Here is a 576,716-nt window from a genome sequence, read left to right on the forward strand (position 1 = left end):
AGGGATGACCCGCAGTTCCATTGCAAAGAGGCACCAAGAGAGAAATCTAAAAAACTACCCACCCACACCTTCCTCTAACTCCTGGGGCCTGGGAAATTTTTGACTCTGCGGCTCAAATATCCTCCCGTGGTAAAGGGGGGCAAGACACTGGGCACAGAACGCCCTTCTCGCCTACTCGGTGCCCAGCGCCTCTGGGCGCTGCCAGCCCTTGCGGGCGGACGGGAGAGTGGGAGGGGGCAGGGTGGAGCCGGGGGGCTGGCTCCCCTATTGTGACTCGTCTCCCGGCAACAGCGAAAGCGGCTGGAGCGTCCTAGCAACGCGGAGACGGTCCACCTCCAGCCCCCGTGCTCTGAGGTCCCGGAGTCTCCCCCGTCTCATCCCCGCCACGCCACCTTCTTCTCCCGCACGCACACACCCAGCCACCTCTCTTCTAGCTTGGCCAGGGCTGAGGCTGCGCTGCCACCGCGCCTTTAGGGAGCCCTCGGGCGTTTAGCTAAGGGAAACCCCAAAGGACAGGGAAAAAGAGGCAGGGTGCCGGAAGAAATATCATTTCACAAGAGAAGCAAAACCAAAATAATAGAGATAAAGAGTGAGAGAATGAGAGAGTGAGATAGTGAAAAAGAGAGTGAGCGAGCGAGCTGGTAAAAGCAACTACAGAGGGAAAAAGGGAACTCAAGGAGAAAGAAGTGGTGCCCTGGGAGTACCCAGGGGGCGTGAGAATTAATTTTAAACGCACTATCCCCCCCCCAAAAAAAACAAAGCAAAAAAAAAAGGTACAAAAAATCACAAAGAAAAAAAAATTCAAGCAGCAAAATCCAAACTCAAGAAGCCACCGCGGTGTTAAAGGAATTCGGAAACAAAGATGTTGGATACCATCCATCCAGCTCTTCTCGAAATAGGAAAACAGGTGTTCCCCACACTGCCCTCGCTGTCTCAGGATGGTAAGATGTCTGAAGCCCGGTGCTTCTAGGGATGGGCTTCTTGGCTCTCTGAACCCTGTCCCCCCCAGGCCAGCCCTACGGATCTTAGGTGGCTCTGGAAGAAGGGATGGTGGTGGTGTGGTGGAAAGGGCATTTAATGTAGAAACAAGAATTTCCCAGATTGGAAACGTGAGAGATGATGTTCCTGGGGTGGAATCTTGCTTTGGCTTGGCTGAAATCTAAATGGGGGGGAGTTGTGGCCACCCTGGATTCTGCCTCAGGTAATTCTGGAAGGATGCCACCAGCAGGACTCTGCTCTGGACAGGGGCTGTAGAAGGGGAAAGCTTTGGCATGGGAGGGCACCTCAAGGAGGATGTCCAACTCCAATATTTTATAGTTCAGAAATAAGGTCCCGGGCTACTAGTGCAAGGTCACAGATACCAAGTGGTATGGCTGGCTGTTCAGGAGGGGTCCTTCATCTTCCTTGGAACCCCCTGTGTCTGTTTTTGTTTCTATGGCCTCTGTTGTCCTCAGAGGGAGGGTAAGAGGTGGCATGTGGGTAGTGGGAAGATATTGACTCCCCCTATAATTCAATAGGAGGATTATTATTGTTGTTTGTCCTCAAAAGTATACCATGACACCAGGGAGGTGGTGCCAAGGCATGTGAGTGAATTGCATTTAAGTGAGGGAGGGCTGTTGTGCAAGGTCGCCTGCCGCCTCACTTTCTCTCTGGAGCCATGAAAGTCCAGTGGCAACCTGGAGATCAGGACCACTGGATGTGGTGGGAGCCCTCAGCCTTTAAGGTCTTTAACAGGTCTCAGTTTGATTGAGGAAATGTCCAATCAGTGATTAAGGCTAAGTAGTAAATGAAACACAGAATGGCCTCCAAAAAAAAAAAATAATCTGGAAGGGGAAGACCCTTAGGATTTCTGGCCAAAATAGAAACAGTGGCTATTTACATTCATTTTAAGTCAAAAGGGGCACCCAAACAAGGTTCAATTGGGCCTTGATCTAGGAAGCTTTTATTGACCAGTCAATGAGAAGCAAAGTAATTTGGGTGTAAGTCATGGTTCTTTAGAAAGAAAACCAATAGGAAGGCATCTAGGAGGATACCAAGGGAGGACATACTTTGACTTATTTGTGCTAGTGAAAATGGATGGCTATCAACCAAGAATCCTTCTGACTCTGAATCTCAGATCCTGTGATCCTTTTTGTCAGAGTAGCGGCTTAATGTCTTAATAAGTGCTTGTTGTGATTGGTTGGCTGATTTAACAAGTTGAGATATAATAAAAGTAATGGGTGTGTGTTTGGAAGAAGTCCCCACTTTTTAGCAATAGAAAACCATATTAAATCTATCAAAGACCTGAGTTCTGATTGTCAAATCACTTGACTTTTTCCTGCCTAATTTATGAAATGGAGACTGTATGTATTTAGATACATGCTATTTCACAGGAATGTTGATATCAGCAAGAAAATTCTTTGAACAAGTATTTACAATGTTCTTAAAAGTTTTATGTTAAAATATAGCACCAGTGTTTTACGTTTTAATTTTTTTAAAACATAAATATTAGCTGGAATTTGAAAAGATCAGGGAAGAATGATACAGCATTAAAACAAAAAAAAATTCTGAAAACCAGGAAAGAGTAATTACTGTATTCCTCTTTTCCTCCCTTTCTTTCCTAATCCGAATAAGGTGTTTGTGTGCCATAGGTATTTGGACTCTTCCTGTATGTTTGTTCAGTCACGTCTGACTTTTTGTGACTCTATTTGGAATTTTCTTGGCAAGGATACTGCAGTGGTTTGCCATTTCCTTCTTCAGCTCATTTTATAGCTGAAAAAAAAAAAAAACCCAGGCAAACATAGTTCAATGACTGTTTCTCAAGGTCACACAGTTTAATAAGTGTGTGAGGCCAGATTTGAACTCAGGAAGATGAATCTTCTAGACTTCAGACCAAAAGCTCTATAGTTGTCAAAATTTGCACTAAAAAGTATTAAAGCAGGGAATTTTTTTATTCTTGTCTTTGCATTCTAGGCACTAAATATATAATAGATACTTAATAAATGTTGTTAGAATTGAATGCTCATTAAAAGGCATACTTGGAGTGAGACCTTTCCTGTAAGGCTCCTTCCACCTAGGTGTTGCATAAATCAAACCATCTACATTATTGGGTCCTGAGACTCTTAACTCTTTACCCTATCCTTTTTTTTTTTTTTTTTTTTTAAATAATGGTCAGTGGACAATCCATTTTGAGATTGAGATATATTCAAAATGGAAGAACTGGACATAAAAGACCTAATGGAGAATTATTCTTTGGAGGGCAGTAATCCTCAGTGTTTCATAGTATTTGATTTTTGCCATAATTACTATTGCACTTTGAAAAATGTCTCAATTTTAACAACAGGGTTTTAAATCAAGGCAAGATAGCAGGGGCACTTGTCAACAAGTGGGCCTGTGACTCACCTGTATTAATAGCAAAGACTCCGAATAAAAGAGCAGTTCTCCTTACATAGGATTTTGGGCAATGCAGAAGACAGAGTAGATGACATCATGAAATTAAGGGGAACATGACTGGAGCTGTAATCACAGGCAACAGCATGATTAGTTGGAAGTTTAGTAATGGGGGATAATAATGACACCCTTCTTTTCCCCTTTCTCCCCCCCCTCCCCTTCCTCTTTTATGAGACTAGGAAGTGCTCATTCTCTGAATGTAGGTGAGATAATGTTCCAGACTTTTGGTCAAATCAAAAGGAGCCAGGTGGAATAAAGATATTATTCTCTTGCTTTTGAATTAAGAGGGTCCAACCTTAGTTTTTTCAAGGTTATCTTCCCAGTCTTATTCCCAGGGAACAGATAACCACTGACCTTAGATTTCACATCTCAGAGGCAGCTAGTTGGTCAGCAGATAGAGAGCACCAGCTCTCAAGTCAGGAGATCTGAGTCCAAATCTGGATCAGACTCTTAACTCTTCCAAGCTGTGTGATTCTGGGCAAATGCCTCAGCAGAAAAAAAAATTATTTCAGATCCCATGATCATTGGGCTGCTGGTGTTTTTTCAGTTAAGTGGTGGTGAAACATTGGCCTCAGGACAAAACATTTCTGAAAATGAAGCTCAAAGAAAAAAAAAATCAACTTCCTGAAAGTCTCATTAATCACAGTCAGGCTGGACAACAACTGTTATCAACACTTGCGTTGTTGCAATAAGTTAGTTAACAAATAAAAACTTATCAGGCCTTCTAAAAAGAATCACACAGGATTTTTTACATAAGTTATTTCTTTTAGCATTTCCCTTTCCCAAATAGCTTAAAACTCGTTCTGATATATAAAGGCAATCATTAGAATTTAATAAGGTAAAAACGTTCTCTAAGTTCACATAGGCAATGAATATATGATAGATAGCTTGTTAACCATTTTAAAACATACACATGCACACATATTTCAAAGACTGCAATCTGCTAAGACTAAATTGGTCAAAGATATAACTTCAGGATAGACTATGTTCCAAATACTAGCAGAACCACAAATCATTTCTATATCATATAGACTTTTTTAAAAATCCCCTTCATCATTATTTCAGAAGTGTTTATACTAGGGAATGGGATCCAGTTCTCTAAATAAATCAATACATAATTTTTTCACAGAGCTGACAATTCATAACCTTGCTGAAACTGGCAGGTTTAGATATGTGAAGAGGTTTTTGTTTTAGTTTTAAACAAGGTTGATCTTACCCTCCCTTTTTCTTTTCCATAATGTGAGCGATTATTATTTTCTTTTAAAATACACCTAATTAAATACTAAATAGGTTTTAAATATCATAATAGCCTTTAAAATTTATTTTTTGACATTTAAAACTATTTCAAAGCATCTTTTAAAAGTATAATTAAATTTTAATTTTTATTACATTTAAATTTTAAGTTTAATTTTAATTTTAAATTAAATATCATAATGCTCTCTAAAACCTGGGTTATTCCTAGCTTTCCAGTCTTTTTTATACCTTATTCCCATTTAGTCTTCCTACAATCCAAATATATTATACTTAATCCTTCTTTTCTAAATATGTCCACATACTAAGACAACACATATGTTTAAGTTACATAAAATAAACAGAAGGATTGGGCATTTTCTGAATTGGTAAGCGAGCCTTAAAATTTAATAATTCTCAGTATCCAAATGAAAGTAGTTAAAACTCCAGTTATATAAAATTAGCTTTCTCTTAACAGCATTTATTATAGATTGGCTTCTCAGAATTCACAATACAAGAAAATTTAAAAACATAAAAATAATAATCACATCTTTGAATTTAAAACAAAATAACACTAATCAGATAATATTAATTTAGTCAAATACATTTAAAAATTACCTTTATACAGGAAACCATTCATACTACCACAGGAGGCTTTAAAAATCACATTAGAAAGGTATTGGTACAATGCATTTCACAAAAGATACAATTAGGAAAAAAGTAACATAACAGACCAAATGCATCACAAAGCAGAAATAAGGCTTTACCGATTTAAATTCTGTTATTAGGTTAGCTCAAAATATGCTGGAACTAAATTGTTTAAGCTATTGTTGTTTAAAAAGAAACGAACTATAAAACTTTATTCATTCCATAAGATCTTGGGAGTATGCATTTCTAATCTTAGATTTCTGCCATGTCAAAATCACAGTTAAAACATCTTTATCTATTGCATTTCCAAATGACCAGTTTCAAACCATTTATATCATTTGTTTTACAATTGAATCCATAAAAATAACCCTAAAGAATTCAAATCAAAAAAGAATTTATCATTTGAACATTAGTTCTTTTTAAAATGAATTACAAATTTAAGTTAAGCATTTTCTATATTCATGTTACAGATCGATAAACTGAGATAACTTATTAATAGCATTCAATTAAAATTTTATTATGCATACACTTCCCCAAATTGTCTTAATGCCAAATAATACAATAAATTCTAACTTATCATAAGCATCTAATTAGGAGAGACAGATTTCATTTAAAATGAGTCCAGAATAAATTCAATTACCTCTGGATCTTATTTTCTAAGTGGTATAATACAAAGTCTCAGTTTTTCATTTCAGTTATTTAGCATTATATTTTACACAAGGGCTATTTGTTCCAAGCATTAAATATTATGGGGTTCATGATTTCCAGTTAATCAATGCCAAAGAATTTAAAAGTGGCAGTCTGACTTTAATTTTAATCCACTACAATCATTCCTCTTAAGAGCACATTTTAATGTAGTTCAAATGTGGAATGTAGCTACAATCTCAGAAAGAACCCATTGTTTATCAATTCACTCATAACTCTCCCTACATATTTTCAGGTAAGGCTGTACTTTTTAAAAAATTACTCTACTTCCCAATTAAAAGAAGAAAAACTGCACCCACTTAAACCCAAAACCTCAAATCTTTCTGTCAACATATTTAAATTTCTTTTTATTGCTGTAATGACATCAGTTCTCTTCAAGAACAAAGGATGGTCAATAAGAATTCATTCTCTTCAATGGTGTGAAAACTCCCACCTTCGCTATCACTTTCACATTCATCCCTTAAGATTTATTTTGTTCACTCCCTAAATTCTCCTTATTCTAATAGAATCTCACTCCATTATTCTGTAATTTTCACTTCATTGTTTCTTTTTAAAAATTTAATAAATGTTATTAAACAAAACTAAGGACATTAAAATTTTATTCTCAAGGTGCAATTTTGATTAATAAGATTGAATATTAATACTATTAATATCAATAATTATTAATATTAAGCTGTTGAATCATTGTTGATTTTCTTATTCCCTGACATGGAAGCACCAAAACTCCTTTAAAATGGTTTTTTAACAGCTTACAAAACTTGATCTACTCAAATAACAATCATTAATCAAAAAAATAACAAAAGTCATTTATCCAATAAATTTCACTTACATTTCAAGGTATTTTCTTAAATAAGCTTCTGTTTAATAATCAAAATGTGGAATGCATTTTTTTTAAACTTACAAGCTTCTCTCTAATCAGAAAAATAATTTTTCTTTCTTGTCTGTAAAACAGCAAATCTGTCATTTTGGGGGGGGGTACTTTTACTTAAGAAAAAATCTAAAGAACATTAATCTCAAAACTTTCTATCCTGTTTGTTTCAGCTTTTATAAAAACATTTAAACCAAAATCTGGACATTCATAGTAGAGAACTTACATTTCAGTCACAAATTTGGTTCCTAATTTTTGATGTCATAAATTTCTACAGCTTGAGGGGAACATATTCCTCTGTCTCTTATCTTGCTTTGCACGATAAGGCTACTGGAATGCAAAGTTAAAGACTTGTTCTTAGTCTGTCTTAACATAAAAAAAAGGAAAAAGAAAAAAGAAAATAAAAGATCATAAGACACAGTGATTTTTTTTTTCTGAAGTTCTGTTGCCCAATTTTCTAAAAGCAATCTTAATAAAATGACATAGACAAATCATATATAGTTTTAAACATTCAGACACAGGCCAACAAATGCAGGTATGATGGATCATGGCCTCAATGTTTCTTTTCCTGGGAGGCTGTAAGGACTATTTTTAAAATAGTTAGTCCAAGCAATATTTTACTGGTACAATTTGACTAAATGTCACTGTGATGGTTTATACATACTGCTTTACTTCTTTTGATCTCAAACACAGAAATTTAGAATCAATTTGGTTTGTCCCTCCATGGGACTCTGACTCAGGAATAAAGCCAACAAATCTTTCCCCCCTTTTTTTCTCACAAGATATACAGGAACAACAAAAAATTAGTTCCTGAGTAGGAATTATAATTCCTCAATTCTTAAAGAATGCCGCTGGAACTGTCTCTTTTAATGGTACAAAAACATAGGCAGTTTCTTAATATTTTAAGGTTAGAATCAATAAGAAAATAATATAGGATCAATTTTAATCTGCGTAGAGCAGAATATTATGTTTCTTCTTAAAATTAAGGACAATTAAAATTAGTTTTGTCTATCTGGTGTACACAAATATTTTCTTTCTCCTCACCTCTGTACCCTATTTCAAGAAGTCTTCTTCAATGGGAATGCATTTCCATGAAAGGGACCCCAAAGGATGGCTTGGTTTTTTATGACTTTCTCTATAGCCAATTAAGTTCAAATTCTAAAACTGTAGCCAACACAAATAGAACCATTCAGAACATACATAAATGTTTTTGCCTGGAAAAGATCTGAAACTGTTATGAATAGGGAGAGAGGCAATCTACCTCCTGAGTGTTTTAGTAAAAACTTTCCTATTGTAGAAAATTTGTTCCACTTGGATCCAGTAGAGTAGGGGAAGGTTCTGATAAGTATCTGATTGGTAAAACTCTGATCTTCCTATCCTCCTGCCACCATCATCTGCATTGAGATTTTAACAAAAGGGCAAACTGAGGCAGAGTTCCAAGCAAGATAGCATTTATTATCAGGAGCATGGTACCTGACAATAAAAATGGATCAGGGGGTTGCTGCCTCCATTAATGTCAAAGACCCTGAGCAAGAGGACAGTTCCCCTTATATAGTATTTTGGGGAATACAGAATAAAAATAGAACTGGGTAGATATTATAGAATTAAAAAAAAAAAAACCATGATTAATTAAAGGCTGAAGAGTGGAGTTTGGTAATGGGGGCTAGCCATGACTTTGTCTACTAAGAAGCGTTCATTGAGTGTAGATGAAAGTGTTCCAGATTTTTTCAAACATTCTCAGACATCCTTGAAGGGAGATGCTTCGAATAAAGATATTAGACCCAAACTTCCTTGCTTTTTTATGCATTTTCCAAGGTCAGTTAAATTCCTTGAGGCAGGAGAGTTGGATTTCTAAACTTAACCCATTACAGGCCTCACGAACTCTGAACTAAGTTCAGGAACAAAGAACTTAAGTAGTTACAGGACAAAATCAATTATTTGTAAATAGAATCAATAAGAAAATAATATAGGATCAATTTTAATTTTCTGTGTAGAGCAGAATATTATGTTTCTTCTTAAAATTAAGGACAACTAAAATTAGTTTTGTTTGGAGAATTTAGTGATATAGCAGTGAATTCTAGGGACCTTAGAACCCACTACTGCGAAACATTTCTTTATATTAGAATGTTCTTTGATTATATAGAACCATTCTCTATATAATGGCTCTGAAAAGGAATCTCCTTATAGTTGATGCATTGTTCTCCAAGGAGTACTTTCCTTTTTTAGTGAAGAAAAAAACAACAAATTGTAGTCTAGAAAAAATGTTTTATTCTTCTCTTCAAAACTTTGTTAATTAAAAGTTTCATAGAGCTTTTGGATTATTTTAATAGATTCAGTCCCATCCTGAGCAAGATCCTGCTAATTAGAGTCTGCAAGTCCTTTTTCTTTGTTTTAGATGAAAGAATGTATTATTTCTCTTGGCACTTGTTAACATCGCTTTTTCAGAAAAAGCTTTTGAGAAAATACAACAACCATTTATGTTAAGAATACTAAAAACATAGGACCTCTCCTTATATAGCAAAGAGTATCTCTCTAAAATCGAGAAGCAGCAGAATATGTAATAGAAATAAACTAAAGGTTATTATTATAAGATCAGGGAGAAAGCAAGAAGATCCATTATCATCTTTTATTATTCAACATAACACTAAAAATGGCAGTTCTAGCAATAAGACAAGAAAAAGAATTTAAGGGAATAATCATAAACAAAGAGAAAAATAAAATTATCATTTTTTTTGCCATGATATGTTTATAAAGAAAACTGGAAAGAGTTAATTAAAATATTAATTGAATTAAGTTAATGAGGAAAGCAAAATAGTAGGATATAAAATAAACCAACACAAATCAACAACCTTTATGTAAATTACCTGTAAAACTTTTAGGGGCAAGATTCTGGGAAGATGATGAAGTAGGTCAAAAAATTTCAAGCTCTCCAGATTTCCCCTACAAACAGAATAATTTGTACCTCTAGGCAAACATAGACTGGTGAAAAATCAAGACGACTTGGGGCAGAACAGGGGTTATTCAGGGACAACCCAAGAAGACCCAAAGAAGGACCCCAGGTCAGGATTAACCAGTGTGAAGTGCAAACATCTCAGGCAAAAACTCAGAGTGGGAGCTCTAGGGCTATCTGGGTTTGGCTGGAGCCTCTGCAGGAACCACAGAAACTTTAACCACTTAAACAGCATGGGGAGTTGGGGGTCTGAATCTGGGAAACTAAGGGAACTTCTGCTGATTAGAAATGCCAGGCCCAACTGTGCTGCAGAGATGGGCCCTGGGGGAGAAGGAAGCCATAGCACCTGGTGAGTGCAGATGCAGTGGGGCAGGGATGCTGCTGGCTGTGCAACAAAAGGTGGGGGAGTTCTTGATTTGGGGCTCCAGGTCAGACAGGAGAGCTGAAGTAAAAGTAGAGATACCACCATCCTAAACCCAGGATTGGTGGTACTTACACAATTGAATGGGTCAAGAACTCATCTAACTATAGAAACTTACTATGGAAATAGAAAAGAATGGTGCTCATCTTCATAGGACAGTGAAGGGGAAAAAAAAACCTCTTCTACTCCAAAGAGTAACATTAAATGGCTCACTGCCCAGAAAGAATTTATAGAACTCAAAAAAGAAACTTTAAAAATCAAGTGAAAGAGAATGAGGTACCACTAAAAAAAAATCCAAGAAAAATAAGAATTTGAAAAAAAAAAGTTAATTAGAGAAGGAGATAACAGAGTTTTAAAGAAGAAAACAATTTTTTTAAAAGTTAGAATTGGGCAAAGGAAAGCCAGTGAAGCTTTTAGAGACCAAGATATAATAAAGCGAAATACTAAGAATGAAAGCATGAAACAACCTATAAAAAAACCAACAGATCTGGACAATAAATCAAGAAGAGAAATACAAAAATAACTGTACTACCTGAAAGCTGTGACTAAATAAAAATTACCCTGACACAATAATGCAAAAAATAATCCAAGAAAATTATCCTGGAGTGATAGAACATGAGGGGAAAGTAGAAACAGAAAAAATCCACTGATCACCATTCAAAGAGATCTTTTGTGGAAAAAATAAAGGAATATTATTGTCAAATTTTGAAACCCCCCGATCAAAGAGAAAATTTTACAATTTAAAAAATCCAAATATCCTGGAGCACATTATAATTATACAGGAATTAGAATTGTACAGGATTTATCAGCAGTCATAATAAAAGACCACGGGTCTTGGAATCATAATTACAATAATTACTTATTTAGTGCGGTAACAATAAAATTATCCAAGGGAAAAATATTTTAGATCCTTCTCCTTAGAATCTCTTAAATAAAAAACAAAACTATACATCCTATAAACTATATATACTATAGATTATATGCTGTATATACTACAGACCATGCTCTTTGTCACAACCTCTGTATCACATAAATGTAAATCCAGCAAAGCAAATCCACATGTTTTCCATGTCCAAAAGTATGTGTTCACCTTGAGTCCATCCCTTCTCCATAGGAAGCAGGTAATTCTTTGGAGTCATGACTGATGCATGTATTCTGAAGTCTTTCCAAGTTGTTCTTACAATGTTGTGCTACTGTATAAATGATTCTTTTGATTTATGGGAAAGCTAAGTGGCATAGTGGATGGAGCAGTGGGCCTGCAGAAGATCTATGTTCAAATCCAGCCTCAGACACTTACTAGCCATATGACTCAAGTTAACTCCTTTCACTTCAGTTTCCTCAACAAAATGGGGATAATAATAGTACCTATCTCCCAGAGTAGTTGTGAGGATCATATGGGATAATTGTGAAGTGCATTATAAAGTTAGCTATTTAAAATTTTTTTTAGTTCTTCTTCTTCTTCTTCTTCTTCTTCTTCTTCTTCTTCTTCTTCTTCTTCTTCTTCTTCTTCTTCTTCTTCTTCTTCTTCTCCTTCTTCTTCTCCTTCTCTTTCTTCCTCCTTTTCCTCCTCCTTCTTCTCCTATAGAATTCTTGGATATCTTTCTTTGAAAATTGTTTAGGTAGATTGACCATTTATTTAGTGGGGAATGGCTATTTTTGATTTGACGAAAATATTTATTATTTGAAGATATTTGAATCATATCAAAAATATGTCTTAGATAACAGACTATTAGAGAAACTTCATGCAAAGAATTTCCTAGTTTACTGCTTCCCTTCTATTGTTTCCCAATATAGCTAACTTTTTAACTATGTTGATTTTGTTTATGCAAAATCTTTTCAATTTTTGTAGTCAGAATCATCTATTTTTATCTTTTATGGTTTTATCCCTTCTTAGGTTATGAACTCTTCCTTTAATCTACAGTTGTGAAAGGTATTTTATCTTTTACTGACCTAAATTGTTTATGATATGCATGCTTTTATGTTTAGATATTAGGTATACATTTAGAGTTCATTGTGATATATGGAATAGATTCTTGGCCTAAACTTAGTATCTGTCAGATTGCTTTCTGGTTTTTCCAACATTTGTCTTACATAATGAGTCCATTCTCAAAGCTCCAGTCTTTGAAATTATCAAACACTATACTATTACATTCACTTTTTTTCTGTATGTTGTATGTCAAACATTCCACAAAGTGACTACTCGTTATTGCTATGTAGTGTAGTCTGACATTGATATCGCTGAGTCCCCTTTCTTTCTTTTTTTTTTTCCTCTTGAGAATCTTGACCTTTTATTCCTCTAAGTGAAGTTTGTTACTATTTTTTCTAGTTTTCTAAAGTCATTCCTTTGTAGTTTGATATATGTCCTTAAATAAGTAAAAAAAAAAATAGCTACTTCTTGTTGAATTATTTCAATTGCTTTAATATAAAACCAATCTTGTATTCTTGATATATATCCTAACTGACCATAATGTATAATTTTTTAAGAGTTGCATATTTGCATGTGAGCCCCCATTTAATGTTTTCTCTGAAAAAATATTGGAATGGTTTGGCATTTCCTTTGCTAGCTTTTTTACAGATAAGGAACCTGGGGCAAACAGGGCTAAGTGACTTGTCCAGATCACACCTCTCATAAGTATCTGAGGCCATATTTAAACTCAAAGTTCTCCTGACTCCAGGGTTGGTGCTCTATCCACTGTGCTATCTGGCTTTAGGTGGTAGTGTAATTTTAAACATATTTGTATGTCCCATTCATTTGCAATTACTATCTCTCTATTTAGGCCTACCTTTATATATTTATTTGAAGATTGCTTTAAAGTTGTTTTCAAATACGGAAGGGAACATACATTTATATAGTACCTATTATGTGCCAAGCTCTGTGCAAAGAGCTCTTTACAAAAAATTATGCTATTTGATCTTTAACAATAGTCCTGGGAAATAGTTGCTGCTATTTCCCACATTTTACAGTTAAGAAAGGTGAGCCAAAATAGAGGTTAAGTGACTTGCTCAGAATCATACAGATAGTAAATGTCTGAGGCTTCATATGAACCTAGGTTGTTCTAGTCTAGCCCTGTCCCTCATCATACTCTGCAACCAACCTCTTTCCTGTGTGTGAATCTTGGTAGCTAGAATCCTAAATGTTTTATATATTCTCCATCTATTTAGCATACATTTTCTCTATTCTCTTCTTGCTGTACTTTTTTGCTTGATGAATTGTATAGTTTTATTTAATATCTCATTAGTTTGACTTTGTTTATTGTTTGTTAGTTTTTTAGCTGACATCTGTATTTTCTGTCTCTTGCAAAAAGTAATAATTTTGTTTCTTCTTTTCCTATGTGTATTCCTTTGATTTCGTTTTCTTGTCTTTTAGTTAGAGATAGCATTTCTAGTGGTATATTAAATAATGGTCTTATAATAAATAGCTTTGCCTTTCCCCTGCTCTGAACGTAAGGGTATCTAGTTTATTATATATCCTACTGATTCTTGGTTTAAGACAGATACTACTTAAAATATTAAAATTAATATTAAGGACATTTATTCCTTGTTTTTTTAGTGTCTTTAGCAGAAATGGATGTTATATCTTGTCAAAATTTTTTTCTCTATCTGTTACTGTAATCACATGACATTAATAGTTTTTTTCCTTATTAATATGGTCAATTACATATATAACTTCCTTTATAGAACCAATCTTGTAATTTTGATATATATCCTAACTTATTATAATGTATAATTTTTAAGGGTTGAAAATTTGCATGTATATTTTTAAAGGATATTTGTATACATCTTTCTTTCTAATTTGAGGTGCTTTGGTTTAACTATCAAGACAGTATATGTATCATAAAAGGCCTTTGGGAGAGATCCCTTTTCTAATTTTCACAGTTTTCATTATATTGGTATTATTTTCTGAATGTTTAATGCAATTCACTTGTAAATCAATCTGGAACTGCTGATATTTTCTTTCTTTGTATGTTTATTTAGTGCTCAATCATTCCCCTTACTCCCCATTGAATTACTTAAATATTCTTTTTTAAAAATCTGAGCATTTTATAATTTTGTAGCTATTTATCAATTTCATTTAAATTGTCAGTTTAGGGGGCATGTTACTGGGCAAAGAAGTTTCTAATAATTTTCTTCATTGCTTCATTTATTATGGTTTCTTCTCCTTCAAATCTTATATTTATGCTGATTATTCCCAGATTTATATATCCAACTTTAGTATCTCTCTTGAGCTTTAGATATGATATTACCAATTAACTTTTGGATATCTTGAATTGGATTGCCACAGGTATCTCAAATTTACCATGTTCAAAAGAGAAGTCATAATTTTTTACCCTTAAACTGTCCCTTATTTCCAATTTTTCTATTACTGTTGAGGGCACCACCACCATCATTCTAATCACCTAGACTCACAACTTCAGCACCATCTTCAATTACTCCCTCTCATATAAAAGAAGTTAAGTTTTACTGTTTCTATCTTCCCACCTGATAGGACTCTGCCTTGTTAACTCTCTCTCAACTCCAATCTATTCTTGACTTAGCTACCAAAGTAATTTTCCTAAGGTGTGGATATGATCAGATCACATTGCTACTCAATAAATTCCTATGACTCTCTATTACTTCTAGGGTCAAATATAAAACATGTTCATAGTCAGTCTCTTCCTATTGTTTTAGTCTTCCTAGTCTCACTACTCTATGAATCCCATTGTTTTGCTACTCTGATCTTCTTGCCACTTTTCACAAATTCCATCTCCAACATCTTGACTTTGTACCGGCTGTCGCCCAAGCCTGGAAGGTATTCTCTCCCTTCTCACTTTCCCGTCATCTTTAGCTTCCTTTTAATTCAGTTCAGATCTTACTTTCTGTAGGAGACCTTTCCCCTTCCATTTTGGCTAGTGCTTTCCTTCTAAACTACCTTCTATAGTTACTATATAACTCTTGTATGTATACTGTAATTTTTTCTTCCATCAGAATGTGAAATCTTTCAGTGAAGGGTCTGTTTTTGCCTTTTTAGTGCCTTTGTAGCACTTAGTGGACAGTATCTGACTTGTAGTAAGTGCATAATTAAGAGTGATTGACTTTAAAAAATTTTTTATACCAGTTTTGTTTTTCTTTCTATTTTTTAAAAATCAAACTAGCTAATTGTTTATTATGTTGATTTTAAAAACTAACTCATCATTTTATTTATCATTTCAATTTTTTAATCTCTTCTTTATTATTCATGTTTTATTTCATCACTTAGTTTGGGTTTTTCATTTGTTGACTTTCTATGTTTTTAATTCCATACTCAATTTACAGATTTTCCTGTTTATTTTTTGTTTTTGTTGAAAATATAGTTTTCTTCTCAGTATTGCTTTGGCTGTTCCCATATAGTTTGGTGTGTTGGACAATTTTATTTTGTTTAATGAAATTTTCTATTGTTTTCATGATTTATTATTTGAACCATTAATTTTTTTTCAGAATTAAGATATTCTGTATTGAATTAAGTTTTAACCATTTCTTCAGAAACTTTTTGAATATAATTTTTACTATTTTTGCTTATAGGTATTTTTATGTAGTTTTCATACTATATTTCATTACTATATTACTATATTTCATACTATATTGAGCCTATATTGATAGGCTCAATTCTTTAAAATCAAAATTCCAATACATATTTATCTCTGTGGCATATATACTCCTATTTTTCCCACTTGATATTGTTTTATTTTTTTCCAATTACATGTAAAGATAATTTTCAATATTCATTTCTGTAAGATTTTGACTACCTATGCCCAAAGGCTATCAAACTGTGCATACCTTTTGATCCACCAGTGTATCTACTGGACCTGTATCCTAAAGAGATCATAAAAAAGGGAAAAGGACCCACATATTCAAAAAAGTTTGTGGTAGCCCTTTTTGTAGTGGCTAGAAACTGGAAATTGAGTGGATGCCCATCAGCTGGGGAATGACTGAATAAGTTATGGTATATGAATGGAATGGAATATTATTCTCTAAGAAACGATCAGCAGCATGACTTCAGAGAGGCCTTATTGAGAGACTTACCTGAGCTGATGCTAAGTGAAGTGAGCAAAGCAAAGAGAACATGTACATGGCAACAAGAAGATTATGTGATGATCCATTCTGAAAGATGTGGTTCTTTTCAACATTAAGGTGATTCAGACCAATTCTAATGGATTTGTGATGGAGAGAAAGAGGACTGGATCATAATATAGTATTTTTGCCTTTTTTTTTTGTTATTGGCTTGCTTTTTGTTTATTGTTTTTCTTTTCCTTTTTTGATATGATTTTTTCTAGTACAGCATGATGATTGTGGAAATATGTATAGAAAATTGCAAGTTTTAACATATATTGGATTGCTTGCTATCTAGGGGAGGGGGTCGAAGGAAGGGAGAAAAAATTTGGAACACAAGGTTTTGCAAGGGTGAATGTTGAAAACTTTCTTTGCTTATATTTTGAAAATAAAAAGCTATTTCTTTTAAAAATTTTTAGTTTCATTTTTTCCTTCCCTCCTTTTCTTCTTCTCACCCTAAGACATCTAGCAATCTTATATGAGTTATATAAGTACAATCTTTTAAAACACATTTCCACATTAATCGTGTTGTGAAAGAAAAATCAGAACAAAAGGGGAAAATTGTGAGAAAAAATATTTTAAAAAGTGAAAATAGTATGCTGTGATCTTCATTTAATCTCTCTAGTTCTTAATCAGGATGTAGATGGCATTTTCCATTCCAAGTCTATTGCAGTTGTCTTGGATCATTGTATTATTGAGAAGAGCTAAATCTATGATAGTTGATTATCACACAATCTTGCTATTATTGTATTCAATATTCTCCTGGTTCTGCTCACATCATTCAGTATCAGTTCATATAAATCTTTCCAGGGTTTTTATGAAATACATCTGCTCATCGTTTCTTATAAAACAATAATATTCTATTACATTCATCTATCACAACTTATTCAGTCATTTCCCCAATTGATGGCCATACTCTTAATTTCTAATTCCTTGCCATATAGTGTTAATTTTTGTAAATAAGCTGTGTACAATTGCAAAAATACAGTATTTTCTGTTTCCATTGAGTAATTGTCAGCTATATCTTATCTAACTTTAAGCTTTTATTCAGATTCTTGATATATTTCTTGTATTTATATCTTATAGTTTTACTTTTTCTTGTGGTAAGTTGATTAACTTTTCCTTTAAATATTGAGATGATATTTAGCACTCATATATTAAATATTTATATTCATTGCTTATGTTGGCTTTAAGTGTAATATAGTTTCCCAGTTTATCCTTTTTTATCTTGTCTAATTTTATTGTTGCTTTGTTTGAGATTATAATTATTACTGCTGCTTCTCTGAGTTCATTTGAAACAATAAATTTTGATGCAGCCCATTATTTTAACTTTGCATCTTTCTGTTTCAAGTGTGTGTGTGCATTTTAAAAATAACATATTGTTAGATTCTGCTTTCCTCTTTAGTGGGTGGGCTCATCCTATTCACATTCAACATTATGATTAATTATATGCCTTTCTCAGGGGTATCCTTCCACTGGCTCACAAGAACCAATGGTTAAATTTTCAATGTGAGACTTTGTGCCTCAGAAATTGGCAAATGTTACAAATAAGAACTCTTTTTTATATTGCCTATACTTAAGAAAGTGGTGATAAAACATGTTGATATAATGCAGAGTAAGCTTAAAAGGTCTATCACTCATGAATTTTTTTTTGGAGGGTTGTTATTTAGCAGCATTTATCAGCTATTTATCAGTTACTTATCAACATTTATCAGCATGTCTGAGTCTTATCTTTCTCTGCTTTCCTCCTCTTTGATCCTGCCTTCTTCACAGTGAAGAAGCGGATGTTGACAGAAAAAGATTGTGCTAATCATTAGTGATATATATTTTCTGGAATTATTTTTGCATTTCATTATTCTTTTTCTCTCATCTCCCAGGTCTCTGAGCTGGGAGATGATATGATATTATCATATCATCTAATGATAATATCATATTAGATGATATGATATTAAAAATACACTTAACATCCACATAGCTGTTGCACTCTAAGGATCATGGGACTTTCCATGTCTCCTCATTGAAATGTGAGCTCCTTAAAGGCAGGAACTATCTTTTCTACTTGTGTCCCTAGTTCTTATAAAGCACAATGTTTTGCCTCTAGTGTGGGCTTAATAAATGCTTCATTTATCCATCCAATCATTAAAGATACACTTTTCCCCAAATGTAGCTTTCAATTATTAGATTTAAAGATGGCTTAAACTCAAAGTGATTCTGCTCTTTAAAGTGTAGCTATGAAAAGGCCTGCTTTGCCAAGAGTTAGAGAGCAAAACCTCTCTAATAATGGATTGAATGAGGGGCAGATGTTGAAATCCCATGCCTGAGCTAGGCCAAGTAAGTGCTTTGCACATATTAAGTGCTTAATAAATATTTTTGACTATTTGCTGACTGATTATGGGGTTTCTGGAAATGTCCCATACCCTCATGCCATGAACAACAAAATACCAGGAAATGTAAGGATCAGTCAGTAAACTACATGTGTTTATGAGAAATAAGATTCAATCTATCAAAAGCAGTTTTTAATGGAATTTTTAAAAAAGATCCAATTAGAAATGGGTGAAAGACCCATATAACCAAAGTATGGCAAGGAGCAGGCGTGATAACCATTAGTGCTTTAGTTTTTTTTTCTCTCTTAAAGAGTGCTCTAGCTACCAAACATAAAATATAATTCTATTGATCCAACTCTTCTGGAGAGCGATTTGGAACTCTGCCCAAAGGGCTATCAAAATGTGCATACCCTTTGACCCAGCAATGTTTCTATTGGGCTTATATCCCAAAGAAATCTTAAAGGAGGAAAAGGGACCCACATGTGCAGAGATGTTTGTTTGATGTTTGACTGAATAAGTTATGGTATATGATGCTATGGAATATTATTGTTCTATAAGAAACGACCAACAGGATGATTTCAGAGAGGCCTGGAGAGACTTACATGAACTGATGCTAAATAAATGAGCAAAACCAGGAGATCATTATACACAGCAACATCAGTATTATATGGTGATCAATTCTGATGGACGTAGATCTTTTCAACAATGAGATGATTCAGTCCAGTTCCAATGGTCTTGTGTTGAAGAGAGCCATCTACATCCAGAGAAAGGACTGTGAGAACTGCATGTGGATCACAACATAGCATTTTCACTCTTTTTGTTGTTTGCTTGCATTTTATTTTCTTATTTTTTCCTTTTTTATCTGATTTTCTTGTGCAACAAGATAATTATATAACTATGTATGCATATGTTAGATTTAACATATATTTTTACCATATTTAATATATATTGGATTATTTGCCATTTAGGGGAGGGAGTGGAGGAAAAGGAGGAAAATTGGAACACAAGATTTTGCAAGGGTCAATGTTGAAAAATTGTCCATGCATATGTTTTGAAGATAATAAGCTTTAATAAAACAAATAGTTCTATACCTCTTCACTTACCTGTTTGGAGGTCAATGTTCTTGATGTGTTCTGTGGACTTGGTTTTGAAGAAAGGAATTGTAAATGTTGATGGCACTGGTCACTATAGCCATAGTACTGCTTCAGGTATTTGGGGTCTTTTGTTACCTTTTTCTCTCCCTGTCCCCTGTACCCTGTCCCTTATTCCCTCTTTCTCTTGAAAGCGTTTCAGAAACTCCATTTTATTGGGATATATCTCTTCTTTCAGATTTCTGATCTCATATTAGCCTCTTTTCAAACTAGGAAGACATACAACTCCAAGAGTTCTGCAAGATCTGTTAAATTTACACTGAGCTTCAATGAGTAAGCTATTCTTGATTTGTAAACATTTAGATTATACCTTCTGGGATGATATTTCAAACTTTATGTTTCTTTACAGTTATAACTGTCAGGTCTTATGTGATCTTGACTTGGCATTTGAACTCTTTCTTTTTTGCAAGTTGTATTTTTTATTTGAGCTGAAAGTTCTGAATTTTGGCTGTCATATTCCTAGGAATTTTCATTTGAGAGTTTCTTTTAGAAAGCAACCATTGGATTATTTATTTCTATGTTATTTTGTCATCTGACTCTTAATAGGTCTGGGGAATTTTTATTCATAATTTCTTGAAATATGATAAGGCTTTTTAAATGATAGAGGTTTTCAGGTCTTCAATTTTTCTTTTCTTGACCTATTTTCTGTTGGTTATTTTCGATAGGAGATAGCTGACACTCCCAGAGTGGCTAAAGGTGGCATAATGGATATTAGGTTGGGCTAGAATCAGGAAGGCTCATTTTCCTGAATTCAAATCTGGCCTCAGACACTTAATAGCTGTGAGTAGGCAAGTCACTTAATCCTCTTTGCTTCAGTTCCTCATCTGTAAAATGAGTGGAAATGGAAATAGCAAATCCCTCTAGTATAACTGCCAAGAAAACCCCAAATGGGCTCATGAGAATCAGACATGACTGAAATGATTAAAGAATAACATTTTTTGTACTACTTATATTAAGATATCAATTCTTCCAATTCTTTCTTCTAGAGCTCTAATTTTATATATTTGTAGTTTGCAAATCTTAAAGAACTTTATAAGTGCTAGTTATTACTAGTATTATTATTATTAGGAATAATAATAATAAAGATATTATCATGTAAAACTTTTGCTTTATTTCTTCCAGGAATTCTAGTAAGATTTGTGGCAAATCTATGATTTGCTTTGAGGCTTTTCCTAGATATAATGTAGAGCTATTTTTTTTCTTCTTTGTATGTTTGAACATTCCTGGATCCATAATATTCCTTTATTGTTACTGTTTTGTTGAGTTTATTCATGTTTCTAGCCTTGTTTCCATAATTGTTATTTCGTGCCAGTCTTATGTTTTTAGACTGGGTCATTGGTTTTGACTTCACTTTCCTGGGTTTTTTCAATTAGTTTTTATATGTATATCTTCACTCAGAGCAATGACAGGTTACTGTATCCTTAATCAGAGCTTTGTTAATTGGTTGTGCTGGTCAGGGTTTTCTTTCACCATAAATCTTCCTTGATAGGTACTAAGTAGTCTTTTTTCACTCTTGTGGCTTTCTTGATCATAACAGTGGATGGTCTGCTCCCATCGGGACTTTTTTGTTCAGGGTGCTAGGTGGTCTTCTGACTTCCTTTTCTTCCTGAGATTCCTTGTTAAGAATGATGGGTGGTCTTTCCTCATTGATGTTTCCTTGTTTAGGATGCTGGGTGGGCTTCTGTCCCCACTCCATCCCATTCCTTCTTATTCAGGACGGACTTCTTTACTGAGGTTTTCTTTATCATGGTTCAAATTGGTCTTCTGTTACTCTTAGGGTTTTTGAGAGATTTTAGTCCTAGGAAGCTTAACTGGTTTCTGTATTCTTTGGAGCTCCACTGATTAGAGAGCTAGGTAATCATTGCCTGCTTTGAGATTTCCTTGATTATTTTCTCTATTACTCCTGGAATAATTCCCAAGCAGAGTTTTGGGTGGTCTGTTTTTTACTTTGCCTTGTACAAGTTTCTCTGAGAAGATTCCTTACTGAGGATCTGCATTTTCTTGCTATATTTTTGTACAATTCTGGGCTGGATGAAGGGATGTATTGAAATTTCTTTTTGGATGTTTTTTGGTCATTTAATTGAATGCTGCTCTTAGATAATTTTTGGTCAAAAAATGGGAGACCTGGGCACTTGGTTATCCACACTTGGTTATCCACCATGTTACCATGTTATCTCAGTATATCAGTTGCATCTTAACTTTTTCCCAGAGTCAGGCTCCAATATCTAGGCAAAATTTGTGAAGGGGAAGGGAGGTTGACTTAAAAGTATTGGGTGTTTCTTTTCTATTACCATTATAATGCTTGAACCCCCATAGCCTGTGTCCCTTCTATCCCCTCTTTCATTGGTAGGGATGAATTATTCAATATTAACCATTCATATCAGTTAGCTTTTACAAAATGATACTTAGTTCAAAGATATGATATTAAAAATATAAGAAGAATTTCCTATTTTCAACATCTCAGGGAAATGTTCTACCCTAAACCACATCAATTCTAGGGCAAATAGGCTTAAAACTTAGTTCAGTTCTTAGGTAACGTTGATTACACCAAGTTCATGTCCAAGATAACCGTTGTTTTAGCTATCTCTGGATTAAAGTCACAAAGGTCACTTCCCAAAATTATGGTGGCACAAAATCCATATTCTACAAAATCCACACAAATCCATTATTCACTTAATATACAGGAATTCTCCTTCAGGACCTTATTTAACAACCTATAATGTATTATTTGAGACACAATATTAACAAATTTAGCTATTTTCCTTTCCAGTCCTCAGCCCCTAATTATAAGGAATATAATTCAGAAAGATTTTAATCTAAAATGATTAAAGCAAAAAGATTTTTGACGCCTAAAGAATAATTATTTAGTATTTTAATGCTTGTAAATTATTTTCTATGAGACAGAGTAAAAATGTTATTATACTTTTTAGACAGATGAGGAAACAGAGGGTTAGAAAAGTTAAATGACTGATTGCTGATCACAGAACTAGTAAGTATCAGAGTTGAGATTTGATCTCTTTTTGATACTTCTCACATGTGGAAGTGCTCATTTCCTGAGGATGTGGCATTATGGTCCAGGATTTATTGTAATACTTTGAAGAGCCTAGATCTGAAGGGGACAGAGGCAATTATTTTATACTGAAACTCAGGGAAGATAGGTGAATTTGTCTGAGATCGCATCAGTGATAGGCATTAGAAGGGACTATTGAGTTGGGGTTCTCTGACTTCAGAAGAACCAACCACTTCTTGCTATTAAATCCCTTTGTTGCTTCCCTTAAATGGGGCATTTGTTACCTTTAATTAGATTCTGCTTTTTAGTTCTTGAAGAAATTTAATGAGTAAGGGGTACTAACATGATACTTTATATTTTCCCTCATATTTCAGAAGTCTCTAATATTTGGGCAAATGTGTCAGAATTTGTGGAACGGCAACTATCCTTACGCAAGGTAGGCTTTATCATCTTTGTTACAGATACCAACATGATATCATAAACTGTGAGTGGGCTGGGTTCATATGGGTTGTTATTGGTTGTTATTCAATTTTTGTGACTCCATTTGGAGTTTTCTTGGCAAAGGGTACTGGAGTGGTTTGTCATTTCCTTCTCTAGGTTATTTTACAGGTGAGGAAACTGAGGCAAACAGAGTTTAAGTGATTGCATAATAGGATCTCATAGCTCAAACCTGAGTATCTGAGGCCAGATTTGAACTCAGGAAGATGTCTTCTGGACCTCAGACCTTGTGTGACTGTCCATTGAGTCACTTAGCTTGCCCCAATCATATGAATAATTATACTTAATTACTTATGAATAAGATTTATGGCTTGGGCAGCTGAAAGCAGGGTAATGAACCCTAGGAACATGTAGTTTTCAGCCTTGTAAGTTTAAAATTTAAGTACTACTATTATTATTCTGGTTCTCTGTTATTATAGTATATGAGTTTAACCATTCTAGTGTTGACTTTGTGTCCATGGATTCTGTAGAGAGAGGAAAATTACTGTCCCTAGTAATGCAATATTATGAACAGCAGCTAGGTGGTTCAGTGAATATAGTGCTAGGACAAGGTGGAAATATCTGCCTTCAAATTTGATCTCAGTCACTTAATAATTGTGTGACACTGGTTAAGTCACTCGACCTATATCTGTTTCAGTTTTCCCAATTGTAAAATGGAAATAATAATAACTGCCTCCCTCCAACTCATATAGTTGTGAGGATCAAATGAGATAACACTCATAATGCACAATTTCTGTGTATAACATGATAAAAATAATAACATATTATACATAATAATATAACAACAATAACAACATAATAAATAATAATAATAATGATAATATGTGTATAAAGTCCTGTATTAGTAGCTGGGGTTATAGGGAGCACTAGATAAGGTATAATAATTTGTACTCTAGTAGTAATAATAATGACTCATTCTATAGAGCTTTATAATTTACAAAGCTCTTTTTTTTCCTCAACAAGCTGTGAAAGAAGGAAAATTGAGGTAAAATGATATGATTATAGTCACACAATTAGTAAGAAGCAGAACCAGGGCTTGAACCCTGCTCTGCTGCCCCAAGAGCCAATGTTCCTTCCATGACACTACATTGTCTCTACTAGCCAATAGTGCTCTAGGGAAGATAACAGTTCCTATTTATGGCTTAAATAAATGAATCAAATGCATTTATGGAATTAAGTGGGGAGAGAGAGAGAGAGGAGAGAGAGACTCTCAGTGACAAGATTTACTGTGTCCAGAAATATGAACATATATATGAAATATATAGGACTATATAATTTCCTCCCAAGAGGCTCAGGAAATTCTCAGAGAGGGGAGGGCAGGGTAAAGGATGGGAAGAGTAATTCACAGGGAAGCATCTTCTTGAGACTGGTCAAACTGGAAGGATGTCCTAGGGAAGAGAAAATGAAGGAAGAATTTAGCATCCTTTAGAAATAGCTATTTTCCTGGTGTCATCCCCCAAAATGTTGGCCCAATGTAGCGTAACCATTCACATTCTTTCTGTGATAATCTGCTCATTTGATTACTATTATAATACATGGTTCTTACTGTGTTGTAGAGTGTTGTGTCAGGTGCTGATCATATACAATATTTTAGTCTAATGGGGAGGAATAAGATATTAACAGCAGTAACTTTAACAGGTAACCTGTAACATAAGAAGTGCATTAAAGTGCAGGTTGAGTGCTGTATAAGATCAAGGGGAAAATCATTGCCTACCAGGGGAATCAGGTAAGGCTTCATGGAAGAGGGAAAAAAACATGGAAAAAGAAGAGATCGTTATTATGGTAACCAAGGAAGAAGAAAGTATTCAGGAGTGAATGGCTCACCTTGTCAAAAACTTGAATGGGGTCAAGAAATAAAAGAGCTGAGAAAAGGCCACTGAGCTTTGCAATCCAGAGAGTTCAAATTCAGATCCTTTGACTCTGTATTGAGTGTACTTTCCATGAAATCATTAATAAACTTCGAGGAAAAATTGTCTATAGTATTAAGACCAGAAGACAGAAGGCAAAGGGTTTTGAGGTGAAGAAGGGGAGGACCCAAAGTGTCATTCCTTTGTAAGGAGTTTGGCAGACTGCTTTCTAGGAGACTTCAAGAATATCACTAAGGATTGGACCTGTGATAAGGCTAGATGGAATAAATCTCAAAGAAGGAGAGTTGCTGAATTACAGTGCAGAGGGGAAGGGTCTGGAAGTGGTAAATGAAGATCAAGGAGTAGTCTTGCCTCCTCCTGGCCCAGAGTGGATGCAGGGAAGGTGAAAAGATGAATATAGTGCTACAGAGGGTGACTAGATGAAGAGTTCTGGGTTTCTGTGAAAGCAAGAAGATTGGAAGAATGTATGAAGAAGAGATCTAATAGGACAGCTGTTAGCACTGGCAGTTTGAGGAGGGAAATAAATAGTAGAAGGGGAACATGGAGTCTGTTGACCTTTTAGCTTCTCCTCTTCAAATTTGTGAATGATTGAAATAACAAAGAACATGCACTTCTCTAGGACTATGTCAACCCTATAGACAAATTGGAAAAAAGTGCCATACCAACATATATTCTCGATTCTTTGCACCCACTTTGTGATATCATGGCAATAACATATCTAATGATCATGAATATCAGTAGATTGAAAAATCACAGAACTGTTATATGAATTTTAAGGGATATTAAAATATTTCTTAGAATAATAGGCTATTAAAGATGGAAAGGATGTTAGAGTCTAAACTAACTTGCTAACTTCTCTACTTCTTTAGAAAATTGAAAATTTGATTAGATAATATTTGGGTTTTTTTGAGCTCTTAAATTTTCTAATTATATATAACGTATATTTTCCATAACCTGATTTCTTTATGACCCAGACTTAACTTTGTTCAGATCTATTGGTTTATTCTAATCTTGGTAACAGCACACAGTATGATTTTTTTCTTTTCAGTCCACCTCCTCAACTTCATCTCATTGCTATCTCTTATTGTTCTAGGGAGTCCAGATTCCGGGATTTGGAACGTTCACTTTCGTAAGGCAAAGACTTGATGTAGGAAACAATAAATTTATTCTACTTCAGAGGCCTGTGTTTGTGATGGCCGAGAAGTTTGCCCAAATGCATGGACTCAAACAAAACAAAATATTTACTCCTGGTAAATTTTTTAAAAGTTTAATTAAGCCAGCTTCCTTACTGAAAACAAATATAGGGAAAAACAAGAAAGGGCAAAATGTGGTCAACATTTACTTTGTCTACTCCAATTTATGGATTGTAGCATGGATTATTCATTTAATCAGCAAACACTTAATAAGCATCTACTGGGTCTCAGAGAACAATGCCTTGGGTGTCCCAGAGGAGACAACATATTTTAGGGAAAAGATGCTAGTTAATAGCTCTATCTTACAGTCTATTATGTAATAGGATAACTATGTAATAAATTATAATAATATAGTTTACAGTATAATTGCATTAGGATATTACTGTTCCAAATGCCATATAGGGTCAAAATAATTTTACTTTGCCAGGTATGCCAGGGAATGGGGCCCAATGGTAAATTAATGATATTCAAAAATCTGTCCATATATTTAAATATTAATATTGGAGATTGTTACAGAGATGGGAACTAATGAGGGTATATGGTCACCCAAAGTCATCCCCCCTCTTGTAAATGGAGCTGTAGATATTTCTTGGAGGACATTATTTCTTCTACCAGGCACCATTCCCAAAGGGTTTAGTCTTCAAGTAAATTACAACATTGACTCTTTTGGACTAAGCCCTTTGATGGTTGGAAAATGGTTGTTGGCAATTATCTCCCCAGTAAGAATTCTTTAGCAGAGTTAACACACTTGGGGGCACCATATTTTCACCTTCATTGTACATTATTCCTCTTCCTGTACTTATATTGTAGCCATCTTTTCTTTGTACTTTACACATACAAAACTACCTGCCAACTCCTTGACTTTGCAGTGGGCTGGAATATACTTTCCTCCTTCCTTTAAATAGCTATCTTTTACTTCATTAAGCCTTTATCTTTACAGTTGTTAGTACCCCCTCTCCCTAATTATTTTGTCTTGTATTTATTTTCTTTATATTTAATATGGGTAAGCTTAAATATTTGCCATTTGTTTTCCTATTAGGATATAAGTTCCTTGAAAAATAGGTATTATTGCTCCATTCTTTGCACTATTATCCCCAATAACTAGAACATAAGTAGTTAGTAAAAGCTTTACCTTATGATTAATTGATCTTTCTGGACCTCAGTTCCTCATCTGTATATAATCCCACCTTTCCAGGATATCCTCCAATTTGCACGTATAGCTGTAGAGCCACACTTTTAAAACTTTCTTTTGGGTCCCCGCCAGTTATGTTCACCTTTAACAAATAGCCAGTTGACACAGTTAGCTTAAAGTAAAGGCAAACAGCATAGCTAAAGCAATGGTAGCAAAATATACCCTCCATAAATCTCCGAGGTATGCTTTAAAAAAAATACCTAAGATATCCTTAGAAAAAGTGAGAATACATATAGAGTACAGTGATATAGAAACATGCCTATAAGTTACACATGAAATCAAAGCAACTCTCAACTCTGAAACTGCAGTTGTTCTTCTTGAATATAGCATATTTGCTAGAGGTAACTTTGGACCTCTTCTCTTTCACAGATCAATTGGATTTCACAGTTACACTTGTTAGGTCTCTTTTATGCTGAGTGCAATTTTTCCTGTTGGTTGAGTTGCACTGCTATAAGGCGCTGTTACCAATGAGGACATGTAAAAAAACCTACTTTTCTCCATTGTACTCTGTAAGACTTGCAAGGGAAAAGGCAAAAAGTAATCCCTCTTTAGAGATTAATCCTTCTTCCATAGCTTCTATTATCAGAGATGGAGCCTTCTCAATTGACAGAACTTCTACCTGAAACGGATTGCTTGATTTTATTTTAAAAGGTTTATTTTTTTTCAGTAAGCATAAACCATTTTTCTTTTCCTTCAACCTCCCCACCCCATTAAAAAAAAAGAAAAACAAAAACAAAGTCTTTGTAATAAATATGCATGGTCAAACGGGACAAATTCCTGCATTGGACATGTCTATATATCTTTCTGCATCAGTCTATCAATTCTATTGAGACTTGGGTAACATGCTTCAGTGTATTGATCCTTTGGAATTAAGGATAGTCTTTGCATTGATTTCAAACATGTTTATACTTTTGTTATTATATAAATTGTTCTAGTTTGGCTTGCTTCACACAGTATCAGTTAATACAAGGTTTTTCAAAAATCATCTCACAATTTCTTAGAGTACAATAGTATTCTACTACATTCCTTATACTATAATTTTTTCTGTATTCCCTTCTATTTAGCTTACCCCTTCCCTTTTTTGCTTTTTCCCTCCCACTTTTCAATGAGGTGGGAGAAGTTTCTCTGTAAACTGAATATGTCTAATATTTTCTCTTTGAGCCAATTCTGAGGAGAGTAAGATTCACACTATATTCATCCCCCCCTCATAATTTTTTCAATAATCTTCCAGTTGATGGATATTCCCTTAGTTCTGTTTTTTTTTGACACCACAAAAGAGCTGTTATAAATATTTTTTCCCATATGTGTCTATTTTTTCCCTCTAATCTCTTTGGGGATAAACTTAGTAGTTGTGTTATTGTGTCAGAAGGTATGCACTGTTTAATAAATATTGATTCATAATTCCAAATTGCTTTCCAGAATGGTTGTTTAGCTTATTTTCCCTAGTGTTATTCAGGATTAAGAAGTGAAAGAGGTTGTTTTGCATATTACTTAGAAAACTTGGAAGAATATATACACATATGTATAAGTATATTATATATTTATAATTATTTATACACAATATTTATTTCAAAAAGGTGCTGGTTCCTGAAATTCCACATGAGTATTTCTTAAAATAAAATACTTTTCTCTTCTTGCCTCTATTCATTATGCTAGATGCTTGGGATACAAAACCAAAATGAAATATTCTCTGCTAAGTGATAAGATATTAGGATTCTTACATTGAAAAATTTTGCATGTGTAATCCTTAGGAAGCACACTATAAACAAACTATTTGTAAAACATTTTGAATTATTAAGCACAGATGAGATAGTTGTTTATGAGTAATATATGATCCATATCCTAATTTTCTCTCCCATTTATTTTTCCCCCTACTTAGGTGATATCCCAGTCGTTCAGCTTAACTTCGTCATGATATCCCTGGAGGGTCCTTTTAACAGGGATGTGGTGGAAGGATGTGTGAAGGAAACATTACTCTTTTTATCCCGATCCATTTCTGTCAAACAAAATGTGGAATTTACATTCAAGGGAATAGGGGTCCTTATGATTAGAGACAGCAAAGTGAAGATGAGGTTTTATAAGGACTTCCTGTGTGCCATGGATGGAAGTGGGAATCTGGTTAAAGCTCTTTCAAATGTAAATTGGTTTCTTCCTTTTTCTAACTACCTCTCCCAAATGGTACCAGTGAATTAATGAATTATATAATGAATTCTCAGTTAATTTCCTTAGAGTAGGGCATACTCTTACTACTCTAGAATGAGCCCTACTCTTAAGAAAAGCTCAAGTTGAGAGGATCATAGAATTTCAAGCTGGATGGGACATTAGAGATCATCTAGTCTAATTTCCTCATTTTACAGATAATGAAACTGAGAACTTAAGTGACTTGATAAAAATTCTATGGCTGACAAATGGTAAATTTAAATTTTATTCCTAATCCATCCATCTTACCGTTGTCATAATGGGCTCCTTTAATAAGAACTTTCTTAAGATTTTCCAAGTCTTTGCTTTATTAATCACTTAGTAGAAAGGCTTATGGAGTTGGTAATTTTTGTTTAGCAACATAGGATTTGGAACTGAAAGTGACTAGTTTAGTCATCTTATTTTAATTGATGAGGAAACTGAGGTTGAGAATTTGAACATTGTTACATAAGTAATAAAAGTGGCAGGATCCAAACATAACTTCCTAAACACTCAAATGCGTTTTTCTTTCCACTATCGAAAGTCGTTTTTACTATAAATCATTGCCAATTGAAAATAAATCATAAATGCAGGAAAACCATATTTCATGGGATGATTCTAGTCAGATCATCATAGTCCAACTTCCTCATTTTATAAATGGGGAAACTGAGCTCAACCCAGAGAAGTTCATTGATCTAACCAAGGTCATGTGTGGCAAGGATGCAGATTAGGCTACCTAAGTGATAATTCTTAGTTCTCTCACTAGGTTTGATACCTTGGACAAATTATTTCTAGACTTACTAGATTTTCTCATCTGATAAATTTGAGTCTTGTATTATAAGGTCTCAGACGTCCTTTCTGACTCTGACATTTGATTATTAAGTCTAATGTAGCATTAGACTGTTTAACAGTTTTGTTGATGACAGAAAAATTCATACATGATGTGCATCATATTTAAAAAGGACACAAAACTGGAAGAAATAACGAATTCATAGGAAGACAGGATCCAAAAGGATCTTGACATGTTAGAACAGAGCTTCTAGAGCAAGTGTGTCATGGACCTGTTGAACAGTTAGTCTGGTAAGTAATGGGTACCTCAGAAGAATATTTTTAAATGCAGCAAAAAGCTAAGGAAATTTTGCACCTTGATGCTGCTTAATATAACAAGGGCTTCATCAAGAGATTCTAGGAATAGGAAGGTGATAGTCACTTTTCTTCAGAACTCATCGGGAATGCTGTGTGTATTTATGGATGCCACAGTTGAAGTATATTGGCAAACTGGAGACTATCTAGAGCAGTGCAGCCAGGATGACAAAAGGCCTTGAAAAACTGAGAATATTTCAATAAAAAAAATGACATATGGAACAATGGAATAGCTGTTTTCAAGTATTTCAAGGGAGGAGGGTGGAGGGGAGATTAAAATGTAAATTTTAAAAAAGTTGTAAAAGATGATAAAAATTAGGCAACTAGCCACGATTCAGTGGACTTTATCTTTTAGTCTACCTGCAACTCCTATTAGATTGTTTAAAAAGCCCCAATCTTTGTTTTCTGGGGCAAAAATGAGCATTTTAAAAAATCTTTCACTGTCGTTGTGGTACAGAGGCCTGGGACGTCGGACTCAGTGATGTCTATCAGAGATGGCACTGCACAGCGTCCTTACAGCGTGTGTGCTTTCCCAAGGTGAGTACAGCCCTTGAGTTCTCTCACACAGGAACATTTACTCTACCTCTTCTGATTTTGATTTCAGGGATTGCTTTGGCTGGCTGGGTCCTAACTCATCCTCACTATCCCTTCCCAGCTAAAACCAAACTCTATCCAGTCCAGCTCAAAGCTTTCCTGAGACTTGAGTCTTCAATATGGGTTGACAAAGTGGAGACTACAGCCAGTCTACAGAATTTGGAAATGAGAGAAGGGATAGTGAGTGGTTAATGAGGATCAAATGAAAAAATGTGTGGAATGCTTTGCAAATCTTCAAACACCCTATTAATATTGATGTAAAATATGAGAGATAAAATATTCAGATTATAGTCCCATTCTTCTCTGTCCTAGGACACTCCTCCTCCACATCATTTAAGGAAGGTAAGCTAGAGAATCCTCCAAAGGAGATCTGATAGCTAGAGAACTCATTGATTAGCTAAAGAACCATCCGAAGGAAAATAACTAAGATGGTGAAAGGCTTATTGATTAAAGAACCTTCCAAAGGAAAATAACCAAGATAGTGAAAGGCTTATTGATTAAAGAACTTTCCAAAGAAAAATACTGAAGATCGTCAAAGGCTTATTGATTAAAGAATTTTCCAAAGGAAAATAACCAAGATGGTCAAAGGCTTTCAAGACCATGTCATAAGAGAATAGATTGGAGAAAGTTGATATACCTAGACACTCTTCAGGAAGGTAAACAAGATGGTGAGAGCTTCAAGATCATGCCATGTGAAGACAAGTTAGAGGCCTCTATGTAGACAGATACATTTATCCCTGGGACAGGAGATATGGGGTGAGATACCTGTCTTGAAGATTTTAAAGGATGTCCTATAGAGAATATTAGATTTGTTTTCCTTGGTCCCATGGAATAGAACAAGGAATGAGTGTTGGAAGCTATAGAAAAGCAGATTTATGCTTGATTTCAATGAAATGTCCTGACACTTATAGTAGGATGAATTGCTTTTGGAGGTAGTAGATTCCCTCTTTCTTTAGCAGTCTTTTAGCAAAGATGTTTTCTATATTTATTTTCCAGTTTTCCATTGCAGAAGGGTTCTTATTCACTTATAGGATGAAAGAGAATAATCTCTGAAGTTTGGTTTTGAAACATTCTCCTTCCTAAAAGTTCTGTATGGGACAAATAGAGAATTATAGAATATTAGTGGTGATGGGAGGTATCTTAAAATTGTCTACTTCAATCTCCTCATTCACTGGAGATCAAAACTGAGGCTTAGAAAGGAGATAAGACTAGAATGTAGCTAGTTTAAAGGTAGAATTAGTGTCAGGACCTAGGTCCTCTGATTCCTGCCCAAAATTCTTTTCATTTCACTCTGTTTACTTTTTTAAATTAAAATTAAATTTAACAAAATTAAAATAAATTTTGTTTTGGAATTGTCCTTGAAAGACTTTGTGATAACCTTTGAAATACAGTTTTAGGCCATCATCATTGACCAAATACTATAGTACTGTGATTAGGGACATGAGGCCCTAAAGCCAGATATATGTAAAAGTCTGAGAGGTTAGTGGGAGACTTATCAATGGACTTATTAATCCACCAAAGAATGCCAATGTCACATGTCATTACATAGGTATTCTTTTTGAGTGACTCTAGCCCCAGAACTCTGCACACATTCCTTGTTTCAAAGGTACATCTATTATTATAGTCATTACCATTTTTCCATACACCCCTATACTAATGATTTTATGTGCATGAGTGCATATGTGTGTGTGTGTGTGTTGTGTACATTTGTATTGCAGGTATAGTATGGTGAGAAGGCATAGTTTCTAACAATGTTCTTCCAACAAGGCTATATATTTTTCCCAGATCTACTCAATAATCACTCATTTCCAAGTATTCTTATAGTTTCCAGTTATGTACCTTTATAGAAATACATAGAGTAGAGGAACAGGAAAACAGAAACTTCAAATGAAAAGCTTTTTTTTTAAAAGAAAAAATAGCTGGCTGTTTGTGTAATATGTATTTGTGACAATAGAGCCATGCCAGTCATTGGGTGTAGCACATTGTGCCAGGAGATAGAAAATAGTTTAGTCTAGTCTTAGCTCTAGTCTCTGTTTTGTTATGAATCAGATTTATTTGACCTCTTTAGGACTCAATTTCCTCATCTGTAAAAATGAGGGGATTGGACTAGAATCAGGGGTCCTCAAACTTTTTAAATAGGGGACCAGTTCACTGTCCCTCAGACTGTTGGAGGGCCGGACTATAATAGTAAAAACACTTTGTTTTGTGGGCCTTTAAATAAAGAAACTTCATAGCCCTGGATGAGGGGAATAAACATTCTTAGCTGCTGCATCTGGCCTGCTGGGCCATAGTTTGAGGACTCCTGGACTAGATGATCTCAAAGGTCCCTTCTGTGTTCTAACTGCTAATTCTGATATGTAATCCATTTTTGTATTCTGTATGCTGCTCTTGTGTTAAAAAAATCTTTTCAGTTCTATATTCTTTGTTTTGTGTTCTAATAACCTATATTCTAAGGTCCCTTTCATCCCGTCCCCAGTGTTCCAAGATTCTGGTTTCTAAGCTTACCTTCTAGCTTCTAACATTATGTTTGTGGTCTAACATTCTTTGTTTCAATGTCTCTTCTAGCTTTAACATTCTCTATTGAGTTTTAACTTTTTATATTCTAAGGCCCCTTCCAACTCTGACATTTTGTGGCTCATGGATCTGGTGGATTTTAAAAGAGCAATAGTACTCAGTCTTTCAAAGGACATTATTTTTCACTTTAAATTTCTACCTGAGAGTTTGCAAGAGGTAAAGGGGCACACAGCTCTGTGTTGTGGCTCTCCACAGTATATAAGGATATCTTGGATTTACTTCTAGGATTGAGTCCAAAGATTCAGAAACAAAACCAGCTATAGAAACCATCCAAGAAGATGAACCGACTGGCCCGCAAGAGCCTAAGAACAAAGACCAGGGAGAAAAAGAAGAAGTCAGAGGTATGTGAATGATGTCTATGTACATCCCGTTAATTTTTAAATAGTATTTTATTTTTCCAAATACATGCAAAAATACTTTTCAACATTTACCTTTGGAAAAGAAGTAGTCAGACATACGTGAATGACGTCTGTGTACATCCTGTTACTCCCTCATCACAGGATATTGAAAGATGATGTTGAGTGACTCTTGTAAGTACAGCAAATTAATTGTAACAATTTTTAAAATAGTATTTTATTTTTTCAAATACATGCAAAGATAGTTTTCAACATTTACCTTTGTAAAACCTCATGTTCCAAATTTTTCTCCCTTCCCTTTCCTCCCCTCCCCAACATAGCAAGCAATATGATAGATATAGGTTAAACATGTGCAGTTTTGCAAAATATTTCCATATGTATCAAACTCCTCAAGAAAAATCTGATCAAAAGGGAAAAAAAAAACCCGAGGGAAAAAAATGAAGCAAACAACAAAAAGGTGAAATACTATATACTTTGATCCACATTCATTCTTCATAGATCTTCAACTATTTGCAGATGACATGACATTTTCCATCCCAAGTCTGTGAATTGTTTTGAATCACCTCATTGTACATATTATAATATATAAATTGCATATTATATATATGCAATTGCATTTTATATATAATTGTATATATATATATGTATATATGTAATATTCTGGTTAGCTTTCTGGAGGTCTTGGTACCAGCCTTGTTTTCAGCAGAATAATCACCACAAGAATAGTCAAGGATAAAGTCCAAAGTCTTTATTATCTCCTTCACAGTCTGTCTCCTTTGGCTGGACCTGGCTTACTTGCTGGTGGTCTTCCAGAATGGGTCTTGGTTTCAGTGGAGGAAGGCAGGAGAGCCATCAGGAGGGTCTCTATCTTGAAGTCTGTCTGTCTGATTTTTATCCCCAATTTATATGCTCTATTACAATTACATCATTACAGTATTCTGAAAACAACCAATCATTATCACTAGGGAATCATTTTTGTTGTAAGATTAAATCAATCTGAACTAGAGAATTCACATGCTAAACTATAAACTAGATAACCATTGTCTTAACAATTCCACTGAGTTTAACACCTTGTTTAAATCAGTTATCTATCTATCTATCTATCTATATCTATCTATCTAATTCTGATAGGTCATTGTCTTCCTTCTCTTTAATAGGAAGCTTGCTCTTTCACTTTCCTCCAGAAAGTAGAATCTTCTTTTTAGCCTTAGCCCCCTTTCAAGTCAATTGATTAAGAGAGGTAGAAAGCAGTTAGAATAGACAAGAATAGACACATCTTGTCTTTCTTTAGAAATGAGATGGGGCACCTCTTTCCATGAAGAATTTCTGGTTTAGAGAGCAAGGAATGGAGTAATAGGGAAAGAAGTTGCACCCAAATTGGCAAAGGGCTAGTTAGCAAGGTGACTGGAGGAAGGATGGTTTCCAGTTTTGTTTGTTGGTTTGTTTTTCATAGTAGTACGTGAGTCAGTGTAATCTTACAGGAGAGAACTTTATGACATCAAAATCCCTCTTTCTCCCTGTACTACCACCTTAGTCTTTGGGTAACAGAAGGGAATTAGGTTCATAGTTTAGCTTAGTTCTCATAGAGCACAGTCTCAAGTTCCAAATCCCCCTCAGGTTTGAGCCTCAGGCACTCTGAATTCTCAGGATTTCCATGCCAGCCTGAGGGCCTTGCTTCCAGGGCTGCAGTCATGATTCCAACATCCCCATGGTTTGAACACCTAGTCCCACAAGGAGATCCTCTCACACCTGAAACTGAGGACAAATAGAAGCAGAAATAAACATCCTTAGCCATTTCTTGGGCAAAATAAGGAGAGCAGCAAGGGAGCATAGTGTGCCCTTGGACCACAGCAGCCAGAAGCATAGTTGAAAACATGGCAGAAAAAGTTGGTTGGTCTTTAAAGACACAGGCAGCTAATCAGAGAGGAGGGCTATTCCATCCACATAATAGAGATGCATTGTTGGCCTTCATGTTAACCAAATAAAGCATACTGAAAAACCTGGTTATAGGAGGGAGGACTTCAGGACAGTAGCTAGCTGAAAAGGACCTTAGAGTATAGAACACTAGGTCTTCAAAAGGGACATGGGAATGTTAGTGGAACTTCAGAAGAAAACATGTTAATAAACAACATGTGAGAATCTTTGGAACATAGAATGTTGGGGCTGGAAAAGATCTTTAAGATCTTTTTGTCCAGAGCTGCTTAATGTTCTTTTTTGTCATGGACTTTTTGGGCAATCTGGTGATACTTAAGGGTCCTTTTCAGAATAATCGTTTAAATGATGAAATAAAATGCATAGGATTGCAAAGGAAGCCAATTATATTGTAATAGTTATGAAAATACATTAAAAATTCACTAGACAATGGGTTAAAACTGCCTGCTTTAGTCTTTTTATAGATCTTAGACTATAGTCTATTTTACAGATCAGAGAAAGAGATCCAAAAGAGATGAATTGCTTTTTAAAGACTACATAGCTGGTTAGTGGTAGAGCTAACTCTAAAACCAAGGTCAGTTCCCTTTTGATAATGTATTTATGACTCTGGAAACCCTATGCAATTAACACATGAATACACACATAAAGCAAATATACACACGTGTGTTATATGTATGTATGTACATATGTTATATATAAAATTTTTATGTATGGGAGGCATCTTGGAACAGTGGAAAGGGTGATGAATGTATATCTAAAAAAGAAAGCATTGGACTATATAACCTCTGATATATCTTCTAGTTCTAAATCTATGTGCTTATGGTCAGACCCACATATATGTTTGAACCAGATCTGAAGTTATGTGTATTTATGTCTGTATATTTGTGCATTATGTATTTATGCATATACATGTATACATATATACATGTATAGGGACTAATATACAAGCATATTTGTGTATACACACACACACACACACACACACAGTCTCATATAAACCCAGGTGTGGGACTAGCCTTTGGAAAAATGATGAAATGGGCAGAGTAATTATCACATAGATCTAAGCTATCTTTGACTTCCTTCCCATTTGGGTTTTATCTTTTCTGTTTCCCATCCCAGCATCCAGAACCTCATAAACTGCTCCCTGCTTCCACTATCCACACAGTTATCCCACACATTATCCCACACTGAAATACCCAATTCTGTTTTCATTATACTTGAATGCTTACCCTTGCCTCTCTTACCGCCTAACTCATTATCAAAAGCAATTATCTCCTGGCTCCTTTACTAATAGACTTCCTACATGACAGGCTAAAGTAATATTGTAATATTCAGGTATACTGTGATATTAAAAGATAATAATAAATTTAGTGAATTGTCTTTAGTTAAAATATTTGCCTTTTAACCTAAATTTTCCAGAACTTTTCTAGAGCTGGGGCAGTTGGTGCAGTCACTAGAGCACGAGCCCTGGAGTCAGAAGGATCTAGTTCAAATCTGGTCTCAAACACTTAACACTTTCTAACTGTGTGACCCTGGCAAGTCACTTAACCCCAATTGCCTCAGCAAGAAAAACAAACAAACAAAAAATTTTCAGAGTACAGTGCCTCAATTCATTCAAAAAAGTATTCTTTGGATGAGTTAGATGGCCTTCAAGATCCCTTTCACCTTTTAGATTCTATGATTATACAAATGAAAATTTTAAGCAGAGTAACTGGACATACAGGGAAAATTATTTTGCGGGTATAACTTTGCCTTTCACTCCCTATCCCCACTTGCTTTGTGTTTGTCAATGTGTCTCTCATTTTTGGAACAGTAGTAAAGAAATTATCTTTAGAAGCTGTAAGAATTACAATTTTGGTTTCCAGTTTCTAATTTTTTCAGGAAGAGTATAAGAAGTATTGCAATTTTGTGATTCATTTGTCACCACTCTATTTAAAATCCTTTTAAAATTAAATTTCTTTGTTGTCAGGTCAGGTCATATTAATGTGAGGTTTAAAATTCCTTTCATCAGCTTTTCATCTTCATCTTAAAAGCACCTCTAGTTAGATGGTTGTGTAACAGCCATAATTACTGCAGAGAATCTGCCTCTGCATTGGGTGAAGAAAGGTTCTGTGACTTGCTCTATTATCATCAACTCACATCTTGGCTTAGAAATCTTCCATACATTCTTATTCAACAAAACAATAAAAATTTATAGGATAAAGTCCAAACCTCCTTGTTGTTATTGAGTTTATTTTTTAGTTGTGTCCAACTCTTTGTGATCTCATTTGGGGTTTTCTTAGCAAAGATACTGAAGTGGTTTGCCATTTCCTTCTCTAACTCATTTTATAAATGAGAAAACTGAATTAAAAAAGGTTAACTGACTTGCCCAGGGTTATACAGATAGTATGTGTCTGAGGTCATATTTCAAAATTCAGAAAAATGAGCCTTCCTGATTCTAGTTCTGGCATTCCACTTATTACACTAACTAACCACTCTAAACTTCCTTCCTTAGCCCTCCATAATATCCAACTCCTACTGCTTCCCCTATAGAAAATTTCCACGTTAGTCAAATTTATCTATTATATACCACCATAGCTTGGGCTTTTTTGGCCTCTCTGCTTGTTCTTACATTACTTTCATTAAATTAAATTTTATTTTATTTTTAGATTCATATTCTCTTCCTTTCTCCCCCTTTTATCCCTATTCCCTCCCACCTTAAAAAAAGCAAGGGGAAAAAACCTGTTATTCAGATGTATAGTCAAAAAAACCCCCTAAATTTCTATCTCCCCTTCTCCTTCCCTGCCAAACATGCCTCAATATGCACACTCTTTCTGGAGGTGAGTAGCAAGCTTCGTGAATCCTGTGGAATTGTGGCTGGTCATTGTGTCCACATTATATCTTTTCTGCCTGGGATGTATTCCCTCATTGCTATGCACTGACTCACAACCTTCTTTTCCTTCAAGGCCCAATCCTACCTTCTCCAGGAAGAAATCTTTTCTTCTTCTAAATTCATACCACTTAACACCTGTACCATTCGTTTAGTAGTGGTATCTTATTTTTGCTAAGGCAGCTCAGTGGTGATTAGATAGAACTGCAGGCCACAATTTAGGAAAAATGAAAGTGTCCAGTCTCAGACGCTTAACAATATATGACTCGGTTTCTTCATCTGTAAAATGAGCTGGAGAAAGAAATGACAAATCACTATTAGTATCTTTGCCATCAAAACTCCAAGTGGAGTCAAAAGAGTTTGATCCAACTAAACAACAAATTTAATTTTGCAGCTTTGAACCATTACTGATATTTAACAAATCATATATTTATGTCTTATATCACTAATTATAAGCTTTTTGAGGGCAGCACTCACTGTCTTGTATATCTTTGAATTTCCTCCAGTCTCTTGAGTGTAGTAGGCACCCATTAAATATTTGCTGATTGACTATGATGGAGTAAAAACCGTCAATTTAAGATGATGAGAGTGTCATCCAATCTCAGAATCTAGCATTCCACAAATAATGGAATTTATTTGACTTAATATCCATTTAATATTCAGGTGAGAATGGAAAATTCATATTTAAAATGAATTTTAAAATCTGCTTTGGAGGCTTCTATTTCTCTTTATTCTTCATTTTACAGAAAGTATTTCAGCCAAGAGGCTCCGAGCAAGGCAAGCTATCTCTCCTGTCAAAGTGACAGGAATCAACTTGATAGACCGGGTAGAGAAGAACAATAGTCTAAAGCCTTCAGCTCCTGAAAGGTGAGTCATTCCCTAAGAGTCCTAAAAATGTTTTTTTTTTTTTTTTTAAATTGGCATTTTTCTCGCATACTTAAAGAATGAGTCATTTTAAAAAATCTTAACATTTCACTCACGTGGCAGTAAGTTTAGGAATGTAATCTATTGATAGCAACTGAGGCTAAGCCTTTGTTTTGTGAACTAATTTTTGGCCATATTTTTGATGGGAACTTCACCCTTTAGTCCTCCTTCATGAGTATTTTCACTTAGAAAATATTCATAATGGTGTCGTGTCTCCTCAGTGTGATGCTAGTCAGGAGATCTCTTCCTAACTTGGTCCAGGACTTCTGGAAAGGGTGATATAAATAAAAGGGCACCATTCTATAATAGAAAGAGCACCATACTTAATGGGGAACAGAAAATCTGTATTCGAATCCTAGTTTTGCTGTCTATTGGATGTGTGACCTAACCTGGACAGTTCATTTTATTCTATAGGTTTCTGTTTTCTTTATAGTAAAATGGATATAATACTTGTTGATATAATACTACTTAATACTCTACCTACCTTAGACAATGGTTTAAAATATTATATAAAAAGTAAAATCCTGTTAAATCCTTAGGTGGACAAAGTTACACAGAAGAAATGAAAATTTCAGATCTTAACCACTGGCAAAAAAAGTACCTTGTCATGGAAGAATATTACAAAGTCTTGTTACTATTACTATGTCTTAGAATTTTATATATGTATATATATATGTATATACACACACACACATATATATATAATTCTAAGAATTTATTATAAGGATAATATAATTTTAAGAATAATATATATATTCAAAATTTGCCCTCATTCTACTTTCCAGGATAATTAAATATTAAATATATATATATAATATATGTATTCAAAATTTGTCCTCATTCTACTTTTTCAGGCTAATTAAAATATTATTTCACTCTGTGTATTCTTACCATTAAGCCAAACTGGCCTCCTTTCTTTTCCTCATCTACAATCCTCCATTTTCCATTTCAGTGCTTTTGCATTGGTTGTGCCCTATGGCTGTAGTATATTCCTTCTTTGCCTCTGTCTCTGGGAGTCTGGGGTTTCCTTCAAGACTCAAGCCTTAAACCTTCTGAATGAAGCTTTTCCTGGTTCCTCTCTTTCCCAGGTGCTACTGACTTTCCCTTACCTCCAATTTTCTTATATGTGATTTTTTGATGTTTCATGCATGCTTATTTTTGTCTATATTTTTCTCTCCCCTCCATCCCATTAGAATGTAATCTTCTTGAGATTAGTCATATATAATAGACTGCCTCAAAGTGAGAAGAAAGATCTATAGAACTACTCATTGTGGTTAACCTTAATGAATTAAATAGTCTCCAGGATTGAAAACTACATTATATCCCTTGGGAAAAATATATAAGGATTGTTTCATTTTTTGTATTTTTGTCATCAGAACCTACTACATTGCCTGCCACATAAAAAGCACTTTATAAATAAATGCTTGTTAATTGATTTATTGAGTATTATTTATATAAACCCATATATAATCTATGGAAAAATTTGTCCTTATTGCTCTATTTTTTTCTTTGTCATCAGGATCATCATCAATAAAGCAATCGCCTATATTCCTCATTTGTTTGTCCTAGTTTTTCTCTCTTTTGCTGTATTCATTTATCCTAAAGTTAACAACATTCCTTTCTGAAAAAGGGCACTGATTCTTATTCAATATGAAAACTAGTAAACTTAAAATTCCCATTCCTATGAAATGAGAAATTTCATGTTCATACAAATGTTTTTTTGAAGATATCAATGTTAAATAAAATAGTCCTTTACTGTTTAAAAATGTTTACTCCCTATCTAGAAGAACATGTTTGTGCCAAGTTTTGTTTCCCAGTAGTAGAAGATAAGGCATTAAGAACAAGGTGGTGCTGCTTGGGGAGATTATTTTAAAAGTCCAGGAAAATTTGACTCACAACTATCCAAAGGTATTTGAAGCACTGCAATTTTTGGGACAAAAAGTTATTAATCTGGAGAGAATTTTTTTCCACAGACTAATATAACCCATATTCCTCTCAAGGCAAGCAGTGATCATTGACCTCTCCTTGGGTGGAGAGGATTATCTTTGAGAGGCTGGTTAGCTTTCTAGTTGCATTTCTCTAGTTATGCTATATTAGTGCTTTCAGTGGTGGGTTTTTTTTTCCTGCAGGTGTTTATGTTGTCACAGCTGGTAAAGTAGTCAAAGTGATCTCATGGTTATTACAGGTTTTAAGTTACTACAGAGGATCCTGTCACTTTGACTATGTTGCTTTGGCTAAGATGTATTTGTATCTGTTGAGGAAAGTGGAAAAATGAGAAATAAAATAATTTTCTTGGTTTACTGAAATGTATTTCTTACCTTCTGGGGCACAATAGTAGTAGCTGACATTTGTGTAGCACTTTCAGGTTTGCAAAACACTGGCCTCTTATTTATTTATTTTCTAAGTAGTGTTTTATTTTTCTAAATACATGCAAAGATAATTTTCAACATTCATCTTTGCAAAACCTTGTGTTGCAATTTTTCTCTGTCTCCCCCTCTTCCCAAGATAGCAAGCAATCTGATATAGATTATATATATGCAATTCTTTTTAACATATTTCCATATTTGCCATGCTGTGAAAGAAAAATCAGATCAAAAAGGAAATGAGAGAAAGGGGAAAAAACAAGCAAACAACAAAAAAGTGAAAATACAATGCTTTGATCTACATTCAATCTCCATAGTTCTCTCTGTGTGCAGATGGCTCTCTCCATCACAAATCTATTGAATTTTCTTTGTATCACCTCATTGTTGAAAAGAACCAAGTCCGTCTCAGCTGATCATTACATAATCTTGTTACTGTGCACAGTGTTCTCTTGATTCTGCTCACTTAATTTAGCATCAGTTCATAGACTTACTCTATTTCACTTGACCCTCCCATTAATCATCTGAAATAAGTTAAATATTACTTCAGACAGAAGAAACTGGCTTTGTAAGAGTTTAAGTGCTTTTGGTCACCAGCTAATAAGTGTCTTATAACTCCAGATCTTTCCTTTCTCCAAGTCGTCTAGCACTATACATTTGCTGAAAATGAACTAGGGCACTCTTACTCAAGCAATTGAAGTTGGAGGAAGGAAAAAAGAATTGCTTAAAGAACACATTGAACATCAAATTCTACTCAAGCAATTGAAGTTGAAGGAAAAAGGAATTGCTTAAAGAACACACTGAACATCAAATTCATTCTCCATGAAGATACTTCTCATATTGGAAATAAGGGAGCAGACTAGATGGATTGAAGAGTCTCACAATGAGAAGATGGATTTATAGACCTGCTCATTCTTGTCCTTAATGAATTCTAGTTATCAGAGCTGAATTGTATTATATCCCTTAGTATGGGAAAAATATACAAACAGAATTGTGAAACTGGTGTTGGTAACCTTTGCAGAATGATGGAGAGATGGGAAAGGCTCTAAGACCTAGAAACCAGGAAACATTCCATATTTCAAAATATAGATGAAGGCAAAATCTGTGTGATGATCCAACAAATGGGACCCAGAAGTAGTAGTCAAGACAGATGGAAGGAGAAGCAGGAGAGCAAGTGTCATGACAGCTTGGAAGAGAATCATTGTCACAAGCTGCACATAAAGAAATATTAGTTATTATAATAAATGTTATTATAATACAATTATTATTAAATATTAGTATTGCCCTTAGATATGGGAGTTGAGATTATTGGTACTTTGAAGAGAGTAGTTTTAGTAGAATGATGGAGTCGGAATCCAGACTACCAAAAGTTAAAAAGTGAGCAAAAAAAATAGATGCATGAATTGGTAAGAGCCTTCTCTTCATGGTTAAAATCATGAAATAAATGCAAGAGAGATAGAGGATGCTAGCTAATGGGGATGGATAGATCCACTGAAGGTTTTTTGTTTTCTTTTTTTTTTTGAGGGCATGTAGAGAGGTTTGCCCTAGCAAGAGTCAACTCTTCATGGGAGACAAGAAGGAGGTGAAGGAGGAGATCATAATAGAAAACATCTGAGTGATATAAGATGGGGAAGTGGTGAGAAAAGGGAGCTCTTGATAGGTGACTCAGTTTTTTCATTGCAGTAGGAGACAGTGTTCTCAGCTGAAAAGAAGAGGAAGTTTGGAAAGATTTTTTACCAGGTTTGAAAAAATATGGTGGTGAGTGTGATAATGAATCAATTAAAGAGGTATAAAAGGATCTTGTCATACTGAGGGCCTCAGATTATATATCTCAATGTAATGGAACCCAGTCATCATGGTTTTGTGATATACTGCAACTTTAGTCCATCTTCCACTCAGCTATCAAGTTGATCTCCTTAAAACAAAGGGAGCCTGACAGTGTCACTCCTCTCCCCTATTCATTAACTTCTAATCGTTCCCTATTATGCTAAGATCAAATATACAGTCTTTGGTTTTTTAAAGTCCTTTGTCCCCTGGTCCCTTACTATCTTCCCAGATCATTCCCTCTATGTACTCTGTATTCCAGTGACACTAACCTATTGCTGTTCCTAGAAGAAGATACCCCATCTTCCAATTCTACAGTTTCATTTGGTGTCCCTTATCCCTGTTATTCTCTCTTGCTAATCATTATCTCCTGCCTTCAAGTTCCAAATAAAATCTTACCTTCTGCAAGAAACCTTTTCTGATGCTCTTTTTTCTTTTTCTAAAATTTGTCCTGTACATCCTTTTTTTTGTCCACAGGTTTCCATGTTGTCTTCCCCCTTTACTAGACTATGGGATCCTTAAGAGCAGAAACTTTTGTCCTTTCTTTGAACCCCCAGCATCTAATACAGCGCCTAGAACACAAAAAGTGCTTTGTACATAATTGTTAATTTGACTTGTATTGATGCAGCATGATATAACAATAGGAAGATAATGTGGTAGAGGGAAATAATCAAAATTCTAGTTCTGAATTTATTAATTGTAAGATGTATGAGGTTAGGTAAATTATTTTATTTATCTGACTCAGTGTTTTTGTCTTTAAAATGGTCATAATTTTCTATTGACAAGTAATCTACCTCAAAGAGCTATTGCATGTAAACCAGAAAATAATAAGGTAACATGTCTTGTTATTTTCCTCTACCTAATAGTAAGTAGTTATTAGAAAATGCTTTTTAAACTGTAAAATGCTGCAGAAATATCAATTATTTATATTTTTGTTCATTGTAAAGGAGACCATAGAGAGTCAGTTTCAAGATGACATAAAATCATTATTTTAGCAAATAAAATTGTTCAGTAATGGAAGTTAGTGACTTTTGGTGTCACTGTTGTTTGAAAAGAATTAAAGACCTCCAGTAATATTGGGTAGGTCATCTCTAAATGTAGGAAGACAAGGACCAGAATTATATTAGATAAGGGGGAAAATGGAGGACATTAATTTATTAGCTAGTTATTATATACCAGGCATATAACCAGGAGCTTTAAAAGGCATGGATGAATTTTCATCTGCACTGGTCTAAAGGTATGTCTATATTGATGCTATCACAGTCATTAAAATATCATAGTAAAGTATGTAAAATCTGTGGGCAGCATTTAAAAGAGATAAATTTATGTAAAGTTCTATCCCTGGGCTCAAAACATAAACTACACATGTCCTGGATTTGGGCAGCATGGCTAGAAAGCAATTCATATGAAAAAGTTAAATTAGTAACATTAGGTTGTAGAATTGAAAGAAGCATTTGTTGTTGCTGAGTTGTTTCAGTAGAGTTCAACTCTTTACAACCCCATTTGGGGTTTTCTTGTCAGAGAAACTGGAGTGGGTGCCATTTCCTTCTCCAGCTCATTTTATAGATGAGGAAACTGAGGCAAACAGAGGTAAGTGACTTGTCCAGAGTCACACAGCTTGTGTTTTGAGGTCACATTTATACTCAGGAAGATGAGTCTTCCTGACTTTATGCCTAGCATTCTGCCCATGGCACCACTCAGCTACACTGAAAGAAGCATAATGTTCAGAAAAAAAGATGATACACCTCTCAGATTGGCTAAGACGACAGGAAAAGATTATGGCGAATATTGGAGGGGATGTGAGAAAACAGGAACACGGTTACATTGTTGGTGGAACTGTGAATACATCCAACGATTCTGGAGAGCAATTTGGAATTATGCTCAAAAAGTTATCAAACTGTGCATACCCTTTGATCCAGCAGTGTTACTACTGGGCTTATATCCCAAAGAGATATTAAAGAAGGGAAAGGGACCTGTGTGTGCCAAAATGTTTGTGGCAGCTTTTTTTGTAGTGGCCAGAAACTGGCAAATGAATGGATGTCCATCAGTTGGAGAATGGCTGAATAAATTGTGGTATATGAATATTATGGAATATTATTGTTCTGTAAGAAATGACCAACAGGAGGATTTCAGAAAGGCCTGGAGAGACTTACGTGAACTGATGCTGAGTGAAGTGAGCAGAACCAGGAGATCATTATATACAACAACAAGACTATATGAACAACAGTTCTGATGGATGTGGCCCTCTTCAACAAAGATGATTGAGGCCAGTTCCAATGATTTTGTGATGAAGAGAGCCATCTACCCAGAGAGAGGACTGTAGGAACTGAGTGTGAATCACAACATAGTATTTCCACTTTTTTTATTGTCATTTGCTTGCATTTTGTTTTCTTTTTCGTTTTTTCCTTTTTGATCTGATTTTTCTTGTGCAGCATGATAATTGTGAAAATATGTATAGAAGAATGGCATATATTTAACATATATTGCATTACTTGCTGTCTAGGGGAGGTGGGGAGAAGGGAGGGAAATATTTGGAACACAAGGTGTTGTGCAAGGGTGAATATTGGAAATTATCTATACATATGTTTTGAAAATAAAAAGCTTTAATTGAAAAAAAAAAGAAAAAAAAAAGGAGGTGGCTCTGTCATGATCATTATACATTTGGAGGAATTGAGAGAAGAGTGACCAAGATAGTTAGTGAGTGCACTCACAATCATGTCCTATGAGGAACAGGGGAAGGAACTTGGGGTGCTTAGCTTAGAGAAGGGCTTGAGGCAGGAGAGTAGGACACAATTGTTACCTTGAGATATTTAAAAGGCTGTTATTTTGGAGAGTCATTAAATATGTTCTTTTTGGCCCTTAAGGGCAGAACTGGGAATGTTGGGTAGAAATTATTGGCAGATATATTTTGACTTAATAAAAAGTAATGTGTCCTAACAATTAGAGGTATCTATAAATGAAATGGCTTCTTTAGTAGGAAGGGAGTGGGTAGGCAGAGGGTGGGGTTTTGTTGGTGGAGTTCTTAAAGTAAAGGTGTAGGATTACTTGTTCAAAATATTTTTGAGGAGATTCCTTTTTCAGAACTGGGTTAAGACTAAATGATCTTCAAGGTCCATGGAACCATACAATTCTCTGCAAAAGTTGGATTTGAATAAGAATGCAAAAAATGAATATTTGGATGTAGAGTAGAAGTTGTATTAAAAGAAACTGATTCTCTATTTCATCTTTCTAGATTAAAATCACCGGGTTCTCTGAAACCAGATATGGAAATTAAGCCGAAAACTCCTGTTGCCCCAATTTGCCAGGGTCATGCAAAAGCAGGACAGGTATTATATTTAAAAACAAGTTCACAATACAATTTTCCTTAATCTCTCATTTCTGTTTTTTAAAAAGGATGATATGATTTTTTAAAAAAGGTATTATATATTAGTTGAGGTGTCTCAAGCAATTAGCACTGAAACTGAGCCAGTAATTTGTGTTACTAACCTACAGACTCTTATCCCTTTTCCATGTCATCACACATTAATCTCTGGATGTGTGACTCCTAAATGTTTTTTATAAATCTTGGGGACTTCATGTAAAAAAAAAAACTTTCATTACTGACAGCTGTCTTCTACAAATTTTCTTCCACAAAATGTGTTTGATGATCCCAAACCTTGTGAGAGCTTGCAAAATTACTGGCTGTTTGAAGGGGGAGAAAGAAACTAGTAAGTGACTTTAATATCTCCTTCAACTTGCTATTTTAGGAGATGTGCTATGTATGCTTACAACGAGCCCAGCGGAATGTGCCAGTGTTAAGCACCGAAGACAGGAAAAGAAAGGAAGTAGAAGATGACCGTATCATGCAACAATATCTAATGCTGAAAGACCAGGAGGCAATCCACAAACATCAGGTAGGTACCCCAGCATCAGCTAGGCAATTTGATGGTACAGACAATAGAATGGGGTTTGGAGTTAGGAAGAGTAATCTTCATGAGTTCTAAGCTGGCCTCAGACACTTAACTAACTCTGTAATCCTGAACAAATTGATTAGCCTTGTCTGCCTCAGTTTCCTCTTCTGTAAAATGAGCTGGAGGAGGAAATGGCAAACAATTCTAGGATTTTTGCCAAGAAAACTCCAAATGGATCATGGAAAGTCAGATACAATCAAAATGACTCAGCAACAACAGACCCTTCTTGCTTTAAAAGAATCCCAAAGTTCTGATTCAGAATAGGTTTAAATGTATAAGATGTCCATGCTATTCTCTGCTCTGAAAATGTATTTCTCTTATTTTTGCTTATTTAGCTACTACTCTTGTTTCTTCCATGAAGCCTCTCCCTGTTTTCCTAAAATAATTCATCTTTGTTCCATTTCTCCCGAACAGTTTCTGGCATAGTTATCATATTCTATTTTTATCCTACATATATATGTATACATATACATATATTTCTCTCTCAATATATATATGTATATGAAAAAATATACATATACACATAAATATACATATTCCATCCTTCTACACTGTAAGCTTTTTGAGGGCAGGGATTGAATTTTAATATACTGAAATCAAACTCCATATAGCTTTTTAGACTGGTTTTTTTCTCTCTTGGAAAATCAGGGTAACATTTGCCTTTCTTTTATCCTGCAATACAATGTCTCCTCATCCATGATCTTTTAAAGATCACTAACAAGATCAACAAAAGAAAAGTAATAGAGGATGGAGTTTCATGGGGGCCATATGACTTAAATTCACCAAGAGCAGCAGGTGCTCTTTAATCATATATTTTGCTTTACAGTATGGCATTGTAAATAGAGAACTGGGGATGAAACCAGAAATATCCCAGTTAAGGTTCTGTCCCCTAACACATGTTGCCTCTATAACAATAGAGGCAAGTCACTTAACCTCTCTATATTCTAGGTAACTTTCTAGGTTATAAAGAAGGTGCTGACCTGTCTTGATAGAGGGAATTTCTTTCCCCTGGTATTCCATCTATGAATGAAATTACTAGTCTAGTCCATCCACAAGCCCCTTAATTAACCTTAATTATCAACTATCTATTAGCTCTTTTCATTTTCTTCTTTTCCATTCCAAAGTCTATTCCTCATGGCAAACAAAATATGCAAAATATGAGCCAAAAGCAAAATATAAATTGAGTAGCTAGCACTCCATTCTCTTTGTCATCAACATTTGTCCCTTGGAGTAATGGTCCAACCATTGATTCTGCAGTAGTGATGTAATTAAAAGCTCATTTTTGTTATTTTTAATTTTTTTTTCATTAGCCTTAGGTCACTATTTTCTGAATCTCTCAGTTCTTTTGTTCAGTTGCTTATCCCTTTCAGTTTTATGCCATCTGAAGTTATAGATTCATTCAAGTTCCGGGCAAAAAGTAGGAACAGAACAAGTTTAAGCATAGACTTATATAGAGCACTCCATTAAGATACCTTCCAGATTTATATAATTTCATTAATTCTCTGGGCTCTGTCTTAAAATCACCTTGCTGGACAACTGTCTAGAATTTTCAAAACCTTGCTATGTCCCTGGTATTATCCTTATTTATTTCTAATAAAAGTGTCAAAAATTTCGCCATAGTTGCTCTTATTGATCTAATTAGAGCTTGTCATAATTGTGTCCTTTAAAAATTGGTCACAAAATATCTCACAAAGAAGAAGTTGTAGGGTTTTCTTCAGAATCAATATCTTCTAGATCTTTTTATCTTCCAAAAAGAGACCAACCTAAATCTTACAGGCATTTAGTGCTTACTTGCCTCAAGAAGAAAAAAAATAACACAAAACATTGCTGCTAGTCACTAGAATCTTCACTTGCTTTTAATACCTGTTGTAGAGATCATTAATTATTTAGGTTTTCCTTGAATATTGCTATTTCCACAGTAAACTGCCTGATTGGCCTGGGAGTCTATCAATGGAGAATTTCCTCATTACTTGGCTTCACTTAGCCTAAATACTAATCAATAATTAGACTGTTGTAAAGCTTCTAATGCAAACAACAGTATGCAACTATAAAAGATATTTTTTGCTGAAACAATTTTAAATACTCAATCTCTTCTTTTCTCTCCTTTTCTTTCTCTATTCCTGTTGCTCAGTACCAGTTGGATGTATATTTTCAATGCCTTATGTTATCATTCTACTTCCAGTGCTGAATATAGTAGATATTTAATAATTGCTGAATTAAATTCAGAAAAGGACATTTTAGGGCATAATCTGCTACTTATGGTGTCATTTTAATGGACTGTTGCTGTTTTTTGAAAGGCAGGCTTTTGCTGAACATTGATTGCTCAGAGAGTTGTTTTATTCAAATTCATATTTTAATATGTTTATTTCTTTTTTTAAATAGGCTAAAAGCTTGGCCATTAGAGAACAAAATCAGAAAAATGCTGCATATAATCTTGGAGTTGCTGAAGCTATCAGAAGCCACAAGATGGAGAAACCTGAATTTTATGTAAGTATTCCTTTCCCTTCCCATTTTTTCCTCTTCCTTTCTTTCCTTTCCTTTTCTTTTACTTCTCTTTCTTTTCTTCCTCCCTTTCCTTTTCCCTTCCTTTTTAATTTGTCCCTTTATTCACTTGGTTTCATTTCCTATCAATTTATTACCGAAGATCTGAGTTCAAATCACTCTTCTGATACTTCCTACTTATGTGACTGTGGACATGTCACTTAACTAAATCTTTGAGTATTAATTTCTTGATCTAAAAATGATAATTAAAAAATTCCTTTTAAGTATATATCTCCCTAGGTTGTTAGGTATATATTATAACTATCAAATGATAAAATTTTGTCCTTCTCTTCATTCTTATATTTCTTCCTTTATGTTTTGTTATGTCTGAATGCCAGAGATGCTGTGGTGTAATGTTAGTGCTTTTATTCTTTGTGAATTGGAGTGTCATCTGGTCTTATATTGCTTTTGAGTTCTTAAATTTATATACCATAAAATTTTTATGGAAAAGGTTTTGTACCAAACAATCTGCAGTAATAAATTAGATTGTTATATTAAGGCATGCTAATCTCCTTTACTATTTACTGATATATCTGATGCAGCACTTCTTTGTGATGAAGGTTGGACACTATTTAATGTGAACATTTTGGGCCAGTGTAATTTTTCTTGCAAGTGCAATCAACTAACAATTGGATATGGCTTCTACCTTGGAACTGAAATAGACATTGGACTTAAAATTGGTTGTTTTGGGCAAATTAAGAAATATTAAGTGCCAGTGTTCTGTACATACATTGTGAATAAGTACTTTAGATACAAAGACAAAAATAGTTCCTGACTTCAAGAAAATAATATTTTGTTATTGTTGTTTTTTAGTCATGTCTGACTTTTCATGACTCCCCTGGAGATTTCTTGGCAAAGATAGTGGAGTAGTAGCTGTTGCTGAGTTGTTTCAGTAGTGTTCAATTCTTTGTAATTCATTTAGGATTACTCCAGAGACATGGAGTAGTTAGGCATTTCTTTTTTCCAGCTCATTTTACAGATGAGGAAACTGAGGCAAAAAAATGACTTGTTCAGAATCACACAGCTACTAAGTATCTGAAGCTGGATTTGAACTCACAAGGATGAGTCTTCCTGATTAAAAAATAATCAAAGGAGATTGCCTTGACTACCCACACAGAAAAAAATCAGTGGGATGAAGAACAGTTTTCTTTCTAGACCAAGGCTGTACAACTGAGATATAGTATGTTATGCAGTATGTAGGGTGCATTGAGTAGAGAGCTGCCTTTGAAGTTAGGACACATATTGCCTGCGTGATCTTAGCCAAGTCACTTAATTTTTTATGCTTCAGGCAACTCTCTAAGACTATAAATTGAAGAGAAGGTGCCAATCTGCATTGGCAAAGGAGTTCCTCCCTGGTAGCTCCCCATAACAATGAGATATGTCCAGATCCTATTCTTATGATATGTAGGTAGCTGGACAAACAAATTCTAGGGTTTATCATTGAGTAAGTATATATCTTTGACAGGTAATAAAAATGGATAGTGAGTTGAGCTCAAAATTGACTAGAAAAAAGAGAGAATAGGTCAGATGAATTTGGAGAAATTAGACAGTTTTTCCTGTTTTCATACTACTTTCTTAAACAAATGCCCATACCGTTTTTCCCTTTTGCATTATATATTTTATTTTTCCCAATTACATGTAAAAACAAATTTATTTATTTAAAAAAAATTTTAGGACATATCCTGTGTCCTGCCTTTGTGACTCTGGAAAGGCTGTTCCGTATGCCTGACATGTAATTTCTCTCTACCTCCAACTGATGGAATTCCTTGAATGTTACCAGGCTCCACTCAAATATTTCTTTGTATTAAATTTGCATATATTTTATATTTTTCTATGTGCCTTTTATTTTTTTTCCTGCAAAAGAATGTAAACACCTTCAGGCCAGGATATGTTTTTGTATCTTAAAATTATTTTCCATATTTTTGTATTTATATCTCTAGTGTCATGCATATAGTAAGTAGGTCCTTAATAAATGACTAGAAGAACCCATTGCTTTAATGCAAAACATCCATTATTAACTATGTAGGATCTCAGTTTGTTCAATACATGAGTTAGATATGGAGAAAGATACCCAATAGAGAAAGATTTTTGATTTATTAAAACCATTCACAAGACATTGATATGAATTATCCATCAGTGAAGCCTGTCAATTTAAAAAAAACTTTTCAGCATATAGTATGTCCTCACTTAACCTGTTGATTTGATTTGACATTTTGATAACTGTTTATTTGAACACACTGTCTAAAAATTGTTTGGCAGAATAAAATTGATTTGGGATATTGAAAAGACTGATGAGGAGCAAAGCATATAATAAACTCCATTTATGTGGGGGGGGGGTTTGGGTTACAAAAATTTTTGTCTTATTTGATCTTTTTATATAGCCCCTCCTGGGTTAGCAACAATATCTAATTATGGGGGAAGTTGAAGGGAATAAACATTTAAATAAATGTGACAGGCACTATTCTAAACACTTTACAATTATCTTATTTGATCCTCACAATAGCTTGTGAGATTGGAGCTTTTATTAGCACCATTTTTACAGTTGAGGAAAGTGGGGCAAACAAAAATTAAGTGACTTGCCCAGGATCATGCAGCTAGTAAAGTCTGAGGTTGAATTTAAACTCATCTTCCTGACTCCAGTTCTAGTACTACATTGTCATCTGGATGCCATGGTCCCAAAGAACTTGATTAGAAGAAAGAGCCAGGAAAGGATTCCTATCTCTTGTTACTTATCATCCTATCTCTTGTTACTTATCATCCTATCTCTTGTTACTTGTTATCAGCTTCTGAACTAATCCTACTTTAGTATAGTGAGGGTTTTTTTTTTTCTTTTGGAATATTGCAGATCTGAGCAAGTTGACTGTGTGAGAAAATGGGTACACTAAAGAAGCAGGTTCTTAGTGGCTGGTGTTTTAGCAACTTGGCTTCCCAGTGTCATAGTTCCATGTATCTTATACTGATGTTGCATCTTCTGTTTGTCCTGAGAACAGGATTGCCTTGTTGGGGTTCAGCTAGTACACGGATAGGTTGTGTTAGGGGTTAGAGAAAACTCACTTGGTTGAACCATCCATAAGTTTCCTAGAATGAAAGCTGGTTTTCAAGATAGTATATTTCCTGACTCACATCTGACATATGATTTTCTTATTTATCAATAGTAAGATTAGGAGTAGAATGGAGAAGAAGGGGACAGTAGACAGCAGCTTTAATACAAGACCTCTTAATTTAACTCATCACTTCCATCGAAGATGACAAAGGAGACTTGTTTAAAAAATTATTTATTTGGAAGGACCATTTCAGAGGAAGAACTTAATTATAATAGATTCCTTTGCAAAATAACATTCTTTTAAAAAATAACAATAGCTTTTTACTTTTCAAAATACATGCAAATATAGTTTTCAACATTCATCCTTGAAAAACTTTGTATTCCAAATTTTTCTCCTTTCCTTCCCCCATGCAGCAAATAATCCCATATATGTTAAACATGTGCAATTCTTCTAAACACATTTCCACATTTATCATACTGCACAAGAAAAATAAGATTAGAAGGGAAAAATGAGAAAGAAAAAGCCAAAGGTGAAAATACTTCGTTGTGATTCATATTCAGTCCCCATATTGCTCTCTGCAGATGCAGATGGCTCTCTATTATAAATCTATTAGAATTGGCCAGAATCACCTCATTATTGAAAAGAGCTAAGTCCATCACAATTGATCACCACATAATCTTGTTTTTGTTTACCATGTTCCCTTGGTTCTACTCACTTCCCTTAATATCAGTTCTTGTAAGTCTTTCCAGGTCTTTCTGAAATCAGCTTGCTAATAGTTTCTTATAGAACAAAAATATTCCATTACATGCATATACTACAACTTAAAATAACAATTTCTATAAAGATTGCTGTTCTGTGCTAATTATTTTTACACACACGTGCCATTTCTGACAATGTATTTACCTCAGTTAAATTTAAGGAATTTGTGGATGGAGTTTTTTTTAATACAACATGTATTCACCCTCAGGAAAGAAAAGTTGAAAATGTTGTGAAGATAAAATATGTTTCTTGAAGTAGATTGTTAGAGGACATTAGGCAGCAAGTCTTGTGAAGTTTAATTGCTTACCATGTCCAACAGCAGGAGTTAGTTATACTAAATTACTGATGGAATGATTTCTCTAGCATTTAACTCAGTGTTTGGCATATTTAATCACTTACTAAATGCTTTTTCATTCATTCGTTCAAGGTGATTCAATCATCTTCACCACATATTGAGCCAAGTATGACTGTTTCCATTTTATAGGTTCACAGGATTTATAGCTAGAAGGAACCAAAGGGGGATTATAAAGTGCAACCCTTTAGTTTTACAAATAAAGGCTCAGACATTCTAGATTACTGACTTTATGGAATAATTATAAAAATGGGTAGTAAATAATAGTAAGAGCAGAGATAATATTTGAATTCAGGACCTCCAACTCCATATTTAGGAGTCTTGCCATTCCTATGTTGACTGGTTTAGCTAAAGATTCATAGGCAAAAAGAGGATATATTCTAGATATTTTCTAATTTTACCCACTCACTATTAATCTTTATCACGGTATGCCGGAATCTATGATGTTTGGTCAAGGTGCATGATTCATCATTAAATGGGATCCAAGATGCCAGATTGTTCTATATTTGCAACTGGATATGGAAAGATATACAAATGAGGTATTATAGTCATTTGCAAGCCATCAATATGAGTTATCTACCACTAAATGATGTCTTTAAAAGGGGACACCATGAGAATCACCAGAAGAATCACCAGAGTTTATTACAAATGCTTAAAGTAGAGCAGAAAATTTCCATTAGTCACATAAAGAGATATATGTCTCAGTCTGTCCTTTATCAGGAAATGAGGAGCATGGTTCACCATGAGTCCTCTGGAATTGTGCTGGGTCATTGTGTTGATTAGAGTTCCTCAGGATTTCAATGTTGTTTGTCTATGTGGTATTGTTGGTACTGTATAAATTGTTCTGGTTTGGCTCACTTTACTCTGCATATACACATCTTTCCCAAATGTCTCTCAAACCACCTCCTTCATTATTGCTTTAAAACAATAACGTTCCATCATACTCATGTGTCATATACCAAAACTTGTTCAGCCATTCTCCAATTAATGGTTTCCTATCTGACTCACACTCAGTTTCTAATTCTTTGCCACCAAAAATAGTTGCTGTGGATGTTTTTGTATGTGTGGGCCCCTTTTCTCTTTCTTTGCTCTTTTTGGGGTATAGACCTAATAGCAGTATCACTATGTTTGAGAGAAGCTTTTGTATAATAGCTTTAGGGGCATAATTCCTACTTGATTTCTGAAATGACTGGGCCACTTCTTTCAATAGTGCTTGTTGCCCATAGCCCCTCCAATATTTGGCATTTTCCTTTTTTGTTAACTTTGCCAATCCAATAGTGGTTGAGGAATCTCAGAGTTGTTTTAGTTTGCATTTCTCTAATTATTAGTGATTTAGAACATTTTTCATATGGTTATTGATAGCTTTTATTTCTTCTTATCCATTCTTATACTTTGGGAAATGGTTTGTATTTAATTTAATTAGTTAATCATAGAAATGAAACCTTTACCAAAGAAACCTGTGGCAATTTTTTTTTCTCAATTGCCCGCTGCTTCTCTAATTTTAGCTATATTGCTTTTATTTGGGCAAAAACTTATTTCATATAATCGGAATTGTCCAATATAATTTTGTGTTCCTTTTTTTCTTTGGTAAAGAATTCTTCCCCTATTCAAAGATCTACCATCTAATTTCCTTCTTGTTCCTCTAATTTGCATATGGCATCACTTCTTATGTCTAAATCATGTATCCATTAGGAACTTAGTATATAGTGTGAAATGTTCTTCTGTATCTAGTTCCTGCCAGGTTGATTTCCATTTTTCTCAATAGCTTTTGCTGAATACTGAATTCTTACCCTAATAGCTAGGATTTTTAGATCTATTAAAATTAGGCTACCATACTTGTTTGCTTCTATGTGTTGTCTAAGTAATTTGTTTCATTAATCAACCTCTCTATTTCTTATACAGTACAAAATTGTTTTTGGTAATTACTGCTGTGTAATATAATTTAAGATCTTTTTTCATTTTAAAAAAATTAATCCCCTTCTTGTTCTTGAACTTTTCTTCCTTCAGATGATTTTTTTCCTCCTAATTCTAGAAAGTACTTTTTTGGGGGGTAATCTGATAACATGGCCCTTAATAAGTAAATAATTTTTTGAGTATTATCATTTTTGTTATATTTTCTTGGCCTTACCATGCACAATTAATATTTCTCTAGTCATTTAGAAATGCCTTTATTCATACTCAAAAAGAGTTTTATAATTATGTCTGTGTCTTGACAGGTAAACTCTTAAGTGTTTTATGCTTTTTATAGTAAATGTAAATGGAATTTCTTTATTTTTTCTGTTGGATTTTATTGATAATACACAGAAATGCTAATTATGTAGGTTTATTTTCACAACTTTGTTAATTATTTATATGGATTTATTTTATATTGCAACTTTGGTATGTTAATTGTTTCAATCAAATATCTAGGGTTCCCTAAATAAACCATTACATCATTTACAAAAAAGTGAAAATTTTATTCTTTGCCTAAATTCATTTCTTCAGTTTCTTTTTCTTGTCTCATATTGCTAGGTTTTCTAGATTTCTTGACATATATTAATAATAAAACATATAACATATGATAATATAATAACAATATAATTATTATTAATAATATAATAATAATAAAATTGCTTTACTATTGATTTTGTTGGAAAGATCTCTACTTTATTCCCATTATAAATAATACTGGCTCTTGGGTTTAGATAGATAACTATTTATCATATTAAGGAAAGATTAACTTCTAAGCTTTCTAAAAATTTTAATAGGAATAGGTATTGTATCTTGTCAAAAGTTTTTTCTGTATCTATGGATACTATCATATTACTTTTGTTGTTTTTACTATTAATATGGTGTGTTGTAAACGCTTAACTCCAGGCATTCACTTCATTGGGAAAGACCCTAGTACTGCTCTGCATTTACATTGCCAGTCTCTTGCTCATTCCCAGGCCATGTGCCAGCTCAAAGTCTTTTATTCACATGTTCACATCCTGCCCCTGACCCTCTTGCTGACTCCCTTGTGAACACCAGGTTAAAGAGAGGGGCTTTCCTTCTCCTTAGAGCTTAAATAGGGTCTATGAGGTCGCACGCACAGCCAATCAGAGAAGGAGACGCATCCCGTTAGGAGGCAATCTCAATATAGCCAGAGTTCCTGCTCATGATGCAGGCCCTGTTTGCTCACAGCACATCACTTCTGGGGTCTCAAGCATTACAGTTTGTTGACTTTCTGTTTGCACTGAATGTGACCTTTCTCCTCTGACCCTTACAATATGTAATATTTATAGTTTTTCTAATACTGAATTAATCCTATATTCCTAGTATTAATCTAGCCCTGGGCATAGTATATAATATTTGATATATGTTGCTATACTAATATTTTAAAAGTTTTTTTTGCATTAATATCTATTTAGGATCTTGGTCTATAACGTTCTTTTTTCAGTTTTGAATCTTTCGGGATTAAAATGAAGACCATATTTGTATTATTGATGCAATTTTATGGGACTCCTTTTTTTACCCTTTTAAAAAGGAGCTTAAGTAGCATTGGAACTGATTATTCTCTTAATATTTGATAGAATTACCTTCATAAATCCATCTAGTCTTAGTCTCTCCCCCCTTGAAAGTTCACTTATAGCTTGTTTAATTTATTTTTCTAAAATTGGATTAGACAAGTCTTTTATTTCCTCTAAAATTAACGTGAACATTTTGCATTTTTGTAAATATTAATTTCATTCAGAGTGTCAGTTTTTTGGCATATAATTAGGTGAAATAGCTCATAATAATTTTATTTATTTACTGTAAATTCTTTTCAATTTTTATAATGATAACTTGTTTTTCTTTTTTAAATTAGCTAGTGGTTTATCTATTTTAGTTTTTATTATATGTGTTTTAAAATTTTTTCTTAAGATTATTTTCTCCTTTAATCCACTCTACTAATTCTCCCCATTTATCATTTTCCTCTTCTCTCCTTTCCCCAATTAATACCTATTTCTGCATCTAATTCTCTCTCAGTATGTATTTATTCTTTCCTTCTTTTACTAGTCCAGATGAAAGTATGGTTAAAGTATATAATCCTTGTCTTATTCAGAGACTGGGATAGTATGGTATAGAAAGGATCCTTTTTCAGGTGTGGTTTAAACCAACTTGCCACTGAAAATTCCCTCCAGTTCTGAAGTTCATTCTATTGATAATAATTTGATTCCAACATTATCTTCCTTATATCTTTTATAGCTCTCAGTCTTGGGTTCCCATGTTTCATTCCTTGTTGATATCTTTTTTTTTTTCTGAACTATTTTCTACTGGAGTTATAACTTAGTATTTAATTGTTTTCTAATTGTTATGTTTGCAAGTCTTGTTCCCCTCTTCAACAGGAACATGAGCATCTGGAGGTGGGAAACCACTTCTTTTGTCGCTCTATAACAACCAGTAATGAGCTGAACGACCAATGAGTGCTCAACTGATTGAGTGAAGGTTTTTGAATTTTCATCTTTAATGATTTATGCTCTTAGCATAAATAAACAGCTTTTCCTTCATTACAGAAATCCTATATTTTTGACAAACGACCGCTTAGTCCTGAGCTTAATTATGCTAAACAAGAGGAGTATTCCCAAGGTCTTCTGAAACAAATGGAGAGCAGACGAGAAAAGGAATTGAAGCAGAAACAGAATTCTGATTTAATGGACCGCCTAGAACAAGTGCAGCTCACAGAAGAGTAAGTCCAGTTTGCCCTTCTCTGAACATTGGAAAAGTGAGTTTCATTGTTAATGGTTTCTGGTGGGATTTTGACCCTAAACTAATGTTTTCATTACCACTCAGCTATAATAACTGGCCCCAACAGAAGCCATTTCACAAACCAAAATCTTATTTTTATTATTATTAATTGTTTTCATTAAATAATAATTAAATAATGGTCTTTCTACATCTACATCCACATTTTTAAGTGCTTCAGGATCCCTAGAGGCAGGCAAAGTCATACAAAGTCATGCAGTGAATTGACATTTTCCCTATTTAGATACGAATGGCTAGATGAGATATAAAACAGAGTAGATATTGTGCTATTCATTACTCTGTTATGTTGTCAAACTCAAATGGAAAGTCAAATAGAAATGATCCCTTCTGGTCACATACTGACTTAGAAAATCACAATTTAAACATTATCCATGTTACTTTATTTTTATCTTACTAATCACTTCCTAATTATATTTTAATCTGATTCCTATGCAGAAATTTTAGTGAGTAAATTTGACATCTCTGTTACATCATCAAAAAAGCATGTCTGTACTTTGCTTAAGAAATATCCTTCCCATAGTAGGATGCAATCAGGGTTAACTGATTATGGGGGGGGGCATCTAATGAATTACAACAAATATATTCTAGGAAAAATGTATACAAATATTCTAATGTAATGTTTTAAGTGTCTATCACTACATAAAGGCTGTATGTACATGGAATCATCTTTTATAAGTGGAATTCTCTCCTTAAAGGAATCTTGGCAATTGCTTTTGTTTACTGAATATTCCCACCTTAATTTATCTGTTTTTGAGTACAGATTTTTGTTAGTTTTATATAAAGTGGACATAATTTGACTATAAACATTCACAGTATTATAATTTTTTAGTTGTATGTTACCTTTTTGTAGCATTTTTGTTTAAAGATATTAGCTCTCAGTGGATAAAATCCAATTCTTCTTTTTTTCCCCTGTTTTTGTGCCATGCCCAGCACTGGGTCTCAATTCCCTTTTTCTTCTTTTCAATTTCTTTTAAAAAATTAATTTTTATTTTAAATTCTAATTTCTCTCACTCCTTCCCTCCCTTTTCCCAGTTATCAAAAAGACAAGAAATTACCATAACTGGGTGTCATTCCTAGAGGGGCCGAATTAATTTTCCTTTATAAAGAAATGTAATTTCTTTATATTTTCAGCACACAGCTTGCACAACCTGGGTGCTTAATAAATGCTTATGATTTGACTGATCAATGATGATGAACTAGATTTCTAGATAAACCTTCTGTTCTTTTTCTAACTCTTCTCCTTGTTCTTAGTCTTGCTGCCCAAAGATCAAAGTACTTAAAAGATAGGATGGAAGAAGCACAATATTACAAGAGGGCCTTGGATGTACAGGTAGGACAATTAGTGCATTACAAGCTTGTCTTGCCCAGTCTGAGTACTGGATTCTTGGGAACACTGTCCCTCTCTCACTATGGATTTAGATAAAGAACAGACCTCCTCCACTGCCTGTCTTTGAGCCGGATTCGTCTGAGCCCATCTTTGGGAAGATGGACATGAGTAATGAACGTCTGGCGGAAAGGAAGCAACGGGAACAAAAGTACATGAAGCACCAGCTGCAGGCAGTTGCGGACCACAAAAGGGCAGCCATACTGCGCCAGTTGGTGGATCAGAGGCGCGATATAGAAATGTTGCAGAAGACCCAGAGAGAGTAAGAAATGAGCTGAACAAATTCATTCATATGGTGCATGCACACATAATACATGTAAAAAAGGCTTGGAACACTATGGGCCCATACATACAATACACACATGTAGATTAAAGCTCCTTTTTATGCATATAATAGGGGGTATAATAAATGTATGTAATATATTATATTATATAATAAAACATATATAACAAAAATATATAAATATAAAAAAGCATAAATACAGATATGCATTTATTCATCCCTTCATACAACCCTCACATACATATGGATATGCAGACATAACTGTGTACATCCAAATACATGCACACTCAAAAAAAGCTTGCAAACTTTTTTCTTTTCTTTTCTCTCTCTCTCTCTCTCCCTCTTTCTTTTCTTTCTTTCTTTCTTTCTTTCTTTCTTTCTTTCTTTCTTTCTTTCTTTCTTTCTTTCTTTCTTTCTTTCTTTCTTTCTTTCTTTCTTTCTTTCTTTCTTTCCTGAGGCAATCGGGGCTAAGTGACTTGCCCAGGGTTACATAGCTAGGAAGTGTTAAGTGTCTGAGGCCAGATTTGAATTTAGGAAGAGGGTTTCTTCTAACTCCTAACTTCGTCTAACTTTCTTCTAACTCCAGAGCTGGTGCTCAAAACTTTAAGCAAAAATAAGTGGGTCAGGACCAATTTGGCCAGAGGGTGAGGATGTAGGGGCTCTGGACTCTGCCTCAGGGTCAGACATGGTTTTGTACTGTAGCTGTGACCATTCTGTAGCTATGATCTATTTCTACACCCTCCTTTCAGAAGTATCTGTGAATACTTGTTCTGGTGTCCATGAAACGACCCTGTGAGGATGGAAAAACATCTCTAAATCATCACCATCGAATTTCTTGTGCTCTTTGCTCCCATTGACCAAGAGCAGATATCTGTCTAAAGGCAGAGGTAGAGGTCACAGGGCTTTATTTTAACTTCAGTCTATCAAAATTGTTAAAACATTCTGTGAATCACCTATTTTGAAAGGATGTAAGAAATGTCACACTTTAATTAGAGTCAGTTATGATCCCTGCTCCTCCTGCCTTCCCTTCCCCTCATTTTTCCTCTGTTATCACTGAGGGAGAATGGATGTAACGCTTTTATGCTAGCCTCAGAAGGTTCAAGGATGTTTTTGCTTTCCCATGATGTGTCCTATCTAATATACTGCCGCAGAAAACCTCTCAGGGCCTGTAGTACTCTCAAGAGGAATGATTGTAATCTAACTGTGAATTGCTATCCAAAAGTAGAATGTGCTTTCTTGGGAAGCAGTAAACTCTCCATCATTGGAAGTTGTCAAGCAGAGACTTGGAGGCTACTTGTTGGGGATATTGTAGATGGGGGCTTTCAGTCTTCAAGTGTAAATTGCATTAGAAAATCTCTAAGCTAAAAAAGTTTTTAAAAAAAGCAAAAAAGAAAGCCTCTAAAGTCCCTTTCCACTCTTGAGATAACTGAAATTCTCTAAGCATTTAACAAACACAAAGAATGTTTACTGAGTGCTAAAGATTCTGGTTTTTTCCCCCCTCTAGAGAAAAAAAAAGAATAAAGAATAAAAAGCTTTGGGCAACCTAGCAGTAGTTCTCTGAAGTGCTGATATTTGCTTAATCCTCTTGGGGGATTTCCCTCCTGCTGTGCTGCCCCCAACAAACCAGAAGAGCCTCTTAGGGGATTATCGTATTATAATATTTTAATCCACAATCCCTCAACATTTGTCTTTCATATGGTTCTCAGATTTCAGTAGTAACTATCCTGGGTCTCTTGGCTTTTGTGCTATGGCATCAGCCCGTGACCATGGATAATAGGGACAGTTGGATTTCAGAAATTCATTGCTATATGACCTTGAAACTACCATAATGTTGGGGGAAAGAGTCTCCTGAGCTGGAAAGACAAGTTTAACTAAGGAGAATGGAGAAGTGATTTTTCATGGTAATGGGGAAGTGATTTTTTATAGATGGGGCAGAATCGGCTTGAAGGATGGTTGGGGCAAAGCAGCATGAATCTAGGATTAAGTTGCCAAAATTTAATAGAAAAGGAAATCATGACACCAGAGGACTTTTGGGAAGGGATACATTAGAACTAAATTTGTAGTCGGGAAACCTGTCCTGGTTCAAATCCAAGCTTATTGCTTGTAAACTGCATGACTCTCTTTTGAGGGGTCATTTTCCTTCTCTGAGGAAGGAGGTGGTTCTATTTCAGTTCCACTGCCAATTCTAACAGTAGGACACTGACGTTGGCAAATGGGGATATGGAAAGTTTAGGAAAGAGAGTCTCTACCTCCAAGAGGTTTACAATCTAATGAGGGGGGAGACAAAACACGAAAGGAAGCAGGAAAGTTGGAGGTATGTGTGGAGGAAAGAGGAAAACTTGAATCTGTGTTGTTAGATTTTTAAAACATAAATGAATTGCTTCTCCTGTATTCCAGAAATCCTTGACTTTTGATAAATTTAGTCCTGAGATTAATTTTGTGAAGCAAGAGGGTACCCGGGGACATCTTGTTCCATAGAGTTGAAAGCAGGCAGAGCAGTAGATGCAGAGTGGAGTGAGAGTTTTTGCCCTGTAAAAATTTTGGAAAGAATTTGGTACTTTACCCTCTAAGCCCTCCAATTTAGAAGGGAGGGAGGAGGTTGAGAGAGGTGTTGTCAATCAAAGCTTGAATTAATTTCAGGATGATGAGATTAGAAATGAGCAGAGATGGGTATTAATTTGCTTAAAGTCACATAGCTAGTAATAAGTAGAAATGATCAACTTAATAAAATTTCTTTTTGAGCAAGGATTAATTAAGAAATATTTGTTGCATTTACTGTGTATCAGTTATTATGCTAGGTGTTGGAAATAACAATGACAAAAATGAAATAGTCCCTGCTATCAAGGACTTTAAAGTCTTCTTAGGAAAGATAAAATATGCATATAGGATACACAAAATATATAAATCACATCTATTTTTCTCAGCATGGTTATGAGGCCATACTGATACCTTCCTTCTCCTCCCTTTTCAGCTCCCTATTATGTGATGTGTCTTAAAGTATAGTCACTTTGAGGTAGGAATTTTTTGGTTTTTTGCTTGCATTTGTATCTCTAGCACCTTAGCACAGTGCATGACACATGGGGGAAGTTAATAAATATTGCTTATTGCTGCAGCTGAGGAGAAGAGGAAAGATATTGAAGTTTGAGAGAAAAGGTTTGGAACAACTTCTGTGGGGAGAAAAAAGATTTATTTGATACAGTGAAAGTCTAGCAGAAATTAGATAATATAAATTTGTTAGTTGATCTTTTCAGCTCATTTTTTCCCCTTCTGTTCATGAGCACATGAGAAAGAATAAAGGAGGTGGACAATAACAGTCATCCAAGGCTGGGATTGGGAAGAGATGAATGGTGAGAAGAGGACAAGGGATAAGAGTTAGGGCACAGTATAGTACTGAATTGAACTGCTTAACTATAGGATTAAAAGATTATATAAGATTAGGAGGAGAAAAAAGGAAACAGAAGCAAGAGTAGAGTTAATGAACCTGAGAAGGATTGAGGTCACTATTAAGATGTAAAATGGACTTAAGAGGTGTGAAGACAAATGATAGGAGGCGTTGATAAAGGGATTTGGGAGTTTTTGATGGTTAAATGGAACCCCTGTGGGTGATGGAGAAATCTAGAGTGTGACTGTCTCTGTATGTGGCTAAAGTGGAGTAGAAGAAATAGGTCATGGGCTGAGAGGAGACTGAGGGACGAGGAGGTTAGGGTGTTACCAGGAACATCACACATTTTAAAGGCATTATTTTCTTATATAAATATCCCTGAGGTAATCTCTTTAAGAGATTTTCCCTTTTATTAAACTTCAATTTGCCTTTTCACCTCTCACTACTTTGCAGTTTTGCCCTCTGGGTCTCAAAAAACCCAATTTAATTCTCCTTCCATAAATCTTCCACATTGTCTTTCCTGCCCATTTCCCTCTCCACTGAGGCCATTACAGGCTTTGGTACCCCATCATAAGAGTTCACATATCACTTTTTGTACAACAGCTAGGCAGGCAGAAATATTATTTTTCACTCCTCATAGCTGAAGGAACTGAGATTCAGAGAGAAATGACCATTTCTGGTTATTATTATTTCTAATATCTTTTGACTCCAAATACAAATCATTTCCCATTTTGCCAAGCTGCCCAGTACAAAGGGGCCCATTTTGATATTACAAAATAGTCTTGGTCACAGTACTGAGAACTGGAGGTGATATGGTATATGATATACAAAAAAAGCATTGGCAGTGGAGTCTAGAGCACCTAAGAATCAAATCCTCCCTCTGACTCTTATCCATCTATCTGATTTTGAGGATGCCATTCTCCTTGTTCTCAACTGTAAAATGGGGGAAGGTGTTTAGATTAGGTGGTTTCTCAGAGGATTTTCACACTAGATCTATGATCCTCTGTGACCATGAGCCAGTGGCTCTGCCCAAGAGTTGGTAAAATAATCTAATAAAAACCTGACTGGCTCTTTCATCCTGGAGATAATCTAATAAAGAACCCCACAAACTCTTGCATCCTGGAGATAATCTATCGAATAAAGACCCCCATTAGCTTTTGCATCCTGACTCTGGAAGAGGAAGGATACTCAAAATGCAGATAATTGAAACTATTGCAAACATTTTTATTTAGAGGATACTGACCTCTAGTGGCTATTGCTAGTCTAAAGTAAGGGGAGAATAAATATCATCAGCTGTGTGTAGTTGGGAGTTCACTTTGGAACACCCAGATAAAAATAAGAACAAAAAGACATGGAAATGAAAAAAAAAACACTTGATATTTTTATGAGGACTCGGGAAAGTGAAAATGAAACAATTAAGTAGGAGATTTGGTGTATTAGAGAGAGCACTGGATGAAGAGGAGATTGGGGAGGTGGGTTTAAGCTAACCGTACTCACCTAATTTGCTATGTGATTTTGGGCAATCAGTTCACTTTACCCATCTGGAACTCAATGTATTATCTCTTAAATGAGACTAGATGGGCTATAAAAACATTCTGCATTCTATGGATTGCATGTTCGACCTGTTAAGTATCCCTGATATAGATTGCGCTCACCTAATTTTGACTTTGGGCAATCAGCTCAAGGTACCTATCTGCCCCTGTGGTGTTATCTCTTAAATGAGACTAGATGGGCTCTAAGAACATTATGCCTTCTATGGACTTCATGCCCTGTTAAGGATCCCTGATATTGATAGTATATTTGAAGACCACTGGCATAGAAATTCTATCTTTCCCCCTAACCTAAGTCACAGAATATGTGGGAGGAAACATATTAGGGAAAGAGCATTAAATATGGAGACAAAAAGTCTGCTTTCAAATTTACTCACTGAAGGTTCCTTATTTAGAAAATGGGGACCATAATCTTGCCTTCCCTGCTTCATAGGTGGTTTGAGAGTCAGCACTCTGTAAGCTAAAATGTGGCTGGATTAGATGGTCTTTGCTTGAGAAATGTGAGCTCTAATTATTAGAGACTGAGAAAACACAACATCATTGTATCTGGAGGTCAAACAAATAATACTCTATTCATTTCTGTGCCAAAATGACACCACTGCATACATTACTGGGTACATAGCCTCCCAGGCAATGGAAGGTTTGTTTTGCTTAACAAAGAAGTTGCCTGTTTCACTTGCTGATTCCTGTTTGCTTTCCATCCTCCCCCCAAGTTTATTTCAGTGCCAAATTCCGCACCCCCCCCCCCATGACTTCAACGGTGTGAGATTAAATATGGACCATTGTAATGACCATGATGACAGAGGGAAAAGCTTGTGACTACTAGTCCCTTAAGGGGTGAATTTCCATTAAATTCAGTATTTATCAGAGTCATAGGAAGCAATGGGTTTGAAAACCAAACTCTAGGAAATAGCATAAGATAATGGAAAGATTTCTAATTAGCTCGAGAGTCAGAAGGTCTGGGTGCTAGTACTGGCTCTGCAAGTTCACCTTCTGGCCATTACTCTCCTCAGTCTATCCACTGAGTAGGTTAGCTTATATACTCTTTTCCAGTTTTAACCTGTAACTCAATATGAAAGAGTAAATCTTGATGATGTGGAATGTAAAGGGGCTGAGTTGCATAATAACCTCCACTTAATAATCCTAAGTGTTACCCTTTAGCCAATGTTCATCTTTTCAGTAACAGAATTATTGCAGCACTATCTTTGACAATTTAGAATTCTATAGGAATTATATATATATATATATGTATATATATATATATATATATATATATATATATATATATATATACAAAGACTTTCAAAGTGATTTATTATTTTTTTTGGCAATTATTGACATCCTTTTACAGATGAGGAAACTAAAGGGAGAGGCAAGTTAAGTGACTTGCATAGGGTCACACAGCTAGTAAGTGTCTGAGGGTACATTTGAAGTCAAGTCTTTTTGATTCCAGGTCCAGGATTCTATCTACTGTGTGACCCAGCTGTCCCACAATGATATCTAAAAAGGAAAAAGAGTCAGTCCTGGGGAAAGAAACTGTCCCCAGAAACAAACTCTCTGGATGACCACCAGCGAGTCACTTAAAATTCAGGTCTGTAGGTAATCTAAGGCTATAAGTTGCTGAGAGGGGACAAACCTACATCAGCAGTAGAAGTTCCCCTCCAGGAGCTCTGAAGTCACAGGTCTATTCTTGGGTCCCTATTAATTATTTGTGTGTGTATGTGTGGTGTATTTGGGGTTGTTTCACAGTGAGTCAGATTGGATTTGAACTCAGATCCTCCTGACTTTACCAACAGGGCTCTATCTCGGGTGCCATCTAGCTGCTCCAGCTTCTTAGCGATTTTTATAACATTAATATTCAACATTTACATAGACCAACACATATCTCTTAGTTTCACAGCCCTGGGAAGTAGCTATATTATTGTTGCAATTTTACAGATGTGGAAACTGAGGCAGACAGAGGTTAAGTGATTTGCCAGTATGAATAGCATCCAAGAGTTACCAGTTGTATGGAAGTATTGTTCAGGATAGGACAGGAGAGATCACATGGTGGTCCTCACTCATTTGACAGGGAAGGAAAAGGAAGCTCAGAATCAGAGCCTTTTAATTTGCTTCTCAGAGATGATGGGACTCAACCAGAGCATTCCATTTGCCACATAACCTCACATTAAAGGGAAGGCAGGTCGAAGAATCTGGTCAGGTCTTTGCCTGCCGGTGTCTGTGGCCGCCTCTGTCCAAAGCTGATGGGTATCCTTCTTTTTAGGCACTTGGCGGAAAGAATGGCGGAGCTTGAGAGGACAATGAAGATAAACCAAGGTCTGCAGGAGAACTGGGAGAAGAGTGCTGAGCTGAAGAGGCACCGGGATATGGAGGAGAAGGTCTTTAAACGGTCAGACTCAGCCCAAACACCTCCTTGTCCCATTTCACTGACTTTCCCATTTCCATCTTTGCCTTATTCAGTCCTTTCGGTCTGTAAGGCAATTACAGACCGAGAATGGGGACACCTTCAGAGGCTTCTCCTCAGTGCTTACAGACAGCAGGGGAGAGAGGAGGAGAAATCTCATTTCTGGAAATGTTGTTGACTAGCAGAGAGGTAATCCAAGTGCTTGGTCAGGAGATCAAGAATAGAAAGCATAGACATGTATTCATTCATTCACTCAGCCTTGTTAGGCACACATTATTATTAGCAGAACAAGGCATTTAAGGAAAGAAAAATGGTAAATAAGATGTATTTCCCTCCTTTTGGAGAATACGTTATAACAGGGCTTATCACATTATGACAGGTCATATGTGATACTTACTGTGTGCAAATATGCCATTCCATATCACAAATACTTGTGATTAATACCTCAGTCTTATTGTCACTCTGCTCAGAAATCTCTAATAGCTCCTTGTTGCCTAAATAATGAATTACAAGTCTACATATCAGCATTCAGTGCTCTTCACAATCTAGTTTTCACCTACTTTTCCAATCGTATTCCATATTTCTTTCCTTTCTGCAATCTACATTCCAAATAGAGGGGCCATACTCTGCCTTCTCCTATGCTGTGCCTTTGTGTGAATTAGGCGCCCCCCCCAATACCTTGAATATCCCCTCTTCCTTATTCCTTATTGGAATTGGTGAAATCCTTCTCTTTCTTCAAGCACCAAACCAGATGCTACCCCCAACATGAATCCTACCTTGTTTCCCCTGGCTGAAAGTGATCTCTCCAACTTGAGATTTCCCTAGATTCTAGTCTGGATCCTTTTTGTTCCTTATCCCACACTTCTTTGTATTTTTTAATGGTTATTGATAAAGGACTGATCCAAGATAGATCCAAGCACTGAACATACTTCCATGTCTGTTATACACATTGTATACACTCCCCCACAAAAAATCATATATAGATTCTATGTAGAAATAATCTGTATAAAAACAATAACACATACACACATATATATCATATACCATATGTGTCAATAATCTCTTATGAGATTCTTAAAGTCTTATGACTTCAGTGAAATAGTCAATCTTGATGATGTGAAGTGTAGAGAGGCTGTATCATCATCATAACAGCTAATAATTACACAGTATGGAAAAACTTGCAAAGTGTTTTATAAATATCAACTCATTTTATCTGAGTACCTGAAAGGTAGGTACTATTATGGACATTCTCCTGTTTATAGATGAGGAAACTGAAGGATTTGCTTAGGGTCACATAGCTAGGAAGTAAATGATGGTGCATTTGAACTCATCTTCCTGACTCCGGGTCCAGGACTTGATCCACTGTACCCCAGCTGCCTCAGAGGGGATACAGAGTTGACCCTGGAGCCATGTGTGTGTCTATACACACACATATACACATAAACATACAAACGTATGTTTTATTTATGTACATGCAAAAATAGATAGCTGCTTAGTACTATGCTTCGCATAATAAGTGCTTAAGATGCCTGGCTGAATAAATGAAAAAATCTCTCAACCTTCCATTCTTCATCTTATCCACCATCCCTCTGACCAGGCTTTGTACGGCTCTGTTAGTCACTACAATTCCAGAAATGAAATGTCCGTGTCTATTATACCGTCCCTCCTATTTCTCTGGCAGAGGGAGCTCATGGTGAAGAAAGTCCCTTTGCCAAAGCAGACCGGCACCCCTTTGTAACGTATCATTTTAGAGAGTTGCCCAGGGTCACCTACCCATCACGGGTACGTCACATACACATGTTTGTGACATGTGTCTTACCGCCTCAGAGGCCATCTAATTACTCACTACACCATGAGGCTTCTCGGTTCTTTGTATGTAATAATAGACGCTTGCTAAACTGGATGAAAGTGATGGGTTTTTATTCTTTACATTCTTAGGGCTTCTGATAAGTTGTTCCTCCTGGATCAGTGTGAGAAGTATCGACGTTGTTGTCAGTGTAAGAGGCGTCTGAGCAACTGTGGGGAAACTAACTTGTGGCCGATGACCAGATACTTACATGGTTCCAGACTGCTGGTTTAAAAAGAACATTGGGCCTGGGTTTCCTGGGGAAAAAGTTTTACTCTTATGGATGTGGTGATGTGACTGTGGACTGCTTATCACACCTCAATGAAAACAATATTATGAGGTTATTTTGTGCCTTCAGTTTTAGAAGTCTTTTTCCTCTATGTTCTCTAGTAGAGTTCACATAAAAAAAAAATCAAACGGGAAAAGTAGGCTCCCCCCTTCCTGGTCACCCCAGATGATTTTCAATACTTCTTGGAGTTAAGGTGGGGGTATGGTGGTAAGGGCTAGACTACCACTGGCTTAGGGCCCCGGGGATGGGACCAATGATCTTCCTGTCCCTTTGTTTGGTGGGTTCTGTGAGATGTGACACTGGGCTGGGATGCTACTGTGTTATCCCTGCCCCATGTGACCTTGGGCAAGTGACTTTATTTTTTTGTGCTACAATAAGCATTATAATAAATATTTTTCAAAGTGCCTACCTGTGCGTGGCATTTGATAATGGCAACTGTCCACCCCCTTAGCTAACCCTCCCTTCTTCAGGGAACTGGAAGAGTTAGGGTTGATGTCATGACCATAGGTGGGACCCCCCCAAATTAATGGAAACTGAGTAGAAGGCTCAGGGATTAAGGCTTTGTCTAGTAAGAGCAGAAGGTAGAAGATAGCCCGAAGATGAAACAGGTTTGAATTCTGGGGGAGGTCCAGACAGTGTGGAGATCAGGGGACCAATTAATGGAATTAAAATTTAATTAGGAGGGAGAAGTGGAGACATAGAGGGGACATGAAGGTAGATTAGAGAAGGATGATCCAAAATCCTGATAGCCCCCTTCCTTCTGGTTCTTAAAGAGGGGCATTTCCCTGTCAGCCCTTGTCACTGAGCCACGAGTCAGAACATTTCAATTTTTTTTTTCATCTAGGACACTTGTCAATGCACTAGTATATTCTAAATGTCATCTTCTCTCTCCTCATGATCAACCATCCACTACAGCCAGCCACAACTCTGACATCCAACTGCACTCCAAACACCATATCCATATCTATTCTTCCTTCTCCATAAACGCTACTATCTCCTTCCCGTACTCTTTGAGACAAAGTTGGACACAGAAAGGGGGACGAGGAAACCTGAAGCAATGTGACATATTGCAATCACAACACTACAATGACAAATTACAACAACAATTTTTAGTATACATGGTTTCTTTTTTATACTTTGTCTTTGCTAATTGCATAGATTGTGCCATCAGCAAACACCCAAGGAGAACACATGGTGTCATTATTGCATAGGACCCTAGATTCCCGGAGTTGGACAGGACCTCAGTGGTCCTGGAGCATGGATCCCATCCTGGATGAATAGTCATCCAGTCTGTGCTTGAAGACTTCCCAAAACTCGCTACTTGTGGAGCAGCCGGTTGCATTCTTGAGTGTTTGGAAATTCATGTTGATCTGATATTTGCTTCCTTGTAGTTTGCAACCCAGCCAAGCTCCAAGCTGAATGAAGACCATCCTCATCTATTCTGGATAAACAGGTGGTGGTTGTTTGTTTTTAATGTTTCAGTCATATATGACGCTTCATGATCCCTTTTGGGTTTTCTTGGCAAGGATGGTGGATTGCCATTTCCTTCAGCTCATTTTCACAGATGAGGAAACTGAGGCAAACAGGTGACGCAGGTGACTCACTCCAAAAGGGGAATAACACACTGGCATCAGTTTTATTAATCAGGTGGCTGCTCTAGCTTCTTCCATAATAACTGTAGTTTTAAAGTATTTAAAGTATTTTTAAAAGTCTATTTTGTTTGTCTTTTGTCACTGATAATGCGATTTGTGTGAGATGCCTAAAGCTACTTTACAGCCCTGTGTTGGAATACATGGAAGCCACCTGACAGTGGCTGCTAGAGATCCAACCCAGAATGGATCTCCTCTTGTGAGAGGATGATACAAGGAGACTGAGAGGCAGTTGCTGTTCTCTGACCTCTCTGACTGAGAGGCCATTGCATTGTCTGACCTTCCTCCTCTTCCCTCTGCCTCCAATTTATCTTATTCCCAGTCCGCAACACCTGTGTCAGCAAAGGCTGTCTTGCAACTCCTCCAGATGCTATGATGCACAGCTGTAGAGGCTCTCGGAAAATTGACCTCTGTCCCTTAACAGCCCTGAAGTGGTACTTTTTTTGGCACTAAGAATTGGATTGTGTCCTTGTTCAAGCAAATCAGATGAGAAAAGTTGCAAACCCACAATCTCAAATATTATAGGAGTGATGCACTCACTTGGGGAGAGATGTATACATCGGCTGAGCTTGGCTTAAATACCTGTAGTATGTGGGTACTGCTACCTCCCAAGTGAGCCCATCCCATTGTGGTATAGCTCAGTTTGTATATGTGTGTATGTATATACACACACACATATATATATATATATATATATATATATATATATGTATAACTCAGAAGTTGTTCCATGTGCTGAATTATAATCTGTCTCTTGGAAGCCCCTTTGTATTAGAAGGATTTTAGGCACAACCATAATCCTTTTGAAAAAGCAAAGATTTGGGGCAGCTAGGTGGTGCAGTGGATAGAGCACCCAGTCCTGAAGTCAGGAGGATCTTAGTTCAAATTTGACCTCAGATACTTAACACTTCATAGCTATGTGACCCTGTGCAAATCACTTAACCCTAATTGCCTCGGCAAAAAAAAAAGAAGAAGACTGAAACTATAATCTAAGCAGTGTATGCAGTCTTGAAGTTACAGGGAACAAGGGAAAAGAACAAGCATTTATAAAGTGCCTACTATGTGCTGGGTTTTGTGCCAAATGCTTTACAAAAATGATCTCATTTGATCCACACAACTCTAAGTTAAGTGCTGTTATGATCCACATTTTTTACAATTGAGGAAACTGAGGTAGACATGTGGCTAAATGAGTTCCCAGTGTCACGCAGTTCCAGAAGCACATGAAGATGGACTTGAACTCGGGTCTTCCTGACTCCAGGCCTAAGGGTCTTCTCTATCATGCCATCTAGCTTGGGATTTACATGATGGAAGAATGTTGAAGAGGCACAAAATGTTATGTTGATGGAATTAATTGGACTGTAAGATTGAGCGTAGGCAAAATGATGGTGTGGTAGAAATTTGTCTTCTTTGTCTCACCTCCCATTTCTGTCATTCCTTCTTAAATCTTTATTGACTTTACCTTCTCTTTCAAAAATATTCCTCCTTCTTTCCCCATTAAGTGAGCTATCCTTTGTATCAGAAGAAGAAAAGGGAGAAGGAAGAGAAAGAGGAGAAGGAGAAGAAGAAAAGAGGAAGAAGAGGAGGAGAAAGAGGAAGAAGAGGAAGAGGAAGAAGGAGGAAGAAGGGAGAAGAAGAAGAAAGAAGTAGTAGGTAGTAGTAGTAGTAGTAGTAGTAGTAGTAGTAGTAGTAGTAGTAGTAGTAGTAGTAGTAGTAGTGATGGTGATCTTAATGCTAACCAACATCACCCAAATCTGATGGTATAGTGCCCCATTTCTGAAAATAATGGAGATAGATGAATTTTTTTCCAAATTATCTTAGGGGACAAACTTATTATACAGCATAATTATACAGCATTCAAGTTTATACTTTTTGTTCTATTTTTTAAATGTCTTTGCCGTCATTGGGTATGTCATATTCCTGGTTTTGCTTATAAGACTTTGCATCAGTGGATAGAAATCTTTCATTGCTTTTCTGCATTCTTCATAGTCATCATTTCTTACAGTAAAATAATAATTCCATAACATTAGGTGCCAAAATTTATTCATTCATTTCCTAATTAGTGAACATCTATTTTGTTTGCTAACACAAAAATGAACTTTTTGATATATAAAATTTATTCATTCATTTCCTAATTAGTGAACATCTATTTTGTTTGCTAACACAAAAATGAACTTTTTGATATATAGGGAGCTTCTGTCTCTGACCTTCTTGGTTTCTGTCCCCTTTTAGACACTTGACTACTGGGTCCATTTCCTCCTAACACTATATTCTAACAACTATTTGTAATCTTCATTTGTCTTGTTATGTAGAAAGATATTTGTTTTGAGTTAATAGTAACTTGGTGTGTTTTTGCTGAATGAATTTCCTCTTCTAAGAGTATTTTAAGGAGAAAGGAATCCCAAGGAATATAGTTCCAGTGGTGGAATTTCAAGCATTATGGCATTTGGATAGATGAGATATTTTAGGGTAGGATGTCTTTCAAGTCCCATCCACTAAATTGCAAAGGACAGTAATTTCCTGCCCAACCTTTGGGCCTCATGAATTTCTCCAACAAAGTTTAATTCAAAATCAGAATCAATGGTCATCACACTGTATCATGCCATTTCTTTGTGACCCAAAGTATTCATTATCTGATAGACACCTCTTAATAGATAATTGATCTTTTTTGTCCATTAGATAGTACTTGAAGACTATAACATTTGGAGGTTTAATAGAATTCAAGTTCTGCCCTTGAAAATCTAAGGTCATAATACTATGATAAGACATTATAGTAAGACTGTAGTGGATACTTTTAAACCTAAAGTGCTATTTAAAAGAGGTTAGCATGATTGCTAATCACAATATTTACATGCCTTCTGATTATGTATGCTCATACTTCCATGGCTCAATGGCCTCATTGAAATAGATACTCTTCCCAGTGATGATCTCCACTCATTTATGCTTTCTAATTCTATGCCATTTTGTAAATCTTAATGAAAATCCATCTAACATTCTTGAGTTTTCTTTTAGATCTCTTGACATAGTGCAGAAAATGTTGGCACTCCTTTGTTATCCCTCTTGATACATACTTAACCTCCATTTCTGGATGTACATCTCTGATGGATATTGCTTCTGGTATACTCCCTTGATTATCTCTTCATTATACTTTGAGTTCATTGAGTCCTTCATTGTTCTACAATCACAGTTCCTGGGAGACTCTGTAATTTCATGATTTCCTTCAGAATTCTGGTATTGTCAAAGATAATATTGCAATAATTCTATTACTGAAAAGATGAGCCTTGGCTAAAGGGAGACACTTAGGATTATTAAGCAGAGTGTGTGATTTCCCCGAAATATTGTAATCTGATAGATTCTTGAGAGCACTTCATTGTCAATCTGTGATGTGCATTGAAGGTATTTTATGGCTGGATTAGATAAATGAGTTATCCAATTTTATAGCACATTCTAGAAAATAGAAATTTTTTAAAAATCTATTTTTGTTTTTTTTTTCTGTGTGAAAAAGATACACACCATTTTTGGGAATGATTATGAATCCCATTTAGGTGGTTTTTGTAGTGTTCTGGCAATTGAAGAAGTTAGCAGTGTCATCTAAAACAGGAATATCCCAGAGGAACTCACCTCTCTTAGTTCTTTTGACACTAAACCTTCCATTGTGTTTTAAAAATTAAAATTAGTGTTGCAAAAGTTTCATTGTTCTGGTGGTATTAATTTCCTTTTCTGTAAGAAATCATAATTGTTGACTAGAGGGTGTCCTTAATTTTCTGGGAAGATAAAACTTCTCCAAGGATACATGTGATATCAACATTATTGTCTTTGGTAAATAATTCAAGAACCCTACTGGAAAATTTATGTACTTTTGGTTTTCATTGTTCTTCTCATGTTTTATAATTATTTCTAATTATGAATTTACTTTTGCTTGAATTAGTGTGTTCTCTATCAGGTAAATTTTGTAGGTTAGAACTTCTTTCTTTACAAAAGCTTTGTACTTTAATAATATATTTCTCTGAAGATTTTAGTTGAATACAAAGTATAAATTATTTTAAAGAATCTTCTTTCCATTTGAACTCTGCTCTTCCATGTAAGTGGCAAATATAACCATACATTTCCTTGTTCCATATCTCAGTTAATATTAATAGTCAGGAGGTCACAAAACAATTATTTCTTAATTCATCTTTTAAGGAACCTTGGGAGAGTTTTAGAAATATACTGGAAGATGGCATCTAGGGCTTCATTTTGCTGTACTGAGTCAAATACTTTTTTATATTCTATAAACTATAAGCATAGTGAGATTTTGTCTAGCCTTATTGACCTTTCAGTTAACTTGTATTTTTTATTTTATGGCTTCCATTGATAAAAAAAAAACAAAACAAAAACATCATCAGATGTCTAGGCTGCTGCTGCTGCTGAACCCCTCTCTGTTCTTAGGTTGGTTATCAGAAATCAGCCATTATTTATCATTGGATGTCAAAGACTTTCCAGCATGGTAGAATCTAGCAGAGATTGCATTGAGCCAATACAGACTTTGAAAACTCAAAGTCACTTACACATATCATGTAAGTGGGGAATGTTATAATTATGCTATTATTTTAATAGATTTAACAACTCACTATTAGGGTTAATAATCAATGTATTATAACAACATTATGGTAATTCCTTTTTTTCTTTTGATATTCTCTGGACATTCAGAACAAGCAATCTATTCGAAGCTTCTCTGTATAATATATACTCCCTATCCATTTCTTCCCTTGTAAACAGTAAAGAAGCCATCCTGTGGGAGAGAAATTTTTCAATAGGAGTAAAAAAATCAAGGTGTTAAGCAAAGTTTGTAAGTGTGAACAAACTCTGAATATAAATAACAGGCAAGAATTAAAGTCAGGAATTTTTACCAAGTCAGCTATTGGGAAGCTATTCTTTGAGCCATATAGAATCTCATGAATAATCTGAGACTAACTGTGTATTATCACCCACAAACAATTGTCTAGCTTCTACTTGAAAACCTGTAATAAAAGGGAGTTCCTTACTACCAGTTCATTCCACTACTGAACAGCTTTAATTGTTCAGAAGTTCATTATATTTAGTTGAAATCTCTTTAATTCTTATTCTAACCTTGAGGATGAAGGAAAATGAATCTGATTCATTCTTAAAGCCTTTCAATTGTTGGATGCAGTCCATTTTTAGAGACTCATAGTTTCTGATAATACATTGCTTTTAAAAGATTTATTATTGTTTTTGATGCAAATTGGGTGGATGCTGAGGCCTACTCTTTTCATTTAATACATTTGGTTTTATTTTTCTTGTGTTGAAAAAATGTATGTTGGTCTGTGGGCAAATGTGTACACAGAACTACATAAGAGTTTTGTACAATGCTAGAGCTGGAAGGAATTTAAGGGATTCCTAAGAATTGTTTCATTCAACTCCCTTCATTTTTCATTTGGGGAAACTGAGGTCCCAAGAGATTATATGACTTTTCTAAGATGATACAACAGTTGATAAAACAAAAAGTATCAGTATCTGTTTCCTTTTGAACTTTAACTTTTACTACTAAAAGACCCATAAGAATTTTAATCTAGATATTTGGAGTTTGAAGATCTAGGTAAGAAATGAAAAACTTAAGAGGAACACTTAATACTTCTAGTGGCACAGTGGATGGAAGGCAGTACCTGAAATCAGAAGAAACCTGAGTTTAAATCTGGTCTCACACATGTACTGGCTATGTGACTCTGGGCAAGTCTTATAACATGTTTGCCTCAGTTTCTTCAACTGTAAAATGGAGATAATTATATCACTTGCCTCACAAGGTTGTTGTAAGGATCAAAGGAGATGATATTTGCAAAGTGCTTAGTATAGTACTTGGAACATAACTGATACTATCTAAATGTTTGTTCCTTTACTTTCTCCCTAATTGGGCAGCAATCTAGGACAGTAGAAAGAAGGTTGGATCTGGAGTCAGAGAACTGGGTTTGAGTTCCTGGTTCAGTCACTTACTGCCTATATGGTGCTGTGCAAATCATTTATCATTTCTAGGTCTCAATTTTCTTCTCTGTAAAAACAGAGTTAAAATAGAAATGTGGTCACTTCCAAGCTCTAAATCAGTGATTAGATTTGGAAACTCAGAAGAGAAGGGAATTCATTGTTAAAATGCCATTAGAAAATGGGATTTAGATTTCTGTATCAGTCTTTCAGATATAGGGATGTACTCCCCAGAACAAAATTTAGATCATACATACCATTTTTTCCATTGAGGAAAGAAAGGCAGAATTATTTAAAATACAGTGAACCTCTCAACCACCTCAGTCTGAAAGAAGAGAAAATAACAAAATTAATACAAAAGAATAGTATAGCCCTTTATAAATTGTCTTAGGAAATTTAAAGCCCAGAGCAAGATGTTTCTTGTGATAAATTCAAAGGTCACTGTGAAGAAATTTTTTAAAAGCAGTGGTGTTTTAAGACAAGATCAAAGAAGGGAGAATAATAGTCTTTTCTCTGACTGAGACAAGTGATATTTTCATGATGGAGAAAAGGCAAAATTACTGAATTCCTTTCTTGCATTGGTTTTCTCCATTAACAAGAATTATCTAAACTTGATAGCCAGAACAAAAATTGCAAAAAAGGAAGTAAAACCCAAAACAAATGAAGGATTCTTAATGAAATCTACTTTAGAAAAACTACAGCCCTGGGCACTGAAAGAATTGTCAATGGATTATAATTCTGAAATGCTGTTGGAAAATCACAGAAAGTTATAGAGGCAGATGTTTTAATTTTTGAAGAAAAAAAGGAAGCTTGTATATTCTTCAAAATGGTTGACTATGATTTCTGTCAAAATTTTATATGAAAGTCATTGATCACTAAGAGTCAATATGGTTTCATAATGCCCCGACAAGCTGCACCTTCCCTCATAAATGACAAAGTTCATTGAACGTAACCTGGCTGAAAATCACTTCTCCATAGACATGAAGACATGAAGAATGAATTCCAAGGGTCTATACTCAGGACTGTGCTATTAGTGACCCTGAGGTTTATCCCCAGATACTCTTTCCCTACGTGCTCACTGACTTTATAGAAATGGACTCAACAACCCCGTCTTTGCTTTCTCTCCCTGTCAACTCTACTCATTCAACCTCCAAAAACACTGACTCACAGGGCCAGACAGTGAGGGGTCCACATGCAGAAGCCATCTTTCCTGCTGATCATATATGCACAATGGTGCTCCATTCTCCATAATTCCACCTTGATTATTAAGAGCCTCCTCCTTCAACCCATCTCCAATTTAAGATAACCAATGGTCCAGCTGCTACCCTTACATCCCTGGGGATTTATCATGGGTACTACAGGTATCTGTGAACTAATTTCAAGACTAGGAAAATGAACCTAATTTAATTAAATGAAGTTATGTAGTAGTAGTAGTAGCAGTAATAGCAGCAGCAGCAATAGCAATCATAATATATATGTGATATAACATGATTTTATATTATCATATATGTTATGATATACATATAATTATATCATGTAATATAATACATAAATTACAAAATAATATAATAAAATATTTATATAAAAACTGTTAGGGGATTTACATGTATCTCCTAGGATCCAAATCAATGCCCATAACTTGGTCAGTCTGCCTCCCAAATTTAACAAGACAAGTGTGCAGTCTTAAATGTGGGTTAAACAAATCAAATGGTTACATACAGGATGGAGGAACTTGGCTAGATTACAATTAAGGTAAAGATCTGGGGATTGTAAAATGCATATGAGTTAACAGTGACTTGTCATTCAAGAAAGTCAGCTGTGATAGGAATAAGGAGATAAGAGAATCAAAGTTTTGTGTTGTGGTTAAATCACAGCTGGAATGATGTATATAATTTGGGGCATGATGGACTTTGAGTTAGGATACAAGAATTGTAAAGGGCCTGGGTTTCATGTTATAGGAAGATCCACTGAAGGCACATGAAGTGTGTAACCTGGAGATGAGAAGGCTCAGTGGGGACAGCTTAGCTATGTGCAAATATTTGAAGGACTCTCAATGAAACACAGATTTTTTTCTCATTGATCCCAAAAGGCAGATGGTAGTAGTAGTAATAATATAATAATAATAAAAAAAACATTTAGATAGCTCTTTAAGGTTTCCAAAATGTTTTACATGTATTATCTTGTTTGATTTTTGCAACAATCCTATGAGGTAGGACCTAATACTAACCCCATTTTCAAGATGAGAAATCTAAAGTAGGTAGAGATTAAGTACCTTGCCCAGGGTCACAAGGCTAGTAGGTGGCTGAGGCAAGATTTAAAATCATCTAAGCATAAGACCAGCACTCCTGCCTACTACTCCCAAAAGGTCCAAAGGGTAAAAATTATAAGGAGGCTTATTTTGACTTAATATAAGGAAGACATATATTAACAATTTGAACTGACCAGCTCAAGGACTTCTTTGGGAAGTAGTAAATTTTCCATTATAGTGGATTTTCAAACAGGATCCCTTGTCAGAGATGTTGGAGAAGGAAATAACTGTTCAGAGAGAGGCTGAACTGAGATGATCTCTATGATCTAATGATTCTATCATTGTAGGAGAACACTGTTTATAAAAATCTCTTAGGGAGGAGGGGAGGGAGTTGGGTGATGGCATTTCCCCTGAGCTAATAGAAGTGGTAACCATAATGGTGGGCTGGTGGGTATGGAGGAGAAGGGGCAGTGTTAGGTGGAAGCTTTCCCTTTGGTCCTGGCAACCCAGAGGAGTGAACCTTGAGGCAAAGGCTTTCTGATGAGGCTCTCCTGTGCAGAAATTTATATTTTTTCCTTTTCGTTGTTGTCTAGGCTTGAAGAATGAGGGAGGGGGGTTAAAGGCTATAATGCCAGGAATGAGTCTCAATAGATGTTTCAACAATTCAGCCCAGTCTTGCTGTTTACTGTGTTAAACAATATATTAATTTTTTTACCATTGATTTATATCTCATTATATATAGAACAGAAATGTACCTAGCAGCTGCTTTGCAGAAGTTTACTTTCTGAATATTCAGGTTAATCAACAAATCTATCAAAACCTATCCATTCACTGTCAACTACATGAGGACACTGGGCCTCTTTCCCTTCTCTCCTATATTTCTTTCAGTTCTATATTCTGACAGATCCCTAAGCTTCTCCCCTCTCCTTCCCTCCCATCCCTGTGAGCAGTGGAATGGATCAGAGAGCAGAGGAGAAGGAAAGAGAAGACTTATTCCCTGTCACTTCCCATCAGGGATGTTGGGAAAGTTTCCCATTGGTTCTGGTACTTTGGTTTACATAAATTCTCAAGAGGAAAGAGGGATTTTAAGGAGATCCAAGGAGAGCAGGGAAATTATTATCCAGTAAAAACAAGGCAAAGTATAGAAAATCTTAAGCTGATTTGGCAAGACAAACCATTGGCTGAAATGGCTGAAAACCATTGAGGGATAAATCCAGATGCCTGTGACTCTGTGAATAAAAATGGATTCTTAAAATATAAAGGAAGAAGCTCATCTGGTTCAGCTACTCCTTGAAGCACATATCCCTGACAAGTGGTCATCTAGCTTCTACTTGAAAATTTCCAGTGACTGGGAACTCATTTCCAGTGGCAAACTCTGCCTTGTTAGAGAGCTCTAATTTTTTTTTCTTATGTTGAGCTGAAATCTACCTTCTCTTTAACTCCTACCTATTTTTCTTAATCTTGCCCTCTCAAGTCAAGGAAAACAAATGGAAATAAATGGACATAATTAAATTCAAGCATCGTTATTAAGAATCTGTTAGACAAAAGATGTTACTATTTTTTTCTTTGCCCAGACTTGTGATTTCATTGCTATAAAAACTACTAGTACAAAAATTCCCTCTGCCAATATCAGCAACTCTTTTCTAATTTGTCATTCTAAAGAACTGCCTATGAACCCTTGAGCCAAGATGGTGGAGTAAAGACAACCCAGCTAAAGTGTATCAATAATTCCCTCCAAACAACTTAAAAATAATGCCTCAAATTAAATTTTGGAGCAGCAGAGCCAACAAAACATCAGCATGAGATATTTTTCTGATCTAAGAAAACTTTAGGAAAGGAAGTTTGTGACACTGGGGTGGAAGTCACAGCCATCACAGTAGGAGCAGCTTTGGGAGATCTCAACTTGGAGACAGTTGGGGGTCAGATAGCTGGTCAGAGAGAGAGTACCTGGGACCCTTTGGTGCCACTGGGTGCACCTGGAACTGACTGGCAACTCTATTGCCCCTATACAGTTCTGGCTCCCAGTTTCAGGATGAAGAGGATATTTATACCAGCTTTTTCTATGGTGGTAAAGAAATGGAAATTGAGGGTATGTTTATCAATTGGTGAGTTGGCATATGATTGTGATAGAATATTATCGTGCTGTAAGAAATGATGAGGATGGTTTCAGAAAAACATGGCAAGGTCTAAATGAATTGATGCAAAGTAAAATCAAAGAATCAGGAGATCATTGTGCACAATAACACTACTATTGCCCTGATGATCAACTGTGGAAGGCTTGACTAATTGATCAATGCAATAATCCAAGATAATTCCAAAGGACTCATGATGAAAAAATGCTCAGTAATCCAACATAATTCCAAAGGACTCATGATAAAAAATGATTGTTACCTCCAGAGAGAAAACTGATGAATTCTGAGTGCAAATTGAAATATAATTTTCATACTTTATTTTTCTTGGGGTTTTGGAAATATGACTTAAATGAAAATATGTTTTACATTATTTTACATGTTTAATTGATATCATATTGCTTGCTTTTTCAGTGGGTGGGGGAGGAGATGGGAGAAGTAGTGGGGGGATTTGGAACTAAACATAAAAAGAAAATGTTAAAAATAATTTTAAAAAGTTTCTTGGAGTTCTAAGAGTTCAAATGACTTATACATGATACATACATACATACAACTAGTATGTATCAAAAGTGGAATTTGATTTTCCTGACTCAAAAACAGATTCTTTTAGTCATTATACTATGCTGCTCTTTACAAGAGAGAGAGAGATGAAAAGCAATATAATCCATACTCTCAAGCAGCTTAAAAAATTTAGTGAGGGTGATTTTTATATATATATGAAAAAAATACACACAAATTACATATATACATGTGCAATGCATATATACACATATATGTATGTGTACGTGTACATATATACAACATATGTACACACATATAATATATATACACATACACACAATTAGGTCTGGTACAAGATAAAATGTGAAAAGTGAAAGGTTGATATTTTGCAACATGAGGAAGGAGGAATAATTTTTAGACTGGGGAAATAGGGAGGACGAAAGATAAGATTTTGTGGAAATGGAAGCACCTGGACTAGGTTTGGACAACAGAGGAATATTTCAAGAGGTAGAGATAATTGGGCATACCAGGAAAAGGGGCCCAGAGACTGGAAAAGAATAGAATGAGAGCAGGGGAAGAAGTGCTCCAAGTCCAGTGTGGCTGAAATAATATAGTAGATGAAGAGAAGTCAGATTATAGCTCTTAAAATGGTCTCAAAGGGAAAGGTTAAGGAGTTTGTATTTTATCCAGTAGGCAATAGGGAACCACTGAAAGTTCTTAAGCAGAGGAATAACATGGTTAAGGATTTGGAAGATTATTTTAGCAGCTGTTGAAGAATGAATTTTATTAGAGACACTGGGAACAGGAAGACCAGTTAGGAGACTATTACTGTGATCCAGATATGCACTAATGAGGACCGATAGATCATGGCCACTTGAGCCAAAAGGTAGGGGGATCTGTGTAAACTATTTGGGAGGCAGAACTGGTAGGATAATTGAATGCAGGGATTGAGAGAGGGAGATGCTATCAACAGAAACAGAAAACTGGGGGCTGAGAGAAGAGAAATGATGAGTTCAAATTAGATTTAATGCTGGGGAAAGGCCAGATGAGAGAATACTTGGAATAAAGACCAAACTTAGCTACTGATAAGAGAAAGTTGGGATGAGAAATAACCACAAAGCAAATGAGATCACAAATGATCTCAGAGTTTGGGTGGGGATATGAATTAGGAGGAAGGGGATGTCTCTTGGACAGGCTTTAATATTTTTAAACCAATTCCATATATGTTTTACAATAATGAAGAAATTGTAAGTCTTTAAAAATCCAATAAAGTGGTCTTGTGATATGGAGCGAAGAGAGTGATCTTTGTGTTGTACCAGAGCAGAGGTTAATATAGGTACATCACTGTTGGTCAGCTTGTTATACAGTCACAAGGCCTCTGCTATCAGTGTCATTGTTGGCTGGGGCTTTAGGGCATTAGAGGGGGAGACCAAGGATAATCTGAGAAGCAGAGGAAGGATCATAAAGCATTACTACTTGTTTGCTGACAACTAACACTGGGAGATCCTCTGACCCTACCAGATAGCATGGCAGCTTGAGATGGAATTGCCAGGCTAGGGACAGAGTGGGCACCTTTGAAGGAAACAACAAAGAAGTTCTCCTAGGGAATTCTTCAATTATAGTCATAAAATTTAAAGTTGAAAGTGAACTGAGAGATCACCTAATTTAACCTCCCTCCATTGATAAGAAAACTTTGAAAAAATTTATGAAAAAGGAAAGGTAACTTGCTCATGGTCACAAAACTAATAAGTAAATGAGCTAGGATTCAAACTCAGGCCCTTTTACTGCAATGTCAATACCATTTCTGCTATACCACACTAATTCCATCTTAGTGCTTTATGGGAACCTACTTTGATATAACTTGTCCCAAGTCAGGGGATTGAGATAAATGGTTAACTTAAAAGTTCTCAGTTAACCTGCTTTAGCCCTGGGGGAATTGTTTGCCAAATAGCAGAAATGGGGCTTTCTAAAGAATAAAAAATACCACAATTCACTTAAAGTAATGGTTTGGGGTTTAAACTTTACCTGCTTGTTTCAGGAATAGATTCTTAGGGACTAGATTGCCTGGTTGTCGTCCTTTCCTAAGTCTAGAAATGTCTTCAGTTCAAATTCTTTCCTCTGAGAAGGGCAAAAATTTTCACTGTCATTAAGCAACATAGAATTTTTTTTAAGACACAAGTCCCTATCTTGAACAAACTGGAAATGAGTAGCAGTAGCTATTCATGGACCTAATTCCACTGCTAATTACCTGGAAGCTTGAATTTGCTTTATTTTTTTTTTAACCTGGGTTGGTTTGCCCCCTCTGCAGAAGTCTGGTGATCTTTCTTTCCCCAGAGCTCCCTGTGAGATTTTGCTGTAATTCTACTGTAATTCTATTGAGACTTTTATGAGCAAGCTGTACCAGGTCTTAATTTTGATTACAATAAGGAAGCCTAGAACTACTGAAAAGCAGTCTCCAGTAGACCAGCAGCATGAACATTTTAACCACGTACTCCTAACATACTAGTGATTCTGAAAAATGAGCAAAAGGTAGAGTGAATCTTCCACATGGAATTTCTAGGGCATGGATATAATGTCAGGAATGATTCCACAGGGTTTATTCCATGCCTTTTGATGGTTCGAGTGCAAGCCACATCTACCTTCCGATTTGTTTTTTGGTGTCAGAGAAGATGTAGAAGTTCACCTAGCTAGGAATTTAGCCCAGTGAAAAGTGAGAAAAATTCAAATGATAGAATGATGCTTATGGACAATGTCAGGAGCTATTTCTGAGGAATAAAGTCCTACAAAGAATTTTAGTATCTGGGTATTGCAAATTAGTGAGGAGATCATCCCCCGTCTTGCTCCTCACCATACCAAGCAGTTGCTCCACAATATATAACTCGAGGACAACTGGGGGTCCTGCAAGACAATGATATTACCTGCCATCCAGAGTAGCCTATAGAAGAGACAAAAAAGATGGAGAAATGGAGACAATTGAGCTCCAAGAAGGTCCTATCAACTAGCTATATGATGGCCCTTGTGGAAAGGGTTGGGGTTATGATTTGTATGAAGAGGAAGCTGCAGGTTAGTACTAGTTATGTGACTCTGGGCAGTTCACTTCATTTGGTTTGCCTTAGTTTCCTCATTTGTAAAATAAAGCCAGAGAAAGGAATGACAAACTAGTATCTTTGCCAAGAAAACTTTAAATAAGGTCATGAAGTCAAACATGAATGAAAAATGACTGAAAAACAACCACCTTTTTTAGAGTCAAGGAAGCGAGGCAAAACTGAAGACTTCTGTTGTGATGGGAGGATGGGCTGGTCTGGGCCAAATCCAAAGACTGAATCTTTGTTTAATATCCCATAACACCTAACATTTATATGGCACTTTAAGGTTTACAAAGTACTTTATACACGTTATTTCATTTGATATTTATAATCTGAGGGGGCAGGGTCTACTATCATCCTCTTTTATAGATGGGGAAAAACAAAGTTGCCCAGGATCATACGTTTAGTGTCTGAGAAACGTGGGTGTTTCTGACTTCTAACACTCTCCCCATTGTGCCATCGACCTGCCTCTAGGAAACAGAGGCCGACTATTAGCTTGGGATCAGTACTGGAGATGAATGGGTCTGGTGATACCCAGGATGTAGAACTGATATTTCTAGACATGCTAGAACTTTGCAACCAGGAACCAGCTCAACATGTCCGAAAGAAAGTTCATTATCTTTCTCCTCAAACTCCTCTCTTCTAAACCTTTTTTTTCCCAGAGGCAATTGGGCTTAAGTGACTTGCCCAGGGTCACACAGATAGGAAGGGTTAAGGTTCTGAGGCCAGATTTGAATTCAGGGCCTCCTGACTCCAGGGGTGATGCTCTATCCACTGAGCCATCAGCTGCTCTAACCAACTTTTCTATTTCATTCTTTTATTTTTTGTAAACCTTTCTATTTTTAGCAAGAGTACTGGGATCCTTCTAGTCAACCCCACTCATTATCTTGACATTATCAACTTTTTATTCCCCATCTCCATCTGTAAAATTAGCTGGAGAAGAAAATGGCAAACTACTCCAGTACAAGGGGGACCATTGCTATCTACCCTGGGCAGAATTGTTAGATTTTTATCTTCCTCCCCAGCTCTGTAGGGCCTAATGGCTACTGTGAAAGAGCAAAGGAGATTTATTAAAAAGCTGAGTGGGCCTTCCACAAAACCACATAAAATCACATGAGCTTCAGCGAAGCTTGACGGCACACTCACTGCTTGGTACTTCTGTTGCTGCTCATGGCTCTTGGTGACCCCATTTGGGGTCTTTTAGCCAAGACCCTGGACCAGTCTACCATTTCTTTGTCCAGCTGATTTTATAGAAGAGAAAACTGAGACAAACAAGCTTAAGTGGTCACATAACTAGTAAATATGTGAGGCCAGATTTGAACTCAGAAAACTGAGTCTTCCTGACTTCAGGCTTGGCACTTCACCCATTGTGCCACCTTAGCTGCCCGCTTGTTGCTCTACCCAAGAGTTTAACTTAAAAAAACAAAACCACAAGGACAAGAACCTCCATTTTGGGAATCCATTTATATTATCAGTGTTCCAAACCTGAATATAGTTTCACTCATTGAGGGATTGAGGGGACTCAAACTGCTAATGGGAGCCATTACTCAGATCTCCTGGACTTCTGCGGCTTCCTTGGGCCATGTGTAGCTGTCCAGCACGAAGGAGTCATATTCTGGAGTGTAGACCAGAGATCTCACAAAGGCCTCCTTGTCCTCAGGCTCTGGGTACCACGAGGCCAGGCTGTGTTTGTAGGCGTAGTCAAGGACCTGGGATGCAAAGAACAAGTTGGAATTGGGAAGGCAGTCATTTAAAGGCCATTTACCCTGCACTTGTTTCTGAAAGTATGAAGAAGCCTGAAGGATTGGGATCTAACAGAAAAAAACATGGCTAATTCCTTTCCAAGCTTAGCTCCAAGGCTACTTACAACAAAGCCTGCCCCGATCCTAGCAGTTCCTACCGTCCTCGCTCTAAAAATTACCTTATTTATATTTTTTATTGAATTTTCTAGGAACATGTTTTTCTTGAGTACAATGTAAGCTCCTGCAGGGTAGAAATAATTTGATTTGTGTTTGCCTAGCACAAAGCCTGACTATGTAATCCATAGGACTTCATAAATATTTGTTGCAATGAATGAAGTGATCCTCTGACACCTGGGATCTTGCAAGAGCCACCCAGACTCTTCAGAAGTTTTCATACTCCTTGTTGGGTTCTTTCATCATCCATCAATCAGCCCTTGGCTCAAGCCAGCTCTTACCTTGACTGCAATTCTCAGGGACACATCCCGAATGGTGCTGAGTGGTGGGTAGAGCCGCCCTTGGGAGAGATGCTCATCAGAGACCTCCTGGGCAATATGCTAGGAAAAGAAGAGCTGAATGAACAACCAGCCCACAGATTTCTCTTCTCCAGAACAGTCCCTGGAAAGAAGCTTTTCTGACAGGCTTTGGGGGATGGAGCAGACTCTCAGACAGTGTAGGGAGGACAAAAATGACAGGGTGACTCATCAGGGCTCAGGAAGCAACCCTCAGAATCAGCTAGCTGTCCATTTCTGGGTGCCTTGAGGCAGATGGCTTGGCCCAAGGCCCAGCCTTTGGGTTCCCTTCTCCCTGGGACCCCTACTCCAATCCTTCCTACCCCTAACCTCAACATCCAAACCTGCTAGTTATTGGGATTAGCGGTCAGTCAGTCTTTCTGCTTGATTTCATTCTCATGACTAAGGAACAAACTAATGTGTGTGTCCCTCTTCTGGTGTCAAATTTAAGTTTCAGGGGAAAATCATCAGATCCTTCCGAGAATCATTGTGTCATGAAATGGGAAAGGGGAAGGGAGGAGCAAAGACAGTTGTGGTAACAGCTGATGTGAGCTCACTGTACTTTCATTAAGTACTTTCCCAAAAATCATCTAGCTTGATTCCTGGAGCAAGGTGAGTAGTGAGGACATAATTATGTGTATTCTACAAACCAGTTAACTGAGACAAAGAAAGAGAAATAAACTATGACCTCCCTGCTGATAACTTGAACTTTCTTCTGATTCCAGGGCCAGGGGTTTTCCCATTACATAAAAGGATGTAGTAAAAAAAAAAACACACTTGCAGTTTGGGGTCCCAAGGCCTGGGTTAGAATCCCATCTCCACAGATGAATTGCCTAGTATTGCTATGAACTGTAGTCATAAAAGTGTTTTATAACAGGAAATGGGCTGGGAGGAGTTAGGTCAGTTTTCCTGGTGAAACTAAGAAACTGGACCCTGTCCCCTGTCTCATCTCCCCTTGTGCTGCCCTAGGAGCAGCCCTTCCTGGCTCTGTGATGGCTCCTTGGCTGGGCAGCATCTGGGAAGGCTCCTGGTCAAGGTGGGCTGACTTCTGAGAGTCAAAGGAAGGGCAAGGCTGTGGTTCCTGCTACAGGAAAGCAAAGAAAGAGTGAAAAGTAGGGACTCCGGAGACAGAGCAGCTGGGTTCCAGTCCTGGGTCTATGCTTACTACCAGTGTAGGTTTGGGCCAATCACCTTCCCTCAATGATACTGCGCTGTTTCCAAGGACACCCTACTTTCCTTGTGCTGAATGGGAAAGGGTGAGGGCCTGGCTGGGAAGCTCAGCATCACTAACCTGGGAGACAGGAGCTGAGGGAGGGAGGAGGAGGATTAAAAAATACTATTTCCTGGGGAGGATCCTGGTCTGAGGGGTAAAAGGTCTTTATAATCCTTGATGAGGATTATAAATTCCAGAAAAGTTACTTAAGGTCATCAGGTGACAGAGTTGGGCTCTTTGATTCTAAGGGGACAGTGTGATAAGACAGAACACTGGCTCTGAAATCTTACCTTTGAAGCCCTTTAGCTTCTCTGGGGCTCAGTTTCCTGATTTGCAAAATGATTGAATTGGCCTAGAAGAGCACTGAGGCACCTCCCAACTCTGGATTTATGATGTTTCTGAGCCTAAATCCAAACCATAATAGCTAGGATTTAAAGGATACTTTGAGATTTTCAAAGAATTATACAAAAATCTTTTTTGATCCTTATAATCCAAGATGTAGGTACTCTTATGATTCCCATTTTACAGATGAGGAAACAGGTAGGCAGAGGTGGCTCTAAGCTCATTGCTCTAGCCACTAAGTCGTACAATACTTTAAAATCGGTAAATCCCTCTCCATATGGCATTGAACCTTGAGTCAGAAACACCCGAATTCAAATCTAGCCTCAGACACTTAACTGTGTGGCTTTAGGAAAGACACTTAATCTTTGTCCACCTCAGTTTTCTCATAAAATGGAGATAATCAGATGTCATGAGGACAAAATGAAATTATTTGCACAAGCTTTGAAAACACTAAAACTATATAAATGCTAGATAATATTATTCAAAGAGAAGCAGCATTTATTATTAATTGTGCCAGATATTAAGCACTTTAGAATTATCTCATTTGTCCTTCACAATGACCTTGGGAGGTGGATATTATTGTTATCCCCATTTTATAGATGAGAATAGGATAGTGAGATGGACAGAGCTTAAGTGATTTGCCCAGTCATACAGATGGTAAGTAATTGAGGTTGGATTTCAATTCAGGTCACCCTAACTCCAGATCCAGCTGCCCTTCATCTCTCCTCTGATCATATCTTGCTGTTTTCTATACCAAGCTCCAAATACAGACCTGATCCTTATTCAAATATAAGAAATTACGTGGAATACACTTTACTTGGAAGCATTAATATTACAACTTCAGAGAGTAGCTGGCTCTTGAGTGAGGGAGCATACTGAACCTCAGCCGTGAGGAGGAAGATCTCTTCAGGGATGTGCCGGACTCCACAGGCGATGACACCCAGCGCCACTCCGGGGAACACGTAGGCGTTGTTTCCTTGCCCAGGGAAAAAGGTCCTGCCATCTTCCAGGGTTACTTTGTCAAATGGACTCCCGCTGGCAAAGATCCCTCGGCCCTGGGAGAGGAAAAGTCACATTTTTTCCTGACTGTGGTGGTAAATTGATTGCCTAAGCCACAAATTTTCTCTTCTGGTCATTTTGGTGACCAAGAACATGCATTTGGAAAAGGCTGGTAGGAAATCCATGGCCAAAGAAAAGAAGTGTGTGTGTGTGTGTGTGTGTAGCCACTGTGGCCCTGGACTCCTAACTCACCACATCCTGCTGGTAGCATTACTTAACTGTTTGCTGCACGTCTCTTTGACAAGTCTGTGGAGCTTCTACATCACCCTGGTACCCAGCACTGTGTTTCACACAGAGTCAGCGCTCAGGAAATATTAGTTAATGACTGACTGTTGGAGGAATACATGAACACACAGAAGGATATCTCATAGTTTGAGCCCTTAGGGAGCCCAGAGCAGAGTCTCATGGGAAACTCTTGATAAACCCTAATTAAATGCTTTGCCTCATCTGAACTAACCAGCAGCCAAGAGGCAACAGGGCCATTTATGCCAGGCACTGTGTTAGGTTAGAGAGAAACAATAAATATTAAGGCAAATTTCCTGAGCAGTAGAAGCTTCCATTCTCATCCTTTTCTGCCCATATCCATTGTTTTTCTAAACCTCCCTTTTTCTCTGGAAGGCCATTCCTTCCTTCCAGTCTCCCAGATTTGACAACCTGTGTCCTTGACTTCTCCTTCAAACTTACTCCTAAAGAGTCAATCATTTATTACTATTGTTTTATCATTCAGTTGTGTCTGACTCTGTGATCCCGTGGACTATATTGTCCATTGGGTTTTCTGATTTCTCTTCAGTGGATTAAGACCTACAGAGATTAAGGGTCTTGCCCAAATGTCTGAGGCCAGATTTGAAGTCAGATCTTCCTGTCTTTAGGCCCAGGGCTACCTCCAATCTCGTGCTAATTTTACCTCCACATCTCTCATGTGTAATCCCCTTCTCATCATTCATATAATCCCTGATTTAATTCCTGTTCTTTATGAATTGGGACTGTTTCTTTTGTCTTTTATCTCCAGCACATAGTAGGCACTTCATACATATTTACTGATCCTTTGGTTAATTGATTTACTCAGTTTTCAAAACAGAGGTGGATTGAATTGGGCACTTATTTAATGTCTATCCCATCTGGGAATTGGGGGAGATGCAAAAATAGACCCAGTCCCTGACTGAAACATTCTCTGGGAGAATGATATAGTCCATACATAATCATAAGACTGTGGTGGGGAGGGAGGAGAAGCTGAATGCTGGGCAGTCTGTATATGTACAGAAAGGAGGTGAAAGGGAGGGACTTTATGTTTGACTTTCAAGGATATCTGAGTCATATCTGTAAAGACTAATATTAACAAACATGAACAATATTAACCTTAAGGACAGAGCAGGGCTTGAACAAAGCACCTGCCTGCCTCTCCAGAGTGTCATGCCTTAGCAGCAGTTATTATGTATGATGGCACTTCTACCATAGTAGTTACAGATCTGGTTCCCAAGCCAAGATGACTTGTATTCTTGTCCCTTCCCCTTCTGACACATATGGGCTATAAAAGCCACTTAGCCTCTCAGGGTCTAGCCAATTCTTTAAGACTCTTAAGCTGTACAAAAGATACCAACCTCCATTGGTAGAGATACTTCTCTGTTGGAAAAAACTCCCTCTGCCAATGGAAATCCAGCTCCTCTTTCATGCTGGTCCAGTCCCCTCTCCTTAGTGCCACCATTGTTCTCTTCTGCCACAGATTGCTTCTACTAGCATTTAAATTCTCCCCGTAACCTTTAATCTGTTGGTATTTATTGATTCTCACTCTGCTGTCTAAAAACATGTTCATTTCCCTTCCATCCTTAAACCAAAACCCATTCACTCTGTCCTCCACTAACTGTCATCTAGTATTTCTCTTCCCCTTCTCAGCTAAACCCCTTAAGAAAGTTCTCTATAAGCAGTACCTCTACTTCTAAACCAATTCTGCATTCTGACTTCTGGCCACCTCATTCAATTAGAACTCTCCAAAAGGACCAATGGCCTTTTAGATTGACAAATATAATGGCCTTTTCTCAATCATCATTTTTCTGAACTGCTCTTTGGCCTTTGACACCATCTATAACCTTCTCCTGAATACTATCACCTTTTAAGTTTTTATGATGGTTCTTCTGCCTCTCAAACACACTTCCTCTCCTTAATGCTGGCTCTTCATTTAGATCACATCCACTAACCATGTATATCCCCTAAGGATCTGTTTTTGGCTCTCTCTGATCTTATTTGATCTCATTGGGTCCTTTTTTTTCCTGAGGCAATTGGGGTTAAGTGACTTGCCCAGGATCACACAGCCAGAAAGTGTTAAGTATCTGGGATCACATTTGAACCAGGTCCTCCCGACTTCAGGGCTGGTGCTCTGCACACTGTGAGAACTTCCTAGACGTTTCTCAACTTTTCCTCAAATCCTCCATTCTCAACTTTCCTATTACTGTTGAGAAGACCAACATTTTCCTGGTACCCAAGATCACGACCTTATTGTCATCCTCATCTCTTCAATTTTAGTCACCTGGCTCATATATCCAATCAATCGTCAAATCTCATAATTTTTCTTACTTTCACAATGTTATTATATATATATATATATAATTTTTTATATATATATATTTCACATATATATGTGTATATAACTCTTTTTTTCTCTGTTCTCCTTCCTCCCCTTCTTCCTCACATATCCTAACACACTGGTACAGGCTCTCAGTTACCAATTTATTATTGGAGGAGGCAGGCAACCCCGTTCTTTGGGTACTTGCCAGGAAAGATTATAGTGGCAGTGGGAAGTGAGGCTGAAATTATATTTTAATAAGGCATAGAGAGCATAAGGGTGAACAGATAAAGTACAGAGACAAGCAGCAAATACGGATACAGAAGCAGATGGGGATAGGGGATAGTGTGGTAAAAGAAGTCAGGCAGTGATGGGGAAAAGGATGGGGTGGGAGAAGGGCACAGAGAATCACATAACCAAAGACCATGGGCAGCCTAAACATGATGGAGCTGGAAGATGGAAAGGGGTTCAGAAGGCAGGAATTTGAGGTCTCATTTTTAAAGATTTTCTTTTGGGAACAGACTCACCTGCCCTACCTTGGGATACCTTTGTTATGTCCAAATAACCTCAAAGTTATTGGAAAAAAAACTTTAAAAGTTAACATATCTATAGCATACCAAAGTTATCTATACCATTTGGTGTTCTGTTTGTCTTACTGTGGATGCAACTTGTCTGAGATTAACATATCATAGAACTGATAGGCTCTGAGAACATAATCTAGGTGGCTTCCCTTGATTTAGCACCTATTACCAGGATGTGATTGTTGGTTAATATATAATACAGTCTGCAAATTATACCACTCTGATCTTGCAATTTTGCTTCCTGCTATTGCCACTTTATTCTAATTACTTTTGAACTGACTATACTATCTAAAACTGGGTTAAGTTAAGGATGGTTAGGGGGACCAGAACAAAATGCAATTTTAACACAACTTCTCATTATTTCTCACTTAGATTACTGCATTAGTTTTCTACTTAACCTCCTTAATGCAAGTTTCTCCCCATTCCAATCCATCTTCTACTCATTTGACAAAGTGATTTGTCTATATCAGTGATTCTCAAAGTGTGATCCAGAGAATCTGGAGATCTTTGAAACCCTTTTAGAGGGTCTACAAATTCAAAATTAGCTTTTATTTCTAATATGGTAAATATTTATAAATATAACTCACATAAATAAAAACTCTTTGGACAGATCTGCAATAATTTAAACAGTTTAAAGATTCTGAGAACAAAAGTTTAAGAACTACTAAAGTGCAGGCCTGACCATGTTAACTATCTTTCTTGCCTTCTCTTTCTAAACATCAGTGGCTCTCTATTATTTCCAGCATCAAATAGAAAGTCTTCTGGTCTTTAAAACCATTCTCTTCCTACTTTTCCTGTTTTCCTCTACTTTGTTTCTTTCCATGTTCTCTATAATACAGCTATACTGCTGCCTTTACTTTTCCTCTTACACATCACTCCATGATTTTTTTTGCCCTGAAAAGCAAATATAGGGCCAAGCATATAACAAGCACTTTAATAAGTTCTTATTGATAGACTGACTATCCTTGTCTTTAGATCCTGCAAGGAGAGCACCCCATGGAGGTGGGATAACTGGGGGGAGGGAGTCTTCAGGGATCCCCAAACCTGGAGTGCAGTGATTGTGATCCCCAAACCTGGAGTGCAGTGATTGTGAAACTGCACAAGATTTATCTCTGGGCTTTTCTCTAGGCTAGCAATAATGCTGTCCCTATCCCCTAAACTCCTAACCATAAATCCTCAAGAAGCATCTTCTTGCAGTGTCTGGGATTGGGTTTGTCCCAGGGAATGGATAAGTTCATGGAGGGCAGTGTCTGGGGCACAGATTTTAGCCTGGCTCTGCCCTGGGCCCATCTCCATCTCTCGAAGGATCTCTCCGTGTGCAGGGGAAGGGAGGCTGTGAGCATCCTGGGTGCTTACCTCTGTGAGACGGTAGCATTTCTCAGCGGTGCACTCAGCTTTGCTCGTGGGATTGCTTAAGGCAAAGATGATGGGTCGTTTGTTGAAAGAGGCCATATCCTTCAGAATCTGGTCGGTGAACGCTCCTGCAACAGCAGCCACCCCTGCCCAAGAGAAAGGAGTCTATTCCTTGCTGTCCGAGGAACTGTGGCTGCTGAAAGCCTCCCTGTTGTACCTCCCAGAGGGAGCATCACCTCACCCAGTGAGAACTGGACTGGCATCCTGGCTTTGCTGCTTCCTGACCGTGTGATTGTGGGCAAGGGACTCAGTCCCTCTAGTTTTAGTGTCTTCATCAACCTAATTTAATTAAGCGCCTCCAATGGGCAAGATGCTGGAAATTCAAAGACAAAAACCAAAGGATTCCCAGGATCAGAGTATCTCACAGGCCAGCCAGGTGAAGAAACTGAAGCCTAAGGTCATATAGATAATAAATAATAACAATAGCAAGGACAATAATTTAATTTACATAGTGCTTTAAGATTTGCAAAGTGCTTCACTTATATTAACTTACTTGATCCTCATAACAATTTTGGAAAATAGGTTATAATATTATCCCTATTTAAAACATTAATAATGTTATTTATATAACATTTTCCAGTTTGCAAAAGACTCTCCATAAGTTAACTCATTTGATCCTTGCAACTTTGAGAAGTAAATTCTATTATTATTCCCATTTAAAAGAATAACAATAGTAACAATATAAGCATTTTATGTATCCTAATTCATTTAATCCTCATAACTTTGGGGAGAAGTGCCATTATTATCCCCATTTAAAAGATTAATAATAATTACAACAATAATATAATTCACAAAATGCTTTAAAGTTTGCAAAGCACATTGCATAGGATAATTTTTGTTTTATCCTAACAACATTTGGAAAAAGTGGCATTATTATATACATTTTTAAAAATTAAGAACAATAGTGATAGTTAATATTAACTCATAATAATTATATAGCACTTTGCAATTTGCAAAGTGCTTTACAAATAACTGACCTGATAACTTCACAACCTTGGGAAGTAGATGTTATTATCATCCCCATTTTTAAAAAAATTATGATTGCTTGTACTCAAAGAGGCTCAAAATGAAATTACTATATCAGGGGCAAAATATAGTGTGACTATGGCTGAAAAACATGATTTTGAGAAGAACTCCATAGACTTCTAGACTGACTGCCAAAGAATTCTGAGATGATGCAGTCAGAATAATGTGATATGCAAAAGGAGCATCTAGAGTACTTTGCCCTTCCAATTTGTTCTGTGCATCATATCTGTTCATAATAATAGTGAGATTATCAGCCTTTCATGAGCATGTGCCTCCCTGCTTCATGCCTCACCTGATATTTATAATCATGTGGTCTCTGAATTAGATTATCTTTGTTGTTACAGGTTTCAAAAAACATTTTTTAAAGAAATCAGTTCTAAAGGACTCGATGAAAAATGCTATACACATCCAGAGTAAGCATAGAATTTGAATGTAGATCAAAGCATACTATTTTTCACTTTCTGTAATTTTTTTTGTTTTTTTTCTTTTGGTCATTAGCATGACTAATATTAAAATTTATTTTACATGATTACATATTTATAATCTATATCAAATTGCTTACCATCTTAGGGAAGAGAGAGGCAAGGGTGGGAAAGGAAAAATTTGAACTTAAAATAAAAAAAAAATCAGTGTTGAAAATTGTCTTTACATGTAATTGAGAAAAATAAAATAGTATTTTTAAAAAAAGAAATTGTGTCAGTATTGGACCTGGGACTTGAACTTTAGAGGACCTTTGCTCTTCAGAGGACCAGAGAATATCCTGGGCACTATGGTGCCAATGGAGACTTTTGATTAAATGCATTCAAAATACTTGATATTAGATCAAGGCCTGCATTAATTTGGCCCCATCTTACTTAGGCAAAGTTGTCTACTCCATTACTTGACACCTTCCAGACAGGATAAGCTCCTCCCTTTCCCCTCCAATTTATTCTTTTCCTTTTTTGTGTCTTAAAGTCCCTGAATAGAAGGTGCTCCCCACACACCTATGATGGCTGTGGGTTTCACTTGCCGGACCACTTCCTCCAGAGTATTCACTTCTGCATGATCCTGAGCAAACACCTCCTTCTCATGGTTCAGGTGACTCCTTCCCTGAGGAAAAGAAGGAACAAGTAACAGTTATAAACCAAGAAGATCCCCAATAGCCCCGAGCTTTGGATACAAACTGAGTGACATTTAAGTATAGAGGGCTTGGAATTGGAAAGATTTGAGTTTGAATCTTTCAGGAGTTAAATCAGTGTCTGTCCCTTCCCTTTTCATTATCTTCCCTCCCTTTTCTTTTCTCTTTTCCCTTTCCTCTCCACTTTGCTTCTGTTCTCTTCCCTTCTCTCTGAGACTACAAAGTCAAAAATGACACATATCCTTCTCTCAAGTCACATAAAATGTATTGAAAGCAAATGATTTTTAGTTTCTTTCTAGGATCTGTGATTTACCAAGATAGGCGCTTGTCTCTACTAATGCCCATTGGTACCTGCTCTGCTTAAGAATCTTAGTGAGGGTCTTGGGAGATTGAGAGGTTAATTGGTTTGCTCAGAGTCACATGAAATGTATTGTCAGGAAAGAACCTTGAATAGGTCCTGGAGATTCCAAAGCCAGCTCTCTCTTCTCTGTATCACATTGTTCCTCATAAATGTCTACAGAGGAAATGCAAAATATTATTCCTCCAGATAAAGGGGATTGCACTAATTAGCAACTAAGAAGATCAGAAAAAGCCATTATTAAATTCAATCATCAATGATTATGAGGAGGGCTGACCTCCATAGTAAAGCTCAAATTACTCTTGTATGGGCTGACAAATGTGCATACTGCTCCCTTCTTGGAGGATAGGGACTGTTTTGACTTTTTCCTTCCTCTTCTCCTTTCCTCTTTCCTTTCCTCTTCCCTCCTCCCTCTTGATTCTCAGCTTTAAGCATAATGCGTGACACATCAGTGCTTGTTTGACCCATAGATTGAGCTTGTCAAACTGTTTAATTCCATGGCTTGAGATTTTAAAATCAGCATCCAGGAAAGAGAGAGCAAATAAGAGATCTGTACTTGGCTTCCTCAGCCACTGACACGCAACATCCTCTGGAAGCATTTCTTCTGGAGTATCCATAGCTAGGGGCTTGACAGTGAAAAATGACTGCTTGGATAGTTATTTTAATGAGAGAACCAGAGGGAATGAGGTTAGTATGATGAGGGCGAGAAGAAATCTACACACTGGACTATGCAAAGTTTTGTTGTAGCTTTTTGTTTTTACCTGAGGTCTGATTATGCTTCGGAGACTTTAACAAGTGATGTTACCTTAAATGACAAAACCGAAGGTGTTACAAAGTCTTCTCATGGGCTAACTCCACAGCAGAACCTCGGCATCCCTACTGGGAAAACCTACCTCTAGTCCAACTACTTGGCCAGGTGTGGAAAGGGCACTTTGGGTTCTTTTAATTCACTGGGTATGATCATAAAACCATAGATTTAGAGCTGAAAGAGACTTCAGATGCTACTGAGTCCAACTTCCTCACTCTACAGATAAGGAAACTGAGACCTAGAGAAATTTAAGTGACTTGTTAAAGTCATATTGGTAGCCAATATTAGATAGAAAGCATCAGAGCTTGGATCTTAACTCAGAGCTTCTTTTGTCAGAGATAGTGCTCTTTTTCACAATGGCATTAAGAAGTACAAAGCAGTTTATAGATGAAGAAATGGAGGCACAGAATGACCCCTTTCTAAATATTCTTAGACTTGGGAGAACCTAGTCTTTTACACTTGAGTAGCAAAATCTCTTGCTGGGATACAGGACCTTATTAGACTAGTCTAATTTCTCAACTCTACAAACAAAGTCACCTACAATATTGCTCCAAGTGATACCCAAGTGCTGAAAACCACAAGCAATTTTGCAGGGATTTGGTAAGCATTACCTTCACAATGAGCCCCTTGGAATCTACCATCCAGATCTTCTTGGTGGCCTCTGCCTTTGGGATGCCTTCTTTCTCCAGGGCCATGACAATGAGGTGGGCAATTCCCATAGCTGCCTAAAAATCCAGAATGGGAGCATTATTTAGAAATTTGAGATGGATGGGAATCTTCATTGTGAGATTTTTGCATCTGATATTATACTGATCATCAATGTTTCTCCACTTCCACTCCAGTAGTCTCTTGGTCAATATTTTTTTTTTTTAATTTAATAGCCTTTCATCCACAGGATATATACATGGGTAACTCCACAGCACCAACAATTGCCAAACCTCTTGCTCCAACTTTTCACCTCCCACCCCCCCACCCCCTCCCCCAAATGTCAGGATGACCAGCAGATGTCAAATACATTAAAATATAACTCAGATACACAATAAGTACACATGATCTTGGTCAATATTTTCATAAAAGTAAAGCGTTCATCACATTTCTAAAGACACATTACTCTCTATACCACCTGACCTTCCAATTATTAAAAAATAAGAATGAAGATCTTAGGTTGACATGGCACCTACCTCTCCTGCTCCTTGGAAAACAAACACGTGATTGGAGAGCTTGTTTTTGGTAATCCGTAAGGCAGCAAAAATACCAGCAACAGCCACAGAAGCAGTGCCTACAACAGATCAAAGCTCAGGGTGAATCTCTTGCCACAAACTGGTCTTCTCATTCTGAATAATGCCCTGGTGGGCCCAAAACCATCTATGATTCTTTAAGGCTTACAAAGTGCATTCTCTATTACATTACTGGCAGACAGGTAGCTATGGTATGATCCTTTCCATTTGACAAAAGAGGATGCTGTCAGAAAGGTGAAATGAGTTACATGTGGTCACATAGCTAGTATGATAATGGATTTGAGCTCCTGTCTTTAGTCCACATAACCATAAGATGCTGCCTCATGAATGGCAATGTGTCATCATGACTAACATGCTGAAATTAGGAGTCAAGAATGCTTTGTTTGGACTTTGTCTCAGATATTTACCAGCTGTATGACCCTGGAAAAGTCCCTTAATTTTTAAAAGTTTCCTCTGTAAAGTAGGGATAATAATAGTACCTATTTTACAGGGTTATTGTGAAGATCAAATGAAATAATGTATGTGAAATGGTTTGAAAATTTTTATCATGTAAACTTCAGCTATTATTGTGGATATATGTTATCTACAAGTGAGGCATTTTCCTTTAGTCCTTCATTATTCCTATGACACAGAGAAAAGATCACTAGATTTGTCATTAAGAGCCCTTGGTTCAAATTCCAACTTTTCTACTTACTGTATGATCCTGGACAAATCACCTAATTTCTCAGGATCTATTTGATTTCCTCATGTAAAATGAAGAAGTTGAAAAAGAGCATCACCATCTCTCTTAGATCTAGAACTCATGATCCTATTGTGAATCCCTTATATTAGAGCTGCTGATTTCAGTGTTGGAGTTCTCCCCATCATGCTCTTGGAATTAGAAGGGGATTCTCTGCAAGCTGATTGATTCCTAATGGACTTGTGGTGATGTTACCACTAGATGGCATGGGAGACTGGTAGAAAGCTGTCTTTCTTGGCATTAATAGAGTGACCAGGAGCCCAAGTCAGCCAGGCTGACTTGAACATTTTTTTTTAATGATGTCCCATGAGTGCAGACCATTTGGGTTCAGGGAGATGAGGTGAAAGAGAAGGGAAGATAAAAAACAATTTTGGATCCTGACTTCACAAAGTTCACAATCTAGCTGGAAAGACCATCTGTATACATATGAAAATAACTTAGACAATAAATATTTGTTGAATTGAAGGAAATTGACTGAGTTTTGGAGATGGGCTATGGAATTTTCATCTTGGAGACGTTCAAGAATAAAAAAAGAGATCCTTAGTTCTTTGAGCTAATTTTGATGCCAGGTTATCAACAGGCAGAGATTTAGACTGCAGGATCTCTGTTTTGGGTGAGCAGGTCAGCTTTCCAGGTCTATTCAGAATTATTACAGGGCAACTGTCATTCAGAGCCACCACTAGATGGCATTCTATCTGTTGTAGTGTTAAGAAATGCTTTTGTAGATGTCCGAAAACAAGTTTTTTTTTTTTTTTTTTTTTTTTTTTAAATGGCCATCGAAGATGATTATCTGTCCATTATTTAATAACTTTAGTGACCTTCAGAAAGAGAGTTCACAATTTCTTTGGGGGGGATACCTATTATTTAACAATCCTTTTATCCAATTTTAATCTTTCATGGTGAAGGCTACTCCTTTTTGTCTGTCTTCTTACTTGGGCATTCGAGTCCATCCATAATTTGTAACTGAATTTATTCCTTTTATTTATTCCTTTTTGCTCACTTTAAATGCAGACTTCTTGACTACTCTTCAGGTCCATGCTTGTCTGCTCCCTTCCTTGTGCTCGCCTATCTCTAAAGATGTTCTCTGTGCTTAGAATGCTTTCTCTCTCTGACAAATTCCAACTCACACTTTCAAACTCACCTCAAATGCCACTTCCTAGAAAGAATCTTCCCCCTATTAGAAATTACCTTCTCTCTTACTACAAAGATTTTTAGATTTTTATGAATTCCAATTCCTTCAACATTCCTCATCTACTATTTTCTAAAAATGGTTAGAGATCTCTAAAATTACCATTATCATGGGTATGAAGGTCTTGTGATTTTACCAGGACAAAGATGTCCCAGTTGAACCTACCAATCCAGGTCGATATCTTTTTTTCCAATGTACATTCTTAGAGTGTGGCTTAGAAGAAAAGTCTCAAAACTTCACTAAAATATAATTTAATAAAATAAATAAAAACATGATAAAACATAGATAATTTTAAATAGTGATTTTCCAAGTCAATATGTGGCTGTAGATAGTTAGATACAGTTTAGAGGAGCCTGTTTTCATTTGAATTTGTCATCTCTAAAAAAGAAAGCAGGAAGCCTTTCTGGGCAAAGAAGACAACCATTATTAAGAGAAACAAAGGGATCTAGAGTCCTTCCAGTAGAGTCTGAGACCCTAAGATACAAAATTCATAGTTTCTCTAAAAGCTGATTTGTACAAGACTGCAGGCCTTTATGTCCTAACTTTTTGATGTCCTAACTTTGTTCTTTTCATGATGTGTCAATTAGCTCTGTGATGTCTCAATTAGCTCTTTACAGGATTTTCTTACATCATCATTTTAACATAATGATTAATATATAGGTATAATTATTATGGTCACATAGTTAAGGTGCATACTTTACAATGATTTGTTATTGTTTGTCCTTTGTTCTCAGAGGACCAATGATATGAAGAAGATAATGTCACAACTTGCAAGTGAATTTTCACTGAAAAATATTAAGGTTAACTAACACAGGAATTTCCCTGTGACTATAATATAATTTGGTTACACATAAATTTTGGTTTTCCCTGGGATTGTAAGCTAAAACATAGTTACTTTTATCCTAATGATTTTAGCTGATAAAAGATAAGCAGGGCAATACAGAGCAAAACACTCAAGGCATTGATCTTTTCCCTTTTACTGAGTTCAAATTTGTCTTCAAACACTTACTACTTGTGTAAACTCAGGCAAATCATTTTGCTTGCCTCAGTTTCCCCATCTGTAAAATAAGGTGGAGAAGGAAATGGTAAACCACTACAGTATCTTTGTCAAGAAAACCCCAAATGGTGTCACAAGGAGTCAGACATGACTGAAATGACTAAACAAGGTTGGCTTTATACTCTAACCAAATTTCTTATTGCTTCTTCCTACCAAAAAGACAATGTTTCTTGGCCCTGATCAGTGAAGGAGAGAAACTCTTAATTCAGTAAGCAACAACTTATTTCGTTTTGGGTACCATGGAGTAGCCCTAAGGCTTAAACAGAGGAAGAAGAAAAAGGAAAGGGAAAGGAAAGGATGTATTAGAAATAGAAAAGGCGACTGATAGGGAAATAATTGGAAAAGATATATAAATGAGGAGGACAACCAAATTCATGCTATGGAGAAAACACGTTATATCTTTGTTTCAAAACTTTCTCATATATTCACAGAATTGCAGTATTTTAGAATTGGAAGGGAGGGACCTCAGTGGCCATCCAGTCAACTCATACCGGAAAAATCCCAAATGTAACACACTTAACAATTGATTACTTAGTCTTTGCTTGAAGGACATGTGTGTGTGTGTGTGTGTGTGTGTGTGTGTGTGTGTGTGTGTGTGTGTATGTGTCTATAGGGTCTATTTCCTTCCCATTCTATAATCTTAGAATGTTTTTTCTTTCATTCAGCATATTTATGTCTCTACAACTTCTACCCATTGCTCCCAAATCTGTGTTCAGGGACCAAAGAGAACAAATTTAATCCCTTTCCCACAAAACATTTTTATAAGTACTTGAAAAATTTGCTATCCTATGCCAGGACAAGGTCTGTTTTCAGACTAAGAATACAAATAGTTCTGCAGTCCCAAGCATTTAACTTTGCATTAGCCAAAGGAATGGAGAAAGATGGTGGTTGGTATTGAAGGAAAAATATGCCTTAGTCTATGTTTCAAGAGCCAAATTAAGTACTGTGAATATATTTTAAATAATCGAGAAGTGGACATGGGGAAGAGGGGAAAACTTGGATTCAGTTAATTTGGTGGATAGAAAAGATCATTACTATATGAAAATAAGATAATCACAGAGATTTACACTACTATACATACTATGTTATAATCTTTCTTCTCATTTCTGCCAAGCTTCATGGATCACTGAAGGCAGTTTCTTCCTTAAAACAAGACATGGTTGAAGACATACTTTTATACTAAGAGTGCTGAATAAGCAGCTTGAATAAACAAGCTTATTGTGCCAACCCAAAGACTTTCAACAAGATGGTTAGATCTGGTTATAGGGAGACTTGAACTCCAAATAAAATAAGAGTCATGACAAGCCTGGAGGAAGGGGTAATTTAACACTGAAGTAATTATGTGGGAGGAATTTAAAATTTCTCTAAAGTTGAGAAATAAAAAGTAAAGAATTAAAATTCAGAATAGTTAAGGACTAGAGAGTAAAATGCCTAATTGCATTTAGATACTTGCATTTATTAACTTTTATTCTGCTAGGTTCTAGTACCTAGAACAGAGGTGCTAGGTTGCCAGTCTTAAATGCAAAAATGTAAAAAATATTAATATAAATATGTTAACATATTTTCCAACTTGGACAGGCCAGCCAACTTACTTCATCTCTCCTTGTTACCTTCTGGCTTCTATATTGCTATTTGTTTTTCTTTACTAATGATTCAGTAATACAAAGTAATAAAATCTATTCAAATGAGAGAGAAGAGAAGAAGAGCAAGGAGGGGCAGGCAAGTATGGACTGTGGAAATCTATCTTTCCTTGAAGTTAGCAAGGCAAGAACCACTGTAAATTTTCAGGTGGAAAGAGAGGCAAGAGAAGCTGCCATCATACCTGTTGCCTTATCTCCCTAACCAAAACACTATGTAGCCATTAACCCAATGCTACCATGATTTTCTTTCTTTTTTTTTTTTCTGTTATGTTCATTCTTTTTTTGGAGAGTGGACGAATGAAAAATAGAAATGCAACTGACCAGATTACAGCCAACTGAGCTTTGAGAAGGTATAATAACCCCTAGAAGTTCAACAACAGGAACCCTGTCAAATATTCCACAGGAGACCTGGTTGATGAGGCAGCCCTGAAGAATGATCTGCTTGACCAAATCCAGCATTAGATGAGCCATATATCTGAGATCCTGTGTCCTCCCTCATTTAAGGGACTGACTCTTCCATTGCATACCTAGAAGTGAACTTTGTAGGTGAAATATTTGGCCATCTCCTCTTTGGATCCAAACCCCCTAGGAACTGAGGTATAGAAGAGATAAGTGTGCCCTGATTTAGAGAGAAGAGTTAGGTAGTTTTGTACTTCTGTCCTTGTTATGCTTTTTAAGTAAATATTATTTTGTAAAAACTAATTGACATTAACTGATAATCAATGATTTTGAAAACAACATTGATCAAAAATAATACTGGACCAATAATCATTGGTTAGATGAAATTAAGGAGATGAACTTAAGAGATCAAATTATATTGAGAGGAAAACATAACATACGAGTTGAGGGCAATCTCTGATTTTTCAGGATTAGCCCTGGAACCTTGAGAGGAAGATGTAGCTCTGACTCCCAGTTTGTAACTAGATTGTAACCATTGTCTACATGTGCTATATAACCATAGTATTAGAGCAGGAAAAGACTTTAGAAATCATTTGGTCCAATTTCCTCCTTTTTAGATGAAGAAACAGAATTTCAAATATATAAAATGATTCTTCTAAAGTCACAGAACTAGTAAGAAGCAGGGATAAGGGCTTCTTATTTCAAGTTCTTTCTTTTTTCCCATATTCCCTTTTGGTGGACTAAAACTCTGAGTATACAGTCTGATTGATTCTGAGATTAATTTCAGAGGTGGGTGGAGGGACAGATTAAGGACCAGGAGATGCACAGGAAGGTCAATAGCATTATCTGGTTTCTACTGTATTTAAGAGGAGAGAAAAAAAATAAACTTTTTTTTTTTCAAAATGAGTTTTCAATAACTGGGTTTCCTGAAAACTGGGTACTAGAGGTTGTAAGTTCAGGAAATAGCTGAATAGGACAAACCTCAAATTTACTCAAGGGCAGTTTCCGTTTTGCTTTTAACCAGCACAGATCTCCCAACAATCACATTCAGGAAAATACAGGGAATCTCCACCCTGAACAACAGGACATCTGGGAAAGGAAAAGAATTAACCCTTTCACCCACAGAGGCCTGGAAATATACTTGATGGAGCTTGGAGGGTGGTGGTAGATTGCCTACAGGTTGTCTACAAACCCTAAAACACTTATTTGTACATAACTCCTTTTCATGAAATGAAGAGCACATAATTACTAAGAAACAGGCATGGGAGGTGAGACTCACTTAACACCTAATTCTTGTTGTCAAATAGCACCAGAAAAATGACTAGCAAAGCCATGTGTTTGCTAACTCTGCTTCAAGAGGCTGTTGTGACTTCTGGATCCCTTCATTGATGACCATGTAAAGCTTAAAGGCTCAACATTAAAGAACTTCCATACTCTGGAACCAATCTACCTTCTTAGCTTTCAGATTCCTTTCCTACTCTAAGATCCAATACTGAACCCAGTAAGCCAGATACAAGCCTGACCGAGATGGAGGATGGTAGAACTATCATTTTCCTTGTCTGAATACTATGCTTCTTTTAATGCAGCCTAGGACAACATATGCTTTTTAGGCACCCTTACCAGACTGTTACTCACAATTGAGCTCAGGATCCATGAACCATTCCCCAAATCTTTTTTTTAAAACATTTTATTTATTTATTTATTAAAATAGCTTTTTATTTATAAAACATATATGCATGGGTAATTTTTCAACATTGATATTTGCAAAACCTTCTGCTCCAACTTTTCCCCTCCTTCCCCCAAATCTTTTTTAATAGGAACTTTATCCTAGAGATTTCTCCTCTTTCCTCTACTTATAACATTGATTCCTTGAACTTTAGTATTGAAATTTATATTTATCTTTGTTAAATTTCAGATTTTTCAATTCAGCCTATCATTCTAGCCTGGGGACATTTTAACTGGCACATTTAATTTTTTAATCTAACAGATAGCTTTATAGTTCCCCAGTTGCTATTTACCTTCCATTTACTTTAGGAGGGTCTTATATCTGCTGATTTATGTTTAAGATGTCTCTTCCATTAGGATGTAAGTTTCTTGAGGGCAAGGACTGATTTTATATTTTGTTTTTGTATCCTCAGTACTCCTGGCACATAGTAAAGACTGTTGATTGATGAAGTAATTCCCAACAATTTCTCCCTTCCCATATGCAACCCCCCCAATATTCTGCAAAAATAATCAAAACTACCTAATAGAGTAATTGCTATTGGTAGCACGTGTCACAGTTAAGATATTTTTGGATTGGGTTTTTGGACCAAAGTGATAGTTATCCTTCCAAGTGTTGTATCATCTTCAAATCTCATCTACACGCCATCTATGTCTTTATTCAAGCTGTCAATAAAAATCCTGAGCATCATAAGTCAAACACAGATCCCTTGAGCACTCTAAGTGAGACCTCCTTCCAAAATGATAACAGCTCATTATTCATTACTTTTTGGTTATTTATTACAATTCAAATATATTTAACTGAATTATCTCTTAGAGCAAAATTTCTTGCAGCAAATTTCCCAGTCTTATCTACCAGAGTCACATGAGAGACTATAAATTGCTTTGCCCAAAGTTAAGTATGTTGCATCTATAGCATTTCCAAGATTTCCAAGTTTAGTTATCCCCATCAAAAAGAGAGGTTAGCTTGGCAGAATCTGCTCTTGATTGATATAACCATCTTGCTTTTGTTGCCCATTGCTGCTCTTTTGTCCAAGTCCTCTGAAACTTTTTCCTCAATAATATTTTGTAGAAGCTGCCCAAGAATGTGTTAAACTCACATGGTACGTAAACATGATCTTCTCTCTCTTTCTTTTTTTTTTGAAAATTGAAACAATAATTGCTCCTTTTAAGGCCTGTGGCACTTCTTCCATTCTCCATGATTTTTCTAAGGCTCCTAAAAGTGGCTCAAAGATAGCTCCATTAAGGGACTGAGCAAATCACCCAGGTATCTGCTCAGAGGGGTGATCAATGTTCCATTTCTCCTTCCCTGGTTGAACTTTTATGCCAACTGGGCACCATATCCCCAGGTGATCTGAGGCACAGAGCTTTGGTTATCTCTCAAGCTTACATCCAATCCCTTGTAATACATAGAAGGTTATCTTATCTCTAACCCCCATCTCTCATCCCTCATTTATGCTTATTGAAATCACATTCATTCTTTCCAGTCTAATTCAACTGTTACCTCTAGTAAGAAGCCTTCCCCAAACTGAGACACTGTTACATTGTTGGTGGAGTTGTGAACGAATCCAACCATTCTGGAGAGTAGTTTGGAACTATGCTCAAAAAGTTATCAAACTGTGCATACCCTTTGATCCAGCAGTGTTTCTACTGGGCTTATATCCCAAAGAGATCATAAAGAAGGGAAAGGGACCTGTATGTGCACGAATGTTTGTGGCAGCCCTCTGTAGTAGCTAGAAACTGGAAACTGAGTGGATGCCCATCAGTTGGAGAATGGCTGAATAAATTGTGGTATATGAATATTATGGAATATTATTGTTCTGTAAGAAATGACCAACAGGATGATTTCAGAAAGGCCTGGAGAGACTTACACGAACTGATGCTGAGTGAAATGAGCAGGACCAGGAGATCATTATATACTTCAACAACAATACTATATGATGACCAGTTCTGATGGACCTGGCCATCCTCAGCAATGAGATCAACCAAATCATTTCCAATGGAGCAGTAATGAACTGAACCAGCTACGCCCAGAGAAAGAACTCTGGGAGATGACTAAAAACCATTACATTGAATTCCCAATCCCTATATTCATGCCCACCCGCATTTTTGATTTCCTTCATGAGCTAATTGTACAATATTTCAGAGTCCAATACTTTTTGTACTTTTTTGTTCACTCCCTCGTCTCCCCAAAGTAGACAGAAATATTTTTATCTCATAGAGGAAGAAAATGAGCTTCAAAGAAAATGATTTGCTTGACATTCCATGGCAAGTAACTATGAGGGACACGATTTGAACCAAGGTCCCCTAATTTCAAATCTATCAGTTCTAGGAAAACATCATTGTGAGTTATAGTGACAGGGGAAGGCTTCATGGAAAGGGTTGAGTTTGAAAGACAAATAAAGAATGCAGATGTGGCAAGAAATAAATCCATTTTTCCAATTATATTCAACTGATCCTCATATGTGTAAAAAGGGGTCACATGAACTGAGCTAAATTAAACAAAAATGTTACAACAACAGCAACAACAATTGCAATCATAACTGGCAAGTATTTAAGAATTTTCTTTTTCTTTGGGGAATAAAAGAATTTTCATATATTATATAATAACACCTATGGCCCATACAATCTCCATCACATATATTCATTTCTTCTTCTTTCATGCATAGTAATGCTGCTTCCTCAACAAGATTTCTAGGTCCTTGAGGATGGGGATTGTACCCTATTTATCATAGTTCTATCTTACAGTGTTTCACTTATATGGTACCTGCACCCACATGACCTCATGATCTCCTTAGAGCACTTTGAGGGCATTTCAGGCAGATATTATCATTCTTATTTTATAGACGAGCCTGAGGAGCAAGGCCTAGAGCAGTGAATGAAGTAGTCTTATCTACGGTCACAGAGCTATTAAAGGGGAAATAGTAAGAGAAGAAAAAACAGTGTATTTGGAATGAAAAGACCTGGATTTGAATCAACTTTGTCATTGCCAAACCATGTGACCCCAGGCAAGTCACTTCATGTCTCCAGGCCTCAACTGCCTCATCTTATAAAATGAGGAGTTCAATTTGATGGCCACTACCAAAGTCTCTTCAGTCAGTTTCCCCATTTGTCAAATTAAACTAATAACACTTGCTTGCTTCATGGGACTGTTGGGAATGAGAAATGGGAGAAATAATCTAGAAGCATAAATGCTATGAAAATATAAGATAGTCTTAGGATTTGTGGAAGACAAAAATAATAATGGAATGGACACAGAATGTCGAGAACTTTGCTTCTTTTTCTACTTAAGGCCAACTTGAAATGATTCCACTGAAGAGAAGATGGAGTGATTAAAATCATTCTCTCTGGTTTTGGGTGTGTAGCTTTTTCTTTCTGAGAATTAAAAAAACAACAACCCCCAAACCAGAAACCCCACAAACAATAAGATGGCAGAATTCCACCCTATAATTCTTTCCCAACGCTCCCACACTGCTTGCCAGTGGGAGAGTTAGGATGGGTTGGGCTTCTTAACTTCAGTGTAGGGTCTAGTCACTCCCTACTAGGATGAGATCATGCAGACTTGCACAGAGGTTGGGAGAGGTAAGTGGTGGTGGTCCTGGAAGTATAGGGATTTGTTCATTGGCTTAAGATCCTTTTCATCACTCGTGATGAAAAATTCACTCATAAGGAACATGATAGACAAACGTATCAGAGCCCTTTGGGTCTTCCTTACTTATTTTGCAGATTTTCCCTCAAGCCCTCTTTCTGAGGGTCATTGTAGCTAGTCATCTTGGGTTCTTGAAGGCTATGCAAAGGAGGATGAGCTCCAAGAGATTCTACCAATTTGGGAAGGATTCAAGGAGGGTGTCAGTGATGGACAGTACATCCTGTTGTCTGAGGACCATCGCAGTTAAGTATGGAGAGGCTTGCCATTAGCTTGGCCTGGGAGGTTAACATTTTCACCATAATAACTCTAGAAACCACATCAAGCTGAGCATAGAAGGTTGTAACCTATGGTGGTAGGATGAAATTACAAATGCCTAAAGTATTGAAATATTTTGTAAAAATGTTGCAGCATTTTATAAAATAAGGGCATTTTGGTATTTCTCTGGTATCCATAACATATTAGAAAATGCAGAGAAAAATCTTTAACACATGGGATTGATCCTTCATGGAGGAACAACAGAAGGCTACGGACATGAATTGCATAGGATGAGATGTCATGTATTGAAGCAAAAAAAAGCTCAGTGGCAACCAAGGAAAATGTGAAAAGATTGTCAGTAGATCTCCTTCAGATTTCTTGGTCAAATAAACATTTTCTGGGAGAAAAACAATAATGAATCTTAGAATTGGAAGGAATTGTAGACGTCATCTGGCCTTCATCACATTTTGTCATTAAATCATAGAGATCATGACCTCTCTGATCCTTTGCTGTCATAGATTATAGGATCATAAGTGGGATTCAAATTTGGGTTTTCTTGACTCTAAGTTCTGTTTATTGCTTCTACTATCCTATGAATCTTTAGAAAATTGAGAGGTGGAAGGGACCTTAGAGGTTACGCAGTTCAACTTCCTCATTTTAAAGAAAAGAAAACTGAGGCTTTTTTATGTGACTTGCCCAAGTTCATACATCTAGTAATTATATGAGATGGAATTGGAATGTAGATTTTCCTGGCTTCAAGTTTTGTGTTCTATCCACTATTTCAAGTTGTCTGTGACCCTGTCATCCTTTAGGAAGCTTAGAACTGGAAGAGATAGGGGACAAGGAGAAATAAACAGTCATTTATATAGCACTCGCTCTCTTTTTTGGGTGTGTGTGTGAGACAATTAGAGTTAAATGACTGGCCCAGGGTCATGTAGCTAGTAAGTGTTAAGTATCTGAGGTCATATTTGAATTCAGGTCCTCCTGATCCTAAGACTGGAACCCCCATATTCTCTGTGCCATCTAGCTGCCCCTCACCATCTATGGTTTTTTTTTCCCCCCTGAGGCATTTGGGGTTAAGTGACTTGCCCAGGGACATACAACTAGGAAGTGTTAAGTGTCTGAGGTCGAATTTGAATTCAGGTCCTCCTAACTTCAGGGCTGGTGCTCTATCTACTGCTCTGTTATGTTTTAAGTACTACTATTTTTTTTACAATTTTTATTTTTTTACAATTATTATTTCATTTGATCTTCATAACAACCCTGGGAGGTAGGTGGTATTATTAGCCCCATTTTATAGATAAGGAAAGTGAAGCAAACAGAGGTTGAGTACCCAGGATTACACAGCTAGTGTCTAAGGCTGGATTTGAAATTTGAAATTATGTCTTCCTGACTCAAGGCCCAGCCCTATAGCTACTGTCTATAGGACAGGCATCAGATAATTAATTTAAATACCCAAGGTATTTTTTTTATTATAGTAACTTTTTATTGACAGAATCCATGCCTGGGTAATTTTTTTTTTACAACATTATCCCTTGCACTCACTTCTGTTCCGATTTTTCCCTCCCACCCTCCACCCCCTCCCCTAGATGGCAAGCAGTCCTATATATGTTGAATATGTCCTAGTATATCCTAGATACAATGTATGTGTGCAGAACCAAACAGTTTTCTTGTTGCACAGGAAGAATTGGATTCAGACCCAAGGTATTTAATTACTTATTAAGTTAAGTAGCAGAGCTAGAATTTGAACCAAACTCTTCTCAATCCAAACCCAATACTTTCAATATGATTTCTCTTTAACAACATCTCAGATAACTATATTCAGATACCTTCTGAAAGCTTCCAGTTAAGAGGAACCTCCTACTCCCCTAATTTTATAGAATAGGAAACTCAAGCCAAGACAGGTCAAATGACTTGTTCAAAGTCACAGAGCTAGTCAGTGTTCCCTTGTGGATCAAGGGACTGCAGAAGCCAAAGCATCATTTGGAATCCTGCATCTTGAATCCCCCTCTTATTTCCATAGCATCCACCTTACTCTGTTCTGCCAAAATCATCATTCCCAACACTTATCACCTCCTTGACTTTCAGCTGGGTCCCATTTCCTGCCCTGATTACAGAGATACCTCATCTGATCCCAGATGAAACAACAGAAACTGTGTGTGTTGCTATGCTATGTCTGAAATTCTTGAAGAGACTGCCAGGGGTGGGTCTGTGTGACAGCAGCTGCTGGAATTAGGCTGTCCTGGGCGATCCTGACCCTGTACTGGGTCAAAGCTTCCTTTGCGTCTGTGCTCATGAAAGGGAAGGAATGTAACCTTGTGAGTCATTTCATTCTTTCTGGATCTTTGTTTACTCATCTGACAAATGAGGGATGTGGAATAGAGAATCTCTGGGATTTCTTCTAGTTTTAACATTTTATATTATAGGGCTCCTTTTCAGCCCTAACGTTCTATGTTATAAGGTTCCATTCTAGCACTGATATTCCATATTCAAGGCTTGACCATTCCATGGTCCTTCCAGGTCTAACATTTTGTGTTCTAAGCTTTCCTTCACCATTTGAAATATTCTGTAATTCTTAAAGTACAGTGAAATATTCTTAAAACAGAAGTACAAGTTCAAGAATTTGGGCTCAACCCAGGATTGCCTTGGAGGCAATAGACATTTAATTCTTTCCAAAGTTATTGTATTTTAACAGAAGAGGAAAAGGAATACTTAAATAATCCTATCTTATATAAAGAAACTGAATGAGCTATAAATGAACTCCTTAAGAAAAAACTCCCACAGGACCAGATAAATTTTATGAACATTTTTTAAAAAATTCATTCCTATATTATATAAACTGTTTGGAAAAATAAAGAAGAAGTCTTATAAAATTTCTTCTATTACACAAATATAGTTTTGATACCTAAGCCAAGGAAAGTAAAAACAAAGAAAGAAAATGACAGACCAATTTCCCTAATGATTATTGATGCAAAAATTTCATTTTACTTTATTTAAAAAAAATTTAAATGAAGCACTATCAAGGAGACTACAGCAATATGCCACAAAGACCATATACTCTGACCGGGTTGTATTTATACCAGAAATGCAGAGTTGGTTCAATGTTATGAAAACTATAAACATAATTGACCATATCAATAACAAAAAATAAGTCATATGATGATGTCAAAAGATGTAAAAATAGTTTTTTTGAACAAATTTAAAAACATTAGAAAGCATAGGAATAAATGAAGCCTTTCTTAAAATGATGAGTAGCATCTATCTAGAATCAAGAGCAAGCATTTTCTCTAAGAGGGATAAGTTAGAAGTCTTCCCTCTGAGATCAGATATAAAGCAAGGATGTCCACTATCACTACTATAGGGCAAGAAAAAGAAATTGAAGGAATAAACACAGACCCTGAGGAAACAAAACTATCACTTTTTGTGGAGGACATGATGGTTTACTAAGAGAAGCCTAGAGATCAATTAAAAAATTAGTTGAAACAATGAATTACTTTAGCAAAGTTGCAGCGAATAAAATAAACTATTACAAATTATCAGTATTTTTATATCTTACTAATAAAACTTAGCAGGAAGAGGTAGAAAGAGAAATTTCATTAAAATAACTGCAGATGGTACAAAATACTCAGGAGTCTACTTGCCATAAGCACAAGAATCATAAAAACATAATTATAAAACACTTCATACAAATAAAGACAGATCTAAAAAACTGAAAAACATCAATTGTTTTTGAGTAGGTTGAGGAAATATAATAGAAATGACACTCCCACCTAAAATTAATTTATTTATTCAGTGGCATACCAACAAACTACCAAAAAATTATTTTTTAGATCCAGAAAAATAATTTTAAAAATTCATCTGGAAGGAGACTATCAAGAGATTCAATTATAAAGAAGTGAAGAAAGATAGCTTGGCAGTACTAGATCTCAAACTACACTACTAACTGTTATTTATGAAGACAATTTGATACTGAATAAGAGACATAGTGGTTGTTTAGTTGAGTTGATTAGGCATAATACACAGAAGTAAATGACCATACAAACATTGTTTGACAAACCCAAAGATACCAGGTTTTGGGGCAAGAACTTACTTTTTTGACAAAAACTTCTGGGAACATTGGAAGGTAGGAAGAAACTAAGCACAGACCAACAACATCTCATGCCATATAGCAAGATAATATCAAAATGGATACATGATTTAGCCTCAAAGGATAGTAACATAAACAAATTAAGGGAGCTTGGAAAAAATTACTTGTTAGATCTATGGATAAAAGAAGAGTTCATGACCAATTAAGAAAGAGAGAGGATCATGAGAGGTAAAAGGGATAATTTTGATTAAATTAAAATAAAGAATTTTGCACAAAGCCAGATGTAGCCATAATTAAAAAGAAAACAGGAAACTGGGAAAACATTTCTAATAGCAAATTTTTCTGAAAAGGTCTCATTTCTTAAATACATAGGGAACTAAGCAAAATTTATAAAAATAAATCATTCCCCAATTAATATTTAAAGACTATGAATAGGCAGTTGTCAGAAGTCAAAGCTATTAATAGTCATATAAAATATTCCAAATCATTAACAATTAAAGAAATATCAATGAAAAAATTCTGAGGTATTATCTTACATACATCAAATAGGTTAACATGAGAGAAAATGAAAATGACAAATTCTGGAAAGGATATGTAAAAATAGGGACACTAATGCACTTTGGTTGAGTTGTGAACTGGTCCAACCATTCTGGAGAACAATTTGGAACTATGCCCAAAGCACCATAAAACTACACATCTCCTTTAACCCACTACTACTACTACTAGGTATGTATCCTAAACAGATCAAAGAAAAAGGGAAAAAAGGACTTAAATGTACCAAAATATTTATAGCAGTTGTTTTGTGGTGGCAATCAATTTGAAAATAAGGAGATGCTATCCACTGAGGTATGGCTAAATAAGTTTTAGTGTATTATTTTGATAGAATACTATTGTGCTATAAGAAATGACAAAATGGATGGTTTCAGAAAAACCTAAGAAGACTTACAAGAATTGCCACAAAATGAAATAAGCAGCAGCAGCAAAACATGGGACACAGTAATGGCAACATTGTAAATAATCAACTGTGAATGATTTAGCTACTCTTATAAATAAAATCATAACAATTTCAAATGACTTATAATGAAAACATTCTATTCACTTTCATTTTCTTGCTTTTTTTCCTTTTGGAACATGTCTAATGTGGAAACATGTTTTACATGACTTGATATGTATAATGGATATTGTATTTTTTATCTTCTTAATGGATGGTGAAGGGAGAAGGGAGAGAATTCAGAACTAAAAATTAAAAATAAATTTAAAAAACCACTCCATCATTGTGTAAAGAGAAACTAAAACAAAATTTCTACAGGAATGGAACAATGATTTGCCTGCAAATGCCAAAGCGAGGAAAGAACAGTCAACCTAGATCCTCAAGGCAACAGGTTAGTGACTTGTCTTGCTATTCACATTCTGGAGTAGACAGCTGTACCTACTGAAGTTAAGCTTCTGCATCTATAAAATAGGAACTGTGATATGTTGAGATTTGTTAGATGATATTCTGAATATCTCTAATGCTCTCATTAGATAATGTTGTATATATATGTTATTTATATATATTTATATTATATATATTAGGTAATATTTTATAGTGATCTATGATTGGGAAAACCCTCTGCTGGTCTCTAAGTTTCAGGAGGGCAAAGATTGTGCTTTAATCTAAACTTTTTAACATTCCCTCATTGCCTAAGCCTCTGCTATGCTCTTCACATATAAAATAAATATTTAATGAAAGTATGAACGAAGGAAAGATTGAATGGATAAACAGTTGCTGTCTAATCAGGGAGTTTAGCTAGCTAAACTAGTTTTAGCTAGCTTAGTTAGTCTATTCCTGGAGCCTAGCAGCCATAATACTGTTTAGTTTGGACAGCAAATGTCAGGAAGAACAGATATCCCCTCAAATGTGGGGGCAGGAAATCAAACCTTACAAAGGACAAGGACATGACTTCTCTTCACTAGTACTGAGCTTGTATTGCTGAGTTACTATCTGCCAGCTATCATCAGGCAAGCAGGACTAATGGGTTTCACATTACATTCCTTCCACCTCCCTATTCTGCCTGATGACCAGTGGCAACTTTCCCGTCTGGCTTTAAAGTTCAGCTATGAGTAGAATAGTGTTTACCACCAGGGATTTGGGTGGGATAATAGCACAGACACAGCACAGTATTCTGAAAAAGGGAAAGCTATATAGTACATGTATACATACCATATGCATCAATTCACTTCTCTGAGACTCAGTTCCCTGTAAAATGACAGTGGTTAAGTATATGTACTCTAAAACTCCCTTCCAGCTCCAACTTTATTAAATAATATATAGTTATATTACAATATATAATATAATATATTATAGATAATATTATAGTTTTCATGGGAGGAAATCCAAGCTATCTATAGTTATATGAAAAATGTCCTGAATTGCTAATAATTAGAGAAAAATCTTTTTTTTTTTTGTGGTACCATCTTGAACCAATCAGATTCAGTGGAATTAACAAAAAATGAAAATAATATATGTAGGAGGGACGGTGGAGAAAGACACACATTAATGTACTCCTGGAGGAACTGTCAATTGGTATAATTATTCTGGAAAAAAAATTAGGAAATACATCCAAAAGGTTACTAGACTGTGCATATTCTTTGATCTAGCATACTACTAAGTGGTCTATATCTTAAAAAGAACAAAGAAAGAAGGAAAGGTTCCATGTGTAAAAAATATTTATAGCAGCTCTTTTTGATGGTGGCAAAAGAATTGGAAACTGAAGGGAAGTCCTCATCAATTGGGAAATAGTTGAAGAAATTATGGCACATAAATGCAATAGAATACTATTGTGCTACAAGAAATAACGAAGGGGGTAATTTCAGAGATACTTGGGAAGACTTGCATAAAATGATGTAAAATAAAGTGAGAAGAATCAGGAAAACAATTTGCATTACCATCAATAATAGGGTAAAAATGAACAATTTAGAAAGACTTAAGAATTCTGATCAGTGAAGTGACCAACCTGAATTTCAGTGGATGGATAATGAATACTAATTTGAGAGAGAGAAGGAGAGGGAAGGAGAGAGAAGGAGAGGGAAGGAGAGAAAGAGAGAGACACACACACACACACAGAGACAGAGAGAGACAGAGAGAGAGTCAGGGGAAGGGAGAGGGGGAGAGAGAGAAAAAGAGAGAGAGGGGAAAGGAGAAGGGGAGAGAGAGAAGGAGAGAGAGAGAGTCTATGAAATATGTAGTACAAAGAATATTATCTCAATATTTTACTAATAAGATAATTGACCTGGAGAACAATAAGTCCCTGGCACTGCCTCTCATGGATAAAATCATGACATACTAAAGAGTACATTGGTAAAGTTCTTTAAGGCTTAAAGATAATAGCTAACATTTACATAGTTCCTACTTTGTGTCAGGCATTGTGCTGAGTACTTTACAAATATGGTATTTTTGATCCTTACAACAATCCAGGGAGTTAGGTACTATTATTATTCTCAATTTATAGGTGAGGAAACAGAGGCAAACTATTAAATTTCTTGCTCAGACTAGTTAGTAAGTGTCTAAGGCTGGATTTGAATTTAGATTTTTCTGACTCCTGATATAATATTTTATCTACTACACCATCTCACTAGCCCCACATAGCACTCTTCTCACAGCAATCCCATGAAGCAGACAGCACAAATATTAAGATTGTCATTCCATAGATGATGAAACCAAAACTCAGAGAAATCAGAATCATGCTAAATTTACACAGCTAGTGTCTGAGCCAAGCTTTGAACCCAGGTCTCGACTCCAAATCCAGTGATATTTCCTTCTTCTCATCTTAGAACAGTCAGTCCATGCTTAGTCAGAGATAATATGGCCTTCATAGATGAAGTTTGGTTGAGGTATATTATTACTATTATTGATAATAATAAAAGCCTATTAACATCTATGTTAGAAACTCTGTTTTTCTTCAAAACATGGGAAATGTCTTCTCTATGAAATCTTCCCTTCTAGCTTTTAGTGCTCTGCTTCCAAAATTTGCATATTAACATAGATGTTGTCTCCCCCTTTCTTGAGCAGGGACTGATTCATTTTGTCCCAGGGGCCTCGTACAGTGCTTGGAATATGATTTACATTTAATAAACTGTTATTTGATCAAAAAAACTCAATGATTTACAAAATGCTTTCCATACATTATATCTTCTGAAACTCACAATAACACTAGATTGTAAGGAGGCAACTATATATTAATATTCCTATTTTACAGAGAAGGAGTTTGAAACTCCAAGAGTTGCTCCAGATCACACAATCTAGTCAGCTACAAGTTTATTTACTATAAGCTACTTACTATAATATTCTAGTAAGTAAAAAGCTGAGATGTAAACCTGGTAATTGTCTCAAAACCCAATACTCTTTCCACTATATCACATCTACCCTCTATTATAAAAAACATAGGGTCTAATGTTTTCTCACTGGAAATTTTATTACCAGAGGTAGAAATAATATGAAGACTTCTAGGAAAGGGAAACTCATTATAACCCACTCTACTTCAGAACAGGTTTAATTATTAGGGAGTTTTTTTCTTCTTTCATCAGGTCAAAATATGCCTCTCTTCAGGGCCCATCTTTGCCATTCAGTCTAAGTCTCATCATTTTTTTTTTTCTTTCTCTTCTAGGAAACTGGCTTATTTGGCTGGTGGTTCTGTCTCTCCCAGGAGGACCACTGTTCAGGATTGGTGACCTGGAGCCTGCATGCATGGGCAATCCAGCACTTAGCTAAGGCTAAACTGGACCTGGGAGGCATGGGGAGAGTTACCAAGGCTCTAGCCTATTTTCCAGAGACCTCTACATGACACAGTATTAGTATCTCCTCTTTATCTTTAGTCACCAGCCTCATACTTGATGTTAGAGACTAGCACCTCCATGACGCTTTGTAAGTCCAGACTGACTTAGTTAAAAGGTGGTTTGTCCCCAGACGGTTTGTTAAGTGAGGTGACTGCTATGACTTCAGCTTTGTTCCTGACTCGAGACCCCCACTCACCTTGGATGTCATCATTGAACATACAGTACTTGTTCCGATATTTGTGGAGTAGGCGGAAGGCATTGGCGTTGGCAAAATCTTCAAACTGGATGAGGCAATTTATTCCAAACCTATGGGCAGAGGAAGAGGTGAAAGCTTGTAGCATCATCTCTGTGACAGATTCCTCAAGTTCTCACCCGGACTTTGTCTAGTTAGAACCACCTTGGGTTGTGCAGGAAGGACAAGTCTTACTGGAGAGAGCCAATGTTATAGAGAGATCAATGGCACTGGAGAGTCCTGCAATTTTTTTTTTTTTACATGAAATACTTCGGATAAGTCATTCTCTAGGTCTTGATTTCCTCATCTGTAAAATGGAAGGGGAGGGCATTTGGACTGCATAATCCCTTGCAGCTCTAATCCTATGGTCACCTTTACCATTTGATTGGCTGGTTGTTTGATGTCTAGTTTTACTTTATCCTGAAAAAGGGAAGAAGAGATGTCTGGGATGGGAATGGAAACCTCTTTGCTCTGGATGGTTATTAGGATCTATCAACATTGTCTCAGTTCCAAGACTGGAAGAGTTCTGTTAGTAGGGGTAAGTTGGGAAATGAATATCTCCATAGGCTATGACTATCCTAGAAGGAAAAACAGTTCCCTTGAGTTGTTGTTCAATTGTTTCAGTCATGTCTGACTCTTTGTGCTCCCATCGGGGGTTTTCATGGCAAAGACACTGGAGTGATTTGCCATTTCTTTCTCCAGCCCATTTGAGGTTAAATGACTTGCTCAGTATTACACAGCTAGTAAGTGTCTAAGGCCATGTTTGAATTCAGGTCTTTCTGATTCCAGGCCTGGCTCTCTATCCACTGAATGGGCCACCTGTCCAGCTCCTCTGTAGACCAAAACAACACAGAGAAAGTTCATGGAAGCACAGAATCTCAAAATTATAAGAGATCAACAAGATTATCTATTCTTGTAGAGGAATCCCTGCTATAATATCTCTGGCAAGAGAACATCCAGTTTACACTTGAAAACTTTCAGGCAGAGGGAACTCACCAATCTCTTAGTCACACCACGCTATTTTTTGTAGATATCAAATTGTTGGGAAGTTTTACTTTATACTGAGTAAAAATTTGTGGCCCTTTGGGCTCTGCTTATAGTTTCTAGTTCTGTCCCTTCAGACCAGGCAGAAAAAGGCTAATCCCTTTCAATATGCCAGTTCCAAATACTCACAGACCAATGTCTTATCTTTACTCTAGGCTAAATGTCTCTATCTCCTTCTCACTTCCTATGGCCTAATAACTTCCTGGAGAGATTATCAGGGCCATGAAAGCAGCATCAGGGTCAGTTTTTTAAGTGGGCTGTTTCCTTTCATGTTGCCATCACCTCCAAATGTCTCACCCCTGCCCAACCCCGCCGTGAACAAGGTCTGACATACTTTTGATTCCTTTAGGTTAATTTGAAGGTGCCAGCTGACCATATACTTCTGTCATTCATTAACACCTTGGTGTGATTTGTACTTTGCTGCTGGCTATCTGATTGATATTTCTTATCACAAAACTACAAATGAGAGCTGATTTTAAAAGAAGAAAAAAGTTCAAGGCTTGGGGTATGATTATACTATACAGGCAGCATGAGGGCCCTCGCCACCTGAGAGAAGAGAATACTATTATAAAGAGAGGGTACTAAAAGGACTCGGAAAAAGGCATCCACCACTAACTTTGTTTGCAATTTAAACTAAACAAAGAACTCTCTTTTCCTAACAACAGGAACATCGTTGTATAGGCAGGTATTAGAAAATAGTTCAATTATTCTTAATTGGTCTCACCTTTTAAATAATCTCAACGAATTATAGCATATCAGAGTTACAAGGAACATTGAATCAAAATATCTAATTTCCTGACAGATAAACTGAAGGTCACAGAGAGAACTGAGTGATCCAAGGATATCCACAAAACATTACTGACAGAAGTGAGGTCATTACCCAATCTTCTCTTGGCATTTCTGCCCACCTAGTTCATAGAACTACAGAATTGTTAGATGAAGTGATGTGCTAGCAAATATTTAACAACTGGATCTTCAGGGGGGAAAAATGCAAATGACAGGCCTTTAAGTTTTATCTGCATTATTACCATTTTCTCCATCACGTTCTTAAGTCTAGACAGTAAAAAAAAAAAAAAAAAATCAAGCCCTGATTTGTAGCATTTGCTGGTTTCTGAGGCATAAATGAGTACTCTGAAAATTTAAATATCATTTATCATAAGTTGATATGAGTTGGCTCCAACATATACCCCTTACTAGAAAAGAATTTAGAGACAATTTAATTTAATTCCTTCATTTTCCAGATGGAGAGATTGAGCCTAAAGAATGCTACTGGAAAGGCTGTAGAAAAATGTTCTTAAAGGTAGCAAAGACCTGATAAACTAAGCTTAAAGGAATAGGTGGTATCTCCTTCACTGCTATCAACTGGAGGCAAGAAATTCCAAAGAGAAAAACCAGTTTGGGAGAAAAACAGCTGGTTAAGCTGACCTTGTGTATAATCTATGCCAAATTGCCTGCCTGCTCAAGGAAGGGGAAGGGGAGGAAGAGAATTTGGAACTCAATTTAAAAAAAAAAAAAAGCTTAGATTTTTTAATATGTAATTGGAAAAATAAATATAATATAAAAATAAATAAAAATTTTAAAAAGAAGATGGTATTTGAGAAAGGGATTTGGATATCTAGACCACAGTTTAAAATGCTAGAAAAATAGTAGACTAAGGTCCAATAAAAATGCATTTGCCCAGATTTGTACAAATGTGATCAAAAGCAATTTAAACTGAAAAGGAAAGGGAAAGGAGAAAATGGCTAATTTCCATCCATTAAGCTAAATACTATAAAGGAAAACTATAATATTGGAAGAAAGGTAACTACTGAGATACCCTGAAATTTATAGGAGATGAAACCCTTTATAGGAACCAGAAATGAAACCCTTTGCCTCTGAAGTTTATGCATAGATCCACTGAGTGCAACCATGGAGGTCTCCTAAAACCCTGAAAAAATGTTGTGATTCTGTGAAATAACTTTTTCAAGGTCACACTATTACACAGGGGCCCCTATAAGGTCCAGGGCTCTGCACTGAAGAGCTAAAATGATATGCCTTCCTTGAAGAGTAAAGATTTGCCAAGGCCTGCATGGGGTGTGAATTTCAAATATTTGGAAGGAAAATAAAGTGTTTTCTGGGGTTATTGACATTTCCCTCCCCCCATTCCTACAGAAGGCCTCCTGTGCACAAACCCTTGATTTTCTTCTCTTTGCTGATAGAAGGCTGAATACTGAAAAGGTCAGAGCATAGAGCAGCATGACACATACAGGCTCTCAAACACACAGAGTTAGCTGACCTTTAAACAGCTCCATTCTCCAGTGCCAGGGGGTAATTTCTCTGCCGTATTCACTCCACAGGGCACTATTTCTCTTGGTTGTACTTATAAGAACCATCGAACATACAACCAAGCTCACTGCAGCCAAAGAAATTTAATCTACTTTCTGGCTATCAGAAGGTCCAAACAACAACAGCAGTAGCAGAAATAATTAGTTAACATACAAAGGTACTTCAGGTTTGGGGACTGCTGTGTATACATTATATATTTCTATGGTGATGTGATCATGCTGCCTTTTATGCTTTCTGGAATATTAAAAAACCATCACTTAAGCAAGTCAAGACATCACTCTGTGATATCACTGGTCTTCCTTGAAAACAAAGGATGAACAACAGTATAGCAGTAATCCCATGGTCTCCACTCTTTACTAAAGCAATCTATAGATATTTATTATATCCCCGAATGGAGATAAGAAAAATAGATTTCAGAGATTAAGAGATCACAGATTTTGAGTTACTTAGCCAGCCTCCCTCCCTCCCTCCCTCCCTCCCTCTCTCTCTCTCTCTTTTTAACAAATGAGAAAACTGAGACCCAGTGGAGTTTAATGATTTGTCCAAGATCACACAATTAATAAAAGAGCCAAGATTTGAAACCTGAATGATATTGGGCAAGTCATTTAATGTCTTTGGGACTTAGCTCTCATGTCTGTAAAACAATGGGGAGGGTGTGTGTGTGTGTGTGTGTGTGTGTGTGTGAAATTTTCCCTAAAATCCCTTTGCAACTTTACCTCTATGACTGCTATGTTCTCCTTCAGCACTGAACACAATGAATGCCTTTTGTTGTTGCTTGATAACTTTTAGTCAAGTCTGACTCTTCATAGCCCCACTTGGGGTTTTCTTGGCAAAAATATTGGGGTGGTTTGGCATTTTCTTCTCCAGCTCATTTTACAGATGGGGAAACTGAGGCAAAATGAGTGGTGTAATCCAGGGCTACACAGATAGTAAATTTCTGAGGCCAGATTTGACCTCAGGAAGAGGGGTCTTTTTGATTCCAGACCTGCCATTCCAACTACTATATCATGTAGTTGCCCCTCTGGGTTCCTAGGACAGCATAACTTCTGCTACAATGGATTGGTAGTAACCCCTCTCTACATATACCCTCTCTATTTGAAATGTACTGAATAGCACTGAGCTAATAGCAGATTACCAAGATTAATAACAGTCCCTGGCTTCAAAGAGTTTATCATCTAATGAGTCTTCACTCTTCACCAAAGCAATTTATTAATATTTATTAAATCCCTATCTCTGTAATCAGTAAGACATAGGCTAAAATGTGCTGGGGAGGAAGATTTTAACAGATGAGGAAGGAACTCCCTGTAGAGTAAAAGTCACTATTAATTCACATCCATAATTTCATAATTTGCTCATTTGGATTCAGGATAGGCCAAAATGAACTGTCTGTGTGCTCTCTTTTAAAAAGGAGTTTTCTCTGCAAATTAACAGTGTTGTTATGGGAGAAATATCTTCTCTCTGAGTTCATGTGGTAGGTAGCTGCAAACAAAACAAAACAAAATAAATGTATTTACCATAATGTAGAAATTATAGAGGTAAAAATTTAGTTTTTTTTGGTTATACTCAAGTATAACCTCAGAAAACCTGGGCCCCTATTAGGAGTTTCACAAGCCTCCTTACAGGCAAAATTAAATTAGAATGACAGAGAAATGATTTATTTACATATTCCAAATTTCTACATTCTTCTTAGGCCATAAAAATTTGAGAAAAGATAAATCCATATTCCCTTACTTCCTTAAAGTTGAACAAATTTAATTAAACAAAGTCATCATTTCATATATAGGTAGTTAGATGGCATAGTGGATAGTGCTGGGCTTGGAGTCAGGAAAACTCATCTTTCTGAGTTCAAATCTAACCTCAGATCCTTACTTGTGTGACCCAGGACAAGTCATTTATATTTAAAATGAACTGGAGAAGCAAATGGCAAACGTCAAACAAGCTCTATAGACGAATTAAATCAGCTTTCAGATTGATCTACATTTAGAGGATTCACAAGTTGGCTGATTTATAAGGAAAATTTACATGTTGTCAAGAAGTCAGTGAATATTGTGATTCTTCTGGCTTCTTACCTAAGGCATGTTTAAGGCTCCAAGTAAATTTCACTATTTCATGAGACAGATTTTGGTCAGTTGATGTTAATATTAATAGAATACAGACTTTTAGTTACTGAGATTTTCAGGAGGAATTCCCAAATAATTAAAGGAAATAAAAATTTCCCCTACTGGTATAGACAATACTTCAGAGATGAATGCTAAAATTATTCAAGGGAAAAACTTTTTTTTTAACACAATACTTCAGTAGCATTTGTAGAAGCAAGTACAATTTCACTACAACTTGTCATCCATACTTATAACAACAATTTATGTAGGCAAACCACTTGAAGCATATGATCCCAAGGCATCATTACAATCGTGTGAGATAGGTGGAGAAAAGATGCTCTGGGAGTTAAGTGACTTAGGCAAGGTAACAAGGGTAATAATCAGTTAAGAACCTTGTATATAACAGGCTACTGTGCTGGGTGCAGAAAGAAGAAAGAAGGATAAAAATGAAATAATTTTTGCCTCCAATAAGCTTACTTTCTATTGGAGGAGAAAATATGTACAACACATGAATAAACATATGCTAAATATGTAAATATAAAGTACTGCCTCTTTTATATGAGAGTAGTTCAATAATTGACAGGAAGCAAAAAATGGATTTTGGGTACAGAAAATAAACTGTTGTTTAAAGAGTACAAACTTGCCAAGGATGTAAACTACAATTCCTTTTTCATATAAACAATTTTGACTGCAAAAGGGAGAAGAAAAAGAAGTTTTGTTTATGAAAAACTAATAAAATTAAACTATGAAGAAACACAGCTTTTGTATAAGTGTGATATGAGACAGACTGCCTTCGAGGACTGAATAGAGAGTTCAGAAGATTCCTTAGGGGACAGAGAAATGGCTCAGGATTCAGAACACTGTGATATTTCCATTTACATGCATGTGTCTACTTTTAGAGCTGGACAAGTTAAAACTTACAAAATGATTAATTAAGTAATTTTTTTGGGGGGAAAACTGTTGCCTTGTTCAAGAATCTACATAGCATATATATCCTGAACTTAGACAAGTTGATATTTTTTCTTGGTGGGGGTGGCAGTAAGCATTAGCAAGAAGAAGGAAGAGAGATTAAAAAAAAGATTGCTGTAAACGATAGAACCTAGACTTAAACCTAGAAATTCTTATTTCAAGTCTAGTATCTTTTCTACCATCCCCACTGACTCTCATATATGACATGCTTCTATAAAAACCTAAATGGGAATATTTTGTTAGTTCTTTTGGACTTAAAACACACATTTACAGTATTTGTAATAAAACTAAGAAATAAGGCTGTATTCCTTTTAAGTATTCTATAATTTATAAATATATATATATATGTATGTATATACACACACCCATACACACACACCCACCCACCCCCCCATATATATATATATATATATATATATATATAATTTCTATAATTTAGAATTTCTATTAGGTCAGGCTGGCCTTCCCCCAATGTATCCAATTGGTATATATAATCCTGGATTTGGGAAATCTGGCTTCAATTCAAGGCAAATCAATTCAAGTCAATGCAATATAAAATATTAAATGCGGATTATATAGACGACATGAAGACAAATATGGTACAGTTCTTTCTGTATGAATATCCAGATCCATACAAAAAGAACTGTACCATATTTATCTTCATGGCTTCTACATAGTCCACACTTAATTTTCCAATAACTTAAAAAAAATTAACATCAATTTTTGAAAATTTTGAGTTACAAATTCTCTTCTCAAACCATTGAGAAGGGAAGCAACATATCAATTATACAGGTAAAGTCACATAAAATGTAATTCCAGATTAGTCATTTTACCAAAAAACACACCCCAAAGAACAAAAGTCATAAAGAAGGTGACAAAGTACACTTCAATCTTGTCTTAGAGTTTATCTGTTATTTCTTTGAAAGGTGGATATAATTTTTCACCATTGGTCCCTTGGAATTTTCTTAGGTCATTGTCTTGATCAGAGAGGCTAAGTCTTTCACAATTGAACCTTATTACAGTATTGTTACTGTATACAAATGTTCTCCTGGTTCTGCTTACTTCACTTTGTATCAGTTCATATAAGTCTTCCCAAATTTTTCTGAAACCATCCTCCTTATCATTTCTTGTAGCACAATAGTATTACATCACAATCATATACTACAACTCATTCAGTCATTCCCTAATTGATTGGCATTCCCTTATTTTTCAATTCTTTGCCATCACAAAAAAAAGCCTCTATAAAAGTTTAGTCCATATGGATCCTTTTCTTCCTAGAAAGCCTTTCCTGACATCAAGTATAAATCTGCCTTTCTGAAGTCTCCACCCCGTTTCTAGTTTTTACCCTCTGGGGTCAAGGAGAACAAGTCCAATCCCTCTTCTGCCCTTCAAATACTTGACAGCTTTAACAATGCTTTAAGCCTTCTCTTTTCTTGGATAAACATGCCCAGGTCCTTCCACTAATCCACAAATGACAGGATCTCAAGATTTAGTTGTATCTAAATCTGGGGTGAGTCTCAATTCTGTCATTCACTTTCTAATATGACATTGGGTAGGTCTCCCTCTTTTAAAGACTCTGTTTCCTCATCTATATGGGCATTGGACCAGATTATATGGATTCTTAACTTTTTTTGTGTCATAGACTCTTTTTTGGCAGTCTGGTGAAACCTATGGATTCTTTCTCAGAATGATGTTTTTAAATGCACAAAAAAGATAAGATTTAAAAAGGAAACCAATTATATTGAAATAAGGTTATCAGAGCATTAAACATCCCAAGTTCATGAATATCTTGAAATTTATCTATAGAATCTTTGGGGGTCCATGGACATAATGTTCAGAATCCCTGGGTAGAGACCTTGATAGTTCTTCTAGTTTCAGCAGTAGACAGTTCTAGGATTCAAGTCTATTTAAATGATCCTGATTTGAAAATTCTCTTTCTTCTACCATCAGTTTGTGAGCTATACAGGATTCTACATAGTCAGTAAGTCCCCAAATGCACTTTTAAACTCTTTACACCATGGATTCTGGCAATGCTAGAGGAAATTTTTAATAGTTATGATTAAAACAAAATCCTAAAGTGGCAGATGAGAACCAACCCAATCCAAACACAAAGCTGGCCAGACTGCACTCTGGGAATCCACTGGGAAGTGGCCTTAAATGTAAAAGCATTCCAAGGGTAGGGATCTCTGGAAACATTGGGGGTTTTATGGGTAGAATTTAAGTTTTTCTTTCTTTCTTCTTTCCACTTTCTCCATTCCCTATTGCACTCCTCTGCATTCTTTCCCCAACTAAGTTCTAGCACATAAATAAGAATCAACTGATACCTCTAAAGACAAATCAACTATCAGATAAGTATGAGGATTCACAGGATGATCAGACTTAGTTGGAAGAGACCTCAGAGGTCAAGTCCAACCCTCTTAATTTTGCAGAGGGGGGAAAAATGGAGGACAAGAGGTATAAGCTGATCTGGATGGTGGAAACTTTATGTATACCTGCTCTTTTGATGCTGTACTTCAGGGAACAAGAAAGATAACAAACAGTTCTCTTTCTAGTGAGGATAGAAGAACATGGTTTAAGTGGTCTTTCTAATTGATGGCTTACTACACACATGAGGAGGACGTACCATTTCTCAAACATCTGGAAGCATATTGGACTCTTCTAGGCCTGAACAAATATTAGGGACCCATGAGTGTAGTTGAGTTTGGTCAGACAACTCAGGGACAAATAATAAAAAGTAAGCATCAACATTTTTGTATATCACAATGCTGAGTCATTGAATTTGTAGTTCATAAAAACTGCCAGATCTTTTCCTCAAAACTATTATCTTCTCCCGTTGCATCCAAGACCAACTTCAGTCATCCTGATCTTTATGTGACCACTGGATCTGGATGACTCTAAACGGGAAAGTGAGGCAGGGGACCTTGCCCAGCACTCCCTCCCTTAAATCCAATTCACTTGCATGTCAAGGCTTCATCTCCTTTCTGTCATGGTTCTCTTTAAGAATGAAAGACAAACAACAGCAATCTTTCACTGGATAGTGCCTTCCCTTTCTCCCTTTATTTATTTTTTTAAACCATTCAGTGGAAGCATCAGCTATTACCTAACAGAATGTTATTTTCTTTCTTGTCAGGAGTGTTGTCATAATTATGAATTCTCTAGATAGAGAAACTAGAGAATCTATTTTTTCTCTTCTCTTTGCTCTCCTTTTCTTTTCTTTTTTTCCTCTCCTCTCTTCTTTTTTCCTTTTCTCCTCTTCTTTTTTCTCTCTTCTCTTCTTTTCTTTCCTCTCTTTTCCTTAGTAAGAGCTTTTGAATGTACCTCCAGCCAGGTGAAAAGGTTCTTATTCAACCACATGGTGAGAATGCTTTGGCATAGTCCAAAGTCTCTTACTTTATCAAAAGACTCTTCTAAGGAGCAGGTTCCCCATCTCCTTCGTGTGAAAAATTTCATCATCAGCACTCAGTGTATGTTTATAATGGATTTAGGGATTAGTCTCTCATTGGAGCTTATATATGAGGCAACGTGAATAGTACATATTAGTTGAAACAAAGAGTATGCAGTTGAGGGATCTTCTGAGAGGAGATTATAATAGAAAAGTAAGGGCTTGCTAAGAGCTCTCTACCTGACAGAAAAATCTAAATGTTATTACTTGGTAGGCAGTCGGGAGCCAGTGAAAGTCTTTGTGCAGGTGTGTGTGTGTGTGTGTGTGTGTGTGTATAAAATATTTGAATAGCAATATGAACAAATAGAGTTGGAGATTATTTTTAAGATTTTTTAAGGAGACTATTAAAATATCCAGGCAGAAATTAATAAAAATCTATCCTAAGTTTGAAGTAGTAGTAATGGAAGAGGGGATGAATGAAAGAAATATTACTGAGATGGATTGACATAATAACTGAGTAGATATAAAGAGTAAGGGAGAGAAAAATGTTAAAGATGATTCCAAGGTTATGAACTTGGAGGAATGATCTCTGATGACACAGACAAAGGAGTGGAATCAGAAGGAACAAGGTTAGGGGAAATATATGAATCACTGGATAACAGATAAAGATGGAAGAAACCACAGGGGCTGTTTAATTCAATCTCCCTCAATTTTCTTATTACTGAACAGTTGCCAATGTTTATAACCTTGGAGACTGGACTAGAAGTCAAGGGACTTGAATCTTGATTTTAGTTTACAAATTAGCTTGGGCAAGATGGATTAGATAATTTCTAGCTTAAAACTTCCTTCCTTCTATGGTGATTCATTGGTCTCCTTATAGGGGGTTGAGCTCTGGACTCAGAGTCTGGAAAACCCAGGTTTGAATCCTGCCTTAGATACTAACTAGATGTGTGACCTTTAACAAGTCAGTTAACTTCCTTATTCCTCAGTTTCCTCAACTAAAAAATAAGATGATTGGATGTGATGATATCTAAAGTTTCTTCTAATCATTTTAAAAAATATGATTCTATGAACTTAATCTCATGTTCCCTTAAATAATGATTTAATGGTATAATGTATGAGAAAGTACTTTGGAGAGTATGAAGCACAGCATAATCATAAAGCATTATTCCCTCTTTATCTGAAAGAACACAGACCTTCTTTCATCCAAAGGTTCAGAGAAACCAGATGTAGAGAGATCTGCTTCCACTCTGAATATATGTTCTTTTCTTCTTATATTTGGTGAGTGCAGGAGTGGGGAAGGCAAAAAAGGGGGAGGAATATCTCAAGATAATACAGAGCAAAAGTTAGCTGGCTTCAAGAGGTCAGAATTGAAAAGGGACCATCTGATGCTAGAAACATAAGATGAACCTAGTTCTCTCAAGCAATGAAAAGACATGGGCATACTATCTGGCAGATCATGGACATGGTTCCTCATTTGAATTATGAAAGAATTGGATTAGATGATTTCTGAAGACCCTTCAAACTCTAATACTATAGGCTCCGTGATTCTCATCTTTGTATCTCCAAAGCCTAGTATAATGCCTTGCACACAGTTAGCATTTATTATGTGCTTGTCAATTAATGAACTGATTCCAAGTTTGACCTATGACAAAATAACCCCTGAAACAAGACATTCTTCTCAGAGTCAAAATAGGACATCATTTTAGAGTCAAATTACTATTCCAAGTAGATCTTGGTAGATCTTTCTGGGATTCAAGTTTATAGATTCAGAATTATGAGAAGGCTGACCAGGATGGCTTCATTGGGTAAAGACAGTTTCAAGGATTAGGGGTACCTGATGCTTTTAATTCTGTATTCCACCAAATCATTCTATCTTGGACCAAGGAAATGAAACTATAGCTTTTGCTTTCTGCCCATAGTGCCACAAGGCCTTTCAATCTGAAGAGTCTAGCTCCCCCACCAAATAGGAGTGGTTTTTTCCTGCTACCAGCAACAATGCAGCAGTACAGGGACAGAGCAGACGTTTTCTTGGGCCAACTATTATTCTCCCCTAGGCAGCCAGACTGGCTGACTCTTAAGACTTATGTTTCTAAAGGGGTAGACCCCTATAAGCCACCCAACTGAATGGTTAGAGGAAACTATTACTTCTAAGCAAAAGTCCTAAAATAATGCTATCTTCCCTCAGGGTATTAATCTAACAGAAAACCTAGCCCAGATCAAAAACACCTTGGAATTAGATTGGATTTCCTTGGAAATTTCCCTATTTGTCTGATTTCCTGGACAAATATGCAAATGACGTCAAAAATCCCTGCCAGTACTGGCTGAAGATAGTGCCTGACCTGCTGACTTCTTGGTCTATCATACTCAAATAGGCCTTTTCCTGGTTTATTTTCTCTGGCAAGTCCAAACATTTTCTTGTAAAATCCAAGAATCTTTTGTCAGTAACTCATGTCTATAAAATTATTTTAGATTCTTTAGTTTTTTTTTCATTTTTCCAATTGTAGATTTTAAGATAAACAGCTTTTTAGTGTTATATGGTTGTTGAATCACAGAACACCAAAGAAATGACTGTTGTCCAGAGGGCAATGGAAAGGTCCATAGTGGGTGTGCCCAACCACAAAACTTTTGTAGAATTGGAATAAAGAATGTTATCAAAGAAATTCATGAACTGAAAAAAATCAAAGAATGCTCACATAAGGTTAGTTGTATAGTTTATAGTGAATTTACAGGAGGACACAGATAAGAGCTGCATAATAGGACAGAGCTTGGAAGTGTTGTGATATCCATTTTTTGAAGGGATGAGATTACAGATGTATGAGTATTTAGTTTTGAGCTTCTTCACTATTTTTATTGATGCAGATTGCAATGCCCTCCAAACCTTACTAAATCAACTTTATTAATTGCTGTGGTCAAAAAAATTCTTTGCAATAACCTTTTTTAAAATTAGTTTCTGAAAAGATAGCTAAACTGGTTTTCAAAAAAGACAGAGACTATCACCAGTGCCATATCTAAGGCCTTTTACATGTTGAGAGGATATATCATAGCCTTTGCTTTGTGAGCAGAACCTTCAAGAATCCAGTCACTTCAGAGCATGATGAGACATCCTTGGGGGATTTAGTTAAAGTGTCCCTTCAGCATTTATAATAAATAATTTTCCTGAATAGATTTTTCACTCACCCAATGAAGTAGGCTTTGGAAGCCACCACCCAATCTTTCCCATAAAGCCACGCTTGCCTCCTCTCACATATTCTTATTTCTCTTTCTGATTCTCTAATGCACTATTGTCTATAGTAGAAATTTTGGCTGTTAATCAGAAATAATGCCTCTTCTTATAGTCCTTTGCATCTTTGCATCACATTCTACCTGTAAGACTTGGTCTTCAATAGTTGAACATCTTTTTTTCATACCCTAAATGTTATCATTCCCCAAGGCATTCCTCCTTTCTTTTCTTTCTGTAGATATTCTTTGGGAATCTCTTCTACTAATCTAGCTTTGATTATACTCACTATGTATATGAAACCCAAACCTAATAATCCAGATTCAGTCTGTCTTTCTAGGACCAGCACTATATCTCCAATTGTTTGCCAGACACCTGGATGTCCTGCTAACACTTAAAACTTAACAGATTTAAAACTGGATTCAGGAATTTGAAAGTCTGTCATGCAAAAGAGGGATTAACCCTGGTTAACTTGGCCCCTGAAGGCACAACCAGAAGCACTGGGTGGAAGTAAAAGAAAAGCATATTTAAGCTTGACAGGATAGAGACAGGGATAGAGACTAGACCTGTGATTTCTTGGGTACTGTAAAATGTGAGATGGGTGATACTTCTTCCACTGATGCAAGTTGATGCCTTCTCTTCAACTTAATAGTTTTAGAGAGCTGACTAGAGCAGATAGGTTGAATGACTTGTCTCAGTTCATGCAGCCTTTCTGTATCAGAGAGGAGGTTTGATCCCAGGTTTTTGATCTTGAAGCCAGATCTATCTCTGATGACGCTTTTTGGTTTAATACAAGAAAAAGACAAAATCTATCTAACAATAAAAGCTGTCCAAAAGTGGGTGCCCTTATTTGGAAGTGGGGTTCCCTTTCTTAGAGGCTGGATGTTTACTAACTGGGGAAATTATAAAGAAGAATTCTGTTTAGGTATTCTCTTTAGAGAATCTTTGAAATCTTTGCCAACTCTAATAGTAGGTGATCATGAATTCATCAGGCACTATCTTCTTATCACCCAGGCTCAAGATTACTGAGTGATTTTTGATTCTTTCCTCATCCCCCAAATCTACTCTGTTGCTAATTCCTATTGATTCTTCTTATCTGATCTCTTACATTGTTCATTCCCCATGGTTGGCCTCTCATTATGTATTCATCTCATATCAGTAGTTATATGAGTCAATTACTGTATGTATTAACTTAACTCTCCCTGCTAGGTTGAGAACTCGATGAGAACAAGAACCATATCTTATTTATTTTTGCATTTCCCTTTTTCCTATTGCTCGTAACATAATGGCTTGAGTAAACCAAACCCTCAGAAACATTTAAAAATACATTTTTATTAATATCTTGTGTATTCCATATAGCTACATTTACAAACACATCCTTCCTATAGAACCACTTCTTAAAATAAAATATTCAAGAAGAAAAAAAAAAGTTTAACAAAACTAACACATATATCCAAAAAAGATCTGCTATTATATGCAATGTTCCACACCTATGAACGTTCACCTTTGTAAAGAAAAATGGAGGAAGTATCAGCTGGTTTCTGAGTTGGGGTAGAATTTAGTTATTATAATTTGTAGCAATAAATTTCTATTGCTTTGTTGCCACCACTCAGTCAACTAGCAATTAGTTGATTAGTATTTTTTATTAAGCATCTATTATGTGTCAGGCACTGTGCTAAGTATCAAGGATACAAAAAAATGCAACATTGTCCCTGCTCTCAAGTTGCTCCAAGACTAATAGGGGAGACAACATGAAAACCCTTGTGAACAGATAAGATATAGACAGGATAAATTGAAGAAAACAAAAGAAGGAAGGCACTACCATTGTTGTTATTGTTGGTTTTTCTTTCTAAGAAGACTAAGGACATTAGGAGAGTGATGCTCTAGCATACCTATGAATTGGATTCAAGTGAGGAAGAGATCACAAAGTTGTGAGATTGCTCTTCTCCAAAACCATCAGAGTCAGTGGCAAGACAAAAGTCAAGACAACTGCAATGGTCCATTGCATTAAGGGGGAAGGAAAAGGCTTCTTGCAGAAGGTTGGGGAAATGAATGAATTCTTCCTTGCTATGTTTTCTAGCTTTTTGTGTGTTTGGTCATCCTAACAAAATATGAGATCCTTTGAGGCAAAGGCCAAATCTAATACCTTTATGAGATCTGTCCCCACTTCCCATAATACCCTTATGAGATCTCTTCTTCTCCAAATAGACAGTGTCACACTGGGGGTAGGGGAGACAAGCCCCATCTACTACAATGATTATTGACTAGGAGACTAGGAGAGTGAAGGGATTGTTATGTGTCCAGTGAAATGTAGAATTTCCTGTAACCCCCACTTTTTATCCACTGAAATAGCAATAACAATAATTAATGACAACAGGGGATTTAGCAAAAGAACCAAGAAAATAAAAATAATTACTACTGGGTTCCTCTTTCCCTAGATGCTAGATATAAGCTCTGGGCCACAGAAAGCATTTCTAAAGGCTGACCTAAGCATTTCTAAAGTCTTACTACTAAGTTGAAATATACAGATCTGCCAGCGGTCCAAGTCAAAGGCCATTTGCTTCTATGATGAAACTTCCCTGTTGAACTTCAGTTGCAAGTGGTTTTTACTTCTTATGTTTTAACCTAGCACTTTGTTTCCTTTTTAGATTGTTTTAATGTTCTACTCACATTGTGGTTAAATACATATGTATCCTTTTCTTTCTGACACACTGTAAACTCCATGAAGATAGGGACTATATTTTATTTATCCTTGGATTTCTCTTAGAATCTTGCACTATGCTCTATTTTTAACAGGCATTGAATTATTTATCTCTATATCTTTGAGAGGGAATTTTTGTCCAGGTATGAGTTGGACTAGATGGCTTTTGAGATTTCTTCCAAAGCTCAGATTCTATAGGTCTATGATTCTAATTCTGCATCTCTCTCCAGCACTTAGCACATAACACTGTACATAATAATATAAGTAAAAATTTATATCAAACTTTGTAAAGCCTACAAAGCATTTTCCTAATGGCATCTTTATGAAGTTATATGTCCAGGCTCAGTCCTTATTTTTCTCTTGAACTCCACTTTCAAATCACCAGGTATCAACTCTGTGCTGGATCTTTCCACTTAGATGTTCTGCGAACACCTCAAATGCAATTTGCCTCAAATACAAGTCCCTTAAATTTGATTCTCATCAACATTTCTCTTTTTCTTCTGAGGGCACCATTCTCTTTCTAGTAATTGAATTAGGTCAAAGTGGTAATTTTTAGGAGGGAATGATTTAGCCTGGATGACCTTTAGGGTCCCTTCCAGTTTGGGGGTTTCCTCTAGAATTTGTCTACTTTAGTCTCTGCCTCATCCTATGCTCCCTTATAATTAGTTGTTAGATCATATTGATTTTTACCACCACCACATCTCTCCTATTCACCTTCTTGTCTCCACTCACATAGGTACTACCACAGGTCATGTGAGAATCCCCTTTAGACTCTTAATTAATATCTCTGACAGTAGTAGCTTCTTTTTCTCTTCCATTATTTATGCAACTGCCAAAATTCCCTTCTAAAGCACAACTCTAATTATAACATTTCCCTACTTTAAAACATGTATTGATTGCCTAATATCTAGAATAGAGGTCACCAAACTTATTTGATGACAACTACTGGATAAAAAATATTTTGAGCATATATCTGATATCTATCTATACAGACAAGAAGTATATATTGCTAAATATATGTATACATATATTTATAAATTATATATGCATTCTACTATGTGATTCATTCTGTTCAATCTAAAATAAAACAGGCAGTGGATGGATCTCTTACTCACTAATCACAGTCCTAGCTGGAGAGCAAAGATTACCATCTAAGGAACACTGACCACAATCAGGAGAAGTGATATAGTTGGGAGAGGATATAGGTATAATGGGTGAGATGGGGGAATTTTCCCAGTAATACTTATGTAACTGCTGTTATGGATGCTAGAATAAGGTTATAACTCTTCTGATAGATTGCTCAGAATGAATGAGATGGTGGGTACCTGGAGAGATGGGAGATATCTGAGAATAATGGGTGAATGATCAATGTGAGTGTGTTGGAGACAAGTCCTATGATAAACTATCATGAAAAAGGTAGCACTAGATGCCATTTTTCCAACCTTTGAATGGCTGATTACAGTATTTTGGGAAAGGCCCCCTTAGTGGGTCATATTTTGGCTCCCCAGATACTCTTCTCATTCCTTTTCCTTTGGAAACTGTTGGCTTAGAAGATAAAATGCAAATTCCTTAGTGCCTTTAAGGCACTCTATAGTCAAGTGCTAATCCTCTTCTTTGGCCTTATTTTATGTTATTTCCCTTCACCTACTCTGTTTCAACTATCTTTCTAGTTATATCTGGATCTTGATATTCTATCTCCTACCTCAAAGCTTTTGCCTAAATTACTCTCCCCACCCATGCCCGGAAAAGACTCTTATTATTAATTCTGCCTTTCAGAATCCTCATCTTCCTTTAAAACTGAGCTCAGATGCCACCTTCCAGGAACTTTCCCTCATTCCATCAGCTATCAGTGCCATTTCCCTCCCTTCCACATTCCTAGGACTCTCTTTCTCTTCTTTGTCCACTTTGCTCCCTTATCACGAACTACACTTATTTGGATTCATTCCTCATTTTCCCTTCCCCTTGAAAGAGCAGGACTCTGGGTATATATGTCCCCCTCCCTCCCCCTCTTTCTCTCCCTATATATAGAAGTATATTTTGGCTTTGTCTCCACAATGCCTAGCTTAGTGCCTTGTACTTACTTGGAGCTTAATCAGTATCTACTGAATCAAATTCAATCTCTCTTTATTAAAAGGCTGAATAAATGTTTGTTGAATTGCATTGGTGGACTTTGGGATGTCAGTTACTTATGTAATAGGGCAGCCTTCAAACAGGAGGGACTCAGCAAACTAAATCTACTTTACAGGATCTGAACAATGTGATCACCCCTGATATTGTTTCTTTTAAATGTTCTTTGTGGTTTCTTTGTGGTACCCCATGTTCTCTGGGGGAGAGGGAAATGTTTGTTTAGTTTCTCAAGCCCTAGAGGCCAAGCAAGGAGTCCCAGAGGATGTGTTTTCCCTAAGTGAAGGAGGTGGGTCTGGCTGTGGATGTTGTGGCTTGGCAGAAAGACCTCTAGTTTTATGGAGAAATGATTTATGGGGGTCATCCTGATGATCTGAGGAGACCAAATAGAAACCAAAAGGCTAATAAGTCCTCAAGAGAAAAATGTTTCAGTGTTTCAGAAAGTAGAGGGACCTCACAAACCATCTAATCTTTCCTCTTTTAGTGGTCATCTAGTCTTCCCTTGTAGTTCTCTTGAATTATATTCTGTAGCAGGCTACCATAGGACTATAGATGGGAGCTGGAAAGGACCTTAAACATCACTCTCTCACTTTTTGGAAAAGGAACCTGAAACCCAGAGAGATTTTAAAAAAATTTGCCCAGTCACATAGTTAGTGGGTATCTGGATCAGAGTTATAACTCATGTCTTTCTGATTCAGAATTCTCTCAAATATACCACTATTTCCCATTAGATTTTGTAAGCTCTTTGAGGGTAGCCTTTGCCTCTTTTAAAATCCCCTGTCCATAGCACACAGTGCATGGCACATAGTAGGCATTCAATAAATGTTTACCGAGTTGAATTCTACTTTTGCAGTGTTATAACCATTTTATTGTTGGTGTTTAGTAGTGTTTGACTCTTTGTGACCCCATTTGGGATTTTAATGGCAAAGATATTGCAGCAATTTGTCATTTCCTTCTCCACCTCATTTTATAGATGAGGAAACTGAGGCAAACAGGATTAAGTGACTTGTCCAGGGTCACACATCTAATAAGTATCTGAGGCCATATTTGAACTCAGGAAGAAACTTCTTGAATGTAGGCTCAGTGTTCTATCTACTGGGCTACTTAGCTACCTATTATAACTGTTAGGAAGTTATTTATCATCTAGAGCTTAAGCTGTCACTAATCATCATGCTTATAATATCCATCCATTGCATACCTGAGATATCAAGTACTTTTTTACAATAGGATCAATCAGCAAGACCTTCTCTTTGAGGCCTGGGGCTCTGGTAATTCTTCTTATTTCTACCAGCCTCTGCCTATTTGAGAAGGAAATGATCAGAATGAATAGTCATGGAGCATGGTCCCTGAATGATAGGGATGGAATGACAGCATAAAGAAGATGAATAACTCACATTTATCTAGTGCTCTAAAGTCTGCAAAGAACATTCTTAAAAACAACTCTGGGATGTAGCTAATATGAATATTGTTACTCCAATACATGAAGCAAATCATAATTGACTCTATCTGATGTAGGAACTAGGATTCAAACTCAGGTCTTCTGGCCCCCAAATTTGTATTATTTCTACCCTGCTACACTGTATCTTATATCTTGCCCAATATCTTTCCTCTAGGATAAAGAATAAGTACATTAATTTTTTTTTGATCCTCTCCTTTTGATCTCTTGTCCTCCTATCCCAAGAAGACCTGCCAAGGGGCAGCAGATTAATTCCTCTAATAAATGTGTAAATAGAAATAATAACAACTGACAGTATTTGTAGTGTTTAGCAAAATACCTGGCATATAGTAGGCATTTGTTTGAAATATTGAGTTGTAAGGTTTACAAAGTACTATATATGTGTTATCTGATAGTTCCCTACCAGCTCCTGGGGTGGCTTTGGTTTGTAAAAGTCTATATTGGTATAGTGCCCTGCTAACAGGTGGTCCCAACTTAGACATTTCTTTAGTTGTTTAGTCTATCTGCAAAACAAATAAAATAAAAAATCAAAACATAAAAATATATACTTCTTGGCAATTATCTGGAGAAAGAGAGCATGCTAACTATGATGTGTGGTAGAATTGTTTGAAATTGCTACATTCTTTCTGGCATTATTAAGTCATTTTAGATAGGTTTAAAAATCCTTTTTTACTCTGGGACTGCTTTATTTTTTAAGCAAAGGCTCAATAAAACTTCTGTCTGATAAGTACTCTTGTACTATGATTTCTTTTTTTTCAAGCTAATCAGGGTTAGGAATGTAGAGTCTTTGGAAAGTACAATTATAGAATTAGTTGATGGCTGTTTAGGAAAATTTGGTGTTTTTAATGGTGCCCTGGATCCTTGGAGTACAAAGTGCGGTTGTTAGCTTGGGAATAGCCAGGGGTGTGTAGATGGAGAGCTCTGGGGCATGAGAGGCTGGTGGGAGTGGTATGGAGGGGAAGTATTGTCTTGTCAAGGCAAATAGGATGTTTATTTGATTTTTTTCTTTCATCATAACATAGAAAAAGAATGACCATGGGAACAAATACACACCATATAAAAAGGCCAATAAAAAGAAAAATTGCTGTGTTTGTTTACTTCAAGGAAATGAGACTTTTTTCCCCCTTATCCTTAAAGAGCTAGTCTGAAGCAGGGATCAGGGATCAGAGGATCAGGGACCCATCAAGGAGCCAGGTTGTTGTGTTCATGTTGGGTTCCCAATTGGTGCTGTCTTTCAAGACCATTGATAAGCTGAGAAGATGGCAAATGGAACAATTGAAGAAAATGATGATAGCAAGCCTGAGGAAGAGAAGCTGTCTTCCATTATCTGAAAAGTGGACACTGAGAAGAGAGGCTGGACTAATTCTTCTTGCCTCCAGAAAGAAGAATTAGAAATCTAAGTGGAAATTGTAGAAGCACATTTCAGTTTAAAGTTAAGGAAAACTTCTATCCTCTCCTCCCCCAAGCTGAGATCCTTGGCTCATATTTTATAGAAAAAAAACCGAGTCCATTTGTCATGAGCTCCCTCTTCTCTACTCATTCTCACTTTCTATTACTCAAGTGCCTTTTGCTATTATCTCCTCCTTTACTTTTGACTTAAATGATGAAGTGGGCTTACTCCTCACCCAGGTTAACCCTGGTAAAGCAATACCATTCCATCTCCTCTCCTCTAACAGATTGGTCCCTTTTGTTATCCTCATTCTTTCATTTATTTTCAATCTCTACTTGTCTACTGATTCATTTCGTACTGCCTATATTCATGCTCAAGGCTCCCCTATCCTGAAAAATGCCTCATTTGATTCTTCCAAGCTTGCTCACTATTATCCAATATCTCTTCAGCCCTATGTTGGCTAAACTCCTTGAAAAGATCACTTATAATATGATGCCTCCACTTTTTTTCCCTTCACTCTTTTCTTAATCTCTTATAATTTCTCTTCCCATCTTGCTATTCTATCAAAACTGCTCTTTCCAAAGTAGCTAACTATTTCTTAGTTGCCAAATCCAATGACCTCTTCTTGGTCTCCATTCTCCTTGTTCTCTTTTCAGTCTTTGACACTGTTGTTCATTTTTTCTTCTTTGATATTTTCTTTTCTCTAGGTTTCCAGGAACCCCCTCTCTTTTTAACCTCTTCTGGGAATCCATGTCTATTTCTTCCTAGTCCCCTTTGGGAGATTTTCATCCAAGTAATACTTGCTAACTTTAGTGTCCCCATGAGGCTCTAGATTTTCTTCTCTTCTTCCCTCTTCTCTTTTCTTCTTTTGTTTTTTTGGATATCATTCTTTCCTGATTTTCTTTATACCTCTCTGATCATTCCTTCTCTGACTCTTTTGTTGGATCTTGCTCCAGATCATACCCTCTAATCTTAGGTGTCACATAGATTTCTATCCTACGCTTTCTTCTTGTCTTATCTCTAAACCATTTCACTTGGTGTTCTCATCAGCTTCCATTGTTTTAATTACCATCTATATGATGATGACTCAAATCTACCTTTCCTGTCCCAGTTTCTGCATTGACTTCTAATTTCCCATCTACAACTGCCTCTCAAAAATCTTAAACTCAATATGTCCAAAACAGAATTCATCATCTTTCCCCCTACACTCTTCCCCCCACTACCTTCTTTATTACCATAGAAGGCAACACCATTCTCTTATTCCCTTAGGTTTACAACCTGATTCATCTTGGATTCATCACTATTTCTCTTTCCCTGTTGTCAAGGTCTGCAGATTTTACCTTTGCAACTTCTCTCAACTATACCCTTTTTCTCCTCTGACAATGTCACTGCTCTAATGTAGGCTTTCATCAACTCACGTCTGGATTATTGCAATAACTCACTGGTGGGTCTGCTTGCCTCTTTTACCACTCCATCCATCTTCCATTTTGCCACTAAAGAAATTTTCCTAAAATCAAAATCTGAACATACTTTTATCCCCACTTGATAAACTCCAGTGGCTTCCTATTGTTTTTAAGAACAAATCAAATAGTCTGCCATTCACAATCCTTTAAGACCTAGCCCCCTCCTACCCTTCCAGTCTTCTTACACCTTATTCCCTTACATTAATTCTTTGATCCAATAACATTGACCTCCTGGCTGTTCTAAAAACAAGATATTCCATCTTTCTCTATGGGGATTTTCTTTGGCTGTCTCCTGTTCATGAAACATTCTCTTCCCCATGCCATCTACTGATTTTTCTTTCTTCCTTTGATTCCAAACAAAAATCTCAGCTTCTACGGAAAGCCTTTCCCAGTCTCTTTTAATTTCAGGCTCTTCTCTCTGTTATTTCCTGCTCATCCTATTACTTCCTTTTTGTATATATTTGTTTTCATGTCTCCTCCATTAGATTGTACGCTGGTGGAGAGCAGGGACCGTATTTCATCTCTTTTTGTATTTCAAAGCATTAGCACAACTGCCTGGCGCAGAGTAGGCACTTAACAAATGTTTATTGATTGAGTTTTGTAACCATGTAAAAGGTTGCTTCAGGAAGTTAAAATCTCACCTTGACAAGAGATTTTTATTCAAAGACTGGATAATGTCTGTTGGGGAAACTAATGGTTCTTGTTCAAGGACAGTGTGGACAAAATGGTTTCTAGGGATTTTTCTAACCCTGAGAATCTGTGAATTTCCTCATCTGAGAAATAAACTGAAGTTAAAGATACTCAGATAGTATGGGACAAAAGTCAGGTTTCTAATCAAGCCAGTCAATAAATATTAATAAGTGTTTTCCATGTGCCAAGAGCTTACCTAAATGCTTGGGATAATAAAGATATAAACTGGGTCTTGTCCTTTCCGAGCCTATTTTAACAGAGAGATAACATACAAACAATGAGGTACATATAAGATAAATTTTGTTTTCATTTCTATCTCTTCATAACCCCATTTGGGGAATGAAGGAGAGGTACTACAAAGCCAGTGCTATAATATACTACTTCCCATAGGGCATTGATATAGGTGATAAATTCTGATTTTTCAGAACCCTAGTTCCACTACTGTCTCTGATGAGATGTGTGAACTTAGAAGTCAGGAATAATTAGGTTTGACTTCTGTTTCTAACATTTACCAACTGTGGGTCCTTGGTCAAGTTCCTTAAATTCTCTGACTCAGTTTCCTCATCTATAAAATGATAATACTTATGCTCCTTATCTCACAGGGCTGATATAAATTTCTAATGAAGTATTGGTACTTTGGAACTATAAGGTACTATCTAATGCAATTTCCAAAACTGTAAGTATTAGGTTCACTGGTAGTGGTTGTTATTGTTCAATCAGTCAATAAGCATTTATTAAATGCCTATTATTGTGCCAACCAGTCAGTAAACATTTATTGAACATCTGCTTTGTACAAGCACTGTGTTAAGCACTGGGAATACAAAGAAAAGCAAAAATTAGTCCCTGCCCTCAAGGACTTTATAATCTAATGTTATTATTCTAGCCATATTTCAAATAAACTAGGAATCTGGCATATTGATCCATGGCAATTTAGAATCTGTAAATCAGAAGGGGAGGTCAAGGAATGCAGCTGCTAGAGAAAGGAGAAAGAAAATAGACAAATTATGAGAACCAAACATAAGAACTAACATGCTTAGCCTGGCATCTCAAGCCTTCTCAATTATTGCCACACTTATTTTACACATGTCCTGTGCACTAGCCATACTAGGATACTTGCAGATTCCCTTTGATTTTCTTTAGTAAGGAAGAAATCATGCTTTCAAATCCTATTTACAGAGTGAGGGCCAGAGAACTTATGGCCTGGAATTTTCCTTTCATGCGAGTTTCCTTTTCTTTTCTTTAAAACTCCTTCATTTTACTGACAATAATGGATGGGATTATCTATTTTGGAACCAACAATTTATTCTCCTAAGCCTCTTTCCATCCTTTCCCTAATACTGTTCCTTCTCTATGAAGAGCTGTAGCTACCAGCCTCACATCTAAGGGTTGCATTGGGTATGGAGAGTAGCCTCCCAAATTCAGATCCTTGAAGGTAGGAGCAATTTAGTTCTTGTCTTTGAGTCCATTGCCTAGCACTTGGTAAGAGCTTAATAAGTACATGCTAATTGACTGGAGGGATAAGGACTATGGCAATGTCATGAAGACTTGATCTTTGACTTGGGCTTTAAAGGACAGCTAGGATTTCCTAAGTCATAGGACTTAGGAAAGAATAGAGAGAAACCAGAAGGCCTCCAAGTCCTATATGATTTGTCTGTATTTTGTTCTCATTTTCAAAAACTAGGTGAAAGAGAACATTGTACATAATAACAGCAAGATTATGTGATGATCAACTGTGTGGGACTTGGCTCTTCTGAACAATGTGGTGATTCAAGGAAATTCCAATAGTCTTGTGATAGAAAGTGCCATCAGCATCCAGAGGAAAAAAAACTATGGGGAGCGAATGTACATTAAAGCATGGTATTTTCACTTTTTGTCGTTATTATTATTGTTTGATTGCTTGTTTTTTCACTTGTATTTTTCCCTTTTGATCAGATATTTCTCATACAACATCACAAATACGGAAATTTGTTTGGAACAATTGCACATACTTATATTGTTTGCTATCTTGAGGAGAAGAGGGAAGAGAGGGAGAAAAATTTGTATCAAAAGATTTTGCAAAGGTGAATGCCAAAAACTATCTTTGTATGCATTCAAAAATACTATCAAATACTGGATGATAAAAATCAGGGTATTAAAAATGGGAAAAGAATAATTTATGGTCCACTGATAAACCATCTTCCTAGATAGTATACTTCCTAAGAACTGAAACTTTGTGAATGGGAAATCTTTGAAGTGGTTTGATCTCTCTGACTATTATATAAGGAGTGTAAATTACAGAAATTCCTTGCTCTAATTTCTGGATCTGACCATTGCTTCTCCTGGATGTTTATATGAAGAAAGGTGGGTAAATTTCAGGCACTGGATTTAGCAAAACCAGGACTCTCTCCATGCATCACAGAGGAAGAGCTTTGAGGTTGAGTGATTGCCATCATCAGGCAATAAAGACCATTTGTCTTTTCCTGGAGGCTAATATCCAGAAAGCCTATAGGGTCCTTGCAATGCTTCATGATCTTAATATCCTCAGACCTTGTCAGATTAGACTGTTCCTCTGGATTCCCATTGCCACCAACCTGATCTGGCCTCATCAGTTCAAAGTAGTTCAGAATTGATTATTTCTTGAGTGTCCAAAATGTCCAAAACACCACACTGACAAATTCATAAGTATATAGTATGACACAGTGTAAGATAAGAGTCCCTGCGCTCATGTAGTTTGCCATCTAGATGGAGAGCTAAGTCATGAAAAGTTAGAAAAATATGTGCAAAGCTAAATCACAATGAGGATAACCAACAAAACTTATAGAATTAAGGAATTTGTTTACAGTCCTCATTTTGGCTCTTACTGGCACATTGGCAGTTGGTTAAATTAAATAAGCCTGTTTTCTTATCTATAAAAATAGGGATCATGATACTTGTAATTTCTTTCCCTTTCAGAATTGTTATAAGGAAAATACTTTGTAAACTTAAAAAGAGTGTAAATGTGTACATGTGATTGAATAGACTTGAATTGAATAGATTGAATAGACTTGAATTGAATAGATTGAATAGCTATTGTTTGAATCAACCTACAAGTATTTATATTATAATAAGAAAGCTATTGAAGATAGTAAGCACCAAATGATAAAACTGCACATAGGAAGAAAAATAATTACAACCAGAAGGGAAGGTTTCATGGAGAAGATGGCACCTGAGCTGAACATCAAAGGACAAGAAACATTCTGAATGGTAGATGTGAGGAAGGATTTCATTGAAAGCATGGAGAATGACAAACACAAATGAAGAGAGTGGGGAACCGTACTTTAAGTTTGCAGTCAGCAGTCTAGTTTGGCTGGAATATATTAAGACTATGAAAGGGAATCAAATGAAATGTATCTGATTAAAGCAAGATTAAATGTTAAGCTGAGGAGTTTGTATTTTATCTTAGAGACAATGGTGAGTCAATGAAGATTCTTGAAGAGAATAAAGAAATAGTCAAACCTAGGAATAGGAATAGGAAGATTATTTTAATAGCTGTGTGAACAACTGACTAGGGAAGAAAGATACTTGAGAACAGGTGACCAGTTAGGAGACTATGGTCCAGGTGAAAGACTATGATCCCCTTTGAGGATAAATGCATCACCTTTAATTTTACAGCTATTTTTCTAACTCAAACCTTGATTGATATCACCTTCCTCTGTTTCTGGTTTCTTCTGATTAGAAGGCTGGAGGGCAGGGTACCAAACTCTTCCCAATGCCTTCCTTTACAGAAGGAAGAAACTGGACTTTTAACACCACTGACTTTGCATCTGATGCTCTGTCTGGTTTCCATGGAACAAGATGCCCCCATGCTAAGTACTGCGTGATATCATATCCTCTTGCCTCCACTTGGTCTTTCTGACTTTTTTTCTGTGTTCTCTCTCTCCCTCCTACCATGATTAGATTGTAAATTCCAAGAAGGCAGGGATTGCCTTTTTTATTAATTGTATTTCCAGAATTTAGGGCAGTGCCTGGCACATAGGAGGCACTTCATAAATGCTTACTGGATTGGATTAGATAGTTGAAGAGAAAGGATGGATGTAAGGGATGTTGTGAAGGTAGAATAGACAGGGCATGGCAGGTGATTGGATAGGGAAAGTGAGAGAAGAGTCAATTATGACTCTAACGTTTAAAACCTGCTTGCTCTCCTGAGGAAACATGGATATAACTATAATGTGCACTATGACTAGGTAAACATGTCAGAACATAGTAAAACAGCTCTATGTCCAATGGGAGGTTGAAGGTTATTGCCAAGTTAGAGTATCAGGAAAGGTTTCTTTCTTTATTTTATAATTCTTCCTACTTTGAAAATGAAAAAGAGCCATGATAGAAGGTTATTGCCAAGTTAGAATAGCAGGGAAGATTTCTTCCTTTATTTATTTTTAATTATAGATTTTTATTGATAAAACATATGCATGGATAATTTTTCAATATTGACTCTTGCAAAAACTTCTGTTCCAACTTTTCCCCTCCTTCCCTCCACCCTCTCTCCTAGATGGCAGGTAGTCTCATACATGTTAAATATGTTAAAGTATATGTTAAATACAATATTTGTATACATATTTATACAGTTGTCTTGCTACACAAGAAAAATTGTCTTCCTTTATTTTATAATTCTTCCTACCTTGAAAATGAAAAAGGGCTATGATAGAGGTATATTAGCTACAGACCTCTCTGGGTTTCTACTCACGACCAATATTTGCATACTTGTGAAACAAGTTAATTCTACTTCTCTGACATACAGAAAGATTCCCTTAAACCAGATGAATTGGTTTGGAGGGCAATGAGATTTTCTGTGTTCCCACAAGAGGCTTTTTTTAAGTCTCTGAATGAGCTGGTCATAATGGTCTTTTCCTCACTGACACATTTGTAATCGACTGTTTATAATTGCCTTATGCATCATGAGGTAATGGTGAGAGTTGGGGCAGAGGCAGGGAGAATTTGACCTGCAAACATGACTGCTCTCATGTAAGGCCTAATTCCGTCTTATGATGTATTTTTCCGGGCTCAGGAGCCACACTGTCCTTATTCATTATAACCCCAAAGTGTGAATGCTTTATCCACATGTGGGAATGCAATTATGTAGAGCATGAAGGAAACTCGAGTTCCTTTGTGCAGAAAGGCAATTCCAAGGGAAGTTATGGAAACAGTCCTTCCTGGGAGGTTTTGAAACCAGATGGGCCCAGGTCAGAGCAACAGAAAGTACATTGTTGGGACAAGCCCCACACCACTCAGGGAAAAGCCTAGATGACGTAAAAGGTCTTTTCCCAACTCAAAGGCCTATGACTTTAGAGTTCCATGGCCAGGACTGTACTCATGCTTGAATAAGGCTCAAAGAAAGACCCTTCATTCCTATGTTTTTTCCTCCCTAATACAGCATCACATGCCTTATAAAGACCACCGCTTTGTGTCCCGAGTTAGATGCCAGGGTGAGGAGGGTTTGGAGTTGGGAAAGACTGGTAGATGCAGCCTGGTACCATGGGGAAAGCCCACTAGAATTAGAAACTGAGGTGCTTGGTTCTAATTCTGCTCATTTCTCACATCTATGAACAAAGTCTTGAAATTGAGTCTCATAAGGATATCAGCTTCTTATTTATGAAAACGATGAGGCTGAGTGAGATTGTGTCCAACACATTTTCTAGCTACAGATTTATTCCTATTAAATCTTTTTAGATTCAATTCAATAGTGATAGTTTTAGAAGTCTATGAGATTCAAATTCAGTCCCACTCCCCTCAATCTGGCACCATCCAACCTTTCTAGTCTTATTTCACATCACTGTGCTTGAGCCAGCCTGCACTTCTCACTGTCCCAACCATGAACTGCATTTCTATGCCTCTGCTTCTGCTCACACTGTTTTACATATCCTGAAAGCCTGTCCTCCCACCCTTCTTTTTTCTTTGAATCCCTACTCATCCTTTAACAAAATCCATGTCCCTTATAATGGTTTCCCTGATTCTCCTGTCTACAATGACCTTCCTCTTTTTAGCTAGATTTTTGTTATGAATCTCATTTATCATGTTCCATTTTACTCCTTCTCTTTTGCTTCCTTCTCTTCTACTACTACTGCTAATTACTACTACTGCTACTACTTCTATTACTATTACTACTACTTTTATTCTGCTACTACTACTACTGCTGCTAATTACTACTACTACCACCACCACTACTACTATTGCTACTACTACCACTACTACTACTATTACTACTATTGCTAATACTACTGCTAATTATTACTACTACTACTGCTAATTACTACTACTACTACTACTACTACTATTACTACTATTGCTACTACTACTACTACTACCACTACCACTATTACTACCACCAGTGCTACTATTACTAATTACTACCATACCTCCACCATTACTACCGCCATCATCACTAGCACCTCTACTGCTATTAGCCAGCTTTGGGTCCAGAAGACAGTAGCAGAAGACAATTAAGGCAAAATCTGATGGCCAAGTGAAGGAAGAAGGTGATTGTTATTTGAATTGATGATAGATTTTGTAGTCCATTACAATTCATATCATTACATCTGTCTAATTTACTCTCCTTTGTCATAATGCAGATGTGGAAACTGAGGCTCAGAGAAGAAAAATAACTTGTCCAAAGCTATACAACTAGGTAGCAAAAGAATCAATTTAAATCCACATCTCCTGAATCTTAGTAAGTATTCTTTTTACTATTGCATTATGAAGTCTATAATTATGATTATAAACAAAGGTAGCTCATAAGAGCTGAATTTACAGTACAATTTAAGTTTTATAAAATGCTTTACAGTGTCCCACTTTATTCTTATATTATTATTCTTATGTTATTTTTCTTATATTATTATTATTATTTATTATAATATTATTATATACAGACATTTATTGTTTACACATGAGAAAACTAAGGATCAGGGAGATTTCAGTGACTTACTCATGGTAATGAACACAGCAGTGTCAGAGATGGGATTTGAATTCAGTTCTCCCTTGGCTTGAAGACTAGTGCTTTTTCTACCACACCTTATTGTCTTTCCTAAGTTTTAAAGCAATCCCTAAATGGCTAGTCATCTAGGAATGGGAAGCTATTTTAATGGGATATTGGAATGATACACTTATCCTGGAACCGGAACTCAAACAATTCCCAAGGTTCTCACTTAAAATGCATTCCCTCTAACCCTAGAGCTTCTGACTCACCTCCCAGGCATTTTATTTTGTGATCATTAAACTCTTGGGAGTCCGTGGTGTGACTAGTGGGTTCTCTTTCCATAGTAACAAGGATAAACATCTGTTTTATATTATTTATAAGTCAGAACAATGAATTTTCAATAAATCATCTTTCCTAAATCAGACACATTCCACTCCACTGACGTATGTTCCTCTCCAGGATTTGTTCTGTGACTGGCTGGACTTCTGTGCAACTGTGAACTGGTTTTCATGATAAATGAAAAAAAAAACTTTTCATATACAGTTTATTTAACCTTCTTACATGAAGAACAAGGACTTCTCTGTAGGGAATTATGGAATTGCTACTGATTCATTCAGTAGATAAATGGCAATCCTTCCATATTCCAAGAAAGTATTGTGGGGTATTAAGAGAGCCCCAAATATAAAAATTTACAGAAATCTAGAGTTCTACAACCAATTCATGGTCAGCAACTCCCTGTTCAACATCTCTCACATATGGGATGCTTCTATTTGAACATCTCCATTATCAAATAAAATAGAATGTGAGCTACTTGAGAGAAAAGATTATGTCTTTGCCTTTTTTTGTATCCTTGGTGCTTAACACAATTTCTGTCACATAAGTGCCCAATAAATGCTCGTTAATTTACTTGTAAAATATTTTGAAAACCTTAAAGTGCTAGATGCAGAGCCTATATTATTATGTTAATGCCTGACGAATCATCAGTCAGTCTCTTTTAGATCACTGAGATCAAACTCAAATATGACTGGTGGTCACTAAACTGTACATAAGGATCCCTTTAGACCACATGTCGACCTAGTTTTAAAATGTAATATTACCTGTTTTTTTTACTGTATTTTTAATTTGCTTTGCTAAATATTTTCCAAATACATTTTAATGTGTTTCAAGCTATGTTGTGAGCTACATGCAACCTGTGAGCCATGCTTCTCACATTTCTGTTCAAGATCACTTCCACTGTTAGGAAATTCACTACTACTTTTGTACAGCTTCAATCACTAGGTGATTTCCCCTTACGCTGAGCTGACATTTCCTTATTTATAACCCCCCCCCCAATCTATTCCTTAGTTCTGCCTTTTGTGGCTAAATGGAACAGGTCTGATATCCTTCTTTCACATGACAGCCACCAAGTCAGCCATCCATCATCCTCTCTTCTCTAAGCTAAGCAACCCTAGTTCTTTCAGGTAATCCTAGAATGACTTCCTTATCATCTTTGCTGTTCTCTGCCAATTCCCATAATAAAATGTGGTTCTCAAAATGGAATATAATACTCCATATATTGTCTAGCAAAATCTACATCAGATCAATTATGTTCCTTATTATGCACACTCCGACTTTCTTAATACAGATGCAGATTTTTACTCACAGGTTTTTACTGTTGATTCATATGATTTGTGAATAATATGTCCCAGACTTCATTAATTCTCCAAATCTTTTTCACACTGTTGTCTAGCTATATCTTCTCCATTATGTACTGATAACTGATCTCAACATAGTATAGGGCTTTATATTTATCTCATTAGATTGTATGTTCCTTAAGAGCAAGGACTGTCTTTTCTCTCTTTTTGTAACCCCAGAGTTTAGCACGTCTGGCTTGTAATTTAATAAATATTTATTGATTGATAACTGATCTCATGAATTTTGTTCATTAGATTTGACCCATTACTCTAGTTTGTTGGGACTGCTATCACTGTTAGAGTTGTGTCACTTGAAAATATCTTCATTAAGTCATTTATAAAAGTCTAAAACAGCAGAGGGACAAATTTGAGCTATTCCAGTAGAGAAATCTCCAAGTCGGTGTTAATATATTAATGGTTATTGTTTGGGTTTGGCCATTCGACTAGTTCAGAATCTATTTATAACTTTGCAGCCCACATGTCTCTGTCTTGTCATAAAGATAGACCTTGTCAAGCATTTTGCTCAAATCCAAGTAATACTCTATGTGCTAGGCAATTATAGCTATCTAAAAGGGGAATAGATTGCCTCAGCTGAGTGTATGACATAGGGCAGGCTGGGGGAGGTCCTAAAATGTGCCTGAATGATTCAGATTGAACTGCCCAGGGAGTCCAGGGGATAGAACCAGCATTCTGGCAAGTTGGAGAAATAGGCACGCTAAGGAGGTGGCAATGAAGAGTGACAGGTGGGGCTGGCGCCTGTCAGAGAAAGGGATTCAGGAAGGGGAGACTGGGGAAGAAGCTAATTCCCATCACTTATGGGGCTCTTTTCAATGCAGAGAGCCAGGCAAGAAAAAACATTTGAGGGACAACACCTCATAAATCTTGCAAATCAAGAACCCGGGTGGCTGCACATTAATATCACCTGGCCCTTGGGCAGAGGTGGAAAATGCATGCTAATGTACCAGAACTCTTTCCAAAGCCATTTAGTCGGCGGTACATTTCCTTTTTTCTCCTCTTTGGGATAGCACTATTCATCTCCTTGTATCTTAGAGGAGACTGAATAGGAGAAAATGATTTCTAAAATTTCAAAATCTGACTTATATGAAAGAGGGGCTTGACTTAGTGTTTTTGATCTCAAAGCACTGGGAAGAAGATGCAAAGAAGCAATGCTGATTTGAAGAAAATCTTAACAATGGGAATTATCTAGAAGAAGGTTGGGCCATTTTTTAAGTCCTAAAGTAAAGTTTCATTTACCTGGTATCCTATGGAAGAGAGTCTTACTTGGGAAAGAGTTAGCTACTGGAGTTCTTTCCAACTCTGAGATTCTACAATTTACACAGGAACTCCAGAGCCCTAAATGGCTGGAGGTGGGATAGTTTTCTTTTCAGAAAGCAGAGTGACTAATTCTAGACTGGAAGTTCTGAAGGTAGAGTCCATGAACTTAAAAAAGCATTGATAACTGGATTTCAATATAATTGGTTTCCTTTATATCTTATTTCACATATTTACAAACATAGGCTTCACCAATCAGGGTCCATGACATAAAAAAGATAAAGAATTCCTTCTCTAGTCACACATCCTAGAGCCATTATCTCTCCATGGTTTCCATCTCCCCCAGACTCTTGCAGTGAACAAACACATTTGGCTTAGTGCCTCCAATTGCTCAGGTTTAAGATTTAATTTCTAGATCACCCAGGGGCCAGTACTTAAGGACTCTTGCTTATGTATTGGTCCTAACCACTGTTGATTATATCTTAAAAGGAGAACACCCATTGTGTCCCATTTCAAAAATGAAGTTAAAAAAAGCAGCCTGCTTACTTGTTAGTCACTGCTTGCATGAACTCATCAATCAACTCGTCATATTCTTTCCCACGTACACGCTTGTGCTTCAGTCCAATATACAGAGGGTCTTTCAGCAGGGCCTGGAACAGACAGAATTTTGTTTTCAGTGAATATTTCCAAGCAGGGGTTTTTACAATCCTCCCAAGAGTTTCTGGCCCATCCATTCCCAGTTCCATCCAGTATGGGTCCTTCCTATCTGTGGATACTTCCTCTTCAGTTAGAGGCTGAGTAGTTGGATGGATGGTTAGTATGAAGTAGGAAAATAGTAGGAGAATAGGGTACCATCAAGCAAGAAAAGAGCTTTAAATCTAAAAGGGATTCAGGGGGACTTGATTCATTGAGTTGGCTCCAACTTTCCAAGATTTTGCCATTTCTCTAACCCAAGGTTCTAGATTTGGGGTTTAATATAGTTGTCTTTGCTGAGAACACCAACAAGAAATTTGAGCTTAGTACCACCTTGGTCAACTATTCATAGGCCATTGGGATCATGGATTTAGAACTGGAAGGAATTCCAGAGGCCATCTAGACTAATCTCTTCATTTTACAGATGAGGAAACTGAGGTCTGAGGAGTTAAAGTATCATGTAGCATCCAAGGTGGGACTAGAATCCAGAATCTCTGACTTCAGAGACAGTGCTTTTCCATAATAAAATGCTCTCATTTGGCATGAAATAAATGGAGTGTTTGGTCAGAGGACTTTGGATTTAGACTTGGAAGAGACTTAGGAGACCATATGGTCCAGTCTTTCCACTTTACAGTTGAGAAAGCCAAGGGTCAGACTAATGAAGTGACTTGATCAAGATCACACATTTAGAAAGAAATCTCCTACTTTTGATGGGAGCCACTCAGCTCAAATCACCAGGCAGGATCTGGAGCAAGATTGTGTGCGTATGAAACCTTTGTCCCATAGGCTGACATTTTATATGAAAGTCATTCAGAAATAGTTGTAAAACACACAAAAAAGGGTGGGAAGAGGAAGGCCATTATTTTTGCTTCTTCAACAAATGTTAACTTGAGCTTTCAAGTAATTCTTTGTGTGACTGTGATTGGCCATTTGCTGAACTGGCTGAAGGTCAAACCTAAGAGAACAGAGGATGTTGGATTGGAAGACTAGATGGCTATCGAGTCTATCCTGTGCTAGAAAAAGAATGTCCTTTACAACATATCCCACAAGGGATCATTCAGCCTCTATTTGAAGATCTTAGGCAAGGGGAACCTACTGAGATAGCCCATTACACTTCTAGACTAATGTTACAAGTTTGTCCTCATTTTCTGCATCTTAATTTTCTCATATGTGAAATGAGAGAGTTGGACAGAATGATAACTAAGATTCCTTTCAGTTCCAAATTCTATGGACTTATGAACCAAAACTGATATTGTAAATATGATATAGCTAGCCCAGAGTACAGTGGGATAATTGCTTCCCTTGATCAGAATATTATGTATTTATAATGACAGCCTAAGACATATTTGCTTTTTTTTGGAAGTTGTGTCATACTCTTGACTCATTTAACTTTCTGCCAATTAAATATCCTTGGCTTGCAATATCACTTTCTGGCCATTGTGGGGGCACCAAGTTCTTGGGCAAGGGGAATTATGGAGTAGGAGTGCTGAATAAGGAAGTGAAGAACTCAAAGAGAAACAGTGAGACAACCTGCTAGAGAAAAATGGATTAGAAAATGTGAGTTTTGGCTCTAGAATTCACTTTAATGGTGCCTGTAGACAAACTTTTACATTTCCTAATCTTAGTTTCTTGATCTATAAAAGGGATAGAGACAATCATATTACTTAGTATATTGGATTAGGAGTAAACCCCACCAAAATCCTTAATGTATAGAAAGAAACTGTTATTATTATTATTATTTCACAATTTTTCTCAGGGCCAACTCTGGGTCTGATTTTCATTGCAAGAGTATTATGGCTTCCTTTGGGATTTAATTTTTTGCCCTGCTCTACCTTCCTTCTTCATTAAGTTTTTAAAAGATAGAACACAAAAGAAATTCAGCTAGTTAAATGATCTCTATTACTTGACACATGGTTTGTCTCTCCTGAATTTTTATTTCACCTTCCTCTTTGATGAATTAGTCTAGAAAACCTGGGGAAAAACCTGAAATTTGCCTTTTATTTTTCTTTCCAACAGAATCCCAAGGAGCCAGATTAACTCCTCATTTCCTTTTTCTTGGTCTCCTTGCCAGTTCCTTCATCTCTTTAGAGAATGAGTTCTTAAGCTGGGGTCTGTGAACTTAAAAAATTATTTTTATAACAAAATTTTCAATACAATTAGTTACTCATGTATTTTGTTTCAAGATTTTAAAAACATTATTCTGAGAAGGGATCCATAGATTTTACCATGAACCTCATGACATAAAAAATATTAGGAATCCCTGAATCAGAATAGAAGATACCTCCCAAATTAAAAACACTACCTCTCTCCTGCAAAAATTCCAACTCTTAGTATTTATGTACAAAATTCTGGGTCTTACTAAATGTAGTGTCCTTTCTTCTTCCCATCATCTCAGCCCAATCTTATAAGTAATTTTTTAAACCTAAGAAGATATAAGAAATGGGCCTTCCCTTTTGGTGCAATTCATTATACATGTTAGTACTGCATTTGTGAGTTTGTAAAATTGGACTATGACTAGATACTTATTTACTTCTCTATGGGTCAAATGATTCTTCCAGTTTCAGAGCAGAGAAAAGAATCATCATTTGGCTGTGGCAGCTTGGAAATGATTAATTAGAATCAGCTGGTATCATCTTGCAGCTCCTGTCCACCTTGCTAGTGAGTTGAGGAGGATAGCGCCATCTCATTCCTCTCCTACTCTCCAAGGCAGAAGTCTGAGTTCCAGGTTAGCTCACTAAGAGAAGTAAGAAGAGGAACCAACATTGCATCTCAAGAGAAGATGAAAAGATTTCTCTTCTGGCAGGGAGGTTCACATGTTATTTCCTTTCTAAAGATAGCATGTTTGCCAGTCCATCCATCTATTCAACAAACATTTAACTATGTACATGGCCCATTTTGATGTGTTTAGAAAGATATCCACTTTCTGATTTATCTAGATCTTTGCCAAGATCTCTGAGCTAATCTCAGAAAGTTTGTGATTGATCTAATTCCTATTTCCATTGTATTAGCAGTATAAGATACAAAGCATCCATAACTATACTCTTAGTATTACATGATAAATGCATCAGGGAGTTGCAAAACAAAGTATTATGTGACATCTAATGAGGAATGAGAAAAATAATGAGCTTATTTGAGTTTAAGGTACTAGAAGAACATTCAGGTGAAGCAGTTTAAGAAGTGGACTTGGAACCCATATGAACTCACAGGTCAGAGTTCGAAGAAACAAAGATCCTGATTTTAATTTCAGATTTTATCTCTGATATTTCATAATTGTGGAGGACAAATCACTTAACCTATCTGGATTTTCATTTCCTCATCTATAAAATGAAGGGATTAGGGTAGATACCCTTTGAGGTTTCTTTCAGTTCTAAGATTCTAAACATAAGAAGAGAAGAAGTGATCAAAGACACATCCTTAGTGAGGCCACTTCATAAAGCTGGAATCCAATGATGGCTGGAACAGGGAGATCTCAGGATAAGATTTCCAGGCCCTATGATTTGAATTCTATAATTTTTCTAAATGATTTTATTTTATCTTCTTCTTCTTAGTGACTAGCATCTCTCTGAAAAGCAATCTTGAGTTTTGGTTTCAGGGGGAAAAAAGGGTTGATGAAGATGGAGTCCTTGGAGACTAGATCTAGAAACATTATCAACAGCAGAAAGAAGTTCTCTTATTAGCTCTGGGGTGATGATCTTCACTGGAAAATCTTAGGTAAGCTTGATTCTAAAGTTGGCCTACTGCCTTGGGTTATTTGTTTCCCAGAGGAGTGAGTAAGACATTTGTACCTGTTACTATTATTGGACCTCATTCTTTTTCTTCTGGTTCCTTACCTTTCCCCCTGACATCTTTTTTCCTAGCATGTCACATGCTTTTCAGAAGCTCTCCTTGAGATGACTGGGATAAATATGCATAGAATATGGTACCCAAACTTCAAATCACAGAATGTTAGAGCTGAGAGGAAACTCAGAGACATTTTAGTTCAGTTTGATATGAAAACTGAAGTCCAGGGGCAATGATTTGCCAAGATTTAAGTTAAATAGCCATCAGAATCAATGCTAAAATATGTCTTTTAATTCTTTAAAATTATATTTTGTAAGTCCCAATTCCTGAAATATTTATTGCAATTTTTTATGGGGACAAAAAATTTAAAATGTCATGGAATATTACTGTAAGTTACAATGTATACCAAGAATACAATGCAAAATGAATTAAACAGAAGCAAGAAAACACCATATGCCAACAATAACAAATTTCCCCTTCCCAGGACTATGTAATCATAATATTCATGCATGACCCTGAAGAAGAGATATGAGAATATATCTTCTGGGGAACTATAAATATGAACTATTTCCCATATGCTGTCAGACTTGGTTAATATGTTGGTTAGTTTTACTTAAATGTGTTTCTTTTTATTCTGTTATGGGATAGTTCTTTAGGTGGGCTAGAGACGTGTATACAGCAATGGAGACATTTTAAAAGAACCCCATCAACAAGAACAAATGATCTCTTAAAATTTCCTTTGGAAAAAAGGTTTTTGGAGAGAGTTGACAGAAATTCACTTATTCATTCAACAAATATTCACAAAGCTCTATATACATGTACTGTGTTAGGTACTAGTAGAGACACAATTTCTTTGTTCGAGTACTTTAAGGGTTGTCACTTAGAAGACAAATTAGACTTTTTCTTCTTGTCCCAAAGGCAGATCTGGAAGCTATGGATGGAAGCTGCCAGGCGATAGATTTCAGCAGAACATAAGGAAAAACTTGACAATTGGTTGGAGCTGTCCAAAATTGGAATGAACGACCTCAACAGATGGTTCTATCACACAAGTCTTCAAGGGGAAGTAGGGAAACAGTTATATAGAAGAGAAACCAGCTCAGATATGGATTAGAATAGATGGTCTCGAAAGCAATTTATAACCCTGGGATTTTATAATTTTAATATAAATTATATCACTGTTTCTATAATGAAAGAAGTTGTATTCTAGAATTCTTCAAGTTCTTGAAGATGGTCATTATGTTCTCTATTCTACATCTTCTCTTCTCGAGGCTAACTAGTCTAAGTTCCTTCAATCAGTTTTAATATATCATAAATTCAAGGAATTTTATCTCCTAGCTTATACTCTACTGAACACAACATACCAGATATGGTTTTGACAAGATGAGGGTAGAATAGGACCATCACCTCCTTATTCCTGGGAACCATAATGATGTGAGCATCAGCTTTTTTGGCTATGACATCATTCCTCTAGTTCTATAATAACCTTGTTTCTTTAAACTTGTACTTACGAAATTGTTCTTTGAACTTACATGTAAAATTTTATATTTTTCCCTTTCACTCATTTTGGATTAATGTTTTAATTTATCATACCTTTTTTGAATCCTTTCTGTCCCACAGTGTGGCAACTTTTCCTAAAAACTTAGTTTTTCAAGTAAATGAATGTTATTTATACATATATCAAGTCATTGATTTTTCAGAAAGTCAAATAACACAGATTCCTGGGAGATACCACGACAGACTTTTCCACCTTGACATTGAACCATTACTGACAACTTTTTGGGTTTGGCCATTCAACCAGTTCCAAATCTGCCTTTATTTTCTACAAGGACAGAATGAAAAAATCTATTAAATATTTTGCTAAAATATAGATAAATGCTATTTATCTTATTTAGCTCTTCTTTAAGTTTTTTAACTTCAATTAAAAATGAAATAAAATTAGTCTGGGATGACTTGTTCTGACTGATTCATGTTGTGATAATTTCTTTTCAAGTTGATCAGTAACCATTCTTCATATTTTATCCTCAATTTCTCCCAATAATAAATCTCACAGTTTATCATTTGTAGACTATCTTCTCTGCCTTTAAAAAAATCAGGACATTTGCTTTTCTTCAGTTTTGTAATACTTTCCTATATTCCATGACCTTTCAAAGATCTTTGACAACACAGTAATCATAGACATATTCGGTCAGAATTTGACAGTGTAATCAATATGTCATATTAATTTAATTCAGTAAGAGTTGCTAATTGCCTTTTACTATCTCATTAATTACTTTGTGAAGCAGAATTAAATTGAGCAAGATATGCTTAGTTTCTATTGTCAGTTATCAATGTCCCATCTATTCTAAGCAACAGTTTTATCCCTTCTGTGAGCTTCTTGAAATATAAATTAAAAGAAAAATTTTTTTTAAAAAACTTCATTAGTTTTTCTCTCCAAATTTATTTCATTCTGAGTTTGGCCCTACTCTTATGGAATTGCCATGCTTTTACATCTGTCATCTATTAACTTCCCTTCTTCCCACTTCTAGAGATGAATTTTCAAAGTTTGTTAATTAGTGAATTACTTATATAGCTATATTTGTTTCTTTAGGTAATTGGCTTTCCCACCCTCATTCTTTCTCTTTGTGCTTTCCTAGTGTTTTCAGGATTTTATTCTTGGGAGCTTCTCCTTCCTTCAGTGTCACTTTCCTTTAAGGAATTTTAACCTGTGGGATCTCTCTTGTTCTTTTTGTCAATGTTTTAAAACTTGATCTCAAATCTAGAGAGCATGTTTAGAGTGTTCCTGGATTTTGTGTTCTTCACCATAAATTATAAGATGGAGGAATACTGATTTTCAGTACTTTAGACAGAAACATTTTCACTAGGTCTTTTTAGGTATATTCCAAATCTAGACAGGAGACTATCATTCCTTTATTTTATGCCATGGTTCAGAAGCCCAAATATCATTGTCAAATATTATCTCCTTAATCATATGTTTATTTGTCACATCTGGCCATGTCTTTAAAAGCACTTGCCTTTCACCAGAGAAATACTGATAAGAATACCAGTTATTCCTCCTAAAGTTATTAGTTTCTTGCCCAGGACTTCATAACCTTTAATAAGGTTCCTTTGGCCATATGGCAATATCATTTACCCCATGTGAATCATAGGAAGTGAGTAGTAGTCATACATTTTAACAAGTTTTGGGAAGTTCTCTGTTTCTGACACATGCCTAGGAAAGACCTTTCTTTTCTTATCAGGTTGACAAATAATTCCTTCAGAATCCCTTAACAGAAAAATGCCAACTACCAATTCTTCTCTCTCTCTTTCTTCTGGTCTTTAATGGATAAGTTCTCCCCTGAAATCACCTGTGGAGCCACATCAATATTTCTTGTAGGGCAAGCAGCTGCTTCCTTAGTGTGTAATTCCCTTTTCTTTGAAAAGATTTTCATATTTGTTTATTAAATCCAAAGTGTTCAATTGTCTTCTTCTCCTCTTCTGTGTAAATTTTCCCACCCTTCAACCTCCCAATATGGCAGGATTCACTTCTCCCTTTTTGGATTATTTTTCTTTTTGGTTTTTATTTCAAAGTTATTTTACCATTATTTCAAGCAATACTTCACTTAGGTTTTAAAAATCTCTGTTGGTTTGTTGATTCATTTTATGAGTTTAAAAGATATATAGTTATAGGCAGAGCAAGAACTCAAGCTTAAGTCTTGACTCCCAGTGCAGGGATCTTATCTTTTTATTTTATGATCTTTAATCCAAAGTCAAGTCTATCCAATCCAACAAAAATTTATTAAGCAACTATTATGTGTAAAGCACTGAACTAAGTTCTGGGGGAAATTCTATGATTCTGTAATTGAGAGCTATACCTGTTATTGAAAAGAAGGTCAACTGCAACCTTCTGTAATAGGGTTTAGAAAACATCAAGCATACTTCCCCAGTCCCTTCTCTCTCACTGTCCCAGGTTTCTTGGATTTCTTTCGGGGCTATTTCTTAAGATTTTTCTTGGCAAAGAAAAGCTACAAACCAAAATGGTTTCCCCAAACCCACTTCACCTTACTTGCCAGATCAGAATGTGGTATATTCATGCTGGTAATTAAATGAACCTTTTGGTCTAGAAAAATATTTATTGAACATAGCAACAGCCACATCAACATTTTCTTATTTGGAGAAAGGTTCTTAGATTCAGGAATCACTATGAGTAAGCAGACCAAAGCTCATGGAATAGTCACAGGGATAGGATTTGGGGGGGCAAATTATTTTCTCTCCTTCAATATGATATTTAGAGCCTAAATGTTGTTTATCTTTCCTCCACCCCCAAACTCTGTCAAGTTCTAGGGTAAAGGAATTCGGGGAAGACTGATAGAGGGTGTCTTTTTGAGTAAAATCCATTGGGAGTGACCCTGGCAAAAATATATTGGGGGAAGTAATCATTAATGACTAATATTGGTAATATAGGTGAATTAGAGCTTGAACTGATAGTATTAGAAAAACTTCACAGTCTTTCTGGGCTGCTACCAGAGGAGGCTAAGGGAAAAAGCTGGCCAACAAGCTCTGAGAATTTGACCTGCTTGTACTTATGTCAGTCAGGATAATTCATACAGAATATGATTACATGGGATAAATGTTGGGCTCTTTGCATTTGCAAAGACATACTAGAGAGATTCTCCACTTATGATTTTAATTATTGGATTTTTTATTTTTAGGATCTACTAGAAAAAATTCTTTTTTTTTCTTTTTATTTCAGAGTACAAAATGCACAGCAGTGATTTTTAAAAATGTTTTTCCTTTAAGTCAAACAAGTTTCTTTTGAGATGTCTTTTGTATAGTTGATAGTTTAAGTATTTAAACCTGTTGTATTAATGAATACTTTATGTAATACTCCATTGGGATATACTCACCCAGCTCACACTGTTGCTGGCCAACTGGGTTCCCAGAGGGATGACTATTACTGTTCTGGAGGGGTTAGGGGGTAATTCAGTGAGTACCTATTCTCCAAACACTAGCCTGCAAGCCCCCAACAATTTACTTCCCTTTATCAATCAGCCAATATACTCAAGTAGACCTTTACCAAAAGCATTTATTCAAATAGCATAGCAAGAACTGTAATTACAAATACTTTTCCACAAATATGCCTAGAGTTTAAGAGGAGGATAGAGTGAGTAGAAAGCCAAAGTACAATGGTAACAGGCCATATATGTCTAAAGAAACTCATAACTCAGGAACTACAGACTTTTATGTCTCTTCTCTTCCTAGAGAGTCCTCACATAGTTTCCTATGGATCTTTTTCCTGTTCAGATAGGCTGGTCATATTTTCTCTCCTGGATTTGGTGTTCATCTGAGTTTGATCCTTTTAGGACATGGTGTTTCATTTGAATGGACCTCTCTGCTGCTGAGTTGGGCTGGACAGGTCCCCCAGTGGTTGTTCTGGCTCCTCACTAGACTCCACTGCTTCTAGACTAACCTGGGCAGTTGTTTCACTGCTGAATAATAGTGAGGAGATCAGTAGGGAATGGCTACCAGATTGTTCTGGAAAGGCTGTTCTTCTATTCCACTCTTGAACATCTTTGCTGAACAGGTCAATGCCCCCGGCTCACTCTTTAATGGGTAGCTTTAGTTTTTATACACTTTTAGTTACTGGCTAGACTGAAGAATACTTAACTGTCTAGTTGGAGAGTTACAGGGATCTCTTCAGCAATAATCAAGGTTGTGCTGGACTCTTTAGAATTTAAAGCTGGGCACTTTTAAGTTTAATTAACATTTTTCTCCTTCAATTTCAAAGTCTAGATATAAACCAACCCCCCAGGTCAAGTCTGATTTGCAGCATTTACTAATTCCAAGGTATAAACTGAAGAACAAACTCTCCAGAATTGGTTAAGCTAGCTTCAGCAAATCCATAGCTATAGTTCTACAGGAGTTTTTTCAGCCAAGGCAAGGCCCTTGGTTTTGTTGTCTTGTCATTCAGTTGTATTGAACCCTTTGTGATCCCATGGACCATATCATGTCAGGCCATTGTACCCTCCACTATTTCTCAAACTCTGTCCAAGTTCATGTTCATGTTTCCATGATACTATCTATTCATCGTATCCTCTGCCATTCCTTTTTCCTTTTCTTTCAATCTTCCTAATATTAGGGTCTTTTTCAATGAGAAAACTCCCATCTTCTCATCATGTAGCTAGTGTATTTCAGCTTCAACATTTTACCTTTCAATGAGTAGCCTGCATTAATTTCTTTAAGTATTAACTGATTTGATTTCCTTGCTATCTTAGGGCTTGTAAATATTTTTCTCCAGTGCCACAATATGAAAACATTGATTCTATGAAACTTAGCTTTCCTAATAGTCCAACTCTCATACAATACATTACTACTGGAAAAATCATAGCTTTGACGATATGGACTTTTGTCACTAGGCAATGTTATTATTTTTTTAGTATACTGTCCAGATTTGCCAAAGCCTTCCTTCTAAGGAGCAAGTATCTTTTAATTTCATGACTACAATTGTTATTAGCAGTGATCTTGAATCCAAGAATATAAAATTTGACACTGCTTCCATTTTTTTCTTTTTGCCAGAAAGTAATGAGTCCAATTGCTATGATCTTAGTTTTTTTAAAAATATTTATCTTTAAGCAACTTTTACACTACCCTATTTCACCCTCATCAAGAGGTGTCTTAATTCTTCTTTAGTTTCTGTCATATGAGTGGCATCTCTTGAATATCTGAGAATGCTGATATTTATTCTGGAAACCTGAATTCCAGTTTTTGAGTCATCCAGTATGGCATTTCTCTGCATGTAAGTTAAATAAATAAGGTGACAATATACAATCTTGTTGCGCTTATTCTTTTTCCAATTTTAAGTCAATTAGTTGTTTTATGTTTGGTTCTAACTATTGCTTCTTGACCTGCATACAGGTTCCTCAGAAGCCAAGTAAATTAATGTAGTACTCAAATCTCTTTAAGGACTGGACATATTTTCTGGAACTATCTTGCTTTCTCCATAATTCAGAAACTATGGGCAATTTGGTCTTTAGTTTCACTGCCTCTTTGTAAGCCAGACTGTTTCTTAGGATTGTTAGTGTATATTTCACCTCCTCTACTTCTTTGAGAATTTTATTTACATGAGTGACTAGAGACAGTAATATAAATGCAATCTATGACTTGGAAGCAGAATGTACTGTCTTGCTAGCCTCTTCATAGGCAATTTTGGTAAATATGTAAGGCTCCAAAGTCCATTTTGCATCTGCATGCTTTCCTTTTTAGCTTTTCAAAGTTTCAGTCTTTTAAATCTCTTTAGCTTTAATTAAATCTCACTTGGGCATCCTATCTATCTTCTCCAGGGCAAACACCACAAATTCATTGCAAAATTTCAATGAAAATACCTGTAAATAAATGAGAGAAACCAGGATGTTTGTTTTGGTAGATGTTATCATTTCACAGAACTCATACAGGGAAGATAGATTCATTTCAAAATATGATATACCATCTTTACTACACTAATCTTTACTACATACAATTACATAGCACACACAACAGGTATAATTGAAGGTGGAAAATTGGGAGCTGGGATGGGGAGGTTGAGCAAGGGATAGATCTGACAAAGTGCTCTAGGACAATATGAGGAGAGAGAAAAAAACATGATCAATTTTGTATTTTTTTGGAGGGGGAGATGGAGTAAAAAAAAGTTTATGAAAGAGGTAAACCTTGAAAGAAGAAAGATTGTAAAATTCAGAGATGAGAAGGGACTACATTCCAGGTGTGGAGAGAAAGGCTTTTATGAAATCACAAAGAGATGGAAAGTTAGTCCAGGGAGCAGCTGATAAATTCATGTAGCTCAAACACTGTTTATATATTTAGCACATCCATGGAATATTAACAGTAAGGATGCTGGAAATGATTACCATTATTAGCATAAGATTCTATTGTATATGATTTCATTATATTTCTTTACCAAAGTAATCGGCAAAGATAAAATAACATACTCAAGGTTACATGACTGATAAACGTCAGGGCTAGGTCTTTGGACTGCAAATGGGATCCTTTCCATTCTATGGCTTTAACATGGGTCATTATTCTCAGATCAGCTGACGCTACATTGGGTTTGACTGTTGCATCCCATCTCAAGGATATAAATTAGCCTGAGGATTTTGTCTGCTAGTTACCCAACCTTCCATCGCCCATGAAGAACACCATAATCATGATTTCTTTCAGTTCTCTAGCAAGAACCCTTGGCATAGGTGGCAGAGAGTGACTTCAGAAGACAAAGAGCAAAGAAGAAAAATAGGAAATAGGAAAAATAATAATAAGTAGGAAAGCAAAATAAACAACTGGACAGTGACTGGTGGTGTTTCTCTGGGGAGGGCCAGGTGAGCCAGAGACCGGATATTTTGAAGGACTAAAATGAGTAATCAGGGAAGGACTCCCTTCCTTTCAACCTTTTACCTCAGGAACTTAGTCATGGGACTTCCTAGTGGGAAATCCCTTCTTCATGAGTTGGCTGCCCTATGTGTTTATAATTTTAATTCTTTCCTTTTAAAATCCTTCTGGCAGGTAAAATGGACTCAGAGTTTCAAGCTGCTAAGGGCAGATGTTTTTCCTCAAACAGGAAATCTACGTGGGATTTTTTTCTGTAGCTTTTGACTAGGGTTCTTCTCTTGTTACCTTATGATATTTTTTGGAAGCACACATACAATTAGGCTATTATGATGCTAAAAAAAACAATTTCAGGACAAAATACATACATAATATAAATAACCTCATAGGTTGAATGATTATGGGGATGGAAATCCCAAGGTCAAATTCTCTCAGTAATATGAATTTTAGGAAAGCAATTTAATTCAATTCAATAACTTTTAAATCATGTAATAAGCATAGTGCTAAACACACTGTATTTAATAAATGTTTATTGATTGAAATTGACTGACTTGGTGCAAGGCTATGTATGCATATTGTATTTGTATATCTTGGGCATAAAGAAAAAGAAAGGAGAGAAAGAGGGGGGAGAAGATAAGGAGGGAGGGAAAAATAGAGAGAGGGAAGAATGGAGGAAGGGAAGAAGAAAGAAACAAAGGAAGGAAAGAAAGAAATAAGGGAGGAAGAAAGGGAGGGAAAAAATAAGAAAAAAAGAGTCCTTGATTTTGAGGATTTACACTTTACCTTGAAGTGGAATGGGAAATATAGTATATAGGTGGATAAATGATTATGATATAATTTGAAGAGGAAGAAAGCATTAGTAACTAGAATGTTTCAGTGAAGACATAAAACTTAGCTGAGCCTTAAAGGAAGATGGAGATTTGAAAGGTATATGGTAAAGAAGTGCATTGCAAATATGGGGCCATGGCTTAAATAAATACATGGAGACAGATGATGGTACCCTGATTTGGATCAAGAACTAGTAGCCCCATTTAGTCCAAATGTAGAGAGGATAATGAGGAGCACTGTGAAATAAGATTAGACTGGTAAGTCAGAGACAGATTATTTAACAAATTCAATGCCAAAAAATGTTAACCTAGATGCTATTAGGAAGTCACTGAAGGATTTTAAGCCAGTATGACACAGTCAGATATGTGCCTTAGGAAGATTAGTTTGGCAGCTATGAGAATGGATTGGAGACTAGAAACTGAAGATCAATTATGAGGTTAGTTCAATAGTCCTAGTACAAGCTAATCAAAGTCAGAACCAAGGTGATGGTTGTATAAGCAGAAAGAAAGGGCATAAATATGAAAGATGATGTGGAGGTAGAAACCAAATCCTGGTCAGTTGTGCTCTGTTTTATGTGAGGAAGTCAATCCAGATAAGGTACATCCAAACTGAGGTGCTGCAAAGTGAATCATCATTTTGAATTGCATTGTGTGAGGCAGAAATATGGAACTATGGGAAAACTATTGCACTTGGATTCTGGACAACTGAGGTTGAAGTCCCAGCTCAGCTATTTACTAAATATGTGCCTCAGGCTCGTCACTTTGCCATTTTTGGTATCAGTTTCCTGATCTGTAAAATGAGGAATTTGGTGGTCCTTTCTAGCTCTGTCTGTGATTCTAGTTCTTGCTATTTAAAGGAAAGGAAGAGAATAAGCATTTTACGGGATGGAGAAGGAAATGGCAAACCACTCCAGTATCTTTGCCAAGAAAATTCCAATTAGAGTCACAAAGAATCAGATATTACTGAAATGACTGAACAATATGCGTCAGGTACAGTGCTAAGCACTTTTTTTTTTTTTTTTTTTTTACAACTATTACCTCATTTGATCCTCTAACCAATTCTAGGAGGTGGGTGCCATTATTATTTCCATTTTATAATTGAGGAAACTGAGATAAATAGAAGCTAAGTGACTTAGCTAATAATTGCCTGAGGTCGTATTTTAACTTAGGTTTTTCTGACTCTACGTCTAGAGAACTCTCTCTATTGTACTTCTAGCTGCCATGAATCCATTTGGTAAGGGAATAATGTCCCTCATTCTATTTTGACTGCTTCATGAGTTTGGATTTTTGTGTATTGACTTTTTTTTTTAAATGTGGAATCCAACTGTATGCTTGAATGGAATGGGGAGAAAGCACCAGACATTTGGTTATTAAATCACTTCTGTCTGTGACTGAGCAAATCACCTCATTTATGAGGATTAAGTAAAATGGAGTCCCCTAATATCTTATCCTTTCTATTGATTATATCCTCATAGGACCAGGTAGAGATGAATAAAGACAAGGATGAATCTGGAGACTTCTCCACTCCTGCTTACTACTCCAACTACTCTACTCTAACTACCTACACATAGAATCTCAGTTCTGAAAGGAGCTATCTAGGAGAGAGGGGAGATAGGGAGAAAAATATATAACACAAAGTTTTGCAAAGGTTAATGTTGAAATCTATCTTTGAATGTAAAAACTATTATTTTAAAAAATGAACTTCATTGATTTAAAACAAAGCTTTCCAAAGGGACCCAGTAGTCTTGAAAGCAAAATACAACCGTGTGTATATGTGTGTATATATGTTTGTGTATGCATGTGTATATATATGTGTGTATATATGTATATATGTCCACATCCACTCCCAAATGTTTTCAGAGAACATAGTTAATTAGAGCTGGATGATTAGCTTCAATAATACAGAGGATTCTAACATTATTATTGTTCCCTCCCCTTCTTTATTCTTGCCCTTATTTCCTTCCCCTTCTCATTTTAAATTTCATGCTTAAGAGGCTGTGGTACTGGATCCTATAACTTAGGTCCACTTTCTGTGTCTAAATGAGACTTAGGCTCTATCTGTACTCATCAGACAAGCTAACCAGGAACTCTATCCCCATTATTATTATTATTATTATAGCTTTTTATTGACAGGACCTATGCATGGGTAATTTTTCAACACTGACCCTTGCAATCACTGTTCCAACTTTCCCCTCCTTCCCCCAACCCTTCCCCTACATGGCAGGCAGTCTCATACATGTTAAACATGTTAAAGTATATCTTAAATACAATATATGTATACATATTTATACAGTTCTCTTGTTGCACAAGAAAAATCAGATTTATAAAGGTAAAAATAACCTGGGAAGAAAAACAAAAATTCAAGCAGTCCATACTCATTTCCCAGTGTTCCTTCGCTGGATGTAGCTGGTTCTGTTCATCACTGATCAATTTCTATCCCATTTCTTACCTGCCTGCTTTACATTTGAGCTTCTTTAATATATCCATCGTGACTCAGGAAATTCATTATTGGGAAAAACTAATCATCCTTTAAGATCCCATCAGACTTGATTTTCCACCTCATCCCACTCTCTGCCCCTCTGATTGGAGCATGGAGCCATAAACCCTAAAACTTCCACTGAAGGAGGGAACTCCATTTAGAACATTTCATTTCTAACCTGGTTGCTCTACTTTGAGACTTTTCTGAGATTTCCACCATGCCTCCATATTGGCCACCTTCCCCAACCCTCCCTTAACTTCCCTACACCCTTTGATTCAGCCTCCTTTTCCCTTTTGTGTGTTGTCTTTTCAATTACATTATGAGGGCTGGGCCTATCTTTTGCTTCTTTTTGTATTCTCAGTGCCAGTATTTGGCACAAGGTGGGAGCTTAACACATGTTTACTGGCTGATTGTCTTATGAGTGAGGTAGGAAGGGAGGAGAAGGGGATTTTCAAAAGAGAAATGTGGATCATAATCCTAGGAATTAGAACAAAGACCTTAGAGAGATCATTAAGTACATTTCACTCATTTTACAGATGAGGAAACTAAGGCTCAAATGACTTGTTCAAGGTAACAGATCCAGAGTTCCAAGCTAAGACTTTTGACTATAAATCCAGTGCTCTTTCCATAGATTGTTCCAGCTGGAAGGGACTTCATAGATGTCTATATTCATATCCAACATGCTCTTATTAGGTGCCTTCTCTGAGCCAAGGAGGTCTAATACAACCTGTTTATTTGACCAGTGAGGAATCAAAGACCTAGAGAGAAAAAGTGGCCAATTCAACATCCCCCAGCTATGTAATTTTAGAATCTGGGATAGGACCCAGGCCTCCTAACTCCTAGTTCAGACATTTTCTGCCAAACACACTGCTCCCCTGCCCTGGATCATTGGCAATGACAGTAAAATTGTTTTTTTCTGTTCTGCATTCTACAGCTAAAGCCTAAATGATTTTAACTCAGCTCATAGTGCCCATGTCCCAGTTGTGCTCCTGATCCCCTAAATTTTCCTAATTTTTTAAAATGGGGAATTACTGGACCTCAGTTGCTGAGTTCTGCAATGTAGCTGACCATATTCAGAGATGTGGTATTTTTTACTAAAAAAATATCTCTGCAGATGTCTATATTGGCAAGGAATAGATGGCCAAATATCATATCTTCTGAGTCAGAGTCATGGGGACGGAAACTGCTAACAGATGCAAAGCCATGGCTTGTCTAAAGCTGAGGGCAGCCAGCCTCCGGACAGATGCCTGAAATTAATTAGGCCCAAACCACCTGGAAACCTTTGTGGCTGACATACCATCAGTTCCAAACAGTCCTCCTGTGAATGTGTCACATTCACCCCGACCACAGGAAAGCAGGTCTGTGCCTGTCAGACTGAGATTTTTTTGATCCTTTATGGGTGTTTTTTTACGCCAGTTCTTCAGTTCCCATGACCAGATTGTTAAATTCATTTTGGTAAAGGAACCATGCTAAGCTTGGATGCAAATGTTGCGATTTAAGTACTAGGAAGGTTCCTGTATCATTTCTCTCCTCTTACCCTCCCACAATAGTTCCCTTACCATCCTTGTCCTGCTGTTTGGGTTTCCTCCATTAGAAATTCATTATTTTGGGAATGAAGTTAGAAGGTACCTTATAGGTGAATTTTCTCATTTTTAAAAATCCTGGCCTTCATATCTTCCCCCTTCCCAGCTCCTTGGGATTGATTTGCCTGAGAGAATAGGGAAGAGTTTTTATTATGGTATTGGAGGTAGGAAGGTGAGGAGGGAGAATAATTTCGGAATCTAAGAGGTTTGACCTAGTGTGGGGAGAAGGGCAGCCACAAGTCAAATAGACACTTTGCAATAGAGGAAAAGGGGGACAAGAAGGATGGAGGGAAGCATATGAATGGCGTTGAACTCTATGGAGGACAAGTGGTTTATGGTGGGCTTGCCTAGGTCAGGGGAACAAAAAGACTCAGAGACTCCATTGTGCAAAAGACTATAATGAGAACAAGTGACCTAGATATAATTTCTCTGCAGAAAGATTTACTTAAGCCTCCAGGATTCAAAATTATTTTTAAAAAATGGATTTAATTTTCCTTTATATCTTCTAGGTATTTCTCCCCTAAACCCTGGTCATTATTTTCACTATTCTCCTCGATAGCCATATGTGATGAGGTACTATAGTAGGCCCTGAAGATATAAAGACAAAAATACAAGTCATAGATCACAAGGTCACAGACCTAAAACTGGAAAAAAAAACTTCATTTTAGAATTTTCATTTTAGTTCATTTAATTCAATACTCTCATTTTATAGATAAAAAAATTGAAAATCAGAAAAATAAAGCAATTTACCTATAATCATACATTGAGAGTGAGGATTTGAACTCATATCAAAATATTCTTTCCATTGTATCATTTTATATGTCACATACTATTTTGTCCATTGGCACTGGACATTATTCATCTATAACTATGATTCTTCATGCATACAGACATGTCTACATTTTTCATATATATTAGACATAATTTCTTTAGACATTATAGATCTCGAGGGGCATTGTGAATGAGGAGCTGACCTTAGGGTCAGGAAGGTCTGGATTCAAACCCTATCTCTGACATATAGTAGTTACAAACAAGTCACTTAAGCTCTTTGTATCCTAGATAATTCTATAACTGTAAGATGCAGCGTAGGTGCCAGGTCTCATGCTTATCAACTTCCCAGGTTCAACTGCCAAGCCTCCAGAAACAGCCCAAATCCAACTATGAGCATCATTTCCTTTAAAAACTCTGGACATCATTCATCAATATCCCAATTGTGATCTAAAACTCAGTTATCCTTTCTTTATATTCCCCATGTATCATATTTAAATTTCATTCTTCCATATGCTCCAAGATTCATTTTTCCCATACAATTAAACTATGATTCTTCCATTCACCCTGTGTATCATCTCTTCTGTGTATCTATTCTATCATTTTTCCATATATTTGGAAGTTCTCTTCTTCTACTATTTTTCTATAAACTTTTGAATATGTTTATGCCTTGGATATTTTATTCCCAAATACAACCTATTTCTCTTTCTCCCTTCCCTACCCACTCTTCTGGGCGCTGTTTATTTGGGGATTCTTAGTCGAGGTAACATTTTTATACCCATCTACTTCTTTTTCATGTGCTGGGTCTCTTACCTCATTGTTAGTGCCAACATCTAGCAGAACTGGAAGACAGTGCTGTGGATTTACTCCACCACATGCAGTATACAGTGCGAGTTTGCCCACTGGGATGCCCATGCCATAGCAGCCCAGATCTCCAAGGCCCAAGATGCGTTCTCCATCTGTCACCACCACAGCCTGAAAAACAAAATCCAGGCACATTGAGTTGGGAAGATACATTTATTTTATAAGTTGTGGCAAGTTAGATATTAAAACTGAACCCTCTATGACTTTGTTGGAATGTGATAAGACTAAAGAATTTCATTAAATTTCACTTTAAAAAAAGTAATTCCATGATTCTTGGCTGGCAACTGGGGAATTCCACAGAGGAGAGATAACTGAAATACACCTGGACTGCATTCCAAACCACTGTTCCCCAGCAAATGCTATAAGGAATTGAAATCACCTCAATTGTTCCTGGTTTTTTTCATTTTCGATGATCTTTGGGGAAACCAATCAGGCAAAGAGTAATATTTGATCTTGGCTCAGCCTTCTCTCATATTCATTTAGTTGCCCAGGCCTATTGATTCTATCATTGCACATTCTCTCCCAATCCCTTTTCCTTTAATCTTGCTCCCATCACCCTACTTCAGGACCTCATTACCATTTACCTGCCCTCACTCTCTTCCTTTCCAATCTAATCTTTATATAATTTTCTGAATAATCTTCCTTAAGCCCAGCTCTGTCATTTCTTAGCTCAAAACCAACAACCAACCAATCCTTCAGAAGCTCTTTATTCCCCTGGGGGAAATTTGAATTAATTTCTCTGACCTTTAAAAGCCTTCAGAATTTGATGCTGCCTTTCATTTCTAGACTCACCTTCTTACTTCTCTCTACACACCTACACACCTATTCCAAAGTAGAGTACTCTCTGCACTCTGAACATACTTTGAACTCTCCAACCTTTGTGATTTTGTGCCTAGAATGTTGTTTGCCTCTTCCCTTGTTGATCGCCTAAATATATATTGTAAAGCCCAATTAAAATGCCATTATCTTCACAAAACCTTATTTGAGCCCTCTATCAGAGAGACCCTTTCCTTTTGAACTCTAGATTGCACTTGGGCTCTAAAGCATATAATATGTAATATTGTACTTTACAATGATCTATTTTGGGATACTTATCCAAATTTATAGAATAGCCAGTAGAGAACTCCTCAAATGCTTTCACAGCGTACAGGTTAAGTATCTGAACTGTCATTGTTGTCTTGGTGACAATCCAGGGAAAAGTTATAAGTGATGGTGAGGTTTAAGGTGTGATCTCCATTGTGGGTGGTTAAGAAAGAATGAAAATGGAATGACGGAGGTCAACAAACTAAAAGGCCATGGTGTTTGAAAGTAGAATATCAGGGAGAATGATAGCAAGCCTTAGCAGTCAGTCAGTAAAAATTTATTAAGTGTCTACTATGTGCCAGACAATGTTCTAAGCATTGGGAATGCAAAGAAAGGCAAAAGATAATCTCTATCCTCATGGAGCTTGCAATCTAACAGAAGAGACAATGCATAAAGAGAAGCTGAAAAGAAGGGGAGAGAATCTTGTATGAGGGCATGATGAAGTCCAGGGGAGTGCACACTGTGGGAAATGAAGAGATGGATGTCCTGTCAGCTCTCCTTAAATGGAGGACCTGGAAGGAATTCTCTGTCCACTCTCTTCCCTCTCCAATCAAAGGAAAAGGAGCTACCACAAGAATAGGGGTGTACTGAGCAAGTGAGATTCAGGGCTAATGCGATCTTGTAAGATTATGAAATTCCAATAGAGCACCAATGAAGTCCAGAAGGATGAAAGCAGATGAGGAATGATTGTGTAGGATAGAGAGAGACATGTGATCCAGATAGTGAAGTGACAGTGAAAGGAAGTACATGGAACATTATACATTGTAGTTACAAGGTGCAACATAATCACAGAATCTAGGCTCTCTTTGACTTCTAGTCCAACCTACCCATTTAAGGAATTCATTACAATCCATTTGACAAATTTTCATCTGTCTTTTTTTTTTGAAAACCTCCAAAGCAGGGTGGTTGCTACCTCTCAAGGTCGGGAAGTTTTTCTTGATATAAAGCCTAATTTGCCTCATTGCACCTTCTATTCATTGCTCCTGGTTCTTCCCCTGAGATCAAATAGAGCAAGTTTAGGCTGTTTTCAATAGATTCAACTCTTTAAAGACAGATCTGATCTCTGGGAATCCTCTCAACATTCCCAGTTCCTTCACTTGAACCTACTTATGATATTCATGGGTATCTTTCACTATCGAGATTGCCCTCATCTGGACAATCTCCAGTTCATCAATGCCCTTCTTAGACTGTGACATCCAGAACTGATCCTATAGGACAAAGTACATTGGAGCTATGATCTGTTTATTCCTGGACACTGTGTTTCTCAATGCAGCTTTTAGCTGTCATATCACACTACTGATTCCTATTGAGCTTACAATCCACTAAAATCCCCAGATATTTTTTTAAACCAAGAGCTGTCTCAGTCAAGTCTTCCCCAACTTACTTTTTGGACCCAAGACTTTACATTTATCCCGACTGAATTTAATTTTAATTTAATTTAATTTTAACTTTTTGAATCTTAACTCTTGTCATTCAGTGTAACAGTTATCCATGGTTTAAGCCATTCACAAACCTGATTGATAAAAGTGTTAAATAGCATAAAGCCAAGCACTAATGCTTGGGTACTTTGCTGTAGAATCTGCTAAGTTAATATTAAATCATTAATGACTATTCTTTGATACTAGCTGTTTCCCACAAATTCCATGTCCATTTCATTATAGACTCCTTGAGAGCAGGGACTGTTTTTCTTTTAATTACTTTTATCCTCAGTGCTTGGCACAGTGCCTGACATATAGATGCTTAATAAATATTTATTGGATTGAATTAGTGCACATCTCTTTCATATTTCCCACAAAAATAGTATGAGATAATTAATCAAATACTTTTCTAAAATCTAGGTAAACAATATGCACAGAATTCCTTTTTTTAGGCTAGTTTGCTTATCCTGTCAAAAAAGATATCAAGTTAGTCTGGTGTACAGGATAAATTCTAGATAGAGCCATGATGGTTAGCTCTTGGCAAATTTCTTTCCCCATCCCCATTCTAGATGATTTCTGTCTCTTTAATGACGCACTCTAGAATTTTCCAAAAAAATTTGCAAAAACTATTTGCAAATGGTTTACAGACTGTTATTCTCTCCTTTTAAAAAATTGGACAAATGTTCTTCTCCAACATTATAATACCCTCCCATTTTCTATGATCTTTCAAATAGTACTAATAGGTTCAGCAATCATACTTTCCAGTTCTTTCACTGCCTAAAGATTAATTCATTTTTGGTCAGGTGACCTGAATTCATTAAAGATAATCAGGTGGTGTAAGATTCAAAAAAGGGGAGATTAGCAAGTATGAAGGGTAGAATGAACATCTGGAAGCAGCACCGGAGGAGCAAGGAATAGACCATGAGGCCTCTTCTTGGCCTGGTGAATTTAAGAGCATAAGGAAGGGGATAGATGTCTGTCTTTTCATTGAGAGCTTTAAATGTACTTTATTACTCATAAAGCATAGCGCACAAATTATCTCAATATTTTATTTTATTGTTTGATGGCCTTGGAATTCATCCCTCTTCCACTCTTCAATCCAATCAGGTGTTTCCAGTTGCCATGTCCTTTTGGGCAGGTCATGCATGCTTCTAGATCAGAGACGGACAGCTGCTTAGTGATTAGCACTGTCTGCTTTTGACCTTTTCTCTCTTTATTCTGGTCTTACTTCTCACATATTTCCTTTTGGTTCTAACCTCTGTGTCTGGCTTCCAGGTTTGGATGTCTGCTTGAGTCCTTGATATTGTCTCTGTTTCCCTGCTTGGAATCTGCTAACTTAGGTTCTGATCCAAAGCTTCTCCTGATTTTATTACCTTGGCTTGGAATGATCCAACTGTCAAGGGTCTTCAGATTGACATACATTCTTTGTCTTTGTCTGACTCATGTTTTTTGTGTGTTGGCCTGATTATCCTGACTTGCTAGACAGCTAGGTGAATCACAGAAAGAGCTTTAGGTCTAGAGACAGGAAAACCTGAATTCAAATTCAGCTTCCTACACTTACAAGTTGTGTACATCTCTGTCTCCTTCAGTTTCCTCAAATGTAAAATATGGATCACAATAACAGCAGCTTCCTTCCAGGGTTGTTATGAGAATCAAATGAGACATTTGTAAAATGCTTAGCACAGTGCCTGACAAATAGTAGGTACTTAATAAATCCTTGTTTCATTATTTTTCTCTCCTTGGGAACTCTGAAAAACAGAAGGTTGAATTTTCACTAAGTAAATGTGTCAAGGCAACAAACTATGTAGGCAGCAGTCAGGTAAAATGGAAAGTGAACTGGGTATGTGAGTCAGGGGCAGTTAGATATCACAGTAGGTAGAGTACTGGGTTTCCTTAGTTCAAGTTTGGCTTCAGATACGTCCTTGTTGGGTGACTCTGGGCAAGTTGCTTAACCCTGTTTTGCCTCAGTTTCCTCATTTATAAAATAACCCGGAGAAGGAAATGGCAAACCATTCCAATATCTTTGCTAAGAAAACCCTCAATGGGGTCACTAAGAGATAAGCATGACTAAAATAATTAACCAACAATAATATGTAAATCAGAAAAATTAAAAGATCCCAGACATTTAGATCTGAGTTCCAGCTCTGCTATTTTGTTATGTGACTACAGGCAAGTCACTTTTATTCTTGGGGACTCGGTTTCCTTATCTGTACAAATGAGATAATTGAGCAAGAGGATCCTTTCCAGCTCTAACCTGTTACTTTTCTGACCAATACTCAGGATTTCATCCCCATAATCTTCCATAAGAAAATTGTCTTCCACAAACATAGATCTGCAACTCCTTTGCCCATGGTCCTATAGCGAGTATGTGTCAGAGAAAAAACTTGGGCCAATTCCTTTGTGACTCTGTGGCCACCCTTCTTTTTACTACCTTATGCTGCCTATAATTCAATGATTCTTTATTGTTTGCAAAGTACTTTAAATATATGACCTCATTTTAGCTTTGAAATAAATCTCTCAGGTAGATGCTACAGATCTTATTCTCCCCATTTTACAGATGAGGAAAATGAATTTCAGAGAGGCTGAATGCTTTGTTTGTGGTCCCAGAAGAAGGATTTCAACCCAGATCTTCATGGCTCACACCTGGTACTCTGTTCTTTAAGCCAGATGGGTCACATGAAGCCCCTGGGCCATAGGCAGTCTCTTACACTCCCAAAACAGGTTCAAATGTATCTTTTCATTGGTTTTGGCTGAACTTGAGTGTCTGAGGACTGCATGCACAGGCCACAGAACTAAATGATCTTTAAAGCCTTTTGCTACTCTAACATCTTCAGTGAAGAGATTCCTTCTTCATTGCATAAGTAATTAGGACCAAAGGGAAGAGAACACCAGTGATGGTGTCAGTGAGTCTCTGAGGAAAGAGTTGGGTGTTGCTGGACTATTGCCCAATGTTTCCTTTGGTGGTGTCAACATTAGGATAGCAAGTGATTTAGGAGCTTGGGAAAGCTTTGGAGTGAGCAGGGCTATTCTCATCCTCCTCACTCCTGAAATAGGGGGTTGGAAGATGTTCACTGTGGGAATTAAAAAGACTAAGAGTTCTCACTTTTAGTCCTGATTTATGACCATTGACTTTAAACAGCCTGCCCCATCCCCTGGGTTATCCATCAGAATGAGTGACTAATGGGCTACTTCCCCACTTTTCAACAGGTTTACCTGATCCCCAACAACTCACTCCAGACTGTTGAGCCACACCCCAACCTGAAGCTGGGGATTCATCAGAAAAAAATTGAGTTACTTGCTTTTGTCTTAGGTTGTATGGTTGAGGAAAAGAGGAAGGGAGGGATGTGTCTCTGACCCATAAAAAAGAAAGGTCTCTGACCCCTTTTTTCCAACAAGTAGCAGTAGGGGTCTTTTGGAACCTTTGCTTCAAAATTCCTTGTATTCTGTATCAAGCAGAAGTTTCCTATTTTCAAGTGAGACTGGTGTACCTTCCTTTAATAGGTAGTTAGGAGGTAATTGATGAAACCAAATGCCATCTGAGGCTGAGGGACAGAAGTGTATTCTTCACAATGAGTAGGAGTGGGGTAAAGTATGATTTTTCCTATTTAGTCTGTTCTGGCCAGAATACACTTCTATGGTATTGTGTTCCATTCTGGGGACCATGTTTTAGGAAGTGACAAGCTGCATGACACTAGACTAGAATGGGAAGAGACCTGGAGACTATATAATATGAAGAAAATTTGCCTTCTTAAGAATTCTTCTTAATGAGAAGAAAATGAGAGAACACACTTAAGAATTCTTAAGAACACTTCTTAAGAATTAAGAATTGAGACTGTTGAAGCTGGAGAAAGGAAGACATTGAAGGGACATAATCACTTTGTTCAAATATTTGAAGAGATGTTATATGGAAGAAGGATTTGATTTGTTTGCTTATTTTCTTGTCTAAAAAAGGTAGCAGTGGTACAGGGTAGGCTACAGTCCTTCAGTTTTATATAAGGAACAGCTTTCTAAAATTTAGATGTATCCAAAAATGGGATTTTTTTTGAGGTAGTGAGTTCCTTATACCTGAGTTCTTCAAGTGGAGACTGGGATTGTTGTTGAAGGGATTCCTGTTCTAAGAAAAGTTGGACCATATAGTTTCTGTGGATTCTTGCCATTCAGAGAATCTATGGATATAAAGCAAAGACAGCTATCACTCTTTATTGGAAGATTCTGGACTGCAGAAGCTAAAATTTCTTCTTTTCCCCCACCTCCTTATCATTAGCACTTTTTTTCCTTAAGAAATTTCTTTGTATTACTTTACATATTTCCTTCCCAACCGTCAAATCCGTGGCACAATGTAAGTTTTTATGACTAATTAGTGCAGGGGTGGGGAATGTCTGGCCCACAGGCCATAACAAGACCCTTGAGATCATTTGCTAAGGCAACTGCAGGCAATGATAAACTGACAGCTAGATACAATAACCTTGCACTGCTTGCAGTCTATAAGTTGATAATATTGTATGGCCCACAAGTGATGTTATAAATATCCAACTGATCCTTGGCAAAAAAAGGTCCCCCACCCTGGTTTAGTGTCTTACCTCCCAGTGGGGTAAGATGAGGCTAATTGGAAAAGATCTTATCTTGATTCAATTCAACAAACATTTGTTGAGCACATTCCACTAGTTGTTATATTACTATTTCCATTTTATGAGTAAGAAAACTGATATTGAGAGAGGTGATGAAATTTGCTTTTAGTCATACATCCAGCAAATATCAGAGCCTCACCTAGAACCCAGGCTTCCTGATGACAACAAATTTGGTGCTATTTCTATTATAGATCTCATTACTTCCTCCAACCAACTAGCATATATAAATGGTTCCCAGTGAAGCACATATGTAAGTTAGTGTATTCAAGCTGTTATATGATGGAGAAGAAAAATAACAAGCCCTGAAGGGATAAACTATTGCTGGTGAGTCACTGGTCCCATCTTTTGCTACAGACAGCTCAAGAAGAGAATGAGAGGCAAAGTTTCACTAGCAGTTTCCTTTCTATAAATAAGAATATTGAGATATAAACTCCTGAGAGCTCCTGGGAAAATGAGAGAACACACTTAAGAAATTAGAAATGAATCCCAAGCCTCCATCTCTACATATACTCCATGGGAGCATTAGAAAGGTCCAGCTTCCTTGTTGGACAGCTCCACCTAAGTTCTCCCATAGTTTAAATTCAACCTGTCCAAACGGAACTCATCCCATTGCCCTACTAAAACCTTTCTCATTTGTCCTTTTCTTTCTATCTTCACTGAGACCACCCTTGTTCATAACCTTATTATCTTGGCATAGACTATAGATTCCCATTTGGTTTCCCTATCTCCAGCCTCTCCCTTGGCTAATCCATTTTTTAATAGAGCTGTCTCATGTCCCAGCCTTGCCAATCTCCTGTTTACAACCTTCAGTGGTTCCCTATCACCTTATGAATAAAAGTAAAACTTTGATTTCTCATTCAAGGTCCTACATAAGCTGACTTTAATCCATCTTTCCATATTCAATCCATCCTCCTAATCTTCATTATAATTTACACTCTAGCCAAACTGGACTACTCACTCCTTTTTGAATAGTCCCAAGCCTTTTTGCTTTTAAGCCTTTTCAAGTGCTGATTCCTTTATTATATAAGGGAAGCGCTTCCCATACCTTTTATCTTTCCTTTCTGTGGAAATTCTACTTATGATTCAAGGCCCAGATCATTTGACACCTTCACCAAGAAATCTTTCTTGACCACCCCTCAGACAAAAGTTATCCATTTTTCTATAACCTCTACCTTTTATTAGTTTCATTTCCTATTTCCAATTATATTTGTATATATTTGGATTTGTACAAATTTGAGTATTTGTACTTATAGGATCAGAAAATTTTAGCATTGGAAAGGACCTTAGATAACATCTAATGCAATTTGCACACTAAACAGATAAAGTCCATGGAAGGGAAGTGATTTGGTCTGGGGTCATTATTTTTCATAATAGACACAAGTTTCTGGAGGTCTAGGACTCATATCTTGTACTTCTCTGTATATCTTCCAACTATTAACTTTCAGATTGAAATGGGATGAAATAGGATGCAAAAATACATTTAACAAATGTTTGTTGAAAGAACACATTGAGTAGAACCACAGAGCTTAAAGAAACCTCATGAAACTGGCACAGTTTCAAATAAGCTTACTGACCCTGCTAAATGATTGCCTCAGGAGACATGGGATATCCCATTCATCCTCAGACTCTCAGCACTTATTACCCAGGCCCCTATCAATTACTCTTTACATCTCACTGCATCTCTCAAGCAGTGCTTGTTGAGTACACAACTGTATGATTTTCGTGCTTCTATTTAAATTTATATATATTTATTCTTTTTTATCATCTTCCCAATTACTCTGTAAGTTCCTTGAAGGCAGGGAATGTATTTCCTGTTTTTTGTCTATGTGTCTTGGGTGCTTAGTTCAGTGCCTAGCAGAGCGAGGTCTGGATGGATATATGTTGAATGATTGCATATTGGTCTGTCTCAAGATACGGAACAAAATAATTTGCAAGGTCTTGATAATCCATTAACCCTGGTTTGACCCAGGGTAACTTGTCATTTGATTAGGCTAGTTTCCTTTGGTGTTTTTGAGATCTCCCTCTGGATCACTAGACACACCCCTGAAGCTTGTCTTTTTGGACAGAAACCAGAAGCTGGAGAATTGAGCCAGGGATTGTGCACAACCAAATTCTTAGCTGATATGTGAAGCCTATAATAGCTGGGTAAGAGAAATCATACCCAGAGGAGGCTCTATATGCAGTCTGCTAATTATCTATTCAGGATGCTGAATGGTTACAGCTCAAAAACTTACTTGGCATTTGGCACGGGAGAGAGCCAAGACCCAAACACACTTTCAGTTCTGCAGCTTAAACTAAGACCTTCAAGAAAATAAAATTATGGGTGGGTCACAATGGAAATTTATGGGGAAACAGATATGAAATATTATTTGGCAAACAGCTAGGAGCTCTAGGCAAAGAGAATTGTGTTCCTGTCTACATCATCTACAAGAAAAGGAACCTAATAATAACAACAAAAGTGTAATCATTATAACATATGACTTATTATATGTTACTTTAAAGTTTGTGAAAAATTATATAAATTTGGTCTTATTTGAACCTCATAACAATCTTGTGAGGTAGATACTGCAGATACTATTAATTTTTTTTAGATGAGGAGATTGAGATTTAAGTGATTTGCCCTTAGTCACACAGCTAGCCCCAATCTTCCCCATGTTAACTCAAGTATTCTATCCACTATATCAGTGGCTCTCAAAGTGAGATTTGAAACCCCTTCAGGTCTTTGGGATACTTTCATTGCTTTTGTGAGGTCATACTATCAAGACATTATTAGTGTATTAAAAGATTTCTTCCTTTTTTAGCTACATATTTATGTGTATCTGAATTTTCTTCATTTACTTCAATCAAAGCAACATTTCACAACAGATTGAATGTAGAAACAAATCCAGCTGTCTTCTGTTAAGCCCAATATTAAAGAGAATTGCAAAAATATGTAAAACAATGCTACTCTTCTCAGTAATTTTTTTTGGAAAATAGTTATTTTTATAAAAAGAAAACCCTGTTTTAAAGATTAACACAAAATGGAATTGTTATTGTTTTAAATAAATTGATATTTTAACATTTTAAGATTTTAAATTTCTAATATGTTGAAGATCAATAAATATAATCCATATAAATTTAAGCTACTTGGGATTTTTATTTAAGCATATAAAGGAGTCCTCAATATTGAATGTAAAGGGATTCTGAGACCACAACATTTGAGAAATTCTATACTACATAGAATATTCTTTCACAGTCACCTTGTTTGTAAAAGGATTGTAAAGTCATGGGTAGACCAATACAAAGGGTTCTATTTTTAATGTCAGGGGTGCTAGGTGGAAATTCTAATTTTGCTATTCAGGATCTATGTGATTTTTGGGGAATTCACTTAACTTCTAAGATCAACCAGTCAACAAACATTTATTAAGTATCTACTATGTGCCAGCAGCTGGGCCTGGAGTCTGGAAGACTTTCAGTTCAAATCTGGCCTCAGACATTTGTTAGCTGTGTAACCCTATCTAATATTTAAATCTCTCTGCCTTGGTTCCTCATCTATAAAATGAGCAAGAGTAGAAAATAGTAAATGACTTCAGTATCTTTGCTAAGAAAACCCTAAAATGGCATCAAAAAGAGTAACACGCAACTGAAATGACTAAACAATAACAAAATACTATGTGATGAGTACTTGTTTGTGTTATATGCTGTTTTAAATATTAACCCAAAGAAAGATGGATCCATGACCTCACATTCATTTTGTGTTTCTAGTCAATTAATGACTTAAAAATAATCTTCTAAAAATTTGTTATTCATTTTAAAAGTTTTTTTCTTTCTACCTTCTGAATTCCAAATTCTTCCCTTTAACCCTCTTCCACATTCACTGAGAAGGCAAACAATATGATATCAATATACATGTGAAATTACGCAAAACATATTTCAATATTAGCCATATTTCAAAAAAGGCAAGAAAAAAGTGAGAAAATTATACTTTGGTTTGCATTCAGACTTCATCAGTTCTCTCTCTGGAGGTGGATAGCATTTTTTTTCTTTTCTTTTTTTATTTTAAAGTTCCAATTGCCTTTATTATTTTTCTGTGATCATTACAAAAATATTTCCACATGAGTCATGTTAGGAAAGAAAAATCAGACCAAAAGAGAAAAACCACAAGAAAAAATTACCTCAGCAACAACAATAGCAAAACATGAAAATAATGTGATCATTGTAATGATCAGAGTAGTTCAGTCTTTCACAGTTGATCATCATAACAACATTGGTATTACTGTGCACAATGATCTCTCAGTTCCTCTCACTTCACTTTGCATCAGTGAATATAGGTCTTTTTCTGAAACTATCTCTTTCATCATTTCTCATAGCACAATTGTACTTCAATACATTCATACGCCACAACTTGTTTAGCCATTCTCCAATTGATGAACATCCCCTCAATTTCCAATTCTTTGTTATTACAAAAAAGCTGCTATAAATAGTTTTGTACACATAGACCCTTTTCCTTTTCCTTTGCTCTCTTTGAAGTATAGATCTAACAGTGGTATTGCTCGTTCAAAAGGTATTCACAACTTTATAGTTTCAAATTGCTCTCAAGAGTGGTTGAACCAATTCACAATTCTACCAACAGTTCATTAGTATACTTAGTTTTCCCTTACTTTTATCAGAATCTGTAATTTCTGAAAGGTGTGAGGTAGTAACTGAGAGTTATTTTAATTTGCCTTTCTTTAATCAATAAGGATTTAGGGCATTTTTATATGACAACAGATAATTTTGACGTATTCTTATGAGAATTGTTTATATCCTTTGACCACTTATCAATTGGGATTGTCTCTTATTTTTATAAATTTGACTCAGCTCTAGGCTCAGTATATATTTGCAAAATAAGGTCTTTATCAGAGAAAGTTATTATAAAAATTTTTTATATTACTTCATTGTCTATGATAACTTTTAGTAAAATATACTTTTCTTGATTATTCTGTTTAATTAGGTCTAATTTTACTTTTCCTTTTAATGATATCATGATTGCTACCTTTGCCTTTTAAAAAATTTAACTGAAGTATATTAGATTCTGTTACAATGCTCTATTTTAACTCTGCGTGTGACTTTCTGTTTCAAGTGTGTCTCCTGTAAACAACATATTCTTAGATTCTGGTTTCTAATCCATTCTGTTATCTGCTTCTGTTTTTATTGTTTAGTGCATCCCATTTATATTTATTTATTCACAGTGAGGATTACTATATTTTTCCATCCATTTCATTTTTTTTCTGTTTCTTCTTCTTTTCTCTGAAGCAATTCTGATGAATGTGAGGTTGCTTGCTACTCTTCATATTCCCTTATTCTGTAAAAGCTCTTCTTTGTGCCCCTCTTTTATATGAGAAAATTGTCCCCATTCTACTTCTTTCCCCCTTTCCAGTACATCTCTTTATCTCATCTCTTTATTTTTCTTGGATATCATTCCAATATAATTGACTTATCCATGCCCTCTGTCCTTTTAACTGCACTGATAACAATAAAGTTTTTAAGAATTACATTAATCATCTTCCCATATAAGAATATAAGTTTAACTTTATTGATATCCTTATGATTACTCTTTCATATTTAACTTTTTATATTTCTCTTGAATTTTGTGTTTAAAGTCAATTTTTTATTCATCTTTTGTCTTTTCATCAGAAAATTTTCAAAGTCTCTATTTCATTAAATATCTATTGTTTTTATCCTGAAGAATTATACTCAGTTTATTGGGTAGGATATTTTTGGTTGTAATCCTACAATCTGGTCTTCCAGGATATGATATTCCAAGCCCTCTGTTCCTTTAATGTGGAAGCTGCTAAATCTTGTGTGATTCTGACTGTGGCAACATGATATTTGAATTTTTTTTCCCTGATTGCTTGAAGTAGTTTCTCTTTGACCTAGAACCTTGGCTATAATATTCCTGGGAGTTTTCATTTTGAGATCTCTTTCAGGAGGTAATTGGTGTTCTTTTTCAATTTCTATTTGACTCTTTAGATCTAAGATATTAGGGCAGTTTTCCTTGATGATTTCCTGAAACATGATATCTAGGCTCTTTCTTTAATCAAGACTTTCGGGTAGTTCAATAATTTTAAAATTCTCTCTCTTTGGTTTATTTACAGATCAGTTGTTTTTCTTATGAGATATTTCATATGTTCTTCTCTATTTTTATCCTTTTAACTTTGTTTTATTGTTTCTTGGTATCTCACAGAATCACTTACCTAATTCTAACTTTTAAGGAATTATTTTCTTCAGTGAGATTTTGTATCTATTTTTTTCCATTTGGCTGATTTGGTTTTTAGGGTGTTATTTTCTCCAATATTTTTGTGCCTTTTATAAACTAAGCTGTTAATTCTCTACTCATAATTTTCTTGTATCACTCTCACTTTTTTCCTCTAATTTTTCTCTTGCCAGTCTTAACTCTTTTTTTTTTCTTTCCTAGGAAATCTTGCTGGGCTTAGATCCAATTGGGATATGTCTTTGAGGCTTTGTGGCTGTTTTCCCATTGTTGTCATCTTCTGATTTTATGCCGTGGTTTTCTCTGCCACTATGGTAGCTTTTAATAGTGAAATTATTTTTGTTGTTATTATTTGCTCATTTTTCCAATTTATTTTTTTACTTTGAACTTTATTTTAAAGTTGGGCTCTACTCATCTTAGGATAGGAAGATGCCGCAAACTTCAGGGGTTTTTTGTGCTGTTGTTTTCAGCAGCATAATATTTGCAGGGTCTGCAAATATTTGGTAGTTCCAAGGTGGTGTGATCCTGAGAGAGGTGTGGTCACTGTTCTCCTGATGTTGATCCTCAAAGGACCCTTTCTCCCTTGAAGTCACAAATTCCAGTCCTCCTCTTTGCTTTGGATCTGGGGCTAGGGTCTGTTCTCTCATGTGATGGACTTCTAGCCCTTCTCTCTTCTCTGAAACAATGATCTAGAATTGTATTTGGGGAATAGAGTTGCCAGTCAGTTCTTGCTGTACTCAGTGAGACCAAAGGATTCCCTCTAGTCTCTTTCTGACTATTTGTCTGACCCCCTTACTCTCTCTGAGCTGAAAGTGTCTGAAGCTGCTGCTACTGTGGTTATTGTTCTTGTGTGTATAGGTCCCAGGCTGCCCTCAACCCTGGTGTTATAAACTTTTCTTGCTGACTTCTTAAATTCTTTTAAGCTGTAAGAATGTCTCACCTTGACTATTAGCTTTGCTGCTCCAAAATTTTATTTGAGGTGTCATTTTAAAATTGTTTGGAGGGGAATACTGAGAGTTCAGTTGGGTTGCCTCTAATCTACTACCTTGGTTCCTTGCCCTCACATTCTAATGAAGGGAAGACACCACAGTAAAATGGATCTGAAAAACTGGGGTACCAGTGAGATGGGAGGAGGAATAAAGTTTGGTTGTCCTTTTTTGTCACCTGTTAATTGAAGGAGTTTGACAAATCTTCTCTAAGGTCCCTTCCAATTCTAAGTCCTATGAATTTATTATGAATTAGATCTCCATGAAAGTATTATTATCCTCATTTTGTAGAACTAAAATCTCAAAGATTTTGAACAACCTGCCCAAAGTCATATAGCTATTAAATATAGGAGTTGGGATCAGAATTTAAGATCTCTGACCTCTAAACCCAATGCCCACCCTGCATAACTGCAGATGCATCCATGTGGGTTTCTCATATTTTATTGGCTTCCCTCAGTATTGATAGTTTGCCAAATTTAGCACAATTGGAGAAGAAAAACTATGATGATAAAATAATCATATGATGATTTACTTTAGGAAGAAGAGATGTTTAGCCTAGTAAGGATAAGGGGACCATAATCATTGTATTCAAACATCTGTCAAAGAGGGATTAGACTTATCTTGTTTGGTCATAGGGCAGAACTACAGCACTGGTCAGAAGTTGCATAAAAAGGAAAAGGAGACAGGAATATGCATTTGTATCATGCCTACTATGTGTCAAATATTGTGCTAAGCACTTTTTTTTTTTTAACAAATATCATTTCATTTGACCCTCACAACAACTTTGCAAAGTAGGTGCTGTTATTATCTTTATTTTACAGTTGAGGAAACTGAAGCAAACAGAACTTAAAATGACTTGCCCATGGTCACCCAACTAATAAATGTCTGAAAATATATTTGAATTCAGGTCTTCCCGATTTCAGACTCCAAAATTCTATCCTCTGGGCAATTTAACTGCCCAGGCAAACTTTTGGGTAAAAATAAAGAAAACATTCCAACAACTAAAGCTATTGTGTATTTTCATTTATCTAAGTGTACTGTGAGGTCTATTCATGTTCAGGTATAATGAAAACTCTGTCTCTTTCAGTCTGAAATTCTATGAAAAAAACCATTATAAAATGATCTTCCTTTCCATTCCTCTCCTTTCAAAAACATGTATCTGATACATATGGTAGTCAGGAAAAAAAATACAAAGACATTCTTGAAGTCCCTCTCAAGAAGGTTAGAATTGATTGTATGACATGGAAAAAACTAGCACAAGACCACTGAGCATGATGTGTCCTCGTTATAAGAGAAGGTAATGCACTCTATGAGCAAAGCAGAATTGATAGAGCTAAAAAGAAAGATGTGCTGTGCAGAGTTAGAGAATCCATGCTAAATGTTCATATAGACTATTTGTGTCCAATCTGTGACAAAACGTTCCAAGCTTGTATTAGTCTGATCACCGTTGGACACATTCTAACTTGACTCTAGTATAGCGATGTTATTTTGGTCCTCTTCAAGAATAAGGGACAATTGACCAACTAATCAACCTTAGAAATATGGTTGGGTTTAAATACTTATTCTGGCACTTACATTAACTGTATGCCTGTGGGCAAATTCATCTCATCTCACCTCATCTCCCCAAACTTTAGTTTTCTCATCTGTAAAATACAGATGACAACAATACTTGTACTACTCTTTTCAGTTAGTTTTTTTGTGTTAAACTATAAAATGCTATTTTTACTAGTTGTTCTTCCTAGTGCTGGGGACCTCTGGAGAAAAGTTATACCTTTGGTTTCCCTGTTTTTAAAATAAACAATAAAGAAAAGACCTGATGTGCTCTCTATGGAAGGAAGGGAAACTTCTGCATGGGCTGGTCAGATGATCCCAAAAAGTTTGGTGTTCTGAAACAGACCTATTGCCTGGATTTCTGATCTTGTCTTGTCTCAAGCTCAGGCAGTTGCCAGTTTAAGATCTAGAGAGATCTATGGTCTTTACAACTGAGGCTTAAATGATTCACCCACCATCCAAATAATAGCAAGGAAAAGAGGACTGTACCTTAATATTGTCTTCTGGCCAGGAGTTCAGCATTGTAGCAATGTGACCTTTGTCATGAATGGTGATAAAGAGCCCACTAAGAAAAGACACATACACACAGAAAAACAAAAACCATGTGGTCAAACCATGAAATGCAGTAAGGACCAGCAGCTTAAGCTTGATTTAAGATTAATGCAAAGTTTATACATGGCAGAAACCAGGCTTAGATAAATTTGTTTTAGGTCTATGAACCATCCCTTCATATTAGGACTCAGATTGATTTTTTACCTTTCAAGGAAAAAAAATTACACGGGAAAAAAAGAAGGCAGCCTGTTGCTGTGGGGCACTGCTTTCAATTGAAATTCCTAGCTGGGATCACCAAACAGCCACAGAAGGGTCTCTAAGGATCCTCTAGAAAGGCTTAAGGAGGGAGCTATGTTAAGGATCACAGAACTAGGGCTGGACCAGACCATAGAGACCATCTGGACCAACTTTAGATTTCTATAGATGATGATACTGAGTTTAGAGAGGTTAAGATCACACAGTTAGAAGTGGTCAATCCAAATCCCAAACCTTTTTCATAACAACAATGGCAGACTGGACTATTTCTTACAGGCTAATTGGGTAGAAGTCTGGCTTTATCAAATTTCTGGAAGGTTACATTTCTGGGAAATAGACCCATATGTTTTAATGGAATACCTCAATTTATATAAGAGAAGCATATAAGAATAGGATATATGGGAAATTATAATTGGGCAGCAGCTACTTTTCTGTTAATAGAGAGGCTTATGAATCCAGGGATGAGTAATGTGGAGGTAAGGAAAGTAGAAAAGAAATTGAGAGGAAACCAAGTGAAACTAGTACTATGTAGTAGGAGAATAATGTCTTTTTTCCATTTTAGTTATGGTGACCACAGGGGAAAAGCTGCATGCCCTTCAGTCTGTTAACCTTCTGCTGCCATTAGTGACAGTCATACCTGGTACTATGGGTAGTGGATTGGAGTGCTTGATTTTGTACCAGAAAGTCCAGAGTTCAAATCTTGCTTCTAATATGAGGAGGGTATAATTTCCAGGTGAAACGGGAAGGCAGGGCAAAGGGACAGAGGCAGGTGATTATATGCTCTTTAGTACCAATTCTACTTCATGGTTCCCTCTGGTGTTCTTTTTCTGAATATCATTTTTGCTCTGTTTTGCTTGACATTTATTTGCATGTGTCATATCTTATACTGCTTCCCTCCTCCTCACCTAAGGATACTAAAAGTTTCCTAAAGGGAAGAACTATGTTGTTTTTCATTTTTGTATTCTCAGCTCTTAGCACAGCACTGTTTAAATGGCATTCTTGGTATTAATCTATTTGGTAGCCTGAGTTTAGATTGCATTGTGTGGTGATTTTCATTTCAAAAGAATAAAACTATGAATTACAAAACAAAACAAGACATTTTTTCAGCCACTTACTATGTGCAAAGCACTGTGCTAAGCTAGAAACATGTCAATCTTTGCTCTCAATGAATTTATATTCTAATGGGGGAGACAACACATTTAGGAAATTTTAATATTAAGTCATATGTTAAGACACAATGGTTCCTCAGATGCACTGGGCAAGCACATTTTAAATGTTATTTCCATTGATGGAATCATATTAATTTCTGATGTTAAACTATTTTCCAGTGCCAAGGATTTTGATGATAAGAATTCTCTTTTTTGAGTCTTTAGTGGTTGGGGCTGCTAAAGAGGTTGGGTTTGCAAGTCCTGTAGAGGAACTTGACAAGTTAAATCTCCGTAAGATTTACTCCCATGGTAACAGACACAAAACTACCTCAGTGGGCCAGTGATGAGGCTGAAACTCATCCAAAACAAACCTCTAAGGAGTTAATCTTTAAGTCCTAAATATCTTTTGTAAGTTCTAATTGTGACTTTTTTTCAATCCTCTCTCCCTGAAGAGGGGCCAAAGCCTCTTCCTTCACAATATTTTATGAAGTGATTATTTTGACAGTTCCCTCTCACTTTTCAGATATAGGGGGTCACCATTCAATCTTAAGAGTAGAGAAGGAGGGAGAGAACAAGGGGCCCTAGAAGTAAGCTGAAAACACACGCAGAGCCTGGATCAGGAATCATCAGTTAATGGCTTTGGATTGGAGCCTCAATGATAACGTAGAGGTATTAGGTCTCATTTTTGCCTTCCAGGCACAGAACATATTGAGGATGAAGCCATCAGCAAACTCTTCATGGCAAAGAATTCCTCTGAGTAATGAGATCAACAATGTAATTCAGGAGCAAGAATTGTTTTGTCCAGCTATTCATCATTTCTAGCTTTAAAAAATGCTCATGTAGAATAGAGTAACTCATTGAAATCATGGTATATAATAGCATTAATTGGAAAAAATTTCAAATTACATAATGTGTTCACCAATTGTTTTTCTTGCTTTTACTCTCTTTTCTTCAGAAAACTCATTTTTTAACATGGAGAGTCAAAATAAAACAAAAACATATTAAGTTGCCAACCAATGAAATCCATACAATCTTAGAGTTTAGGGGTCATTCAGTCCAGTTCCCTTTCCATAAACATAACTATCATCTCTAGAATCCTTCATTAGCTGCTAATACACTTGCAGTAGCAGGGAACTTGCTTCCCAAGCTGTCCTTTCTATTTTCAGACAGTTATAGTTATTAAGACAATTGTAATTCTCCTTCCTTGTATCAACCCAAAATCTGTTTCTCAAAAACTTTTCTTCTAAATTCTATAACCCTTTATGGCCAAGTTCTTTATCCACAAGTTAGCTCTTCAAATATCTGAAGGTATTTCCACAAGTCCCTGTCTTTTCCCATAAAGTTTTCTCTTTTGTAGGTGAAATCTCTTCATTTCCTTCAAATGTTCCTCATCTGACTTGATTTTGAGTCTTTTTCATATCTTGGTCACCTTTCTTTCAAAGAGAATGTCCATCCTAATAAGCCAATATCCACCTTAATATATTTTTTAAAAACATGACATAAGGTGAATTAAGTCCTTTAAAACTTATAATTTTTTGTAACAGAAAGTGTGAATGTTATTTCTATTTTAGGGATGAAAAAACAGATTGAGAGATTCCAATAAATTTTATGAAAGAGACATTTATTAAGCATTTATTATGTACTCTATAGTACACAGAGAGTAGCTAGGCGGTGCAGTGAATACAGCCCTGGGCCTGTAATCAGGAAAATTCATCTTCCTGAATTGAAATCTGACCACAGACACTCATTAGCTCTGTGACCTTGGACAAGTCACTTAAGTGTTTCAGTTTCCTCATCTGTTAAAATGAGCTGAAGAAGGAAATGACAAACCATCCCAACATCTTTGTCAAGAAAACCCCAAATGGGGTCACAAAGAATTGGAACAACTGAAAAATGACAATACAACAACAAATATACAGCTACAAACACAAATGTAAAACAAAACAACACAGTCCCTGCCCTCAAGCTTAAGAGATAGAACTTGACTCTGTTATGCTGTGCCGAATATATGCTATAATAATAATGTAACACTTATGGAAGAGATAGAGAAAAACAAACAATAGGAAGATGAAAGTAAGTAACTGATTAAATAGTGATTAATGGATGAATGTCAAGTTGGAGTTGGGCATCTAGTCAAATTCTTCATGGCTCTGACTGTGGCCTAGTTTTGTTGAACATTGTTTTTAATCAGTGCCTTGAATGAAATCATAAATAACATGCTGATTAATCAAATATGTGAACAAAATTTGTAGGAGTACATTGGATGACAGAATTGAAATCCAGAAATATTTTGGAAGTTATAGAAATGAAGAAAAATTAACAAAAGTACATATCATAGAACAAACATAAAAATTACATGATTTAAAAATTGACTGCATGAAAACAAGATGATAGACTTGGGACTAGACTGTAATTCGTGTGAAAATGGCTTATGGATTCTAAGTAGACCACCATTTCAATGTGAGTCAGTAGTGAAAATTAGTTTGAGCTTCTTAAGTAATTCCAAAGCTGTAATTTTAATCATTTATTTACCTTGGTAACCATTTCCAGCCTTTTACAAATTTCAAAAGTTCCTATCATCAAAAAAACATGGTAGCTTTGGTGACCAACTTTATGGTGAGGATCACCCCAAATTGTTACTTCTATTACAGTCATCTCATCTTTCCAGCTTGGTAATAATCTTCCAGGGGTTGTGCTGTGTTAGTATAGACTTTGACATCCCAGAATCAATTCCATTCTATAAGTAGGACTTTATTGGGGAAATACAATCTTGGGTTGTAGGAACAGAAGTACACAAGGTGAAGGGTATAGTCCCTCTGTACTCTGCCCCAGTATGAAGTGGGAACTTGACACCATGCTACTGTCTCACATATGTTTGGGAGGAAAATTGTGGATGTAACCTACAGAATGGAATATTTAGGGGCAGAGAAAGGAACTTGGGATACTATTCAAATATTTGAAAAGTTGGCAAATATAAAACGTTTAGTACTTATAACTGCCTCAGTGGATAAGCTAGAATCAATGGATGAACTACAAAGGAATAGATTTTAAATTTTTTTAAAACTCTAACTGATAATTTGTTAGGAATTCTGTAGAGGGAAGTCATACTTTGAGTAGGAAGTAAATTGAGTGACCTCCAAAGTCCCTTCCAATTCTACAATTATCTGTCCTTGTTTTTATATACAAGGGTATGTACAATTCAAATTACAATGTGACTTTCTGAGCTGAGCATGCTATTTAAATGAGCCCTGTAGTGCTGGTTGTTTGGTAACACAAATAAACACCCATTTCCTTTTTTTTTTTTTCCCTAGGCCCTATAAGTTTGAATTTTTATATACTGGCTTTTCTTAGAATTGTTTTTCTATAATTTCTCTGCTGCTTGAAGCCAGGTCCAAGTCCAAGTCTAGTGTGGTCACAGATGGGAATATCTTTCCCCAGTCAGTGTCCCTTTAATGAAGCATCAGTAGCTGTGCCAAATGAGAAGGCTGAGACGAGAATACCACAATCACAGCCAGGAGGCTCCTTAGCCAGTTGCCCTTTGTGCATGGCGGAGGGACTGGGTAACCTGAAAATGGGTGGGTCATGAAAAGCACAATAGAAGCTGCATCCTGACCCCTGATTTCAGCATCCTAAGCCCCACTAGGAGGAAGGGAGTTGTCCAAAATGAAAATCAATGTAAAACAATAAAGAAGGTACAGATTTCCCTCTCCACATAACCTTGTTCACATATATATATTTTTTGTATAACTTAGGGGTTATTTGCACAAAAATTGTTGACACAATAGATCTGGGTTTAATTTCATAAAACTTTCTACAAAATAACAAGAGTCTGTGCCCCTGCCTATGGAAATAATAAGTAAAGTCAGTATTCAGCTCATTTTGTTGATTTCCAAAAGGCCTTTAGTTTTATAAGCACTAAGAATAAAAAACATCAAATATAGGCTAGGTTTTATTTAACCCAACAAAAAATACAGAATTGGCTTATAACTGGTGACCACGGAGAGTCAAGAAAACCTTTTCTACCTTCCCACAAGGGACTCTACAATTCTTACTTTCATTTTTAAAAAGTAATTAACTTAAAACTTAAATACAAAGTAAAAATTACAAAAAATTGCCATATGCACAGAAGACATAAGAGAGGATTCAAAATATAAAACAATAAATTTCCATTTCAAGAAAACCCATATAATAAATATAAAACATTGTGTTCAGAGCTGTCCACTTTGCTTTCTTGTAGTTTTTTTGGTTCTTTGATGAATACTTTTTACTTCCCCCCCCCCTTTCCTTTCATCCCCCACCTCCCTCAAAAAGTCTATAATTAAGCACAGATATATTTTAATATATATACACACATATATGTACATAATATACATACAAATATATGTATATATGTAGATAGCTATAATCATATACATATATGATATAATAATAATGCTATAGCAATTACCATAGCAATATTCCTATACCACATATATCTTACATATATACCTACATTTATCCTATACTACATATATCTTACACCACAGTAATATTCCAATTTTATACTATCTAGTCATTTTAAGTAGTCTATAACAATATAGATTAACACAGCTGACATATAGTATAGTTTTCCTATTTTAACTCTTTTGATTAAATCTAGTTTAGTTTTAACTTTGAAATCATTGATTACTACTCCTGTTTTTTTCCTAATAAATTCTATCCCTGATATTTTCATGTTTGTGTGAATCTCTTATTTCCTATGCCTCCTGGATCCTCATCTTTATTTCTCCTGACTACCTTGCCTTTCTATTACTTAACCTGCTCCATCTCCAAGGATCCCTCCCTTATCCTTTCCAACTCACCCTTTCCCATTCTTTTATATCCCATTCCCATTTATTTATACACCTTATCCCTTTCCCTAATTCTCCATACTCTTTTAAAATCTCCTCTTTATGCTACATCTTCCTTATCTCATTTCTTTATAAATTTGGAAGACTTTTATACCCATATCTGTATATCTTTCTATATATTTATTAAGTATAAGGACTGTTCCCTTTTTAACCTATTCCTGATGATAGTAGGCTTCCAGAATTACCAGCTTTTCTCTCTCATCTGATTTCTCTGTGTCAGTTCTTGCTTTCACACCTCATTAACATAATATAATTATTCTTTTTAGCTTTTTAGAATTACATTATACTCAATTCTATCCAATATTCCTTTTGAACTATTCAAGTATTAATAATAATCTCGGACACATGGTTTACATTTTCACACATAAAACAAACAATTTTCCTTATTGAGTTCCTTGAAATTAATCTTTGATATTTACCTTATGTTTCTCTTGGATCTTACATGTGAAATTTTCTATTAGGTTCAGGTCTTTTTGCAACAAAATCCTGAAAGTCTGGCAATTCATTGAATATCCAGTTTTTTTTTTTTCCATTTAGGATTATACTTAACTTTGTTGGGTATGATATTTTTGGCCACAGCCCAGTTCTTTTGTTCTTCGAAACATAGTGTTCCAGACCTGTGGTATCTGCTGTTAGGTCTTGTGTGATTTCAATTGTGGCACTACTGTATTTGAACTATTGTTGCTTATAATATTTCCTCCTTGACCTGGGGTTTTTCAGAATTTGGCTATAATGTTACTGTAGGTTTTCCTTGAAGTATCTCTTTCAGGTGGTGATTGATAGATTTTTTTTTTCTATTTCTACTTTCCCCTCTTATTCTAACTCTTCAGGATAAGTTTCTTTATTTCTTTCATTACTTCTCAAGATTTTTGTTTTTATTGTAGCTTGTAGGTACTCTGATTATTCTTATGTTTTCTCTTCTTGATCTGTTCTCCAAATCAAATGTTTGAGATATCTCACATTCTCTTCTATTTTTCATTCTTTATATTTTGTTTTTAATATTTTTTGGTCTTTTATAACTTTGCTGGTTTCCCCTTGCCCTATTCCAATTTTCAAGAAGTCATATTAAGATTTTGGATCTCTTCTTAGTTAGTTGATTTCCTTTTCATAATCTTCTTGTTTTATTAGTTTATTTTGTTTGTTTTTCTTTAATCTCTCTCATTTAATTTTAAAAATCTTTTTGAGTTCTTCTATGAATTCTCTTTGGGCAGGTGACTATTTAACTATTCTCTTTGGGGTGGAAAAGGCTTTTTTATTTCAGTTTTCTCCTTTGAAGATGAACCATGGTCTTCCCTATTCCTATGTAACTTTCTGTGATTGAGTTCTTTCTCTTTTGCCTGCTCATTTTATTTATTTATTTATAGCATTCATGTAATCATCTCTACCTCTATTTGGTGTAATCATACCTCAAGTATAGAGGCTGGTGCCTCTGGCCTCAGGTCCTCCTGCAGTTCTCCTCTCTGTCCTGGAATCTGAAATCAAGAACTCCACCTTCCTGAAAGTGCCCACAGCAGCGCTCCTGCCCCACTGCTTCTGCACTCACCAGGCTTCTACTGGGCCTGGAATTCCTTATCAACAGAGGTTCCCTCAATCTTCCCTGACTTTGATGGCCAATTCCCCATGCTGTCTAGGAGCTAAAAAACCGTGGGTTTGGGACTGAGGCTATCTCCCAACCCAACTAGCCCCAGGGCTTTGCTCCTTGTTATTTCAGTCCAGCGAGCCTAGAGGTAGAACTAAACCTCTGGGCTGAGATTTATTAGGGATCTTCCCCAGGTGTTCCAAGAGGATCACTGTTCAATTCTAACTCTTGTTTATTTATTTATTTACTTTTTATTGCTCTACATTTAACCTGAGGCATTATTTGTCTTTTTTGTGGGAAAATCTAGAGAGCTTGGAATTTTCTGATTTACTCTGCCATTTTCCCAGAATCTTCCAGTCCTTACTTTCAATACTATTCTTTGTGACTTTATATTATTAATATATTATAACATAATATATTATTAATTGAATTATTAATAAATGAAATATATAAAATCAAATCAAACATATTATTATATGTTAATGTATTATTTATATTATTAAAATGTCATTTAACCCCCATTTTCTGTTGGGACCCATTTTCCTCATTAGATCAAGACCCTAGGGGGGGTTGAATTTCTTCACACAAAAACCTTCATAGCCCACTGCTTCACATTGAATTTACAGATAAAACATCTCCAAGTTGTGGTTCTTCTTGGAGCACACAGTTCTCTGCTGTGACAATCACATATCCAGCTCTCTTCCTAATTGAGAGTTAGCTTCATTTTACTCTTCCTTTTGTCACAGCTAACTTTCCTGAACAAGAGGCCACACAGACATTCAGCCTACAAGTTCCACTCTCCTCACTGGCCTGTTTATGCCTCCTGGTCTGCATAGAGAATGATGTCTGTCCATTAGAGCCAGTTTCTCTGTTAATGTTTTGATGTCCTCTTCTGACCCTGAGATCCTTGATGTGATCCCACATTCTACATAGGACCATGTAGATGTATAGATCTGTCCAGCTTTCTATGTAGATTAACATTTCTATCTCTTTACTTTGAGGTCCATATACTTTTGCATGTAACCTGGACATCTCTCAGGAGAAGGGAGAGCTTTTCCCAAATAGTCAAGAGTATTTGCTACAACACATTGTGGCAAACACAGCCTGGCATTCTGAAAAGAACACTGGCCTCAGAGACAGAAAACATGATTTGGGTCCAGGTTTTTTTGGTTGGAATCCAAGATTCTCAGAGTTGGAATGGATTTCTTCTATATTATCCTGAAAGCCCTGGCAGATGGTTACTCAGCATCCCAAGCTGTGTGATTATAGTCAAGTCACTTCTAATTTGGGGGGGGGTCTCAGTTCAACTCTCCTTTGTAAAATAGGGATAATAAGACCCACACTATCTACTCACAGGGTTTTGTGAGGATAAGATCAGATATGAATGCGAAGAGCTTATGTAACATATAACCTTTGGAGCATGACAAAAATGTGAGTTGTAGGGGTCTTTTGTACGTGCAGGCTTTTTTCTTCTTAGCCTATCAGCCCTTATTTTCAGCTATACTCTTTCAGTCTGGGAAAAAAGCAATGATTCTAATAAAAACAACAGTGTCTTAAATGAGACAAACAAGAAAATCATGTCTTGTGTTATGTAGGCATCTAGGTAGTAGAGGTCATAGAATACTGGCGCTTGAGTTAGGAAGACCTGAGTTGAAATCTTGCCTCAGACACTTAATAGCTGTATAGATTCTGGGCAAATCATTTAAGCTCTTTGTTCCTCAGTTTCTTCATCTGTAAAATGAGTTTTTGGTCCTGATCTCACAGTTGTAAGTATAAAATCAGATGATATTCATAAAGCACTTTGCAAACTTTAAAATGAGAATAATATTGGTTCTTACCTCTCCAAGTTGTAAGTATAAAATGAAATAATATTCATAAAGCACTTTACAAACCTGCCATGTAAATGGTAGCTATTATTATTATTATTATCATTGCATATTGCTATAATTAAAGAAAGAATATATTTCATTCATAACTGTAGTACTTGTAGGTAAGTGCTCTAAAAAGTTATGCAATTATATCATATTTCTGAATGGGTTCAGGGTTAAGAAACTTTGAAAGGAATTTTCTTGGTCATCTGATTCTGTTGGAAAGAAAGAATAGATGTGAAAATTAACTTTAACATGCTATCTGCAGAACTTCTCTGTAAGAGTTCTGAGGTCTTTTCCAGATTCTATAGGCAAAAGACAGGGGAAAATTACATCATGGTGGTTAATGATTCTACCAAGGCATCACACAGAAGCAGCAGCAGGCTATTAGAATAAGCAGATGTGAGCTCCAAAGTCTGGCAGTGGCTCATAGTAACTTTGTGTAACTTTTCTCATCTGTCCAAAAGAAGTAATAGTAATACTTGTATCAGTCCCCTTTTTAATCTGTTAATTGGGGGCCAGATGGCATAGTGGATTGAGCACTGGCCCTAGAGTCAAGAGGACCTGAATTCAAATCCAGTCTCAGTTACTTAGCTCTGATTACCTTGTCAAAAAATGGATTTAAAGATACTTATATTATCTTTGTCCTGGAGTCAATTTTTTCAGTTGTTTTTCAGTCACGACACTATAAGATTGAGTGACTTACCCAGAGACTCACAGCTAGTAAGTGTCTGAAGCCAGATTTGAATTCATATCTTTCTGATTTCTGGTCTGGTGCTCTATCCGTTGTTCCAATGTGTTTTACAAACATTATATCATTTGATCCTCACAACAATCCTATGAGGTGAGGGCTACTATTTTATAGATGAAGAAGTTGAAGGTAAATAAGGCTAAGGCATTTGCACAGAGTCAAAAGCTAATATGTCTGAGGCAGGATTTGAATTTAAGTCCTATTGACTCTACACCTACTACTCTATACACTGGACTACTTGGAAGTAGACTCTTGAAACAGACTCTTAACTAGTAAAGGTCAGAACCTATTCATGCCTTCATTATCCCATATGGTCTTATCCATTTTCTTCCATAGATCCTCCACATAGTTGTTGCCCAGTGCACTTTCCTCTGATTCTTTTAATAGTTTGTGACTCCCAGGGCAGCACTTGGGATGTACATCTGCTATCTCTCAGTCTCATTAGATGAATGACTTTCTCCTTCTTTTCCAGGACACAAATCCTTTTGCTGGAATTTGAAGTGAGCTGTGATTCTTGAATAGGATAGAATCATTTGCCTCTCCAAAAAAAATCCAAAAACTTTGCCTTAACTTTATGAAAATAATTGTAGATAATGTCTCCTCACTAACAAGACATTGTAAATTACATAATATCTCCAGCTTCCATCAAAACCTGAGAAAAATCCCTTTGAGTTTTTTTTTTTAAATTCAGTTACCCGAGAAAGAAAGAAAAACAAAGATAAGGCTCACTTAGTCTCAGAGATCTGGCAGTCAAAGAAACAGACTCTTACTCTCAGGCCTTATCTCAGGCCTTCAGTCAAGCTGTGTTTAGAGATTCTCTTCAATTAAAGAAAGAAAAAAAAAGCCAACTCAGATAGGCGACACTTATTTAGGCCACTTGGCACTTATTCCCCTCAAAAGAAAAAAAAATAAATAGGGAGCTAATTAAAAAAGGTCAGTGACATTTGGAGAACCACTCAGGCCTGAATCATTATGGGGAACATATACTTTCTACCCTGTATAGAACAAAGCCTCTCTGTTGATGATGAAGCTGCCATTCCATGCATTTTTGGCCGTAAAGAAAGTACCATCCTCTCACTGCCCCAGGCTGACCATGGAGTAGCTATTTTTAAACCACAGAGGCATTCAGGGAGTAAACAACCCAGGAGTAATTAAGTCTGGTGAGCTTATTTAGGGTCTTTTAGGCTTACTACTTGCCTACCTGTGTGCTAAATTGGGCCCCTTGGGAGGATACATGGGATTGTAATCTCTTATATAAAATACAATTTTTGCCTATTAGGAATTTATTTTATTTCCTATTTATTTATTTTGTTTATGATATTTTAATATATAATTATATATTATATGTAATTAATATAATAACATACACTATTATGTTTATTTGTTGTATTTTATTAATTAGGAATTAAAATTATACTCTTAATTGCTGCTGGTGAAATGTCCTTCCTGGGAGTTATGGAGGATTAGCAGATAACTTCATAATGGAAATGTCATTTTTTTTTTGCCACTGAAATATAAAAAAGCCTGAGTGCTGGCCTTTAATTTCCTTATCAGGCTATTTATGTTAACTTGCACTCCAGTGCTCTTTCCTTTACATCCTAACTAAGATGACCTGAGTCAGGTCATCATCAGTTATTTTGATCTATGTCTTATCATTGGACTCCAAAGACTAGAGGAGAGAGAGAAGTTGGTAACTTTGCACACTCTGTTTCATTTAAATCCAATTGCTTGCAGGCCAAGGCAACATCCTCTTGATGTCATTGGTTGTCTTTGAGAAAGAAGAACGAACAACAAAATGACCCGACAAATACAGTGATTCACTTTTCATTTTCTTTCTTTAACTTCTGCCTCATTGAGCATTATATCATACAATTTAAGATCTCAGAGATGATAAGAAAGGGAAGTTTCATTATTCTTACTTTACAGGTGAGCAAAGTGAGATGCAGAGAGAGTAACTGACTTGCCAAAGTTCCCACAGATAGTAAATGGCAGATTCAGAATTTAAACCTATATCTGACGCTGACTCTAATACTACACATCTGGCTTCTCATCCACATCATCTCATTTAGCCATTTTTCTGAGGCCCAAATTGCCTTCTATGATATCCTTGCCAATGGTCATCAAATAAGTGCTAGAATACTTCTAATGAAGGCCAAATTGTGGCTTCATAATACAATCTAAACCACTGATGACTGCTTTTTTAGGAAATTATTTCCTAGCAAGATAAAATCTGCTTTCTTATAAGTTGTACCCATTTTTCTTATTCCTGATCTTTGGAATTATGAAGAACAAATCTATACACTTTTTAAAATAAAATACCTCCCACGTATGAAGATAAGTATCATGTCTCCCTTTCATTTTCTCTTTTTTAGGTTATGTATTTCTAGCTCCCTTAATCATTTTTTAATGTAATAGCATGCCTAGACCCTTTATCATTTAGCTTATGGTCCTCTCCTTTGTCAATCTCCTTCTTAAAATGCAGCTGAATTAATTTTACAAATGTGCTCTGATTAGCATAGTGCAGAAAGGTTATTTCACATAGTCTAAACACTAGATTTGTGTAAATGCTAACTTAGATTCTAACTCAGATCCTCTCACTTGAAATACAAGGTACTTTCTATTGGATTCTACTGAGTATACTGGATTGATCTTTGCTATTTTTTTATATTCATTCAGATTAATCAGATTCAAAGTTTAAAAATAACAAATCTCAAATAGACCAATTTGGTTGTGTAATACTAGATTGTACCATAAAACACCAAAGAAGTACTGGTCCTATCAGAAAATAATTCTACAGTCAAGGAAGATGACAGTTCTTATGAGCAAGGAACAACTAAGAAGTTGGCAAAGTCTTTCTTTAGGACCCTTTTGTCCAATTCTCCCTCAGTCCATTGGCTGTGCAGGATGAGTCTTTACAGAATACTAGCAAATTTCAAGTTTCTAAACTTATCCTTCCTGGTAGAAAGATAGGGATTGGTACAGGGATACGATCTATTGGCATCTATCCCGAATAATGGAATAGAATGTCTTTTATCAATACAGAGTCACACTTTCTGAGACTTGGACAATTCCCTAGGTGGCACAGTGGATAGTGTCTGGTCTCAGATATTTACTAGCTGTATGACTCTTGGCAAGTCACTTAACACTTTTTGCCTCAGTTTCCTCATCTGTAATACAAGAAGGAAATAGCAAGCCACTCCAGTATCTTTGCCAAAGAAACCCCAAATGAGGTCACAAAAAGTTGGACATACATGAAAATATCTAAACAACAAGGTTAGGAATAGGACCTGTAGTTTCACTGGTGTAGAGAACTCTCTGAATGAGGACAAAATGCCTTTACCAAGGTAGAACCACACTTTCTGAGACTCAGAGATACTAAGTTACTTGACCAGGATCATGCTGCAAATATATGTTGGAAGTGAAGACCAACTTCTACAAACTGAGCCATGCTCCCTTTTCAATAAAATTTCAAAATAACATCCCTGACACATGGAACTTAAAGTTTTACAAAATGTTTTTGTCTGCATTTGAAGCAGAGCATTTTAATAAATGTGGGTGCCAATCACTAGCTATATGTCCATAAGGGAGTCACTTAACCTCTGCCATCCTGAGTTTCTTTAATCGTAAAATAAGAACTTTTGGGATCCTTTCCTCACAGGGAGAATATGAAGATCAAAGTGAGGCAATGACTATAAGATCATTAGATCGCAGATATAGAGGTGGAAGGTACCTTGGAAGCAACTTAATCTAATGTCTTCATTTTACAGATGAGGAAAATGAGGGCATTGAGAGATAATCAATGTTATGGGTCAGAGCTAAATCTAAGTTCTAATAGCCCAAATCCAATATTCTCTTCATTACATTATACCATGTAGTGTTGCCATTCAAAGTATCATAAACCAGGAAGTGTTACATAAATGTGATTTACTGTTATTATTAACACATGTGTACTTTCTTCAGAGTATTTTGTTCAGTTGGTGAATGGGTAAGCTCTCTTGAGTAATAGCTGGCAATGGCAGTTTGTTTATCAATTTAGTGAGACCATATCTATGTATTATAAACTATTGCAGCTTTTCCCTGCCCCTATCACCTAGAATGGGGCTCTCTACATGGTAGATGATCAATACGTATTTCCAGGATGAATTTGTAGAAATGAAGATAAACTTTCCATTATAATAGCAATTACATAACCTCTAAATGAAACAAAATTATGTAAACTAAAAAATTGGAAATACTGGATTTTCCTCCCAGCTCTGCCATTTGGGAACTTTGTAACACTGGACAAATTAGTTAACACTTTATTACTATTTACTTCAGTTTTCACAGCTGAAAAAATGGGGATACAAATACATTTCTTCTCTGTTGAGTTTGTTTAGGTTTCAATGGTAGCTGCAGAACACTAAGCTCTATGGAAGATGGGATGCTCTTGAAATACAATATTATTTGCATGGGATTCTAGATTCCTTTTTTTAAAAAAAAACTAAATGTCATTTTAAAGTTATCTGTTTTAAATGCTATACCTATTACTTTTGTGCCTCTGTTGCTGATGAGATGCTACTCGGTTGAAAAGCCAGATACTTGAGGTAAATTCCAAAGGGAAGGAGAAATTTCTTCATCTGTTCTCTGTGAATAGAAAGGCTCCTGATAAGGTGGACAAGGAGATAGATGTGGAGAATGTAGAATTCATTAAGAGGCCTGATTACATAGCAAAGCTGAGGAAGAATGCCCTGTATCTCCAAATGCATCACTTTCTGACTAAATTATTTGTAACCATGAGAAAAAAGGCCACGTTCATGGAAATTTCTGTTGAAATTGATACTGGATCCTAAATAAAAAATCAGCTTAAAATTGCAAAATTATAATTGTGGTGCTCACAGATGATTCTTATCAAGACTGAGGAAGGTCAGTGTGGTTTCAGCTGTTTGATGAAAATGAAAAAATGTGCCAAGAAACCCAGAGAGAGTTAGTGGAAAGCAATTATTATTTTTTTTTAAACAATGCATTTACTTTCCAAAAACAATAATCAAAAAACCTTGTGGTCTACTCTTTTCCTGAGTAGCCACACTTAACAGTAGTCATATTCTATTAACACTGCAAGTCTGGAAGTAGCTTTATAGATGCCCCAATTTCTAAAATAAATGAAAACTTTTCTGTAATCTCTAAGGACCCTGGTTACTTTAGGCTTTTCAAGGCAAATGAAAGTGTTCATTTGTCCTTTCTCTCTCTGTCTTTCTCTGTCTCTGTCTCTTTCTTCTTCCTGTCTCAGTTTGGTGTAACAAGAATTTCTTAGTTTTTCAAATGTAAATGATTGTCAAACTGAAGAGATTCTGTTTTGGTATTAGCTTCAATTCTGACTCAAAAGCATTCCCAATGAGTCACCTGTTTACAAGTATATGCAAGATATGGAGAATTTTTTTTAAAAGGCCTATCTTTTGATTTTCTCACAGCAAGCCTGGAGAGGAGTTCCCACATTTTTTCCCACTGAGTTAGTTATAAATTGTTTCAGTCTTCTCACTAAGCCACAGAACCAAACTACAATGAGAAACCCAGGGCCCACAAAAATAGGGAAGGCATGATCCTGGTTTGCATTCTCTCATATTTATGAGGCAATTCCATTGTTAGACATATTGGTTTTATCTCCAAACAATTTGTAAGCGGAAGAGCCCGGCTGCTTTAATATATCACATAAATATTTCTAAAGTTCTTGTTGCACATTAGTCATGAAAGCTAGAATTTTGGACTGAAATGCTATTTTCAAAGAGGACAAAAGTTCACTGTAAAAACATATGCTTACACACAGGGGATTCTGCCGATTGAAAGCAAATGCAAGAGGTGGCTATGGACCAGAAATCAGATGTTTTAAAAAGGCTCATATACCTACAGTAACTAAGTAATAGAAAGGGTCTGACCAAGCATGGTTTTTCATATGGCCTCCAAGAATATAAATGTCATTGCCAGGAGAAATCCTAGCTCTGCTTTCAACTGTCAATGTCAAAGGAAACTGAGATGTTATTAAGTTATTTTCTGTCCTCAGATTTCAGTTTCTTTACCTAGAAGGACAGACGGGCTTGGCTGGATGGTCCTTAGAGTTTCTTTCACAATTCTGCCATTTTGTGATCTCATGATTCAAACCGTAACTGCTATTTACTGCCTGTGTGATCACAGGCAAATATCTTCAACTTTCTGGACCATGGTTTCCTCATTTATAAAGTTAGAGGGTTGAAAAGCTATACTGTATGAGTCTATGTATAATCTGTGATCCTATGAGCACATGTGATTCAAATGCAACCCCTAATTAAAAAGAGTGTCTTCTCTCTAAAACATCTTTGAGTGTTACATGTCACAACACTCTACTAGACTAAGACTCCAAGAGGGCAGAAGCTCTCTCTAATCTAGACTAAATCCCTTCCACATAATTTAATCATAATATTCAGCATGTGGTAAGAGTCTAATAAGGGTTCACTGAAAGAATTTATATATATCTCTGTAGTTAAAACTTTATTGCTTACAAGGTAGCCTATACTCCTTCCTTGACTCTTATACTCATTTAGTTACTTTCTCATCTCTATCCTCTCTCCCACTGAAAAAAATTTTGAAAATGTAGTCTTTACCTGATAGCTCCACTTATCACTCTGTTATCTACTCCTGGCAATTATCTTTTTTTCTCATCTAACTTAGTCACAAATAATGTCTTAATAGTCAAATCCAAAGAACTTTTTCATACTCATCTTCTTTGATATTTCTGAAGTATGTGACACTGTTCTACATTTCCTTCTTTTCCCTTCTTTTGAAGACAGCCTTTTCCACTGGTATCAGAGGTGCTGCTCTCTCCTGGTTCTCTTCCATCTACTTTGTTAATCACTGCTTGTTATCTCATTTGGTGATCAAAAGAGATAATATTTGTAAAACTGCTTAGCACAGTGCCTGATGCATAGTAGTTGCTACATAAGTGCTCATTCCCTTACCTCTCCTTTTTTCTCCCTTCGTTTTCATCTTCTTTTCCAATTTTTTTGGGGGGATGGTTCCATAAGGTTTGCCCTTCCTACCTTCTTTCTCCTCCTCACCTTTCCTCTCTCCTCTCTTCTCTTTTTTTTTCTCCTCTCCTTTCCTCTCCCCTGCTTTCCTCTCTCTCTTCCTCCCTATCCCCCTCTTTTCCTCTCTCTCTTCCTTTCTCTCTCTCCCCCTCTCCCTGTCTGTCTGTCTCTGTCCTTGTCTTCTTTTCTTTGGCAATATCATTTATTCCCACACTTTCACGGGTTCTTGATGTGGTAAAATGAAAAGAGCACTAACTTTGAAGTCAGAACAGACTTGGGTTCAACTTTGGCCTTGGGCATTTTCTAGCCATGGAACCATGTGGAAGTCATATAAGAATTGGTCAACTTTTGTTTCCTTGGTTATAAACTAGAGAAGAACAATACTTGGAATACCAATTCACCAAGTTGTTAGAAGGCCTAATTGAGAGAATGTTTGAAAAAGTTTTTTTTTTTTTTTGGTAAACCTTTAAGTGCTATAAAATGTAAGTTGTTATGTTACTCTCATCCTGGATTTTATGGAGTTCAGAAAGAAATGATCCTGGGACAAATTAATGTATTCTTGTTCTTTTATGTTTAATATTCAGTGGAATGTTTGTCTAATTGGATTTTTTAAAAAAAACTTCCTCTTTATAATTGAATAAAAGTGTTGGTATGTGAGCTCAGTTTCTACAGACTCACTGAAAACATCCTCCGGACATCAGCAATAGACAGTATGACAAGTATATGACAAGATTTACTTAAGCTTTCACTTATGTTTTAATTTATTCATCTAGGTCTCTATCTTTTGGGAGCTTTTCATTCCATTGAGTTTAGAGATTTTTATTATATTACCATTATCATGTTGGGTACATTTTTAACTTTTATCTAGACTCCAGATCCACATTTCCAACTACATATAGGACTTCATTTTTATGACCACTCCATAGTACCTCAAACTCAATTTGTCTAAAACTGAACTTGTAATGTATTTTACATAGTGTCGCCAAAGTTTTGATACAGATTTAAGTTATTAACATTTTTAATGCACTAAAACTTTTGAACATCCTGGTATGTATTGTATATAGTCTGTATTTGACCATAAGATCCATTGTCTTATCTATACTTTGCATATGGAACTCTGCATACAGCAGACATTTATTAAATGCTTGTATAATTGAATTTAATTGTTGAGTATCTCCAAACCTGATAAGTAAACTCTGAATTGTGATACACAGAGGGAAAATAGGTTATGATTAGATATGAAAAATGATAATATATAAGAATTATATTGGTCACTGGTAAGAGATGATGTACTCTAGAGGGATTTCAGAAAGATCTGGAAAGACTTACATGAAGTGAGGAAAGGATTGTACACAGTAAAAGTAACATTGTTCAATGGTCAACTATGACAGACTTTACTCTTACAGTGATCCAAAAGACTAGTGATGGAAAATGGTATCCATATCCAAAGAAAGAACTAGGGAATCTAAATACAGATCAAAATATACTATTTTCACTTCTCAAAAATTTGTTTTTTGTGTTTTGTTTCTTGTGGTTTCCCCCTTTTGTTCTGATTCTGATTTTACAACATGACTAATATGGAAATATTTTTAACATGACTGTTCATGTATAGCCTATAATGGACTGTTTGCTGTCTTGGGAAGGGAGAGGAGAGTGAGAAAGGATGAAAAATGAATGTTGAAAACTAGCTTTACATGTAATTAGAAAAAATAAAATACTATTAAGCATTTTTTAAAAAAGAGATGATGTACTCTTACTGAATTTCAACTTATAAAGTGTGTATTTTCCTAAAACATATCCTGGAGGTCACTATTAATAAGAAGCAAGCCAGTGTAGGAGTAGATTAAACTACAATTGCTCCTCAAGTAGAGAAATTCAATGAGTAGCACCAACAAATTTGTTACTAATTATTCCAAGTGTTGATTAAGACAGGGTCAAAGAAGTACCCACATTAATTGTCACATTTGTAATAATTAATTATTGGTTTAGAGGACAATTTGTTTTTCTTTTCTTTAGTTATGGAGAAAAGAGCAATATTGCCTAGGCTAATTTTTAAAAAATAAATAAAATAATCAAAACTGAAATATTCTATTAAATTTGACTTGCTTAATATAAAGCAAATGTATGTAATGTAATACAAGACTAAAATAATTCTACCCTATCTTGCTCACTAAATGCAACTGCCATTAATTACTGCTTATCATAAATTACAATCCTCCTTACCAATTTCTCTTCTTTTACGGAGGAAAACACCTTTACTTTCCCTGAATCTTTTCAGAGCTTCAGAATCTTCTGGTTCTCAGATTTAGCACAAAAATGAGAATGACTTCTGCACTAGGCACTTACATTCTCCTGGAAATGGTAATATATTTGTCCCACCTACCTCCAAGGACAACTGTGAATACAAGAGGAATGAGGGATTGGAAAGAACATTGGAAGGGCAATCAAGAGTCCGGGATCCTCATCCTGATCTGCCACTAACTAGCTGTGATGTCTTGGAAAAAGTCACTTCATTTTTGTGATTTTCAGTTTTCTCACATGCATGGCATCAGATGGCACCAAATTAGGCAATTTCCAAAGCTCCTTCCGGCTCTAACATACTCAGGTCAAGTGAGATCACATCAAAGTCTGATGGTCTTTAGCTGCCAGCTATCAGTGACTTGAAGCACAGGCATGGCTGAGAGAATAGGAAAAATATCTCAAGATTAGCCTTCATTCATCTTGTAAGACAGAAATATCAGTATCTAAACTTTTTGGCTTCCCTCTGTGCTTTAGACCTCCAGCATCATGTGAGGAAGCCCACTGCATGAAACTTTCTTAAGGGATGTATACAACTGAGGGGATTGCCAACAGCCACATAGAAGACACAGTGCTTTGACAAGCAGTGGCTGCATCAGTCTCTCTTGTTCATTCCTGAGAACACAGGCAGCCCCTATAGGCTCAGTACAAACTTAGAAACAAACATCTGTTGTGTAAAGTGAGGGAAACCTGTAGAATAATTGTAGTGGAAGGGACTTTATACAATTAATTGGTTCCACCTTTTATCTTCCAAAGAACCACACCTAAGCTTTCCTGGAAAAATGAGATTCTCTCCTTTTTTAAGGATCTCTTGGGAAGGGAGACTTCACAGACTTTTGTTGGAGAAAATAATAAGTTGGTTCCAGCATGAGATCATGCTTCTTTGGAAGTAACTGATAAATGTGGAGAATGCCTGCATTGGCTGTTGCTGGATTCTTCCAAGAAATTGTGATCTGAAAGTCTTTTTTAAAAAAATCTTGACAAAATTCCTAAAATAGTATTACCCAACTTCTGTAAACAAAAACTTCTGTGCAGTTGATAGGACAGTACCTTTCCTTCTACCTCAATGTTACACAGGTTAGAATCAATGTACCTTCTTTGCATAGTACTATGTCACCTCCAGAATCAAAGCTAAAATCCTCTGTTTGGTGTTCAAAGCTATTTATGATGAACCCATCTCTTTTCAGTCTTTTTATACTTATTCTTCACCTCTCCATGCACTCTGTGATCCAGTGATATTGGTCATCTTATTATTTCTTGCACAAGACACTCCATCTCCAAACTTCAGGAATCTCACTGTCTATCTTACATGCCTGGATTCTCTTCCTTTTCATCTCTCCCCATCTCAGCATCCCTCAAGTATCAGCTTAAATCTCATCTTTTGCAAGAAACCTTTCCTTATTCCTCTTCATTTTAGTGCCTTCTCCTGAATTTATCCTAAATAAATTTACTAAGTGACATGAAAAAATAATTATCTGTAATAATATTTGATTCTTTGACAGAGAACATGGCAAAGTGAGTGGAGAGCCACGTTTGGAGACAGAAAGATCTTGGATCAAGATTTCCAAAACTAGTTTTGTGTCCAGAGGTAAATGACTTAACATTTCAGTGCTCTGGACAATCCCCTAAAATAATACATTATAGATGAGTAGTCACTGTGCATTGATTAATAAAATTTCCACAATAGAGAATTTCCTAAATCAATGAAATCACAGATTTAAGCTTTAAGAATCCATTCTAAATATAAGGCCTAGAACATTAAGGTTTCAATAAGCATTTATTAAACTTTTACTATGGGCTAAGCACTGGGCTAAGTGCTGGGAATACAATTATAAGCAGGAAAAAAGATAGTCCCTGTCTTCATGAACTTATATTCTAGTGAGAGATGACATAAAAAGTATAATGGATAGGGAGGAAGGAAGATGAGTGGGAGCATGGTAGAAAAAGTCTGGACGTGATAGCAGTGAAACTTATAGAAAAATGAAGTCATGGCTGACTCGGGTGATCTCTTTTAGCAGAGGATACAACCCAATGTATGACGTCCAGAGGAGAAGTAAGCTTCCAGGATGAAAAAACTTCTGTGCCATATGGAGATGAGATGGATCAATAGGATTACCTAGAGAGAAATGATTTGGAGCTAAAAGGGACTTGAGAGGTCATCTTCATTTTGAAGATGAGTGGCATAGAGAGTTGAAAATGTTTGCTTAAGATAACAGAAAATTCCAACTCTGCACTCTTTACCAAATACCACTGCTACTGCTGACACAGAAGCTCCAAAGTTGAATGGGCCAGTGCCTATGAGTTAATTCAAGTTCAGAACCAGGGCTATGTAGGGCAAAAGTGGGACTAAACTGTCTGCCTGAACATACGCATTTCCTTCATAGGGTAAGGAAATTCTTTCCACACTTACCCCTTTGATTACTGTGTCAAGGATCACTAGGGACAAAAACCAGGGAGGACAGAGTCAGATCAAAATGACAAAAATATAATTTGTTTAAACGATAGGGGAAATTCTCCTTTAGCCAAAGGAAGTCATACAAAGTGCATCCTGTCCTATTGAATGTAGTACATTGGCTTCTAGCCTAAATAACAATGGTGATCATGCTGCACATCTGTACAGAACACTGGTTTTCCTCCCTTTACTGCTTCACGTATATCACTTATGTCCTTGGCAACTGTGATAAACCTACAAATAGATAGTTTAGTCAAATCTACAAACTAAGCCTTAATAAAATGGCCTTGGAATTTCATTTCCCTACTTTGATGGATGTATGATCTCATCAAGGTGGAGACTCATGCAGATTGTAACTCATCCATGCCTGTTCATTCTGTGTAATCTTGACCATATCTTATCATAAATTAATTATTTAACATGCCAGAATCTTTCTCTGTATCTCTTCACATTGTACAGAAACCAATGTGGACTGCCCATCAATAATACCTCGTTCTCACTTTATGAGTAATCTTCCTTTTCCACAAATTTTTGATATTATTCTACAAGTGAATTCTTTGACACAGTTCCTTGTTGGTAGTATATTGTAATCTATCCATTTGTATCATGAACTTTGCTATTGGTCTCACTATGACATACAATATTAATTCTTTGGAGACAGTGGTACTGTTCTACATTATGTAACCAGAGAACATGACTAGAAGAATAGTGATACTCTACATTATGTAACCAGAGAACATGACTAGAAGAATAGTGGAGAGCCTTTGATTCAAAGATAATTTAGAACCATTAAAAACACCATACAAATTTCCCAAAAGCAACCTTTCTCAGTCCTTTCCTCCAAAGTTAATCCTAGACTAAATTCATTGTCTATCCACAATGTGTATTCATGATATTTTGATCAGCTCTCCAAACAACTACTTGCCATCATTTGGATACCTGCAAATTTTCATCATTTAAAACTCCTGTGTGATTATTAATCTTATTTTGTTGTTATTGTTGTTCAATTGTTCCAGTCATGACTGATTCTTTGTGACTCCATTCGGGGTTTTCTTGGGCAAGATACTGGCATGATTTACCATTTCCTTCTCTGGCTCATTTTTACAGATGAGGAAACTGAGGCAAATTAGATTAAGTGACTTGCCCAGAGTAGCCGAGCTAGTAAGTAACTGAGGCTGGGTTTGAACTCAGGTCTTTCTGACTCTGAACCCAGCCCTCTGTCCACTGTGCCACTTAACCACACCTGAATCTATTTAGTCTGCTTTAATATATTCTGATACTTGTTCTAATAGGCACAATGTCATCTAAAAATGAGAACATCTAAAGAATATATATATATATATATATATATATATATATTAGCATCATAGATCAGTGGATATAGCCCTAGCCTTAGTGTCTAGAGACTAAATTCAAATTCTGCCTCAGCACACTATCTGGAGGATCACAGACAAGTCACAAACTCCCAGAGTCCATTTTCAAATGTAAAATTGGGATAAAAATACTTATACTTCTTATTTCATAGGCTATTGGAAGAAACCTCTATAGATAATGTGAATTAATATTCTTAGTGAAGAACTCTTCAGTGTGGAAATTTAAGGTAGACATCCTCCATGATGGAATCAAACACCTTTGGTGAGCATATACTCTTTTTATTTTGTCTTTACTGAATGACTTAACAGGAAAACAGATTTCATCAGACGCTAAAACCATTCTCATATTCTTTTAAGTTTAGCAGGACCTCCCAGATCTTGGAAGTCCTTGGATCTGCTAGAATAACTTTAAGAATCCTAGACCACCCCCATGCTATTATGAGACATTAGAGATGAACCCTTAAGATGTTAGACAGTATTTACTAGAGGCACACTGTATACAATGGTGAAAGTAACAGTCCCAACCATCAGTTCACATTGGAAATATTCAGTTCTGGGTGACAAATTTTAGGATATAAATGGACAAAATGGCTTATAGCCAAACTTAGGTAATCAGGGTAGCAAGAGGATATGAAACCATAACATATGGAGAAGAGTAGAAGGAAGTAATGCTAGTTAGTCTGGAGATGATTTTTTTTTTTAAGACTGGAGTCTTTTTTAGAGATTGTTTTCAAGTTTTTGAGGGACTATTACGGGAAAGAAATTTGTTCAGTTGGCCCTAGAAAAAAGAACTAAAGACAATGAGTGAAATTTAGAGAAAGATTTCATTTTGATGTTTGCTAACACTTAGAAACTGCCCTAAGTGGAATGGGCTTCCTTGGAAAGTAGTAGTTTCCCTCTCAATAGAGATTTTCAATCAAAGGCTGGATGACTTCCTCTCTTACTTCCTCTTTATCCTGTATATAGCTTGCTATGTATATATTTATTTGTATGTTGTCTCCCCCATCCATTAGACTGTGAACTCTTTGAGGGCAAGGATTGCCTTTTGCATCTCTTTATATCCTCAGCAATCATCAGGGTGTTTGGCACATAGTATAGGCTCTCAGTAAATGCTGACTGATTAATGACCACTTGTACAGCACGCTGGTGGTTCTTTTTTAGATAGGATTTGTACAGAGTGGTCTCTAGTATCAATTCTTTTTTAATTTGTCTCTTTTTGGATTTTGAAGTATCCATAGTGGCTTACAAACAGTTGAAGACACAGCCACTTTTTCTGTGTGTAAACTTATAAACTAATGTCAAAGAAAAATATTACCATCAAACAAATATAGTTCCCCAGGGCCTTACATTCAGGGAAATTAGAAATAAATTATCTTTTTTTCTCCACCCTTTTCCTCCAAAGAATCATAAGTTTTCAGAGGATACAGATAATAATTAAGTGACTAAAATAAAAGCTCCTGACAAATGATATTTAAACAAATGTTATCCCTTGGAAGCATTCTTCATACCATCTCTATTAGGTCGATTTTAACTTCCCCATCATCTGTCAAGATAAACAGATTCTGAGATGTGTTCTAAGTCCAACAGTTTGTCAGGAATAGGACTCTATTCTATTTCAATATGTCCCTAAAAATGTTATCTATAGAGTTGTATATGTAGTCTTCTCACTGTCAGAAAGTCATGAGTTATCTTTATATAGTTCTTTAAGAAGTTTACTAAGCACTTTTTTCCCCAATAGGTGTAGGTAGAATAGGTAGAAAATGTAGTTCTCACCTCAATTTACAGATGAAAAAGGTTTTAAGTGATCTGTCTAGCCATGGTGATATAGGAACTAAGGGAATACATTGTGACATTCAGATAAGTGGATCTAGAAGGGGCATTGTCCAATAATCTCACTTTCCTGACAAGGAAAGTTATGCCCAGAGAGGCAAAACAATTTACACGTGATTACACAGTAGAATCAAAATTAGAATCTGAACTCAGGTTCTCTGATTCTCCAGCTCAGTACTTTCCTTATTGCAATATGATGCCATGGGTACAAAGAAGGTCATAATTTTCCAATATGCAAACTAGACCCTAACCAGGTCCAGCTGGAGATTTTGTGTTACCTCTGCAACTGCTGGAGGCTTTCCAACAACATAGTCCAAATGGGTTTGGCTAAGGAATGTCAAACGTATCTGGGTCTGGAACAGCCTTGGTTCGAAGAGTCAGCATTTCACACACCCTCAAGATAGGGAGGATGCTGGTTATATTTAATATCTGCTCTGTCTCGCCTGCAAATCTTGCTCAAGGGTGTTTTTGTACTGATACATTGACAGCTGGACTGGAATATGATTATGATGTCCTCACAATTTGTGGATCTGCCAGGTCACATGATACAGGGTGGGGAAGGAACCAAAGTCAATATATTAAGCAGGAGGGATTTGTGTGTGTGTGTGTGTGTGTGTGTGTGTGAGAAAGAGAGAGAGAGAGAGAGAGAGAGAGAGAGAGAGAGAGAGAGAGAGAGAGAGGGGGGGGGGGGGGGGTGGGGGGAGCAGGGAGAGACAGAGGGCAGGAGAGAGAGATTGAGATTGAGATTGCTGGTAGAGATTGATGCTCTTCCAGGTGTTAGGACTCGTCATTCAAAAGAAGAACTACTCCTGTATTTTATAACCAAAAGGTTAACCCAGCTGGTTACAGGTTTTGGGCTTTGTGAGACCTTGAAAAAAGAGTTTGTCCTTCATATTTATTCAGATTCTATATCTTAGAAACTCACAACAATATGACTCTGGGAAGTACTCAGAGGAGCAGTTTAGGTCACAGGTTCAATGATAGCTCATGATAAATGAAGAAGATATATTTTTTCATGTGGGAAAAAAACAGTAACTAGCAAAAGAAAGCATGATTAAAAACATTTAGGTAAAGATCAATGGAGGGAGAAATGGAAGCAATTTTGTCAGTGGAATATACTCCACAAGCATGGAAGCAAAAATAGATAAGTAAATTTGGAAAAAATAGAGCCTGAGCTAGACAGAGAAGCATTCTATAGTAGTGAGGCAGGATTTCAATTATCCAGACATTGGCTGGAGCTCTTTCTCTGCCAAAAGTAGAGTAACTAAGTAAAGCAAGTACTAGACTTGTGCTGATAACAGTTTCATATTTCTAAAGATGGAAGAATCAACAAAGGAAAAGTCTACCCTAGATCTATCCTATTTGATTTGTTCTCAATAATAGGAGGTAGCAATTTGCTGGGGTGAAAATGATGGGAAACCAATTTCCATTCCTTCCTAGAATCTGTGACAAAAGAGAGGAAAGTTAGATATAGTCTGACTCTATATTTGAAAAAAAGATATTGTGAGGTTCAGAGAAAGTAGTTTGAAAGCCTCAAAAATGAGAATCCTACAGACTAAAAGTCTCCTGGGGAAATCATCCCATAGAGAGTTGGGAACTCTCAGTCAATCAATTAATAAGCATTCATTAATCCAAGGCTTATTACTGTGGATACAAAAACAAAACATGAAATATTATTAGTATCATGGAATTTACATTCAATTGTGGGGCAATGTGCATATATAGAGAATAAAAATAAAATAAATATAAAAATAAAAGGTTAGGGAAACCATTAGCTTATGTGAAAGCACAAAAAAGTCTTAGATGGTGCTTGGATCATGTCTTGAAGGTAGTGAAGGACTCTATGAGATAAAGATGAGTAAGTTCTGCATTCCAAATGTAAGTAATGGTCAATGCAAAGGCAAAACTACTGTTTTTTGAGAGAGGAGGAAATGGGGTGATATTAATTGACAAAAGATAGAGGGAAAAGTTGCTCAATTCTTTGTTTTCCCAGGGAAAGTGATCTTTGCAATAAACAATGGTAACGATGCATTGGTATCCAAGAAAAATGAGGAGAGAGTAAGTATCGCCAAGCTTGCCTAGATGAATTCAAGTCACCATGGCCCAATTGACTTGCGCCTTCAGTATTGAAAGAACTGGTGGATATGATTACTGAGTCACTGCCATAATATTTGGAATTGTGAAGAAAAATCAAGATACACAGATGTGGAGAAAAGCAAATACTGTTCTGCCTAGAATTGATAAACTAAAGGCCAGTGAGTTTGACTTCAATTTCTTGGAAAATTCAAAAACTTATTATTAAAGGAATAGTTTTTATACATTTAGAAAAAGGAAGTGGTTATCACAGAGAGCCAACATATGTCTATTGAGAACAAGTCATGTTGGACTAACCTTATTTCAATCTTTGACAGAGTTACTGAACTGGCAGATCTGGGTGACATTGTAGATAGAATTTAGCTTCATTTTAGTGAAGCATTTGATGAACTATATTATGCTAGCCTTGTGGTAAACTTGGGCTAGAACATAGTACAATGTGATGGATACAGAATTGACTGGAGACCTGAACTTAAAAAGTCATCATCTTGGCTCTGTGTCAATTAAATATCAAGGGGAATGCAACAGGAATACTTGGTCTTTTACTGCTGAACAATTATATCAATGATGTGCATAAAATTATAGATGGCATGCTCTTTGAATTTGCAGATGATACAAAGCTATGTATGAGGAATAGCTAACACACTGGATGACAGAATAATGATTCACAAAGATCTTGACAGGTTAGCGTTTAGAACTTGGGGCTAAACATGAATTTTAATCGTCATAAACACAAAGATTTAGGCTTGGGTTCAAGTTATAGTGATCTAGATCTTTATTTCATAAAGAATGAAATGAGGAAGAAAGGGGTGAATGTATTCAAGTATGGTACATACAAGTGTATATATATATAAAATGTGTGTGTGAGAGAGAGAGAGAGAAAGAGAGAGAGAGAGAACAAAGAAATGAAAAGAGGAAGAGAGGAAAAAAAAGGGGAAGAGGGATAGGGGAGAGAGAGGGAAGGAGGGAGGGAGGGAGAGAGAGGGAGGGAGAGAAAGGGAGAGAGGGGAATGGAGGGAGAGAGGGGGAGATAGAGGGAGGGAGGGATATTTTTCATTCAATAGTTAATTACTAAATGTCTTGTGGAACAGCCAGGTGATGTGGTGGATAGAACACTGGGCCTGAAATTAGGAAGAACTGAGTTCAAAGTTAGCCTCAGACACTAACTAGCTGTGTGGTCTTGTTTGCCTCAGTTTCCTCATTTATAAAATGAGCTATATACACTATAATTTCTCTTTACTATAGTTAACTCTGGTTAGTCTGCTAAACTCCTCTATGGATTTAATCTGCCAATCAATAGCATACTTAGACCTCAAGGGATATTCTTTTTTTTTTTTTTAATTAAAGCTTTTTATTTTCAACACATGTGCAAGGATAATTTTTCAACATTGACCCTTGCAAAATCTTCTGTTCCAATTTTCCCGTCTTCCCGCACTCTCTCCCCTGGATGGCAAGCAATCCAATATATGCTAAACATGGTAAAATATATGTAAATCAAATATAGGCATACATATTTATACAATATCTTGCTGCACAAGAAAAATCTGATCAAAAAGGAAAAAAAATGAGAAAGAAAATAAAATTCAAGCAAATAACTACAAAAGAAGTGAAAATGCTATGTTATGATCCACACTCAGTTCCCATAGTCCTTTCTCTTAATGTAGATGGCTCTCATCATCACAAGATCATTGGAATGGGCCTGAATCATCTTATTGTTGAGAAGACTGGCACATTCCCTTAATGAATTCTTCCAAACTCCTTTCCTTGGTAATACTATTGCTCTTCCAAAGCTATTTCACATTTACCACTCCTGCTATCTATTGTATCTCTTCATTTTGTCTGGAACCTCTTTTCCTAAATAAATTACCCTTTCAGCAAAGGAAAAGGCAATTGTGAATTCTTCATATGACCAAACCCCAACATTTGGTGCCAAACCCCCAAATTTGGTCTCAATTGCTCTCCTCAATGTCATTAGATGTCTACATTAATCTTGTCATTTAGTGCTGTATCTCAAACACATAATAATAACTACAAAGCAACTAATTTTAGGTATCTGGATAGTGCAATGAGTAGAGCACTGGACTTTGAACTGGGAAGTCCTTACTTCAAATCCTGGTTCACACACTTTTAATAGCTATGTCACCCCAGGCAGTTTTCTCATTAGTGAAATGTTGATAATTGTAGCTCTTCTCTCAGAGACATTGACAGGATCAAAAGAGAACATTTAGGTAAAGCAAAAATAGAGGTCGCAGACCTTAAAAAAGAGAAGAATAGGTCACTTGATTTCATTGGCTCTTTTTTTTTTTTTTAGGAGTTCCCTATACCAATAAAATCAAGATTCAGTCGCAAGCCCTCAGAATTTTCACTACATCCAACAAATATTTTTTAATGTGCCAGATACTGTGTCTAGCTAGGGATACAATGACAAAACTTAAATGATCCCTGCCCTTAAGGACCTTCCATTCTATTCTACTGGAAGCAAGAACAGTATGAGCAGATAAACACAGTAACGAAGGTATTAGAGCCTAAGTATTATTGTTCCTTCATGAGAGTTAGCAATGTGTCTTTCCCTTTCCTGCTCAGCATGGGTTACTGGAAAGCTTGGATGCAAGTAGGTCTACATGTCTGGCACTTTGTGTGGCAGAGGGAATTCCCCTGCAAAGCTTCCATAAAGTTAAAGATGCAGAAAATAGTGTAATAATGTAGCAACTGATTGCACTGCATCAGAGGGCTTGTTGTTGAGTTGTGTCTGACTCTTTGGGACCTCATTTAGAATTTTCTTGGCAAACATCCGAGAGTGGTTTGCCATTTTCTTCTCTAGCTCATTGTACAGATGAGGAAATTAAAACAATCAGGGTTAAGTGGTTTGCCCAAGATCACACAGCTAGCAAGAGTCTGAGATCAGATCCGAACTCAAGAAAATGAGTCTTTTGAACTTGCCTGGGAACCCAGTACCAGTTAGCTGCCCTGTATCAAGGTCCTTGTAGTCATGTAGTCAAGTCTACTTAAAATACAACTGGTATGAATGAGGAGATGTTTGGAGTCTCAGGTGAGAGTGAGGTGAATATAGAGGAAGACTGGTTGAAATTTGGAGGAAGAACAATGCAGCTGTTAGGCTCCTGAATCCTTCCCATAGCTAGATGGTGCACTGGGTAGTGTTTAAACGTTAGAAAGACTAGAATTCAAATCCAGTCTCAGATACTTAGCAGTTGGATGACCTTGAGGGAGTAATTTAATCTGTTTACCTCAATTTCTTTATCTGTAAAATGGGAATAATAATGCTATCTACATCGCAGGGTTGCTTTGAGTATCAATTAAGGTGATAACTGTAAACTGTTTAGCATGGTGCCTAACACAGTAAGCACAATAGAAATGTTAGCTATTATTATTATTGAATTTGTTATTATTATTATTATTACATGTTTTTGATAAAAGAGGAAGTTTTTGATTGACCTTGTTGATCTGTTAATCTAGAGCCACAATATAAATATCATACTAGAAGAGCATGTTATGATAAAACTTTAGTCAGATCTAGCTTAGAGTTGCCTGCATGAAATATGTTGAATGACCCCATTCTCAGTTTACTATCCCTAACGTAGAATGCTTAGCAATAGGCAGGTCCATCTTTGTTGGGAATTAAATTTCTATTCATAAATTTGTAAAAGATCAGCTATATGCTACATAAGTTATGGCCCATATGTGGAAACTCCCATTTGCAGATAGAATTGATACACATGAGCTAATTGGTCCTGCTTAATTTCCAAGAAAACTTTCTGGCCTTTTAATCATTTTTGGCTTTCTTAAGCCATAGAGAATGAATATGCAAACCTTAGAGGAAGTGGGAACTAATACATTTGTTGTTTTCTGCTTTTTTAAAAAAAATTACATTGATGTTATGTACTCTCTGAAGATTAAAAGTCTCACAAGTGTGTTCCAACACATCTCATGATTTTTTATCTTTGTCACAAGCACAGATGATCTCAGATTTATGTAATCATGAACAGAACTTTTTCCAAGACTGTTGTTGATGTCTCAGTTGGCTTTAAATGCTCTTCATTCCCACCCCCACTCCTATACTTGGGTGGGACTAATAAGCCTATTGGATGACTTAAGTCCATCCATTTGTATGGGTTACTTAATTTAGAACCAGAAGTCCTGGAAGCTGGTCTCTGTTTTGCCACCATCTAGCTGTGTGATGGTGGGCAGCTCATAATGTCTCTGAGCTGTCCTTTCTCCATTTGCAAAATGGGAATAATAATAATCTTACCACTTATCTTAAAGTTTGTTGTGATGAAAGTAGCTTGTAAAATATGAAACAATAAAATGAATTCTCATCCTTTATTACATAGGATATTTCTCACATGTGTGCTAATACATGCTATATATGGATATGTGTGTGTAGTTGCATATACATATGCTGCTGTTGTTCAGTCATTTCAGTTGTATCCAACTCTTTGTGACCCCATGTGCTATCTGCCCAAGATGGCAAAGATACTGGAGTAGCTCACCATTTCCTTCTCTAGCTCATTTTATAGATGATGAAACAGAGGCAAACAGAATTAAGTGACTTGGTCAGGGTCATCCAGCTAGTAAATGTCTGCAGAATATGAATTTTCCCAACTTTAGGACCAGCACTCTAACCACTCTAACCCACCTAGCTGCTCACACATACAAAAATACATTACACATGGAGTCTAAAGGAGATATAGTGAATAAGGTCAAGAGCAATAGTTATGAGAGATTTTTGAGGAAGGCAAGCACAGGACCCAAGGAAAAAGGAAAATACTGAACCATATGCTCAGCTGTGCTGACTCTTCACCTACTGTCCTTGCCTCAGCTTGCCTAATCTTGTGCTTTCTAATGTACTACAGCCTTCCTTTCCCCTCATATGGAGTCTTCCTCTGCTCTTCTCTACTCTAACAATCTTGGTCTTTATTTGTTCCCACAAAGATCAACAATCTACAAGACCAATCTACAAGGAAGACAATAGAATCATAGGGCAAAAGGTTATGGCCTATATATATCCTACAAGATAAAAAGAGCAGTGACCATATAAATCTATGTTGCCTTGAAATCCTAAGGAATTATCTATATTCAGGGCAACTTAATTAAATTCAACCCACAGTTCTTGAGTTCTTACAATATTCAAGGCATTGGTAAAATGGGCAATGCAAAAATCTTTTAAAGAATGATCCCTGTTCTCAAAGAGTATATACTCAAGGTGGGAAAACAGACAGATTTTAGGCAGAGGCTTGATGTCCTAATTTTAGGAGGATTATTCATTTTTTAAATAACTATAACTTTTTATTGACACAACCTATGCCTGGGTAGTTTTTTACAACATTATCCCTTGCACTCACTTCTGTTCCGATTTTTCCCCTCCCTCCCTCCACCCCCTCCCCCAGATGGCAAGCAGTCCTATACATGTTAAATATGTCACAGTATTTCCTAGATACGATATATGTGTGCAGAACCGAATAGTTCTCTTATTGTACAGGAAGAGTTGGATTCAGAAGGTAAAAATGACCCTGGAAGAAAAACAAAAATGCAAACAGTTTACATTCATTTCTCAGTATTCTTTCTTTGGGTGTAGCTGCTTCTGTCCATCATTGATCAATTGAAACTCAGATCTCTTTGTCAAAGAAATCCACTTTTATCAGAATTCATCCTAATACTGTATTGTTGTTGAAGTATATAATGATCTCCTGGTTCTTCTCATTTCACTTAGCATCAGTTCATGTAAGTCTCTCCAAGCCTCTCTGTATTCATCCTGCTGGTCATTTCTTTTTAAAAAAATTTTTTTTTATTTAATATCCTTTTATTTACAGGTTATATGTATGGGTAACTTTACAGCATTAACAATTGCCAAACCTCTTGTTCCAATTTTTCACCTCTTACCCCCTACCCCCTCCCCCAGATGGCAGGATGCTGCTGGTCATTTCTTACAGAACAATAATATTCCATAACATTCATATACCACAATTCATCCATTCTCCAATTGATGGGCATCTATTCATTTTCCAGTTTCTAGCCACTACAAACAGGGCTACCACAAACATTTTGGCACATACAGGTCCCTTTCCCTTCTTTAGTATCTCTTTGGGGTATAAGCCCAATAGTAGCATCGCTGGATCAAAGGGTATGCACAGTTTGATAACTTTTTGGGCATAATTCCAGATTGCTCTCCAGAATGGTTGGATTCATTCACAACTCCACCAACAATGTATCAGTGTCCCAGTTTTCCCGCATCCCCTCCAACATTCATCATTATTTTTTCCTGTCATCTTAGCCAATCTGACAGGTGTGTAGTGGTATCTCAGAGTTGTCTTAATTTGCATCTCTCTGATCAATAGTGATTTGGAACACTCTTTCATATGAGTGGAAATAGTTTCAATTTCATTATCTGAAAATTGTCTGTTCATAGAGGATTATTCATTGTATCAGGAATTCCAAGCTCAGCTTGAACTAGATCAAAGCTTCTTAAACTATTTCCACTTGTGAACCCCTTTTTAGTTAAGGTTTATGACCTCAGGTATATAGGTATATAAAATAGGTATACAAATCAAACATTTACTGATAATAAATCATAATTTCATGATTCACACATTCAGTAACAATATGGGATTACTACCCAGAGTATAAATTTTGAGGTAGCTGACTTCCAAGGATCATGATAACATTGAGATTCTGTGGTCTGTGATCAGATTGTGATTAGGAAATTTAATCTGGTAATAGCATGTAGAAGAGAAAAGACAGGGTTTGTTCACACTATTCCCTAGAATGTCCTTTCCTCCTTCCTTTTCTGTTCACTTCACATATGCAGTCTTGTGGTCACTTTTATAAGATCTTTTGTATGTGTTCCTCTTTATTTCCTTACCTAGCCACTGCCCTAATGCAAGCTCTCATAGGTTCTGCCTGGACATAGGAACTGCCTGTTTTCTGCCTTTTGCCTTTCTATACTCAAATTCATTCTTCTTTTAGCTTCTAAACTGATCTTCCTAAAGCTTAGTTCCAACCATGTTATCTTCCTCCATTCCCTTACTCAACAAACTCCAGTTGGCTGCCAATTACTTTCAGGGAGAAATACAAAATCCTTTGTTTTTGGCTTTTAAAACTCTTTACATGATCCACTCCTCCCTTCTTCTGTTTTACTCCCCTCCATGTATGCTATAGTCCAGTGTAACTTGCCTCCTTGCTTTTCCTCCTAATTTCATATCTCCACATTTCATGCATTTTCACTAGCTGTCCCTGATTCCTAGAATGCTTTCTCTTCTTATCTCTGTTTTCTCCCTTTTTCCAAGATTTAGTTCAAATCTCACTATCCATAAGTTATCTTTCAGCTGTTTTCAGCCATAGCTTACCCTTAACGATCCCATTTTGAGATTTTCTTGACAGATATTGAAGTGATTTTGCCATTTCCTTTTCCAGTTTATTTTATAAATTGAGGGACTGAAGCAAATAAGGTTAAGTGACATGCCCAGGGTCACACAGCTAGCAAATATCTGAGGCCAGATTTGAACTCAGGAAGAGTCTAGATTCTAAGTGTAGCACTGGGTTCACTGACACATCATACATCTAGTGCTTTCCCTCGTTAGTTTTCATTAGAATGTAAGTTCTTTGAGAGCAAAAGCTGAGTTTCTTGCCTTTGTGCTGTGTCTGGCAAATAGTAAGCAAATAGTGAATACATGTTGACAGATGGATACTTTAAAGTTCAACGTAAATGCTTTTTAAGAGACTTCTTCAATCTTCCCCACTTCAAAACCACTTCATATTCCACAAGACACTTTTCTAGGGGACAACTAAAGCATTTATGTACTCTTTTGCATTTGAATTATGTTTTGATGTCTTACCTACAAGACAAAGGCTTATTAACCTTTATGTGTCATCGTCCCCTTTACCAGGCAGTTTGGTGAAGTCAATGCAATCCTTCTCAAAATGGTTTTTAAAAAACTTAAAATATATAGGATTACAAAGGAAACCAATTATATTGAAATACAATTATGAAAATGTTAAAATAAGTTCACACCCCAGGTTAGAAATCCCATTACTGCACTGCAAAAATCATGAAGGCAAAGACCTGCCTCATCTAATATTTTTGTCTCTCTCATCATAACCCAGTGCTCTAAAAACACTGTTTTTTAAAAAATGTTTTTTTATTTCTCTTGCTGTAGGAAGACCTGCAGTTTTGTATTCTTAATTCACTTCTATGCCTACAGAGATTTAACTCTAATCTTCCCATCTTTGACCTTAAAAAAAGAGAAAAGGGGCAAAAGGGTTAATGAACACAATAAAAGAAAACAAGATGAATCCTCCAAAGAGCTGCACTTACTGGGCATCCAGGTCTTGACAACTATTTTGGCATCCCTTCCTGAGTTACAATGAGGCAAGGCAGAGCTGCTGGCCTGTCAAGAGTTTTAATTTTAGTATCCAGCTGGCCTGAATTATTATTTGTTTAAGGAGTCTCATTGTTCCAGAGAAATGCTCAGAAGAATGTTTATCGTTTCAAGGACTGAGGAGTCAAAGAACCTTCCTTGCCTATCTCCTCATCTCTAATGTTTTCTCTCATGTTGATCCACAAGGCTATCCTATTCCCGCTTACCAAAGAATCAAAGAATGTTTGAGCTTAAAGCAAGCTAAGTGAAGACCTAGTCTGATGGGATAGTCTGAGGGAATGGATGTCTGCTGGAAAAAAGGGACTCACCCAGGATTACACAGCAGACTGGTGGCAGAACCTCATTTCTGTGGAAGCTGAGGGCTTCTGGGAGTAAAATTTAAGCTTTAATTTCCAATAGTACAAGGAGATGGTTGGGCCAAAAACATATGGAAGACATCCAATAATAATCTATGCTCCAGAAGAAAAAAAATGAATTGCATAATCATTCAAAGAACATGTTGTGTAAAAAGTAGAAATGAAATGTTGAGTCCCAAATTCCTCAGTTTTCAGTTGAATTTCATCTCGGATGGAGGCAATAGAAAGTAACTATAAATATAACCAGTTAAACTGATAAGTTACTTAACTAAAAGATCAGAGGACTGCTGTACACCTATCTTATCTGGATCTTAGCAAGCCACTTGACAAAATTATACCTTTGTTGATAAAGTGGAAATACAAGTTGGATGGCAGTGGATTTATAAATGTAGAATGACATGGAAAGAGTAGTGGCCAGAGGAAAAAGCACAGAACCTGAAGATAGACAAGCTGGATTGGAGTCCCATCTGTGCTATGACCTAGTAATGCAATGTTATAATGCATCATCTTTGGGTGTTTGCTTTCTCATCCACAAAATAAAGCATGGTATGGATTGGCTGGTCTTAATCTACATATTCTCTGTGCTTCACAGTAGGTCTGAAGGATGGTCAAGACATCATAGATTCTCTCAAAGGTGGGAAGGAACCCTTTGAATCAACTCGTTATTTTGTAGATGAGGAAAATGAGGCTCATTGTTTAAGGGATATGTTCAAAGTTATTTATGTTATTAGGTGGAAAACCCAATATTGTAATGATTGACATGAATTTCAGTGCTCCATTGTACTGGATTACTTAAATTTACCAGTGAACAACATATAGGGATTTACTAGGGACCAAACTCAATTTTGGAGGAAATGACTTGAAAAAATATGTGAAATAATTAGAAATGTAAACTCATTAAGGACAATAGAAAATACTCTCAGGGAGGAAAAACAAATTCCAGAACTAAAAATCGAGGAAAGACTGGTTTTGTCTGAGAGATAATGGATTGTAGAGGACAGAGAATTTGCTTTTGTTTCACAAAGAACTTGTTTCAAATCTGATGTCTGATCCATCATGGTGGCAGGATTCTGAGAGAACCATTGGACTTCTGAGAAATACAGGAAATTCTTTAAGTCTTTAAGTTGATAGGCCGATGCTGCTCCACATTTAATAAAGAGAATTTCCTCACTGGGAGTTCTCTATAATCAAAGGTCTTGCCTCATACACATACATTTGAAGAAACCTGCCTGGGTTTCTAGAGCCAATAGTAGATAGAGTACTGGCCTGGAGTAAGGCAGACCTGAGTTCAAGTTTGGCTTCTTACATTTACTAGTTATGTGGACATGGCCATGTCACGTAATATACACCAATCTCATTTTCTTCAAATATAAAATGGAGCTCCATTTATATAAATAGCATATATAAATAGCAACTATTTCCTAAGGATTTTGATAGAATCAAGTGAGATATCTGTAAAGAGCTTAGCATAGTGCCCAGCACAAGAATAGATATTTAATAAGTGCTTGTTTCCTTTTTTTACCTATTGGACCATTACTTATAGAAAACTAGAAATAGCAGATCATATAATTCTAAGATGTTTAAATGAAGAAAGCTTACGAGGTGGTTGTTCAGATACATTTGACATATGTAAGAGGCTTGCCTGGGAACCCATAGATTGTCTAAAGGAGGAACCTTGCATCCTGTGTTTTCTTACCATGTGAGCAAGCGCAGCCTCCTGAGATTAGCTGTATTGACAGAACAAGCTGTACCTTTAAAACTCACTAGACTGGGAAAATTGCTTTCCTTCCTGCATATTTTCCTGCTGGGAAATAGGGTGATGCTCACCCTGAACTGAATTTAAAAAGGGAAATATCTTTCCACTTCTCTCTTTTAACCTGCTTCTGAGAAATGGGTCAGGGGTCTCTGCTCTGTTGTTTATCTTAGTTTAAATGTCAGGAGTTTTAGTCATGGATTACAGACAGGATGGTGCAGTCAGCCAGCCCAGAAACTTGGAAAAGTCAGGGTACCTAAAACTTGAGCCCAAAGATAGACTTGGACTTGAAACTGGAACTGTAGGCTCTATAGAAACTGAACTAAGCTGTGAACTTAACTCCCCTTTCCCTTCCCATAGACTAGTTGGTCAACTTACTGGGAGGGTAAATTTATGATTATTTACACTTGTGAAGTAAATATTTCTTTGAAAAAGTTAATCTAACTGTTAGTAGTAAAATGGAATTGGGGTGTGGAAGATCCGTCCTTACAAATGAGGGTCCTGCTGTCATTTGTAGAGATTCTAGACACCTATAATTCTTTTAAAGGGTACCTAAGAGCCCTGAAGAAGGGATGAAATCTAATATCCTTGGTCTTTCAGGCAGTGAGGGTCAAGGTAGTTTGTTCCTACATTACTATATCTATTTCTTGAGTCCTGTAGAGTTCACATGGGTTCAGAGGAAACTGCATGACCTTTAAAGTCCCTTCTAGTTCTGTCATTCTCTGACGAGTCTGGAGAATAACTGACTCACGGGGGACAGATTAACTGTCCTCAAGTGTTGAGGAGCTATCATGTGGAAGAATGATTAATCTTATTCATTTTGGCAGAACAGAGGGTAGAACAAACAGCCATGGAGCGGAAATCTCAAAAAAAGGTTAAATTTAGGCTTGATGTCAGGAACTTCTTGACTATGTAATCTGTTTAGAAGGGGAATGGGAGAGGTAGCTCTCAAAAGTAGTGGGCTCACCCTTCCCGTCACTGGAGATTTTCAAGTAGAGATTGGATAACTGTAAGTTATATAACTTTTAAAGTTGTAAGACACTTTCGTATATGATATTTATGAGATAAATAGTGTGATTAGTGCTTTCTCCATTTAACAAATGAAAAAACTGATCTTAGAAAGATTAAATGATGTACCCAAAGGAAATGACAAAGCAGGGACTTGAAATACATTCTCTCATAAGTCCAGAGTTCTTTTCATCTAAACTCCAATAGTCCATAACTTAATGAAATTGTGGACTGCAGAATTTAAATTATGCTTATCTAGAAACCCTTCACTAAAGTCCTATTCTAATACTTCTTTAGAAGGTAGGGATGTCTCTGGCCTATCAAAGCTCTGTATCAGAGGCCATTCTTTAGTAGGTCCAAAGAAGGAAAGTTTTGAGTTTAGGATCTTGGAGATAGACTGCTATCTGAGGAGCAGCCTCACTAAGTTCAGAAGGGCTTACTACCAGAAGACTGGGAATGGAATTTTTGCTCCACAGAGATGAGTTGCCACATGCCCTGGTTGACTGAGTACTCATTGTTCAGTTTCCTGAATTATATCTGGGTATCATCACTGTTGTAATAAGAGTCTGTAACAAGGCTCAACCAACAAGATTATGACAGGCTGGATCTAATTTCATAACTATATCATTCCTCCTCCATACTGGTGAGCCTGTTGTACAAACACATATACATACACCCCCCCCCATACACACACACACACACACACACGCGCGCGCACACACACACACACACACACACACACACACACACACACACACACTGTGCTCTACCTCACAGGGTGGTTATTAAGAAAGGAACTATAAACCTTAAATCATTTCGTTCATAGTGATTAATCAAGTAATAATCCAGCTGTTCTCTTTTCTGTTTGGAGTGTATCTAGAACACTGAACTCAGTTTGGGGTGCCAGAGTTTAGAAAGGATATTGACAAACTAGAAAATGATCAGAATATGGCAATTTAAATGGTGAAGAGATTTGAATTCCTGTTATATAAGCCTCAGTTGAAGGAACTTCAATATTTGGATCAGATCTCACATTCTGAAGAAACCTTCCTCAGCCCCCTTAATAGAAGTGTCTTCTCTGTCAGGTAACTTTTCTGTTATCTCCAATGTAACCTGTATATATCTTGTCTGGACATAGTGGTTTACAAGTTGTCTCTCTCAATAGACTGAGAGCTCCCTTAGAGCAGGAACCATCTTTTGTCTTTCTTTGTACTTGACTCAATGCCTAGATGGAAGGTATTTAATAAATTCCTATTAACTGACTCACTTATCTCTTGTGTGTGTGTGTGTGTGTGTGTGTGTGTACAGTTATTTGCATGTTGCCTCCATTATTAGATTGTGAGTTGCTTGAGGGCAGGCAATATTTTTATTTTTCTATATTTTCAAGGCTTAGAACTGAGCCTGGCACATAGTAGGAGTTAATAAATAACTCAGATTGATGATTAGCCTGAAAGAAGTTAGTCAAGACATTTTAGCTGTTTACAAGCATTTGAAGAGCTGTCACATAGGAAAAGGATTATATTTATTCTTTTTAGCCCAAAAGGGCAGAACTAGGAACAATGATTAGAAGTTATAGACAAGTATTTCTAATAAAGATCTCATTTCTAAAAAAAAAAAAGTTATAGACAAGAAAATTTATTCTTAAAACAACTAACAATGAGAATGATCCAAAGGTGGAATGGGCTATCATTGGCTGGAAATCTCCAATAAAGGATAGATAAGATGTATAAGTTATGATCTAAAAGAGATTCCTGATCAGATCTAGGTCGGGTTCAATGCCTCCTATATCTAAGATTTTGCAACTCTGCAACTTTGGTCAATGAAAGAATTTCTCAAAATTAGAGCTGCTAAGCATTACAGTTTTGCTTCCCCCAAAAGAGAAAGGAAAATTTTAAAAAGTTAAAAATTATTTCTCAGAATGGTTTTAATATGGAGGAATTAAAATACAATTCTACCAAAAGGCAAGGGAGTAGATTGCACATGCCAACACAATTTTTTCCTGCCCCGTGAATCTAGAACAATCTGCTGGTTCAGTATGCTAGTTCAATGGCAACCTTTTCTATTTAAAGACCATCTTCTCCTTTTTAAAAAATTTCATGAATAGTCAAAATTCTTTGTTAATATGGCTAGTATATTTGACTCCTTTGTGAAATCATAAATCAAATTTACCTATAAATTACTCCAGTGTTGTTTTAATTAGTATTGAACATGTGTAAAAATTTGGTCTAATTAATATTCAGCTTAATAAAGTAGAAAAGAATATTTCTTTCCTTTTTATCCCTTCATAATTATGTGTGTTTATTTCCTGCTTCCTACCTTTCTTTCCTTGCATGGCATGGCAGGGACAAACTTAAGTGGAGAGGAAGCAAGGAAAAACAAAAAATAATGGTCATGGAACAAGAAGTTTGGAGTCTTGGCTCTAACATTATCCATGTATAAGCAAGTATATGATTTCTCATCCATCAAATGAGAGAATAATATTTGAACTCAGAGTTGTGGAGGGTTTTGTAAATTAAAATACATTATATATGAGCTGCTATTATGTTAATATTTTTATTAAAATATAAATTATTTTTTTGTTCTGTGAGAAGTCTCTGATACTGATCTGGGTATATTTCCAAAGTTGAGGTAGATGAATTCCATTCCTGAGAGGTAAATGGGATCTACTGCTAATTACAAGTTAACCTGTGGCTGGAGGTAAACATGAAAATGATTGGCAACAACCCTGACTAATTCATGTTAAATGCCCTGGGGGCAACTAGTATCCTAGGTTCAAAGGTAGTTTGTGGGTCTGCGTTCTGAAAAATAACAACTCATAATCCCAACCTGTAAGTTTACCTAAAATTCTGAATCAGGCAGAAGAATAGGCAAAGAATTCGTTATTTAAGGGATATCCCTGACAAATTTCTCCCTCTTCACACTACATATTACATGTATATTTATGTGTGTAGACTTGTTATTATTGTATTTTTCTTAAAGTACAGGCTAACTGTCCTGGGCTATTTTCTGGGCATGTTATAGAGGGGATTGTTTTTCTATAGGAACACAGATTAAAAAATGTAAGGGATGTTTTTATCACCTACAACAAATTCTTTATATAGATAAGGAAAAGAAACCTAGATTTCAAAAGATATACTATTTATCATACTGTCTAGCGTATAATAGTTACTTAGTAAATGCTTATTCTTTCCCTTTTCCCTTCCCCTTCCCAAACAAATATAGACAATTCATCCAAGGTCTTACTGGTGGTAAATAGCAGAGACAGAATTCAAATGATTTCAAACCCAGTACTTGTTCCACTCTACTATTTATATTGGACAAGAAGATCGGAGGCACCTTTCTATCCCTGAGATTCTATAACTTTAGAAAGTACTATCAAGTCCATGGACAAAAAACCACCCAGCTCTGTTTAATGGGAAGCTGCTATATGCTCCTGGGGACTGCCAGCATTCCAGCAGCTACAGGAATGAGTGTGGGCAGATGGAGTTCAGCTAATTGATTGGCTGGAGTTCAAGCTAAGAGAAAGTAACATAAAAAGAGGTGAGGAAAAAAAATCACTCTGCAGTTGAATAATAATAATATGTTGAGTTCATGCCTACAGTTAAAAGATATTACTTATGATATGTTTTCTTTTGCAATTTTCTTTTTATTAATAAAATGTGAGTATATTGTGACTTTTTTACCTTATATTTTATTATTAATAACCATGACTTATATTTACATAACACTTGACAATTCTAGACTTCTTACATATATGCCAGGAGTTCTTAATCTTGTTGTGAAGCTTTCTGGAAGTCTGGTCAAGTCTATGGACCCTTTCTTAGAATAACATTTTTAAATGGATGAAATAAAATATATAGGATTACAAAGGAAGCCAATTATATTGAAATATAGTTGTTACAATATCTTTTTAAAGGTCCCAGATCCCACGTTAAAGGTTAAGATATATACCATCTCATGTGACAATGACCACAACCTTTGTGAAGGAGACAGTACAAGTATTACTCTCATTTTGCAGAAGGGGAAACTGAGGCAAAGCACTTAAATGATTTGCCCAAGTCATTTAATTGTAATTAATTTGTAACTGTAATTTAATTACAGCTATAATAGAATAGCTGAAGCATTTTATCTCCAAGTTTGGCAGTACTACCACAACACAAAGATAAAGGAGAAATGTTTCTTGCTTGAAGCTTGGGAGTAAAAAGGATCCGGTATATTAAAAAAAAAAAAAAAAAAAAAAAGATAACATGAGCCTGTAGTTTCTCAATTTCACTGTCAGCAAATTTTTTAAAATTTGAAAAAAAATGAATGAGCTATTAAGATTTTCCTCTTTCTGGCTAAAAACAAGTCTGAAGCTAAAAATGCAACCAGACTGCATTCAGCAGCTGAGCATCTTTGCAATGGTATAGCATGAGTGAGCCTACAAATAGCCCTGCCTGTCCCCATAGTAATATAAAGCTGTCTTCTTTTTTTTTTTTTAATTTAATAGCCTTTTATTTACAGGATATATACATGGGTAACTTTACAGCATTAACAACTGCCAAACCTCTTGTTCCAATTTTTCAACTCTTACCCCCCCACCCCCTCCCCTAGATGGCAGGATGACCAGTAGATGTTAAATATATTAAAATATAAATTAGATACACAATAAGTATACCTGACCAAAACGTTATTTTGCTGTAGAAAAAGAATCAGACTCTGAAATATTGTACAATTAGCTTGTGAAGGAAATCAAAAATGCAGGTGTGCATAAATATAGGGATTGGGAATTCAATGTAATGGTTTTTAGTCATCTCCCAGAGTTCTTTTTCTGGGCATATAAAGCTGTCTTCTTTATGAGATACAGGAAGGTGCCTCTTCCAAAAGCTGGAGACATAAAGGAAAGGTTCTGGATGCAGAACAAAACAGAAGAGGCATCAAGGATATAGTGACAGTCCTTTTGTCCTTGCCCTACCTAGAGCTCTTATAATGCTTTGTTCCCTCCTCATACACTTAGCACACACTATTTGCATATTTATTTTACTTTTCTTATTAGATGATAAATTCCTTGAGAATGAGGACCGTACCTTAATCGTCTTTATGTTACTCAACACCCTGTCTTGAAAAAATCAGAAGCTAAATTAATGTCTGTAGAATGAAAACTGAATGAAGTGGTCCACGAGACTCATTTTGAACTACAGACAACTTTATATAAGTTGTGGCCCAAATCCTTTTAAACTCCACATTTTTTTCTGTTTGAAAGATTTCCAACATCTGTGATCACTAATGATAAAAGTCACATACTTATGTATGCACTGTAATATTTCTCCACAGAACTATATAAATGCATAATTATAACATGTATTCATATATGCAATGTAGCAGGAGTTCTGACAGCTTGTTAGTAGCCCCAGGTTCCTTCTGCTTTATCCTTTTATTTTCTTTAAGCACAAAAAAATGGCAGTTAGAGTGAGGGAAAGTCCTTAGATATTGTAAAGCAAAGCTTCTTAAACTGTGGGTTGTGACTCCATATGGGGTTGTGTAACTGAATGTGGGGGTCCCAAAATTTGGCAACAGTAAAAGGTTTCTGAATACAATGACCAAAAATCAATTCAGAATCAAATGCATAATAATCCAAGGTGTTTCTGGCAAGTGCATGCCCATGTTGCATTGAGCCACTTCATTTCAGTTTCAGTTCTGAACACATAATATGTGCACTTTGCACTGCTCATGCACAAATGCTGCCAGAAACACCTTGGCTTACATTTGAGTCAGGATCACATAAAAATTTCTTGGGCAAAAAGGAGTCACAAGTGGAGAAAGTTTAAGAAACTCTGTTGTAAAGGACCAAGTAGGAGGATGAAGAAAGAGATCCTGTAAATGCTAACAGGAATTTTGAATGGGTGGCATTGTACTTTTGCACCTGTTGCTTTTTTTATGGGAATACTTACTCCCTTGGTCAGAAGGTTTTATGTTTTACTCTTCTGGGGTAGAAGCAGCCAATATGTGCTAGAGTGATTGGAATGAAAATACCCCCAGCACCAATCATGTCAACAACACATATTCAACTGTATCACCAAGAAATTCAAGAAGGCAATGAGGAACAAATGGTGAATGGCTGCTTGTTGAGGTGGAAAACTTTTAGAGTATAGCGGTGATTGTATATCTTGTTAACCAATGGGAGAAAATTCTGAGGCCACCTGATTGTGGAATTTGAGAATAACCTGGCAGCTGGAGAACTAGACCATAAATTTTTCCTAGAAATTGGCTAGAAAGTAGATGCCATGCCAACAGAGGTCTCCATCTTCACCATGAAATAGGGTGAACCAGATAATGATAGAATATTGACTTCTTTTACTTACACACACACACACACACCCCACTTTATGACTGAGTTCAAATTTGTTTGGTATAAAAGCCAATTAGATCCACTTGTCTCAGTGATGATAATGAGAAGCAGAACACAAGAAGGTAAGCACAAGAGAATTTAGACTCCCCAAACCAGTGGCTATGGTTTTCTAAAGCCACAGTGAAATTTAACCATGTACCTATTAGATTTCAATTTTTTTTTTACTAAATGTAATTTAATCTATACATAAGTGAGTAATTTCTTCTGATTTTTCAAAGTTGGGGAAGAGGTTGAAATCCACTGGGAATGGAAGTAATAAAACAAATTATTAACTCACATAGAATAAATCATATTTGTTCCTTAAATATGATTATCATATTTGTGATAATATCCTTAGACAACATAGAAATTCAAGCAGAGGCACTAAAAGGAAAAAGGCAGATTCTATCCATGCAAGTGTAGAAAGGCTGAAAAGTGACTTGAGACTTAGAAGTTCAAACTTCTTCCAGGATCTAAGCAACTAAAATCATCTGGAGCAGATGGAACTTGGTATTCTACCAGGTGGCTTACACAAACCACACAAACCTTGTGCTCTAGGTAGCACAAGGCTGTCTCAGCTACTTTCCCTTAGTACTTTCATAAAGCAACTGTTCCTGAATGAGGACATATTTTTTTTAGTCATTTTTCAGTCATGACCCCATTTCAGGTTTTTTTTTCCTTTTAGCAAAGATACTAGAGTGTTTTGCCATTTCCTTCTCCAGCTTATTTTACAAGTGAGGAAATTGAGGCAAATGAATTGACTTGCCCAGGGTCACACAGCTTAAGTGTCTGAGGTAAGATTTGAATTCAGGAAGATGAGTCTTCCTGATTCCAAACCCAGTATTCTATTTACTTTGCCATACAACAGCCCAGAAAGGACATATGTCCCTATACTTGTGTATATGTGTGTATATCTCCTCCTGGCCAGATCTGGACCAAATTAGTTTGGCTTATTTTATAAATAATTTATAGGTATATAAGTAGGTATGTATATGTGTCTAAATATGCATATATTGTGATTTTATATATATAAAGTTATATATATATATATATATATATATGATACCCACAGATCCAAAATTATTTTCAGTTTATGTATATAACTAATTTTAACAACATAAAGATCATTTAAATGTTGAAGAGGATGGGAAAACTGGGACACTAATGCATTGTTGGTGGAGTTGTGAAATGATCCAACCATTCTGGAGAACAATTTCTAATTATGCAGAAAGGGTTATAAAACTGTGCATTCTCTTTGACCCAGCCATGCCATTACTGGGTCTGTATGTCAAGGAAATCATAAAGAAGGGAAAAGGCCCAACAGACACAAAAATGTTTGTAGCAGCCCTTTTTGTGGTAGAAAATAATTGGAAAAGGAGTAGATGCCTGTCACTTGGGGAATGGCTGAATAAGTTGTGACATATGAGGATAACAGATACTACTGTTCTATTAAAAATGATGAGCAAGCTGATTTAGAAAGTCCTGGAAAGATTTACACGAACTGATCTGAGTGAAACAAGCAAAACCAGGAATACTTTTAACATAATAACAGCAAGATTAATTATGAAAGACTTGGTTTTTCTCGGCCTCAAGTTCAATAATCCAAAGCAATCTAAATAGACTTTGGACAGAAAATGCCATCTGCATGTAGAAGAACTATGGAAATTGAATGTAAATCAACACATGCTATGTTCACTTCTTTTTTCTGTTTTTTTTTCTCTCCCAAGATTTTTTCCTTTGGCTCTGGTTTTTCTCTCCCAACATAATTCATAAAGCAATGTGTATTAAAAATAAATATTTAAAAAGGAAAAAAGATAAAGATCATTTCTCTTTTTAGGATATTAAAAAAGCACCTGCCATTAAAAGTATTCAGGTGATTTTTACTTCTTGAAGGTTATAAGAAGCTAGTTATCAAGAAGCTAGACTATAGAGCTGGAGGGTCTAGTAATGGCTGTGTGATTTTCATTCAAAGACTAGCATAGCTAAATTCAGAGAGTCTTATGGCTAGAAGGTTGGTCATCAGCAATAAACTTGGAGGCTTAGCAATTTATGATAATGTTTGTGAAGGCACAGAGGGATAGTGATCAATATTGGTAGAGGGAGTATCTACATGGATTTGAAAGTATAGAAAGCCACAGAAATAATGATGATGATGATGATTACAATTTACATAGCATTGTAAGGCTTGCAAAACTCTTTACAAAAGTGATCTTATTTGATCCTCACAATCTTAAATAATAGGAACCGTTCTTATCTCTATTTTACAAATGAGGAAACTGAGAGGCTAAAGACTTGCTCACAGTCACACAGATATTAAGTGTTAGATACTAGATTCTATCCATGCATCACTTACCTGACAGTAATATATTATTTATATAACATATAAATCTACTTTTAAATATAAGTATGTTTATATGTATCTATATACACATGTTTATGAGAATAGAGCAAATTATCATAATTTTGTAAATGTTAGTGCAGTCCCTTCATTTCATTATGAGGAAACCAAGATCCAGAAAAATTATTAATTTGTCTAGAGTCACATAGCTAGTAAGTGGTAGAATAAAGATTCAAACTCAGATGCTCCAACTTTAAATCTAGTATTCTTTCTATTAGGAAGAAATGGGATGAAGAAGAGAGAGAGTTGAAAAATGGAAAATAGGGAGAGGGAGATAGAGAGAGGAAGAAAAAGGGGGCAAGGGAAGGAAGGTAGAGACAAAGGAGGGAAGCAAGGGAGAGACCATTCTGTGTCTGAATTACAAGGTAAGTTGGTACTATCTCTTGCTGTTACCCTTATATGTTTGTGACCTGTTGAAGGATGAACACTCCCAGGACACAGACATTCCCAATGAATACTTTACCTCGTTTGCATCTGTTCCACTCACCGTGGTCTACGGAAGGTCAGGCCATACTGCTGACAAGCCAGCCCCACTGTGGGTGTATAAACAATAGGCATGAACTTCTCTACATCCGATGTAAGAACTCGGTAGAAAAGTTTCTCATTCCGGTCTTGGAGAGTCATGAGAATGATGTACCTTAAAAATGGGGGAGAGAGAAAACCAGGGTTGTTGTTAGAGTCAGATGGTCTCCACTGTGGATGGCTACCAGAGAGTCTATAGGGAAGGTCAAAAATAGGTCAAACTTTAGGTTACATGGGATGATGGCCAGAATAATTTCTGTGGAGAATCTTCCCTTTGGGTTGGACAGCATTAGGCATAAGCAGAGGAAGTAGCCACCCACATGATGATTTCAGGGGGCTTTCTCCCCAAATAATACCTCTATTACCTATTATCTATGTTTGAATTTTCTTTATCAGACACTTTTCAGATTCATTGATAAAAGTGAGTTCTATTACAAGAAGTCTTCAGATCCTTTTCTCCTACACCCACAGAGGAAGTTTGAAATCTAAATACCCCCTTTGGAGCATTACCACACTAACAAATTTATATTGAGGTGAAAATGACAGATCCATTACTAAGAACAAGTTTCTAAGTAAGAAAGACGAGGGGAGATGGTAATATGTCCTTGGGCCCCTCAAATGGGGAGGAGTTAGAAAGAAAAGGAGAAATTTCACCCATGTCACAATATTACATGTTTGCACTGGTTCTAAGTTCTCTGTGGTATACTCACTAGAATCCAAACTCAGAATCAGGAGGAATGGGAGCAGAGAAATGGATGCTGATTTCATATAAGTAAAATGCTTTCTAACAAATAACAATTGTCCAAAATTGGAATGGGCTAACTATTACTATTACTGAGGTAAATCGTGAGCTTCCTATACCAGGAAGTCTTCAAGTGAAAGCTAGAAGTCAAGTACATTGTAGAGAAGATTCGTTGTCACTGGTGGGATTCAATGGTCTCTGAGATTCTCTGACTGACTCATGTAGTGTCTGATGTTTCCTAGGAAACTGTAAGACCCTTGAGAGCAAGTTATCCTTCTGCTTTAACCCCAACCCCTTATTCAGGAGGTGTTGATTAAATACTTGTTAAATTGAAAGGCTCAGATTGTAAGATTAGATATGCTGGGGGAGGAGATTAAATAGCATGAGCATTTTCTACATACTTGTCCAGATCACTGGGCTGTTTCTCGTAGTATCTCATAACCCGGAGGAGCTGGACATCTTGGCTCAAGAAGCAAGGAGGTATTAAGCCATGGATGCCAAGCTGCAGCCTTTCTTCTAGTGTAAATGCCATTCCCTAGGAAGATGAATGAAAAAACACAAACATTAACACATGAGCAGGGAGTTAAAAAGCAAAAATAAAATTGTTTCAAGATATTCTCTCTCTCTCTCTCTCTCTCTCTCTCTCTCTGTGCCTTTCTGTTTCCCTTTTTAAAAAGTGAACTTGTGCTTTCATTGGTGTGTGAAATTGCTAGTGAGCAACTTCTCCCAATGCAAATAACCCTTTCTCTGAAACTTGTGGTTTTAAGATTTTCTTGGAACATTACACAGATTAAATGACTTGTCCTAGTTCATATAGTCATTTTATGTCAGAGGTAGAATTTGAACTCAAGTCTTCCTGAGTTCAAGTCTAGCTCTTTCTTTTTACTATAACATGGTGTGAGTGGTAAATAACTTCCCTCTAAATAGCTGGCAACAATACCAATACATGTACTGGAAAGTAACACTAACTAGAGAGGGTATCACATAGGGGAAAGAGCAAATAACTTTGAGTTGTAATACCTGAGTTTCAATCTCAGGCTTTGATTCTAAGCCTGGGTGGTCTTGGGGACTTGCTTTCTCTGTGCCTCATTTGAAAAATGAGAAGGCAAAACTTCATGTTTTCCAGTCCTATAATTCTATGTGGGTTTCCTGTTTGCAGGTTATGAAGTTCTAGTGGTTCTCAAAGTCTGGTCCAGAGCATTCTGGGAATCTCTGAAATCCTTTCAGAGAGTCTACAAATTCATAATTAATCTTTATTTTTAATGTGATCAATATCTATAACTATAAACCACATAAACAAAAACTCTTTGGACAGATCCTCAATCATTTTTAATAGGATAAAGATATTGAGAACAAAAGTTTGAGGACCACTGTATCTAGGCAGAGTGAATTCAATAATAAACTCAAGTTTTAAAAAAACAAAAATTTTAAAGTTAAAGTCACATAAAAGATAAAAAAGCAAGTAAATATATAAACTAAAAAAAAACAGCATAGTCTTCAAAAATTATGCCAAGAGTACTAAAACTTACAGGCATTAAATGCTAAAGTCAATAAAAGGATTTGTTTAGATTTGCTTTTGCTCCTTTAGGTAGGTAAGGGTGAGGGCTGGCTTATTAAGTGAATCAATCTTCCCAATCTACTTAGCCCAGTTACTTTTATGGGTGAGAACACACCAATCAATCAGAGGTGTACAAAAGGTCTGTATTCCTCTTTTGGATCAATCAAAAGCAGGTCAACTAGGTGTGATAGGATTTATTCAAATTGGTTGAGTTGCTTATGCTTTGTGGAGTTTCTGTTAAACCAGAGAGCTAATTTAGACTTCATACTGAAGATGATACCTAAAATGAATCTTAAAGAGAAGAAAGAGACTCTCTGGGATGGAAGTAAGAAGGGAAACATTCCAGGTATGGGGGGTGGGGGGAAGGTAGTCAGTGCTGCAGCCCAGAAATTAATTTTGGAGCATTTTGAATGAATAAAAGAAATGACAGTATGACTGGATTACATCATAGAGGGGGAAATAACGTTCATTGAGGTTAGTGAGATAAATTGAGGGCAAATTGTAATAGGGTTTAAAAGCTAATAAAATTATTAGCTTTTAAATTTTATTTTATGGAAGCAATCTTCCCACTGCATAGTAACACTCACCTGTATTCATCCTCTATACCTGTATTCATCCTCTGTTACCAATCTTTGCTTCTATCATCTCAAATCTAGCTTGACTTGGGAATTCCTAGGGCATTCAAAACAATCTTTTAAGAAAATTGCCCTCTTTCCTTCTCATTAGAATAGTTTTCCTTCCTGTCTTTCAAATTTTATTCTTTAGAGTATCTTAATCTTTCTGGGCTAACTTTACAGAATTTTAGTCCATAGGTTCTACCTAGTCTTCCTTTGAAGACCTAAAATCTTCACTCCTAAACTATATAATGCATGTCAGGCATATTAAATATATGTGTGTATGCATGTATGTAAATATATTTGTGTTTATGTATATGTGTAAATATATGTGTGTGTATATATGCATGTATACACATATATATATCAATAAACAGATAGGATATATCCATCCAGTTTTATTCTCTTTCTTTATTAAAAACTCTAACAGAGATTAGTCACTTCTCCCCTTATGCCATGATATCTATTATTTCCACTTCAGCAATATTGTTTCCTTGTTGGACCTTTCTCTTCTGAAGGATGAAATTATTATTGACATAAGTCAAGATATTAATACATTCCCTCCTTTTAGCAGAGAGAACTTCTACAGCTGTCTACTATTGGTCTCCCATAATTACTATGGGATTTTTCTGTGCCAGGCTTGTGATTTGTTCCTTCTATTCCTCATCTATTTTTTTTTCTGCTAAAGTGGATTGTAGTATAGTCTAATGACAAAAATATCAGTTTCTACTTTCATTATTAATCTTTGCTAAAATATTTTCTACTATGTATTTCCCATCCTGTTCCAAGATTTCCCCACATTATTATATTCTTTTAATTTAAAATGTTATCCCCCTTTACTACATTTTGTTTGTTTTGAATAAGGTAGTCCAGTCATGGATCTCATCACACCAAGTTTCAGTGACATTTATAAAGTCAAATCTGCCTCCTAACATTACAACTCTGTAGTCCCTTTTGCTTTTCTGCAATCAATCAATGACCAGGTATTTATATTAAGTACTAATTCTAGATGCTGGAGATAAAAGGGCAAGAATAAAACAACTCTTACTTTCAAGGAAATTATATTCTAACAAGTAGCTCTAACCTTTTTAACATTGTAAGTAGAGATTTAATTAATGTTTGTGGAATTTAATTAATTACAGGTAAGTATAAATTCTTGAATATTGAGAAGGGAAAGAAAAGGGTTAGGAAACCTTCAGGATCATAAAATTCAAAACCAGAGAGAACCTTAGAGAATATGATTTTCCTCATTTTCATACAAAAAAAAAATTTGAAGAAATGCTGGTCATCCAATACATGGTCATAAACAGCACAGCTGGCATTTGAGTCCCGGTTTTAACTACAAATCTAATTCCTTCTTCCATACCATCTAGCTTGTCTATCTAGAGTAGGGTTCTTCACCTTTTTGTGTGTGTCCTTGAGCCCACTGACAATCTGGTGAAGCTGAAAACCCTAAATCATGTTTTTAAGAAATGGAAATAAATGTTAAATTTTAGTTAGAAGTTTGTGAAAATAAAGATTTATTTTTCCCCCATCCACGTTCACAAAACCTCTGAAATATTTTCACAGAATCCTTAGGTTAGAAATACTAGATCTGCAGCCTATTCCACATTAATCATGATTAATCTGAAGTCTTTCTACATATCTAGAAAATAAACATTACCTAAAATCTGGAAAATTTGAAAGCATTTCAGTCAGGAAAATAATTAAAGTATAGGCAAGATAGATTGCTAAAAATTCTTACAGATGAAAGAAGATGACTTAGAAACCCCCCCTTTTTTTTGCAGTATCTGGGTTCAGAGTTATCAATTCATAAATTCCTGGGTGCTGGCCATCATCTTTTCCCACTTGGGAACATTATTTGTCCTCTCATCCTTTTGTATAGGGACACTGGCCCCATAAGTTGGGAATTTCAAAAATATATCATTAAGCAATTCAACTGTTCTTTGCCTTTTTCAAGAACTTGACTGACTATGATTGGACCCTGGGGATCCCTATTAAGTCCAGGAATCTAATTATGACATCATCCTTGTTAGCTGCCATTGTGACTTTTAATAATTACTCACTGCCTTCTGGAGGGATAATTGCTATTCTTGGATGACTGCCATCAACTCCTTTTGTACTTGCAAGAAAAACTGAAACTGTTTAGTGACTGGTGATTTCGAGATTAAAAATCCAAGGGCTTCTTTTTGCACTGAACCTGATTTGGGGACAACCTTAGCTTTCCAACCTCTTGGGCAATTGTGGTGTCTCTTGAGTCAAGTTAGATGCATGTGTAATGTGACAATTCTTTCCAAACCTTTATGTAGTACTTACTACCTGCCCCTTGGAAAAATAAATAACCAACAAACACTCACAGTACAGAATGACTAGTTAATCATGAATTGTTACATAAATGCTTGATTTATCATCAGAAGATTTTCTATATTAATTCCAGGGGGACTTTTTAAATTGTATCAAGTCCAGAGTATGTTAAGAACCTTATATATATATCTCGCTCTCTGTGAATGAGGCTAAATCTCTAAGACTTTAAAAATGGATCATGTCCAAAATCAAGACTAATTTTGAGATGGAAATAAACAACATGCCTACAACTTAAGATTTTTTATTTATTTATTTAATAGCCTTTTATTTACAGGATATATACATGGGTAACTTTACAGCATTAACAATTGCCAAACCTCTTGTTCCAATTTTTCACCTCTTACCCCCCCACCCCCTCCCCTAGATGGCAGGATGACCAGTAGATGTTAAATATATTAAAATATAAATTAGATACACAATAAGTATACATGACCAAAACGTTATTTTGCTGTACAAAAAGAATCAGACTCTGAAATATTGTACAATTAGCTTGTGAAGGAAATCAAAAATGCAGGTGTGCATAAATATAGGGATTGGGAATTCAATATAATGGTTTTTAGTCATCTCCCAGAGTTCTTTTTCTGGGCATAGCTAGTTCAGTTCATTACTGCTCCATTAGAAATGATTTGGTTGATCTTGTTGCTGAGGACGGCCTGGTCCATCAGAACTGGTCATCATATAGTATTGTTGTTGAAGTATATAATGATCTCCTGGTCCTGCTCATTTCACTCAGCATCAGTTCGTGTAAGTCTCTCCAGGCCTTTCTGAAATCATCCTGTTGGTCATTTCTTACAGAACAGTAATATTCCATAATATTCATATACCACAATTTATTCAGCCATTCTCCAACTGATGGACATCCATTCAGTTTCCAGTTTTTAGCCACTATGAAAAGGGCTGCCACAAACATTCGTGCACATACAGGTCCCTTTCCCTTCTTTATAATCTCTTTGGGATATAATCCCAGTCAACTTAAGAGTTTTAGAGTGTTGTCCTGGCCACTGAAAAATTAAATGAATTGACCAGCATGTGTTATATAGTCCTGCAATTTCCTAACTGGAGCTGATTCTCTGCTCACCACAATACAGTGTCTAAGACTCTCATTTAAGGCCCTTTAAAACTAAAGGGCTATTTTCTTTTGCCTGGTTACATTGAAGATAAAGCTTTGTAAATCTTTAAGTACTATATAAATGTTTGCTAATGTACCTATATATATGTGATAATATAGAATTTATATATATGTATATACATTAATATAGGGGCACTTATTAACTGTGTGACCCTATGGGTAAATCATTTAATCTCTGCCTGCCCAAATTTCCTCATCTGTATAATGGGGATACTAATAGCATCTGCTTCCCAATAGTTAATGAAATTACATTTGTAACCTGTTTAGCACAGAATAAGCACTATATAAATGCCTATTCCCTTCCCTCCCCTCTGTATTTCCAGTACCTTGCCCATTTTGTTCAGTTGTTTAGTTGATCCATTTTTTCATGAGCCTGTAAGACCACACTGGCCATGGGGTTCTCTTGGCATAGATATTGGAGTGGTTTCCAACTTCTCCAGTGGATTAAGACAGAGTTAAGTGACTTGCCCGGGGTCACAAAGCGAGTAAATACTTGAGGTCAAATTTGCATTGAGGTCTTCCTGATTTTCAAACCCAGCATTCTCTCCTCTGAGCTCATAAAAAGAACTAAATCAACATATGTTTACTTGAACATACTGCCTTAAGATATGCAATTGCCTATGTTAGGATACTTATGACTTGAGTTAAGCTTCTGCTTAGCTCATTCTGTTTCTAGAAGGTGCTTATGCTTTGAGAACTTGAATTTTGTGACTTTAAAAGACAAAGGAAGTTTAAATAATTCTCATTTAGCAATTTGTCTATACTCTTCTCTCCAGCAAGAATCAATGACTAAGTCACTCAGTCATTTACCATATGTCCGGCACACTGCTTTGTATCTGAGGATACAAAGAAAAGCAAAAACAGGGAACCAGTTGCCAAGGAGCTCCCCTTCTAATGGGGGAGATTATATGTAAAGAACTATGTTGATATAAAAAATTTTTTTTAAGGTATATAGAGAGTAATGTCAGTGGGAAGGGACTAGGGACCTGGGAAAGATATACAAAAGGTAGGAGTTAAACTGGGTCTTGAACAAAGTCAGAGTTAATGATTCTCTCCAGGTGTCTATGACCAAGCAGATTTCAATGAACTGTCTATAAATAATAGCAATTATTATTAGGAAACAAAGGAACAGAGGAAATGCAATGTATAATTAAACAATGATTCAACTGGAGAATAGGTATATCCCAGAAACAACAGGGATTGAGTTGATTGCTAATTTAGGCATTCACAGTACATTTATAAAAAAGCTATTATTAGCTCCTTTCTTGGTATAAGCTAGTAAAAGGCCACAGCTTGGTTATCTTGTGTATCTCTTTTTATTGCAAACTGTCTGTTGTCTTATGAATATTTTTTAGCGTTGATTATAACCATTAATAAAAAAGTATATATGAATTTTCATAAATCTTGAATTTCACATCAGGGGAGGTATCAAGCTTGCTTTTATGGACTTGTAACTTTAATCAAGGCAAAAGGGCTTATTTAACAAAAATTGGCTCTGAAAATTGGGAACTCATCAGAAAGCATTGATTAATTTGCTAATTTTTCCTTTCTTCCCTAAGGGCATTGCTCTTTATTGGGTCTTTAGCCAAAGAAATGTATATGTGGTTTAATTCATCCATGGAATCCAGCCATCCAGAATAAAACTCTACAAAGGTCATTCAAAGTGGACAGAAATGTCTGCAGAATGTAAAAGTGTTCTACAATGACAGCGTAAAGTTTTCTAGACTTGTGATTAGTAAGTCATAAAATGTTCATAGGCAACATAGAGGCTTTGAAGTGGGCTTGATAAAGGAGGTGGGGAGGCATTTGTGTTTTAGTTGTAGACTTATTTCTTAATTCTTCAGGCTTAATTTTTCAAGTTTAAATACTTCTCCCTGGCTTTCAGGGTTTTGTGTGATCTGACCTAACACTCCCTATCTAATTTAATATACTTTTCCTAGTATTTTGGACCTTTCTTTGACTCCTCAGTGTTTAGCCCAGTGCCCATTTTATAGTAAGATCTTAATACATTCTTGCTGATTAATTGGTTGACTGTACAATATGTATCTGCTCTTTTAATCACTCTCAATCAGCAATTATCAATTATTATTTATTATCTGGGGAACAGAAAGAAAAAAAGAAATTTACATAACAACCTTCTTATATATTGAAAAGAAATAACAATTGGTACATAGTATATTTATAGTTTCATTTGTAATCTTTACTATGTTTTAGATATACTATTTCATAAATTAAAAATTAAATTAAATTTTTAACAAATCAGCAATTATCATTTTTTGGTTTCCAACTTACTCTCCTAAAATTATTAAAGATCCTCCCAAAGAACTATTATTATTTACCATATTTAGACATTAAAATGTCTTAGTATTATTATGAAAATATTTTTGATCTAATGAGCCCCCTGAAAGGCTTTTTATCTCATTGCCTACAACAGCTGCTCTAAATTTTCCTTTCTCCTCAACTTCCCTCACTTTCCTTCATCTCTTTTTTCAAAAGCATTTAAATAAAATCTCTCAAACCAACTGATTCACTCTTCAAAACTTTTGACTACCATCATTTATTCTCTGTTCCTTTTCCAGCTTTGTACTAAGAGATAACTACTTTTTAACTAAAGGGAATTCATAGCTATACATGATCTTATCCCTCTTGTCTGCTTTAGAATTTTATTCCAGCAACCATCCCTCTACTATGCAATGAAGAAGCAGTTTGACATAATGGATAGTTTGACACTTGAAGCCAAAACTACTTAGGTTCAAATTCTACCTCTCATACTCACTAATTAGGTGACCCCTACCAAGTCACTTATTCTCCTTGGATTTCTGTTTTCTCATATGAAAAATAAGGAGTTTGGGTTAGATGTTCTCTAAGGTCCCATCTACCTCTAAAAATCCATGCTCATATGATCTTCAATCCTGTCTTTTCAACAAGCTCTTTCCTCATCTTCTTAACAAATAGGAGCAAATGTTTCTTCTCATTTCTAAATAGAAAGCAGTTCCTCAAAGGTCACCAATAATACTCTGATTTCCACAGCTGGAAAGGACATTGTGAATCATCTAGTACAACTCTCCACTGCCATTTTAGTTGTAAAGATTGAAGCCCAATATCCTTTGATCCAGCAATGTTTATACTGGGCTTATATTCCAAACAGATCATAAAAGAGAGAAAAGGTCTCACATATGAAAAATGTTTGTGGTAGCCCTTTTTGCAGTGGCAAGAAACTGGAAACTGAGTGGATACAGTTCCAATCAGGTTTATTTTCTTTCCCTCAAAATATGGTCTGAGTAAGTTATGATATGTGAATATTATGGAATATTATGATTGTATAAGAAACAATCAGCAGAATGATTTCAGAGAGGTTTGGAGCAACTTACAAGAACTGATGCTAAGTTAAATGAGGAGAACCAGGATATCATTGTACATGCAACAGCAAGATTATATGATGATCATTTCTGATTGACGTGGCTCTTCTCAATAGGCCAGTTCCAATGGTCTTGTGATGATGAGAGCCATTTACATGCAGAGAGAGGACTATGGGAACTGAGTGTAGATCACAACATAGCATTATCATTTTTTTTTTGTTGTTTGCTTTCGTTTTATTTTTTCTCATTTTCCCTCCTTTTTGATCAGATTTTTCTTGTGCAGCAAGATAATTGTATAAATATGTATGCCTACATTTGATTTACATATATTTTTTTTTTACCATGTTTAACATATATTGAATTGCCATTTAGGGGAGGAGATAGGGAAAAGGGGGGGAACTTGAAACACAAGGTTTTGCAAGGATCAATGTTAAAAAAAATTATCCTTGCATATGTTTTGAAAATAAAAAGCTTCAATAAAAAATAGTCAGATTTAATTTTAAAAAAGATTACAGCCCAGAGAAGTTAAGAAAATTTGATTAAGTAGAGGTAAGATTCCAGTATATGTAAGCTGATTTCCAATCAGGCATTCTTTCTACTGACATACTGGGAAAACTCCCATCACCCCCATCTTTATAACTTGTAAACTAAATGTAAACTAATGACAAACCTGAACATTGGATCCATCATAATATAATCTCTTCTACTGATTCTATTACCACATTTTCCTGGTTCTTCACCCACATCTCTAACTGATCCCTTTTCTGTCTATAGAACCCATCTATCTACCAGGATATCCTACCAGCATTTGAAATTCAGCAAGCTCCAATCCAGGTTTATTTTCTTTCCCTCAAAATATGGTCCTTCTATTATTTTAGTCATTGACAATTAGATCTTCCATATTTGAAATCTTGTTGTTATCTTTAATTCGTCTCTCTTTCCCACCTTTCATATTCAATGTTATTAAGTCCTGTCAATTCCAATTTTCTATAGTCACCATCTTCATATGGTCCCTCAACTGCCATCCACCTAGAATACTACAATCTCCTAGCAGATATTGCTAAGACCGCTTTTTCCCAAGTTGGAACACTAATGCTTTCTTGGTGGAGTTGTAAACTGATCCAACTGGTCTGGAGAGCAATTTGGAACTCTTCCCAAAGGGCCATAACGCTATGATCCAACAGTACCACTACTAAGTCATTAGATCATAAAAAGGGAAAAGGATCCACAACTCTTTTTAGGATGGCAAAGAATTGGCAATTGAGGGAATGCCCATCAATTGAGGAATGATTGAACAAGTTGTGGTATATGGTTGTGATGGAATATTATTATGGTATAAAAAATGATGAGCCAGAGTGACTTCAGAAAAGCCTGGAAAGACTTACATGAACTGATGCTGAGTGAAGTGAGAAGAACTGGGAGAACATCGTATACATTAATAGCAACATTGTGCTGTGATAAACAGTTCTCAGCAATACAATGATTCAATATGATTTTGAAAGGACTCGATAGAAAATGCTATTCACATTCAAAGAAAGATCTAAGGAGTCTGAATATAGATAGAAGCATACTATTTTTCACTTTTTTCTTTTTGGTTTTTCCTTTTTTCATGTTTTTTCCCTTTTGTTAATTTCACAACATACCTAATGTGGAAATATATTTAACATGATTGTACATGTATAATTTTAAAAAGACCACCTTTTCCCTTTTTAATGCATCCTTCAATCAGACTAGTCTAGATCTGGTCATATCACTCTTCTACCCAAAATTTTAGACTAGCTTTCTATTATTTATATATTATTAAGTTTGAATTCCCTAGTGTTGCTCTCCATACTTTCTAGTATCACACTATGTTTTTATCTTTTTCTCACAGCTAGATGGTGCAGTGGATAGAACACTGGGCCTGGAGTCAGGAAAAGTCTTCTTTCTGAGTTCAAATATAGCCTTAGACTCTTACTAGTTGTGTGATCCCAAGCAAGTCACCAACCCTGTTTGCCTCAGTTTCCTCATCTGTAAAATGAGCTAGAGAAAGAAATGGAAAACCCCTTAAGTATTTTTGCCAAGGAAATATTTAAAAGGGTCACAAAGAATCTGACATGACTAAAAATGACTAAACAAACATTATTTCTCTCTATACTCTCTAAGTTCTACCCATATTGGACTAGTCATTGCTTTTAGATCATTGCAGCATCATTTAGATAATACTGAATTGGCTTCATAAAATTACAGTTTAGAAAAGCAATGTGATATTTCCATAAATAGCAATAATAAAAAATAAAGGAAATATCACATTGCTTTTCTAAACTGTAATTTTATGAAGCCAATTCAGTATTATCTAAATTTTCATCTAAATGATGATCCAATGATTTAAACACTACAGATGTCTAAAAATATAAGGTTTGGTGAATTCACTTATATACATGCATTCATGCACTACATTTACAAGAAAGGAAAAGCCCTCCCTTGACTGAGTAACTTCTAGATTGAAAAAACTAATTCAACAGATGCATGAATAAAAAGTTTCTGCCAAATATATTACATCATCCTCCAAGATTCATAGGTACTACTTTATAATCAACCTCCTTGAATAATAAAACACAACATCTATAGTTCTACTTCCTATCATTAATAGGATAAGAACCAAGTGACTTATCTGCTTCTTTGCTGTGGGATACAGATTGATTAGCTATTGGCAACAGGAAGAAATTTTCTCTTCTTTTGTAGATGACCCTGTGATTTGATTTGTTTTGGGGAATATTAGGTTTTCATGCTCAGTGGACCATGATTGGGGACAGATCCTGGATTACTTGAGCCACTAGTCTCTTGTTGTACTGCAGTTTTTATGAGCCGACACCTATAGATGAGCCAACTGGGAACTCTGGAATGCAACCTTGATACCTCTAAATGGGCTCAGGACTGAACAGAGCCATCTACTCAGACACACTTCCTTGATCATATATAAATGGAGCAATTGAGAAGCATGTCATAAAGGCAAGAGCTACGGACATTCAGGGGTCTATTATGCACAGATAGCCACTGCGTACTATTTTTCCTTTAGTGGTCTCCCAAGATGGTACTGCTGAATATCTCAGGACCAAGGCTGAATACTACTAGTGTGTTAATGTCACATGATTGTTTTATGTGCATATCATATTAGAATCCTATAATCTTACTATAATTTAGAAAACTGTATATAATCTTTACTTTTCAGAATAATAGGCTGGGATTCTTACATACTCTAGGCAGGGGTCCTCAAACTATGGCCCGCGGCCAGATGCGGCAGCTGAGGATGTTTATCCCCCTCACCCAGGGCTATGAAGTTTCTTTATTTAAAGGCCCACAAAACAAAGTTTTTGTTTTTACTATAGTCTGGCCCTCCAACAGTCTGAGGGACAGTGAACGACCCCCTATTTAAAAAGTTTGAGGACCCCTGCTCTAGAGTATAGTGGAAATTCTGACTTTGCTGTCTACAGATGATATAAAGTCATTTCAGTTTTCTGAGTATCAATTTTTCCATCTATAAAATGGGGGTATGTATTATGTGCAGTACTTATTACTCAGGGGTATTATGAAGATCTCATGATATAATGTATATAAAGCACTTCATAACTCTGAAGTGCTATAAAAATATAAATTATTATTATATTTCAGCTAGTTCTTGATATTCTTTCCTCTCTTGTACTCCAATAGTACTTTTTCCTGGTTCTCCTGCTTCTTGTCTTTCTGCTTCTTAGTATTCTTCCTCAACCTCCTGCCTCTAAAATGTGGATGTCTCCCAAGAAGCATCTACAACCTTTTCTCTGCTTTCTTCTTTAGCAATCTCATCTACTCCCAAGGATTAGGTTATCATCTCTGTGAAGCTGACTTTCTCCTTTGTAAGAGTCCCAATTGCTCTTCTGAGCTCCAGTTTCTTATTTGCAGCTGCTAGTTAAACATCTCCCCTTACTAACTCAAACTCAACTTATCCAAAATGGAGTTTATCTTCCTTCAACTACAAAATTCACTTGTACTTCCATTTTCCCTCTTCCTATTATTGACATGACCATCTTTTCTAGTTACTCCATCCTAAAACCTTTGCCATCTACATTTCATCCCTCAATCTCATTCCAGCATATAATCTTCTCAATTCCAATCCCCACAGAGGTGGGGTATGTACAGTAGTTAGGTCATAGAAGGCTTATAGTCTGGCCCTGCCAAGGCAACCACAGACAGTGATGAGCTCAAATCTGACTACAACAATCTCCCGTTGCTTGAGTTTTCAAGTTAATAATTTTGGATGGCCCACAAATGATGTTACAAATATCCAAATGGTCCTTGACAGAAAAAAAAAAATTCTCCTACCCCTTGTTTACCATCTGTACTAGTTTTCTATCTGTACTCTTCTTTCTAACTCCTCATCTGCCATGCTAATTCAGAGTCTCATTACTTATTCTCCTCCCCTCAGTTTGCTTTCTGATTAACTATTATTCCTCATGAATCTGGCCACATCACTTCACTATGCAAAAGCATTTAACAGAAAAATCAACAGCAAATTCAGAAATACAATTCAAGTTGTCTGACTGTTCCAATGTATTAGCAGAAAATCTGAAGAAGGGCACAGTGTTAAATTCCATTATACCAGAGAACAAGCCAGGACCTGGGGGGGAAGGAGGATCGGTAGAGAGAATTAAGAACTGGAATTCCATTCAGGAGAATGTGAGCTCCCCTAAGTAGAGTGTCACCTTCTTCAAGGAAATGTTTCATCTTTTTTATCTTTAACATGCATAGTGCATATTGAATTGAGCTCAATCTAAAAGTTTGCATTTAGGCAGAAGTTCAATACCAACTATCTAAGCAGAGATACATAAAGGAGTGTTTTCACAAACAAAAGCATTTGTGGATGTACATAAAGAGTTTGGAAGAAAAGATCATTATTTTCTCCAGAGTCATCTCTTGCTGAAGCTATCAATTAGACCTGCTAAGTAGTGATTTCAAACAATTCTTATAAAAACACTGGCTAGTCTAATGCTAACGACAGCTCAATCAGCAATGACAAGGAGTACAGGAATTATGAAGGATGCTTACTATTCTCTCTTTCTTCCTTTTCCCTCCACTGGGAAGATGCCAGGCAACAGGATGAAGATGTGAACTGTGTGCTCCATTGCAGGAAGTATATAAACAATAGCAGGCACTAGAGGATATTTACTGCTTGCTTTTTCTTTTAGCATCTTCCAAGTAATTGGGTGAGGGTAGAGCTCTTCCCTGGCTCACCAACTTCTAATGAGGCAGTACTCTAATGCCTCATATCATTATGGCTCTGTTTCTGAAGGTAAGTAAGTGCTTTAAAATATTTCAATTGAGCCTTCATTTTATGGTTGAAGAAACTGAGGCAGGCAGAAATTAAGTGACTTGTTCAGAGCCACACAGCCATTAGTGTCTGAAACCAAATTTGAACTTGGGTTTTCCTGACTCTAGACCCAGAGCTCTACCTACTGATGAAGAAACACATCCAGGAGGTTCGGGTTGGACTGATTGCTTTCAAAGATAGGATCATAGTCCTGACATGACATTGGGAAGTAGTGCCTCATAGAAATAAGTAAATTGTGATTGGAGGACTGGCTATGACTTTATTATAATTGTAGAATATGAAAGTTGAAATCTAGTCTAGTCCAATGGTTCTTAACCTGAAATCCATGAGCTTGTTTTTTTTTAAATTTATGATAATTTTATTTCAACATAATTGTTTTCCTTCATGATATTATTATTTTATTTTATGCATTTAAAAAACATCTTTCTAAGACTGGGAGCAGAGGGAGATCATCAAAATGCCAAGGAAATACACAATACCAAAAAAGGTTAAGAACCCTCAGATGAAGGTAATCCCTTCTTTTTATAGAGAACCTGAGGGTCAACATAAGAAGGAATTTGTACAAGAGCACAAAGGTACTTAGTGGCAAACTAAGGATCAGTAAGGGGTAGTGCAGTGGAAAGGGTGCCCAGTCTGGAATCAGGAAGATTTATTTTCAGGAGTTTAAATCTGGTCTCAGACATATACTAGCTGTCTGACCCTCGGTCATCTGACTCAGTTCCTAATCTGTTAAATGAGTTGGAGAAGGAAATGGAAAACTACCCCAATATCTTTGCCAAGAAAACCCCAGAGATCATGAAGAACAACAAATGATCAAGATCCCAACTCTCTTAATTCCCTGGTTATGATACTTTCCTCTATGCCAATGGTCCTCAAAAGGTGTACTGTTAAATGCAGTAATTTCACTAGGTGTGCCCCAGATGCTACTGACCTCATATTTGCAATTGCATGATTAAGTCTCTGGACGGTCCTGTAGGGTCCTGCAGGTTTCTGCTCTATGTAAAACAAGTTTGAGAACCACTGATCTAAACCACAGCTGTGGGATTATTTTGTCCACCTCCCTAGGCTACAGGTAAGATTCACACATTGTAGAGATATGACTTGGAGGTGTCTTCAGTTAGCACACCCGACTTTACGAGATTAACTTGTTGATACTTTGAAAAGGCCCTAAGGTGATGAATGAGACATCAGGTTAGTTTCAGTGAATAGCATCCAGAAGGCCAGGGTGATCCAGTCTAGTGATGAAAGCACCTGGGGCTCAGGGGTTTCAGAGCTTGCCCTAGGACAATTCTTGATTCTAAATGAAGAAAAGAAACAAGTCACTTAACTTCTGCCTGCCTCAGTTTCTTCAACTGTAAAATGATTGCCACAAGGCTCAAAAATGCAACAGAGTAAAATAATTTCCTAAAGGAGCTAAAGATTTTGGGGGTTGAGATAGACAGAGACAGAGACACAAAGAAACAGAGACAGATAGAGAGGTGAAGAGCAAAAGAGAGATAAAAGAGAAAGTGCTAGAGTGACACAGAGGGAGAGACACAGAGACAGTGGGGGTGAGGAGAGAGGGAAGTACAAAAGGAGGGAGAGAGGGAGGGGGAGGGGAAGAGAGGGGAGAAGGGAGAGAGAGATTGATTCTGACTGACAGAGAACAGACCTTTCATAAACAGGAATTTTTTTTCAAAAGGATGATAAAATGAACTAAAAGAAAATTCAATGCAAACTTGAGTCAAATAAAACCTAATAAAGGAGGGGAGGGAAAGAGAAAAATTATCATCATATGGAACAAAGGAGAAAGATCTTTTCTTCTCATATGGCCTTTGTGGGCATTCCATTAAGTATCAGAAACAAAAGGCTGAAGGAGAAACATCCAACAAGGGTCCATTGTTAGGCTTTGTGTTTAGGGGCAAGCAGAGGCCCTAGGAGACAAGGAATGAGATTGTCAACTGTAATTACTCTGACTAGTGCCACAACCCTAGAAGAACTCAGTGAGGGAAAAAAGAGGAGAAGTCAATAAAAATCCACAAAAAGCCAACACAACGGCTTCCCTGAGAATAGTTGAGAAGCAAAGAATGTATGAGCAAGGACCCTGCATAGACATACTGGCTTTAGACACTTTTAGGAGGGACTGCCAAAAGATTTGATAGTTAAACATTAGACAGTTTTAAGGTCTTGTGTTTATTTGTGCTTATTAAATATCATAAGATGTTAAAGCTGGAAAGAACCTTATAGAATATATGATCTAATATTGTCATTGCACAAAAGAAAAAACAGAAGTCTTGCAGATGGTCAAGTATTTAATAACTCATGCATAATTACAACAATAAATTATAAGTACTCAAACCATTACAGTTTTTGTTTTTATTTTAGGTTTATAAAGCATTTTTCTTCTCAAGGATTTTATGAAGTGAATAGTTCAAATATTCCAATCAGAGAACACTCTGGGATAAAAGCTCAAGTTGATAGCATTAGAAGATCATCCAGAAGCCCGGGACTATACCTAGAATCCTGAGGGCATTGCTTGAGGGACCTTCTCATTAATATGCAGGGAAATTGGGATAAGAATGACCCTAATAGAAGATACATGCAAAAAAGCATCACCAGTTGTTCAACAAATAGTTTCCTATTCATTCCTATTAACTTCTGATGTTGTAGACAGTGCCAATTTGTCCTATGGTTCATGTGTATTTGTGAGGAGAGACTTTTTGGTATGTAGGAAAAGATATCCTGAAAAAAATTTCCCCCCATATTACTGGGGAAACTGAGGCTCAGTGAGCCAAGGTCTTGGTGATGACTACAAATCTACTAAAAATTCAAAATCAACTAGTTTACAAGCATTTATTTAGTTTCTGCCCAGAACTTGGGGACGGGTAGGTAATAGAATGGATAGAGTACCTTGCCTGGAATTGGGAAGATTCATCTTGGAGAGTTCAAAACCAGCCCAGGCACTTACTGTGTGACCTGGGCAAGTCTAAATTTGTTTGCCTCAGTTCCTTTTCTGTAAAATAAGCTGGAGAAGGAAATGGCAAATCCTTCCAATATCTTTGCCCAAAAAACCCAAATGGAATCAAGAAGAGTTAAATACTCCTGAAAAACAACCAAACATCACCATCACTCAGAACTTATGAGGTTTGGTAAGGAAAAGTCCTGGACTGGGAGTTAGAGGATCTGGGTTCAAATCTTGTGAATGTTACTTCTCTCTTTTTCCTTAGGCAAGACACTTAGACTTTCAGTTACAGGAGAGTTGAGAAAGATAGGTTTGGATTTTTAGGTCTCTTCCAGCTCTTAATCCTAAAATCCTATCTCCATAGACAGAGAAGCAGCGTTTATTCCATTTATTTCTGCCTGATCACTGCCTGATTTTCTCCAATTCCTATTTGATGTCTTTCCCTTTTGCTAAGAGGATATGTTCTGACCAGCATGGCCATGGGCAAAGTTCATGGAGACTAGGAAGCTAAGGAAAATATGTGAATGAGTCACACAAGCATATGCTAAACCTAGAAATTTCATAAATCATCCAGTTTATTTGCTTCATTTTATAAAGGGGGAAACTGAGGACTAGAGAAATCAAGATTCTTATCCAAGGTCACAGTTAAAAGTGGCAGAGACTCAAGGTCTCTAGATTGAATGACCAAGTGTTCCTTCAAAGACAGTGAACAAACAACAATTTGATTGTTATCTTCTGATCCCCTGCCCTTCTGGTGCAATTATGTAGACATTAGTTCTTTTACTCACTTTTTTCAACATTTATTAAAGATTTATTTACACTATTGGTTAGAGAAATGCAAATTAAACCAACTTTGAGGTACCACTTCACATCGATCAGATTGACTAAGATGACAGGAAAAGAAAATGATACATGTTGGAGGTAATATGGGAAAACTGGGACACTAATGCATTGTTTGTGGAGTTGTGAAATGATACAGTCATTCTGGAGAACAGTTTGGAACTATAAACAAAGACTTGTGAAAATGTGCATCCCTTTTGATTCAGCAGTGTCTGTATCTCAAAGAGATCATAAAAAAGGGAAAACATATTTTCCCTTGTGCAAAATGTTTGTAACGAGCTTTTTTTTGTTTGTTTGTTCGTTTTTGTTTTCGTTTTGTCTTTTTTTGGTGGTGGTGGCAAGCAGTTAGAAATTGAGTGGATATCGATCAATTGGAGAATGGATGAATAAATTATGGCATATGAATGTAATGGAATATTATTTGTTGGCAAGCTGATTTCAGAAAAGCTTGGAAAGATCTATATGAACTGATGTTCAGTGAGGTGAGCAGAACCAGAAGAACATTGTACAGTAACAGCAAAATTATGTGATAATCACCTATCATAGATTTAGCTCTTATCATCAGTTCAGTGATCCAAAACAATTCCAATAGACTTGGGATAGAAAATGTCACCTGCATCCAGAAGGAGAACTACAGTGATAGAACGTGGATCAAAGCATATTATTTTCACTATATTTTTGTTTGTTTCCTTGCTTTTTCTTTCATGGTTTTTCTCCTTTTGTTCTAATTTTTCTTTTATAACATAACAAATATGGAGTATATTTAAATTATTGTATACATATAACCTATTTCAGATTGCTTGCTGTCTTGGAGAGGAAGGAAATAGGGAGAAAACAAAATCTTACTAAAATGAATGTTAAAAACTATTATTATATATGATTGGAAAAATAAAATATGTTTGAGAGGAGAAAAAATATTTATTATGCACAAGGATTGGACTCAGAAGTGAGAGGGACACGGACTGTGGTATGATAGTAAATGCTGAACAACTAGCTCTCTGGGAAAAAAAGTAAATATGACACATTTTTAATTTCCATTCCCCATCACTTTATTAAATCCAAGAAGATAATGTATCAAAAGGTTGTAACAGAATTTGCCCATCTGTGAGGTGCAAATACTCACACTGATAAAAATGAATTATAGAATCTTGATAGAGGTGGCTCTAGCACAAACTTGGATACAGAGATAGATGAGACAAGGTCCCTGTCTTCAAGGGAGCTTACACACTAGTGGGGTAGTAAAATACATACATACATACATACATGTATACATTCATATATAACTTTTAAAATATAGAAAGTTATAAAGGCACAAGAGAGATCTGAATAAAGTGCTATGAAAATTTAGATTAGGGAGATATATCCCTCCCCACCCCATCACCCAGCTCCCTCAGTGAGATAAAAGGAAGGCAATTTTATTTATTGGGAAGAACACAAAATTAAGCATCAAGAGACTTGAGTTCAAGTTTAAGCCTCTTGTGTGACTTTAAGTGACTTTGTTCCTCATTTTCTCTGTTTGGGTTATCTCTAAGTCACTTCTAGTTTTAATAATCTAATTTTATCCCTTTACCATGTTATCGGTCAGGGCTGGTCTTATCTATAGGGCAACACAGCTGGGTATGTGTTATGAATTCTTATAGAAACTATCTTTTGTTATAAAATAACTTGCTGCTTTCAGGATTTTGGTGACATTGCTTTGTATGCTGCCATCTTTATGCAGCTCACACTTTCCTGTCTCCAGGCTTTCTCATCCTCTGCCTCCTCATCCCCTGATATCTTCTGAGAAACTTTCATTAAGAAACTTTTCTTTATTCTAGATTTCTTCCTCTCATATTCTTTTCATCCTGCATTGTTTGAAACATAGTTTTCTTTGGGAGATAGCTCATCCTTTACCGCCTTTCTCCAGTACTAGTTGCTCCATCTTTCTGGTTCCCTGGCTAAAAGAGGAGTTGGTATACTCCTTGCTCCCCAACCCCATTTCCAAATTCTTCTCTGTTCCCATTAACAAGTGTTTTTTCCTCCTTGAAATTTACTTTGCATGCCTGTCCAAATTCTTCTTGTTATCAGATTCCAATCATTTCCCCTCTATTTCAAGGAATTTACTATCTATCTCCTAATATTCACCTCAAACTGGCTTCATATTTACATGCTGATGCCATTTCAAAAAACCTGGCCTCCCAGTACATTAAGTGCCTCAACTCCAGTGACTTACCTATAGGACTGGTCATAGCTCAAGTCTTCACAACTACCCCAAACTATACTAATTCCATGATCTTGAATTCTCAAATTTTCTACTTTGATCATAACCTCTTGTACTCTTATCACTTTCTCTTCCTTCGAAAACCTGCTTATTGCAATCACCATTCCCTCTATTTCTTCTTTTCATCCATATGCTATCCAGCCAGTCTCACCTATTTTTAGATTTTTAACCTATAGATAGCCAGCTCAACTACTTACTATGTATTTTTTCTCCTGTCCTTTTCTCCCTTTATCATCTCATTAATCAAATTGAGACCTGTTAAAGATCTTAGTTTAAAAAGGTCAAGGTTTCTCAATGCATCTGGGGCCATCTCCAGTCATCCTGATTTATGTCTTGCCATTAGTCCCAGATGGTTCTGGTGGAGAAAGTGAGGCAGGTGATTTTTGCACAGTCCTCCCTCACTCAAATCCAATTCATTTGTATGTCATGGATCTCTTTCCTAATGTCATTCATGGTCATCTTTGAAAACAAAGGGCAAACAATAACAACAATAGCTAACCCTTAACCCTGGGCAACTCCTACCATCCCTGTTCTGTATTCCTAGTCCTGAGCTGCTGAAGGAAGTCATTTGTTATTCAGTTGTTTGAGTCATGTCTGACTCTCCATGACCCCATTTTAACGGGTCCTCTCCAGTTCATTTTATGGATGAGGAAACTGAGGTAAACAGGGACAAATGATTTGCCCTGGATCACACAGCTAATAAGTTTCTTAGGCTGGATTTGAACACATGAAAATGAATCTTCTCAATCCATGCCTGATGCTCTATCCCCTGTGCCATATATATATCTCCATTCTTTAATTTTCACATGTACTCCAATTATGACTATTCAGCTGCTTGCAGTGTGCCTCCACTTGGGAATCTCATTAGCATTTCAGATTCTCATTGCCTATAATCATTTAACTATGTTCTGCTTTATAATTACTCTTTTATTAAAGCATCATAAATCTATAGCTGAAATGGACTTCAAAGGCCATTTCATCTCTCATTTTATAGATGAGAATGAGGTCCCATAAAAATGGTGACTTGTTCATGGCTGTACAGTAAGTGGCTAAACTAGGATTTGATGTTCTGAACTAAGATTTATGTTCTCTGATTTCAAATAAACTCCTTTTATTTACAGTGCAACTTAAATCCTGGATCATTCTTTGACATTCCACCTGATTATACTGTTTCTACAACTACACTGCAATCTCCTTCAAGCAGGGATCATAGCTCATACTTCATTGTTTCTTAATGTCCTGAAATTAGATGGAGCTTTGTAAATATTGCCTGATTTGGAGAGCAAAAACATATACCTGTTTTTCAAAAAAGTGTCTCCTGCTGGCCAATTCCATTTGTAATCCTATCATGAAAGTATTGGTCCCTAGCCTTAAGACTTTATAAAGTCTTTAAGTTTAAGTGCAAATATACATAGGAAAGAGCAGCACATGAGGCTGCCCTGAAGTCCTTCTAAAGTGATATTTTAGGATAAGGGGAATACCATTTCTATTTCAATTTTCTTAATTTCCCCTTAATGATGAGGGAGAAAGTTAAAACATCAAATGATGAAATAAGAATGGGGCAGAATATTTTCAAACTTGCTATGCAGTGCAAAAATTTCCAGATTGGAGAAGTATAATTTTAAGGGTGCAGAAAAAAACAATGATTTCAACTCATCACTACTAGTTGTATGAATTTGAAATCTGGACTGGAGTGGGATGATGAGGATAAAGATTTATTTTTCTGGGACCAAAAAGGAGCTGGATACTATAGGCCGAAAGAAGTACATGATGGCCAAGTTTGGTCCAGGGAACGTTAAGGTTGAAAGCTTACACGCCAAGAAACCTGGTAGCTTTCAGCCTTAACAAGAGAGAGAGGACAGACAAAAAGTTTGCTCCTGTGACTCAGAGGCAGTGGAAAAAACATGAGATATGGAGGTTTTATACCTGGGTTCAAATTCTATCTTTTAAGTTTTCTAAGAGTGTGACCTTGAGCAAGCCACAATTCCCTGAGTAGAATTAGATTAGATAGAACCAGCGGTCCCTTCTGTCTCTAAACCATGATTTGATGACATTGAAGGTAAGAAAATGATTATAGCTGAGGCAAATAGCCTCTTCTCCCAGTTTCCATCTTCTACCAGCTTACCTATGTCAGATGTTACATTCTAGTTACCATAAAACACATTTGCTAAGTGCTCCACACCTCCCATGTAGTGTTATATAGCTCAGTAGGGCAAACACTCTAGTAGCCTCATTACACAAACCTCAAAGTACTTTCAGTAGGAATTGGGGTAGAACCATTCTATTTATACATTCATTAGTCACTGGCTTGGAAGGTCTAAAGATGACATATATATTAAAACTGGGCTACATTGATCACTCTCATAAACCCTTCTCCCCTATAGAAAGAAGGGCTTAGAGGCTAAGCAGAGTTGCAAGCCAAGAAATCTATTGGTGTGGCTTCCCTGCCTCCCAGATCTCTGAGCTTATCTGTTCTTTTTTGTCAGGGTGAGATTTTTTTTTCTTTTTTTTTCAATTGCTATCCAATTTGCCCTAAGCTCTCTAAAAATGGTTTTGATTTCACTGAACGCATCAGACAAACAATCTCTTTGGCTGAAAGTTAGGAGAACTATGCAAAATTCAATCACCTTACTTTTTTCCCCCCACATTTCTAAGTCACTCTTTTTATCCCTCCTCTGGACAAAAAAAGCCTTCTGTAGATTAAAATAGGAAAGATGCTTCAACTGTCTCATATTATCTTCCTTTTCTTCCTTTAGTCTACTCTTTAGATCCTGCAAAAAAAATTGAATTAAACTGAGTGTAACTGAGCTTCCAACTAAGCCTGAGGGAGGGTATTCTTTGTGTGACTGCATGTAAGAAGAGAGACATGATTTCTAATTAATAGTAAAGATGTGAGATGGTGCTGATCCTGTACCTGAGTAAGAAATGGAATGGATGGCAGAAATTTGAATGATTCCAGAGACTTTTTGGAAAAATAAAGAGTTTGAAAACATAAAATACATAGGGGGAACCAGCTCCTTAATCAAGAGAGAGGGCATAATCTCACTCAAGGAAAATTCTCTCCCAAATCTCTGAGGAGACAAACTGGAAAACAGGGACCAAGTGAAGAGCTTTCTCTATGTGTTTGCAGCTTTCAAAGTCATTCCTTTCATTTGTCTTTCACAAAGACTCTCTGGAGTCACATGTCTCCCTGACAAGATTTAAGGCCCCCAAATTGCCTCAGTGTACTAACAATTAAGAGGTATGACTTTCACCACACATTTATCTTATGCACTGATTTTCTACTTTTTGCTACCCTTCTTGGTTCATGTCTCAGTAGACATGTCCTAGTAGACTAGAAAGTCCACGAGGACAGGGACCACATTTTGCTTATTATTATATGTTACTTACAAAGGATGTTCTTTAAATCCTGCCAAAAATGCATTATATTTAGTATAATGGAGCTTCATTTAAGCCTGGGGTGTTTCCAAATGATTACACTGGATGGTGTAACTTCTAGTTTTTAGCTCCAAAAAGTTTGTGGTAAGGGCTAGGGCTAGAATGAGGCATAAGGGGAATATGATGAAGAGACCCCTTTGAGAATTGAAAACAGACTATGCACTTGGATTATAAGATGATAATAATAACAGCACTGAAAATTGACATTTATAAGGTAATTTTAATTACCTTATAATTAATTAAGACTTCTTCAAGTCTCAGTTAAGCCTTTGCTGATCCCCTTAATGCTGAGACTATTCTTTTGTGTTTGTCTCCAATTTATCTCATAGGTAACTTGTTTGTTCAGAGTTGTTTGCCTGTTGTTTCTCCTGTTAGACTCCCTGAACACAGGAATTGGGTTTCCTTATTTTCTTTCTTTCCTTGTGTTCTCAGCACAGTGCCTTGAACATAATAGGTGCCTTTTGATTTAATTCTTTAAAAGTGAGTCACTTCTGCTACTCCCAAGACAAGGAAGGCAGTAAAATGGCTCTGCTTTTGTATCTGAAGTTACCCAAGCATTCTGCTGATTTTTCATCTTTTATGTTATATTCTTTCTCACTAAATAGATTGTAAGGTCCTCATTGGCAAGAAGATTTTTTAAAGGGGATGTAGCAGCTGTCTGAATCTATTTGAAGGGCTGTTATATAATGAGGAAGAAGGATTAGTTTTGTGCTATTTGGTCCAGAGCAAAATGTCATTTTAGAAGAAATGGGTGGAAAAATCTGGGCTTGATGTAAGAAAAAATGTCCTAGTATTTAGAAATATCCTAAAGTAAAATGGCCTTCCTCCTGAGGCAGTAGGTTTCTCCTCAATCGACAACACACTGGGATGACCATGCATGTTTGAAAGGGGAGCTTTGTTTCCCTGTAGGGTGGACTAGTTGGTGTCTGAGGACCCTTTCCAAATGTGAGAATTTGTGATTCCATGATGATGTCATACAATTCTCTGTATTCTAGTACCTGTCACATAGTAGACATTTCATAAACATTTGTTTACAATGATTGCTGTCAATCTTATTTTTTGATGGCTGTCAATATTATTTATGACTTATTATGGACAAAGGGAAGAGACTTGGTTCTACTAATCAGGTTTGTTAACTTTCATTTATTCAATAAGGCACTTGCCTTATTTATGTTAGGGACTATGCTAATTACTAGGTATACAAAGACTAAAATAAAACCTTCCTGTCCTTAAGTAGCTTACAGTCTTTTAGGGAAAACAACATGAACACAGATTAGTAAACAGATGATATTTATAAAGTAAATACTGAGAAATGTGGGAGTCAAAGGCCATTGTTGGGAGGGAGAGGAGATCCTAATAAGCCCCATATTGGAGATAGCACTTTAATAAGTTTTGAAGGAAGCTAAGGATTATATGAGAGGAGGGAGAAAGAAATGTCTTATAAGTAACACCAAGTAAGATAATTTGGCTGCAAGGTAGAATCAAGTAACCAATCAATCATTAAGAATTTATTAAATGCTTGCTAAGTGCCAGGCATTGTGTTGGGTTCTGGGGATATAAGGAAAAGCAAAGTTAATGGGCAAAGTAACTGGAATGATCAGCAGGAGTCAGAATGTAAAGAGCTCAAAATGTCAAAGACAGGAATTTTTATTTTATCTTAGAAGCAACTAGCGATTGAGGTCCAGATGCGCGCCAGTTCAGCCTAAGCAGGACAACCAAGGCCATCTGCTCTGCCATGTTGCTCATCTGGTATTGGGGGTGGTATTCAAAAGCCTACACTGTCTTTCCAGGTTTATTTGATAATCAGAATTGGTTCCAGGTAAGAGGCAAATGCTGCAACATTGTTGTTTCATTGAAAACCTATGCCCAGAGGTACAAAGTTATCAATGCCACAATATGAAAAGTTACACAACACAGAGATTGTTTCCGAATGATTGCACTGGATGGTGTAACTTCTAGTTTTTAGCTCCAAAAAGCTTGTGGTAAGGGTTGGGGCTAGAATGAGCGGTAAGGGGAATATGGTGAAGAGACCCCTTTGAGAATTGAAAACAGACTATGCACTTGGATTACAGGATGATAATAATAATAGCAATGAAAGTTGACATTTATAAGGTAATTTTAATGCTTTTAATACATTATCTCACCTGATTCTTACAGCAACCCTGAAGGAGAATAGAAAAAGTACAATCACTGCCATTTTATAGACAGTAATAATAATGATGGTGATGACAGCTAGAGCTTTAAAGGTTGGCAAAGAACTTTACATGTATTACCTCACTTGATTCATGTGATACTCTGCAAGGTAGGTGCTATTATTTTTATTATCCCTGAGGCTGACATAGAGTACAGGACTTCTTCAAGTCACCAGCTAGGGATCTGAAATCTGGTCATTCTGACACTTTAGGGCTCTCATTTTCCACTTCTTTGATGAGGAAACAGGTCCAGAGAAGAAATTTAGTTGCCGAATGTCACTCACAAAATCATTGCTGGAGTTGGGATTGGAATTCAAGTGCTGGGCTCATTACCCTATACCATGCTAGCACTCCTCTGGCCACAAACATGTATCCCTCAATTAAAACCCCATTCTAGATTCCGTTTCATCATAGTCAATAATCTGCCATTTTCTGTCATCCCCCCCCAAGAGGCTTTTATTGCATGGGTAAGAGTTAGCTATGCCAACACAGAAGGAAGGAGAGGTGAATAAAATTAACTAGGATTCAGTAAGCATCTACTACATGGTGTGCACTGTACTGGGTGCTTGGGATGCAAAGATAGAAAGTAAAATAGTCTATATCCTCAAAGAGCTTACACTCTTCTGAAGAGAAAATATATGTACAAAGATGTACAGGTATACAATATATACAGAGTAAACTAAAATGTTATGGGGAAGGGATGAATTATTAACAATTGGGAAAGTCAGTAAAGTCTTCTGTCAGATGTGACCCATGAGGTGAACCTCACATGGAGAAAAATTATTTAAAATGAGGTGTGGAGAGAGAACATTCCAAACACAGGGAAAAGTTTTACAAAGGAGGTAAAAGAGGGAATATCATATGTAGGAGACAATTAGTCTGTAATTCTAAGTATTTGAGGAGAAGGAAAACAAATCTGGAAGGATAAGCATTAGATTGTGAAGAATTTGAGTGTCAAGTAAGAGATTTTGAATTTTATCCTAGAGTCAGTAGGAAACCTATGAAGTTTCTCTGAAAGGTAATGATATAGTTGAGTTTGGGCTTTCAGTAGTGGTATGCTGATAAATGTTTTAACAATCAGCTCTTTGAGAGGGGAGGACTCAACAACTTTGAAGTTTAATTAATTAAAATATTAATATTTTCTTCATCCCTTCATAAGTCTAGAATAGACAAGTAACAAAACAATAACCTAAACCTTGCTTTTTATCATTTGTCAATTTCTGAGTGCAAATGTTCATACTGAAAATTTTTTTTATTTTTTAAAATAATAGCTTTTTAGGGGGCAGCTAGATGGTGCAGTGGATAGAGCACCAGCCCTGAAGTCAGTAGAACCTGAGTTCAAATCTGACCTCAGACACTTAATAAGTCCTAGCTATATAACCTTGGGCAAGTCACTTAATCGCAATTGCCTCAGAAAAAAAAAAGAAAAAGAAAAAAAAAGAAAGAAAAAGAAAATAATAGATTTTTATTTTCAAAATATATGCAAAGATAATTTTCAACATTTCCCCTTGCAAAATCTTGTGTTCCAAATTTTTTCCTTCCTCCTTTCCTCCTTATCTCCTCCCCTACACAGCAAATAATCCAATATATGTTGAACATGTGCAATTCTTCTATACATATTTCCACAATTATCAGGATGCACCAGAAAAATCAGATCAAAAAGGAAAAAAAGAAAAAAAACAAGCAAACAACAACAATAACAAAGGTGAAAATACTATGTTATGATCCACAGTCAGTTTCTATAATCCTCTCTGTGGTTACAGATGGCTCTCTCCACTACAAGTCTATTGGAATTGGCCTGAATCAATCAGAATTGATCATTACATAGCTTTGTTGTTACTTTGTACAATGTTCTCTTGGTTCTATTCACTTCACTTAACATCAGATCATGTAAGTCTCTCCAGGACTTTCTGAAATCATCCTGCTAATCATTTCTTATAGAACAGTAATATTCCATAACATTCATATACCATAACTTATTCAGCCATTTTCCAGCTGATGGGCTCCACTCACTTTCCAGTTCCTTACCACTACAAAAAGGGCTGCGTGTGGGCCCTTTTCCCTCTTTTATGATCTCTTTGGGATACAGACCCAATAAAGACCCTGATGGATCAAAGGGTAAGCACAGTTTGCCAACTCTTTGGGTATAATTTCAAATTGCTACACCAACAAAAGTGTCCTAGTTTTCCTACATTCCTTCCAACATTATCTTTTCCTGTCATCTTAACCAACCTGAGAGGCATGTAGTCATACTGAATATTTAATAATCAGTTCTTTGAATTGGATCCCGTATACCCCTGACTTCAGGAGTATTAATCTGGGCTTCTTCCTCTTCAGGAGATGATACTGATAGATAATAACAAATTGTTAAGCATCTGATAAAGCACCAGAAGATCTCCTACAGTATAATTTTTGATAAAACTTGGTTGTTATAGAATTCAAATGACAGTAGTTTACTTATACACAAAGATTGGGAAAGCATCAGCATCAGATTGTGGTATGTGTCTAGAAAGAATTAGAAGTGTTTTTGCGGTGGAATCTGAAGTTCTTTTGAGGCTAAGACAAAAAAAAAAAACTCAAAATAACAACAAAAAACCCCCATGTCAATGAGACTAGTTCCATTCATATTAAATATATTCATGACAAGATCAAATAGGCTTTCTTGATAAAGGAACAGAAATCTGTGAAAGTGTTAAAACACTAAGTCAAAAAAGTAACTACCAAAGGTGATTTTTTGAATGATATGTGGTATATGAATTAAAATTAATTTCATAAGATTAAATGAAACATTTAAAATCAAGCTGTTTGATGTACGTATTATTGTTTGGGCAACTAGGTGTTACAATGGATAGAGTGTCAAGCCTGGAGTCTTCTTGAGTTCAAATCTGGCCTCAGACACTTAGTAGCTAAACAGGAAGTCAATTTTTGGACAGTTATTGAATTAACTGAATAAAGTTGGTAAACAGTTATTTATCAGGAGGGCCATAAATTATTCTCTCGGCCAAATTTTCTATGGCATTTTTAATATTTCATGTCTACTCTTCCCAAAAGACTATTGATTATTTAAAAATCAAACAACATTATTCTCGAAAACATGGCTATCTATCTTATTCTTATCTTATTTAAAACCTCTATAAAGGAAGGTTATGTAGAGGAGATCAGCTATGACCCATGGAGTCAAATTCTTTCCTGTTTGCCTCAGTTTCCTCATCTATAAAAGAAGCTGGAAAAATAAATGGCAGACCATTCCATTATCTTTGCTAAGAAAACACCAAATGGAGTCACAAAAAGTCAGACATGACTAAACAACCACAACAGCATGTTATGCTTTAAGATTTAAGGGAAAATAAAAATCAATATACAAGTTATTACCTGTCTAGGCCAAGATCTTTACCAATCATAAGTCCCAAGCCATCCAAAAACTGTTAGCAGAACAAATAATTCCATTTTCGTTTACTAGGGAAAACTAGTTTATACATAATTATACACAATAAACATTTCACAGCAGAGAAACATAAAAACATATTTCTTAAAAATACTTTTAGGATTTCAGAATCACTGGAATGGACCTTAAAGATTATTTACTTCAACCTCTAGCAGTAGAATAAACTCCCCCTATAGTGTCTTTAATAAATGAATACTTGAGGGAGTTCATCATCTCCTCAGGCAGTGAATTTTTGGACAGTGATTAAACTAATTGAATAAAGTTGCTGAATAGTTATTTATTGGGAGGGCCATGAGTCATTTTCTTGGCCAAAGTTCCTATTGCATTTTTGATATTTCATGGCCTGCTCTTCCCAAAAGATTATTAATTAATTAATTAAAAATCAAACAATATTTTTCTTGGCATCATGGCCATTTATTTTATCCATCTAAGTGATCCTTAACACTTCTACAAAGGAAGGTTATATAAAGGAGATCAGCTATGACCCATGATGTCAGATTCTTTCCTCTAATAATAAAGGTTTTGATAAAGGCATGTTTGGCTCTCTGAGGCAAAAGGTAAGCCATAAGCATGGGTAAACAAGTTCTAGGATATCTGTGAATAGAAAGTGTGTATATTTGTATGTTTGTGTATGCATCTGTGTTAAACATACAGGACCTGGTCTGAAGTTAGTCTATGTAAATTCAGCAGTGTGCAAACTTTCCAATAGACTACAGTCAACTTATTCTAAATTTTATGATGATCAGTCCCCAACAAACTTTAGGTCAAAATAAAAACTCCTCAGCTTGGTATTTAAAGGTCTTCACAATCTAAATAAAGCCCTTTTTTTCTCTATGCTCATTCCATTTTACACTCTTTAACACATGCTACCATTTTTTGAGTCATTTTTCCAGTCATATCATGACCCCATTTGGGGTTTTCTTGGCAAAGACACTGGAGCAGTTTGCCATTTTCTTTTTCAGCTCATTTTACAGTTCAATCACTGACGCAAATAGGCTTAAGTGACTTGTCTAGGGTCACACAACTAGTTAAGTGTCTGAGGCCAGATTTGAATTGAGGAAGACAATTCTTTCTCACCCCAGGCTCAGTACTCTTAGTTACTGCCCTTTTAGACTGCCTTCCTTCCTTCAAGGGTCAACCTTTTTTGATCTCCTGTATTAGTCCTTTTTCCTTCCTCAAATTGTCACGTATATATTATTAGTTTACATGATATTTGCTCCCAGCAGAATGTAAATTCCTTAAGAATGGTACTGTTCTTGTTTTGTGTCCCTAGTGCCTTGCACATGGTAAATACTTGCTATATTGGGTCACTGTAATAAGACCAGAATTCTTCTAGATGATGAGGTCACATTTTCCTGCCTCAGCATTTGGGAGATTAGAGATGCACTGTGCTGTGATGGAAAAAAGTACTAAAACTATGGAGACCTGGTTCTGTCATTGATTATCTCCATAGTCTTATACAAATCATTTAACTTGCTTCTGAGCTTGAGTTTCCTCACCTATAAAATGGCAAAAGCAGTGCTCATACTATTTGCTATGAGAATCAAATGAAATAATATATGTAAATAATAATGGCTCACATTTACAGATTTTTACAATTTAAAAAGAGCTTTTCTTACAAGTCCCTGTGTAAATGTGATCGATTATCATAATTACTCATATAAGCCCTGGTTGGGAAACAAGTGTTTTAATCCTTTGAATGAGTTTTGACTGGTTTTACATGTACCTAGGACAATCTAAAGTGACTATAGATATGGAAAATGTTTTGAAATGAATTCACATCTAGCCTATTTTATTAGCTTAAAATTTACTTGGTTGAAGCAACTGGAAATATTTAGCCTGGAGGAAAAAAGAGTTCGATAGGGTTGGGAGATGGAGTGATGGGGTAGCATAAAGCTGTCTTAAAGTATCTGAAAGGCTGTCATGTGGAAGAAGGATTAGGGCAAAAAGGGGAGCAATGGGGGGAGGAGACAGAGACAGAATTTCAGCTCAGTGTAAGGTGAAACTTTCTAATACTGAGAATTGTGCCAAGGGAAGGGTTTCTCTCCCTGGAGTCTCCAAATGGAGGCTGCATACCAGTTTTCTAGGGATCATAAAAGGGATTTCTTTTTAGGGACAAGTTAGAGTGTGTGGTTTCTAAAGTTTCTTACAATTCTGAGATTCTCTAACAATCTAGGTATAGATATAGGGAGAATTTTTTCCTGCTATTTTGAGCATGCTAATTAAGGGGAATTAGCTAGGGCTCTAGCAGCTCCTCCCACTTTGCCTTGACTACACTGGCTTTTAGTTTGGTTTCCATTTCAATGAAAATGAGAAAAATGTATTTGGAAACTTGATCCATGGGCATTTTTCTCCCTCCACTGCAGGGTTTACATTTACAATGTTAAATTACTGCATTCTCTTCTTCAATGGAATAGAATGGAATAGAATTTAGTTGCTTCTTTCAGTGACATGGAAGTTTGCTAAGGTTTTTTATTATTATAATTTCATAAACACACTTTGTTCTGTAGTCTATATGTTTAGAGGCTTAATACATTTAATCAGAAGGCACTGATTTCCTGAGGGACCATTTGAAATAACTTTGGATACTTTTATTCTGTTCTGGATTTAACTTGAGTGGAAGGAAATGAGGTTTCCGTTTAACATAAATCCCACATGGGATTTGTATCCCTCCATCTTCCAATGACTTTAAAACATGTAAATTTCATTTTTGCTGTTCTTCTAAGCCTCATTTTCCAGAATCTATTTTGTAATAAACAAAATAAATAACTGAAGTCTTCTTTATAATTCCACATACAAAGAAAACACTGTATTTGCAAAATGACTGGTGTAATCATTATTAAAGAGTATGGGACGTAGTATACTGGTTTTACATCTAGAAATTTGGTTCAAATATTTACTGAATGCCTAATTAGGTAATATAGACAGAGGAGATGGTACCTTCCTTGATGAGAAATAATACCAATTTACATTCAATACTATGTAAGATTTGCTTTCTTCAAGACAACCTTGTGAGACAGGTGATACAAATATTATTAAACAAATAATTAAAATTTCAAAATAAGGAAATTGTTAAGTTTGGGAAGTTAAATAACTTGCTTATAGTCACACAATTCATAAGAACCAATATTTAAATCCATGTCTCTAGACTCCAAATCCAGTGCTCATTTTACTACATGCCAGTGCTCCTGTCACAAATCAGTACTCAAGAAATTTAAATTTAATATGAGATAAGGCAAATAAGCAAATAGTTTTAGTACCAGATAGGATATAATAGGTAGTATCAAAGATAAATGTAAAGAAAGAAGAAAAGAATCCTTGGGCAGATGGTGAATCAGAATTAGAGTATATGTTTTCTTTTTTATCCACTCAAATAGCCATTACCATGGTTCAGACATTTATCATCTCTATTATAAGACCCTTCACATTGTTCCTCTTTGCTAAGAAATGAAAGTTGATCTATTAGCACAAATATCCTGGAAATGGTATCACCTTCAAGTGCCAAGGTACCCAAGGAAGAGACAGGAAGCAATAGGTGCCAGGCAAGTTAAATCTCTACTACTACCTTGAACACAGTTTTCTCCCAGACTTTTATGGAAATAGCTTAGGACTCAGAGCAAGAACCTTGCAAATATTCCTACCCTCCTCCCCCCGTAGCTATCTTTGAGAGGATAAATACATTTTAGAGAGTGGTTTTACCTCCCTTTTCATCACCAGCAATAATTGCCAACCAATTATCACCAAGAGTCAACAAGAGTTCTGGAGGTGTCTTCACTCCCCAAACTCTCATATCACCAGTTTTACTATCATACCCTAGTCTTCATAATCATCATCCAAAAGGCAATTCCTATGGAGAAGGGATCAATCACCTATATCAATTGACAAACAATTGCTATCTAAGCCAGCTGTACAACATGGCATCCTGGGAGACAGACAGGAGGCAGCCTTTGCCGGACATATCAAACCATCACCACTTTGACCATCATTTTCCTGCTGATCAAGAGAGCTCAGGACCCTGAAAGCCAAGGTTTCAGAATGACAATATTTCCAGCATCATGCCCTCAGTCATTGGAAGAAACTCCCATGGAGATGCAGCCTGACAACTTTTTCTTGCAGGTACTACATTTATAGCTACTGAATACTCCCCCAAAATAAAATCCTTGGCATTATCAAGTGATTGGACATCAGAAAGTTATATTTTGTCAGGAGGAATGGCATTAAAGAGATATTAAACACATTAACATATGCTTTGTTCCCTAATGACCATAGTACTTTTCCATATGTCCTACAGTTGAAACCTTCCAGATGTATTACCTCCTCAATTAGAATGATAGTTTCCTGACAGTGGGAACTCTCTTCCTTTTCTTTTTTGTATCCCCAGTGTTTTACACATAGTAAACACTTAATACTTAATATTTAATCCTTCCTTCCTCCGTATATTGTAGATGGACCAATGAGGTAGAACTAGGATTGAACAGGATGAGGAATTGGTATCCTCATTGGGGAGTTTTGTATCATTTCCCATGATCCCAAGCTTTTCTTGGCCTTTAAAGCCCACTTCTCATGCCAAAAGACCTACTTGGGAGTTTTCTATACCAGTAAAAGTGTAAGTTTAGTTCCAATTCATGTCCCCATCATTATATTAATTGTATAAATATTCACCTCCATATAGGTTTTAAAACAGCTTAGAATTTCTCAGCAATGACTTGCTTAATACAGATATGGCTTTATATAAATGCTTGATATAAACATTTGACTTTTATTTCTTTTAAAAATAAAGTTTTATTTATGTATTTTTATATTGCTATAGTTTCCTCCAATATTCTGTCCCTTCTTCCTTCTAGCCCCCATAAAATGAAGAGCTTTTGTTAAGATTTAAAAAAGGGAGGGTTCAACTGATCAATACATTGAAAAAGTTCAAAAGCATGTGCAAATACAATGCCTACAGAACTTCAACAACTGGATTCGGAGAATGATTTCAGTTTTTTCTTTTCAAACAATGCTAAAGATTTGATTAAAAAAACCCAAACCACACATATCTATCTACTGTTGGTCATTCAAGTACCATGGAAAGCCCTAATGACACTCTCCATATTAGAGCTACTTAAGTCAAAACTCATTCCCCCATACCTATTTAACTATAACGCTAAGGGCTTGTGGCTAGAGGCTTTTTTAACTGCTTCCTCAGAAGCTATCCTTAGAGGGACTCACAGTTATTAATTATATTTTTCTTTATAGGTTACTTAGACTTTGGGGACTTTTACCTAGAAACAATTATTTATAAAATTGTTTCCACTGGAAAATACACTCTGACTTCTAAGTAAGTGATATGCTAACAAATTTTCAGAATGCAACTGATTGACAAACTGAATTATGATTTCCACTGAGATTTCTCAATGAAGACATTTCAATATGTCTGTTTTAAAAGGAAGAATCAAAATGTAGTCCACTGAGGCAAAAAGTCTTAAATTAGAGGTCTATTTATTTGATCATGTTTTTAAAAAAATTAAGTTTCTAATAACACATTTAAAAATAATAAATTTAACTCTTTCTATTCTAATTGTGAGATCTTTCACCAATGAATTGATTCAGTACTGGAGGACCTGAATAGAATTAAGAGAAGAATATTCTACAATGGAAAGTGTACTGGGTTGGAGGTAGAATATTTGTGTTTAATTCTAGCTTGATCACCTCCCTATGCATCAATTTCCTCACATTTGAAATAAGGGCACTGTATCAGATTATTTTTATGGTCTCTTTCTGTTTTAAATCTATGATTCTGAGTGTATCCAATAATGATGATAACCACAAAAGTTTATTAAGTATAAATTTTGTACTAAGTACTGTTAGGGATATAATGATTTCTGTTCTTGAATAGTTTTGTATAATAATAGCAAAGAAAATACATGAATACAAATAGCTACACAATAAACAGAATATTATAGATATGTAGAAGTATGTACAGCAAGGATATAAATAGAAGTATATATAGCTGTGCAACAAGGCATCCAGGGAATAAGTGACTATCTCTGACAGATGTGTGTGTGTGGAAATGGAATCAAGGAAGGCTTCTTAAAGAGGGGATATCTAAGTAGCCCATGAAGGATGGGAAAGAATTTCAGCTGGCCAAAGTGGAGATGGAGAAGTATACTCTAAGTATGTGAGATGCCATGAACAAATATAAGGACCCAGAATATCAAGCTAAGGAGTTTGGACTTATTTAGTAATTAATTTTTTGTAATAATATTTAGTAATTAATTAGTAATTAATACTGACTGACTGGAAAATTTGGAAGAGGAAAACTATATGGTGATAACCATGTATTAAGAAGATTATTTTATAATAAATATGGGGGACAGATTGAGGAAGGGATAGATGAGAAGCAGGGAGAGTAATCAAGAGGCTATTATAAAAGCCCATAGGACAAGCAATGAGGGCTTGAACTAGAATACTGTCAGCAAAAAGAGAAAAGCAAGAAAATAGCCATGCATAATACAAAAAGAAAGAACATCATATATCATGTGACTGTCCCATTTGCTGTAATGAGGACTCCTTTGTCTATGCAGGAAATAACCAACGCAGGAGTCTTGGCACAATGGTTTATAGTTTATTATAAATGAAAGAAAAGCAACTTCCTTCTCAAGAGAGAAGACAGAACCTGGTTGTTTCTATAGTATATGGAACAAGAGATCCTTCTTTGGTTCACTGCATTGTTAAGAAAGAAGGCAAGCAGTAGCTTCAAGTTCAAGTTACCAGCCATTGAGGGGATAGTTAAAACTAAGGTGGTCTTGCTTTTATAATGAAATCAATCCCTAGAAGCACTTTACAACTGAAAACTAATACAAACCACAGATAATAACTTATAGTCAAACTTAGATATAAAGAAACCACACTGGTGCCTTACTGCCTACTGCATTTAGGCCAAACTTCTCTGCTTGGCTTTCAAAGCTCTTCACTGGCAGGATTCATTCTACTTATCCCACTTAATTTCCCATAATACTCTTCCAAACACTGTTTTCTCAAGTCAAGCCAAGTTTATTCATTGTCCAACAAACACAAGAATAGTCATCTTCCCTCCCTTTATCCTCCCAGCTTTCTTACCCTTCACTTGCCATATAGACCAGAATATTGTTTTCCCCTAATATAAACAACACCTCAAAATGGGATATATTTTAAAATGAAATAAAAATTCACATATACATTGAAAAAATAATACTTATTATAGGCCACATTCAGAATCATGGAATCACAGAATCAAAAAGATCTTAGGGATCAATATTGGTACAGTAGAAGAAACACTAATTTAAAAAAAATAGCTTTTTATTTTCAAAATAGATGCAAAGATAATTTTCAAAATTCACCCTTGCAAAACTATGTTCCAAATTTTTCTCTCTCCTTTTCTCCCTCTCCCCTCTGCTAGACAGCAAGTAATCCCTTTTATGTTAAATATGTGCATTTCTTCTATCTATATTTCCACAATTATCATGCTGCACAAGAAAAATCAGATCAAAAAGGAAAAAAATAAGAAGGAAAAAAAGCAAGCAAACAACAACAAATAAGTTGAAAATAATATGTTGAGATTCACCCTCAGTCCTTCTCTGGATGCAGATGACTCTCTCCATTACAAATCTATTGGAACTAGTCACCTCATTGTTGAAAAGAGCCAAGTTCATCAGAGTTGATCATTGCATAATCTTGTTGTTGCTGTGTACAAAGTTCTCTTGGTTCTACTCACTTCATTTAGTATTAGTTCATACAAATTTCTCCAGGCCTTTCTGAAATCATCATGCTGATCATTTCTTATAGAACAATAATATATATTTGTTGCCTCAAATTGAGAAAGCATTAATATACCATAACTTATTCAGCCATTCTCCAATTGATGAGTATCAACTGAGTTTCCAGTTCCTTGCCATTCCAAAAAGGGCTGCCACAAACATTTTTGCACATGTGGGTCTTTTTCCCTTTTTTATGATCTTTTTGGGATACACATCTAAATCAAAGGTTTAAAGGGTATGCACAGTTTGATAGCCCTTTGGGCACAGACAAGCGCTGGTTTTGAAGGCAGAAGACCTATGTTCAAATCTTTGCTCTGTTACTTATTACATAAGTGACCTTGATAAAGTCACTTGTGTCTGGGCCTCAATTTTCTCATTTGTTAAATGAGAAGCATGGGATATTCTTTGAGGTCCATTTCAATGCAAAATATATGACTTTGTGATTTATTTTGTTTAATTCATACTACAGCAGGAATTATCTCCATGGTTATACAGCTTCAGATTGAAGACCTTAAGATGAAACTACAGAGACAATCCTAAGCTTCTCTCTCTAGTAAACTGACATGCCCACTTTCCATCCCTTTGCCAACAGGCTTTTTGCAAAAGTCAGATGCATAACCTATATTTAGATCAATATACCTTGATGGATCCATGATCTCATTACTAAGGATTTTCTATACAAGAGTATAAATCACAAGGCCATCTGTACTTTCTTACTTTGTATAATTTCTCTATGTCCTTTCATAAATCAGGCATAGAGAATTTAGCTAATTCACCAGAAACTTTTCTTTTGTTCTTTTAATATTTTGGAAATATCAGTGCAATCCTTGGATTGTTGCTCTGTTGATACATGACTAATCTACCTCCTCTTCTGGTTCATTTATGTTCTTGATATCTTTTAGAAAGGCGTGATTGTAATAGATATCTAAAAGACATCATCATTGATATCTTACAATCCACTTTCATGATTTATTTGTCTATCATATTTAGGATCGTCAACAATTTTGATTCTTATAAGATCATAGTGTTTTAAAATTCATAACTTATGTAGGATCCCTGGGAGTAGTATGATGTTCAAAAGATATAATCTTGATTTTTTTAAGGTTGTGGCATTCTTTGATTTAAAGGTATATTACATTTCTTGGTGCACAGAGATAGACACTAGACCTATGAATTCATTCATATAGTAAATTCCTAGATATGTATACTGACATTTAAAAGATGGGTTATTGTGGCAGAGTAGAGTTTGTGATGACAGAAAATGCTATAAGATTCACTTAATACAATCTAGTTTTCAGACTATTCAATCCTAGGTCCGCACTTTCCATCTTTACTGTATGTTCAGGATATATGTTTTGATGAATTAATTCAAAGGACTATTCTTTTCTTCTTTCTCTTTCCTTTCCTCTGTCCACATAGGATATCATACCCTTGACTTATGGGTATTCTGCCCAAAGGAATCTAAATTTCGATCGCTGAAATCTTGCGAGATATCTTGGAGTTGATAAGCTAAGACCATGCCTTAAACCCAAATCACTGTGGCTTTCATTGATTGACCAACAATAGGATCCAGGCCAAACTGGTCATTGTTTGGGCCCTGATTGGCTCAGAATGAATATAGCAATTATTTCTATTTTGGCTAGAAATCCTGAGGGTCTTCCCTTCCCCAGACTGATTTTTTTTTAACTAGGCAAAAGAGGCCATTCTTTGCCTCATTTCTTACCTAGCCTTCATCACTGATAGGGTGTTACCTCAAATTGAGACCTGTTAAAAATCTTAGCTTAAAAAGGTCAGGATCTCCTACTTTAGTCAGAGCCATCTCCAGTCATCCTGATCTGTATCTTGCCACCAGACCCAGATGACTCTGGAGGAGAAAGTAAGGCTGTTAAGTTTACACAATCCACACTCACTTAAGTTCAATTCACTTGCTTACCATGGCATCACCTCCCTGCTGATGGCCCTTTACAAGGACAAAGGACAAACAAAAGACTGACTGCCTATCCAATTGCATGTCTTGCTCTGGGCATTATGCACATTTTTTTCCCATGTGAAATACTGGCCCAATTATTTCACTCTCCTAGATGAGTTTATGACTTCACTGAGGGCATAGGCCATGTCCCAATCTTTTAAAGTATGAAAACCTCTTTTTATATTAAAAAAAAATAATGGATCCCAACAACATAATAATTATAAAATTATATTCATTGATTGAAAAATATATGATGATTAAAGATAAAATTAAGTCAGTTTATCTATAAAGCAATGATTTGAGCTATTCTTCTGAGAAAAAAATGCTATAAATGCTAGCTTTTCCAAAGGCTACCAAAAATTCCTAGCTACTTTTGAAGTTCACTGCACCCATTACTTAAGTAATTTCTGAATTTCTTTTGGAGTCGCTCAGTTTTCTGAGTCAAAGAAAAAGGTCACAATAAATAATTATTTTGTTGAATCATTTTAATCAGTGACTGGCTTTTCATGACCCTACTTGGGGTTTCCTTGGCAAAGACACTGGAGTAGCTCACCATTTCCTTGTCCAGTTAATTTTGCAGTTGAGGAAATGGAAGCAACCAGGGTCAAATGACTTACCCATGGACACATGGTAAAATCTGAGGCAAGATTTGAATCTAGGTTTTCCTAACTTCAGGTACAACCCTATATTCACTGTGTCATTTAATGGAGCATCAACAGACTATATCAATTGTAATTTCAGGAATGTAATTAGGATTTTTAAAGCAACTGAACATATTTTATGTGAAGAATTGATGATTCAGAAGGAGAGCCTATGTTACTTGTCAAGTCAGCAAGCAAAAATTAAGCTCTTACTTTGTGCCAGGCATCGTATTAATATTTGTGTACAATCATTTCAAGTGCAGATGGTCTCCTTGACCTCAAAAGGCTGAGCCAAAGTAATGGGTAGAAACTACCAAGAGACAAATTGAATCTTGAGGTAAGGGTTAAACTTCCTATTCATCATAGATGTCCCTGAAGTAGAATGAGCTGCTTCAGAAGGGAAATTTCATACCCTAATCAGAAGCCCAATGTTGGATTGCCACTTTGAAGGGATATTCTTGGTCAGGTATGATTGGGACACATGGCCTCTGTCTGAGAACCTTCCAATGCTGAAAATCACACTGAAAGTATTGTCTGTGGAAATGCTGTGAGGTGAACACATGACATCCGTTGGGAAAGCCCAACTCTTCCAGCACTAATCCTTGGGCTTGTTGGTGCAAAGACCTTGAATTAAACAAATAGGATCTCTGTCCTCAGCACTGGGAAGTGGAGACAAAATGAAAGCACAAATTGGAGTATTGGAGAATGAATTCTCTTGAAGCAGAATCCAGCTGTTTTTAGACTGGTAACTATTAAAAATTCTTTTAAAAAAATAAAGAAAGAAATGAAGGAAGAGGGAAAAGGGGAAAAAAAGCCTTAGTACGGAAAGAAAAGCCCTTGTTTTATGTGTAAATAACATTATTCAATGACTAAAAGCTTTTCCCCCACCCTCAAAGGTTCTGATCAAGATAATCTTATGCAGTATCATTAGAGATTCCCACTGTGACATAGCATATGTGTTTTGAGACTGTCTGAGAAGTCCCCTCCCTTCTGCTTTGGGCTTTTTCAGATTTGGCTCCATTACCAGGAAGTGTTAAAGTCTATTCTTTGCATCACTACTCTTGAATTAGAAAACCTGAGTGATGCTCCTGCTTAGAGAGGAGCAGTATTGAGTCTTTTTTAGAAACCCTGCTATGGTTTATTCTTGGATACTCTTGAACAAACAATAACAATCCTTTTATAGGGAAAGGCATTGGTTCTGTGATCTCAATGGTAGAAGGAACTTTCTGGTGAAAGAGAATCTCTCTATCAATGCTGATGATTTCTTTAATTAAAGCTGATATTAAGCTAATTGGCTTATAAATTAATAGATTTTGGCTTCATTCTTTTTTTTGGAAAATCAGTACAGCAGTTGCCTATTATTGGGGTTTCTCGTATTCTCTGAAGTTTTCTCATATCACTGCCAAGTAGTTTGACCAATTCTTTCAAAAGACTGGGATGTAGCACGTCTGCACCTTGAATTCATAGACGACAGCTAAAGTACCCCCTTAACATTTCTTAACATTTCTATACTTATTCTGGTTGTAAATCCCATTAAAAATTTTTGTTTTACCTTCCTAGTCTCAAAATCATCCTTCTTGGGGGAGAAAACAATAACAATGAGTCTTGCTTAAAGAGATGTCAAGTGAAAGAATTGGAACTTAAATTAAAATCTTCTGATTCCAAAGCAAGTATTCTTTTTACTACATTACTGAGGTACAAATCTATTGCTAAATAAGTTATATAATTCCTTAGCAGGCAAGGTAATACAGCACTGAGTGCTATGATCTTGAAATCAGGAAGTTTGTTGTTACTCAAGTGATTTCAATCTGACCCCATTTGGGTTTTCCTGAAAAAAAAAATACTAGAATAGTTTGCTATTTCTTTCTCCAACTTATTTTACAGATGAGAAAATTGAGGCAAATAGGGTTAAGTGACTTGTCCAAGGTCATATAGTTAGTACCTCAGGCCAGGTTGAACTCAAAAAGACAAATCTTCCCGACTCCAAGCCTGGCATTTTATCCACTGTGCCACCTAGTTGCCTTTGATTCCTGCTTCTTACTGTGGGACTATGCAGAGTAGTGTCACTTTCTGAGCTCAGACAACTTTCTAAGACTATAAGTTATGCATAACTGTCAGTTGCTGAGAGGTTTCTCCCCAGGAATTCCTATATTGATGAAATCATAGGTCTTTCATTTATTGAAATAAGATTAAAGATTTAAAACTGAGAGGTACTTTGGAAGTCATCTAAAAGAGAAGTGATTTGTTCAAGGTCACACAGACCCCTGCAGAATCAGGATTTGGTCTTCAGGTCCTCACACTGCAAATGCATTAAATTCTCAAAGATCCCTACCAGCCGCCACATGGCATAGTGAAATAAACAAGGACAGAGAGATTCAAAAGACTCAAGTTTTATTTTTATTTTGTTACTAAGTAGGTGTGTGTTATAGGACAAATTACCTCTCAGATTCCTTCTCTAAAATAAAGGTGTTAGAATAGATGGTTGCTAAGATATTTTCCAGCTCTTCCATGTACTATGCTCTAGGATCTCCTTAGAAAAACAAAAGTAGACATTTATACTATCTGTTATGAATTTTCCTGATTACTCTATCATTTCCTACACAACATCCTAATAGCATTGTCCTAGAAATATTATGCTTCAGCAGAGATGTATGTCATTTCCCACCTTCATTTAGTCTCTACTGCTTGATCCCTCAAATTTTGTATAAAATGTAACACTGACATAATGGCGATTGGAAGCCAAGTCTTAAGTAAGATTGCCTAGAGGATAAAATCCGAATTCTTTGGGTGGATATTGAAGGCCTTCCCTAATCTAGCTATCCCTTTCTTTCCACGCTTCTCTCCTACTACTCTCTATTCCCTGGCCCAGTTGGGCTTTCCCCTCATATTCCCAAACATAGCTTGGTCTCTGCCTTTGCTCAGAGTTCCCAATCACTGCAATTCAATCCCCTCCAATTTTTGTCTACTGAAATCCTACCTATCCTTCAAAGTTCCAACACCAATTCCTTCATGAAGCATTCTGTTTCTCCAGGTGGTAGCAATTTTTTTTCACATTTCAACTACCAGAGCTGTTTTATTATTATTATTATTATTTTGAATTTTTTATTGATGTAACAGGGATGATTGAGGAACTCCTGATTTTCCTGGTGCCTGTCCCATGAAGGTGATCATGTGCTCTGGTTCCTTATTAAGAGGCATACTCTTTTCTGGGGACCAATAAGGCATCCCTTGTGACCATTCAACTTCAAACAAAAAAAAATAGAATTAAACTTTTAGTTTTACATTCCCTTCACTTCTGAATTATGTCCCTCCCTTCTCTCCTATGATGTGAGCCATCCCTTATAAGAAAGAAAAGGAAGGCAAACAGGAAAAGCAATCCAGCAAAATAGGAATGAGTTACTTTTTAACCAACAAGGAAGACCTGGTTATTGGATTGGAAATGATGGGGATCTCAGAAAGAAGTGATCCTATCTTATACTCTGTGATTCTATCTAATACCAGAGTATACACCTGGAATACTCTGACAAGGGATCCTAGATTTAGAAAGTGTGGATTTCTTTAAAGAGTTTAGAGAAAGGATTGAGTGAAGTGTAACAGTCTGCTGTTTTCTGATCTGGCTAGAACAAATCCACAATGTTTTATTCAGGTCTATTTGCCACATTTTAGGAAGGGTACTGATAAATTAAGTTTATCCATAGAAGAGTGAGTAATACTGTGAATAGACAAGACCAAGTCATATATGAGCAAAACTAGAATATTTGCAGTTCCAAAACTTAATTGCATTTTCTTGACTTCTTGTGTGAAGGTTCTTTTTCTTGATTCAGTGCTGCAAAAATCTATCATTACATGTGGCAACATTGTGAATGGGATGTCAAATCAAAAAAACATTTATTAAGCACCTGCGATATGCCAGGTACTACAATAAACATTGGATGTGACATTAGAAAACCAGTCCATTTCTCTACAAAGTAAAAATGCAGACAAAAGCCAACTCAATTTTATTTCTATAATATCAAACTATATTTAAGGTAACAGTGGACTTGGTGGGGAAAGGAGCTAGATAGATTATCCCAGGGTGAGAAAAGTCTAGATCAGGGTAAGTAATGTTTTCTCCCTTTTTATTTCTCATGCTATTTTACTTTTTCTGTCAGTGCCCTCTCTTATTATACCAGCTGATGCTATGGAAACCATGGGGCAGAAATGTGAGGTTAATTGCAACACTTAAATAGGAAAGTGACATTCAGTTTTCCCTGAAGAAGCTGGGCAGTTGGCTCACAATGCACACAATGGTAGGGCCTCTGACACATGCCGAAGCTGTGTTTCTGTAGGGGTGAATTGGGGAAGGGAGGTTCCTTTTAAATTGGAATGACTATTAGGCCCCATTGACAAAATGTCAATTAGAAGGAGGGAGTAATGCTTTTAATGGAATTCCTTTCCAAATAGGCAAAAAGATTTTTTTTGAAAGTTCAGTCAACACTTCACAAAATCCTGCCCTTGTGGTTCATTTCTATAGTGACTTCATTATCTAACATAAAAAAGAGAAAGGTCTAAATCCTGCACCCATGATAATTCAGAGATGACAAACTATTTGTGAATCTCAAAGTCCCCAATGGATAAAAGTCATTTTCATCAAATATTACTGGATGTCACTAGACTGAGGCATTTGTTTCTAAGATAATCATGGATCCATGAATTTCTGTCTTCAACTACAAGCAAGCATTTCCTTTGAGTGTTTCTCAGATTATAAGAATATAAAGCTTTCTTTCCTTTTGGTCAGCAAGTATTAACAAATTTTAATCATTTAAGTAGGTATGACTTTATATAACATTCTGAGAGAACACATGAAAAAATGAAAATTAGACTGAATTTGGAGTGAGAAAACCTGGACCCAAGCCTAACTTTCTGAATTTGTGGTTCTTATCTGTGAAACAGAATTATTCATATTTGTTCCACATATCTCTCAGGGTTCCTCTAAGAAAAGGGCTTTGTCTACTTTAAAATGCTATAAAGAAGTACTTTTATTGGTAATAATTTTCATGTGTAAACAATACAAACTTAAAATGTTAAGAATAGAACTTATCTCCACTATCCAATCTAATACAAATTTTGATATTTCAATTGACAATACTACTCTTTCCAGTTACTTAGGACTTCATTTTAAATCATTAATCATCAATGCTCTCTATCCATTCATTCAGCAAGACTCTGTTACCAAGTTTTATTGGTTTTTAACTCAATCAACATTCAAATCTTCAACCTGGTTCAGACCCTTATCACCTCTCATTTAGAATACTATAATATCCTCCTAATTCATCATTTGGCCTCCAGTTTTTTTCCCCAAATTATTCTTCACATGGCTCCCAAATACTATTTAAAAACAGGTTTGACCATGAATTTCCCTTGCTTAGAAGGTTTCAAATGTAAGTGAAAGTTCTAATGTCTGAGAATAAAAATGGAATTTCAAATAATCCATTAAAATTTGAGGAATGCTGGCTATAATTTCCTTTACAAAATGAGAGTTTTAGTTTCAATTAGGATATTGTCTAAGGTCCAATGATCCTTTGGCAGAATGAGTACAGAAGAGATTATGTGGTACATACCATGTTTTATTGCACTTTGCTTTATTGTGCTTTGAACATATTATACTTTTTACACATTGAAGGTTTGTGGCAGTCCTATGTCAAACAAGGTACCATTTTTCTTACAACTTATGCTCCTTGTATATCTCTGTGTAATATTTTGATAATTCTTGCAATATATCAATCTTTTCATTATTATTATATCTGCTATGACGACCTGTAATCAGTGATTTTTGGTGTTACTATTATGATTCTTTTGGGGTACCAAGAACCATACCTGTGCAAGATGGCGAACTTAATGTTGTATGTTTTCTGATTGTTCCACCAACTGGCTCTTTCCCCCCTCTCTCTCTTCAGACCTCCCTATTCCCTAAGATACAACAATATAGAAAAATATTGCATAAACCTAGTTTCAATGGCAGTTTTTAAGAGGATTGACTTCAATTTTGAAAGTAGTTCTATTATGGGTAGGATACTATCAAACATCATCTCATGTTGATGAGAGAAATCTTTTGTGAAAGGAAAACTCAATTAATGCTGCAAACTTCATGTTGTTTTAAGAAATTGCCACAGCCACCTCAAACTTCAGCAACCATTACCCTGCTTAGTCAGCAACCATCAGCAAAGCATCCCTCAGCAAAAAAGGTTATAACCTGCCAAAGATTCAGATTATGGTTAGCAATTTTTAGCAATAAAGTATTTTAAAATTACTGTTATGTATAATGAGGTTTTTGTATATAATACTATTATACACTTAATAGCCTACAGTACAATGTAAACAACACATTTTATATACAGTGGGAAACCAAAAAATTCATGTGGTTTATTTTATGACAATATATACTTTATTGTAGTGGTCTGGAACTGACTCTACAATATCTCCAAGGTATGTCTGTATTTGGATTTGTATGATTTTTCATAGGCTGAAGAGCCTTTCACTTAAAGGTTACTAGCAAACCAAATAAACAGAACTTAAGAATAATTAATTAATTAATAAACTTAATAAAGAAATAAATTTTAGGATTCCTTTAAAAGACCTAACAGCTTTAAAGACTAAGAAGATGGCAGACCCACTATATCTTGCACTGGTCAGGTTATATCTGAAGGAGTATTATGTCAGGTTCTAGATGCCACAGATTAAAAAGCTGAAGAGGAGCCACTGTAAGGCACCTTGGCTAATGAAGTCTATATTATGTATAGTGATTAAAAAATTTGAGAGGTGTATTCCAAAGAGAAAAGTGGAAAAGGGGGAGTAGGAGGAGGAAAGGTAAAAGGAATGGCCTTAGTAGAACTTGTATAAACTTCAGGGTGTGACACTCATCCCTTCTTAAAAAACTATCACATGAAAAAGAGATTAGACATGTTCTATTTAAACTTAAAGGGTAGAACTAGGATGCAAGTTGTAAAGAGGCACATTTTGGCTTAGTATCAAGAAAAGCTTTCTAGCAATAAGAGCTCTCACAAAATGGAACAAACTGCCTTGGGAGGGAGTGTTTTTTGGTTTTCCCTTCATGGAGGTCTTGATGCAAGGACAGGATGGCCCTTGAATGTATTAAAGAGTCTTCATTACACAGGGTTGAGAATCACAAACTTCACTGTTGAAGTGACAAGTTGTTGCTTAGTCATTTCAGTCTTGTCCAATTCTTGGTGATACCATTTGGGATTTTCTTAGCAAAGGCATTGGAGTGGTTTGCCATTTCCTTCTCCATCTTATTTTACAGATGAGGAAACTGAGGCAAAGAATGTTAAGTGACTTGCCTAGTCACACAGTTAATAAAGTATCTGAGGCTAGATTTGAACTCAGGTTTTCCTGACTCCAGGCCCAGTACTCTGTCCACTGTGACACCTAATTCACTATAAACTTTACAGTAAACAAGTCAGGAGGCAAGAGTGAACGTTGGCCTTTCCTTTTCCTTATAGATATCTTAGGAAGTTTTTGTAAGCATCATATGTGTGATACATATGTATGTATGTATATATGTATATGTATGGGTGTGTGTGTATATATATATGTATATATATACATATATAAACTTTACAAAATATCATGTATTTTTAAACTATTGTTCTAATCACTATTATATGTAATGTAACATAGTAGCATGGAGTGAAGAAAACCTGAATTCAAATCCAGGGTCAGACACTTACTAGATGTGTAATTCTGGGCAAGTCACTAAACAACTGTTTACCTCAGTTTTCTCAACTGTAAAATGGGGATAATAATAGAACCTACTTCCCAAGGTTTTTATAGGATCGGAGATTTGTAAAATGCACCTAACATAGCATCTAATACATAGTAGGTATTGTATAAATACTTATTACTTCCTCCCCCACCCCAGTGGAAAAAAACACTCATTTGGAGTGCTAGGACCTGGGTACAAGTCTCACCTCTGCTACTTACTAGCCCTGTGTCCTTTGGCAAGTCAGTTAATCCATAGTGTCCCCATATAGAAAATAAAGTAGTTGGACCTGATATGTCTAAACTGCTTTGCAAGTCTAACTTTTTATGATTCTGAACATTTTTTCTCATACAAAGTCCGTCTCCAAATCCATAAAGGCAAACAATTTCACCAAAGTGATTTTTAAAAAGAGATGGACCTGAGTTTAAATCTGGTCTCAGACACTTAACACTTCCTAGCTGTGTGATTCTGGGCAAGTCACTTAGTCCCAATTACCCTAGCAAAAAAAAAAAAAGGAGGGGGAAGGAGAGAGGGACGGAGGGAGAAAAAGGGACAGAGGGAGAGAGGAAGAGAAATATTTTTTGAAAAGAACGTAAATGACCAAGAAATGTAAGGGGGGGAGAAGTTTGTCAGATTACTAATAAGAGAAATGCCAATAAAGAAAACTGAGGTTTCACGTCAGATCCAACAAAAAGGAAAAATTTTAAAAGATGATAGACAAAACTAGTTGATGTGGTTGGGGATGTGGGGGCTGTGAGAAGACAAAAACACTAATACACAGATTATTTAAAGAGCTGTGAAATAGCTTGAGCTCCCTCCTTCTTCACTCTACAAATGAAAAACACTCAAGTTGTACTATTCAGTGGTGACCGAGACTTTTGCTGTGGGAAGCTTTACCCCACTGGGAAATGAAAAGACTACTTTAAAAGTGACCTATGATTAAGGAAACCACTCTTCCTTCTAGGAAAACTGGCTGGATAGTAAATTAGGTCCCTATTCACCGAGATGGAGAAAGGGGGGCACAGAGTTCCCCCTCTGGACAGAAACAACCAGTATTACAATGTGATTCCTGAGATACCATCAATTTTACTGACTGCACATGAAAAAAACAAGTGCCTCTCTATATAGGTGCATTTTTTTCCTGCAGTATTAAATCACTGGCATTTATTTAATTATAATTAGACACTCCTTTCCCTTTTTCTCTGGGTGCCAGTCCCCTCCACCCCCAATTAATGGAAAATGAAAAAAAAAGACAAAAACCATTGTACCCAAGAGTTATTGCTGAGAACAGAATAGAAAAGAGATAACTTAGGAGGCAATATATGTCTATCTTTCAATTTCTAATGGGCTGTCATGGGGAAAAGATCAAATTTTAATTGCTTGGCATAGAACTAGAAACATAGGCAAGCACATTTACACATGTAAGAAGAAAAAATTTCCTAACATTTAGAATGGTCAAAAAAATGGTATGAATGGGCTATCATGGGAGATAGTGAATTCCAAGAAGGGACCCTAGAGGTTTCAGAACGGATAATAATTTTGTTGGATATGCCATAAAAAAGATTACTGATCAGCCATGAGCTGGATGAGATGATGTTTGAGGTCTCTTTCACATTTGAAGTTCTGTTATTTGATGATTATGTATACTATTTAGCATCCTGATTTAGAATTCAAACACTATAGAAAACCAAGCTGGGAAATACTGTTCCATATCGAATCTAGCCAAAGTTAGATCCAAAGAGTCAGATACCAGGCTACCTTAGGGTATCTCTTTTTCAGAATGCAAACAGGTTTCTGGGTATGGTGGGTCTATCTCAAATTGAAGAAATCCAACAAAAATAATCTTCACTTATAAATGTGATTAATTGGAGTATGTTCAATTATTCAAATTGAAAAAAAGATTCAATGAATTGTTTCCTCTTTAAATAGCAGAACTCCTTTAGTGAATTGAAGAGTCAGTTTGTAAATCATTAACTACCTTGTGGAGATATATTTTAGGGGGAAGAAATAAAAGCATAAGAAGCTGTGGCCAAAATTAATTATAAAAAGGCATCTTTGAAATTATTCTATAAGCCAAAAGGAAAATTATCAGGGCTCTTAAAAGTGTCATATGTGCTTTCTCCAATCCCATCTCTCCCACACATCATTTCTGACTCATATCCTATATTTTCTCACATTCATAACTTTGCTCACACTGTTCCCCTCTGATTTTCTCCCTATTTCCTCCTATTGAAATCCTATTGACTCTTTCAGGGTGCTAAGTCTCTTTCAGCATTTAGCTAGTCGACCAAGTACATGCCCCAATCCCATGAGGTATTCCATTTCTACTGGGTAATTATGAGTTCCACAAGGAACTTGTCTTTCATATGCTCTCCCAACTATTTCACATTTACCATTCTTGGTGTCTATTGTATCCCTTCATTTTTTCTGTAACCTATTCCCTAAATAAATCTACCTTTTGCCAAAGATAATGGCCATTTTGAATTCTTCATATGACTGAACTCCAGCTTTTAGTGCCTAACATCATCTGGTATCTACATCAACTACATCATGTTACTCAACACATTTTAATAAAATTGGTTTCTTTTGTAATTCTAAACACATTGATTAATTTGGGGATGGGGGAATTATTCAAATTGGAAAAGGTTTTCTTACTTTTTCAAATGATTCAATGAATTTTTTCTCTTTAAATGGCAGAACTTGTCTAGTGAATTGAAAAGTCAGTTTGCAAATCAAACTATCTGGTCGAGATAAATTGTAGGGAGAAGAAACAAAAAACATAAGAAACTGTTGCCAAAATTAATTATTTAAAAAAGACAAAGTATCTTTGAAATTATTTTATAAACCAATGGGAAAATTATTAGGGCTCTTAAAGTAGGATTACAAAATTATTAGGGCTTTTAAAGTATGATTACAGTGAAATATGTAAATAAAAACAAGAGAAATCAGTTTAGGAATCCCTAGATTAGTTGATTTTTAAAGTTTCTTTTGACTCTATATAACATTCTATGATGTTAGGATCCTTTGAATTAAATTGAGTTGTACCTGTCACCCCAGGGATAAAAAGAAAGGCAAGTGGACCCAATCTTCCTTCTTTACAAGTCTGCATTCTTCAGTATTCTTGGCAGAAGGAAGGAGGAAATATAAGAGTGTTTAGAACAATAGCAGTAACTCCCATTTGTATAATGGATCTGAGACTAAAAAGCTTTTAATAACAGCCACATAAGAGGGGTGCCTTTCTGAGAACTAAGCAACAATGTAGGAACCTCTCAGCTTCCAAGAATACCAAAGAGATTCAGTATTATCTCCTTTTCATAAAAGGATACTCAATGATTTGAGGACTAGTTGCCAAATATCAGGTCAAATTTGAAATCCTTTTTGTTTTTTATCCTTTGGATTCAGTCATAGTTGGGAAACACACATATCCACAGGAAGAAGTTGGCTTATATCATAGGGAATGGACTGCATGCCTATAAATGAAATCATTCACCTTAACTTTAGTCTAAAACATGTAAGTGGACCTTGCATTATACATTGCATTATACATACCACACTTGATCAGTGAAAATTCAGCCCTCCTCTGAGGCATTTGAAATATGATTCAGAAATATGAAATAAGAATCAATTTCCACACAACTTTTCAGAATTAATTTATGCTTCAACTATAATAAAATGAGCTTACATATGTTTGGCCCAATGGAAAGAGCAGCATATCTTCTGATTCATGGTAGTCTGAATTCCAATTCTGTCATTGATATTTAAATGAATAACTTAAATTTTTTTTTTACTAAGACTTACTGTGTGCAAAGCACCATGTTAAGCTCTGAGAATGCAAACAAAAAAGTAGAGACAGTCTTATTAATGGGATTACATTCTAAAAGGATAAATAATATCTATAGGAGGTTCAGCTGCTGCAAGTCAGATGGAAGGACCCTATAATCCTTAGAGGCTAGAGTAGATGGCGATGTATCTCCTTTAATATAGTTTCTATGGATAAAATTCTATCATTTGTTGATGTTGAACCTCTGGCTCATGCCAGGTATCAAGGACTTTCTCTTCTGGGTCTTCAGTAGCCATGGCCAACGTCCTTCTCCAGAAAGTTGCTCCCTTGGATGATGGCTGTGGAGGCTGGGCTGGAAATAGGATTGGTAGGGAATAAAGAGTCTGACCATTCCCAAGGTTCTTAGGTTCACTTGCCTGCCAATAGCAATTGATCAGAAATTAGTGCTGGTGGTGAGGAAGGTGAGTTCCTTTTGCACAAAGGTTGTTCCCCTAAATTGTACCTGCAAAGAGGAGACCAAGGCTGGTGGTCTCAAGATGCTGCTATTTTCAGGGCTCCTGAGTTCAGAATCTTGGACCGTTTCCATTGGTGTCAGAGGGGCAGAGATAATGATGATGATTTGTCTCACACATACCGTTGCCTGTCTCTTTGTCAGGTGTCTTATTGTATCAGGGAAACTGGACTGCATATTTCCAATCTATGTGGTCTTCAACAAGTTACTCAACTTCTGTGAATCTCATTTTTCTCATTTATAAAATAAGGGTATTGGACTGGCTGGCTTCCAAATGATCAATAGTACTATAATTTCATGAAATACATGATCACAATTTATCTTCACAACAATCCTGTGAGATGAGAAAAAAAATCCACCACTCACTTATATACATGACCAATGAAGGGAGAGGGAGAGAGGGAGGAGTAGAAGAAAAAGATAAAGAAGGAAGGAGAAGGAAAAAAGGGAGAAAGAGGAGGAGGGAGAGGAAGACTCAGAGGCAGAGAGAAACAAAAAAGAAGAAAGATATGAATAAAGGAGGAGATGGGAGGAAAGATAGAAAATGAGGGAGGTAATAAGGAGATGGAGAGAGATATACACAGAAAGATACAAAGGCAATGTTTATTAAGTGCTTATTAGGTGAGCTGAACTTTTCTCTTTCCAGATATGCTTATTAAAGAAGATTCTTTGTTTTAAAAGAAGATTCAATCCCAAGTGGGTTGAATGGAGAGGCAATAGCCACAAGTGAGAGATCACAATAAGACATGTAAAATCAGAGCTATCTTCAAAGAGGTGGTGAGATCTTTCTTCAATCTGCAAGGAACCTCCCTCATCCTTTCACTAGAGTTATTTATGCAAAAGGTTAGATAGTCACTTGTTGAGCATGTTAAAGAGTAAGAATTTGTTTTTCCCTCTCACTGGAGCACATCTTAAAATAATCAATTCCAACAAAACTCTTGACCAGGGATTTCAGGTGCTTTCAGTTACAAAGATGCATTCCAAGAAGGAGAGGCACACCCTACTCAGAGGCCAGAGAAATTGAGTCAACCCATTAGTTAGTGCCAGGGTAACCTCATCTCCTTCAGGTCTGCTGGGGCAGCTGCCAGGTGGGGAGTGTGAGAACCATTCTCAGGCTGTGGCAAAGGAAAAATTAAGCCTTGCCTTGTGATGCTGGCTTGAGAATGAAGGGGAGAATCCAGGTCTTGTGTGTATGTGTGGAGACCACACCCCAGTTAGTGAGCTGGTTTTCTTTAGTTTTTGAAGATCTACTTAAGGAATTTAGTTTCTCCCTCCATGATATTTGGGTAAGGGGGATGGAAGGAGGAGGCGATGATTTGAAAAGTATTCAAAAGCTAACAAATGATTTTCTCTCCCAGCTTGATCCCCTGTTCTCTACATCTTCAGTGGAGGCCTGGGATTCCAGAGAAATAGTTAAAAGCCCCGGCTTTGAGCCATGTACTTTAATGTGAATACAATCTTTGTCTGCTTGCTGGTACCTATTTCTGAAAGTTGGCAACAGTTTCTGCAATAGCACTTATAGTTGGCACGATTTGTTTAACATATAAATCTACCTTGGGTTAGTTATTTTTCATAGATAAAATCTCTGTACAGGGACAAGGAAAATCTTTATATCCTCCACAATGTTTACTGAATCCTAGGTGCATTGTCAATAAGGGGACTTTTATTCAACCACAAGAATGAGAGACATCATGAAACAGTCTTAGAAGATTTAAATTCTAGTTTTCTGTCATTAATAGGCTAGGTGAACTTTAGGTAAATCATTTCAACTTTCTGTTCCTTAGTTTCATCATCTTGTAAAATATGGGAAATGGTCTAATAATAGATACATAAATAAATGAAAAGCTATTGCTGTTGCCCTCAAGGTGGTTCCAGTGAATCCACAGTAGATGAGTTTGCCTTTCCCAACAGTTGACCTAATGCAATATATTTGTTTCATTTTAAAAAGCAGTCATTTTCTCTTCCTGCATGAGTCCTCAGAAAATTAAACATAAAAGAATAGCATAGCAGGATAGAGACCTGACCCAGAATAGTTTGTATCCCAACTCTATCAAAAAAAAGATGAAAAGAATGAGATAATAAATTATAAAAGAATACTATCAGCATGTCAACTTGTCCTAGTACCATTTCTACCTAGTCTCAAACAACATGCAAATCATTTCTCAACAACAACAATGGTTGATAGTAGTAAAAGAACATTAAGGTTTACAAAGCACTTTGTATGTTTTGCCATTTGATTCTCTGATGTGGGTACTTAGACATTGTGCCATTCTGCAGATGAGAAAAAGGAGCTCAAAAAGGTCAGATAGTCATATAGCCTAGTAATACTGCAGGTGAAATTTGGACCCAGGTTTTCCTAAATACAGGATGAATGTTTTCTAAGATTCCTTCTCATTCTAAAATTCTAAGTGCATGAGTTGTTTTGTTTTGCTTTTTAAATCCAGAATTTAAGTCCATGATATTGGGGACCTTTCTGATCTGCTCTGAGGAGATAATGGATAGGATTCCTACCCTCCAAAAACCCTAAGCTTAGGAAATCAATAACTGTACCTGTCATAGACTAGATGGGCTACAAAGCCATTTTCAACCTCTTCTCTATTCTGGGTTCATTTCAATGCACTCCACCCCCATTTATGTCTGTCAAAAAAAGTTCTTTGACCTGGATATATTAAAAAAGTATAGTATCTAAAGTGATGCTGAGGATCATCTCATTATCCCCCAATTGGGTAGGGTAAGCTCTGGAATCTGGGAACCACATTTTAAGGACATTAACAAACCGGGACATATTCAGAAGAAGGTGATTGGGATGGTGAGATGTCTCAGAACCATGTTATATGAGAAATGACTGGAGGAAATGAGACAGTGGCAGTTAGGTGATGCAATGGATATTAGAGTCAAGGAAATCAGCATTCAAATATGACCTCAAATATTTAATAGTCATGTGATCCTGGGCAAGTTGTTTAACCACTATTTGCCCTAGTTTCCTTCTCTATAAAATGGGGATAATAACACCTTCCTCACAAGTTTTTGTGAAGATAAAATGAGATAATATTTGTAAAGTACTTTGTAAACCTTAAAGTATTATATAATGCTAGGTAAAAATGTTCAAAAGATTAAAGGGAAGGTATAATTGCTACCTCTTAGAGAAAGAGAGATTAGACATGTTTTGTGTGACTAAACTTTGAGCTCTGTGGAGAAATCTGTGTAGGCAAATTTAGGCTCAATATATAGAACTTTCTAACAACCCAAATTGCAGAAAACTGAGAGGGACTGATATGACAGGCATAAAAAATCGTTCTGGGAATTGAATCTGTAAGAGAAGATTGGAGAGGAGGTAAGATAATTTTGGTTCTGTATGTAGTGGGCAGAGATGGAGCAGGGCATTAGGCTTTTAGAAACTTCATGGAGTATAGAATTCCCACAGAGATTTATGTAAACCCAGACTGCCCTGAAATGGCCCCTGATTTTGTGAGGATAGATTCCCAGGCCATAGCCCACCTGGACCTCTGGGCCAGGCATACCAACCCAACCTAATTCCTTTTGTGATACTCTCATACAGAGAAAGCTCTTCAAGAATTCTGAGAAGTATATTTATGATTCTTGACCAAGGCATGCAAATAACCAGGGCCTGCAGAGTGTGACAAGAGTTACTGCAAACACTTTTTCCCTGTAACAACTCACAACAAACTTTAGATTGATTTGATAGCTCCCTTAGCAGTTGCTTTCATATTTCTGAACCTATAAAATTACATATTTTAAAGGATTATTCATTTTTCTCTACAGAAAACATGCACACCCATAATGCTTTAATAATTATATCCAGATGTATTGGGGGGTCTTGGACAGGATTTTTTTTTTTTTTAGCTAATTTGAGAACATACTAAATTTCAGTCTCTATTGAATAGTTCAAGAATGGACAGAATGTAGAGTAACTTACAAGTTCTCAAAACTCATGCAATTTTAATATTTTCATCATGAAAGAATGATAGGTTTTTCAAATGCTATTCCCCTTTTTCTTCCTTTCACCTAGTAAAAGTCTCAGATTTATTCAAGGCCAGGAAAATATCCTGAAGGGCCAGGTCATCCTGTGTATCCATTCTCTCCCCCCTATCTCCAGTTCCTGCTCCATGCCCTCAGTGTTTTAGATGTAGGTCACAAGAGCAGAGAGCCGGAGGTAAAAACCCATTCATTCATTCAGCAAGCATTTCAATGCCAACCATATACTAAGTATTACTTTAGTTGCTGTAGATGCAAAGTGAAACACAAAAACAATATTAGACCTCAAAGAGCATACTCTTTCCAGGACACTTTTTTGATGGTCTCAGTCCTTTGCAATCTCTCAATCCCTCCTCAGAAGTTGTACAGTACATATCACTCTTAACATTAAAACTATGCTTTGTTATACATTATTGTTTTCTTCATTTGTGTATCAGAAAGATGATGTGGTATAATAGAAAGATGACCATCCTGGAAATCAAGAAGGGGAGAAGAAACTATGTGCCAGCCAAAGCACTAAGCACTTTGCAGATATTTACCTCATTTGATCCAGGGAAATAACTGTTTTACAGTTGAGGAAACTGAGGCAGACAAATTAAATGAACTGTCCAGGGTCACACAGATGGCTAGTAAGTATCTGAAACTGGATTTGAATTGTGGTCTTCCTCACTCTAGCCCTACTGCTTTATTCATTGTTCCACCTAGCTGTCTTTACCATACAGGTAATAGAACTATAATACTATTAAGCACTTACTATATACTATATATCTTCTATGATAGAAATACATTTAAAAAAGTCTCTATCCCCAATACTTGCATTCTAATGGGGAAAGACACATGAAAATAATTAGGTATATGTTAAATATATACAGAATAGATAGGAAATGTTCTTAGAAGGGAAACCATTAGCAAAATAGATACTGTAAGATTAGAATATGGGTAATGAGTGAATATATTATGACTCTATAAATTCCAGGAGGGCAACAGCACTTTGGAGACAGAGAATCTAGATTCGAATCCTATTTCTGATGCTTACTATCTTTATGACCTTGGAGAAATTACACTGCCTGGACCTTGGTTTCCTTATCTGTTAAATCAGAAGTTAGACTGCATGACCTCTCATTGTACTTCCAGCTCTAGGTCTATGATCCAATGATATTTTAAATTCCATTATTAAAGCTTCATTTCTTTAGGACTGTGACTTTACTAAATTTTGTTATCTACCCACAACACAGAACACAAATGTATTGCATAAGGTAAAATTGAATTAAATGACATTAGATCTTATCTATACTATAGCAATGACTCACTTCCAGGCCCTGAATTCACTCATGTGATTTTCTAACTAGTAAAGTCAGAATTAATCGTTGTTATAAATTAATAAGTTAATGGAAAAACTTGCTATGTACCAAGCATCACAAGTACTGGGAATAAAATACAAAAGGGAAAAAGCACTTGCCTTCAAGAAACTAACATTCTAATGAGAGAGGAAAAGAACATTTATGAAAGTGTTACAAGGTTTTGCAAAGATGAATGCTGAAAATTATCTTTGCATGTATTTAGAAAAATAAAATACTATAAAAAATAAAATAGAAATGTTGACCACAGAGGTGTTTTCGTTTGAGAAATGAGAAAAGTCAAGATGGTAGTACATTGACATATCTTTTCCAATAGCCCAGGCATGAGTCAAGTGTATTTCATGGGTCCCTTCGTGATTGCCCTTCCAAAAGAAACCCATCATTTCTAAACTCAACTCAAACTCTGATGCCAAAAGCTTCCTCAGCCTCCTTCTCTCTTATGATTGAAAGCCTAGAGAGATGAGCACCAAATCCCCACAATACCTTCCTTTATAGAGGGAGGGAACTGAACTTCAGCTCACTCCACTTTGCATTTGCTCTTCTAGCTGGATTCAACTTCACAGAAAAGGTGGTATCCTCTTGTCCTCTGCCTAACTTCTGCTTTTTCTCTTTTTGTGTATTGTCTCCCCCTTTAGATGGTAAGTGTCTAGAAGGTAGTTGCTTTTATTAATTGAATTCCCAGTATTTAGCACATACTTACCCTGGCACACACTAAGTATTTATTAGATTGGATTTATTAGATACTTTAGATTATTGGATAAGGTAGTTCAAGTAACTTCTAAATGACCTGAAATCACACTATTATCATTTTCCCAAAATAGAATCTGGCCTCATTGTTTGAATTGAGACTAGAAACTCAGAGCAACAGGGATGATCCAATTTATTGCTATAATCAATAGAGACAGAAACTGAACCTGTTGGTTTAGGGAACTCGCAGCACCTTTTCTACAATTTATAACCTCAGACAAATTACCTGGAGTACTGATGTCAAACTTAAATAAAGGGCATAGAGTAGCTAAGTAGTGTAGTAAATAGAGTTTTGGACCTGGAGTCAAGAAAACTCATCTTCATGAGTTCAAATTTGGCCTCAGACACTTACTAGGTGTGTGATTGTGGGCAACTCATTTAATCCTATTTATTTCAATTTCCTCATCTGGCAAATGAGCTGGGGAAGAAAATAGTAAACCACTCCAATGTCTCTGCCAAGAAAACTCCAAATGGGGTCATAAAGAGTTAGACATAACTGAACAACAAATTTGCATATAAGGATGCCTGTGGGTTACATGTTGACATAATCTTTAAATGTTCTTTTATCTATGTTTTATTATATTTTTATTTATTTTATTAAATACTTCATAATAATATTTTAATCTGGTTCTAGAGCTTTCAGATGGTAGTGGGCTGCAGATGGGCCTCAAGTCACGTGTCTGACACCTTGGGCCAAGAACATGGGGAATTTAAGTAACTTGCCCAGCACTCCATAGCCAGTTTGTGTCAGAGGTGAAACTTCCACTTGGGTCTTCCTGGCTCTGAGACTAGCTCTTGTCTCATCCTCTATCTTGCCCTGGGATCCAATAGGAATTAGTAATAATGTCAATAACAATAATCTACAGGGACAAAGCATTTTATATACACAACATCTTCTATGGAACATAAAGTTCTAGATGTCTAATAGGCAGTTGGAGATCAGGAGAAAGGTTAGATTTGGAAAAAGTAGATCTAAATCATCTGCTTAGAGACGATAATTGAATCCAGGAGGAAATAATGAGAACACCATTATTCATTTCACCTGTAAATCACAAGCAAAAGTTACCCTCTTTGGATAGATATTGAATCTAGAGACAAGGAACTCATTACCCAAGATCACAAATTTAGTCAGTGATAGAGCTGGCATTTGAATGCTATCTCTTTTGGACTGTCCCATCTGCACTGATATTTTGTCAATGTTTTTAAAAACTCTGCATGAAACCACTTAATAAAACACTGAGTTCTTCAAGAGATACTGAAAATGAAGTCAAGAGATTCAACAAATATGCTCAATATCTTCTTTGTGCCAAATACTGGGGTACCAAGATTGGTACTAACAGTCTCTTCCCTCAAGTGTCCTCCATTCTGGGAGGGTAGTAAGTCATGTAAACAAATTCAGAAGGGTTGTTCAAAAGAAAAGGCAGGAGTCATCTGTAGGACAACTTAACACAGCAGTGGGTAGAGAGCTGTCCTTGACATCAGGAAAGCCTGGGTTCAAGCCTGGCCTCTGACACATACTAGACAAGTTACCAAGCCTTCCAGTATCTTCAGGCAATTCTTTAATATTCTAAATTTGGACACATTATCCTGGGAGTTCCCTATAACAAAATCACAGAGGAAGGAGGCAGAGGGAATCATGTTTGTTCCCCTGCATACATGTCAGTATGTTCCCAGCTTAATTTGAGCTGAACTCAGTCTGTACTTGCATGACATGAAAGAAAATGACAGGAAGCATTTTCTCCCAGGCCTCTGATTTAGCAATATAATGCATCCTGGCAGAGTCTCTGAGGTGCAAGCCTTTAAGGATGCATGGATCACTGCTGATCAGACATCATAACCCACTTGTTCTTGTGCTGGGGCAAATCTCAGCTTCCAGAAATGTGCCCCACACTGAGTGCATTCAGTGTTGGGGGAAGGGAGGAAGAAAATTTCATATAGACTGACACTGGCTTGAGAGCCTGGCCTGGGATTTTCCTGTGCTTACTATGGGGTAGGACTGAGAGCTGAGAATTTCTAATCTAGGGCAGCTACTATAAAACAGTTAAGTTTTGTGTTTGACCTATATCCCGTGTCATTTGTATCCTCAGCTGCCTAGGATCACCACGGTTATGTGCCTAAGTTCTGAAACTCTATTCCCAACTTCCCATTTACCTATATATAATAATTAACAACAATAACAGTAGTTATCATTTATATAGCACTCTAAGACAGGGATTCTTTACTTGGGTCCATGAAACATTTTAAAATATATCTATTTTTACAACTATATTTTAATATAATTGGATTTCATTGTTGTCTCATATATTTTATTTTATGCATTTAATTGTATTATTATGAAAAGGCTTCACCAAACCTCCAATGGGATTCATGACACAGAGACAAGAACTCCTAATTTCAAGTTTGCAACACTTACCCAAACCATTGCTTCACTAGATTTTAAAAACCTAATTCACTTTAAGATGTCAATGATTCAGAAATACTTACTGTGTTCCACTTTCCAGTGTCTTTAAAGTACAATAAATACCTTAGCTAAATTCATTCCCTGTCTACCCCAACCGGTAATGACATTTCCTGTTCCCCCTTTACGGTCTTTTGTCTCTTACTCATTTCAGTGTTTCTATCTCTACAATTCACTTCCTTACTGCCTACAAACCAACTTGAGTTTCCTTATTCTCAAAAATCCCCCATCTCATCCATCCAGATAGCTATGATCTTATAGCTCTTCTCTCTTTTATGGCTCAACTTTTTGAAAGGGAATCTACATTCAGTGCCTCCACTTCCTTTCCTCTCACTCTCTTCTCTGTAGTCTGGTTTCCAACATCATCATTCAACTAAAACTGCTCTCTCCAACGTCACAAATGATTTCTCATTTGTCAGGTCTATTGGCCTTTTCTCAATCTTCATTTTTCTTGACCTTCCTGAAGCTTTTCATGCAGTCAACTGTCCATTTTTCCTTGATATTTTCTTCTCTTTTTGGTCCTTCCTCATACTTGTCCTACTGCTCCATTTTAATCTCTTTTGCTGGTTCTCTTTGAAACTGAGTTGACACAACCCTGACAACCCTAGTGGAAGAATCCAGTTCATGTCCACGAAATCTATATGATGCCCAAGGCTTTTTCCTGGGCCCTTTGCCATTTTCTTCTATATTATTCCCATGGATTCAATTACCATTTTGAAGCAGATGATTTAAAACCACTTATCCCATACTTACCCTTCTCCTGACTTCTAGTTTCACAACTCCTTCCACCTACTTATTAGACGTCTAGAATGATATATTCCATAGACATCTTAAGAAACTTTTCCTAATCCCCACTAAAACTAGAACATTTCCTCTGTGACTACCCAATTTATCTTGTATATATTAAGATATTAATTGCACACAGTTGTTTGCATGTTGCCTCTGCCATTAGATTGTGAGCTCCCTGAGATACTGAAACTGTGTCTTGTTTGTTTTTAGCTTTTTGTGGTCCACCTAGTACTTGGCATAGTACCTGGCACACAGAATGTGCTTAATAAATGCTTGTTGAGTTGACTTGCTTACAAAGTGATTTGTAAACCTTAAATTCTAGATAGTGTGTTTTTCCTTTTTATTATTATTAGATAGATCATTGTTATTTTCTTAATGTCAAGAAAATTTAAAAAATTTCCCCACGTGCATTACATTTGGGTTCAGAAGATACTTTATAGGGCGTCTAATCCAAATCTGTTTTTCACATAAGGACACTCAGGCCTATTGAAGTTCAATGACTGTCTAAGCTCTCATGTAGACAATAAAAGACCTGAGATCTGAATATAAATCTTTTTATTTGAAATCCATTGATTTTCCTACCATACAACTCAGTATTATTTTTTACTCCAGTCTCTATGTAGTAGACATACTACATTTTCCCTCTTTCACCTTATTCTTACCTCTCCTGCATGTTTCACACCCCCCCCCCCCATTAAATTGGCATCTCTTGTCTGGACAGAGACCAGGAATATTTCTAAATGTTGTATTTTCCTTGCTCCTAGTACAATGGGTTCTTAATAAGTACTTGTTGAATTCCTTTTTAAAAGCAGATGGCCCTGCTATACAACCAACAAATTAAAAAGACTAGGATTAGTGGGGAAGAGCTAAATTTGTGATTTGGAGAAGTTAGTTCTGTTTAAAGGGCTAGCTTTTCTAATCTGACCCCAGCTCCCAAGAGGCAACCTCCCCTGCTTCATGAAGATGAAGCTGGGAGTGGTTTTCCCAGGGTTTTGTTGAGGACAAATCTCAACTTGCCCCATATCCTAGGATGGCACAGACCTTGGGTGTTAAGAGCCTCCCTAAGTCATGGGCCAAACCCTGAAAAACAAAAAATTGGAAGAATAAGATCAAGGACAGGATATAAAGTTTATAAAATCTGAATTTGTGAGAACATTTAGAGGAGGAGGACAGTTTGAGCAAGAGTAGAAAATAGATTCTCTGTAGTCCCTCTGAAATTTTCCAAATTTTAACAAGCAAAAGGAAAACAATGTACCTTAAACAAATGAAAGGAAGCCCCCCTTACTATCCGCAAATATAAAAATACTCCCTAAAATTCTACCAGTTAAAATGGATTTGGGTTACCTTTTTAAAAATGCATATGCCCTTTAGAAAGTTAGGAAAGTGAAGTTATCAGACATTTATACCTTAATGTGAATTAAGACTTAAGTGTTCATAGAAAAAGCAAAGAGGTAGAGGAGCATTTAAGTTTGGAATGTGGAGTATACTGCAAGGGAAGGCAGGCTTGATAGGAAGGCACAATCAAGGGTCTCTGGGAAGTCAGAGGACAGCTTCAAGATACTTAATACCTAAGAAGTTAGGTGAGAGGGAAAGAAAAAGGGAGGTGAGAAGGCAATAAAGAGATTTTGTCTGCTTTTCCAATAGGCCTAGTGACAATCAAGTTCCTGTCTACTCCCCTCTTCCTAAACATCTGAAAAAAACTATTTTGGAAAAGGGGGTTCATGTACAAGGTGTGTTTCATAACCCTACTCCATGATTCTGTCCAAGGGATGCTATCCCAGGGTTCTGCCCCCAATATGTTGGATTAATGGAGAGCCTAAAGTTTCGGGGGATAACTTCAGTTGGTTTCCTTATCTTGAAAACTAAAATTCTGCTGATGGTGACCAGGGTTTTAGACATGTTGATGAATTTTCTTTTACATGTGGGCTTTTTGTATCTAGATTTAAGGTGAAATATGGCACTGCTTCTTGACATCTAATTCCCGAATTCTCCCTATCTTCTTATCTCATTCTTATTCATTAACAATTCTACCAATTGCTAAAAATAATGATGTCTCCCAAGTGATCTGGCTATAATTACAGTTAATGAACAGTTCATTTATAACACTGACTACAAAGCTGAGGGAGGCAGAGACTCTTTTAATTGCTAACCTTCTACTGTTGCCCACAATGGATGTGACAATGTGTAATAGTGACAAGAGCAGTGACATGGGAATCAGAATACAAATTCTAGTCATAGTTTTAAAGTCACAAAATCAAAATCTCAGAATTGGAAGGCATCTTAAAGGACATGTATTTGCAGGGCAGGAATTAAACTTATAAGTGTTTGTACACAAGAAAAGAAAAGAATGAGAATAATTTAATGTTGTAACTCTAAAAGAATAGATTATTGAAGATCCAAAAGATAAATCCTCATTTAAACAGAAAATGGCCATAAATTCCTTCTGCTACCTAAAAGAAAACTTTGGCTTGTCTAGGTCTGCCATGAAGGCTCCCCTCCCTTCTCCTACACTCTCTTCAACCTACCCATATTCTCTGAATCACTTGTTCCCACTTAAAACACATAGGGTAGGCATCCTAGAATTGGTTCCTGCCTAAGGAGAAAGTCTATAAAACTCTGAATGTAAGGAAGAAAACTGTCCTAGTGATTAGCATCCTTCCTCATGCCATTATTTCCCAACCACTCTCAAAATCCCCATTATGCAGTGGAAGGAGTCAAGAGGACCTGAATTCAAACTCAGGTCTGACTAATTAATTATCACATGGTTTTGGGCATTTCCCGTATCCTCTCCTCACCTCAAGCTCCTCCTCTGTAGCATGAGAAGATGAAATCAGATGATATCTAAGGTCCCTTCAAGATCAAAATCCTATGCTATAAAGTCTCTTCTAGTTTAAGAGTCTAGATCTTATTATGGTGTTCCCAGTCTACAATATGTGATCTTGGAGCAAACTATTTCACTTTTAGACTTCACAGGTTCCTTCCAGGTCTAACAGAAGAAAAAAATCAGGGGAAAAATTTCACATAAGGAATTATAGAATCTAAGAAAGAAAAGGAATATAAAAAATCCACATGGATTATTGGATAGAGATCTGGACCCTGATAAAGAAAAACTAGATTCAAATCCTACCTCAGAAATTTACTACCTATGTTCCCTTCACAGAAAGTCACTTACCTTCATCTATAAAAACAAGAGGTTTGACTTGATGCCCTCTGAGGTCCCTTCTCTAACTTAATGTAAATTAATAATCTTATGTTATCTATCTTAACTGACTAACTAATGCAGCGATTCTTTCTACAATATTCCTGACAGAAGGACATGCAACCCCTGCTAGAATACATGAAATAATGGAATAAAGTTCAACTTTATTCAAGATGGGAGTTCTTCTTTCCACTGACCCAATAAGTAACTTCCCTATAGTTTCCAAACATTTGTCTTCATACACAAAGTAATTATAATCCCTTCCCCACAGAAGAGTTCTTCAAATATTTAAAAGTAGTAGACATAACCACCCCATTTATTTTCCCTAAGAAGATGATAGTGTTCATGAAACTGTTTTTTTTTACATATAACATACTTTTTATGATAAGTTGTTGTTAGTTGTTTTTCATAATTTAGGGTTTTCTTGGCAAAGATATTGGAGTGTTTTGCCAAATCCTTCTATAGCTCATTTTATAGATGAGGAAACTGAAGCAAAGAGGGTTAAGTGACTTGCCCAAGTCACAGGAGTTATCTGAGGTTGGATGTAAACTCCTGAAGATGAGTCTTAAGGGCTCAAGGCCCAATGGTCTATCCCCTGTACCACCTAACTGCCCCATGTATTTATTTAGGACCTACTATGTATGCAGCCCAAAACATTTTTCTTTGGAAAAAATGACAAGAAGTTTAACAAACTTACTACAGAACTAAGAACTATAAAATATCAACCCTGAAGGAATCTTCAAGACCACCTAATCAATCCCCTCATTTTTAGATGTATTTTGAGTAAGATTGATTAAACAAAAACATTGCAGTCCTTCAATAAAGGATTACAAGTGAAAAAATCAGCAGGTAGGATTTCTTACTGGGGATGGGAAAGGTAAAAGCTCTTTAACGAAGCTATCAGATTAAGCTTCATTTGCAGCTTTTCAAAAGGAAAATACTATTCTTGTAAGGATACTAACAAACAGGTGTGGTATGCTAAAAGTCTCTGGGATCTGAATAAATCAGTCCCTTAATTCAGAAGAAATACCGTGGAGATGCCACTGTGGGGAGCTGGAGACCACTCTGCTTTTTAAACCCCAATCAAAATGAAATTGTAACAGGGGTGTGAGGGGAAGCCAATTGAGCAACACTCATTTTTGGAAGAGAACTGAAGACATTTGTTCCAGGGAGAATGAAGGCCCAAAGAAGTTGTCCTTAAGACAGCCTTTGTATATATTTCTTCTTGAAGACATGGAGCTGGCCTATAAAATCTCAAAACTGGCCTTCACCTTCAGCATCATATGTCACAAGCAAAGAGAGAATTTTAGCAAATGAAACAGTGGTATAACTGTGCAGAACATGTCTCTATAAAAGTGTGTTTTCCTACTCTATGTTTATTCTATCACATGATCTACTGTTCCAAATGATGTGTCATGTAGTATTTCCATTAGTTTTTATTCTTCAGTTATAAATATAGGACCTCTATACAAGTAGATCAGTAGAGAGCTTCAGTGTGTCCTGGAGACCAAATGAGAAGAGAAGAGACAGAGATAAGTCTTGTCCTGCTTCCCTCATAGGATTATTGTAAGGACTTAGTAAGCACTATGTCAATGTTAGCTATTGTTATTCTTATAATTAGTCAAGAGGTTGATGTCTTGGGCATTTTCTAGTTGGGTAATTGGAAAAGTTTCTTACTTCTTTATCTATAAAATAGGAATAACAATGGCACCTATCTCAGTAAGTAATTGTAAGAATAGCATGGAATAATCAATCTATATATTTCTGTGTAAATCCTAAAGCATTATATAAACACGAATCATCACCATTATTATAGTTATCATCAACATTATTATCCTATAAGAATTGGTAAGGGATGAAGATACAAAGATCAAAACTAAATAGCTTCTGCTCTCAATGTGCTTACATTCTATCCACAATTACTAAATATCTACTACACACACTAATACATTGTTGGGGGAGTTGTGAACTGATCCAACCATTCTGGAGAGCAATTTGGAACTTCACCCAAAGGGCTATCAAACTGTGCATACCTGTAGTTCTAGCAATGTCTCTACAAGTTATAATAAAGGACCCACATGTGCAAAAATGTTTGTAACAGCCCTTTTTGTAGTGGCAAAGAACTGGAGTAGATGCCCATCAATTGAGGAATGGCTAAATAAGTTATGGTTTATGAATGTAGTAGAATATTATTTTTCTATAAGAAACAATCACAGGATGATTTTCAGAAAGGTCTGGAGAGTCTTATATGAACTGATGCTAAGTGAAGTGAATAGAACCAAGAGAACATTGAATACAGCAACAAGATTATGTGATGGACTTGGCTTTTTTTCAACAATGAGGTGATTCAGTCCAATTCCAATAGATCTGTGATGAAGAAAGCCATCTGCATCCAGAAAGAGGACTATGGGGACTGAATGTGGATCACAGCATAATATTCTCACCTTTTTTGTTGTTATTTGCTTGGTTTTTTATTTCTCTCTCTTTTTTTTCTTTTTTGACCTGATTTTTCTTGTGCAGCATGATAAATGTGGAAATGTTTAGAAGAACTGAATATGCTAAATCTATATTGGATTGCTTTCTGTCTAGGGGAGAGGAGGTGAGGAGAAGGGAGGGAGAAAGATTTGGACCACAAGATTTTGCATGAGTGAATGTTGAAAACTATCTCTGCATGTATTTTGAAAATAAAAAGCTACTATCAAATAAATAAATATCTGCAATACATTAATGCTGAGGCATGGCCACTGGAAAAGTGAGAGACTAGGAAAATACATCCCACAAATTACAATAGAAGAAGCTGGAGAACTTTAGAGGGAAAAAATTACACAAAAGTTTTCTTAAAATCCCTGACTGGGTAGTAACCCTGTTCTGGGTAGCTCCAAAAGGCAGGGCTAGAAATCCTGGGTGGAGCCCATTTTGATTAACCATGTTTGGCCCATTGGGAACATTTTCCTAACACCTACAGATTTCTTGGGCTGCTTAATGTTTTAGTGAGTTACCTATCACCAGAAAGGCTCAAGCAGGGGGTATGTGACCCACTCAATCAGGAAAACTAGACTGGACAAGCTCTTGAGTCCCTTCCAATTTGGAGAGGCTGAGATTCTTTTGATAATGCTAGAAAGTAAAAAGGGATATGTCATTCTTTCCTCTTCCATTCAATTTCATTTCCCCTCAGTCACTTTGCCACAGTAGATGCAGAGAGCTTTACTTATAAAGAATAAAGTTTTTTGCATTTGCTTTAAGAATCCTATCGACCCTTTGGCTAATAAGTGAGAGGAAAAACCATTGATTGGGGGAAAAACACATCCTCCCCAGTGCTGTCACCCTAAATTCTGAAGGGTTTAAAAGACACATAAACAGAACAGAATTAGAGCTGGTCCTCAAAGATCACTTCATCCAAGGCCCTACCCTCATTTTACAGATGAAGAAATTGAGACCCAGAAAGTTCAAATAACTATGCTAGGTCATCTAGTTGGGCAGCAGCAAAGCCAAGGAGATCCAGTATATTCTCCACTATACTTTCATGGCATGACTCAACTACATGTAGAGTAGTTATATAAATTCTTCTGTTTGGTTTTTAAAGCCTTTCAAAACCTTGTCCCATTTATCTTTCCAGACTCATCAGTCATTACTTATCCTCCTGCATTCTGAAATTAACCCTTTCTCTGTTTTTCACATGTGAAGCTTCATCTCTAATCTCCATGCTCTTGTATTATCTGTGACTCATGCCTGGAATGCCCTCATTCCTTCCCTTTGCCTTCTGGAATCCCTTTCTTCAAGATTCTGCTCAAGAGATCATAAAAGAGCAGAAAGGACCCACACTGCAAAAAATGTTCATAGCAGAACATAGCAGAAAGGAACTGAAATTTGAGTGGATGCTCATCAATTGGGGATTGGCTGAATAAGATATGTATCTGAAGGTAATGGAATATTATTGTTCTACAAGAAATGATGAGCAGGCTGATTTCAGAAAAGCCTGGAAAGACTTACATGAATGATACTGTGAAGTGAACAGGACCAAGAGAGCATTGTACACAGTAACAATAAGATTATGTGATGATCAACACTGATGGATTTGGCTCTTTTCAACCATGAGGTAATTCAAAGGCAATTCCACTAGACTTGTAATAGAGTGAGCCATCTGTATCCAGAAAGAGAACTATGGAGACTGAATGTGGATCAAAGCATAGTATTTTCACCTTTTTGTTGTTTGATTCCTTTTTTTTTTTTCATTTCTTGTGTTTTTTTTCCTTTGAATCTAATTTTTATTGCTCAACATGACCAATATGGAAATATGTTTAGATTTCCACATGTTTAACCTGTATTGGATTGCTTGTGATCTTGGAGAGAGGGGAAGGAGATAGAGGGATAAAAATTTGGAACACAAGGTTTTGCAAAGGTGAATGTTGAAAACTATCTTTTTCTTTTTTCTTGTTTTTTTAATTTTGCTGAGGCAATTGGAGTTAAATGACTTGCCGAGGGTCACATAGCCAGGAAGTGTTAAGTATCTGAGGTAAAATTTGAACTCAGGTTCTTCTGAGTTCAGGGATGGTGCTCTAACCACTACACCAACTAGTTGCCCCTTTTGCATGTATTTGGAAAAATAAAATGCTATTAAAAAAGAAAAAAATATTCAGTTCAAGAGCCACCTCTAATCTCATATTTTTTCCTGGTCCCATCAAGTACTAGTGTCCTTCCTGTCAAACTACCTTGTATTTAACTAGCCAAATTAGAGCAACAAGTATTTTATTAAGTACCTACAATGTGCTGGGCACTGTGCAAATTTATGTAGAATAAATATAAACTAGTATATATTTAATATAATATACACATATATTATGCATGTATTTGCATACCCTTATTGTCTTCCCATTAGAATATGAGCAGAGATAGTTTCATTTGCTAAATTTGTATCCCCCTAAAATAGCACAGTGTTTCAAATACAATTTTTTTTTGTTGTTCAGTTGTCAGTCTTTTCTCATTTTTCTGTGATCTTTTGGGGTTTTCTTGGCAAAGATACTGGAATGGTTTATTCATTTTACAGATGAGGAAACTGAGGCAAATAAGGCTAAGTGACATGCCCAGGGTCACACAGCTAATAAGCATTTGAGGCCAGATTTGAATTCAGAAAAATGAATCTTCCTGACTCTGGACTCAACACTTTAGTATGCCACCTGGCTGCTGTTTGGCACATAATAGATAAATTTACTGATTGATTAAATCTTTCCCTAGTATGTGCTGGGGAAAGGTGCAGATTTAACATCAAATGTTAAAGTACACACTCCTAAGTTTGAGAAATACTGCCAGGTTCTATGTAGTATTCCAGAATGAATAACTCTTGGCATGAGAATTTACTGTTGGGCCTGGAGACCAAGATAGTTAGTTAAAACTAACTATAATATAAAGCAAATTATGATAGGTTCTGTAAGAGTTACAAAAAGCTATAGGGTTTAAGAAAAGGATAAATTACTTCTAGTTTAGAGTTAGGGGAATAAAGAAAGGCTGCAAGGAGGAAATGGATCTTGAACAGATAAGATCACAGATCTGCCCCACCATCATTTTGTGAATCTTAAAATGCTTTAAAATTGGTTTTGTTATCATATGTTAATATACTCTGAAGCTAGAAAGAGTCCTATGGAGTGGGGTAGGTTATAGAAGGGTTTCTTTTTCAGTCATGAGTTGCTATGGAGACTCTAGATGATTGCTGAGGTCTCTTATGACTCTCAAATTCCATGATTCTGGCTCCTATGCTTTATGCAGGGAATTTCTCTGAAAAAGGAAGCAAAGGGCACAAGAAGGAAAGGGCCCATAACCCATGTTGATGTATCTAACAGTTAATACTTTAATCTATTTGACATATACCATTACATCCTGTTTTGCTTTGGGGAAAGGGCTTCTACTTGACTGCAAGTATTGCACTACAGCCTATCTGGGACTTGAGGGGCAACCACCTCAGATTCAAGTGATGATTGACAGAGGATTTGTTTTTTTTCATTTTTCAATGAATGAATGGTAGCCTTTCAGATTTCACTGGATCCTTACCATAACGTGGTCATAACACACCAGCCCAGCACCCAGTAAAAGGCAGATCTGTCCTGGACTTCATTCAAGGGGATTTAGTTACCCTAAGTACCAGAGGTTTCTCATCAGACACAGTTTCATGCATAATGTGGTTTATGGTTGTCAAGGACAATGGTATAGCAAGTAAAAATCATTGCTTATCTTTTTAAAAAAGCATTTTAAAATTTACAAAGCATAGCTATATACATAATCTCTATAAATTTTCACAAAAACCCTTAGAAGAAGTAAGGGATAGTTTTATCACTATCTTATAGAATACCTTTAAATAGGTATGAAATATAATCTGACATTCCTAGAAAAATTGCCTATAACTATAAATAATGTTTTTTTCCATTCATTTGTGGTTGCGTAAACCTTTTTTATTTTCAAAAACCCTGAAAATAGATTCCTACATAGCTTGAACATACCTTTGGGAGATATTTTTCTAAAGCAATGGTTGGCTACTATTCTAGGAAAGGGCTGTCTAGAAAAACCCAACAGAACTCCAAGTAATTATATTCAAGCAGAAACCTAAAAGCCCATAATCTCTAGATATAGGCTACAGACTATAAGCCTAAAGGTTCCCTATAGTCCTGGGAAGGCTGTACTGAGGAATGGTGGGATTTAATCCACTCTTATATATGATCTACTAAAAAGTTAATCAATAAATAAATATCAATTATCTTTTTTAAAAAAATAAATTTGTGATTTCATTAATATAGTAAAATATATTTTATATATAATATATTACATTTATTATATATAAAATAATATATTTCTGATAAGAAATCTACCTCTACCAATATAGATTAGCTCCTTCTCTGTGAATTTACGTTCTTAGAGAGTTTTCTTGATTCTTTGTCATGTCCTCTTCCCTCCTGTTCCTCTGGTTGATTTTGGGGTCACTTCACTGTTGGCATAACACAGTAAAATTCAAGATTCTAGCTCAGCAGCTTGGATTTATGCTATTCTCAGGAGCATAAGAAACATTCACCATGAATCTGAAGGTTAACCTCTTTTGCCAAAAGACCTTTATATAAAGTACTCCAGTACTCCAGAAACTATCAAATGGTTTGTCTGACTTTAATTAACTGAAAAATAGACAGAGTTAGTCTGTGTTAAAATGACATCATTATTAATGCATTATTAAATATTAAAATTTTGATTTACTCAGTTACACTTCCCATGTTAATTCTAATAAATTATGGAGCTGGCCCTTTTTGGAATGTCTGAAATATTAAATTGGATTATAGTTGGATCACAAGAAGAATTTCAGTCTTGTGGTAGTGAGAAAATGGTCCTTCTTTAGGATGAAATTCCTTCTTTAAATGGTCCAGTGAGGAAAGGGGGCCAGTTATAGTCTTCAGCAGGTTATTCCTTATAAGAAGATCTTATAAAAACAGGAAAAGCTAAAGATTGATTTAAAGAACAACTTCCCAGAAGAATAAAACTTGGCAAACTTCCTATAGGATTATAATCTGAATACTCATTTCTGATAAGATATTAAGTTATGTGTACTCTAGGTATTTATAATTATGGGATTTTAGAGCCAGAAAGGCCTGTGGCAAACTGCTCGACTAGGTCAGAAGCTGAGGGACATTCTCCTAGATTTCTCATGATATGCCAATGTTCTTACTTCTTGACCATGAGGTTTCAGGTAAGGAGCCCCTACACAAAAAGGCAGGGAAGAAGTATGAGGGTAAAAATGGAAATGGTTGGTGTGATATAGTCCAACCAATCATATCATTTCATAGACAAGGAATACTTCAAATTTTTTGCCTTCTATGGCATCCTTCTTAATTTACCTTTTATTTTATGTATGTGCCATTGTATCATTTCTGTAAAAGTTAAACTTCTTGAGGACAGGGACTCTGTTTTTTTTTTACCTTTGTAATCTCAGGACTAAGTACAATCTAATATACATAGTAGGTGCTTAATAAATATTAAATAGGAATGATTTAAAAGAGGTTAACATAGATCTCCTAAACAACTGGGTATAGTTGCTCTTTCAATGTATTATTCTCTTGTACATAATGCACAAGGATAATGTAATAATTCACATTTCTATAATACTTAAAAGTTTATGAAGTTTTCTCATCACAATCTCTCTACAATATGTGGAATTTAAGTTGTTATCTTACTTTGGCACTATCAGATTTCTATAATTCCTTCCCAACTGTCTTAAAGAACCCTTTTCCTTTCTTCCCTTCTACTTCATCTCACAACCTTCTTCCTAATTCCCTATTACTATTACAGGTCTCTCCATTCTCTTAAGCCTCCAAACTTATAACCTAGGTATCATTTTCAGTTCTTCATTTTCACCATAATACGCTTAACATACCCAAACAATTGCCAAGTTTGTTCAGTTCTGTATACAGCTTTTGAATGTAATTCCTTAACTCCTCTGACACTAGCATCACCTTGGCTCATGTCCTCATCACCTCACACTTGACTTTTTAGTTGGTTGTCCAAGAACCAACCTAGCTAACCTCAGGGATGGTCCTTGCCAAAAAGAAGTTAGGAAGAGGGAAAGATTAGATAAGGGAGGGGGAGATGGAAAGAGAGAGGAATAATGAGTTTAATTATGGACATGTTTAGTTTAAAATGTTTGTGGGCAAGCATCTACTTAAAGACATCAGCAAGATTATTTGTAATGGGGATAAGTTAAAAGTCTTTTCAGTAAGATCAAGAATGAAACAAGGAAGGCCATTATTACCAATATTCTTCAATGTTGTATTAGAAATGCTAATAATATCAATAAGAGAAGAAAAAGAAATTAAAGAAATCAGAATGAGCAGGAAGGTAAAAAAAAATTCTTTTTACAGGCAATATGATGATATAGTTGGAAAATTCTAGTTTCAACCAAAGAGCCCAGTTGAAACAATTGATGATTTTAGCAAAGTACAGGATATAAAAAATTATAAATTATAAGCATTTCTATGTCACCAACAAAAGCCTGCAAGAAGAGATAGTAAGAGACAGCCCATTTAAAATAATCAAAAACAGCATAAAATACCTGGAAACATACTTGCCAAGACAAACCCAGGAATTACATGAACAGAACTATAAACACTTTTTATACAAATAAAGTCAGATCTAAATAATTGAATGAACCCAGTCAATATATAAAATGATAGTTGTACTTAAACTAATCCACTTATTTAATATCATCCCAATTAAATTACCAAAAATTATTTTATTTACTTAGAAAAAACAATAACAAAATTTATTTGGAAGAACAAAAGGTCAAGAATATCAAAGTAATTATTGAAATATTGGCTTAAAAATTAGATTTAGAAATTCTAGATCTTAAACTACATTATAAACAAATTATCAAAACTATTTATCACTGGCTAAGAAATAAAAATCTGGATTAGTAGAACAGGGTAGACATGCAATACACAGTAATTTATAAGAATATGAATCATTCCCCAAATGACAAAATGTTCCAAGGATATGAAAAGGCAGTTTTTGGATGAACAAATCAAAGATATATAGTCGTATGAAAAAATACTCTAAATCATTATTGATTAGAGAAATGCAAAATCAATTGGGGAATAGCTAAACTAGTTATGTGCTATATAATTGTGATGGAATTATATATAATTATGATGGAATAAAGACAGATATAAATTAGAAATATTAATTGTGCATGGGTAGACTGAGCCAATATAATAAAAAAAAGGTACATTTTTACCCGTTTATTTGCTTATTCAGTGCTATACTAATCAAAACAACCAAAGAATTATTTTATAAATCTAGAAAAAATAGAAACAAAATTTACCTGCAAAGTTAAGAATATCAAAGGAAAAAATGAAAAAAAAAAACTGAATGTAGCTTAGCAATTCCAGATTCAAAACTATATTATAAATTCATAATCATAAAAAATTCCAATCTGGTACTGCCTAAAAATATTGGTGGATCAGTAGAATATATTAGGTACACAATACACAGTACTAAATGACTATAGTAATCTAGTATTTGGTAAATTTACAAATCCAAGTATTAGGGGTAAAAACTCAACATTTGACAAAATTACTAAGACAACTGAAAAGCAGCTTGGTAGAAAATGGGCATAGATCAACTTGTATATGATATAGGGCATATGGCTTATATGCAACATCTACCAAGATAATATTAAAATAGATAAATAATTTAGAAATAAAAGATGATTCACAAGTAAAATATCAGATCTATAGATTAGGAAAGAGTTTCTGAAGATACAAGAGACAGAGAAGATTGCAGGAAGTAAAATAATTTGATTACATGAAATTAAAACTTTTGCACAAACAAACTAATGCAGACAAAATAGAAGGAAAATAGGAAATGAGAAAGATTTTCACAGCAAATTTCTCTGATAAAGGTCTCATTTCTCAAATATATATAGAGCTAAATGTGTAAAAATAAGAGTCATTCCCCAGTTGATAAATAAATGGTCAAAGGATATGAACAGGCAGTTTTCAGAAGAAATCAAGGTTATCAATAGTCACACGGAAAAATACTAATTACAGAAATGCAAATTAAAACAATTCTCAGGTACCTTATACCTATCAGATTGGCTAATATGATAGAAAAAGGAAATGACAAACGTTGGAGGGGATGTGAAAAAAGGGACCTAATGTACTGTTAGTAGACTTATGAATTAGTCCAACCATTCTGGAGAACAATTTGGAATTATACCCAAATGTAAACTCTGTATACCATTTGACCATCACTCAGTTGGTATCCCAAAGAAATTAAAGAAAATGAAAAAGGGTCATCTGTACAAAAGTATTTATAGTGTTTTTTTTTGTGATGATAAAGAATTAGAATGTCTATCAATAGGGGAATAGCTGAACAAGTTGTGATATATGATTGTGATAAAATGCTATTGTGTGATAAGAAATGATTAAAAAGATGGTTTCAGAAAAATCTGGGAAGATATATGAAAACTGATGCAAAGTGAAGTAAGCAAAACTGAGGAGAAAATTATACACAGTAACAGCAATATTGTTGTTGTCATTTTTCAGTTCTGTCCAACTCTTCATTCTACCTTTTGGGTTTTCTTGACAAAGATACTAGGACAGTTTGACATTTTCTTCTCCAGCTCATTTTACAGATGAAGGAACTAAAAGAAGCTCATTTTCCAGATGAAGAAATAAAAACAGAGTTAAGTGACTTGGGTCATAGAGTTAATAAGTGTCTGAGGTCAGATTTGAACCCAGGGAAATGAATCTTCCTGATTCCAGTCTTGTCCTACTATCTACTGGGCACCTAGCTGATCACAGGAATCTTCTAAAAATGGTCATGACTTAGTTACCCATGATTAGGTATGGAATGAATGTTCCAAAAAAATAGGACCTATGAGAATTCAAAGGGAAGAAGGGAAAGACTCTCTTGGGTTGAAGGAGGTAAGGATGGTGGTTATATATTTGAGCTGATCCCCAAGAGATGATATGATTTTGATAGAAAGGAAAAAAATTAGCCAGTAGGGAGGTTGACAAAAAATATACTAGCATGGTTGGAGTACAGGACTCATGTAGGGAAGTCAAAAGAGATAAGAGTTGAAAGATAACTTGAGGCCTGATTGTGCAGAGCTTTAAATGCCAAGTTAAGGAGTCTGGATTTTATGTTGTAGGCAAAAAAAACCCAGATATATTTATTTTTGTGTGAGTTTTTGTCTCCTAAATTAGACTGCAAGTTCTTTGAGGGCAGGAAAAGAGAAAGAAAGCAGAGTTCTAATTATCTATGAGATGAGAGCAATAATAACAATATACATTGATTTAATGCTGTCTGGTTATTCAGCACATCCAATTATGACCCCCATTTGATCCTCAAAACACTCTATGTAATAAGTAATGAAACTATTACCTACATTTTGCAGCTACTCTGAGAGGACACACAGTAAATACTGGAACTGAAAGCAAGTACCTGGATCCCAATCACAAGTCAATACTCTTTTCACTACACCATAAGAGAAAAACACGAAGTGTATGTCTACTGCAATTTTTCAGAATGTCTGGAAAAGATGAGGTTTGCTCAGGGCCAAAGCCCAGTTCTCAAGAATTCTAAGACCTAAAGAAGCCTAGCAGTAAGACCCCATGGAATTAAACTCATGAGCTCGTTTTTAAGTATGGGGTAAATGGCAAATGGAATGTTTTGAAAAACTGGTACAAAATTCATCAAGCTATGGTCCAAAATACCTAATATTGTGAGATAGTACAATTTCTCCACTCTGATTGCTTAGTAAGACAATCTCATAGGGGACTGAAAATGATCTCTGCTTGGCCTGTCACTGAAAGTAAATTATTTTTGTATGAATGTCTGAAAAAAATTAACTTAATCATGAATCATGACTGAGAAAGGAAAAATAACCAAAAGGTAAAGAGTAGCACACTATACTCTTATCATAAGCAGGTTGTCCCATTTGGGGTGCTAAACTTATAAAGTTGTCAAGAAAACTGGACGTTCATGTTATGAAGAAAACAGACTAAGCCAAAGGAAAGGGCCTCTAAGATATTATTGCATTTTCTGAAGAAAATGGGACACAATATTTCTGCTTTACATTAATTTTGGATACATTCTATTATCCATCACTATAAAGAGTCCAAAAGAAATAGCTGACCCAGGGGCTTATAGTCTATTTAGTAGATGTAATAGCAAACGAGAAACAAGTAAATAATGATACAAAGATGGCACTGCCATGCATGATACCCTTGCCAACATGATTTTACAAAAAAATGTCTTTACTGATGAGGAAGAATACTTTAATGGAAAATAAATCAGAAAACCTTGTTCAAGCCCCAGTTCCATTACTTATTAGCTGCATAATCTTGGTCAAGTCACAAAACTTTTCAGAGACTTGACTTCCTCACCTCTAAAATAAAGGAGTAGGATTAGTGTATCTTTAAGGTTCCCTCCAGCTGATGGTTAATGATTCTATACTTGAAGAATATTCATTTCTTAAGTGTGTATATTTAGTTTGCCAATATAGATTTCAACCTTTCTAGACCTCAGGAGACACAGTTTATGTACTGCTGTAGTAAAATAAAACCATAATTTGATAGTGTAGTAATGAGATTTTCTGAATATTGGTCCCTAGATAAAATACATAGTCCATGACCAGACTTGTCCTCAAAGTCTTTCCAATTTTCTAGGACCTGTTAGAGCTCGTGCTCTGCTTCTATGAGCATCAAGAATACAGGATCATCTTGAAAATCACAAAGTAGTAGGGTAGGACTTTAATGGTGGATCATTGTTCTGTACCATCTCCTTGAAGATCTCACTCTCTCAGGCTCAATTTCCTTATTCATAAATAACTAACATTTATATAGTGCTTTAAAGTTTGCAGAGCACTGTACTTGCTATCTCATTTGATCCTCATAACTACCTTATGAATAATTATTATCCCTGTTTCACAGATGAGGAAATTTAGACTGAGAGGGGCTAAATGACTTGCCTAGAGTTATTCAGGTGTTGTCTACAACAGCAGGATTTGAACTGAGGTTTTTCTGATTCCAAGATCAGCCCTCTCTCAGTACCACTTAGATGTTCAATCTATAAAATGGGGAGGTTGGACTAGATTGATTCCAAGGTCCCTTTCTAGCTCTATCTATAATGCTATGATTCTGTGAATGGAATCTAGTGCTCAAAATGTTATGTCTACTTTACCTTAATTTTAGCTGCCCAAATTCTTCTACCTTTTGTTATTTTTGTTCAGTCATTACCAAATTTTGTGATCCCATTTGAGTTTTCTTGGAAAAAATATTAGAATGGTTTGCCCTTACCTTCTTCATTTTAGAGATGAGGCAAACATGGTTGAGAGACTTTCCCAGGGCCAGATTTGAACCCAGGAAGATGCAGTATTCCTGACTCCAAGCCCAGCACTCTATCCACTATGCCACCTGTCTTAGTCTCTAGAGTATTCTTTAGAACTTAGTTAAAAAGAAAGAATTGGAGGTAAGCATGACAAAGCAAAGCTAGGAATAAATATTTTTTCTGAATGTGTATTATTATCATAAAATATATAGTAATAGCTGATCTATTTGGCACTCTTAGGGAATGAGGAGAATAAATGAATTTTCCATATGAACAAATTTTAGCTTGTTAGAAAGAATCTTTTTCTTTTTATGATTATGATTATGGAATCTTTCCATGATTTTATTGTGTGATGTATTCTGTCTTAAGTGGAGCTTAAGTCCCCCTTGATATGGGTACTATATCTGCCAGTGCACCTCAGAACTCATCCTCCCCTTCTCTCCCTGTGAAATCTATATCTTTCACAGATGACTTATTCAAAGTCCTGGAAGCCCTCTGCTGGTTCCTTTTATATTGTGTGGAGGCAATAAAGCACTTAGACTGTCCATTTGTTAATTGCAACTCAGGTATGACTGGTTCTCATCTTGTTCTGATCAAACATGTCCTCAGGGATATCTCCTCTGCTATTTTTCAAGTGTACGTCACCACAGGCAAATGTCCTGCAATCAACTTTCCTAAACATATGTCTTTCTATTGCCTACTAGGTTACTCAAATTTATTTTTTCTGGGATATGGCAAGATATTTGCATGTCTTGGTCATATGAAATAATCAGAAGGATATTTGCATTAAAAAGACAGGTTAGTGAAGGAAGAAGCATCTTTGAGTCACTAAAAATGCTGGATACTGTCCCAAAGATGATCTCAGATCAATCTATTTCTATTTAATTTTGGACCAAACTCTTTTTCCTTCTGTAGTTCTCTCCAAGTGTCTAACATGCACATTTACACAAATTCAGTGGATGTCAAAATCTGGGAAAAATGTATTTTTTCATTCTAATAGAAGACTAGGCAGTCTCTTATGAATAACCATGAATCTTATTGTGGAAGTGTTTTAGGGCTCCTAGTATTGTAGAACTCAATGGGATTATAATAATTTTATGATGAAACTCAATTTTAACCTAAGTTTCTGAAAGATCCTCCTTTCAATAGGGAATTCTTTCTCTAAATGGACACTACAGAAGAGATTGTCCATGACACTGGTTTAGGGGAGCAAATATTTTTGTTACTGAAAAATGTAAAGGGCTGAAACTCTTGAGTCCATGCACTGAGGTGGGACAACTAAGCACTTAAGGCTAACTACTGATTGGACAATATTCTATTAGCATATGCTTGGAAAATGGCCCTTCCTGCTATTCTGTGCTGGCTCTATAATTGGTGTATACAGAGAATTGGAGGAGGGACTAGGAGGTGGAATAAGACTAGCTAGAGTCACTTCTGGGTGGGAGACGAAGAAGGAAGGTTGTGGAGATTCTGCATCCATCCAATTCACTCCTACCTCTAAAAACAAAAAATAAAGACCAAGGACTTTTGCTTATCCTGACTCTAGCTGATTCTAAGGTATCCAGGGTACTAACATGGTTATCACAGAAAAAATTTGGCATTCCTTTTCATTTTCCTTTCAAGTATTCAGATATATTTTTAATTCACAATGGTCTTCCTCTGCTATTTATCCAATTACAATTCACTTAAAAATATTCTTTCAGTGCTTCCTATATGGCAAAATACTAAACTAGCTGATCAGCCAGATACAAAGATGTGAATGAAACATTGTCCCTATCTTCAAAATTCTGTAGTACCTTCTGCACCAAATACTATTATGCAAAGTAGTGTATAGTAAACATATTACAAAGAGCTCTTACAGAAGGAAGAGTTCTCTTGAAGCTGAAGGAGATAGGGGTGACAAGAGAAACTCATGAAGGAAATGGTATTTGAATTCAGGCTTGAATGATAGGTAAGATATGGCCAGGTAGAAATGTGGACTGAAGAAAATGCATTCCAAACACAGGAGTGGTATGAACTAAGACACATACATAAAAGCACAGGAAATGCTCAAGGAATGGTAAAGTGAACAGTTTTACAGGAGCAAAGGGCAAGTGTTATGGAGTTTCATAAGCTTTAAAGTACTGTAAGTCAGTTATTTTTATTACAATCACCATTATTTAAATATTTACTTTTTCTCTTAATTGTTTTCTTTTAATTCTTTGATGATCTTTGTTTTGTGATTAAATGATTTAACATAATCAAAATTCCTTAGACAGAGCCCCTCAAAAACAAGCATTTAGGTTTGAATTTAGCTAATGGCTCATTCCAGGGGCATTCTTCCAGCTCTCCCAACAAAGTATCCAGACCCTAAATACTCCTGGTGCCCAGCCAGATCAGAAAATCCAAATTCTACCCCCTACATGCCAATTCAGAAATGTTCCACAAATACTTAAGAAGGAAGGCTGTTTATTGACTTGACATCTGAATTTTCCCTCCTGACAGTGTTCTCGGAGGTTAATACAAGGAGCTAAATCGACATTTTCAACCTGAGTTTGAAGCCAATGGCATGAAAAGCAATATTTATATTGGCCCATAATTTACAGGGCTCAACAAGAACAATAAAAGTTAGCTGTACTGGGTCTTTAAAATTTATTATTTCAAAGTTATGGCTAATTTGTCAGTTGTATTCCCAGAATTTCTCCAGAAAGTACAGGGCTCCCAATGATTTACAACAGTCCTCAGTACTTGCCACAGGTTATCAACAGGCTGTAACTAGTGTCATCGCTTTGGAAACATCTTATGGTATTTTCTACCTAGCTCTGAAATTCTATAGTCACAAAACCACTGAAACCAGTTTGAACAGGTTTGTGTTGATGGGACAAATAAGGGGGCCCCTGTGTCTTAATGTTAAAAGGGGAAGCAAATAAAAGTATACATTTTAAGAGGAAAAAAATATAAGAAGGTATTTTTTTCTCCAAGGCCTAAGTTTATTCATCTGAGAAACAAAAGTTTTGGTCTAGATCAATCAATCAATCAACATTTATTAAAGGCCTACTATGTGCCTATGAGCACTGAGGATACAAAAAGAGGCAAAAGACAGATTAGGGGTTTTTAACCTGTTTTGTATCACTGGTCCCTTTTGGCAATATCATTAAGCCCGTGGACTTCTCATAATATTTTTAGATGCATAAAATATAATGCGTAGGATTACAAAGAAAAACAATAATATTGAAACAGTTATCCAAATATTTTTTCAAAAAACAAGTTCATGGATTCCAGGTTAAGAATCCCTGGAAGTAGATGTTTTCTAAGGTTCCTTGAAACTCTAACATGCTATGATTTCATTAAAGCTGAAAAGAAACTTACTGTCCAGTCAGGGCAGACACAAAGTAATTTCAGGGCAAAGAGTATTCAAATATTAACAATAATGTTACTAATTTAGAATAATAGATGGTAAGTGGAAGAGCAGACTGAAAAAATATAAATTATAGATTAAAAATGCAATATGATTATTTTCTAGTGACAAGAGAGCTAGGTTCAAAGTTCAAGTTAGGATCTTTACTAGCTATGTCACTATGGGCAAAGCTTCAGTTCCTGCTTATGTAGATAGAGTACAATAATAGTTATCTCTTTGGAATTAAGCATGGAAAGCACTTTACAAATAATGAAATGTTACACAAATGGGAGATGTTATTATTGTTCCTTTAGAGATTAGCCAGAAATTGATGCCAATAATTCAATTCAATTCTTCCTTTCTGAGACGGGGAGATCATAGTTTATTCATCCCCTACCACACATATTTTTACTATTATAGAAAATGGGGGAAAATCATAAGGCAATAAAATGAAGCTAAGCTAATGAATTGTTATAACACATAAATGGGGTATAAGATAGAAGGCAAGTCTTGGAATCAGAAAGATCTATTCACCAGATAATTCTCCAAGATTCCAAGTTGCAGAGCAGGTATTGGTCATAAGATTATAGATTTAGAGTAAGAAAAGACCTTAAAAGTCATTTGGTCCAATCCTCCTCTAAGTTTTCAGATGAGGAAAATAAATGTAAGAGAAGTTAAGTGTTTTGTTCAAGATCACACAGCTGGCAAACACTTAAGGTGAGATTTGAACTCAGGTTGTCCTGACATCAAGACCAGTATTCCATCTACTACACAATATAGAATTCCCTATACTGATGAAATTAAGTCTGATTTTAAAAAAAGTTAACCTCAACAAATTTTGTGTCAAACATTAAAGTCCTTTTTACGAAAGAAAAAAAGATTAGTGGGATTTGTTTTCAATCCTGGAATTTTAACTAAGGTTTCTATAGCACCTTAAGATTTACTAAGTGCTTTCCTTATAACAATCCTTTGAGGTAAGTAGTGAGATTATTACTATCTTCATTTTCAATTAAGGATTCAAAAACTCAGAGGTTAAGTGGTTTATCCTAGATCACACAGTTAGCTTATCACAGTTGAAATTTGGATCTATTGTCTCTCTTTCTAGAGAGCCAAGTAAGGCTCAGCTTCTAGAGAAGAGCAGCAGAGAAAGGTAAATTCGATAGACTATAATAGTGATGAGGAGATAAGAGAGAAGGGCATGCTGCTTAACACTTTATTGATGAACAAGGTTATAGACGCCCAGAAGTAAACTAGCTAAAGGCCAATTACTGTCACATATTTATGGAGCTGACTTCCAGTGGATGGTTTCCTTCCCAAAGTTAGTCCTAACGAATACCATCAAAGCTAGTACTAGAGCCACAACAACAGATATTCCAGGGATGTTGTATCCCCAATGAAATATACAGGGGCAAAGCTGGTATGGTATCTCAGGGAAAAAAAAGTTGACTCTATAATTTGTTTTCAGTGATGTCATGGAAACCTTCTCAGTCTCTAAAAGTATCTCTCACCTGGTTCATTAATGTCAATATCCGCAATTACTTCATTTATTTATTTTTCTTGCTTTACAACATCAGTTAAGATGCAAATACCCAATGGGAGAGGCAACATTTTTCAGATTCTATGCTGAGAAGAGGTTTTCATAAAGGTGACAGAAGAGAGGAGTATGAAGATACTGGACCCCTGAAGGCAAAAGGGAGAGGTTGCCACACAATTAGGAGAAAAGAACAAAAGATACTGCTAGAAGATTCTAAGGTAAATTCTATCTTCTTTACAAAGATAGGCATCAGCTTATATTTGATCAACCCAGATGTTGCCATGATGTTGTTTCTACTATTGTCTTCACAAGGGTAGTCCTAGTTAGTCCTAGTGAACACTGTCAAAGCTAGTGCCACAGCTGTAACAACAGATGGCAGTAATTAGTCAATGGTGGCTTTGGCACCCAAGATCCCAGGAGGGAAGAGGAGCAAGTTACTGCTCAGTGTATCCAGAAGAGAAAACGACAACAACCAGAAAGAACTGGTGTAGCCATCATTATCTGCTCTTCTGGTGAAACTGAAAATAATAAAAACCTGGGCACTGAAGGAAGGGCAGGCAACAGCAATGGTCATCCTAAAATACTAGCCCTGGAAGCAGCCTCAGTAATCTAGTTCAACCTCTTTAATTAATAAGCGTCTTCTTTATAAAATCATCCCTGAAAAGGAGCCAACCAATCTCTTCTTGAACATTTTCAGGGATCTCAGTTTCCAAATTTCCCATTTTTGTATCACTTAACATAATATGTATAACTTAATATTTACTTGTTGCTATTTATCTTCCTTTTCTAAATAATAGAAATAGTAGCAGTAGTTACAATAATGACAATAGCTACCACTTTATAGATCATTTTAAGGTCTGTAAAATAATTTACATATATCATCTAATTTGATTCTCACAATAATCCTAGGACAAAGAATATAGGATATTCTCATTTTTCTGATGGAGAAAATGAAGTAAACAAAGATTAAGTGACTTGTCTTGCATAAGTAATAAGTATCTGAAGTAGGATTTAAATTCAGATTTTGTAGACTCAAGTCCAGCTGTGTCACCTATAGTGAATAATAACAAGTATTTATTAGCTTCACCATAATTTTACTGCAATGATGGCCTTAGGTTCTTAATATTACAGGAGAAAATCACAAGCTCTGGAAGGTGCTCCACTATCAAGCTAGAAATACATCAAGTACAGCTCTGAGAACAAATTATGTTTGAACATAATTTGTTCGTAATTTGAGGATTACCCTTTAATGTGTCTAGAAAGGTTCAATAACCTGCTTTCATCTTCAAAAAGTAGTGAATGATCTCATCTTCAAAAAGAAGTACAATTTGTATCAGGAAAGGGAGGGCTGAAATTCTGACATATACAGAGATTCTGTGTCACTGAATAAAGCATTTAAGAACTTATTATGTACAAAGCACCTTAGAGCAAGAGTGAGAGGAAGTAAGAAAGAGATTCAAAGAGAAAAGTAGCACAGTCACAAGCTCCCCTTCTAATTCAGGAAACAGTACATAAGTAATGTTTTGGTTGCAATAACTTGGTTCCACCAAGTCAGGTGGAAAAGTCCATAATCCTTAGGATACTCAAGGTCCTTGGGTTATCAAGTGTTTCCAGTTATTATCTTAATGTCCCATAATGAATGAACCTTTGCTCTGCAGTCCCTGCCCTCAGTGAACTTACATTATATTAAGGGAAACAATTTATTCAGGGACTTGGTAGTCAAAGAGGAATATTTTGGTTGGCAAAGTTAGAGTTATTAAGAGAAGCTCTAGAGAAAAAGATTGACAGTTCCTTTTCAGGAATAATAGCAATATTGATTTTGATTGTAGGTCCAGAATGAAAAGAGAAAGACAGAGAGAATGTGACAAGATCATGGATAATAATAATAGAAAGGTATTAATTATCTCTTTTTGATAGAGGAGAGGCAATGATATGTATGCATAGAGAAGTGACCTCAGATTCTGGAAGCAATTCATCCTGCTCCTAACAAGTGTGAGCTGTCTAGCCACAGATAACTCATTTAATCTCTCTCAGTATTAATTGCATTTGTAAATGAGCTAATAAACACTGTCTTATAGAGACTTTAAGATGAAATGAGAAAACAAATGTAAAGCACTGTGCAAACCTTAAAATTCATAAATGTTAGCTTTTGTCATTATTGTGGTCATTTCATCTCCCAGTACTTCAAGAAACAATCTAAGATCTAAGTTCCTGATTGTCAGTCTGCACAAGTGCTAAGAATTTCCATGCCCAGGAGTTCCCTATACCCATAAAATCACAACGAAACAGAAAAGGAAATCTGAGGCCAGGATGTGTGTGTGTGTGTGTGTGTGTGTGTGTGTGTGTGTGTGTGTGTGTGTGTAGAATTTTTTTTTTTTTGCTTACAAAGGACTTTCCTCAAAATAATCCTGTGAAGTCAACAATGACTAAAAGATGAAGGAAAGGAAGCTCAGTGAGTTTTGTCCTCTGCTACCAGGACTACTTAATTATTCAGTTCTTTAAATAAGCATTTGGATGTTTACTAAATGATGGATACCAGAGATACAAAGATAAAAAGTAACAAAGTCCCTGTACTCAAGGTGCTTATGGTAGATCGATAAGATATGTCCACTACATATATTTATGCAAACAAAATGGAGATTCAAGAGACATCTGGAAAGGGAAGGATCACTCTTAGTGAAAGGTTCATGATAATCTAAATCAACTCCTTTAGGTTGTCTGAATTTCCACAATCCCTTTTTTTATAGTACATGATCTTTCACTCATATTCAAGCAATGTAAATGTAGGGGATTAGGGTGGAGATATTTCTGAAAACTTTGGCTGAAATAATGACTTAGCTAAGGGTCTATACTTCCTCCCTGAATGCAGCTGTTCCCTGGTATAAAGTAGTTGAAACTAGGTTTGTTAGCTTACCAGCCAAGCAAAAACAATTCACTTAGCAAAGACCACTCTATAGCATTACAGCCCATTTTAGGAGGGTAAGGAGAAAGGAGCATAGGTGTCTGAATGACAAACTTCGTTCTGACTCCTATGCTTATCCCGCATCCAATTTTAAACATTTTCAAGTTGCTACAATAATTGCCTCCATATGAGAAACAGCTCTTAGAATATTATGGAAGAGTCATCTGCTAACTTTACAACATTATTGTTTCCCTTGTTAAGAATATGTTTACACATTTCAGACAACTATTCCATTATCTACTGGTCAAGTGAATGATATTACACTCAGTGCTATATTTTTTTCTCTAGTCAATGGGACTTTAACCCTTCAAAATTCTAGAGTTTTTTTTAAGGGGACATTAGCAATTTTAATAATAATTTTAAAATTTAAATAAAGCAATGCCTCCAATGTAGTGGGTAGATACTCCATGGAGACTTTATGGGCCAGGGGTAGTACTACAATGGCTCTATAGTCCCTTTTGCTGAGCAGTCTGAAATTGGTGGATCTCTTGAGTTTGGGAGTTTTGAGCTGAAGCAGAGTTAAATCTGACTAGGTGTCTACATTAAGTCTGGCATGCACCAATATGGTAAGTCCGTGGGAAAAGAGGGCAATGAAGGTGTCAAAGAAGGGGTAAAGTAATCCAGATTGAAAAAATGGAGTATATGCAAATCAATAATGAGATCAAGTTAATGAATTGTGAATACCAAAAAGTTGATGAGAAAAAGGAAGGAAGAGAGAGAGAGAAAAAGGGAAGAAAGGAGAGAGGAAGAGAGAGAAAGTAAATGGTGAAGAACTTTCCAGGGATATCCACACTGATAATGAGACTGACACATGCATTGCCAGAAGTTAGCTCAGTGTTTGGGAGGCTCCAAAGGAAAGTATGGGAGAAGAGAGGTATTAGTCTTATACCAAACTGGAGATCTACAGAGCTGCTGTACTGACCTTATTGTTATATGCCTATGAAACTTGGACAGTATACCAAGCCATGACAGGAAAGTGAATGGTTCCCATATGAATTGTCTTAGGAAGATTCTGAAAATGACCTGGCAGGATAAGATACCAGACATTGAGGTCCTCTTTCAAACTACACTGCCAAGCAATCCAACTCTATTGCAGAAAGGAGAATTTTGTTTGGCTGGCCACATTGTTTGAATACCAAATGTACCCACTTGCCAAAAAAATTATTTTATAGAAAATTCACACAGGACAAGCACTCACAAGATGGTCACAAAAATCAAGGACTACAGGGACATTCTCAACATTATCTCTTAAGAACTTTAGAATGGATTGTATGACATGGGAGACACTCGCACAGGACCACTCAGAATGGCATACCCTAATCAGAGAAGATGCTATGCTCTGTGAGCAAAGCTGAATTGAATTAGCCCCAAGGAAGTGTGAAATGTTCAAAATTAGAGAAAAGTACTCCAAATGGTCATATGGACTATTTATGTCTGATCTGTGGCAGAGCATTCCAAGCTCATATTGGTCTGATCAGCCACAGTTGGACACATTATAATTAGACTCTAACAGAATCATCTCATTTTGGTCTTCTTCAAAAATGAAAGACAACAACTAACTCTCCTTATGCATTCTGCTTCTAAAAAATAGCTCTAATATTAATAGTACCTTTGCTCTTGCATTTTTAAAAACTGTTGATATTGTATGAATGCAATGATACAATGAATGAATGATACTTATATTCATTTTAGTCAGTACACAATAAAGGCTTTGAAGTAGAAGGGAACAAAAAAGCAGAGAAAGTAAAGCAAAAACAAAACTTAAAGGAACAAAGGGGAAAACAAAAGAAAATTATTTGACAACTTCCTGCCCTTTTGAGTAATTACAACAGTAAGAATGATTTTTGCTAGGAATTCAAATTGCAAAAAGAGATATCCCACAAAAGCAACCTGAAATTCTGACAACTCAGAAATTTCCACAAGATTCTAGAAACTTCAAAAAGCAAAATGGAGGATTAGTCAAAGAATTTCTCCTTCTCTGAATTAACCATTTTGAAAATACATTTCAGGTCAAAATTGAAACCTATAAAGATACCTTTGCCATCATGAAGTATGGCTGGAGCAACAACCAAAAATGATTAGAATCTCATGGGGAGCTGTCCCCAAATACAATCATGGATTAAGTTAGACATTAAGTTACTAATACCTTAATTTTGACACCAAATATTTTTAACACTTCACTTGAAGTTCTAGATAATAAATGAACAAGGCAAGAAAACTTGGATACTAGATTTCTGTTCAAGTCTGAGGCTTGTAATCAAAAAGAAAAACATCAGAACCATACAAAGAAGTATTTTCATGGTGAACATTTACAATGTTCACAGATTTATAATACAAGTTTCTACTGCAACATTTCTGAAATTTCCAGAAGCATTTAAAAGACAAATCATAGAGTTTTTAACAGCCAAGAATAATTCTACACTATATCCCTTCAGAACTCTTATTTTAAAATAATTTTGACAATATCTTTTGATTTAACACAGAAAATATTTCCTAAACACCACATACCCATATATTGTCCTCAAACTCAATTAACTTCAGTGTCTATTACCTTTATCAGCCTTTGATATTAACTGCTCTTTATGACTTGACCACTCCTCTGTCTTTCCATCTTTATTACACATTATTACTTTCCATGAAACACGATGACACAATAACAATAACTTTTACATTCTTCACATATAATAATTCATCTTTTATCTCTATTTCTATGCACTGATTGTTCCCTATACTGGAAATGTGATTCTTCTTCAATTTCTACATTAATAACCTTTCCTCCAAGAACTGTATCTAATTTGTATATGCTGGCTGTATACTTACATAAGTGCATGTTACCTCCCTGTCATTGAGGGTAAGTAAGACTTTTGTCTTTATATTTTCCCAACGTTGGGTTAATGTTTGGTATATTGCTAACTCATTGATGGACTGGTTAACCAAAACAAATCACTTTATAATCTTTATTCTGTGAGAAAACGTAGGACATGCTCTTTAACTTTTGTGGCATGGTACTAACACTGACATGAGGTTGACCAGAGTCTTGATGTTTCTCTGTGTAAATTATTCGTCTCTGAGCTCTACCTTTATTTATACAAGCATAAACTAGAATTACTTAAACAAGAGTTCTTTACCATCTCCCACATCACAAAAAGATAAAAATCTACCTAAGAAATAGAGATTAACATGTTTCACTGGTTTGAGAATTTGCCTTATTTAAGCTCCATTGAAAACCAAGGGATATTTGTGTGTGTGTGTGTGTGTGTGTGTGTGTGTGTGTGTGTGTGTGTGTATTTTCACTTAATTATAGCCTTGTGGTAGGGAAGGGAAAAAAATAAAATATAAAGTACACAGCAGAGAACAACAACAAAAAAACCCTAGAAGGCATAAAAGCTGGTTTGCTTTGAAAACAATGTATAGGATTTATAAGTTTTCATGAAGAGGAAATTTATTGTTTTATATTAAATTCTCTAATGTTCTGCTATATACAGTGAAATGTTATTTTTCTTTTTTTTCATTCTGTATTTAAGTTTAAAATGAATGAAAAAACCAATGAGCTCTAATCAAAGCTAATCTTGGAAAAATGACTTCATCAAAGGTAATATCTAATGTGATAAGTTTTCTTTAATGATGAAGAAATAAAGAATATGTACTTAAGTTCTAGAGATGTGATACTAGATCATGTAAATGACTGTAGTAAAAGGAAGATAGCATATGAAAAGCTTTTTTAAGGAAATAAAAAGTTATCAGGTTTATTTAATGCAATAAATTTAATTACTTTACTTTGTTCCCATTAATTTGCACATGACTCTACTATTTGGACAACACTATGCTAAACTGATGAGGATACAAGGGAAGGATTAGACATGATCCTTGCTTGGAAAGCCAAAATTAAAAGAGCAAATCATTAGAGAATACAATACAGCAAAATGTTCAAATGTATACTAGATATTAAATGCTACTGTATAAAAGGCTATAAGATTATATGTGAGGTTTAAGAAGTCACCTCTCCTCTCTATGTCCCAGTTTTATCATTTGGAAAATGACAAATCTAATTTCCAAATTCCAATATCTGACACCATCTGTGTGACTTTTTGCAAAGAATTGAACCTCGTAGGGCTCCAGTTTCTTCATCTGTAAAATGAAGAGATAAGCAAATGTAAAATATTTGTAATGTAGATACAAATTCATGTTTTGGAAATAACAATCGATAATTAAAGGTATCAATAAAATCTTCATTGTAGGAAGTTGCACTTTAGATCAATGTTGTTTTAACTAGGGATTCCAAGAGGTATGAGTAAAGAAAGAGAACACTCTAGTGTTCTCTTGTATACAGTGTATATAGATTATTGTATACAATGTATACAATAGTCTATGGAAATGTCTGAAGGCTAGAGATGGAATACTGTATACACTGCCAGGATCATTCCAATCATCATGATGCTGGCGAAGTATAGAAAATTCATTTAGTAGAGATGTCTTCCTAAGTAAATGTAGAGAACTGAAAATATATTGCATTTAGATTCTAATGAATTTCTGATCAAACAAGAAGTGATCACTGCTCTCAACCACATTTTCATTACTGTACTTTAAATGGTCTATCTTTGTTATTTTTAACTTTGAAAGAATTACTTATCTAAACTCAAATCCCCTACCACGAACATGAAAACTATTAACAATATTATTTCTTCATCATTCTGTTGACCAAACCCATTTCGTGATTTTTTATCCATGTACTTAGTAATTCATCAAGCAGGATCTTAGTACTTTATCTGATGATTTTTCCCCCTTTTTTGCCCTAAGAACTTAGCTTTGACCTGCAAATCAAAAACTTTCAGGATGTAGGGAATGAGGCCCAAGGTCTCACTGCCAAGGCCATGATCTCATGAACAAATTTATAGTCTGGCTACTGTACCAGCATTCAAATACAAATTATAATATTGAAGCAGGTGGCTCAACTTGAAGCAAGATATATAGGGACCAATAAATTACAAAGCTAGTGGCTCCAGTTAAACTGTGGGAAGGAACTTTCCCAAAACAAACCAGGCATGAAAGCAGAATGGCTTTTGGAAAGAATGAGAAAACCTTTTCCAACAAATGAACTATAACTTTATTGTAATTCTAGTCAGCAACAACAAAATGTGTTGCGTTTTGCAGAGCATCTTGAAATGGTAAGGGGTTTGTCCTAATATACATGAAACACTTTATAATCTTGTAAGCAATATATACATATGTTATTATTATTATTATTTATAATATTAATCTGGATTTTGGTTCTGTGAACCAATTGCAAGTCACAGTTACTTTCTTAGGTTTGTCCTTGTTTTGTAGCTAATGTAAAGTTACTATTGGTCTTTGAGCCCTAAAGTTATGTGATCAAAGCTGCATCTAAAACACTGATCTGGCAAAAATCAATTTTTTAACACAAAGCTCCTAGGATAGTTACATTATTTTTCCAAGTAAGTTGTTACTATTCAATTGTCTCATTCACATCTAATGCCTTCTACCCCATTTGGGATTTTCTTGGCAATCATACTGGCTTGCCATTTCCTTCTCCACTTCATTGCACAGATAAGTATCTGAAGCAGAGTTAAGTTAACTTGTCCAAAGACACCCAGCTAGCAAGTGTCTTAGACAAGAATTGGATTAAGGATAATGAATCTTCCTGATTCCAAGTCCAGCACTCCATTCACCATACCACCTAGCTGCTCAAGTAAGACATTCATGCATGGGTATGTGTGTGTGTGTGTGTGTGTGCATCAATAATCCTATGCAAAGATAGAGAAAACTCAACATAGAAACAAATCTTGAGATCTACCTATTTTCCATAAGCAATTTAGAGTGAAAATCATATAATCATAGAATGTCAACTATAAAAGGAACCCTATGGATCACTTCAACCAAATCCTCCTGGGATCATTGGAGAAAGTCAAAGAATGAAGGAAAAAATGTCTTGCCAAAGATCCCATGGTGACTGGATAACAGATGAGAATAAAACCCAGATCTCTCTACTTTCAGACTAAGATGTAATCCATGCTTCTACTAGGCAGATTAATATTAAGTATATCACCAAGTAATTATCTTCCCTGACGTTCCCTGCATTCACAAGTTAAATAAAGGGATCCTTGGGGAAAAAAAGTAAGTATACTCTTTATTTTCATGAAAAATAAACTAGATAAGAAGATATGGTGCAGCAGGTCATAATTTATGCTTTCAGAAATAAAACTAAACCCTTGAAACTAGAGCTATGCTGTCTTTCTCCCAAGGGTCACAAGACTATCTATATCTTAGGTTCATGTCCTTGAAATAAGTATTAAAGCATCATAGCAATAAACATAAATTTACTACAGTCTGATGCAAGCTATTGTCTATAGAACTCTGTGATAGAAATTAAGAAAACAGTGAAGGCTAATATTTGGCATTAAACAAACCTTAACTTTGGACACATTTTATAAAAAAAAAACAGAGAGAATTCTTGTCTTTGGATACCCAGAGAACATTGACTCACTTGAAGTGAGAAAATCTGTGTTCTGTGAAAATCTGATCTGTCACTACCTGCATGTCCCTGGACAAGTCACTTAATTCACAGGGTTAATGTGAGGTCTAAATGAAATAATGTTTATAAAGTGCTTTGCAAACTTTAAAGTGATATATAAATATGAGTAACTGTATAAGCTTTGGTTATTACACAAACTATATGCTAAGGAAATGTAGAGGCTATACTATCTCACTTGTCTTAGTAGAGATAGTTTTGTAGAGTCCCTTTCAGCTCTAAACAACATCAAGCGACACTATGATATAGTAGGAAGACTTCAGAATCGGAAGTAAAAAATTTAGGTGTGCCCATCTCTGTTATAATCTGTCACTTTAGCCTAGGAAGGAGTCACTAACCAATCAGTAAACTAGTGTTTATTAAGTGTCTACTATGTGCAGGGAGTATGCTAAGCATTGGGGATGCAAAGGAAAAAAAAACAGCAACCCCCAGTTCCTGCCCTCAAATAGCACACAACCTAATGGCAGTAGACAATGTACATGAAACTATGTACAAACAAGAAACAGACAATATAAGATGGGGATAATCTCAGAGGAAGGCACTAATATTTAGGAGAATTAGGAAAGGGTTCTTGCAGAAACTGAGACATTAAGAAAATAAACTTTTCTAAGTCTGGATTTTTTAATCTTTACTTGAGACATGAAGGGAGTCACTTCTCTGGATCTGGATTTTTTAGTACAAAAAAGTGAGATAGTTAACATAGATCACCCACAAAGGCTATTTCAACTCAAACACATATGTATCTTGCTTCAAAGTCTCCTCTTAAAAAATCTTCCCTTTGAATCCCCACAAAGCTAAAAATTATCTGGGGCTGGCCTGACAATTTGTACAGCATAAACATCTACGATGTTTGCTTTAATTTTCCTTCTGAAGAGAGAACATTTCATTAGATCCAAGTTCAATTTTCAAGATTTATTCACACTTTTCTATCCCTTAAGCATTTCTGTAAACTGACAATTGGGAGCTCTGCTTTTATACAATTCTATAGACATTAATAATTTTAAAAAGTACTTTTTCATATCTTAGAGATTGCAGGATGTCATGAATAGAGCTGTAGGCTTGGGAGCCAGAAGGACTCAGGCCAAAATCCCATTTCTGACACATACAAGCTAGCTGTGTGATACTGGAAAGGTTATACAACCTCGCTGATCCTGAGTTTCCTCATCTGTAATAATAATCTCTGTAGCATTTACCTCACAGGTTTGTCATGAGGCTCAAATGAAGAAATACATACAGAGCACTTTGCAAACCATGAGCTGTCCTGTGAATCCCATATACCATCAATCCATTATGAGGATCAATCTGGACAATCTATGAGAGGTATGGGGCAGGTGTTACTATATTTTATAGATTTTATGGATAATGAAGCCATTTTATAAAGATTAAGCAGCTAGTCTAATATAACACAGTTAATTGGTAACAGGGAAGGGTTTCAAACATAGCTGTTTTAATTCTTCCTTTATCTCTGGAGCAAATTCTGGGGCTCATCCATGGGAGCTGACTATGAGAGTGTCCATGAAAGTGCCCATGATCTGTAAACTAGCTTCAGTGAAAGTGAGGTTCTGGGTTTTTCACTCCAAAGATCAAGAATGAATTGTCAATGGGTTATAGTAAAACAGATACTCAATTATGTTTTTGTCTAGCCTTTTTCCTTCTTAAGACCTCTTATAAAGATTGAATAAAAATATGGAAATCATGCTTTATATATATGTCTCCATCTTAAAGCAATCCTCTGATCTCAGTTAAAAACTAAACTTAACACAGCTTTTGCTTCATTGCATGGAAGGCAATATTGGGCCATTAGGGGAACCAAATAAAACAGCCATAATTTTTAATTCAAGACCCAAGTTCTGGAAGTTAACACATGGCTTTGCTTCTTTTCAAGAAACCAGGTTTTTTGTATTTCATCTCAGAAACTATTGCTAACCTTTATGAAAAATTATTTCACCTAACTTCATCAACCCTTTTGGGATCCAAGTCAAGATTTTGAATGGCTGTGATTTTGTTCTAAAGCTCATACAAGAGCATATAGGCTTCCTTTCCTTCTACCCAAGCCAAACAAAAAGTATGCCAAATATAATGGAATTACTTTGCCAAATATGTAGCAAATGCTTTGGTTTTCAAATATTTAGAATGTAAGAAATGTTGTTGAGCAATAATAAAATACGAATCTGAAAACAATGCTAATTAAAATGCTAGTCTGAAAAAAATGAAAAGGTAGAAGAAATCTACAATATAGTATTTACTCAGAATATTTATAAGTAACTGAGATTCAGGAGAACTTGGACCATCTAATAGTTTCTGGTTTTCATAACACTTCAGAGTTCACATGAAGAATGGTTATAAATTATGTAACCTTTAAATGATGATTCTAATACATTTTATAGATATGGTGTCCATATGTATTATTTTTCCAGGAGAACTGCAATTTTAAGAAAAGAAAATGCACTTTAAATAAGAAATGCCTTTTTTATATGGCATGTCCAAATGTGTATGTGGGTGTTTTGTTTTGTTTTGTTTTGCTGACAGTTAGTAGAAGAAAGAGTATTAGAAATAAGGTTAGGAAAACCAAGTTCATCACCTAGCTCTGCCTCTTCCTACCTGCAGGGCTTCAAATTAATCCCTTAACCTCTTTGGGTCTCAGTTTGCTTATCTATAAAATGATGTGTTAAATTAGATGACCTTGGTTTAGGCCAATTCAATGGGATTTGTGATGGAGAGAGGCATTTCCATCCAGAAAGAGGACTATGGGCATCACAATATTATATTTTCTCCTTCTTTGTTGTTTACTTGCATTTTTCTTTCTTATTTTTTCCCTTTTTGATCTGCATGATAACTTGGAGAAATAAGTTTAGAAGAATTACAAATGTTTAACCTACATTGGATTATTTGATGTCTAAGGGAGGTGATTAGGGGGAATATAAGGTTTTGCAAGGGTGAATGTTGAAAAAATATCCTTGCATGTATTTTGAAAACGAAAAGCTATTATTATAAATTTTGAAAAAAAAAAAAGGAAAAATAAACTAGATGACCTCTAAGAACCTTTCTATCTACAATTTTATTATTAGAAACAGGAAGGTGGCACCAAGGGCAAAAAAATCCAGAGAGATAACGGGAAAGAGAAATATGACCTCCCTCCATTAAGAAAAATACAAAAAAAAATCCTTCCTCCCTTCCTTCCTTTCTTCCTTTCTCATAACTACTAAGTGTCTGAAGCAGGATTCAAATTCATGTCTTCATGTCACCAAGCCCAGTACTCTATCCATTGTAATACCTATTTGTCCATTTTTGAGTATTAGAATATTGGAAAATGGAATATTGGAAACATAGCATAGTGAGTTTTATCTGATGTGTTAAGAATCTTAGACTTTATTCAACTAATGAGGACTAATATAGTCACTAAAGATTTCTAAGCAAGGAGTGATATGAGCAAAAGGGTGTTTTAGAAATGTTTATATGTCAGGGGCAACTAGATGGTATAGTGGATAGAGCACTGGCCCTGAGGTCATGAGGACCTGAGTTCAAATCTAAACTCAAAATAATCTAATATGATGGCTTACTAGCTGTGTGACCCTGAGCAAGTCACTTAACCCCAACTACTTGGCAAAGTAATTTTTAAAAATTTGGAGAATAAAATGGATTTGGCTGAGCTTAGAATGGGTGAGACTAATTAATTTAGAAGGATATTGCTATGAGACAAATTAAAAGGATAATACTATAGTCTTAATTTAAGATAAGGGCACATAGTAAGCATTTAATAAATGCTTGTTAACATAATGTTTGTTGACTAAAGACACCAATTAGAATAGAAAGGGTGGAATAGGCTGAGAGAATATGAAGTTTTATAAAGAACATTATATTTGGAGACAGAGGACCCTCATTTAAATTCTAGTCATACCATATATTACTTATGTGATCTCAAGTAATTGACTTGGCCAATTCTCAGTTTCTTTTCCTGAAAAGTGAAGAGGTTACCCTAGGTAAGTTTAAAACTCTAAGACTCTAGGATTCTAAAACTACAAATCAAGAGATACTGAAAAGGAAGAATGGATATGGATGGCTGATAGAACTTGATGGGAAGAGGAGATGACCTTGAAGTTTTGTGCCTGAGTGACTATAAAAATGGTAGTATCCTTTGCAGAAAGAAGTCAGAAAGAAGAGCTGGATGTTGGTGGTTTGTTTCTGGGTTTGTCTGTTTTTTTGCAAGAAAATAAATTTAATTTTATACATATTGAAGAGTGGATCTCTTCCATGATAGAGATGACCAACAGTCATTTGGAAACAAAGGACTTAAACTTGAGAAAGACGTCAAAACAACATAGTCCCACCTGTTAACTGGCCACACAGAAGAAGGAGATAGAGAAAAGTAAACAAAAGATAATAATTAGGAACAGAACTAGAAGACACTGAAAGGAAGAGAATTGAGAATAAGATCTGCAAAAGAGTTTGCAAGAGACCTGGGCTGGATGACAACAGAAGCAAACTAATTAAAGAAATTTTAGGAACTAAAATCAGCCTGATATGTTTGGGAGGGATGGAAGAAAAAGCTGCTTGAGAGAACAGCTGGACTTGAACAATGGGATACCACCCAGATAACCAACTCAAAATACCTTGGGTTTTTTTTCAAAACCCAGAGACTTAAGAGACAAAGTAGGCTTAAGGAGATAAAGCAAGAAGGAGCTAGTAACAGAAACCAGACTTAACTAGGAAAAATTGACCTTAGAAATTACTTTTCAGACTCAGAATCTTATAACCCCAATAGATATTTAAACTATTCTGTGCTTATCTCCTAGAAGCTTCCCTAAACAAGCTTCTCCTTGAGGTTATGTATCTGTAATCAATTGATCTCTTCACTCTGAGTTCTTAATTTTTTGTGTGTCACAGAACCTTTGCAGAATGATGAAGCCTTTGGACCACATTCTTAGAATAATATTTTTATATGTGGAAATAAAATACAATTATATTGAAATGTAATTATCGAAATATTTTTTCAAAACAAGTTCATGAACTCTGGGTTTAGAACCCCTGATCTACCCAGTTAATATCTAAAAGATTCTTCACATGGTAGTAAAATATAAGATTGCACTTGGCAACAGCTAAGTATATGTATGATAAACTGTAGAATTCATGAAAGAAAAGTACTTTTCCACATACACACACATATATATACACACAAATATATATTTTAATATCTGAAATGGAATTTGAATCCAGGTCTTCCTTAGTTCAGTCAGACACACTCTCCTCTTCATCGCCTAGCTGCTTCTAGGCACAAAACAAAACAAAAAACTGTTCTTTGTAGGTCACATTATAAAATAGGGGAAATTCCTTATTTTCTAAAAGGGGATAGTAGTGATGAAAACAACTATTTGTAGAAGTGAGACATCTTTTCTTTGGATGATTTATCACATTAAGCAATTATTGGTTATTAATGTTTGCCCATACTTGAAGCTGGAGGTTGGAGTTATATTATCAGGAGCAACAGAGGAGAATGGAGATTCGAGAGTTAATATCTCATAAAGAACTATGAATCACTGACCACAAGATAATGGTGGCACTTAGTCATTTTCTTACAAAACACCATATTAAGGACAGGGCCCTCCAACATGTCTGCTTCCCAACAACAATGCTGAGATGTCTTGGGTTCCCACAGAAATATGTTTGTGGATTGCCAATATGCATTGTAGCAGCTATCACTGAATCAGCATAGAGTGTAGCTGTGTGGTCTGAACCAGGGTTCCTTCTGGGGGTGGAGAAGGCCCCCACTCCTCACTGTTTGTCAGTAAAAACACTTTCCTGCCAAAACAATTTCCGCAATTTTATAAACTGTGGTTAGCTCTTCAGCAGACAAGAGAAACATGACCAAGGATCTAAACTTAAGCTGGAGAATTATAATCTCCTGGTATTGGTGGGAGCCATTCATTTAATAAGTCTTTATATAAATTCACACTGCATATTTCTATTGGGCTGGAACCAATTACCATATTTTACATAATTATAACTTTGAATAGGGCCAATTTGAATAAAATAAGGACCTAACTGTATTGAGCATTCCATTATACCAGGTACTAGGCAATGGCAGAGATACAAAGACGAATAAAAACAACAACAGAATGCTAGAACTGAGTCTTTAAAAATCCTTCAGTCCAAATTCTTATTTTAAAAATGAATAAAATATGGCCCAGAAAATTAAACTGATTTTCCCAGGGTCAGAAAGCTTGTTGATAATTGAACTAAGGTGAAAAAACTGGGTAAGACATTTATAGAAATGTCCTATGAACAATATAGTTTGTATCTCATAATTCCCAGCAATGTTGGGAAGGGTTATCTTCCCAGAAGATATTATGGAGAATTGATGCTGAGGACAACAGAGCTGGTGCTAAGCAACCCAAGAGTTTCCCATGCCTGCTTCCTCAGAGACCTTAGGATCTAGAAAAGGACACAGAACATATATGCAAATTATTGTAATAAAAATCAGTATAAAATAAGCATCAAGCGAGATAACAAAGAAAGTATCAGTGCTAACAAGATGGAGATCACTTTCAACTTCAATGATCAGTACTTCTGGGTAATATGGCTCTTAGGACACTCCAAATCCACCTGCCCCCCCCCCCCAAAAAAAAACACCACAGTAAAGATAAAAATGTCTCAGAGAAACAATGATAAAGAGAATCATAGAATAACTGCTATAAGCTCCTTCATTCAGTGCAGGTCTATTCAAGAAGACTGCTAGTAAACTTAAGAGGCTCTCAGATGAAACAGTCAGTTAATAGATACTTATTAAGTGCCTATTAGGCCAGAGTAGGTAGAAAGCACATTGTAAAGCAGTCCAGATCCCAAGCAGAAGACAAAAATTACACCAGATCTAGGCAGCCTCTAAACAAATAGCAATCCAGGCATTCAATGCCTGAACCACAAAAAGTAATACAGCCAAACCAGCTCAAACCCACAGCAGGATACAGGATCAGCCAAAGTAGTTCACACAAACAGCAGCAAAACCCAGGCAGCCTTGCCTGAGACACAGTAGGAGACAGGGCTGAGACACAGCCAGATCATGCAATGCCTAGGCAGTCCCTCTGGAGCCCCAATAGGAATGCCAAACCAGAGCCCAGGAAGCCCATACTTTAACCTCAGTGGGAAACAGGGGCAAAGCAGTTGCAGGGCAGGTTAGCACCAAGGGCCCATCCTCAAGCCATTGAATGAACCACAGCAAGAGAGAGGGCCAGGGTAGGACTAGAAGGTAAAAGTTCTCAGGTTTGGCAGGAGGCCTGCTACCAGCTCAACTGACAACATCTGGCTTGAGTCTGTAATGATCACAGGAAGGAATGGATAGTGCCAACTGTGGGTTCTGGACTGTGCAAAGAAAAGACATAGAAGGGGCCAAGGTTGAAACCTAAGCTTTCGATTAAGCTGAAATCCAGGAATTCCTACAGGCAGTGGGGCCTGCCTTGTCTTAGTCATTAAACCAAGCAAAGTCTGCACATACCAGTCAAGGATACCAGAGAAAACTGATTCTGACCCAGCTGTAGTGAACACAGAAGGCTTCATTAGAAACAACATCCAATGTGAGCTTTGGGTTTCTATAGGAAGAGATGGATATGGGGCATGACAGCAAGAAAGAATGGGAAAGCATTCCAAATAGTGGAATTTCCAGTGTGAGAAAAAGTACATGAGAATACCATATCTATTTTCACTAGAACAGAAAATAAATTCTTTGCAAAAAGGGATTTTTTAAAAAGTTTGTCTTTTTATCCCCAACCAAATCAAGACCACAAGCATTTATTAAGCCCCTATTATGTCTAGGCATGTTGCTAAGTGCCAATAAATCAAAAAAGGGCAAAAAATTCCTGCCCTCAAGGAACTTATATCTCTTGGGGACATGACACAAACAACTAAGTACAAACCAAATCCATTTAGGATAAATTAGAAACAGTCACTTCCCACAGATTCAAAGGAAAACTAGCATTAAGGGAACTGAAAAAGGGTTTTTGTAGAGAGGTAGAAATTTTAACTGAGGATGTAAGGAAAGCCAACAGATTGAGATGAGAGGGGAGAACCACTAATTCTAGGAATGGAAGAGAGCCCATAAAAGTGCATATTGTGCAGACAAATTTCAGATGAAAAAATTAAAGCCATTTATAATCATATGAAAAATACCCTAAATCACTACTGATTAGAGAAATGCAAATTGAGAAAACTCTGAGGTAGCACTTCATAGCTCTCAAACTGACTAATATGACAGAAAAAAATAATGATAAATACTGGAAGGAATTTGGGAAGACTGGGGCATTAATACATTGTTGGTGGAGTAATGAACTGATCCAATCATAGAGAACAATTTGGAACTATGTCCAAAGGATTATCCGTCTATATCATTTGATCCAGCAGTGACTTTACTGGGTCTGTATCCCAAAGAGAACATAAAAAAGGGAAGGGGAACCACATGTGCAAAAATGTTTGTAGCAGCCCTTTTTGTAATGTCAAGGATCTGGAAACTGCCCATCATTTGAGTAATGGCTGAATAAGTTATGGTATATGAATGTAAGGGAATATTATTGTTGTATAAGAAATGATCATCAGGATGATTCCAGAAAAACCTGCAGAGACTTACATGATGCTAAGTGAAGTGAGTAGAATCAAAAGAATATTGTATACAGGAACAAGATTATGTGATGATCAACTGTGATGGACTTGACTCTTTTCAACAATGAGGTGGTTACAGCCAATTGCAATAGACGTATATTGGAGAGAACCATCTGCATCCAGAGAAAGGACTATGGGAACAGAATGTGGATCATAACATAGTATTTTCACCTTTTTGTTATGGTTTGTTTGTTTTTTTAATCTCTTTTTTTCCCTTTTGATATGTTTTTTCTTGTGTGGCATAATAATGATATAGTATTACTAGGGGAGGGGATAGAAGAGGAGATAAGGAAAAAATATGGAATATAAGATTTTGCAAGGGTGAATGTTAAAAACCATCTTTGCATGTATTTTGAAAAACAAAAAGCTATTATTTTTTAAAAAGTGCACATTGTAGAGTGGTGATTGAATGGCACATGTGAGAATTATAAGTCAGTGTCCCTGGATTACAGAGTACTTGGAGAGACTTAAAGTAAAGACTGAAAAGGATGAGGGACTTGAAAATGCTTTGAAACCAGGTTGTGAAGGACTGTCAAAAAGAGGATTTTATATTTGATCCTGGGGGTTATAAAAAGTCACTGGAAGTTTATTGAAGTGGAGGAGAGTGTGAGGGGAGTGTGTTGCATGATCAGATATGAGCTTAAGGAAAATCAACTTGATACCTGAGTTGATGATGCAGGATTGAGGAAAGACTTGAGGGAAGAAGACAAATCAGAAGGTTATTGGAAAACTAGGAATGAATTGATGAGGGCCTGTACCAGGGTGGTGCCAGTATAAGAAGAAAGAATGGAGCATGTAGGAGAAACATAAAAAAGATAAAATAGTGAAGATTTAGACAACAGATTGGATTTGATGGGGGAGAGATGATGAGGAATTAAGGATGACATCTAGATTATGAGCCTTGGAGGATGGTGATGCCTTCAAGAATAACAGGGAAGTTTGGAAGATTGAAGATAATGTTGGAAGATAAATGAGTTTAGTTTGGACATGTTGTTTAAGTTTAAATTTAAAGTGTTTATGGGATTTCCACTTGTACATTTCTAATAGGCAAGACTGGAGTCAGGAGAAAAATTGAGGCTGAAAAATCTGCTCAAAGATGATAATTGAATCTGTGGGAAGTGATAAGTTTACCATATGAAACAGTATAGAGGGAAAAGAGAAGGAAGTTCTGGATAAAGCACTAGGCGACACTGTTAATGAGCATGACCAAAAGAACGAAGAAAGGAGAGAGAAGTAGTGAACTAGGTAGAATCAGAAGAGAATAGATACACACACACACACACACACACACACACAGAGAGAGAGAGAGAGAGAGAGAGAGAGAGAGAGAGAGAGAGAGAGAGAGAGAGAGAGAGAATATCAAGGAAACAAAGTTGATTCAGTGTAAAAGAGAGCAGTAAGGCTAAAAAGGAGTAAGAATAAGCCATTATTTTTTGACAATCAAGAGATCATTGGTAACTTTGGGAAGAGCAATTTTGGTTCAAATCAGAAGCTAAACTGAAGAGTTTACATAAAACAAGCCCTTATTAATTTCCTACTATGTATTAGGCAAGACTGGTTGCTGAGAAGGAGGGGGAAAGAGCCACTTTCCCTCAAGAAGTCTGAAGTCTGTGAGGAACCAACAAACAAATAACTATGTACAAACAAAATATATATTGGACAAATTGGAGATAATCTAAAGAAGACACTAAAGATTAAGGAGGATCAAGAAAGTCTTCTTGTGGTAGATAGGTCTTTTTGCTGAGGTTTGAAGAAAGACAGAAAAGCAGATAAGGAGAGAAAGAATTCTATGTATGAGAGGTGGGATAGATTATGTGCCCAGTGAAAATTCATTAGGTTGGGAGATGTAGTATGGTATTTGAGAAACAGTAAGGACACCAGTATCACTGGATCACTGATTCTGTGGAAGGAAATGTGTTAAAAGACTGAAATATAAGAATATGTCAGATTTTCAAGAGTTTTAAAAGTTAAAGCATTTTATATTTAATCTTTGGAAGCTAATAGAGTTTATGGGGCGAGGAAGGATATAGTCAAACCTGCACATTATGAAAAGAGATAAGAAAAGAGTAAAAGGAAAGGAAATAGAGATGCAATGGTAGGTGACCTCGAGCAGTTTGATCTTAGGAAAGGAAGAGAAAGATAAAATAGCTAGTAGGGATGGACAGATTAAAGGAGGGTTTTCTTTTGAGGATGAAAGAGACATCAGCCTTGATCATAATGGACAATTAATTAATGGATTGAATTAAAGAATAGTTTGCACATAAAGGAGTAATGGGACTCAGGAGGTCCATTGGAACTAGCTTATTGGGAAATAAATGCTTTATTGAAGAATTTATATTTTAGTCTTTTGAGTAAAACCTCCTTTTGAGGAGGCTATGAGGAGCCATAGAAGATTTTTAAGAAGGGGAATCACAATTAAAAGAGTTTTTTAATTAATCATGGCATAGCTGTGTATAGAAAAGGCAAAGAGGGGAAAAGATTAAAGGTGGGGAAATCAATTAGGATGAGGGTGGTGAACATCTGGCCCCACGAACTGAATAAGGCCCTCCAAATCATTTGCCAAGCCATTAGCAAGCTATGCTGATCTGAAAGCTAGGTACAATAACCTCCTATGCTTGAATTCTTTAAGTTGATAATTTTGTATGGCCTGAAATTGATGCTATGTTATATCCAAATGGTACTTGGCCAAAAAAAGGTTCCTCACTCCTGAGTTAGGAGAAGCTCAAGATGAGATGTAATGAGGTCTTGAATAATAATCAAAGGATCACTCACTTAAAGCTTAAAAAGACCTCAGAGGTCATTTTACTTATCTAGATCCACAACTGAAATGAAACAACTGTGTCTTTGCCTTAACAAAAGAGATTTGAAGAGCTACCAACAAGGGATCATACATCTCTAAGGAAAAAAGGCAGGGCCCATGTCTGGTAGTAGGAATGAATATAGAGGCTAATGTTGAGGACCAGAACTATGACTAAGTATAATCAGTGACAGAATGATTGAGAGTGGAGGTGGGAGCTGACACCTATTGCAGGAACAGCTTAATTTTCTTCTTGGGTACCTTTGGGACTGCACCAAAGATGGTCAGATCTAAACTCTGCCCCAGGGTAAGGATGAAGGAGACCTAGTGATCTTTCCCCTTCATTATCAACATCTGTGGTCCAAATAGTACTGTCAGAAGAGATGCCCAGGAGCTACTAGTAGACTAGAAAAAGTCCTTATTAAAATATATTTAACAAATATATTTGATGAATTGAATTAAACTAAGCTGAATCCTGGAAGGACAATCAGCACTGAAGATAAATATTGGAAGTAATCTGTGAAGATATTTAGTTGAAGAAACAAAAGAGGATAGGACTTCCAAAGACCCTAAAACGAAGGGCAGGACATGATTATAGAAAGACAAATTAAAAGAAAAAGAACTGAAGACTGAGATCTAAACTTTGGGAGAGATGAGAAGGAAGAAATATCAAGGAAAAAAACCAAAAGATTAGTCAGGTGAATGGTCAATTGTGAAAAAGGTTTCAAAAGGGAATTTGGTGATTAGGTTGTACTAGCATATTAGGATAATAATGATATTAATTTACATGTATATAATAGTCAATAGGTGTTAGAATACAAAAAAGTCAATCGTTAAGAATCCAAGAATCTCCCTGAAAACATGCTCAACTCATTGAATACTCTTCAACAAGTGGGAACCCACTCCACTTGTGAATGGCTGTAATCAATTCAGTTTATTAACTGCTCTCTGGAGCCAAACTAATTCTTCCTCCAAAAAGCAGCCCTTCAAATTCTTTGAGGACTATCCTATCTTCTCCTGGTTATCTGGAGAAAGCAGCATTTTCAATTCATTCAATCAATCTTCATGTGGCATCACACTGAAAGTTCACTTTTATAGTTACCTGGATATTTCGATGACTTTCCTAAAATGAAGTACCAAGAACTGAACAAAACCCTTTTTTATGGCCTGACCAAGAGAGTTGAGCAAGACTACCTATCATTTCCCTAGTTCTGGAGAGTCTTACTAGCTTTTGGGGGAATTCCCAAATGACAGTATTAATTTATATTGACATTTTAATCTTTTAAAATCTCTTGTGATTAAAGGGGAACAAATCACACAATTATCCTTTTAGCTAGATGTTTAAATATTATGATTTTTTCTCTATTCCTCAAATGTTGGGCTCCACTTCTTGTTTCCATGGCTTTGCATTGACTCTCTCCAGTGCCTAAAATATACTCTTTCTTCACTCCTACTTCTTATAATTCCTACCTTCCATTAAGGTTTAAATCAAGAAATATCTTCCACATGAAGCTTTTTCTGATCTTCAAAGTTGCTAGAGTTACGTCTTTCATTACCTTATATTTATTTTGAATATGCCAACAAATATACTATGTTTTCTTTATATTTTTCCCAGTGAGGAGAGTTGAGAGACAGATAAAATATTTTTAATGGAAAAAATTTTAATTTTTTGAAATGTACATTTTGTTTTCTCTGATAAGCTTTTTAAAGGCAAAAACTATTTCACCAATGCCAAACATGGTACCTAGCATATAGGAGAACCTTAATAAATGCTTGTTGATTGATTATTGTTCTCATTTTGTAGATAAGAAACTAAAGGCCAAATAGATGCCATTTCACTTGATCATGGTCATCCTTCACAAAGTGAGTATGAAAGCCAGATAACTCAGGGACTGTTAAGCAGTAAGTAACAAGAAGAGGGGAAAAATTAATGAAGCAGTGAATAAAAGATGCATTTTTAAGTTTGCTTTGCTGATGAAAAGGAGAAAGTTCAGGCAATAAGCATAAAAATATTGAGGGAATAACTTTTTTCATTTTTATTCTTTAAACAAATATTTATATCTTGTTTTTTACACCAGATTTTTTTCTGAATGTATTTCTTCCTTCTCCCCCATTCAACGAGTCTTCTCTTATGACAAAGATTTTAAAAATCAGTTCAACAAAATACACTGACCATGTCTGACAGTTATGTGCAATATTTCACACCCACAATTCCCTGTCTCTAAAGTGGGAAAGAATCTTTTCTCAGCCTTCCCACCTCTTCTCTCCTTAGTACAGAAGTTTCCTATGTATGGCTTTTAGGCATAGGCAAGAAGCTATTGGGAAGCAGAAAAGTTCAAAATAATAACTAGGACCTAACCTAAAGTCATTAGTAGAGAAAAACAACAAGCATATAGTAAGCATTACTAGGTCAGGCACTATGCTAGATGCTAGCAATACAAATATAGACAGAGAGTAAGTCAGTACCTGCCCTCAAGGAGTTTACATTCTAACTGAAAGTACCAAGCAGAGGGAGTTTATAGTTCCACTACTCTAACTATACCACCATTCTAATTATAACATATTGCCTTTTTCCTTTCTTCCTCTCCTCTCTCAAGTTGTCCACCATTTTGAATTTGAGGGAAGAGAATTTAGGAAAATAAAAGAGAAAAAGAAAAAAAAAAAGAAGGGTGAAAGGAAAGGAAAAGGAAGAAGGAAATTATGAAAGTAACTCTGAAACACATCTATACTCTGTCAAAAATAAGAGGGTTTTAGAAGAGCAGAACTTAGTATTGCAAAAAAAAGTGTATCTCATTTCCCCATCCAGAACCTTCACATGCCCACACATTTCTTTCATTCTATCCCTGAGATCAGAAGCTCCTTGGGAACAAGAATCGGGTTTGTTTGTTTTTTCTTACACTCTTATCTCCTTACTGTCCAAAAGTACTAAAAGACTTTCAAAACATGGCTTCTGATGGCTGCAAGATTTTTAACTCACTTATGGAGTAACCTCAAACAACCCATTGAATCTCTCAGCTTCTCATTTTCCTTAACTCACAATTAAATGTGATACTTAGCTGTCTCTCAGGACTTGTTAAGCCTCAGGGGTTTAAATCATTTACTGGGCCATTGCAAATTAAAAAGTATCAAGAACAATAAGTGTCTCCAACCATTCTAATACAGTTCACAAGGTATTGTCTCCCATATATGGAAGGGCAGGTTCATCCCAGTATCAAATTCATATGTTTGAAAACCGAGTTGGGTTGTCTAATCATAGAGAAAAAGGACACAGATACCAGATGGTTTGTTCATTGTCTTCTTTCTGAGAAGTCTCTTGGCAGGTTTCTTTGAAAATTTTCCTTGGCTCTTTCCATTAGGACAAACTGAAACTGATTGATGATAAGGAATCATAAAAAGTTAATTTGGACAGACTTTTTCCTTTCCCCAACATCCTTTATTGACCTGACATTGTTATTAAAGAAGGGCAAAAACAAGTATGGATTGTTGTGGACTGAGACAAAATCTCTATTTTCTTCTGGAGCTGACTTGGTATTGTCAGGAAATTATCTAATAGTCAGCTGAAGGGTTGAGAGATTCACAGCCTTCTAAATAATAATCACTACTGCTAAGGGCACCCTGAAACTTAGAGTTTCCCAAGTGAGCTACAGAAACAGTGGTGTAGTACCCAGTCATAGGCCATCTATTCTAATCTATATTTAAATAGGCTCTCTCTTTCTAATACCTCCAACAAGTAGTCGTCCAGTTCTCATGTGAAGTTCCCCAGTGAATCAGAGTCCATTCTGTTTGGGGATATTTGTTAAGAAGTTTTTCACTAATTTAAGTCTAAAACACTTTCTTTTCAGCTTTCACTCATTTCTTCAACTTTTGCCTTTGAGACCAGAGTAAATCTAATCTGCATTCCACAAGAATCCTTCAATTATTTTAAGGTTGATATCATGCCACTTCCTCCCAAAATCTCTCCTTTTTTAGGCTAAATGTCCCCAATTCCTTCAACCAATCATCAAATCACATGACCTTCAGTCCCCTTTTGGGTTGGTCACCCACTTTTGTATGGGTCCTATTCTGATGTTATCCTTAAATGTGATACCTGGACCTGAACACAATACTCTCAATGTGATCTGAATAAGAAAGAGTACATTGTTTCTCATCTCCCTTATTCTGGATACCATATTTCTATTAATGAAACTGATGCTCAAGTAAAGCTTTTTTGGTTGTCATGACACATTGCTGATACATATTGAGTATATATATATTGCAGCTAAAAACCCTGATCTTTTTTTAAAAAGATGAATTGCTTTAAAAGCCAGACAAAAGATTTCACAGAAGCAATGGAGAACTATTGGAGTTTGCTGAGTAAAGAAGTGACATGGTTTCAACTTTGGCAAGCTAAATGAAAGCTTGGAAAATGAAGGATTAAAAAGAGAACAGACAAGGAAGGGAGATCAATCTGAAGACTAATGCAATTATGTAGGTGAGAAATGAAGAGATTCTTAACTTCATGTGGCTCATTGAAAAGAAGAAATCAAAGAGATGCTGTGAAGGTAGAAAAACCATGACTGGACAACAGACTAGATATGGAAAGTGATAGAGAATGAAAAATCAAGAATAATGGCAAGTTTGAAAACCTGGATAAAGTGGAAGAAAATTGATGTTCTCAACAAAAATAGGGAAGGTAAGAAGAAAGCTGGGTTTTAAAGAATAGAAGGTAGATAAGTCCAGTTTGGAACATGTTGAATGTGAAATCCAGTTGAAAAAATCTAATAAGTGATTGGAGATGTGTGACTCAAGTTTAGGAAAGATACTGAAAAGGAAACTAAGGAGTAGTTAAGTGGTACAGAGAATCAAGAAAGATGAAGCTGAAAAAGTTGTTTTTTTTTAATAGGTTATCCAGGAGATCACTGTACGTGACAACATCAATTAATATGATGATCAATTCTGATGAATGTGACTCTTTCCAACAATGAGATGATTGGTGCCAGTTCCAATGATCTTGTGACAAAGAGAGCCATCTACATTCTGGAGAGAGAACTGTAGGAACTGAGTGTGGATCACAACATAACATTCTTACTCTTTTTGTTGTTGTTTGCTTGCATTTTGTTTTCTTACTTATTTACTTTCTTTTTTTAATCTGATTTCTCTTGTGCAACAAGAGAATAGTATAAATATGTTTATACATAGTGGATCTAACATATATTTTAACATTGCTTGCCATCTAGGGGAGGAGGTGGGGGGACGGAGGAGAAAATCTGAAACACAAGGCTATGCAAGGGTCAGTGTTGTCAAATTACCCATGCATATGTTTTGAAAATAAAAAGCATTATTAAAAAATAGTTATAACTTTTAGTTGTAACTTTTAAATTAAGAGATCACTGATAATTTTGGATACAGTGGCTTTAGTTGAGTAATAGTTAGAAGCCAGACAGCAAGGGACTTAGAGATGAAAGCAGAAAAAAGTGAAAATAATATATGTTAAGTGTTTAGCCAATTGGATGGCAAAGGTAGTTAGAGCACCTTTCCTGGAGACAGAAAGATTTAAATTTAAATCCAGCCTTAGACACTTGACACTTTCTAGCTATGTGACCCTGGGCAAGTCACTTAACTCTGATTGCATCTAAAAAGAAAAAGTGTTATGTAAATGTTTGCTAATTTTACTATTGAGCAGCAACTTGGTAGAGGGCTGGAGGGCTGGTTTTGAAGTTAGAACAATCTGAATTCTGACATTTTGTGACTGAGTAAAGTTACTTAACTTCTAATTCCTATAATTGTTTCCAATTTATTGTTATAATCTACCTTCTAGGCTGTGGTAAGGTTAAAAGAGAAATCCTGCATGGACATGCTGTACAAATATAAAGCACTACATAACTGTAAATTACTCTGTCACTTCTTCATCCACTCAAGTCTTCCCCCAATGCTTCTCATGTTTGGTATATTATAGAAGCAAACCTGAGTTCTTAAAGGCTATAACAGTATATAGCACATGTTTTGGCAGGTGCTTAAATGGAAAGGATTCAAAAGTACAGGACCTGCAGTGGACTTTTTCCATCACAAGATGAGCTCAGTTCAATTTGGAGAGGCTCAGGACTAAAAAATTGCTTCTTAGGAAAATAATATTTTTAGCCTTGGAGATTTCTTGAGGCAGCTCCATCACTAAAAGTATACCTAAACTATTGATATGATTTTGAGGCACATACCTCTTTGTACATGAATTATTACTATTGCTCGCTCAAGTCTACTGCTATTTACATAAATTCACAATTTAGCAGTTGTCCCTAATCAATTTCACTTTGAGCCAAACCATTGTTTCAGGTTGTCAAGATTCTTTTGTTATCCTAATCTGTTAGCACTTTTATCTGGTAAACTCGAATTTCTCCCCCTAGTCTTAGTTATTTGCAAATTTGTCAGTCATTCTGTAGCTGAACTTTACCAACAGAATCTTTGGCAGGATGGGGAGGATAAGAAGATTATTTGAGGAGGGGCAAACTGGTCCACATCAGAAAACAGAAATCAAAGCTCCTATGATGATCAAAGTGAGGCTGGGTCCACAAGTGACTCTGCTCTTTCAGTGTAGGTGAGATAAGGAGGACCAGTCCAGAGAGAGAGATTAGACAAATAAATAGATACATGGATGGATTGATTGCTAAATGGATGGATGGAAGGACAGATGACAGTTTTCTACTAATGTGTAATTTATTTTTTCAAGAACTGTCAAACCAGAAGAACAGTGCTAAGCACGAACCTTAGTGGCAAACCACTTAGAGACTCCTATCTCCTCTAACCCCCGTTCATAATTTACAATGATGTATTAAGCAAAAGAATACTTGGATCTGGTCAGTTAGGAATGTATCTAACCTTATTGTTACCCAGAAACTGTCTTCTACCATGTTGAAGCAGCTGGGTAGAATAATGGAAAAAGTGTTGGACCTAGAGTCTGGAAGACCCAAGTTCAAATCCAGTCTCATATAGCTGGACAAATCATTTAAATGATGTCTTTTTTCAGTTTCCTCAATTATAAAATGGAGATGATATTCCACAGGGTTGTTGTGAGAATAAAATAGGATAATATTTGTAAAGTACTTAGCATAGTATCTGGAATATAATGGTTATTTAATGTATGTTCCCACCCCACTCTTTCTACCATGCCTATAAGATTATCACATAAGAGATTTATCAACTATTTAGTACTAGTTAGCCTATCTGTAAATCTAAATATAATATGATTGAAATGCTTCAAGTGATGCTAGATAAAGTGGTTCCTTTTTCTGGGTTAAATGAAATAAATGGACTAGATGACCTATAAAGTAAGTCAATCAAAACATATTTATTAAGTAATCGGTCAGTCAATAAAATACCAGATATTATGTTAACCAATGAGGACAATAATTTGGGAGAATTAAATGATTCCTATTCCACAATGAGTTTATATTATAATGGGAGAGACAAGTACATATAAAAAAATATACAACATAAATAAAACACACAAAACATAGCAAGTTATAAGATTATGGTAGAAAAGACACTCGGGAGGACCAACAAAACTTTTTTTTGCAAAAACACGTAAGAATTGCCTCTTAAGGAACAATGGGACTTTATGAGGTGCTGGTAAGAAGGAAATCTATTTCAGGAATGTGGATTGGTTAATGCAAAGTCAAACAGTTGGAAAATGAAGTGTCATGAGAGAAGAACAGAAAGAAAGTTGATTTGACTAAGCAGCAGGGTGAAGGAGAGACAATCATGTCCAATGACTTGTGGAAAGGTAGGTTGGAGTGTGATTATATATAGTTCTTAAAACTAAAAAGGGGAGTTTAAATTTCATTCTAGAAGCAATAGGAAGCCACAGGAGTCAGTTGAGTTGTTTTCATTTTCATTTTAAAAGAGGACCAATGTAAGAAATGACCAACAGGATGATTTCAGAAAGGCCTGGAGAGACTTACACGAACTGATGCTGACTGAAATGAACAGGACCAGGCGATCATTATATACTTCAACAACAATACTATATGATGATCAATTCTGATGGACCTGGCCATCTTCAGCAATAAGATGAACCAAATCGGTTCTAATGGAGCAGTAATGAACTGAAACAGCTACACCCAGCAAAAGAACTCTGGGAGATGACTAAGAACCATTACATCGAATTCCCAATGTCTATATTTTTGCCTGCCTGTATTTTGGATTTCCGTCACAGGATAACTGTACAACATATCGGAGTCTGATTCTTTTTGTACAGCAAAATAATGGTTTGGACATGCATACTTATTTTGTATTTAATTTATACTCTAATATATTTAACATGTATTGGCCATCCTGCCATCTAGGGGAGGGAGTGGAGGGAAGGAGGGGAAAAATTGGAACAAAAAGTTTGGCAATCGTCAATGCTGTAAAATTACCCATGCATATAACTTGTAAATAAAAAGCTATTAAAAATAAAAATAAAGAAATATTTTTTAAAAAGGACCAATGACATTATGGGGTGATGTCTAGATTTGAAGTGGACTTAATGTGAGGCAGAAGTGTATAAAGTCATCATCCTCACTTTCTCTTCCAGTGTCACTGAAGTCCTGTGGAAAGACAAAAGTTAGCACAACCAGCAATGGCCTTAGAAGCATAATATAACTTTGGCATCTTTGACGCCTGACCAAGATCTAAACACTCCACAGTGCCTGCTCCAGCCATCTTCACGGCTGTTGGAACAAACTGTTTCCATCTGCCCATTTTTACCAGAAAAGTCTTCACACATTTGGGATAGATATCTCCCTAACTCATCACTGGATTTTAGGCTCCTCAAATACTCTCAATTTGGTTTAGTCTATCTGCAGAGATGGTTTTGCTAAGATGTGGCCACTGCACATGGTACAGCTTCTTGGAGCCATAGGTGAGAATCATATAGTCAGATCCATACTTATGGAAAATTATTTCGGTAGCAATATTTTTTGTGATAAGAGTCTTAAGGGAAGTTGTTGAAATTATCTAGGTAATTTTGGACATGAGGCTCTAAACTAAAGTTGTACCTGCATGAGTGGAATTTGATGTAAGAAATATTGCCAAGAGAAACTGGAAATTGAATAGGTACCCATTAGTTGGAAAATGGCTGAATAAGTTATGATATATGAATGTTATGGAATATTATTGTTCTATAAGAAATGATTAGGAGGATGATTTTAGAGAGACCTGACAGATTTACATGAATTGATGCTAAGTGAAATGAGCAGAACCAAGAGATCACTGTACATGGCAATATCAATATTATATGATGATTAATTCTAAGGAACATGACTCTTTCCAACAATGAGATGACTGATGCCAGTTCCAATGATCTTGTGACAAAGAGAGTCATCTACACTCAGAGAGAGGATTGTGGGAATTGAATGTGGATCACAACATAACATTTTCACTCTTTTTGTTGTTGTTCATTTGCATTCTGGTTTCTTACTCATTTACTTTCCTTTTTGATCTGATTTTTCTTCTGTGGCAAGAGAATTGTATAAATATGTTTATACATATTGGATTTAACATATATTTTAACATGTTTTTAAAAAAGAAATGTTGCCAAGATAAAAATGGAAAAGATCTGGCAACTAATTGGATATAAAAAATGAGGGAAAATGAAGACTTTAGGAAAATGCTAAAATGATGATCTTTAAAGATTGAAGGATGGCAATGCCTTTGAAAGAAATAAGATATTTAAGAAGGAAAAGGATTTAAGAGAAAAGAAAACAAGTTCAATGCTAAATTTAAGAAGTCTTTAGTATATCCAGTTTAGGATGTCCAATGGGTGACACTGGCCTGATACTTAAGGGAGAGACTAGGGCTGGACATGGATATCTGGGAGTCATTCATCCTTATACATATATATATATATATATATATATATATATATATATATATATATATATATGAATGAAAGTATAGGGGGAGAAAAAAAAACTAGGATAGAATTTGTGGAACACTCACAGTCAAGAGGCATGATGTCAATGGTGAATCAGCAAAGGAGATTTAGACAAAGTATCATCACAAAATCCAAAGAAGAAAGAGTATCCAGTAAGAATATGGGACCAAAATTGTCAGAATAGCAGATAAATCAGGAAGGATTGGGTATGAAACAAGATTATCATGTTTGACAATTAAGAGATTTCATAGGTCCTTTTTAACCCTTGGAAGATCACAAGCACTTCTAGTTCATATATTAAGATTTGTAGAGCTCTCTGTAGTTTATAAAAGACTTGTGAATACAAAAGAATAAACTGCTTATGGTGGCATTTCAGTCAGTGTAATAGTATTATTATTGTTCAGTTGTTTCAGTCATGCTGATTCTTCATGACCCCATTTGGGGTTTCTTAGAAAAAAATATCAGAGCAGTTTATCATTTCCTTCTCCAGCTCATTTTACAAATGAGGAACCTAGGCAAACAGGATTTCTTGACTTTCCCAGGGTCACACAACTAATTGCTGAGGCCAGATTTGAACTCAAGAAGATGAGTCTTCCTTCTTCCCAGTCCTAGCTGCCCATGTGTGGTGAGGGATATATTTTGAAGCATAGTATGCTTTCTAGAAATCAGATTCCAGCATAGCATAATGGGTTTTAGAGGTGACAAGGATTAATCCAGAGTTAGAATCCAACTTCTTGTTAAGCAAACTGTTATTCAGAAAATAAAAGACATTCATCCACAGTCACATTCATAATATGTAGCAGATTCAGGATTCAAGCTCCAAAAAAATACAAGGTTCTTTTCCATCATGCATATATAGGTAACAATATTAGACTAATTAAATAAATTCTATTTCTACATGCAAAGCAGACAAGCTCTATTTCTGTATGCATTTCCTGGTTCCATAACAGTTTCTTCATTTTTAAAATGAGGAGTTAGACTAGATGACCTCTAAAAACTTTTTCAGAAGTATATTTTTAATCCTAACCATGAATGATTGTTGACAAATTCAATAACAAAATTCACTGTATACTGTTCTAATCTAGACTGAGATAAAATACAGTCACCAAATATGGTCACCAAAACACAATGGCCCAGTTGACAATTATCAGTTTCATGGAACAACAAAGAATCATATGGTTAAAGATAGAAAGTACTTAATAGAGTGTCTGTACCAATACTTCCATTTTATAAATGAGGAAAGGGAGGCCCAAAGAGGCAACAGATTATGCCCCAAGGTCACACAGTAAGTAAGGTCACAAACACACTCCAACAAGGAGCAGTCAAATTTGAACCCAGTTTCTCTGATGTGAAATATGGTACTTCTTCTATTATGACATGATGAATGGACCAGTAAGTTCATTGCTGCCAAGAGAATTTCCCTAACCTTGGAAGAGACCCATAGTGGCTTACCTTTGATATATCCTGTCCTCTTAGTTCCCTGCTGTGGTTAACCCAAATGTTTTTTAATTATTAGCTTAAACCCAAAAGCCAGAGTCAGAGGTGATTAAATACTGCCTGCAAGGTTGTGGTACCCTTCCTCCAAACAAAACAAGTTAAGAACAAACTATGTGCCTGAACACACACAGTGAGAAGCCCAAGTAGAATATGTTTGCTGAAATAAGCACAGCTGTATTCATTTCTGCAATCATTCTTCAAATTAACACGGCAATTATAGATATCTTTTTTATCTTTTTACAGGAAATTAGTGCTTACTACATACTCTTATAAACAACAGCAAAACACAAACAATGATCTTCCAGCATACACTGAAGGAAATAACTACACTCCATTATTACACAAAGTATCTAAAATAAAGGGTCTTGTGGAGGGAACTTACCTTTTGGAATTCCTGAATTCATTGCTACCAAGCACTCATCTTCTTCAGTGGAACCTTTCTTTCTGTCTGCAATCTTGCAGAAGAAATCTCCTTAGGAAGTTAATTGGCAAGCTGCATCTGACCTATGTATCTAAACTTTGTATCTGACCAATGTTTTCCTTTGCAGATGAGTTCATAAAAGGATATTTTAAGATTTTTGTCCACATTGTAGACAAAATCCAGAACCCAAAATGAATTGAGGAAAATGGCCTTAAATTCACTAATTAGAAGAGTGCATTGCAGTAAACATAGGTTTGAAAACTAGTTCTGTTATTTACTAACTGACTGGATAGGTCATGAAACTTTCTGGGCCCAGTGATCTAAAACAATTCCAAGAGAGTAGGATGGAAAATGGTATCCACAGCCAGAGGAAGAACTTGGAGACTGAATGAAGAACAAAGCATAGTATTTTCACTTAGGGGGGAAGTTTGCTTTTTCTTTTTCTTGGTTTTTCCCTTTTGTTCTGATTCTTTCACAACATGACTCATAAAGAAATATATTAATATGATTATACATGTATAATCTATATCAGATTTCTTGCTGTCTTGGTAAAAGAGGAGGAACAGAATGAGAAAGAAATTTAGAACTCAAAGTCTTACAAAAATGAGTATTGAAAACTATCTTTACACATAACTAGAAAAAAATAAAATACTATTAAGTGAAATTTTCTCGGCCTCAGCTTCCCCATCCATAAAATATCAGGGTTAGAAAAGTGGCCTCTAAGTTCCTTTCTAGCTCTAAATCTATGTTTCTATGAAGAAATGCTAATCTTGATTTTTTCCAGCTTGAAGTAGGCTGTTGTTACAGCAGAATGACAAAAGGCTAATAAAAATAAACCAAAAAACTTTTTATTAACAATTAGTCCAGGCTTTCTTGAAGTTAAAGTCATTCACAAAAATATTTATTCCAAGAATAAATGTTTCCCAAACACACATACATAAATTCATAAAGTAGTAAAAACTATAATATATGACTCCAAAAAGGGCACTCACTTTATACTGAATATAACTGATGTCTTCCATAACAAAGGAACAATTATCTGGAGAATTTCATCCCCAAATGCCAGGCCTGTATTTTATTGGATCTTGATTTTTTTTTCTTAAAAAAAAAAAACTGCCTAGATACTGTTATGTTGAAAAATTTAAACAGAAGTTTGGTATAACAAAAGTCCCTAAGATTTTATGCTAGCAGAGCTAATACCATCAAAGTAAAACACAAATAAAGGAATGCTGGAAATTGACTTTCTTTTAAAAATATATTTATTTATTGGAATATAGAGACTTATTTTCTTCTTCTTTTTGTTTAGTTCCAAATTCTCTTTTTCTCTCCCTCTCCTCTAACCAATGAACAGGTAAGAAAAACAAAACCTATTATAAATGTATAGTTATGTAAAACAAATTTTCACATTGGTTATATACAACAGGAGAGGAGAGGAGAGGAGGAAGAAAAAGGAAAGGAAAGGAAAAGAGAAAGGAAAGGAAAGGAAATGAAAGGAAACGAAAGGAAACATAAGGAAACGAAAGAAGGAAGGAGAAAGAAAGAACATACTTCAATCTGCACTTTTGAATCCATTAGTTCTCTTTCTGAAGGTGAATAGCATATTTCATTATAAATGCTTCATGATTATGATGAGTCATTGTGTTGATCAATATAACTTCTTCCAAAGTTGGTTATTTTTGCTGTCTAGAATGATTGGACTACTGCATTGCTCCACCAACAGTGCATTAGTATGCCTGCTTTGGAAAATTAAAATTTAAATAAAATTGTAAATTTTTCTCGCCTCAAGTGTACACAGACTTAAAATCTTTAAGATAGTTATAGAATAGGAAATAATTGTCAAACTACATCAGCTTTCTAGGAGCATTTCAAATAGCTAGAGAGTATATGAGGAGATAAAGGGAGCAAACCCCTTAATTCGACAAGGGAAACTTGAGTAAACTATAAATGTGACAATGGGAATCGATTCCATAAGGGACAAAGAACTCAAACTATTCTACTACTGCAGAGGATCCTTAGAGATAGAAGGGAGTTCAAAGGACTTCACATCCAACTCTATCTTTTTGCAGTTGAGGAATCTGAAGCTTAGGAAGATTAGGTTACTTTCCATGTACAGGAGGAGCAATGTTTGTTTTGCATCCCTTTGACAAGGCAACATGCATTTTAGTAAAGTAAGTTTTAAAGATATAAATATAAACAAAAAGAAAGTTTCTTACTCAAGGAGTTTACATTTTATTATGGATAGACAACACACAAAAATGAGCTGAAAATGGAATTGGGGTTGTAAAATAATGAAATGGCCTCCATTTGGGGGACCACTTGCTTTGTTGTTTTTTTAGTTGACTGGAGAAGAAAGTCTGGTCATATGCCTTCAAGCTCTGCCTAGGGTAAGGAACAAGTTCGACCTCCTGCATTTAATATAGGCTAAAGCCTTATTTTCAATCTTTCTCTCAAACCTTCCCAGACTTGCTGTCCCTTCCCCTTGCTTGAAGGACATTTGATTGCTTTGCCAACTGAACTATAAAAAGAACAAACTAAGTAGGATTTGAGGTCAGAGAAAATATGAGTTCTTGACCTAGTGACTAAGCAGTAAAAGGAGAGCAGCATTTTTAATATCATTTTAATTTCGGAAAGTTTCTTTTAATCTCCTGTTAGTAAGTTTTTAAAAAAAAATTTGTTTTTAATTCATGAATGACTCATTGCATTTTGGCTCTTAAGCCTGAACCATTTACATTAGCCTAATGTAAACCTGGTCCAGAATATCAGGGTCATACAGGAGGTAAGGAAGAAGAGTTGAATTCAGGTCTCTTAAATCCAATGACACCTCCTACTGTGCCTCTTATCTAAACATGCTTACAGTCTATAACCTCTGACCTTGGGTGAGCAATGTGAGGATTCAAATGAGGGAAAAATACAGTAGGTTTATTTTTGATTAAAAAAAAAAACCTTTTTGTTATCATCATCATTGATTATGAGAAGTAATGAAATAGCCACAGTTCACTTTCAGCCACAAAATAGTCAGTAAACTTCACAAAATACTAAAGATTTAAGCCAGTTATTGCCAAAATTGAAAAATGGATATTTGATGACTTGAGCCCCTAATTACAAATGAAGCTAGCTACAAACCTCATATTAAAAATTATACATCTCTTTGGAGATATTCAAAGAAGAAAGTGGGCAAACATGAAGAAGGGCTTTATTCTGTCAGAGTCCTTCAATAAAGAATATAGCAGGGACTATAACATGAACAATGTAACAATAGACATAAAAGTAGAACACAGAGGGCTATAATGTTGTTTGTTTTTCATTCTTGAAGAGGATCATGACATCAGGGAGGTAATACCATGACATACCAGTGAATTTGGATTTAAGTGAGGGAAGACTGTACAAGGTCACCTGCCTCATTTTCCCCTCCAGAGCCATCTGGGTCCAGTGGTAAGATATAGTTCAAGATGACAAGAGATGGCCCCTGGATAAAGAAGAACACAGAGGGCTAGACAATAAAAACTACATGATAAAAAGATTATTTGAGCAAAGAACTTTATAAAGTAGCACTTTCCTTCAAGTACACTGGATATGAAAAGCTCCTTTTCTGACAAAGTCAAATTTGAAAAGCCACAGATCTAAACACCATCCCCCAAATGAATTACAAATGTGTTTACAACCTTCCTTCCTTCTCTGATGTAAAGCAGTTACAAATGTTTGTAATAGTAACCCTATAATAAACATTCACCCTTAGAGGAAGATATTGAATCAAAGTGGACCACTTCATAGAGTCAATCAGAAAAGATCAAAGATTCTGGAAACAACTCAGGGTGCAAACAAAAGCTCTTTCAATTTTGCTGCAAATGTAAGAGAAAAGTTTCCTAAATCCTTCAGTTTTTTGGAAAAAACTTGCTTTCATCATTTAAATCTGTATATCATGCTTCCAAGATAAGACCTTTATCCTATGAAAAGCCCAGACCATACAAATAAGTTTATGAAAAATGACTCATTCTTGACCCTGATTTGGTTTTTTTCATTCTTCAAGGAACAGCTACTAAAAAAAAACACAAGGAGGTAATGCTAATACAATGAAATCTTTTCTACATATTAATTTTCTCCATCTTCCTTAATTTGACTTCAGACTTTTTTCTTGATTTCATTTAACTACTTTCATCAAGAAAAAGATATTTTAAAAGTTAGCTTTGTAACACCCTGCTTTCATTTTAAATCTAGGGGGAATATAATGCCTTTCAGGTCCAAGGGGATCCCTTCTCTGCTACTTTAGGAAGTTAATTATTTTTCATCTATAGTTTTTTTTTAATTTTCTAAGTACATGCAATTCAATAATATTTTATTTTTTTCAAATACACATAAAGATAGTTTTCAACAATCATTTTTTGTAAGATTTTGAGCTCCAAATTTTTCCTCTTCCTTTTTTATATCCCTTCTCCCCCAAACAGCAAGCAATATGATATAGGTTATACACATTTTAAACATATTTCCATAGTAGTCATTTTGTGAAAGAAAAAAATCAGAACAAAAGGAGAAAACCATGAGAAAGGAAAAGCAAACAAAAAAAAAAAAGGTGAAAATCTTTTACTTTGATCCATATTCAGTCTCTTATTAGTTTTCTTTCTGGGTAGAGATGGCATTTTCCATCCCAAGTCTATTAGAATGGTCTTGGATCAATGTCCAATTACATATAAATATAATTTTCTACATTCATTTAAAAAAAAGTTCAGTTCCAAATTTTCTCCCTCCTTCACTTACCCCCTCCCTAAGTAAGTAAGCATTTGATATAGGTTATACATGTGCAATTGTATAAAACAAATTTCCATATTAGTCATGTTGTGAAAAAAGAAACAAACCAAATGAAAAAAGAAAACACATAAAAAAATAAAGTGAAAAATAATATGCTTTGACCTGCATTCAGACTCCATCAGTTCTTTCTCTGAATGTAGATAGCATTTTTCATAATGACTCCTTTAGAAATATATATATAGAACATTGTATTGCTGAGAATAGCTAAGTCATTCATAGTTGATCATCATATAATATTGCTGTTACTGTGTACAATATTTTCCTGGTTCTATGCTAGAGAAAAAAAGTAAAGTGTATATCCATAATTGCTCTGATCCCCCATTAAGTAAAAGGTTTGGTACTTTGCCTTAATTCATATTTGTGTCTATTTCTAGTTAAAACCAAGTTCTTTGTAGTTGAGGCAAAATTCAAGTCACCAGAAATATTTGGGTAAAGTAATAACACAATATATAATATTGACTAATATAATATTGAATAACATAAAATTGACTACTTACAGATTGCTACTGGGAGGGGAAGCTGAGAATGGAGGAGACTTTTTCTTTTTGGAAACTTCCCTTAGTCCCTGAAAGCACTGAAACAACAAATGGACTCAACCTAAATCTTCTTTTCCAAAAAGTCACTAGGACCTTTAGTCCTCCCTGACATCTCCTTTTTCTGTCACAGTTCAGTCCTACTTTGTCTTTCCCTTTTATCCCAGATACTATTCCCTCCTTCCTTTACTCTCAGCAAACCTTTGAATGTCTACTTCCTCTACTGCCTAACCCTTCCTTATTCTAAAGTTGTTCCTGTTTCATACAAGTTCCTTATAAGAAGCTCTTAATGATGTTGTTTGTGCTAACTCTTAAGCCCGTTATCTCTGGTATTAGGCTCAGTTGATATAAACCCAATATGTGCCTCTTCATTGATCTTTTTTATTCTTCAAAGGTTGTAGTGTTTCATATATTGAAAGCCACAAACACCAGAAGAATACACATTCAGAAGAAGGTTGGTATTATTTAAAATGTTATGTGAACCATTAACAACATTTTATCATAATTAAATCCCACATTCTTCCTTTCCTGTTAACAATTCAGAAAGAGAAAAAGTAGGGGAAAAAGTTATATACTATTTATCACAATCATGATATTGGTCAATTTTGTTTAACTCTCTTTAAGAAATACATATTGGCACAAGAGGGGAAAAAGTGCAAAGTATCTATTGTACTAAAAGAGAATATATCAATAAAAATATAGGAATAGAAATTAAATATATGATTTCATTGTTTTAGTGAACTTCTGGATAAAGAAATTCTCTCCACCAATTTAGGTAGGCTCCCTAGAGGTAACTAGATGGTGCCATAGAATGTTGGGCCTAGAGTCAGGACCCTTACCAGCTGTGTGACCCTGGGCCAGTTTACTTAGCCTTATTCTACCTCCATTTCCTCAATTTACAAGATACCTATAAAGCACTTAGCACAATCCCTGGAATATAGTAGACACTTAAAAATTATTTATTGATCAGCAACTTGTAATATGGGGGAATTGCTTAAGCAACTGAGAAATTAAGCAACTGATTCAGGGTCACCACAATCATTATATAGCAGAACTTGAATCCAGATCTCTCATTTCAAGACAAGCACTAAATTCTATCTACTGCATATAGCCCACCCATCCTCTTTTCCTCCTACCCATGTGAGTGTGTGTGTGTGTGTTTATGTATGTGTATAGCATTGTGCAATTTTCCAAAATCATCCAATTCTCTTTTCTTCCTATTCGAACTGGACCCAGCTCACTGTCCATCTGAAGTGCCTTTTAACAACAAAGGTATGGATGGATTGGCCCAATGGACTGTCCATATTGCTATGTGCCATAGGTTAGGGAATAGGCATTCTTCATCCATTTGGTTTTCTTCCACAAATTGTTGTCACTCTCCTTTGAAGTTCATTGAGGAGGCGATAATATTCTAGGATTTTATATAATCAACATAGTATCATCTCCAAACAAAAGCCTCTGGAAAACTTCACTATCCAAAGGGAGTTCCTCTCACACTGAGATTCTGTTCCCTGGTACCACTATCTCTTTGCCTGAACAAGAAGTCAACTCCTTCGGTGAACATACCTCTCCATGTGAGGATCTTTTGTGTTCTTGTGACCTTGATGCAGACAACAATCCCTCTAGTAATCAGTATGATGGTTTTTGAGATTGGAAGTGGTGATTGTACAATTGATGCCCAATTACTGAATGTTTCAACTGTGAAATACAGATACATTTTATAACAAAACAATAGAAAACAGGAAACATTTATTATTGTCTACTGTGTGCAGGGGACTATGTGCAGGGTCTAGAAAAAATACAAAGTTTGAATAAGCTATAACCTGTGGTCAAGAGCTTTACAGCCTAGGACAGACACCAATAGCTACTGGTAATAGTTATTGTTGCATAATATATTCATTCAAGTGAGACATGAGAAGATTGTATATAGGTCTTTATTGACTTGGAAGACCATGGAATTCTTCCTTGAAAAGATGGCATTTGACTTGGGCTTTAAAGAAAGTATGAAACTTTGATAGCAGTACAGGAGGAAGAACATAGCTCTGGACAAAATTAACAGCATGAACAAAGGCATGGAGACATGAAAGCACAGTAAGTTTCTTGGGGTATTGGGCAATTAGAAGGCCACCAGAAACTTTTGAATTGGAGAGTAACATGACAAGCTTTATCTATAAGGAGACTTCTGACAGCAGTATGAAGGAGAATTGGAAATAGGAAAAAAAAAAAGGAGAGGCAGGTAAATCTGCTTTTAAACCTTACATTTTGTGGATATTTTTACATATGCCAGTCATCTCTCCTGCATTACTATCATCATTATTTTCTCATTTTACCTTCCACATAAGACAAAAATAAAAGCAATAAGTATATATTGAGGAACTGCAATACCCAGCATTGCAAAGTATATGTGAGGAAAATGTTAAGAAGGATGGGAAGGAAGAAATGGCCAAAGTTGGGAAGAATTTCAAATGCCAAACAGAAGATTTTGTATTGGATCCTACAGATAATAGAAAATTACCATTGGGAAGATCAAATGAGATGAGACATTAAGTGCTTTGCATATTTTAAAGTACTACATCAATGCTAGCTATCATTATCATTATAGTTTATCCAATATAAGGGACTTCCTTTAATTATTTTGAGAACTGTAGCATACCAAAGAAACTCTTGATCTACTCACTAGTCATTCATCCCCAACAACTGGTTTACCTTTTCCAAGTACTTTTGGGTGATTTGCAGTCGTACTTCATTTCTTCATTTCCTTTTCTACCTGGATTCCTTTTCTTTTCATTTTTACTTCTACCTTGTTAGACTAGATGCCACTTGGTGGCAAAGACCATACCTGAACTGTACTGGATTTTATATTTGTATATCATCATCAGCCTCTACCACAGTGGATTGCCCATAACAGGCCCTCAATTAAAATATTTTTATTTATAATGCAATCTAATACCTATTCAGTTTTATATGCCCTATAGATTAAAATGTATATGGATCATGGGTATCCTTAAATTTAACTCTTGTGTAACTCACTGAGTTAGCTGGGGCATAGTATATATAGTTAGAAGAAAAGATTATTCCTTGAGAGCTATTATTAGTTCTCAAAACCCACACTGTAAAATTAAAATAATGTATCTTGCTGGTTCAAGATTTTTCCTTTCCTGCCAAACAAAAGACAAACGGGGGAATTGTATTTAGAATCTTCTACAATTGTTTCTGTTTTGTAAAGAAGTACCTACCTTAGCTATGGAAATATTAAAACAGAAGTTAGGAATTATGTATAGAGGAATCATTTGTGTGACAGATAGACTAGATGACTTCAAAGATTCCTCCAAACTCTTGAGATTCTTTGAACCTATATACAAAATTAGGGAAAATCTTTGCACTATTGATCCTATAAATTGGCTATTTGTGCCTATGCTCCATTTATTTTATCTTAGGATTCCTCCATTCACTCATTCAATAACTATCTCTGGAATATCTATTACATACAAGTCTTTTGTTCTAATCCAATAGAAATATGCAGTTCAAAATCAAATAAAGCTACCACTTTGGAGGATTTTATTACTCATAAGAAAGACCTAGCTGTAGGTGAACATGGACATGGTAGGGAAGAATTCCATCCAGGTGATTTATATAAGAAAAAGAGCAAAAATTCAAAGTAAGCTCAGTATTAGGTAAGCAGTTCTGAGTGGCTGACCATTGGAGATCAATACAAGATGAAGCTGACAAGGTGGTTTGAGAATAAACTCCATTAGTCACAGAATTTGTAGTATTTGCTAGGAAATGATTTATTAGGCAAAACAGTAAAGGTTTTTGAGTTGAACATTAGGAAAATAAGTTAGGTGGAAATTAACAAGATCAATAAGGAAAGGGAATGACAGTAGGGAGACCAATTTGGAGGATATAATTACAGAGTAGAGAAGAAGTAATAAAAGCTGAAACTAGGATTGCATATTAAAGATTAAAAAGGTGAAGTATGCATGACATATTTTGGAGTGCTAATCGAGACAATTTGTCTGCATATAAGGAGGAAGGAAGAAAAGAGGACTCATCAAGGCATGGAGCCCAAGTGACTAGAAAAATCGTGGTAGCATCAGAAGAAACCTGGAAGTTAGGGGAAAATGTTGGTGGAAAAGATATGATTTTATATGTAATGAATTTGAGGTCCCTGGTGGAATCTCCAGAAAGTGCTATCAGTCAGTTAGAAATGTGAGACTGCAATTCCAGAGAGAATAAATTTCAGATTCATCTAAAGAGGAGTGATAAATGAAGGCATAAGAGGAGCTAAAAGCTGAGAAAGAGAGATAAAGACTATAAAAAGGATAGAGGAGGAGGATAGAATAATACATTATGATAGAATAAGGTTAATGCACTGGATCCTTAAAATAAAAAAAAATAACTTGAGTGGCAGGCACAAAACATATCATCAATTTCATTTTCAAAAACTTATAAACTTTCAGTCAACTGAAAGATAGTCAACTATCTCATCCTTCTGAAACGAGGAGGTATATTTGATTCTTAACTGTTTTTATTTGGTCAGGAGGGTGTTTTAGCCAGGCTGCCAAGTCACATTTGGGTACAGTATGAATGCATGCTTTTAAAAATTGACCTTGGTTCCCCTGGTAGTAGGATATCCGTCAGATTTTCATCACATAATAATAGAGCATCTTTTGTGCTCTGGGATGCAAGGGAGGCAGACACCACCCCAAAGGATTTCCCGATATGCTTTCAGAGACATCAAAGTCAAGGTTTTTGAAGTTGACTGTAATCCTGTTTCTCTGAACACAAAAGTTCTGCACATTAATGGTCCTTTCGTTATGGGCATAAAACTCAAAAGGTCCTTTTACTCTTTTTAAAGCTGGCATTTGTGAAGAAGGCACATACAAAAAGGAATCTTTGGGAGAAATGTCAAAAATTCTATCCCACATAAAGCCATTAAACCCCAGGGCTTACTTGGGCTTCAGAGAACATTAAAAATGGAAAATGGGGGTAGCAAAGAAGAGACCAGAGAAGCAGCTCGAGAAATCCATCCTTATATGTCTCCATGTTCCAGTTGGCAGGTGACATACTCCAGTGACAAAGATCCCAACAAGGTTTTTTTTAACCTTTTACACATGCTAGCTTTTAGAGTATTCAGTGGATTCTTGTTACAGCAGTTTGTTTTTACATGGAATTGGACATAGCAAGTATAAGGCAAATCTGAATTCATAAAAAGCATGAGAAAATGCAGTCATAAAAATGATTCAACTATACAGAGACGGAAATAGTATAGTATCTAAGGGATCTAGGAGAGGCAACCTAGCATACAAACCCCACGGAAAACTGGAAAATTCTATATACACACAAGTTTTTAATTAATAAAATATAGAGATGGATGTTTGATCTAATCAATGTGGGTCCTATATCAAGGCTAAATCAAATTCAAAATCGTTCCATTTCTGACCTATTTGTTTGTTTGTTTTACTTAAGTCTTTTGGTAAATCTTACATAGAGGATTCATTTATATTTTCAAGACAATCCTCACCTTCTTTTAATATGCAAGGAATAACTGCACTACTTAGACTGACAACCCTTCCTACCTTTCTGTGTGGTCATGAATGTCCTTAATGACATACTTTAAAACATATCATGTGTCATTTACACATGATTATGTGCTTTTGCCTGCTTATTCCTACCACATTTCTTTCTACTGCCCTTTGGGTTATTTATAATTTTGATTCTTACAAATTATCTACATAAATATGGCACTTTAAGATTCAAAAACATATAATGCTACAGGGAAAATATTGATATTTTAGATATCAGCCTTTGTGACAGTGATGATAGAGGAAGCTTCAAAATCACTATGTGATCTCCCAAGTTTGAACTGACTCTTCATCTACTAGCCAGTTCTTGAGTCAATTCATTATCTACTTGTCCAGGGATACACATATCCCTTTTCTATCATTAATAGTTATATGTACTCTGGCAAAGCATTTTTCTGAACTCCAGTTTCATTCTTTAAAAAGTAAGAACATGAAACAAAATAACTTCTAAAGGCATCTTTACTTCCACCATTTTATGATTCTTAAGATCTATAAGGACTGACTCAATTATTGTCTGTATGTCTGCATCTAGCAAAGTGTTTTGAATAGAATTTAAGAAAAATTGTTGAACGAACAAATGAATTGATTGATTTCATTGAACTGCTATTTCTTCATTGGTAAAATAGGGATATTTGATCCCTACCTTCTTATATTCCTCTCTCCCTCCCTCACAACCTGTAAAGATTATAGTGAAAATCAATTGAGCTGGTGTGGAATGCATGCTTTTTCTGACTTCTGCGTTAGTGCTTCCCAGTAGTAGTTCGTTCTGAGTTTTACTCAGTTTAATGCCATAGCCACATAGACAAACTTTTCCATATCTGGAAACTATAGTAATAATCAGCTAGGAAGGATTGAATCTGATTTGTCTATACCAAATGGTCCTTAAAATATTTCAGATGGAAATGGTCTTTGTCTTCCTGAGTGACTGCACAAAGAGGTAAGAAAAATGCAAATTTGATGATTATAGGACAAGAATTTATTTAATAATTTGTCCCTTCTCCTTTAATCAGGGAAGCCCAATTCTACCACCAAGATGACACACAATCTTTAGGAAAGCGTATTAAGTTATCTGCCTTCAGGGCTGACAAGCTCTGATGAACTTCTCAGTTTGTTGGCTTCAAATCATTGATCACCTCAGAGTGATCCGAAAGCCAATTCAGTGATGACAGACACCCCAAAAGGAGACGGGATAAAACGACTAAGTTCCAAGCTGGCACTGAACAAAAAAAAATTTTTTTAAAGCATGCTTTATATGGAGATGAATCCCAAATGTTATAGAATGCAATAAATCACAATTGCTCTTAGAAGGAAAAAGGAGGATTCCTGTGTAGCTTCAGATGTTCAGCCAGCATAGAACGGCTGGCCATCAAGTCTTTACATGTTCATTCAGCTAAATTAATGAGCTCCATGCAAAAAGGCGGTCTCCTGGGGAAGCCATGTGCATTTCTAAGAATTCCAGAGGAATTCAGGGAGCCATGAATGAAATGCACTGATCCATAAATAGTCATCAGACTGGGCATCCTCTCCATTCATCCTTTTTCTGAACACCAGACTCCAGAGACAAACAAAACAGAGGAAGAAATGCTCGAGTACAATAGATGTGGGGCAGCACTATTTCATGAGAGGTCATGTGCATGCTGGTGACAGAGGATGAAGCGTTCTGAAGGATAACACACTCCTTGAAGAACGGAACAGACTGTTTCCACACAAGAGATTTAACATACAACAGGAAGATCTGGGGGTCCAGTGCAGTGAAGTACATGATCTCTCAAGTTCTGAAAATCTTTTTACACAACCAAGCAGAGAGAACTAGGGTTTAACTAAGAAATATTCAATATTTCCCTCAAAATCTGTGCTTTCCCTTCATTCAACAAATATTTATGAAGAACCTTCTATGAGCAGAGAACTGCATTAGGCACTGTCTATGCAAGGCTTAGACAACGTTGCCTGACTTTAAAAAGCTGAGATGAGAATCTAACACAGACTACTATAATATACAATAGTACAAAAAACTGGTAGAGAGGAATGTTACCTAAGACCAAATGGGAAAGTTCCTTATCAAAAGGTCAGATTAGGAAGGCTGTGGAGAGAATCATAGTTTTCCTCTAATTTGTGAAATGGACTATTTTGAGCTATGATTGGAAACAATGGGGTCAAACCATTACAGAAATTCAAAGTTTATTTTTATATTATCCAATTTAGCTAGACCTGTCAAAGTTTATGCTCTAACACCAAAACCTTTGAGAACCCACAGCCATTGCCATACCAATATAAGGTATCAGTAAAGAATCTTGGTGGAGAAATTAGTAAAAATAATTAGAGGGCATTGGCCATATCATTGAACTCCCCTGAGGCAATTGGGGTTAAGTGACTTGCCCAGGGTCACACAATTAAGAAATGTTAGGTGTGTAAGGTCTGATTTGAACTCAGGTCCTCCTGACTTCAGGGCTAATGTTCTATCCACTGCACCACCTAGCTGTCCCTATCATGGAATATTTTCATATCTCAATTATTCCCTTTGTAAAATGAGGTGATATCTGCTTTCTTACATCATGGGCAAAAGAAAGGATTTTTTTTTTTTTATGATTCCACTACCACAAGGAATTCTTGATGAGGAAATTCCCTTTACCAATGTAGGTCACACCTTGCTGCCTAGAGCATTAAGAGGTCAAGTGACTTGTTTAGAGTTACTCAGCCAATATAAATCAAGTCAGATTTGGATCCAAGCCTTCTTTATTCTCAGTTTCTCTATTTTCTAGAACATGCTCCCTCTCAGCATAAATAATATAGATTTAAAAAATCAATAACAAATATTTACCATGTGCAAACCAAAGGTAAATAAGATAATTCTAGTAACTATAAATATTAACTCTTTCAACCAAAGCAAACAGAAATGATACATGGCGGTAAAATAAATGGAATAAGGTAAATTCTGGTGTAGCTCCAGATGTGTAGCCAATGAGATGTCTACTTACTAAAGCTTTACATGTTCAGTCAACTAAACTGATATGCCCTATGCCACTAAAAAATAAAAAAATAAAAAAAGGAAAGGAATGGAAAGAAAAGGGTGGAGGATGGAAGAAGAAAGGAAAGGAACAGAAAAAATGGGGATGAGAGGAGAGAGGACAAAGGAGAATAAGAGAAAGGAAAAAGAAAAAGCCTGTGCCTGGAAAAAGCATGTACCCATCCAGTAGAATGAGGAGTCATACTTATCCTTTCAACAAAATACATTTAATATTTTAATACAAATTTTTAAAAAGCAGAGTTTTGGTGAAAACTAAAAGACCATTTACTTCAAATCAGCAATTTAATAAATATTTGTCATATTAATTATTATTTGCAAAGCATTATGTTGTGTGCAAGAGATACTAAGACAAAAAGAAGTACCCAAAAGGGATTACACTGTATTTCCTCTAGTTCTAAAATTCTTTGCCTTCTTAAGAAGGAATTATGCAAAACAGAAATTAACAAGGATTATCATAATTCACAGAATATTTTACTATAGAAATCTGTGGATTAGGAATCAATAGACCAGAGTTACTTTGTTAATTTCCTTAGTTCTCTAGTCTTGGACTGCTTCCCCTTCTCTGGGGGCTGTTTTTTCATTTGCAAACAGAAAATGTTAGGCTAAATCAAGAGTATCTAAGTTTTTGTTTTTGTGTTTTTGTTTTTTTTTTTAGTATTGGGCCTCATAATCAGAAATCTGTATCTATTCAGGCTAAATGATTTTTTAAAATTAAATTAAAATGATAAATTTAAATTATAACAACAATAAATTATCAGCTATTCAAAAATGTGAATTTTTAGCAACAAAAAAGTAGTTTTTTTAAAAAGCCATATCTAGTTTAAACAACGTTATTTATACAATAGAGAATAGCCATAAGCTTAGTATTAGTCACTAACCAATTTGGACCAATTCAGTGAGAAAAGTGGCATCTTAGAAGCTTAACTTTCTTGGGAACTATAGGGGTACATCAGTTTTAATTCTCACTTTATATCAGTGACAGTGTCTCTCATCTCTGATTTCTGTACTTCCATTAAAACATAATATATGCTTATCATCAGGTAAACTAAAAGTTTAGTAAACTAAAGCCAAAGTTTGAAATTATGGGAAACTTAGTCTTATAAGCCTTGTGGTTAGCAGGGCTTCTTAAGCTTTTTCTACTTATGACCCCTTTTTGGCTGAGGAATTTTATGTGACCCTGGATATAAAGGTAAATAAAATACAAATCAAATATTTATTGATGATAATTTTACACGCTCATATTTTTAAGAGACCCCATATGGGGTTACAAATCACAGTTTAAGAAGATGGGTATGGGAGAAGGAAGGAAAGAAAGAATGGAGAAAGGAAGGAAGGAAGGGAAGGTGGGAGGGAAGGAAGGGAAGGTGGGAGGGAGGGAGGAAGGAAAGGAGGAAGGGAAGGAAGAAGGAAAGGTAGGTGGGAGGGAGGACAAGAGAGAGGGAGGGAAGAAGGGAGGGAGGAAGGAAGGAAGGGAGGGAGGGAGGGAGGGAGGGAGAAAGGAAGGGAGGAAGGGAAGGAAGAAGGAAAGGTAGGTGGGAGGGAGGACAAAAGGAAGGGAGAGAGGGAGGGAAGAAGGAGGGAGGAAGGAAGGAAGGAAGGAGGGAGGAGGGAGGGAGAAAGGAAGGGAGGAAGGGAAGGAAGAAGGAAAGGTAGGTGGGAGGGAGGACAAAAGGGAGGGAGAGAGGGAGGGAAGAAGGGGGAGGAAGGAAGGAAGGGAGGGAGGAAGGAAGGAAGGAAGGGAGGGAGGGAGGGAGGGAAGGAGGAAGGGAGGGAAGGACAAAGGGAGGGAGGAAAGGAGGGAGGGAGGAAGAGAGGGAGGGAGGAAAGGTAGGTGGGAGGGAGGAGAAAAGGGAGGGAGAGAGGGAGGACAAAAGGGAGGGAGGAAGGAAGGAGGGAGGAAAGGAGGAAGGAGAAAGGGAGGGATGGAGGAAGGGAGGGAAGGACAAAGGGAGAGAGGAAGGGAGGGAAGGACAAAGGGAGAGAGGAAGGGAGGGAAGGACAAAGGGAGAGAGGAAGGGAAGGGAGGGAGGAAGGAAGGAGGGAGGAAGGGAAGGGAGGGAGGAAGGGAAGGGAGGGAGGAAGGAGGGAAGAAAGGAAGGGAGGGAGGAAGGAAGGGAGGGAGGAAGGGAAGGAGGGAGGAAGGGAAGGAGGGAGGAAGGAAGGGAGGGAGGAAGGAAGGGAGGGAGGAAGGAGGAAGGAGGAAGGGAGGAAGGAAGGAAGGGAGGAAGGGAGGAAGGGAGGAAGGGAGGAAGGGAGGCCTTAGTCTAATTTGAATGTGAAGCCTTACCTCTTATGGAAGGCCTAACAATTTTCTAAAGGAAAAGTCCTGTTCAATTTAGGAAGGAATTTTCCCTAAAACTGATATGGGTAATGATCAGACTAAGAACAAGAATGTGTGTTTAATTCAGTTAGGAGAAGCTTTTTTTTTTGAGTTTGCCTTTGACTCAGTTGAAAGGGAATCCTAAGAGGGAGAAGTAAAAAGGGAGACTAATTATTTTAGTAAAATAATTCTCTGTGGTACACCAAAATTAAGTTGCTTTGTCTCTTTTATGACAAATAAAACACTCTAACAAACTTTGTGTTCTTGTTTAATCTTGATTACAGAATTTTGCTTTTGTTCTTAAATCCTATAAATCAGCAAGTTTTTTTTTTAAAAGGCACAAGCAAATGCAGCCCTTTGTGGATTTTTCTATGAGGAAATGCTTAGAATTTAATTCAATTAATAAATTATTAGAGCCTAGTATGTGCCCAGATGCCATACTAAGTGTTGGCGATTATAAAAAAAAGCAAGAAACATTCCCTCTTCTCAAGAAGTTTACCATCTAATGGGGAAAATATAGACAAAATATGCAAACAAATACATACAAACAAGCTATATACAGAATACATTGGAGATAATCTCAAGAGGGTAGGCACTAGCTTTAAAGATCAAGAAAGGCTTCTAGTAAAAGACAGGACTTGAGGTAAGATTTGCAGAAAGCCAGGAAAGCCAAAATGCAGAGATGGGAGAAAGCATTCCAGGAATGGGACATAGCCACTACAAATGTCCAGAGTCAGTAGTCTTTGAAGAACATCAAAGCAACTGGATTAATCACAGTATGTGAAGATGAATAAGAAATAAGAAAACAGGGACAGATTATGAGGAGATTTGAATGCCAAACAAAGGCAAATTTGATTCTGAAGGTAATTGAGAGTTATTAGAAAATAAGCATTTATTAAGGGCCTGCTCTGTGTCATGCACTGTGCCAAGTGCTTTTATAAATATTATCTCATTTAATCTTCAAACTCTGGGAGGTACGTGTTATTACCTGTTTATGGCTGAGGAAATTGAAGGTAGACAGAGGTTAAATAATTTCCCCAAAGTCAACCACTATATCTGAACTTGGATTTGAACTCAGGGTTTCCTCACGCCAGATCTAGTGTACCACCCACTGTGCCATCTCCTGAGTAAATGAGTAAAAGGTTTCTTCTATGAAGAAGAACTTAAGCTAAATTTTAAACAAACTAGTCAGAGGTAAGGAGAATGTGTATATCAATTATGAGGGACAGCTTAGACAAGAGCATAGTGATGGAAGATGGACTAATATATAGGAGGAACAGCAAGAAGGCCAGTTATATAATTTATGATTTAAATTTCCATACCTCCCATATGATCATATGATCAATATCATATTTCAAGAGTTTCTTATATATTTCATATTTGCCTCTCTGTCTGTCCTTCCCGCCCCCCCCCCCCAGCCCCAGAGTTGAACCAGCCAAATCAGCAAACATTTTTAAGTACCTACTATACATTGTGCTAAATATTGAAGATACAAAAAAAAATTAAAAAGCAAATAAGGAAAAAAAAAAAAAACATGGCCCTTGATCTGAAGAGCTCACAGTCTAATGGGGGAAATGAAATGCAAATGAATATGCACCAACACCATATAGATAGAATAAACTGGAAATGCTCTCAGAGGGAAGGCATCAGTATTAAGGGAAACTAGGAAAACTTATCTGGGACCTGAATGAAGCCAGGGAAACCCCAGTCTCCTCAGTCCTAATGAAGAAGTCAATAATTACTTGGCTGATTTCTAAGACTAACCTAATCAATCTCCAATAAAACGATCAGAAGATCAACACTAGGCCACTTACTGAGACCATATAGCCCTACCCAAAGGAAGTTTCAATGAAGATACTTTTAAAGCCTTCAGGATCCACCCTGAACAGCCTCTACAAACACAAAATCTTACACTGGCATTCTCAGCACTTTCCACTCCTCACCAACGATTAAGAGAACCAGGGAAAAACAAAGTAGTCGCTTATCAGGAAAATGTGGTGAAAACATTGCCTTTAACAAGTAAAGCCTTATTTCTGCTTTAAGGGTGGGGAAAGACATGCCACAGCTGGAGAAACACAGAGACTATGGATGCTTTAAAGAGATCACAATTCCAGGGAAAATACAGTCTTTTGATCCAATCCTTTATTGTATTAACAATTCATAAGAAAGGAAAAGTTAAGAGTCCACAATTCATGTATCCTCAGGTCAAATATATGCAAGATGACTGAAAATTCTGGTTAAATATTAATCACAGAGTTAAAAACAAGGACTTTCTATCAGAAAGAATACTTTCATGATGATATGATAACATTGGTTACTTTGATCAAGACACTGATCCAAGACAATTCCAAAGGATTCATGATGAAAAATACTGTTCACTTCCAGAGAACCAATGAACTCTGAGTTCATACTGAAGCATATTGTTTTTTCCACTTTACTTTTCTTGCTTTTTACTTTTGTAACATGGCTAATAGAGAAATGTGCGTTTTATTTCTTCACAAGTATAAGAGGTGTCATATTTATTTTCTCAATTGGTGTGAGGACTTGAGGGAGAGAATTTGAAAATCAAAATTTTCAAAAATGTTAAAAATAAATTAGAAAATGCAAAAGATGATATGGTCAAGTCATTATACATTATGTACATAATGAAGGACTGTTTTGTTTAATAAGTTTTCTTCTGAAAACAAGGAAATAAAATTTATTATGCTTATTGATGCCAAAACTCTACCCCCCCCCCAATGTTCTAATACTAGTTTGTTAAAAGAAGAGAAAAGAGTAAGCTATACACTGAAGTTGAGGGATGCAGCAAGCCTTTGGTTCCAGAATGGATCCAAGTGATGCAGCATCCAAATAACTTCTTACTCCAAGTCCAAGGCATTTTCCATAATTCTACCCTGTCTCACCTGAAACCTTGTAGGTTAAGCACAAATCAAGATCACAGCCAGTGACAAGATTAATACCAGTCCCCTATTAGCCCAAATCATTTTCTATCAGAGTATTCACCATTCATCCACTCTTAAGTCCAGTAGTTAACAGACTTCCAGAAATAAATGTATGAGTGAGAATGGGTCAGAAAAAGACTAGGAGCAGAGTGCTACAGAGTTCCTAATTGAATATTCCAAGACCAGAGTTCTTTCTACTTATCGACTAACTGGTTGTGTGTCATTGGGGAAATCAGTTCCCCTCTCTGGGGCTCAATTTCCTCAGATGTAAAAATCAAAAGAATCGGACTAGAGCAGTGATATCAAACTCAAATAAAAACAAGTATTTTAATTTATTTATTTAGAGACATCCCAATTATTTGGTTGGAAGCTCACTTGGGAGTTCTACAAGTTTCTGAACTAAATGATCACCAAGGTCCCTTCCATCTCCAAAATTCAATTCTCTTTCCAGCTGTTGTTTAGTTGTGTCTAACTCTTCATGATCCTTTTTGGAGTTTTATGGCAGAGATACTGGAGTGGTTTGCTATTTCCTTCCCCAGCTACTTTAATAGGCCACAAAATTGAGGCAAATAGGGTCAAGTGACTTGCCCAGGTTCATCCAGTAAGGCTAAATTTGAACTCCAGAAGGTAGAGTCCTGGGCCTGGAGTCAGGAAAACTATCTACTGTGCCAACTCTCTTCCTTTACCATTTTTCACATATGAAGTCCTATCTTCCATTTCTATAGCACCGCACAATTAGCAAACTACTTTTCCATTTGTGAAATCTCCTTTGATCCATTCAAATACACATTTTATTGTCCTCTTTCTTAGAAATAAGGAAACTTAGGATCAGAGAGATGCAAATGACCTGTCCAAGGATGTGTAGGCACTACTGGGATCCAAGCCTCCAGGTGACAGATTCAGTCATAGATCCTAGTACTGGAAGGGTTTCTAAAAACCATTTAGTCCAACTCCTTCCTTCTGTAGCTAAATGGAGTGAAATGTTACTTGAAGTCACATAAATAACTAAATAACCTACGTTTGAAATCTCAGTTCTATTACTTAACTACATATATAATGCTGGGCAAATCACTTCATCTTCTCATATCCCTGGACCTCAGTTTCCCCATTTACAAAATAAAAGTACTAGGATGGATGATAACTAAAGCTACTGTATCCTATCAACTTATCAGAAGGAGTTACAATGTAGTACAGTTGCTCTGACTCCCGGTCTTTTCACGGCACTATGCTGCCTCAAATCCAAGGCACCTGATCTACCTTTATTTATGAGGCTTTTTTTTTTTTCTTTTCAAACACAGCCAATCAAATCACCGTCCTGCCCCGGTAACAATTTACTAAGACACACAGGGAAAAGACTGATACTGAGGCTGGATTCTTTTGCAAAAAGGGGAGGAGAGAAGTTAAGGCTCTAGGAATAAGGGTAATATTTGGCAGATATGCCATGAGTCAGGGGCAACCAGCCTCATCTGCAGTTTAGTGCCCAGACCACCACCACCATCACTCTCCCTCAGATACCTTGTTGAGATGCGGGTTTCTGGTGACGTCGTAGCCCCGTTTCTTCAAGGCCAAGGGCACTGGATGGGACCCTGCGGGCCCGGAGCTGCTGCTGGCCCGTACCAGCTGGATGCCTGTCAAAGGGGGCGCCCGGAACAGGAAGGCACAGCCGACCCTCCCTTGGAGAGCCATCCGAGCTCCCTGGTTGAAGAGAGAACTCATCCTCTTCTCGAGAAACCTGAAAGATGGGGATGAGGCAAGAAGCTAATATCAGGGACTCGGCACGCAGTTACCCAGTAATCACCTCGACCTCGAGCTCCGGGTGAACGCATGCTCGCACCTGGTAGCTGGGGGTGGAGGAGGGTGGGGAAGGTAGTCTACCAGCAGCAAAAAGGATGAAAGTCAAGTGTCACAATGGGTTCCATCGCGTTAGTTCTTCATCCCCCTCCCCTTTTCCCCTCACACTCGGTCCCCAATCTGCAATAAACACCTCTCGCCCCTTTCCCGGTCACCTCTCTCTTTGTATTCACCTGCAGCTGCAGAGAGGCTACTCTCTACCCAGAGCCCGGGAGCAAGCGCGCAGTCTCCGTGTATGTGCTTCGAGGGGGGGGGGGGGGGGGGGGGGGGGGGGGAAGCGGGGGTGCGAAACGAGGAAGGGAAGAGAAATGAGAAGCCCCCGGCAAAACGAAAGCAAACCCAGGAAGCAGATCCTGAGATTGCCAATGACAGCCCTGGGTTGCTCCTGCTGGCCAGAGAGTCCTAGAAACCAGCGCTCCCCTTCCCAGTGAGGAGGGCGCAGCTGCACCTCAGTTTGGTTGGGGACAATCCAAGAAACCCTCACAGTCCCCCCATCCTTTCCCTTCAATGCGTTCAGAGAACCGGGTTGCCCCTCCCGCTTCAGGGCTCCTGTATTTCCTCCGGGTTCCCCCTCCCTCGGTCGAGCAGGGCAAAGCTAGGGGGGCGTGGAGAAGGCAGGCGCGATTCGACTCCACGTGAGGCGCACCGCCCAAGCGCAGCAAATCCTCAGCTGCGAGACTTGACAGAAGCCGGGTGGCCCCGCCCCCTCTCCACCTGCTAGTTGCGGCTGGCAAAGAGCTCTGAGCTCAGGCTCTGCAGCCGCAGCCCCGCAGCCCAGCAGCCACCTCCTTGGACAGATCTCCCCATGCCTCTGGTAGAGCCACTGAGCCAGGATGGGGGCTGGCGCAGCTTCCGAATACTGAGCCAGGCCGAGGACTCGCTGCAGGCGTGGCCGCCGCACCTGAGAGAGGAAAGAAGCGAAACTGGGCTAAAAGCCGTGATGATAGGAGTCGGGGCCTCCCCCTGGGAACCAGAGCCTGAAGTTTCCCTAAAAGTCACCGGTTTGTTTTTCCGCTCCGGCTCATTAGCACGTGGTTAACCACCACGTCTCCACCAGCCTACACTTGAGCATGATGGGAATATCATACAGATCTATCTTTTGGGGAGCTCTGGCTGTGAGATACAATACACGTGTATCTAAGTGGTCAGAACTTCAATTTAGCATCTCTTTCTACTAAGCTATTCTGTGCTGAGAGAATTGTTTGGGAAGGAATTTACTTGACGAGGGAAGAGGAACGCTGAATCACTTTGTGACCCTGAGCAAGGCACTTCTTAAGCAATCTAGGATTGATTTTTCTTAGTAAAATGAGGGATTTTTATGATTACTAAAGAGCCTACAGTTCCCAATCATATTAGCCTAAGTAATTCCTAGCCATGAAAACAAGGTTCTCGTAACACAATGTATCTGCTCCCCTGTTCCTGTGGGATACTTTGCGAATGAACTGCTAAAGACCTTCTGCTAAAATATAAAGGCTTCAAGATTTGCTTCAGCGATGGATTCATTGACTAATAGAGACTTGATTTATCAGAGTTGGATCACAGACACAGATCTTAGAAGAGAAAACCCTCCATTTTACAGATGGCCCTGAGAGCTTGAGACTAAAGGTCACAAAGGTAGGGAATTTAATTAGACTGGTCCTTGCATGCCAGTCATAGAGTCCAGAGACTTTCTAGCTTGACAGAATCTACCAGAACTTGCATTGCACTGAAATGACCTTGGTCAACTCAAGATCACCTACACACCCATGACCATTTATTAAGGGAATGAACATTTATTAAGTGCCAATAATAGGCAAAGCACTTGCTATTATTATCTCCATTTTAAGGTGGAGGAAATTGAGGCACATTTGCCTAGGGTTACAAAACAAGTTAGTGGCTAAGGACAGATTTGAATTCAGGTCTTCCTGATTATAGGCACAGTCTTCTATTGATTGTACTACCTCATTGCCTAGATGATATTCTAGAATAAAAAATTCTATATCTATGAAGATCTTTTACTCCCCAAAAACATATTATCTGTGGTGCTACATAACATAGCATAACATAGCAACTAATAAAGTACTGATCTGTCATTAAGAAGTTTAATAATCATTTTTTTAAAGTATAGCACTTACAGGCTTTCTATATGAGATGTATTGTAATGATAGCACATTTATTACAGTATCTAAGAGTCATAACTAGCAATTTTGGTACCTAGGGCAAGTGTCCAGAAACATTTAATCCAATCAATTAGTATTTATTAAGCATCTACTATGTATTCAGCACTGTTCTAAGCCCTGGGGACACAAAAACAATGAATGAATCAACCCCTATTCACAAGGAGCTTCTGTTTAAATTTTCAGATAAATTTTTGATGGCAGATACAACTGGGCATGAGTGAAAGAGAGAAGATTTCCCAGAACACAAGGGCCTTTAAGGAGAGAAACCCAAGGACACTAAAAGGATTCTGCTGGGAGATATGAGGTGGCAAGGAGCTCAACATCTGATAGCTTCTTCACTTATTCATACTAACTAGTTGCTATGCTTGGTTATTTCCACACTGCAAAAGTGTCAGTATCATCTTTAATCTCAGTGTCCTAGAGAAAAGCCCAGATTGTCTCATCCTAACTATATTTCTGTAGTCCATATAGATCTTAGTCAAATACCACCCTTGGAAGGCAAGACATGTTTTAATTTTAGCTCCACATTTAAAAATTGCTATATAGTATCATATAAAATCATATAATAACATTAGTAGAATTAAGTTTTTTTTTAATGGACCTTTGCTTCTGGAAGAAGTTAATGTTCTGAAAGAAATTTATGACTTCCCAAAGACAGTTGGACTCACTCTTCTCTTGTCCAATTCTGAGTATGATTCAATTGTCCCTTTTTATTATCTATTCCTATTTAGACTGATAGATAAGCTCTATGGATTGTCCATCCAACGGCATACCCATTGAATGTGGACAATAGATATCTTTTTTTTTATAGATGATCAGGTTAAATCCTTATGAGTGGTTATAGAATTAGTTGCTTGACTAATGTCAAGAACTAATAAATGTCTGAGGTCAGTTCAAGCCCAGATCTTCCTGACTTTAAGATGACATGCTATTGACCATCCTGTGCGCCTGTGTTCTATCCACTAGAACACACTGGTTGAAAATATATTGATGAGTTGTGATTTATACTGGTGGAAATAGTAGTCACATCAGTAATATCTAAAAACAATCTGCATAAGATAATTAACTGAAAGATGGCCCAAACAAAGGTCCTGAGGCAGGATAAGACTATATAGAGAAAGGTAGGACCTCAAAACCTAGCTGGTTCAGAGGTGTCAAGTTCAGATGGAAAGGGGACTATAATTACACACATAAGAATCCCTGCAATCACTTAGAAAATCACAGATTAACATTATCAGTGTTTTATAGTATTTTATTTATTTTATTAAATATTTTCCAATTACATTTTCATCTGGTTTGAATTTCATTTGGGATAGTTATGGCATGTTATCTAGGGTTCACATGTTTGATACCTCTAGAAATAGCTTAGTTCAACTGCCTCATTTTAGAGATGAAGAAATTGAGGCCCCAGGAAGTTAACTGACCTGCTCATGTCTAAGACACATAAGTGTTTGGACTTCATTTGAACCCATGTCCCCTGAAGGCAGAGCTGATGCACTTTCCATCCTGAAACCATGGGCTCAAAAAATAGTGAGTGCCTCCATTTTGCTGAAACAAATTGTACATGGAGGAAAATAGCATTAAAAATTGAGGCAACAAAAGGTTAAAGGGTTGACTTTCCTAAGATCAGTTAGTGGCAGAGCGAGTTAGTGGTTGAGTCAGGAGACTCAATGCAGTATTTCACTCATCTAGCTTGCACTAAACTTTCCAAAAAGGAAATGTTTTTCCTCCACAAGCTAACTTGGGATGTATATCAGACTTTACTTCTTATAGAAGCTTTCTAGACCCCCCGGAAATTCCTAGGGGTGAGAGTGATTTATTTTCTCCTTTGCAGCTCTCTATTCAGCCATTTTATTCTTCTGACCCCTTTCCTCCACTGTGCCCAGAATATACTTTGACTCCTCCCTTATCACACAAAAACTAGACAATCAGGCAACTGTTAAAGGCAATAGGGCACTAAAAAAATCAAGAAGCAGCCAAGAGGGCAGCTGTTTCAGGGAACAGCTGATGAGAGGGGAATCAATTTGCTTTCTCAGTGTTTTTTTGGAGATCAAGGAAAGGAGCCTTCCCAAAGTCGGTATGATTCATGTGTTTCTGAAGCTCAATATCTACTGTGGCCAACTTAGCTGCTGCTGACCCAGCACTTCATTGGCTGCAGGCTCATTAAACTATAACAAGCACGCTCTGCTGCTTCCTAATTGACTTTGTAACAGTTTTATTTGATGTAATAACAAATTTTGTTTTCCTGGTAACAGACTTATCTGTCCGGGAAAAGACTTCAGCTGTCTAAAAGATAATGTTGCATTTGTAACAACTTAGACTATGAATGTTTTTTTAAATATAATGTTTTTTATGGTTACACCATTGAAGATAAAGAAAAAGAAAGGTAAAGAAAAAAGCATAGAACTGATAGTTTAAAAAGCAGCAACATGTTCTTCTTCCCAGGTTATTTATACCTTCTAAATCCAATTCTCCCTGAGCAACAAGAAAACTGTTCGGTTCTGCACACATATATTGTATCCAAGATCTACTGTAATCTATTTAACATGTATAGGACTACTTGCCATCTTGGGGAGAGGATGGAGGGAGGGAGGGGAAAAATTGGAACAGAAGTGAGTGCAAGGGATAATATTGTAAAAAATTACCCTGGCATGGGTTCTGTCAATAAAAAATTATTTAAAAAAATAATAAAAATAAAAAAAATTTTAAAAAGCAGCAACAACAATTAGGTTAAAATCTTCCTTGTGCCACTAAATGTCTGTATGAAATTGATTTTAAATAATTGCTTAACCTCACTATTAAAATGAAGATGTGGATCTCTGAGATCCCAGCTCTCAAGGCCTGTTGTTATAAGATAAAATAAGGTTGTCTCTGTCATGTATGGTAAATACAAAGGGCTTTGCCCATTATAATTTTAATTACTGTACCCAATAAAGACCTAATCCCTAAAATGAGATATTTTTGAAAGGAAAGACAAAAGTGACTATTCACTGAAAAATAATTACACAGAATTGTTATTATATAGAAGTGTGTGTGTATACAGTATGAAAGGGTTCTTTCCTTTTCTTTCCATTCAATGTATGTTAAAAATATGTACATGTATTTTTTAGCATTTTAATTTTTAATAGCTTTTTATTTTTCAAAATATATGCAAAGAGAGTTTTCAACATTCACCCTTGCAAAATCTTGTGTTCCAAATTTTTTCCCTCCTTCTCCTTCTCCCCTTTCCCACAGATAACAAGTAATCCAATATAGGTTAAACATTATATATATGTGATTTTTTTTTAAAGCAAAATAGTCACAGAAACTTAGACTTTCACACATAGAAGGGACTACAGAGGCATCTGATTCCATTTCTACCTAGGAGATACCCTGTAGCTACATAGTAGCTCCTTTCTTTGGAGTGCTTCCCTTCCTGAGAACCAAACTTCAAGATTGAGTTCAGAAGGGAAGAAGGGTAGAAGGAAGGAGAGGGAGAGAGAAATGTCCTAGACACTGAATTAAAAGTTTAATAAGAATATTTGTATGCAACATTCTCTTTAAAATGTTGAGAACACTGTCCCACCAAATACAATGTCCATGAAAATAATAGGCACAAATGTTAAATTCAACGGTAGTAAGACACATGCATAGGAAAGTATACTGATGCTGGAAATCCCTTTCTCTCTCTTCATTGAATCCTCATGAAATTCTGCCTAAATATAGTTTTTTGTTGGACTTTGAGGATTAATCTCTTTCTAAAATCCATAGCTGATACTTCTCTTTTCTATGAGGGAGTCACACAAAGTCTGCCTTTGTCAGGTGACTAGCTTTCCACATCTGTATGTAGCCAATGACATCAATCACTATTGCTTCTATCACCACTGCTATTGCCCTTGATCGGTTCTAACTGATGAGATCTCTGATGGGACCTTTAGCTCTCCCAAACTCACATGGGCACTTAGATGCTTTCATCTCAGAACGTACATTCCACAAAGATCATGAAAGAAGATATACAAAAAAACTAAAAGCAGCCATGTGCTCATGGCCAACATGGCTGGATAGATGATAGGAGACCCATTCTTCCTTCATCATCTGACTTTCAAGGAGGCAGCTCAAAATAGTCCTACCTCACTCAAAGCCACAAAAGAAAAACATCAGTAGATGGATACAGTATTCATTTTTAAAACAATTCCAGCTCAACAAGCCCCAAGTCATAAATTCTTTTGGTCTTATAGACATGTTAAAGAGTTTTCATCATCATATGGTACAAATCCTATAGTCCCACATGACTAGAAACTGGCTTTCCATACATTTCCATATAATGACTTCAACCAGAACCAAACAATGAATAACTGTATGTTTCAAAGACTAATCCTATATGCCAGTCCACCTCCATTACACCTGAATAAGAATTTACTCCATGACATAGCCAACATATGTAGTTACTTAGCCATTGCTTGAAGACTTCCAGTGAAGTGGAACCCACTTCCTCCCAAAGCAATCCAAAGTATTTTTAATAGCTCTGATAAATAGGAAGTATTTCTGACATCAAGTTTAAATTTATCTCTTTGCAATTTTTACTCATAGCTCCTAGTTTTGAATGCTAGGACCAAACATGATAAATGTAATTTCTTTCAAATATTTGGAGACATCTTGTATTCCTTAAGTCTTTTCTACTTCAGGCTGAGCATTCCCAGTTCAAGAAACCCTCATAGGGCATGATTTTTTAAAGACTTTTAGCCATCTTATTCCAACTTTCTCTGAATACTTTCCATCTTGGTGGTTTGCTTCTTAAAACATAGTGCCCACTATGAAGTTGAATTAAAAACATTATTCTGAGAATGATTTATAGGTTTCATCAAAATCAAACTGCCTGAGAGGTAATTGACATGAAAAATTAAGATCCTGGTCTAGATGATTTCTAAGTTCCCATATTAAATTAAATATATATGTGTACACACACACACATACACACACACACACACACAACATTTAATCAGAGAGAGAGAGAGAGAGAGAGAGAGAGAGAGCTAGAGAGGGAGGGAGGAAGGGAGAGAGAGTGTGGGTGTGTATATGTATACATGTTCGTGTATGGCTATCTATATGTCTTTTTATTGACAGAAAGTATGTATGGGTAAGTTTTCAACATTGACCCTTGCAATTACTTCTGCTCCAACTTTTTCCCTTCTTTCCTTCCACTCCCTCCCCTAGATAGCAGGCAGTCTCATACATGTTAAACATGTTAAAGTATATCTAAAATATAATATATGTGTACATATTTATACAGTTCTCTTGTTGCACAAGAAAAATTGGATTTAGAAAGGTAAAAATAACTTGGGAAGAAAAACAAAAATGCAAGCAGTCCACACTGATTTCCCAGTGTTCTTTCACTGGGTGTAGCTGGTTCTGTTCATCACTGATCAATTGGATCTGAATTGGATCCCCTCATTGCCAGAGACAGCCACTTTCATCAGAATTGATCCTCATATAGTACTGTTGTTGAAGTGTATAATGATTTCCTGATTCTGCTCGTTTCACTTAGCATCAGTTCATGTAACTCTCTGCAAGCCTCTCTGTATTCATCCTGCTGGTCATTTCTTACAGAACAATAATATTCGATAACATTCATATATCATAATTTACTCAGTCATCCTCCAATTGATGGGCATCCATTCAATTTCCAGTTTCTAGCCACTACAAAGAGGGCTGCCACAAACATTTTTGCACATGTGGGTCCCTTTCCCTTCTTTAAGATCTCTCTGGAATATAAGCCCAGTAGTAACATTGCTGGATCAAAGGGTATTCATAGTTTGATAACTTTTTTGAGCATAGTTTCTATATGTCTTTCTATAGCTATATCTGTCTAATAAATTTGGGGTAGGCTCAGAAGAAAGGCAATAAGATTAAAGAGGTTTAGAGAGTGCTTTTTGCAGGAGGTGGAATTGCTTTGGGGGTTTCCATAGCACACTATTGTACTTCCAGAGCTCTTTCAGATGACTGCTGTCTCTCTATGCCTCTCTATCTCTATACTTGTAAACTTGTACAGTTAAGCCTACTGGGATCCTTATGGAATACCAAATTTGAATCCTAATGCAAAGGTCCATTTTCCCCTCCAAGTGATACATACTTAAAATATTTACTATTAAGATCTTTTAGACCCAGAGATCAGAGACAATAGATGACAGCTTCTAACGATTTTTATTATCATTTTATTCCCATTATTATTCAATTTGAGCTTTGAGATTAATGTCAAACAAAAAGACATTATTTTCACAAAGGGAAAAGATAAGCTTGGTCAAGATAACAAAATGAATTAAGGAATAATAGAATTTGGTGGAGACATGCTTAAGTCCTCTCTAGTTATCATAATTCATCACAGGAGTTCTTTTGGATGGTTTGTCCCAGTTGTTTAAAAGCTGAAGTTAAGACAAAATTTTTTCTCACCAAAAAAAAATGTTTTCTTAAATTCTAAACTGCTTGGTAAATTATGGTACCCCAAAAGTTAAGAATTCTGAGTTCTAATTCTGGTTCAGCCAACTTTTTGCCCTTGGATAAACATTCACTCTTTTGAGCCTTATTTTTCTCATCTGTAAAAAAAGATTAGTCTAGATCAAGGGTTCCTAATCTGGGGTACACAGACTCATAAATACCTACAAAAGCTCTGTGAACATATTTCAGAGGATCCATGAACTTGGATGAGAAAAAAAAGACTTTTTTATTTCATTATAATTGGTTTCCTTTGTCATCTTAGTTACTTTATTTTATTCAATTAAAAACATTTTTCTGAGAATGGTTCATAGGCTTCATCAAACTGTCTAAGAGGTATTTGACATGAAAATTAAGAACTCTATAATTTATAAGTTCCCATATTAAATAAAGATATATATGTACATATAAATAAAACATTTAATTATACATAATTATTATGTAAAACATTTTTAGTTTTACATGTTATATTTTTACCTCAGATTTTTTGGGGGGCTACATTTGATTATAAAGGAATCCTATAATAAAGTTTATTTGATCCTATCCAATGCCTAAATGATAACTCACATTTATATATTATTTCCACCATTAACACCCTCCTCCAATGCATTTTGGTATGGAGATAACCTAGATTTCTTGAAGGCTTTACTAGTAGAATATAAACCTCTGGCAGGTGCTACTATGCTGAAAAAGGCTTTGAATGCAGGCCTGGTGATGGACTGTGTGTCTGTTGTCTAAGGACCAACCCTAGGCTAATCACTAGGTTAGTTACAAGGTAATACATATTTTGAGGCATCTAGGAGGCTCAATGAATAGTGCCTTGAGTCAGAAAAACCTGAGTTCAATTCCAATCTCACATATTTACCAACTGTGTGACCTGTTTGCTTTAATCTACCGCAAAAGGAAATAACAAAGCACCCTCCTATCTTTGACAAGGATAAATCATGTACAGCATTGGCATTCAATGGTCCATGGAGTCACAAAAAGTTATATATGACTGAACAACAGTAACAATAAAAATGTTACTACAGAAACACTAAAAGGCTGTCTGCTAAGTTTTAGGAAGGTCACCATTTGCATTCATGAAGAGACTAGATCCTTACCTAGTCTTAATCACTGAGTGGGCAGTTCCATTGCCTCAGTCAAACTGAAACTTGTTAATGACCAATCCTCAACTTAAAAAGGCCATCATTTTCTCCTACATCCAGGACCATCTCCAGATATTCTGATATGTATCTGACCCCTGGATCCAGATAGCTCCAGAGGAGAAAGTGAGGCAAGTGATTTTGCATAGCCCTCCCTCATTTCAATCCAACTCACTTCCATGTCATGGCATCACCTCCCTGATCTCATGTTCCTCTTCAACAATGAAGGACAAACAACAACAATAACCCCTTCTGCCAAAAACCTCATATCCTTGTTGGATATGGAGCATTGTATTTGCAGTATATGCAACAGAGAGGACCTATGAGTTAAGGAGTGGAGATTTGACCCATAAAGATATGGATTCAAATTTCTCCTCTGACTGGAATCTTCTCCTTATTTCCACCTCTTGTCTTTCTTCAAGTATCTGATAAATTCCTACCTTCTACAGGAAGCCTTTCCCCAATCTCCCATAATTCTAGTAGATTCTCTTTACAGGCAACTGTGAAAGCTGTTTTGAGCTAACTAATGCTGTGTAGGGGTTCAGGGAGTATACCCCTGGGGGCTGAAGGCAACAGATCAAAATCATAGAAGCAGTAACAGTAGCAGTAGTGCATGGCAAAGGAAAAAAAAAAAGAAATATACCTGCCATAGGACCCTTGATCCAAGTATGCGTACCCTTCCGGGGTTTTCCCTGGACCTCCCTTCATGTTGTTGTGGGTTTTAAGGGACTGAGTGAAAACTTTATGGGGGAAGAAAAGAGGTTAACATAATAAGAAACAATCTTCTAGTGAGATATGTTACCTATTACTTCATTAAAGTGACTGGAATAATAGCACCTCCTATTAGCTGTCCTGAATAAATATCCTGTGTTTAAATGTTAATTGGAAGCCCAAGACCAATTAAATTCTGATTTTTCCTAGTGAGATATTGGTTAGAGATATGTACCACAGGCAAGTCATAGAGAATATTCTTCATTACTACCATACTACCACACTTTCAAGACTGAGCCTAGGACTAAATAAGTCCAATATTCTAGTTTGGAGCACAAGTTGTGTTTAAATGTATCAGGGGTAAGACTTGCTTTCTAATATTTATGAAAGGTCTACTGGGTGCCAGATGCTGTTAGTCACTTCAGGGTAGGAAGTACAAAGAATGAAATGGTCCTTCTGCACAATGAATTTGTATCACAATGTAAGAGTTCTTTTTTTTTTTTTTCTGTCATGAGCCTCTTTAACAATCTGGTGAAGTCAACAGGCCTCTTCTTAAAGAATGTTTTTAAAAGTAGAAAATAAAACATATAAATTTACAAAGGAAAACAATTATAGTACACTGAAATACAGTATCAAAATATTTTTTTAAAGTTCACAGTTTATCCCTAGATTAAAAGCCCCTTTAATAAATTCTCATGCTCTCTCTTCCCACTATATCATCTTTCAGTTTTGTGAAAAGAGAAAGTGAATCACCAAAGAGGATTGTGGAGCTGAGAAGGCAAATGAAGTAGGTTAGATCCCTAGCAGGCCTCTACTTAGTTAAAGAGGTCTAGTTTCTACTTTTCTTTAACAACTCAGTAACTCAGAGACACCAGTGTGGTGGATATTCCAAATGAACACAGTAAAGTTAAATAGCATCCAACTTGTCAGAGAGCTGATGAGAGAATTAGCTGATAAAAGGAAGTCCAAAAGAACTATAGAATTCTCAACGGTGAAGGAGAAAGCTGGGTATGGGAGATATGGGGTTCACTCAGACTTTTTTCTAGACATTCATCTTTCTTCTAGAGGCTCAAGACTGATTTGGTCATGTTTGTCTGTGATTTATAGAGTTTAAAACTTTATAAGCTGAACTAATATATAAAGCCAACACCAAAGTTGGTAAGAAAAAAAAAGACAGGAAGCAGACCAGCACATAAGAGTTTAAGGAACACTAGCTTGGGGGTTATTGACCTTACATTTGAATCACAGCTTTGGCGCTTTCTGGCTATGGGAATTTGAGTCTTTTCACCACTCTTTACTCCTCTATAGAATGAAGAATTTGACTTAGATGATCTCTAATGTCCTTTTCTGTCCTTAATCTTATGGGTTGGGTGAAAGTGTTTCATGTGTTATTATTATTCTTAGAAGCCAATGATCATGCTCTCCTAGAAATTTCTTCTTCTCTAGTTGAAGCATCTCCAGTTCCTTAGAAGAATCATCATCACAAATTTTCAGAGGCTCTAATGTATGACTTGGGAATAGGACAAAGTTTGAAAAGTTTCAGATGACTCTATTCCCTTATAAAGTGGAAAAGTTTGATGGTTAAATATCACAGACCATGCTCCTACCCCAGTTCATACAACAGCTTTCTGTTGTAACTAAAGATTTCTTTTTTTAGTAGCATTTTATTTTTCCAAATATATGTAAAAATAGTTTTCAACATTTCATTTTTGTAAGATTGTGTGTTCAAAATTTTTTCTCTCTCCCCACCTATTTCCCTTCCCCTCAAGCCAGTAAGCAATCCAATATAGGTTGAATATATACAATACTTCTAAATATATTTCCGTATTTATAATATTGTATAAGAAAAATCATAGCAAAAGGGGAAAAAACATGAGAAAGAAAAAGGAAACAAAAAGGTGAAAATACTATGCTTCAATTCACATTAAGTCTCCATAGTTCTCTCTCTGGATGTGGCATTTTCCATCCCAAGTCTATTGGAATTGTCTTAGACCACTGCATTGTTGAGAAGAGCTAAATCCGTCAAACCTTCATCACAAAACCTTCTTGTTATTGTGTAAAATGTTCTCCTGGTTCTGCTTGTTTCACTCAGTATCAGTTCACGGATGTCTTTCCAGGTTTTCCTGAAATCAGCCTGCTCATTAATTCTTACAGAACAATAATATTCCATATAATTAAAGATTTCTAAGAGAAGAAGTGCCAAAACCTCCTTAGGGCAGCTCCCTTCTTAGTCTACAAGTCCTAACAGATATCTAACTTAAGTGTTTATGATCATAGGCCTATTCCCTATGGTGATGATGAAACAGGGACAAAACTACAGGGACAACATTTTACCTAATTAAGTCACTGAACAGGCCTCTCATACCCAGCTGAGTGGGAAGGGCATGGAGATCCCGGAGACTGTGAGGAGTCCTGGGATAAGAGGAAATCTGTCTTTGATCTTTCTTGCCCAGACTAGTAGGAAAAGGGAAGAAGAAGAATCAGGTTTATATTAAATGTAAATTCTTTGTCTGCCATAAACTTTAACAATGAAAGAAACTGCTTTTCACCTGTGTAAGTCCTCCACATTCTTCCAAGGCCAACTCAAGCCTATTTCCTCCACAAAGTCTTCCCAGGCCTATAGCAGCTCATACTGTCTTGGAAATAAGTAGCTGAAATATTATTATCCCCATTTTGCTGATGAGAAAACCAAGACTCAGAGAGATTAATTGATTGAAACACTGTCACATGGCCAACAAATGATAGAGAGATTTGATAAAATTCTGAGTCACTATAATTGACTCTGAGTCCTATTTGTGCCACTTACCTAACAATCCAAGAATCTTGGAATTGAGCAATTCATTTGCCTTCCTAAACCTCCTCTGTCCCTCTTCTGGAAATAATATTTGTCCTACCATCTCACAGAATTTTTGAGACCATTCAGTAAAATAGCATTTATTAAATGATTTGCAAATGATTTATTAAATGATCTGCAAAAATTTTCGTGAAACATTGTGGAAATATGTTATTTTTGCCTTTGTTGAGGTCACCCAGCTACTTGATGGCAGATACAATTCTCTTCCTTTTCCTCCTCCCCCCGGAGAAGGTGGACACCAGAGACAATAGTGAACATCATATCTTCTGTTAAGGTATCTTTTGGGGCAGATACCTTACCATTTCCCACCTGGCTGCAGGACTTCATCTTGCTCTCCACAGATTACCTTCCCCTATACTTTTTTTGTATATACTGTCTTCCTCCAATAGATTGGAAGATCCTTGAGGGCAGTTGTCTTTTGCATTTCTCTATTTTATCACTATACCTGGCACATAGTAGTCACTTAAAAGTTTATTGACTGATTATTGATTTTGGGGGATAGAACCAGTGGCAGAGAGATTCACTTTGGTTCCTGTTTCTCAGTGATTGTTTAAGGTGTAACTCTAAGTAAATACCTTTTCATCTGGGAAGCTGGATGTTGCTATTGTGAGAAAGTATTTCATGGAAAATAGGAACATATTCCACATTCTCTCCACATGATGAATGTGAAATTCCCATAGAGATCAACCAAAAATATCCATTCAAAGGTCTTTGGATCCTGCATTTGGTTTTCCACAGGAGACTGCTTCATTGTAATAAACAGGAGAGAGATCCTGAACAGAAGCAGTAATGTTAGCCAATAAGGACTGTCAGTTTTTCTATTTTAAACCCTATTTTGCATGTAGCTAAAATTGGGTAAATGAGTTTGAAACAAAAACAGTGCCTTTGGGTAGAAACCTGAAAATATGAGGTCAACCTTGGAATGGACTATTCTACATATCTCCATAAGCATGAACCAAACTACATTAAATTATATCTGTTTGCAATGATGGACTCCTTTTTAAGAGGCTTATTTGCACATCCATAAATTAAAAAAAAATAACCTTGAGCTCAGATGTGGAATTTGGCAAGCCATCAAATCCATAAGACAGTTCAAGACCTGGCAGATTTTTTTTAATGTAATAAAAAAAAATAAGTTGGGATGACTCATTGCCCATGCATTTCAGATCAACTTTCCCTGCAAGTTAAAGTATGTCAATTCTGAGCAAGAACCAATTATATAAAATCCTAAGTCTTCAGCTTGGCATTCAAGGCTCTCCAAAATCTGGCCTTGCCTTTCTTAAATTTGGCCTCTATTCTCTCCTGCACAAAATCTCAATTCTAACTAATGTGGTTTTATCAGATTTGCTTGCCTTGGTATTATAATATCTGACAGCTGGTACCTTAGAGCTATTTGAATGGGAAGTCGGTATATTCCTCCCATCTAGCTCACTAGTATAAGTCAAACACCTAAACAAGTCCAAGAAGTGAATAATAGATTGCCCCTTTTTGAATGGAATTAGATCCACTTAATTCAATTCTATATATCTCCAAGTAGTCCTATGAACTAGATGGAAAATGCAACTTTAGGGTCAAACCATATCTCAGAGATATAGGTGACTTCTCACTGGCAATGCTACCAAACCTTTCTGTTCTCTTTCAATTCTGCTTTTATTCTAAGCCTGAGTTCAACTTCTATCTTCTCCACTTCACCTGGCCTGTGTGATCTCTCCCTTCTCTGAATGGGAAGTTTTATCCTAGACATTTTGTAGCTTTGATCTGGCATTACACTTGTTTTATTTACTTGTTACTACCTCTTTGCCTATTTGACAGCTTCATGCAGATTAGTGTGAATACTTTAAAGTGGCCTTATGTATTCAGATTTGCACTATTCAGAGTTATATTTATATAAGTATGATCACTGATCCTAGCCCAATGTAAATATGTACTGAAAATTCAAATAATTCCATCCCCTCCTGAAAGTCATTGTTCTCATTAATGGGCAAAGACCATGTCTTTGAATTCTTTGAATTGTAGCTCTGGGCAGTCAGCTTGATGTAATAGAAAGAACAGTGGATTTTGGAGTCATAGGAATTTGAGTGAATCCCTCTTCCAAGAGGAAGAGAGGGATTTATTCAAGATTACGTGATCAAATAAAAATTCAAATCCACATTTTTTAAAACTCTAAATCCAGTATTCTTTCCATTATATTTTGTATGTCCATGAGAATAATAAATTTCATGAAGGGTGGAAATATTTGAATTCATGCTGCATATTTCCATTGAGTTAGAATCAGTGATGATATTTACATCTGCAAAATGAATGAGTTAAATGAGAAGGTTTCTAAGGTCCCTTTTAACTCTCAATGATATGATTCTACATAATAGATAGCAAGAAAGTAAACATGAATTTATAATCACTACTATGTGTCAATGCTTTACAAATATCTTATTTAATCCTCACAACAATCCTGGGAGACAATGACCTTTATTATAATCCCTATTTTTATAGGTCAGAAAATTGAGGCAAACAAATTAAGTAACTTATCCAGTGTCCCACAGTTAGTAAGTATCTGAAACCCTATTTGAACTCAGATTTTCTTTTCTCTTTTTTTTATTAAAGCTTTTTATTTTCTTTTTTTTTAGACAGTTTTTTTTTTGTTTTTGTTTTTTATTATAGTAACTTTTTATTGACAGAATCCATGCCAGGGTAATTTTTTTACAACATTATCCCTTGCACTCACTTCTGTTCCGATTTTTCCCTCCTACCCTCCACCCCCTCCCCTAGATGGCAAGCAGTCCTATATATGTTGAATATGTCCTAGTATATCCTAGATACAATGTATGTGTGCAGATCCAAACAGTTTTCTTGTTGCACAGGGAGAATTGGATTCAGAAGGTAGGAAAAACCCAGGAAGAAAAACAAAAATGCCAACAGTTTACATTCATTTCCCAGTGTTTTTTCTTTGGGTGTAGCTGCTTCTGTCCATCATTGATCAATTGAAACTGAATTAGGTCTCTTTGTCAAAGAAATCCACTTCCATCAGATTACATCTTCATACAGTATTGTTGTTGACGTATATAATGATCTCTTGGTTCTGCTCATTTCACTTAGCATCAGTTCATGTAATTCTCTCCAAGCTTCTCTGTATTCATCCTGCTGGTCATTTCTTACAGAACAATAATATTCCATAACATTCATATACCACAATTTACCCAACCATTCTCCAATTGATGGGCATCCACTCAGTTTCCAGCTTCTAGCCACTACAAACAGGGCTGCCACAAACATTTTGGCACATACTGGTCCTTTTCCCTTCTTTAGTATCTCCTTGGGGTATAAGCCCAGTAGAAACACTGCTGGATCAAAGGGTATGCACAGTTTGATAACTTTTTGGGCATAATTCCAGATTGCTCTCCAGAATGGTTGGATTCGTTCACAGTTTCACCAACAATGTATCAGTGTCCCAGTTTTCCCACATCCCCTCCAACAATCATTATTTTTTCCTGTCATCTTAGCCAATCTGACAGATGTGTAGTGGTATCTCATAGTTGTCTTAATTTGCATTTCTGTGATTAATAATGATTTGGAACACTCTTTCATATGAGTGGTAATGATTTCAATTTCATCATCTGAAAATTGTCTGTTCATATCCTTTGACCATTTATCAATTGGAGAATGGCTTGGTTTCTTATAAATTAGAGTCAGTTCTCTATATATTTTGGAAATGAGGCCTTTATCAGAACCTTTATCTGTGAAGATGTTTTCCCAGTTTGTTGCTTCCCTTCTAATCTTGTTTACATTAGTTTTGTTTGTACAGAAGCTTTTTAATTTGATGTAATCAAAATTTTCTATTTTGTGACCAATAATGGTCTCTAGTTCGTCTTTAGTCACAAATTTCTTCCTCTTCCACAAGTCTGAGAGATAAACTATCCTATGTTCCTCCATTTTGTTTATAATCTCGTTCTTTATGTCTAAATCATGGACCCATTTTGATCTTATCTTGGTATATGGTGTTAAGTGTGGGTCCATGCCTACTTTCTGCCATACTAATTTCCAGTTATCCCAGCAGTTTTTGTCAAATAATGAATTCTTATCCCAAAAGTTAGGATCTTTGGGTTTGTCAAACACTATATTGCTATAGTTGACTATTCTGTCTTGTAAACCTAACCTGTTCCACTGATCAACTAATCTATTTGTTAGCCAATACCAAATGGTTTTGGTGACTGCTGTAAAGCTTTTTATTTTCAAAACATATGCATGGATAATTTTTCAACATTAACCCTTGCAAAACCTTGTGTTCCAGTTTTTTCCTCCTCCTTTTTCCTCCCCCCATCCCTTCCCCTCAATGGCAAGTAATCCAATATATGTTAAATATGGTAAAAAATAAATGTAAAATCCAATATATGCATATATATATTTATATTATTATCTTGCTGCACAAGAAAAAATTAAATCAAAAAGGAAAAACAATACAAGCAAATAATAACAAAAAGAGTAAAAATGCCATGTTGTGATCCACACTCAGTTTCTACTCAGTTTCTGGGTGTAGATGGCTCTCTTCGTCACAAAATCATTGTAACTGGCCCGAATCATCTCACCGTTGAAAAGGGTCACATCCATTAGAGTTAATCATTGTATAATCTTGTTGTTGCTATGTATGATCTCCTCGTTCTGCTCATTTCAGTTAGCCTCAGTTCATGTAAGTCTCTCCAGGCCTCTCTAAAATCATCCTACTGATTGTTTCTTATAAAACAATAATATACCATAACATTCGTATACCATAACTTATTCAGCCATTCTCCAACTGAGGGACATCCACTCAGTTTCCAGTTTCTTAAACTACAAAAAGGGCTGCCACAAACATTTTTGCACATGTGGGTCTCTTTCCCTCCTTTAAGATCTCTTTGGGGTACAGACTCAGTAATGACACTGCTGGATCAAAAGATATGCACATATTGACAGTCCATAGTTTCAAATTGCTCTCCAGAATAGTTGGCTCAATTCATAATTCCACCAACAATGTATTAGTGTCCCAGTTTTCCTACATCCCTTCCAACATTTATTATTATCTTTTCCTGTTGGCCAATCTGAGAGGTGTGTAGTGGCACCTCAGAGTTGTTTTAACTTGCATTTCACTGATCAATAGTGATTTAGAACACCTTTTCATATGACTAAGAATGGTTTCAATTTCTTCATCTGAAAATTGTTTATTCATATCCTTTGACCATTTATCAATTGAAGAATGGCTTGAATTCTTATAAATTTGAGTCAATTCTCTATATATTTTAGAAATAAGGACTTTATCAATACCTTTGAATGTAAAAAAGTTTTCCCAGTTTATTACTTCCCTTCTAATCTTTTATTTGTACAAATAGTTTTATTTGTTCAAAAACTTTTAAACTTAATATAATCAAAATTATCTATATTGTGTTCAATACTAAACTCCGTTTTTCTTTGGCCACAAATTCCTTCCTTCTCTACAGATCTGAGAGGTAGACTATCCTTTGTTCTTCTACTTTGCTTATAATATCACTCTTTAGTCTAAATCATGAACCCATTTTGATCTTCTCTTAGTATACAGTGTTAGACGTAGGTCAATGCCCAAATTCAGGTTTTTTTTGAGTCCAGCTTTTGCATTCCATCCATTTTACCATCTAGTTCCCATTATCTCTTCTCCAGAGGATTACATTTCTCAATGCCTCAGTTTCTTCTTGTGTAAAATGAAATATTGCATTGTATAACCACTATCATTCTCCCAGGACCTAGGAATCAGATTCATCTTTCTGAGTTCAAATCTGGTCTCAGATACTTACAAGTTGGGTGACCCTGGGCAGGTCACTTAGCCTTATTTGTCTCAGGTTCCTCATCTGTAACATGAGTTAGAGAAGGAAATGATAAACCATTCTAATTTCTTTGCCAAGAAAACCCTAAATGGTGTTTCAAAGAGTTAAACACAACTGAAAACTGAACTACAACAATAAAACAACAAAAATTCTTCCAAAGTCTAAAATCTAATGTGTTAAGGGGCAGGTCAATTCTCTGAGAGCCTCCACAGTGGTGCATCATAACATCTGAAGGAGTTGCAGGGCAGCCTTTGCTGACACAGTTGTTGCGGACTGGGAATGAGATAAATTGGAGGCAGAGGGAAGAGGAGAGAGGTCAGATGATGCAATGGCTTCTCAGTCAGAGAGGTCAGAGAACAGCAACTGCCTCTCAGTCTCCTTGTATCATCCTCTCACACGAGGAGATCCCTTCTGCAGGTCTGGGTTGGATCTCCAGCAGCCACTGTCAGGTGGCTCCTGTGTATCCCAACAGCTCCGGGTATTCCAACACTAATGATTTCTCATCAGTTTCCTAATCCAAAAAATCAGGGTCATTCACCTTGTCTACCTCCGAGAGTAATGGTGAGGTTTAATTGGGACAATGGATGTTAAAATATTCTGTGAATTGTGATATAAAAGGTTTTAGAGACTTGGTCTCTGGGTATTTAATCATTTTATTAATCATGCTAACAGATAATAATAAAAAGGATCAATGACACTTGCAATACCAAAAATCCCTCATGGAATCCACTCAGCATTTATATGCTATTGGAAGATTGGTGTTCCTGAGGATGGCAATCAACTCTGATTGGTTAACAATTAATGAAAATGAATAATATATTGAGAGGTGGAGTTATTCTAATCAGGACCTGGGACTTGTAACTGATTATTTTCACTCCCAGATCACCCCCAGCTTCAGGCAATCTAGACAAAGGATATACCCTGCCCAAAACAGAATTCACTTTAGATTAAATTCTTTGTAAACTTTCCTATTTGAGTGGGACAAGAGCTCCACCTAGATAAGAGGGTCTAAGTGAAGTAATTTTGGGGAAATGTCAGAGATCTCCCCAATAACTTATTATTTAATAATCATCTCTCAGAACTTTAAAGTGGTATCTATATATATATATATATATATTATTCTTATTAGTGAGAGCTCCACAGTACTTTGTAGAACAGTGTCATGGAGTTGGACCATTGAAAAGTAATAACTTGAGAAAATGTATTTAATTACTTTTTGTTTATAACTAATTTCCATATGGTTCAAAATGGGGGGTAGGAAGAACTGACTAGTAAACTTTAGGGAAGTGCTAGGAAATCTTTCATGCTAACATATCATGAAACATCATTGAAATTTTTTTTTTAATATATATATCCAAAAGGTTGCTCTTCCTTGGAAGTACTAATGGCTCAGGCATAAAAGAATCTCTGACAGAGGATTATTTGCTAACTACTTAGTCAATGGATTATCTTTTCATTTGGAAGCATGACCATGGTGAAGTTTAAAGTCTCCCCCTGCTTTTGATTGTCATTTCCCCTGATATAAAATGTTCACTTGCTTGTCCAGTACTGTCTTGATCTTGGTGGAAAATAGTCTTGGTGATTTTTATTCCTGTTTCAATGTTTAAAAATATGAATAATTTTGATTATTCCTCTGCCACTAATTCTTTTTGTGATCCTGAGAAAATGACTTTGGCTTTCTGGAGGTCATTTTTGTCATCTCAAAAGGAAGAGTCAATCTCAAAGGTTCCTTTCAACTCTGATAGCATATGATACTTTAATTACCTTGACTATTGTTATTCATATGTGACTGATCCAGATTGTTATTTAGATTAAGAGTTTTTGACCTTTTTTTGGTCATGGTCCTCTTTAGCAGCTTAGGGAAGCCCATTGACCACTTCTCAGAATAATGTTTTTAAATGTATAAAAATAAAATACATTGGATAAAAAAGGAAATCATTAAAGTTGAAATATGACTATCAAAACTTTTCTTTTTTAAATTCTCAGACTCCTGATTAAAAACCTCTCACTTACATAAACCAACCATCAATGAATGTTTTGACTTGACTATACAAAAGGAGAGAGGAATTAGAATAATTTCAAGTCCATTTGTATATCTGAGGATTTAATAACAGTGTACTATAGAATACAATATTTTTTGGCCTTTGTTTCGTGCCTTATTTTATCAACTAGCTTGTAAGAGGAAATGTTTTATTTATAATAATAATAATAACTAACATATAGTGTACTTACTATGTATGAAAAACGATGCTAGGTGTTTCATGATTATTATCTCATTTGATTCTCACAACAATCCTGGGAGGTAAGTGCTATTATTACCCCCATTTTATAGATGAGGGAACTGAGGCAAATAGAAATTAAGTGATTTGCCCACACTGATGGTAAATGTCTGGATTTGAACTCAAATCTTCCTTATTCTAGGCAGGGCACTTTCTCCACTGCTCTACTTAGCACTTTTCTTTTTTTAAAAATTTTCTCTGCATGGTGCCTTGAATACAATTCAATTCTTCAAGGATGTAAAGAGTATGGAGGCAGTTAGGTGATACACAGAGTGCACAAAGAGTGGAACTTGGAGTCTATATCACTTGCGTTCTGTCCCTGCCTCAGATATTTATTAGCTGTTTGACTGTGAGCCAGTCATTAAATCTCTGTGTGCCTCAGTTTGCTCATTTGAAAAGTGAAAATAACAATAGCACCTACCTTACAACAACCCTATTGTATTTTGTAAATTTTAAATTGATATTTACATTTTATATAAATTATATAATGCTATTATTATATATGATTATTTTGTGGTTATGCAGTTGAGTAGGTACTCCTTCCATCCCTATGTAATTTCTCCATGGCTTGGTAGATGTCTCTTTAAAAGTTATTTTAACTGAAAAATTCATCTCTCTGTGACTGATCTGGGGATGAATAGCTAGGTTGGTACAAGGATGACATATGGGTAGTCCTTTATTAGGCCTATAATTAAAACATTTCCTGCTTGTGAGGATCTGGCAGAACTTTTACTTTTACTGACATTGTCTTTGAGAACCCACAGTTAGCTCCACACCCAACGATGCATCAGAGGTAGAGTTGGACATGGAGTATCATTTAATAAATGTTTCTGAATGAATGGATGTATGCATGGATAGAAAGATGAATAAAGGAATGAACCAGTTTCTCAGTTCCCTTTGAGGAGAAACTGTGAATAATACTTGACCCCCTCTAGTTTCCTAGTGATGTAATTTGCACATAGTAGTTACTGAGTAAATACATGTTAACTGATGAATTGATTGTTGACATGCGATAGGATTTTAAGAGATGTCATGTGGAAACACCAATGATAATTACTTTTATTCTTCTTACTTGGCTTTTTTCAATAGGCAATGTTTCCTGATAGAAGAATGAGTGGGTAGAAAAGTTCAGGCAATTTTTATTAGAGCTGTAAATTGTACTTCAAGCGAGATTTCCTGGGATGTTTACAGGGCTAACATTCATGTGCTGTCCCAAATGCATTAAAAACTGACCTGAAGGTTAGTTGAGTTCTACATTGGAAGTAGTAATGATTTCTGGGATTACTGAGCCCCAGGGATTAATGACTTGCAAGAGAATCACCAGGAGGCCAGTGTTGACTGGTGGATTATGAAATCCATGTGTGCCTGCACGTTCCCCAGCCACGGATCATGTGACATTCAAGCTCCCCCAGCCTGTGGCCAGGAGCCGAACACCTCTTTAAAAAATAGAAATCAAAAAAATGGGTCTTGTGCTTTACCACCATGTCCCATCTACACTTCCAATCATGGTGTTCCCTTGAAGGTTGCTTTATAGATTAAAGTGGGCCCAATTGAAATTCATTCAAAGAAATTTTATCCAAATAAACTTTGAATTTGACAAGTTTTTTTGTTGTTATTTTTTGCTGGGCTAATTTGTCAACCAGAGCTTTAACTGTAGGGGGGAAAAAGAAAGATAACTGGATTTAAAACAAAAACACACAGGTATAGCATATGTGCGTGAATATATTGTGGATTAGAAGGTAGCCTTTACTTGGCCTGTGGCATAATACTCCTGAGTGCTGCCCAAACCAGATTAAGGTATATTTAGAATAGTTAACAAAGTAAATAAAAGCAAAATAGGTAATATTACATTTTTAAAACTAAGTTACTGGGCTGTTCCAGGAATGCTGCTGTATGGATTAGTAGCTCTTATTCCATTTGGGTTTGATACAACTAGTGCAGTATACTGTGAATCCATCACTGTTTATGAGTTGGGCTGTAGGTGATTATAATTAATTTTGCTCCCCACTAGCCAAAAGGAATGCCTAATATTCATTGTCAATTAAAACAGAAGAATCTCTCCGACTATAACTTAGATATGAAAAATTCAATTTACTAAGTTAATCAAGAACTAGATAAGCACAAAAATCAGACATATATACCACGTGACTTTTTTGAGGTCTCTTAGTTGACATTAAATATTGAGTATCATCCAATTCCTCAGGATAATAGTTCAACATTATCCTACTGTAGACAATAAACTCTTGTTCTCATTCTCTCTCTCTCTTTTTTCCTGCCTCCCTCTTTCCCTTTCTTTCTCTCCCTCCCTCCTCCCTTCTCCTTTTCTCCCTCCTTCCCTTTTCTCCCTTTCTCTGTCTCTGTCTCTGTCTCTCTCTCTCTGCCTCTCTCTCTCTCTCTCTCTCTCTCTCTCTCTCTCTCTCTCTCTCTCCATCTCCCCCCACATACCTCTTTCTATCTTCCCTTCCCCCTTTTTCTGTCTATCTCTCTGTGTCTCTTTCCCACTTTCTCTCAGTTTCTTATTGGTTTTATGTCTCTGTCCCTTTCTTAAATACACATATGTACACCTATGTGGACACAAACACATTCATTTCCCCCAATACCCATTAGTTTTCTCTAAAATTGTCTCCTTGATGTTAAAAAGAGAAACAGTCATAAATGAGTATAAATGGTTCAGAGCCAATTAAACTCCAGCTCAGGATCCTGCTCCACTTAAGAAACTGAGGCTCAAGCCAGAGACAGAGAGCTAGCAGTGCCAACTGAGGGGTCTTTGGAGTCAATGCCAACTTTGGACTCCAGATGCAATTCTTTCTCATCTTATGACTATATAAAACAGTAAGGAATTACTTCCTCCTAGAGGTGACTTCCTACCAAATCACTGTTATTCTTCTCATCTACAGGAATTTTCCCTTAATTATGCCTCTTCTTGAAATGAAATTCTTTGGGATCCATGAGAACATTGCAGCCCAGGGTGACAATGAGAAAGCTGGGGTGTTGTCTTCCCACCCACAGCCCCTCTGGTTATGGCTTTGTCAGTTTTGTTACATTTTTGGCTTTTGCCCATGAATCCTTTTTAAAAAGAGCACTGTGCCCACTTCCTGTTTTCACAAGAGCCCAAATCATCTGCTGGGATGAGTCTCCAAACCCTCAGGGCTTTCTTTAAAATTCTCATTCAGCTGAAAAGAGCAAATTTACTCTGGGCCATCCCAATAGGAAAGGAAAAAGAGCAAACAGCAATGGCATGTGCCCTCACCTGCCCTTTCTGAGTTTCTTACTTCCCATTTGATGACTATCCACATGGTCCCCACATACATTTGTTTATAGTCTTAAAACTGAAGGCCCCCCACTTCACAGCCTTGCCAACACAATTAGTGCTGCTTACTCTCTCTCTTCATTTGCTCATCCTGGCCCCCAATCTACTTTTTGACATCTTATCCATTTCTGAATGTCTAGGGAAAAGATCTCTTAAACTTTTTCAGTTCATGGAGTCTTTAGTGGCTTAGTAACTTTTTCATGGCAAAAAAAAATACTTAATAAATCCATTTATTTCATATCTGGATTCAAACAACTCAAGCTTTATATATCCTTTGATTTTAGAGAGGCCTGAACTGATGCTAAGTGAAATGAGCAGAACCAGGAGATCATTATACACGGCAACAACAAGATTATACGAGGATCAATTCTGATCATCGCACTTGACTCTTTCCAACAATGAGATGTTGAGGCCAGTTCCAATGATTTTGTGATGAAGAGAGAGGACTGTGGGAACTGAGTGTGGACCACATCATAGCATTTTTACTCTTTTTGTTATTGTTTGCTTGTATTTTGTTTTCTTTCTCATTTTTTTCCTCTTTGATATGATTTTTCTTGTGCAGCAAGAGAATTGTATATGTGTATATATATATATGTATATTAGATTTAACATATATTTTAACATGTTTAACATATATTGGATTACTTGCCATCTAGGGGAGGGGATGAGGGGGAAAAAAGGAAAATCTGAAACACAAGGTTTTGCAAGGGTCAATGTTGAAAAATTATCTATGCATATGTTTTGAAAATAAAAAGCTTTAATTAAAAAAAGAAAGAAAAAGAAAATTTTATATCCTAAACTTAGTTTCAAATTTTAACTCTTTGAAAAAAGAATATTTTTATTCCACCCTTAAATAACATTAATTACTTATTAATGGGTATGTATTTGTTGGATAATATAAAACTTCTCAAATTTTAGGATCAGATTGGATGCCATCATCTTCATTTCTTGTTCCTCATTGGTTTTCTTAATGTACTGGCTTTTTATCCTCTCAACTGCCCAAAACAAACAATCCCCCCTCCCCCCTCCTATCCTGCTTGGAACTTAAGTTCCTCTCATATCCAACCGTTAAAGGGAATAAAAAAAATTTTCAAACATTCAAGAACTTTCATCATCAAAAGGAATGAAATAATATCTAATACTGAATGTATGAATTACCTTTAGCTTAATAGTTCTCAGTGTCTGACTGATATTGAGCTGTTTCCTTCAAAAATTTATAATATTCATTGTTTCCTTGTGAGTTCAATGATGCATCTCAGGATACTGGCACACTATTTGGGAATTATGCCAAATGATACTTCTCTCATGAATCTTTCTTTGAGCATTTCTATCCTCTATTGACATTTTGGTTATTCTCTTATGCTATAGTTAAACAGTCATGTCTGATCTTCATGACTCTGTGGATCATAACATGGCAATACTGTCCATGGACTTTTCTTGGCAATGATAATGAAGTGATTTGCCATTTCCTGGTAAGGCAAACAGAGGTTGAATGACTTGTCCAAGGTCACATAGTATGTCTGAGGCCAGATTTGAACTCAGATCTTCTAGACCTAGCTCTCTATCCACTGCCCCACCTAATATTTCTTATTTATTTTCTTTATTAATTTTTAATATTAATTAATTAAAATATTAAATTAAATTAAAATAATAAAAGTAATATTGATTGATATTTCTTTATTTATTTATAATATTTCTTATGCACTTACTCAAATCTCCATATTTTAATTGTTTGCATACTTTGTTTTCCCTAACGCAGGAGGAGGAGGAGGAAGAGGGAGAGAAGAGAGAAGGAAGGAAGGAAGGAAGGAAGGAAGGAAGGAAGGAAGGAAGGAAGGAAGGTAGGAAAGAAAAAAGTTTGTTGAATGTATGCTTTCTTAGATATCCCCTACTATTCTAATATCAACCAATAGCTAGCTTCCCCTTGAATCAGAACTTTCAGAGATGAAAAGAAGCCTGGAGATCATTTATCTATTATAAATAAGAGTATAAGTTCATAGTTCTCAAGCTAGAAAGAATTTCAAAGATTACCCAGTCCAACCATTTCATTTTACAAATAAGGCAGCTAAGGTCTAATGAATTATGATGGAATGGGAGAATTAGTAGATAAAATTGTTTCCCACAGTACATTGTACATTACACTGACCCGTGAAAATTTAAGATCAGATTTTTAATAGATATAACCTGTGATGTGCTGGCAAGTGTTTAATTATTAACTCTCTTTTTAAAATGTGCACAATGTACACTTATAAGTTTATTCTGTAGCATTAACATTTTAATTCATCACTTTCTTAAGTTAAGAAAGTAAGCTAAGCTCTTATTTGTAGCTTTTGCCAATTTCTTAAGTGTAAATGCTCACTTTGGAAATTTAGCATTGTATCCTCCAGCTCCAGAAGATCCCTAGAAATTACCATACCAAATACTCATAATCTCCAGTTTGAAGGAATGAAAAACTTTTAAAATATACATACCTACCACTAGAAGGTCCAAAATTTAAGGATATCTTGAAGAACTAAGCTCCATCAATTGAAACAGTGCATTTTTAAAAATATGCAAGGCACAGAAAACAAGCAGTAGATGAAAACTTTTATTTCAAGTCAATTTTTTTTCAAAGTCATTTTTTTTTCATTTCAAAGTCAATTTTTTATTTCAAAGTCAATTGCTAAACCTGTTCCTTCTAGTGTTAGCAGAAGAAATCAAGACCATGTAGGGACAGGATGATATACACTTTATCTTGGTTTCTCTTCTAGAGCTAAATCTACCTAAGCATACAAACCCAATATTTTTATTTATTTATAAAACACAGTCATTTTATCCACTTCCACAATATTCCACAGAACATAAATACAAAATAATAATAACTAAGTAATGACTTCTTCCAGGATCACTTCTAGCTGAATACTATCAGACAAAATGAGGATGACATCATCATCATCATCAAATTTAATGAATTGGCATTTATATAACACCTTGAAGTTTATAAAGTACTGTTCAAGTATTATCTCATTTTAGCCTCTGAAAAACACTGAACAACCCTGGAATAAGTACTCCAGATATTATTATCCCCATTTTACAGATGGGGAAATGGTGGCTCAGAGAAATTAAGTGATTTAACCATGATCACAAAGTTAGCAAGTGTTAGAGGAATAGAAACTTGTATGTGGAATTGCTTCGAGTATAATTTTATCCTGACAGCAAAGTGTAACTTTCAAGGGGATTTCAACTCTTTCCCATAACTTTGACAAAGCAAGACTTCCCCAAATAATTCTACCTTAAGTGATATAGAGGGTGTTTCAAAAATGTTAGTGCAGCTTTAATCTATAAAGGCTTAAAACTGCATTACGACTTCTGGCATACTCTGTATGTACTCAAGGCAGCACAACAGTAATTTGGGAAAGGCTGCTTTGTATTGGAATCAAAAAGTATCAGAGCTGGAGAATAGAGATCATATTGCATCAGGGTTAGTACTGTGTCGTGTCCTGCTTTCTAGAGCCCCCAAGTTGGGGTGACAAAACATACTGTTGCTTTCTAAAGCCCCCATACCGGGGTAATTGAAATATACCTTCCTAGTGGAGAAATGATGAGACCGGACTCCTGAGGATGGTGGAAAAATGGAGTCTGTTTATTCCAAGGACTTTCCCCTTTTTATACCCTCATACCCTTATGTAACAAAAACAACACGGGACATGTGCCAAGTATACATGAGACAATATAAACAACTTGCTATTGTATGTAGTTTGCCACCTGTATCACTCTTCCACCTGGTATCACTCTGCTTCAATCTCAACACAGGTTGCCACCACCCCCTGACTTCTCAGGAAGGCTGAGAGCCCTTAGGAGAGATGGGGAGCTGAACCAGAGATTGTCAGCAGGTTCTCTCTGGACTGAAGGGGTTTATACCTCACCCAGAGTTTCCCCACTGACTGTGACTCTCTACAGTACTGGATTTGGGGTCAGATGATTGGGCCTTGAATCCTTGCTCTGATACTATCTGTGTGACCTTGAATAAGACATTTCCCCCTTCTCTGAGCTTGAGATCACTATAAAATGAAAAGAGATTGGACCAGATGGCCACTGAAATAATTTCCTGGTCTTAATTCTGCAGTCTTCATAATTTGCCTGAGTTCATTCAGAAAGTTAGAGGCAGTCAGGTTAAGAACCCTCCTAGTCTCTTAGTCCACCATACTGCCTTTCTTCCTGTGCCTCCCATCTGTTCCTTTCTAGGGAACCTGATACCCAGGCTAACTGCCTGATATATGTATGGATGTTTAACAAACTTGTTTCCCCCCTCAGTTCTTCCAATATTTGCTTTGCCATGAAAGTCAAGTTTATTTAACAAACTTTCCACCCCATGTATTCCACTGGATATTTGATCTGCGGTGTTTTCTTCTGAAGTGCTGTTTACTTTCTGGTCATCAGAACTGTACTTTGGTGACTAGGAGTGGCTCTGGAATAGGGGAGGGCCACACATTTTCCACAGTGGGCTCACAAAGCCTAAATTTTAGAATTCTACTCTTGTCAAAACAACCTCAATTCATAGAATGTCAACACTGGAAGGGCTTAAGTGCTTTCCTACTCTAATTTCCTCATTTTATTGTTTGAAGAAGCTTGGGCCCAGAAAAGTTAATTAATTTCTCCAAGGTTACACAGCATGTTAGAGTTTTTACTTACAAAGAGAAGGTTTGGAAGGTGGGATTGGAGTCAGGGAAAGTTGATATGAACACTGTCTTCAAATAACTTTGCTTCTTCTTAATTTTGAAAGCAAATAAGCATTTAAATTTTGTCCTAGAAGGAATAAGAAGTCATCATTGCTAATAAAGGGAGTGACATGGTTAGAGCCACATATTAAGAAAAGAATTGAAGACTTAACTGTGATGGAAAACATACTATTTAAATGTTTATTTGACTTATAATGTTATTCTTGGTTCCAACCTATCTTTCCAACCTGATTACATATTACTTTCCTCCCATTTTAATGTACAGAAAAATTGGACTTCCCTCTATTCCTCATGGCAGCTAAGTGGTGTAGTAGATAGAGTGCTAAGCTTGGAGTCAGGAAAATTCATCTTCATGGATTCTAATCTGATCTCAGACATTTACTAGCTGTGTGAACCTGGAAAAGTCACTTAACTCTTCCTTAGCTTTCTGTAAAATGAATTGGAGAATGAAATGACAAATCATTGCAGTCTCTTTTTTAAGAAAACTCCAATGTGGTCATGAAGAGTTGGACATGACTAAAAAACAACTGAAAAACAATTATTTCTCATATAAAGGATTCTATCTTTTATCTCTGTATCTTTGCCCTGAAATGCACTTTTCCCCTACCTTATCAAAATTTACCTTTTTTTAAAACCTTATCAAACTCCTTACTTTCTTTAAGACATAGTTCAAGCTCCACTTTCTACATGAAATCGTTCCTGATTTTTCCTTGCTATTCTATCGATAAAACATATCTATCTATTTATCTATATCTACCTACCTATCTATCTATCTATCTATCTATACTCCTTCAGGTAAAGGATTGTTTCAATTTTCCCCCCTAATATTCCTAGCAGCAACTGGCACAGTATCTGGTGCTTAATATATTAATACATTGCTTATTGATTGATTAATTGATTGAATGAAGCACATTTCCTCCTCCCACCCTTTCCAGATTCTGCAATAAAGTGATTCCTTTGGAATCCTGAAAGGAAACAAATAATGATTATTTTCTGCCATGCCAGGAATGCTCTCCCTTATTTCTCATCTCCTCCTTCCTTCCCTGTCTTCCTCAGATAAAATTCCACTATCTACTGAAAGCTAGTAGATTTTTTTTTTATTTCCACCCATCCTCCCAAGTAGTATCTGTCCTCTGAGCATATTTTCTGTTTATATCTAGTCTGTAAATAATTGCTTGAGTGTTGTCTTATCCATTAGAGTAAGAACATGTTGAGGGTAGGCACTGTTTTTTACCTTTTTTTTGTCCTCAGAACTTAGCATTTTACCTGGCATAGTTAGCTCTTAACAAATGCTTGTTGACTAACTAACTGCTTTACTGTCTCACTCTGTAAACCATAGCTACCTCTCAATCAGTCATCACTCAATACAAAATTAAGCATCATCAAAGTCCTCCCCTACATAAACCTTGTAGCTTTTTTATAATATAGTTGGGGATTAAATTAGAAGAGGGAAATTTTTCTTTACAAAAATTAAGCCTTAATCAATCTAGTCTTAAGTAATGTAAATCTTCTACTAAAATGATTTCTTGGAAATCAGAACTCTTAATTCTGAAAGGAAAAAATGCTAAATTACAAAATATACAATTAAAATTAAAATGTCAAATTCTAGGTGACATCTTAGGCTAAGTTTATCTTCTCAATTTTCTGTCCCTTCTACATCTTTGATTAACATGAACAACAATAGAAATACAAAGAAAGAGGCAAAGCCAAGATGGCAATGTAAAGTAGGGACTTACCCAAGTTCTCCCCCAGTCCCTCCAAATATTTTTAAATAATGACTCCAAACAAATTATAGAGAACCAGAACCCACAAAAAATGGAGTGGAACAATTTTCCAGCCAAAGAAGCTTGAAAGGTGTGCAGGAGATGTCTGTTGCATCAGGATGGGTCTGGAATATGATTATAGCAGGCTCCATAAAACAAGGAAGTGGCAGAGATAGGAAAACTTCTTAGCCAACAAAGGCCACAAACAACTTAGAAAGAAAGGTTTAATATACAAGGTGTGAGGGGAGTCCCAGATCAGATTTGGGCTTTGGAAACCACTGAATCAACAGTGACAGCAACATTGCTGTGGTAGGAGCAGCAACCTTTGGGAGTAACAGCAATAACAGTAGCTTCAGGAGGTCTCAGCACCCAGGTAGGGGAACCAGATAAATTGGTTGGAGGGGGACAGGCGTCTCTTTGCTGGCATTGTGGCAGGATTCTATTGCTTTGCCCATACTCACACCTGGGTGGCCTTCTAGCTCACACACAGGTCCCTATAAAGATCTTTGAAAACAACTTCACAAATCCCCTGAGGCTTGGTACCTTGCACGTTCTGCCCTGGAAATAGAGCCTTACTTTAACAAAAAGTTACAAGTAAAATAAGAGGCTGGGATTCCGAATAAAGATTTCGGCCATAGAAAATTACCATGGTAAAAAGGAAGATCAAAATACATACTTAGAAAATGATAACAGAGCGAAAGATCCTACATTCAAAGTTTCCAGGAAAAATAAGAATTGGTCTCAGACTTAGAAGAGCTCAAATGGGATTTTGAAAATCAAGTAAGAGGTATAGGAAAAATTGGGAAGACAAACAAGAGTGATGCAAAAGGAAATTCACAAAGCTAATAAGGAGAAGAATGACTTAAAAAGTAAAATTGGCCCATGGGAAAGGAGGTATAAAAGCTCACTGAGGAAAATAATTCCTTCAAAATTAGAATTGAGCAAATGGAAACTAAGGATTTCATGAAAAATCAAGATGCAATAAAACAAATCCAAAAGAATAAAAAAAATTAGGAAAAAATGTGAAATGTCTCATTGGAAAAGTGAGTAACTTGGAAAATAGATCCTAGAGAGATAATTTTTAAAAATTATTGGTCTTCCTGAAAGCCATGATCAAAAAAGAAAAAGAACTTAGACATCATTTTTCAAGAAATTATTCAGGAAAACTGTCCTGATATTCTAGAACCAGAGGGTAAAATAGAAATTAAAAGAAACCACTGAGTACCTCCTGAAAGAGATTCCAAGATGAAAACTTCCAAGAATATTATAGACAAATTCCAGAACTCCCAAGTCAAGAAGAAAATATTGCAAACATCCAGAAAAAAGAAAAAAATACAATTCAAGTACCATGAAGCAGCAGTCAGGATAACACAATATTTAGAAGGTTCTACATTAAAGGACTAGAGGGCATGGAATATGATATTCTGGACAGTAATGTAGCTAGTAATACTACTACGAATCACTTATCCAACAAAATTGAGTATAATCCTTCAAGGAAAAAAGTGGATATTCAATGAAATGAGAATGTTCAAATATTCATGATGAAAAGACCAAAACTAAATAGAAAACCTGATTTTTAAATGCAGAACACAGAAGAAGCATAAGGAGGTCATCAGGAAAGGGAAGTCATAAGGGACTTAAAAAGCTTTATGTGTTTACATTCCTATATGGAAAGATGATACTTGTAACACATAATAACTTCCTCATTTTTATGGCAGAGTGATGGGCATTGCAGGAGAGATTAAACCAGAGAGAGTCTAAACTAGATTGGGACCATTTTGGAGATGGTTCTAACTAGTAGGATTGCTTATCCTCCATTTTTCTCCAATTGTTTTCAGAATTTTATCAAAATCTCAATTTTATTAGTCTTTGCCGGATTATCTGCTGGAAGAAAATATGGAATAAGGGGGCTATTAGATGAAACAACTTTTTTGCAGTTGGTAGTGGGATTTGCTTTGTTTTGTCTTGTTATATTATGCTGCAGCTCTTTTATAGTTATTTTACCATGTTTTAACAAATAAACCATGTTGCCACTAAAAAGTCAATTTTCTAAATCTTGCAAATGATGTTGATCACTGGGAGCTTTCTGAAATGTAAGATCTCAAGAGCAAAAATTATAAATTTCCTGTCCTCATTATTTTAAAGATTATTCTAAAGAGGATATAACAATAATTAATACAATTTATATAATATTTATATTTAATATTGCAAATATTTTATTATCCCCATAAAATGGTTCAACCACCAAGGGCTATACTAAATTGTCATTGTACCATGGTACCTACTCTATTTTTCCCTTCCTGATTTCCTGGATTTATCAGTGGTCTTACTTACCAGTATTGTCCTAGGATCTTGGACAGTCTATGAGTACAGGATACCTGAAGTGATCCACAAGATAATTGAAATCAACAGGACACATCTTCTCATGCTTCAATAGGGGCTGCCCCTCAACTCATTTTGTCTAGATCCTAGACAGAGGATCTGTAAGAAACAAAATATCTTACCAAAAATTTCACTGACTCATTGATGAATAAAGAAACGATTTATTTTACATTCTTGCAAGAATGGATGCCTAGGTTAGTAGATATTGCAATTATTATTATTATTGAAAAGCTCTATATAAATACTACCTATTGCTTTTGTAATTATATCATAGTTCTAGATTGCCAAGGTCTCCCTCTGCATCCAGGGCCATCTCTAGTTATTTTGATCTATATTTAGCCACTGGACCCACATGATTCTGGAGGAGAAATTTAGGCTGGTGACTTTGCATAGCCCCCCCTCAGTTAAATTCAACTCACTTGCATGTCATGGTATCACCTCCCTGATTCCATAGTCCTCTTTGAGAATGAAGGACAAACGATAACAATAAGAACAACAACTAACCTGGGTCTGGCACATTATGCTAGCTGAGGGCAGTAGGAGTTCGGGAATAGTATAAGACAATGGTGTCATACTCAAGTAGAAATGGGGGCCACTAAATCATGCATAAAAATCTCTGCTGGGCTGCATATTGACTTAGAAAACCACATAGTAACATGACCTATATTTTATTATATTTTTGTTTACTTTGTTAAATTTGCCTAATTACATTTTAACCTGGTTCTGGCTTCATTTGGGAGTTTTATGAACCCTATGCAGACTAAGGGACAGAGTGTTTCATACCTCTGGTTCAAGAATTTATAGTATGATCTCCTTCTGGCAAACAATAGAAACATATATATATATATATATGTATATATACATATATATATTTCCTTCTTCTCCTCCTCCAATTTACTTGGTCAGTTTGCTTCTTTCATTTGGTTTCTGGTAAGCACTGGAAATGCTGATCATATTTAAAATGAGGAGATAAGACTAGGTGGCTTCTAAGGTCCTTTTTAACTCTAGAGCCTATGAGGAAAGGAAACCACAGCATCTCCTAATTAGGAAAGAAGTTGTTGGGTCTCTCAGCAACCCCCAAGAAGGGAATTGTAGTGGACCCACATCAAGAGTCAGGACAAGATCAGGGTAGCAAACATTGCTATGGGCACAATTACTCTATACCCCTCCAGGCCTTTGGCTCTAAAATAACAAATACCCAATGTGTTTCAGGGAGTTTGGATTTGCTTTGAAAATCTTGTTAGTTTACAATACCCATGGAAACTTTCCTTCCTTCCCCTGTTCCCACTCCAACTATAACTAGAAAGAAAAAGAGAAGACCTAGACCTAGATGATTTCTCTATGCCTTTTCTGAACTGCAAATGGAAAAGAGGAGACTAGGGGCCCCCCAGTTTTCATCCAGCTGGGACTAACATGAAGATTCAGTACTATAAGTAGTCAGAACAAAGAGATTTTCATGAAGAAAAGGTGTTTGGGTAGCTCCTACTGACACATAGACCTCCAGGGCTTTTCTTTCTGACTTCCTCCTTGAATTGCTCTGACGTCAGGAGCAAACTGTTGGGCTCCTTTTTCTTCATCCTCACATCTGATGGCATAATTGGTACTTGTGTTCTGTGCTGTGAGCTACTCCTATGAATGACTAAAGAAATGTAGCTTTCTGCATCATCAAATATTTATATAGTAGTTGCTGAATATGAAATGTTCTGGGAATGAAAGAGAAAGTGTCATTGTCATATTCAAGATAGGTGGGTGGATGGGCAGTCTCTCGGACAATTTCTAGGACAATAGGATAATTTCCTATGTCTTATATCAACAGGATAAATTCGTGGTACTTAAATTTTTGCGGTTCTTAATTTTTTCAAATTTACCTGTTCTATTCTAACATTACTATTAATCTTGCATTTCCAACTGCTCCCTACGTCTCAAACTCTATGTCCAGTAGACATGTTGAATGCAACATGTCCAAAACTGGATGCATTATCTTTTCCCTAAACCCTTTCCCCTCTTATCTTTTCTATGTGGATATTATTTATTATTCCCATTTGACAGATGAGAAAGCTGATACATAGGTTAACTTACTTGCCTATTATTATAGAAAGTGACATTATCTTCCCTGGCCCTCAGGCTCACAATTTAGAAATTATCCTCTTTTCCTTACTATCTCTCATTCCACCCTCTCCAATCCAATTTGTGGCCAAAATCTGGTGATTTCATTCTTGCAATATCTTCTAAATATACCTACCACCTTCTATCTTCTGACATGTACCATTCTGGTACAGGACTTCATCACTTCCCATGTGGACTACAGTAATAACTTGCTGGTGGATCTGCCTTCCTCAAGTATCTTTAATCCATCTTTCAGCCACTGAAATGATGTTTCTAAAGCACAGATCTGACCATGTCACCCCCCTATAACAAGTCCCAATGGCTCCCTATTACCTTCAAGGTCAAATATAAAATGCTCTATTTGGTTTCAAAATTCTTTGTAATCTAGCCCTCTCCTTTTCATATTCTTACATCTTATTCCCTCCCCCAATCAGCGATTCTTGCCTCCTTGCTATTTCATACCCAAAACACTTCATCTCTTGCCTCTTTGAATTTTCTTTGGCTTTCCCGTAAATCTGGAATACTTTCCCTCTTCATCTCCACCTAAGTGGCTTCCCTGGCTTTCTTTAAGTACCAATTAAAATCCCAATTTCCAATTACCCTTCATTCTAGTGCCTTGCCTTTGAGATTGCTTCCCCTTTATCTCACATATGGTTTGTTTACATGTTGCCTCCCCAATTAAATTATGAGTTCTTCCAGAACAGGGTTGTCTTCCACCTTTTTTTGTATGCTCAGGGATTAGCAAAGTTCCTGTCATGTAGCAGCTGCTTAATACGTGTTTATTGATTGAATTATTTCTTTGGTCAGGAGAGAAAAGAGTTTTCAGTAGGAAAGATTAATGAAATTGTTATTGGAAGATTTTCAAAGTGTGTAATCCTCCACAAATCAGTTAAACTCTCTGGACAACAGTTTCTTCATCAGTAAAACAGAGGAAATATTTGCCCTACCAACATCAAAGTGTTTTTATCTCACAGTGCTTCACTGGATTCACTGGATCAGTGTGGTTCACTGGATGTCTTAAAGTGAAGGTTGGATGACCACTTGATAAGAATATTGTTGACAGGGCTTATGCTTCAGGTAGAGGTTGAAAAGGAGGTTTCTGCCAGTTCTAAAACTTTGTGATCCTCACAACATCTTGTAGTGAAGACTGTATGGATATTATCCCCATCCTATCTTGTTGTTCCTATGTACAATGGTCTCTTATTCTGCTCACTTCACTCAGCATAGCATTTTTTTCCCATTTCATAAGCAATATATATTCAATATTGAACAGATCTGTAAATCCAGTCTTGTCTCTTCTGAGCTTCTGAAACCCTAAGCAACTACAGGATAACTCTTGGGATGTGCCAGAAGTATCTCAAACATAATATGTCCAAAATTACTTACCTCTCTTCCTAATTTCCCTATATCTATCAAGGGCACCATGAGCTAGCTTCTCATTCATCTAGCTTTAGACTCTGAGTCATCCTAGATTCTTCACTTCCCTCAACCCATCTATCAAGTCAATTGCTAAGTATTTAGAATTTTACCTCCAAAGCATCTCTTTCAAGCTGCCCCTTCTCTTTACTACCATAGCCACTACCCTAGTTCAATCCCCTATCATCTCTTACTTAGACCTCAACAATAACCTTTCATTTGGTCCATGCAGCATTTAGCCTCTCTCCCATCCAATCTATCACTCCAAGAGATTGCCAAATGGGTATTCCTATAGCTCAAGTCTGAGGCATGTCAGTTGCCTGCTCAAGAAGCCACAATAATTCTCTATTGCCTCCAGGGTAGAATAGAAATGTCTCTTTGTCATTAAAGCCATTTTGCATTTCTAGAGTGATTTCACATTATTTCTCCCACCTCAGATACTCAGACACATTTTAGCCAAATAGGCCTGTTTCTCATGCATGCTATTTTGCCTCCTTTTTTCCATGTCTTTGCCCAGACTATACTGGGTATGCTCTTTCTCCTTACCACCCCCTCCTGGAATCCCTCATTTCCTTTAGGGTTCAACTCAATTGTCACCTCTTGCCTGAGACCTTTATTGATCACCTTCCCAGTTTTTAGTGTTTTCCTAGGCTCCCTGAAATTCTGTGATGGTACTTTGTATTGTGCATATTTTGTATAATTTACCTGTGTATGTTGTTCCCTCTAGTAGAATGTAAACCTCTTGAAGGTGAACTATTTCATTTTTTTGCTTTTGTATCTAGCATCTTGCAAAGTTCCTGAGTATGTAGTAAGTGCTTAATAAATGTTTATTAAATTCATGCTTGCTGAAATCCTTAAGTAATATAACTGAAAGTGAAGATATTTCAATAAATGAATTAATGATCATTTTCAAAAGAGATGGCTCATTAACTATACATGCAAATGTGAGGCATTTAAGATGTATATCATACATAAAGGAATTACATGAATTATAAATTGGTATGGTGTCATGTTGATTGTAGAGTCCTGTGATAACCATCACACTCATTCTGGTAGGCAAGCCAGTGTTCAAATGTGATTAGGCCCATTTTAAAGAAAAGGATTGGCCTTCCTCCTTCTTTGATTGGTGAGTTGGGTTAGTTTTGTTTACCTGTGTTTTTTTTTTTCATCCCTTGTTACCAAAGATTTCTTTATGGCTCTCTGGGGATGGGAAGAAGGAGAGAAATGTGTTATAAATGATGATGATATATAAGCAAAAGATATCAATAAATTTTTTTAAAAAACATTTTCCAAAAGAAGAACATAGAAAGGTAAAGAGACCTGCAGGGAATCACTCAGTGAATTTACATTTAAGGCAGATTTTTTTTATATTCTCCTTTTATATAGCTCAACATAAAATAACAATGATGACAACTCACACTTACATAATGTTTTAACAAAGAACTTTCCTCACATCCAATATTTTTATTTTCCTTTTGCTTCAGAAGACTTGCCTAGAGTCAGAGGCAGGACTGGATATGAAACCTTGCACTCTACTCTCTGCTCTTCTCTTTCTCATATGGTAAGATGATAAAAACAAAGTAGCATGTGGAATAGCAATTGAGATCTATCTGGGTCCATTTTGTTTCATTAGGCTCTGGCTTTCTTTTCTAGCCACTGCAGGCTCATTCTTTCTATAATGGGGATTTATTGGCCTGGGGAGAAACATTCTTCTGAGATGTCAAAGTCTTTTTTGAGGTTCAACAGTCAGGGTTGGGTTCAGATCTTTGCCAGCAAAAGAGCTTGCAAGTACCAACATTTCCCTGCCCAGTGTGAATCACCACACTCATAGACAGAGACCTTTAACACATAACAGAAGTGGATTAACTAATTAATACATGTGGGTACATGACTGATGCCCAGGATAAATAGTATGTAATAGTGCTTACCCAGAAAGTAAGTGGGACCTGGAGAGTTTGTCTCTATGTACTATAAAGCATATAGAGAATTAACTGATCCCTCTGAGGTACTTGATAGAAGAATTATGATGTTTCTGGAGAAGGGAATCAAGAACATCTTATATTTCTCTTAATGTTTGCCTCTGATTCTGACTTGTTTAATCCACAGTTGTTTATTCATATAATGAGTTGATACAATATTCTAGTTAAATCTTCATACAACAAATAAAAAACAATTCACATTTCTATCATGCTTTAAGAAGGAATTGAGACTTGAAATTAATGCTAAGGATGTGTTTTCTTATCCAGTAGATGAGCTCCTGGTCAAAGAATATGAATAGATCATTTTCAAGAAAAGAAATATAAAAATACAAATTAAAGCAACTCCAAGCTTCTACCTCATGCCTACAAAACTGACAAAATTGGCAAAGATAGAAAATGATTAAATTTTGGAGGGATTTTGAGAAAATGAGCAGATTAATGTCCTTACAATAATATACCATTCAAGTATGGGCATTCTGAAAAGCAGTTTGGAACCATGTCAAGAAAATTATTTAGCTGTGCTATTTTTTGAACCAACAATCTCATTACTTTGCCTACATTTCAGAGATGGAAGATGAAAAGTTCTTACATGTAGTTGATTCAAATTAACAAGCAATTACTAAGCAATCACTCTGTGCCAGATATTATACAAAGAAAAAGTACAAAAATATTTTTATCAGTTCTTTTCTGTAGTATTACTTTTTTTGGTGGAAATTAAGGGAGTGTGCATCAATTGAGAAATTATGATATATAAATGTAATGGAATGCTACTTTGTTATAAGAAATGAAATGATGTGGCTTTAGAGAAATCTGGAAAGATTTGCATAAAGTGGGCAGAACCAGGTGAACAACTCTTTATATGTAACAACCCTTTAAAAATGAAAAATTTTGAAAGATTCAAAAACTATTATCAATGATGATTCCAAAGGATCAGTGATGAAGAATGTTCCCCACTTCTTAACAAAGAGGTGATGGACTAAATATGCAAAATAAGACACATTTTTGGATGTAGTCATTTGTAGGAATTTGATTTTTGTTTAACGATTAATATTCATTTTTTCTTAGTAGTTCAAGGGAAATGGGAAAAAATGCTTGATAATGAAAAAAAATTAAAGTGTGGTCATTCCATAATTGACAAATGGCCAAAGGATATGAATAGACAGTTTTCAGATGAAGAAATTCAAGCCATCTATAGTGATCTGAAAAAATGCTCTGAATCATTATAAATGAGAGAAATGCAAATTAAAATAACCCCAAGGTAACACCTCACACTTGTCAGGTTGGCTAAGATGACAGAAATAGATACTGATAAATGTTGGAAAGAATCTGGGAAAACTGAACACTAATGCATTGTTGGTGGAATTATAAAATGATCCAGCCTTTCTGAACAGCAATGGAACTATGCTCACAGGACTATAAAACTTTGTAACAGTAATGCTACGACTGGATCTGTAACCCAAAGAGATCATAAAAGAGGGAAAGTGACCCACATATACTAAAATGTTTGTAGCAGCTTTTTGTAATGGCAAGGAATTGGAAATTGAGTGGATACCTATCAATTGGGAAATGGTTGAATAAGTTATGATATGTAGATGTAATGGAATATTATTAATCTATAAGAAATTATTAGCAGGATGATTTTAGGAAAGCCTGGAAAGACTTACATCAACTGATGCTGAGTGAAATGAGCAAAACCAGGAAAACATTGTGCACAGTAACAGCAAGGTTATCAGCTATGATAGACTTAGGTCTTACAATGATGTAAAATAATTTCAGTAAACTTGGGATGGAAAATGTCATCTACATCCAGAAAGAAAACTAGAAAGATAATGTGGACTGAAGGATAGTGTTTTCAACTTTGTTGTTGTTGTTGTTTTCTTATGTTTTTTTCCCCTTTAGTTCTGATTTTTCCTTCCCAACATGACTCATATGGAAATGTTAAAAGCTGATTGACATGTATAACCTATATCAGATTGCTTCTTGTCTTGTGAAAGAGGTAAGATAAGAGAGGAAGGGAGGAAAATGAATATTGAAAATCATCCTTATTTATAATTGGAAAAATAATATACCAGAAATACCAAATATAGTATATAAAATACCAAAAATAATATACCAATAAAAAAATGAAAAAAATCGTAAGCTCCTTTAGGGGCAGAACTGTGTTTTGACCTTTCTTTGCTTTTCCACCATTAAGCTAAGCACAGCATAGCACAAGGTAAGTGCTTTAAAAATGCTTATTGATTGGCTACATAAGATGCAAAAGAAAGATCAAGGAAGAAATGAAAAGGAAGTATTATTCCATTTCTTCCTTGATCTTTCTTTTGCATCTTATGTATTATTCAGGGTAGATGGAATTAAAATCATCATAATAGCAGCTATCATTACATAGTGTTTTAAAGTTTACAGAATGCTTTACATATAGTCATTTGATTCTTACAACAATCCTGTGAGGCAGATACTATTATTGCTCCCATTTTACAGATGAGGAAGCTGGGATTGAGAAAGATCAAGTAACTTACTCCAGAATCATACAGATAATAAATATATAAGACAGGATTTAAATTCAGGTCTTCTTGACTCCAAATCTAGTATTTTCTACTCCAGGATAATGAATGTAGATAAGAAATCAGAACAACCCAATTCTTATTTTGTTTATATTTTCTCATAAAGAAGGAAAAGAAAAATCTTTAAACTTTGAACAACTGAAGAAAATTTGTTAATAAGAAATTAGAACTGAGACCAAATCAGGATTTACTCAGTTGGAAAATATTTAATAAATATTTACTATGTATCCAACACTGTCAAAATACTTAGCTACTCTCAATGTTTTCAAGTCATTGGGTCCAGTTGAAATACAACAATGTGATGAAGTCAACTTGAACTGACTGAAGAGTGGATTATTAAATTTTAATGTGAGAATTTATACCTTAGAAACTGACAAATGTTATAATTCTGATCTTTTTTATTGTTTGTTGATTGTCTTGACTTAATAAACGACAGAGAAAATGTTAATAATACAGTTTAGACTTAAAAGTGTGTTGTGCATAGTTTTCTTGGTAGGAGAAAAGGAAAAGCTGATTGTTAAACATTAATCAGCATCTCTGATTACATTGTACTAGATTAAAGTATATTAATGGTTAGAACACTGGATTTGAAGTCATAAGACCCAGGTTAAAATCCTAGACCTGTCATCATATGACACTGAACAAATTATTTGACCTCAGTTTCTTCATGTATAAAATGAGGGGTTTAAACCAGATGACTTCAGATGTCCTTTTTGGTTCCAAAGCTATGATCCTAGGAAGTGGTAACAGGGCATGGAGATTCTGGATTCATGGATTTATAATCAAGGCCGCCATGCTGGAATCCTGTCTTTGCTAGTTACTACCTGTAGATCTTGGTTATTTTCTCTCAGTCTTAGTTAACCTCTTATCACACAAAGGGGCAAACTAGAAAATCTTTAAAATTCCTTCCAATGACATATTCTATGACCTCATGAAATTCCCAAGCCACTATCTATTATTCTTCAAAAATTATAGAAAGGAAATGGTTCCACAATGCTACAGATAGACACATGTCCTATTTGTTGTCATTTTAAAAGAAAGGGGTATCATTTTTATACTAAAGGCCACTTTGACTTCAATATCTGAAAATTTCTAGAATGTATTTTTCTTATTTTTTTTATTGATAGCTTCTTTTCACTTTCTTTTCCAAACATATCCTACTGCCTTCTCCAACCAGAAAGTCACTCTTTATAAGAAAGAACAGAAAAAAGAAAAAAGATCAGTTTAGTAAAACTAACCAATGTATCAACCAAATCTGACAGCATATCCAACATTCCATACCCATAGTTTCCCCTATGCAAAACAAGGAGTTAAATATATTTTCTCATTTAATTCTCAGTGCCAACTTTGGTGTGTGTGTGTGTTTGTATACATCATTCAGTTTCATTCTTGTTTTGATTCTAGAATATATTGTTAAAGGAATTTTGTATAAGCATGTAAAATTTAAAAATATAATGACCACTAAGACAAGCATGGGTTCATCAATAAAAAGTCATGCAGTTCTGAGGTACCACTTTATACCTCAGATTGGATAAGATGACAGGAAAAGAAAATGATAAATGTTGAAGAGGATGTGGGAAAAATGGGAAACTAAGGCATTGCTGGTGGAGTTGTGAACTGATTCAACCATTCTGGAGAGCATTAAGAGCTATAAAATTGTGCATACCCTTTGATTCAGCAGAGTTTGTATCCCAAAAGATCATAAAAGAGAGGAAATGACTCACATGTACAAAAATGTTTGTAGCAACTCTTTTTGCTAGAAGAACCCAATTTTTATATTTGAATGAACTAGGGGAAGAAAAGAGGACTAAATGATAGAGAGGCAAATTTGAAAGTGATTGAATATTAGGTTCCAAATAATAGTGATTAATACCTTGATATAAATATATAAGAAGGTATCTAGTAGAGTGAGCTGCAGAACTGACTTTTGCCCCCTGATCTTTTTTACTCTCCCTGGAGTGAAAGCCAAATTACTGTGATTTCAGCTCAATTACATTATTTTCTGTATTTCTGCTGTGTCTTATCCTCCTCTGCACACACACACACACACACACACACACACACACACACCCTAAGTATGGCTCTAGGACTGAATATCTTAAGCAGAGGTTATAAAGGCAGATGTCCACAGGCCAAAGACAGAAGTTGTTTGCTTTTTATACACAAAAGAGCTAATGTCTTGAGAAGCCACTTTATGAAACTCAACAAACCCTAGACCTAGGCAGATCTACTGCACTGCCCAAGTATGAAGGGCCTTGAATACCAAGTTAAGGAGTTTGTACTTTATTTAGTAGATAATAGACATCAACAGTTTTTGAATGAGTCTGCTTAGTGTATACCGATGTTTTAAAAATATGTTTAATTTTGTAATGGTGAGTTTAGTGAACTGGAAGAGGGAGAGACTAAAAGTCAGGAGATGAGTTCAGATTTTATTGCAATGGCCCAGATGTGAAGTGAAAGGAGAAGAAAGAAACAGATGAGAGAAGCATTACAAAGAATTGGCAAGTCTCAGTGAATAATTAGAAGAGGGGGCTAAGGAACCCATCACATTAATAGAGAGTTCAGTATTTCAAGTCAAATAAACAAACCTAAAAGCTGCTTACTATATAAAATGGATATGACTCCTATCTTTATAAGAAAGCTAGCCCAAAGCCATAAACTTTCCCTGAACCTTGGTTAGAGAGCACATGTGACTTAATGACAATGGGACAATGGCAGAATAGTCCTCAGTACTGTTTTCCTTATCTAGCTACTTAGACTATCAGAAAAATGATTTCAGTGTGGAAAAGGAAACTGTACACACTCAGCACAATAAATATTGACTTTAGAGATAGGTAAATGTGTTTCCCTGTTTTAGAAATTACCTGCCAGCAGGAGGTAAGGAATTTGAGAATGAATCTAAATGATTTTATTGAGGAAGAACAATACTTGCCTTTTACAAACAGCAGTGAGAATAGGACCCCTGAATAGCACTGCTAGCACAATCTTGCATGGCTAATGCTGTCACATCTCATTTTGGCAGTCCTGTGAGACAAGCAGAACAAATCTTGCTAGAAGGGGAAAGGTAAGAAGCATTTATTAAGCATCTTTTGTGTGCCAGGCATGGAGCGAACTGCTTTGTAAACATTATCTCATTTGACTTCATCCCAATTTCACAATGAGGAAATTAAGATATATATTGACTTGCTTAAAGCCACAGAACTAATAGAAAGAGCCTTATTTTTGGAGTCATGAGGCATTGGGTGACACTTTTGACACTTGTCTATTGGATAGTTAAAAATAATCTCTCTGAGCAGCAGTTTTACCCTCAGTAAAATGGGTGTAAAAATGTAAAAATTAAGTGAGATGATGTGTAGATAATCATTCTGGCCACTCTAGAGAACTTGGTCCAGCATTAGGGATAACCTCTGAAACAGCCTGGTCCTGTGAGGTCCCATGATCCTGGTCAACTTACTCACTCACTTTTATGGCTAAAATTTTCAAACTAAAAATATTACTTCTCCTATGTCCAGAGTCCCTTGTTGCCATTTCATAACAATTCATAAATAAGCTTTTTAAAGTGAAAGTTTTTCCTGGTGGATAGAATGATCCCCTGTGGGGTCACAAAGTTATTCCCGAAGTGTACCAGAAATCTACACTGCAGACCTGTTTATTAGTGCAACAAAAGCTATCAGCAACCTCCTCCCTCTATTTCACTTTTACAGCTAAAATGTCTATTTTTTTTGGTACATGTAGTCATCAGAAAAATGCCATCTTGGTTAACTGTTTCTCTGACCTTGGTTTTTTGAAAGATATTTAATAAATTAGCATGAGCATTAAAGAATATCCCCTACTCCCAAACATGTTTAATTTTCCCTATCCTTTTGATCTTCTGTAAAATCTCTCAGTTGCCTTTCTGGATTATCTATTATGTGCATAGCAGATTGGAACACCCTACCATCTCCTTCATTTCTTGAGCTAAACTAGAAAAGGAGAAAGCATTACTACCTGATCCCTTTCTCTTAAAATTCTGTTCTTTTTTCTTCCTCTTTTCTTTCTTCTTTCTCCTGTCTCCCTTCCCTTCTCACTCTTCCCTTCTCTTTTCTTCTTTCTTTAAACAGATGGTGTTATACTTGTGGTCAGATTGCTAGTTCTTATAAGGAAAGGTAGCTTTCCTCTGCCCAGGTTAAGGGCAATAGAGTCCAAGAAATAGTGAAATTGAATTTGATATAACTCAGAGGTTACCTCATGTGGAAGGCTCTGCATTGTACTAGAAATGCCTATATTTATAGATCATTAAGAGGAAATCAGATCAACAGCAGGAGTTTCCAAACTTAAAAAAAGTCCATGTTCCATTTTGATCTGACTTCTGAAAATTGGGAGTCTCCTTATTCAGACCTATATAAAGTGAGTCCAGACGATAAAAAAACATTCCAATATTCGAAAACAAAGGGACCTCTTAGAAGAGGTAAATTTAGGACAAATTTGATAAAGTCCTACTTATCATAAACCTAAAGAACTTATTTTTGACAGACTGTTTGGTCTAACTATTAGAAGGTTAGACCTGGAGTCAGGAAGAACTGGTTTGAAATTCTGCTTCTGATATTTAGCAGCTGCAAGGCCTTAGGCAAGCCTGTTAACCTCTCACACTTTCATGAGCAGAGATCATGAGAATGATACCTGTAGTACTTATAAAGTTTTGAGCTTTAAATGTAAAGCATAGTGCAAATCTTAAAGCACTACAAAATGAGTTATTGTTATTCTGTTGTTGTCATTATAATTGTTCTCAGACTTGGGGTTTGACAAAACTGGAGGAATGATGGTGTGGTGGAGGTGGTGGAACTGATGGTGGAAGTGACTGGGAGCTGTCCACAGCTGAAGTTCATTCAGAATGTGAAGGGGTATGAGAAGAGCTTCCAAGTGATGAGACTAAAAAAGTTATTGTTTGACAAGCAAATCTGGTCCTTTGGAAGACTTTAAGGCCTTTTCCTAATCTTTGATCAGACTTTCCTGTTTTGTTCTTTATATTGCTGCATTGCTAAGTTGTACCTATTTATCTTGGATGTACCCCTTTCTCTAGAACTGTATTCTGTTTGTTATCTTGTGAAAGGGTGTAGCTAAGTGATACAATGAATAGAGTGCCAGACTTAGAATGAGGACAGACTTTTATTCTAAATATTTTCTCAGACAATTACTAGCCCTGTGACTCTGGGTTAAGACAACATTTCTCAGTCTCAGTTTCCCACTGTAGTTAGTCAGTAAGCATTTATTAGGCACTTTAAAGTGCCAGATAAATACTGGAATTAAAAAGAAAGACCCTGTTTTTCAAGGAACTCACAGACTAATGTGGGAAATAACATGTAAACAAATATTTAAACATGTAAAAAACATGCAAGCAAACCATATAAAAGATTAATTGGAAATAGTCAACACAGAGAAGGTACTATAATTAAAGAGGGTTGGGAAAGAACTTCCTTGTTATAGAAGGCAGGATTTTAGTTAGGACTTGACAAGCCAGAAAAGACAAGAGGCAGAGATGATGAAGAAGTGCATTTTGGGTGTGGGGGAAGGTTAGTGAGCATAGTCTGGAGACAAAGTATGTTGATAAGAAAAAGGCCAGTGTAACCAAACGGCAGATAACATAGTGGGGGTAGGAAATGGAATAAGGTATAAGGATGCAAAAAAGGTGTGAGGAAGCCTGGTTATAAAGGACTTTGAATGCCCTGAAAGGGATAGGGAATTTATTGTGTAGAAAGATTACACTGTCAGACCTGAACTTTAAGAAGATCACTGTAATAGCTGAAAGAGGATGATCTGGAGTGGGGAAGATTTATGGCAGGGATATCAGCTAGCCTGCTACTACAAAAGTCCAGGTGGACATCTGTGAAGATCGCGTATTTTTAAATCAGCAGGAGTCAGGAATTCAGGTTAGGGGAAAATCGTCAGTCTTTATTCTCAGTGAAGAAGGAGATCGCAGGTGGAAGAGAATCAGCGATAGCAATGTGTTCAGCTGAGTCAAGAAGCTAGCTAGACCAGCAGCCACACAACCAGCAGCTAGGAGTATGGAACCCAGGCCCAATCTCTCCCAGCTTCTCTTCCTGTCTCTGCCTCCACCCACCAAAATCGTCATTTCCTATACAACACATCAGGACTTGCACAGAGAGTGGGCAGGGATCATTCTTTATCCAATCATGTATATTAATAGAGTATAGCCCAATTACTATTTAGCCTCACATACTTGGGACCTCAGTGCATCAACTCAAACCTCAGCCCATTACATCTCCCTTTCTTTTATTTTAGAACACAGGTGGTCATGCCATCCCTGACTCCTCAGGAGGTCAGAGCCCCCAAGGAGGTGATCACAGCCTCCCTAACTTCTCAGGAAGGAGGTGAAAGCACTAAAGGAGATGATCATGCCCTCCTGACATCTCAGGAAGGGAGATGAAAAGCACCAAAGGGAAGTGGGGTTGCTAGCAGGTTTCTGGGCTGGAGGGTCTTATTATGCACAAACCCATCAACATGGGAGGTATTACACTACTTACATATAATACGCAGAGGCTATTAGGATGACTCTCCCACAATCAGTGCAGGCTTGATGTGGTGTAACAAACATGAATTGTACATGCAAGTAGCGGAATAGGAAACAATATAAATCAACATGGTGTTGGAAAAGATCACCAGAAGTCCTAGAAGGAGGGTATGTAGACAACAGTCACACATACACCTTCTTCAGCAGCCAAGAGATAGTCCAAAACCAATCTATTGTCCATTGCTTCACATGTCAGAATCCAATGATCCCCTGAGTTTTGAAGTCCTGCAAAAGTCTTTTTATGTGTTAGGGAATCCAATGATTCCAGCAGATTTTGAAATGTTGTAACAGTCTTATCATTTCTCAGAGAATCCAATGATTCCTGAGGGTTTTCAAATCCTATGTCTCAGAGAATCCAATGATTCCTGAGGGTTTTCAAGTCCCATGTCTCAGAGAATCCAATGATTCCTGAGGGTTTTGAAGTCCAACAATCTTTGATGTCCATGAGTCAAAGCGCCACTAGCTTTGCCAGCTCTTTCAATGGTGAGCACAATCAGCAACAGAACCACCGATATTTCTTGGGTCTTCTCCTTTGTTTCAAGGGTCTTCTCCGTCTCTCTGCGATGGACAAGGCGAATATGGCTCGTTGGCACCCATCTGATTCCTTCTCCACCTGCAGAGATACAAGCAAACCCTCTCTCCAAAGCAGTTAGCCTACCTAGTCCTTTCCATTCACCACTTTCTGGGTCTCTCCACATCACCTGGCGATTATCTAAAGATAGTGGAGCTGCTCACACTGGACACTGACCTTCCGGTGGGTTATAAAACCTGTCTGCCGGAGCCAGTGCATCTTTGTCAAGGACCAATAAATTAATAGTTTAAAGGGCTAGATTTAGAAGTTCTCTAGGGTTCCCCGTGGCTCCCCCTTTCTTTTGTTTTTGGAGGAGCATCTTAATATCTCTGTTTCTCCTCTCCACTATTGCCTGTCCTTGAGGATTGAAAGGTATGCCGTGGTGTGTAAAATCTTATACTGTGCACAAAAGTCTGCAAAATGTTTTGAAGTACAAGCAGGCCCATTGTCTGTTTTATTGCTTTACCCATAATAGCAAATGCTTGTATGAGAATTCAGTGACCACTGGGCTGTCTCTTTGTGCTGGTATTGCAAAAGTGAATCCCGAAAAGGTGTCTACCACAACGTGGATGAAAGACAGACGACCAAAAGATTTATAATGGGTCACATCCATTTGCCAGATTTCATTGGGTCTCAAACACGAGGTTCTTCCTGAGGCAGTGTAGGAGCGTGGAAAAGGCAAACCGTACAGGCTTTTACTATGCTCTAGCTTCTCTCTTGTTATTCAAATTGTAAGCGAATGAAAGCTAGGTAGCCTGATGATATTTAGAATGAGATGCCTGGCTTCCTGGAATAAAGGGTATTGACCAACATAGTTAGAAGGCTATCTGCCTTTGAATTGCCATCAAATATGGGACCTGAAGTCCACTATGAGAATGGACATGTAATATATAGATCTTACCTGGATGTTTCTCACTTTGCTCTTGAAGTTTCTTAAAGAGCTGATATATATTAGAGGCTGCAAATTTTATTTGGGCTGGGCAATTCTTGGTACCACACCTACTGAATAGGCCGAATCAGATATTATATTTATGTCTCCTGGATAATAAGTAAGAGCTAGAATGATCGCGTACAATTCATTCTGCTGAGTGGACGGAAAAGGAGTTCTGACTACTCTCTTTATAGTTAGATCATGAGAGTACACAGCACAAATATTATGTTTGGATGCATCCGTGAAGATAGTTGGTCCTTTAAGAGAACTTTAGAAACTTTTCTTCAAGAATCCATCACCAATTATGTAATAGTCTAGTTATCTTTAATGGAGACCCATGTAAAACATTTGGAGCCATAGGCTAATAAATTTGCCACTCTGGGATGGTCTCACAACACACATTAATTTGTGTATTGGTATAAAAGTGTATATCTTGTCAGGTCTTGTCCCAGATAATTGTACTGCTGCTAGTGGCCTTTAATAAAATTCTAGCACAAGCACTGGGTAGGAGTAAGGCTTTATTCTGTTGTGCCGGAGGTTCACCCACTCTATCACACTGTCTCCTTGATGAAGGACTGCTGTGGTGCCTCGTGTGTGCAAAACTGATATTTCAAGGGTTTTGAGTGACTCTTTCAACCACATTGATAAAGCCAGTTCAACTTCTCTCAGAGCCTCTTGAGCTTCTTTGTAAGCTGTGGTGAATTTAAAGCACTGTCTCCCTTAAAATGTCATATAACAGTTGTAACTGATGGTAGTCAAACCTAACACATTCGCATCCATTGGATATCTCCTATCAATTTCTGAAAATCATTCAATGTGTTTAGCTTCTCTGTTCTTAAGGACAGTTTTGAATTATAAGCACCTTAAGGTATACTTCATATCCTAAATATTGAAAAGGAGCATGTCTTTGAATTTTTCTGGTGCTATGTATAATTTGTAATTCCTTAGTGTTTCTATGGTCTTTTGTAGACATGCTTCTAATATTTGTTCCTCAGGTGCACATCCCAAAATATCATCCATGTAATGTAATAGCATAACTTTTGGGAATGCTTTTCTTATTGGAGCAAGAGCAGCAGCAACATACATTTGACACATAGCAGGGCTGTTTTTCATTCCCTGTGGCAAAACTGTCCATTCATATCTTTTATAAGGCTCAGCTAAGTTAATGCTGGGCACTGAAAAGTAAAATCTTTTCATATCCTCCTTATCCAGAGGGATAGAATAGAAACAGTCCTTAGTATCTATGATCCAAAGAGGCCATTCTCTAGGCAATTGAGTAGGAGATGAAGTCCAGGCTGAAGAGTTCCCATAGTTTCCATCTGTTCATTCACTTTTCTTAAATCCGTTAACATCCTCCATTTTCCAGATTTCTTTTTCACAACAAACACTGGGGAATTCCAAGGACTTAGAGAAGGTTTTAAATGTCCTTGGTCAAGCTGCTCCTGTACTATATCTAATAAGGCCTGAATTTTATCTTTACTTAAGGGCCACTGTTCTATCCACACTGGTGTTTCAGTTTTCCATTGGATAGGAACAGGTGAAAGTGTTGGCAGGCCTTCAACAGCAGCCCTGCTTAAAAAACCGAAGTACTCATTTTTAACCCTAATTGCTGTAAAACGTCTCTTCCCCACAGATTGATGGGATTTTCAACTATAAAGGATAAAACTCCTGTTTGCCTTCAAAAGTCCATCTCATAGGGCAGCACTAACTTCAGCTGCTATGATCCTCCTATCCAGACATGTAGGTGTCTGCTTTAATCTTTGGCCAGTGACTGGGCCAGCTGGCACCTCTAATGACTGTCCGATCTGCACCAGTGTCTACCAATCCTTCCAATGGAAGGCCATTTATATAGATCGTGAGCATAGGTCGGTCAGTCGTTACAGCTGCTGTCCAGTAAATTGCTGGATTTTGTGATCTGAAATCAGAATCTGGGTGACTATCACCAGGCTGCTTATTAGGATTCTGTATGAGTAAACCCGATGCTACTATTTCTCCTGGGTGATAAGTCACACATTGTCTGCCTGTATTGGTGACTGGGATATTATCTACATTCTCATTTCCCACATCAGTATGTGGATGGACACTGTTTGTACGTACTCTCAGGAGGTAAAATGGTCAAGCCTACTGTGCCTGGAGCAAGGATCCATAGGCTGGAGGAACAGATTTCACCTCTCCAGGGGGTATCTCAGTTGTCTCTGCATAAAACTCTATTCTCCCTAATTGTAATCCCTTTCTCCCATCAGGTTGCTTCCTGGCTGATTGGTTGTGTAATGCCTTTCTCCCATCATATGGATTCCTGGCTGATTGGTCATATTGGGGTACTGGCCGTCTAGGCACTCTCTGGGTGCACCGTTGGCTGCCATCATGCCCCAAGTGTTTTTTGCCTGGGGCCCTGGGGCTGGGCCCTCATCCCATTCCCTGAACCTGTCTACATTCTGAGGGCCCAATGGAAGCTCTGTTGCATTTTGGACATGGGGTGCTGGTCTTGTTCTCCACCCTGTCTCTCACTCTGCCTCTATACCAGCATTGAGCTTTCAGATGCCTACTTTACCACACTGAAAGCATTGACGTGCCTCTCTAGAGTCCCTTGCCTGAAGGGACCCTGTCTAATGTTGGGATCTTGGGAGTCTGCATCATAGTCTGGCTATAAAGGCATTTGTGCCACTGTGGCACAGCGTCTTATGAACTCTCTAAAGGGCATCCTTGGCAATCCTAGTATAATTCTTCTGCACCTCATTAGCATTTTCCTTAGCAAGTTGCCTTATTAAAACATCTGTTGATGATTTTCCCCATTAGTTCTTGTGATAGCAGTCTGCAAACGTTCCACAAAGTCAGCAAAGGGTTCATCTGGCCCTTGTGTTATTTTTGTGAAGGCCTCACCTTTGTCATTTTTATTGTGAATCGAAGCCCATGCTTTGATAGCATTAGCAGCAATTTGTTCATATGCTGCTACTGGATAATTAATCTGTGCTGTGATGTCTGCATATGGACCTATATCTTGTAGTAGGTCATAGGTGATCGCAGCATGAACAGCATTTTGACTATTTTGTTGGGCTTGTATCCTACAGAACTCACTATATTCAGAAAGCCACATGTAATTTTGTCCAGGTTCTAGGCATACCCTTGCTATAGATTTCCAGTCATCAGGAGTCAAGATTTCAAAAGCCAGATTCTGTAATAGCATCTTAACATAAGCTGATGTAGCCCCATAAAGAGTGCAAGCCTTTTTAAGATCTTTAATATTTCTCGTTAAAAAGGCGTATCTTGATTTTTTGACGGAGGCATTAAACTGGGAAATTACAGGAAACATAAGTGGCTGGAGCTCCCGGATTTCCACACCCTTTTCTTTGGCCTTCATTAATCCCTCTTGCAGTCTGCTCATAATTGGTGCTGTCACTGCCTCCCTCCCCCCATTGCCCCTCCTCCCTCCATCCTGGAGGGTGGAGTTGGTGGAGGAGAGTCAATCACTTGCTCCTGAGGTGGAGCTGAAGCTGCCTCCTGAGGTGGAAAGTCACCACACCCTTGCTCACTTAAGTCTCCATGCCCTGTGGGGATATGGTCATTAATCTCTTCATTGTCTTCCTCCTTAATATCCTTGGCTACTTTGAGAAGGACAGAAGGAAGCCACAGGTTTTCCTTCTTCTAGGGATAGGGTTTCTTAGTCTAACTGATTATATTGTATAAATAAACCTCGATGGAAATTGAATGAGGACCATTTTCACTGTAATACGTGGACATCTCTTGTCCAACCAGGGACCAGTTATCTCGAGAGATCTGCTCCTGCTCTACAAACCAAGGGGAGATGAGGTTTAATGTACCCACAAGTCTAGCTACCTGCTCCCAAGTTATAAGTAGCCCTTGTCCTTCTATCAGCTTCAGCATGCTTTCTATAGCACCACTAGTGGGTGGGGTTGAAGGGATTGAAGGGGTTGGGGGCGGGGATGGAGAGTCTTTAGCTAGCATTTGTCCCATTTTAGCCAAAAAAAGATTACTGGTTTAGTTTTTAAGAAAATAAATTCCTTGTTTGTCTATTAACAATACTCACCCAAGTTCCTGGTCACCGGAGACTTCTTCAGTCCTTGGTTCCCACCGTTGGGCGCCAAATGTGAAGATTGCGAATTTTTAAATCAGCAGGAGGCAGGAATTCAGGTTAGGGGAAAATCATCAGTCTTTATTTTCAGTGAAGAAGGATCACAGGTGGAAGAGAATCGGCGATAGCAATGTGTGCAGCTGAGTCAAGAAGCTAGCTAGACCAGCAGCCACACGACCAGCAGCTAGGAGTATGGAACCCAGGCCCAATCTCTCCCAGCTTCTCTTCCTGTCTCTCTCTGCCTCCACCCACCAAAATTGTCATTTCCTATACAACACATCAGGACTTGCACAGAGAGTGGGCAGGGATCATTCTTTATCCAATCATGTATATTAATAGAGTATAGCCCAATTACTATTTAGCCTCCTGTACTTGGGACCTCAGTGCATCAACTCAAACCTCAGCCCATTACAGACATCAGTAGCTATAGAAGAAGTGCTTTTGCTTGAATGATCACTTTGGAAAGCAGATTGTAAAGAGTTAAGAAGACAGTGAGAGACACCTATTGTAGATGGAGTTTAGTCACTGAAGAGAAGAGAGATGGATGATGATAGCTAATAGAGATGAATGTCTGAGGTGAGGGTTTTTGGAAGGTGTGAGAGATATAGAATTGCTTGTTAGCAGAAGGAAATCAACTAACAGACAGAGAGATCAAAGGTAAGTGAAAAAGTGAGGATTATAGAGGAGGCAATTTGCTGGAGAAGAATAGAGAAAATGGATCACTCATTCACACACAAGAATATACCTTGTCAAGGAAAAGGAGCTGCATCTTTAAGTGATCAGAAGAGAAGGCAGAAGATAGCTGGAATATTTCAGTATGAGTTGAGGAAAATGGGAATAAAAGAAGATTTTTGGTAAGATTTTATTTTTAATTGCTTAGTCTTGATTTTTTCAGTGACAAGAGGCACTCTTATCTAAGAGAATGGGGTAATGGAGAACCATAGGAAGTTTAAGGAAGAATGGAAGGATTTATAAAAGCCAATGCAATGAGTGAGACAGTGAGTCAATTTGCTTGTCATGTCTGACTCTTTGTGACCCCATTTAGGATTTTCTTAGCAAAGATACCCAAGTGATTTGCTATTTTCTTCTTCAGATCATTTTTTAGATGAGGAACTGAGAGCAAACAGGGTTGAATGACTTGCCCAGGATCATACAGCTTTTATGTATCTGAAGCTAGATTTGAACTCATAAAGATGAATCTTCCTGATTCTAAGCTCAGGTGCTCTATCCACTGTGACACTCAGTTTCCCAATTAGAAAGGGATAAAAGGATTATCTTGCTGCAGGGGGTGGCTGATTAAGACTATGTATTATAAATTATCAGTGGCTCCAATAAGCACATGTTCATAATTTTTTCCAGCTACATTCAAACAGAAGATATGTGGACACAAAGGCAGTGGATGATGGGAATGATTTGGCGGGTTTGAAAGTTAAGTTCAGCAGTACTATAAGGGAGCAAGGGATACGAGAATAGTGTAGTAATGATTTGGTTCATTAAGGAGTTAGAATAAGGAAGAGAGATGTAATATAGCTAGTACAGAGTTATGATCTAGGAGAGAATTAAAGGATCATGGTATTAGAGATCATGTTTTAGAGGAAGAACAATGTTTGGGGTTGCAGGGCAGAGGGAGAAGTAGGACAACAATAGAGTATGGCCACATATAAGAATTTCACTGTTCATGAACACAGAAATGATGTACTTGTGGATGATAGCAAAATCAAGATATCTTTGTGTATGCCTGGGGTGAGGGGGAGGAGAAAGATAGGTGAAATTGGTAATTTAATGAACTACTAGATTAGCATGTTTGAGGCAGTATCAATATGATACCACCAAAAGCAATATTATCCTAATCCCCTGGTGTGAAAGTTTGAGAAGGGGAGGAGAAAAAGACTGAACCAGAGACTGAATTCATTGAGGAAAAGAAAGGGAGTGTACTGGAGATCAGTAGACAACAGCTTCCTGAATTTTTGATTGGATGGTGGATATGCAATAGTATAAATGTTTAATGGTGAATATCTGTCTTTCTGGTGGAAAACCATACTCACAACACATTTTTACATTTAATTTACATTATGAACATTTTCTGTATCACCTTAAACCTAGGCAATCAAAAAACCCCAATAAATTAAGTCTTAATTTATAATATTTATCCATTTCTGAAGTGTAAATGCTCACTTTGAAAATTTAAGTTAACTCTCATGAGTTTGTTCAAACTGCCTCCAGCATGACTGGACATAAGGATTGCATGAATTTCAAAGGAAGAGAGATGTGCCTTGCTATTATTTAACCTATTTCCCCCTCGAGGATTTCTCCTTATATCCTCTCTCCCCACTCTTTCCCTTCCTCTTTATCCCGTTCCCTTATCTATGCATTCTTCTATATTTCTCACTTACCCTATTCCCTCCCTCCTTTTATTTCTTTATAAATTGAGAAGATTTTTATACCCCTCTAGACTGCCAGACAGAAAGATATAGATATAGATGGATAGATGAATAGATACATATATGAATAGATAGATAGATAGATAGATAGACAATTTCTCTCTTTTACCCATTCCCAATGTGAATAGGAATCCCAATATGAGTAGGAACTAGTGATCTCCTTCTCCCTCCTAATTTCTTTGTATCAGCTCTTGCTCTTGCAGGCCATTTATTTAAAATAATTGCTTTTTTAACCTTTTCCTATACAATTTTGCTTTTTATACTCATATCATATTTGGCTCTACCTCAAACTTTCTTTCAAATTACCCAATTACTGATGACAATTTTAGACATATGGCTTACATTTCCATGTATAAGGTTGTCCCTATTGATTACCTTGAAATTAATCTTTGATGTTTATGTTACATAATTCTTGGATCTTGTATGAAAAATTCCAGCAAAATCCTAAAAGTCTGAATATTCATTGACTATCTTTTTTTAAATTTAGAATTATGCTTATCTTTGTTGGGTTTAATATTTTCTGCCTCAACCTTAGTTTTTCTGTTCTTCAATATATAGTGCTCCAAGACCATTAGTCTTTTAATGTAACCTAGGGTATTCCTTAGATATCTTAAATTCAACATACCCAAAAATGAAATCCTCATTTCCCAAAAATAACTACCTTTCTTCCTAACTTTATACTACTGAGAGTGAAATAATTTTCCTAGTCTCAAGCTTATGTGATTCAAACTGTGACTCTGCCATATCTAAATTGCTTTTTTCTTGTTGCTCATGATATTTTCTCTTTAACCTGTGGGTTTCAGAATTTGGCTATGATATTCCTATAGGTTTTCCTTTTTCAGGTGGTAATTGATAGAATTTTTTCTATTTCAACTTTCCCTTTTTTTCTTTAATTATTTCCCATATTTTTACATCAAGATCCTATCTACTATCATAGTAGCTTTCAGGTAGTTCAAATATTCTTGAGTTTTCTTTTTGATCTATTCTGTTGTTGGTTTGGTATGTGTGTGTATGTATTTCTGTGTGTGTATGTGTGTGTCTGATATCTTATATTTTCTTCTATTTTTTATTCTTTATATTTTGTTTTATTATTTCTTGGTTTCCTATAACTTTGCTGGTTTCCCCTGCCCAATTCTAGTTTTCAGGGAGTCATTTTCTTACTTTAGATTCTTCTTCTCTTTTTCTAGTAGGTTGATTTTCTTTTCATGATCTTGTTTTTCTTAAATTGTTCTCTTTTTGTTTGTTGGGGTTATTTTCAATTTCTTTCATTTGATTTTTAAAGTTATTTTTAATATTTTATGAATTCATTTTGGGCAGGTGACTAGTTAACATTACTCTTTGGGATAATAGAAGCTTTGTTACTTCAGTATCCTCCTCTGAAAATGAGCCTCAGTTTACCTTATTCCTATAATAACTTTCTGTGGTTGGGTTCTTTCTCCTTTGATGCTCATTTGAAAAAAATTGTAGCAGACTGTTGGTATAATCATCTTTCATCTGGAGTTATGATGAATGAATGGTATCTCTGGCTTCATGTCCTCCTTTAGTTCTCCCTTCTGGCCTGGAAGCTAAAACCAAGAACTCCATTCTTCTGTAAGTACTTGCTGTCACTGCCCCACTGCCTCAGCACTCACTGAGCATGTATTGCTTCCTTGTCACCCAGGACCATGTCTTAGCAGTACAGCTGGGCCTCATTCCTTCTCATCAGAGATTCCTTCAGTCTTTCCTGGCTCATATGTCCAACTCCCCACATTGTCTGGAAAGTGAAAATTCCTGTGTCTGGAGCCAAACTATCTCCCAAGCTAGCTGCTTCAGTGGAACTAGCCTGGAGGTGTTTACACTTCACAGGGGTCAAACATCCATTCCGATATCTTTCTTGGAATCTTCTCCAGTTGTCCCAGGAGGACCATTGTTATCCCCCAACTTCCCAGAAATATACACTACCAGTTACTCAGGTCTCCAAAATCATCATTGACTCTTCCTTCTCCCATACCTTCCATATCTGGTCAGTCACACAGTCAACAAGCTTTTATTGAGTGTTTACTAGGTGCCAATTACTAGGAGTGAGGACATAAAGAAAGGTAAAAACTGTCTAACATCTCAAGTAGTTCACATTCTATTGCCAGAAATGATACATACAAAATAATTTATTTGCTCAAAGTTATTCTTTTTTAAAAAGAATATATTTATTTAATTTTATTTTTTTAACTTATACACATACATTAACTTTTAATATATTTCTGTACTAGTCAAGTTGGGGAAGAGAAATTAGAACAAAAGGGAAAAACATGAGAAAGAAAAATAAAACAAAAGAAAAAAAAATAAAAATAGTATGCTTCAATCTGCATTCCATTTACACCATTCTCTCTCTGGATGTGAATGCCATTTTTCCATCCAAAATTTCAAAGTTGTTCTTAAAACAATATTGCTATTGCTGTATTGAACTTTCTCTTGGTTCTGCTCATTTTCCTCCTCATTATTTTGTATGAGTCTATCATTTTTCTAAGATTATCATGTCTTTTAGAATAGCAAAATCACACACACACACACACACACACACACACACACGATCATCCAAGAATGTGACTAGTCATCTAGTTTGGTTTGCATTCTATAACACTTGCAACATGATCATATAGCTTCTGTTTAAAGAACTTTGGTAATGGGGCGATAAAGTTTGGATAAAGTTTTGGACTTGCAACATACATAAAGACTAAAACAATGTATGGAAGGTGGATTGTGGGGAGCTTTAAATGTCAAGCCAAGGTGTTTATTAGCTCTTAACACTTAAGCTCCTCAGAATCTTCTTGCTTGAGATAGTCAACAAATGTCAAGCATTCTAATAGAGATGTTGGTGCAATTCCAGTCAGAAATATATACAGATTTGAGATTGATAGACTGAGAGAAATGCTATGTATATTCAATAAGATATTTATTTCTGACTCTTCTTGGCAATCTGAATGATTTCTGCACCCTATCAAATATTCCTCCAGGTTCTGAGGACACTGTCCAGCTCTTTTTAGGCTGTTTGATATACATTCTGGAATTCTTCCCAAAAACCTCAACATCATAGTATGTCATATTTGTGTGTTTGAAAAGCAGTAGAGGCATTATGGAGAGACAGAATGGTGGAGCAGAAAAAGCACTGGTGCTAGCTTTAATATTTATTAATTCAATTTCCTCATTGGTAAAATGGGGGCACTAGACCTACTAGAGTGATTATTAGGAAAGTGCTTTTTGTACGCTAAGAATAATTTATATTCATCAAATTCCTTATGTTTTACAAAGCATTTTCTTCACAACAACCTTATGAAGCAAATATCAGAAATATTACTTCTATGACTGTTTAATGCGATTTATACAGATAGGGAGACTGAAGCTTACAGTTTAAATGATTTACTCAAGATCACACAGCTGGCAAGCCTTAGCATCTGCCTAATCCAAAAGTTGCAGTGGTTTTATTGCATAATTCTGCTCTATTGTAAAAATGTGCTATTATGACAGTCCTTCCTTCTGTTATGTTTGTATTGTTGATGCCTAGTGAAATGGGAATACCAGAAAAAGGTGAGGATGACCAAAGATTCAAGCATTATGGTGTTAGTTAAAAAAATGAATTCACAGTAAAGAGTTTTGCAAGTTCACAAGGATTATATAATTTGTGAAAACTAGAGTTTTGTAAGTTAGAGAGGAGAAGTAATTTATGAAAAATAAAATAAGAGGATTTTAGAAGTAAGGTGACCTTAGAATTTCATCATTTATCTAAACTTGAGTCATGAATCCTTTTGGGATAAAATATGGGACAAAGAAGGATAATAGCTCAAACTTTCCTATTTTCATGCTTCCTAGTTATGTGATCTTAAAGAATTTAATTCCTTGGACCTCAGTTTCCTCATCTGTAAAATGAAGGTTGGAGTAGATGATCTCTAAGGTCTCCTCCAGATACAGATCATGATCCCATTATTCTATAATAGTTGAAATAAATGTTTATATAGCTTCTGCTTGAAAAATTATAGTAACAAAGAAGCTAAATGGTTCAGGAAATAAAGCACTTGATATCAGGAAAACCTAAGTTCAAATCTAGTCCCTGATACTTATTAGCTATATGATCTTGGACAAGTCACTTAGCCTCTATCTTCCCCACTTTTCTTATCATTAAAATGGAGATAGTAATAACACCTATCTTCTAGAGTTATAATGAGATTAAAAAGAAATAATATATATAAAGCAATTTGCACATCTAAAGGGGCTACATAAATATTAGCTTTCTCATTATTATTGTTATTGTTGCTGTTATTATTATTATTAGCTTACTATTTCCTAATGTAGACCAGATCACCAGATATCTTTATTACAAGGTTTTTCTTTATATTTCATTAAAATCTGCCTCTTTCAAATTTCTATCCAATAGTTCTATTTCTGTACTTTGGAACCATACAGAATAAACAATAAGGAATAATCAGAAAATGTCGCATGATATAACTTTGTTAGAAAGGGAGCCTAGTGGTAGGGAAGACCTGTTTTAAGTCTTACTTCTGACTAGTACTGGTTTTGTGACCATGGGCAAGTACCTGTGATCCAGGTAATTTTTCAAGATTGTAAATTTCAGATGAGTTGTTGACCTATATCAATAGAGGGAGTTTCCACATTGGGAGTGCCGTAAACACTTACCCAGATGAAAAGTCCAGATATATAATTCCTTCTACTCTCTTTCAAAAAATAATGACAATTTGAAGATTGTTCTAATCCCTTTGATACTTCTTCTAACATTTGAAGACAGTAGTTAGCATCCTACTCAACTTGAAACTTCTCTTCTCCAGGATAATCAATTAACCAACAAAAATCATTGAGCTTTATGTCCTAGATACCATGCTAGGAGCCAGACATACAAAGACAGAAGTCAATTCTTTCTCTGAATGCATATAGCGTCTTTCTTCATGTGTCCTTTGAGGCTAATCTGGGTATTTATAAGAGTCAAAATGACTTATTTGCTCAAGATTCTTAAAATAATATTGCTGTTAATGTGTACTTTTTTGGGTTCTGCTCATTTCACTTTTCTTTATTTCATGTGAGTCTATGAAGGGGAGAGAAAGAAAAAAAGGGGGAAAATTTTCATAACTTTATTGGATAATAAACTTACAGTTTTTTAAAATTATATTGTTAGGTAAATACCTATCATCCCACAAATTAAAGATTAGATAAAAATTAAAAAAAAACAACAAAGACAAAAGTCCTTTTATAGAGTACTCCTCCATTGTACTCTATGACCCTCTGAAACTGTCTTTCTTGAGTTTACTCACACAAGATGTCATCTGCTAAATCCATTCATTTTCAATGGCTGACTCCATTGTTTTCCTCCTCATTTCTGTCTATTGACTTCCCAGACTTCCTTCAAGTCTCAGATAAAAATGTTACCTTTTTAAAAAGCCTTTCTTGATCCCTTATAATGTGAAGGTCTTCCCTTACTTGATTATTTTCAATTTATACTGCATATATCTTGTTTATGCATAGTCATTTACATGTTCTCTTCCTTTTTTTGATTGTGAGATCCTTGATAAAGGGATTCCCATCCCCTCTTTACTTTCTTTGTATCTCCAGCATTTAATACAATGCCTGGTACACAGTATTCACTTACTAAATACTTGTTAATTTGACTTGAAATAATCCCTATACTCAAGGACAAAAATGTAATCCTCGATTTCTGCAACAGACCCATAGAGTCTTATTTCAGCTTCCTGCTTGTGCTCTTGTAGTTTGTAGAATTCCCAATTTACATAAGGCTAATCAAGTTTTTCTTTGTCTTTTTAAAAATACTATAACTTTTCAATATAGTTCCTCATTCTGCTCATCTGGTTTTCCCCTTGGTCAGCCTGGAATGTTGACTGATATAGAATTGATATAGAGGGAGAGAAAATGTTGTGTATGTTTGGTAAAATATTTATTTATGACTTTCCGGCCTTCTGAGTGATTGCCACATCCTGTGAAATATTCCCCTGGACTCTGTGGCTATCATTCAGCTTTGCCTCAGCAACTTAATATACATTTTGGCATTCTTGTAAGTCTACTCAGCAACACCAAGATGCATATTTATGTTAGAAAGGGCAATGGTGTCATTGTGGACAACTGGCTTCCTTCATCTGAGGAACATTTAAAAACCATAGGTCAGAACATGACTCAGCGTGCTAAGCCACACCCTCAGCTTCTTTACATTATGAAGAAGAGAGATGTGATTGTTGGAAATTAATAATCAAATGGAAAGCATGGACCCAGATGTACCACATCACATAATTACTGAAGTATTGGGTCATAGTACAGATGGCAGGGGCGGAAACAAGAAACAGAACATGAAGGGAAAGAGAGGCTTCAATTTGTCTCAATGAATATTTATGAAATGCTTGTTATATGCAAAAATAGTCTATCTTGAGAGGTAGTAAGTTTCCCATCCTTAGAGCTACTAAAGCAGAGAACAGTCAGATAGTGTCTGAGCTGGAATATGTAGTGACTAATTGGACCTTTAAAGCTGAGGCAATGGCTTGGCACATCGTCGGTGCTTAATAAATGCTCATTAACTAACTAACTGGTCTCAGGTTATAAAACAAGAGAATAAAGTTAAATGATTTCCATCTCTTCGTTCCCTGTGCCTTCCTTTAAGATTCAAATAAAATTCTTCTCTGTTGGAGATCTTTCCTGTTCTGCTTCCCTGAGCTTGTTTCAAATTTCATATTTACTTCATATTTACTTTATAAATCTTATATGTACCTGTTATTGTTGTTTTTCAGTCATATCTAACTCTTTGTGATCCCATTTGGGGTTTTCTTGGTAAAGATACTAGAGTGGCTTGCCATTTCCTTCTCATTTTTACAGATGAGGAAACTGAGGCAAATGGAGTTACGTGACTAGTGCAGAGTCACACAGTTAGTGAATGTCTGAGGTCACATAGGAACTTAGGAAGAGGAGTCATCCTGACTCCAGACCCCAAATTCTAGCTCATGCACCCAAAGACAGTTAAGATATATAGTTGGATTTGAATTCAAGCACTTCCTAACTCAAGACAACACTGCATGTAGTTACTTCCTCCTAAAAAAGAATAATGAATATCTAAATAGGAACTTTTAGAATCTTAGAATCTTTCCATGTTCTAACTGCAACAGAGATGACTATCCCTCCATATCTAAGAACAAATAAAAGCCGAAAAAAAATTTTTTTGATGAAAATCCTGTATCACCAGTAGCCCAAAAGTTCTTTCTTCAATACCTCTGGCCCCCTGCACTCAGTGACATGAAGTTCTCTGATCAGTGGCTAAGGGGCAAGGGCATTCCTTATGCTTAACAAGCAAATTTTTGGTACATGTATCATAGTGGCTCAACTTGCAGGCTTTATTTAGGTAAAACTCCCATCGAGCTGAGGCTCCTGGGAGTAAGTCTGACTCAGAGCTTCAGAATTTGGCCCACAGTGAGATGAGTCACAGTGATGAAATTTCAAGAGAAAGGGACATTTTTAAAATTAGCTCAGAGTCAACAACTGGTTTCTTTGCTTTTGCTCTAGAAGAGCCTCTTTGCATCTGTTTTCTTCATTTTCTTGTGAGAGTGCCTCTGGATGTGGATCTAGATTCTGTCTGCACCATTCTTCTGGGCTCCCAAGATGCCAAGTTGACTTGGTCTTGCATCTTCCCTGAGATGAAATAGGGGTGTCTTTTAATCTTATTGACTTGCCTGGCTTAGGCTTGGCTCATCTCCCCAAGAAAAGGAAACCCATTCTTCTATTTCAGAAATCAACTGCACCGAAGGAGGTCACAATGAGCTCATAAGAACAATTTCACTTTTCTTTAATTATAAAATGACTTTAAATTTTACAATGAGCTTTCCCCACAATAACCTTTTGAGGTAGAAAGTTTGCATATTCTTAACAGACAGAGAATGTTTTTCTGTTTTTATCTGTATCCCCCGGATGTAGTAATTGTGCCTCACACACTATTTCTGCATAGACCTATGATTTCATTGGAATATGGAACTATTGATGAGATAGCTAGTTGGCAGAGTAAGTACCCTGGTACCTGACATCAGTAAGACCTGAGTCTGAATTCTACCTCCCTATCTATGTGATCCTGGACTTGGATCTCAATTAATCTTTTGGACTCAGTTTTCTCATCTGTAAAATGGGGATAATAAAAGCACCTACCTCTCAAGTTTTCTGTGAAGATCAAATAAATTATGAAAATTACTTTACAAATCTATATAAATGCTAGCTATTATTATTATTATCTACCAATACAAATCTCACTAGTTTGCAACGTGTAGCTTTAGGCTATTGCTCATTGTAAAAAGGCAAGTAGCTTGTTTTTTTCAAAAAGTAAAAGTTGGGACTTGCACCTGGTTCTTTCTGACACAGACAGCTTTCTGTATATGCCACATTATCTTTTGCCTCACACACAGTAGGTACTTAATAAATGTTTGCTGGGTCACAACTGAATTTTTCAGCCCATTTTACTATGTATTTGCAGAACAAGATGTATCTCTACCAAGAAATCCCCCAATGGTGTTACAAATAATTGGACACAACTGAAAATAATTTAGCAACAACAAACCTCTTATTCTGGAGTTTGACTGATACTCCAGTTACATGACTGAAGACTTAATTACCAATTTAGAAAGCCTCTCAGCTTCTCAATTTCTGTGATTCTCCTTTCCAACACCCACAGTGAGTGTAAGCTCACTGAATCCTTACAGAGGGATATTTTCTGCTTGTGGCCAGCCCCTCCTAGCACAGGAAATCAAAGCTGACACTGACTTTGCAGTAGGAATGTTTCAGGCAGGAATGAAATGTGGATGAACAATTTCTCTACTGTTTTAATGTACAACGATAGGGTCTGTTGAAATCAGGCGGGTGTGGCACAGTTCCCATTTCTTACTTCCCCTATTGGAGAAGTTTGCAGGCTCCAGTGTCCTCATCTCTCCCTTGGGATAGTGTCTTATGTGTGTAAGTGGGATTCCCCTGGAAGAGTCCAGCAGAACACAAAGAGAAACTCAAGAGGGTGGTGGGATTTTTAGGGAATAAATCTGCCACTAACTCCCTTTGTGACCATGGCCTGGTCCATAGCATGCATACCTCTGATTAGCTGATCTCAAAGGATCCAGCAGTTCCAAGCTCCAGAACTATGAGTGTTCTTCATGGTCCCTGGGTTCTTAACCTTTTTTGTGTCATAGACCCCTTAGAAAATCTGGTTAAGAAGATAGAGCCCTGGCCCTGGAGTCAGGAGGACCTGAGTTCAAGTTAGACATTTACCACTTACTAGCTATATGACCCTAGGCAAGTCACTTAACTCCAACTGCCTTATCAAAAAAAGAGAAAATCTGATGAAGTCTATGGGTCCCTTCTTAAAATAGAGTTTTTAAATGCACAAAATAAGAGTTATAGGATTACAAAGGAAACCAATTCTACCAAAATAATTATTGAAAATTTTTTTTACAAAGCTAATTCAGAAATCTGACATTAAGAACTCTGGTCTAGAAGGCATGATTTGAGGGGTACTGAAAGGTCTACCTGCCTGTCTTTATGCCTAAAATTCTCCATCATTCCTCTGAATTTATTTTTCTCATTAAAATGAAATAATTATATCTCAGAGGAATACAGTTTTTTAAAATCAGTAATGTCAATGGTATGAATGTGGCCTTAGTTTCTCTAAAGATGTGCCAGGGAATTACAAACTCCGGCAGATTCTACCAAATTGGAATGACCTCGACATCGAGGAATGATGTGGAGCCCAATAATGGACTTTAAAGTACAAGGGAGGCTTAACTCCAAATTGGATCCCTTTATCCACTTTCCTCCTTTCACATCCCTTGCAAAGTATCAAGCTTTAAAATTTGCTTCTCTCTCTTGAGAGCACTCCCAGTTACTCAGGTCTTTACTTCCAAAATCATCACTGACTCTTCCTTCTCCCATACCTTTCATATCTGGTCAGTCACATAGTCAACAAGCTTTTATTGAGTGCTTACTATGTGCCAATTATTAGGAGTGAGGATATAAATAAAGAAAGGATATAAATATGAACTCAGTTCACATTCTAATGGGGGAGATGATACATACAAAATTATACATTTGAGATGTATATGATGGTTAGTGGTATAATTGGTGTATTGGAGTTGGAATAAGGAAGGCCTAAATTTGAATCTAGTCTCAGATATTTAATTTAGACCTATGACCCTGAGCAAATCACTTAACATCACAGCCTCAGTTTCTTCATCTGCAAAACGGGGATAATAATAGAATTTACTTCACAGGATTGTTACAAGGATCCAATGAGATAATATATCTTAAGGGCTTTGCAAACCTTAAAGTGTTGTATAAATACTAGCTGTTAATCTTAGTGCCTTCCTTCTGTTATTAACCTCAATTTATCCTACATATGTCTTTTTTGTAAATGGGTTTTTGCTTATTATCTGCTGCAGACTGTGAGCTACTACAATAGCTCACAGTAGCTACTACAGGAGAGACTGTCTTTTTGCCTTTATTTGTAAGCTTTAATAATAAATTGTAAACTTTAATAATTAATTGTAGCTTTAATAATATTGTGCTTAGCCCAGTGTCCAGCAAATAGTAGTCATTTAATAAATGTTTGTTGACTGACTGGCTCCAAATCCCATGCCCAATCCTCTTGGCCACCTAGCTGGCAAAGCATGTCAATAATGTGTCATTGATGCTCTGGGTCTCCTGAGGATCACAAGTCAGAGGATCTCTTTGTCTTTGTCTCTCTGTAGCTAGGAAGGGAAAACTGTGTGACTGGCTTTGGTCAGTATAGGAAGGAAAGACATAGTTGAAGAGAATTATCTTTTTCCTTTTGTCTGAGAATAAAACTGAAACACTTTGTACCTTCTTAAGGGAGAAAAGGAAATACAGCAGATTGAGGGGTCCAAATTGATAAATAACTTAATAATACAAATGTAACCCTGGAGTTTGTTATGTTTTGCTTGTGTTTGATGAGCTGTTTTAAAAAGTCCCAAGTTCGTTGTAATACTTCCCTTGTACAATTATGAAACATATGGACAGTTAGTAATTATGCTGCCATTTAGAGAAAAAAAACATAACAACAACAATGGACCGACTGAGGGCTTGGAATCCCAGCCCAGCACTAGGAAAGGTCCACTCTCCTGTGGCTCCCAGCATTATACCCGCAAGGAAATAAAAGGATAAGTTTTTTTTGTTTGTTTGTTTTTGTTTCTGAGAAAGAAGATTAAATCAGCCAGGTACAATCTTTGAATAAAAGGAAATGATTAGGAACAAGAGATATCATACTGGAGTTCTGGGAGCTCAGATAAAGACTTCCAATTCCTGTGAGGTATCTGAGTATTCAGCACCTTTGGTATGGAGATTTGCACAATCTCTTCAGGGCTGCTTTTCTACCTTTGGTGTTCATCTGTTTTCCTCTCTTACTTAAAAGTTCTAGCACATGCAGGGACCCCACCGTGGTAAACCATCTCAGCCAATGAGCTAAATCAGGTTGAGGGTAACCAACAGGTCACAAAACCATTGGTGAGTTAGGAGAGTATGTACCCCAAGTGTGAAAAAATATTATTGGTCCTTTTTGAAAATGGACAAACAAAAATAACTAGTTCCTCCTACCTGTTTTGCTGCCAGTATTTTAACTGAGAGACAGAGACAGAAAAAGAGGTGATTAAAAACAAAATAAATTCATACCTCTCCTTTGTCCCTTTATCTTTCATCCTTTCTGGGCTACCTTGGAAACTTTGGTTTGAGGAGGGTAACCACAGATATCTCTGCTACCAAGCAGCCATGATCACACAATGAGATATGGAAAAAGAGTAGGGAAAGACTCTATTACCTGCCTCTTCTGGTGTCTCCTCTAGAGACCCTCCCCAAATTATCATTGTAAAGTGAAAACCTGGCCTGCAGGTCTGAACTCCTGTTATCTTCCTTTCTTCCCACTCTGGAGAAAAATATAACTCCCAGGGTCTTTAGTCCTTGAAGGCAACTAGTTCAAGCCTTACCAGAGCCTATTACATAAACATTTCTCTTTTTAGAGCATAGGTAACAATCTGTACACCTGGAGCATGAAGAGATTGATGTTCAAAGGAAAGCAGGATGTGGTGAGGAAGAGGGATAGTGGAGCTATTTGGCCCAGGCCCAGGCCCACTGCTATTTGGCAGTTCTATAAGGCGACCACAGTACTATTCTTCCTTCCGTCTATTTTCTCTGTCCCTGTCACTCTCATTTTATATTCCTACCTGTACATCTTTATTTTTTCCCCTGCACATGTCATTTGGAAATAAGAAAAACTGCCCCAGGAGGAAGAGGAAATGGAGGTAGATATTTTTTCCAGTACTAGTTTTCCCCATGACTGCCTTGGGCCAGATATGTCAACAGGAGTTCCTTCATGATTTGTCTCACTCTTCAAATTTAATACTTTTATATTGTGCAATGAAATCAGCTTATGGGTTTTCCTATCTTAATAAAGTTGTATACTTAAAGAGACACCTCTCAGGTGAGGGAATTTACACATTTCTTGGTGCCTTGAACTTTATGATTCTCTTTGCTGAGTTTGACCCCGTTGCCTTTGATGACCACCTATTCACTGCACTTTCTCTGTCAACCCATGCCATATGTCAAGAAAACTAGAAAAGAGAAGCATTGCATTTCAGAAATAGAAAGGACTTCAGAAACCATCTAGGGAGACCCTTACCAAAACCAGAATCCTCTCTACAGCATCTGTGTTAAGACAGGTGACAATAGTGACAATAGAACTAACTCAAGATCTCCCAGGGTAGCCTGTTCTACTTTTGGAAAGCTCAGATTGCTTAACTTAAGCCTACTTTCTCTTCTTGACAGCTTTTATCTATTATGAAAGCAACAATTTTGCCTCTTTCCAGCTTCTCTCCATTTCTCCTCATTTTGCTCTCTAGGTATAATCAGAGGAAGTCCCTTTAAAACCAAGTGGATAAAATTAAAATTGGCCTTTGAAGTCTTGGTACATCCAACAGAAGTGAAAACAGTTGCTAAGGGGGATTTTTTTTTCTTTCGTCTACTATAGGTCACAGAGGGCACCCAGTGGTCCTAAATGCCTATATCTTGTTTTTGCTGGACGAGTTCCTTATTATTAAGTGTGTTTTTGTGAGAAGGGCTACAATTAGCTGACCCTGATGGTTCTGTGTTTTCACTGGCTTGCCCTTCCCTCTGCTGATCTCAGCCCATCCTTGCTTGCTCATCCTGAGTGATTACTTCAAATCTTCCATTGAAGATCCACCCATTACTGGAGGTACCACTCTGGTTCTCTTAATCTCATTTATCTGTCCTTATTGAATATGAAAAGGAAATGAATTTTTCCCTTCAAATAATAAAAATTCCACAATAGGAACATTTTGTTATTCCCCAAGAATGAATTTATATTCTTGATTTTCCTGCTATTTATTACCTTAAGGCTCATTGCAAGAGCAAAGCTTCTGTTTCCTCCCAGCAGAACTCCTGTAACTCAGATCCTATAACATCAGAAGAGGTCAGACAAAAGCTGGTAATGGAAAGAGATCTTAGACTAAGACTCAAGATTTTACAAGAGTTACTCAGAAGAGGAGGAGTATTATGAAAATAATCCAGTCTACCATTCTGCCTCCAATTAGTATTTTACACAATTTAATTTCCTAGTATTTAAGGTCCTCCATGATCTAACTCCAATCTACCTTTCCAACCTTACTTTACATTATTTCTCTTCACATTCTTTACATTCCAGGGCTTATTACTCTATTCCCTCAGTTCTGTTACTATCAAGCTATGTGAATTTGGGTGGTCTTTAGATTGCCTTTGAGGGAGAAACATTAGGTTGAACTTCCTGGATGCAGGTGGATAGTTTATTGTGAGAAAGATGGAATGTTTCAACAGCTACTCCAATAGCCAAATTCTACCTATCCTTCCCAAATGTCAAGATGATAAAAAAAATTTATTAAGAACCTATTATTCCAGACTTCTTTTGATACTGGTAATTAAAGGCCACTTGGCCTGGCTCATGATTGAAATATGGAATGGTTTTTGAGAACGAAGAGGAAAACAACAAGTAGTGGAAAAGTGTGGACAGAGAGATGTTCTTCCAACTCTGCTTGACCTGCTTCCTTGTTGTCCATTAATACTTTAGCTTAAGATCAACCTACCTACCTTGAATAAGAAATTTTTCCCAATCCCAAACCACCTCCATCCCTACTCCAACCATCCGTTCTTAATGATTAACTTCTGACATCCCCTTCCAAATACTTAGTACATGTTATATATACATTGTTGTTCACGTGCTTTTTCTTCCTGCCATCACCCAGATTAGAATGTAAACTCCTTGAGGACAGGGATTGTGCTTTTACCTTTCTCTTTATCCTTAGCTCTTAGCACAGTGCCTGGATCATGTTAAGGGCTTAATAAATGCTTGTTGACTGATTGTAAAGAACTAAGAGTTTCGAGTTGGCTCCTCAGAACTGATTCTGTATTTACAAGTAAATGTATCTAAATATGGATAGCTCGAATTGATTGCCTAGGGTGCGTGGGAATTGGATTCCAAAGCCAAATAGTCAGAGGGCCCACTGAGGTGGGGATGGGAAAGCAGCTGGATGGAAGGGTTGTGTAGCCCTGGACTCAAGAGTCCCCATGGAGGACTCTCTGCATTTGGGAAGCAATCCTGAGCCCCTAGTAATCTTAATATAAAAAAAGAGTTATCCCAGGAAAAGTCAACAGGGGATTGAACTGGAATTCCAAAGTCCTTTCAAGCTAAACAACAACAACAAACAACACACAACAAAGTCCTGTGATTCTTCTTTTACTCCATTGATTGACTCATACTAAGGTTTTAAAGAATGACTAACCTAGACTATGAGTCAGTTTCCATGTTTTCAGTGGGAATCAAACATCAATTCTATCCCCACCCCATAGAAATGCCATGGGGTCTAGACTGAGTACAGTCTATGAAAGTACAGACTCCCATGTGTCTAAGGAGTATAAGACTAGGAATAGTGATATGGCTCAAATTCTGAGTCATGGAATCATAGGAACAAATGGGACTCTTAAGAAGTCATCCAGTCCACCAATCTGCTTCCAATTAGGATTTTATTAATTTAACTTCCTGGTATTTAAGGTCCTCTAATCACCTAACTCCAACCTGCATTTCCAGTCTTATTTCACATTATTCCCATTCATACATTTTACATTTCAAGGTTTCATACTCTGCCCCTTTGCATTTGACTGTGCCCTCTTCCTAGAATGTACTCCTTCCTCACCTCCACCTCAGAGAATTCCTGTTTTCTTCAAAACTCAGCTTTTAAGTACCAACCTCCTAAAGAAGCCTTTCTTTTCCCTTTCCCCAAGCTGCTGGACCTCTCCTCACCAAAATTACCTTTTTTTCATTTTGCAAGTGCTTTTTCATCTATATGTTGTCTTCCCCACCAGAAGGTACCTTCAGGCCATTCTGCTTCATTTTTTGTCTTTTTATTCCCTGCATCTAGCTCAGTGACTGACATATAGTAAGCACTTAATAAATGCTTGAGGATTGATTGATTGATTCCTGGTTCTCTGTATTTTCTCTGCCTGTTCCCCATACCTGGATCATTTTCCCTCTTTTAATTAGCCTACTTTGGTTCCTTTAAATTACAATTTTAAGTACCTTGGGATAATTTTTGTATTCTAAACATCTAGTCACATACCAGCTATGCACACTCTCACACACTCACACATTCACATATGTACTTTACAAATATTTCTTGGCATAGTACAGATAATATAGCATTTAGCACTGAAATGTCCAGATTTGAATCTTCTCTCTCAATACACATGTGGATTTAGGCAAGTCATTGGACTTCTCTGAGACTAACTTGTTAAATGAAAATATTGAATTAAGATGATTATTAAGTTCCCTTCCAGCTCTGACATTGTATGAACTAAATATTTTCTCCAGAATATTTTTTCTGAATTCTAAATTACTAATAAATGCTTTTTATTTATTCATCTATCCATCCACCCATCCATCCATTCATTCCTTGAATCAGAATTCCCTTAGTCTCTCATTGAAATCCCAAGGTCAGAATATTGTCCATCATTCTTGATAGCAGATTTTTTTTCTTCATTTTTCTTTCAGTCAAATTGTACTTCTGTCATCAGTTATCCAGGCACATCAAATTCTATCTAAAAATAGAAGTAAAAAAAAAATAAAAGTATTGGGAGATAGTTCATCTTCTTTCTGTAGACTCTTTAAAAAGATTTTCCTGACAATTCCAGTAAGACATTGATCTTGTCTTTGAAGTCTCAAAAAAGTAGTCATTCCCTTCTGAGATCAGAGAATCACAGAATTTAAAAGTAGAAAGAAGCTTAAAGGTCATCTAGTTGGAAAAAAATTATCTGAAATGAGTCCTCTCTTCAATATACTCAAAGAGATCATCCAACCTTCTTTTGTATACCTTTCACGACTAGAAATTCTTTGACACTGGATGCATCAGTCTACTACTAGAAAACCCCAACTGCTAAGAAATTCTTTCATAATGTTGAGCTAAAATTTACATCTTTTGAACTCCCACCTATTTGTCTTAGTTCAGCCCTCTTGGGTGCTTCCTTGGAATCAGAAAGATCTGTTCTGAATCCTGACTTAAATACTGAGCAGTTGTGAGATACTAGAAGAGACATTTAACTTCTCTGAACCTTGGTTTCCTCATCTATAAAATTAGAAGAATAATGGCATGTATCTCATGATTTATTTCAAAATTGATCTTGGGATCAAATGATAGTATAAATCTCTTTTCAAACTTTAAAGTGATTTATGTCTATTATGACTGTGGTTATATTTTTTTCTCATATTTTGAAATAGAACGGAAGTTGAGACAAATTTTTATTACATTTAATATTCTGCAGATTATTGCACAGATGGAAAAAATGACTGCCTGTTGTAATCAAATAAAAGTATTGGGAGATAGTTCATCTTCTTTCTGCAGACTCTTTAAAAAGATTTTCCTGACAATTCCAGTAAGACAAGATAACGTATATACATATAAATATTTTCAGAATAAATACTAAATAGTTAAATACAAGGTTATTAAAGAAGGAGGATTCTAGCAGTTCAGAATAAAGTCAGATATTATGTGGAAATTTGAACTTGAGCTGCTTTGAAGGAAGGCATGATGTGCAGGCAAAGAAAGAATATATACGAGATATGGAACATGATCAATTCAAAGGTTCATAGGTGGGACATAATAGTGCTTTATGTAAGGAGGGACAACAGTTTAGCTCAATTGTAGATTGTGGAAAAAAGAGTAATGTGTAATGGGACTGGAAAGATATATTGGGGTCCAATTCTAAAGGACTTTAAATGCAGAACCGAAGGGTTTGTGTTTGATCCTAGAGGCAATAGGGATACACTGAAATTTATTGAGTAGTAGATTGACATAGTCAGGGCTGTGCCTAAGGAAAATCACTATGGAAGCTTGTAAAATGTAAAATGTAACACTGTCTAGTGTGATAAATTAACATGTGTAATGTGTTTTGCAAACCTTGAAGCATATATAAACAATAGCTATCATTATTATTATTCACTACCAAGGCAGAAAGATCAGTTAGGAGGCCATAATAATAGTACAGGTAAAAGGTGATGAGAAACCAAATTAAGATGATAGCCATATGAGGAGAGAGAAGGGGGAAGAGTGAGAGATGCTATATATAGAGAGAGATTTGACAATTCCGCAGTTATGTGGAGTGAAAGAGAGTAAGGAATCCAGGATAATATTAAGGTTCTGAGCTTCAGGTATTAGAAGAATGATGGGGCCCTTGATAGAAAGAATGGTTTAATAAATGGAAGAATCTGGGTATCCTTTGGGGATGCGTTGCATAGTTTCATTTGATTCCTTGCATTGATTATAATTCTTAACTCCTTAAGGATTACCCTAATTTCTAATGACCTGGTCCTGAATTGCCATAAAAATCCTTTTTTTCTTATTTTAAAAATTCAGAATTCAGCCATTTAACAGTTTTTTCTCTGGGTGTTATTGTCTGAATTCACAAGTTCACCCTTGAAGGACTTTTTGATTATACTTTTGAAATACTCCTTTCTTTTGTTGTTCACTCACTTTCAATCATGTCCAACTTTTCTTGACCCCATTTGCAGTTTTCTTGGCAAAGATACTGGAGAAATTTCACAGTTTATTTCACAAACCTTAAACAAATAAGGTTAAGTAACTTGCCCAGGGTCACACTAGTAAGTGATTGAGGCTAGATTTGAACTCAGGAAGAGGAAACTGGGTCTTCTATCTACTGTGCCATCTTGCTATTCCCTTCATTGACTCCATCGAAAGATAAACTATTTTAAGTTACATTTGACAAACCCAGTGATATGTATATATCTAGTGTCAGCCTTTGTTATTACTTGGTGAAGTGATATCTGCATATTCTAAAAGTCTTATTTTTATTGATATTTTTACTAGATTTCTTTATATTCTTGAAGGCAATCATTATTTCTTCACTCCAATTTCTCCTCTTTTCTAGATTAAACAGCTACAAATCATTTAACTATTTTTATATTAGTGTGTTTTAGGAGTCCTTTATTATCCTGGTTGCTTTCTTACAGACACTTTCTAATTTATCAATGCCCTTTCTAAAAGAGAGCACTTCTAAGTGACTTCTCCAGAAATGATCTGACTGGGAAATAACAGTGGAATTATCACTGTGTATGAACTTAGTGTGATATGAAATGTCCTTAAATAAACTTTCCTTTCCAGAACATCCCTCCATGCTAAGATGGCATCTCATTTCCTTATAAATCTTGGTTTGATTCAAAGAATCATCAAGACACTAGGGATTAACTACAGTGGATTCCTCTGACTAAAAAGAATTCTCTCACACCCATTGCTTGCCTTGCCATGGTCCACCCAGGCCTTTGACTAAAGGCATCTGTAAAGTATTTGATGTTACAGCACTTTCCCTACCCTTCTTTCCCTGAGGTACCATAGATTTTTTCCCCCAATTCATGTAATATGATCTTGGTGCCTTTATTCAATTATCACATTAGCCTCTCCTCCCCCTCGCTCCCTTTCCATACTTTGCCATGAAAAGGTCACTGTCATATGGAATGGTTAAGCCATTGTGAAACTCCCCTGGGCTTTGGCTTGTTCCACCCATACCAAATGCATTTTAAACTCAATGGAGTTGGATGGAAAAGGAGATGCTTCAGTGTGTAAACAAAGCAATCAAGAAGGAATTCTGGAAAGGTGTCAACTAAAATGTGAAGATGAAATTTTGATTGTCTAGTTTTAGCAAATATTCCTGGAACTTTGTTCCTCTGACCTTAGGATTAGCAGGAGATGATTTCTCGTGATTGTGGGGTGGGAAAGACAATCCACTATTCATTAGAGTGAAACTTGTTGGCAAAGGAATAAGATGTTCAGGGAGCTCCCAGGGCAACTGAACACCTGCATTGTGGATACATTAGTTCTCTACTTGTACCTTATTTTGTAAGCAGGTCACTAACCTGGAATAAAGTGAAGGCTTAAATTGTGAGCTGGCAGCGTGGGATCTTCCCAAATTCCTACTTCAGAGTCACTAAATCTCAGAGTTGAAAGAGTCAGTTGGTCCAATCTGTTCCTGATCAAACACCTCCTACTCATCAAAAACACTTTTCTCATTACATTCTCTGTCCTTCAATATGTCAAGGCTCTGTGATTTCATCATTCTGGGAACTTTCTTCACAACACAGAGCATAACCTGTCTATATCTTTCTAAATAAACAAGCCATACAGAGATGCCTGAGGCTATAAAAAGTTAAATATCTTGTCTATGGACACTCAAAGATAGCTAGTTGGTGCAATAGGATAGTGTTGGTCTGGAGTCAGGAAGTCTCATCTTCCTGAGTTCAAACCCAGCCTGACAATAGCTCTGTGACCCTTAGCAAGTCACTTAACTCTCTTTGCCTCAGTTTCCTCATCTATAAAATTAACTGGAGAAGGATATACCAAACCATTTCAGTATCTCATTTATTTTTTAAAATTAGGTCTTCCTATTTTGTCAAGGCTGGAAGTTTCTTAGTAATATTCAAGGATACAATCCCACTACACAAGAACTTTGACCTACTATGTTTTTGACCTGACCCAGTTTGCCCCTCTTTAGATGGCCTGATGAGCAAACCCTCATAAAGCTCATCTTTTAGATGCCAAACTTGATGAAGGCAACTAATCAGCACAGCCTTGTTAAGTACAGAACTCCTGAGTTTAAGAGATCCACCATTTTTGGCTTCTTAGCTGTCTGGTATTAAAAGTATATATACTGGGGCAGCTAGGTGACTCAGTGGACAGAGCACCAGCCCTGAAGTCAGGAGGACCTAAATTGAATCTGACCTCAGACACTGACCTCAGACACTTAACACATCCTGGTTTGTGTGACCCTGGGCAAGTCACTTAACCCCAGTTTCCTCAGCAGAAAAAAGCAAGAAAAGTGTATACCACCACACATAGATAAAAATATTATTCTGAGAAGAGGTCCATATTTTCACTAGATTGCCAGAAGGGTTTATTATATAAGAAATGTACAGAACTCCTGCTCTAGTCCAATCCTTTTTTTAAATGAGAAAAATGACTTGCCCAAAATCACACACCAATTTATGGAAGAATTGAGATTAGAGTTTTTGAACTTCTGGTATATTGTGTATGTTCAGCTTTATTCAACTCTTTAATATTCATATTTCCTAGATATCCAAGTAAGATTAAACCAATTTGGATCAAATTCTATATTTAAAGTGATTTAGAAACCTTTATTTATTTTGAAATACATTTTTCATTTGAAAGCTATAAAGAACACCTAAAATTTATCCTTAATGAAGCTGTCCTGTTTGGTGAAGTCAAAGACAGCCTGCCTACATTAGATAAAAGCTAAGAGTCATTAAGAATTATAAAACCTCCCATAATTTGTTCTCATCTTCTGAAACTAAATCTAACCCTTATTCCATTGTAAAACATTGTCTTTTAAGATATATTATATGATTGTATCTAGGATATACAATAACATATTTAACATGTATAAGACTGCCTGCCATCTGGGGAAGGAGTGGAGAGAGGGAAGGCAAAAGTCGGAACAGAAGTGAGTGCAAGGGATAATGTTGTAAAAAATTACTCGTGCATATGTACTGTCAATAAAACGTTATAATAAAAAAGATATATGTCTTCAGTAAAACATGAGTTTCCATGAGGTAGGGATCATTTCATTTTTTGTTAATACTCTCCCATAACATACTTTTTTTCAGACCTAGACTGGGATTTGGAAGTCTGCAAGCCTGTATTTCTGAATGAAGTCCCTTCTTCAGAGGTAGCAAATTTTCATTCTCTTAAGATAAATATGACTTCTTGATACAATATGTTATTCAAAGACAAGTTTTATTAATAAAGTGAAGGTTCATGCTGGGCAAGGAAATTTTCTGACTCCTCAAAATGAGATGAGGTATCTATAAAGTGATAAAATAGGTATGGTGTGTATGTGAGTGTGTGTGTGTGTATATATAATGTCCCTGAAGGTCATCCCAAAAGAAAATTCAGCCACATTTTAAATCAGGGCAGCCTCGTTGGGATAAGTGTGAAAACTCCTAGGGGTCTCCGAAGATATGTTTTAATTTTGGTTCTGCCCATTCACTATCAATGGCACCTTTGGCTAGTCACTTCATTCTCATCTGCTTAAGGTACCAGAGCTTAGCATCTTACAACTCTAAGGGGTGGGAGTAGGGACAGATTGAAGTAATTAATTTCTTGACCCAATGACTCTCACTCTTATACATGGTTAGTGTTATCTCCACTACAACAAAGTCATAACTAGTAGCATAACTAGTAGGTGAAAGAGCCTAGTTTTGAAATCAGGTCTTCTAAAGTGAAAGTTTTAGCTACTCTGAACAATTCAATGGCCCAAGATAATTTAGGACTTGTGATGAAGTAGTGAATCCTGAGTGCAAACAAAAGTATAATTTTCATTATTTTTCTTGCTTTTTTGCAACATGGTTAATAAGAAAATAAGTTTTGAATGATTTCACATGTATAATGGAAATCATATAGCTTGATTTCTCAGTGAGTAGAAGAGAGACAAGAAGTGGAAAGAGAATTTGGAGCACAAAAAAAATTTTAAAGTTAAAAATAATTTTTAAAATGTTTTTAAATAAAGAGAACCAGCACTCACTCTCTCTCTCTCTCTCTCTCTCTCTCTCTCTCTCTCTCTCACACACACACACACACACACACACACACACACACATCCTCAGTTCCAGAAATGTAAAAACAATGGTCATTGCCTGTTTTGAAAAGAAATCCAGGAATAAGGGAAAAGAGATAAGCTGCTTTTTGGAAGGGTTTTGTCATTCCCAAAGGTGCATTTTCTTGCAGTCCTTATTTGCCTCAGTGATATGGCCTGCTTTTTTGCTTCAGTATTTTTTCATGATAACTCTTGGACCAACTCAAGATTGACTTGATTTTTAAAGCTGCTTTTCCCAAATTAATATTTAACTTGAACCAGCATTAAATCATACATTAACCTTGAACATGAATTCTTCTCCCTCTCTCTTCTCTTCTTTGATGGCCCTTAAGTATATATAAGTGTGATAAGATTGTTAGCTAGAGGAAATTTTTTTTACTGAAGTATGATTTGAAGGAACTGTGGAGAAACAACATTTGAGTTGAACTTCATTTTTTGATTTCTATTAGGTACATCTTGATTTTTTTGTTTAGACCTTGGCCATGTCAACCAATTTTGTAGTTGTTCTGATGGATATATCAAGAATTTATGATTCAGTCATTCATTCAATACACATTTATTAAGTGTCTGTATATAGCACTGTGTTAAGAAGTGGGAATGGTACTAAATCTAACACATGATCTGTGCCCTCATGATGTTTACAGTCTATTAAAAGTATAAGATATAAAGAGATAATTATGACATATGAACATTGCATGATAAGATGTAATGAAAAGATCATGCAGAAAGTGATATTTGACTTATCCTTTAAAGGATGGAAAGGAATTCAATATGCCAAGAGAGAGAAGAGGAGCATTCTGAGTATACTCTGAAAAAAGGCATGAATCTGGGAACTGGAAATCTACTGGGAACATATTTAGGGGTCAGGGCAGAGGATGCAGAAGAGGAAAGTTTACAGAGCTAAGAGTGTTATCTGTGCTCTAGAACCAAGGGAAGGAGAATAGCCAGGAAGAAGGGATTGTCAAGAATGTTAAAAGCAGCAGAAAGTTTAAAGATTGAGGAAAGGTTATTGTAAAAAAAAATTGTTGTCATTATTCAGTTGTGTCTGACTCTTTGTGATACTATTTGGGATTTTCTTGGCAGAGATATCAGAGTGGTTTGCCATTTTTTCTCCAGTTCATTTTACAGATGAAGAAACTGAGGCAAAGAGGGCTAAGTGTTTTGGCCTGTGTCATACAACTAACAAGTATCTGAGGTCAGATTTGAACTTAGGAAGATGAGTATTTCTGACTACAGGTTTCTATTAACTGCATCTCCTAAATGCCCTTATATAATGATTAGGCAAATCACTTTGGTTTTTTGTGCCTCTATATCTTCGTTTATGAAATGACAGATTTGAACAGAATGACCTTGAAGGTATCTTACTGCTCTCAATCAATGATCCTAGAAGTGCTTTGCAAATGTTTAAAAGTTATGTAAATGATCATTATTATTATTAATGTTAATTATCATATCATTGATTAAAATAATAGCTTATACAATCAAAAAATCAATTGATAATTTTAAAATCTATATTATTGATAATTGATTAAATATTGATTTAGTTGAATAATATTGATAAATGATTTATTAAAAAATAAAGTTATGACCTTTGACAAATATGGCTTTCACAAGTAATCCAGAACATAGAGTGAATTAAAATTCTTCCCCTGAACCAAAATTCCATTTGAGCTTGGGAAACTGTCTAATCTCTCTATGTTATGTCTCATTTCCTCTTCTGAAGAATAGAGCTGTTCCTCTTGACTTCTTTCTCTCCCAGGGGGTGCTGGTTGACTGAACTAGTTCATGATCATGTTATGGTTTAAAAATAAGAGGATTTTGTCCAAACCCTACATACTTAAAGGGCAGTCATTCAATCAATGTGACTGTTTTTCCCCCAGCACATTCATAACATTTCTTAGGTGAAAGGCCCAACTTGGGCACTGATCATCAAGAGAAGGAATTTGACTTATAGTCCCAGTGCAATTTGTGAAGCAGGAATGAATGGCATCTGTTGTTCCTTCAGCAGTGATCTCCCCTCCCCTCTCCCCCCAACCTGTCTTTATGTAATCCTCCAATTAATACAGCTTCAGGTGAAAGCACCCCCTGGAAGCCTCTTTCCTGCTTTGCCAGTAACATGTCACCACTTGTTGCCTTTGAGTCCCACCTGGACTTAGGGAGCTGTAGAAAATAGGCCTGGAAGAGACCTCAAGGTCATTTGGACTACCCCCTCCCCATACTACCCTCTTTTACTCTCTTCAGATTTGCTTTCAAGGTTGGTGAATTCCAGTGGTCAAACTGGTTATCTTATCTTCTGATCAATGCAGTAATAATTTTGGGTTTCCTGAGATTGGTGATGAAATATGCCTTGTACCTTGCATAATGGCAAAAAAATGATGAAATATAGGTGCAAAATGGGCATACATTTTTAGACATTGTCAATGTGTTTAGACATTTTTTGTTTTGTTTGACACTTAAAAATATTTTTTACAAAGGACTACTACCAAGGTTGGATGGGGAGAGACATTAAAAGGAAGTGATACCTTTAGGAGAGTTGCAGGATACAAAATAAACTCACATGTTATCAGCATTCTTATAATATCACTAACAAAATCCAACAGCTAGAGTTACAAAGAGAAATTCCATTTAAAGTAACTTCCAATAGTATAAAATATTTGGGAATCTATCTGCCAAGGGAAAGTCAGGAACTATATGAGCAAAACTACAAAACACTTTCCACACAAATAAAGTCAGATCTAACCAATTGGAAAAATATTAAGGGCTCTTGGATAGGTCGAGTGAATATAATAAATATGACAATACAACCTAAACTAATCTTTTTTTTAGTGCTATACCAAGCAGACTCCCAAAAAACTATTTTAATGACCTAGAAAAATTAACAACAAAATTCATCTGGAAGAACAAAAGGTCAAGACTTTCAAGGGAACTAGTGGCCTAGCTGTACCAGATCTAAAACTTTGTTATGAAGCAACAGTTACCAAAACCATTTGGTATTGATTGGCTAAGAAATAGACTAGTTGATTAGTGGAATAGATTAGGTTCACAGGTCAAAATAGTCAATAACTTTAACAATCTAGTGTTTGACAAACCCAAAAATCCCAGCTTTGGGGATAAGAATTCACTGTTTGACAAAAACTTCTGGGAAAATTGGAAGTTAGTATGGCAGAAACTAGGCATTGACCCACACTTAACATTGTATACCAAGATAAGATCAAAATGGGTTCATGATCTAAACATAAAGAATGAGATTATAAATAAATTAGAACAACATAGGATACTTTACCTCTGAGACCTGTGGAGTAGGAAGGAATTTGTGACCAAAGAAGAACTAGAGATCATTATTGATCACAAAATAGAAAATTTTGATTATATCAAGTTAAAAAGCTTTCGTACAAACAAAACTAATGCAGACAACTTTAGAAGGGAAATAGTAAACTGGGAAAACATTTTTACAGTTAAAGGTTCTGATAAAGGCTTCATTTCCAAATATATAGAGAATTTATTCTAATTTATAAGAAATCAAGCCATTCATCAATTGATAAATGGTCAAAGGATATTAACAGACAATTTTAGATGATGAAATTGAAACTATTTCTAGTCATATGAAAAAGTGTTCCAAACCATTATTGATCAGAGAAATGCAAATTAAGACAACTGACACACCTGTCAGATTGGCTAAGATGATAGGAAAAGATAGTGACGAATGTTGGAGGGGATATGGGAAAACTGGGACACTGATAATATTGTTGGTGGAGTTGTAAATGGATCCAACCATTCTGGAGAGCAATTTGGAACTATGCCCAAAAAGTTATCAAACTGTGCATACCCTTTGATCCAGCAGTGTTACTACTGGGCTTATATCCCAAAGAGATCTTAAAGAAGGGAAAGGGACCTGTATGTGCACGAATGTTTGTGGCAGCCCTCTTTGTAGTGGCTAGAAACTGGAAACTGAGTGGATGCTCATTAGTTGGAGAATGGCTGAATAAATTGTGGTATATGAATGTTAGGGAATATTATTGTTCTGTAAGAAATGACTAGCAGGATGATTTCAGAAAGGTCTGGAGAGACTTATACGAACTGATGCTGAGTGAAACAAGCAGGGCCAGGAGATCATTATGTACTTCAACAACAATACTGTATGAGAATCAATTCTGATGGACATGGCTCTCTTCAACAATGAGATGAACCAAATCAGTTCCATTTGTTCAATAATGAATAGAACCAACCACACCCAGTGAAAGAACTCGGGGAAATGAGTGTGAACCACTACAAAGCATTTCCAATTCTTCTGTTTTTGTCCACCTGCATCTTTGATTTCCTTCACAGGTTAATTGTACATTATTTCAAAGTCCAATTCTTCTTGTGCAGCAAAATAACTGTATGGATATGTATACATATATTGTATTTAACAAATACTTTAACATATTTAACATGTATTGGTCTACCTGCCATCTGGGGGAGGGGGTGAGGGAAGGAGGAGAAAAATTGGAACAAAAGGTTTTGCAATTGTCAATGCTGAAAAATTACTCATGCATATATCTTGTAAATAAAAAGCTATGTTAAAAAATATAAAATAAAAAAGAACTTGCAGAAAAAAATAAAAGAATTGATAAAGATGTGAAAGAAAGGAAGAATGGAGAGAAGGAAGAAGAAGGAAGGAAGGGAGGAAGGGAGGAAGGAAAGGGAGGAAGGAAGGAAGGAAGGAAGGAAGGAAGGAAAGAAAGAAGAAAGAAAGGGAAAGAAGGAGAGAGGAGAGAGAAAGGGAGAGAGAAGGAAGAGGAGATGGAGGAAGGGAGGTAGGGAGGGAGAAAGAAATAAATAGAAACGAGAGAAGGAGGGAAAAAAGAATGAAGGAAAGAAGAAATAAAGAGAAAGAAAAACTAAGAAAAGACAAAATGTAAAAAATGCAAAAAAAAATAGAGGAAAATTTTAAAATTCAAAACAAGGACACATATAGGATGATTTTGTTATTATTGGGTTGTTTAATGACTTTAAAAAACAAAGTGTTCATACAGAGATTCATGTCTTTATACTCCATCCTATATTTTTTGTTCTTTGTATTTTAGAATATTTGTTTTATCTGATATTATGAATTATGAGTTAAAATGAAACAAAAAACAAAACCTCCTGGAAACCTCACAACCTCCCTAAGTTAACTACCACAGACTGATACTGACCAGTGAATTGTTTTCCTAATATTTAACCTGAGCCTCTCCCAAAGAAGTTTGCACTGATAATGATAGTTATGGGGAAATGGCCTTCAGGGGAACTCCCTTTTCCAACACAGATTACAACTTGTCTGATTTATAAATTTAAGTCCTAGGAAACTGTCTGTAAACATAGAAGCTCACTTACTTATTTAATAAATTCCTAATGGGAGTACACTGTGTACCAGGTTGGAATATAAAGACAAAATTAAGCAATAACTAGCCTAAGAAACTTCCATTATTAGGGTTTGAATTAAGTGATTTGTCTAGAGTCATTATATAATGGCAAAGACAAGATTTGACCCCAAATCTTTATGACTAAAAATGCAACATCATACCTACCATGCTGTACTGCCTCTACCATTAAGACCCTGGAAAATATTTCAGTTGACTTGAGTCCTTCATCCACTGATCTCCATCTTCCCACACTGCCTTACAGACTTTCTCTTTTTCCTTACAGACTTACAGACTAGCTCTCTCACTTAGACTATTCCCAAAGGCCATGTTCTCCTATAATTTCTTCTCTCTATTATCTCTTCATGATATTTTCTAAACACTAGTGCCCCAAATTAGACACAAGTATAACATAATAGAAAGATGAATGAATTTGAAGTCAGTATCTACTTCAAATCTCACTTCTTTCAGTAACTAATTATTCCTGAGTCACAATTTCTTCATTTCTAAAATAGGAACAAAAATATTTTTAACATCTACCTCACAGGGCTGTTATAAAGCAAATACATTATAAATCATCATATGAGTAAGTCATTATAGTTTCATCATCATTATTATTAATGACATAAAACAGAATATAGTAGATAGACACTCTTGTAGTCAAGGAGCTCTAACTTTAAAGTTCTATTTCTTACACACACTGACTCTGTGATCCTGAGCAAGTCACTTAAGCTCTTATTGACTCAAACAATTCTCTAAAACTATATTGCTGACCTGCACTGATAGTGAGGGTTTCCTCTTCTGGAAGTTTCTTATACCAGAGATTTTCAAAGTGAAGTCTGGGGGATCCTGGAGGTCCCGAGATCCTTTCAGAAGGTTTGTAAGATTAAAACTACTTTCATAATAATACCATTTAATTTCTAATATAGTAAACATCAATAGACATAACCCACATAAACAAAAGTTCTTTGAGTATTCTTAATATTTTTAATAGTGCAAAGGAATCCTAAACCCCAAAGTTTGAGAACCATTGCTCTAAGAACCACTACCTAAGTTTATCTATATTTTTATGAAAATGAGCTTCCTAATTTCCCAGTAGTTAAGATTAAATGATAAAACAGGCATTTCTCTAGGTGGGAATTCTATTGATCAATAGTCATATGAAAAAATGCTCCAGATCAATATTAATTAGAAAAAATACAAATTAAGAAAACTTTGAGGTTGCCCTTCTAATACCTATTGGTATTATACCTATACAGGTATACCTGTTTGGGCCGAAATGACCCAAAAAAGGAAAGTGACATTTGTTGAAGTTGCTATGGGAAGGCAATGCGCTGGATCACTGTTGGTGGAACTATAATTTGGTCCAACCACTTTGGAAAGCCCTCAAAGTCACTAAAGTTCTCTCTCCTTTCTTTGCACTGTAGTTGCAGCCATGAGTGTGCTCTTGATAAAAAGTAAGACTGTAAAAAGTCTTAAAACTCAAAACCAAAATAATGAATGTTAAAAAATTATTTTTACTATTTATAGCAGCCCTTTTTGTAATGTTAAGGAACTGGAAATTAGAAGGATGTCCGTCAGTTAGAGATTAGCTGAATAAATTATATTTATTGAATGTAATGGAATATTATTGTTCTATAAGAAATAAATGATGAGAAGGCTGATTTCAGAAAACTCTGGAAAGACTTAGATGAATTTATGCTAAGTGAAGTGAGCAGAACCAAGAAAAGATTGTACACAGAAATAAGATTATCTGATAATCAACCCTGATGGACTTGGCTCTTTTTCAACAATGTGATGATTCAAGGCAACAATTCTAACAGACTTATGATAGAAAGTATCATCCATATCCAGAGAAGGAACTATGGAAACCAAATGTGGATCAAAGTATGGTATTTTTACCTTTTTACTGTTTGTTTATTTTTTTTTTCTTTCTCACTTGTTTCTTTTTTGATCTGATTTTTCTTCCTCAACATGACGAATATGTAAATATGTTTAGAGGAATTGCACATGTTTAACCTATATTGGATTGCTTTTTTGTCTTGGGAAGGGGGAAGAGGGAAAGAGAGGGAGAAAAATTTGGGATACAAGATTTTGCAAAGATGAATGTTGAAAACTATCTTCGCATGTATTTGGAAAAATAAAATGCTATTAAAATAATTTTAATAATCTCAAACAAAAATATTTTTATGTGTGAGGAAATATTTTTAAAATGCATCTGAGAAATGGAGCAAAAAAAGAACAAAAGGATCCTCATGGAACATGTCCATAAACTGAAGACATACAAGGCTATCAAGAAGTTTCTGTGTGTCAAGCTGATGGATCCAAGGCAAAGGAAGCTCAATAATGTTCGGAGGAGTATCTACAGGTTGAAGAAAAAGGATGTTACCAAATTTCTGTCCAAATAAGAGAACAAGAAATATTCTCTTCCACTTCTTCTAAGTAATACTCAACTAAAAAGACCATTTAATCAGCTTTGCCATATCTTTTTAAAAGTCTTTAAATTGTGCATAGCCTTTTGCCCACCAAGAGTCCTATATACCAAAAAGATAAAAATAAAAACATATAAGACCTATAGCTACAAAAACCTATTTATGACAACTCCTTTTGTTATAGCAAAGAACTGGAAGCAAAGTGGATACCCATAAAGTGAGGAATAGCTAAACAAATTATAATTTGTGGGTGTGAAAAAATAGAGATGTCATTAGAGATGATGAAACAGATAATAATAGAGAAACCTAGAAAGACTGCTATGAATTGATACAGAGTAAAGTGAACTGTATCAGGAAAATAATATATAATAACAATGTTGTAAAGGAAACAACTCAGAAAGAATTCATTATTCAGATCAGTGCAAAGGGCAGCCATAAATCCAAAGGACCAGTGATGAAATATGCTACTGATCTTCTGACAAGAGAATAATAAACCAAAGATGAAGAATGAAACATACATTTTTGACTATAGCAATTAGGTGGATTTATTTTGCAGAACAATGCTTGCTACAATAATTGTAATTTTTACTCTTCAAAAGAAAACTATTTGGGAGGAATTAACAATAATGGTGACTTTAAAAAAAAAAAGAAAAAATATGTATTAAAAGGCTTATTTTAAAAATTCACATCAGGGAAGAGAAGGAAGGTCAGAGAAAAACAAGGCAACTTTGAAAGTTACATGTTGAATATACTATGTACTAATGCACTATTAAAAAGAAACCAAAGGATATATAATAGAAGTTATCAGTTTCACATATAATCCCATAATCCTTTGGTGTGTTCTATTTTGTATATGGACATATTTCTTTTCTTTCTTTTTTTTTTTTTTGGTTGTTGCTAAATTAAGATGAAAACAAATCAAAAACAGAGATTTTTGGCCTCTGTGTGCATAAAGATGATTCTGTTTCAGGGAGCTGTTATGTTATCAATCAATATTCAATTGCTAAACACTTATTAAAAATCTACTATGAGCCAGGCACTGGTGCTAAGTACTAGGGATACATAAAGAAGCAAAAGACAACCCTTGCCCTCAAGGAGCTTACAATGTAGATGCAAATAATACATATAAAGCAAACTACATACAGGATAAATAAAAAAAAATTAACAGAGCAAAAGCACTGGAATTAAGAAGGGTTAGGGACAATTTCCTGTAAAAGATGAGATTTTAGTTGGGGTTTAAAGGAAGACAGAGAAGTCAGAAGTTGGATAATATTCTAGACATTAGGAGCAACCAGAGAAAATGCCCAAAGAAGCTATGGAAGCTGATAAGATCACCAAGTGAAGTAAGGTAAGAGGAGAAGAGAAGAGGACCCAGAATAGAATCTTGAGGGACACATAAAGTGAAAGGAAGCTCTAAGAAAGGAGACAGAGAAGGAGCAGCACTCAGATTGATAGAACCAGGAGTGAATAGTGTCCCCAAAACCTACAGACAAGAGAATATCAAGGAAGAGAGTGATCAACAGCATCAAAGAGTACAGAGAGGTCAAGGAGAATGAGAATTGGGAAATACCATTGAATTTGGCAACTAAGAAATCATTGGTAACTTCAGAGAGAGCAGTTTGGTGAAATGATGTCAGAAGTCAAATTGTAAGAGATGAAGAGTAAAGTGAGAGGAAAGAAGGTGGAAATACTTATTGTAAATGACTTTTTGAGTTTAATATCTGAAGAAATCATTAGTTCAATATGAGAGAGAACGTAGTTTTTTAGGTATTGTCTTCCTCAGGGTTGGATGCAGATTCCTCTTGCAGAATTAGTTGCCTGGGTAGGGGTGGGAGTAAAGGATGGAGAAGGAGCCAGCTGCAGTCCCCCAAGCCAGGCTTGTTCTCAGGCTTAAGAAATTCCCAAGGTTTCAGCTACAATCACATGGCTTGCCTCAACTCTCCATTAGTGGAAATGGTGTTCTTCTTTATTTTCCAAAAATGATGCTACTGACAATTTTATTCCTTCAGTGGAACCTATTTTCCATTATACAGGGCTCTTCTTCTTTTAAAGGCATAGAAAAAAAAGCAATGGTCTTTTCTTAAGATGCCATTTTGGGAACATAGTTCACAGGCTTTTGGGTAGCTTGAGGAGAGAGGGGCTTCTTTTTTGTTTCTTTCTCAATATTTTATTTTTCCAATTACATGTAAAGATTCTTTTCTACATCATTTTTGTAAGATTTTTATCCAAAATTTTTCTCCCTTCTTCCCTTACCTCCCTTATCTTCTTCCATTTCCCAAGACACCAAGAAACATATATGTATAGTCATTTTAAACATATTTCCATATTTTAGATGTTGTGAAAGAAAAATCAGAAAAAAAGGGGAAAAACACAAGTAAAAAAAGTAAACAAACAAACAAAAAGGTTAAAAGGTTATGCTTCAATCTGCTTTCCAGTCTCCATAATTCTCCTTCTGGATATGGATAGCATGTTCCATCCCAAGGAATTGTCTTGGATCACTGTACTGCTAAGAAAAGCTAAGTGTTGCAGTTACCGTGTAAAGTATTTTTTGGTTCTGCTCACTTCAGCTCATGCAAGTCTCCCCAGACTTTTAAGAAGTCAGTGTGCTTGAGAATGGGGGCTTCTTAAAGTCAAAATTGTATTTATGGAGATAATGTGAAGAGAGAAAGAAATTCCAATCTATGATCCTTGGATTCTACTTTCCATGTTCATGCTAAATAAATCTAGGCTGTAGTTTCTTTGTCTTGATCTGTCAGGACCAATGAGAATGTATCTAGTAAGAATCAAAGCAAAATGTTCACAGATTTAGAGCTGGAAGGGACATTTTGGGTCATCTAATCCAATCATCATTTTATAGGTGAAGCAACAGAGGCACTGGGAGGAGAAATGATTTGCTTAAAGGTAATAATAGAACTAGGCGCCAATTAGTACCACTAATTAATTCATTGATGAGGTCAAGTTATTTGAATTTACACTGCATATTTTGATTATCCTACTTTACATAATCATAACTTTGAATAATAGCAATTCAAATATGATCAGCTACTTCACAGAATTCATTATTTATGCTTATACTAGTTGTATTTGGCAGTCAGCACCTACGTCTCTTGACTGCTACTTGACACTGTTTCTAGTGCTCTACAGCCAAAGAAAAATAAAGTTTTCTTTCTTTCTTTCTTTTTCTCTTTCTTTCATACTATTTTTCTTCTTTCTCTTTTTCTCCTTCCTTTTCCTTCTTTCTTCTTCTTCTTCTTCTTTTTCTTCTTCTTCTCCTTTTCTTCTTTTTCTTCCTCCTCTTCCACTTTACAAAATTATAAAAGGCTAGAAGCCATAAAGCCACTAAACCTGAATAAATTCTGGGATTGATCAAAGGGTATAGTTAAGGAAATGGAAAGGGGAAAAAAGTATATGATCACAAATTGGTGAATATCTGGATGTTTGGGACAGAAGAGATGGAAGAAATAATTATAAACATGGATTAATGGACCTGGGGAATTGGAAAGAAAGCTAAGTTAGAAACAAAGCAAAGAATAGTCAGCAGGTCTTTATTTATGAGGCTCTAAATCTGACTTCACAGCTGGCCTTTGTGTGTGTGTGTGTGTGTGTGTGTGTGTGTGTGTGTATGTGAGAGAGAGAGAGAGATAGACAGAGACAGAGACAGAGAGAGACAGAGACAGAGACAGAGAGAGAGAGACAGAGACAGACAGACAGACACAGAGAGGGAGAAAGAGAGAGAGAGAGAGAGAGAAACACCTTGGGCTAGGCAAAGAGAAGTACAATATCCAAAATATCCAAGTGAAGAGGGGTCTGATCTCATTGTCCTCTACCCAGATCAGGCTGCATCTGAGATTGATTGTTTCAAAAGGAAGAAGGCCTGATTGGTAAGGGGTCTTAAAACTATGTCATAATAAGATCTAGATTTTCTTAGATTCTGTGTATCATTATGGTATTGTTAAGTGTCCCAAGGCATGTTTCCTTTTTTTTTTTTTAATTAAGGCTTTTTTATTTTTCAAAACATATGCATGGATAATTCTTTGACATTAACTCTTGCAAAATCTTTTGTTCCAATTTCCCTCCCTTTCCCCAAACTCCTCCCCTAGATGGCAAGTGGGCCAATATATGTTAAATATGGTAGAAATTCATGTTAAATCCAATATATGCATACATATTTATATAATTATCTTACTGAACAAGAAAAATAAAATCAAACAAGAAAAAAATAAGAAAAAAAATAAAATGCAAGCAAACAACAAAAAAAGTGGAAATGCTATGTTGTGAACCACATCCTGTACTCCTCTCTCTCTTCTTCACAAGATCATTGGAACTGGTCTGAATCATCTCACTGCTGAAGAGAGCCACATCCATCAGAATTATCATCGTATAATCTTGTTTCCAGGTGCAATGATCTCCTGGTTCTGCTCATTTCCCTTAGCATTAGTTCATGTAAGTCTCTCCAGGCCTCTCTAAAATCATCCTGCTGATTCTTTCTTACAGAACAATAATATTCCATAACATTCATGAACCATAACGTTTTTAGCCATTCCCCAGGTGATGGGCATCCACTCATTTTCCAGTTTCTTGTCACTACAAAAAGGGCGACCACAAACATTTTTGCACGTGTGGGTCCCTTTTCTTCCTTTGAGATCTCCTTGTGATATAAACCCAGTAGAGACACTACTGGATCAAAGAGTATGCTCAGTTTTATAACTCTATGGACATAATTCTAAATTGCTCTCCAGAATGGTTGGACCCATTCGCAGTTCCACCAACAATGTATTAGTATCCCAGTTTTCCCACATCCCCTCCAACATTTACCATTATCTTTTCCTGTCGTCTTAGCCAATCTGAGTAGTGGTACCTCAAAGTTGTCTTAATTTGCATTTCTCTGATCAATAATGATTTAGAGCACCTTTGCATATGACTAGAAATGGTTTCAATTTCTTCAGCTCAAAATTGTCTGTTCATATCCTTTGACCATTTGTCAAATGGAGAATGGCTCGAATTTTTATGAATTTGAGTCAGTTCTCAATATATTTTAGAAATGAGGCCTTTATCAGAATCTTTGAACATAAAAATGTTTTCCCAGTGTATGCTTCCCTTCTAAATCTTGTCTGCATTAGTTTTGTTTGTACAAAAACTTTTTAATGTAATATAATCATATTCTGTGATCAATAATGATCTCCAGTTCTGCTTTTGGCCACAAATTCCTTCCTCCTCCACAAATCTGAGAGGTAAACTATTCTATATTCTTCGAGTTTGTTTATAATAGCAAAGCACATTTTCTTATGTATTTCTTATTTATGTCAGAAATGCAAAATACTTGTTCTTATTTTATAGGATGTGTGCATCTAGACAACCTGATCAATCCTTCTGCTGAGAATATTTAAAACTGTCTAGCTCTTCACTGGCCAAGCAATCAAGAAAACTGTACACATGATCAAAATCTTAATAATCATTCATTGTTTATATAATTTAGACATTATGTTCAAAATAAAGAGAGTAAAACAAAACAAAACAAAAAACCCTATGCCAGAGAAGGATAGTTGAAGGAAATGGGGATATCCTGAAGAAAGAGTGTCTTAGGGAAGCCATGATTATTATCTTTGAGTATTTGGAAAGCTGACATTTGTAAGAGATTAATCTTGTTCTACTGTATCCCATAGAGCAGACAGAATCTATGTATTGGGAATTAAAGGGAGGCAAATTTCAACTTACATAAAAAAATATTCCAATTAAAATGACGTAAAAAATGAAAAGTGGTAGTGAGCTTCCTATCTTGCAAGTTGTTCAAACTAGGGTTGAATGGCACTTTTTGAGGGACTCTTTTAGAGGAGATTCATGCTTTCAGATATTATTAGACTATATATTCTTCAAGGTCTCTCCCACTTTTATAAGTCCAAGATTTTATAAATCATTTTACCTTTATGGGTCTCAATATCCCTATAAAATGGGGATATTACTACTACTACTACTAAGTGCCTTTCTCATCCTATAAAGGTATTGCCCGTGGATGGAATGCTCTCCCTCCTCACCCCTGTCTCTAGAAATTCTTAGGTCATTTCTTAAAGGGAGTTGAGCTCAAGGGCTACTTCACACATAAGTACTACCTTGATTTCCAACCCCCAACCATGAGAATATAAGCTCCTTGCAAGTAAGAATTACCTAACAGTACCTGCACAGAGTAGGTGCTTAATAAATACTGATTAGTTGATTGAGTTTTTAACACTTCCCCTGCTTCAAATTTCTTTGTAAATATTTTATATTTGTTTACCTGCATACAGTGTAGTCTACAGTATCTGAAATATGGGTCCTACCAGGCTCAATCAATACTGATGAATGGATTTATTTGAAGTGAGAAGGGAAACAAAACTCAACCCAGTTTCAGACATATTTGGATGGAAAGATGTCTAAGAGGAATTGTCTTAAGACATCAAGAAATTACAATAGGGTGAGAAATGAGTCATTTGTTATTGATCATCCTTCATTTTCAAAGAGGACCAATGACATTTCAGGGTGATATCTTGACTTAGATATGAATTGGATTTAAATGGCACAGAGTTGCACAAAGTCATCTCTCTGTCTCTCTCTCTTCCAGAATCATCAAAGTCCAGTGGCGAGACAAAAGTCAAGATGAATGGTTAATGTTCCAGGATGCTGCTTATGACTTCGGACAAATTTTTCTGATCTTCCCATAACACTGAGGAAAGTCTTCATATGCCTGGGGTAGATATTTCCTTAATTCATTCAACTCTTTGTGGCTTATCTCCCATGACAATTTTTGAAGGTGTGGCCGTTGGGCATGCTACAACTTCTTGGCATCACAAGGTGAAGGTGGACACCGAAGGTGAAAAAGCAACCCTGAAAAGAACTTGTCAAGCCCTCATTCCAGAGTTATTAGTCGCTCCAAATACATTATACACCATGGGACGTAACCAAAGTAATATCAATAAATGAATTCCCTGAGGAAAACACAAGACACCCAGTAATGGGTGTACTTTGATGAATCCCTGATGTGCATTTTGCTGTCCTGTTAAGAGATATGCATTTCTGTATTTTAAAATGACATAGTAACAATGACCTCTTTGATGCAGCTTGAATAAGACACTACGATCGACTCTGGGCATTTTTTACCGGCTGTCCCTCATGCCTGAAATTCTCTCCGTCCTCATCTCTGCCTCCTGGCTTCCTTCAAAGCCTATCTAAAATCCTATTCATTCAAGAAGACTTTCCTGACTCCTTATGTCTAGTGCCTTCCCTCTGTTGATTATTTCCAATTTATCCCATATATATCCCATGTTTTCTTATATTTACATAATTGTTTGCATGTTCCCTTCTCTATTAGATTGTGAGCTTCTTGAGAACAGAGACAGATTGTCTTTTGCTTTTCTTTGAATCCCCAGAGCTTAACACAGTGCTTGGAATATAGTGGGTGCTTAATAAATGGTTATTGACTGACTGACTAGCCCAGTTCTTTTTCATGCTGCACATTAAGTTCTCTGAAGCTCTTACTAAATTTAGCTCTCACACCCAGCTGTATGGCATCTCTTCAGTGACTTCTTGAACATTTATTTATATTTCTCTTGTCCTGAGACTTACAGGACTATGCTTCCACAGAACCACACGTCTAAATTATATCTAATTAGCTTCTTACTATTTCCTTCTTAATGCAGTCCTCTTAAACAATGGCTACTAAATCCAGATTTCTCCCATCCCACTGAATGCAATATTTTGAATCATTTGTCTCCATATTGGATATGATCAGTTTCATATTCCCATCTGGCCTCATTATGTCTGCTTTAGTGTCTCCCAGTTTGCTTTATTCTGTGAATTTTATTAAAAGGCTGATATTCAATTTCCCAGGATCCTTAGTGGAGTTTTAAAAATGAGACAGGAATTAACACCCAGCTTGAGGGCATCCCACTAGAGACCTTTCTGAATTAAGCAAACTCAGGAAGGTTTGTATTTCTATTAATTCAACACACATAGTTTCACTTAGGATGTTGTTCATAGCCAAACCAAACTGAATACATTTCAAGAATATAATTTCCCAAGCCACCATCCAATACTTCATTAGAATTTTAATCTTCCATACATTACACCTCCCCGTTGCCATCCAATATGACCTTGAAGCTGCTTTGTTGTTTCTGTTTACTTTGTAATGTTCACTTTTTTAATCTGTCTTAGAGGATATGCATTTCATATTATTTTCTCCACATGTGTTACAGTCTAAAGCTCTCTTATTTTCCCCCCCTTTAATTTACTCATGGCTGTGTCCCAAAGTCACTTTTCATTTGTCCCTCTATCCTTACTAGTCATTTTCCTTGCCACCCAAGATGGATTCTGTTGCAAATTGAATTCCTGTCACATTTCTTTCTTCCAGATTACTCACAGATACAAAATGAAAAAAAAGGGGAGGGCCTGACTTCAGACCTTCTGGGTCCTATCCTCTCCCCTGGCTTATACATAGCCATCTGTGATTGCCTTTTCCTTATGATCTCTCAGCTATGTGACTTTTTAATGCAGCCAGTTTAAAATTGAATTTTCCTGAATGAATTGAGGGAACTGTACCCAACACTAACACAACCTCACAGAGAATGTACCAGATAACCTTTTAGGGTCCTTCATGCTGTAGGACTTGGAGTTTCCAGGGAACTTCATCAGCTCTCTTAGTAACTTTTTAAAATTTGCTCCAATATGGATGCTTTCTCTTTTTAAAATTGTTACTTTTTAAACTTAATTTTAGTTCTATATTTATTTATATCATATACACTATTTATATTGCACATAATATTTATATTGTATATTATATTTCATATATATTTATTTCTATGTTGTTTACTTAAAATTTGGTTGAGCCAGGAATGGTGATGCAGGCTTGTAATTCCAGCTACTGAGGACTGAGATAGGCAGATCTCCTGAGCTAAGAGATACTGGCTATGCAGATTGGGTAAGTTTGACATTAATGTGATAAGCCCCTGGAAGGAGAGAAATAAATAGGCTGTCTAAGAAGGGTCAAATTGGCTCAGATTGGAAACAAAGCCAGGTCCTGAATAATCAGTAATCCATTTGGGCCCATCAGGAAGAAAAAAAAATAATAATAAGCTTGGTTAACTATTTTTTGTTTGTTTGTTTTGCTGAGGCAATTGGGATGAAGTGACTTGCCCAGGGTCACACAGCTAGGAAGTATTAAGTGTCTGAGGACATATTTGAACTCAGGTCCTCCTGACTTTTGTACTGGTGCTCTATCCCCTGCACAACTAGCTGCCCCAGTTAACTATTTTATAGTCATAAAATGTTAGAATGATCTGAAGGATCTGAGAAGTCATATTTGAGGTAAGAGTTTGACCTCAGTATGAACTAGGAATCTCTCCATAACCTGAACTCTCTCCTCTAACTCTCCTCTATTATATTGACAAACACTTTTGGTGAGCTCACATCTCCATATTTTATACTTTGCTTGATTTGTATCATTGAAAAGTATTGAACAGAATTATTCCTGGTATATCTTTCAAAAAATTGCAAATAACTTTAATATATAAATAGGAGACTCCTTGTAAAAAAAAATTAAAAAACTAATAAATGGTTTGCACTCTGCCCTCCAGCTATCCTGGTCTTCTTTCTATTCTTCACAGACACTCCATTTCCTAACTCTGTTACTTTGTACCATCTGCCCCTCAAAACTGGAATATACTTCCCCTTCAAACAGTCTCTGTCTGTCTTTGAGATACACCTCAGGCACTATCTTCTTCATAAAGTCCATAATGAATTGATTGATAATTTACACTTCTTTGCTTCCAACACAGAACCTAGCCCAATCAATGCCCAGGAATGGTAAGAAACCAACAAATTTCTCTTAACTTTAAACTTACCTTCCTTAGAGACCCAGATCAAATACCACATTATCTACAAAACTTTCATTGATTCTGGCCTCTTTCCAACTTCTTCAGTGTCTACTTTATGTACTCAAATAACCCTGTGTTTACTAAAAATAAATAAAAATTCCCTCCTCCAATTAAATTTAAGCTTCTGCCAGGCAGGGATTATCTTATTTGTGTCTTAATATCTAAAGGGGCCTGCTCATTTCCTGACAATAATAAGTGCTTAATAAATATTTATTGAATTGTTATTGAATTTTAAATTTTGTTTTAGTTGAATTGTGTGCTTCAGTTACCCCTTTTACAAAATGTTCATGGCTACTTTTGTGATAGAAAAGGAAAAAATTCACATAGAAGCTCTGTACATTTTTGGGAGGAAAGACATTATATGAAGCTAAAGTATTGGGCAATATTTTGAGAAATATTAACAGCAACTAAATCAGAGAAGACACAGAGACTGTTACATTAGCTCTAAGATTGCTCTACATGGTCTGTGAGAAAAGTCCTAACTAAAATAAACATGATCAAATGAGGAAATGAATTAAATGTCTCTAAAGTCCCTTCCAACTCTGACATTTTATGATTTGATGCCTATAACAGACATTTTCCCTTTTTTCACAACTGTTGAGTCGTTAAGGTTTTTGTTCTGTCAGAATGAATTATCTTTTGGAATTTCTCTCTGTATGCTGTCTTTATTATTATGGCAGCAAAGCAAATAAACTTTTTAAAAAGGGCTTATCAATCTTAATCACTTAGCTGCCATTTCCCTGAATAACAATGCCTGCATCTTTCTCTTTTCTTTTTCTTTTCTCTTTCCCTCTTCTGTCTCTCTCTCCCTCCTCATACTTCTCTGTCTCTATCACCTCTTTGCATGGGTTGGTCATTTAAAGTTAGACTACCTCTGATTATAAATATCTCTTTCATCACATTACTTTCTTCCATTTTCCCTTCTTGTAGACCTCCTTTGATCTCTGCAGCTGACCCTGGCAGGTTGAGAAAAAAGAAGAGAAGCTGGGAGACACACTCTACTACTCTATGCCTCAAAAGAAATGATTTAGGATTGGTGAGAGTCCCAGCTGTGTGGTCAGCAGCATGACCGTGGCAACAATCAGGGTAGGAGGGACAGGAAGTTTCTTTTGATTATCTTTCTATCTTCCCCTCTTCCATGCTTCAGTAGCAGTTCACATAAAAAAGAGTCGAATGAATGAACAAATGAATGGATGGATGGTTGAACAATTAAAGGAGGGATAATTGAATATTATCTTCTAAAAATCAGCAGTTATAATTAGAGAACATTATCATACTTAATATCCTATATTTAGGCAAGCAGCATAAGAGAAAAGGAATTAAACTTGAAGTCAGATGACTTAGATTTAGTTTGCTCTTCTAGTTAATATCTATGAGACCTTTGTGAAATCTTTTTTATTTCTCTAAGTCTCACTTTCCTCATTTATGAGATGAGAAAGCTGGACTAGTTGATCTCAAAGGACTCTTCCAGCACTAATGTTCATGGTTATATGACATAGACATTCCTACCCAGGAAACATACAACTCCAAGTAGTGAAGTATTATATGGGGAAGATGTGGTTAAATAGCAATTCCTGTGAAAAAGAATTAGGTATTTTAGTAGACCAAGAGCTTCATATCAGTCATGTTCTGCCAATGTGGGACCTTATAATTCCAAAGGGTTTTAACATCCATCATTTCCCATTTTATCCTCACAGCAACTTTAGGACATAGGAAGGGAAAGTTTTATCATCCATGTTTTATAGAGAGGAAACTAGAACTGTAGTTCTAGCCCCAGATGACACGGCTACTGGCCAACCTGGAATTCAGAGTTCAGCCCTCTGATTCCAAATTCAATTTTCTTTCTTTTTTGGTACATTAAATATAGATGCTTAAACATTCGTGGAATCACAGGATTATAGATTGAGATTTGGAAGAGATCTCAAAACCAAGGCCTGAGAAGAGTGACTTTCCCTCAAGGTCTCACACACAAGGTCAGCACTGGAGTGGGACATGCTTTTATATCCTCCGATGGTAGAACCTATTCTCTTTCCACTGTGCATTTCTACTTCCCTAACATTCTGTGCAACCGTGAAGTGCCTAGTTGGGAGTCATGGACTCCATGGACCACCACTGGTCCTCTTGAGAATGAATGGAATGAAAAGACACATCTTAGGTATTTACAAGTACATATAACCCACTCACCTGTGGCTTTTGACCTCCGTTAGGTCTATTTTCTTTTCAAGTGAGTAGAGTTATGAAACAAATGAATAAATGCATTGTTCTAGATGTTATGGAAGAAGCCAAGAATACATATGACCCCTGCCTTCAAAGAATTTACAGTTAAAGGCAGTCTACAAACCCTAAATATTTATTTACAAATAAATAGAGCATTGGAGTTAGAGTCAGGAAAATCTTGATTCAATCCTTCTTTAGACAATTACCATGATGAAAGGCAAGTAATTGAACCTGTTTCCTCATCTTTAAAGTGAGAAGTTTGGACTCAATGATCTCCCATCTAGATCTAAATCTATGAATCTCTCTATATAAAATATTATAGCTACTTTGCTACTTCTGTGAAGTTTCCTGATCAAGGATATAGGTGTTGTTAGAAAGTAAAATGATGAGCTAAACTCAATTTCCACTCTGAACAGTCTCATTTCTAACTCTACCAGGCATCTACCTCATAAAATCAAAGAATCACAGAATCTTAGAATTTAATATGAAAGGAGCTTTAGAGATTAATCTGTCCAATAAAGGAGGATCAAATTCTAAGTGCTTTAACAACTCACTTTAATTTAATATTTAGATATTTAGTCCTGGGCTATGGTTTTTGGGTACAAAAAGAAAAACAGTCCCTGTCTTCATGAAGTTGACATTGGACTTAGAACCTACCTTAGAAGTCAGGCTTTCACTATTTAAAAGATGGTATTATAATAAGGATTTATTTGATGCCACAAAGAAGAAACTAAAGAATAAAGAAGAAATGTATTCATACTTCTTTCTTCCTTTTTTCTTTCTTTCTTCCATCCCTGCTTCCTTCCTTTCTTTTTTTCTTCCTTCCTTTCTTTCACTTTTATCAAAGCTACTAAATTACCAATTCAAGGAAAAGCCACAAATATGCTATATAGTTAGATTTTAGAAAGACATTAAACCATGTCTTTAATTTTATCTTTGTGAGGACAAGATGGAGACAGATTGACTGGAAGAAAGTTTGGTTAGGTGGGTTTAGAAGCAAAATAAGCCAACACAAAGCCAGGGTTAGAGATGATAAGTATTGATGATAACATAATGAGAGCACTCTGAATGCCTCCGGGATCTATATTTGGCTCTATGCTATTCAACTATTTTCCCCCAAATACTTGGTTTGCAAAAGGCATAAAACTAGGAGTAATAGCTAATACACTGAATGAAAGATTTTGGATCCAAAAAGATCTTGATAAGTTAGAAAGATGAGATGACTCACGTGAGGTAATATTTATTAGGAATAAATATAAAGACCTACCCAGGAAACATACAACTCCAAGTAGTGAAGTATTATATGGGGAAGATGTGGTTAAATAGCAATTCCTGTGAAAAAGAACTAGGTATTTTAGTAGACCAAGAGCTTCATATCAGTCATGCTCTGCCAATGTGGGACACAATTGTCAAAAAAGCTAATGTAATTTTGGGCTATATTTCTAAAAAAATCAGATTTTGATTTGCATTAGTAGAGTTAGCTTCTTATTGGGAGCTCTGTATACCAGTAAAATATTACAGGTCTAATCCCTATCCAGTCCCTATTCCTATTTTCTATATTAAAATTTTGCAAATATGTGTATTGGGGGAGCTGTCTGGAGGAGTGGTACTAGCAGCTATGGAGATCTGAAAAGGTCTCCTGCAGAAGATGGTGCTTGAGCTGAGTGAAGGAAGTTAATTATTCTAAGAGGTATAGGAGTGCATTCCAGTCATGGAGAGTAGTCAGTATACAAGGTACAGAGATGGGAGCTGAAGTATTATGTATAAGAAATAATAAATCAGTCAGTTTAGTTAGTCTATAGGATAATGTGTAATGAGTCTGTAAGGAAAAGGGAAGGCTGGTTGTAAAGGGCTTTGTATCCCAAGCAGAAGTGTGTATGCTTGAACTTTAGATGACTAAAAGAAATCTTTTTCCCATTGAATTATAGAATCATCCTGGTCATTTATCCTAGATACAACTTTATTAAATCACCTCAGAAAGATATCTAAAGCCTTCTCTTCACAGAAATTTCTCTTGGAAAATGTTCCAGCATTTCATAACCTTCATAAATGTCCTGTTCTTTCTAAAAGCTAATCTAAACTAAGCTTCATATTACCATGTTTCTACAAAATAGATAATATATATTAGATTACTTGCTGTCTAGGGAAGGGGCAGGGGAAAGGGAAGGAAAAAATTGAAACATAAGGTTTTGCAAGAGTGAATGCTGGAAATTATCTATGCACATGTTTTGAAAATAAAAACGTTTAATAAAAAAATATATGATAGTTGACAGGGAAGAGGAAGAGTTCATTAACACTGGATCTTAAACTTCTATGCTTTTTCTCTTGTTATGTCTGGCAATTTCCCAAAATTCTAGGATTGTATTTTGTTTAGTTTGTTTTATATTATATGAACTTTGGAGGATCAACAATATTTGGATAGAATTTGTCTGTTTGTCTCTTTTTTAATCCTGAATTCTTCCCCCCACCCTTGTAAGTCTCTTCCAGGATGTGGGAAAAAGCATGAAGCATTTCAAAACTGAGTGATACTCTAGAATGACTAAAATATTCCCTGGATAACTACTTCTCTCCTAGATATTTGGTGACCCAAGAGGTTGACTCAGTCTTGTGGTGAGTTAGAATCGGGAACATCACCAGAAAGGTCATCCAGGGAGAACAGTTCACACTCCAACTCACCATCCAGAGACAAAATCCATTTATTGGCTTCTCTTGATGGATACATTTAGCAAAGAGGGGAAGACTAAACTCATCCTTTTTCTCTGTCCTCTGTCCTTCCCACATCACTTTCAAATTCCTTGAATGACTAACAGCAAAATGATTCCCTCCTAACTTGGTATGTAATTCCATTCAGCCCTGGCTGTGCCCTGGCTATAAACAAGGAACCGGGTCAGGCACAATAAGGGGATAAAAAGGTAAATTAATCCCTTCTCCTTTTCCAAGGAGACTAGTATTATAGATAGGATAAGATGGGCATAACTCTTGCACAAGATAAGACATAATAGGACATAAGAGGTATAGGTCATGTTGTTTGACCTTCAGGTCAAGAAAAATTGTAGATGATAAGGAAATCATGGAAAACTCATGAAGCAGGTGGTATTTAAGTTTACGCTTTGAAGGATAGGGAGAAATTTAATAGATAGAAATGTTGAGGAAGAATATTATAAGCAGAAGTAATAGGATACTATCTTATCCATGGATCCTTTGGCCCCCTGTCCTTATGATTTTCCAATTCCACCCCATTCACTTTAACTTTTTATACATGCAACCTGCCAAGCAATTCATAGTCCTTTGATGACTGATTCCAATGAATTTATAATAATCTCAGTTGAATACCTCACCGATATTCACCCATCCTTTTATTTCTATTTAACTGATCTACTATACCCTCGCCAAAGTGATAGTTATAAGCCTTTTCCCCTTTAAACTTCCAAATTTATCTTTAGCCTTCTCTTTCTCTTTTTGCTTCTACTTTGCTAAGAAGTTGAAGCCATCCACCAGTTCCCTTGAACCCTCTCCTTATCAACTCAGAATCTTTTTGTGCATTAGTTTAAGAGCTAGGGTTCTAGATTTAGAAGTATGGGGGCAAGTTGAGATCCTGTCTCTGACTGATATTATTATCTATCTGTATGTAAGGGCAAATTCCTCAGCCTCATTGTGCCTGAGTCCCTTCATCTAAAATCAAAGAGTTGGACTTGATGACCCAGATGATAATTTCCCAGCTCTATAATTCTGGGTCCTTGCTCCTTCCTTCTGGACTCAATTAAAGAGACAGTCTTTCATTGTGATTTTAAAATCATATCCTCCAGGATCTTTTGAAAACTCACTTCACTACTCATCCTCTCTGTGTTTTTATTGCTGTCTCTTTCTGTGTTTCTGTCGAAACTGTATGTCCTATAGGCATTTCAACTCAACATGTTCAAAAGAGAATCATGATCTTTCCTCCAAAATTCATTCCTTTCCTGAGCTTCTCTATTGCTATCAAGGACACCACCATCATTCCAGTTACTCAGGCTCTCAAGCTCAATGTCATCATCAGTTCCTCTCTGTATCTCTCTATGTCTCTCTCTCTCTTCTCTCTCCTCTGTCTCTCTGTCTGTCTCTCTCTTTCTCTCTCTCCCTCATTTGTCCATGCCTGGCATTTTCTTCCTCTCACCTTCACTTGTTAGAATTTACTTTTTGCAGGAAGATTTTGCTGGTTCTCCCAACTGCTAGCACTTTCTCTCCAAGACATCTTTCCATCTATTCCATATGTATCCTGTATATGTGTGTGTGTGCATGTATGTGTATACACATGCACACACATCTAAATTGTCTCTCCTTTTTGACTTGAAGTTCCTTGAGGGTGGAGGCTGTTTTTGCTTTTGCTTTTTCTCCCTGTCCCAAGCACTTAGCATAACATATGACACATAGTAAATGCTTAGAGGCAGCTGATGGCCTTTTCTTATTTGTTCCTTACCCCCATTAGAATGTAAGCTTCTTGAAGACAAGAATGGTTTTCAGTTTTGTCTTTGTATCTCAAGTGTTTTAGCATTTATAGTGGATACTTAATAAATACTGAAGGAGTGAATAATCAAGTATCTTTGTTTATTGTCCTAGGATTTGGGGTCACTAAGACAAATATTAAATAGTCGCTGCCTCTGTGGAACTTACATGCTCCTTGATCTTTCCTGCACTAGCTTGACACTCTAGACCCATTCCTTTTTGCCTTTCACTTCTCTGCAGACTAATGACACGGTTTTCTCTCAGGTTCCCTCCTCCATTTCTGCACCATCTCTTTGACAGTTTCATTTGCATCCTCCCAATCCCTAAAAATGCTGTCCCCCAATGTTTTAACTAAAACCTTTTTATTTTCTTTCTATATATTCTCTTCTTGGAAATCTAATATAGTCTTCATGGCTTCTATTATCTTGAAAAGAGGGTACCCATATCAGAGTTATAGAGATAGTTGTATATATAATAAAATACAGAGGTGCTACATTAGAGTTTTATATAGAGTTCTGCATATATGTATATGTATGTATAAAATATGTAATATATTTTGTATTATGTGTGTGCCCATATATACTCCAGTGTGGTACCCTTCCTCTAAAATAATTAAAGTCATGGTGACAACAATAAAATATGTGCATATATATGTAAATGTATGTATTATATATGTGTGTTTGTGTGTGTATGTGTGTGTGGTTCTTTTACAGGATAGATGAAGATTTTTACACCTTATAGTTTTACTGGAATTTCTTTTGACAATGGTTTTGTATGGTCTTAAAAGAATAAAAAAGTATTCCATTAATAAAGTAAGTTTTCTCAAATTTCGATATGCTGGCAATTCTATTATCTAGTCCAAGACAAGAATTTTTTCTTTATAACAAGGTTTGCACTGGATTTTTTTTTATTGGCCTTCCCATTGTTTTTCTAATCAATAACAAACCTCTAGCCATCAGGTCTCTCTGAAAGTCTTTGCTTGTTTTCTGAGGATTAATTAACCTGTTTTTCAGCAATAGTTTGTCAGTTCTAAGTATTTTTCATTTTCAACTTCACCTTCCTCAGTGAAAGCGTTTTTTTTTTTATTGTCTTGAATGATTTTTGACTTCCTTCCACCCTTCACCACTTTAATATCTCAGAGAGTCACTTAAATGACTTTAATAGCCACAAAATGACACATTTAATTATGTAACAATTAATAATTGTTAAAACCCACTGATTAAAAATATGACAAATGAGCATAATGAAAAAACAGAATCTGGCACAGAGAACTAAATAAAGGTGGGGAAACCAGCTCAATTCAGTTTCATCTGGTAAGGGTCCAATATTCTGAAGTAGCCTAATGTCAAAAGCATATACCCATACATGACAAGATAAAGACATAGCAAAATTTTTGCTTGACCCCAAGTAATTTACACTCTGTGTAGTCACTTATAATTTATAAAATTATAAAATGCTTTCTGGCACATCACATCTCTTCTACTCTTACAACAATATTTGCTGAGATAAATAGAAACTACCATTTAAAACTAAGGCTTATGAAGAGAGCCATTTACACCCAAAGAGAGGATTGTGGGAACTGAGGGTGGACCACAGCATAGCATTCTCACTTTCTGTTGTTTGCTTGCATTTTTTTCTCAGTTTTTTTTCCCTTCTTGATCCGATTTTTCTTGTGCAGCAAAATAACTGTATAACTATGTATACATATGTTGGATTTAACATATATTTTAACATAGTTAACATGTATTGGACTACCTGATGTCTAGGGGAGGGGGTGGGGGAAGGAGGGGAAATTTTGGAATGGAAGATTTTGCAAGAGTCACTGCTAAAAAACTTACCCATACATATGTTTATATGTAAATAAAAAGCTTTAATAATAAAAAGAAGAAGAAAAAAAACTGAGGCTTATAAATGTACATTGCCCAATCTAATATATGGTAGAGATGGGATTCAATCCCAAGTCTTTAATGTAGAAATCCAATGTTCTTTCCAATCTAAGAAAAAGTACAGGGGCAGCTAGGTGGCTCAGTGGATAGAGCACCAGCCCTGAAGTCAGGAGAACCTGAGTTCAAATTTGACCTCGGACACTTAATACTTTCTAGCTGTGTGACTCTGGGCAAGTCACTTAACCCCAATTGCCTCAGAGGAAAAAAAAAGAAAAAAGAAAGTAACAAAAAAGGACATGGTAAGTCTGGAGGTCAGTGCAGAGTCCAGCTTTACTGGGATATATATATATATATATATATATATATATATATATATATATATATATATATATTGGAGTCCAGTTTTGCTGGAATTTTTTTTTTTGGAGTCCAGTTTTGCTGGAATATTTTTTTTTAATTGTAAAAAATTGCAGAAGATAAAAACTAGAAAGGTAGGAAGGCTCTGAATGCCAAGCTGAGGCTCACTTAATTAACTCTGCTTCCTTCAGGGTGGCCATTGTGGGCCTGATAAGTGTGCCCAGAGGGTCCTGGGCCCTGCAAATTCCTTCCAGAGCCACATACTACCCCAAAGCCTGGCCCTCTGCAGACTGCTGGTCACAGCTGGCTGCTGGGACTCGCAACTCATGGCTGCCTCAGGCTGCATCTGCCAAGTGGCAAATCACAGGTTTGGCGCTGTCTTTTATCATGTGGAAACATTTGATCTCCAGCCAAGAAACATGGACCGCATTCGCACCAGCCTGAGATGGCCATTTTGGAGGATTTGTGGAACTATGGCCCCACATGTTTTTGAATATGCATGCACCCAGCCTTTGTGGTTTCTGGGTCTATTTGTGCTATGAAATCTCTTCCAGTGTCATATTTTCTCTCTCATAAAAACTAAAACTTCCAACACTGGGATTTCCTTTTTTATTTTATTTTTTGCCTTAATTCTTGCTATAGTTGGGTGACTCTGAGTAAATCACTCTTTCAGCTGAGTTTTTGATTCCTCATCTGAACAATGAGGTGAGCCTAATGTAGCCAGAGGCCCCAACGGTACTTCCCAACTGCTCCATGGCTCACCTGCACCACAGAACACCTTCTAAACCCACACTATCTCCTCTTAAACCTGTCAGTGAATGGGAGATATAACACCCAGGGCATCCTCCTGGACCATCACCATCTTGACTTTTGTCCTGCCACTGGGCTTTGATGATTCAGGAAGAGAGAGTGAAGCTGACTATTTTGTGCAATTTATATCCAACTCAGGCCCAAGTCAAGACATAATTCTGTGATGTCATTAGTCCTCTTCAAAAATGAAGAAACAATAAACAACAACAGCAACAGCAAAATCAGCTTTACCTCCTTTCCATTAACAATCCAGACTCTGCTCCTGGATTCCTCAGCTCTAATTACATGAGCTTTTTGACTTCTCTTTTTTCCCAATCTTCTACAACATTTGCCCCTCAGTGCCAGGCAAGCTCTATTTCTATTTCCCTGTCTGTACTGTCTCGAATCATTAGACTATAAGCTCCTTGAAGGCAGGGCTGTCTTACCTATTTATATTGCTATACGCAGTGTTTAGATTGTACTTGACACATAGCTCTCAATATTCTGTTAATACACACATCTATGTGCTAAATATATATACATATGTATATATGTGTATATATGTGAGTGTGTGTATACACATAAAGACATATATATAAAGAGAATTACACCAGATGATCTCTGTCCTTCTCAGCTTTAAATCCTGTGATCTTATTCAGGTGTGTTTGTTGTGCCACAGTTCTCTTTTATTGTCCTGACCCAGTTTCCCTAATTGTCCTGACTCAGTTTCCCTGAATTGTCCTGCCTCAATCCTGCAAAACCACCCCTCCCTCTTAATCACCAGAATAATTGATAAGAATAAAAGATCTTATATTTTAGAATATCAGAATGCCTCTCCCCATCCCAAGCTATCAGAATATCAGATACTTTCTTATCAAGATACTTCTTCCCATCTCCAGCCCATAATGTCATCCCATCTCTGGAGGCTCACCCCACCCTGTCAGAGTCCTGCTCTCAGCACCTGACTCTGACCCTGCCTCAGTCTACTCCCTGTGTCTGAGCCACGTGTATATATGTCATCGAGAACTCACATGGTTTGCTGGATTCTTGGAGACGATAGTCTCATTCAGCCCTAGGACCAAACCATGGATCCATTTGGTCCCAGTAAATCTCTCCCTTTCAAATAAAATATTAAAAACTCTCTAATCTCTATCTTGCCTCAGTTTCTCCAGCATTACATTTTGCCTCTTTGAAGAAAACCCAGTTTGTGAACAATCTGAATTTATGTAGCAGACAAATGTATGAATAAATATTCTTCATTAAAAAGAAATTCTCAAAGATGTTCTTTAGTGAGTTCTCTTAATGAAATGCAATATAATTCAACTCATCAAGTATTTATTAAATACCAGCTGTATGCAAGAGATTGATTGTATTGGAGATACAAAGACAAACAGGCAAGCTTCTTCTTTCAAGGAGTCTGCCTGCTATTTGGGTAAAAGCAACAGGTACAGTAAAAGGTTAATATGAAACACATACAGAATCAATTATGAAAAGGTCAGGGTGTAGAGATAGCCCTGATAGTTTGGGAGATTTGGAAAGGCTTTGTGTAGAAAGTAACATAGGAACTGACCCTTGAAGGGAATTCCACAAAAGTAGAGGTGAGGATGGAGAATATTCTGAGGAAGAACTATTCTCTCTTGTTCTCTCTCTCTCTCTCTCTCTCTCTCTCTCTCTCTCTCTCTCTCTCTCTCTCTCTCTCTCTCTTCTCCCCCCCCCTTTGTCTTTGTCTGTCTGTCTCTGTCTCTTTCTTTCTCTCTCATTAATTTATTAGAAGAGATGACTGATTAGACATCAGCAACTGTAGCTTCAACTTCTATACCTGTTCTAATGCTGATTAGAATCTGTTTAACATATCTGTTTAACAATTTTAGAAGGTTTGTCCAAATCCATGAGGGGATTGTGGAATCTTATCTGGAACTAATCCCAAGTCTTTGTACCTTCACTGCTAGAAGTTTTTCCAGTTGCGATTCAAAGTGCCCCAGCAGCATTCAATCAAACAGGTCCTTTCACTTTCAAGTTCTTTTCTTTGCCTGCTCTAATTACTTAAGTACACACACACCTGGAGGTATTTAACCCTGCAGCTATGAGGGCAAGGGGTTGGAGAGGTAGAGGAAAACAAGAAAAGAGATGCAATGTCATTCACAGAAAACTGTATCAGTTTTGCTGGAATACAGAGTATATGAGATGAAGTAATGAGAAAACAGGATTGGGTTTCAAGTAACAAACAGAAGAGTTTCTTTTTTATCCTAAATGCAATATTGAAACTTCTTGAGCAGGGGGTGATAGGGTAAGAACTATGCTTGTCTTTCTTGGTTCAAGGCCATCACAGTATTTCCTGAATTTCTCCAGCCATGTCACTGCCAGTATCTCACTTCCTGCCCCCATTAAAATGTAAGAACCTTGAAGACAGGTACTGTCTTGCTTACTTTTATTTGTAATTCAGGTATTTAGCACAGAGTCTGGTACATAGTAAGTGTTTAAAAAAAAAAAAACTCGATCTATCCATTCATCTACTCATCTATTTACATAACTATCTTTAGCAATATCAATTTTATAGCTGTGTAGATTAGAAAAGGGAGAGACTAAAATTGATGACAGCAATTAAGAGACTATCAAACAGTCCAGGAAAATGAAAACAAGTGGTGGTGATGATAGTTGAGGGATATGGGGTGAGGGGGAGGAAGGAGACATGTTAAAAATATTAATGACAGAATTTTTAAGATTTAATAGCTGATTTGATATGAGGGATATGGAAAAATGAAGAATTGAGAATGACTTTGAAGCTGCAAACCTGGGTGATTAGAAGGATGATGGTGATCTCAATAGAAATAAGAAAATTAGGATGAGGGGTAATGTTGGAGAGGAAAATATTGATTTAAAACATGCTTGATTCATACAAGTTTAATTTGTATTAAGTTTTTCAGGAACTTATTACTTAATTAAGTAACCTTACTTACTAATGCTTAGATTAGTCTGGTTGTAACCACCCCTATCTCACCCTATCTCATGAGAGTCATATTCTCATTTTCTTGTTACTGATAATTCAAATAAAATACAAAAAGGGGTTCAGCATTCAATGTTCTGCTCACACTAATGTGAAACAAATCCTTTCCTTCTTTGGAAACAGCTTAAGACCCTTTCTTCCATGTAGCCTTTTTAGACTACTGTTGTTAGATGGTTGAAAATATATGTGGAATCAATTTTTAAAAGGTAATTTGCAGTGTGGAGATAGCATCACAATTTAGAAGATTAGGAAAGGCCTTTACAAACTGGGAGGAGTTACACATATGACCTGGCCTGGCTCTGGTGCCAGGAAAACAGAAGGCCAGGCTGAAAATAGAAGGTAAATGTTCATCTATCAGAGCTAAGGGATCCAGTGACAGAGTTTAGATTATTGAAGGAGAGGAGATGAAGTGGATAGTCCAAGTTGAGAAGGTTCTTCTGCTGAATTTTATCCAGCACAATACTTTGTGATCTTTACCACTCTGTCTCACCCTGGTCCCTCTAAAAGAACATTGGTCTTGATAGCAGAAAATGTAAGTTTGAGTTCTGCTTGATCATTGTAGAGGTATAATGGCTCAAGCAGGTTCCATAATCTCACCAAACCTTCACAATTTTTGTTTTATTTTGTCTTTTTTTGTTTGTTTGTTTAATCCCAACCTGTGATTTCATCTATATGAAAAACTTCCTGGTATGGAAACTTCCACCCAGACCCTAAATGATAGAAGATGTGAATTGATAGAGGAATGCTTAGTTTCCATTCACAAAATGGAAATAATAACAACTCCTTCCTTGATTACTATACTGGTGTTGTAAGATCATACATGTGAAAACACTTTATAAACTGTTAAAAGCTATCTATCTATACTATTGTAATTGTTACTTTAGAAAGTACTAAGCAGACATCACTTACACATGCTCACCTAATTTTCATTCATAGAAAGAATATGCTTAGGAGCCCACCGCCCCTCCCTACTACCACAGAGAAACTAGAAGGCAGCTCATAAAATGTGAATTCCAATTTTACTCAAGGATCAGGATAATTCTTTTCAGTGAGGAATGGGGACAAGGTCCTGGAGAGTATATGAAAGTATCAGACACACATCCAGATAAGACTCAATGCACCTTGGGATAATCTCTGAGATAAAAGAGACAAATTCAATTCTGATTAGGTTCTTATTGCTTCCAGATGAATGCCACTGAACAATAGGATACAAAGATCCACATCCGTACAGAATCTCACAAGAAGCTCAACTCAAATGATGCATTCATTCTATATGAGATCATTCCTTGCCTATTACTTCTATAGATGGCATTTCTCCCCCTCCTCCTCCATTTACTTCATATTTATTTTGTAAATGCAGAGTGTCCCAAATGTCTTCATATGGTTTTAAGTATATACACATACCTTGGTTCTCCAAATAAACTATAAGTTCATAGAAGACAAGCATTAAGGCTTCTATTTATTTTGTATCAACCAATGTGCCTCACATGCCGTTGGAATTTTTTAAATGCTTATGTAATGGAATGAAATTGGAATTGTTTGGCTTGTAGTCTTTAGAAAGGTTTAAGATAAGAAATAGGCTCAAGTGGGACTGTGAACATGATCCTCTTTTCCATCACTTTTTTTGCTACAACACATTGGATACATTATTTAACTGATATTTAGTTGGTCAGATAACTAATTGTTGGGTATAGTATAGGGAATTCTGTTCAAGTATGTACTGGACCCACTAAGCAATGCTGATTCTCATACTTTGCTTAGCCAAGTTTCATCATTTATAAAATAATAATTATAATATCAAATACAGCCTAAGAAGTCTAAGATCATATTAGATTCTTTAGCTTTCATGTCACATTGATGACTGATGTTATTCTTTCCCCATTAACTAAAAACATTCAGATCTTTTTTTAAATCATTGGGTCCTTTAGCTCCTATACAAGGCCTTTTACATGGTAGGTACTTAGTGGGTATTGAATTGAATTTGATTGAATTGATATGTTCAGTGACTCTAAAGTAAAAGTGGTCAAATGGAAGATAAGTGAAAAACATGTTGGAAAACATGGTCGCCTTCCAGATTTTATAGAAATTTTCTGTCTATAAATCATGAATATTTTCTTTAGGAAGACAAAGTCACAAATTACAATACATAATGAACATGAAATAACATCCTAAAAAAAGTGAAATTGATCAAATTTTCCCAGACAGGAAACAAATGATAATTGATTACTGACATGGAAGTTATTTCCAAATCAACTATCTCTGTGTAAGCTGCCTATTAGTTAGAGAGAATAGGGAAAGGGACCAGGTCTGTGATTTCATTAGAACAGGGAGCTCTTGAATGAGAAAAGTTTTTAGCCAAAAAAATCAGTACCTTCATGTACTATAGTCTTTGTCATATAGAATACTATAAGTGATTTTCCCAGGATCATGAAGCAAAAGTGGGTCAGAACCAGGTCTTCTTGGTTTCAAGGCCAAGGCTTTATCTCCTATGTCTCTCTACTTATTTGGGTAAAAATAAGGATCAATACAAATTACAGGAAAGCTTAAAAATGAGAAGACACTACACACAATTGAGGCAGACAACTCCAACCAGAGATATTTAAATAAGGTGTTTCCTCAAAAATATGTGAGATGAGTAAGAGAAGAAAAGGTTTAACTAATGCAAATCAACTGTTAGTGAGAACAAAAACATCTAGAAAACATCTGAGCCAGAAAATACTTGTTTCCCTACCAAGAGGAGAAAGAGCAATACCAATATAGAATGTAAATGTGATTTTAAAACCTTATGGATGGATTTTGCAAAAGATTATGAATAATATCACCTCATAAAACAGTAAGAAGCAATGGAGAAAAAAACAAGTTAATGAAAAGTGTGGCAAGGGATCCAACTAAATCAGATTTTTAAAAGGATATGTAAGGATGAAATTAAGAAAAATACAGAAGAGATCAAAAAAAGGAAGAAAAAATTTCATTAAAATTTCCATAACAAACTCTTTTCTTCCTCTTTTTTTTAAATCATAGCTTTTTATTTACAAGTTATATGCATGAGTAATTTTATAGCATTGACAATTGCCAAACCTTTTGTTCCAATTTTCCCTCCTTCCCCACATCCCCTCCCCCCCCCATGGCAGGTTGACCAATACATGTTAAGTATGTTAAAGTATAAATTAAATACAATATAAGCATACATGTCCTAACAGTTATTTTGCTGTACAAAAAGAACCAGACTTTGAAATAGTGTACTATTAGCCTGTGAAGGAAATCAAAAATGCAGGCGGACAAAAATAGAGGGATTGGGAATTCTATGTAGTGGTTCATAGTCATCTCCCAGAGTTCTTTCGCTGGGTGTAGCTGATTCAATTCATTATTTCTCTATTGGAGTTGAATTGGTTCATCTCATTGTTGAAGATGGCCACGTCCATCAGAATTGATCATCATATAGTATTGTTGTTGAAGTATATAATGATCTCCTGGTCCTGCTCATTTCACTCAGCATCAATTCATGTAAGTCTCTGCAGGCCTTTCTGAAATCCTCCTGCTGGTCATTTCTTACCAAACAATAATATTCCATAATATTCATATACCACAATTTATTCAGCCATTCTCCAATTGATGGGTATCTACTCAGTTTCCAGTTTCTGGCCACTACGAAGAGACCTGCCACAAACATTCTTGCACATGTGAGCCCCTTTCTCTTAAGATCTCTTTAGGATATAAGCCCAGTAGAAACATTTCTGGATCAAAGGGTATGCACAGTTTGATAACTTTTTGAGCATAGTTCCAAATTGCTCTCCAGAATGGCTGGATGTGTTCACAATTCCACCAACAATGTATTAGTGTCCCTGTTTTCCCACATCCCCTCCAACATTGCGCATTATCTTTCCCTGTCATTCTAGCCAATCTGACAGGTGTGTAGTGGTATCTCAAAGTTGTCTTAATTTGCATTTCTCTGATTAATAATGACTTGGTGCTAGAAATTGTTTTAATTTCTTTGTCTGAGAATTGTCTGTTCATATCCTTTGGCCATTTATCAATTGGAGAATGGCTTGATTTCTTATAAAGTCAATTATCTATATATTTTGGAAATGAGGCCTTTATCAGAACCTTTGTAAAAAATGTTTTCCCATTTTATTGCTTCCCTTCTAATCTTGTGTGCATTAGTTTTATTTGTACAAAAACTTTTCAATTTGATATAATCAAAATTTCCTATTTTGTGATCAATGATGATCTCTAGTTCTTCTTTGATCATAAATTCCTTCCTCTTCCACAGGTAAAGGTAAAGTATCCTATGCTCTTCCAATTGATTTATAATCTCATTCTTTATGCCTAGATCATGAACCCATTTTGACTTTATCTTGGTGTACAGTGTTAAGTGTGGGTCAATGCCTGAATTATTTTCTTCTTCAGGGACATTTGAAGTCTAATAACATGGTCAGCAAGGTAAGTGTAAGTCATCCAATAAGAACTTATTATTAAGCACCTACTATGTGCCAGGCATTGTGTTAAGTACTGAGGATACAAAGAAAAGCAAAAAAAAATTCCTACTCTCTAGAAATTTACAGTCCAGTACTGCACAAATATTAGATGTTATCCACATAAGAGATATGCAGTAAAGACTGGATGCAATCAAAAGAGTGAAGTTGTTAGGATTTAACCTTTGTGACAAAGGCTTTTTTTTATAGAAGGTAGGATTTTATCTGAGACTTGAAGGAAACCAAGAAACAGAGAAGAGGAAGGAGAAAATTCTGGGCTTAGGGGATAGCCAGCAAAAACATTCAGAATTCTGGAAATGAAGTGTCTTGATCAAATAGCCCAGTGTCATTGAATTACAGAGCATATAGGGATTGAATAATGATGAGAATACTGGAAAGGAAGGAAAGACCAGTTTTAAAAAGGCTTTAAAAGACAAACAGAGAATCTTATATTTGACCTTAGACATAATACACAGGAATTTATTAAATCGTAAGATGACATGGTCAGATCTTTGCTTTGGAGAGATCAGTTTGACTACTACAGAGCTGGAGGTTGGAGTAAAGTAGATGTAGTTGAAAAACCAACCAACAAGCCATTGCAATAGTCCAGGCAATAAGTAAGGAAGCCCTGCATTACGGTAGTGATGTGTCAAAGAAGAGAAAAGGATGAAGGGGACATATATGAAAGATGTTATAAAGGTGGACCAGATACAACAGGCAATGGATTATATTTGGGGGATAGGATGTATAGATAACAGCAAGATTTCAAGCTTGGGTGACTGGGAGTAAGATGGTATCCTGGAGAATATTGGGGAAATTCAGGACAGAGGAAGGCTTGGGGAGAAAGGTAATAATTAGAGTTTTGGTCACATTAAATATAAGATATCTACAGGACATCCAAGTTGATATATTAAACAGGTGGAAATGCAAAAATGGAAATTAGGAAAGATCACAATAGTATATGTAAATCATCAACATAGAAATAATAAATGGGGGCCTAATGACATCATCAAATGAAACAGTATAGAGGAGAAAGAGAAGAAAATTCAGAATCAACATTTGGAAGATACCCATAGCTAGTGGAAATGACCCGAATGAAGATGCAGCAAAGTTGATTGAGAAGGAATGGTCAGACAGGTAAATAGGAGAAGGAGGAGAGAGTAGTGGTAAGAAAACCTAGAGAGAAGAATGTATCTAGGAGAAGATGGTAATTAACAGTATGAATGACTGAAGAGAGATTTTTTTTTAAGGATGAGGATTAAGTAAAGGTTATATTTGTCAATTAAGAAATCACTGGTGGGTAACTTTGGAGAGCAGCTTCAGTTGAATGGTGAGACTGGAATACAGTCTGAAGAGAGTTGAAAATTAGAGGAAAGAAGAGAAGGCATCAATTTTAAATGTATTAATTTCAAATGTATTTGTTCGAAGTATTTTAATTATAATATTAAGTATATTAACTATAGAAAGGAGGAAAGATATGGGATGACAGCTAATAGGGATCTATGGACCAAGTGAGGGAATTTTTGAGGATGGGTGAGAGATGAACCTGTTTATAGGCAGTAGGCAGAGAAAGATTGAAGATATAAGAGAGTAAGGATGGTAGAAGGGAAGTATGAGCTTGCATGAGAAAGTGGAAATATCATTTTAAAAAGCAGAGATGAGAAAAACAGCTTTTCTTTGCATCCCCAGTGCTTAGCACAATACCTTAGAACATAATAGGTACTTAATAAATGTTTCTTTGCAACAAAAGCATTTTTTTCCTATGAGTAAATGGATGAATGAATGAACAAATGAATTTTCTGTGTGCTAATCACTTTGCTAAGTACTCTAAAAATAGATACAAAAGTAAAAACTAGTCCCTCTCTTCAAGAAACTTAATTCTTATAGAAAAAGATAATAAACATAGGGAAATGAAGTGAGAGAAAGAAAAGCCCTGAAAATTAGAAAGATGGTGGCTGACTCCATAGAGGAGTAAATTGACAAATCTTATTGTTAAATACTAGCAGAGATGATTTGATAATTATTCCAGAATTGGAAGAGCTCATATGCACTTTTGCTGATTAATGGTTGGCTATCCAGTTGATTAAATGGCTGAAAAAGAGAATTTGACATGAAGGACAGCTGAGGCTTTTCTGAAATAGTAGGAGTATTATGGGTACAAAGAGAGCTATCCTCCAATTAGGATACTGGGATTCAAGGGGTGGATGTTTCAGAGATAAAACAAACAAACAAAAACACCAGAGCATGGTCTCTGGTGTGAGTGGCAAGTGTGTGACTATCAAGTAGATGGTTAGAGAGTTTACTATCTATTCCAATCTTAGGAAGTAGGTCATATCAGACAGATAGTGTCCTAATCATAATGTCTTGTAGATTAAAAAAGAAAAAGAAAAAGAAAGGAAAGGGCAGAGAGCAGGCTCAGAGATCTGATCAAAGCTTTTCTACATAGCAGTACAGGAGAATATGCATGTATATTTGTATACATGAAGAGAATATGCATTTGTATAACACCTTAACTATTATGTACCAGGCAATATAATAAACTCTTTTCATAAATCTCTTATTTGATACCACAACAAGCTTCTAGGGGGTGCTATTACTACTCCCATTTTATTTGAGGAAACTGAGGCAAACAGAAATTAAGTGTTGTTGTCAGGTCAGTGTCAGAGGCTGGATTTGAACACAGCACTTTCTGACTCCAGGTCCAGCACTCTAACTCTCTCTGGTGTATGTACTACCTGTGCACATATGCATGGATGTGTGTGGTTATGTATGCATACATGTAATGTACATGAAATACTCCATCATTTTGGAGAGGGACACCCACTTTGGAGAACTTTAATCAGAGAACAAAAGCTACAGGGGAGAGGCAGGCATGTTTAGGTTAAGATCTACACCTTGGGAGGGAACATTCTTATTAATGAAATCACATCTTTATTTGAGTGTTTTACTATATAAAGTGTTTTGTAACACCAAACATCATAGTTACTTTTGTAAAGCATGTGGCCATAGCCAAAATTTGTTCCATTGCTTCCTAGAGCTGTCTAAATCTGTCTAGAAAATTTCAACACAACTAAGTGAAAAGGTCAAAATCGAGTCCAGTTACTTGGACATTATAAAGACCACAAAAAAAGAGCTTATTGACTGATTCCACTATTTTGTTATTTTTAAATTTTAATTCAACTAAACTAATTTGAATATCCAAAACTCTACTTTATATTTATATAATGCTGCAAAAGGCATTTTTATGCACACACAAGGCAAAGATAAAAGAGTAGACAGATGATAGATAGAGAGATAGATAGCATTATTCCAAACTCAAAACTGTGTGGTAACCACAACAGATAATTTGCATCGCTATTTTACCTGTGAAGAAACAGGTTCAACAAAGTTAGGCAACTTGCCTACCTAATCACATGCTCTGGACCCTCAGCTGCATAGTCATAGCTGAGCAAGCAGTGGTGATGGGCTAGTGCAACTCTAAGACACCAAGATGCTATCTCTGGCTAATTTTGCACAGGAGACAAACCCTCAATTGCAGATACTTCTTGCTCTTCATCCTCACATGGTCTTTCCCTGACCTTTCTCTTGTGGACCTCCCCCTGGCTTTGGTCCTCTTGCTTTTGGATTCAGTCCATGACTTTCTGCCTTGTCTCTAGACTACTGACCTTTATAAACCTTTGGATTTGAACTCAACTTAACTTTCCACTTTCCCTCTTGGATCTCAGTTTATACTAAATCCTTCACTCCATTCCAAACCCAGTCCGGATCCCCCCAAACGTCCCCTCCTTCAGGTCCTCTAGAAGTAAAACTAAAACCTGGGTCTTTTCACTCATAGTTTAGCACTCTCTCCATTACATCACTACTCCTGTCCAACTTCAAGAAGCTTAATAGCCGTATAGATACAGACTTAAATGAAAGTTCTTCATACCTTTACTGTTAAAAGAACCATCCCATTACTCTATCCTAGACCAATCAGTTGGTTGATGGATGTATTTTTCTCTCAGTCCACCAACTTCTGTGCACCCTTTTCTAAAAGAATGTATGTTGACAGCTCTTATAGAGTGAGCATTGTGTGTGTTGCCCTATATTGAATGCAATGCTAGGAAATCTACATAGACTTATTCTTTAGAATGCTACTTGCTTTTCAATGAGTTTCACAAAATTTCCTCATGAATATTTATGCATTCTAGGAAGGCAAATGTAATGAGGGTCTTCATAGGATTTCAAACAAAAAGGGGCCTTAAAGGTCATCTGGGCTAATACCGCTTTTTGCTGATGAGGAAACTGAGGGCAAGAGAGGTTAAATGGTTTGATACATATATTATTGAACCATTTAAACCTATACATATATAAGTATAAACACATGCATACATGTATGTATGTGTGTAAATGGATATTTGAGTCCAATTCCTCCAATTCTGTATATAAGAGCCTTTTCATTGAATCACACTGCTGGTACAAATAGTATTTACATTTTCAATATGGGACTTCTAAAGTACAATGTTTTAACACAAAGAATTGGTTCTCTAAGGCTAGAGTTTGAATTTTGTTCTGCCATTTTCTATCTATGTTTTTTTGGACAAAGCATTTAGTCTCTTTAGAGACTATTTTGGTATTTATAAAATGAGAGGATCGGCCTAACTGTTCTATAAAATAAAATGTTCTATGTTTCTACAAACACTTAGAAAATGAGTGGATGCTCACAGACTGGGGAACGACTGAATAACATGATGTATGAAAGTAATGGAATATTGTTGTTCTATAAGAAATGATAAACAGGCTGATTTCAGAAAAGACTTACATAACCTAATTTTGAGTGAAGTGAGCAGAACCAGGAGAACACTGTACACAGTAACAGCAGAATTATGTGATGATCAACTAACTTTGAAATATAACTCTTCTCAGCAATGCAGTGATCCAAGATAAGCTCAATAGACTTAGAATGGAAAATGACATTTGCATCTGGAGAGAGAACTATAGAGACTGTATGCAGATCAAAGCATATTATTTTCACCTTTTTTTGTTTGCTTTTTCTTTCTCATGTTTTATTTTTTGGTCTGACTTGTCCTACATAACATGAAAAATATGGAAATATGTTTAAAAAGATAGCACATATTTAATCTGTATCAGATTGCTTGTTGGCTTGGGGAGGGGGGAGGTAAAAGAGGGAGGAGAAAAATTTGGAACACAAAGTTTTACAAAAGTGAATGATGAAAACTATCTTTACATATATTTTGGGAAAATAAAATAATATTGAGGGAAAAAAAGAGGTATGGCTAAATAGCAGCTGATTTGGGGAAAAAAAGATCTGTTTGTTTTAGTAAATTATAAATTCAATGAGTCATCAGTGAAACATAATAGCCAAGTAATCAGCCAACGAGCATTATTATGTGTTTACTCTGTGACATGCACTGTTTTAGAAAGAGGAATACAATTGAAAATTATAAATAATCTTGGCTTCAGTGAGTTTACATTCTAATGAGGAGACAACATAATACACACACATACAACATATGTATGTATGTATTTATGTGTCTGGATATTCAATAAATACAGAGTTGATTCAAAGCAATCTCAAAAGGAAAGATCTTAGCAACTAAATAAAGAAGTTAATTTTATCTTAGGTTAAATTATTAAGGCATAGTTCAGGATAAAGAAAGTCACAATTTCATTGTTCTTTGCTCTGCCCAGACTTAGAGTATTATGTTCAGTTCTGGGTACCACATTTTAGGAATGACATTAATAAATGGAAATACATCCAAGGAAGATGACCCAGATTGGTGAAAAAGACAAGGAGACCATTGTATATGTGATGAGTTAAAGGAACTAGATATGTTTTTCACAGAGAAGCAAAGCCTTAGGTGAAGATAGCTATCTTCAAGTACATGGAAGATTAGAGAGAGATTAGATTTAGTCCAATTAGCCCTTTTGGGCCAGTTGAGTAGAAGTTGCAGGTATAGACTTTGACTTAATGTAAGGGGAAAACATGCTAAGAAATAGAGCTAAAAATAGAAGGATCTATGGAGAAAGATGATACTTTTCTCCTAATTGAAAGTCTTCAAGCAAAAGCTGAATGGTCATTTCCTGTCATTCCTGTCATAGAGTAAATATTCCATCAAATGTGGATTAGAACAGATGATCTCAGAAATTTGGGTTTGGTACCCTTAGCATAAATTCTTACAAAGCCCTTTGCACCTTCATATAAATAAGTTTCTTAAATTTAAGGACTATTTGATTTTTTTGTTTTCATATCTCCAGTGCTTAAAACAAAACTAGGAGTACAATAAATGCTATTATTTGATTGATTTGAAAGTCTTCAATACTTTGTTACATTCTCTTCTTGACTATAGATTATAGTTGAAAGAGAATAAGAAAAAAAAAAGAAAGAGAGTTGAATAAGGAGGAGATATTTATATAAGTGCAAGGTAGGTAGCCCCCTGGGCCTAGAGTCAGGAAGATGTGAATAGAAATCTGGTCTCAGATACCTCCTAGCTCCCTGTAGGACCCTGGGTAAGTCACTTACCTTATTTGCTTCAGTTTCCTTATTTGAAAGTTAGCTGGAAAAGGAAATGGAAAAACCACTCCAGTATCTTTGTCAATAAAACCCCAAATGAGGTCATAAAGGGTCAGACATGCTTGAATAACAACAACAAATTTACATGATTCCTATGGTTTTGGACTACAAAAGAAGGTCAAGGAGTGTGTTTAGAAAGGAGAAAGTTGGTGAAATATAGAAAAATTTAAGAATAATGTCCTGGTCCAAAACATTTGTCTAAATTCTATTTTTTGGCTTCATGAGAAAAAATTGAAAGAGGAGTAGGATCAAGGAGGATTAAAAAGGATTAAGGATCAAGAACAAGAAAATGAAGAGTCAAGAAAAATTTTTAAGAAGATATTTGGCAAGGTTAAGTATGAAAAAATAAACAAAACAAAGGATAAAGTCAATTCCAAAGTGGATTAGTAGGTGGAACAAGTTGGTGAAATACCTAAGAGATTGGTGTAAGGGAGAAAGGGATGTAGGTGTGGCTGGCAAGTTGTTCAAACTAAGGAAAGGAAATTGGGTTTGATTTTGAAGATATAGAGAGGTAATTTTGTTGTTAAGTCATTTTTCAGTCATGTCTGACTCTCTGTGACATTTCCTTCTCCAGCTCATTTTACAGATGAGGAAATGGAGACAACTAATTTGCTCAGGGTCATACAGCTAGGAAATATATGAGGCTAGATTTGAACTCAGAAGTGTAATCTTCCTGATTTCTGGGGCAGCACTCTATCCATTGCACCACCTAGAAGCCTTAAAGAAGAAAGTCTTAGAGATCTTAAAGGTCATGAACAATTTAAGAGTGGCCCAGAAAACAAGGAAAATATCAACCAGTATGGAGACTAAGGGAAATTTTGTAATGACTTGCACGTAATATATAATGTCTATACCAAAGCTTCTTAACTGTGGGTCACAATCCAATATGGGATCATATAACAATGTGGGGAGATCATGAAAAATTTGACAAAAGTAAAAGGTTTCTGAATGCTTTACATTCTGCAGTATCAAATATTCTGCCAAGATTTAATTTTTATGTAAAAATGAACCACATGCATCTCATTAGTATGAAAATTTGTTTTCATCTTTAACAAATGGTAAAAAATATATGTATAACAAAGAATTGTTTTAAAATAAATTTATTTATGATTTTTTATCAGTAAATATTTGATTTGTATACCTATTTTATATACTTATATAACTCAGATCAAGTAAAAACTTCTTGGGCAAAAAAACAGTTATCAGTGGCAAAAGTTTAAAAAGCCCTGCTCTAAACCACAGCCATATAACTAAATATGTGTACCAGTGAGTTTGAAAAACAAATCACAAGTTCAGCATCATACCATAAACATGTAGGATTTAAGTTATCCAGAAAACAGATCTCACTTGGATCTCTCTTTCATAAAAGAAAAGTAAATGTGTGCTTGGTCAGATTTGAACTCAGGTCCTCCTGATTAAGGAATCAATGTTCTATCCACTGCTGCCCAGTTTAGAAGATTTAAAAAAGAGGTGAAGCCCAGATAACAGAATGTAGCATCTTCTTCTAGACTACTTCTCAATAACCACTCAAACCAGCAGATAAAATTTTCAGAGAGTAGCTGACTACTTCTCCCCTTAGATTTCTAGGGATGCTCTATCCAATAAAGATGATTGTCAGCAAACCAGCCAAAATTAACATGTATTTAATAAGATGCCATATATAGTTTAAAAAAAAAGTTAGTGAATATAGGGGCAGCTAGGTGGTGCAGTGGATAGAACATTGGCCCTGAAGTCAGGAAAAACTGAGTTCAAATCCAGTCTCAAACACTTGGCACTTCCTAGCTGTGTGACCCTGGGTAAGTCACTTAACTCCAATTGCCTAAGGAGGAAAAAAAAGAAAGAAAGAAAAAAGAAAAAGAATAAAAAAGAAAAGTTAATAAATAAAAAAAGAGTTGGCACAAAACAACTCCACAGCTCTGACCTTCTCTCCTTGCGCAACATGCTTGTTCGCTGGGGAGAGAGGACTCAAGCTTAAACAACATGCAGCAAAAGGGTAACTCACAGAACTTAGTTACTGGAACCCCTTTCCTCCCTTTTTGGAATCTTCATAAAAATTTTCTTAGGCTAAGTGTGACTCTCTGCTGGGTTCCAATGACCAGTGCCCTGTAGAGTGTCCTTGAAATTTTCTTCCATATGTTTCCATGGGTCCATTTTGCCTTTGGATCACTTTTGTTTCTTGGTCTTCGTGGGAAGTCTATTTCTTTCAAGATTTCAAAGTTCACAGAGTCCATCGCTGGTCAGTGTGAGTTAGAGGGTTGAGATAGATTCTTTCCTTATCTTTCTCACCCTTTCCTATAAGCGATTCCCTCTCTGGGGCTTAGCTGGAGCTGGACTAGCAGTCTGCCACTGGAATGCTAGATTCTGAACTGGTTGTTATTTGATTTAAAGCCACACAAGTTGTAACTGTTTTTCTTTAACCAATGTCAAGACATTTCTTAAATTGTGTTATGTGCTTTCATTCAATTAATACCTAGTTTTACCATTTGATTATTTTAATAAAATCATCTAAGAATTGCTCACACCTAATGTTTACCTTTGATTGACTAGTTTTATAACTTAATACAAGAGGTATTTTAACCTGATAGAAACATTAAGTCTAGAGCATCTTTTTAGTTACGTTCACTGATATCCAGGGGTTAGACATTCCTCTTACAAGAGAATAAACGTAAATGTACGACCTAGTCCTATGTTTAAAGTCAATAGTCCTAAAACTAAGAATAGCCAGAGGAAGTTGAGGGAAATAAATTTTTAAAAAATAGAATGTATTAGCAGTATTTAGAGGAAAAGTCTTAAAGAAGGCATAGTACTTCTTCTTAGTGTGAATCAGAAACTGCCTAATGTGTATTTTTTTATCAAGAAAAATGATCTTTGCACTGGAAATGATAATGCAAATAACTGTTGTTCATCCTTCATTTTTGAAGATGACATCATGTCTTGACTCGCACATGAATTGGACTTAAGTGAAGAAGAGTTGCACAAACTTATCAGCCTCACTCTCTCTTGCAGAGTCATGAGGTCCAGTGGCAAGATAAAACTCAGGCCCAGGATACAGGGGATGACCTTGACATCTTTGATGTCTGACCAAGTTCTAAGTGCTCCATAGCACCTGCTTTATTAACAGCTTCATGGCCATTGGAACAATTTGTTTTCCTCTGTCCATTCTGCTGAAGTCTTCACAAATAGCTAAAAGGGATTAACATCTGAGGTAAATAAGGAGAACTTAAATGCTCCTGATGAATTCAAATAATCTAGCATAAATGAACTATATCCTCAAGCAGTGAAAGAACTGACATGTGGCAGCAATAATTTAGTAATATTTTTTAAATTATGGAAAATCATAGAAAAGTACTTCATGATTGGAAAAGGGAAAATGCTATTTTTTTGTTTATTGATTTGTTTTTTTATATAGATTGCCCAGGCTACAGAAAAGGAAATAAATTATTTAAATAGTCCCATTTTAGAAAAAGAAATAGTACAAGCTATTAATCAACTCCCTAAGAAAAAATCTCCAGGGCCAGATGGATTTACATGTGAATTCTACCAAACATTTAAAGAACAGTTAATTCCAATACTATGCAAACTATTTGAAAAAATAGGGAAAGAAGGAGTCCTACCAATTTTTTTTTATGATACAGATATGGTTTAGGTGTCTAAACTATAAATGGTTTAGACACCTAAACCAGGTAGGGTGAAAACAGAAAAAGAAAATTATAGACCAATTTCCCTAATGAATATTGATGCAAAAATCCTAAATAAAATATTGATTTGTTTTTTGTTTTTGTTTTTTTAAGGAAGAGCAAAAACTAGCCCAACAAGCTTCACCTTGATTCTTGGGGAAATTTTAGAAAGTATCATTAAAGAAATGATTAGTGAACACTTAGAAAAGTAGTATTGATTAAAAGAGCAACTTCCTGCCAAATCACCTTTTTTTCTTTCTTTTCCTTTTCTTTTTTTTTTTGATAGGGTTACTAAACTGGTAGATAAGAGGTATGCTCTATATCTAGTGTACCAAAATTTTAGCCAAGATATTATATTTTATGCCATTTATATGGAGAATATGGGGAGATGTAGACTACACCAGACTTTTCAAAAGCAATGGAAATAAAGAGCTCTATGTAGGGATCCCTGCAAGCCACATATCAACTTGAGTTTATAATAAAATATTATCTATGTTTTATCATATTTTGATTTATTTTGTTAAACATTTCACAATTATATTTTGTTCTGGTTTGTTGTGTGCAGCCAGTGGGCCATGGTGAAGAAGGACAGCCCTGAACTAGATAAATATTGGTTGAATAAGACTGAGAAATGAGTTGTTAATAGTTTGATGTCACCATGATAGAAAGTTTCCAATGGAGTACCCTAGGGATCTATCTGTGATCATGTACTATTTAACATTTTTATCAATGACTTGAATAAAGACACATTTATCAAGTCTGCAGAAGATGGAAAGGAGGGAGAGCTAATGTAAGTGAACTAAAACATCAGGATCCCAAAAAGATCTTGACAAAACTATCTCATTAGGGTGAATTTAAGAAGATGAAATTCAAAAGGAATAAATGTAATCTTATAATCAGGTTCAAAAAATAAATTTCATAATGACACAATATAGGAAGCAGAGTTAGTCAACAATTAATTTATGAAAAATATCTGTGGTTTTTAGTAGATTTTAAACTCTAAATAAGTCAGTAATGTGATACGGTGGGCAAAAAAGCTACTACCATCTTGGCCTTCATTAAAAAGGAATAACTTCCAATAGTCTGTCCTACTGTATACATTTGGAATATTCTATCTAGGTATGAGTATCACAGTTTAAGAAGGATTTTGATAAGTAGCCAGATAGTTTAATCACTAGAGTGCTAGATTTGCTCTCAGGAAGAAATGAGTTTAAATTCAAAGCTTAAGACAAGTTGTTTGCCTCAGTTTCTTCAATTGTAAAATCAGGGTAGCTAAATCCCACAATTCTAACAACAAAGCACTTGGCACAATTTCTGTCATTTAGTAGGTTATATAGAAATGCTAACTATTATTATTATTATTACCTAAAGAGTGTCCAGTGTAGGGCAACCAGTAGATTGAAGGGCTTTGAGTCCCAGTTATATTAGGATAAGCTGATGAAATTGGAGAAAAGAAGAATGAGGGAGATTTTGATTGGCTTCTTCAATTATCTGAAGGATTTTCATGTTGAATGGGGATTAGATTGTTCTGTTTGTTGCCAGAGAACAGAACTAGGAGCAATGGGTAGGATTTGCAAAAAGGCAAATTTAGAATTGTACTTAGAAAAAGTCTTCTAACAATGAGAACTATGCAAAGATGGGATGGGCTGCCTTGGGAGAAGATGGATTCCCTCTCTTCAGAGTTCTTCAATTAGAAGCTGCTGACCATTTGTCAAATATATTATAAAGGTTATTTATTTGGTGTATGGACTGGCTTAGATGGACTAAGGTCTTTTCCAATTATCAAACTCTGTGTTATTATGCAAAGTGCATTCTGGGAAGTAAACTAACATTGCGTTGAGTCCACAAGTAAAGCTCTTAGACTGTAAAAATTCAATCATCAAGAATGGAATTCTGTATACCATACAGATAGTATATGACCCCTGAAAGAATATTTGAAAAAATCAAAGGCTTGTAGTTTATTTTTAATTTGAGAAAAATATGTCTTACTGATTTCACATTTGAGTTCTATTGTACAGCTTTTGTAAGTGCACTGAATTCCCTTATTCTGAAAGAGATAATAAGCAGGATGACCTCATTTTATCAATATGCTGTTTATACAACTGTGAAGTTGTAGTGGTTTGTGCCTGGATTGGGCCTCTCTGGATATGTGCCCAGTGCCTGTTTCATTTCACAATTTTTTTTTCTTCTTGTCATTTTGAAATGATGCCATACTACTATGAAGGGTAACTTTTCATTGGTCGAATAATCCATAAGTAAATCTGTCATATGTGCCATTCATTTTGTGGGAATGGAACTATCAAATATCTAGAGTCTCCTTTTTTATGTAAGAGAATAAATTTACACAGATCAGGGAATTTTATCAAATAATTATCAAAATAGATTCTTGTGTGCTCTAAGAAAGCATCCTTGGATAAGATCAGACCCACTTTGGATTATAGTGGTGCCAAAAAAAAAAGCTTTAGCCTTTTAAGTTTTAATGATTTTAGACCAATATTAATAATTTTGATCTTTCTCTGGATCTCCCTCAGTACTCAAACAGGAAATCATAGCTGATGAGTATATGCTTTTATTTTAGAAGACTAATCATATGGTTCTCATATAAGGAAAGAAATATATGAAAGATCTATTATTTCATCAGTATTAGGTCTTCTTGGAGTGGCCATTTCCCCTAGAGTCCTGATGATGGCCTTCATCCCTTCCTACTCAAGTCTCTCCCCACTTAAAATCCATCTTCCATTCAGCTGTTCATGAGATCTTCCTAAAGTACAGGAAATCCCCACCATTCAGGAAACTCTAGTGGCTCCCTATCACTATAGGATCAAATATAAAATTCTCTCTTTGGTTTTTAAAATTCTTTACAATCTGACCCTTTCCTACTTAATCTTAAATTTTCTCCCCTCTAGGAACCATGTAATCTGATGACAATGGCTTCCTTGCTGTTCCTCAAATAAAATACTTCATCTCCTTATTCTAGGCATTTTCAATAACTGTCACCCATGCTTGGAATTTTCTCTCTCTTCAACTTTGTCTACTCATTTTCCTGACTTCATTCTAGTGCCAGCTAAAACCCCAGCTTCTAAAAAAGGTCTTCTCAATTTCCTTTAATGGTAGTTCTTTCCCTCTAGGATTATCTCCAATCTATTCTGTACATTATATTTCAGTTATATACAATTGTTTGCATGTTGTCTCCCCCATAGGACTGTGAGTGACTTGAGAACAAGGATTGAGCAAGGGGTTTTTTGTTTGTTTTTTGGTTTTGACTTTCTTTGTATCCCCAGCACAGTTGCCCTGCTTAGCATAGTTGCCTGATACATAATAGGTGCAAAATAAACTCTAGTTGACTTGACTTTTATTATTCTATCCTATCTCTTTCATTTTATGGAAAATATAAAAAGAAAGTCCTTGCTTATTTCAATATCCAAAGAAACTACCCTTTGACCCAATGATTCCACTACTAGGCATATATACGCAAGGAGGTAAAAAATATTTAAAAAAATATTCAGAGCAGAACTTTTTGTGATTTCAGGGGAAAAACTGGCAATAAAGTGGGTGCCCATTGATTGAGAGATGGATGAACAATTTGCCATATATGAACACAGTACAAGAAGATTTAAAACTTTAATGGTCATTGTGTTAGCTTTCTCTTTTTAGGGATGATTAAACTGAGATCCAAAAAGGTCGTGTGACTTACTTACTCTAGCTCACATGAATAAAAAGTAGCAGAGATGGCAGTCAAATCCATGTCCTCTGAATTCAAACCCCAGGCTCATTTGACCATTATTGCATTGTAAAAAAAAATGATGAAAATTAATTCAGAGATATATGGGAAGATTCATATAAATTGATGCTGAGTGAAGTAAGCAGAACCAGGAAAATAATATGTATAATGATCATAAAAATGTAAATGAAAACAATCCTTAAAAAGAGCTGAATCGTGCTTAATTGCAATGAACATTCCTGGCCCCAGAGGAAAACAAAAAGGTATAATATATTATCCTCCTTTTGGTAAAGGGTTGGAGGATTATGGGAGAAAAATAATACATAAGCTGTCAGACAGTCATTTTGTCAACTGTTTTGCTTAACCATTTTTTCTTTTTATATCAGAGAGGTCAGTGCAGAGAAAAGGGATAATGAAGAAATGCTGATAGTATAAAAATAAAAGCCTACAATAAAATTTGTTAAAGTATTTCAAGGACCCATGATTCATTAATAGGGTTACTCCTGCTACTAATGAAATGTCTCTACCCTAATAGGTCTTTGAAAGCAATTGAGTCAGAAAAATTTGTCAGCCAGTGACCAAACCCACCATGAGGTTATAATGCATTAGCTAGGTTAGTTCTGGGACAACAAACCTGCAGTTCACCCTGTTGAATCCATTCTAATGTGATTAGAGCTGCAAAAGCATACCATTCCACTGACCTAGATTTCAAGGAGTCTATATCATAGCAGAGTAAGATTTTAGTGGAGTAGGACTTTAACATTGCAATAAAAGAAAGACATGATTTTTTAAATAATGAAGATATACCTTTAACTAGCAGGCCTCCGTGCCTTAACTGATTGTTTTCATGGGTTTCTTTGGTCCCTCATATTAATCCCAAACTTTAGAATGACCTCTGATTTTAACTCAGCTGGTCCTCTGACCACAGACATAGAGTCCAACATTGGGCCATTACTTGAAGCCTTTCCATTTTGTTTAGAATATCTAAGCACATTTTCTCTCAGCATAGCCTTTGACCCCCAGATCACAGCCTGGTAATAATGAATATCCTACAAGAAAGAATGACCTTTTTTCCCCCTTTTTTGTTTTCTTAAAGGCAGAGGTTGTAGCAATGCTTCTGAAATAAAAAAGTAATCTTAGAATTCTAATTTAAGGAAAATCCAAAAAGTCACTTCTACTTAAAAAAAATCCCTACCTATTATTGTTAGCATCAGTATACAGGACCTTCTTTCTCTCTCACTAAATTTCTAGATCCCCAGAGTCATAGTTCCAGGCAAGGTGAAGAAATTTCTAACCTGACAATCGGAATTTCCATTCATGGTTCCAACACTAACTAGATTGTGTAACTTTGGAGAAGTGATTTCACCATTTAGGTCCTCAGTTTTCTTATCTGTGAAACAAATGTAATTGGACTAGATCATCTCTCTAAGATCCCTTCTAGAAATAGGATTCTATGATTTGATTCTTGGTCTAAGGTCTGTTCTAAATCCTGATATGCTAAATCACATCTAGACTATCTTTCCCTCAAGGGAGAAAGTATGGTCCAATTAGCCCTTTAGTTCTAAAATCAAGGGTTCCTTGCTATTATATCAAATTCTGACATCAACTTTTCTCCCGATGGGTTCATAAGCCCTATCTCACTTTGCCCGTCCCATTTTCAAAATGTTCATCTATGCAATGAAGCCTCAGATTTGTCAACTTTGCTTTAAATGAGTGTTTGCTAGTTCTCAACTAGAGGATCAAGAGGATCATTGGGTCAGCTTTTCTGCAATTCTTTGAAGGTGAAGCAAACATAGGATTATTTCTGTGGTTTTCCTAAGCTATTTGCCTCATGCAACATGAGTCATGTGATACTGTGTTTGAAATGGAACAAGGACTAGTTTTGAAAGAGAAGGAAGCAAATGGCTTTGATAGACACAAATTCTGCTTTACACCTGGGTTAGCTTTCTTTATTCAACTTTCAGTAGGGTACCATATCCTGGCCAAATCTGGAGACAAGTTAATAGCACTCTTTGTAGAATGTCCATACTTTTATAACTCTGGCCGCCACCGAGGCAAAGAGAAACATAGATCTGTTGACTAAACTAGTGTTGCCAAACTCAAATATTTTTATTTATTTTGTTAACATTTCCCAATTACTTCATAATTTGGGTTCAAGAACAGTCACATATCTGACACAGCTAGTCTATACAATGTCCACACAGGGAAAATCCAAGAAAGAGCTACTCTCTTTTCAGAATACAATTCAATTCAGTTCATCAAAAAACAACAGTTTATTAATCACCTACTATGGGCTAGGCATTTTGCAAAGCATTACATGAAATAACCTCTGCCTTTGTAGAAGGAGCTTACATTCTATAGGGGACTGTGGAACAAGGAGTGTATTAGAATATAACTTCTACACAAATAAGTTTAGTAAGAGAAAAAATGAGGACAAAAAAACCTACTAACAATTGGAGAGAAAAGGAAACTTCATAGAAGAGGTAACAATTGAGTTGAACTTTGATGAAAGACAAAGATTGAAATAAAAAAGGATGGAAAAGGAAGGAATTATAGGCATGGAGAATGGCTTGTGTTGTTAAAGGATCCATGAACTTAGATGGGGAAAAATATATCTTTATTTTCACTAATTAAATGTAATATTTTTTTAATTATTTAAATGAGTCTGAGAAAGAATTTTAAAAATTTATAATTCATGATCTTTGGGAATGATAAGAGGACTGATTTAAAGTGGTGGCTAACAATCCACAATCCACTTTAACTAGAATGGTAATCTGTAGATCTATAATGCATTATTTTAAATGCTTGGAATACAAAAATAGATCATTACACATTTACCTACATTCAAGAAATTTGCAACCTAATGGGCCATACAATACAATTCAATATTTACATAGACAAATATAGTAAAAAAAAAATAGGGCCCTTCTAAGGCAAACTTGGTGATTCCCCTTTAATTAAACTAAAAACTGCTTACAAAATGATTTGATTGGCATGGCTTATAGACCTCTTAGCTCTCTTCCCTACTCATTCTCTCCTTTGCTTTGACCTTATCCTAGTAGGCCCATCCCAAAGCCAATTTTTTTCAAACCTTAATATTTTTTTTCTCCCTTGCTTTGCCCTGATTACACAGTTTAGTGTCTGAAGCTGAATTTGAATCAGGTCTTCCTGATTCCATGTCCAGTACTCTATTCTCTGCAAATCAAATAACTCTGAGGCACCACCTCGCTCCTATCATATTGGCTAATATGACAAAAAGAAGAAAATGATAAATGTTGGAGAGGATATGGGAAAATTGGAACATTGTTGCATTGTTGGTAGAGTTGTATACTGATTCAATCCTTCTGGAGAGCAATTTGGAACTATGCCCAAAGGAAAAAGGACCTGCATATACAAAAATAATAACAGCAATCCTTTTAGTGATGGCAAAATATTGTAAACTGAGGGGATGCCCATCCCCTGAGGAGAGTGACTAAACAAATTGTGGTGTATGGATGTAATGATGAGTAGGTAGATTTCAGAAACCTGAAAAGACTTATAGGAACTGATGCAAAGTGAAATGAACAGAACCAGGAAAACATTGTATACAGTGTCAATAACATTGTATGATGAGCAACTATAAATAACTTAACTTCTCAGCAACACAATCATCCAAGACAAGAACAAAGATCCCATGATTGAAAATGCTATTTACATCTACATGAAGAATCAATGGACTCTGGATGTAGATTAAAGAATACTTTCTTTCACTTTACTTTTTTCCCATTTCTTTTCTTTTTGATCTGTTTCTTCTTTCATAACTGACAAATATGGAAATATGTTTTACAAAACTACACATTTATAAACTACACCAAATTGCCTAAGTTTTAGGAAGAGGAAAAGGAGGGATAAAAAAATCTGAAACTCAAACTGTTATAAAAATGAATTTTTTTTCTAATTGGGAAGAAATAAAATACTATGAAAAAGAAAGCATGAAGGACAACAACCACTGCCTCCAGTCTACTCTCTACGATTGTAAGTTGCAGAAAAGGACTGGCCTATCTGCTTTGGTAGAGGGCATTTCTTTAACTCACATTTCTCTGTACTAAGGAAATCACAGATCCAATCCATAGGCCTAATTCCTTACTACAGCGCATTTCGAAAAAAAAATGCAGCCTACCCTGACTGAACTAAGAGGAAATGAAATATGTCCATACCTATCTGGAGAGAACAGACTGAGATAGTAGTATAAGAAGTAAGTGGGGCCACTGGCTTCCAGATCTTAGCAGAATCAAGAGATAGGGACAGAGTAGAAGGATGGGAGTTGGGATCAGCTTTGAGCACTCCATTTCCATATGGACCATCTTAAAACAAAGAGCACTAAAGCCAAACTTAAGCATGCAGGATTTAAAGATAGAAAATACCCCCCAAAATGATCTGGTCCAGAGATGCCAAAGGTGGAGCAGGCTTGTAACATTCCCAGATGGTTCCAAGCCAGATTAAAACTTAATGGGGAAATAGTTAACAATTAAGTAAAAATGCAACAAATCATAGGTAATATAAGCGAAGATATAGTTCATCAGGAATTCATTTCTATTTGAATGATATACTTCTATTGAGCCTAACTAAAGGGTTAGCTAGGCAGCCAGAGGAAGAGTACTTCCTGGACCTGGAATCAGGAAGACTCAAGTTCAAGTTCAGCCTCAGACTTTTATTAACTATGTCATCCAGGTCAAGTTATTTAGCCTCTGTCTCCTGTAAAATAGGGATAATAGTATCACCTTCTTCCTAGATTATTGTGAAAATTAAATGAGATAATATTTTAAAGTGCTTAACACAGAGCTTGGCATACTTAATAAATGTTTACTTTTTTCCTTTTTTTCTTCCCTTCCTTCTCTTCCAAGGATGAGAGAATATATAGAGAAACTCAGAGAAAGAAAATGATTTTTCTTAAGGTCACCAACATTGCTTCAAGGTAGAATTTGAACATAGAACTCACTATTTTCATTATATCACTTCACCAGAGAAGCCAAAATATCCATATTTCTTCTGTCTTTATAATTTTGTCCCAAACTAGTCTCAAGTAAAAGTGATGCTATCTAGCATAATAATTTCTCTAAGATCTTACAGACCTATTTAATTATGTGTGGGGGTAGTAGAGAGGTATCATAGAAAAGATAGCAATTCAGGATCCCATTATTTGGCAGAACAGGTCAAAAGGTAATGAAACTATGCAGCCTGGTAAATAACTACTCAGATGAAATAATAATAAAAAAAAAAAAGGTGGGGGGGGGGGGAAGAGTGTCAATAAAATGTATCCACAGTTTGCTGATAAGTCTTTTAGGGATGCAAATAGAAAGAGGATAATTTATGCCTTTGTGTGATAAGGATCAATAAACATAAAGAGGCCAACCTGAGATTGAATCCATAACCTTGAGATATAAGAGGAGAATGACAAATAGCTTGAAAAATGAAGACCAAAGTTCAATTTTAGGTTTGGAAAATATTAAGCCATCATTGAAGAGATTTAATGAGAGTTGTGATGGTTATAGATCACGATGGAATAAAAGCTCCTTGAGATTAGGGTTTTTGATGATTTTTGTATGTATCTCCTTCTTGCCCAGTCCATGCCGCATAGTGATGCTTTTAAAAAGTCTGTTGACTAATTGTTGATGGCAGGCAAGCTATATTAAATATATTCCAATATTTAACACAGATTGTTTATATAGTGACCTCTTAATAAATTATAAATTTGAAACATTCTTGAGTTTATTTAAAATATTTAATTAATGTGAAATATTGTATTTATTAATTCAATAAATACTTATTAAACAAATAATCAGTGTTTGTGGATAGTGTTTTTGGATAGGGTATCTGAGGTCAATTTTGTTGGAGAGAGTAATGAGAATACAGAACCACTAGAATATTGATCATTGAATCAGAGATTTAGAGTCTAGAGCTAGAAGGAACCTTAGAGGCCCCCTACGACAACACTTTCATTTTAAATATGAGAAAACTGAGGCCCAAGTAGGGTAAGTTATTTCCTCAAGACCACACAAATAAGATTGGTTCTCAGATTTGAATGAGAATCCTTTGAGAATTAGTCTCCATTTTACTGTAATACACATGCTCTGTACTAGAAGTTCAATGCGCTGTAATAGAAGTTTAGAATATAGATGAAATAAAGTCTGATCCCTGCCCTCAAATATCTTACTACTTGATTCTCAGTTTTGCTTGTGTACATCATGAAGGTGTCTTTTTTTTAATGGGAAGGGGGAATAAAGTGAGAAAGAACAAACATCATGGATAAATACAAACTAAACATTAAAGATATATGCTGGTTTTTTCCTCTTGAAAGAACTCTTTCTGAAAAGAAAAAATAAAATGAAAGGCTTTGGGATTTGTAGGATTCTTTGAAAGAAAAAATTCTACACAATGGGCTCATATAAAGCTATCCAGAGCTAGCTTATTAAAAATTCACTTTGTAGACAAATGACATCTTAAGTTCCCCTTAATTTAAAGAAGGAAGAATGAATTTCTTTTTTTTCCCCTTTTTGGTTGTTTTTGATCATAAGATTCAATAACTAAGTTGAAGTGTAGCAGAGTAGCTCAATACTGGCCTCTGGGGAATTTTCAATCTTGACCAGAGAAAATGAGAAACACACATTTATTTCACAATGCTTCTAATTTTTCACTTGAAAATGGTGCCCATGTTGTACAGGAAATTGCTAGTGGGCAAAGCCTGTTTTTCTTCTTGATAACTTCGTATTGCTGTATATATTCCTTTAAGGAGGATTATTGCAACCCTTTCTCTTAATGAAGATCTTGCATTTTCACTGACTATAAAATATACCCATGTGAAAATATTAATAGGTAGCCATAGGCATATATTATATTTTTAATCTAATCAGAGATTATGTTTACTATGTTAGATTTCCAAGCCCTTTAAAATAAGTTTACTGGATGATGATTTTTTTTTGAAATGGAACAATAGAAGATATATAACATTTTGTATGAATGCCCCAAACTCTTTATTGGGGCATTCATATAAAATGTTATACATCTTCTATATCTTTATTAAAAATTAGATGGAATTAGAACCATATCAGGAGTGTTCTTATGCATATTCCAGTGTGTACATATACATAGAAAGGAACAGAGATTATTTTGAGAACAGTCTTTGTTTTCTTTTGCTATATAAATTTTTTTATAGAATGCTAGAGTTGGCAAGGACACAGGAAACCATTTAGTCCCACTTCTTCAGTTTACAGATGGGGAAACTGAGACCTCCTGAGGTAAAGTAACTTATTTATGATTATACGAGTATCTAATTGCAGAGTAAAGCAGGAGCTCAAATTTCCTGACTCATAGTAAAATATGCTTTTTAATACCATCCTAGCAAATGATTTTTACTACCCATAAATCAATCTACAAGTACTTATTAAGCACCTACTATGTGCCTGTTTTTGTTGTTCAGTCATTTCAATTGTGTCCAATCCTTTGTGCCCCCATTTGGGGTTTTCTTGGCAAAAATAATGGAGCAGTTTGCCATCTTCTCCAACTCATTTTAAAGATAAGAAAATTGAGGCAAACAGAGTTCAGTGACTTGCTCAGGGCCACATAGCTAGTAAGTATCTGAGGCCAAATTCAAACTCACAAAGATGAGTCTTTCAGCATCCTATCCACTGAACCACTGAGCTACTCTACTATGTGCCTATAACTATGCTAAGCCCTAGGGATATAAATAAGAAAAAGTACCTGCCTTCAAAAGCTTACAGTGTCATGGGAAAAGATATTGAAAAAGAAGCTAAAGGGGAAAGGTGCATCATGGAATATCCTGTTAATGCAGTGGAAACCAATTAGAGTCCCTGATGGAAAATGCAAAGTCACCTGGAAAGTTCTGAAAGGTAGATTTGTGTCTAGGGAAACTGAGCTTGAATCCTGACTCCATCACCTATCAAACAATGAAACAAAGCATCCTTTTTATTAAGCATCTCTTATGTGCCAGATACTGTACTAGGTGCTAGGAAAACAAAAAGAGGGATGTAGTATAATAAGCCTGGAAATGGAGGTGGAAATCCGTTGTCCTAGAATAACTTAGGGGACCCCCTGGAATTTTATGAGAAAAGATGTGACTTTGGTCAGACTTGAGCATCAACAAATTATTTAACCTCTCTCAGTCTCAATGTCCTCATCTGTACAATGAAAGAATTGAACTGGATGACCTCTAAGAATCCCTTCAGATCTAAATGTTTGATCCTATGATGCCATGATATCTGAAACCTGATAAAGAAAGTAACAGAGGAATGTTGGAGGGAATGTGGGAAAACAGGACACTAAAACGTTGTTGGTGGAATTGTGAATACATCCAGCCATTCTGGAGAGCAATTTGGAACTATGCTCAAAAAGTTATCAAACTGTGCATACCCTTTGACCCAACAGTGTTTCTACTGGGATTATATCCCAAAGAGATCTTAAAGGAGGGAAAGGGACCCGTATGTGTATGAATATTTGTGGTAGGTCTCTTTGTAGTGGCCAGAAACTGGAAACTGAGTGGATGCCCATCAATTGGAGAATGGCTGAATAAATTGTGGTATATGAATATTATGGAATATTATTGTTCGGTAAGAAATGACCAGCAGAAGGATTTAAAAAGGCCTGCAGAGACTTACATGAACTGATGCTGAATGAAGGAGGAGGAGATCATTATATGCTTCAACAACAATACTATATGATGATCAATTCTGATAGACCTGGCCATCTTCAACAATGAAATGAACCAAATCAGTTCCAATAGAGCAGTAATGAACTGAACCAACTACACCCAGTGAAAGAACTCTGGGAGATGACTATGAACCATTTCATCGAATTCCCAATCCCTATATTTTTGTTCACCTGCATTTTTTATTTCCTTCACAGGCTAATTGTACACTATTTCAAACTCCCATTCTTTTTGTACAGCAAAATAGCTATTAGGACATGTGTGCTTATATTGTATTTAATTTATACTTTAACATACTTAATATGTATTGGTCAACCTGCCATCAAGGGGAGGGGATGGGGAGGAAGGAGAGGAAAAATTGGAACAAAAGGTTTGGCAATTGTCAGTGCTATAAAATTACTCATGCATATAACTTGTAAATAAAAAGCTATATTAAGAAAAAAAAAGAAAAGAAAGTAGCATAAATCAGCTTGTATAGGTGTTGGATAATGGAAGATATGTTTTTCCCAGTTAGCAATGGACTGAAGTAAAGCTATGTGCTTCCTTCTATGCTTCTGACATGGTGTTTTCAGTGATATTGTCATACACCTTCAACAAGAATGAAAATGGCATCAAAGTAGGTTACTATACTTATGGTAAATTATTTAATTTGAAAAGACTATAAGTCAAGACTAAAGTAGAAAGAGAATTGGTACATGGCTTTTTGTTTGCAAGATGATTGTGCATTCAATGCAGCCTCTGAGACACAGACATGCCAGAATATGGATCAAATTTCAGCCACTTGTGATAATTTTCATCTGACAATTAACACCAAGAAAACAGAGGCTCTCCACCAGCCAGCACTATGTTGTCCATATGGGAAACTATTGTGGCTTATACCATGGCAATATACATTCTAGGGATGTCTACATAGATGGTAAGATTGCCATATGCATTGCTAAAATCAGCTCAACATTTGGGAGGCTCTAAAGAAAAGTATAGAAGAGAAAATGTATTTGCCAAACTCAAGGTTTACAGAGCCATTGTGCTCATCTCATTGTTTCACACTTGTGAAAACTAAATAGTCTACCAGGAAATTGCTTCTATTGAATTGTTTTAGGAAGATTCTGAAGATTACTTGGCAGGATTAAGTACTAGACACTGAAGTTCTATTTTGAACTGAACTGCCAAACATTCAAACTCTGCTGCAGAGAGAACAACTGCAATGGGCTGGCTGAGTTGTTTAAATGCCAAACATATATATGTGTGAAAGACCTAGTATGTAGAGATAAATTTTTAAATTCTCACACTGTTTTCCTGAATCCTTGTTTCCTTATCTCTAAAATGAGGGGGGTTAAAGATTCCTTCCAGCTCTAATGTTCTATAAATATTTGTTTGTATAAGAATCATCCAGGGGAACCCATTGAAGTTGTTCCCATGCCATTCAGGAGAAATAATGCTAGATTTGGAGTTCGAGGAACTTGAATTATATTCCCAGCTCTAATGATCTTGGACAAATTTCTTACTCTCTTTAGTGCCTCAGTCTCCTCATCAATGAGGCAGCCAGGAGGTACAGTGGATAGAGTACTGGGCTTGGAATTATGAGGACTTCCTGAGTTTATATCTGGCCTTGGATACTATGTGTCACTGTGTGACTCCAGATAAGTCACTTAACTCTATTTGCCTCAATGTCTTCATCTGTAAAATGAGCTAAAGAAGGAAACAGCAAACTATTAAGGTATCTTTGCCAAGAAAACTTCAACTGGGCTCATGAAGAGTTAGATATGACTGAAAAGAAGAAAAACAACTTCTCATCTATAAAATGAAAGAATTAAACTAAATGATCATTGTTGTTCTTTCTGGATCTAATCCCATGACTCTATCAGCCTATGTAACAGGTAAGGAAACTCCAAAAAAATTGAGAAATGTTGTGACTTGGCCAAGATTTCAGAACAACCAATAACTGGTAGTTGGAAACCCGGCTCATCAACTTGAAAGTTAAGCATGTAGTCCATGAGCAACTTTGATAGTTGTGGTAGTTGAGCTCTAAACTGGCACTTAGTCACAAGCGTGACTGTAGATAAGCAATTTTATGTCTCTAAGCCCAAGTTTTCTCATATGTAAAATGGTGCTAATAATTCACCAAACATTTACCGTATGATGAAAAGATCTGTTATCAAATCCTGACATAATCTCCTATGTGATATTGCACAACTCAGAAGTTTTCTGGGCCTGTTTCTCCATTTGTAGGTGGCCTCTGAAGTTCTTTTCTAGCTTTAGTTCTATGATCCCAAGTGTCTATTGAGTGCAAGGCACCGAACAAAGTGAAAAAGTTCAGCAATGCTTGCCCACAAGAAGCTTACAGTCTATAAGGTGTAAAGTGGTGGTGGTGAAATACAATATTTACAGAAATAAGTAAAACAGCAGGTAACATAAGGGGGATAATAATAACTGTAATATTTTGTGAGGATTAAATAAAGCAATTTATGTGAATCATAGCAATATTTAAGTACTACACATCAATTATTCTGATTATCACTATAATCAATCATTATATTCTTTGTTACATGAAATCTGTGACTTTATCCATCTTTGTTCCATTTTCCCCTTTTGTAAATAACAAATTCTTCCATTCCAATTAATACTCTCTTCCCTTTCAGATCATACATAGAATTTTGTTTAACACCTTACCTTTCTGATTTGCTAGTCAAATATGGTATATTATGACTATTAATATTTGTCTTATTATTTAATCCTTGTATCTCTCCCAAGCACCTTGTGTGACAAATGAAAAACTCAAGAAACAGAGTTTCTAGATAATTAATAACCAATTCATTAATTAGAATAGCTGGCAATCAATAAATTGATGATCAGTGGTTTCTTTTGGTAATCAAAGACAAAACCATGGAGAGATTGAAAACCTTTTATAAAATACTTTTGTACAAGAGAATGTACAAGTGAACATGAATCCTGATTGGTGCACATTTAATGAAAGCTTGGGCTAGAAGTCTTCAGCTCCTCCTGCTGAGAACTAAGCTGCTTTCAGCGATCTAGTCAAAGGAATCCATCTCCATCCAGGATACTCTGGTTGATTTTCTCCTTCATAAGCTAGATCACCCTAAATACTAATGGAGGGGTACAAGGACTAGTATTTCCTCAGAATAAGGATTCACCCACACTGAATTCTGTTTATATTCTAAGTAGAAGTTGTCTTCTAGTTGGTGGGGTCTGCCCAAAATTGAAGAGCATGTTCCTTGAGAAATAGGACAATTTCATTAATGAGTCATATTCTTCAGAACTGACTTATTACAAAGGCTGTGACTTAAATGAGGAAATAAAGGACAAAAACCTGGATCCCAAATTACTAGCTGGTTATTAATAAAATAGTCAAATAATTTTAGTACAGTCCTCTGAATACAGTAGATAATTTTTAAATATTTGCTGAATTGCCTGAGGATAGAAGACTGACTTTGGTATAAGAAAGATGTGTTCATATCCTGCCTCATTTACGCACTTTAGTTCATCAGAGCCCTCGATTACTCTTTAAATTATAGTTTCCAATCTGATTTGATAGCTAAAATTGTTGTTGTTTTAAAACTGTAGCCAAATTTGAGAAGTAGAGAAGTCAGCTCTCGCCATTTCACCCCCTTATCCAAAAAGATCCCAGCCCATCAATGAGTATCTCTTTAGCTACTTGCTGAATTATATTATTAGTGATGGATTCCTTTAGAATATAAGCTTGATGAGGGTCAGGACTGCTTCATTTTTGTCTTTGTATTCCCAGAATTGAGCAAAGTGCTTTGTATAGATGTTTGTTGAATTGAATGCAAGTGGTTAGCCCAGAACCCCAACATAGTAGGAGCTTAATATATGTTTATTGAAATGTTTAACAACTGAATTGAATATATCCCATATTTAAATCTAAATACCAGTGTAAAAAAACAGCAGAGAATCACAGAAGATGTTCTAGACAAAAAGAACTTTAGAGTATAGATTGACAGAACATAGACTATAAACTCTTAGACTGGATGGGGACTTTAAACATCATATGGTCCAAACTCCTCCTTTTACAAATAAGTAAACTGAATCTCTAAACAACTCTAAGATACCACTACACACCTGTCAGATTGGCTAAGATGACAGGAAAAAATAATGATGATTGTTGGAGGGGATGTGGGAAAACTGGGACATTGATTCATTGTTGGTGGAGTTGTGAACGAATCCAACCATTTTGGAGAGTAGTTTGGATCTATGCTCAAAAAGTTATCAAACTGTGCATACCCTTTGATCCAGCAGTGTTACTACTGGGATTATATCCCAAAGAGATTATAAAGAAGGGAAAGGGACCTGTATGTGCACGAATGTTTGTGGCAGCCCTTTTTGTAGTGGCTAGAAACTGGAAACTGAATGGATGTCCATCAGTTGGAGAATGGCTGAATAAATTGTGGTATATGAAAATTATGGAATATTACTGTTCTGTAAGAAATGACCAACAGGATGATTTCAGAAAGGCCTGGAGAGACTTACACGAACTGATGCTGAGTGAAATGAGCAGGACCAGGAGATCATTATATACTTCAACAACAATACTAGATGATGACTAGTCCTGATGGATCAGGCCATCCTCAGCAACAAGATCAACCAAATCATTTCTAATGGAGCAGTAATGAACTGAACTAACTATACCCAGAAAAAGAACTCTGGGAGATGACTAAAAACCATTACATTGAATTCCCAGTCCCTATATTTATGCACACCTGCATCTTTGATTTCCTTCACAAGCTAATTGTACAATAATTCAGAGTCTGATTCTTTTTGTACAGCAAAATAATGTTTTGGTCATGTATACTTATTGTGTATCTAAGTTATATTTTAATATATTTAACATCTACTGGTCATCCTGCCATTTAGGGGAGGGGGTGGGGGGGGTAAGAGGTGAAAAATTGGAACAAGAGGTTTGGCAATTGTTAATGCTGTAAAGTTACCCATGTATATATCCTGTAAATTAAAGGCTATTAAATAAATAAAAAAAAAATAGAAAAAAAAAAATAGAATGTCTTGCCCAAGGTCATACTGTTAGCTAGTTCCAGAACTAAGAATGAACCCTTGTGTTTTCCCCATGCTGGTAACTGCTAAGAATATCTTATCAGTCACTAATATCTTAGTATGAATAAGTGTTTCAGATTCTTTCTCCTTTCTCTTTTTTGTAAGAACACTAAAGGGAGAGCCTTTCATGGAATAAGTCATTCGACCTGTCTTGGTGATCTCCAAGCTTCTGACACTTTTCCAGTGACTCTAAAAGGCAGCCAGAGGGGTAAAGTTGACATGTACAAGCAACTTATAATCCTTACCTTATCCCTATCACACATTTCTCTCAGGCTACATGTTTTGTGGTATCTTTTCTCCTTCATGATTTCCCTCGATTTTCATTTTAGCCTGAGTTTGTTTGGCTGTGGTGTGGGGAATAAAGAGTTAGAAATACTATTGGCCCAGGAATGCCTACCCTGAAGTTACTAAAGAAAAGCAGGAGGCAGACAGGAGGCCAAACATGACACAAGTGCTATAAATGGGGAGAGGGTACACAGGGAGACTGTAATATTTATGAACTTAACTTTGCAAGTCTGCATGTGCTACTACTGCTCACTTAGATGTGCCCTAAGCTACTCTAAGTCCACAAAATATGACAGGAGAATCTTGCTCTTTAGTAAGTTCAAGTTTATACTTTTTTTAAGCAGGGGGGAAAACCACTAAAAATCAGCATAAAGCACTCAAAGGAGGAATCTGCAACAAAACAGAGAGATTAGCAAAATTTCCAGTCTGGAAGGTAATGGGGCATCATGGGATCCTATTGGAGGTGTGTGGAACTTCAGAGGTCAACTGGTCCCAAATCCCTCATTTTACAGATAAAGAAATTAAAACCCATAAAGTGAGGGGGGGGGAAAGCAAATAGATGACAGTGGTAGAACAGAGATTTGAACTCGAGGTCTCCTAATTCAACAAATTCAACAAGTGTTCATTAAGTATTTATTTACCCCAAAGAGAATGTCTGACCAAGTACCTTGCTACTTATCAAAATGTCACTAGAAATCAGAATGGGTTAGTTAGGATTGTTAGGAGCAAGATGCCAGGTTCTAAGTAAAATACAGATTTTAAGACTGAATGTCTCTTCCATGGAGCCTAAAAGTTTACAAATTAAGTCTATTTATTAATCAGCATTTGTTACGTTCCAAGCACAGTACTAATCTCTGAATACATAAAGACAAAAAATGAAAACATCCCCTTCCTGCAAGAAGCTTCCAAATTAATGAAGTCTAGCAGGAAGCCACGGCTGTACATATATTACCGTAATACAAAATTATGCTTGGGACATTCGAGCAAAGTAAAACGAAGGTGAGGTCGGAAGGGGAAAGGCCCTTATCAATGGGATCGTCTGAGAAGGCTTCCTGGAGGAGGTGACATTTGAGTTAGGTTTTAAAGGATGGGCAGGAATTCAGTGAGGAGAGGGTGGTGGCGATCATGCTGCTCTCACTGCAGATTATCAGCAATCACAGAGAGGAGTTGCAAAGCCATTTATTTACAAGTTGGAGAGAGGAAGGATCACAAGCAGTGTGTTTAGGTAATAAGTTTCGAGTGCGTTGGAGAGGGAAAGAGGCGAAGTTCTCTCGGAAAAAGAGCGGGAGGGGAGGGGGGTAGGTGTTGGGGGTAAATGAATTGTGAGAAGCTTAACAAAAGCAGGTGGCACCTGCAAAGGAAGTATGGTCACCCGGAGCCCTCACTCCTCCAAGCCACCCAAGCAGAAGCAACCTTCGGTCTGCCGCGCAGCGGTCGATTTCAGTCTCTTTCATCGAGGAACTGAGAGGGAGGGCAGTCCGAGAGAAAAGGAAAGAGGAGGGGGAAGAAGGAGGTGGAATGGGGGGAGGGGAAGGAGACAGAGAAGGGGAAAGGAATGGGAGAAGAAGGAGAGGAAAGGGGAGGAATTGGGGAAACGGGAAAAACAAAAAGGAAGAGAGAAGGGGGGAATAGAAGGAAGGGGAGGAAGGGGGAAGAGGAGGCGGAAAGAGGAGGGGAAAAGGGGAGGGTGAGGAGGAGTAAAGAAGGGGAGGAGAAAAGAAAGGGGGAGGTGAAGGAGGAGGAGTTGGTGGAGGGAACCCGGCGGACGCTGAGCTACCCCCTGCTCAGCACACGCGAGTACACACACACACACACACACACACACACACACACGAACGAGCGCGCGTCCTCACTGCCACTAGCCGCCGAGAGGTGCAGAGATGGGAGCAACCCATTCACTTTCAGTGCCCACACCTGTCTGAGCGCGCCTGTCCACCCGGGCGCACCAAGCTGGGTCGGGGCGCAGGGATGCGAGGCACCGGGTGAGTATGCTTTTGGCCTTAGGGAGAAGGGAGGTAAGCTGCGAGCCGGCTAGGGGGCAGGCAGGCAAGCAGGCAGGCAGGTCTGAGCAATTTCTGAACTGTACTCCTCTCTCTTGCCCCCACCTCCCGGACTTTCCAGCCTGGCCCCGCGCTCTATCCTCCCTTGTTCCAGGCCCTCTTGAAGTGGAACCTCCATCAGGGATTGCGCTCCGCTTGGGAAAGGCCATTGCCCCAGACCTGCTCCGGGGCCGGGTGGGGCGGGGCAGTTCCAAGGAGTTAGGGGGCTCCCCGACTGAGCTGCGGCTGAAAACCGGACAAAGAAAGGCAGTGAGTGCAGCTTGACTCACTGACGGGCAGGGGGGCAGACAGACTGATGGACACACACAAACAGATATCTGACGACAAATTGGGATCCTACCCCATCACTGCCTCTGTGCGCCCACCGCTCGGCCCATGCCTGGAGGGGCTGCTAGGACTGCAGCTGGAGTTGCTATAGCTCCGGAGAGATTAAAAAGGGAATATACAGTATCCCATTTCTCACCATTTATCCAAAGAGAGGGATTTTTGGACTTTTTTTTTGTACGGATAAAGTGGAAACTTGTCCTGAACGGAGGCAGAGTGGTCCAGTGGAAAGAGCTCTGGAATGGGTGGCAGGAAGGATATCTGAGATTCAGGCTTCTCAGCCGCTAACTTGTGTGACCTTGGACAAGGCATGGCACGCACACACACAGCCTTAGTTTCCTCTTCTGTCAAATGGAGGGAGGAGTTTTGAAGTAGACCTTCTCTGAGTCCCCTTCCAGATCAAACAGTCTAGGATTCAGTGAAATATGCAAAAGGGTTTGGGAAATAATCCTGAGAATGATCCCTCTGCAAGCGAGTTGAGAAAGGCAGCTGATATTAAGGAACTCTATTGAAGTCAAGGTGTAAGTGGAGAATGCTTTCAAGAACACACTTTTCCCTTCTTGATTTTGTCCCTCTCTCGAATTTATGTCTGGGAAAGGGGGCGCGTCTGTGTGTGAGTATTTATTTTTACAAAGTGCTGTGGCTCTGTAAGTGAAAATTAACATTTAGCTCTCAGGCACAAGTTTGTGAACACACCCTGGTAGAAGAATAGTTGAGACTTTAGTTTCCTTCCTTTGGAGTTGGATTGATGACTGGAATTAGCAAAGAACTGTATCAAGAACTCCTGTCAACATATTATCAACAGTTGCTGGAAGCGAAAATTTTTCTTTCAGCTGTAACCGTTTCTTATGAGTTGTTAACTTTTTAAATAGAAAGCAAGCAGGAGAGCAAAGGGGAGGCAGTGGAGAGAGACTTTAAAAGCGCTGGACATCCCGCTGAAGTGCACTGTTTAAAAATACAAATAGACTCTGGTCGATTATCTCCAGAGAAAGCAGCTGATAAAAATCATGTTTGTTTTATTTCCCATTGGGTGACACCCTTGAGATTTCAGAAACAGCCAGGGCAGCTGGTGAAAAGTCCGCCTGCTCATAAAGGAGTAATGTTGACATATGGGATTGCTGTACCCTGAATACTAGAGCTCAAAAGTAACTCTGAGCCTTTTTAATTCTTAAGGAGATATACCAATGTCAGATTAACCTTCATTTTTAACTTGTAAGGAATAACTAGGTGGAAAAGAAAGAATTTGCATTTCTTTTTCCAGGTCACACTCACCAGTAGCCAAAATTCTTTCTGTTCACATAATTCATATCAATCATATATATTTCTTAGGGTAGCACTTGTGTACATTTGTCCATATGTAACATGATTGACCTTCCCTTCACCTAATATATTTGAAATGTGAGTTTAAAATAGAGTATATTGGGTGGGAGAACGGGGAGGAGGATTACCTAAAAGAAACTTATGAAGGAGAGTGAACATATTTGTAACTACTATAAATATACTATAGCTTTGAAATTATATTGCATCTTCCATAAAAGGAAGTAACAGTAACAACTTAATACAATCTTTTATGGCTTACAAAAACTTTATTTTCCTTCCCCAAATTCAGAAGCAAGAGGACAATTATATATCTCATTTTTGAAACATTCCACTGCTTATCCGGTTCAATTCAGAATATGAATGCATTTTGTCCTCCCTAGAGTATGTGCCAAAATGCCCATTAGTGTGTGTCCGAGCAAGCTGCTGCTGCCAGGATCCAGTCGGCCACTAGTAGGTGTCAGGTTTTCTAGCTCATTGATTTTTGTATGCCCCAAGGATGAAAGGCTTCAGACTGAGCCCAGGCAAAACTTCCTTTGACTCCTGGGAGACATTTTCTTGAGTTCTTACCTGTGAACAAATTTTACAATCTCTAGTTTTTTTCATGGATCCTCAGACTTGAGCCATCCAATGGGCCTGCTCTTTGGCACAGAGGAAGGAAGACTTTGTTTAATCATTCAGTGTCTCTTTTTTATTCTCTTTAACCCTTGAGTGACCGCTTCAATGCTGGACTTAGAAATACAATTATTACAATCCTGTTTAAAACTTATTTTATGTTAGCATAAACTTTTATAAGTGGAAAAGTAAGTCTACCTAAGGTTAATTAAAATGGAAACAATGTCCATTTGCCCCCTGCTGACTTATTCTAGGAGCAGTGGGATTAGAATACTTGTTTTTTTTTTTTTTTTTTTTTTTTTTAATTTTAGCGTTCTGACACTACTGATTGAATTGACTATGGATAAATCAATTAATCTCTGTAGCAGGCAATTAAGACTCAAAGTTGTAGAGAAAATAGAGAGCTGTTTTCTTACGTGATGATCTCATTAAAATTCTGTGTTCTCCTGTGCAAGACTCTCTGCTACTTTTAAATCATTACCTGGCTTGATCAGTTTTTCCTTAGCAGCTTCTCTGACTGGGGAAAATGAGAAGACTCTCTCCCTGCTTTTGTTAGTTTCAGATATTTACTTTTGGAATCAGCCTGCTTTTTAACTAACTGGTCTATGCCCCTGGCCTCAGACCCCATGGAAAAACTTTCTTCATCTTTCCAAACTATAACCGCAACATTTGTCTTTACAGAATTTTATACTGTATCTTTCATTAATTACTGTTTTTACAGTGGTGACAGCACATTATAAGATGCACAATTAGAAAACTCTTGCTAAGCATTAAATTTTCTCTCCAGTACTTGTTTGTCATTGGAAGGAGGCTAATCCCTATATTTGGCACAGAAGAAGTCCATATTATAGTAGGTTTGCTCTCAGATGTTATCATTTGGACTCCTATGAATCTGTATATATTAATTGGTCATTGTACAATTTGGAGTGTATTGTTTGAAGAAGTTATTTTGGAGGCAGTTCGATGGTCAGTGGATAGGACACTGGTCTATCAGAAGGACCTGAGTTCAAATCCACCCTCAGACACTTTACACTCACTAGCTGTGTGATCCTAACCTAGTCACTTAAAACCAATTTTTCCAAAAAAAAAAAAAAGTTGTTTCCAAAGAAACATTATCATTTTTTTTTTTTTACTACAAATTCAATCAAGTAAACTAACTAGACTTTTTTTAAAAGTTCCCATCAGGATACTGAGAGAATAAGATTGCAGAGACAGAAGGGAATAATCCTAGTTGATATTCCCTAAATGTTCTCTTATGGTTACTGTCCCAATTAATCCCCACTGTACAGTAATACTCTGGGCAGTCTCTTAAACTTTGTGTGGCTTAGGCAATTCCCTAAAATGTATTTATGAAGTCATAGAGAATTGCAATAGCTGAAAGGGGTTTCCCAATCTACAAAAATCCCAGATCTTCTTTGAATGCAGATATAAAAGGAAAGAATTGTGTGGTAGAATAATTGCTGGCTCTATAGTCAAGGCTGTGGCATCAAAGCCTGCATCTGGGTGACTTTGAACACTTAATCTCTAGACCTCAGTTTCCTTTTCCATATAATGAGGAAATGGGGTTCTGCCTATAAGATTCCTTCTACCTCTAGATCTATGGTTCTGTTTTGCTGTCACTGTTACACATGTTAAATGAGTCTGATTTATAAAACTAGGGAAGTAAAATTTTCTATAAAACAGGATATTGCAATGAGAAAATATTTGCTTAGCTAAATTTTCCATTTTGCTTCTCCTTTGTCATTATCGATAAAGCACTGTATGAAAGTACTTAGCAAGAAACATGTAAGTGTATGTGTGTATGTATATCAAGTAACTACTTCTGGCAAAATCTTGGATTTGGAAAGAAAACCACACAGACCACAGTTTTACAAAAACTTGGGTAGATTGGTCATAAGATTTAGAAATTACCATTCTTTCTATAAAGCCTGCTTTCCTTTGCTATAAAATGATTCATTCAGGAGCATCTCTTTAGTCTCTCTTTTATTCTCTTTAACCCTTGAGTGACCCCTTCAATGCTGGAATTAGAAATGCAATGATTACAATCCTGTTTAAAACTTCTTTTATATTAGCCTAAACTTTTGTAAGTAGGTTTACTTATAGTTAATTAAGATAAAAGCAATATTCATTTGCCCCCTGGTGACTTAGTCTAGGAACAATGGGATTAGAATACTTTTTTTTTTTAATTTTAGCATTCTGACACTACTCATTGAATTGACTATGGATAAATCAATTAATCTCTGTGGTAGGTAATTAAGACTCAAAATCGTAGAGTTTGCTCACCTGATGATCTCTCTTATATCTTGGAGATCACGAATCCAGTCCCCTTCTTTGAGCTTTCTAATCAATCAACAAACTTTAAAAATATCTGCTCCATGCCAAATCTAAGGAAATAAAGACAAAAGTCACAAATCTTGCCTTCTAAAAGCCAAAATTTGACCGAGAAGATCCAACAGATCTCCCTAGATTCAGAAAGTAAAGATAGATACAAAATAAATAAAAAATGATAGAGGTGGTGCGGATGGAAGGGCACTAACAACTGGGGATGATCTGAATCTTAGTTTCCTTATCTATAAAATACTGGGAATACTTACTTGATAGAGTGCCATGAGAAGAGAGTTTTGTTAAACTGTAAGGCAGCCTTTAAATGTGAGCTGTTACTATTATAACAATGCGTGCATGAGTACCTGAAGGAAAGCAGATTTCAGGAGCGATGTAGAACAGCTCTCTCATTTTACATATCTGGAAATTAAGACCCCAAACCAAGCTTCTAGTTGATTCAAAGGTGGCAAAGGTTGTCTAACTCCAAATTCAGCCCTCTTTCTATCACAGTGATACAGTGAGTGTGTGTGTGTGTGTGTTGTGTTTTAGTCACAATGAGTTTCAGTGTGTTGCAAGGGCCTTTAGGGGCAGGGATGCATCACTTTAGTGAAATCCTAGAGCTGACAGATAAATTATTTTCCCCAAAAGACATTTTCTTAGGCATTTCTAAGCATAACCTCCACATCCTTCCATTCACATTCCTGAAATCAGCCCTCTGCTGGATGAAATCTGCAGTTTTTGTGGATGAATTGAGGAAGCCAGATCACACGCAGTGTAGGATCTGTTAACAATATAAACTTTCCTTTTCCCTGCTGCCTCCACCCTCCATAACCCTGCTGAGTTAGTGCTGAGTAAATCATCCAAAGCTACAAAGGGCAAGACAGACTATGTTTGTAAACAAAGTGACTGTATAATCAACCAGGAGTGTGGAAGTCAAGTACAAAACCGACCCCTGAGATGTTCTAGGGTATTTATGAGAGGTTTGTTGGGAGATGAAATGAACAGTCTAGAAAGAACTTGAATGATAACTTGGTTGGGAGCCGCGGAGAAGGAGAAAAGCTGCTAAGAAAACTAATAACATAAATATTAAAAAGAGAAAACATCAAATCTATTGCTCTTTGACAAGTTAAAAACTTATATTTGGGACTAATAATGCTCTGTCTTAGCTTTGAGGGAATGATGGAGTGATTTAAGAAGCAGTATGAATAGAGGGGCACTTTGCAGTCAGAAAGGCTTTCATTCCAGTCCTGACTCCTTCAGCTACTAGCTGTGTGACTGTGGACAAATATGACTTCACCTCTATATTGTCCCAGGCAACTCTCCAAAACTATAAATTATGGGGGGATTAATCAGTCTGTATTAGTGGAGGGAGTTTCCACATTAAGAAGTTAGGGAGACAAGCAAAGTAATGAAACATATACACAAAGAAAATCTCTTATATGAACTCAAATTTTTTTGACTATATCTTTTTATTTATTTTTTATTAAAGCTTTTTATTTACAAAGCATATGCATGGGTAATTTTCCCAATACTGATCCTTGCATAAACTTTTGTTCCAAATTTTCCCCTCCTTACCCCCACCTCCTCCCCTAGCTGGCAGGTAGTCCAATACATGTTAAATATGTTGAAATACATATTAGATCCAATATACATATACATATTTATACAGTTATCTTATTGCACAAGAAAAATCAGATCAAGAAGGAAGAAAAAGAAAAACTGAGAAAGAAAACAAAATGCAAGCAAATAGCAACAGAGAATGTGAGAATGATATGTTGTGTTCTACACTCTGTTTCCATGGTCCTATCTCTGGGTGTAGATGGCTTTCTGCATCACTGCACAAGTGGAACTGGTTTGACTCATCCCAATGTTGATCAGAATTGATCATTGTATAGTCTTCTTATTGCCACATATAATGCTCTCCTAGTTCTGCTCATTTCACCGAGCATCATGAACTCAAATTTTTAAGCAGGAAAGGTAGGGTATCTAATCCAACCTCTTTATTTTACAAATGAAAAAATTGAATCCCAAAAGTAAATCAAGTTATCCATGGTCTCACAGATATAGAAGAAATCTGAAATTGGAGAAAGTCTGAATTCCTATTCCTCAAGAAATGCAATTTAATCATTTTCATATTCATATGGTGACAGGAACTAGTGGAAAATGTGTTACCAGTTGTGTGTTTCAACAAGAAATCAATCCAACCCACCAGAGTTGACATATAAGAAATAGGTATAATAAATTTGCAATTTCTAGTTGCAAATATGAAAAATTTCTAAATTAGGTTCTTATATATAAGTTGGAGCTTTTAAAGAACATGAAAATAATTAGCTTTTTAAAAGATCTGAGGTTTCATTTGTTCAATATCGACCTATTAATTTGCTTAGCATCCTCTTTTTTCTATTGTTAGTAAAGATGAATATGACTAAGATGATAGGAAAAAATAATGATGAATGTTGGAGGGGATGCAGGAAAATTGGGACACTGATGCATTGTTGGTGGAGTTGTGAATGAATCCAACCATTCTGGAGAGCAATCTGGAATTATGCCCCAAAACTTATCAAACTGTACATACCCTTTGATCCAGTAGTGCTACTACTGGGCTTATATCCCAAAGAGATACTAAAGAAGGGTAAGGGACCTGTATGTGCCAAAATGTTTGTGGCAACCCTTTTTGTAGTGGATAGAAACTGGAAAATGAATGGATGCCCATCAATTGGAGAATAGCTTAATAAATTGTGGTATATGAATGTTATGGAATACTATTGTTCTGTAAGAAATGACCAGCAGGAGGAATACAGAGAGGCTTGGAGAGACTTACATGAACTGATGCTGAGTGAAATGAGCAGAACCAGGAGATCATTATATACGTCAACAACAATACTGTATGAGGATGTATTCTGATGGTAGTGGATTTCTTCGACAAAGAGAAGATCTAACTCAGTTTCAATTGATTAATGATGGACAAAAGCAGCTACACCCAAAGAAAGAACACTGGAAAATGAATGTAAACTGTTTGCATTTTTGTTTTTCTTCCCAGGTTATTTTTACCTTCTGAATCTAATTCTTCCTGTGCAACAAGAGAACTGTTCAGTTCTGCACACACATATTGTATCTAGGATATACTGTGACATATTTAACATGTATGGGACTGCTTGCCATCTAGGAGAAGGGGTAGAGGGAGGGAAGGGAAAAGTTGGAACAGAAGTGAGTGCAAGGGATAATGTTGTAAAAAATTACCCAGGCATGGGTTCTGTCAATAAAAAGTTATAATTTTTTAAAAAAAAGAGAGGTATAAAAGACTTGGTGACTTGAAGGGGAGGTGAATTGGTCAGGTAGCAAGCCAGGGATGAAGCCTGTGTACATGACAATATTCATGGTGGAAGGCCCACAGTATACTAAGGAGAGCCTTTTTTGAAAATTTCCAGATGGATTCCCATAAAACTGCTAGTTTTTCTCCCTCACAGCTATTTTATGTTTAACTGCTTTGTATCTGTCTGTATTTATTTTGTATATACATGTAACATGTATACAAATTACAGCAGCAGAACGAGTTTATAGAATCTGCACATTCATCTGGTGCCAGTTACATACATATACATATGCCCACATATACATATCTCTCAACTCTGTTGGAAAATAAGGTCCTTGAAAGTAGGAATGATTTCATACTTCATATTTGTATCCCTATTGACTAGTACCAAGTGGGTACTTAAGTATTTTTCATCGATTGATGGTTGAATAATACAAGATAAGATATTGTCAATCAGTAAGCATTTGTTAATACTTTAAGAGAAGTTGGAGAAGCAGGTCAGTCCAGTGACAAAAATGTTGGACTCTGGGTCAGGGTGTCTGCATTTGAATCCTGCATCTGCCACTTACAAACTGTGTGACCTTCAGCAAATCACTTCATTTATCCCAGCCATAAAATGAGAAAATTGGACTAGATGACATAATACCTCTTCCAGCTCTAACATCCTTTCTGTTGGGAATTGGTACTTCAAAAACAAAAGTGGGAAAGTCCCTGCCCTCAGGGAGTATATATTCTACTGGATTAATATACTATATTCCCAGATAATTATAAGACATATACAAAACAAATACAAGGTGAATGTAATCTAACTGAGTTTTTGTCTCATACACATTAAAAGAACACAGATACACTGAAAGATAATTAACCAGATTATAATTAATCAGTATGAGATGACATCCTTTAACACCAGATTATGGAGTTAAAGGTGCATAGTAGAAAGAACTGTGGACTTCTTAAAACTCCTGAGTTGTAGTTTATCTCTTCTATTTACTAGTTGTCTGGTACTGTGTATGTCACTTGAGCTCTCTTTTTCCTCAGTTGCTTCATCTGCAAAATCAAGATAATAATGCTTGCACTACCCACATAACAGAACTATAAAGGAAGTAATATGGAAAGCACTCTATATATATAAATAATTTTTATTATTATTTTTTATTTTTATTTTATTTTTAAAATTTTATTTTTAATTAATTAATCAATTAATTAAAATAAAATTTTATTTTAATTTTTATTATAAACTAGTATTTGGCAACTGGGCAGCTAGGTGATGCAATGCATAGAACCCCAAGCCTGGAGTCAGGGAGCTCTGAGTTCAAATCTGACCTCACTTATTGGCTATGTGATTCTGGACAAGTCACTTAATCCCATTTACCTCAGTTTCCTCATGTGTATAATGAGCTGGAGAAAGAAATGTCAAACCACTCCAGCATTTTGGTCAAGAAAACCCTAAGTGGAGTCATGAAGACACGATTAAACAACAACAAAAGTTTTTAGCATAGGTTTTTTCAAACATCTTCCCAATTCAGCTTTCTTTGTCACTTTTATTTATGGACTTTTATGACCTTTTAAAAACTTCCAGGGTAAAATTGGATATGATAGGAGAAATTTCCAGGTAACAAGGACCTAAATTATCCTTTTTAGCCTTTGGTGGATTTTTGATTTATTTGTCATTGGTTATAGCTTTGCCTCATTTAAATCCACTTCACCTGAAAGTCAGGATATCATTCTCATGATGTCATTGGTCCTCTTCAAGAATGAAAGACAACAATTCCTCCTTGAATATTGGATCATTTGTACAGAATCTGCTATTTACCAGCTTGATCTTGAGAACACAAAGACAAAAAAGAAACCATTCTACCTTTAAGAAGTTTAAAATTTAGCCAGAGAAGACTCTGTGTGTGTGTGTGTGTGTATAGATAAAGCAGATACAAGATAATGGAGTATCAGTTATTGGTATCAGTAAAGGCTTTATGTAGAAAGTATCATTTAAAATGACTCTTGGGATTGTAAAGGCAGAAATGAGGAATTAGGAAATTTTAGGAAATTCCACGTTTCATAAGACTGGAAAGTTAATTTGGGGCAAGGTTTTGAAGAACTTTAAATGTTACACAAAAAAGTATATATTTGACCCTGTAAGTAATAGGTAGTCATTGATTTTAGTGAATAGGGGAGTGACATAGTTAGACTTGCACTTTAGGAAAATCATTTGGGTAATTTTGCCAAGCAGGTATTGGATTAAAGAGAGACAAGAGTCAGGAAGGTCAATTAGGAGGATATTTCAATAGTCTTGAGAAGTCATGAGGATAATTAACTTGGAATACTGGCTATGTGAGGGAACATATATGAGAGATGATATAATAATAACAGTCAGCTAACATTTATGTCTCACTATGTGTCAGGTATTTTGTTTAGTGTAGGTACTATTATTATCTCCATTGGATGGATGATGAAATTGAGACAAACAGAATTTTAAGTGTCTTGCCCAGGGTCACATAGCTAGAAAGTATCCAAGGTCACATTTGAACTCAAGGCTTCTTGTCTTTGGACCTGGAGCTCAATTCACTATACCAACTAACTATCCTAAGTATAAGTAGAAATGATAAAATTTGGCAAATGATTGACTAAGAGTCAAGGATGACAATGAGGTTGAAAACATGGGTAACTGGAAGAATGATGGTTTTGTCAAAATAATAAAGATGGTTGAGAGGTAGTTTACAGGGAAAGATGATGAGTTCTGACTTGGATCTGCTTAGTCTGAGATATCCATTGCATATCTGAGACAGTTGAAGTTGCAGCCTCAAGTCTCAGAAAAGATTTATTATTATTATTATCATCAATATAGACATATTTATTTAACCTGGGAGCTGAAAAGATCACCAAGAAAGAAAATAGAGAGAGAAGATCAGAATCCAGGACACAGTGTAATATGGGTGATGATCCAGTAGTCACAAAGATAGAAGTATCAAGAGAGCAGTGTCACAAAAATCTAGAGAGGAGAGAATATTCCAGAGAAGAAGATAGTCATCCACATCAAATGTTTTAGAGACAATGAGGAGGATGAAGATTGAGGGAAAAGCCTTTAGCTTTGGCATTTATGAAATCATTGATCACTGTAACTGGACAAAAATGAAGTTCCCATTTCAAGAATTATTTTTATTTATTTATTTTGCTGAAGCAATTGGGGTTAAGTGACTTGCCCAGAATCATGCAGCTAGGAAGTATTAAGTGTCTGAAGTCACATTTGAACCCCAGGTTCACCTAATTTCAGGACAGGTGCTCTATCCACTGTGCCACCTAGCTGCCCCTTCAAGAATGATTACTCCCATAAATGGAATCCCCTACAGAGGGAATCTGAACAAATAGACCATTTACAATTCTCTTTCTCTACAACTTACCTCTTTATTCTATGATAATTCTTCCCTAGAGAAGCAGATATTGCCATCAAAATTGTTCAGAAACCCTAAGGCCAGAGCCCTTAACCAATAAGTCATAAAATTTAATCTGAGAAAACTATAGACTTGTTAATACCATTATAGGCTACTCTGCCATGTATCCTCTTCATAGTTTTCCAGGAGTCCCTGCAGAAAGAAACTTCCAGGGGAAATATCTGGTGAATGCTTCCATAAATGAGTCCATCTGAAGGGGCTTTATTACCTTTGTTGCCCCATTTTGCACCGCCCTCCCCCGCCAATCCTGACCACTTTTAATTTATTTGCCAAAACTCCACACCCTGGAATTTTCTTATCCCAATCTCAAGATTTCAAGGGAATAAGAAATGTTTTCTAAATAATTCAATTCAACAAGCATCTGCAAAATACCTTTTATGTACTATCAGTATCAGAGTAGTGTAGATATCAGAATAATTAGATTATTATCTAATAGAAAAGGAAGAGAGAGAGAACGGATACAATATGCACTTAAGTAAGAATACGACAGAAAGAAATACAAAGACAAAGAAGAAATCCAGACTTAGGGCATTAAGTTGGAAGTGAGAAAGAGAAAATACATTAAGTATGCAAAAGCTGGCATCTGAGTGGGGCCTTGAAAAGGAAGCCCCCAGAGTTCTCTACTGCTACTTGAGCTGAATCTTAAAAGAAATAAAAGATTCCCAGAGTAGAAAGGAAGGAAAGAGAATATTTCAGTCATAGGGAGATCACCAACTTAAAGTCATGGAGATGGAATTTCTTTGGATTTCCCAAAGGATTTCAACAAATTGAGATGAAGAGGACATGCATTTCAGGTACAGGCTCCTTACATTACAGTAGGGAATTTGTTCTCTAGGCCAGAGCTTCTTAAAGTTTTTCTACTCATGACCCTTTTTCATCCAAGAAATTTTTATTTTACCCCAGGTATGTAGATATACAAATCAAACTCTTACTGATAATAGATCATAATTTTGCATCCTTCACATTCAGTTATGTCATAGTTATCCCATAGGGCTGAACTGAGCCGCAGTTTAAGAAACTGGCTTTAGCTAAGGCAATTGATATTTATTTCATGGAGGGAAGAGAGTGAATTGTAGAGAGAAACAAGATCTTAGGGTTTAGGGCTGATTGGGATGTAAGAAGTAATCTAGTACAAGATGAGGAAACTGAGATCCAAAGATTTTGTTGCTAGTCTTAATTCACAATGTAGTGGAGCCTGGAGTCAGGCCCAGGTCTTCAAGTTGCCAGTCCCATGGCCTTTCCACTATGCCCCCAACTCCTTCCTTTCTTAGCCCCTGACAGCTAATCTCTCCTCCATGATGCTTCCCCTGAATAGCATGCTTTCCACTACCCACAGCAGAAATGATCTTGTTCTCAGGTTTCTCATAGTACAATGACAGAATTTTTCCTGTATACTGTCATGCTCTGTCTCACATTAAAGTTACTTGTGTGCATTTCCTTTGCTCCAGTGCATTAAATTATAGGTTCTGTGAGAACAGAGTCACTTTGTATTGCATTTTATACTCCCATTGCTTGGCCCGGCACTAGAACGTGATAGGTACTTTCCAAGTTTGTTGAAAGAATGAATTACATGGCCTTGGAAAAGGGAGAGAAGATCTCACATGCAGTACACAGAAGCCTCTTAGAATTAATTATGTGAGATCTGAGACAAGATACAAAGTTCACTAAGGGGCGAAGAGATGTTTTCAGGGAATCCTGCTGCAGTAAGTCATCAGTAGCATCTGAAACATAAAAAAAGAAATTTCCATTTCAGCTTTGGAAACTAGCTCTATGAACGTTTCCAAGGTCAAGTCCTTGAATTGTTAAATGACAGAATTATCTAATGCCTTCTCTCTGCACCTTGATCCCAGAGTAGGGATTTTTAAAAAGGCTTTATAAATGATGTAAAGCATGTTGCTTGGATCTTTAAGCAATGAATAAATTTGGAACCACTTTCCTTAATAGCCTCCCTTTTTGTCTGTCTCCACAGAGCAGTGCTCAGCATGGCCATCATTCCAATACTCCTCCTCTTCCTTCTCTGTGCCATCAAAGAGGTAATCCCTTACAGTGTTCACTGGAAGCCTACTTGGCCGGCTTACCGAGTCCCCATCATCTTGCCCCAGTCCACCCACAATTTAGACAAGCCAGAGTTTGTTGCTGAAGCCAAATTGGAAGTGTCATCTCCCTGCGGACCCCAGTGCCACAAGGTTTCACCTCTGCCAACATATGAAGAAGTCAAGCAATACTTGTCTTATGAAACACTGTACGCCAATGGCAGCCTCACAGAGACAGAAGTTGGTATCTATGTCCAGCGAAGTGAGACAGAGTCCAGGGGCCGATCTCGGATGAAGAGACAGATTTATGGTTATGACAGCAGATTCAGCATCTTTGGAAAGGATTTCTTGCTGAACTATCCATTCTCAACTTCTGTGAAGCTGTCAACTGGCTGCACTGGCACCCTGGTAGCTGAGAAACATGTCCTCACTGCTGCCCACTGCGTCCATGATGGCAAAACCTATGTGAAGGGGGCCCAGAAACTTCGAGTGGGCTTCCTGAAGCCCAAAGTGAAAGACAGCAGTCGGGCCACCAATACCTCCAGCTCAGCCATCCCTGACAAGATGAAATTTCAGTGGATTCGAGTTAAGCGCACCCATGTACCCAAAGGTTGGATCAAAGGCAATGCTAACGACATCGGGATGGATTATGACTATGCTCTTTTAGAGCTTAAAAAACCCCATAAGAGAAAATTCATGAAGATTGGAGTGAGCCCTCCTGCCAAGCACCTGCCTGGGGGCCGAATCCACTTCTCTGGCTATGACAATGATCGGCCAGGAAATCTGGTGTATCGCTTCTGTGATGTCAAAGATGAGACATATGACCTCCTCTACCAGCAGTGTGATGCCCAGCCCGGGGCTAGTGGGTCAGGAGTGTATGTGAGGATGTGGAAAAGACAGCAGCAGAAATGGGAGCGCAAAATTATTGGGATCTTTTCAGGACACCAGTGGGTGGACATGAATGGCTCGCCACAGGATTTCAATGTGGCCGTTCGCATCACCCCCCTAAAATACGCACAGATTTGCTATTGGATTAAAGGAAACTATGTGGATTGTAGGGAGGGGTGAGAAGAATGTTTCTCCCCAGCAGCACTTAAAGGTCTTCATTGTACTTATTTTAGGAAAGGCCAGACTTTGTCATTAGAAAGAAAGTGAGTGAGAGAGAGAAAGAGAGACACACAGAAAGAGCAAGAGCAAGAGAGCGAGAGAAGAATGAGTGAGAGCAAGAGAGAGAGAGAGAGAGAGAGAGAGAATGTATGTTTGTATGTGCATGGATGGGTGTGGCTGACTATGTGATATCAGTGTGATTATCTATGTATATGTCTGTATATGTACATGTGTTTGCCTAGAGTGTGTATTGTAGTGTTTCTTTTAAATTCCTAAAATTACAAAATGGCTATTTGAAAGATAACTCATGCATCACATCATGTGAGCAATTCAAAGACATATCTTTTGATAGAAATAAAGGCATAGGGTTGGGGTTTTTTGTTGTTGTTCGTGTGTTAATTTAATCTTAAAAATTTCCAAGGACTTTGGGTTTTATCCAATCAGGATTTCATTAGTTTATATTAAATACATAGCACAAAGGAGGTATAAATTCATTCAAGGGTGTAAATTTCCTACATTATGTCATTGGAAACATGTTAGGTCCAGTTCTTTAATGAAACCAGCTCATTCTCAGACTCCCTAATGAGTTCAAGGACTAGAGGAAGATGTGTGATGGTATAATGAACTCGAAGCATTCTTTTTTATTAGTCCTTAAAAGAATGAAAAAGCCAAAAAAAATGTTTATCTACAGTATTAATACATACATTTTAATATAATTTAATAAAAACTTGGATCACAAAATCATAAATTTAGAACTTAGAAGGGATCTCAAGGGCCATCTGATTTTTTTCCAAAACCCCTCACTTTACAAGTGAGGAAACTGAGGCCCAAGAAAATTAAGCAATTTGACCAAAATCATACAAGTAAATTCTTGACTTAGGCAAGACTTGAACTTAGGTCCTCTCTTAGACTTCTCTTTAGTTTAGACCTGGTTCCTTCCTAAATACCATACCAGTATTATAAATGACATTGCTCACCTTCCAGTTACCCCAGAGTAGGCAAAGGTGTATTTGTATCACTTTATTCAGTTCTTGCCACTTCACTGGATTTTAACTAGAATAATAGCAATGGGCCTGACATATTTAGCCTAAACTACCATTGGTTCCCAGTTGATAGTCACTAGGCAAAGAAAGAATTACTTATTCTTTCCCTCTACAATCCCCTCCTGCAACAAGATAATAATCCAAAATGTATCACCTCTTTTGATTAGAATTATTCAAAGTTAATTAAATGCCAAGAAAAAAATGGGAATGATGCTAAACAAACTATGGAACCAAAATGATGTATTGTTTGAGTAAATTGACTTACCAAACAAAAATTATCCTTCTTAGAGAAGTTTCTATGCTTCTTAGGGAATGTATGAGTTTAACTTGTCTACTCAGTATTCTTTGGTGACGTTTTTGGTGAAAACCTTTGCATTAAGGAAGCACACACAACAGGACTTTTAATCTAGCTCTAAAAGGGTCTCTATTATCAGGATGCCCTGGGATATGAACCATATCACATACAATTTTTTTTGTTTTGTTTTCTTTTTTAAATGAGGGAATCCAAGGTGGAGCAGGTAAATGAATGACTAATGCTTTAAAATATAATTAATCACTATATGTAATTGAGAGACTTTGATTTCTTGTTTTTTATTTACATTTTTTGACTCTCAGCTTCCACAGCTATCACTTGAACAGTTCATGAATGTATAGCAGTGAAGAAAGAAAAATCTAAGGAGTTAAATGCCAATAGTCATTCTAGTTGCCCCTCAGGGTATCATTCCAATGTGTTTTATTGTTACTTATTTGTGAGCATGTTCAAATATATCACTGTTGTCACAGATATTCTCATTATTCCTTTTTCTTTCTTTTCCCTCCTGCCTTCTTTTTTCTTTCTTTCTTTCCAGGAAGCCAAATCTGTAGTCAATAACTAAACTAATACCCTGTGCCTACCAAAGGCCCTGAAAATTCCAGTGAAACAACACTTTCTCAGATAGGATGCCAGAGACATAATTTGTGTAATAAAGATTAGCATAGTCTCTAAGCCCTCTGGGGTCCCCGCACAATTTTAAACTCAAGCCTGTATTACTGAGGATACCTTTGCACTTGGTCAAGAAAATCATTCCATATTCAGCCTAACCCTACTATTATAAAGAGAGTCTCCTTTTATGAAATGCTATATACATTAATTTCACCTTCTTTCAAAATAGAAACCTCTCAGCTAATGCAATAAGTCAAAACTAATAATCAATTTTTAGGATGCAGTGAATTTACTATGAAATGGGGACATTCAGGAGGTAGTGTGATATAGAAAGGGAAATGTGAGACTTGCAGTCAGGGGACCTGGATTTGAATCTCAGCTGCATGTGTGACCTTGGACATAGTTAACCTATATAACTTTTTGTTTCTTCCCCTATAAGAAAAGGGTGTTAGATTAGAAGTTTTTTGAGGTCTCTTACAGCTCTAAATATATGAGTCTATAGTCCTAATGCTGTGTTTAATATAATTAGGTTATAGGTTTTTAAGATAAATCTGAAAAGTAATGTTAGTTTTAAATATTTTCAATGGCAATAAAAAAGCATCTAGTTGCACCTGTCCTTTAAGGATAAAAGAGTGGTATCCTCCATGCAATGATACACATTTTCATCTTTGATCATATCCTTCATATCCCAGTGATTCCAAACTCCTGTAGATCATCATTCAAATCCCATTTTCTACCCCATCCAATTCCTCATTCCCATCTCCCTCAACCCTTCAACCCCAAAGTTTTATTCTAACTCCACTTAGCCTTTCCACTGTGCCTTCTGGAATGCCTATTTCATTAACAACAAACTTCCCTTCATTGAAGATATTCCTTTCCCTCTCCTTCCATCTAATAGTTCTTCCTGAAAATCGCCTTCCCTAAAGACCTATCCTTCCTGGTCACTCTTTGCAGTATTGGCTGCACCTTCACTCTTTCTCCTCAATTCACTGATTGAGAGAAGGGAATTACAATAACTACTCATTGATAGAGAAAAATCATACTATTGTTCTGAGTGGAACCACCACAAATTTGTTCTATAACCTCAACTGGGCCCTCATTACTGTTAAGAAATCCTAATATATGTCTCTCATCAATTTAATATCCCACTCTTCACAATGACTTTTTCAAACTTTTTCAGCCCTTCTTAAACTTTCCCATTATTCTCCCTCCCCAATACTCTCAGCTAAGAACCTTGCTTCATATTTTACAGGAAAATGATGAGGTCATTCACCATGAACTCCCTCATGTCCCTTATCTTTTATCACTCAGATGCTTTCTGCCACATTCCACCCCTGTTTCACATAATTAAATAGCCTTTCTCCTTACCAAAACTAACCTTTCTATTTGTTAAATGATCCCATTCCATCTCCTTCAACAGATTGCCCCCTCTGTCATCCCTACTCTTTCATTTATTTTCAATCTCTTCATTTCTACTGGCTCATTTCCTACTGCCTATGAACATGTCCATTTCTCCTCTATCCTTAAAAAAATCCTAATTTCATCCTTCTATCCTTGTTAATTATCATCCTATATCTCTTTTGCCTTTTGTAACTAAACTTCTCTAAAAAACCATCTACATATAGTAAGTGCCTCCACTTCCTCTCCTTTCACTCTTTTCTTGATCCCTTACAATCTAGCTTCCCATCATATCATTCTACTGAAACTGCTCTCTGGAAAATTAGTGATGACCCCTTAATTGCCAGATTCAATGGCCTTTTCTCAGTACTCATTTTTCTTGACTTTTCCAGTTTGTGATACTGTTGACCACTTTCTCCTCTTTGATACTGTCCTCTGTGTGTTTTTGAAACCCAGCTCTATTGATTTCCCTCCTGCCTATCTGATTGCTCCTTCTCTGTCTCCTTGGATGGATCTTCCTCCAAATCACATCCCGCTATATATAAGTATCCCTGAGTTTCTATGCTGGGCTCTTTTCTCTATATATACTACTTCACTTGGTGATTCCATTTGCTCTCATGGATTTAATTGCCCTGTCTATGCTAATGATTCTCAGATCTACCTTTCCTGTCCCAAACTTTCTGCTGACTTCCAATATTGTATCTCTAACTGTCTTTCAGATATCTTAAATTAGAGACCCAGGAGACATCTTAAACTCAATATGTCCAAAATAGAATTTATTATCTTTACGCAAAATTCTGTTCCTTCCTACCTTCCCTATTACTGCAAAGGGCAACAATAGCCCCTCTTAGTCCCTCAGGCTCTCAATCTAGGAGTCATACTAAATTATTCACTATCTCTCATGTTTCTCCCACCACTCTCATATTCAAACTATTGCCAAGACCTGTCAATTTCATTTTTATAACATCTCTCAAATACACCCCATTATGTCTCCTAATACTGACTCATTTTGGTGCAGACCCTCATCATGCCTGAATTACTGTAGTAGCCTGCTAGTGGGTCTCTTCTCACACCAATCCATCCTCTTTTCATACACTAAAGTGATTGTCCTAAAACACAGATTCAATCAGCTCTCTCTCTTTTTCCTTCCCTCTCCCTCCCCCCTCCCTTCCTCTCTCTCTCTCTCTCTCTCTCTCTCTCTCTCTCTCTCTCTCTCTCTCTCTCTCTCTCTTCTCTCTCTCTCTCTCTTTCCTCTCTCTCTCTCTCTCTTTCTCTCTCTCTCTCTCTTTCCTCTCTCTCTTTTCCTCTCTCTCTCTCTTTCCTCTCTCTCTCTCTCTCTCTCTCTCTCTCTCTCTCTCTCCTTTTGCTCTCTCTCTGTGTCTCTCTCTTCTATCTCTGTCTCTGAATTTCCCTCTCTCTGTGTCTCTGCCACTGTCTCTGTGTCTGTCTGTCTCTCTTCTCCCCTTTTGCTCTCTCTGTCTTTCTTTTCTCTCCCCTTCTGTTTATCTGTCTCTCTGTCTCTGTATCTTTCCCTCCGTATCTTTGTTTCTCTTCTCTATGTCTCTGTCTCTGTATATGTGTGTCTGTCCCTCCCTTCCTCTCTCTCTCTCTCTCTCTCTCTCTCTCTCTCTCTCTCTCTCTCTCAACTCTAGTGGCTTCCAAGAGCAAATACAAAACGTTCTATTTGGCATTCAAAATCCTAGTCCTAGGGTCAGAAAGATCTGTGTTCAAATGCTATCTAGATCCTAGAAGTGAGACTCTAGAAACTTAACCTCTATTTGTTTTAATTTCCATTTCTGTAAAAGGAGAAGAACAATAACATTTGCCTTGTAAGGCTGTTTTAAGAATCAAATGAGATAACATTTATAAAACATTTTGCAAACCTTAAATCACTACACAAATGCTAGCTCTTTATTTTATTTATCAATAACATGAACAAAGAGGTCTCAGAAGAAAAATTGCAAACTTAACAACCATATGAAAGATTACTCCAAATCAAAACAATCTTATACCCAGAAAATTGGCATCAATACAATTTAGAAGATATTCAAATTAAAAATAAAAATGCCCAGTTATTGTGTGCTGGTAAATGTTTAACAACTTGGTGGGGATGCATACAGGATATACTTCTAAGCTTAACATGAATTAATTACCATCCTATCCATCACTTTCTAAAATCTAGACAAAACAATAAATCTAATAATTTAACAACAAAACAATAAATCTAATCATTTAACAATCACCTATCTGGAATCCAGAGGAGTTGGCTCAAACCTACCCTGCTTCTCCCCACACACACACACACATTGAGAAGTGGAATGAATCAATGGAACAAACAGTAAGTGAAGTAGGGGAGAGGGTCTGGAAATTCTATTCCTGACTTTGACAATTATTAACTAATTTTAAGCAAATCACTTCATTTCTGTTTCTCATCTATGAGTTTGTAACTTATATTGGGTCTAAGGATTATTCTTTCTTATTAAGCCTGATATACCTAAGAGAAAGTGAAATCCTGGGTAGGTTACTTTCCGATGAAAAGGAGATAAATACATGTATAAAGCATTCTAAACTCGGAGAAGTGAACATCAGTTACCTCCCAACACTGGGTTTTAAGTCACAGAATTAGTCTTTCCAGGTCTGACCCTTTGCTCAGGAATGACTACAATGTGAATTCAGAATGAATACAGAGCATGCATAAAATTCCTTATCTCTTCTCTTGTCAATTCTTGGTCCTTCTTGAAAAAATGATAGAGACATACATAAAAGCCTGTGGTAAACTCAGCTTGCTTGGGGGAGACATTTCTTTATTTAGAGTTCTAAAATCTTACAAAGTTGTTTTTCTACAATATTATTTTCATTATATTAATTTCTATAATGTTTAGATCATATTAGTAGTTCTATTTCTGCTCACAAAATTTCATATAATTTCATAAAAGATTTCTAAAATCCTCTGATACTGTCCTTTCATCATTAATTCTTTTCATTAATATCCCAATTATTTTGGATAATATTCTATTACATCTATATATCACACTCTGTCTAACCAGTCTTCAACAGGGCACTCTTTTGGTTGCAATTTTTAACTGTCTTGAAAAGAGCTGTGTTAAAGGGCATAAGTTTGATAACTTTCTGGGCATAGTTTCAAATTGGTTTTCAGAATGGCTGGACCAAGTCACAATTCTTCCTAAAGTGCAATAGTGTCTGGTTGATATTTCTTAAGGAGTAAGGTATAAAGTTTCTTTCTAAAGGTACAGTCTCTTCTTTCTAAATCCTGAATATAGAAAAGACCATCACAAATAATGAACAATAAGTAAAAATCTATGTATCCAAGCAAATAGCAAAAAGAAATCAGAAAATTTATACGTGTAAGAATATTCTTGACAATATACAATGTGAATGAGCTGCCTCCTTGGGAGTAAAGAATCTCAACTCAACCAAGAGTTTCACCTAAGAGGAAATTCTATGCATCTCTAGGAAGGATAACTAGAAATCAAGGATCTATTGAAATGCCAGATCCTTTACATCTGTCTCTCTGTTTCTTTGTTTCTCTCTTTCCTCTGTCTCTGTCTCTCTCTGACTCTTTCTCTCTCTCTCTCTCTGTCTCTGTCTCTCTGTCTCTATCTCTTTCTTTCTCTGTCTCTATCTCTCTCATTCTTTTTCTCTCTATTTCTTTCTCTGTCTCTCTTTCTCTTTGTCTCTGTCTCTCTCTGTCTCTCTTTCTGAAGAGATCTAGAACCACATGTGTTCTCTCAATGAAGGAAGGAAGATCTCTCCTTCACAAGCTTTTGGACCAACTCTGCCCTCATGCAGACATAAAGTTGCTATTGGGGTGCTTTTCAGTCAGTATTCTGTGCACCAAGGGGAATGCAAGTTCAGTTTTATACAAATACATCAGTTTTGAACCCCAAATTGCAAAGATAATATATCTATATAGGTAGATACGCTTCTCTTTTCTATTAGAATATGAGCATTCTTGAGGGCAAGGATTATTTCACATCTTAGGACCTATCTCAGTGCCTAATAAATGATATTGTTTAATAAATGATTGCTGACTTATTTGAATCAAAGGTCAGGATATTTGTGTCCAGAGAGGCAATGGGCCTGACTCTCCTGTCTGAGCTATGACTTAAGAAGCTTTAGAAAGGCCATCTTAGATGCGTGACAAGAAAGGAATTCCGGGGGGGGGGGCTACTATACCCCACCAAAGTCTTTCTGTCATTGACTGCTATTAGTCCTGAAATCCTATTGTTTGAAATTCACTCTTTCCTTTCAGTCTTAAAAACTTATTTAATCTTTGAGAATTTTGTAACAGAATGCAAATATCCCTTTGAGTTAGAATGGGGTGGATAACTGCCATTGACTAGTTTTTAGTAGAGATTAGTTTGAAAGTAAACTTTGGTCACAGTGGGACAAAAATAGACTTTTGGGAGTCAGAAAAGAGAGAAAGCAGGGAGAAGGGCCCTCTAAAAGTTACCATCAAAACAAAGATGGCCACCTGATTGATTTTACGTCAAACCAATTCTATAATGTCTTATGGTCCAGAGATTTTATGAAACCTGATTTATAAAGTAGTGAAAACACTCTGGGGTTGGAGTCAGAATATCTGCGTTCCAATCTGTGCTCCAATCCAAAATCTTTATGATCAATCCCTGAACCTTTCCGAATCTTTCTTATCTAAGAAAAAGGAAAAATAATATTTTCATTGACTACCTCACAGGATTATTGGTGGGGATCCAATAAAGTGCTATATAAATAATAATTACTAGTATTGATATAATTAATAATTATTATCTCAGAGGACCTAAGTTTCCTCATGTAAATTATGGGGACAATAATAAGTACAGATCTAATCATGTAGCACACTCCCACACCAGCTCAATAAATTTCAATGGCTCCCTATTGCCTCCAAGACCAAATGACAGGACTCTGTCATTTAAAGGCTATAACAACCTGTAGTACTATCCATAGACACAGGCAAGTGGGAACATTATCCTTGAACCCTACATTCAAAGGGCATTACTTATCCCAGATACAAAAAAAATTTAAGAGTATTTTATTTTTCCAAATACATACAAAGATAATTTTCGACATTCACCTTTGCAAAATCTTGAGTTCTAAATTTTTCTCCATCTATCCCTCCTTCACCCTTCCCTGGACAATAAGCAATCCAATATAGGTTAAAGATGTGCAATTCTTCTAAGCATAAGAATTTTATCATGTTGTGCAAGAAAAAATTATATCAAAAGGGAAAAAAATACAAAAAAGAAAAAACTAGCAAACAACAATAACAATAAAGGTGAAAATACTGTGCTTGACACAAAAAATTAAGTTAAAAGTGAAATATGTAGAATAAAATCAATTAATAATAACTTTTACAGCTTGAATTTGTAGTAGATATATTGTATGGGATATGGGATATGATCAAAACCAAGTTCCAATCTATAATAAAGTTTTGTTTTTTTTTATTTGTAGTCTTTTATTCTTTGACACATGCTCTTATAAAAAAAAGATCTATGTTTTCAGGGCTACTTTTTATTTATTTATTTTTTGTAATGTGAATTATTGGGAAGTGATAGTAGACTTTTATGTATTCTAACTTCTGAGTATCAGCTATCAAATAATGTTTTTTTAAAAAAAAAAAAACCCTGAAAAATGAGGCTATGGATATTTGTACTATATTGAGAGAGTTAGGGCACTGCAGAAAGGTGAGCCTTCAGAGGAAATCAATTTCCTGGAACATTTAACAAGTAGTGTTGTAAATAGCAAAGAGGGTGATAGTTGGAGGGATCACTTTTTAACCATAAATAGCTGTGTTCTCACAAGCTGTACCATTTTGTAAGGCGTGGTCCTCTTCATGGAGTACAATAATAATCCAAATTTAGACAGTCATTTTGGCTCTATAGTGCTCATCTTTTTGAATCACAATACTGCTTATGGAAAGGTGAATGTTACAATTATTCTATATTTGATAAATACATTTATTTTAAAATTCATATTAAATTCATTTAAAAATACATATTAAATGATACATTTTAAATGAAGCACCTAGGTAGCACAGTGGATAGAGCACTGGGTCTGAATTCAGGAAGATCTGAGTTCAGATATGGCCCCAGACATTTACAAGGTATGGGACCCAGGACAAATCACTTCATCTCTGTTTGCCTCAGTTTCTTCATCCATTAAAAAAGAGCTAATAATAGCACCTACTTCCCAGGGTTATTGTGAAAATTAAATGGGATATTTGTAAAGCACTTAATAGTGCCTGACACATAGTAGGTGCCATAAAAATGCTTATTCCCTTATATACCCGTAATGTTCTGGTTAGCTTTCTGGAGGTCTTGGGACCTCCAGTCTTCATTTCAGCAGAATAATCATCATGAGAATATCCAGGGATAAAATCCAAATTCTTTATTGTCTCTTTGCCTGGGGCTCTGTTAGCTTTCTGGAGGCCCTTCAGATGGGCCTTTGTCTCAGTGGAGAAATAAAGGAGGACAGGCCAGCCACCATGGTGGTGGGAGATGGAATTAATGTCTCTAGTCCAGTCCTTGTTGGCTCTTATATACTCTATTATAATTACATCATCATAGGTGTCAATCTTGCATAATAGGTGTCAGTCTTGTAGAACTATATTAAGTACTAAGGATAGGTAAAACTTGATAACCATTGTCTTATCAAGTACACTTCTCCAGAGTTCTGACCCATTATATCTCCAACTTTCTTTTTGTTTTAGAACACAGGTGGTCACGCCTTCCCTTGACTTCTCAGGGAGATGAGAACCCCCAAAAGGAGGTGATCACACCCTCCCTGATGTCTCAGGAAGAGAGGTGAAAACACCAAAGGGAAATGAGGAATCAAACTAGATTAGTGGGTTTCTGAAGGGTCTCACGTGAAACAAGTATACATAAATCCATCAACATGGGAGGTATAGCAATATAACACAGGCTAGTAGTGATGTAACAAACAACATGAATCAACATGAGGAATTATACATATCCTTAAGTCCTACAAATAGTCCAAAACCAATCTAGTATCCATTCTTCATGTGTCAGGGAATCTAATGGTTCCTGTAAATTGTGAAGTCCTGTAATAATCTCATCATGTGTCAGGGAATCCAATGATTCCTGCTGGTTTTAAAGTCCTGCAACAGTATCATTATCATCCATGTTCTTTCAGTGTCAGATGTTTCTTAGGTCTTCTCCTTTGTTTTGAGGTTTTTCTCTGTTTCTGTCTCTCTCCAATGGACAAAGCAAATATGGCTTGTTGACACCCATCTGATTCCTTCTCCATCTGTAGAGATACAAGCAAACTCTCTGCCCCAAGCAATTAATCTATCTGGTCCCTTCTATTCATCACTTTCTGCATCTCTCCACATCACCTGGTGATTATCTAAAGAGAGTGGAGCTGCTTGCACAGGACACTGCCCTTCCAGTGAGTTAAAAAGCCTGTATTCTCTTCAATTGTAATCCCTTTCTCCAATCATATTGCTTCCTTATTTTAATACTTATGTAATTCCTTAAAGCCAATTGTATTAAGTTATATGTATAGAATGTTTCTTTAGGAATTGAATTAGGATCGTTATCACTGTAATATTCAATTAATTGCTTTCCTACTAATTTCCACTTGTCTAGCTCTAATTCTTCTTCCTTAGAGAACCAAGAAGATGTATATTTTAATCTTTTGAAGAGTTCAATAATCTGCTTCCAAGTTACAATCAAACCTTGTTTTTTATTAGCCTAACTATGCTTTCTACACACTTTCCTTGGGGTGGAGAAGGCTCCTTTCTAAACATTTGTCCCATTTCAGCTGAAACATCAGTTTAGCCCTTAACAAAGATTCCTGCTTGTCTATTTATGTACTCAGCCTAATTTCTGGGTCACAGAGACTTTTCCACTGAACTCAGGATTGTGTCAGTCTGGACTGCTGAGTATAAATCCTTAGTTCCACGTTTGGGCACCAAAATGTAAAGTTCTGGTTAGCTTTCTGGAGGTCTTGGGACCAGCTTTTGTTTCAGCAGAGAATATCCAGGGATAAAGTCCAAATTCTTTATTGTCTCCTTTACAGTCTGTCTCCTTCACTTGGGGCCCAGCTAGCTGTCTGGAGGGCCTTCAGATGGGCCTTGGCCTCAATGGAGAAATGAAGGAAGACAGGCCAGCCACCACTGTGGTGGGAGATGGAGTGCATATTTCTAGTCCAGTCCTTGTTGGGTCTTATATACTCTATTATAATTACATCATCATAGGTGTCAATCTTGTAGAGTAGATGTCAATCTTGTAGAATATATTAAGTACTAAGTACATGTACTGAATTAGAGAATTGTTAATCACCATGCTAAAATAGATAACCATTGTATTATCAGTTCCTCTGAGTTAACATCTTGTTTCAAGTACACTTCTGTAGAGTTCTGGCCCATTACATATACCTATAAGATGTAGCTATATATACATGTGTACATATGTTTAGAAAGGGACACACAGAGAGATATATACATATCTACATGTACATGTACATGTAGATATATAAATATGCAGGTATATTTATATTCACGTATATGTATATATCTGCGTTTATGTGATTTTTGCCTTTCTTTTCATCCTTAGAATTTAACATAGTCCCCTGCACACAATAAAGACTTAATACATGCTTATTGACTGACTTCTAACAATATCTACCCCTTCTTTTGTAAGGGTCAAATGTAATTAACAATATATTATTAAATCCCTTATCCTCTAGCTCAAAGCCCATTTGTATAAATCTTTCTTCACTGATGAAGATTGATGATTCAATGTTTTGTGTCTTTATGAGAGGCAGAGAGAAGTCCTGCTTTTCTGCCTTCCAGTTTCGAGAGAGAAGAAACAAGTTTCCAACTTTTCTTCATGTGTCAGAAGGTTGAATTGTATTTTGGGAAGAAGCCAACATGATCAAAGTGCCTGATTTTCTATGTATCAGTTTCTACCCAGAGTCTTTCTCTCCCTTTACAGACCTGAAGAAAATTCAGAATCTGATGTCTTCTCTCTTGAATCTGGAAATCAGAATCTCTTTTCTCTTTTGTTCTAGCCTGCTACTGAAGGAGGATGAGAAAATAAGCATTTATGTAGCACCAACTGTGTGCCAAGCACTGTGTTAAGGACTTTTAAACAAATATTATCTAGTCACAATCTTTCAAGATCAGCACTATTACTATGCTCATTTTATAACTGCAGAAATGCAATTTTTGGTGAAATGACTTGCTGAAGATCACACAGCTAGTAAGTGTCTAAGACTTGATTTGCAGTCAAATTTTCCTGAGCTGAGCGTTCCATCCACTGTACCACCAACTTTGAGTCAAGGATTACACCTTTTTATAATCATAAAATGCTACATAAATGTGGAATTATCATAATGTTGTTGTCTTTATCAATAGTAATAATAGCAACAAGAAAAAATGGCATTTAAAAGCACCCAGATCTTATACTTCTCTGAGAAGTCAGTGCTGTGGAGTGAAGATTGTTTGGGGAATGGGTCAGTACAGGTTGCTGGAGTGGCTCTGCTCACAAAGCCAGGGCAGACTGCCTGAGGTCTGGCTTCTTGCCCTCCCCATCCCTTTGAAAAGGAGGCTCTCCCTCCCTTCTGAGCCTGGAAATGGTTTTCAATAACTGTCAGGGCCAGCCCACAGGCATTCTATTTATCCCACAACATCTGAGCTGGTCCTTTCTGCTTGCCACAAATACTCTGAGACCTCCCTAGCTACAGAGATTCCCATGAAAACCGACATGAACTTCTGGGGGGAGTGACTGAGTTAAGGCCATTCTTTTTTGGGCCCTAGAACATAATAATTTTTTTGTTGCTGTTATTGAGATGTGTGATTTCATCAGTGCAGTGAGCCCCAAACAATGAAACTCCTTCTACCAGAGTAGGAGTAGAGCAGCAGCTGTTCTTCCACATAAAATATTAGAAAGATTCTTATGGGATTATTTTATTATTTAATATTAAGTGACTTGCTCAAGATCATATGGTCAATATTTTTCATAGCCTCAAGATCATATGGTTAATATTTGTCATAGGCAGGATTTAAATCCAGGTCATCTCTACTACAAAGACAATTCTCTCTCCTCTACAACATGTTGCTTCTCAGCAAGAATATTAATCTCAAAAATAAAAAAAAATAATAATCTCAGGGCAGCTAGGTGGTATAATAGATAAAAGTACTGGCCCTGAAGTCAGAAGGACCTAAATTATAATCCAGCCTGAGACACTTAACTAGCTGTGACTCTGGGCACATCACTTTATTGCTTCCCCTAAAATAATGATAATCTCTTATATAGCTAATACTTCCTGGTTCTGGTGCTCGAGGACCTCGTGCTGAGTCGCTGTGTGACCTTTGGCTCACTTCACTTTCTTGTTGTGGATCTTAGCTTCCTTCTCCTTAGATGTCAAGTGAGAGAGGTTGGGCTTGATGATCTCTCAGATCCTTCCAGCTGTAAATGATGATCCTGAAATCATATGATCCCTTATATTCACAAAGCTTTTTGTTGTTACAAAACACTTAAGGAATAAGTCCTTCAAAAATACCCTATTTTACAGATGAAAAAGCTGAACTCAGAGAGGTCAAAGAATTTTCTAGTAAGTAGCAGAGCTAGCCTGAAACTCATGTATTCCTTACTATATGATATATGATGATCAATATGATATACTATATGATGCTCAATTCTGATGGACAACAAATGAGAAAAAAGGGAGAGCTCAAGTCACCTATTCTTAGTAATCTTTCCTATGAACTTAACACACTTTAACTTGTCTTATGGTTTTTTGAATAGAAGTTGCATCCTCCTACTAGATTGTCAGCTCCTTGAAGACCAGAATTGTTTTGTTTTTTATCTCTGGAAATGCTTCTGCTTTATACTTAGTAGATGCTTAATAGTGCAATGCTGATAATGCTTGTGGTATAGAATCTAACCTTTCCCAAGAGAGGAAATGGTTTGGTTTGGTTTTGTCTTTGTATTCTCAGTACCTAGCACAAGGTCTTACCTTATTTAGTAAACAATCAATAAATACTTGTTAAATTGAATTCAGGGATGTGAATATAGAAGAAACCATGGGTGTGAGAGATGTAAATATGGTGTAGAGCAAAGTTTTGTAAACAGTGGGTCATAACTTTATATGGGGTCATGTAACTGAATGTGGGGATTGAAAAATTATGAGTTTTTAATCAGTAAACGTTTGATTTGCATGTCTACTTTATATACTTGTGTGCCCGAGGTCACTGTGAAAAGGGTCACAAGTGGAAAAAGTTTAAGAAGCCCTGCTATAGAGGATTTGGGTCAAGTTTTTTGGATGTAAAAATCATCTCAATAAAGGACTGTTAATATTTTTTATGTCATGGATCTCTTAGAAAATCTAGTGAATGGGGCAGCTAGATGGTGCAGTGGATAGAGTGGCAGTCCTGAAGTCAACAGGACTTGAATTCAAGTCTGGATTCAGATACTTCATACTTACTAGCTGTGTGACCCTGGACAAGTCATTTAAAGTCAATTGTCACCCCCCCCCAAAAAAAAAGTCTGGTGAAAATGATAGATAAATTCTTAGGGTAATGGTTTTTAAAGTATGATATAAAATATATAGGATTACAAAGAAAATTAATTATAGTGAAATAAAAATTAATTTTTCTCACCAGAGTTCATGGACCTCAGATTGAAAAGCCTTGTTCTGGAGAAATTTGGGAGCTAACATAAATATATCAAATACATCAATCTTCAGAAGAAAAGATCTATTCACTGGTCATTCTCCTTTGCCTCTTCTGAGTCCATAAAAACCCCAAATGTATCCATACCATTCCCCTTCTTTGGAGTAATATTACTTGTGGAAGAGTCAACTGAAAGAGTTCTAGTTGGAGAACTACAAAGCTTGACTTGTAATCCCATCTCTAATAGAGGCACTCAGACTTATACATGTGATTTTTGGCAGGTTTGATAATGCTCAGAGTATCTATTCCCTCTTGGAAATTAAATTGGGATAATAAAATAAAAATAAGCACTCCCCCCCACCCCGACTTCTCAGGAAGGGCAAGATGCCCCAAGGGGAGATGAGAACTGAACCATCAGCAGGTTCTCTCTGGGTTGAAGCATCTTATACCTCACCGAGAGTTCCCCCACTGTCTGTGGCCCTTTATACCTAAAGACAATGTTTATCTAGTTTTACCTGTACTTAGTACTTAATATAGTTCTACAAGACTGACACCTATTATGCAAGATTGACACCTATGATGATGTAATTATAATAGAGTATATAAGAGCCAACAAGGACTGGACTAGAGACATTAATTCCATCTCCCACCACCGTGGTGGCTGGCCTGTCCTCCTTCATTTCTCCACTGAGACAAAGGCCCATCTGAAGGGCCTCCAGAAAGCTATTTGCTTTCTTGGATGGTCCTCTCATGATGACCTGTTGGTGGCTGGTGTTCTAGTTCACATATTATGCTGCTTTTGCATAAAAGGTTGTCACTGAGAAGGAGAAAGGTCTTGCTAGCAGAAGGGTCTGCTTGGGGATTAGGGATAAGAAGGATTGATGTCTATTATTCCCCGAAACCATTTTGTACTCTTTCTCTGTGTTCCCCTGTTGTGTGTATCTTTGAAGATGTTTTGAATGCTGATCTAAGCTGTGAGCTGCTTGAAGTCTGAGGAAGAGAGGACACTAAATTATTTTGTGCTAATGGCTCTAGGTTACACGGTGACATAATAATCTTTGATAAGAAATCCTTAACCTTTTTAACCACAAGGTGAAACTGCTACTCACTACCCTTCAACAGGAAAAATAACATCCTCCATTCTATTAAACAAAAGTACTGGGGAAGTTCCCAGCTCTCTTTGATTCCAAGAAAGTAAAAAAATTCTTCTCTCCCCCAGCTCTAACTTTCTTTGAGTGACTATATTAATGCAATAGTCTGAAGAATTTTTTGAGGCAGAAAGTTTAACCCTGATATTTTACAGATGGGGAAACTGAGGCTGAGAGAAATAAAACACATGTCTGGCTACCCACAGCTAGTAAATGTCTGAGGCAGGATTCACACTCAAGTCTTTCTTATTTCAAGCTCCATTCCCTATCTGATATGACCCCTCACTGCCTAAAGGATAGGAGTTAGAATGGCCTTGCCCAATCAAGTTAATTTTGAGCTCCCTTTCTACCCGGAAACTCCTGCTTTATTTCTTGACCTTGTGAAATTCCACTGAGCCCTAGTCATGTATTCTTGGCATTATGAAAACTACTGTTAAAGGAGAAATAGAACATGATTAACTATATATAGTATTTCACTCAGCATAAAAACAAAAAAGCAGTAAATAATACCTCTTCAAATAACATCATGCATACACATAACTCTAGCTTTTCCCAGATCCAGGAAGCCCACAGGTTCCTTTGAACTCAGGAATTCAAAGGTGGTCAGTTTGATTTTTCTTATTTACTGTGGTCACTCCTCCTGCCAAAGGGCAAAGAAGGATGGAAAATATGAACCAGTGGCCAACATTCTGATGAGACAGTCACCAGATAAACAGCTCAGGAACTCTGGACATAGTTGTCAGCTCCTCTTCAAAATATAAGGCAAGGACTCGGGATCTGGAATAGATGGAGATTCCTACAGCCAATGTGTTTTTCTGGTTCATGTCCTATAATATGCTTGAAGAAACCTAAAACTGCTAGTTGCAATGGCTAATTCATTTTTCATGGATCAGAGGGAGTAGATGCAATGTCAGGGCCCAGCAAGAAAATTCTGGTACTACTTCACCCTAATGTCTCTCTGATCTTGAATCTTGAGTCTTCAGTGCTCAGAAATAGATCAAATTCAGAAAACAGTGTAGGTTCAGGAGAAAAGCATAATGAATTTTATTTTGATCATGTTGAATCTGGGATATTTATAGTTTGAAATGCCCAATAAACATCTGGTGATGTAAGAGTAGAAGCCAGGTAAGAGACTAGGGGCTAAATCTATATATCTGGGAGTCATCAGCATAGAAATGAGTATTGAATGTATGGAAACTTATGAGATTAGACTCAGAAAGATTCATTTTTTGTAAATTCAAATCTGGCCTTGGATACTCAGTAGCTGTATGACCCTGGGCAAGTCATTTACCTCAGTTTGCCTCAGTTTTCTCAGTTGTAAAATGAAATGGAGAAGGAAATGGCAAATCATTCCAGCATCACTACCAAGAAAACCACAAATGAAGTCAGAGTTAAATATAACTGAAAATTGACTTAACAACAATAGACAAATAACATAGGAAGAAGGCATTAGACTTTCTTTTCTTTAGATCCAAATAATAGAAAGCAATGGATGGAAAGTGCAGAGAGAGAAATTTAGTCTCAATATAATAATATAATTTATATAATATAATATAATAAGTCACTAATCTATCTAAAAGTGGAATGGGATGCTTCATGAGTTAATAGATTTCCTCTCACTGGAGGTCTTTTAGCATTTTTCAGGTATGATACAGAGGGAGATTCTTATTTAGGTTTTTTTGAGGGGTTTTTGGGAAATTGGAGATTGAGATAATTTTTTATTAAAACTTTTTATTTTCAAAATATATGCATGGATAATTTTTCAACATTGATCCTTGCATAGCCCTGTGTTACCAAATTTTCCCCTCCTTCCCCCACCCTCTCCCCTACATGGCAAATAATCCAATATATGTTATACATATTAAATATATATGCTAAATCCAATATATGTAACATACTTGTACAATTATATTGCTGCACAAGAAAAATCAGATCACAAAGGAAAGAAGATGAATAAGAAAGCAAAAAGCAAATGAACAAAAATAAAAAGAATAAGAATTCTATGTTCTGATCCACCCTCAGTTCCCACAATCTCTAGGTGTTGTTGGATCTTTGGAACTGACCTTAATCATTTCATAGTTGGAAAGAGCCACGTCCATCACAATTAATCATCGGATAGTCTTCTTGTTGCCATGTATAATGATCTCCTGGTTCTGCTCATTTCACTCAGCATCACTTCATGTAAGTCTCTCCAGGCCTTTCTGAAATCATCTATTGGTGGTCCTATAGAATAATATTCCATAATATTCATATTGTCCAGCTGATGGGGATGAGGCATCTGGTGGTGCAATGGTTAGAGTTCTGGAGTCTATAGTCAAGATGTGAACTCAAAACTAATCCAAGTCACTTCCTAGCTGGTGACCCTGGACAGGTCACTTAACTTCAATTTCTCCTTCAGTTTCCTCAATTGAAAAATGGGGAAAATAACTCCCACCTCTCAGAGACGTTGTGGGGATCAAATGAAATAATATTTGTAAAACACCTAGCATAACACCTAGAATACTGCAGATGCTATGTAAACACTTATTTCCTTCCCCCACCCTCAGCAATTAGTAGCTGTAACAGAAGGTTAATTTGAGGCTTGATAGAAGGAAAATTTTTGCCAATATTTATGTTGACACAGGGTTCTCCCATGGGAGATTTTCTTGTGGAGGATAGGGTTAACAGAAGGGAGGCTTTAGAGAGAATAAACTCGATGACCTATAAAATTATTTCCAGCTCTGAAGTTCTGTAATTTGTTTTAAGTCACAAACATAGATGGAGACTTAGGGTGGATCTCAAAAGCCAGATGGTATAACACCCTCATTTTATTAAGAATATTGACGCCTGAAGAAATTCAGTTAATTGACCAAGATCATACAGGTAGATAACATCAAAAGTGGGATGAAACCCAAATCTTCTCAGTCCAGAGCCAGTGTACCTTTCCACCTGATTCCCTTAACTGGATGTGATCTTTCCCTCTCCAGAAACTCCATAATTTGTACTTCTCTTATGATGTTTTTCATAGTCTGCCTTTTATTATAGTAGACGGATATGAAAATCAAAATTGAAATGGAAGGCCTTGCATTTTTGATTTCCTTCACAGGCTAATAGTACACTATTTCAAAGTCTGATTGTTTTTATACAGCAAAATAACTTTGGACATGTATACTTATATTGTATTTAATTTATACTTAAATATATTTAACATGTATTGGTCAACCTGCCATCTAGGGGAGGAGGTGGGGAGAAGGAGGGGAAAAATTGGAACAAAAGGTTTGGCAATTGTCAATGCTGTAAAATTACTCTTGCATATAACTTGCAAATACAAAGCTATAATTTTTAAAAAATCATAACAACACTGAAAAAAAAAAGAAATGGGAGGCCTACATAAGGATCTCTGGGGGTCACATATTGACTTGATTTTAAAATGTAATGTCATCTGTTTTCATTGTATTTTTATTGTTTTTGTTAAATACTTCCTTATTATGTTTTGATCTGGTTTGAGTATCACTTGGGGGTCTTGTAAGTCTCATTTAGCCCATGGAGGGTAACTATTTAATACTTTTGTTATAGTTGTCTGAGTTTTGGATTTATTTTCCTTACTTTACTGTAAGCCCCTTGAGGGTAAGAACCAATATTCATCTTCATCCCCATCCCCACCCCTGAGTACCTACATCAGCCAGTAAATTTTCTGGAAGGAATGAATGATTATTCTTTATTACTCCTGAGATAGCCTGACTCAGATAAGGACTGAAGCAAGAATTCCTTTCAAGAAAAAAACAAAACAAAACAACATATCATCTAGTTCTTAAAAACCATCCAACAGAGGCCGGTGTTGCTTTTTGCCTTCACAATAAGATGACAGATCTTCTCAGGAGAAAACCCGTCAACTGGCTCTTAAAACCAACCAAGAGGAGTTGATACTGTTGTTTTTGCCTTCTGAGTCTTCAAGAAACAAGATTCTAAGAAGCAGAAAGTTCTCAATGACTCGTCCCTATGGTATTTATATGTCTGTATCTAGGAGGGTAAAAATACTGTGACCTCTTTGATATGATTTACGGCCTCTCCCTTGTCATCCTATTAAAAGGGAGCAGAGCCCTTCTGCCATAAAGAGCAAGGACAAATTTGAAAGGCACCAAGTTCTAATCTAATGGAATAAAAATAAAATGTCTAGATGGGGAGAATGGAGAAATTCTCATTAAAACATATAAATAAAGGAAGACAATACTAGCCATGCTTATGCAAAAATATGAATGATGGCATTAACCTACCATCAAGGATTTTTTATTAGCTTGTTTTTTTCTACTAGAGAAAGTTTACTGTGATGCAATAGAAAGCCCACTGGATTTAAATAGAAAGATGGGTTCAAGTCTTGACGCAGTCCCTGACTAGTGTGACCTTGGACTTCTGTTTGCCCCTTCTATAAAATCATGGGGTTGAGATAGGCAATCTTTAGGGTCCCTTCTCTATTTGATAGTCTATGGTTTTGTGATCTGTGTATGTACAAAAAAACAAATGGCTCATTCCAACAAGGACTTGAATAGATTCAAGGTCACTAAGGTCTGGACTCCAAGCCTCTCAGCTCAAAGATTCTATGAGGTCATACTCTTATTACTAACTCCCAAACAGAAGAACAGAGAAAAAGTCTGGGATAAGTGAGTTAGTTGTAACTCAGAGATTTATGCTAATGTCATACCCTGATCCACACAATATCAGCTGATATTTAAGCTATTGAATAACGTCCAAATCCAAGATTTCAAACAAGGAGGCCGTGTCATTATCAGTACTTTACAATTTCTGTTGGCTGAAAAGACCAGCAAATAGTTAACAAGCTTCAAGTTCACAAAGTGTATTTACATATGTTAGCTCATTTGCTCCTCAGGTGGCCCTATAATATAGGTCATCATATTATATTATTATATAACACATAATAATAGTATAGAACTATGGAGACTGGATGTGGATTGAAGCATATTATTTTCATCTTTTTGTTTATTTATTTCTTGTGTTTTTCCCTTTTGTCTGATTTTTTTTTTTGCACAACACAGCAGATATGGAAATATGTTTAAAAGTATAGCATATATTTAACCTATTTCAGATTGCTTGCTGTTCCAGGGAGGGGAGAAGTAAGGGAGGGAGGAAGAGAGAAAAATTTGGAATACAAAGTTTTACAAAAATGAATGTTGAAAACTATCTTTACATGTATTTGAAAAAAATACTATTGAGAAAATGAAAAAAACTCTCCTCCTCTGTACTTATGTGAGGTCCATTCTTGTAGTTTTGTCTCTGCCCAATTCAATAGCTACCTTCTTCATATGAATATGGAATCCTCTCTGCAACATGGTATCATTTCCTTAATTGCCTTGTCATTTAATTGTCCATCTTGCCTTTCCCAACTCCATGAAGGATCTGTCTGTCTTTTCATAATTCTCCAATTATCATCCTGTCTCCTTTATTGGGCTGTGTCATTCAGTGTCTCCAGTTCCCTAATTGAAAATGCCATTTTTAGTGAGCCAAGAAACTTGGGCCTTGGCTCATAGCCTCTCAGAATGAGCAATCCTCCAGACATTACCTTTTAAATGGATCAAGTTCACACCCTAATAGTGCCTACCAATCCCAGATAGATATGGTAGATGAGAGACACGACTGAAGAAAAAGGTGTGTGGGAAGTGGGATGAGTCAATAGTGTGATATAGCAGCCAAAAAAAGGAAAAATATGTGTTTTGGGCTACATTAAGATAGGAATAGCTTCCAGGAATTAGGAGATGTTGGTTAGTCTTGTTGTATTCTGTATAGTTATAACATGTCTGGAATATCGTGTTGCATTCTGAATATCCCCTTTTGGGGAAAACATTGATAGACTGGAAGATGTTCACAGAGGGCGATGAGAATGAGGAAGGCCCTCAAGCCTATTTCACATGAAGACTAAAAGAAGTAACATTTTTATGAAAAAGAATCAATGGGGGGCAAGGTGGCTATCTTCTGGTGTTTAAAGGACTCTAGTGGGAGAGAGATTTGACTTCTTCTGTTTAGTGCAGAGGGAAGATCCAGAAGAAATGACTGGGAGCTGTGAAGAGATAAATATAAGTTCTGTTTTAGGGAAAAAATGTAGCAATTAGAGTTATTTTTTAAAAACAGAATGGGCTAGCTAATAGGTTGAATCTAACCCATTCATTTAAAGGGGTTGGTCTTTAGACACACGTTGGATGATCGCTTGTTGGCTATGCTGTAGTGGGAATCACTGTGTTTTTAGAGTCTGTAAGGATTAAATGACTTGCCCAGGATCACATAACTAGTAAGTGTCTGAGGCCACATTTGAACTCAGATCTTCCTGATTCCAAGGTCAGTACCCTAATCTACTGTACCACCTATCAATCTCAGGAATTATTTCTAAGGTATAGGCTGAATCAGATGACTAGTGAAGTCCCTTCCCAAACTGAAATTGACTATACGATTCTGAATTTCATAGGAAACATATAGTTTTATTTTTCTATCCTAGCAGGAAACATATCTTTGTTGATTTAATTTATAATCTGAAGAATTCCCTGTGCCTATATTTGAAGCTGTGCACTCAGCCATTCATTAATTCAACAACAAGTTATTAAGTGCCTATTGTGCACAGAAAATCTATGTCAGGTACCCCTAGGAAAAATGCAAAGTGTTGATAATCAGCAAATTTATCTTAAGTTCTAATGGATTTGGGGCATTATATTAGATATTGAGGGTACAAAATGCAAAAGTGAGACAGTCCTTGCCTCCCATAAGTATTAATTCTTCTAGAAAAACACATCGGATCAACATACTCACAGATGAAAGAAAAGAGAAGGGAAGGAAATGGAAGGAAAAAGGAAAGAGAAGGGAGGCAAGATAAGAAAAGGAAAATGGAGAAGGGAAAGGATAGGAAAGGGAAGGAAGGGAAAATAAGGGAAGGGAATACAAAGAAGGGAAGGGAATAAAAGGGAAAGAAAAGGAAGGAAATGGAGGGGAAGAGAAGGGAAGGGAAGGAAAGAAAAAGGGAAGGAGGGGAAAAGAAAAGAAAAGGAAAGGGAAGGGAAGGCAAGGCAAGGCAAGAAAAAGAAATCCATGACAGAGAGAACCTAACAACTGGAGAAGTCAGGAAAGTCTTTTGACAGAAGTAGCATTAGTGCTGAGGCCTTAGGATCTCTGGTATTATCCCTCATTAGGGAGAATGGTTGCAGCATACAGCAGACAGAAAACTAGTAGTTTCTATTCTCCAGGCTGCTAACTTAATTCATCATCACAGGATGCTCTCTTCTTATGTCTTCTCTTTGTCCTAGAAGCTCACTGATCAGACTATGACATTGGAAGTACTCTCCACCTTTAGAAGACAGGTCTCCCATTCTGATTGGCTGGTTCCTCCCAAGTCCCCCAATTTAAGAAAAAGGCCCAAGTCAAAGATATGGTCATCTCCTTTCAGGCCACACTTGTGATATCTCCATAAGACTTTCTCCTCTCTGATCCCAAATCCAGATAATGTCTTCCCTCTGCTCTCCCCTTCTGACCTGCTTTTATGTGTTATTCCCCTTTTAGAATGTAATCTCCTTGAGGGCAAGAACTGTCTTTCTGTTTTTATTTGTGTTTCTAGTGCTTATACAACTCCTGTTACATGGTAATCACTTAATATGCTTATTGCCTAACTGCCTTAGAGTCAAGAAGACATACTGAAATCCTGAGTCAGATACTGTATAATTCTTAGTAAGTCACTAAACCTTGATTTTTAGCAAGTCCTTAATCTCTCTGTGGCTCATATTCCTCATGAGAGGATTGTTTCGAAGACTTCTAAGGTTCCATCCAGCTCTAAATCCTACTACGCTATATAATGACTTGCAACCCCTCTACAACCTAGAATAATAAAATCTCAGTCAGAAGGACCTTAGAGTCAGTTGGATCAATATATTGTTGAAGAGGAATTCTCTCATAAACTTCCCTAATAACTGATCAGCCTTGCTTTAAACCTTCAGTGGTGGTGAATACATCATCTCCTAAGACAATCATTCTTTCCACTTTTCAATCTTATTAGGCATTTATACTTGACATCAAGCTTAAATTTGTTTCTTAACAATTTTCACACATTACTCCTAATTTTGCCCTCAGGGACTGAGAAGAATAAGTCTAGGTGCTCAGTTAGGGAACAGTACTTCAAATACTTTAAGACCATCATAATGTTCCCTCTCAGTCTTATCTTGTCTAGGCTAAATATGCTCAGAAAAGGAAGAATTGTTTAAGACTGGGTTTTCTCTGTCATGAAGAATAATCTTTAGGGGCAGCTAGGTGGCACAGTGGATAGAGCACCAACCCTGAAGTAAGGAGGACCTGAGTTCAAATCTGACCTCAGACACTTAACATTTCCCAACTGTGTGACCCTGGGCAAGTCACTTAACCCCAATTGCCTCAGCAATAATAATAATAATAATAATAATAATAATCTTTGAACTCCAAAAGACTAGGGAGGGAGAGACAGAAGGAAGAAATATGAAGCTGATAAGAATGGAATCATATCTCTAGACCCAAATGAACTACATCTTCAAGTATCAAAAACAGATGATCTTCAAGAGCAATGGTGACTGAAAAGTTCATCACCTGTGATTAGCTCTCTGAGTTATCATGAAGATAAAATGAGGGAATATTTGTAAGGTGTTTTGTAAACCTTAAATAGTTATATAAGTACCATTTTATTAATATGAACTATAGACAGATACTCCATCTCTGTGACCATATGTAAGCCTTCCTAACTTGGACCTGATGTATCATTTCATTTTCTAAGTATATCAAGAATTTTAATACCTAGAAATCAAACGTGTCAAAAAAAAATAGAACAAGCTTCTCTGATAGGTTAAAGAGTTTGCTTATTATTACTTAAATAAAGACCAGAAGATAACTTGTTATCAATGTAACAGAAGGAATCAATTCTTCAGATGGAAATTGGCTTGGAAAATCTAAGTAGGCAAGGGGGCTTTGCATCTCTGTGACTTAATAATTTTACATTTTAGTTTTATTGTTATATATAGAAATGCCATTTGGTTTACATGACAATTTGTATCTGCTACCAAGCTATACTTTAAAAATGATATTTGATACAGACCTATTGATGCTGGTTTTAATAATCTCCAACATGTTTCTCTTAATTTTCCATTTTTAAAATATCTGTCTCCTATTCTTTTTTTTTAATAGCCTTTTATTTACAGGTTATATGCATGGGTAATTTTACAGCATTAACAATTGCCAAACCTCTTGTTCCAATTTTTCACCTCTTACCCCCCACCCCCTCCCCCAGATGGCAGGATGACCAGTAGATGTTAAATATATTAAAATATAAATTTGATACACAATAAGTATACATGATCTGTCTCCTATTCTAAAAATGATTTGAGTTTCGGGAAAAGTTGTTGGCTTTTTTCCCCCTGCCTTCTAAATGCATGCTACTATTTTGCTAAATATTTTCTATTTCAGGTCTCAAAGCTACTTAGATGAGGGTGTTTGCAACTTTGAAACTCTATGATGGCTTAATATAGCTTGTTCTTCTTCATCAGCATATGAAATACTTCTCTTTTGAAAAGTTCCCAAAATGGCTTATGGAATCAGAGTGAGTCAAGGCCCAAGCTGATAGGTTGACTATTTTAAAACTAGTTAGAGCTCTGTGACTGAGAAGAAAACAAGAAAGACCATTAATGTTGATGAGATTTCTCTAAATGACTGCCTGAAGAGTACATCAAAAGCATCAGTGACACAACACAGCCTCTTAAGAGTCCTGATATGCTCTGATATGCCACATGTGAGAAGGAATGTTTGCCTACCAAACAATCCACATTTGCCTCTGGTTCCTTGTTTTTTGTTGTTTTTTTTTTTTTTCTATTGCCATGAAGAACAATGAGGAAGTAAAAACAGAAGGTCTCTAGAAGAAGGAACTTCAATAGAAACTAGGGGTTGGGACCCATCTCAGGGATAAAAACAAACGTATACACAAAGCATGTAATACTCCAGTATTACAAATTATAATAATTCTTGGTCTGGCACAACCTGGTGAAACTGTGGATAGAAGCCTGAGTCTAGAATCAGAAAGACTTGCATTTGAACTCAGCCTCAGATGCATCCTAGCTGTGTGACTCTAGAAAAATCACTTAATCTTGATCTGCCTCAATTTCCCCTTTTGTAAAATAGGAATAATAATAGCATCCACCTCCTAGGGTTACTGTAAGTATCAGATGAGATAATAATTGTCATGTGCTTAACATAGTACCTGACATAGAATAAACACTATATAAATGTTAGCTATTATCATTATGATGTCTTTTTTCTGTCTCAGTTTCCTCATTTGTACAATGGGGCTAATAATAGCATCTGCTTCTCAGCGTTGTCATGAAGATATGAGAGAATAGTTACAAAGTGCTTTGCAACCTTAAAGAGCCATATGCCAGCTATTTTTATTAATACAAGTTGTAGAATTATGAAGGAACTTCAGAGATCATTTAATCCAACCTCCAACATTTTACAGATGAAAAAACTGAGTTCCAAAGACATTAAGTGATTGAGCCTAGTTAGTACCTGGTTAATAAGTAACCAAGACCAGATTTGAGACCTGGTCCTCCCTCATGTTCCAGAGTCCCAATGCCTTCTCCCCCTCACCCCCACCCCCAACTGTGCCACAAGTACTTAGCTAATCTAGGCTGACCTCCAGACCTACCCTTGGTGCCCAGGTCTCATCAGTACTTTCTGGCCCTGGGATCCTTCTGAATGAAGTGAATTCCTCCTGAACCCTCACTTCTCCCTAGCTCCCTCTCAGACTAATTCTCATTGCTGGTGATGACCTTATTTCTGCTTCAGACACAGCCTCTGGCCATTTCAGCTCTGTGACTCATCTGTGCAGTTGTGTTTTGTCTGTTAGAATCCTGGCTTCTTTCAATTGAAATTCTGACCTCTCCCTACAAAGGAACTTCTTGGAGACAATCCCCACCTCACTTAGGCCTTGGTACCCACACCTACTCAGTACCCTCTGCTCTGGGACCTCTCTGAATAGAGAGGGTGGGGTGGAGAATTCCTCCCCAGCCGAGGGAACCCAAGCTGGCCATTTTTTCATTTCCCACTCAGCTGCCCTCTTTTGCATTTCTCCAAAATTCCTTTCAGCTTTTTAGTTTCCTTTTGTGTATTGTATGTTGTTGTTTGTCCTTCCTTCTGTAAGAGGACCATAACATCAGGGAGGTGAATTGGATTTAGGGAGAAAGGGCTGTATTCCCTCACTGAATTGTAGGCTCTTTGAAGACAGGATCTTTTCTAGTATATAGTAGGTGCTTAATATTGATCCCAATTCTCAATACCCCACCCCCTACCTTCCACACTGGATCTTTCCATTGAGCACCATGGACTGTACTTAGTTGCCCTATCCACTGAAGTACCTTATGGTCAAGGTTTAAAGATTGTCACAGTATTCAAAATACAAGAGAAAACATTTGGAAATATGGATAGAAAGAAAAGAAGCAGACAGTTGAGGAAGACACTTATCCCCATTTTACAGCTGAGAAAAATGAGGTAGAAAGAAATTAAGTGACTTAGAGGCACATAGATAGTTTACTAGCTGAGGCAGGATTTGAAATTTGTTCAGTAATCCCCAACTCTTTATGACCCCATTTGGGGTTTTCTTGGTAGAGATATTACAGTGTTTTGATATTTCCTTCTCCAACTCATTTTAGAGAGGAAAAAAGGAAGCAAACAGAAGTAAGTAACTACAGCTAGTAATTGTCTAAGGCCATATTTGAACTTAGGAAGATGAGTCTTCCTAAATCCAAGTCCAGAACTCTACTGCTCCACCTAGATGCCCTATCCCTTTATACTACAGATGAGTAAAATGAGGCTTATAGACTATAAATGACTTGATATCATTACTTCAGACATCATCTCTCCTGACCACCTCATTTTATAGATGTAGAAATAGAGAACCAAGTGATTTGCTTAAGATTACATAAATGGGGCAGCTAGATGGTGCAGTGGATAGAGCACCAGCCCTGAATCCAAATCAGATCTCAGTCACTTAACACTTCCTGCCTGTTGTGACCCTGGGCAGGTCACTTAACCCCAATTACCTCAGGGAAAAAAAAAGATTACATAAATGATGATGATGGTGATGATGATGATGATGAGAGTGACAAATATTTTTTGAACATTCACTATGTACCAGGCACTGTGCTAAATATTTTACAAATATCTCGTTTTCTCTTCACATCAGTCATGAGAGGTGCTATGATTGTCCCCATTTTTCAGGTGAAGAGACTGAGGTAAACAGAGTTTAAGTAACTTACCCAGGATCATACAACTAGTACATATCTAGGGTTGGATTAGAATTTGGGTTTTCTGACCTAAAGTCTAGAGCTTTCCTCTACACTGCCTCCATGAAACACTACCAGATTTTCTTTAAAATGTTCTCACATCATCATCATATCTCCAGTTATTTCAGCTTCCTTGGAATCTGGGTTTGAAAAATCTCTTGGAACGGTTTTCAGGCTGCCTTTGCTACCCTTGTCCTCCATCCCCCGGTCACTCTGACCTGGGGAGTAGACATCTGTCTCTTTAATCATGGTGTAGCTGGGAAAGTTCTGGGTTCACAGTCCAGGACACAGATTTAAATCTTAATGTTGATGTTTTTTAGTTGGCCTTGGATAAGTTACTTTAGACCACAGTTTCCTGGTGTGTAGAATGAGGGGCCTGGGGCTGATTAGCTCTAAGATCCTTCCCATTATGAAATATTAAGATACTAAAATGAATTTTTTTCCCTTCACCAACAGCTGTATTTTCTCTTACATTCCAACTATGCCCTCTGGTGGCAGGTTTCTAAAGTCGTGCTCCTTGAGGATCAATTCATTTTTTCCTATATCCCACGCCAGTCAGAGTGTTTGACTATCCTTCCTCATAATCAATCAAATCCCATCTCCATCTCAATCTGAATCCAATGCTCAGAAGTGGTCACCCAGTCTCCATTTAACGTCCTCCTCCTTAAGACAGTTCATTCTATTTGGGAATAGCTCTCATTGCTAAAAAGGTTTTCCTTATATGGAGATGGAATCTACCTCCTTATAACTTTCATCCATTGGTCCTGGCTTTTCCCTCTGGGGTCAAGTCCAATTTCTTCCATGTTACAGACTTTCTGGCATTTGAATAATAAGAATAATAATGCAACATTTGTATGGTGTTTTAAAGTGTTTTATACACATGTGCCTTACCTCTGCTGATTAGCTCCTATGTATTCTATCTGTATCTTGTTTGTTCCTAGTTTATCTTGTTTGTTCCTAGTTATTTGTATGTTGTTTTCCTCATTAAACTGCAAGCTCTTTGAGAACAGGAACTTTTGCCCATCTGTGTATTCTTAGTGCTTAACAGAGCACCTAGGACTTGTTGATTGATTTCTTATTTCACTAGAGACTAATAACAATTCTATGAGGTGTTTTTTACATACATCCTAATTTTATGGGTGAGGAAACTGTTGTTCATAGGCATTAAACAACTTAGCCATGGAAAGTAAGTGGAATGTGTCAGAAAATGGGATTTTAATTTCTTGAACCTACGTCAAACATTCTTTTTTATTTTACCAAAAAGTAAAAATTATATATTCACCCCCGAGTGTTCTCTTTTCCAGAGTAAGTAACAGACTCTCACATGGTATTCTCTCTATTATAAACTCTATTTCAATGATAGGTGGTTCTTCAGAACCCCATTTAGGGTTTCCCTGGCAAAGACCCTGGAGGAGTTTGTCATTTCCTCCTCCAGCTCATTTTACAGATAAGGAGACTGAGGCAGAGGAACACACAATTCTTGAGTGTATGAGACTAGATTTGAACTCATGAAGAGGAGTCTTCTCAACTCTACACCTAGTGTTCTATTCACTGTACTGCCTAATTGCCTTTGGATCATATTTAGTCATATTGATTGCCTCTCTTTGAATGAGCTCTAATTTATCAATGACCCTCTGAAGATATAATACATTTAAGTGACCACAATTTTCTAGATATGAAAATAGTAGACCTACCCCTCCCTCCTTCTGGATACTAGTTTTCTTAATGTAGCTTATGGTCATGTTAATTTTCTTGACTGTGGACTCATTAAGCCTACAAAGAATATGATCAAATTCAAAACCACTGATAATACCTATAAAAGATAATACAAGAAAGCTGCATGGGACATTTAAATACAAAGTATTGATTGATCAAATTCATAGATTACCACCAGAGAAAACTTATAATTTCAAGACAAGTTATAACCCAATTTCAGAATTTTTATGAGGTATCAAGTAGCCAGAATAAAGGCCATTAGCTATGAATGAATGCCAATTTGTAAATTTCATTATTACTTTGCTGCCATGAAAAATAAAAGATTGGAATAGATATTCCAAAAATCCATAATAGCTAACTTTAAAGCTGGACCTAATCATCAATGAAAAATGTGGATTTTTTAATAGAAGAAAAGCGTTTGAGATACTCCCACAAAAGACAACCCTCACCACCACATCTAAGCAGTAAAAATTCCTTATGAGTGTTTCCCCATGGTACAGAGATGCTGTCTGCCAAGTGTGACTCCCACTCTAGTCTAGCACAGATCAGGTTTAGCTTTGGAGGAGCCAGGACTCAAAAAAAGGGGAACAGACTCAGGATTTTTCTCATACTCTCTGGTTTATTATATCCCTTCCTAAGGGAAAAATATCTGAAACAAAACTTCAGTTGGCTTATGTCTAGGATCTTCCTAAAAGAAATTAATATTGTTCTTTCTAGAAAGACAATTTAATGTACAAAGTAGTAGCTATCAGGTATAGGACAACTTTTTATTTTCCTCACAAAAGAAATGCTTAAAACAAACAAAAACATACAAAAAAGATTCACAAGTAGATGTTAATATTTACTTAAGCCATAAACTGTCATCCATCATCACTTTTATACTCCCTCCAAAGTTGCCATGTCTTAATTGCCAAATCTGATGTCCTTTTTAAAATTATTATCCTTTTTGCCTTCTCTTTGGTCTCTGACATTCTCCCAAATACTCTCTCCTCTAGATTTTTATGGCCCCCCTCTCTCCTTATTCTTCTCCTTTACATATGATTGCTCCTTTTCAGGAATCTACTGCAATTTCTCCAGCTTGTACCTGCTAACAAGACTCTCTCTTGGGTCTTCTTCTCTTCTCCCTCTATACTCTCTTCTCCCTTCATACTCTCTCTCTCTTGGAGATCTCATCAATTCCCTTGAATTGGTATCTCTACAGGCAGATGATTCTCAGATGTATTTATCCAATCTTAACCTCTTTCTTGACTTCTAGAATCCTATTGGACATCTTAAATACCTATTGGGCATCTTAAACTGGATTCCTTTTGATATCTCAAATTCAAAGTTTCCAAAATGGAACTCATCATCTTTTTTCTCAAGATCTCCTGTCTTCCCAACTTTTTTATTATTCTCAAGGAAACCACCAAACTCATCATCCAGATTTACAACCTCAGTGTTTTTCTCTGCTCCTCAATTAAATGATGCTACATATCCGATCTGTGCCAAATCTCGTTTCTATCTTCACAACATCTCTTGCATACGTATCCTTCTTACTACTCTCACAGCTGACACTTCTTTACCCCCAAACTCCAGTCCACCCTTCATTCATCTGCCAAAGTGATCTTTCTAAGGTGCATTTCTGACTATGTCATTTCCCTATTCAGTAAACTCCTATAGTTCCTTATTAACTCCTTATTAAAATCAAAAATCATATCCTCTGTTTAGCTTTTAAAGCCCTTCACAATTTGACTTCTTCCTCCCCTTCCTTTCTTTACACTTTGTTCCCCTCCATGTCCACTTACACTAGCCTATTTGCTGTTTCTTGAACACATCACTGAATCTCCTTTTTCACTGATTGTCCCCCATGCTTGGAATACTATCCCCATCACTGCCACCTACTGGCTTCCTTGACTTCCTTCAAGCCTTAGATCAAATTCTACCTTCTGTAAGTAGCCTTTACTCACTCTCCTACAATTATAAAATTAAAGAAATAACAAAATAAATAGCAACCAACAATTTGCCACACATAAGAAATGTATTTCAAAATAGATTCATGCAGAATGAAAAGGAGAGAATAGAATAACATTTACATTAGGTGATTCCAAAAATATAGAAACTGACACCATGGTATTGAAAAAGAAAAAGAAAAAAAAAAGGCACAGTCAGGATAGATAGCAATAAAACTATATTATGTTCAAAAGTACAATCTAATAATGTCAGTATTAAATGTATGAACCAAATGGCATACCACCCAAATTATTAAATGAAAAGTTAACAGAATTTCAAAAAGACACAAATAATAGTAGTACAATAGCTATCAGAGATTGTAATGTTCCTCTCCCAAGATCTGGATAAATTTAAGCAAAAGATAAATAAAAAGGAAACTAGGAAAGTCAACAAACTCCTGAAGTAGTAAGATTTGAAAAACTTATATTTTCTGAATGCAAATAATTTGTTTGCATTATTTATTAGCATTATTTGGCACTCTTGCAAATAGAACATATGGTAGGGTAGAAAGAAACTGTAAATAAGAATACAGTCAAAAAGAGAAATCTTTTTGATCAAATACCTAACATTCATCACTAACATATAGTAGTGTACAAGGCATTGGAAAGGAAAAAATGATGTAGTCCTTGACTTCAAGGAGCTTATATTTGATCAAGGGAAGCAACATATGTCATTGAAGTATATAAAGAATACTATTAATATTAATAAGATGTAATTTTGGAAAGAAGCTTCTTGGCATCTGGGGCAATCAGAACACGTTCATGTAGAAGGTGCTGCTTGAGCCTTGTCTTAAGAAAATATGTCATTCTAAGAGGTGGTGGAGGTGAACAGAAAATGCATTCTAGGAATAAAGGAGGCCATTGAAAAGGGAAAGAAACAGGAGGAAGATAGAGTGTTATGTGTGAAGCACATCAGAAAGTCTCATTTGGCTGGACCATATTCTTCAAGAAAAGTTTACATTTTATAAACTATATACAATGAAAATAGTATTTAAACCTCGAAAAACAAAAGATACAGAACTAAATGCAGACAAAATGTAACACTCCATCTCTCATTTTCACTGACTAGCCCCAATACCTAGAATTCTCTCCCTCCTCATCTCTACTTTGGAGTCTCTCTGGCTTCCTTCAAGTCTCAGCTAATGCCTTTCCTTCTGCAGGAAGACTTTGCCAGTCCTCCTTAATCTTAGTGCTTTCCCTTCAAGACTGTATACAATATATCATATAAATATAAGTATATATGTTTATTTATTTATATGTATATCTTGTGTTTACATAGTTGTTTGCATGTTGTCTCTTCCATTCATTTTTAAGCTCTTTGAGATCAGGGACTGTTTTGCCATTTTTTTGTATCTCTAATACTTAGCACAGTGTCTTGACACATGGCTGGTACATAGATGCTAATTGATTAATTGATTGATGTAGGAAGATAAATCATGAACAACTAGCAAATGTGTGAAAGAAAATGATAATTATCAAGTAACTGCAATATTGGGGAGGGGGAAATGAAGCTAAAGCAATCCTCAGAAAAGTATTCTCTGAAAATTAAGATTAACAACATAGAAAAGGAGGATAATGAATTAGTGTATAATTTGAAAAACCAGAATATCAACAAATAAACAAACCCAAAATAAGTGTAGACGTGGAGATCTTGCCATTTAGATAAGCAATAGATAAAATGGAAAACAAAAAGCTATGCACAAATAATATTTTCAAATTTTAATAATTTAAATATATCAATAGTATATTTATTTATCAAGATTTATATTGTTTGTTCTTCTTTCTCAAAGAGGATCAATGACATCAGGAGTTGATGTCCTGACTTGCAAGTAAATTGAATTTAAGTCATCACCTCACTCTATCTTTCCTGAGGCATCAGAGTCCAGTGGCAAGACTTAGATCAAGACCACTAGTGATGGCCCAAGATGCAATGGGAGACTTTGGCCTTTTTAAGCTAAAGTCTTTCCCAGGTTTCAGTTTGTCGCACACCACCCATTCAGTAATTAAAAGCTAGGGGAAAATTGATGCAAAAATAGCCTAGTTTGCCTTCATAAAAGAATCAGTGTGGGAGGTGAAGGAGGAAGACCCTCAGAGTTTCTGGCCAGAACTAAAATAATTGCTATTTGTATTCACTCTAAGCCATCAAAACCCAAACAATAAGCAAGTGAAGTTTGAGCTGGGACATATTATTGGCTAATCAGTGAAAGCCAGAGCAATTTGGGTTTAAGAGTATAATCAGATAGTGCCATTTGAATTATAATGGGCTTTGTCAAAGCCTGATCTTGCAGAGCTATATTTCAAAAAATCATAAATGAAACTTGCATGAGACAAGAGTTTTTTTTTTTGATGGAATAAATAAATAGGGAAGAAAGAAAAAAAAAAACCTATCCCTCAAACCCCAAGGTACCTTTCAAAATATAAGCAATCAAAATTTACATTCCTTTGAACAGAGCTTTTAATTTTACAAAGTACTTGGCGTACTTGATCTCATTTGATAGTCACAAAAATCCTATAATTTAGCACTCATGAGGACTAAATTTATCTCAATGAAGTGACTTGCTCAGGATCACACAGCCAGTAAGAAATGATTTGAATTTATGTTTAACATTCCATCTACCATCCAGAGGCTCTTAACTTTTTTTGCTGGTCATAGATCCCTTGGAATAACTGATGGATCTACATCCAATGGATCTGTGGGGAATACCCACCAATGATATAGCTTGCAAATCCATCCATCTGCCTAACTGGTGAAACATTCATCTGGATCCTCCCATAAGTTCATCACAAAAAGGGGAAGAGCTTGGATAGGGGAAGGCATGGGGAAACCTGAGAGTTGTCTTCAAGTACTTAAAGACTTGTTATGTGAAAGAAGAAATAGACAAACTCCCTTTGGTCCCAATTGGTATAACTGTAAACCATGGGAGGAAATTGTCAAAAGGTAAATTGAGGCTTAATATCAGGAAGAAACCTCCTAACAATTAGGGCTATTAAAAAATAGAATAGATTAACTTGAGAAATGGTGAGTTCTTCCTCACTGGGAGTTTTCAAGTAAAGGCTGGGTGCCTACTTATGGTATAGATGAGATACTTGTTACAATCTGAATTGAATTGTGTTTGTCTAGGTCTAAACTCTCTTTGTGATTATCATTCTCTGATCCTTCATACCCATCCATGTCTGCCCTGTTCTTCCTATATCACTATCCCTCTTACCCCCTATCCCTACATATATATATATATATATATATATATATATATATATATATATACAAACATATACTTTTATTGTTAACAAACTGCCTTTCATATTGGACCTGTGTCCTCTCCCCAGAAACTACTTTAAATGAATTTGCATTTAATTTTCTATGTGCACATTATTTCCCTATATAGGATATAAATTGCTGTCTGAGCATAATTTGGACAGAAAGAGAAAATAAATGAATCTGAGAAACAGATATAACAAGCCCTGGAACAGAAACACAATGTCCAAGTATTGTACTCAGCTGACAAAATCAATTCTGTTTTTCCCCACCATCAAATAGGTAATACTCGTTCTCCTCTAGCCCCTTTTTATCCATTCTGTTTCTTGTAAATAAGATATAACTATCCACAGCCATATTCCAGACAAAGATTTCAACTCAGCAAGTCTCAGTGATATGACTATGAGGTCAAATTTAACTCTTTCCTTTAGAGCTTCTAAGTCATCTCCCACGTTGCCTGAACTTTGGATAATTTTGCATAGACATCTGAAGCCATGACCTTCACTACTGACTCTTGTGTAGTCACTCACTATGGTATCTAGATTGGTATAATAACATTGGCAGTGTTCTCCCTCCCAAATCTCTTTAGTTTCAATGATTTTGATTATGTTTGTAAGATACAAGGCAAATACATTCCTACCAATGCGAACTATTATTATTACATTACTAATGTTTTTGGACTCTGTCCATCAACTTGGAGAACATGCTGGGTATACTATCAAGACTTACAGGCAATCCTGTGAGCTGGAAACCCCAATTAAACCTGCTAAATATGTCAGAGCACTTGAATCTAATGCTTTCCTTCATGTAAACAACTCAACCCTAAATTTGCCCTCAGTCATTCCCAGACTTTGTGTCTCCTTCCCAGGCCACTTGTACCAAACCACTTAAGCTGGATCCATCCAAGAATGGAAGGCTTTGAGGCCCTGTAGGAAATGGTGATAGGGGCAGTGGAGAATATCTGAACTTTACACTTTGCAAAAAAACAACAACAACAACAACAAAAAAACCCAAAACAGCAGTAATACAGATTAGAGCCAGCAATGAGAAAATTAAGTCACTAGTCAGCTGAAAGTCTTTTTCTGTTCTGACCAAGAATAGGTATGGGGTCAATTTAGAATGGGGAAGAGGAGAAATGAAGTGAAATAGAATTTTGTATTTAAGATTGTTTTTAAAGGCTGTTTACAGAGAAAGATATAATTCAGGATTAGAAGTTTGGAACCCAAAAACCCCAGAACTGAAAGAGCAAAAAACAGTCAGGTTTTCTTTGTATGCAAGAGGTTGAAATGGCAAAATTCATTGGTTGTCCCTATTCTTGGAACTGTATTGCAACCACAGCCTTTGGAAGAAAAGGATTAGATAAAAATAATAGTTTCTGTTTGAAAATTTTCTAAAGCCACCATGCAGTTCCAGGTAACCTTTTGCCTGTGATTTGGTTGCCTACAGATTCCCACGCCTGACCCACTTGGATTTTAGATTCTGCTACTCCACAGATTTTTTTTTGGCTTCTGGGCTAAAATATTACAAAGATTTGGGGCAAATAAAAATTATTTTTCCTAATAATAATTGCTCATGCTTCTATTTTTAAAAAAATCTTTTTTTTTTGAGATTTGCAAACTGCTTTTCTCACAATAGCCCCAAAAGGGAATTAGTATGAAGATCATTCTGAAATGATAGACATATGTACCTATGATTTCCTTAATGTGAGGAATTCCTAATATGGAAATTGCTTTCACTGAAGTTGGCTGACAATTCCTCCATAATTTATATTCTTAGAGTTCCTAGAGCAGTAAGAGAGTTACTTACTCTTGGTCTCACAGTATGACTCAAAGGCAAGACTTGAATCCATATCTTCCTGATTCTGAATCCAATTTTCTATCCACTGTGACATATTGTCTGAATATTATTATCCAAATTTGTCAGATAAAAATATCAAACTGTCTTGGTACTGGATACTTAAATAATGTTTTACCTCTTGATCCCATGCTTTACATAAAATCCTATATCACTGACTAATTTTAATAAAATAGTCCTCAGTGCAAAAAAATAGAAATGGAAAAAAATACCTAGTGAACATTGTGGGAGTGTGATCTAAGCAAAGAGTGCTGTACTACATCATTGTGCTTACATGGCATCAACACTTAAGAAAAGTAAAAAATCCAGTACATTCATCAGTCTGTCTACACAGTACTAAGTAGTTTAATTCAGATCTATAGAAAATTACTTTTTTTTTTAACTGAAAAGGCTGGATTTTCTAATTAAATTTTATCAAATATTGATATTTTATAATTATGTTTTAATTAAATACTTAATGATGAAATTAAGAGTTCTGTATATATGGATTGCATTTGCAGGTGCTTTATTTTGTAAAACACCATAGCTAATAAAAGACATTATGGTACAGTCAAAAGAGCTCTGGATTTGGATTCAAATCCTGACTATGCCTTTATTATCTATGTGACCTTGAGTGAAACATTTTCATGGGACTCAGGTCCCTCACCTATATAAGGGAGGAGTCAGACTAGATGATCTCTAAGGTCTTTTCTTTCTCTAAATCTGTGATTTAGGACTTGAATTCAAGTCTCCTGATTCTAATGTTCTTTCCACTAAATCATACAATACTCCCCACGTTAATTAGCAATATTTAAGTTTATTCGATTTAGCCTTTCCCTTTCCAGACTTTTCATCTAGCACACCTGAAATAAATAAACCAAAAGAATGATGTGAATCCTATGTCATCTCATTTAGTGTCACTGAGCAGAAAAGGAGGTAGGGAGATCAAGTAGGAAAAATAAGGGATGGACAGGCTGTATGCTCAAAGACCACCTTCTTCAAACACTTTATCCCTGAAGGGGAAAAACAAATCGCCACATTAGTCATAGTTATGAAAGAAGAAACAGACCAAAAGGGGAGAGAAAAGCAAGAAAAAGTAAGGCAACTGAAAATAGTGTGCTTCAATCTGTATTCAGAGTCCATCAGTTATTTCCCTGGATGTAGATAGCATTTTCCATTATCAATCTTTTCAAACTGTCTTGGATCATTGTATTGCTAAGAAGAGTTAAGAAATTCATAGTTTATTATCACACAATGTTGCTGTTACTGTGCACAATGTTTTTATGGCTCTGCTTTTTTCACTTTACAAGTTCATCCAAGTCTTTCCAGGTTTTCTGAAATCTGCATGCTCTTCATTTCTTATTGTACAACGTGGTATAATTTTGAGGGACCATTCCCAAGCGATCCTGGTTCATGCATATTCAGGCATTTGATCCAGATCTGCTCAGAAGAATAAAATAATACTGACCCAAGAATTCTAACCATTTCCCACTCTCTAGAATCTGATCTATCTTAAGGGTTTCAAAATGCTAAAATATATTATTACAATAACATTGCATACTTCTGTAGTACTTACAGATTTATAAATGACTTTCCTCTCATATTTACCCAAGGAATAGGGTAGTGGTCCCATTCACAGATAAGGACCCGGAGAATCAACTATATGAAACCTTTATGCATATTTAGGGTCCATAACAACTATTTTTCCCACCAGTGAATTACTCAGAAAGACCATAATATAATTTGTTTTCAGTCACCAATATTTTGAAAGATATCATAGAATCAGACGACTCCTGAAAGCTTATTCATTCATTTACCCCAGGTCCCTAGAGAAGAAGATATTGGAATCCTCCACAAACTAATGAGAATCTGTACTATTTAAAAGACCCATTCTAGTACAATGCCTGGAAGACAGCAGGAGTTTGATAAATGTTTATTGAGACTTGTTTATTGAGACTTGAATTGTGGATGTCACTGATAGAAAACATGTTTATTATAAACCCCCAATATGCATAAAGGTTTTATTTGATTGATAGAATAAAATTTTAACTAGCATGTCTTTTGAGAATAGTTAGAATAGGGCCAGCTAGATGGAATAGTGAATAGAGCACTAGCTCTGAAGTCAGGAGGACCTGAGTTCAAATTTGACTTCAGACTCTTAACAGTTACTAGCTGTGTCACTTGCAGAAAGAAAACCAAAATAAAACAAAAAAGAGTCATAATAGCTCTTACCTCTAAACTTTAAGATTTAAAAATTGCTTTCCTCATAGCAACCCTGAAAGATAGATAGTATATATCTGAGTATCCCTATCTTAGAGATGAGGAATTTAAGAATGAAAGGAGTTAAGTGTTTTACCTAATGTTACAAAACAATTACAGTCATCCAAAACTCAAACCCGGATTTTCTGGTTCTAGGATCATTGAGTTCCATTGCCTACAATAGTCTACCTTCCAAATCCTAGAATAATAGAAAAGCCTGGATTTGGATTCTTAGTTCTTCATCAAGCTCACTTTCCATTATACCCCAATGAGGATTTCCCAACATGAAATATATATATATATATATACGTATGCATGTATATATGTATACATGTATAATATGTATTATGCATATATTTTTTTCTGGGAATGGACAGGGAAGAGGAGTGTGGGGAATGAATCTTTCTTCATTTGGGCATCCAACCTAATAGCCAGTCAACAAATACATGATTGGTCTATATCAATGACTAAATATTGGCTCAGGAGCAAAGATCATAGAATCATAGTTCTAGCTAGATAGTATTTAAATAGCACTTTAAAGTTTTAATGTTTTATACATGTTCCCTCTATGTCTTTGCCCTACTATCCCCCCCCAAGCTCAGAATGCATTCCCATTTCGATAATATTTACTAGAGTCCATCTCTTTTTTTCAACATACAAGTCCAGCAAAAAAAATATGAATTTTTTTCTTGATTTCCCCCTCCCAAATCACTCTAATTCACAATCTTATATTTTTTGTTTTTGACATGATATGACACAAAAATGCTATCATCCCCTAGACCACTGTCCTAAAGTCAGGAGGATCTGAGTTCAAATCTGCCATCAGACATTTAACACTTAACCCCAGTTGCCTTGAGGGAAACAATGCTGTCATCCCTGATAAAATATATAAAAACAAAATAGAATGCAATAAACTCCTTGAGAATAGAGATTGTTTCATTTTTTCATATCAGTATCTTCAGTACCTAGCACATTGCCTGGCACATAGTAGGTACTTAATAAATGCATGTTTCTTATTCAATTGATAGTATCATAGATTTGCTATCATTATTAGAGATGATGAAATGGTGCAGTTAATAGACCACTAGACCTAGAATCATGAAAACTTGAGTTCAAATTAGGCTTCAGATACTTATTAGCTGTGTAGCACTAAACTGGATGCCTCAGTTTCCTCATTTGTAAAACATGGAGTAATAATAGCACAACTCCCAGGGTTGTTGTGAGGGTTAAATGAAATAAGTATTTTTCAAACTTTAAAGCACTTTATACCTACTGGCTATTAGTTTGGTGGTGGGTGTTGCTGTTATAATTGTTGAAGTATAACATGAACAGTAAGAACAATCTTTTCAGGATAGTACTTATCTATATGAAAAAAAAATCTAAGGAGTAACAACATTACTGAGAATCTTTAAGTACCTCAGAGATCTGTGACTTCATCTATCTGAGTGAACCCTCCAGCAAGACAAATTTCAAGCCTTCTGTGCCTTTCATTGGTGGTCTACCTGAGTTTCTCTACCCAAAAACCATTAATCACTTGACGATCTCATGCTCTGGTGAATGCAGCAAATCCTCAGGCAACCAACATTCAATCCATTGCCCAACCCTTCTTAGACATCTCAGAGTTCCCTCCAGGCCACAATGAACCATCAGGGTAGGGCTTTGGTGGAGGGCTAAGGAAATCAAGCCTCATAAAGCTAGTGTGATTAGCAAAGTTATTTTCTGCATAGTGAAATGTTAGGAGGTGCTCCTGGAACTGGTATGTGGGTCACAGACTGTAAATGTGATGGCTGAGAACCAAAAAGGTGGGTAGAGGGAAGTTAGAGGAGGAAGGATGGGGATTCCCCTTCGAGCCTCTCAGACAGCTCAGACTTGAAATCAGCAGAAACCATGAGAATTGGGCTCTTAGTAGGCAGGGAGTGAACCACAAATTCTGGCTTGGAAATTTAGCATGGTGACTCCCTGAGAAGAAGGAGCCAAAACTTTGGGATCAACAAAATCCCAGGTTCTTTCCCTAGCTGGCACAATCAAGGAGAGAAGCATTGCCCCTCATCTCCCCAGACAGAGATCACTGACTCATGGGCTGGTAATTAATTTGTGAATTATCTCTTTTATCCTTGTCCCTTTAGGGATAAGTAACTCAAGGCCCAGAAAGAAGAAATGACTTGCCGAAGTTTATAGGTAGTAAGTAGCAGAGCTGACATTTAAACCCAGTTGTTAAGATTCCAAATTTAGCATTCTTTGCTCTCCCAGTTTCAGACATTGATTGGAAAGGCCAGGACCTGTTTTCTCCACATGATTAGGATAGAGAAGGAAGTGATATATACAGAAATAGTAATCTGTTTTAAAGTAAGAAAGCAAGAAAAGATGGTGTGGGATAAGGAGACAATAAATTTGGCTTGTCTGTCCTAATGATAATAATAAAACTAATGACAGCATTTACAGCTAGATCCCAATTAGTACTGAACGAGATGAGGTGAGATCTTTCAAGACAGTTGTGAAAATCGAGTAAGGCTTAATCTACTTCAGACTTTGAGTAGGCCTGAAGGACTTTAAGCATTGAGTCAAGGACCTACTTAAGTCCCCTTCCTGCTATCCTCCTATGACATCAGTGTCTCCCTATTTCAGTCAAATATGGGCAACTATGGACTTATTGGTCAAGTTCAATTTCTTGGGTAGTTCCCATGTTTAGAATGTAAGATCCTCAGCCAATAAGGATGAGGGTCGGTGGTGGGAGGGGGTATTTGTGTTAGGAATTAAAAGTGTTGACCCTGCCCCTGACAGTGCTTCCTCCCTTCCATTGTCTGCTCGATGGGTGGGATGCCCTTCTCTCGAGAATGTATAATAAACTTTACTTTGCTTCTAGAGATCTCTCCAGTTTTTTTATTAAAATGGTGATCCCTCACCATTTCTGAACCACACAGTACAAATAAAAAATACTCTGAAGTAGTCATATTGAGTTTTCACTGCATATTTCCATAAGACTGGAATCTATGAACATATTTTCTGTAATTATAACTTTAAAGAATATAAATTCAAATATATGCAACAACATCAGGGGATTCATTATTTGTACTAATAAGGGCCTGGTTATAGTACTTTATTATTTTAAAAAATTTTCTTCTTTCATATTATATTTTTTAAAATCTTTAATAGTATTTTATTTTTCTAAATACATGCATTTTCAACCTTCACCTTTGTAAAATTTTGTGTTCCAAATTTTTCTCCCTCTCTCCCTTCCTCAAGGTAGCAAGCAATCCAATATAGATTAAACATGTGTAATTCTTCTAAACATAGTTTCATATTTGTCATGTTCTGCAAGAAAAATCATATCAAAAAGGGAAAAAACATGGGAAGGAAAAAAGAAACCAAACAAACAACAACAACAAAAAGGTGAAAATACTATGCTTTAATCACATGTTCTTCCAATCTGTCTCTCTTTTCATTTTACACTTTATTTCCTACTGCATTTTGAATTTGAATTTTGGAACTTTATTTCCATTATTCTATTTTTTAGTCTGCTCACTTATTTTGGTAAAGTTTTCTAGTTTCTCTTAGGAGCACTCTCTTTTCCTTTCACATTTTTCCTTTAAGAGCTCTCATTCAACTTTTTTTTCACTTCATTTTATTTTAAAACTTCTAGGAGGCTTTATACTCACACTCAGAGTCCACATGACCAATCTCTTTTCTTTTTTTGCACTATATTTGTAATTTTTGCATAATTATTCCCTTCCCTGCTAAAGATAACTCAGTTTGTGAAGAGAGAAGCTGACAAACATAGCTGATAAAAAGTTTCTGGGCCCTCCTTCCTCATCAATGAAGGCTGAATGATGAGGAAACCAAACTGGGAAGTCATGACCTCTATGCCCTGCTTGTGATAGCATTGTCTTATCTAAAGGATATTTCATCAAGGGAGTTTCCTTTTATTCATTTCTTTTGGTTTTATGACCTTTTCTTTCATTTGAAAGTTTCTTATTATTCTTGAGGTAGTTTGAAAGAAAACTGATAGAACTTTTCACTATTCCATCTATTAAAATACTTTATATTGATTCATAAAAACAACTTTTGAAGTCATCAGGACAGACATTATCTCTCTTATACAATCAATTAATAGTCAACAAAAATTTATTAAGCATGTTTTCTAGAAATGGCTTTAATGTCTGAAAATTATTTGTTCATATTCTTTCACCATTTATCAATTGGAAAAGGTCTTGTATTCTTACAAATTTTAGTAAACTTTATATATTTTAGAAACAAAGCCTTTATCAGAAATAGTGGCTGTAAAA

General features: G+C 36.2%; 3 protein-coding genes across 3 annotated transcripts; 2 read left to right on the forward strand and 1 right to left on the reverse strand.

Moving 5' to 3' along the window:
• Positions 1-320: 320 nt before the first annotated feature.
• On the forward strand, positions 321-70,919 carry CCDC81 (coiled-coil domain containing 81). The gene is made up of 15 exons (XM_003764594.3): positions 321-941; positions 23,177-23,238; positions 26,262-26,418; positions 29,433-29,689; positions 31,332-31,411; positions 34,268-34,383; positions 39,946-40,066; positions 47,540-47,633; positions 48,054-48,200; positions 50,640-50,744; positions 59,468-59,640; positions 60,969-61,047; positions 61,137-61,363; positions 68,580-68,705; positions 70,659-70,919. The coding sequence occupies exons 1-15, from the start codon at positions 863-865 to the stop codon at positions 70,798-70,800; spliced, it is 1,965 nt and encodes a 654-aa protein (XP_003764642.1). The 5' UTR covers positions 321-862; the 3' UTR covers positions 70,801-70,919.
• Positions 70,920-87,883: 16,964 nt separating this feature from the next.
• ME3 (malic enzyme 3) lies at positions 87,884-375,480 on the reverse strand. The gene is made up of 15 exons (XM_012545299.3): positions 375,050-375,480; positions 374,541-374,757; positions 238,226-238,359; positions 237,048-237,197; positions 188,652-188,727; positions 172,214-172,375; positions 153,468-153,571; positions 120,150-120,259; positions 100,345-100,442; positions 99,775-99,888; positions 97,864-97,969; positions 95,798-95,940; positions 91,126-91,299; positions 88,636-88,734; positions 87,884-88,147 (listed from the first exon to the last, which is right to left on the reverse strand). Exons 2-15 carry the CDS (start codon positions 374,739-374,741, stop codon positions 87,986-87,988), a joined length of 1,833 nt encoding a protein of 610 aa, XP_012400753.1. The 5' UTR covers positions 374,742-374,757; positions 375,050-375,480; the 3' UTR covers positions 87,884-87,985.
• A 142,663-nt stretch (positions 375,481-518,143) lies between these two features.
• Positions 518,144-534,718, forward strand: PRSS23 (serine protease 23). The gene is made up of 2 exons (XM_012545300.3): positions 518,144-518,336; positions 531,721-534,718. The coding sequence occupies exons 1-2, from the start codon at positions 518,323-518,325 to the stop codon at positions 532,850-532,852; spliced, it is 1,146 nt and encodes a 381-aa protein (XP_012400754.1). The 5' UTR covers positions 518,144-518,322; the 3' UTR covers positions 532,853-534,718.
• Positions 534,719-576,716: the final 41,998 nt, after the last annotated feature.

This window comes from Sarcophilus harrisii, chromosome 3, assembly GCF_902635505.1.
Source record: "Sarcophilus harrisii chromosome 3, mSarHar1.11, whole genome shotgun sequence".
NCBI classification, from domain to species: domain Eukaryota; kingdom Metazoa; phylum Chordata; class Mammalia; order Dasyuromorphia; family Dasyuridae; genus Sarcophilus; species Sarcophilus harrisii.

Excerpts from the sequence above, each read along its gene's own strand:
- CCDC81 (XM_003764594.3), top strand. The coding sequence starts at position 863 with ATGTTGGATACCATCCATCCAGCTCTTCTCGAAATAGGAAAACAGGTG. Across the intron at positions 40,067-47,539 it reads AAGCCTTCAGCTCCTGAAAG|ATTAAAATCACCGGGTTCTC; the intron begins GTGAGTCATTCC and ends TCATCTTTCTAG. Across the intron at positions 68,706-70,658 it reads GAGGAGAAGGTCTTTAAACG|GGCTTCTGATAAGTTGTTCC; the intron begins GTCAGACTCAGC and ends TTACATTCTTAG.
- ME3 (XM_012545299.3), bottom strand. The coding sequence starts at position 374,741 with ATGAGTTCTCTCTTCAACCAGGGAGCTCGGATGGCTCTCCAAGGGAGG. Across the intron at positions 153,572-172,213 it reads ATGTTGGCACTAACAATGAG|GCCCTGCTGAAAGACCCTCT; the intron begins GTAAGAGACCCA and ends TGTCTGTTCCAG. Across the intron at positions 97,970-99,774 it reads CCAAGGGGCTCATTGTGAAG|GGAAGGAGTCACCTGAACCA; the intron begins GTAATGCTTACC and ends TCTTTTCCTCAG.